General features: G+C 42.8%; 4 protein-coding genes, 1 long non-coding RNA gene and 5 pseudogenes across 5 annotated transcripts; 7 read left to right on the top strand and 3 right to left on the bottom strand.

Annotated features, from left to right (window-relative positions):
- Positions 1–23,809: 23,809 nt before the first annotated feature.
- On the bottom strand, positions 23,810–302,456 carry KIAA1217 (KIAA1217 ortholog). Its single transcript, XM_032474159.1, is given in 25 exon segments — positions 23,810–25,090; positions 25,092–25,451; positions 26,156–26,278; positions 26,796–28,397; positions 28,510–28,587; positions 28,739–28,774; positions 32,392–32,511; positions 35,586–35,750; positions 36,411–36,571; positions 39,598–39,781; positions 40,697–41,144; positions 43,461–43,608; positions 44,138–44,268; positions 49,610–49,785; positions 60,066–60,232; positions 65,091–65,140; positions 65,648–65,752; positions 84,294–85,054; positions 85,056–85,127; positions 115,626–115,719; positions 119,584–119,782; positions 157,048–157,246; positions 170,442–170,522; positions 291,466–291,749; positions 302,232–302,456. Coding segments are annotated over 25 exon segments (5,949 nt in total). The 5' UTR covers positions 302,302–302,456; the 3' UTR covers positions 23,810–24,955.
- Positions 190,362–291,538, bottom strand: LOC116661616 (galactoside 2-alpha-L-fucosyltransferase 1-like). Its single transcript, XM_032474163.1, is given in 4 exon segments — positions 190,362–191,818; positions 191,821–192,096; positions 192,099–193,303; positions 291,466–291,538. Coding segments are annotated over 3 exon segments (1,062 nt in total). The 5' UTR covers positions 192,745–193,303; positions 291,466–291,538; the 3' UTR covers positions 190,362–191,678.
- On the top strand, positions 195,306–201,614 carry LOC106729895 (annotated as a pseudogene).
- Positions 205,717–210,194, top strand: LOC102518769 (caveolae-associated protein 3-like). The gene is given in 3 exon segments (XM_032473548.1): positions 205,717–205,759; positions 209,226–209,807; positions 209,810–210,194. Coding segments are annotated over 3 exon segments (867 nt in total). The 3' UTR covers positions 210,052–210,194.
- On the top strand, positions 262,180–262,762 carry LOC102518533 (annotated as a pseudogene).
- A 37,163-nt stretch (positions 302,457–339,619) lies between the features above and the next one.
- LOC116661618 lies at positions 339,620–360,649 on the top strand. Its single transcript, XR_004317569.1, has 3 exons — positions 339,620–339,699; positions 346,998–347,005; positions 360,639–360,649. It is a non-coding gene; the product is annotated as an uncharacterized LOC116661618 (long non-coding RNA).
- Positions 360,650–364,444: 3,795 nt separating this feature from the next.
- On the top strand, positions 364,445–365,900 carry LOC102517551 (annotated as a pseudogene).
- Positions 365,901–389,269: 23,369 nt separating this feature from the next.
- Positions 389,270–390,471, top strand: LOC116661617 (annotated as a pseudogene).
- A 29,929-nt stretch (positions 390,472–420,400) lies between these two features.
- LOC116661442 lies at positions 420,401–421,019 on the bottom strand (annotated as a pseudogene).
- Positions 421,020–441,263: 20,244 nt separating this feature from the next.
- Positions 441,264–444,755, top strand: LOC102517330 (nucleus accumbens-associated protein 1). Its single transcript, XM_032474160.1, is given in 9 exon segments — positions 441,264–441,795; positions 441,798–442,117; positions 442,119–442,329; positions 442,418–442,591; positions 443,145–443,250; positions 443,354–443,448; positions 444,018–444,112; positions 444,114–444,218; positions 444,220–444,755. Coding segments are annotated over 9 exon segments (1,599 nt in total). The 5' UTR covers positions 441,264–441,365; the 3' UTR covers positions 444,283–444,755.
- The last annotated feature ends 11,021 nt before the right edge of the window (positions 444,756–455,776 follow it).

Here is a 455,776-nt window from a genome sequence, read left to right as displayed (position 1 = left end):
TAATCACATCTGCAAAATCCCTTTTTCTATATAAGGTTATGGGATTTACAGGTCCTGGGCATGAGGACCTGTGTAGCTTTGGGGGGGCATTATTCTTGTTGGACAACCGTGATCTACCAAATTTTTTTTTAAATTGAAGAATAGCTGATGTAGAATATTATTTAAATTACAGCTGTACCATATAGAGATTCACAATTTTTAAAGGTTATACTCCAATTGTAGCTATAAAATATTTGCTGTATTCTCCATGTTGGACAATATATCCTTGTAGCTTGTTTCATAGGCTAATAATTTGTACTTTTTAATCCCCTAACCCTGTCGTGTCCCTCTCTCTCCTCTCCACCACTGGTAACCATTAGTTTGTCCTCTGTGTCTGTTTCTTTTCTATTGTATACACTGGTTTGTTGTATTTTTTAGATTCCACATGTAAGTAATACCACACAGTATTTGTGTTTCTCTATCTGACATTTCTCAGCATAATGCCTTCCAAGCCCATCCATGTTGCTGCAAATGGCAAAAAAAAAAAAAAAAAAGTTTAAATGACTATATTCTAAAGACATACCTTCTTTCTCGTATAGGTTAACCCTAAACATACCAAACCTAAGGAGGCAGAGGCCAAGAACTTGACTCAGTCTTAACTTTCTCCACGATGCTTAAGCAGCTGAGTTTCTGACAGCTGCTACCATGACAGCGAGCACTATCATTCTTTAGGAAAGGACTTAACGGACAGCATCAGAGCAGAGATGCAGCTCAGTAGGGCTCCTCTTCAGCACTCTGGCCCCCAGAAGATCGTCTTTACAGCCTTTCTCAACCAAGATTTCTCATCGGAACCACACAACCCTGAGGATGGTTTGAGCAGCTTTTTCTCAACTCATCCAAGGCTGGGTGGTCCGTGTCCAATACCGCTCTAGAGTCATAAAAAAGCCAACTCATGACTGACAATGGATGTCTTCGCATCACCACACTTAGATACTCAAGCAAAACCATTACCTAGGCTGAAGAGGTGGTGTCATGTAACAGTTAGTAGCTGATATCCTGAGGGCGGACAGACCGATGTCAAACCCTAGCTCTGCCACTTACACGTAAGAACAGTAGCATCTACCAAGGATTCAATGCGTTAACATCACGGCTTAGAACGTGCCTGGCGCAGAGTAAAGGCCGTATGTGTTAGTCATCCAGACTATAAACCCCACCATGGCAGAGATCTCTGGTTTGCTGTCATATCCCAAATGCCTGGAACAGTGGCAGGAACAGAGTGGGCAGGCGCACAGAAAACATCTGTTGAATGAATGAAGATCTTGCGGAAAGCCTAGAGTGAGGGGGGGAAGGTCGTGTGGTTGGATATAGGGTCACTACATAATTTTTTATCTAAAACTGGACACCCTTGAGAGAAAAGGATCTTGATCCACATGACTGATTTTTTTGCACTTGGTGAGGTAAAGATCTGTATTTTTTATCCTATGGTCCTAATCCCACATACTTAATGGTGGCCCGTTTCCCCACTGGTGTGCAATGGCAGCTTTGTCATGTATCACATCCCCATCCATGTGCAAGGCTGTAGGCACTCACTACTCGATTCCACTGGTTTCCTCTAGTCCATTGGTCCTGCCTAACATACTTTATAAATATTGATGGAAAACGTCCCTTCCTCATTCCCAGTCTCTTCTGGGTCCTATGAGATTCCTCATGAATTTCATAATGATGTCTTTAATTTTTCTTTCTATGGGAGAGAGAGGGTGGTGTCATTCTCTTCTCTTTTTAATTTCTCAAGTTGAATGCTTAGGCTAAGGAGCTCAGTTCATTTGTTTTCTGTCCTTTCTCTTTTGAAATATCATTTAAGGTTGTACTTTTCCCTCCAAATAGTACAAGCTATATCAAACAAGTTGCAATGCTGAGTATTTTTAAATTTCCTCTGTGATTTTTTTTCTGGACACATGGGTTGTTTAGAAGTATATTTTCAATTTCCCAAAGAGACAAGGGTTTTTCTAGCTTATCTTTCTATAATTTTTTTCCAAACTCAACTGCATCGTGGTACAGAGTGGAGTATGTGGTTCCTATGATCCTAGCTCTTTGCAAATTATCTAGACTAGGACACAGTTCTGATGAATGCTCTATGTGGGTTTGGGAAACATACTCTCCAGTTGTAATGCAGACACCACTCTATGTACGTCCACTGAGATTTGCAAATCTTTACCCTTTTTGACTTTTAGAGGTCAGTCAATTACCAAGGATGGCTGCCCACTGGGACGGTAGATTAGTCACGTTCCCCTTGTTCTTTTGGTTGGTTGGTTGGTTTTATTTCTGGAGACTTTTTTTAAAGTCTGTCTTACAAATTTAGAACTGCTTTAACTTCCTGCCTCTCTCTTTTAAAGACACTTGTGATTACGTGATGATTAAGCTTTTACCATGTCCTACTGATTCTTTTCATCGATTTTTACTTAAAGCCCATTTTGTATTTTGTCTTATATTAATATAGCTATACTAGCTTTGTTTTGATTTGTATTTATTTGGTATATTTTCCCCATCCTTTAATCTTTAACCTTTCTATGTCTATGTCAAGCTTGTCCTTACAAACAACACAGAGCTGCATATCCTTCCCCTTTCTTTCACGTGTTTCTCAGTTAGTCTAATGAACAATCATTTTACCTCCACGATTAGTCTTTCACGTTGACTGTGCTCATTGATTTGTTTCTATCATCTGTTGACCTTGATTTGTTTCCGTCTGGTGCATTGCCTGCTTTTTCTTGTTTTATTTTCCTTTCACCCTTTCCTTCCCTTTCCTTAATTTGGATTGATTTTTTTCCCCTTTCCATTTTCCCCTACCAAATTTCTACCCTTTTAGTAGATGCCCCCTGAGGAACTTGAATATGCATACTAAATAAATGTAAAATGAATAAACAGCTGTACAAAGATGTAAGCATATTTAATTCTACCTATCCTTGCTCACTTTATATCCTGTCATTTCCTAGAATTTAGTTTTTATTTTTACTCCACAGTTGGGCGTCATCGTTGTCGTTTTGTGCAGTCAATTTCAGTGCCTAGGGCTACTCGCACACTTACCGTTTTCACTGAGCGCTATTGCTCCTTACACTCCAGGCCCACCTTCTGGGATCCTTCTAGGCAATTTGGAGATCCCTTTTGTTTGGATCACATTCTGAGCCCTCCTTTTTTTTGTCTATAAAATGTTAAACGTGTTGATGTTAGCATGAATTCTAGAAACAGACCTAGACTCTGCCGTTTACAAATTGGATGAGTTTGAACAGCTACCTAACTTCTCTGTGCCTATTTCCTCACACGTGGAATGAAGGACAGACTAATCCCTGCCTCATAGCCACTGTGACGTGTGTTTGCTGCTGCTGTTGTATTTTGGATCTGATACTTGCCACAGCTTCCATTTTACCAGGTCTCATTCTTTCATCTTTAACCTTCAGTTCTTTAATCTGATATTTCTACTGACCTTTACTTATGGTGATTCTGTTTTCTCATATGGTTACAGTTTCTATTCATATAAATCAGAAAGATAGATTTATAACTTTATCATTATCATTTTTGTGCCAAAAAAGTAAACATTTTCATGGTATACACAGTTCGATGTACCCAAATGATAATTTTCCCTTTTTCAATTTTTTAAATTGAAGTACAGTTGATTTACAATATAGTGTTAATTTCTGGTGTACAGCATAGTAATTCATATATATAATATATATACACATACATATATATACATTTTCATATTTTTTTCATTATAGGCCATTACAAGGTATTGAATACAGTTCTGTGTGCTACACAGAGACCTTGTTGTTCATCTATTTTATATACAGTAGTTAGTATCTGCAAATCCTGAACTCCCAATTTACCCCTCCCTACCCCCCCCCCCCGGTAGCCACAAGTTTCTTTTCTATGTCTGTGAGTCTGTCTGCCCTTTTTCTATTTTTGAGAATACTAGAAGGCTGCTTTTCGATAAGAAAGGGGGAGGAAGAATCAGGCGTCTTGGTGCCACTTCTTCTGTGGCTTTGAAAGTCAACTCAAGACTCCTAGTAGCTCAGAGTCACACGAGAGCCTCTGGAGAATTTGCTTAGAGGAGCCTTTATCTAAGAACCAGAGAATAAATATCTATGGACTAACACCAGCCAGAACCGCTGTGAAGCCAGGTAACTGGACAATATTTCACTTTTCTGTGGTTAGTCTCAATCACTAAAAACTCAAATCCTGCTAACCCAGGCAACAAACGTCGACATTTTAAAATTTTAGACTATACTGTTGACCAAAAAAACCAGTCTCCTTCGTTTCATTTTTCAAGAAGCCAGAGAGCTTTAAATGTAATGTGTTCATGATCTATTCATTCCGGCCAGCATGACTGATGTGAGGTCGTCTTTTAAAGTGTCCCTTAGGCTACGGAGGCTTTTTTATCTTTTAATCTTCCAAATTTTTCCTTCTCCTGAATTCTTAGAAGGAAGGAGATACATCCAATTTATTTCCTTCCCATTTTCCATGATCGACCTGTTCTGAAAAACCTAAATCTAGCCCCGTAGAACCTTTAACTGTGGAATAATGAATGAAGCCAGGACGTTGATTTCAGACTTGGTGGTTCCTAATGGTTGACTATTAGCGGTTAGCAGACACCTCCCCTCCCCATCTTGGGAAAACATCGTTCTAAGGGCGAAGGATTCACCCGCAATCAAAGACGGAAGGAGCAAAGCCATCTCCTTATGCATGTGGATTTCTCACCCAGGGAGAACAGAGCAAAAACTCAAACCAGGGCGCTTCCCCACGCATCAAAACACAAAAACAGAAACATAGCTTTGTTCTTTTTTTTTAAATGAACACTATCATGTTTCTAGGATAGGTAACATTTTAAATGTTGGGAAACCATAATCTTCCGTTGCCTCCAGCCCATCGGAATTGACATCAGGCAAAGAAAGCTCTCAAATCATAAAATTTGTAGTTTAAGTATTCAAACTTCCTTCCCTGGGCTCCTTGTCCTGCTGAGAAGGAGCTGCGGACTGAAGGACCAGGAGCTCACCTCGCCCCTCGTCCTTTCCCACGTACATTTCACAAGCACGCCCTCCAGCTCAGGCTCCTGATTGCTTTCTCCAGCCTGCCCCTTACCTAATTATTTTCATCTCATGCCATCTTAGTGGACTGATTGCTTGCCTGTGGCCATAGTAAGAATGTCCCTGGTGCACAAAAATATGTCATGTCAAAATCCAGCTTCTTCTGAAACTGGAAGATCGGGCAGCACTGAGCCCACATTCCCGCAGAGCAATAATGACAAAGTAGCTGCCACTCCTTGTAGAGAGAGCACAGGCTTTCTGGCTGCCCCAGTGCCCCCAGCCCTGCCCCCAACCTGCTGGAGCCACTGGACACAGCAATGCAGTCTCTGGCTTAAGCCCCAAATTCCTACCCTGACTCCTAGGGTGAATCAGATGTCCTTGAATAAAGAAGGGTCAGCTGCAGCCTCTCTCCCCAGCCCCAACTCCAGTGTCTAAAATCAGGGCTCAGAAAGAATAGAAAAGGACAGCAGAGGGAGTTCTTTGACACCCCTGCACATGCGATGACAACGGCACGTGCGAGGTGCAGAGGCTGCCGGGCACCCAACGTTCTAAGTGTTTTCTGTGCTTGCCAACTGGCTGCAGGTCGCACAGGCCTCTGCCCGAAGGGACTGGGCTTTTCTTCCCAGAACTAGCTGGGGTTCCCACCGCAGGGGGAACCAGAAGTGGGCGGCACCCTCTTTGGAAGCAGGTAAGGCAGGACGGTTCTGCCCTGACCGATTAGAGGGGTGGTTAGAGCCCTGGGGCGGTAGATGGTGTGGCCACCCCACAGGACTGGTTCTGGGAGAAAGCTGGAGGAGCATCAAGGCATTTGCCAGGAGATCTGTCCGTCCTTAGGCTTTGGTGTAATTGAGCTGATTTTTCAAAACTTTGGTCTCCAGTTTAAAAAAAAAACAAAACCTTTCTTTCTTTTCTTTTTTTTAATATTGTGTTTCTCAGTGCCATCTTGCCAGCAGCACCTGGTATCACCATGGCAACAGAACGAGGGCCAGGTGCTTGGCTGCATGAGCAACGCCGAATGCGGGTGGAATTCAGAGATTTCCCTCTCAGGAACGTCATCCGTGGGCGAGCAGGATGTTTCCATGTTGCAGAAGGCGAAGGTGGAACGAAGGGGCAAGAGAAGTGAGACTCCAGGCCCAGTGGAAACACAGTCCCCACACCTCCAGTTAGGACCAGATGGAGTCTGTGATCCAGCCCCTTAGCTTCCGCACAGCAGCAGTTCACACCCATGAGCCTGCCCACCTCCCCACACCACTTCCGAAATGCTTTTCAAGATGCAAATCATGTTACTTTTCTTCTTAAATTCCACTCACATTTCCCTTCTGCCTACCAGGAAAATTGCTCCCTTTGTTGCTTACTAATGCAAGGTCTTTCTTTTTTTGGTTCCAACCTCCTTTTTGTGACATCGCCTCTGCTCCTCCCCTCAGGCACCAGCCCCGCCAAGTAGCGTGGGTCCAGCTCCTGCTTCTCCACGTGGACCCCACGTCTCCAGCTCCCGGCTGCCCGGGAGGGAGCGCCAGCCTACTCGGCGCCCCCGCGGGCTCCAAGCACCCCAGCAGCCCCAGGGTGGTTCTCGAGGCAGGTCAGCAGTGGGGACGGCCATGCTCTCAGGAGCTCCAGAGACTTCAGGTGGTGGTGGCCAGGGCCTCCTCAAGGGCAAAGGGCCACTATCTCAGGGGCTGGTTGAGCGAGACTCATTGTTAGACAAAGGCCCTGAGCACAGTGGCCAGGAGCCCGTCTCCCCTGGCACCCACAGGCTGCTCCCCGGGCTCCCAGTGGCCCCAAGACGGTGGACTGCTTGGGCCCCCAGCGGACACGCACGCAGCATCCTCTTTACCCACCTCTCTGCCTCGTTACTCCCCGCGGGTCCGTCAACTCTCAGCTGTGATGACAGCTCTCCTGTGGGGGTCTCCTTCCCGCCCCTCCCCCCAGAACACAGGTTCTCTGTTTTGGGGGTCCCACAGCATTGGGGGTGTCCTTTATTCTTGGAGGGGTGAGAGCTCTCAAGACCCCAGGTCACCCTGGGGAGGGGTGAGTTTCTTCCGGATGACACGCTCCCTCTTCAGGGAACAGGGTTTCTGGAAACCAAGCGTGGAGCTCACACGTTTTCCGAAATGGGCGCACCAGACAGGATTCCCTACGTGGGGCCCTTAGAGTGTGCGGGGAGGGAGGGAGCAAGAAGCCCTGACGGTCTCACAAAGAAAGTTGAAGGTGCCTCAGAACTGGCACTGGGCCTCCAAGCTGCGGGGGATGGAGGCAGCACCAGGGCCTCAGACCCACCACCTCCACCCTCCTCCTCTGGCGGCTCCTCTAACCGGGGCTCCCGGCTTCCCTGCCCCAGCCACCTCTCTGACCTAGGCGGGCTCCCCACCTTGGCCCTGCTGCTCGGAGAATAAATATTCTCAGGTCAACGGCTCCTCAAACCCCCAGCCACCAGGACTCACAAGAGCAGGTCACTGACACCCTGCGAAGGTGAGGAGCCGGGCGGGGCCGCAGGGCCACCAGGTGGGCCTTGTTGGGAGAGCTGCCCCCGTCACCTCAGCCCTTTCCTACCTGGCAGAGCTTCAGACCCACCCGGTGAGCTTTTCCAGCAAAGTCTTGGCCCCCGCCCAGGCCACAGTTAACTGTCAGGTGTGGTCACACTTGAGACCATGGCTGGCCTGGCAGTTCCCACTGCAAGGGGGCAGGACCTTGCAGCCTGTGATGTCCGAGGCCTTCAAAGCCCTACCTGTGACAGGGGTTTGTTAGGTTAAAACAAACATGAAAGGGTGAAATTCTGAAAAGACTAAATGGTGGGGCCAAGGGGTGTGTGGGCCAGAGGAAGGAGGCCCGGTGCCCTCAGGGAAGCAAAGGACATTTTCCTTCTTCTCCACTGGGGGGCCACGGTCAGCCCAGCGCACAGCCATCGACCTGAAGCCCAAGGCAAGAAGGGGCTCACTTTGGGGCAGGGCTGCAGCTGCCCATCCAGTGCCCCTGCTGTCCTCCCGAGATGGCAAGAAGCTCTTCCACTTGCTAAAAAAGCAACTTGGCTGTTGGTGGTAAACTCAAGGCTCCTGCCTTGGGCATCAGGTCCTCACATCACAGAGCCTGGCCAAGAATAGCCTGTGTGCCCTTGGAAGGGACACAGAGCTCGTTCCTGTCCCTGGGAGGTGGGGGCCCAGGCATCCCCCTGGCCATATGAGCCACCCGCCCAGGAAGAAAACATCTGCTCACTTTCCAATCTCTTCTCTCTACAGAGAGCAGAGACCAAATGCTAAGGTGGTAAGGAGATTCTTGCTCAACAAAGCAGTGGGAGTCTCAAGGATTATTTTATACCACACACACGATACCACAGTTGGCGGCTTTCCAGAGACTACAGGGGTGCACATATCTCCCCAAGACCATATGGTCTCAACGTGGAACTGCCTCTTAGGAGGCCCAGATGATTCCATACCTTTGATTCTCAACACATATGAATGTCAATCTTCATTACAACCAGAAGGTCAAAGGGCTACAGGAACAGTCTGTCTGTGGTTGTCACGACCGGGGCCACACTCAACATTTGGAGGGTTACTCCTTCTCTTGGAAGGCTAAGAGGCAGTGAGGGAGGAGGCATTTGTCCCAGTGACATGGATGTTGGGAACGGAACCATCCCGAGGGGCCATTCAATTACCCAGCAGCGCGGCCAGCTCAGTAATCCACCCTGGGGCTTACATGTTGTGGGCAACCTGGATGCAGTAGAAAACAGTGGGGTGTCTGAATTCCAATTTACTACATCATTCCACCGAAAAACTATGAGAAATAAGTGAATTCAGTAAAGTTACACAATCATTACACAAAAATCAACTGCATTTCTAAACATTAATAATGACCCATCAGAAACAGAAAAGAAAAAAAAAACAACCTATTTACAATTGCATCCAAAAGAACAAAATACCTAAGACTCAATTTAAGCGAGGATAGGAAAGACCTGCACACTGAAAACTTTAAAAGGTTGATGAAGAAACTGAAAAAGACACAAACAGATGATCAGATATTCTCATGGAATGGAAGATTAATATGGTTAAAATGTCCATTCTACTCACAGCCATGGACATAGTGAATGCAATCCCTACCAAACTAGCAATGTTTTCTTCGCAGAAATACAGCAAATCACCCTAATTTTTGTGTGGAACCAAATCACAAAGGACTCTGAATAGTCAAAGCAACCTTGAGAAGGAAGAACAGGCTGGAGGCATCTCACTTCTCGATGTCACATTACATTACAAAGCTACAGTCACCAAAAAGTGTGGAATTGGGACCCAAACAGCTGCATGGACCAGAGAGCCCAGAAATCAACCCACACGGATAGGGTCAGTTCATTTATGATAAAAAGGCCAAGAACCCAGCATGGACTCAGCCCCATGTTGTCCAGAAGCTAAAACCCCGGTGGGTCCTCAGGAGACTTCACCTTGGATCAGCACAGACGCTGACATTTTGGTTTCCCCAAGCTCAGGTGGTGCCTGAGAGACAGAACTTTCCTCTACACTCAGAGCCCTGTCCCAGGTGGAAAGCGCACGCGCTATGAGTCAGAGGCAGGCTCAGTGCCCCGCTGTGGGCAATGCGGGAAGTTCAGGCCAGGCCTCCTTCACAGTTCACCAGAGACAGCGACCCTTGGAGGCAGACCTGCTGAATCCATTAAACTTTGAAAATTCAACTTGAAACGGAGTCAAATATCCTGTAACTTCTCCAAAATAATTAAGGAACAACTCATTGACAACTGTATGAAATGAAATGAATGTAGACACAGACCTTAATGTACATCAAATTCACTGAAAATGCAAAACTATGCAAAATTATAGAAGAAAACATAGAAGAAAATTGACATGAGCTTGGGTTTGGCACAGTAGATCATGAGCTTTCAGTTTTAACACACAAGACAAAAAGGGAATCCACAAAGGAAAACAAGGAATATCATGGACCTTATAAAATTAAAGGTTTCTACTCTGTGAAAGTACTCTTCTACTCTTATTCAGAAAATCTAAAGACAAGTCACAAATCAGGAGGAAAATATTTGCAAACACATATCCAATAAAGGATTTGTCTCAAATATTCAAAGAATTCTTAACACCAACAACCTCATTAAAAATAGGGAAAGATCGGAAGGGACACCTGGCCAAAGAAGATACACAGATAGTATATCCAATTATGCCCAAGATTTGGCAGCAGAAAAACAAAGGTCCAGCTCAACTCCCTGAGTCTTGTGTGACCTTGGACTAGTGCTGTCCTTCTTGGAGGCCTGAGTTTTGGAGTGGGAGGAAGGGGAAGAGGGCCAGTTATGCTTAAACCTAACTCTAGCCCTGACCACTCTCACCACATCCATGTGACATGGTCTAGGAAGTCCTAGCCATAGTAATTAGATGAAAAAAATAAAAAATAAAAAATAAGTCAAAGGAATCCAGTGGCAGGAAAAAATAAAACTGTCACTGATTGTAGATGACATGATACTCTGTATAGAAAATCCTAATGACATCCAAGAACAAATAGACTTCACCTGAAAATTCAGTTAAGTTACAGGATACAAAGTTACTCTACAGAAATCTGTTGCATTTCTATACATTCACAACAAACTATCAGAATGAGAAAGGAAGAAAACCACCCCACGGACACTGACATTAACAAAACTGAAATACCCAGGAATACATCTAACCCAGGAGGTGAAAGATCTGTTCTCAGAAGACTGGATGACACTGATGAAAGAAACTGAAGACAACACAAACAAATGGAAAGATACACCATGCTCATGGACTGGAAGAATGTGCATTGTTAAAATGATTCCACACCACAAGGCATCTAGAGACTTGATGCCATCCCTATCAAAATACCAATGGGATTTTTCAGAGAACTAGAAGAAAAAATTCTGAAATGTATATGGAAACACAAAAGAACCTGAAGAGTCAATACGATCTTAAGAAAGAAGCACAAATTTGGACATAGCAAACGCTCCCTGATTTCAAACTATGCTACAGACCTAGAATCGGAACAGCATGGTATTGACACAAAAGAAATCCACAGAGATCTATGGAACAGAACTGAGAGCCCAGACATAAACCCACACTTATATGGTCACTTCATCTGTAACAAAGGAGGTGAGAACATACAATGGGGGAAAAGATAGCCTCTTCAATAAATGATGTGGGGAAAACTGGACAGTTGCATGCACAAGAATCATACTGGAATCCTTTCTCATACCATCTACAAAAACCGCCTCAAAAGAAATCAAATACTTCAACGTAAGTCCTGAAGCCATGAAACTCCCACTCCCCAACTATCCTATCAATATTCTGTGTGTTGGGCACTATCATCTACAAGGACATGTCATGATCACCAGAGTCCACATTAGGGTTCACTCCTGGTGTTGTACACCCTATGGGTTTTGACAAATGTATCTCATCATGAATGTATCACACTGAATAGTTTCACTGCCTTAAAAATCCTGTGCTCAGGCTATTTACCACCCCTCCCACCAACCCTGCCACAACTCCTAGCAACACACTGATCTATTCACCCTTTCCATGGTTTGCCTTTTCCTGAATGTTATATATTGTTGATACCCTAAGATATGCCACCTTTCCAGATTGGCTACTTTCAGTGAGTAATATGCATTCAAGGCACCCCACCTGTCTCCTCATGGCCCCATATATCTCTCATTTCTTTTCAGTGTGGAATAACATTGTATTGTATGGGATACAGTACATATGTCCATTCACCTCCTGAAGGACATCTTGGTTGCTTTCAATTTCTGGCAGGTATTAATAAAGCTGCCATAAATGTCCAGGTGCAGGCTCCTGGGTAGATGTAAGCATTCAACTCATTTGGGTCCATTGATACTAAGGAGTTTGAGGGCTGGATCGTATGCTAAGAATATGTTCCATTTTGAAAGACACAGCCCTGTTCAGAGTTTCTGAAGATGGTAGCTGAAAGCATGTCAGCATACAGAAGAATCAAGCCAAAGAAGGAGGCAGAATTCAAAGATGCCAGCAAGAAAGATGTCGTCAAGCCAAAACCAAACCTCCACCCTCTAAGAGTTGACAGCTGGTCCTGAAAATTTAATGGACACCAGGCGTATCACAGGAGAGAAGCATACACATTTATTTCTCGTGAGTTTTATATGACACATGGCACCCTTCCGAGGAAATGAAGAAAGACCCAAAGAGGTGGACTGAACAAAGAGGCAATTGTGGCAAAGGAACTACATTATGTTGGGAGGCTAAGGAAGATGAGAATTATGTTTAACAAGGTCTATTTGTACAGAATTCTCTCATTCACAACTTTTTGCTCTTGACAATAACAATGTCACTCTCCTTCCAGCAGCGGGAGCATGTCTTCCATGAGGTTGAAGGTCAGAGGTGGATATGTTACCTCCTGTCCCGGAAAGAAAGAGTAGACAGTCCTCCTGCCCTTACCACCCACCACCCCTGGGGACAGAGGTTCCCCCCTCCCCCTGGGAGTAAGGTCAAGAGACAGAGGTACCTTCTCTCTCCCCCCAAGGGGGTGAGAAAAAGAGCTTCTTCCCCTCTCCCCATGGGTAGGGAGGAGCAAGAGAAAGAGATTCCTCTTTCCTCAATAAGGCAACAGAGATCTTAAATGGCACCATAGAACAGATAGACTTAGTTGATATTTCAGGACATTACATTCAAAAAAAAAAAAAAAAACCCAAAACCAGAATGTTCATTCTTTTCAAGTACACGTGGAACATTTTCTAGGCTGGACCACACACTTGGACATAAAATAAGCTTCAATAAATTTAAGAGAACAGGAATCATTTCAAGTATCTTTTCTGACCATAACAGCATGAAACTAGAAATCAACCACAGAAAGAGAAACGAGGGGGAAAAAACCCCCAAAAAACACTGCATAGAGACTAAACAACATGCTACTGAAAAACCAATGGGTCAACGATGAAATCAAAGAGGAAATTAAAAAAATACCTTGAGACAAATGACAATGAAAACACAACTACACCAAATCTATAGAATGCAGTAAAAGCAGTCCTAAGAGGGGAGTTCATAGTGATACAGGCCTTCCTCAAAAAGCAAGAAAAATCTCAAATAAACAACCTAACCTACCACCTTAAAGAATTAGAAAAAGAACAGTCAAAACCTAAATTCAGCAGGAGGAAAGAAATAATAAAGATCAGGGAGGAAATAGATAAAATAGAGATTTAAAAAAAAAATAGAAAAAAGTCAATCAAATCAAGAGCTGATTTTTTTTGAAAGAGTAAACAAAAACAACAAAACTCTGGCCAGGCTCACCAAGAAGAAGAGGACACAAATAAACAAGATAAGAAAGGAAAATGGAGAAATTACAACCAACACCACAGAAATACAAAAAGCCATAAGAGAATACTATGAACAAATATATGGCAAAAAATTGGACAACTTAGAGAAATAAACAAGTTTCTAGAAACATACAGTCCACCAAACCTGAATCAAGAAGAAATAGATCATTTGAGCAGACTGATCACTAGAAGTGAAATAGAATCAGCAATGAAAAATCTCCTTGCAAACAAAAGTCCAGGACCAGATGGCTTCACTGGGGAGTTCTACCAAACATACAAAAAGAACTTACAGCAATCCTTCTCAAACTCTTCAAAAAAAAAGATTGAAGAGGAGGGGACACTCCCAAACACATTCTATGAAGGCACCATCACCCCGATATCAAAAGCAAAGACACCACTAAAAAAAGAAAACTACAGGCCAATATCTTTGATGAGTATAGATGCAAAAATGCTCCACAAAATATTTGCAAACTGAGTCCAGCAACACATAAAACTTTTCATACACTACGGTCATGTTTGATTCATCCCAGGGTCAGAAAGATGGTTCAACATATATAAATCAATCAATGTGAAACACTGTATCAACAAAAGAGAGGGCAAAAAATCACATGATCATCTCCACAGACGCAGAAAAAGCATTTGCTAAAATTCAACATCCATTCATGATAAAAAAAAAAAAACAAAACCTCTTACCAAAGTGGATATAGAGGGAACATATCCAAACATAATGAAAGCTATTTATGACAAACCCACAGCCAACATAATACCCAATGGTGAAAAGTTAAAGACCTTCCCACTAAAATCTGGAACAAGACAAGGATGTCCACTCTTACCACTTCTATTCAACATAGTATTGGCAGTCCTAGGCATAGCAATCAGACAAGAAAAAGAAATAAAAGGGATCCAAATTGGAAGAGAAGACGTAAAATTGTCACATGACTATAGAAAACCGTAATGACTCCACCCAAAAATCACTAGAGCTAATAAACAAATTCAGCAAGGTAGCAGGATACAAGAGTAACACAGAAATCTGTTGTGTTTCTTTACACTAACAATGAAATATTAGAAAAGGAAAGTAAAAGAAAAAATCCCTTTCAAAATCACATTAAAAATGCTTAGGAATAAACCTGACCAAGGAGGTGAAAGGCTTATATGCTAAGAACTATAAAACATGCTAAGAACTATAAAGCATTGATAAAAGAAATTAAAGATAATTTAGAGAAATGCAAAGATATCCCATGCTCTTGGATTGGAAGCATGAATATTGTTTAAAATGGTCATACTGCCCAAAGCAATCTACAGATTTAATTCAATCCCTATTGAATTACCCATGACATTCTTCACAGAACTAGAACAAATAATCCTAAAATTTATATGGAATCACAAAAGAAAAAGAACAAAAAAGAACACCAAACTTCAGACAATACTACAGAGCTACAGTCTTCAACACAGCATGGTATTGACACAAAAACAGATATATGGATCAATGGAACAGAACACAGCCCAGACATAAACCCAGACCCGTGGTCAATTAACCTTCAACAAAGGAGGCAAGAACATGCAATGGAGAAAAGACAGTCTCTTCAGCAGCTGGTGTTGGGAAGACTGGACATGTGAGGGTCAATGAAGTTAGAACACTCTCTCACTCCACACACAAAAGTAAGCTCAAAATGGCTTAAAGACTTAAACATAAGACAGGACACCATAAATCTCCTAGAAGAGAATAGAGGCAAAACATTCTCTGACGTAAATCATAACAATGTTCTCCTAGGCCAGTCTACCAAGGCAATGTAAAGAAAGGCAAAAATAAACAAATGGGATTTAATTAAACTTATAAGATTTTGCACAGCAAAGAAAGCCATAAACAAGATGACAACCTATGGAATGAGAGAAAATATTTGCAAATGATGCAACAAAGGCTTAATTTCCAGAATATATAAACAATTTGTACAACTCAATAAGAAAAAGAAACAAACAACCCAATCACAAACTGGGTACAAGACCTAACAGGCATTTCTTCAATAAAGACATACAAATGGTGGATAGGCACATGAAAAGATGTTCAATATCACTCATTATCAGAGAAATGTAAATAAACACTACACTGAGATTAAGACCTCACACCAGTTAGAATGGTCCATTAAAAAGTCCACAAATGATAAATGCTGGAGGGGGTGTGGGGAAAAGGGAACTCTCCTACACTGTTGGTGGGAAATGTAATTTGGTGCAGCTACCGTGGAAAACAATAGGGAGATTCCTTTAAAAACTAAAAATAGAGTTATATATGATCCAGCAATCTCACTCCTGGGCATATATCCAGAGGGAATGCTAATTAGAAAAGACACATGCACCCCAATGTTCATAGCAGCACCATTTACAATAGCCAAAACATGGAAACAACCTAAATGGCCATCGACAGAGGACTGGATAAAGAAGTTATGGTATATTTACACAATGGAACACTACTTAGTGATAAAAAAAGAATGAAATAATGCCATTCGCAGCAACATGGATGGACCTGGAGATTGTCATTTTAAGTGAAGTAAGCCAGAAGAGAAAGAAAAATGCCACATGGTATCATTCATATGTGGAATACAAAAAAGAAAAGAAAAAAGCGGACACTAATGGACTCATCTATAAAACAGAAACAGACTCACAGACATAGCCAACAGTCTTATGGTTACTGGGGGAAAGGGGATTCGAGGAGATAAATTAGGGAGTTTGAGATTTGCAAATGTCAACCACCATATATAAAAATAGATAAAAAACAAATTTCTTCTGTATAGCACAGGGAACTGTATTCAATACCTTGTAATAACCTTTAATGATGAAGAATAGGAAAATGAATATATGTATGTATATGCATGACTGGGACATTGTGTTGTACACCAGAAATTGACATATTGTAACTGACTAAACTTCAATAAAAACAAGCAAACAAACAAGAAAACTATATTTCAGTAAAAAAAAAAAAATGTGAATTGTGTGCTCAAAATGAAAGAAGATAAATCTCTGGGCCATTCCTTCTCCTGTTTATTTGCTGCAAGAGAAACAGGGGAAAGGAATGAAAACAAGGACATTACTACACTTTTTAGGCTTATGCAGCTCTTTGTTGGACTCTAAGCTCCTTTAGAGGCCAAGGACTGTCTACTTCACATGTCTGCAAGATGAGAAGACTCAAGTAGACAGTCTGGAAAGACTCTTTCGGCCCTGGACACCCTACATTCTATGAGCTCCTAAAGCTGCATCCCATCTTTTTGGTCCTCGATTATGGGCCATTTGAAGGCTCCCTGAATGACAGCATTTTAGATTTAGAAGTCGTTTTAACAATATGAATTGCTAATATCATCTCAGGTGTTTGCTAGACAATGATTCAAGTTCTTCACGGGTATTAATTTGCTTTAGTCTCCCAGCAACCCCATCCGTTAGGTACGAATCACCCTTATCTTGCAAATAAACTGAAGCATCGAGAGGAAGTTACTTGCCCAAGATCACATGATTGGTAATTGGTAACAGCTGACCCAGAGCCCAAGCTCTAAACCACTGTCCTCGACTGTCCCCCTGGGCTAGGACCCGAAAGAATCATTAAGTCCAAATACTTGTAGTCACCCCTCTCCCATCAAGGGTCTTGCATAAAGCAGGTGTTCACTAAGGTCCAGATGACCTGGCGGGGAGAGCATCAATATTTAAGGAGTTGTCCTGCTCAAGTACCCTTGTGTTCCCCCCACTTTCATATGTGCTCACTCCCAGTTCCTCAGAACGTGACCTTGTCTGGAAATAGGCACACTGCAGATGTAATTAGCTGAGTTACAATTAATTCATACTGGAGTAGAGTGGGCCCCTAATCCAGTAAGACTGGGGTCCTTATTTTAAAAAAAAAACAAAAACAAAAAACAGGTGCACACAAGGAGAACACCATAGGAAGGTAAAGGCGGAGATCACAGTGATACTTCTTCAACCAAGATTGTCTGTAAATCACCAGAAGCTAAGGGAGATGCATGAAACAGATTTTCCCTCCAGCCCTCAGAAGGAACCAACCCTTGGGCATGTAGCCTCCAGAACAGAAGACACAATAAATTTCTGTGGTTGAAGCCACCTTGTCTGTGGCCATTTGTAACAGCGGCTCTAGCAAACGAATAGAAAATTCTTCCAGCTAAAAAGAGTTTCGAGTCCTGGCTATGAGTTCGACCTCAGCAGGTATCTGCAAACGCAACTCAGCTGAAACAGGATTCAACACCTTCCAAAAGCTCAGCCAGGTAATTTTCCTCCCTCAATGGGGAACCTGAAGAGCCAAGATTGTAAACACCTGCAGAAAACCCTCCCCCTTCCTCCAGCCAGGGTTCCTCCTCCTTCACCATCCTAGGGAAGAGGCAGAAGACAGGGCCGTGTGGTCTGAACTCCCTACAGATCACTGCGGGTACTGGTTTCAGAACGTGACTGCAAAAGTTACCATTTGTTGAGCTCTTAGCGTGGGCCAGACCTGTGATGAGTACTGTATATGCATCATTTCACCAAATACATCCACGACCCTGCCAAACAGATATGAACATTCCCATTCTATAGGGAAGGAAACTTAAATACTTTTCTGAAACAATCTACTTGACCATTCTTGTGTATCGGTGACAAATCTGACCTAAAGTATCAGACTTGGGGCATGTAGACAATGTAGAAATACCGAGCAGGCCTGGGAGGCGAGACCAGCACACCCCCTCTTTACAGCAAGTGAGTCAGGAAAGCCCAGGAGCCTGACTTTCTGGTTTTCCCTGCTACCAACCTCTCAAGAAAATCACAAAGTTTCTCCTTGGAAGAGGAGGCATTCTCCACACACTCACACTCATGGTGCAAAATCCTTGACTCCAAGACCACCTAGACATCTTCCCTTCTAGAAACGCCCAGGTTCACACAACAGCAAGGCTCAGACCTGAAAAGGAAGCCCCAGATTCCCCTTTCAAAGAATTTCCTGGGCAGTACCCGGGCTGGGGTCAGACAGAGGCTAAAGGCCAGGCCTCCCCGGGCCTATCCTTGGAGTTCCTATTAAACATACAGGCTAGGCCCACGGGCTAAAATAAGGCCCCCGACTCCACATGAGGGGCCGATGCCCAGGAGGAGCTGGACTGCTTTTACAGGATCCATTTATTGTCACACTAGCTCTACTGCCTTTCCGGGCTGACACGGCTGAGCACGGCTACCGGACTGAATATTCCCACAGGCCCAAGCAAGCATCAGTAGGTCACCGGCGAAGCCCACTAGCAACACCCGAGAAATAAGAAATACAATCTGGGTAATAAAAGAAACTCTAACCAACCCCCTCCTACCTTTTTAAATCCCTGTGTGCTGCGCAGTCTAGCTCAGAGGGCATCCTGTGCAGAGGTCTGACCCCGGGTCCTTCAGGGGAGAGCTCCCGGAGGCAAAGGGCTGCTCCCGGCACCGCGGCTCCGCCGGGCCCCGCGTGCAAAAGCTCTGCGCCTGCGCCCTGCGGCCTGGGCAGCGCAGCGGCATCCGCTTCGCGACAGCTTCGCCCGCCTCCGCGCTGATGGGAGCCCTAGGAAGCAGCCGCCCAGAGGGCCTTTCACGGAGAGCAGGGACTCCCAGTGTGAGCTGGCGTCTCCCCATTATTTAATCAAAGAAGCAAACTTTCCTTGGCTTCTGAACTGACTTCAGTCTTGTTCTATTGACTCCAGGCAGGAGGACTAGAAAGGGTCGGTAAGGGGTGTAACCCCATAGCGCTTTGGAACAGATTTGGATTGCCTACTAAGTACAGTCGCCTTCACTGGCATCATGCTGTAGTGCTCACAAAGCGCTTTCATGTTCACTAGTTCATCAGAGCCTCAAAAGAACGGTGTGACAAGCCCAGCATCGAATACGGGGCCAATTTAATAGAGGTTCCAAGAAGCGAAGTAGCCTGCCCAAGGACACAGAGCAAGTTAGAAGCAGATCTGGGGCCAGGACTGAGGTCCTCAGACTCCCAGCCCCAAGGCCTTTCTAGAATGTTACTCTGCCTCTTAAGAACAGCTGCCGCTCATACTGTTACCTCTCTTCTCTCGCCTGCTGTATTTCAGTCACCAAGTTGTTAATGATCTTATCTTCCACACAGTGATCAAATACATTCGCTTTTCTCCATTATCACTGCCACCGCTCTGTTTCACGCACTTTTATCTGTGGCCTGAATCACTCTTAACAGGAACCTGTCACCAGCATTCTGGTTCCCTCCAATGCAAACAGCAGCCAGGATGCTCTCTAGCCTTGCCATTCAAGGCAGCATTAGCAGCACTTGGAAGACTGCAGGAAATCTGGAACCCCAAGCTCCACCCCCAGTCCTCCAGAATCAGAATTTTAGTAAGACCCTAAATGATTCCTGTAACTTTTACATGTGTGTGTCAAAGTTTGAGAATGAGAGGAGAAACCAGAGACAGAGATAGGAAGGGGAGAAAATATTTGCAAAAGATATACAGTTGGCCCTCTGTATCCACGGGTTCCTCATCCATGGATTCAACTCACAGATCAAAAATATTTGAAAAGAAATTCCAGAAATTTCCAGAAAGCACATAGCATTTACATTGTATTAGGTATTATAAGTAACTTAGAGATTATTTAAAGTATATGGGAGGATGTGTATAGGTTATATAAAAGTACTATGCCATTTTGTAGACAGGATTTGAGCATCCATGGGTTTTAGTATCCACAGGGTTCCTGGAACCAAACCCCCATGGATACCAAAGGAAGACTATCTGATAAAGGACTGTTATCCAAAATATACAAAAAACTCTTAAAACTCAGCAATAAACAAACACCCTGCTTAATAAAATGGACAAAAGACCTGAAAAAACATCTTATTACCAAAGAAGATATTCAGTTGGAAAAGATGCTAAACATCACATGTTATTAAGTGATTGCAAATGGTAACAACAATGAAATACCACTAGACATTATTTAGAATGGCCAACATCCAAAACTGAAAACACCAAACGCTGACAAGGATGTGGAGCTACAAGAACTTTCATTCATTGCTGATGGGAATGCAAAATGGTACAGTCAGGCCATTTGGAGACAGGTTGGCAGTTTCTCACAAAATCAAACATAATTTTACAGTCCAGCAATGATGCTCCTTGGTGTCCACCCGCCTGAGCAACCTTGGGGAGATGGGGAGTTAGGGAGCCCTCTATGTCTGTGGGAAGGATGGGGAGCCCTCTCTCACTGTGGGGGGGATACGGAGGCCTCTGTGTCCATCCGGTGGGGGAAGGGAGCCCTCCATCCACGTCTGGATGTTCAATGCCTTGATTAAACGTTGCCCGCCTCCTATAGCTCTAAAGTGCTTAGAAGGAAACAGTTTTCTAGTGCTTTTTCACTTTCCCCCAAAGAGAAATGATGGGAGGCGGTGAGTCGTTCTGAAAGGGAGGCCCTGAAATGTGGAAAAATGCCACCTGCCTCACACATTCATCCAGGGTCCCGGCCGCATCCCACCGGTGGTTTATACATTTTTACAGCTGTGGCCAAACCTGGGATGAAGGAAGTTGGATCCAGTGAGGACCGGGGCTTGCCATAGTCTCTTAGAGGATGTTCCAGAAATGACCATCAGGTGGCAGCAAGTGAACGGTTGTTTTCTAAGATGCCGCAGAACTCATGGGCGTCTTTAAGCTCTGGTGAACCTATGTGAGCCTCCCATCCCCTTCCACGAGGTTCCACAGAGGAGCATGGTCTCCCATGGTTTTTAGCAGGTCCTGCTATGGGCCCCCCAGTGTGTCTGTGTGGACTTTAATTCCTGTACTTCTTAAATTTTTATTGACTACCTCACACCACTATATAGTGCCAACTCCTCCAAGGATTATGCAGGAGAAGGTGTACATATCAGGGCCCTTGATCCAGGCTTCCTGGAGAGAACATTCCAGGCAGAGGGAGCAATGTGTGGCTCGGGCTTGTCTGATGGGCAGAACAGATAGCAGGGCAGCTGGAGCAGGGTTGGGGTTGGGGGCTGAGGGGTGCAGGGTGCATGCGGCAGATAGTTTGAACTGAGGTGACGGGCAGGTAGCAGCCAGATCTCATTCGGCAGGAATGCCTTACTTTGGGGAGCATCTCCTTGAGAAATTTTAGACAGACGAGGCGGATGGAAGTCACAGCTCCTTTCTCTGGGGTCACTCAGTGAAAGGACGTTCTTTCTCCAGGATCTGCAAGGTGTTTTAGACCTGGCGGGGCCCCTTCCACTGTGTGATTCTGTTCATTTGTGGAAATGAAGGATGTCTGATTGCAACCATCATAATAATGGCATTTTTATCCCTGAAAGTCTTCTTCCCTGACTCCATCTCCAGGTGAGCGAACTGTTTCTTGTGTGTAAAACATTCCCTCTTGGCTTTAGAAGGACTTTTAGGCATTTGTGAGAGGTTTTCTAGTTGTCACAGTGATGGAGGCAAAACTGGCATTTCGTGGATGCTGGCCTAGGATGCTAGGGGTCCTGTAGTGAGTTCCCCTCCAGCAGGACCCGGTGGTAACGTTCCACCAGACATTTGCATAAGTGAAAAAACCTGTATATAATGATCTGCGTCCAGAGACCAAGTCTGTTTTACAAATAAGCTTTTTCACATGCTTAAAACAGGCAATAAAATCTTCAGGAATGTGTAAAATGAGGGAGAATTGTACTTTCTTTGAAGCTTTAAGCAGAGTCGTTCACTAATTTGGGAAAGTCACATCAGCCAAATATGTTCATGGGGTTGGTCTCTAAATGCAGCTAAAGCATTTGTCGCTAAATTCTGCTTATCTGGCATGTGATGGCTTTGTTACACTACCTACCGTTAGGGCACTGTATTACGTTTTATTTGGAAACTAGGTAAGTAGGTAGGGTATGTCATCAAGCATTTCATCTCAAAACACTGGGAACTTAAGAGGAAGTGTAGGATCAGATGGGACTGAAGCCCCCGTCCACGCATTTCAAAAGCTTTCTCTGAGGAGCTGAACTGCCCCCTCACGTCTGTGTCTGGGAAGCCTCTGGAAGCAAATTTCTGAGAAATATCTCTTAGGGAGCATTTGGGAGCCACTTATGTTGAGACTGGGATCCGGACCTGAGAAGAAGCAGTTCAACCAGGGACCAGGAATGAAAAAACCGCCCACCCCGAGCAGAACGGTCAAGTGTTCGCCACCTCACTCAGCCTCATCCCGGATGGGCGCCCTGCACTTCCCATCTCTGACTCAGCCTGTGTGTTCTGCAGCGCCATGGGGCGGGATGGCGGTAGTAACTTTCTCACAGGGCTTTTGTGAGGATGAAAAGGCAATATATGCAAAACACTGTAGCCCATCAGCAGGCCCATAATAGGCGACAGATGGCAGTTATTGTTGTTCTCTGTTCACAGACGTGAGGATTAGACTTCCCCACGTATGCGAGGCCATTAAACTACTTAAGCATTTTGTGTAAATCTAAGGTCTGCACCGTAAGCTCCCTTGCCTTCTTGGTGGAGTGCGCAGAGCATAGCTTGACCTTCCTGCCTCCAGGGTGAGCTTGTCTCGGAAGTGGCTCTGGAGCCCTGGCAGAGTCTGGGATTTTTTTGTACCTAAAGAGTGTTAAGATAATGAGCTTCCTTTCTATTGCTTTAACTTTGTATCTATCTGAGATGGGGGATGTTCATTAAACTTCCTGTGGTCATCACCTCATGATGTTTGTAAGTCAGATCACCAGCTGCAGACCTTAAACTTGTAACAGTGCTCTATGTCAATTACATGGCAATGAAACTGGACAAAAAAGGGGGCAAAAAAGGATGACTTTCCTGTGTGTCCTGAAACATGTGATTATAATTAATATAATAGGTTGAGACATACATTTCTGGTGAAGGCATCCCAGCTCAGTAAACTGGAAGTTTGAGAAAATCAACAATCAGGTGCTAAAATTACAGTAATATTTGTACTTTATATCAAATCAAGTTAAATATTTGGTGGGGGGGGGACAAAAAATAATGGTAAGTGGGTTCCTGTGATTTCTTGTAGTCAATTCATAATCTTGGTATTATTTTCACCAGCTTTTCTCATGATTTTTAAAAATGAATACATACGGTGTAATGTTAGCTAGCATATTTTCCTCTAGATCAATAATTTTTTTTAAATTGAGAATTCAAAAAAAAATCCTCGTGATAAAGGCATTTTATTTCTATTTTACTTCTACTGGCAAGTGAAAAAAAAGGCAGAACAGTAAGAATTCATCTGGTAAATGAGGTTGGAAACTTGCCATCAGCCAAACCTTGGTAAGCCACCGAGAAGAGAGTTAGCCAGTTTCACGGGAAGGAACTACCCTTCCAAAGAATTTATCAGAAACTCATCACGAGTCACCCCGGAGCTTTCAGAAAAGTTGAGCTTTCCGAAAAACCAGTTTGTGTCTGGTTACATGTTTACTAATCGAGCCCTCAAAGCCAAAACTGAATTCAGTAACAGTTAACGTTTGTTCTTTGCCTAGAAATTCGTTATAAAAACAAGGTACAAAAAATAATAAGCATGCAGCCCTTTATTTAGTTTTGCAAAGTCTCTGCTTATAGTTCTGTATTTTACATGACTGTGTTATACAAATACATTTATTTACAAAAACACTCTAGCTGTGCAAACTTGTTGCTTTTTAAAAATGTCCGTGAAGTCCCATTTCTGCCCTTCCCAATATATGTTTTTAAAGCATGCATAAAAATTAACTTTGGTGTGGGAAAACTACTCTGTGTGCTATCACATACAGTACTTTTGGTGTCTATTTATATATTTACAAAAAAAGTTACCAGTTTACAGAACCGTACAGAAGTGTACATTTTAAAATCCACAATGCAATAGTGTGGGTTACCATGTCTCACAAAACAAAGGATTTAGATACTGCAAAAGAAAACTAGAGAATCCCAACATGTTTTAAAAAAAGAAAGAAAAGCAAAGAAAACTAGCTTGCTTGGGCTGGCAAATGATCATACATAGTTTTCATGGCAGTGCAACAGGGTTGATAATTGCTTTCTACATGTGCCTTTGTTGGCCTGTGTGGAATTTCACTAGCTTACTGTCTAGCACGCTACTTCCAAATGTACAATGCTACAGTATCAAAATGTTTTGGCAAAAAAGATCTTGAAAGGAACCATGAAGTTTTGACAAAAATAGAAATCTGTAATAAAGCTAAATAACACTAAAATAAAAGGAAATATTATAGTATCTGTTTTACAATTTGTATAGTCACACTTGTGTATTTCTCTGTTCACTTCTAGTCTCCGTAATGAAAAATATTTTTATACAAAACATACTAAAATTCTGGAATCATATGTGTTTTACATGCTCAGTACATCTTTTTTTTTTCCTGTCTCACGCACACCTTTCTCTCTCGCCAAACTCTCTTTTTGTAACACATGCTTACTTCATATAACAGGTATTGCATATAGACAGTAAATGCTATGTAATTATAATAGCAACAAAGTAAAAAAAAAAAAAACCAACAAACAAGCTTTATGGAAATCTATTAGTCCAGTATTTAGCACATACTTAGCATTAAGCCTCAAACAGTACAGCAATATGTTACATTCTCTTGTAAAAACAGTTGCCAAAGACTGTTTAAAAAAATTTTTTTTTCCTTAAATGTAACTCCAACTTGTGCCTAATAGGATTTTGGCCTTTAAGAGGTTTCCTTTGCTGTGGATGGGGTGGCTTTGCTTGAACTTCCATTCTGTGCCTTGTAGCTGGTGAGGCTAGGAGTATGGATGGTCCTGACGCTCTTGGCACCTTGATTCAGTGAAGTGGGGGAGGCGGGGGGAGGGGGGGGAGGAGGAGGAGGCAGGAGGGGCTGCTCGGCCATTTTGAGTCTGCAGTGAGAATGAGAGATGGTGACCTTTACCTGTATGAGTGGGGCTCTGAAACTTTAAGGAGCCATTAGAGACAGAGGGGATGAGGGAGGCAGAGGGAGCAGATCGTCCTGTTTGGGGGCTGAGAGGGTTAGAAGGAACTGATGGTTTAGTAGCAGGTGGATTAGGGAAGTTAGAGCTGTCACCACTAGAAGAAGGCAGAGAACTGCTTTTCCCAGAGCTGGGAGAAAGGGCTGGAATCTTAGAAGCAGGTAAGGAGGGGAAAGCAGGCTTACAGTCCCCACCAGCTTTCTTAGCACTTCCATTAGCCTGCAAATAAAGATGGCGGGAGACAGTTCGTCAGGAAGCTGGTAACACCATCAATCCACAGGGCCTGGCAACACAGCCCTTCTGAGAATCATTCAATGAGACATCAAACCAAACCAAACCATTCAAGGCCTGAGCTAAGTCTCGTGGTGCTGTGCTGGACCTGGTAGGAACCCCCAAAGTGCAGAGCTGAGGATGTGCAGAGCAGAAAAGAAGGAAGAACGCATTTGGGAGAACAGGCACACCCTCCTGCTCCCATCTCTGGGTGCCGGGTGGGCCATGCGGGGGGTGTTACCAGGTGGGGTGGGGGTGGGGCATCGTGGCGGAGAGTTAAGGGGCCTCCAGTGTGATGCAGTCAACACACGTTAGTACTGGTGACTTTCAGGGCAGGTTTGTCTGTCTTGGTCTCCCAAGGTGTTCTGATGAACCACTATGCTCCCCCAGGTAAAACCAACTGGCTTGCCACCTCGTGTTAACAGGTCAACTTTGGCGTCACAAAGTAAAAGACGTATTATTGCAAGCATGCAAAAGCGTGGTGAGAAGTTCAACAAAGGCTTTTAGACTGTCTTCATGGCCCCCAGATCCAGGGTGTCTACGTAAACTGGATCTTACAAAGAAAAACGCAATATTTGGTATAAACTAAGTCAGCGACTTGCTTCTTAAGCGCAAAGAGTGTCCATCCGAAATCGGGGTTAAGGTAAAACTACCTGACGATATTGGCGGGGATCCTGCAGTTTGGACGGCTTGCCGGGTTTGTCCAGGCTTCCGGGTCTGTTCTTGGAGCTCATGGGAACAGGCATCCTGCTCGTCTGAGGGGTCCCACTGGAGCCCTGTGGGAAGGAGCAGCGAGAGGGGGGGACAGAAAGGATGCTCGTGAGCAGATTGTCACCAAGGCCGCCCCACTGTGTGCAGAGAAGCTCAACGTGAGAAGCCACAGCCCTACATGCAGGACAGATCTAGGAGACGGACATCAGGAGACACCACTGGGGTTAATTTGAAGAATCAAACAGAATAAAACTGCTCCACTACTGATCAAACGGATTTTAATGTGAGTATCAGAGCAATCACTTCAACAGCAAATCCTTGCGGTTTTCCCAACACCAGTCAGCCACAGAGGTAAAAAACAGAGTCGATTAGCTGTTAGACACCTAGTTGTTGTTGTTTGGAAGGCGAGGGAGAAAGTGTGAGAGAGAGGGATCATGGTGAACAGACAAAAAAACAAAACAAAACAAAACGAGCCACCTGAAAGGAAGCAAGTAAATCACAAGACACCTTTTGCTAACGGTGATTATGGCAGATTTTAAAAAAGCAGCTGGTTCTTTTCACTTTTCCATCAGACCAAGATACCTTACGTGAGGCTGAAGGAATAGACGAGGGGGGCTCTAGGGCAGTGGGAACTTCATCCGGGACTAGCAAGGACTGGGGACCGGCCCCCTGGACCCTGTGGGAGGAGCTTGCAACAGAATCTCTGCTGGAAAAACACGAGGTATCAACTAGGGCTTTGGGACTCATCTCACTGATCGTGTTTTCCAGCTGTTTGATGGTCTGCTCCAGGCTGTCCAATGTTCTGTAGGTGTTTTTTCTGATTTCATCAGTTCTCGAAATCAGAGCCGTGCTCTCCAGACGGGGCTGCTCTGGTCTCCTGAGCAGATTCTTAGGGCTGTCTTCAGATGGAGATCTGCTGATCTCAAATCGCTTGGCTTCCTTGTGCTGCTTCAAAGTGCCGTCCTCCTCCTCCTCTTCGTAGACCACCACCTGCAAGGTCTTCTTCCCTGTCTTGGTTCCTGTGCGAATGGCTTGGGTGAGAGCAGCAAGCTGCTTCTTCGGGAATTTGAATTTGAACTTTTTCTTGGGGCTTTCAGACTGGTCATCAGTCACGTCCCCCTGGTTTTCTGAGCTTAGCGAATCGACTTGGCTGAACTTGCTCGGCTCAGTTTTATTCACCTCCTGTCCTCCTGACAGTCCAGTCTCTGCTGAAAGGAAGTGTGGCTGTAATTTACTCTCAGCCTGCGGCCCTGATCTGAGGCTGCCCGAGACAGCCTCCTTAGGAACCTTTTGGGAAGTGTTATTCTGGACCACAGGATCTCCATTCTCCTCCTCTTCCTCTTCCTCTATCTTTTCCTCCGTCATCATTCTCTCCAGTTCCTCATCGCATTCCTCAAATATGGTTGAAAGTCTCTTATATGCAGACCGGATGTCCATGGGTTCGTCAAAAATGATGATCACAGGTTTCTTGTCGAGGCACACGACCGGCTCTTCACTTTCAGTGCCTTCTTGCGGGGCAGTCGCCTCTTTTTTGGCATCAATGTTGACTGTCTGTACATCTTCTCCCTGTTTGCTCACTATATCTCGGACCTCCCCACTGGAGAGAACTTGGACCGCGGTTTTGGTGATCATGAAGGCAATGTTGTCGGTGGTTGCATTTTCCTCGGTGGGAGAACTTGGTGTCGATTCCCCACCCTCATTAGGGATCCCGTTAGCATGCCTTGCTCCCTTGGGTCTTAAGATAACTTGGCCAAATTCTGTCATGGGAACCTCTTGGTCTTGCGTTTTGATGTCACGAATCGTCGATTCAGCTGATCTAGTGGGAGAGGGAAGGTGGCCCTTATCTGTATTTTCTTGTCCTTGCTGACTCACCCTCTTCGTCTTCCCGTAATTCATCTTCTGATTCTCAGTGTCAGAAACAGGATACTGCAGCCCTGGGATCGTAGGTCCTTTGTTGATTTCATCTTCTAATGAACTAACACCAGAGAAACTAGAATTGACCTTAGACACATTTTTCTGGGAATAGTTTCTACCGTCTCGAAGCAAACTCTTGGTGGAGATGGAATTTCCCTTCACGAAGATGTCAGTTTTGTATTCTGATGTTCTTGGTGCATCAGAAATACTATTCTCCTTTCCTCTGTCCCACTTCGGATGGTCACTAGGTGTGAGAGCCCCTGCGGGAACCTGGGAGGGAGGGTGGAGGAGGGAAACCACATATAGTGATCAGAAACTGATCTGCAAAGGAAGGGCATGAATCTACACGGTAGCGGTTGGAACACACGTCTGGTGAACTCACCTTCCAGGATTCCACTTGGGGGCCATTTTCATATTCAACATCAGATTTCCGTACATCTTCATGGAAAAATTCCAAATTCTGGTAGAACAGTGTAGGACATGTTACTCCACAAAACCACATCCCCCCCAAGTGGACACTATACCTAGACTGTTCCTTTAATTACACTTCCAAAACATGCGGGCCAAGCACATTTGTAACACACCAGTCCAGAGCCTACAGCTCTGTTTACCTTGGTTTGCTTGGGTCTCCAACTTCCAAAAATGCCCTGTGTTTGTACAAGATGAAAATCTCAATTAGCCAAATACTTCAAGGATTTGACACTGTGTTGGGAGGAGCAGTTAAGAGAATAAAGGGACGGGTTCTGTACCAGCACGTCCTCTTTTCAACATCTGACTGTGAGCTTAGCAGACTCTAAAACCAGAAGAGTAGGGGCGGGGGCATTGCTGGAAGCACACTGTATCAGCAGGCAGATTTTGATTCTAACCCAGGTCTGCCACTGAACTATGTTATTATTTTTAGGCAAGTCCTTTCATGTCCTTCCTGGGCCTCAGTTTTCTTGCTTCAAGGAAACTAGACCAGGAAAAGTTTTGCATCTCTGCCGGCTACTTATTTCAGTTTCATCTCTGCTTCTTTTATGGGAATTTTCCTATAAGAGGTCTGCATTGGTTGGGTGTGGTACTTGGAGATGGGAAAAAAAAAAAACCCCACATTATTTTTCCCTGGTTGAATCACAGATTGGAAAACATACTTGCAGTTTGTACTTGCACTTGCCAAGTAAAGTGTCAAAATAACCTTCATACTAATAATAGCCAAGATGATCAAATCCAAATGCAGAGTTACAAGGCTGTCAAAAAGTCATCTAAACAATTTACAGAACAGAAATTTGAGGCTCAAGTGGAGACCGTGACATCATGCTTCAGCTTTGATTCTCTGTGTGCTCTCATGCAGAGGGAAGATGCATTTCTGAGGGCTCTCACCAGGATTCAGAAGGTAAGAACCCAGCCAGCAGGGAGGACCAGGCATGGAAGGTGCTCCCCCAGGAAGCACGGCCTTTTCCGGCATGGGTTGGACCAGTAGCCTCGGGCCCCTGCCACAAAGCTATCACTAGCCATGCCCTGTCACTTCCAAGGCACGGCTGTCCTTTCTTCTTGCTGCAGAAGCCCAAGAGGAGGAGGTGAGAGCAGAATGGGACACGATCCCAAGAAGGCTGTTGGGTTAAAGCAATGACAACATGACGAAGCACAAGAACCCAGGCCCCACTGAAGACAAGCCGGAGCCATCCTACTGCCCGGTTAGAAAGGGAAAGAATGTTCGTACACATTCAGGGAGTAAAACACACAGACAATGTCAGTATTAATCACGGGGAAACATGGCACGGACACCGAGGTCCTATTTTTAACCTCCTCTTGCCCCCCACCCAGCACCCCCAACCAGGGCAGTAAGATTCAGCTCCTGCAGTTGAACAACATAATCTCTTTTGCGGGATTTTATGTTTAGATTCAACAACCAAGGCATCAAGTAAAAGGTTATAAGAAGAAACAGAAATGAGGTTTCGGCCTAAAGTTTCCACTCCAAACAGGGAGTTCGTGTAGGTCGAACTAGGACCTGAGTGTGAACTGATCCTCGAATCAAAGGAGGAACTGGCATCAGCTGATATTCTTACTGGGCGGTTAGGGCTTGGCATCCAACCTGATTGGCTGAGGCTGGGTGACACCATCGTTAACTATTTCAGGTGCCACCAGCGATATACGGACTTTAAACTGGCTCTGGCAGCAGGAATACTCCACCAGGGAAGTCACTCAGAGAAAGATGTCAAGTTTAGCCTCCATGTGATCTAGCATTTTTGGCCCTGGGCTGGAAAAATGAAGGCGTGAATCAAAGCAAGCATGTTAACTTTATCCAGGGTCACTTGTTCACAATTGTCATGTAGTCTCAGACAGTCTTAGACAGTCAGGTCTCTGCATGAGAGCTGATTAAGCCTCTTTAATATCTGTTCTTAGGTCCTGAGATTTGGGTTGTTTAGACAACTGGTGAAGCAAGGACAATATGCATTTGGGCAACAAATCAAAATCAGAGACATAAGTTGTAGAAAAATTGCATAAGAGTAAGTACTAGGCTAGCACTTGATGATGAGAGGAGAAAAACTCCAAGAAACATTTAATTTACAGAAGAGCAGAGGAATAGCCCAGGAAGAGGTTAATAATGACAACAATTTGGGGACAAGTCTGACAGTCACGGTTCTCATGACGTACATCAATCTCCTGAGTATAACTATCCAGAACAAGCACCTGTAATTCAACCTGGTGTCTAATGCCCCAGGATCGGGCACTCAGTACAGACCCGCTCAGTATCTGATGGACCCTTGATGGAGATAAATGTCATCGATGGGATATGGATTTCTAATCACAGGGCAAGAAACCCCACACAACTTTTCAGCAAGTGAGCAGAATTCTACAATGACTGTCTACAGAGGGGTCTCTGAGAAGTTCCCGGTCAGTATTTTAGAAGACACAGTCTCACTGGCCTGAGTGTGTCATGTAACATGGGACAGGCCAGAGCCTTCTATGAGTTGGTTTTAATAAAGCCACATAAGGAAATACGACAGATTGAAAAAGTAATGTATTTCCAAGGTGACTGTCATGGGTTCAATTCACAGCAATAGGAGGCTTTCTTCATGAGAAAGATTTAACAATGACAATCTCACAACCTCCCCAGGTGCGGCAAGAGGGACCCCCTATCACCTGGCTAATGGTTTCATTTGCCAGATACGTGGCGCAGATGGGGTTTACACGAAGGCCCTGTGATGATGTGACCGGGGGAGCGGGTCAGCCTCTGTGGCGGGGCTGCACGGCTGGGAGCAGAAAGCCCCTGGACTGCATCTCTTGAAGGAACGTGCTAGAACAGACCTCCCATTTTGTGCTCCTATATCTCCTTCACTGGGCTTACTTATGCCTGGACTGAGGTACCCACTTGGAGTAGCTCCTTGGCTACCTTGTGGCTGATCTGTTTGACTTTACTTAAGGGAAGCTAAAACCTTTGAATTCTGAGATACAAGTTCCTGGCCGGAAAAAAAAAAAAAAAGTTAAGACTTGAATTGGTCATCATAAGCATTTTATCCTGAAATTTAGACAGAGGCTTCAATCAAATAAGATGGCTCTACATCCCAAAATCACAAAAGCTCGAGATCCAACTTAACGACGTTGAAGTTCAAACCTTCAGGCTAACGTCCTCCCCCTAAAGTACTTAAGTCATGACAGTGACCTTTGTTTCAGAGCTTGGACATCTGTTTTGAAACCATGAGAGTGGTACCCAGTACACTAGCACTAAAACTATACCGAACTTCCTATCTTGGGAGGTACACTTTGAGAATTCCTAATAGTAACAAAAACTCTGGCATTCTTGAACATGTGTGCAAATACATATGTGTGTGTTTCCACCAATGCACCTGTGGATGATGGCGAGGATACAGCTCTGCTGGCACCTAAAGCTTTCACCTGCTTTTAACGTAGATGTCTTTGGTCCAGAAGAGAAGTTAAACATTAGAATAAGTGCGACCTACGTGGTTAACGTTTCCATTTTTTCTCCCCCCAGAGCTGTTCTGGAAAACCTTGAAAGGTGCATGTGTATCTTTGGTTTGGGAGGAAAATGCCTAAATTCTGCGTCTGTAATTGTATGCTGTGCACAGGAACACAGCGCCCACTCTGGAAACCTGAACCAGATATCTCTGGTGAAACCCCAAGCTGTGTCTCCATTAGTTTGAAGGAAAAAAAAAAGGGAGGAAACGGAAAAGTCACAGAGGCTCAAGCACAGGAGTGGTGTTAGTGTCAGAGCAAGGAAAGAAGGATGGGCCACTGGGTGGCAAACGTGTAACTGCCACGTTACCTTCTTCTCCTTGGGCGGGACTGTGGCCCCCGGCCTAGTGTCTTTAACGTGACTGTCAGCCCGGGACTGCTCAGCGTGACTGTTTGAATTTACATCCATAAGGGGACACTTCTGGAATGCCTAAGGAATTAAAATACTTAGGTTAACAGGGATCCGAGTATAGCAAGAAGGTCAGAGGGAACAGACAGGGAATCTGGAGGAATTCCCCATCCAGACCCAGGCCCATCCTGCGTGAGGGCCAGGGAGGCAGTGCCCTAAAAACCGGCTTCCTGTTTGAGTTCAGGCTGGCAAAGCCCGGGGCAAAGGCTTCTTTATTTCCTGGGCCAGACCAAGATGAACTAGACAGAGCCCTTGAAATGGACAGAGCCCTTGAAAACAATGCCCTTTCTTCCCATCTGCATGAAACTGATTTGCACTTAGTAGGGCTTCTCTTAAAGGGCTTTGACCTTTAAAAAATGCTAAATATGTGAATGAATTCAGACAAAAGGAGACGCTATCCTTCTTTTCTCTTCATTATTGTTTTAACCAGTTTTATTGAGATTATAGATAAAAGGGCACAAGGTATTGCAAACTTTTGAACCTTAAAATGAAAGTAATCCTTAACAATTAATTGTTCACAGCCACAGATACTCCCACACTCTGAGCTGTTCTGAGGCTCATGCAGGGTCAAGTGAGGCTCTAGCAGACGTGCGATTCTGAGCGGCCTGGGAGCTGCCTGATCCGCCTAGACTTGTCTCTGAAAACTAACGATTATAGTTACAGCCACCCGTGGCCACTCACGGGGACACTGAGGGGGGGGGGCTGGGTCTCAGACACAGAGGAAGCATCAGCTGTGTCTACAGGACAGATAGGGAGTCACAATGTATATGATCCTTAGAGCTGGAGAGACGGTAACCCAAGCCCCAGAGTTTCTTGAAATCAGGCTACGTGACACCCAATTAAAAAAAAAAACAAAAAAACTACTGCTACCCAGGCCTCACCCAGAGAATAAAGTCAGACTCTCCACGCTGCAGGACTTTTTTTTCAACTCCTCAAGGTATTCTCATGTGCAGGCAGGATTAAAGGTCAGTTATTTAAATGAATAATTTCAAATAATCACCTTATATTTTCTTAATGTCAAATACTGTCTTTTTTTTTTTAAACGAATATTATTATTTGGAAATAACTGCAGACAGAAGGAACCACCCACGCCCTCCCCAAGGGAACATTTCAGCAGTGGTTTTAAAATCAGAGCGGAGCAGAAGCCTGGACCTTCCGCAGCCTGCTCTTCCCCGGCTCTGCTGACTGACTCCCTGTTCCCGCCGTAGACACCCTGGTCCTCGCTGGCCCTGGAGATGCCCAGGGCTTTGCTTACTAGGGCTACTTGCCATCTCCGTGGGCCGTCAGACCCCAGGCTTTGTAGTTTCTTCTGAAGCCTGATAACACGGAGCAGGACAGTGGTTCTGCAATTACTCAGGGGGCTGCAGCTGTTCCCTGTCCTGCCTCAGCGGGAGCTGAGGCGGGTATAGACAGAGCCCACAGAGCCGCAGGCCGACTCCTTGATGCAGCAGGTTGGGCCCTCCCCGTGGCAGGAAGGGGAACAAGGTCACGTTAGGGTTAGAGCGCTTCACTCACGCTGGGACCCAACCACCAAGAATGTAACAAGAAGCCAGATACTCTGCCCTTTGAGAAGCTTTCAGTCAAAGAAAGCATCAAAGATATTCTGACTTCGATGGGAGGACAGAGTCTCAGGTGATGGGCTCTCAGTGTCTGGAACAGATGAGTGACTTCTCCTGAGGGCTGGTGCAGGGCTGCTGACAAACCTAAAACCTACAGTTCTTTGATGGCTAGTGGTTGTTCACCTTTCACAGGTTACAAAGCTTGTTTCACATTATCTAGTGCTTTCTCTTCCGTTTGAGCCAAACCGGGCTGTGATTTATTCACACCATGATTTATTTATTATTTATACGGTATTTGTTGTATATGCCATAATTTGGGGGCAAATGCTATCATGACTGGCCCCAGCATCTGCCTGACACAGCTCAGGCCGGGCACCAAGTAGCCTTGACACACTGGTATCTGAGTCAGAGGGTCCTCACTGGGTAACTGAGTGATGGAGACCACCATGCTCCCAACTGTTTCGTGAGTCACTAACTTTCTAAATCTACGGTTCCTAAGAATGAAATTCTCCAACCTGTCTAAGCACACTGTTTGATGGAGGGCATGGGTCGGGCCAGTCTGAGTTTTAATGGGTCTGGAAGGGCTCGTGTGTGTGACAAATCAACCAGCAGCTCTGTTTTCCCTGGAAAATCCAAGCATCTCAATGTTGGCAGTTATCACCATGGAGAGCAGATGGGGAGAACTGGGGTGGGGATGACATGGTTTGAGAACTCTCTCTACTCCAAATGAACAATGCAGATCCCAGGGCCTGCTCAAAACCATTGGTACACTGGTGAATGTGTTTTGGAGCCATAGGGAGGTTGTGATCTGATCATCGAATGGGCAAGAAAAAAATCCTACCTTAATTCATGGATCAAAATGAAATACTCTATGAACAGACTTGGGTCTGGGACTTGTGTTTATGACTCTGATTAGACAAGTTCTTAGAATGAACACCTTGGGCAGAGTCACACCCGTGACGTGAATGTGGGTGTAGCCCTGTATCCCATCCTCAAGCCTATGGGTAGACGGTGACAATTTGTTAACAAATAAAAACAAATGAAAATAAGTATTTCTCAAAGAGACCACAAAAAATGGGAAACAAAACCATCCAGCTTTTCAGAATACTTAAAAAAAAGATGAACGGGAACTTAGTCTGGAGGACAGGAGGCCACATGATTTCAGGTCTATCAGCCCAAGAATGAAAGCCAAAGAATGGGACCCCATGTGAAGGCAGAGACTGGTAACACTGAAAGAAAGGAAAGGAAGTTCTACCAGCCAGAGCTAAGGAAAGCTTGCAATCGGTTTTTCTGTATAAACTTCCTGAGTTGTTTTGTGCAGCGGTCATTTCCTCACACGTGTCTTAAAGGCGCCCGAGAGCCTAGTTCAGCGCCATCTTGGAAAAGTGGTGGCCGAGGCCAGAGAGGCAGCTGATACATCCCAGGTGCACAGGGCTCTCTTCCAGCCCTTTCTAGCTTGGGAATCTGTGAGAGACGCAGCCAGAGTCCCAGACAGGAAGGGCAGGGAGCCACGGTCAAGTCACCTCATCCACATACCTGGAGTTCTGCCATTATTTTGTCTCCTTCTTCCTCCTCCTCCTCGTCCTTTGAGGAGGAAGCAGTGGCAGGTGGTGGCGATGGGGTCCAGGCCGAAGCAGGCTCCTCAGTGGGACACTTGGTGGCTCTAGCCTGCGGGCTTGCTCCAGCATCTTCACTGCTTGCCTGCGCAAGATTCAGACCAAAAGATACTGGCTTAACACCCCCAGCGCAGGCAAAAAGAGGGTCAGATCACAATCCAGCACACGTTCCCTCACTGTCCGCTGCACTGGCTTCCCAGCTTACTGAGCTGGAAGGCTGTTTTGTCCACTTGCATTTAGTTTGGGTTTTTCTTTGCCCATGCTGTCGCTTTGGTGCATGGATTGAAGAATTATAATAAAACTGTAACTCCTCAACTTCAATTTCTTTAAGAAAGGCCCTCCTTGGAGACCGTATTTTACATTTAACATAAAAGACACAACTTGCCAAGTTAAGTGGAAGTTAAAGCTCGCTGAACCTCTTTCTGTATAGATTCCCTGACTGTGTCAGCTAGTCTCAGTTACCTCTGTGAGGCGATCTTCCTTTTGCTTCCCCCTCTGATCCCCATTTTCAATCTTAGGATGCTTTGCTGGGGAAGTAGCTGGGGATCGCAGCTTAAAGTCAAATAGGGCTACAGCTCCTGGTGCTCAATCTAGTCCAATAACATTGGCTGACATTTTCCATCTGTGGTGCATCCTTGGAGATTTACTCTCCACTTCTCTGCCTGGCTATGAGAGCAGAGAAGACTTTTTCTGAGGGCATCATCTGAACCCAGAGACCAGTTTATCAGGGCTTAACCCGTCAGACCTTAGCAGCAATGTTCTCCTTCCTGCTGGTGTAGACCACGTCGCCGGACCTCGTGGTGGTGAGCCCCGATCCTGGCAGGTAGCTCCGCCGTGGCGGCGGGGGAGGAGGCGGTGGGGACTTACCCCCCAGCTTGTCCAAGTCCTGTTCTGAATTTGGAGAGTCTTCTGGAAGACAATGTGTCATTGCAAAAATCATCTTTCAAGATAACATCCAGAAAGTCCAGTGTAGTTCTATAAACTCAGACTTAAAATTTACTTCTCTGTTCTCTCCATAGTATAACAATGAAAGATAAAGACCCCAAAGCCTGACTGGTTTAAAGTCCCAGAAAGGCCCTGCGCAAGTTCATTAACCTCTCTCTGCCTCAGTTTTCTCATCTGTTAAATGGGTATGCTAATTATACCTTCGCCACTAGGGTGTTGTGAAGATTCAGTGGTTTAATATACATAAAGCATTTAGAATAGAGCTTGGCTTATAGTAAATGCTATGCAAGTATGACCTGTTATTATTAAGCAAATTTGTTACCCAAAAAGTTGGTGTTACTCGGAGAAATCAAAGATCGGGGCCTAAAGGCAAATCTAGGGGCCCCTGCATGGTCTCCAGGGCCTTCATCCCTAGTGTGGAAAACATCATCCCTAGTCTGTTAGTAGGAAGGATTCATGTCGAGGATGTTCGAGTAGAATCTGGCCCAGGAAGAGCCAGAAGGGAGGGGAGACAGATGGGGTCAGAGAAAAACATCGGAGAAAGTGGATTATTTTCTTCAGTCATGGTTATACGGTTAGAAAAGGCTCTCTGCTAATGCATGAAGGCAGCAAACACAGAAAGGAGGGATTAATAAATTTAGGTTAGGAGAAAAAAGGTTAGGAGAGGCAGCCAGGTGCTGAGTTTCCCCAGAAAAAGGCATTTTTTTACTCAAAACTCAAACAGCTTCATTCCTTCATCAACACCCCTTGCCCCTGCCGGATACTAACCCTCTACCCAAGTGCTCACAAAAGCCGTGAAACCAGCAATGTGGGCTGGAAGCTTCCAGCTGGCCTTTGCCCCAGCTCTGGGGATGTAGCCTGGCCTCCTGGGAGCGTGTCTGTCTTTTCCGAGCAGCTGAGACAGTTGCTTAGAGGAGGTGCTTGAGGACTTTCTACTTTAAGTTGGAATGAAGACTTGGGGAAGTCGTCAGGGTGACACACCAGTGATTCTGTGTAGCGGACAGTCTCTGTCTCGTGCAGAGCCCAGCCTCAGGATGGCTGCTTCTGGGGATGGGCACAGGCCGAGGGCCCCTGGAGGTGGGCTCCAGTCTCCCCCTCGTATGTAACGACACAGGCTCCCTCTATGCCCAGCTTGATTCAGGCTCCTCTGACCCCTTTTGTGCACTAGACCCTGCCCTTGGTCTGCTGAGCCTAGTTTTAATAAAGACCCTCAGGTTAGTTTAGCAACCCCCTACACCCCCATCTTGACCTTCGGTCTTCATTCATTCTTTACCACTGACAGCTACGCCCTTGGCCTGCCGTTAGCATGACCCCCCTCCCTGATACGCAGCACCCAGAGTGAAGTTCAGTTTCTCTCTCTCATGGCAATAGTCTTGAAAAAAGCCTTCTTTGCTGTTTGAAAACATATGTCTCGGTGAATATTTTTGCCTTAACACTGAGGCCACAAGCCCCCAAATTCTCCATTGATTTTTGGGGGCCATCCATCCTTCCCAAGAGGGAAGTACCTAAGATCTAAGTACTCAGACAATTCACACAAAAGGAAATACAAATGGTTTTAAAAAACCCCAAGCTTAGAATTTTACCTTGTTAGTAAGCAAAAATAAATAAAAGCGGTAACACCCATGACAAACAAATAAAAATTACAGAAATCAGCATTTACAGATTTATACACTTCTGGTGGGCTAAATATGACATTCTATCAAGAAAGAACTCAGGCCATGAATTAAAAAAGAAAAAAAAAAAAGAAAGAAAACAACAGTAAGAACACTTGAACGGAGTAAAGATACTCTGGAGAGTAATTTAAAAAATAATGTATGCAAAATTTTTTAAATCTGAAAGAATAAAAAGCCCAAACAAGGTAAGTTAAAAAAAAATGTAATGTGATTATTTTTGTTGTACAATCGTGGGAAGCAAAAATGATCACTGATTTATAATTTATTTATAATTATAAGACATCAAAGGACTAGATGAGAAAATTAATAATGAGAGGAACCAGAATTAGGCCAGAGAGACACCCTAATGAGGTAGATCATTTTATCCGCTGGAATTCCTGCCTGGGAACTTTGGGAGAAAAGCCATCTTTGTGAGAGCAGAGACACATCTCCCATGTCCAGGCCTTGTCTGACCCTCCAGGGCCCTGGACAGGGCTCACACAGTTAGCAGGTGGGAAAGGAGGTGAAAAACTCAGCATAGACTGAGGGGGAAAGTTTCAAAGAGTGATGTTTTAGAGCAGCTGGGGGAACAGAAATTTGGGAGGAGAGTGTTACACTGGTCATTCCACATTCACGCTCCTTGCCAGGCAAGTCAAGATGGTGATTCTTTTTCAAATTAATTTTAGTCACTGCATGAGACATCACTGAATGGGACTCTGAGAAACATTGGCTGCAAGTAAAATAATGTCTTTGTCTATAATTTTAAGATCAGAATAAGGCACGTGGTTTGTAATTGGCTTAAGATTAAGTAGGTTTTTTTTTTAACAGCTATTTTATACTGTTATTGACACATTGATGCTTAATTTCCATAGTTTAGTTGGTTAAATATACCATGTAATAATTTTGATTTAAAAAATGCAGTTTGGCCTTATGATCTAATATGCCCCTGAGAGCTCATAAAAGCTGGCATTTTCTTTCTGCAGCCCATGAAAAGCTCTCCATTTAAACGCAGGCCTCATATTCTCCCAGCTGGTGCTGTGAAGGGTCATAAACTCGTAGAAAAGGCAGAAGCTGGGACTCTGCCTTTTTCCTTAGTGGGCATTGTTCTAGAATCCTAACGCAGAACACGGCTTCCCTACTGTGGTTATAGTTAAAAGGTAGGAGTGAGGCTCGAGGGACACCTGAGGCTTTGTTCTTCCAATTAAATTTTTTTTTTAATTTATAAGATTCTTAGGAAGTGAGAGATTGGTCCCGTTGGCCGGCACGTGCAGACGTGGGCAGCACCACACTGCCCGAGGGCAGCCAGTACGTGCACTCGGTTAGTACCTCGGTTACCTGAAAGTTCTAGCTTGTCTCCTAGAGCATCGCCCTTTGGCTGTGGGCCCGAGGCTGGCGGCATCTCCAGGTTTGGAATTGACTTCATAATATTGGCTTGAGCTTCCTCTAGGAGCTTCTCAAACTCTTTCCCATTATAGTGGTCCAGATTTTGCCTCTTCTCCTCCCACTTCCTTTCTGCTTTCTGAAGGACAACAGCAAGTGAATAAAGTTTAAAAACCAGCTGGAAAGGCTAATTGATAGTCCCGAGATTTCATATCGGGGTAGGGGAAGCATAACACAGTTAACGCGTTGGTAAAATGATGCTCCAGCTTCCAAGCCCAGGGACATGTCCGCACATCAGACAGACCTGACCCGTGCTGTCTGTTGTGCCTCTATAAACAGGCTACCACGGAAGCCCAAGTGATACCCATTTGCAGAGAAGCAAGCTCAGAAATCCCATCATCCATTCATCAAATTATTACTGAGCATTTACTATGTACCTCTACCAACGCCCATGGAAAGAGATACAAAGATGTGCTCGCAAAGGTATGGATCCTGTAACTCTTTTCCTACACTGAGTTTTCATCATAGTGATGTTCAAAGAGAGAGAAACCAACACCAAAACACTCGTTGATATCAGTTTACATCATATATAGATAAAATAGAAAGTTATATATATTTTTTGGGTAAAAATATAAAATGCATATTTTGATAAAACATATATTTGATAATACACATTTATTTGATAAAATGTATTTCACATTTTATAGTATATTTTACAAATATTTTATAAACTTATGAAAATTTTACATTAAAATGTGTGAAAATTGGATAAATGAAGATTTCCACGGGCCTAATGGAATTGCATTCCTAATGTAATGACACTGCTGAATGAGGAATCTCTTGCATTTTTTTGTATCAGCTTTTCATATTTTTGTTTCACTTAAAGAAAAAAAGCAAAATAAATAAAATATTTAGTACTTCCATTTCAAATATAAAAATATACCTTGGATACATATATGCATTATCTCTACAACCAGACTGTAAACCCTGGGAGGGAAAGGACCGTGTCCCTTCCTCCTTCACCGAATTCCGAGAAACCGAAAGCGAACTCTACCTCAATAGACACGGCCCTGTTCCTGGCGCTCACGCCGTGGATCTCCTCGATGAACAGGCTCTGCATGGCAGAACCATTCACGGGCATCTGTGGGGACTGAGGACCCTGCGCCGTCTGCAGAGCCGAGGTCACCTCCTGTGTGGCCGCGGGAGGGCTGGCCGGGTGAGGGCCGGCCCCTCCAGGCGGGTGCTGGGCAGGGTTCAGCAGCGCGGAGGAGAGCTGGGACGGCTGGATGACCACAGGGGAGCTCTGGGCGTGGTGCACGGTCAGGGGCACCACTTCCGACTTCACGTCCCCAGGGACGCCCGCGCTGGGGAGGGGCTGGCCCGAGGCGTGGGGAGCCTCCTCCTGCGCCTTCAGGACGTCGGCGGCTGTGGCCTTCTCCATAGCGACATACTGTGCGGCCTGGGCTGCGTCGGTGCCTTTCAAGAGCCCATCGGTGACATGCCTGGAGAAAGGACGCACAGCAGCGTTAACTGCTGAGGCTCGCATTTTATTTTTAGGGGATCCTTGAGGGCTGTGTCATCCCAAAGCCCGGTAAGCTCGCGTTGCCCAACGAAGACATTCTACAACCCCGAGTAGCAGCTTGGCGTGGAGGGTTTCCATAGCAACCTAACTGCCCCCTGGTTATCTCGGCAGCTGCCTTCTTGCGTCTTCCCTCAGGAGAGGGTCTAGTGTTCCCTTTCCACTCCCACTCTTGTGTCCAGACTGATGTCCTTTCATCACCCTTTGGGTGGTGGTGGCATAAAGTGAACACATGATTCTAACAATAACTCCTCCACCCAATCCCAGCCTGGGCAGCAGCCAGGGATGCTCAGTTCTAACCCCCAAAGCTTCCTTCACTCTCCTCCTTTCACTGCCACGCATCCTGGGAGGGTGGTTTATATTCTAATTCCTTTTGCTTGCTCCTCCTGCCGCTCAGTCTGGTGCCCCCCCACCCCCACCCGGCCTGACTAGGCCTTTCTTCAAATCTAACAGCTGGGTCAGCCCTCATCCTCCTCTGCTCTTTTAGGTCATTTGATGCGGAGTGTCTGTCTCCATCCACGGTGCAGAGGAAAAGACACGACCTTCGGTGTCAGGCCTATGTCTGAATGTCAGTTCTACTGTGTTCTGGCTCTAGAATGTTGGGAACTTTACCTCTGTGAGCCCCAGATACTGTTCTATAGAAAAGCAGTCTATGAACGGTACCAGTGACGACGATGACAGTGGTGATGGTGCCTTTCAACACCGCCCTCTGGGCTGGTTGCTGTGACCACTTTAGTTACACGGAAGACATTGTCAAACGTAGTACTTGACCCATAATTTTGATTTAGTCCCTCATTCCCTTCTTACCAAAATGCTATCTTTTTTTGATTTGAAAAACGGCACTATGACCACTTCTTGGCTTCTGTTGCTCTTTATCTACCTCATCCCTTCAATCCCAAATCCCCAAGGATCTGTTTCCTCCTTTCCTTCTTGTTCTACCATAGCCATCTCTTCCATCGCCAATAATCATCTTCATGAAGGTGACTTCCAATTCTAAATCTCTCCTTCCTCTGAGTTAGGCAGGGACCCCGTCTAACTCTGTCTCTTGAACTTCAACCCACATTCCAAGTGGCTCATGTGCAACTCTGTTTGGATATCCCTCCAGCACCTCAGATTCAACAATGGTAAATTCAGGACTGCCACTGTTGAGAAGTGGTTTATTTGTGGTAGTTGTGTCAATTTCCCACGTGAGAGAGGCAATTTTATGAAGGCAGGGGTCCTGTTTGTTTTATGATTATATTCTTGACAACCAACACGTGAGCTGGAGCAGACAGAATGTCTGATATTACTGACTGCCTGGCTGTGAGATCAGAACCAACAGCAACTCTGGGGTCAAACTGTCAGCCCAAATCCCAGCCCCACCTCCTACCCTCTGTGAGCCTCCCCAAACCTCCGGGTCTACCTGTGAAATGAGAATAACATGAGTGCCTTCCCCATGCGGTTTTTAATTAGGACTGAATGGGCTACAACGTGTAAAGGGCTTAGTTCAGTGCCTGATACATGGAAAGTACTCATGGCTGTCAGCTAGTCTGTGGAGAAGAAAGAGACCTAATTGTCACCCAAAAACAGAGTCTATCATGGTGCTCCGAGCAGCGCAAACCCAGCATGCGTACAGGACCGGCACCTTTAATGTAGGTGTGAAGTTGGGGCATATTCTTTTCAATGAATGTCATGATGAGCCAGTGATTTTTCAGTCTTCCCTCCACTGTGACTTCCTGTGCGGGCGGGCGCATCCGCGGTGCGGGTGACTGGCCTGTGCCACCCAAGGGGCTGCGATGCTCCTTACTAAGTGGGACTTACATGCTCTTCCAGTGGGTCATTCAAGAAAGGCTTCATTTGTTTCCACTCATTTTCTTCTAATGGAAGCCACCTATGCTCCTGAAGTGAACGAGGCTGATAAAATAATTTGACCCATCGTTCAACTTCAAAATGTTATGAAAAGTGGGTTTTTAGACTCATGCAAATGACTTTTTAAAAAATATTTACTGCATTCACTATTTTTCAGCCCTAGGACATGCCTGAGGTAGCAAGCTGTGCTGAGGAGTCAGGACCTTAAGCCACATGGCAACAGAATTTTCAAGGTGGGAAGGAGCCACTGTTTCTTCTCAGGACACTGAAATAAGGTGTGATTAGTCTCGTGACAATGAAGATGGGGCGAGGGGGGGAGAGCCCCAGGAGTCCTCAAAGCTCCTCCCCATCCTCCCAGGACCCACCCTGTCCCTCGGGAAGCCGTGGTCACCTCCGCAACATGGTCAGAGTGTCCGTCATGCTCCTCACTCTCTGCAGGAGACTGTCCAGCCGGTGCGGCTCCTCCTTCAGAAACCGCACGGCCTCCACTTCTATGCGCAGGATGGCTCGCATCTTGTTTTGTAAGGTTGGGAATTCTCCTGCAGGCCAAGAGCAGTGGTGAGCTGTAGGAGAAAAGGCCAGAACAGCAAGCCCCCTGCCCCGCACCCGGACACCGGACAGGGTTGAGAGGTGTGGGGTTCGCCCTCCACCGCGCGGCTCACGCGTCTTCAGGAGGCAGTGCCGCAGCTGGGTTCAATGTGAGCTCGGGCAAGGGCGGAGACCTGCTAGGTCTCATTTCCTATCTGTAAATCAGGGACAAGTTCAAGCATCCCTTGGACTGTCTTTAATACATTTGTCACAGATGCCCTGGTGCATTGTTAAGAGCCCAGAGAAGAGAAACTGTTATTGGTACCATTTAGTCCTAAGCATCACAGCACTCTCTGCAATGTCGGCTCCAAGAAGACAGGGGTGCTTGCCTGTTTTGTTGAATGAGGTATCCCAAGCGCCCAGAGGAGCACCCAGCACACGGGCTGCACCGCAGGCGTGCGTGACTCCTTCAGCATTAACAGATCTTTAAACACCTCAGGAATCGCGCTTAAGACTTCTGCCTCCAAGGAGGCCGCTCACCTTTCAGGGAAGCTACGGCTTCGCCCACCTGGCGCAGGAGGAAGGCCCCGTCTTCCACGTCTTTTAGAGTGACCACGCGGCTGGCCGATGCAGAGTCCTTCTTTAAGTCTTCAACGAAGTCTTCCAGGTCACTGGCGGGGGGAGCAGACCGTTCGTGGAGTGAGCACCGAAGCTTTCAATAAAGACAGTGCAGGGGCAAGGGCTCCCATCCAGGGGACGGCGTCCCGGCCCCTCCCTTGCCTCCCACTGAGACGGGGGAAGCACGGGGTAGAGGAGTTAGCTTGGTCTGGTTAAGACAGCCCGCTGCGGTGTGAGGTGGGCGTGAGGAAGCTCTCCCAGGGCTGTCCACGGGAGGCGGGGGCGGGGGGGGGCACAGGTTGGCCACTTGGCTGACAAAGGACCCATTTCTTCATTTTAAGTGGTGCTGACGCCAACTAAGAGGGGGGGGGTGTGCACTCTGTGATGTGCAGAGGAGAGAAAGAGCTGTGTTGGAGCAAAATGAGGAACCCAGATGGCTCTATAGCAGGCCTCTCAACCTTGGCACTTGACCACTGGAGCCAGGTCATTCTTTTTTTGTGGGGGGCTGCCTGTGCACTGTAGGATATTTAGCAGCATCCCCGGCCTCTACTCACTAGATGCCAGGAGCATCCCCTCCCCCAATCTGTGACAAACAAGAATGTCTCCAGGCATTGTTAAATGTCCGTGGGGGAGGGGAACAAAACTGCACCCGACCGAGAATTTCTGGTTTATACTGATTGTCCCACCAATAAGGATTGAGTGTCCTCTCCAGGCCACAAAGAGAAGAAATGATCACAGATCTGATTTCTGGGGCGTGTGTGTGTACACAATACACACACCTCTGAGGGTACTGCCAGTCCCAACAGAACTAAATTAAGGTCTTCCACTTCAACAAATGAACACACCAGTAACGGCATTCTGTCTCCTGGCACATTAATAACCCCACCCTAAACAGATGTATGCATCATTTCAGTTTCCAGGTAAATCTGACAAGACTGAAAACTCCCTCTAAAAGAAACTGGAAGAGACCTTTGATTTCAAAACCACTAGGTGGCAGTAAATGAACAGCTTTCCAGGGCTGGCATCTTCTGTGGCTCAGGCTGCTGGACAAGAAAAGTACAAACTCCCAGTTATATGATAAGTAAGTGCAGGGATGTAATGTACAACGTGATAAATATAATTAACATGGCTGTGCGTTATATATAAGAGTTGTTAAGAGTAAATCCTAAGAGTTCTCATAAGGAAACTTTTTTTTTCTATTTAATTTTGTATCTATGGATGATGGATGTTCACTAAACTTCCTGTGGCAATAAGTTCATGTGTGTAAGTCAGACCATTATGCTGTACTTACACAGTGCTCTTTGACAATTACATCTCAATAAAACTAGGAGGAAAAATAGGAAGGTACCATGGCTCGCCCAGACCCTGCCCACCAGGTGGGCCAGCCGATGGAGCGGTGGATGGCATGGCAGCTGTCACGGCAGCTGTCACGTGTCAGGCAGGGTATCACACGCATTCAGCAAGGACCACAGGCAAATGACAAATTCATCTACCTCCAAGAAGGGGGATGAAGTGGTTGGTGACGTCTTTCATTCTATTATGAACCAAACTGCCTACGGCCGCTTCCAATGAAACGATGCACCATCAGGACCAGAAGCTGGAAAGTCTCACCCGCTCAACGTCCTCATTTGCAAACTACGGAAAGGTAACTGGTTTTGTGTGAACTTGCCCATAGGAAGCTTCCTAAGGCTACTGCATCCCTGAGGTGGAGGGAAGGTGTGCTATCCATCATAAAGGCCCAAATATGGTACCTCTGTGTGGAAAAGTGCTTTCCCATTCCGTTACCAAACAGAACTATGTTCATGTGTAGACTGGACACACTGTCCAGTTTTTTTTTAAGCTTTGATGGAAGAACTAAGACCCTAATGTTATCATGGTTCCATTAACAACACACAAGCCTGCCAAGTTACAATTAATACTCCAAGGAGCCGTCAGCTGACCCAAAGTCAGTCTGCCTAAAATTCTATTTTAATCTCTTCTACACAGTGTGCCTCTTGGGTTTCATAGCCCTGCACTCAGGAGACCCTTAAATGTCACAGCTCTTCCTCTGTTGCTCATGGAACACACACAAACGTGTATGGATGTTACTGTACGCAACAATGTTGCTTCTATTCATGTTTATGAGATCTATTTACAGACAAAGCATTCAGATGAAACTTAGTCAGAGGCCATGAAGCTAAAATGAGTGCCGAGAATACATTTTCAACATCACAGTCATCAGTAAGACTTTAAAGATGTGAACTTTGCTCAGGAAGAGTGTCAGACATTCAAAGATGCTGTGGTTTATAGGTAAATCCATTCTATTTGTTGAAGGTGCTTTTCATTCTACCGTGGTTAAAAAGCAGCATTAATTTGAGACAGATTTCATCTGTTATTAGAAGCCCACCTATTATGTCCACATAGAAACCCAACAGAGAGAAATGATCTTGATCCAATTTCTCTCCATAGTTTTAGACCCAAATTTCATTTCTCTGCCATCTGAATGGCTCACCAACAACTTTCCCTAACATGATTTCCAAGAGAAATTATTTTCCTCTGTGTATGTGTGTGTGTGTGTGTGTGTGTGTGTGTGTGTGTATGTGTAAGGAGAGAGGCAGGGAGAGGAGGAGTTGGGAGGTGGGGGAGGGGAAGGAAGACATAATTGAATGTTTTCCTGACATATGAGAGTTGAAATTTCAGGCTGTCTTTTATAACCCACTCTTTCTCACCACTCTGATCCAACCAATTCGTCTATTATGTATTTGATTTATTTTCCCATCCCTACTTCTACTTGGTTTGGGTCTTACGGGTTTTTGTCTGGACCGTTATATAGTCACTTCCAACATGGCTTCCTTGATGCCAGTCTCTTCCTCCCACAATCAGTTCTGCACGTGATTGCATCTGAAATACAGCTTTTACTTCCTTGATCAAAAAGTTCCAGTGACCTCCTCACCAGGCCAGGCAGTAACTCTCAAATGTGAAGATGCTTCAGAAACTCCCCCATACCTTTGTGAAGTGCACATTCTAGGCGTTGGACCCAGGAACTTGCACAAAAAGCCAAAAATCCAGGCTTCTGTTGCATGATCTTCCAATTGCAGTAAACACAGGCCAGAGAGATACCAAGCAGGCAAGCTGGGCGTGAGTAGTCTAGATATGGGCTGGCACCATGCAAATGGGAATGGCCCAACCCCAGTATGAGACATGATAAGCATCCTGCACTCAACTCACCTGCCTATCTGGACTATCCCCACTTCTCCAAGGACATCTTGCACATTCCTGGCCCTGACACTTACTGGTTCTCGGGCTCCTCTGCCTAGGAGGCCCCTTGTCTAGCCTCCACTGATGAATTCCCACTTGGCTTCAAGGCCATCTCAGTTCAGTTTAACAAACCAATGCACATGGTACCACCCTTGGCTTGGGGGCACATGGTGCAAGCCAGAACTCAGGGTAAGTCTTCCCGACCCCTGGGGCGTGAAGCAGTTTCTCCTTTCACCTGGCGCACCTGTAGTTCACCTGCTTTGTGCCATCACATACTCCTGTGTTCTGCTTTGTCCCACTGAAGTTCTTCACGTGCCCTGTACACACTGTAGTCACATGTGACTGTCCCACAGAGCTGGCCACATAAAGCCCTCTCATATTGGTTTACTCCACGCTCCTTCCTAACTCACTCCTTCGCTGGGCTGCTAGTGTCAGGGTATTATTGAGATCAGAGACGCTGCTTCTAGGCCAGAAGCAAGTCAACCACTAAACACAATTTTTAAAGGAAGGGCATTTACTTTTTCATAATTTAATTGAAAATTCTATAGACATATTATTTAAAAGGCTGTATTTTTTTAAAAAAGAAGTTTCCAGAAGAACCTTGTGACCTAGTTGTAGACAACTGGGCTGTCACAGAAATGGTTTCAGACAAGTAATAATAACCTTATTACCTCATGGTGGGTGATTAACTGTCTATAAATGCATGAACTAAATCAAAATTTAGAGGCTATATTTTGAGATGTTGATGAAGAGTGGTCAAACTTAATTCTTAGGAAATTAATATCTCAAATTGATATTTTTTCTCTAGTCTGCTAAGAGGGATATTCTAATTTTAATCAGACACATTGGATTGGCATCTGAGGTGACATGAGTTACAACTAGAATATCAAATTGGAGATACAGCATATAACTTTCCCCATCATGTAGACTTCTGGTGATTCTGGTCATAAAAAGGATTTGAAAGTTGCCCCCTTACAATCCCAACTTGGGAGGTTTAAGCTTTCCAAGAAATGAGAGAATTACCTATACACAATGGAATACTATGCAGCCATAAAAAGGAATGAAATTTTGCCATTTGCAAGCAACATGGATGAACCTGGAGTGCATTATGCTAAGCGAAATAAGTCAAAGACTGTATTATCTCACTTATATGTGGAATCTAAAAAATACAACACACTAGTGAATGCATAACAAAAAAGAAACAGACTCACAGATATAGAAAAGAAACACCTGGTTACTGGTGGGAAGAACAGGAGAGGGGCAACATAAGGGTGGAGGAGTGGGAGGTACAAACTGTTGGGTATCAGACAGGCTACAAAGACATATTTATTGTACAACATGGGGAATGTGGCCACTATTTTGTAATAATTGTAAATGGAATGTCACCTTAAAAATTGTATAAACATTTTTAAAATAAATCAATCAATAAAAATGGCTTTGAAGAACTCAAAAAAAAAAAAAAAAAAAAAAGAGAGAGAGAGAGAATTACCAACACTAGAAGAACTCAAGCCAAAGACTGTTCACTAAAAGATGAAATGGTTCTATGATAAATCTTCATCGCATAACAAAACATACATTAACGTAAAAGATGGGTCTGCCCCAGTGACTGGGAGTAATAACCCTCAGCTCATATCAATACTGGGACTTGATAGATGCTTTCAATAACAACCTCAGCAGACTGGTGACGTTCAAGGAAGCATCTTTCATTCTGGATCAGATATACTCTACATTTAAATTCTTCTTTTGCGATTTTAACTACCGTTGAATAATCGTAGGGTAATTTTAGTGCCATGTTATTTCAGCTATTAGTCTTAATTTATTGAGATGAAGTGAAGACTTCCCATTTATCACTGGGGTTTTGCCACTGGCTGCTTTTCATTTCATGTGTGGCTGATCCCTGCAAAACAGCGTGATGTTCCAGCTTCAAAAGAAACTAGCTCAGACCCCCGAGGATTGCTGGATTTCCTGGACCTGGCTGGAGGGACAGTGGCTAAGGGTCCACAGAGACCTAGAACCAGCCGAACTCTATCTGTACACAGTAGGTGCTCCATAAAGAAAGAGGGCGAGAGCACCGTGTAGGAAGGGCCTCCTCTTTAGCAAAGACAGGTTTCCTTTGTAGGTTGCACAGCTACGCATGCAGCGAGGGGCTGCACTCACCACAACTTCCTGACCACCTTCTCCTCCTCGTGCAGGTACTTCTGCCTCTCCTGCTCCACCAGGACCCGCTGGCGCTGCACAGGGTCCTCCAGTCTCTTCATCGTCTCCATCACTTTGCTGCTGATTTCCAGCTCAGCCTTCTTCATCATTGCCCGCAGCAGCTCCTGGTTCTGCAGCTGTTGGACAAAGGAAATTGAGCTCCCTGGGCTCTGCCGGGTGGACACAGAGGTGCCGGAGCGCCCAGCAGTCCTCAGGAGTGAGTTTGAGTGAATAGCCCTGCAGCAGAATCTTTATTTCAATGAGAAACGGAAGGGAGCACAGACTGTATACAATATTGCTGCCTCAGCCAACATTCGAGTTTTAGCAGCCAGCTGACAACCAGACTTTCACGTCCGCGTCTGCAAAAACAGGATCCTTTCTCCACACTGGTAGTGCATCCTGGATGACGGATGTAAACTCTCACTGGCATGTTTTTATAAGAGCACCAGCTTTGGCTCAAACCCTAAACCCTGTCCCTGATGCACTGTGAGACTTTGGGCACATTCCTCTTGGTCTCCCATTCCTTATCTCTAAGGATCAAGACTCAGTTCTCTTGGTGGGACTTAAATGAGTTACTGCTTGGTATAGAAAGGTTCTCACCCAATGTTGATTTGACTACGGACCATTTCAGCATATCAGTTAAAAGAGAATCTGTGTCCCTCTTGTTAATGGGTCCATGTACCAAATACCAGGTAATCCCAGACCATTAAAACACAAGATTTGATGTCAACAGAGGCAATGATAATGAACCCACATGAGCCCAAGGCTCTCAGCAATGAACTCATTTCCCTGCATTACACATAGGCTGCTTGCATACCTAAGGCCACAGTTTCCATATAATTTTCCACATAGTTTCCAGAGCACTCTTGTTACTCACCCCAGAGTGCAGGATGTGTGGGTTTGAATCCAGGCTTCGCAAAAATCTAGCCAAACACTTGAGTCCTGTTTCCAAGAAGGCATTAAGTGCTTCCCAGGGGCAGGATAATTTTCTGACAACACATACATCAAGTGAATTCATTCAATCGGCCTCAAAACCAATAATTATGTTATACCTATTACATCGTACCTAAGTTCCCCTGAAATTTCAATTAACCGTTATTGTTTCCTTCATTTTCTGGTTTCACAGATTGTGTGTCACATCCTAGGAGTGATGACATCTTTGTCAACCTATCCATTATCTGAGCCCATGGTGGGGGGAGATGCCATTGGACCGTGTTACTAGCCACTTGAAACCTCATCGTAGCTTCTATTTTCTCTGAATAAAGGTGAAAAAATTTCAAATGAGCCCCAAGCAGAGCCAACATCATGTTCCAGCATCAACACAGCACCGCGATCAACTGGCCATCCAACGAGAGACTGCCTGGGCCCATTTCCCAGTTTTACCACTTTGTAGCCGTGCAGTTGTGGGTGAATTATTCATCTCTCTGTGTCTCTCCATAAAAAAGCACAGTAATAGTCCTATCTCACAGGCTGGTAGTGGAAATTCTGTGAGGCAATGAAGTGCTTACCATAGTGCCAGGTGCAAACCTGGCCCTCAGTGCATATGATCTATTGTTATGAGGGAGCATAAACCTGGAGGGTGGGGTGTGCGGTTCTGCCTGGGAGGGAATCAAATAAAAACGTGCCACTCTTGGGTGACCTCCTCTAGATGACTCATGAGCAAGCTTGCACACTGTTCTTGCTAATAATGTCTTTTTATTGTGGTCTTAAAAAGAGTTAGTCAGTATATTGCTGAAAGGCAACACGTTTGGAGATGATGCACAGACGGCAACTTCCTCCCACAATCCCTGCAGCTACAGCTCCGCCCACGGAGCATGGCGGTCTGCTGCTTTCCCACAGTGCCAGCCTCCTCCCACTGCATGAAGCCAGCACCCTCTCTGCTCCAGCCACGTGACCATCCTTTCAGTTCTTCTGACTGGCCAACCCCCTTTCTGCCACAGGGACTTTGCACGTGTTATTCCCACCACCTGGTTAATTTCTGCTCTCCACGGAGTCTCCAGGACACAGTGCTTGGCACATAGCATGCAGTCAACAAATATTTATTGAATGTGTGAATTAAGTTAAGCAATAATGTTGGTAATAACAGACAATGAAGAATCCAAAATTCTTTCCTAGATGGTAGAAATACGGGGTGACCCATGGACTCAGATATGCCTTAAGCTCAGTGCTAATGCCCTGACTTGCTCTGAATACAGTTGTTGTGAAATACACACAGCAACACCAGCTGTTATCAAAATGGTTATCAAATTCAGTGCCATGTGTCAGATCTTCCAGACCTACTTTCTTTGGGGCTTTGGGGGGTGAATGGTAATGGATATGAAAGGGACAAATAAATAGATGATTAAATGTGTTTAAACGTGACTGACTCCTAGGTCCATCCCTGGGAGATTCTGACTTAACTGGGCTGAGATGCAGGCTTGGCATTAGGAATTTTTTTTTTAAAGTCCCCAGATGATTCTGATGTGACACCAAGGGTGAGCATCATGGTCTAAGAAAAGGGTTCTTGAGTGGATAGGTATCACTGTGCTGTGAGCTGTGTGGGACAGTCCTGTGCAGCTAACCCTCATGCCCAAATCTCACATACAAGCTCGAATAAAGTTATGGTCCAGTCAGCAGTAGATAATGACAGTGGCTGTCAAGCTGGAAATGATTCCTAGACTATTTCAAATTCTTGAAATTTGAAAGATGGGAGATGTGAGGCCCTGAGAGATTAACTGACTTGTTCAGAGTCACTCAGCAATTGCAGGGTAGAATCAGTTTAAGAACCATGTCTTTCAAATTCAATCCAGTAACTTTCCAATCACCATCTGCTAAATAGGGAGTACTAGACAGCAATGTGTTTTATTCCCAGCCACAAGCAGTTTCTGGCACATGGTAGGTACCCAATACGTATTTGCTAAATGAATGACAATACAGTTGACCCTTGAACAATGCAGAGGCTAAGGGTGCCTACTCTCTGCGCTGTCAAAAATCTGGGTATAACTTTACAGCTAGCCCTCCATATCTGCAGTTCCGCATCTATGGATCCAATCAACCGTGGATAGTATGTATAATGTTCCTGAGAAGCCTATGGACATATCAGAAGAACCCAACTGCGTGTAATATGCAAATTATTCAACTGGTTAACATGGTCAGATCACATTCACATTACTGCACTCAATGGGGAGGCAGGGAGAGACTTGACTGGAGTTGCAGGCTGTATGATCCTCCTTTCCAGAAAGAGAAGCCTACCAGAGCCAGCTAGAGAGAGACTAAAAAGCGAATTTTCCATAGCACACTGGGTGGCGCACAGGCAACAATGAGTTAATCATGAAGGAATAAAGATGTGTATAGGCTCTTTCCACTGTCCCTTGGTCCCCCACCCTCCCCACATGGCATTCTTGCTACTGTCTCCAGGACTTCCTCCCAGGGTGTGTAAAAAGCCACGCTGAAGGCAGGATGCGGATCAACATCTCTCACTAAGTGTTTCAAATAAATTAGTCACCAGCACTTCAAATCGTTACATTTATTTTTGCTTAGCAGGGATTCTAAATTTCAAACAACTTAAAAAAAAAAAACTCTATTAAGGTATAGTTTACAGACAGTAAAATGTACCTATTTTGAGTGCTCAGATCAATGAGTTTCGACAAATGTATACACCAATGGAAGCACCACTAAGAAGGTGGACAACGTGTTCTCACCCTAGCGAATCCCTTCATGACTCTCTGCACTCCATCTCCCAACCCCCAGCTCATGGAAACCACCCATCTGCTTTATATCCCGCTACACTTAGTTCTTCCTGTTCTAGAAAGTCATACAAATGGAACTGTGCAAAGTGAATCTGTGTCTGGCTTCTTTCCTTCAGTATCTATTATTTTTGAGATCCAGCCATGCTGCTGAGAGTTTCAGTAGTTCATTCTTTTTCACACTGAGGGGTATTCTAAATTCCATACATGTAGATTTGATTCTGGTGATCTTGCTTACATTCATTTATTTCTGATAGCATGTTTTTGATTTGATAGGTACACAATCACGACTGCAAAGTCACTTGTGAGTAATGCCAATTACACTTTTAACTTTCCCATCCATACGCCTTTTCTTTCCTTTTCTGGCCTTCCTGCGCTTGCTAGGACATTCCGTACAGAGTTAAGCAGAAGTGACAGGAGGCTTCTTTGGCCTTGGTCCTGACTTTGTAGGGAGTATGGTCGTGTTTTACCATTAACTATAATGTTTTCTGTAGAATTTTCAGACACCCTTTATCACGTTAAGGACATTTCCTTCTATTACAAGAGCGCTGAGTGTTTTTTATCATCGGTATTGAATTTTGTCACATTTTTCTGCATTTATTGAAATATAATTTTTCTCCTTTATTCTGCTAAAAGGTCAAATACATTGATTCTTTTTTTTTTTTTTTTCATATTAAAACAGTCTTGGACTTCTGGGATAAAATCCAGGATAACGTATTATCCTTTTTATAAACTGCTGGATTCAATTGCTAATATTTTATTAAAGTTTTCTTCCATATATTTTCATGAGGCATATTGGTCTGTGGCTTTCTTTTCTTATAATACCTTTGACTGGTTTTGCTTTTAGTGTAATGCTGCCTTCATAAAATGAGTTGAGAAGTGTCCTCTATTTTCTGAAGGAGCTTTTTAATTTCACTGGTTTAAAGCTGTCATTCCATTTTTTTTTACTTAACTTCTGTCTCTGTCTCTGAGAAGTTAATTTTTTTGTTTTGTTTTTCAGTGTTCTTATCTATGGTTCTTTGTATGTAATGTGTCTCCCCACTTCCCTCCAGCTGCTTGTAAGATGTATCTCTTTATCCTTGGTTTTTAGCACGTTGATTACAATATGCTTTAATGTGGTTCCATAACTGCTTATCCTAGGAGCTTGACTTTTTTTGGTCTGTGGATACAGAGCTTTCATCAAATTGGGAAAAATTTAAGCCATTATTTCTTCTAGTAATTTTCTCTTCCCTTTTGACCACCTAATATTGTTCCAAAAATCATTAAGTTTCAGTTCATTTTCTGAACAGCCTTTTCCTTCTCTATCCTTCAGTTTGGACACCTGGAATGCTGTGTTTTCAAGCTGACTGATATTTTGTTTCAGCTGTGACTAGTATTCCATTAAGTCTGTTCAGATATTGTGTTTTTCAGCTCTTGAAAGCTCCACTTAGATACTTTTAACATCTTCTATTTTCCGTCTCATTGTGTTCATGTTTCTCTTTGAATCCTTGAGAATTATCATAGCTGTTTAAAAAGCTCTTGCTGGTGATCCCATGATCTCTGTCATTTCTGATTGGTTTCCAATGACAGATTTTTCTTAAGGTTATGGGTCACATTCTTCAGCATCATCACATGTCTAGTCACTTTTGATTGGATGCTGGGCATGGAATTCTGGATTTTGTTTTTTTCCTTTACAGATTTTGGACTGTCTTTGGCAGACAGTTCAGTTCCTTGTGGATCATTTTTATTTTTTTGGAAGCTTGTGTTTAAGCTTTCAGAGTGAATAGCCTTTACTCTAAAGCTAGTTTAGTCCTAAGACTAAAGCATAGCCCTTCTCTGATCACCACTGAATGCCCCAGAGAATCAATAAACCCTCTTTACTCTTGCTGGTCAAGACACAAACATCTCCCCGCCGGGTGTGAGTTCTGGGAATTTCTTAGCTTGCAGCCTCCCACTTCGTGCCTGGCTTAGTGGTCTTTCACAATACGCATGCGTGGCTTCTTAGTCGACAAGAGAGCCACAGATTTACATCATTCTTTCTCCACAGAGCTGCCTCTTACTCGGCACTTCACTCCAAAAATCCTAGCTTCTTCAGCTCTTTACCTTCAACTCAGTCGGATGGTCAGTGCGCTGTTGGGGTTATGCCTCTGCATCACGATCTAAAAACTGTCCCCAGACAGAAAGCTGAGGCGTTTATATGTTTCACCTCCTTTCTTTCCATTCTTCTAAGGATCACACTCCTGTGCTGTCTGTTGTCCAGTATCTGAATAGAGTTGTTTCATACATTTATTTATTTTGCGGTGTTCTAGCTGTCAGTGGTAGGAAGGCAAGTACGGTGGCATTGATCCCTTCATCTCTGGAAACTTGTTTATTGTAAATGCCATGCCTTGACATTTTTATAAAAATAAACAGAAATAACGTTTTTGGCTATTAAAAGCTGAACTGGACCAAATAAGTTATCCATATCAACTTCATTGAGAAGATAGGAAATGGCCTAAACCTAATTCCACCCACCTCAAGATGGACATGTCCCTCACATACTCATCTTGATTTCTTAGGTAACGTCTATCAGTCTTGCCAGTTTAATTGAACTGATTTTGCTGTTCAGCAGTGACAGTGAACAGTGGTTGTGCCACAAATCAGGAAGTTTCATGATGACAGCCCATCCCCAGAATGACTCCTGACCACTTGGGTTAACTCCCTAGGCTGAGGGAACAAGGAATAAGATGCCTGTTCACAACCACATGTTACCTGGGAGATGTTACCCCATCTTAGACAGTCCCTGTGTGCAGGTCTGTTGAGGGCTTGGTACATTGTCTGGCAGCCTGATCGTCAAGTCCTGTGCTAGTTCCATTTATTATTCCTGCCTGCTAGGGGAAAACACTCCTCTTGCATGCTTTTCTCAGGGATACACTTTCCCATGACCGTTATTTTTAATGTCAGAAGATAAATGAGACTCTGGTGCATTTCTGTGAGGCACTAGCTTATAAAAAGACACCTTAAGACAACGGTACTGAATTATATCATTTCAAATACTAAGGCTCTGTGTACTGCTATGTTTCTTTTTTATGTTGCTGTTTTACCTCCTCCCTCTCTTGGGAAGACATAGTAGATTCTCAGTAGTCTTAAAAATGGAACAGTAAGTTCAGAAATAATCCAATTTTTAATTTATCAGGAAGCAGGAGATAAAGGACCAAGAAAAAACTGTGGGAACTAGAGATGTAGGAAATAGCTGTTCTCTCTTCATGCCAAGTCTCATCTAGCCCCCAAGGAACTTGAACCATCTCTTCCAGAAAGTTCTCTCTCCCCTCAACCCACAGAGAGGGACAGAACTGCAGCCACTTTGGTGGATACTCAGTGACCCTGGTAAAATCCAAGTATTGTGGCATTTTGGGGAAAAAAAGATGTAGCTCATCACTTTTTTTTTTTCTTCCCTAAATCATATTAGAAAAGGTAATAGACAAAAAGACGATCATCTTTTGAAGGGTCCATTTGTTAGATGTAAGACCTTCACCTGTCTCTCTTTCCATTGCTACCAGCTAACTGCAGGTGCAATTCTTACCTTGGGGCGGGAACATAACAAAATAAAGGGTCCATATGGCTCTGGTGTCAGTTATGACTAAGCAGAGAACACGTCTGATTAGCCAGTGGGAATGAGGCGCATATTTAGCGTCTGGGCTTTGAAGTCACTGAGTGTGTTTTTCACGTTTACAGGGTGTTTCTGCTTCTCTCCTTCTAATAGCTGACTGAGAGCTCAATTTCCAAGAGGCATCTCTTGGACTACGGACTGAGTGTTCACAGTATCTGAGAACAGCAGTTCTCACCCTGGAACATTCTAGAACCACTAGTGCCTGGCTCTTGATCCACACTAACAAAGTCAGACTCTGGCAGTGGTGTTCAGGTATCACTGTTTCTATGAAGGGCCTCAGGTGATTCTCCAGGGGTTAAGAATGGGTCCCTTAGGCTAACACTGCATGGGAGACCGGAGAGCAGGGAGTTTTAATAACCTTGATCATCTTCTCAGGCTGTCCATCTCCCTCTACATTTTCCCCCCTATTTAAATCCACCCACCCCACTGTGTCTACATCAAATTCCTCCTTCTGAGAATAATCCATCAATCCGGCAAATGAAATGCTCAAATAGGATGTGCTTTACAGTCTAGGATTTTCCCGTTGATTTAATTATCTCATTACTGGAGCCGGCTGCCAAGCACAGACTCATTCGTTTTCACTATTTTGTAACACAGTTCAAGGAACATCTGAATTTCTACTTCAATTTTGGTTCTTTTGAGACTCTCCCAGAGTTCCGTAGGTCTCTGATGGTAGCTCTGCTATTGGGCTTACAATTACTTTGGGGTTGCATTTTACTTTTGGCGTATAATGCATGTGCTGAGATGGCTTCATTATTCCAAACTGGTTTTGTCTTAAGCAGACTCCCCTGAAAGCAGGCTGGGGTACAGAGGATACAGAGACTGGGGCAGAAACAAGAGCATCCAGGCTAGGAATCAAAGCTCCCCCTTCCCCGCACGTCTACGCTTTAGACCTGCACCAAAGCCCGAGCTCAAGAGCATGCCTGCTCTGTGTTCCTTCCTCCAAAAACCCGGAAAGCTGACCAGCTTCAGGGCAATAAAGGAACTTGTGTGGTTAAGGGAGTGTCCCACATTGGACTGGAGAGCCTCTTTGTTTGAGAAGCTCTGATTCTGCAGCTGAGCCTCCCCAGTTCAAGGGTTACAAGGAGTGGCAAGTTGTGGGAGACCCCTCCCTCCCAGCCAGTCCCTGGCAGGGTGATGCCACAGCCCACACATCGCCGCCTGGGTATCAAATTCACCACACTTCACGGGAGGGGTCGTATTTACAGCCATTCCATCTCCACCCCCACACCAACAAATGCTCGCTTTTGAAAGCAGTAGGTACTCCTACATAAACGACGCTTTCAGAAAGATTTGTGCGCCCACCTAGGAGCGCACAATTTCCAAATGGCCAGCAGGTGGCACTAAAAGGCAGGAGTGGCGTGAGATGGGGTTTAACCTCCAAAACCCCCAGGTAAGAACCTGGGAGCCCACTGACCCTCTCTGGCCTGCAGAGTATGAAATTACTGATTTTTAAATTACTTTCCAACATTTTTAGAATGATTACAGATATTTCATATGAAACATCTATTTCCAGATTCTCCTGAAATATTGAAACACCTAGAAACACTGGCCTCTTCCACCCGATTAAGAGCTACCTGGAGCTGAGGGGTGACTGTCCTTTAGAGGAGCCAACTTGCCATTGTCCCTCATCCACTCACTCGTTAAGTTACCGCCTGGACACTGTGGGCATTGGACTTGGTCACTCTGCACACATCTTTGGCCCAACCTGTACACTATTTCACTGCAAAGTGTCTTTAAAATCGCAAAGCAAGGAGAAGCAATTATAAAGACTGGGGCACTTCCTCGGTGACATGGTTCAGAAGAGGATTTAAGTGAATTTGCATGAGATGTCCGAGGAGTGTGGGACGTTGCCTGAGAGACAGTAGCTTTTGGAGATCTGGGCAGTGTGATCTGCGATGGGACCTCAGGGCCAGCTCTCAGGCTCCCCTCCCTTCTGTAGGTACAGGGCAAGAGGAATTCACCTTCTTAGCTTTAATTAGGCGGTGAAAAATTCAGGGCACAAGTATTAGTGAACTGAAGAGGTAAAGCAGCTGTGGTTTGAAGCCATTTCCTCAACGGACTCACAGGCACCAGAGCCTGCATCCCACTGAGGATGCCACACCTGTGTGGCTGCTATGGGTTCCTGGGTGGGTTTGCCTTTTACCAACATCTGGACTATGAGCATCTCCAAGTCAAGGAGGATGCCTGGGCACAGTACAAGCCAGCACTACATCCTTAATGACTAACCTGCCACCAAAGGCAGGGAGGCGTGAGGCTGATACACGAAGAAGCAGACATATAATCTCATGAAGAGATACACTCCCCCAGTTCCTTATTGCTTTGAACTGGGACACACGTTATCCCGCCTTGTCAGATTTATGGGATTTGTTCACCAAGATTTGTGACATGAAGGCTCACTTTCCCCTGCCCTCTGATTGCCGTGTAGTTCATATATTCCTCAACAACGGGAAAAGGGTAAGGAGAATAATGTGAAACACACACACACCATCCAAATAAAATGCAGATTTTTTTCTCAAATCAGCCATGATGGCTTCTTTTCCTTCTGAATTCATCCTCTGATCCAAACTCCTACTTCTAAATGCATCATGGTTCCTTGCAAAAAACAAACAAACAAAAAAAACCCCCCAAAAATCCCTTAGCTGCCTACAGCACCTTTGCACATGCTCACTGAGGAAAAGCAAAGAGCCAAACACTATTAAGCAGGAAGTCATAACTGGCTGTTAGAGTGCTCCATGGGGCTCCTCTCCTTTAGCTCTCCTCCAAAAACCAGATGTTTAATGTTTTTTTCATGTGCAAAAGCGTGCACAGCTTAAAGAAGAGGGTATAGATAAATTATCATTGCAGCAGAAGGCTCTAGAGAAAGAGTGTGTGCAAAAGAGGAAACCAGGACATCATGGTGCCTGCATCCTGGTCCTCAGTTATCCCAGTGAAAGGATGGTGGATGAAGCCCGGGAAGATTCTGTGGGGCTAGGGATGCAGGAGGAGGCGGACGGGAGGAGGAGAAAGCTGACTTTGGGCAGCTAAGTAAGAGGATGCTGTCCACAGGGGACAAGGTCTGTACCTGGAGCTGTCGCATCTGCTGGAGCTGAAGCCTGAGTTCGGCCACACTCCGCCTCATGTCCAGCAGGCTCAGATGGACGGCAGAGGTGCTGGCAGGCGGGAGCTGGCTGAGTGTCCCCGAGGACTCCAGGGCGCCGAGAGTCTTCCCGCCGGGAACTTGGGGCGTTCCTATGAGAAAAGAGCAGCCCTGAGAATGGCAGAAAGGAAAGTCGAAGCTGTGAGCCCCATCCCAGTACAGATGACTGATAACCCTGAAAATGCCTCTTTACTTCACTGTGAAAAAAAAAATTTTTTTTAAATGATGTTAGTTTTCTCTAAAGGGCCAAAAGAAGTAATTGGGTTTAAATAAATTATGGAATGGTGATGCAATGTTATAATATGCAGTCTGTAAATGTCATGTTCCAGAAGTCTGGTGCTATAGGAAGGCAGATCACAGAGCAGGATGTACAGCATGACGTCGTATTAAGGAAGCTGTCTGTCTGTCTGTCTGTCTATCCATCCATGCAGCTTCTTTAATAAACACACAGATTTGCATAGAGAAAAGATAAATGTATATATGACAAAGTGTTAAAAGTAACTCTACCTGGTAAGTATTCTGTGAGTTTTATGTTTTTATATTACTCCTTTTTGTACTTGTGAATCTGTATAGTAATATAATTTTATAATAGAAAAAAGAATTTTAAAACTCTGGGCCCCAACACAGGGTGCTAATGTGACTGCTCCCTGCAGGCAGATGTACCCCAAGAACATGCACTCTTAGTTCTGGGCAGAGATCTGGCTGAGCACCAAGTGGAAACTAGTAACAATTGGGTACTCTCCTGAATCCCTTCAGGTTTCCAGACCTCTGCACACATCTCTTTGGGTGAAAAAAAATCATGCATGAAGTGAATATTCTTTAGGAGAAGAATCAAAAAAGGCAGCAGAATGAAACTCTGCCTAAACTCTTCCCAAAGTTTTGTCGCTGCCATAAACTTTGCTTCCTGAGTCCAACTTAAACAATCCTCATGTATTTCCCAAGTCCATCTGGGCAGGGCCTGATTTGAGCAAGTTTGCTTTAAAAATGCCCCCAAAAGGGTCCCGAGTAGCAGTCACAGGATCAGCAGGGTGTGGGAATCAAAAGGAGATGCTATCTCCTTTTTAGGGCAACACAATTTTAAGGAGCAGGCTTCAAGCAGAGAAGCAGACAAGGAATCTGCAACACATATACACATACACAAACACACATCCATACACAAACACACACATCGGAAGGCCTGTTTCAGCTCTTTCCTGTAAGATACAAAATGGAAGGTTTGCAAGAGTCCAGGCTGACCTTGCACGACAGAACCCTTTTGTTGCTTTGTGTACCTGGAGTTATTACAAAGTAGCGGCCCCTCTTCCTGTCTTTCCTTTCCCAGAACACACAGCCTTGCAGGCCTGACTGAGTGGCTGCTGTGGCTATGGGGGGCTGTGCCGGTGAGCGAGGACTGCCCCCAAACTCTCTGCTTACTTGCTTGGTCCCAGCAATGCCAACGGAGAGCTGATGGAATCCCAGATTCCTCCTCCTTGGGTGCCCGTCCCCAGAGAACCGGTCTCCCAGCAATCACGGCCCCCTTGCAGAGCAAGCCCCAGCAGACCAGACAGGGAGCCTTCAGTTATCTTTATGAGCCCAACTGGCCACTCCTGTCATCACCAGTTGTGCCTCTGACCAACTTTGGGCCATTACCACTCCCTTCCACCAGAATCAAAATCACCCTCAGAAGAGCAGGATTTGGCATCCCTGCAATTGTCCCCAAAGAGTGTTCTCCAACTGCGAAGGTCCTCAGTGAAAGGCTGTGCAGAGACGTTTCCTGTAACAGCAGCATGTCTGAGTTAACACAGCACCTCGGATCAAGTGTTCTCAGGGGAGAACAATAAACCGAAAGTTTTCCTTTAACATGCATGCACGCGCACACACACTCACATCACACAACATCATTTCCTTAAGGTACTTCTCCAACAAAGACGACACTGCACCAGCTGTCCTATTTGGTGCAGTGGTCCCCGGAACACACCTTCTGTGCACTTCATGGCCTATTCTTCCTCCTGCCAGGTCCGCTCATAGGTAATTTACTTCAGTCGGGGTACACCCTGATGTAGTCTTACTACATACAGATTTGATGGGAATTTAATATGTCCTTTTGCGATTGAAAGAACATGGGTTTTAGGGTTGGCCAGACTGGCTGTGAAACTTACCAGCTCTGTGGCTAACATCTTCCTAGGGTTATGTGTTTAAATGGCATAATACACTAAAACACATGGTACGCCTTTGAAATGGGAGGCTCCTTCTGTTCTCTTATGTCCACGGTAAGCCAAATATTCCTAAAGGAACAGGAAGGCTGGGTTTCCCTTTCTCATGTACCCTTGGCCAAATGAGCGCCTTGCAATAATTCTGCATCCTTGTCTACAGAACAGCAATAATAGTTCTTGTCGCTCACTTCCTAAGATTATGGAAGAATTAATATATTTTGCACACTGTACAAGGCTGCTACGGCAACGAAAGCCCTGTGGACCACATGTAGCCCTGACACATTAGAATGAGAAAGACCAAACCCAGCAGAGACCCAGGGGAGCAAACACATGTGCATGTTGCCGGTGGCACTGCAAATTGGCTCAACCTTTCCTAAGTGAAAACTGGCAGTGTGTTGCCAGTGCTACTCAGCTTTTTGTCCCTTTGGACTTACTGATTCCACCTGGGGCAATGCATCCCAAAGAAATTACGCTTGCTCCTTCCCCCATGCTTCGAAAAAGATACTTGCAAAGTTGTTCAAAACAGAGAAATGAAACAACCTACGTTTCTTTAAAGAAGCTGGGGCTCCTTAACACGAAAAGATGAGATACAATGACAGGTTGGTGGAGCACGTTGATGGGGTCACATGTGTACAGATGTGTGTTCAGTTTCCACATCTAGAACATGGGAATAATAAGTGTACCCATCCCATGAGGCTGCGTCAGGAGTTAATGAGTCCATGCGTGAAAAAGCACTCAGAACAGTGCCTGGCACTTAGGAAACACTCTTTAAATGCTTCCTGAAGTAATAATAATTGTAATTACATTAATTATAATTATATTTATAATTTATTTATTATTATTATTATTATTATTATTATTATTATTATTATTATTATTATTTCTAGAATAGAATCCAGAGGAATGGAATGCTTTAGTGTTTGGTAGCTTCATTCCCCCCCCAACTTCATTAATTTTTTTTTTTTTGCTGGCCCATGATATATTTTTATATATATGTTTTTTATTGAAGTACAGTCAGTTTACAATGTTGTGTCAACTTCTGGTGTACAGCATAATGCTTCAGTCATACATGAACATACATATACTTGTTTTCATATTCTTTTTCACCATAGGTGACTACAAGATATTGGATATAGTTCCCTGTGCTGTACAGTATAAACTTGTTGTTTATCTGTATTAGATAAAATTGACATATAACACTGTGTAAAGTGTAACTTTAAGGTGCACAGTGTGTTGATTTGATACATTTACATGTTGCATTACTGTCTTCCTAATGCACCCATTCCATCCCGTCACATAATTTCCATTTCTTTCTTGTGGTAAGAATATTTAAGATCTATTCTCTATTGGCAGCTTTCAAGTGTATAGTGCAACATTGTTATCTATAATCAGTACATTCTGGTCCCCAGAACTTACTCACCTTTTAACTGGAAGTTTGTACTTTTCGGCCAACATCGCCCATGTCCTCCACCCCCAGGCCCTGGCAACCACCAGTCCACTCTCTTGTTTCTATGAGTTCAGTAAGGGCCCCTTTCCCCCCATGAGTTCATAACAGATCAGAAAATAAATGAATACATATCTCCAAAGCAAACTGGCAACTGCTCTGAAGACAGGTTCAGCAATTTCCATGAAATAATTCTCTGGCCACAGCCAAGGTCACTGAATGATTTCTAAGTAAACCAACAAATTCCAGGAGGACTGGGGAGGCTGGAAGACCAGCCCTGCTGGCTTTACAGCTGAAGCGCCTGAACTTCGTGCAGAACCAGGACCAACAGATGTCTCAACTTAAGTCCCCAATTCTGTTCTCTCCACCACGTGGCACCACACTCTGTGGCTTCCCCAAATGAGGGGTTTCACCCAACTTGCCACATGCTTCCTAAGTAATTCAGTAGCCAAACATGTCCCTGGTAACAATTTCTACTTCTAACCCAATGGAAGGGAAGACTTCATATTCTTGACAGAGGCCCACCTTGAGCCTGCAGGATAAGATCTACATCCAAGAAACCTGGATACCAGGAAAGTCCACAGGAAATATAACTGAGGCTCCCTAGTGGGGGGAGGAGGTGCTGGCATCTAAAAGGAGGCCCAGGTTCAAGGACACCTGTTCCTGCCTGGACCCCTGATGGCCGCCTATCAGCTCTTGCCCCTTCTCAACCAGTCACATACTGCAGCTGGGCTGAGACCCTCAGTGTAGAACCTTCCAACGGCTTCCCTCTGCACTCAGAATAGTAACTAAATTCCTCACCAGGGCATTTGCACTGGCTCTGCTCCCTACCTGGATGGCTTCTCCCCAAACCTCATCCTTTTGGCCTCCATTTGTGTTACTTCCTCAGGGAAATGCCGTTGGTGGAGGCTAGACCTGTTGGTTAAATATGCATCCTGCACTTTTTCTGAACACTCAACACACATGTACAATTACCCATCCCAGATCCATCTTCTGCATGCGATTAGGAGATAGGCAGCCCCGTCTGAGTGATGCCCACTGTTCTTGCCCGAGACCAGGTATTTGTTGGATTTATGGCCTCATAAATGAATAAATGAGTAAGTGAATGAACGAATGAAGACTAAAGGGAGAGGACTGAGGGGATCAGGCCCCCTGAATTAATGACTCATCTGGAATTGCAGTATAAAGCAGGGAAGGAGTGGTGGAGTGGTGAGTTATCCCAGATGACTTAGGCAGAGATTAATAGGTCTGGAAGCAAGCCCGGGTGCGTCAAAGGCAGCCTCCTGGCCTCCTGCTGCTCCGAAGAACACTTACCTGCACCGTCTGTGTGGTTCTTACTGGCTGCGGTTTTCATCATTTTCTCGCTGAATAAAAGAAAAAGAGAGTCATCTCTCCCGTCTCTGAAATGCCTTTTCCCCCTTTCCACCCACTATTCTAAGCGATCAGCAGCAGCTAGTGATGGGATTAAGCAATGAAGATATTTCAGCATCAGCACCACTAGTGGCCAGGATGGAAGAGGCTTCCCCGGTGTGCAGCTGACACCGCTGGTGGAATGCAGCTGAGGCGCACTCGTAACCTTCAGATGATGGAGGATGTGGAGATGCGTGGATGGAGGGTGCAGCCACTGCGCAGTGGTCCACGAAGCCACATGCACTGGGAAGCCCATTACCCTTCTTGGGCCAAAGTGTTACCTTCGACCAAGAATTACCAGAAACAAACAGACAGACAAACAAACCATGATTCATAGAGATGTGGATATTTTCAGCCTTGAAATGATTATGAGAAAACGATTTGAATGAATGAATTATCTTAATAATTAAAGAGAAACAGATTGAATTATTTTGAATCAGCTTGCTTTCTTCTTTTTTTACCTAGACGCATCTTTGCTATTACTTGTAAGGGGCCCTTTAAAAAGCGCAGACTGAACAAGGCCAGTTAAACTGGCAATCTGTTTCTCCATGGCTTGCATCCTCTCTCTGTAAAACAAGAGAATTGTTTGTTAAAGCTCTGTTGACTTTCAGACTGGTCTGTCTAGGTGAACGATCATCTGAAGGTTATAAAGGGTTCCACCTAGGAGGCCACCAAAGTTCACCCCAACTTGGCTTGGGGAAGCTACAGAGGCTGCAAATCCATGCTGAGCTCAAGATTTGATGATCAGAGTTTAGTATTAACCCGGTGATCTCACTAAAGACACTGGACAGACCAGCAGATGCCACGTGGAAAACAGAAAAGCTTCTCCCTTGGAAGTAATTCTTTGTGCATCTTTGTGTTTTTGAGCCTTTCTGCCCTGCTTTTGCTGTTTGACCCCTGCACCAGCGGGGTCCTAGGCCAGCGAGGGCCCCATGGCAAACACTTCTGAGCTGCAGTACCCCCCACAGCTGGGAGGCTGCTGACCGATTTTGATGTAAAGGATGGAGACGTTCGTTGTATGTATAGAGCAAAACTTGTTTGACCGCCCAAGAGCAACACAAGTGGATGTCTCTTTAAGAGCACAAAGAAGTAGGGTTGAAATCAATCTTACTTGAGGGTAAAGGGTATTCAAACCCATGTCATGGGAACCTGGGGCTTTTTCAGGATGAAGCAGAAAACAAATGCCCCTAACAACTTGGTTATTTCAAGCCATGCATGAAAACTCTTCCCAATTTTTAAATTATGCACACAGACACCACGCCTGTCTGGTCAGGGCTCTCTAATGCTACACACGCTTTATCTGGCTTTTGAAACAGGCTCACACTTTCGGGCCTCAGTCAATGGCAGTGTCATGGAACCATTCCTGTTATTTGTAACACATCATAAAATCACCACAACAGACTGACCTCTGCTAAGTGCAAAGGTCAGGACACACATCGTGGCACGTGAATTCAGTTATCCTCACTTGGTAGTTTAAGGCAATAAAAGAAGAGGGGAGAACAGTCAGAACAGTGTGGACGCCTGAATTACCATTGGATCCCATCAGCAAGTGTCTAGTCTGAGCCTGAGACAGAGAAGGGACACCACTCATCACTGGGGGGGGGGGTGTCCTCTATCCCATTGGCCTCTTGCAGTGGGAGCAAGTGACACTTTCTGTGCTACACTCAGCAAATTCAGACATTGTGGCTTTTAAATATAAGCCAACTACTTTATCTGGGGCCCCGTGAAAAAAAATCATGGTGGCCTGTTCTTTCACTAGAAAAAAATAATGGGCTATGGGTTATGTTGGATTTCATGAGAGATGCTGTATCTGTATCTTGAACTTCATGGCAATCAAGAGCATTTTCAAGGGTAATTTTGTTCATACACAACTTACTGGGCTTTGCGTTTTGCCTTGGGAATATAACCTTTAGTGCCATAGAAAACATTCAGATTAATTTCCAAATGATAAGCTTCTGATTCCAGAGTTCTATGCATTTTCTTTAGTTTAACATGGATGGTTCTGTCACAATGTGGGGTTTCCTGGATGGAAGTCATGCAGTCTGGAGAGTGGAAGTTTGTAAACCCACCGGGTGCGGGGGGCAGAATAACTATTTATAATATGATCTCTTTGTTCTAATAGTGAGGAAAGAAGAAATCTCAAATAGTAAGACTATCTTTGCATCTATCCAGAGTGACTTTCCAAGGGTTTCCAGGCATAGCAGTGAATGCTAAACCTGAGCTATAGCGCATTTTCAGTCATACCTGTGTTCTGGGCATCCTGTTGGCCATAAAGCAGAGCGTGTGTCAAGAGAAAAACTAGTAAGAAATTCCACTCAGGAAAGCAGGTTAGTAAACACCCATTGGAGATCCCAATTTTGTCAGACCCGAGTTGCAACGGCACCTGAGAAATGATGGGGTGGTGGCTGATCACGCCACCCGCCACGCAGGAGGTGGACTCACACAAATGGGTTCCTGGGGAGTGGTTGGCATCTGAGGGGACCTGCTGAGTTCTGGTGGATGCTGTCGAGGGCCCCTACTCTTCCCACAGTTGTGCTGGAAGCCAAACTCATGACACTAAGAGTGGGGTCCTTCAGAGCTCCCTTGAGATGTATTTAGTTTATCGCTCTTACTCAATCCTAGGCAAACATAAAGGGTTTCTTTTCTTTTATAGTGGCAGGACATTCTTAGGGTCTAGACAGCTCTGGTTTGGAATGGGTTCTGTGAAGCTGGAGTGTAGGACAGGAAGGTTAACTACACTCAGGGGACGATAATATCAAGAAATGTAAGCAATAGGCAAGTCTACGGTTCTAAGCAAAGTCTGGTAGGAGAGAAATGGCAGGATGGATTCCAGCACTGGCCTAGGCACAGTCCTAATCAGGGCAAAGTCAGTGTTCTTTCTGGTCCCTCTCTGGTTACCACCTTTCATTACCTGGTCTAGCAAAGGAGGGCAGCAGCATTAAAAACTGCAACAAAGCACCTGCATCATTCCAAATTCAAGACATTGATCTTAAATGGATTCATCACCGTAGTGAGAACTGCAGAATGGTCCAGCACAGACTGGTGCATCCACAGGGCTTCCTATGTATCTATGGCATCCTTCAAGGCTCACTAGGTACTTGGCTTCCCCTAGACAATGGTTTTAGGATGTAGAGAAAGAAAACCTCCAAATGCCACCCATTCTCCTTACTCCCCAGGGATGATGTGAATGTAGCTGCAGAACTACCAGGGATGAGGGTTCAGATGCTTTCAAGCAAAAGCCCTGCATTCAGTCCAGGTATCTACACATTTGCTTCTCCTTTTTGTATCTGTGATGACAGGGACGGATGCTTCTTGGGTGGCTTCCTCCAGGCTGTGTCACCAGTGGGGCCACCAGGAAGGAGACATGATCTGTTAGAACCTCGAGAGTTCAGTGTACTTAAGCTTGATGGTCAAGGGGGAGCAATTCTCTCCCCCTGCCCAGAAAAAAGTGTCTGCCCCAGGTGCCGCACACATGGATTGCACATATGTGTACAACAGCTTGGCCAAGACCTCTTCACGAAAATACAATTCTTTTGACACATGATAATGAGAAAAGTTTTTCCCTCCTGTTTAATCGTCAGAGTGTTTCTGGTTTCAGGATTCATTTGCGGGAGATTATCTGATTTATAAATTCATAAATAAGATTGTCTTTCCATTTCATGGTTGGTAATCTGGAAACAATTTTATGGTTTAACTAAATTACAGCAACTGGAAACTTACGCAGGCTTCTCCCATGATGAAATGTTATGAAGTACATTTTAATGTGAAAGGGGAAAAAAAGAGGAATGCAGTGGAAGAAGAGAAATTAAAACGACCCTGTCATTTTATTGCATTGGCAATTTTGTACGATAATCACCAGAATATTAAAGATGTTTAGGTTCATTCTTGCCAATATTGCTTGGTTTAAGGTATTCTAGGGCTGGTATGATTATTGTTGAAAAGATAGTTTGAAAATGATTTCATAAACCATTTTATATCGTTCCATAAACCACATTTATGTGATTAGTATGTATGGTTAACTAGTCATTTAGTGTTATAAGTCAGCCTGGCTGAATGAATCTTCTCGGGGCCCAAGCATAATATTAATAAAAATTCAAATCCAATCCAGAGAAAGTGCTGATCCCGGGATTAAATTCCTGCTGCTACAAGCAGCTTGCTGGTGAGCCCGTGTGTCTGCGATCACGAAGCACCACCCAGGCTGCTCCTGGCCTGCGCTCTGCCCGCGCAGTCCAGGGAAGGAAGAAACAAATCTGCATTTGGGGGGCTGTTTTTAGCCAGTAACTCTCTGTATACACCTTCTTGATTCAAGTTTTCACCTTCAGCATTTCTTGACTGGGTACTTGTCTTTGGACTGACCGAGGCCTCATTAAGCCTGAATTAAGTCTTTATCATTGTGGATCTAAGGAAATTAATGGCTCTTAAAAGGCAGGCATGAGGTTGGTAATTCCCCTATAATGAATCCCAAGGAAGTGCTGGGAGCTGGCTGAAAACAGCCAACCTAGCTGACAGGATTAGGCGCCCCGTCTGCATTCACCTTCCTAACCAGTTACTAACTTTGGAACCCAGTGGTGCGGGATAGTCAGTAACAACTGTAGTGACCGGGCTGGCATTCTGAGAGGACTTACTCGGTCCGCCATTCACTTCTAGCTCTAATATTTTGTGATTTTTCCCAGTTCCTGCTCTCCCTCTGGAAAGCAGTCAATGGTCAAGGGTCATCAACAAACATTTCTGAGCACTGCACACATGCTAGAGATGCCATGCAGGCCGCTGTGGACACAGCAGTGAATAAAGTATCATTACCCTTAAGCTGTGCCTTCCTTTCACAAAGCCTTTTTTTTTTTTTTTTTCTGAGCGCAATCTAAGTGAACTAAGACCCTTTTGTCTTGGCAGTGCCAAAGGCGTTTTCCAGAACTGAACAGTGAACAGGTTTAAAGCTAGGCTATACCCTTATTTGCTCATGCCCTGATTCTTGGGTATGAGGGGAAAAACCCAGAGTAATTAAAGACACTGTTTTTAGATGAGTTCAACAGAACACTGGAATTCAGATGATCTGAATTTGTGGTAAAGCTTTAAATAGGACTGTGAGCCCTGAACGTTCTATTTTTGCCCAATGTTAACCTATTGGGGAAAGAGCTGTGTAACTAAAGACATTCTTCCAAAAATGCCCAATAAATTTAACTTGTCATTGAAACATCTAGACATATTGAGGAAATAGTAATGGAGTTGGTGGTAACTGCAGTACACCTACAATGCCACCTACCTCTAAGTGTTTCGTAGGCATCAACACCATCCTGCTACTACTGCATGCTCTTTCGGGATAATGACCCATCTTGCGCTTTTCCTTGCATTCTCAGTCCTTAGGTGAGGACTGGGCACACACAGGGTCATGATGGAGTATCATTTATAACCCTGACCTCGAAGGCAGCTACCTCTCCCGTTGCCCTCTGCTCATGAAGAATGAGACGGCGGATGTTCTATCTTCCCTTAGCCACTTCAGTCCGTCATCTGTCCACCCGCTCAACACCTCCCCTGCTTCTGAGTATGAATTACTCATCCTTAAATTCCCCTACCAGCATCCAGGAAATCCCCTCACATCCTTGGATGACTTCAGCGCAGGAAGCTGGCCTCCTGTCCACCACACCCCAGTCCATCACCCTTTGTAGCTTCAACATCCTCCCTGATAACCCTTTCAAACATTCGGCATCATAGATCCTCAAACCCTTCTTCAGACATATGCTGACCTTAAATTCTTACTTGATATGGTAAAAACATTCTAGATCGGAAACACCACATTCCTCTTGAAGTATAGAAAACTTTGGCTGTCTTCCATCCCTTATTCACACAAACCAGCTCTTTGCCTGCCTGCTGGCCTGACTCCCTTCATCCCCGGCCATCAATACTATCTGGAAATTCATTTTAGTTTTCTTGCTCCTGACCCGGTGGACCCCACACGTGTTCTCCACTGTCTTGGCTTATTCTCTGGCTTCCAGCCTCTTTCTCCCCCTTGCTGTTCCTCGGCTGGCCTGACTCTGCTCCCGACTGAGGAAGGGAAGAGGTGAGAAGAAATGGTCCTCATGTCCCTTCTATTTCTTCCCCCATCATTTCCTTTGGTGACACTTTAAGGAGATAGAGTGGGGAACCCTCTCATCAGGCAACCAAGTTTTCCCGAAGTCAGGGAAGAGGCAAAGCCCAAACCAAAGGAGTCTGTCTGGAATGGTCAGCATTTTAGTTATGATCCAGGAAGACAGACACATTAAATGATACCCATGAGGAAAGAGGCAAAAAAGGAGCTTCATTTATAAGGATATAAAATTTTAAAAAAGCGATTCCTACTCTTTCTTCATAAATTCACCAAGACACTGAGAGAAGGAAAATTTATACTGAGATGTGAAGAGAAATACCACAGAGATGACGACATTTCTCGGAATAAGGAATTCTTCACATAGTAACGACCAGTGCGTTCACCCAGAGCACCTCAGCTGATGTCTGATTCCCAGCAACTTCAGTTCAACAGTCACTGCTGAGGGTGGGCACGTGATAGCAACGGAGGGGAGATGCTGCCAGGGTCTCTGTCCTTGACCTCGGGCTGAGATGATGGAGCTTGGATGCGCACAGGAGGCGGGATTCTGCGGGGGTGGGGCACGTGCTCTCCGGGGTCAATTGCCCCTGGATGCCGGAGCCAGAGCAGTCAGCGGGTGAAAAGCAAGTCCTCCTAAAAGGAGACTTGTGAGCGGGGCGGAGGGGGATGGCAGGATCTCGCTGGAGGGAGAAGGGGAAGGAGGAGGGGAGAATGGAGTTCTAAGCAAGGAGAGTTCTAGGCAAGAGCAGAAGCATTAGACTGAGGAAGAGTCAATGAAAGTCAGAGCCCCAGGCCAGGAATTAACTCAGGCTTGTGCTCTGACTCCATTACTTACAGTGAGGGGAACGTTCTTTCATCCATTAATTCAATAGATGTTTACTGAGCACTTCCTGTGTATCCAGCAGTGTTTGGGTGCTGGGGATGGAAGTGAACAAGCAGACAGAAATCCTTGCACACGAGGAGGTTACGCCCTACTGATAATGTGCAGAATGAATAATTAACCTTGGACACTAATGTCAAGAAGGAGAACAACAAAAGCCAGAAGGGAGATAGGAAGGGGATTTAAGATGTTAGATGGGGTGACCAGAGGGGACCTCACTGAGAAAGTGATTTTTGAATAAAGGCCCATTGGAAGATACGGAGCAAGCCATGTGTATTATCTGGAGGAATGTTCCAGGCTGTGGGAGGAGCAGATACACGCGTCCAAGGCAGGAGCATGCTTGGCTGGGCTGGGGAGCAGCTGGGGGCCAGTGTGCCTGGAGTGGAGTTAATGAAGGTGTCAGAAAGGCAGCAGAGGGCCAACCTCGTCAGGGATTATGGGGGCGGGGGTCATACAGTTTACCTTCCAAACCAGGGTACTTTTGAAAGTGAAAGGAGGAGCTACTGATTATTGCAGAAGGACGCAGAGATGAACTGGAGTCATCCCAGTCCAACTGGGAAGTCCATTCTCCCCACCTGTAGGTCATTTTAGGAGGCTCTGGCTTTGACCCTGATGTGGTGGGAGTCACCGTGGAGATGTGAGCAAGGAGGGACACCAAGGGGCCAGCATTTTAACCAGATCACTCTGGCTTCTCTGCTGAGAACAGACAGCAGGTGGGCAGGGACAGAGTGGGGAGACTACAGAGGAGGCCATGGCGGCAGAACAGGTGAGAGCTGTCGTGGCTGGGCCAGTGTGGTGGCCGTGAGGTTGAGAGCAATAGCGGGAGTTGGGGCATCTCTGGGCAGAGAGCTGATAGCGTTCTCGGGTGTCCAGTGTTGGGTGGGAGAGACAGTATCAACGAGACACCAAGGCTTTCGGCCTGAGTGACGGATGCAAGAAGCTGTCACACTTGAGATGGGAAGACCGGAGTTCCTTTTGGACATGCCGAGCTGACCAACAGACATCCGAGGGGACACCCAAATCAGCGTGACAAACCATGTCTCCGAGCCTCAGTGTCCTCCACTGTCAAACTAGGGTAGCAGCCGCCTTACCTGCCCCACTGGGCTGTCCTCCTGCAGGGACGCGGGCCAAGGGGGCAGAGGAGCAAACACCTGTCCCATCACATGACAACCTGCAACACGTATGGACGCAGAAGGTTTCCTTTGATCCCTTCAACTTCATTCATTCAACGACTGTTTTTCTGGCATTGATTATCCCAGGCACAGTTCTCACTGCTGGGGACAGTGCGGTGACTAAAACAGCGGTCTTTTCCTAGTGGAACTTACATCCCGGGGGTGAGGATAAAGGTATGACAAAATAAGTAAAAAAAAAAAAAGGGGGGGGGAGTCTATATGTAAATATATAAATATACGCGTATTGTTTGTTTATATTACTTGTAATATATTAATTATACCATTATGTGTGAGTGCGTAGGGGTGTGCTTAGGGGTGTGTGTGTGTGTGCGTGCAGGTGTTCCAAGTTCAAATACAATGGCTGGAAAAGGCCTCGCTGAGCTGATGGCCTTTGACCGGCGCCCTGCGGCTGGGCGGAGCCAGGCAGGCAGACGCGGGTGGGAGGGTGCACGAGGCAGGGCAGGCGCAGACGCAAAACCCCGGAGGGAAGAAAGTCCCAGCAAGTTCAAACACAGGAAGCCAGCGAACGGGCCCATGGAGGGGATGGGAGAGGCTGAGTGAACTCGGCACACAGAGGAAACAGGGCCCGCCCCCGACGGCCCCCACCCCTAGTTAAACAGAGGTGCCCGTTCTCCCGACCCCACTCCCTGGTGGACACCGCACCTGAAATCCTGCCAGGCACAGAATTCTAGACTCACACAATTTTCTGGTTGGAGAGAACTTTTTAAAACCCCACAGTTTCCTTCCCACTCTGGTTTGATGATTTTGACTGAAGCAAAAAGAAAGGGGGGAAAAAAAGGCGTGGCCAGCCCTGCAGGTCGGGCAAAGCTTAGCCACCCCCGGGCCTGTGCCCCCGATGGGCATGATCACCGACTCCAACGCGCGGACGGGGTCCTGCCCAGCAGGGCAGCCGCACTGGGGGAAGCTCCAGGTTGCCTGGAATCTGTTTCACAACCTACTTTCCAGGCAGGCTGTTCCGGGTGAGACCAGAATGCAGTCCCGAGTCAACCACAAGGACGCGCAGTCCCCAAAGGGCCCGCACCCCGCTGGCTCCTCTGTGCAAAGGGGCTGTGGCTCCTGGGTGGTGTGTGCCAAAGGTCTTTTCTTAATGGAGAACTTCCCAGGTCACAAAGGGACTTCACACCTATTTTCACTTCAACAGAACCCTTGGGAAGTCCCAGCTGCCGTCTCCTGGTTACACCAGGGACGCTGAGGGTTATTCTTGAGGTAGGGTCTAAGGAAATGGCTGGTTGGCCTCCCCCTACCCCGCCCACCCAGTGCTCCCAGCATGGCTCTGGGCTCAGGGCTGCCTCCCTGTGACTCACCCACCGTCTGGGGTGAGGCCCTACTTCTGGGTGACGAGAGCCTTCTCTCCCCAGGGCAAGCCTATACACCCTGCCTTATGAAATCACCTACTTTGCATTTTCTTTCTCTTCCTTGAGGGCAATTTTTCATATTCCTGCTCTGGAAGTGACATCTCTCTCTCATTTTTTTCTTTGGTGCAGTTACAAACCAGTATGAATAGCTGTGTTTGTATTCTGGCGACCTGAATAGGGGCCTGCCATTTATCTCCCAAGGAGGCAATGTGGCGCAGGCTCCTGGGAGATGGTCTCTTACGTGACCCTCCCCTCCCACCTGCGTCTGATCTGGGAAATCTCAGGGGGGGACTCCAAAGAAATAGGGTAAAGACTCTCAGAAGGAAAGCATTTCCTATACCTGGCCTTTCTTTCTTTTTTTAAAAAAGTGTGTCTTCTTAGAGACCTGTGCCTGCTGGAGGAGTGAAAATACACTCCCTTTAAAGACAAAAAAAAAAAAAAAAATCAAGACCGCATAATAGTGAAACATCATCTGACCAGAGGAGTGGCAGTCATCTGTCCTCTGGGAAATGTCCTGTGTGTTTCTCCTTCTAAAAGTCAGCAATTAAGAAACTGGATCCCTTCAGCTCTGAAGACGGACAGAGAGAGAGGAGGCATTACTGGCCCTGTAAGAGTCAATGCAGATGTTTTTAAGACCTGCAATTTTTTTGGAAAGTTTGAATTAATGCTTCACCCTGGCTATAATTTTGAATCACTTCATTCATGAAAAATAAAGTCCCTAATTCAAATAAGGACACGTGAAACCTCCGTGAACTCCGCCAGACAGCAGGTCAACTAACCACAAGAGCCACTGAATGGCCGGGACATCTCGACAGCCCAGGACCATCCAGCTGCTGGGCCGTCTGGGCACTTAGACGAGCCCCACCTTCAGGCTGGGCAGCAGCCACATTTGACTCTGCGGTGAGTTCATCTTGCCGATTTTCAAGGAGGCTCAACCTGTACCTGAACATCTATTCCTCTTCTCTTTGAAGAAAGAGGCTCCAGTCGGCAAGGAAAGGGGCTTGTCTGAATCTCACAGAATTTAGGTTACTCTGGTTGAGTTTTGGGTTTCAGGTCTAAGGCATTTGACAGCACCTCGTGAATATTCAAAGGAGATACAGGGGTGCATTTTAATTTCACTTAATTAGTGACAGATGATGGCCTTCCCATTTTAAGAAACTGGTGACAGACCTTGTGACAGTCATTCCACTGGTATTTCTGATGGACTATCCCTTGTGTAAAGAGAAGGGCTATGCTTCATAGCACGGCTATCAACCATAATCTTCATATTGGTTGAATATCATGTTTATCAAACAGCTCTGACTAAACTCAGCAGCCTAAGGAAAGACTAGCAAATATTATTTCACTATGAATTTATATTCCTATGAATGAAGTAGTAATTAATGTATCAGCACCAGTTTGATTTTGGAGACTGGCAAAACATGACATCTGGCTCTCATTTTTATAGGTAGCATAATGGTAGAAATATAGCAAATTTTGGAGAGAGATCAGTCTGTCTTTCCAAATGGCATCCTTTCATTCCATTATGTAAATTCCTTAAATTCGAGGCCAACTCAGCATTCTCATGAAAGCTCCCAGATCAGCCTTAGTTCAGGAAAGTACTCCCTTTTGTGAATTCACAGCAATTACTGTCTGTATCACTTCTTTGGAATTAGTTATGTACAAGCCGTCCCCAAATTATGGCAAGCTTGTGATTGAAAAGTTTTCTTCTACTTCCATTGTTTAGAACTTGGAATGAACTGTGGTTGGATTTCCAGCTGGCCCACGGAAGCCTCTTCAACCTACAGTGTATTGTTAGTCTGTTCATTGTTCCTCATTGTTTTCAAGGAAAACGTGTCCTGACTTTCCAGCTGAACTTGGAGATGCTGGGAACAGACCTCCCCCAGAGCTGCAGCCTCAGGGAAAGGCACTTTCCCCCTCAGTGGCTTGCATGGCCTCCTCCCTTCTCTCCGCTTCGCCAGGAGACACTGCCATTCCTAGGGTGACAAGAGCACCCTTGGGCATCACCTAAGAATGAAATCTTATTGTGGTTGTTCCTGAAAAGCAGTGGTTTAGTAAGCATTTCGTAGCTCAGAAGCCTCCTGTCCTTTAACCGCAGCATCGCTTACACGTTCGCATCATGCCTTTAATGTTTTATGACTGTCTTCCCAGTTTATATTCCTTGCAGGTGGGGACACATCAAAGTTTCTTTGTATCCTGCAAAGCATCCAGTCCACAGCTAAGCACATAAAGAGGAGCTCAATAAACACTCATTGATCCCTAATTAGAGCTACACGGGAAAGCAATTCAGACACCAGCTGCGTCAGTCAGGCACCGTTAGGCATCAAAACAGGCATCTGATAACCTAATAATTTCAGCTCTACCTGGCTAAGTGTCCTTAGCATCCACCATACAGCTCAGGTGCAATTTTAAAGAGACGCCATTAAGTTGGGGGCTAGGGCTCAGGGGTAGAGCGCGTCCTTGGCGTGCACCAGGTCCTGGGTTCAATCCCCAGTCCCTTCATTAAGGAAAAAAAAAAGCCTTATCCTGGCTTGTCTCTTTGCTCCTGGACCCAAGAAAATGTGCAACACACCCCCTCCTTCCGAAATGGATTTAAAAGTGGCTTTGATATTCTCAACATTGTAACTGGAATCTTTAACCCCAGCTAATTCCATCCTCTGTGCACTTACTTATGTTTCCCACCCACCCCCCACCTGCTTTATGTTCCCCCTGGTATTATATTTGACCATTTGTCTCTCTGCTCTGTCTGGCACAGTCCTTTGTCTGCACCATCTCTGTGTATTCACCTCTGGGTTTAGGAGCATTGGGTAGACTGCTTTGGTCAAAGTGGGAGCTCTCCAGCACTTTGTCTGTGCCAGGCACGGCACAAGGCACTTAATTGCAATGAGATGTTCCATCCTATGAGGTTGGTGTTACCAGTGTCTCTATTTTACAGAGGAGCAAATGGATGCAGAGCAAAACACAGTGATCTGTCAGTTTCCAATGGCTAGCAAGTGTCAGAACAGGGATTTGAACCTAGGCAATCTGGAACAACCAGGCGTGTTCATAAACACTGCACCTTACTGCCTCTCAATAAATGGCTGATCGCAGGCTGATTGAACCAAAGGTCCCAACAGCAAGTTCTAATAATAATGAAACTGCTTGATCAAGAGGTAAAGTAAAGGGCAGATTTGAGGTGATAATCATCAAGGCCCATGTTTTTGATTTGACAGCATTTGCTGACATCTAGAGACATCTTTGGTCATCACGACTGGAGTAGCATTTTAGGGGAGTTTGCTACTGGCCTTTGGTGCGGTAGAGGCTGGAGATGCTGTTCAACATCCCATGATGCACAGGACGGGCCACTGATATCAAGAGGCAGAAGTTAAGGAACTTTGCTCTAGAAAGATCCCAAGTCTAACTACTTAGGAGATACCAGACATGGCTCACTTTTGATGATACGTTCAGGAAGAGGAAAAATTAACCATGCTCTTCCAATCATTCAGACTCATCTCACCAGTGGGATTTATGGCACAGTTTAGAGAATCTTCAAAGGTCTGCCAGTCACTGGGAACATTTTTTGAAATGACACAAATATGGATTTAGACTTTTACTCAGACAACGGGTAAACCAAGGCTGCACCCTATCCCTCAAAGGCACCAACATGGTAACACTTAATCCTCATAAAATGAGAAAGTGGTGTCAGATGATTAGGAACAGACCCAAGCTACCCGTGAGCATGCAGACTTCCTTCTGTGCACAGAAATTTTCTTCCCCCTTCTTTCTGAGAAAATCTGTGATGCCTTAGAAATCATAGCAGATCTCGTGTGGTTTCTCTTCCTCCAGATACAGGTGCTCCGATGGGGCAAGCATTTGCTCCATGTGGATTCTTGACTTTTTTTTTGTTGAATTGAGCTACTGCAGGTGCAGAATAGTGTAAAAAATATGATCTCAGTTCAAGTTTACCATGTCTTGAAAAATACAACATTAGGAGGACTCTGTTATACATTTGGAAGGAGAGCTATTAGTCACTTTGCAATGAGCACCCTCGAATTTCGAGTGTTATTTTGATGGAGACGGTTCACACATTATATGAGCTAAACTATAAACAGAAAAGAGCAAAACATAAATGTCCTAGAGTTTTACAATTCTTAAGGGCTGTTTTATGTTCCATGGATAGGGATAACGATGCTGTTTAATGAAGTAATTTTATAACCTAGAGAAGACAGAGCCTCCTGCCTTAAGTCATCTGCCACACACCATCTCCTTCGAGAACAGCCTCACAGTCACAGGGACCCATGCTTTTCTTGGAGTCCTTGTTGAAAGGAAATCATCCGGGTAAAACCACCTCACTGCTCAAGATCATTTTCTTTCTAGAATCTTGGAGGTGAGAATTACAGTCGGCCCGCCATATCCGAGGGTTTTGCTTCCCCAGATTGAACCAACTGCAGATCGACTTGAGCATCCTTGGGTTTGAGTACCCACGGGGGCTCCTGGAATCAATCACCTATGGATACCAAGGGAATAACTGTACCATCCTGTACTGTGCTGAAGGTCAGAGCAGTTGTAACCTGCTCTTCTACCCCAAAGTCCTTGGCCACCTTAGGAGGAGAATGCCACCATCATATATGTTCTACACTAGCTTTTCCAGATCTCCTATATATAACCTGTCATCACTAGATGCTTTGTGGAAGTATCTTCATAAGAAAGGAGATGCCAGATTAATTAAATCAAGGCACATATGAACTAAGTTCAAGAATCAAGATGAAATTACTTTGTCTTTAGCTCATTTTCAAGTCAATAGAACTGTTATATAAACTCATGTTAAAAAAAAAAAAGCTGCCTTTGGAAGTTTCCTGAGTACAGATAAGAAAGAAAAAATTTCTCTCTGATTTCGAACATCCCACTGTTATTGGGCTACTTCATAGAAGTGGTTTTCTGAAGACTATGTGAATCCAGCAATCCCCAGAAAGGAATCATGTCTATAGATTTCTCAGTCACCCTCCTGTGTTTTTGTAGCTTCACATCTTAGATGTAAAATTTCACGAGAGTTTTATATGCAAGAAAAGCACTCACAGATTTATTTGCTTTTTAATATAATGAAACTGCAAAAGAAATTGGTTTGGTGCTTTATTCCTGAAGTTTATTTTTGACCCTGTATTCCTAAAGTTGAGACTTTTAGGAGTTGAAGACTTTTAAAAATACTTGTACAGATTACATATATCTAAAATAACACCACAGCATAGGTGTAACAATGGACTATAATTTTGTGCTAGAGTAATTGTTTCTGGCGTTCTTGTTTTTAAAAATTTTCTTTCACATGGTGCTCACATTCATTTTCTTTTCAAAATAAAATCTACAAAGAATGTTCTCTTCTTTCTTCCCCTATTTCTGCATAATTGTGCTAATATATTAGCGAGGGCAGTTACATTTTAAATGACATGTATATATTTAGCAGCATAATTATGCAAATTCGACCATGTTTATGATTGTAAATGTCTTTTCGGAGCAGCTACTTAGCATCTAGTCCTGGCTGAAATGCTTAGAATTCACTCCTGAATTCGCTTCTCTGCTGGGTGAAGGCAGGGCTAATAGTTCTCACTCACCAGGAAGAACACTGCACGGTGTGGGAAAGGGTATGGATTCCTTAAAGCACCTGGACATTCTATCTCACTTACTGGCTTTGTGACCTTGGACGAGTTACTTAACCTCTCTGAGCTCAGTTTCTGCATCTGTAAAATAGGGATGATGACAGTATGGATTCACTGGGTTGTCATGATGGGTTACAGCATATGATGTATAGAAACTGCTTTGTGTTGTGTTTGGCCCATAAACAACTCTCAATAAATGACAGTGTCATTCTTCTTCTTATAATATTACCCAGTATTACTCAGCAGTGCCACATTTCAGCCTAGTCATCAAGCAGTCTAAAAGAGTGCAGAACTGTAGTGGAAGATGGCGAGTGGGGCATTTCTTACTTTGTTCCACATTCTGACCTGTCCAGGTAACAATGCGGTGGTGGGTGGGAGTGCTGAGAGCAAAATGTCCAGACTTAAGTTCCTTTTACTAGAGAATCATTCTTTTTTTTAAATTGAAGTATATTTCATTTACCATGTCGTGCTACTTTCTGGTGTACAGCATAGTGATTCAGTTATGCATACATATACATTCTTTTTTAAAAAATATTTTATTTACTTAATTTTTGTTTTGGAGGGTAATTAGGTTTATTTACTTATTTATTTCAGTGGAGGGACTGGGGATTGAACCCAGGACCTAGTGCATGCTAAGCATGTACTCTACCACTGAGCTATACCCTCTCCCCCATACATATATTTTCCTTTTCATTATACACTATTACAAGATATTTATATAGTTCCCTGAATATAGTTCCCAGGGCTATACATTAGGACCTTGTTATCTGTTTTATATATAGTAGTTTGTATCTGCTAATCCCCAAATCCTAATTTATCCCTCCCCCTCCTCCTTTCCCCTTTAGTAATTAGAAGTTTGTTTTCTATGTCTGTGAGTCTGTGTCTGTTTAATAAATAAGGTCATTTGTGTCACATTTTTAGATTCCACATATAAGTGATATCATATGATATTTCTCTTTCTCTTCCTGACTTTTACTTCACTTACTGTGATATTCTCTAGGACCATCCATGTTGCTGCCAGTGGCATTATTTCATTCTTTTTTATGGCTGAGTAGTATTCCCCTGTAAATATATACAACTTCTTTATCCAATCATCTATCATGGACATTTAGGTTGTTTCCGTGTCTTGGCTATTGTAAGCAGTGCTGCTGTGAACACTGGGGTGCATGTGCCTTTTCAAATTATAGTTTTCCCTGAATATATGCCCAGGAATGGGGAGAATCACTCTTTATATACTTTTGTCATGTGCCTGGGTTGAATTAGTGGGGATGTTTAGATGTTTCAGTAACAGAAACTCTAAATGTAGAGAAGTGTGTGTGTGTGTGTGTGTGTGTCCATCTGTCTGTCTGTCTGTCTAGGGCTGCTGGAGAAGGGAAGCTAACCTATCTGTGTATACACACACACCCCAGTTCCACCAACTCCATCCTCTGGAGATAACCTGATGAACAGGTGAGGAAACACCTCTGCAAGATGTGAGATAAAATTCAACCTCTGCTATTTCACATTTACAGGAACGAAAAAAAATCAAAAATGTAAAATTATATTCCAAATTACAACCAAACAAGTAACCAAATTACAACCATACGTCAGAATATGGTAGTGGTCATGACAGTATATTTTAGGTGAGCATTAATCTTTTTAGTCACTTTTCAAATACTCATTATTCTAGAAATAAGATAATTTGGATTTTCTAAAAGGAGTTTCTAACACGTAAGACAGAAATCCACAGCATTTTCTGAGCCTCAGTAGAACACAGAAAACTCCAAGGAAGCAGAGGCTTCGAAAAAATACTGATGCTGCTTCAGGCTAAAATTCTTCAAGACTCTGACCTGGGAGCAGTACAGAGGTGACCACACGTCAGCAGAGGGTCCTTCATTTTGGTCCCGCCCATAACCCTATCCTGGGAACTGTGTTCAATGATGTTCAGTTACAGACACGTGGGAACATACATCAAGCTCACATGACAATGAACTAGGTGCTAAGGGAGAAGCCAGACACCATCATTGGCCAAAATGTGCCATCGTTGGCCAACAAGGTGTGAATGGCTTAATGTGCTACAAGGTGGAATCAAGCTCACAATCCACTTCTACCCACAAGGTGGGTAGGCATGGGGGTCGGCAGGGATGGCAGGGAGGATGGATTCTGGCCCTGGAGATGGAGAGTTTTTATTGTTCCCTGGACTAAATTCTTATGACTCGAAGTCCCACCCTATCAGTGACAGGCATGTCCCAACCAGCCCTGCACAGCCCACTGCAGCGGAAGCTGCACCCTTTCTTAGAAGCACAGGGTGCAGGCTTCCTCCCCTTAAGGCACGTCTTGGGAGAGTTCCTCTATTTGCTCCAATGAGCCTCAGTATTCATTCCACACCCTCAGCTTTCTATGGTCACAAGAAGCATCTTTTTCTTTGATTCTTAGAATTTCACTTCCTAGGGACTTCAGAAAGGAGAGAATGAACACCGTTTTCTGATTGTTAAATTTTTAAGTCCTGCATAATCCAGCCAGTCACTGTTGCTGGCTGGTTTGTTTGTTTTTCAGCTGTGTGAGAGGGTTACAATTTGTTGGTGCATTAATGGTCCCTAAACTTCCACATTTCTTTGCCTTCCACCTTCCTGGAATCTTTCTTCTGTGACTGTGGCCCCTTCATGATAATGTTCTGCCAGTGAGGACAGAGCTTTCTGATTTGTGTGATAAGGAAGATGGTAAGATATACAACTCACATTCCAGTCACAATTTTGGCCTTCCTTCTCATGACGCTATGTAATAGTAAGTGATATTATCATTTTTGGTGAGGAGGAGGGAGCAGCAGTTCCAATAAAGTACTGAGTGGCTGAATATCTGATTTGTGTTTTTCATGCCCCTTCTGAGTCCCTCTAGGACAACAGGCCAAATGCTTCACCTCTTTTCGACTCATTTCTTTGACTAGATTTTTGTGATTATAATTATTATGTTGGCTTTCTTCAACCAATTCAGGCCAGGGAAATTCCCTCTGCCAAAATTAGTTTTTCCCTGTAATAAACTACAATGAAAAAGAATAGGAAAAAGAACGTGTATGTGTATGTGTACGTGACCGAATCACTCTGATGTACACGAGAAACTAACACACATCATAAATCAACTACACTTCGACAAAAAAAAAATTAGCTTTTCTATTACTATATGAACTTTGGAGGGTTTTCAAGATGTAGTAGGCAGGTTCAGAGCTGGTAAATTATAAAAACATGTATATTAAAAAAGAAATTTAGGGGCAGGATATAGCTGAATGTTAGAGTATGTGGTTAGCATGCAAAAGGTCCTGGGTTCAATCTCCAGTACCTCCATTAAAAAATAATAAATAAATAAACCTAAATACCCCCCAAAAATTAAAAAAAAAATTTAGATACCCAGAGTATCTCATTCACTAGAATAATTTTGCTGATCTCAGTACCACTCCCGAATGAGTATTACATCCACACCATTCTATTTTTATGCCAATTCACATTTTATCACCCTGGATGACAGACAATGACACCTTCTTTCCATTTCCCCAAAGCAGATGAGAAAACAAAAGGGCACTCTACAAGGAAAAACTCGAATTACCATTTCAAACAGTTAACCCTTGAACCACTCGCTCCTTACTTTCAGTGGGAGATCCATTACTATCAGCGCTGGACTGATTTGTCTGAATGGTTTCTGAAAAATCATAATTTTCCTCCGAATTACTCAGACTTACACGGATGATGATGCTGGTAGACCCACATTCTTGTTGGGGTGCCTGCCTACCTTTAGCCTGGTGACTGGCCAGCCTGACTTGACCACCAGATTTAGAAGGGCCTCTGATCCCATTGTTTCCACCCCCTCAGTGCCTGCAGGGCACACTGCTCCAGGTTAGTGCTCAGCTGACGCTATTCTCTTGGTGTGACTCCCACAGATCAGAACTCAACAACCCACATGTAGGTGTGGACCACCCTCGGCTCCCCCATCACCGCCTTACCTGGTGTCTCTGTCTTTGGGTATTGTAGCCGTGCTGTAAGCAAACACTTGCTTCTCAACAAGAGGAGGGCCGAGGTCCACCATCCCGGATAATCCTGGAGTGGCCCGGGGCTTTTCAATGTACACCAAGGCGCCTGGCTCCTTTTTGAAGGCCTGGCGGCTGGGCGAAACCCGGTCAGGCTGCATGGTGTGGGGCGGCCCCAGGGCGTTATGGTGAGCCTGCAGATCCACCATCCTCAGGTCACTGACTCGGTGAGGAGAGGCCGGGGGCGTTTTGGCGCCCAGAGTAGGCAAGTGGCTCTCTGGATATTTCCTTGATTTCTGCCTGTACAGTGACTGCTCCATGTGCATTTCCGCTTGCAAAGAGGGGTTGCAGTAAGCACTTGCGGACCGAATGGCTGTGCGGTGATACGCAATGATGTGGTCGGGGACATCCAGCGGGTGCCCGCCGTGCGAAGAGGCTATGCTCATCCGTCCCTCGTGATAAAGGTAGGGATCAGCATAGAATCCCTCGTTTCGGTACATGGCCATGTTCTTGCCGCTCAAGTCTTCATCCGGCTTTACGTCTCTCCTTTCCAGGATGGCGCTGGGGCTGGGGGAGATGGATCTGGAGACAGGCAGGCTGGAGAGTCTGTCCCTGGGGATGGTGGCGTTACCAGGAACAACCATGGGGCGGGTGCCCCCGTAAGGAATTCTGGATGGGGAGGGAGGCATGGAATGGGGCACAGGAGTGGACGGCGGAGAATTTGGAATGGCGTGGGGATGGATGGGCTGTGGGTCCGGGTCGAGAGGCACCCGGCCCATCTCCTCTGGCATAAACAATTTCTCTCTGCATCTGAAAATGAAAAGAGAAATTAGAAAATCTGCTTCGATATTCATGTTTTTAGAGACATCTTGGTGGGGCTTCTCTGATGAAGTAGGATGAATAGTGGCCTCTGTAAGACGTCCACACCCTAATCCCTGGAACCATGTTCCCTTACACAGCAATCGGACTTTGCAGGTGTCCTTTATTAAGGATGTTGAGATGGGAAGATTATCCTGGATTATCCAGGTGGGCCCAGTGTTGTCACAAGGATCCTTATACGTGAAAGAGGCAGAAGGGTCAGCATCACGGGAGATGTGATGACAGATGCAGAATCAGAGACATGGGAAGATGCTACACTGCTGACTCTGAAGAAGGAGGAGAGAGCCAGGAGCCAAGGAACACAGCAGCCCCAGAAGCTGGAAAAGGCAAGGAAAGGCATTCTCCCCAGAGCCTCCAGCGGGCGGGCAGCACTGCCAACACCTTGATACTGGCCGGTGAGACCCATTCTGGACTTCTGAACTCCACAACTGGAAAATAACAAATTTGTGGTGTCTTAAGCCACTGTGTTTGTGGTGATTTGTCACAGCAACCACAGAAATGAATGTCAGCCCCTGATAGAGGGCTGAACACTGGGGATTGTGAGGGAAAAAGACTGCAGGGGTTTAGATACTGAGGTCACAGCTTCTTAGAGACAAGAAGAAACTATGGGAGTCTTAATGTATCAAAAATGCTAAAATTAGGTTTTCTAAAGCTCATCCCAAGCACATTTTCCTGGTGTTAGCCCTGGAAAACAGATAGTAAACACCTTACCTGTTTTTCCAAACTGATACAATGTAGGGGCATGGCCACAGGAGGAAAGGATACAAGTGGGAAAAACTGGGAGGGAAGTTCCACTGATCTGCCAACTCTCTACTTGAGCCCGTGAGAAATCAGCTCCACCCAAGAGGTCAGGAGGAAGTAATGATTCAGTAGGTAACAGTGCAATTGGCAGCAAACTCACAGTGGGGACCATAAGGAAGAGAAGAGGGAAGAATCCCGCCCTCTGGGGCTGCCGTGTGATGATGAGGAGTGTGTGGGGACAGGCCATCGTGAGCCCCGTACTTCTCGCCCAGGCAGCAGTGACTTCTGGGCTGTGTCCTGACCCCCAGTTCAGGAGAGTGGGGACCCTCCCACCCAAGGTCTCCCATCAGCTCTCCTTTAGAAGAAACAATGACTCAAGAATTGACCCAAGAGTCATAGATACAGGAAACAGATGGGTGGTTGCCAGCTGCAGGAGGTGAAGCCTGGGGCGGGCGGGGACAGGGGGGTGAAATGGGTTAAGGTGGTCAAAAGATATAAACTTGCAGTTATAAAATACATCAGTCCTGGGATGTCATGTACAGCATGGTGACTATAGTTAATAATAATGTATTCAAAAGTTGATGAGAGCAGATTTTAAAAGTTCTCATGACAAGAAAAAAAATTGTAACTATATGTGGTGATGGATGTCAGCTAGACTAACTGTGGTGATTCTTTTGCAACATACGCATATATTGAACCATTAGGTTGTACATCTGAAACTAATACAATATTATATGTCAATTAGATCTCAATTGAAAAAAGAATCAAGTTAATGGGAAAACAGGATAGTAATTTGCAACCGCACTATTGTATTTACCAAGGGGCAGAATTAAAAAATACAAATCAACTCAGGATGTGAATTTCTGATACTTTTTTTGTTTTGATCAAAGCCCAAGAGGGTCTTGCTTACTGAGATTCTCCAAACAGCTACAAGGAAGGGGATGGGCATCCAATGGGACCTCCCAAGCCCATCTTCAAGTTCTAATTGTGCTGTCACCTTCCCACACGGGCTTCTGGAAGATGTGACAGACGGATAAGGAGAGCATAAATGGTTGGGGGTGGGTGAGGTAGGGGCACGGAGGAGAGGAAATGGGCTCCTGAGAGACTCATGGTGTGGGTGACGGGAAAGAGAGAAGAAAAAGACGTAATAGATGATGGTTGTAAAGGAAGCAGGGCCCAATGCCCTGAATGCATGCTGATTGCTTATCTTAAACATTTATTCATGTGGTGAACGTGATTTATCAAGCACTTGCTGAGAACCAAGCATGCTTCTAGGACTAAGTTCTAAACAAGCCCCAGAAGCTCCTGCCCTTGAGGGGAACTTCCGGCCCTGCAGGGACACATTCTTGTGTGCATCTTGTAATGAGAATGCAGGAATGAGCCGGCCGGACTCTCATGATTCCCTCATCCTGTCTCTAGAAGGATCCAGCAGTGCAGAATCTCTGACCTGGGGCCTTTATATACTGTAGCGGGTTTTAGCATAGAAGTGGTCAACAAAAAACGCAAGCTAAAGGCAAATATGGAGCCAAAAAAGGGGCCCTTTGAGGGGTACATTACCTGTACTGTAATGTACAGCCAGCACTATCGAACTGGCTCCTCAGTCCCCTCAGGGGATCCCCGAGTATGCAAGCTCCTCACTCGAAATTACAGTTTTATCTCCACTAACCCCACCTCCCCAGCACATGCACACACTCCCCCAACAACAGGCTAGTTTGTCCTCCCCCTGTAAACCAGACTTGGGATATCCTCAAGCTGTCCTCACACCTGGGACCTTCTCCCCAGTTCCTAGCCCTTGTGGAGTCACACTTAGGCTGAGGTCAAGGTTGACAAGCACTACAGGTGTGTCCACTCCACACTGGCCCAGCCCAGATGCTCCAGCCCACGCAGCCCTCATGGCTCAGGGGCTCAGGGCCTTAGACCAGGAGGGCATGCCCAAGGCCTATACCCAATTGTCAGGCAATCTTTTTTTGAGATAATTAGGTTTAATTACTTTTAGAGGAGGTACTGGGGATTGAACCCAGGACCTCATGCATGCTAAGCGTGTGCTCTACACTTGAGCTATACCCTCCTTCCCTATAGCCGATTTCTCATTCCAGAATGGCTGGATCAACCATATAGCCAGGGTTTCTGCAGTAGATCAACACAGATCCTCTATGTATACCTCTCCCACCCACCCTGTCTTCCTCCATGCAGGGCTCAATGAAAAGAAAGGTCTGGCTTAGTGTTAGCAATGCAGGGCCTCGCAGGTGGTAAATACAAGACAGGACTGGCTCAGCCAGCAACGCATATTTGACCAAATTCCCCACCTAATCGGGCCACACGATGCCAAAATCAACCCAAATTCCCCACCTAATCGGGCCACACGATGCCAAAATCAACCCAAACAAACGTAAAGATAAATCCAAACAAGCCACTGCATATAGTATCCCATGGTACTCAAGGCCAATCAGGTGCAACAAATGGTAAGTACTATTGTTATTACTGTTATTAATTCTAAAAAAAAAAAAAAAAGAATAGGGTTTGAAATGCCTGTAATCCATTTAATGAACAGTAATCCTAACAGGATTAGTCACGATTCCTTGTTCTCTTTTCCCTCCGTATCTGGCTTCACATCATATCTTGATTTGAGGGCTCCTGACCCTAATGAACACACAGAGAACCACCGTCCCCCCAACTTTTCTGGCAAGAGAGTATAAAGAAATATCAATATTCCTAGGAGTAGAGAACTGTCCAGAAGAATAACAAGTATTCATGAAAGAAAAATGTAAAGTTAATTTTAATTAATGAAAAGTCAAGGAAATTTCTTTTAGAGCATCAGAGGAGCCTGTATAGGTGTTTTGAAAACATGTTTGGTGATGTGAAAAGAAGTGGTCAGGAGGTACATTATATAACTAGATGAAATTAAGTTACATAAAGTTAAAAATGAAACACACACCAAAAAACTCACTAGAAAAAAAATCTCACCAGACTTTCTGAGTGTCATGTACAGATGAACTCATAAGGAAATGTAATAATGAATGAACAATAATTGAGACATGCTGTGCATTCATGTGGGGGATGCGAGTGATAGTCAAAATATTGAACATCAGTAGCCAGCATGGCGTAGGTACCACGCAGCCAGAATGAGACCTCAGCCAATGAGGATGGGTTTAGCCATGAGCAATCAGCACCATGTACCTGATGATAATGCTGTGTATCAGACCTGCCTTATCCACTTCAAAATAATCTTGCCAGCATCCAATAGGGTCACTGAATCACTGTCCAGCTGAGTTACCCACAGTGGAGGTGAATACAAGCACACAACTATGATAGAACAGGTAATCGAAGGTTGAATGTCTCTCTCGATACGGGTGATGAAGAGGCTGGAAGCCTTTGGCAAAATTCTTATGTTGCCTTGCCAACCCATGATTGACTCTCCAACATGAACCTTGATAATTTCATCCTTGTCTCTGCAGAGAGCCCAAGAAGAGAATGCTATGATCTTCCCACGACAGAGTGGGGAAAAGTTTCAAACCTACAACTTGAATAAATCCTTCAAGTTAGAGAACTTGGGTTCATACACTAAAGGATACAGATCAACCAAAGGCAACACGCTCTTAGGATGTGGTGGAAGGTATGGCGTGATAAAAAGAATCTTTTCAAGTCTTTGCTATTCCAATAAAAAGTGGACTTTGTATACTGCAGGAGATACTCATTGTTTGACTGACTGAACCAGGATGATGATTAAGATTCTATAATTCATAGTTTTAAAAAAGCCCCAGCCCTTTATATTAGTGTTCTTTCCATGCAGATATCTTCCTAGAACCAGGCACCTGCATAGTCTGGTTTTGTTTTGTTTAACTGTATTTTGGTTAATGAGTAAAGAAATGGCATTAAATACACACTAGGATTTTCCGATACTAGTACTCAAAGTCAGAGCTTTTAGGAGAAAATTATATTAAATGTGAACTTAAGTAAGCAAAACACGTACATACACACAAACGCACACAGTTGCTATTCACCCCAATATATCTGAATCCTTTACTCTCCTACCAGTCTCTCTAATGCCACTGATTTTCTCTATCATCTCATCTCTCTGAGAAAGTGAAAATGATCTGAATATGTTACATCTTTGACGCTTATGCCCCAGAAGATTTCAACCCTAATGTCCTTGTGAGCTTTAAGGAATTTCATTTTACAGTAAGAGATGAGCAAAACATAAAAACAAAGGTCCTTTTAACACCTTCTCAGAGCACAACATGGGTATTCATTTGCCAGCACCTTGGTCCAGACAAAGAGCAAGTTCATTTATCTGCACTAGGTGTGCTGGCAATGCATGACGAGGCTGTTCTCCAGCCTCCATCTGCTTTGTTGGGCATCATGTCTCCCTCTTTCCATTCCTCCCGAAAGCACTGCTGGGTCTCGGTTGAGTCCTTCTGGTTCTGGTAAAGAGCATGGTTTCTTCCAGAGCCTTTGCACCCTGGCCTCAGCTGAGAGGCTGCTGTCCCCTGCTCAGAACACACGGCTCAATACGCTGTTTGGCTTGTACTTCCTAAAGACCAGAAAAAATCTGGGGCGGTTTCAAATTAATCACCTGAAGTTTGAGTGAGGAATCCAAACATACCTATATTTGGTTTCCCCCCAAGCACTATAAGTTAAATCAAATATTACTCATTTACAAGTTTCTCAAATGTCAGATAAGAGGGGGAGAAAAAACTAAAAATTACTTCTGGAAAAACATCTAGCATGAAAAATATTGATTTCAAATCATTTGGGAAACTTCTCATGTAATCATGTCTCTTTGTGGCACATTAAAAAAATGTGTATATATACACATATATCTCTTTGCGGAAAGGGATATCATGTACAGTTTATTGGATTTCAAACCCCACCCTTCCAAGTCTAGAATTTGTAAACATACCACTCAATCAGACCATACAATGAAGTCACCGGACAAAACTGAAAATGATTCTTACAAGACACTTTCATCCTCAAAGAATTAAAGCCACTTACTTTTTCTTAAGGAAATCACCTGTGTAACTAACGCCGGGAAAAAGCACATTGGCTGAGCTCCCAATTACACGATTCCTTTGTTTGCTGGCTTCATCTAAATCCTCCGTTCCACACTTGGATAATTTAGACAGCTTTCTCTTCAGAGAAGAAATCACCAAAAAACAAAACAAAACAAAAAAACCAAAAAGCCCCCAAAAAACCCAACCCCCCAAAACAAACAAATCCAAACAAACCCACAGATCCTAAAATGTTCCCCAGCTTGCGTATTCACAGCCAGGAAAGACCATTTTGTTTCACCCCGTCTTCCGAAGCGAAGCTGCTACAGGCATGGATAAAAAGTTGTCCACCCCATGATAAGCCAATTCCTCCTCCCCTTGGAAATTAGTCACTGAATAACCTCAGCCCACATCCAACCACAGGCTACCGCACGGGTGACTCAGTCCTCTAACAATTGCTTACACAGAAAACATACCAACAAATGAACTCTGAGAGGCCTAGGTAAACGGGTTAACAATGAAGGAAATATTATAAGACAGATCTCACCAAAGAGGATCACTAAAACTAGCGAACAGTCAGGCACCAACAAACAAAACCATCAGAAACCCCAACGTGTTAATTATCCCCAGGACCCACTCTCAGATCAGTTGTTCTGTTGGGGATGGGGAGGGGAGGGGTGCTGCTGAGAAAACCCAGAGAGGCTAGCGCCCAACACCCTTTCTGCTGCCAGACTTCTGAAGTCCGTGGATTGGAAACCCAAGGAAACGTGAGCCTCTTCCCCCGGTTTGTAACACCGGAGGGAAAACAAGAGGGTGACAGAGGGGAGGCTGTCTATTAATTAACCAGCCAGCTTGCACCAAGCTGAACTTTGAGTAGCAGCCGCTCACCCATCCTAGGCGGCCTCAGGCAAGCAAAGTCAGTCATCCTAGGAAACATACCTGAAAGGAGAAGGAAAGAGGGAGAGGGCCAGCCAAGGCTGAGCAGAGGGTATTCCAGAAAGGTAACCAGCGCCCTGATGCCCCACCCTCAACATGGCAGACGAGGAGAAGGCCAGGGCGGTCCCCAGAGACCGCCCCCCACCGTGGGCAACTGCCATCAACACAGCTATTTCCTTCCCAGGGAGCAGGCGCTGGGAGGTGCGGGTACCAACAAGAAGTGGCTTGTGCGGCCCTCAGCGGAGACAGGCATCAAGACAATACCAACAAAAGGGGAGAGAAAGGAGGCATTTCCTGAGCTCACAGGTCGGCTCCCTTTAATCCCCATCCTGCTTTCGGGCCCTCAGGGGCCAAGCGGGGTGGAAAATGGAAATCCAGTGACAAGGAGCTCCAGGCCCGCGGGCCTCAAGCCACCCGCCATGACCCTGCTCCTGGCAGCAGGGGCATTTCTCAAACATTTTCAGGCCTTTAGAGGTTGTTTTTGCCATGACTCCACCCCTGCCGCACCCCTCAAAGCCCCCGTTTTAGGGCCTAAGATGTCCAACCCAGCAGTGTTTTTTCTTTTTAAATTTTTTTTTGACGGTGGAGGTAATTTTTAAAAAAATTTTTTTTAACAGGGGAGGTAATTAAGTTTGTTTTTTTCCACTTATTATTTTTTTTCTGATGGAGGTACTGGGGATTGAACCCAGGACCTCATGTATGCTAAGCATGTGCTCTACCACTGACCTATACCCTCCCCCCAATTTTTTGCTAACTTTTTTTGGGGTGGAGAGGTAATGAGGTTTATTTACTTATTTAATGGAAGTACTGGGGATTGAACCCAGGACATCATGCATGCTAAGCATGTGCTCTACCACTGAGCTATACTCAGCACCGCTCTTGTACTAGTTTCCCCAATGCTTATAGGCGCAGGACTGTTTGGGAGAGTGAACAAGATTGAGGTGTCTGGGTGATGCCACCCCCGCCCCCCAGGAAACAGACACTGAGCTCTCACTGCCCCGCCAGACTCAGCACGCGAACCCCCATCAGCTGTTTCTAGAGGCAGGTGGCTTCTGAGGACCCTGCTACCAGGGGAGTCAGTGGGTGTGAGGTGAGAGATGGTCCTGTTCACCCCTCCCATCTCTTTCCTACCCAGTTCAGAGCAATTTCCTTTCACTTTCAAAATGCTTCTTCAGGGCCCTGTTGGGGAGGACATCCCTGGCTTCGTCAGTATGTCAGTTAGTATGTCAGTACCGGAGCAGTAATCCACTGTCAGGAGTTTGAAAGCTGGCCCCATCCTGCGGTGAATCATGATGAGTTAAATGCTCAGCCTTTGTGAACCTGCTCTTCCCAGCAGTGTGTTAAGTGTCCTACTCTTGGTCCTCCCTGCTCCTTTCACTGACTGGCACTATAAGCAGAGTGGAAGCAATTTATTTCTAGTGAGTATTAAGAAAAGACATGCTAATAAGTCATCAGCATTACCTCAACAGGAAATGCTTTTTTTATGCTCTGGTAAGGCTAACAGTCTTGTGAAATTTATTCCCAGTTTTCCCTTTCGCATTCACGTCTTTACTGACTTAAAAAAAATTACATGTACTAAAAGAAAATCTCAACTATGCTTATAAACGTGAAAATACTATCGTGAAGGTACGTGATTTGGATGCTGGAAGAATTTCAAATTCATCTTGCTTACACTGTTAAAATTGGAAAGATGGTCACTTTTGCGGTCTTAACTAACCTATTAGTGTTTCACTTGGTCATAAATGGAACGTCTCCCAGACACAGAGACAGACAGGCTGTTGCCAAAATTATTTAATTCTCAGGAAAGAAATGGTTAGCTGACGGCTATATTTAAGATGAGCATTATTCCCACAAATATTTTGACATGGGGAACTCTGCTGAGCCGTCCAGTACCAGACCTGCTGGCTGCCTTAATACTGTGCCCAGTGATGACTCAAGATCTCAGTGTGGAAACGAATAAACAAACAATGTTAAATAAATCATGTAACTTCTAAGCCACAATCAGTAACTGTGTGGAGCTGCAGCACAGATAAAAGAATAATGTCTTTCTCTTACTGATACTCAGTCTTCTGTTGGGATACCTCTGTATTATCCAGGCCAAGGACAACTTCTTTTTATATCTAAAATAGTTACAGTTTGTAAAGTGATATTTTTTTCTACTACTTGCAACAGATAGTACAAATAACTCATTACTTATCTCCATCTCTGTATATCCACCCGTTTCCTAGACGGACACTATCTTTCATACACAACTCCCTTGTGGTGCTTCTAGATAAGCCATCTCTCTTACCCCAATATAAATTTTCAGAGCCTTAGATTTTGTTTTTCTTTTTGGAACAGTCCTCTAAACTCCTAATTAACTGGTCAACATCATACTGCAATATATAATATACTGTTTAATTATTTATAACATTTATTCTACAAAGGATTTTATTTTATTTATTTTTATTGAAATAGAGTCAGTTTACAATGTTGTGTTAATTTCTGGCATACCGCAGAGTGATTCAGTTATACATACATACATATATATATTCCTTTTCATTATAGGCTATTAAAGATATTGAATATAGTTCCCTGTGCTGTACAGTAGGACCTTGTTGTTTATCTATTTTATGTATCTGCATCTCAAACTACCAACTTATCCTTCCACTCCCTTCTTCTCCTCCTAGTAACCATAAGGGTTTGTTTTCTATGTCTGTGAATCTGTTTCTGTTTTGTAAATAAGTTCACTTATGTCATTTTTTTAGATTCCACATGTAAATGGTATCATATGTATCATAGTATGAACAATCTCCAGGTCCATCCATGTTGCTGCAAATGGCATTATTTATTCTTTTTTATGGCTGAGTAGTATTCCATTGCATAAATATACCACAACTTCTTTATCAGTCATCTGTTGATGGACACTTAGGTTGCTTTCATGTCTTGGCTATTGTAAATAGTGCTGCTGTGAACATTGGGGTGCATGTATCTTTTTGAATTAGGGTTTCCTCCAGATATATGCCCAAGAGTGGGATTTATGTATCATATTTTCAGTTTTTTATGGTATCTCCATACTGTTTTCCATAGTGACTGCACCAAACTACATTCCCACCAACAGTGTAGGAGGGTTCCCAACAAAGGATTTTAGTTATACACACACACAAATCATCCAGCAGTTTGCCGTTTAGACAGTGTTTTCAAGTGTGATTTTATTTCACAAGCCTCTGGCCTCAGTGAAAGGCGCAGGTCCAGTGTCACCATCCCCATCTGAGTGGTTAGGAAATGGACGTGCAAGGAGATGAGAACCTGCCCAACTTCACATCGGACTAAGCAGCAAAGCAGCAAGACCCCCCATCTACGGCCTCACCACTGTCACTGTTTCCTTCCCTGTTTCCGTGTGAAATCCCGTGCCCTCCAGGACATCAGGCAGCTCTGAGAGGGCTCGTGCTCCCAAGGCCTTCCCTGCAGGGCTTACTGAGGGTACGTGCTTGAGTTTTGACCCTGAGTGGGCAGCCCGGTGAACTCCGTTTGAGCAGCACCTCGTTTGCTCCACTTTCAGGTCCAGATTTTCACAGCAAAGGAAAAGAGTAACAGGACATCTCAGTGGGTTTAGGCTCTAATTATCCAGATGCTCTCTTGACTTTACTGTTAGGTTTTATCTTCTTGCCTCAAAATCAGTTATATTAGTTATATAATTAATTACACATTGTATTTACCTAATATACATGTTAGTACCTACTATGCTTATATATAAAATATACTGACATATACTCATGCATTATGTATCATGAATCAATTATCATTATATAGATAACATGACATCACTAGTTATACATGTGTAAACATGTGTATACATACACATGTGTATGTATACACACATATGTGTATATTAGTCACAGACACCAGATTACTTATGGGATTAAATAGCTGGGCCTCATCTGATGAACATCCTTCCCCATCATGGCCCCAGTCCCACTACTGGGTGACATTCCTGGGACCACACCTCTCAGAGATGCATCCATTCCATCTCTGTCACTGTGCCTTAAGCCCCACTGATCATTCATTAAGGAAACTGATTAAGTTGATTATGTCGTAAGTGAGAAAAAAAGCTGATACAATATTATAATAGCTTTAGGATGATCCCAACAATGTAAGAATTACAAAAAAATTTAGTTTGACGATATGATAAAACCTCATCATATCTAAAGATAAACAGTGAACCAATTACAAATGACACAGAATTTGATGCTCTACAGTGGCAGCTTAAAAGACAGATATTCCTCAGAGACCTCTGGAGAAAATGCTGGTAAACAAACTGATGAATGGTGGATGCCAATTTGGAAAACAAACGGTCTTTTATTCTTGGTCTATCACTGTCCTCTCACAATGTAGCCACTCAAATCTCAGGGCCTCCTCTCCCTGCATCAACCCCTTTGTCAGGGCTACGAGCAGTCTCAGCTTCTTAACACTAAGGGTTCCCTGATACATTTAACCCCTTTGCGCCTGCTCCCTGCCCCTCTGCACCTCTCCCTCTTCATTCCTCCCAACTTTTCTGTAATCAGCCCTGTGCACCTGCGTTATAACAGTGGCCCCTCTGTTGGCCCCATCCCATGGCCTGCATTCTGCTCTGTTTTCATATCAATCAGAGGAGGCTATGCGCTGGTTCTATTACCAAGTAATAGAACAAACAACACAATACAAGATGAGCTATGCCAGCCGAGCCAATTTTAAAGGGAATTTTATGGATGGCTTCTGATGAAAGGTGGTTTCGTTGTGCCATTATTTTGATCCTCAGCTGAACAATATTAGCCCATGTGTCAAAAGAAGAAAAGGCTGTGGGAGGGAAGAGCCCCAGAGGATAACACTGGAGGACAATAATTCAACAAATCCACCAAATTCAATTTTTTTCCTCCAAATAGACATGGAAAAACAGCGACGATGATCTGGATCAAAATGGCCCTCGTGCCAATTTTTCCTGGGTTCAGAAGAGTCACTGGCTCTCCTCTTAACGACAGCTCTTGAAACTAAAAGAAGCTCTGTGTGTACCCCTGGGATGCTGAGTATGTGAACTGGGGAGGTTCCCTCATGTACGATGGGGAACAGATACCATGTTACATAATTCAGTAGGGCTTGAGAACTTTCCCAGTTCTCATTCGTTATGAAAGAATCAAAAAGCTTCCCGGTTATAAATTACATGAACACACCTTTGAAAACCCTCCTTTGGGAGGCTTCCCCCTGGGTTTTCCTTGGGTTTGGTTGGAGTCTGTGGCAGCAAACAAAGAACACCTGCTAGTCTGGACCAGGCAGGTGGCCCGAAGGCCCCCACTCAGGTCTCTCTCCCCCATCAACGCAGCATGAGGAGAAGCAAGAACACTAACCAGGGAATCGTGGAACCTGCCTTCCGATCCACTTGTTAACAGCTGCTTTATCTGAAAGCAAGACGTCTGAGCTCTTGCTGTCTCTAAGGCTCATTCCAGCTATAACATTTTGTGGGTCCCCGAAATAGTTATCAAGGAGTCACTATGCCTGCAAAGCCCAGGCTTAAGGCTGATGAAGAGAAAAGAATCTTCAAGCCATAATTCCTACCTTTTAAAAGTAGAGAAGACAAGGCATATACGTGAGTATTAAAAATAAGACAGAAGCCAGAATAACGTTGGCAAGTTTGGAACGAGAGCAACAGACAAACCCTCTGGAGTATATAGAAGAATACGATTTTTCAGGCTGGGATAGTTAAGGAACACTTCTCCAAGGAGGTGAGATTTAAGTGGGTCCATAAATTACAAGCAGAATTTCAGAAAGAGTTTCCTTTCTTATGTATTCCAGGCAGAGGGTAAGGCATGGCCTGAGACAAGAGGTGGGGCAGTGGCAAGTGCCCTGGGGGATGGACAGACCTCTGACCCAACTAGCAAATTATTCTCGGGCAGTGGTTCTCCAATTCAGAATACATCAGAATCACCTGGAGGGCTTGCTGGAACACAAGTTTATTGGTTTCACTTCCAGAGTGTCTGATTTAGTAGGTGTGGGGTGGGGGGCTGAGAACTGTCTTTCTAACACGTCCCCAGATGATGGTGACCTGCTGGTCCAGGGACCACCCTTGGAGAAAAACTGTTCCAGGGAGTCAAGGGAAGAGGTAAGCTCACACATCAGAAGCTCCATTCTAGTGTGGACTTGGTTAAAACCTAATTCAGAAAGCCAATCTTATTTGGGTGACATTCATAATTACCTGGAGTTTCTCCATCTGTAAATACTTTCAATTAAATCTGCCAGAAGAAGATGAAAATAAGGAAAGAAAACTCATATTTTTGGAGACTTCTCATTTACCAAATGCTTTCCAGAATTTCCATTTAATTCCCAGCACATTCCCATCAGATAAATGAAATAATCCCCATTTGACAGATAAAGGAACTGGGGTCCCAAAGTCAAATAACAGGGCCAGAACAATCTCAAACTCTAGGGTTAAAACTCAGAGGCCTGAGGTTCTCTGAATACCCTTCAAAGGAAGGCAAGTGGTTCAAGGATCGCTAAGATCAGAATTATTCTGTCTAAAATCAGGTCCAGAAATACCTGAGCGAAGTCATCCGGGTTGAGTGTTTTAAGTGGCACAAGAGGAGAGAACAAAGACCAGACCACATCACTGTTATCTACAAATGTGGGGAGAAACCGCCTTCCAAACGATGACTCCAGGGCATCCGTGAGCCCCAACAAGAGTGCTCCATTTCAAAGGAATACCTTTGTGTTTTCAGTTCAAATATCAAGCCAGCCAGCAAGCCAGCCAGTGGACATGGCTTGGAAATCTGAGATGGTCAGCAAAACCACTGCGTCTCCTTATTTGGATAAATAACAGCCTCAAAGACAACCAGTTTGGGAGTCGTGGGCTTGGAGAGCTTCGCCGCCCACGCCCCGCCTGGCCTGGTCAGAGCATCTGACAGCCAGGTCCCTGCTCCCCACCAGGTTCTAACACTGCCAGGAGCCTCTCCCAGAGACAAGATCTGCTTGCCTGCATCCCAGGGACACAATGAGCATTCCTAGAGTGACACCCTGCATTCCTCATATGGGCTAGCCCAAGAGGAACCAAAGGGACAGATATCCGCCCAGTAAGGAAATCACACTCCACGTGACAGAAAGCCCACTTCAGGCAACAGTCTAGATGCACCCCTCTCCCCCAACACTGCCCCCTTAAAAGAAGGAGTCTCCTATCACAGAGGAGGTGAGGCAGGTGATGAACAAACTTTGTCAGCATGGAGTGCCTTTCAATGTTCATGATTAGCAGCAAAATCTTCCAAATCACTTCAAACAGAATCAGGATCCAGGCTGACCTCAAAGTAGCTCATTTTCCCCCACTGCCCACTCCAACCTCCAGCTTTTTCTTCTTCTTCTTCTTCTTGTGTTAGCCTTTCTCTCCCTTTTCTTCCCTCCTCTGAAAAGTAACATTGGAGCAAAATTTCTCCCAGAGAGGATAGCAAGATATGGGTCACTAAACAGACAAAAGGAGTTTCTTAAAATCAGAAGACATTGGCTTGATTCCAAAGACCCTCAACTCCCAACTTCTCCTTCAATGTGCTGAAGTCTACCAATCAGTTTCCAATTTTTTTTTTAAAAGGATTTAATCATCCTTCCTCTTCGATCAATACCCTTCTCCATCATGACATGGAAGGAAGCCAGTATAGGGCGATGGTGAGAACGCTGGATTATAAATGAAAAGACTTGTTTTTGCTTCCTGAGAATCCCCCTGGGCTGTGGTCTCATGCTCACGACTGTGGTCCTGCCGCTGAACTTTTCTGAGACTCTGATTCTGCTGCTAAGTTGGTTCAGGAACACCTTCTTCACTTACCCTTCTGGTTTGTGAATATCAAATGAGCTAAATTATTATTCTTATATGACTTCGCATGCAGAGAGTGCATTCAACATGCGATATGATTAATATCGCCTACAGACATTCATGGGCTCACTTCACGAATTGTGAGAGCAAAACCAATAGGATGGATAACCCCCACTTTAATATATGGAGGAGGAAGAGAATGACACACTGTCTTCTTGAGATACAAGAGCCCAAGAAAGAATGAAGATTCTAAATGCAGTTGGTATAAGAACACCACGCTCTTATATTCCAAAGACCTCAACCTTGAGAAAAAAGTCCAGTTATACACCAAGGACTCTCATTCAAGGAGGTACTTTTCCTCATTTCCATTCCCAAATTAACTGGTGATGCTAAATCCAGATCAGGCTATATAAGACTCCCCGTCCCCTTTATACTGGTACCAGCAGGCTCAAGTATTAATTATTTAAAAAATTTGTGAGATGAGTGACGACCCACATCTTTGTTTTGGATCCTTCTTCTTCCCATCTTATCACCTGGGAGAACCTCTCTTTGAGAAGGAAAAGATAATGCATGTCATCACTTGCATGTGGATGGAATAAAGGTTTTGGCTGGTGAGAAGGAAGCTGAACCAATCAGCTAAAGACAAATTTTTGCATGCTCTCAGAATTTTAACTCTACAGTCCATTCCTGTCTTGTCCCACAATTGTATTAAAAACAGGGATCTGTGTGCATTAGGATAGTTCTTGGTAGAAAAATGTTTATCTTGTGGTATTGCTCAAAAAAATAATTTTTGGCTTTTTTGTGGGTATAGCAAAGTGGTGATTGAATGCAAAAGCAGACATGTTGTGTTACTGAGCATATATGTTGAGATGGCTTTTGCACATGTATTCGCTGTACATTTAAAATATAAAAATGCATTTGGGTCATTTTCATATTATTAAAATGCACCATGTATATGCATACATATCTGTAGATAAAAATTCTCTGCCCAAATTAAAAATATCAAAATACCACATTTGACTCATTTTCATGCTGTAGTCACAAAGTGGTACTGAACAGAAACTTATTAGCATTTCACCAAGTTTCTTCAGATCATTGTTACGAATAATAAAAAAAAATACATAAACATTTTAAAAGAACATATTTCTGTCCTAAAATGGTCAGATTAACATAATTATAGCCTGAGGTTGCCAACAGGGGCACATTTTTCATTTTCATGTGAATGCAGAGGTCCTGTCGTATTGCAAGCTAATAGGCTCCTTGGTCTAAATATATACAGTAAAATCTGCAGCCAACTCCTCAAGCATTAAGATCTGAACCCTGGAGATATCTAGTGAGTAATTTGCGCTGCAGTTGAGCAGATTTTTTGTTGTTTTGCAGTTACACAGCTGCTGGGATATATATTTTTAGATCTGCTTTTAAAGACAAGCAAAAATGATATCCACTTTGTGGATATGTATCCAGAATGTTCCCTTGCTCCCTCTAGCAAGGGAGTTAGGGACCCACCTACAGAATATTCCATTCAGTCACCTTCTTCCTTGGAAGTGACTACAAGGAACAGAGCGAGGCACTCATCCTGGATGAAGCCATCAGACCCGGACCGTGACACCCAGGGCTTCAGAGGCGTGATTCACGAGAAATATGCTTTGAACTCAAAGCACAGTATAGATCCAGTCCCTGCTGGGTCTGAATTACCTCATCACTGACATCGTTACGATTTGTTGTGTAGCTTTTTCCACGGCAGCTCTTGCTACCATTATCAACGGCAAACGGAAAGGAACAGGTCCAAAGACCTCAATCAGAACAAGGGAAAGCATGACCTTTGATTTCACCGGAAAAGAAAGAAAAAAAAAAAAAAAAAGAAAGAAAGAAATGAAAGAAATCAAGTGCACATGTCGGTCAACCAACTGAGGGATACATCTTCTCTGGATTTCAGGAATATGGAGTGAATTAGCGCTGCCCGAGCCAGAAGGAGCAGTCCTTCAGCTGAAATGACACACTCCACATTCACAGCTTTTACTGGAACAGGTCTTAAAGAAATAAGTCCGCACCAAAACAATGTACTGAACAGCTTGTCTTTTGGCAAGAGCCTGTCACCACTTTAGCCATATCCTCACAGCAATTGTATTATTATTATTATTATTATTATTATTATTGTTATTATTATTATTATTATTACTACTACTACTACTACTACTCTTTAATGCTTTTCTTTGTGTCAATTTTAAATTAACTTTTTAAATTTAGTTTCGATGAACAATAAAATTCATTAATTCTCAAGTTCTTTGTGCTACTTACCTTTCCAGTACTAGCTACAACATTTTATAATTATGAAAATGTAAAAAACCTGTTTTTCTATGTGCTGCCAAAAATCACTGGTTCCAAATGAAGAACAACTCTGCAAGTAGTCTGAGTAGGGACATATGAAAAGTTTCCAACAAGGTTATCATAGGAGCCATTTGAGCAAAGAGGCTGACTTTTGCAAATAATGCTATAATACTACTCAACCCTTTTAAGCCAAGATTGCTTTATTCAAAGAATCTCATAATTTGAAGCAGCTGGTATTTTTCAGTTGACTTGATGGCTTATTCTCCTTCCATAAAAATATTGGATAATCTAAATCTGGTTAGCTCAAAATCCATTTATTTTTGGTCCAGGCCCATCCATGCATTTCCAATTAATGAGCTCTGGCCCCACGGCAGGCCTGTGTTGCTATCCGGACAGGATGGGAAACCTGGCTGTGTTCAACCACAACAACGGATGGCTAAGCGCAATCAGATATAGGGTGTTTGCCTAAGTCAATGAAGAAAACACACCTTGTGAGGCCCTGAGGGGTGGGAACAAAAGCAGGAAGGCACTGGAGATGGAGAAAGACGGACTGGCGGCCTGAGCTCCAGCCCTGTTTTTGTCACTTCCGTATTCTGTGATCCTGACCAAGTCACTCCATCCACGCCAGGTCTTGCCTGGCAGGTGAATGGGTTATAAAAGGTGATGCATAGGCACTTCCTTCCACCCCTAAAACCCTATGATTCCTAGTCAGCCAGGCCTGTTTCTTGAGGTAACATCAATGACACAGATCAGGTGTATTTTCTCAGCTGCGAATCCACAGCAGCAGGTCTAGTGCCTCAGGACCAGATGGTACCCCACCTGCAAATTACACGCCGACCCCATGGGAAAAAGTGGGACAGAGAGGAAACAGCCTGGCATCAGGTGATGTGCAGCTAAAAAAACGTTTTCTCCTCTTTACACAATGAACGTGTGCTTTTTCGCCTACAAGTATGTATAAAAACAACATAATTTATAAAAAAGTATTTATATAAAATGCTCACCTGAGAGATTTTAGGAAAAGTGTGAAGAAAAGAATGGTCCCCAGATACACCCTACTATATATAAAGTATATAAGCAAATGAACTGCATAGCACAGGGAACTATACTCATGATCTTGTAATATATATAATGGAATTATAACAGAAAATAATCTGAAAAAAATATATATATAACTGAATCAATTTGCCCTACACCTGAAACTAACACAGTGTTGTAAATCAACTATACTTTAATTGAAAAAAAGAGAATGATTTCCCTGGAAACCCTCTACAGAGTGAAATCTTGCACCAAGGGAGCCTGTGCTGAAGTAGTTGGACACAATCTCATAGAGTCAGGGCTACCCTGATGGGGACTCACAGAGGAGACAGAAGCAAAACCCCAGGAAGAAAGGCATCGTGCAGGTGCAAAGGATACAACTTGAAAAATGCCAGGACTTAAGCTCCCCATAAGGGGCAATTTCCGCTAACATCTATATAGATATTTATGACAGCCAAGTCAAGAGATGCGGTTTGGATATCAAAGGGCAGAGGGTGTGGCGTTAAACCTCTTCTGATCTCTCCAGCAACGGCTAAGAGCCCCAGCCCAGGCTGGAGCAAGAGGAAGGTCCTGCTCCCATCGGCTTTCCATTGTGTTGGTTGTTAGCCAGCCCTGGATTTTATGCAGCAATGGAGTTGGAAACAAGTTGCCTTGATCCCGCAGCCCAAGTTCAGGGCTGGGATGAGCAGCTGCATCTCTGCTGATGTTGTTGGCAGTAATTACTTTGCATTGCAAATCACCAGGATATTTTTGCCTCCGTGTATATGTCTCAATATTTGGGCGGTACGGGTCCGGGGTGGGGGTTGACGAGAGCAACTAGTCTCTGCTTCCAGAACCCTCCCCTTCAATGCTCTTTAACTCTCCTCCTGTCCTCTCCTGACGGCTCTGCCAGAAGTCTGGAAGGGCAGCAGACATGTAGGCAGTCTCCATTCAAAGAATTCTCACTTCCAAATCAGGCTCATGAATCAGCTCCCTGCCCTGTCCTGTGAAAAGGGTTTTTATGAGTGACACAGCACATGAAGCCAAGAAGGAAGCGGGAAGGAGGAGAGGGCAGTTCGTCCACAGTGCTCCTTGCTACCCCTGCACTGAAGTTCACTGTGTTCTTTTCACATCGAGAAAGTTGCACCAGGTCCCTGAATAAACAACCAGTCTGATACTAGGTTTTGGATGCTACGGAACTAACAAAAAAATTTCCAAAGTTGTACGAAATAATTTATCTGGAAGCCAAATAAGCGCTGCTTGTTTATAGTTATTACTTTCAAGATCAGTTATCTGTATCTGACTCCAGACTTGGAGATCTTAGCTACTGGTAAGGAAGGGTGTGCAGAGTAGGATTTAAAAACAAGGACTAGAGAGACAGTCAGGCTGGGGTTGAATCCCAGATCTGCAGCCTTCTAGTGTGTGAGCTGGACACTTAATCTCTCTCAGCCTCAGTTTTCCAATCTTAAAATGGGCATGATAGTACCTATGCCACAGGATTAAAATGATGACTAAATGAAAGAGTATATATCATTTAAACCACACTGGGTAACAACTTCTTATCCATACTAACTCATCTAAAAATTGGGAGAAAGATATTCACAGGGATATGAATAAGCAAATCTATGCCCACGTGGACTTTTAAAAGGAAACAGATTGATTTAAAGGGACAGTGCTCTTATTAAATTTCTTAAAAAAGAAATAAATGCAAAACATTGTGACAACTGTTGCAAGAGTAAGACAGAATAGTTATCTCAAGTAAATATAATTTCTGCCAAAGATTTTTTCCCCCAGGTAATCATTAAACCTGATATAACAGGCTTATATCTGTTATAAAAAAAGTAGACATTTTTAATGTCATACATAAGGCTTAAATTGATATTTCTTAAGCAATATTTAAAAATCAAGATAAAAGAGCACTTTCTACTTTAAAATTTAAAGTGATTTTCACAAGGAAAAAACAAGTAATTTTTCTCTTGAATGTTGAAAGACACATACAAATTCTCCCCCCCACTCCATCAAAACTGTACCACGCCTTCAAATTTTCATTTGTCTCAGAAACTGAATGCAAGTCAACATCTTCGTGAAAATACTGAAAATTGTCTCAAAGTGCATAAATCAACGAGATCTGAACCAGCAAACAATGTTGACACTTGAAATCCTTTTCTAAATTGTAAGGTTAAACAGAAACTAGTTTACAGATTTATAGAGTGGAGACAGCCCAAGGTAATTTAAATGGATTTTAAAAAAACAGACTAACGCCAGTAACAAAGAAGTTCCCTTCTAAGCCGTGTGCAAGAAGTTAAAATAAAAACCTAGAATTTAAATTCCACACTGAATTGAACTTGAATACAGAAAAGTTGACTCAGTTGGATATAAATGTGCTGTAGCAGGACAAAAAAAAAATTCTGAAAATCATATTTTGTCAGTAAAGGTGCAGGTCTTACCTTACATCTCCCACGAACCAGTCTCTTCTAGAAGAAACTTTCTAGACTCGCAGGGACCTTGAAACCACCCATCTCTTGAATGCTTCCAGCTCTGCCTGTCTTGATGGTAACTAAATGCAAGGCTTGGGTTTTTTTTTCCTTTCTTTCTTTTTCTTTACAGAAGGAAGCTTTTAGTCAAAATATGTGGTTTAAAGAAGCAGTATCCACCCTTGTTAAAACTATTTCACGGACATTCAGAGGTTTTGTTTCTACTCTATGAAAGTTAAATCTGAGTAGGAAGGCATTTTTCCTGTCCCGGAAATCAGCATAACTAAAAACCAATGCTGAGTTAACGAGAAATGTTTCTTCCATGTGTTCCGTCTGGCAGAAACTGCAAGCCATATCAAGGGAACACGTGATGTTTATAAATACAATATGGTTCATGTTGTCATAACCTTTCAATGACAAAAAAAAAAAAAAAAAAAGCACAAGGAAAAGCCAGAAGCCACACACAGCAGGAAAGATGAGATTTGTATCACTTGGAAGCCACATATCAGATATGCACATATTATTCTTTCTTGCTTCTTAAAAAATAAAGTAGAGCTGGAAGCACTGAGGGGGGAAGAAAATACCTACTTTGTTCTGGATAGCCACTGAATTAGAATGTGTTTGCCTAGCTAATCATTTCAATGAGTAATTCCTTATGAACTGCAACACACACATCTTTTCGCCTGTCAGAAAGACACGTCATAAAAGGGACATAATTACGTACATACCTCCTAAGCCAGTTCCACTGTGTTAACTCAAGCAAATAATAGAATGAAAGCAAGATGTCACAGAGCCTGCGACAGATGTGAAAATTACAGATGTCTGTACCATATTGATGACTGACTTTCCGATCTATGGAGATCTGTGACAGCAGATACCATTACTTGGTCACTGTTATGTCTTTGGAATCTTGTACAACAAGCGTGAACCACAGGAGGGACTCAGGGACTCAATGCATGAGGGCTGGGTGACCGAGGAAGTGAAGCTTCTCAACAACAAAGGCAGGTTCCAAAATCATCACTCCTGTGTCTGAGTTTGGAGGTATTTGAAATATTGATCACCAATTCAATTTCAAAGCAAGATGTGTCCTGCTGAGTTATAAATACAGTAAACCAAGATCTGTCTTATTTAATTTTTTTTTTCTTTTTGGGGTAATTAGGTTTACTTGTTTTTGTTTTTGTTTTGATGGTTCTAGGGATTGACAGGACCTTGTGCATGCTAGGCTTGTACTCTACCACTGAGCTATACTCTCTTCCTAAGACCTGTCTCATTTAATTTATTATCCAGAGATTTGCTTTCTTTAGACCATGGGTGAATCTAAGTCTTGAAAATAAAATGCAGGTATGTGTGCATTTCTGACAATCACTTAGTTTAACCTGACAAATCTGTTACTCTCATCTTAAATTATAGGGTAATTAACTGAGGTAGAATTGTATTTATAGGATGGATCATTTTGTTAAAATAGACATTCTTATTTCTCATTTTGGTCAGGAACTACTCCTGGGATAAACAAGGAAGTGTTCTGTAAACCTCAAATGTTTACATGTGCAAATCATTGTACCGGTCTGAGCAGAGAAGGCATTAGCTGAACGTTTCACGATAGGACAAGTGCTGACGTGAGACCCTTTACTGTCCAGAGATTTAATGAGAATTTTGTCTAAGCAGGACATTGTCCCAGGGAAACACAGAGAGTGTGAAGATGAATGGGGTAGGGGCTTTGCCCCCCAAGAAGCTTGGAGTTTAGAGAAGAACTTAAGAGATAATACATCAGTAAGTACAGACAGGCAGGGAAAGGTAAGTGTCCTAAAAGACAGGGTGCGGGAGAGACTGGTCAGGGTCTATGAAATCAGAGAAGGGACAGTGGTGAGTGAGGCTTGGAGAAGAGAGGAGTAGGGAAGGCTGGATGAAGATAGTGGCTTTTGAGTTGGGTCTTCCAACATGGGCAGCACAAAATGTGTGTGGGGGGAGGGGGTCCTCCCATACTGTGGGTGGGACTGTAAACTGGTGTAGCCACTATGGAAAACAGTATGGAGACTCCTCAAAAAAGAAAAAGAAAAGAAAAAGAAAAAAAGAATAGAACTATCATATGACCCAGCTATTCTACTTACGGGTATTTATTCAAAGAACACAAGAACACTCATTTGAAAAGATAACTGTACCCCCATGTTCACTGCAGCATTATTTACAATTTCCAAGATATGGAAACAACCTAAGGGTCCATCAGTGGATGAATGGATAAAAAGATGTGAAACATACACAGGCATACATATACATACACAAAATGGAATACTACTCAGCCATGAAAAAGAACAAAAGCTTGCCATTTGCAACAACAGGGATGGACCTGGAGGACATTGTGTTAAGTGAAGTAAGCCAGACAGAGAAAGACAAATACCATATGATTTCACACATGTGTGGAATCTAAAGAAACAAAAACACCAAAATCAATAAGCAAACAAAATAAAAACAAACTCACAGATGTAGAGAACAGATTGGTAGTTATCAGAGGGAAAGGAGGTTGGAGGGAGGGCGGCATGGGTGAAGAGGGTCAACTGGATGGTAATGGATGGAAACTTGACGCGTGGTGGTGATCACTCTGTAGTACATACAGATGCTGTACACCTAAAATTTATATAATAAAAAAAAATGGTGGCATGTGGACAGTGATGATGAAGATGTTAGTGTAGGGCAGGACAGAGCAGTGACCACTGGAGTGATCAAAAGGCCACTTCTGGAGCTGGCCTGTCTGGCTCTGAATTGAGCTCCACCTCTGATGAGCTGTGTGGCTTTGAGCAAGTTCCCCAATGTCTCTGACCTTCACCTTCCAAATCTGAGACAGGGGATCATAAGAATTCCTCCCATATTGGGTTGTTTTGAACAAATGAGAGCGGTTACAAGCACAATGCTCAGCACAGTAGCTGGCACAAAGCAAGCGCACCATGAACGCTACTTGTTAACATCACTGCCATCACGGGAGTGTAAGGAACACCAGGGCGGCTTGGTCAAGGAGGACCTTGAACGAAAGAAAATTAGCTAGAAGTGTTTTCCAAAACTTCTATTTCTAAGGGATTCTCTTGTCTTTCATTTCTATAGGATTACTTCATCCTGCCTCAAATCCCAAACCTCTTCTTAACCAGAGCACTGCCCTGTGGAAAGAGGGCTCTGAGCTTGAAGGCATGACCACTGTGGATGGACGGACGAAATGGCATGCACTTCTTTTTGTCTATTCTTTTTTGTTTTGTTTTGCTTTTGGTGGGATATCTTTTTAGCCCAGCCAGAAGAGAACAGAATGGAGTATGTTAAGTATAAAAAGAGGCCAGGAAACAGACGCACTATAGAATTAAGAAGTGTAACAAATATTTAAAAAGGATATTTTATATGTTCTAAAATCTCATTAGGAGGATCATTTCAAGACTTACAAAACCTGAAATGTCAAGGAAGGGAGGCCATGGGCTAAATACAGAGTCAGAAAGAACTGGGTTCAAATCCAATGTGCGACACGCACCAGCTGTTCGGGCCTGGGCAAGGCATCACTGGGTCTCAATTTTATCCTCTGTAAAAACTGAGTCGTTATCCCTACTTTGCAGACTCGTTGACTAATTTAAATAACATATAACTATTTAACACACTGCCTTCTATGTGGACACAAAAAGATCTATTATCTTATAATCAGAAACACAATGATATAAATGAATATGACTTAAATCCTGACTGATTCCACAAAGAAATTAATAGAGTTCACATAATTATAATTCTGGCCCCCAAAAGTCAAAGTGGAACATATGACAGAGAGAAGACGAAAGTAGGAAAATTAAAAAGAGGAGCCAGGCACGAAGCCAGCACACAACCAACACGCACGCTGTAAACGCCTGGACGCTGGCTGTGGGTGGGCCACAAATTTAATTCTAAGCTTTACAGTAGCAACACAAAGAGGGAAAATGATCACTTACAAGATTCAAAGGGTCCATACGATAAAAATAAACCAGGAGCAACACAACTATTTCTGGTGATGCGAACAGGGAGACATGTTTCCAGTGGGCTCTCATTAATGACAGAAAAATGAACAACACACTATTTGTAGCACCGTCATGAGAGTACGATGCGTGAGTTTCACAAGCATTTACACTCACCATGGGTGAGACAACACGACTGGCTTTTGGAAGGATAACAGATGAGCGTGAGCTGTGGGTGCCGCTGGAGAACTCACATTCTTGTGGATGAGATAAACACGCATCTAAATGATGCAAATACCAGGGGAATGTGCAACATGCTCCCCAAAAGCAAAGATTCAATCTGACAGGGAAAGCTTTGTGGGGTAGGCAGGCTTTCATTTGGCCTCTAAAAGCCAAGTTTTTATTTTCTTAACCTTCTATTACAGATAGTTCACCATAAAAATAAGTAAAGAAAATAACAAAATGAACTCCCATCATCCAGCTTTGACATTTTTCAGCATTTTACCAATTTCGTGTCACCTAGTTCTACTTTTGGGGTTTGTTTTGCTGGAGCATGTTAAAGCAAATCTCATCTGTCATGCCATTTTAGCCTATAAATACTTGAGTGTGTCTCATTCTTTAAAAACATAAGCACCAAGCCATTATTATACCCAACAGAATTACTGGTGATCCCTTAATATTATCTGATTTCTAACACATGTTCAGATTTCCCAAATAGTTTCAAAGATGTCTTTTACAGTTGGTTTGCTCCAATCAGGATCCAAACATGGTGCACACATGGTCTTTGGCTGTTACGGGATAGAGGGGACCTGAGAAATTTAACAGGGTCCCCTCCCACCTTTTTTTCATGCTGGCAGCATGTGCATTTCAGTGTATTTCAGAGACTGAGTGAGAACGGTGAGGCTGCTCTGCTTCGGTGCTGGGATGGAGATGATACTGACCATCAGCTGGGCTATTCTTTGTACAGCATGAAGTTGGGCTTAGGGAGATGTCTTGGAAGGTAGTTGATAGATTGGAATAAAAAGAGTTGGGGAGACTGGTTAAAGGCTGGTCTATAACCGACTGATAAAAAAATGGTGACCGCTATAACTCCAGCACCAGAGCCATGCTGCTAAGAGCCTGGGACCTGCAGCCAAGCTGCCTGGATTCAGATCTCGGCTCTGCCCCTCTCCAGCTGCTGACCTTGGGCATTTCTTAACATACATAAGCAACTGTTTTCTGAGCTATAAACACAAGGCCTCATACCAACACCTGCCTGAAAATGTTGTCTTGAGGATTCAAATGAAATTATCCATGAAGGTGCTTAGTCGGTGTACAAAAAAGTTAGCTATTATCAGTATAGGGGTCCGGGCAACAGCAGAAGGGTCACCTGTAAGAGGCCCCTGTGGAGTGAAATGGATGGGCTCTGGTGACTGGTTGGGTGTGTTGACAGACAGGGGTTAGGCAACTGAAGAATCAGTGATAACTCTTTAAATCTCTTCTCTCTTCACCCTTCAAAACATACGGGGCACATGCACTCTTATATGTACCATCACCATCACTCCATCATTGGCAAAGATAGAAAAACAAGGAGGAAAAGGCTTGGGGAAAAAAAAAACTAAGATTTTTTTCTTCAATAGGATACACTGGAAGCATATCCATGTGGCGACAACCACTTGGAAGTGGAACACTGGTCTTGAACTTGAGGGACACGGTAGAGCTTAGGATAGAGGTTCAAGGGTCATCTACATTGACATAACGGTTAAATCAGAAGTGAGACAATAATGTCAAGTGAAAAGGTGCAGATTAAGCAAAAAGAGCAAATTAAGACATACACACAGAGGAGAAGCCTGCCTGAAGTCATGGAGACCATTTATAAGGCGGGAGGGAATTAGAAGACTGAGTGAATGAAAGAGGCTGAGGTGTTTGCAGTCAGGCAAGGGATTTTGAAATGGCAGTGTAATGGAAACAAAGGTTTCTAAGGAGACTGCCCATCGGTGTCAGATGAAGAGCTCAAATAGAAGAGGTCTGAGAGGCAGCGACTGATTTGGGTATCAGGAAGTAATTTAAGATGCAACGCAAATTTGGGGGTACGTGTTCTAAATGCAAACCTGGAAGCTGTCTACACGGAAGTAAAAATTAAACACATACAGGAAGGAGAGAACTTAACGATGGGAGCAGAGAATCTCAGGAAGTCATCTCAAAGCACACAAGAAGGTGGAAAAGCCCCCAAACTGTGGAAAAGCCACTGGGTTTGCTGAACAGGCAGCCCCTGGTACCCTCTGAGAGTCAGGGGATGGAATGGCTCATCTTCCAATGTGTGAATTACAAACCCGTGAGTACATATATAATTTTGGCAAAAGGGATCGTTCCATGTGGTGAGCTCAGTCCCCCCGGGAACTGAACTATCAAAGCTACTATCTAATGTGACAAAAACGAAAGCAAGGCGATTCATTTAGATCAGAGTGATTTGTACCCATGTGTAAAGAATCAGGAGAAGCTCAGTTCCAGTAGAGAACCCCAAGTCTCACTGCCCAGCCCAGTCTCAACTCCAGAAGAAACAAAAACTCTAAATGGAAGATACATGTACTGCAATGTTTATAGCAGCACTATTTACAATAGCCAAAAAGACATGGAAACCCAAGAGTCCATGAACAGATGACTGGCTTGAGAAGATGTGGTGTACACACACACACACACACACACACACACACACACTGGAATATTACTCAGCCATAAAAAGAATGAAATACTGCCATTTGCAGCAACATGGATGGACCTAGAGATTATCATACTTAGTGAAGTCAGACAGAGAAAGACAAATACTATATGGTATCGCTTATACGTGGAATCTACTAAAAATAATAGTAATGAATCTATATACAAACCAGAAACAGACTCATAGACATAGAAAGCAAACTTATGGTTACCAAAGGGGAAGGGGAGAGGGACAAATTGGGAGTATGGGCTTAACAGATACAAACTACTGTACCTAAAATAGATAAGCAACAAGGATTTACTGTATATTCAGGATCTTGCAATAACCTATAGTGAAATATAATCTGAAAAAATAAAACTGAATCAATCCCTTTGCTGTACACCTGAAACTAACACAATATTGTATGTCAACTGTACTTCACTTTAAAAATTAATTAATTAAAAAAATGCTCAGCTAGATGCTCGATGAAAACTTAGGCACGTGCCTTCCCACCAAGCATCTATTCCATGCAAGCCCAGGGTTAATGCTCAGGCTACCATGCTTCCTGAGTGACCCCACGACCATCATGGCCCTGCTCTGGAGAGCTGACTGTTTTAGATCCAGAGTGTTAACATTTTCTTTTTCTCTCCTAGTCAAGATATGAAATTCATCACGTAAGGAAAGTCTCTGAGGCCACTGCAAGGATCTGGTGTTGCTGGTGTTGTGACTCTGCTTGGTCCTACCAGGGTCTTCCATGATATGCATCTACATACTGGTAATGCGTGCACAACTGGGAGGTCTGTCCACCCTCTGGAGGCTTGTGGATGAGGACGAATGACATCAGGTCCATGGCTGCATAACTGATTCAGGTGAGCAGTTATCCTCAGATTCCTTCCCCACCATGCACACACTGCACACATACGGGAGGATGGAGTGCCCCTCAACCCACTGTGCAGCTGGGTTTAGTCTATAGCAGTGGGCCCTGGCTTGGTTCTCCATTTCTGTTCTGTACCATCAGCAACAAGGGTTGTACAGGTGTTCCAGACAGGACTCAACACAGCTTCCTTTCCTTCATCAAGAAGGAGGGAGAGAATCCCAGCCCCCAGAGCCCAAAGCTGAGGGTGAAGGAATTTCATGTCCTTTAGCTTCCGGAATCTGGGACTACGAGCCAAGTCACAAACTGCAGGTGTAATCACACCTACTTGGTTTTAAAACTGCATTCTCTTTCTCATTTCTAAGTTGTCTTCCCTGAAACATGAAGGCTTTTCGGTAGGTTGGATGGTGAACTTTTGTTTTTCCTCCTCTGGGGTTAACAGTTTGATGTTCTCCGCCAGAACACCGCTGTCTAAGGTAGGCTGAGGGCAACTCAGAAAGTGACCATGAGGGTCTTGTCTAAAATAAAAACAGAGCAACTTTACTGAAATCCATGGCAAAAGTTCTGAACCCTAGTAGGCTCTGCCCATATGGTGTCTATTTGAGTTTCTCCGCGCTCACCGCTGGCCCTTACAGAGGTACCACATCTGCTTAAGAGTTAAAAACAGGTGTCCTCCCCAGCCATAAACAAGAATTTCAGAGGCAATTCTGGGCCCCCGGGTGGGCTCTGCGTAACAAAAACAGAACTCTGAACATGAAACTCCAGTTTGAAGGCTAGACATATCGAAAAATGAAGATATCTGAGGGAGCAAAGACGCTTAAGAATGTCACTGAGAAAAAGAGAAATGAAGTCATGAAAAGCCATGAGTCCCATCACAGTCAGTGCATGCTTCGCGATTAGCGTGACTCCATCTGTCTTCATGTGGTGCTGGTTTACATTTAAAGTGTCACCGCCTAAAAATAAACCTCAAACCCCTCGCTTTTCTGAAGTAGCAGCACAGCCTTCACTTGAAATCACACATCGTTTCTGACATAAAAAAGCAGCTGTGGAGCATGTAAGAGGCCTTTTCCTCCAAAAGGATGTAGGCTCTGATCCCGCAATGTCAAAACCCATATTCCAAGTCCAGAATGACGCAGAAATCCTTCTGGAACTTTCTATCAGAGCTCCTGGCCTCTTGGTCCTAAATTCACAGACTCCATGTGGTAGGCACAACAAAGATGCCCATGTCCTCATCCCCAGAACCTGTGACTACACAGGAAAGCAGACTAAAGCGGCCATTGAGCTGACCCTAATATAAGGAGATTATTCTGAAGTATTGGGCCCAATGTAATCCCGTGTCCTTAACAGTGGGAGGAGTAGAGCTGGAGATGTGATGACAGAAGCAGGGTCAGAAAGATACCATTTTGCTGGGTTTAAAGATGGAGAAAGAGGGATGGAAGCTGAGGAGTGTGGGTAGCCTTTAGAAGCTGGGAAAAAAAAAAAAAAAAGGAAACATACTCACAGTAAAGCTTCCAGAAAGGAATGCCAGTGACCCCTTGACTTTAGTCCACTGAAGTTAGATCAGACTTCTGACATCTAGAACTGTTAGATAGTAAATCTGTGTCGCTTTAAGCCACTAAATGTAACAGTTTGTTATAGCAGCAGTAGAAACCTAATACCTACTGCCAGGAAGCAGAGAGAGTCTTATTTCAAGAATCCTGTTGCAACTCCAGGACAGACGGTGCCGGCGTTTCTTTGGCAATAAAACCTACTCATTTACTTTTTTTCTAGTTAAAGTCCAGCATCCAGTGCTAACCCTTAAAAAGGATGATATAAAATGTGGGAGGCACCCTCTACATTTGTGTAGGGTGATGGGGTGGGGTAGGGGGGAAGGTGCATCTGGAGAAGTTAATCATTTTTTCCCCTCATTTTTACCGCAGAAGGTAGCACTATTGTCAGTAACTCAGTCCCACCTAGTGGACCTGCATTAGTGTGATTTTACAATCTGTCTTTTCAGTTTCCCTGTTCTTTAGACTTCAAAACGTTCCTGTGTGTTTTGAATGTTTGGATAATCTTCTATGGTGATCTAAATGTAGAGATTTTTAGCTCCCAAAGCATGCAGATTTTTGTACTATGCCCTCAACATGATCCAGGTTGAGATTTGATAATATTTAACACAGCACAACAGCAAACAGTCCTGAATTAGAGGGTGAATAATTTAATTAGAACGCTAGGACTTGAAACAGCTGATACAAGAATATTAACAGATTCTACATGCAGTTGTGCATGGGTTTTGTTGTCATTTGTGTTAGTTTTGTTTTAACCAGAAGAAAAATAGCAAGAGATCCTCTGAGTAAGTTAAGGTATTGTGGACCTGGGACCCTTTCATGTACAGATTTTCAGGACACCCCCCGTGGAGTGAGGACATAACTAAACTCCATGCTTAGAGATGAATTAGGATGTGTCAGGCCCTGTTTCAATCCGTTTGCTCCAAATGGCCAGGAAATCTGATTTCTCTACTAAGGAATAAATAATGAGTCATCAGACAAGAGGAAGAGCCCCCAAAACCTGGTATTGGGGTGTGATTATACCTGGAGCACAAGACAAAGGAAGGGATGGTTCAATTCACCGAATAAAAGTGAAAATAGAACTGAGAAGACTTACCCTCATGTCTCCGTTCACAGTTTTCGGCGTGTGGTTGAATGCGTGGGCAGGGTCCTTGTTGTACACTTTGAGAAGGGATCTGTCCTGAATGTTCCTGGAATTAAAAACATCAGTAACTATGGCAGATGAAAGGAGACTTAATTTGGCCATTTCCTTTGTCTGCCCCTAAGAATCAGGTAAAAGATATTCACAGACGATTCAGCTGTTGTCCGCCATCAACCAGACATTAAGTTCCTTTACCATAAAAATAGGCAAAACAAAAAAGGCAAAGGAGAAAAATGACTTCAGCTTTTCTTTTCTTTTCATTCCTCAAGAAAGTATTATTCTTTCTCTGCAGCTCTCCACCCATAAACATCGGGTAGCATAAATTTTCTTTCAAGATTCTGAGCAAGGAAAGCTAACACTTTAAGAAACAATAAAGCGCCCATATTTACAACACGTTCAAAGAGATTTGGTTAATATTTAAATATTTAATTGTTTACTTTGCCCAGACACCTGGTTTTCTGCTTATCTCATGAAAGCACACAAATGAAAAATGCTTTTTCCCCCCCTTCAAACACCTTTAGCAAGTGAAAGAAAATGTATTTGCAGTCCAGAAGGAAAAAAAAAAGTACCACAGAGATCAAAGCTAGTATCTTTACGATGCCTTTTTTTTCCTCTTCCACAGTGGATTTTTAAAAAATACTGTTCTACATACAAGTTAAATTACTGGGTAGGCAGGGTATTTTAGAAGGAAATGCAGGGGATAGATTCTTCCCCTGGTCTGCCTCTCCAAAGGCAGCATTCAGAATCCTGGAGTCAGGCATAATGCAGCATCTTGCTAAGAGCCTACCTTAAAACTATTTGAGAGCATATGAGTGTCTGCGAAGTCCTTGTCCCTCCAAATTTGGCTTTCATCAGCAGAAGGGCCACCGAAGGCAGTTTCCACCCCGGCTACCCCGCGATTCCTGCCAAGGCCAGGGCAGGAGCTCAGGGAAGCGCGTGCAGGAGGACACGTCCCTTCCCTGCAGGTGCAGCCGCACATTTTGTGGGCTGATCACAATCACTGGGATTACTGGGCGGTGTTTTCATTTTCAATGAAGTGGAGGATCCTTGGACTAGTCTTACCTCCCGCCTTCAAATATCCACCAGTAATCGCTTTGAAGCAATGACTAGCCCAAGCTTGCAGGGTTGCTGCAAACTTTGAGCAGCTCATTAGAAGTTTGCTTGGGGGTGGGGGCGGGGGGTGTGCAGTCCTTGTTATTAGAAGAGACCAGGTTCCCAGGAAGGGACGAGTTCACAGAAGGAAAGGATGCGGGGATATCACTGCAGGAACTCATCCTGGGGCTGGGGTCGGGGGACAAAGCCACAAGGGACGATGTGAAGAAACTGAAAACCTTACTTAAGCCACCAACCAAAACTTCATGTGGTTCTGAAGGTATTTAAAACACAGGAGTGGGTTTATAATTAATTTAGAAACATGTTCATCCAAGATGAACCAACAGGAAAGGCCCAGACTGCATTTACCATGGCAACATTTACAACACAGAATTTCAACCTAAACTCTCTGTCACATTTCCCGCAGGAAAATATGGAGAACCCAACACCATGATGAATGAGCCAAATGTTTAACAAATATGCCCTTGCTTCAAAAATACCGGATGTGAAATCAGATTCATCTATGGGTTTAGAAGATTAAAGCCAGCATCTTCAGGTAAAATCTACATGCTACTTTCTTTTTTTTTGGTGGATTTGAGGTTCTATTTCATGCTGATGGTGAGAATTTATTCTACCATTCAAAAAAAATATAATTGAGGCATTTTATGCATAAAAGCAAAGAACAGTAATTCTTTGGAAAGGGCGTCCATGTGATCATCTAGCACAAATATGATATTCATCACCAAATAAACAGTTTGTCCACTTAAATATTTTTAGATCCACTTTTTATATGTAAATCCAAACACTGAAAAGTCAAATTATAGACAATCTATAAACCAGTGACTTTACACTTAAATGTATTAAATGAGTTTTTTTTTTTTTGTTTTAAATCAGGCTCCCAGGACTGCAGCCTAAGGATCAACAAGACCATCACTTTTGCAAACAGAAACAAACTAACTGAAAATTATTAAGATTTAAGTGATCCCTTCTCACAAGCTCTGTTTTCATTTTGTCAACTGAATTTGCATCAAGAAGGATCGTCTCAGTTTGGAAGTTCAGGGGACCTTTTCTTCTCTGTCTTCCCTCCCATTTATCTTTTTGGGACTAGGTCACAACACACCCAAAGAATATGTGAAAGTCTTGGTAATACTGTGAGGCTTGGGAAAGCCTCTAGAAAATCATGACTCACTGTAATACAAAAATTCTTGCATGGGCTGCAAGACAGTGGGGCCCAATATTTATAATAATCTCACCAGCCTTGAACTCCACAGTCAAACATGCCTTTATGTAGTTTCATGCGTATCTATTATTACCATATCCCTCAATTTCTCTAACTGCAAAATGCAAAAATTCAAGAAGATTGTCCGTAAAACAGCACATCCGTGTAAAGATGACACGAGATTATACTGGGAACATACTCTCTAAATATAACGTGCTTAGTTCACGTTTAAGTTTATGCTTTGTAAATTGAAAATTTTTTTGGTGACAGCTTGATTAATAATTTACTTCAAAAAACAAACATGAATTTTCTGATACCCATGAATATTTAAACGTGTTTTTAAAAAGCAGGGAGGGTGTGCAAGAGATACAGCACCTATACCTTCGGGTATGTGTCAAATGTTGAAAGCTCTAAATTACTCATACACCTTGGCACACGCCTAACTATATCATTTCTGATCATTGTCAGATATCTGTCAGTTTACATTTATCATTTACTGGAGGCATATTTTTTTAAAAAGTGGTTCTTATTAATTCCACAATGAAGAAACAGGACAGCCTGCTATCCCCACAGGGAAGGGACTCATAAATCCACGGTGGGGCCCAGCTGCATTGGGGAGAAAACATTTTGAGGGAATAAAAAATTCCTGACCGAGAATGTGAACAGTCAGGTTGGGGCTGAGTTTGGAAATTAATTTGCTCTGTGACTTTGAATAAGTCTCTTAATGTTTATGCATCTGAGTTATTGGTCCCATCAGATCAAAGTCACTCAATCATTTTTTCAATTCTAAAATATTTAGCAGCTGGACTAGCAACTGCTTGTTGTGTTGACTGAAGTTCTGTTTCTCAGGCTTGTTTGGCTGGAAGAGATCAGACGGTCCCTTCTGTTCTATACACACCACCACTACAGTCCATAAAGGTACTTCTATTTCCCTGCCACCTACCAGAGCATGGATCCATTGCACCTCGTTTTAGACTACATTTTACCAGGGACCCTGGAGAAAGCCCACCTGGAAAGTGAGACCCTAGAATAAAGACCACTGATGTAAGAAACAAATGGAAAAGGACAAATGCTTCTCAGCCTCTTTTCTTGTGGACCACAGCATAGAGTCCCCTAAAATTCTAACCTGTTCTTGTAAATAATGGCCCAGTAGGGCCACTGCCTAACACGCCCACAGGCTGTGTCTCGGCAGATGAGAACCCTTGAGAAGGAGCTGGTTAAGTTCCACCTGCGAGTGTGACCTTCAAGTCATCTGGTCTCGGCCCTTCCTGGGTCATAGTTTCTCTTAACTCTTAGACAAACAGTGGATGGGCTCATTTCTGCCATTCTTTTCAGACATGACCTGCAAAGAGCTATGTGGCAGAAGTCTGTCCTCACCTTTGTAAACCAGACTTTGTAAAGGACTTCTAGAAAACCAGATAGTGGATTTACATCTGGGTAGGATAAGCCTGCCAACAACAGCTGTCCTTACCTCCCCGGGGGACACGGAGAGGAGGAGGACTCAGTACCAACTGTCAGTGCAAGATGGTGGACACACACACGCACACACACCTGCATGCACACGCGCACATACACACACACACAGGTGCTGTGACCGCTTACCTCACATCACTTAATTCATAGTAGACATTTCTGCTTTCATCTTTGATGTAAATGGCGACACTCGGCGACTCCAGCATTTTCATGGTGAGCTGCTGTGGAAAGGCACTTACGAACAGAGCACGGATTGTGTCTGCACTGGTAATTTCATTCGGCATCCTGAGCTGCTTGGTTTCATCTCCATACTGGAGATAAAGAACCCCTGCAAACAAGAGGCACAGAGTTCTCAGGCACAGATCAAGAGCCACACGACACACAGGCACACGCTAAGCCACTTTTGTCCTTCCCAGAGGCAGGAATGTTCGGAACATGCAAAGCATGTAACAGGAGACGTGTGTTTGGAATTTCCGAGGAATGCACTCTCCGGTTATGACAGAAATACCCACTTTCATTCTTTGGAGTCCAGGCAGGCTAATTTTCAACCATTTTAAAACCAAAAAGACAAGAAGCTAACCTTTGGTAGCCTAAAGTACAAGACAATACTTAACTCCCTTGAAAGGTCTACTTAGGAATTTGACATCATACAGTGATTTCCCGCCCCCCACATCTTTCACTAACTAGGAGCACAATCATGACTGCAACAGTAAGCTATAAAGTTTAAGTCCTTATAATCCGCTCAGAAACATTTTAAGTGAAAATGTTACAATATTTCTGTGGCTCTAATACATATTTATTGAATGTTTGTACCAAATGAAATTACCTACAGGAAGAATCTGGCGCCCTGATGGTTCAGAAAGAAAATGGAGCACTGGTTACATAAGGAAGAACACAAGGGCAGAATCACAGAATTTTAGAGTTCTAAGAGGCACATGGCTCCCCGTGAGCCGTGCCTCCCAGCACCCACACCCCCACAGGGTGTCGTCCCTTCCCACATGGAGTCTGGGCTTGGCCATGGGACTTGCTTTGGCCAAGGGGACATTAGCAAGTGCCATGCAGAATGGAGACTTGATACGTGTTTGCACACGAGAGCTTGTCTTCTTGGTAGCCGTGGTCTTGGATGCTCCCTCATGGAACCAAGCTTCTGTGGAGTCCAACGGAGCCACCTGGGGAGGCCACATGAAAAATGGAAGCCTTGACCAGTGGCCCCCACCAAGCATCCATGCTACAGCCAGGACCACTGGCTAGTCATGTGGGTGAGCCATCTTGAGAGGGGAACCCTCAGCCCCAGGTGAGCTGCCCCAGCTGATATCCTATGGAATCAAAATGAGATGTCCCCTCCAAACCCTGCCCAAATTGCAGAATCATGAGCCAATAAATAACTGTGGTTGTTTTAGGTCATTATGTTTAGGGTCACTTGTTCAGAGAGATGCCTGAGACAGGGGATGGGAGATCCTGACATCTGAGTTGAATCGTACTTCTTGGGAGACTCTACGGGGCAGGCTAGTACCATTAGAGAATCTTTGGCAGACGCAGAAGAGACTAGAATAGTGGTTAAACATGGCAGTTCTTGTAACAAAGTGACTTCTGGCTCCTTCTGAAATTCCATCCCAAAAAGCATACATCAAATTAAGGGAATGAGAGAGGATACAGAGTAGACAGAAGAAAGCTGGCACTGAGGTCTTCAGGTGGAGGGCTCCACAGCCTTGCAGGGCCCGGGAAGCTCAGGGCATGGGGCACCAGACCCTGCTGAAGGAAGGAGCACAGAGTGAGTGGAAAGCAGGAGGGCTGATTGAACCCACGTCTCTACAGCAGAACCACTGAAGAGGTTGAGCCAACAGACTGAATCCAGCTCCGCAGGTGCAGGGGAGGGGGAGTGAGGTGCCCTCAGACAGAATTCTGGCAAAGGGGCTGACACCTCAGTCAGGAAACTGGAGGAAGCCCTGGAGGAAGGCTGACTGACCGCCCTCCAAGAAGAGACCAGTAGCTTTTTGAGGGTAGGGTTCAGATTCCGTCTGGTCACCCCGCTGTGAAGCAGCTGGAACCATCCACAGAAGTTTCCCATCAGTGCGACCAGGCCAGGCCTCCCTCGTGCAGGGACAGACTAGCGAGGATTAGCAGGCACTTCATAAAAGCCTCTTTCATGTCAGAAATAAACAGAGAACAGAAACTCAGAAGAGATGAGGCAGTCCAAGAAAAGGGGAACATTTGGAGAGCAAGAGTGAGCTCTGGGGACCAGGAGAAAAGGAATGAAAAATTCAGTGGAGAAAAAAGTTGACAAAATCTCAGAAAGGGGAGGGAAAAGGATGGGGAAAGGATGAGAACTAGTTAACAAAATAGAGAATTGCTTTAGAGCCTCCCAATTCCTAAGAATGCGGATTTGGGTAAAGAGGTCAGGAAAAACAGCAGTTTTCCCCAAGCATTATACGATTTTTTTCTTCTCCCCGAACTGAAGAACATGAGATTAGAGACTGAAAAGGTCTGATATGCTAGACACACAGGGGCTTGTCACTGAGACGTTCCAGATGGCAGGGGAAAACCAGAGGTTCCTACAAGTTCCCGGGGGTGGGGAGCCAAGTCACAAAGGATCAGGAGTCAGAAGGGCATTTTGTGTCCACAACGGTAGCCCAGAAACCAGAGACCATGGGAGGAACAGCCTCAAAAGTCTGCAATGAAATATTTTCCACCTAAAGTCTACATTACCCAAACCATCCATCAGGTCTTTTGTTCAAGTCAGCTTCTCAGTGAGGCCTCCCCTCGCTGCCTGACCCAAAATTTCAGCACCCATTTTCTCTAATATCTCCCATCCTCTTCCCTGCTTCATTGCCGTTCCTGAGCATTTTTCACACTATAATTCATATTTTGATGATTGCTATCATTTATTGTCAGTCTCTCCAGCTAGAATGGAAGCCTCATGAGGCCAGGGATTTTTTGCAGGGGGAGGTAATTAGGTTTATTTACTTATTTATTAAATAAAAAAAAACTGGGTGGGGGGATTAAGTTTACTTATTTATTTACTTTTTAGAGGAGGTACTCAGGACTGAACCCAGGATCTCGTGCATGCTAAGCACGTGCTCTACCACTGAGCTATACCCTCCCCCCGACCAAGGATTGTTTTTAAAAACATTTTTTGTTGATGATGCTCACCATGGTATCCTTAATACCTGTGAGACTGCCTGTGATATCATAGTAGGTTCTTAATAAAAGTTTGTTGAATGAATAAATGAATGTATAAATGATTTATTAATCATCCAAAAAAAATGTTCATTTGGCGATCCATCTGGGCTGTAAGAGCTTTGGCTGCCTGATGCAAACAGCTTAGGAATCTCGTCCCTGGTTTGGATACAGGGGAGAACCACATTCTGAAGTGGCCATTTCCATGAAGGGAACAGACCTTCTGCATCGGGCAGAAGCAACTTCAGTTTCTCCCCTCTGTCCATCACCACTTCGATCCTCAGCTTCTTTAGGGGGTGAATTTTCCAGACTTTCCATGCTGTTAACACATTTTTCACAGAGTATAGAGAAAAACCTTTCAAGCCTGTTGGATCACAGATTGTGCAACATTTTTGCCCCAAATGGGAGATGTGGTGACTGTCCACGTGATTGCTAATGTCATAGCCAGAGGCCAAAACCACTCTTGAGGTCTGAGCCCCAACCAGGCCTGGGCGAGGCCCCTATACATGGACTACTCATGGCCTCACCACAGTCAAGTATCAGCTTCATTCCCCAAATTGGGCCTGGTTTTTGTTCCCACATCTGCATTCTGTACATGTGTGTGCTTGAAATAGAATTTGTAGGCTCTGAGTGAAAAAGTAAAAATTGGGCCTAAACTACAGTTACCTCAAGGTCTGGCTGGTGCAGCTGCCAGCTGGGTACACAGGTCCAGTTACAGATCATGAAAATCTAGAGAAGATGGGGAAAATGCCTTTACAAACAGAGAACTGTCTTTTTACACTTGGTTCAGTTTGTCTTCCCAGTTCAGGAAAGGTATTTAGAAATGCTTAAACTCAGAAGGAATTCTCTTAATCTATGACGGCGTTTTGCTGGCACAGTGAAGAGATTCAGCCTGCTCTGGCATCCTTCCCTCGCTCGGAGTTAGTGCTGGCTGTTCCAGGTTCAGCGGAAGTCCGAAGGGCTTTGGATTTAGAAACTCCCCATTTATGAAGAAGGGCAGAGGACAGGGGAAATGCATTGACAGGATGTCTGCTGTGTGTCGGAAATGGTACACATGCAATTTCACTGAATCAGCACCTCTGGTCGACTTGGTGTTATGGTCCATTTCACAGAGAGGGAAAAGGAAGCTCAGAAGAGCCAAGTCACTTGTCTAAAGTTACAGGTAGCAAATGGCTTAACTAACTTATGTATTCAATTTTGTCAGTCCGCAGAAGCCACCCTCTCTCCCTAAAAGCATACAGTCTCTGACATTTTGCATTTAGCCACATCCATCTCCTCCAACTGTCCTCTCTGGACCATCTTATCTGTCCTCACAACTTATACCCTGACCATCTGCTGGAAGACGTGGAAGCATGACGGGGGCAGCTTGGAAAAAGATTCCTGTCCTGAAGTCCATGATGACACACGGTTAGAAGCAATCCACATGCTGGGCGGAGTGGTGGAGGGCCCAGAGCTCTGAAAGCAAGTGTTAAAGGACCCTCACAACTCTTGGAGACCTTCTGAGAAGCTTGAATACTCAAGAGTTCTTCCATCCCAATGGCTTTGCCAAGAGAACATGCGTTTTTCACCAAGACTCTTGGTGACATTCTGCAAAACATATAGTGCACCTGGCAGGTCATGTTGTATGACACGTCCTCATAATCTTTTGAATCTCAGCATTGGGTCCAGAAGGTGGGACATCTTCTAAAATGTTCTTTATCTTAATATGGCACGCAAAGATTTTTACCGTGTAGCCTCGCTATGGACTGAATTTTTGTGTTCCTCCAAAATTTGTGTTAAAACCTTAATCCCCAGTGTGGTGGTATTTGGGGGTGGGGACTCTGGGAAGTAATTAGGTCATGAGGGTGGAGCTCCCAATGGGACCAGCACCTTTATGAGAAGAGGCATGGGAGAGTTTCTTTTCTCTCCTGGCTCTCTGGCTTGTGGGGTTACTATGAGATGATGGCCACCTGCAAACCAGGAAGCCGGTCCTCCCCAGACACTCTGACCTTGGACTTCCCAGTCTCTGCAACCATGGGAAATGCACTGTTGTTGAAGATACCCTGTCTTTGGTAATTTGTCATAGCAGCCCAAACAAACTAAAACAGACCTCAACCTCCTGTTCCTGCCTTAGTCCCTTAAATCATGCCACATCCCTAGGGCATCAGAGTTATAATGGACGTCTTGTTGCTCTGGGAACTTACCAAGCACACCCACCTTCCATGCGGTGCCATCCATTCGGGGGGCCCGCCTACCACCTCTTCACTTGGCACATGCTCTACCTCTGTCTGAGCCATCTCCCCCAAACACTCCTCCAGCACTTTTCCATTAAGAATTCAGGAATTTTCCTCAAATATGTTTTAGTGAAATTGCAAGCATGGCTTTTAATTTTGCATTATGATTTGCTGTATTCATCGGATGGTAATATATAGTAAAGATGCTCAAATAGCTTTTAGTTGAAATGAATTCACTTCCTCCTGTAATGTGGCCGAGTTAATCTGATGTATGCCTGCGTTCTGGAATGCCTTCTACAAATTTTCCCCTAAACAGCATTTTTCACAGGCAGATGGTGGTGACAATTTCAAATGACCTAAATCCCTGTTTCTCCAAATCCAATTTAAGATTATGCAAATCAATACTTAACATACAGCTATGGCAAATGGCTAATGCCTTAAAATATAAAGTGCTCTTTTAGTCCTTTCTGATGGGTAACTAACAGTTTCCAACTTAGTAAGAAACATATAAATATTAAAATAATATGATAGCTTTTTACACCCATGAAATTAGCAGAGGTTTTTCCAATAAAATACATGGTGCTGACAGGGGTTCAGAATGAGTCCTCTTACATATCACTGTTGGGAAAGTAAGTTAACACAAGCTCTCTGAAGGGCTATTTGTCAATATGTGTCAAAAGCCTCCCCAATATACATCTGGTTTGAACTAGTAATTGAATTTCTACATATTTATGCACAAAGATGTGTTGTTTATAAGAATAATGGGGTGGGGCAAATTCCAACATTAGAGGATTCATTTACTCAATCAATTCATGTAATAAATCCATTCATCGGAACACTACAGGGTTATTTACAGGGATTCTGAAAGAAAAATGGCAATGAGAAAACAATTCATATTTTGTTAAGTGGCAAAGTACATTATAAAACAGAAAGGAACTAGATTTTTACAGATCAATTAATCACCTCAATGGCAGGGATAGATCCAAGTTTTGAGGGGCCTGAAGCTTACTACAGTTTTGAGGGGCCTCTCTAAGAATAAGAATACAAAGTCAGAAACATAAAATTCATAGGAAAGGGAATCATGCATTTATAGGGGGCTGACCCTTGGTTTCACCAGGGTCATGGTTAAATCCATGTATTTGATGAATGTCAAGAGTAGCTGTCTTTGGGTGGTAAGTTCATGGGTGATGCTCTGTTCTTCAAGATTTTCTGTTTTCTAAAATAAGTATGCTTTGACTTGATCATCTTAAAAGACAACCCACACAGATCTAAAGAGACTGGCCAAGAAGGTTCCTACTCAGTTAATTGAGTAATTTTTTTTTAAGCCAGAAGAAACGGGCCAAGGGAGGCACACATATTAAAACTCTCAGTGGAGTTGGCATCTGAAATGGGGAGGACACTGCTACTTAATATAAGCAAGAAATGCCAATATAGTTAACATCGTGGTATATCCTTAGGAGACTGAATTTCAGAAACATGGTTTTAAAAAAGAAATGTAAATGCACTGAGAGGTACCTTAGAAGGCTCTGTAGATGTCGCTTCCTTCATTCACAAGACCAGCCCCTAAGCTGTGTTTGGTTCTGTGCCAGGTACAGAGGGGCAGGGGGTGGAAAATGATAAACAACTAATCACAGCCCTCACAGTGGTTCCATAAATAACACTGTTATTTAGAAATTAATGATTCAGATCTGATACCAGCTGACATTTTGTTTCAGACACAGCAGACATCTGAAGACAAGGTCACGTGTATTCCTTGAAAAGTACTAACATGCCCTCTGATGTTGGGAACGTTTCACATCCTGGACAGACTCATGCTTCGGTGTCCCTTCCTACGGAATAGCTTTCCAAGTAGGTGACAAAGCAAGATGGTGAAAGTTGTCTTGCAAAGAAGAAGATAATAGAAAATCAGAGTGGGGTAGGTACAGCTCAATGGTACAGCACATGCTTAATGTGCAAGAGGTCTTCAGCTCCAGCTCTAGTACCTCCATTAAAAAATAATAAAAAAAAAAGAAAAAAATTTATTCTCCACAGAAAGTCTGAATAATTTGGGGAGGAATAATTTTTCCCACCCCAAAAAAAGAAAATTTATTCTCCACAGAAAGTCTGAATAATTTGGGGGGGGGGAATAATTTTACTCTCAGATTTCAGTGTCTTTGGGTAAACACCAGATCTTTGCTGCAGTATCTGAAATGGATTATACCAATCGAATGTTTTCTATTTCATTCAGATACTTGATATTTAAAGACAAGGCAAGACTCTATTAAGTCTTTTAACTCATTTATCTTCTATTAGTTATAACTGGGGAACTGTGGAGACTCTCTGGAGAATCTTTATGAAAGACTGAGAAATTGCAAGAGCAATTTTAAGTGAAATTCTAATTTAGAATGTACTTTAAAAGAGTCATAATTGTGGTGCAGCCTGTGTTAGCATCATGGGAGAACATGTTAAAAATAACGTTGTAGGAAATGAAATATGGTAGAGTCTTACCCATCCAACAACCTGACAGACAGCAGTCACAAGACAGAGACCTTGTTGAGAGGGATCAATTCTTGATAGAGAGCCTTAGTAATGGCACCATCAGTGCTTAACTCCTTAACTTTGTCTTGTTCCAGACAATCTGGTAGAGTTGGGGCTCAAGTGAAATGATAATACCGTTGAAGTGACCATCTGAAAGCATTTCTCTAAAAATAATACCTTGAAGAATCTGATAACTTTTGGAATTCAGCCTGTGTTAAAGATGTGAATGTCTAAGATGCAGATGCTGATTTCTTGTGCTGTGAGCCTATCACGCCCTCTTACGTGGATTCGTTAGAGACCTGTGTATGAAGGAGTTAATAGTGCAAAGTCACTACAGAACAAACAACAACATCAACAGAGTCAAGAATTTAACCTTAAAGGTTACTCAACAATTAAGGCAGAACATAGTATAAGAAAATGCTTTGAAAAACATTATAACTGACTGCAGATACACTACAAGCGTAACTGGATTCTTTCTTACACTTAGGGCGACCTGTTGGTTAAGTTAAACATTGCACTATCAACTCATATTGTAAGGCTGGTATTAACCTGGATATTAAGAAAGTAATAAAAGTAAAGATTTCAAATTTAAATGCAACTCCCTAAATTAAACATTAGCAAAGCAAATTTAGCAATGTATGAAAAAAAAAAAACCCATCATAACCAAGAAGAGTTCATCTCAGGAATGTAAGGATGGTTTAACACCATAAAGTCCAGTACTATTATATGCTGCAATAATAAATAAGAAAAACTCTACAATAATCTTGATAGTGTCAGAAAAAATGTTAAGAAAAATCCAAAACATATTCAAAATTAAAAACAACAATAATAATTTAACAATTAAAGAGAACTTTTTTAACATAATGAAAGGCATCCACCAAAAACCTCAAACAAACATAACGCTTAATAATGAAATCTTAGAAGCATTCTCTTCAAATTCAGAATTTGTGCTATTGTTGCATCTAAAGTCCTGGCTAGCCCACTTAATACAAGAAAAAGAAACGCAAGGTATATGGATTAGAAAGGATAAATCAAAACTGTGATTATCCTCAGATGATATAACAGAGAGTCCAAGGAAACCTGCAGACACAGTATTAGAACTAATAAGGATTCAACACGACTGAAAGATAGTCAATTATAAACTCCAAAGCAACCCCAAATACTAGAAAAAAATCAGAGAATATTGTTTGATAAAAATACAGCACTTATATCACCAACAATATGACAGATTTGAAGAACAACAGTAAGAGGGAGTACTTTTCTATAGCAACACTACTAAGACAGTGTGGTTCTGGTACAGGGATAGAGCAAGGAGGTTCATCGAACAAAACAGAGCCTAGAAAAAGACATAGGCTTTACAAAAGCTTGATGTATGACAGAGATGGTGGTACAAGTCCATGGAGAAACAGCTGTTCCATAAACAGTGTCAGGAAAATTGGTGCACCATATGGAAAAAGTAAAAAAATATATCCTTTCCTTACAACATAAGTAAAATAAATTCCTGATGGACTAGAGTCCTGTATGTGAGAAGCTAAATGATGAAACTTAAAAAACAAACCAAGACGAAACACGGTATTATCTCCTACTATGTTGGTAGAGGGAAAGACTTTTAAAAGAAAGAAAAATCATAAGCCACAGAGAAAAACATTGCTTAATTACACTACATGAAAATGAATATTCTGCACTACAAAAGACATTGTAAACAAAGTAGAGAAACCAGAGTCTGAGAGAAGACATATTTATCACCCGTTTGCTCTACCAGGGATTAATAGTCAGAAAAATTAAAGAACTCTTATTTATCAACGAGAAAATAGAAAATGGGCCAGAGTGGATATACAAAAATGGATATAATTAGGTAATCCATACAGGAAGAAACTCCAGCAGCCAATAAATATAAAAAAGCCCAATCTCACTAGTAATTATGGAAATGAAAATGGAAACAATGAAACATTCTTTTAAACCCATCAGATAGGCAAGAGTCAGGAAGTCTGCTAACTTCAAGTATTGGCCAGGTCATGGGAAAATGGAGTCTGTGATTCACTGGTGGTGAAAGTACAAATCCACACCATCATTTTAGGACACCTGGTGACGTGGAAGATGTGCATCCTATAACCTGGCTATTTCTTTTAAATTATCTATCACAGATGAAATCTCATGGGCGGGCATCTGGTCCACGATGCTCACTGTAGCATTGCTTCCTTCTGATTTGTTGTTCTCAGTGGTTCATTCTTATCATGGAATCGTCAACAGCAGTTATCATGAATGAAATAGAATCACACCCATCAACATGGAAAAGTCTCCAAAACACAAAGTTGAGTGAACACGTAAGGTTACAAAAGGATACATGCACTATGACCCCACTTATGCAAAGTTGTGCAACAGACAAAATAGTAATATACATTGTTTATGTGTGGCGGCCACACCCTGTGACTTCAGCCAGACGCTTCCCACTAGCTCTGGGAAAGAAGAAGGGGGATGGAAAGATGATGGGATTTTAGATTTTACTTTTTAAAAAAATATGAGGCCTAAAGCTGTTATAGAAACATATTTTTCTTTCTAAAATTTAACCCCTTATATAGCACTCACTATGTGCCAGGCACCGGTCTAGGCCCTTTCCAAATAGTAACTCATTTAACCTTCTTTATGAGGTTGCACTATAATTATCCCCATTTTACAGATGAAGTAAAGAGAAGTAACTTGTATGACTCACTCAGCTAATTATGTTAACCATTGTGCTAGGCTGCAAATATCTGTTTGATTTTGGTAGTGTCTATTATAGAATTTTTTTTTATTGTCTGTATTTTTTCCATCCATAAAATTAAAGAATATTTTTATTTAATTTTTTTTGTTAAAATCATAGTGTCTGAATAGTGTCACTTCTACAGAGCACCCAGATCCGACTGCGGAGCTTAAACCTGGATGTAATTATGAAAATTTGGAAGTTTTCCTCGTCTTTTCATAAAAAGAAAAAAAAATGGGTGCAGAAATTCTATAATACAGAACCAAAGAGTAAAGGCCACAAAAGGAAGGAGATTTTCTTAAAGAACAAAAATATAAAAGTACGATAACCATGATCCCAGAAACAAAGGAATTGGCCTTTTAAGGATATGAAAGGTGCAACTTTTACAGAATTTCCAATGAATGTTTTCAAAGTAGCAGAAAGATTTTGGCTATAAATCAGAGTGCATGTGCCCATCTCCACCAGAATATTTATACATCCTGCCTGGTCTTCAATTATACTGATGAGCAGATTTAAGACCAGAGATTATGGGCATTAGTAAGAAACCATCTGAGTTAATCTGAAATTTATTTTCTTCTCTGCTAAGTTATCAGTATTTTACATCATAATAACCAGTAATTATTATGGATGAATGAATATTTCTTGAGGAAACTTTTCAGTATGAAATGTTAGTTTTTATATAAATTACATGTAGATTTTTTTAAAACCCCAATATAGAGTATCAAGAATTTTATTGTTCATAATTTCTTATATTTTTTACTATTATGTGAAAATTATTTTTCTTGAAAAGGTACAACCACTTTAGTCCCTGTGTTGGGGGAGAAAGACACTAGGGGGTAGTGACAGGACAACCTTCTTTTCCCCTCTGGTAAGCGTACCTCAGAATCACCAACAATTTCCAGAAGAAACTTTCAGGGTAACTGGAAACAAACGCACTTCTTTATACTTTGACACTCTAAGTCACACAAATGACAAAAAACAGAAACCATCCTTTGATGACAAATGTTGTAAACATACGCCAGTACACCCATATCTATGGATTCCACTTCCCAAGACAGTCTCCTCCCTGTTTCAAATTACGTTTTAAAAGCAGTAACTGTGGGATGCTGGGACCCCAGAGAGCCATGCCGTTTGGTGCCACTTCTTCCCACATCTTTCCTATCCTCCCTCTCGCTCCTGGACTCCACATCTTGGTGTCCTTTGTGGCCCAGCCTTCTGCCGGGGCTCTTGTCCCCCAGCGATTCTAGTCCCCATCAGTCTGGGACTCTCCTGGAACTGGTCCACTCTCTAGCACCTCAGGGAAGGATCTGGGGAAAAATCCATCAGTCTGCAAACAGCTGGCCTTTGCCACCCTTAGGTGCACCCACTCAGGTAACGGGGGCAGACGGCAGGAGGGTCTCTGTGGAGGGGATGCTCCAGCACAGGCAGCCCCCGCCAGGGGTTCGGGAACACTCACATTTCACTCCTTGCTTTTCTGCTCCCAGGTCTGTGGAGAAGGCAGTGCGGTTGGAAATGTGACTGTCTGGGAGGGTGAGGCACGCGCTGAGTTGAGTGGCTGTTCTTTTTTGGGGCTGCCTTTTTCTCAGCTGCTTCTTGGGTGTTTGAGGGGGAGGCTCAACATTTTTTTCCAGAGAATGGTGAGAAAGAGGATGTGGGCAGTTGGGGGAATTCATCTACCACTGGCCTTCATTTTGAAGGTCTTAAAAAAGAGACTGGCCCTATCAGTGAGAAAGTAACTCATCTATCCAATGCTGGCTCTCACAGCAGTGATCAGCTTCCCCTAATTTGATTTGATGGATGTGCAGGGCTTATGTCTGTAAGTCCTGATGGAATCAGGGTCGAACTGTGTGATGGAAGAGGAGGGTGGCAGAGGGGGCCCCCACCCAGGGGGTCTACACTTTGGAACCCCTCCCCACCCCCAACATCGCTGAGTGCACCCCAAGTGCTGAGGGCGGTCAAGGCTGTAAGCAAGAAGCATGGGGGTTGGGGGCTTGCCCCTGCAGGTTGGGCGTCATGCACACAAAACATGAAAAGAGATGGCGGGAGAAACGGGAGGAGAGTGGGCTGCTACAGATCAGGGCTGAGGCGGACACTCCTTCATCCCGCGATCTGGCAGAGAACTCGGAAAATTTTAAAAATTCTAAAATCACATCTGCCTTTCTAGGTGGTGGTGAAGGGATCCTGGTCAAAGCATGAGGCTAGAACATATTTTACCCAACTGTTTGTCAGCCTGATTTACAGCTTTCAAAATATTTAGGCACACGGTCCAGATGTCTCTGTGCAGGTCCCAGGCAGGCTCGTGTGCGACAGAAGGATTAGGAATGTTTCCTGAACATTGGCGTCAACGCTAGGAATAGGTCCTTCCATCAACAGATGTGACGTTGCTGACTTTCTGAGTAGTCCTGATGGACGCAGGTACCTGGGTGTCCTCTGCTTCTCCCAGACACTTGCTTACTTTATTTTTGGCTTCACGTTGGCAGGAGAGCTCAGTCGTGCTGAGCTACTTTGTGTCTCCACGTCACAGTCATTGGTGACTGCTTCTGTGACTATTTAAGCTTCAATAAAAAAAAAAATGTTTTTTTGCATTTATCCTGTTTGGTGTTCTCTGAGCTCCTTGGATCCATGGTGCAGTGTTTGAAATTAACTTGGGGGGAATTATCAATCTTTTAAAAACTTTTTTTCAATATTATCTTTTTTTTTCACTTTATTTTTTTGGGGGGAAGGAGGAGGTAATTAGGTTTATTTATTTATTTATTCATTTTTTAATGGAGGTGATGGGGATTGAACCCAGGACATCGTGCATGCTAGGCATGCACTCTACCACTGAGCTATACCCTCCTCTCCAAGTTTCAAATTTTTTCCATTATTATTATGTGCTAATTATTTCTGTTACTTGTTCACTAGTCGGGTTCTTCTGAGCTTTCAGGAGGCTGTCTCAGGCTGTTATGAAAGTTCTCTCCACCCTAACAGGCCACAGCTGCCCTGTGGACACTCCCTAGACAAATCCAACCAGGCGGCACAGGGACAGAGGGAGAGCCAGGGGCTGGTCCCTGGCTGCCAGCCCCCACCCCTCCCTGCGTCTTCCCTGCCGCTCCTCCTGTGTCCCTGGGTCCGTGCCAGAGGGTGTGGCTCTTCTGGAAGCCTCTTCAGCATCACCCCGTCGTCAGCCCTCTCCACACCCTGCCCCTCTGGGGACATCTGGAATGTTCTTTTTTCAGCCCTGGCCAGAGGAATGAAGGGGTTCCAAAGTGAGGTGCCTCCTAGGAGAATGCAGACCCCTGGCAGTGGGCAGTACCCCTGCCCTTGAAGGCCGGACAGGTGCTCCGGATCACATGTGCAAGGCAGTGTGAGCTGGACAGCGGAGAGCATGGGGTTGAGATGGATCTGTCGGTTGTGTGTGCCAGGTGAGGTCACTTGGTGGCACTTGTCCTGGTTGGAGCAGGGCTTTTAAAAAGTTTTTGAAAGGTTTATCTAATTTCTGTAAGACATCTCCTTGTAGGCCCCATCTCGCTTTACAGGCAAGTGGAAAAGGGCAGAGTTGCTGCCGGGAGAATTCCAGGTGCACTAGGGTAATAAGATCCTCCCAAATGCCCGGCCTCCGGCTCGCAGGGGCTCTACGGAAGGGCTGGGTGCCAGATCCCATGATGTGAATCCCCAGGGCTGGGCCTGACAAGTTGAGCTTTCCAATCTGCCCTCGAAAGAACCCAGAGAGACTTTACTGTTACCGTTACCTTCTGTTGCCCTCCGGTGCTTTCTGAAGGGGCATTTAAGGGACATCACACATGACTGCTTCCTCCTCCTCCTCCCCATTTCCCTTTGTAGTTTCAGTGCTGCCTTTTGAACTTAGCTTCTGTTCTCCAGCACATGATCACAATAAAGAACAGATGTCTGAGGGTGGCAAAGACAGCCCTGGGAGGGGTGGTGAGGACAGACCGCGATGACAAAGTAGCCCTGCTCAGATCCATGTCACCAGGTCTCCCCATCACTGTTGACAAAATACAACCCCTGTTTCCAGGCCCACCATGAGCAACCTTTCTCCCTGCTTGCAGAGGTAAGGGTCCTCCCCCCCAATCCCTAAATGCCTCAAGATCAAAATGACAATTGTTGGCCCTCCTACCCAAAGGTCCTGGGAAAGAAGCAATAAACCCACAATACTTCTACTCGCTTCAATGGCTGAAGAACTTATCAAAGGCATCTTGGGCTGCCCCATCACAACAGACATTGAATGAGTACATACCCTGGGCTGGAAGTCACCTGGAGAAACGAGACCCAGCCCAGATCACTATCACATCCAGACATCTGTGCATTCCCTTGGCTCTATCTTCTACAATGCAGTTCAACTGATATATAAATATTATGCTTTAAAACAAGCATAACAAAAGGGAGAATCGTATGTCCCTTCTCCACAGGACAAGTGCTTCAACCGACAGGGTGTGCTTATGCAAGTTACAACAACTAAAAGCAAAAGCAGATTGAACTGTTATTTTGATCCTTAGGTGAAAGCCTTAAGATGGGAGAGACACTGATGAAACTCAGGGCTGTTTTAGGTTTAGAGCAGCAGCAGTGCAGAATGAGTACCATAAGAGGCAGATGTCACTCCTAGAAATATTTATATAGTACCCGTGTGTGCCACACAGTCTTCCAAAGGCTGGGGATAGACGGTGAATTCAGATCTTCATTTCTACTGATGTACAATAGACAATGAGTTCATGGACAAGAGTGGAGAGTGTGCCAAACAACAGGGAGTGAAATAAAACAGGGTGTGGGGGGCAGAGAGCAGTGGGGTGGGAGTGGGTGGGTTGCTATTTTATTCACAGTAGTTGAATGTCCTGCTGGTAAGATATTTGAAAGAAGGCTGGGAGCAAGGCTTGCAGATATCTGGACTAAGAACAGTCTGGACAGAGGGAGGAGCATGCCTGGTGCATCCCCGGGCCCACAAAGGACTAGTGTGTTTGAAGGAGAGTGAGAGAGATGGGAAATGGATGACATGAGATCAGAAAGGAAGCACGTGGTCAGACCCTGCAGATGCAGACCCTTCACTCTCGATGAGCTGGGAAAACAACAGAGGGACGTGAGCAGAGGTGGGATGAGATGAGGTTCATTTACCAGGGCCGCTTTGAGGAGAGCTCACGAAAGGGACAAGGATGAACACCAGAAAACCACAGGAACTTAAGGCAACAATCCAGGGGAGAGATTTTGGTAGTTTGGACCTGGGCAGAGAACCAGAGGTGGTAAGAAGTGGTCAGATTTCAGTTTGAAAGTAGAGTGAAGAGGATTTCCTGACAGATTGGATATGAAGTAAGATATATAAATGGTTAAGGAGAATGGCAGTGGCTGATGGCAGGAGAGGGTTGCCATGTACTGACGCTGGAAGATGTAGGTTTTGTTGGGGGAATCAGAAGTTCACTATTGGACCTGTTAAGGGTGAGATGTCAAGTAGGTGATGTGAAATATGTATCTGGGGTCTTCAGGAGAGGTGAGGGCCAGAGGAGACATCACCATTGCTGCAGACTGAATGTTTGGTACCACCCCTGTCCCCAAATTCATATATTGAAGTCCCAACCCTCAAAGTGATAGTATTTGGAGGTGGGGCCTTTGGGAGGTGATTAGGATGAGGTCATGAGGGTGGGGCCCCCACTGATGGGATTAGTGCCCTTGCAGAAAGAAACACCAGAGAGATCTTCTTTCCCTCTCCATGTACAGACACCAAGGAAAGGCCATGTGAGGACACATCGAGAAGGTGGCCCTCTGCAGGCCAGGATGAGAGGCCTCACCAGAACCTGATCTTTGACTTTCAAGCCTCCAGAATTGTGAGGAAATAAATTTCCATTGTTTACCGCATCTACAGAATTTGGTCATGGCAGCCTGAGTTGGACTAAGAATCACATAGGTGACATCTGGCCCTGAGAGACTGGATCAGACCACTTAGGGCACCAGCAGAGCTGAGAAGAGAAGCCATCTGTGGGCAGTGGCCAATGTTTAAGGGTGAAAAATTGAAAAGGAATCAACAAAGAAGGCCTTAGAGGAGCGGCCAGTGAGGTCAGAAGATAACTGGGAGTGAGGGGCACTCAGGAGGCCAGGAGAGGTACATGTCTTAAGCACAGGAAGTGGTCTAGTGTGGCAGGTGCTGACAAGAGGGCTTTTTAACATGCTGTGGGGGGTGGGGGGGGTCACAGGTGACCCTGACCACAGCTGTTTCTATGGAGTGGTGGTACTGTAGGTCTGGATGGATGGGTTCAAGAGAAACCACAAGAGAGGAATTGGAGATGGTGCTTATAGATAATGTTCTAGACATTTTGTCACGTAGCTGGAAGGGGAGTTCATAAAACATGGAGAACTTAAGCTAAAGCATTGGGTAATCCAGTCTCAAAATAGTCCCAAAGGATTGCGGAAGACTGGCAAGCAATTCAGATGAGACACTGCTCAAATGCCATCAGTAATAAGAGAAATATTTATAGAGGGCTCAGATTTCTCTTCTTCTTTTTCTTCTTCTTTTTTTTTGTTTTTTAACCAAACATTTTTGTAGTTTTGTCACAATCTTAATGGAAAAATTATAACAAACATAAAAAATTGCAGCGGATCTTTCTTTTAGAATTCTGCAGACGCAAACAACTTTTAATCCCAGCATAATATCTGGCAGTCCAGCTAGAGTTTGTTTCTATGCAGATACTGCGAATCCAGCCTCGGTGATGATGTCCCTTGTTTTATAAGGCATGCTCTGTTCATGAGTTGGACGTTACCTCCATGATCTCTCTGTGGTATGCCTGGCCAGAAGCAAAAGCATCAATTTTCATTAGCAACTTCCTACTGGTAGTATCTAGACTCCAGATTCTAAAGAGAAACTAAAAATATTTAACATTCACAGCTAGGCTCGAGGAAACATGCTAGTGTCTGTTTAGATGTGAGACGTGATGCAAATGAAAAAAGAATCACACAGGAGTCTTAATTTTCCATTGTTTTTTTTTTCTCTCTGCTTGAACAGGCTTGCCTAAGATTACTGAGTGATACTTACAAGCATAGAAGTTTGTCCCAATTTAAGAAAATCACGTATGTGTGTGTTTATATATAAATATATATATATGTAAATATATATATATATTTACATATATATGCACACACACACAATTACTCATGCTAGATAACCAAGGAGTAATTATTAACATTATGAAAGAATTCACCAAGCACACCCTTTAGGTAGTAATTAGTATCTAAATGCACTTAAAATCACAACTATAAATTGATCAAGAGTCTTAGGGATATACGTGAAATAAATGGGATAAACCAATCAATTTAAAGCTGAAAGAAAGATTCCCTAATGATTCAAAACAAAAAAAGTAGTTTTAAGGATCTCAAAACACAGTATGTTTTCTTTGCATTACAAAATATTTGGCATTGGTTCTAGTCTGTCTCCTTGAAAGTTGGTCTGACTTCTTTGAATCCCTCTGTGCACTTTCCATTCAGTAGGTACTTAGTAGCACATAATAGGAAAATTTAAAAATAAGTGTCCATTTAAACAGAAAAATATTGATCAGCTTGAGAGCAGCTGCTCTGCCAGGAACAGATTAATTACAACGTGGCTTATTTGACCACATTAGGTGGAATTTCAGCCTTAACTTGACCTGACACGTACACCTTGCTGATTCCTTTACTGTTTTCTTTTTTCCCTCCAGTTCTCTTGATATTGTTTTTAATAGGGAATGCATCTCTTAAATAGTAAATATAAAAAAAGAGCTTAACAGTGAGTCCTGTATGTGCCAGGAGGCATTTAGAATGCCTCATTCACAAGGGAGAAAAAGAAACATGCTCAAAGGATTTTAAGAAACAGATATTTTTGGTTCTTGGGGGGAAAAATGTTACAATGTGCCAATAAAGAATGAAAGGAAGGAGAAATGTGGCTTTCATACTGAGAAACAAAATTCAGGGTTATCCAGTTTCTCATTCCCGTACCAAAGCTGCTGTTCTATGCGACCCCGGTCAAATCATTTAATTCTCTAACTTGTACAAACTAAAATTTCTAAAAATCTGCAATTCCTCAAATACTATCCAGTTACTTTTGGCTATTTGATTTTCACTTAATTTAAGGAATGGAACTTGACGTATGTGATAGAGAACATCTCCAAACCTTAAAAGCACGGTTCCCTTTTTCCACACGGAGGAATATATAAATAAATGATATTGTAAATTGAGAATCATTACTGTTAATGACCCAAGGATCTGCCAATGTGGCTCCTGTCAAACTTTGCCATTAAAATGCTGTGTGATCTTGAAAGTTACATAATATTTTTTTAAAAAACAGCATTTTTTAAGGTAAAATAACATACCAACAAATTGTATATATTTAAAATGCACAAACTTGGTAAGTTCTGATATATGCACATATCCATGAAACTATCACCACAATGAAGATACTGAATATCTGCCTTGCTCCAAAATGTTCCCTCATTCCTTTTGTCATCCCCCAATCAATCACTGATCTGCTTTCTGTCACTGCAGAAGTCTTTTTGGGATCAGACCAATTTTTTATTGGTGTACATGCAAGAAAAGAAATTTGCTCCATGCTGATTTTCTACTTTGTAGAGTCAAATACAATTGTGTATGTACAAGTGCTTTGAGAGTCACATAAAGAACTACATCATCCACTCCAGTTTGCTAATTTATCCATCACGTATTCATTGGGCATCTAACTCTATGTAGGCATCATATTAGAAGATTGTAAAATAGCAGCAAACAAAACAAGACATCTGCTGTCCTAGACCTTTTATGTGAGTTGGGGAGAGGTAGGGATGTGCCAATAAACACATACTATGTTAGGCAGTCCCCAATTTAAAAGAGTTTGACTTAACAATTTTTTGACCTTATGATGGTGCAAAAGAAATACGCTTCAGTAGAAGCCCCCGTACTTCAAATTTTGAATTTTGATCTTTTATTGGACTAGAGATATGTGGTAGCTACTCTCTTGCGATGCTGGGCAGAGGCAGTGAGCTGCAGCTCCCGGTCAAGCACGTGATCACCAGGGTGAATGACCTACACATTTAACAACCATGCTGGACCCACACAACCATGCTGCTTTTCACTTTCAGTACAGTAGTTAATAAATTACATGAGATGGTCAACACTTTACTGTAAAGCAGGCTTTGTGTTAGGTGATTTTGCTGAACTGTAGGCTAATGGAAGTGTTCTGAGTACGTTTTTTAGTAGGTGAGGCTAAGCTACAGTGTTTGGTAGGTTGTGTGTATTAAATGCATTTTCAACATAGGGTGTTTTCCACTTACAATGGGTTTATCAGGATGTAACCCCATCAGAAGCCAAGGGAGATCTGTAGTCTACTGTAGGGAGATAAAGCAGGTTAGCATAAACCTAATAGGAAAGGGAACAATATTTCAGAAAGGGTGGCCAAGAAGCCCAGTTCAGATGAGACAACATGTGAATAAAGATTGAATGAAAAGGCCACCCTTCTTATAGATGTCTAGGAGAACATTTCAGACAAAGGGAACAGAAAATACAGAGGCTTGGGTAGCAATAAGCTAGGCTATTAAAGGAACTACCAAGACATCAAGTAACTGGAACAGAGGGATGGGGGTGGCAGAAGATGAGGCCGGATGGCGGATTCACTTGAACTCGTCCAGATGGTGGCTGGGCTGGTACTTTGAACAGATGGTGGGCCACGCAGCACACAGAAGAGTGATGTGACGCAATTCAGGGACTGGGACGACCACCCAGGGTGCTCTCTGGAGACTACTGGTGGCAAGAAGGAGAGCAGGGGAACCACTTAGGAGGCTACTGCAATAGTCCTAGAAAGAAGTGGTGGTGCACTAGGAGCAGACGAGGTAAAAAGCGGTCAGGCTCTAGATACATTTTGAAGATGGGCTGATAGCCCATGATTTATTTGCCCACAGTGGCTTTATGAAATGCTTAATAATAACAATATTCCAACTATGTAGTACTTAATATGGTTCAGGCACTATGCTGAGCAATTAACATAAACTAATTGACGTCTCACTACAACACTAGGAAGTAGGTTCTACTTTCATACCCATTTGCAGATGAGGAAATTGAGGCAAAGAGTAGTTAATTTGACCAACATCACATGACGGTAGATGATAGAGCTGTGATCTCAAGCAATCTGGCTTCAGAGTCTGTGATTTAACCATATGGTATCTGTCTTCTCAAGATGAATGTATAAGAGAGTTAATAACTATTTTGATCCAGGTGAACCTTATCCAATAACAAAATTGAGAAAAATATTATAATGGCCATTCATGGAAAACTTAAGAGTCTCAAACAAAAATTTCAGAAATAACCTTTTAATCTTTTGTGGAGAATAAGATAAACCAATATTCAGTGAAGCCACTGTTCATAGGTCCAACTGGATAAGGTAGAGTTACCTGGCCACTTTTCATGACGTATGAACGATGAGTGCTGTTAACATTGCACTGAAGGTGACCCTTTGGAAAACCATCATCTCCAAAACAGGGCAGGGCATGATGAACCACAGCATTATGGCCGTGGCTGCCTGCCTTTTGGGGAATTCTTTCTTTCTGGTACTTTCCTTTTTGTTTTTGCCTTGTAACTATCTTCACTTCATCAAGGGCACAACATAAACCAGTGGCTCCTTATTTTATCAACACCAAGGATTTCCAGGAGACATTCTGTTTTTCATAACCATTTGTCTAGATCTCCTTCTTCTCAGATCTCCTGGGAAATGGGTCAAGATTTTATGGATGAGGAAATCAAAGCATAAGAAGGATGTGAGATCTGCCCAAGATCTCTGACCTGGTCCTTGACAGCTGGGACCAGAATGCTCCTGGTGTTTCTAGAGACAGTGGTGAGCTCAGCCCCATGACTGGCATTTTTGTTGATAAGATAAAACAGTTGTGGAAGAGCTGGGCACACACATTCTGTAGTCTGCACACAAACAGGTGGGCGAGCATACCTGTTTTCAGAGTTTGAGGCTACATCTTCCTTAATGCTCTATTTGAGTTTTCTTCAACACTTCCTGCCAATGCAGAATTGTGTACACATTAAGGAAAGTTGGACGGTTCAGTAATCCACCTGATTATAATTCTAACCTCGGGAAGCAACATATTCCAAGCCTTTTCCCAGTACACTCGCGATAGTCATCCTAAGTACAACAGATGAGGCATAAAAGCTTTTATGAGCCAGTAAATAGAAGCTTCTGCTGAACAATGTTTCAAGTGAGATAAAAGTACCCCTTCTTTCCAGCCCTATAAAATGGAGAGCTATACTCATTTATTCCAGACCAAAAGGAGAAAAAGCCTGCTAGAGCAGAGATGAATCTGCAGGGGTTTTTTTTTTATTATTCAAATTTGTTCAACAAACAGGAGAAACTAAACCCTAACACCTCTTAGAGGGACACATTACCAACGTGTGTGTGTGTGTGTGTGTGTGTGTGTGTTCTTCCTACAAGCTCTGTGAATATGTGTGTGTAAAAATGTATCTTCACATACTTGGGCTCCAAGATCATTTTAGCATCAGGAGAAAAAGAAATAAGATTTACCGATGGGAAGTTAATCAATAGTTCAATGACTTGTGGTTTTCTTTGATCTTCAAAATACCACCTCCCTTTTCTCATCCACACAGGGTAAGATTTTAAAAAAATTGTATTTCTAGGCTCAGAGCTTGACTGAGAAAACATTAAATTTGAGAGTTAATTGATGCTCTTTATTCTTCCAGGTAACACAACTAATTGAATGATGGGCTCTTGCGATCCCCAGCTTCCCACGACTGCTCAGCACTGACAAAGGAAAAGAGAAGATGTGAAAGCTTTCTATTTTGCCCTAAGTCTTGCCCATGGTTGGGTGACAAAATGAAATGCCAGGAGTAGATACAAAAGCTTTCTGTTTTGCTCAGAGTTTAGAGATAATTCATATTTCATTCCATAAAAGGTCAAACTATTTCATCTTCAAAACACAGCAGACATTCCCTTTTGGAAAATTAACTTACTTCAATATTCATTTTGCCCAGGAGGGCAGAGTGGAGTCATAAGAACACAGGCTTAGGCATCAGAGAGCCTTGGATTCAGACTCTGTTTTGTCACTTCCTGTATGACCTTTCATATGTCATTTACCCCTGTTTAGGATCTGTGTTTCTATAAATGAAAAGGGGGTTAAATCACCTTCTTTCACGACTATGATGTCAGTAGGTTTCCAGACACACAGCAGGTACTTGGTAAGAGATTTTACTATGAGTTAAAATAGCACTGGTTGGTTTAGACACCAGTCTACTGTTTCATCATAAAGACTCTTCAAAACATACAGTTTTCTGTCCTAGAAAACAAGATTTTAGAATGCTTTTACTCTGATCACCCTCTCTGGTCTTTTTATTTTATTTTGCTTTTAACTCCCTTAAAAAATTCGTTAGGATTGACACTTACATACAGCTTTCTGGAAAACATGACTACCAACTCATTTTTCTCACCATAACTTCCCATACTCTACTTTTTCCTCCTAGGTTTAGTATAATTCTTGGTACTTTTTTTTTTTTCACTTTTTATTTTGAAATAATTATAGATTCACAGGAAGTTGCAAAGAAATGTACAAGGAGGTCCCACGCACCCTTCACCCTGCCTCTGCCAACACTGACATCTTGTAATAACCATGTACAATAACAAAACCAGGACACTGAAATTGGAACCACCTACAGAGCTTACTCAGATTTATACATGAGTGCGTGTGTGTGTGTCATTCTGTGAAATTTACCTCTGCGTAACTACTACCCCAATCATGATACGTAACTATATCATCGCCACACGTCTCCCTCATGCTACCCCTCTGGGAACACCCCATAAACCCTGGAAATTACTAATTTGTTCTCCATTTCTATAATTTTATTTTAATAATGTTTTATATAAATGGAATAGTACCTTTAGAGATGGGTGCTGCCCTCCACCCAGCCCACTCTGCATAATTCTCTTCAGGTACATCCAAGCTGTTGTGTGTATTAACAGTTTGGCCCTTCTATTGCAGCAGGATTCCATTGTGCGGAGGGACCATACTGTAATTAACTCTTTGCCCACTGAAGGGTATCTGTGTACTTCCTAGCTTTTGGTATTACCAACAAAGCAGCTGTGAGCATCTATGTACAACTTTCTGGGTGAAGAAAAGTTTTCATTTACTTGAGATAAATGCCAATGAGTGTCAACTCCTGAGTCATACTGTAAGTCGATTTTTAGGGTTTTTTTTAAACTGTAAAACTATTTTCCGGAGTGGCTGTACCATTTTATATTCTCACCAGCCGTGTATGATTGATCCAGTTTATCTGCATCCTTGCTAGCATTTTGTGTTATAATTATCTGCAAAAGTCAGTCTCTTTGCTGAAGTAAATGGCTCCTATGATAACCTTTAAGGAAAATTGTAACCATTCTGTCATACGTGTAGTGCTATCTCTGCACAACATTTAAATCTGTACATCCCAAAAAGCCAATGATGAACATATTTCCATTTCTTGTTTACTATCTTGTACCTCCTTTTCAGTTGAAATGTCTCTTCCTGTATTTTGTCCTTTTTCTAATTGGATTTTTTTATTTTTTTATTGTTGAGTTTGAAAATTCTCTATACATTTTAAATATTAGTCCCCTGTCAGTTACATGACTACAAATATTTTTCTCCCAGACTGTAGCTTATCTTTTCATCCTCTTAACAAGGTCTGTTTTTTTGGCCTCTGTTTTGGAAGAGGTCCATTTTATCAATTTTTCCTTTTATGGATTGTGCTTTTGGTGTTACATCTAAGAACTATTCACAAAACTCAAAGTCCTGAATAATATCTCTTTATTTTTTCCGAAAGGCTTCAATTTTCAACATTTTACATTTAAGTCCATGATCTAGCTTGAGTTAATTTTTGTACAAGTGTGAGAATTAAGTTAAAGTTCTCTTTTCGGCCTGTGGATGTCCAACCAATCCAAATATCACTCGTTGAAAAAGCTGTCTGTCTTCCACTGAACTGCTTTCACAATTTCGTCAAAAATCAGTTCAGTATAATTTTCTGGGTAGAGTTCTGCGTTCTCTATTCTGTTTCATTAATCTACATGTCTGTCTCTCTGCCAATACCACACAGTCCTGATTGCTGTAGCTCTGTGGTCAGGCTCAAAATCAGGTAGATTGATTCCTCCCATTTTATTTCTTCTTTGTCAAAATTGTTTTACCCTTTCTAGCCCTTCTGCCTTTTTATATAAATTTTAGAATAAGCTTGCTTCTGTTTCTAAAACAAAACAAAACAAAAAACTTGCTGTGATTTTAATAGGAGTTATCTTAAACCTGTAGATCAATTTGGAGAAAACTAACATCTTTACTCTGTTGAGGCTTCCAATCTATGAAAACAGTATCTCTTCACTTACTAGGTTCACGATTGCTTTCATCAGTGTATTGTAATTTCCAGCATACAGATCCTGTATGTGTTCTGTTAGATTTATACCTAAGTATTTAATATTCTTTGGAGCAACTGTAAATCACATTATGCTTTTCATTTTGGCTTCCATGTGTTTGCTTTGTGTATACAGAGATGCAGTTGAGTTTGTATGTTAATCTTGTATCCTGTGACCTTGCTGAACTCACTTATTACTTCTATGAGAGGGTTCTGTTGGTTTGTTTGTCTTTTTTTTTTTTTGGGTACATCCTTTGGGATTTTCTATGTAGATAGGTCTTTTGGAAGCACAGAGAGTTTTACTTCCTCTTTTCTAAGTGGCATGCTTTTTACTTCTCTTCCTTGTCTGCTGCACTGGCTAGAACTTCCAGAATTACGCTGAATAAGAATGGTGAGGTTGGATAGTCTTGCCTTCCTTGTTCCCAGTCTTAAGAAGGAAAGCATTCAGTCTCTCACCGTTAAGCATGACGTTAGCAGTAGGTTTTTTGGTAGAGGCTCTTTATGTGTTGAGAAAGCTCCCCTCCATTCCCAGTTTGTTAGTTTTTTTTTAATCATGTATGGATACAGTTTTCTTTCAAATGCTTTGTAATATGTTAGTTGATGTAATCATACGATTCGTTTCTTCTTTAGCCCGTTGATATGGTAGATAACATTGACTGAATTTCAAATATTCAACTAGCCTTGCATACCTGGGATAAACCCCTCTCAGTGGTGATGTATTTTTTTCTAATAGATTGTTAGACTTGATTTGCTAATATTTTGTTGAGGATTTTTATGTGAAATACATGTTACCAGTTCTTTCAGCCAGAGTCTTTGGATGCTAAATACTCTTAATCTGCTCACCTGAAAATGTCTTCTCTTCACCCTCACTCTTAAGTAACAACCTTGCTGGCTAAATGAATACTTGTTAAAAGTGATATTTCCCCCAGGATCTTGAAGACATTATTCCACTGTTCTCTGACTGTTTTCTGCTTTCCCTTTTCAGTACAGTACAGTGGTTTAGTACATGGGCTCTGGAGACAGACTGCGGGGGGTTCAGATCCTGGCCTTGCTGTATAGCATGTTAGATACCATGTATCTGGGGGGCCAATGTCAGCTACTCTGGTGATTTCTTACATAGATATCTCTCCTTCATTAGAACCTCTGGATGGCAAGGATTCTTCTTACTCTAATTTCAGAACACATACAGAATCCAAATTCTTCTCACTGCTTCCACTGCTAACACCCTCATCTCCTTAGATTACAGCAAGACTAACTAGTCCTCACAAATTCTGCTTAGTCCCCCATTATTCTACTTCAAACCCAGCAGCCAGAATACAATCTTTAAAATGGGATCAATGCCCACTGCTCATAATTCTGTGATATAGCCATTCCCATTGCAACGAGGACAGCGTTGTGCAGATATCTGCTGTCGTCCAAGCCCTATATTATCCAGCTCCCGTTGTTTATCCAGACTCATCCCCTAACTCCTCTGTTACTGTGCCAGTCACAGTGGTCTCCTGGCTGTTTCCTGAGTGCGCCAGGTGTGCCCTCCCTCAAAGCTTTTGCACTGGCTGGTTCCTTTGCCTGGAATTCTCCTCCCCAAGATGTCTGCATGGCCTGCATCCTCATGTGCTGTGGGTCATGGCTCAAATGCTGCTTTCTCAGTGATGCTCTCCCTGTCCACCCTTTTCAAAATGACAACTTTCACACCTTCATCACTGCAGCACTCACTGGACCCCTGCCTCTATTTTATTCCTCTCCATGGCATTTATACCATCTATTCTGTATTCTACTTGTTTATCATCTCTTCTCCCAACATAATAGCAGCTCCAGAACATCAGAGGGTTGTGATTCTTTGGTTGACAGCACCCAGGGCTGCCTTAGTAGGAACTCAGTAAATATTTGTTGAAAGAATGACTTACTTTCTTCCTACCTAATACAGCACCACGGGCATTCTAGGTATTTAATATGTATTTAATTAATATGTTAAATTGAAATATTTTACTCTTAAAAGGGTTCCTGTATTACCTGACTCTTCGTACAAAGGCAAACGGGAGCATATGAAAGAACGCTGCCCTAGAATCATGCAAAACCAATGACTGAATCAAAGCATAAAGCATCTTGTCCCAAGGGATCTCTCTTCTCCAGCAAAATTTTCAGCTGCACTGGACTCATCCACCAGCTTTTGCCCTGTCAACACCATATCAATACCAATACCTGGGTCCTAACTGACCACGGCTGGTGCAAGAGTTTCCCTGGGGCAGACAAGGGCAGGACACTGGTGTGTGGGGGGGCATCTCTGAGTTCAGGAAATCGAGCTGTGGGTACAGAGAGGCATGATGTCCTATGAAAAGGCCAGGCACATTGAATCTGTACATTTCCAAGTGCATCAAGCTGGGTGATGAGATGGCAGATAAAGGCAGGTCACAGATCAAATAGGGATCAAAAATAGGAAGGGCACAGAGCAGAAGAAGGTGAGGCAGGTTGGCTCTACAGTACACTGCAGGAAGGATGCGTGATTCTCACACTTCTTATGAGGGCCCTCTGAGTCAAGTGAGCTGGAATTAAATACTCCAGTTCAAGGACGTGATCTGCAGCAGACATTATGGTCTCCATAGTTTCCTGCTAATGTAAGAGGACTGCTTTCCATCCACTATGGAGACTAAATAAAATGCCCTCATGTGATGCTATGTTGTAATGATACTTTAAATCTTTCCCAGGGAGTAATATTACCCTGAATCAGGGATCCCCTGACCAGCAGCATCCAGGTGACCCAGGAACTATTTAGAGCTGCATATCCGTGGGTCTCACCATCATTCTACTGAATCAGAAAGGCAGTAAGCAGAGCCAGACATCTGTTTTAATACGTTCTCTGCTAAAATTGGAGAACCACTGTTCTAAATGATGTATCATGAGAAAGAATGTAGATGGGTAAGTCAAAAGAGGTTGGCAGGGTGGGTGCCATCTTACTCAGGGGAGGGCTCTCTGATGAGGCTGTTTGAGCACAGCTCTGAATGCAGTGAGGAGGGGACCATGCAGACATGGGGGGCCCACAAGTGGGGGTTGGATCCAGACAGAGAGAGCAGCATGGGCATGTTCCTGATGTGGAAGATGCTGGAACAGCTGGGAGCCAGTGAGGCTGGGTGTATGCACAGCTCCATCCATGCAGTCTTTGATTTATGTATATTTTAATGGCTTTACATGGTTACCATGTGTCTTCAGTTATACTGAAAATTCCTTGAATACAAGAACCAGATTTCATATATTTTTTTAAATAACTCACCATGGCACCTTTAACAGTGCCAGGAACTGAACAGATTCTTAATAAATGCATAAATACATAAATGGAGAAAAAAATTGAGAAATGGGCAAAACCTATAAAGAAAAAAAAAATGGAAGGATTCAGTTCTTAAATCATTTTTAGCTTTATATTATTGGGAGAAATTTAGCCAGAGATGTCTGAAAGCCAATTAACACCTAAGAAAAGTTCTGAAAGTGTCAAGTTGGTGGGAACATCATCTTTAATGACATCACCAAACTTGCAAGAACTCAAATTTGGCATGATGAAATTTGGAGCTTTTCTTGATGAGATACAGTTAAATAATTTAGATGCGAAACAATTTTCATTTGCTAAGTCTGAGGATGGGGCTTGGGAGATGCCAGACAGAAAAGTAGTTATGGAAGTTGAAACTGTCCCTAGGGGTTTAAAATGTCCCCTTGCAATGCTAAGAGACCAAGTCGATGTACTGTCCAAAGGCTGAAAGGCGTAGCAATAAAACCCAAATTAGAATAAACAGAAAACCTGACTAATTGAATTTTCCCTGTCTTGAAGAAACAAACACTTTAAGTTTGTGACAACTGCCTCAAGCCTGACTGTCCCCTTGTATAAAAAAGGAAAGAAGAATGTCCCGTGTTCCTGTGTTTGCTTGCTGGCGCTGCCATTTCATCCACACACTGGGTGACTTCACGACAGAAATCTATCTCTTCACAGTTTCGGAGGCTGAAAGTCTTAGACCAAGGAGTCAGTGGAGCCGATTTCCTCTGGTGTCGCTCCCCTTGGCTTGCAGAGGGCCATCTTCTCCCTCTGCCCTCACACAGTCTTCCCTCTGTGCCCGTCTGTGACCTAACCTCTTCTTGTAAGGACACCAGCCCTATTGGATTAGGACCCACCCTTATGACTTCATTCTAACTTAATCACCTCTTTAAAAAGGCCCTTTCTCTAAATACAGTCACATTCTGAGAGACTGGGGATGGTGGACGTTAGGTCTTCAATATACAAACTTGGAGGGGGGTAGTGAGAGGAAGATACTGTTTGGCCAATGACAGCCCCTAAGAGAGTGGCTCAGCCTGACAAGAAACTGCAGACCATCTTGGTGCGGCCTCGGGGCTCACCTACTCTCATGCTCAAAAGCAGCTTCTGGATGGAGACTGAGTCCCCAGGTGGTCTACACAGGACCTCATCTCTGGACCTTGAGGCTGCTTAGTTGACATCCTGTGTCACAGGGGTTACTTGAGAAATCTGGATGGAATTCACTGATTCCTTCACCTATGAAGACTTACAGCGACCCTCTAACAATGCAGACACATACTTCCCTCTCTTCTTACACTCTGCCTGAAACAGAAGAAACTGCCCCAAATCTCAGTTTCCAGACGCCCCTGGGCAGCTTTCTGGAGGTCATGTCTAGGATGAGGGCACCAAGGATGGAATTCTACCTGGGTGTATAACATAAAGCTGGTTTGCATCTTAATATTATTTTTAGTAGTTCATAGAATAATCTTTAAAAGCAGGTGCAAACAATGTGTGCAATCTCTTAGAGAATTAGATGAGCATCAAGGATTATATTTTAAAGCTGGCTTTGAAAGAACAAAGTTAACTTGGCAAGAAACTCTTAAGGGTGCAATGAATTTTACATTTACCAAAAAAAACAGCAAGTCATTGTCAACAGATTTTAGGTAGAGTTTTCGCAGCAAAGGAAAAACAACAGCATTCAATAAACTAAATCTTTTCCCCGCAAAGCAGTTCAGGCAACATTTCTTAAAGCCTCATCTTCTGTTTCAACCAAACCGCAGCAGAGCATATCAGGCAGGGCACATTATCTGAATCCAGATACCTCCAATCTCATCCCCGGAAAGAGTGCAGAGCAGTGGTTGGTATTACTAGGAATTTGGAATTTGGAATTTGGGGATTCTTCTCCAAATCTTTTGCCTTTCAAGCATTCTACAGTGACCTGCCCCTCAAATTCTCCCCTCTGTCTGAAGTTACCCACCCTAATGAGACCATTACTAGCCAAGAGCCAATCATTTGGGGGCCAGGTCAATTATCAAGACTAGATGAACTTTTGCCATGTATCCAATTACATCACCAGAAACCTACAAGAGTCCAAAAGACACAACTTCTAATAAGATAATTTCATACTATGTCCTTGGATTTTAAAGTTTTCTACAAAGAATCTTTCCATAAAACAAGTGTTAAATATAACTGTCTATTACATAATACGATGTCAACAACATTAAGATACAGGAGTTCTTGGATTATAATGCTCTAAATGAGCTGCTATAAACCTCTTCTTAAATAATGAAATCCACTGAACTCATTATATTTCTTCTTTTATCTTCTTTTTTTTTTTATCTTGGCTGCAATTAACAGCAATTATTCTTATCTTAATTTTCCTGGCACACATATTGTGCCCAACTGCTACTTGTATTAATTCTTAGTTTAATGGTTCTTATATACTTTTATTGTTTTAAGCCAAATCAAATCTATTTTGGATGTAGAGAGGTATAAATAATGGATGAAACTTGCTTTTTTCTGTTGTCTTATGAAACTTGATGATGACTTTTTTTTTAACTTTTTTAGTTGATTTATAATCATTTTACAATGTTGTGTCAAATTCCAGTGTAGAGCTCAATTTTTCAGCTATACGTGAACATGTGTATATTCACTGTCACATTTTTTCTCTGTGAGCTACCATAGGGATCTTGTATATATTTCCCTGTACTATACAGTATAATGTTGTTTATCTATTCTACAATTTTGAAATCCCAGTCTATCTGTTCCAACCCCCCGCCCCCTTGGAAACCACAAGTTTATATTCTATGGATGACTTCCTCTTTGAATAAAGGATAAGCATAAACATTATCTAGGAGTCTGGGTTTGGATGGGGTTTCACGGCTGTGACATAGAGAAAGAAATATTTCACACCGGTTTACCAGCAGTCTGATTTTCTGAAATAGCTTTGGCAACTAAAGTCACCTTTCCAGTTATTTAACCCTATAGCTCCACCTGCAGTAGAGAAATGTTTTCTGATAACTTTACAAAAAGGTGACCTGTGATCCAGGTTTAGGAACATCCCAGCGATAAAGGAAGAAACAGAAACAGGAGACCCACAGTCTTCTCCACGTCTTTTCACTGGTACTTCCCAGCCTCAGACAGACCCTGTAAAATGATGGTCTCTCGGGGAGGGCTCCAACTCTGAGAATCCATCAAATCTTCTATCCACCTTTGTTGACACTTTCCCTACCTGCATCCTGTCTGCAAAGTAACCCTCAAGATGTTGGTGATGGGCACAGAACTCCTCAGGTACCACATTAACTAAACCATTTCCTCAAAGTCTGAGAAGCCTATTCTACAGTTTCAACCCAGGAATGTTAATAGCAAGGGATTTTGAAAGACATCTGACTAACTTTATTTTTTAAAGTAAGTACAAACAAATCATGAGTCTACACAATCTTTTACAAGAACATTCTTTCTTATGGGTGAACTGAGAGCCAAGTGGGTAAACTTGGATAAGTACTCCCTTCTTTCAGAAAACCTCACATATGAAAACCCAAGCTTATAAAGGAAAATTCGGGGGTGATTACTTGTATCACAAAAACATGTTTTGCTCTACCAAGAGGATTTGTTGAAATGTTTCCTTCAGTGGTTAATTCCTGGTCCCCCATCCATTCCCCCTCCTCCTTAGTTTAAAGATTGATTCAGTTTTTAAAAGCTACCTTTCAAGACATTTGTTACATCAAGTGCAAAAAAACAAAAACAACTAGGAGGCAATCTTTTTGACTCACTCAATATGGCAAAAGAGAAGTACTCAAGGATTCTTGCTGTCTAGAGGAACTTTCTTCATAACTCCCCTATTCTTCCATGCCCCTTGGTCTACTTAATGTATTTTACTGTGTGTTAGAAATTTAGCATAGCTCATTTTCCAAATGAAATCTTATATGAAAGTGCAATATTTACAGTAGAGAAAACACCACAAAACTCCAGAGTTCTAAGGAACACAGTTGGGAAACCACACCTCCAGTTCATTCTCCAGTTCACTCTCCAGTTCACTGCCAAGTCTCTAAAAGTCATCAGTCTGTACTGGTACTTGTCATATTTTCTGAAATACACACAAGAGGCAGCACTACAATTTCTACAAATACAGCAAATCAGACCCCTTGTAGCAGCTGGGGTTCAGTTGCAGAAAACTGAACTGAACTGACTCCAGCTGGTTTAAGCAAAAAAAAAAAAAAAAAGGACTTATTAAGTGGCTTGCAGAATCATTGGGCCAAATTTTCACTCTAGAAGTGGGACAATGCAGAACCCATTTGACAAAGAGGAAGCTTCTGGCCACCTTGGACCCCTGAGACTCCAAAGCCATGGCTGTCTTGGTCAGGAAGCTGCTGGTTCTGTTAGAAAGCTGGACCACACCTGCATCCTTAGTAGTAGAAAAATGGATGCTTTGCACCCTGACTTCCAACCCTACCAAGCGAGTGACTGTGCTCTGAGACCTTTGATGCCAAAGAGAACCCAAAACCTCCACCAGTGCCCTGCTCCCTACGTCTGGAAGCCTGCACATCTCACATTCCAGAATGAGTCTTATCAGCTTCTAAAGTAAAGAGAGGCATGCTAGAAGGAAACTGAAGTGGACCATGCCAGCCAGTCGTCATAGTCCCCCACCCCTGTCCACTTAGTTTCCATGCTAGAGAAAATCCTCTTGTAATAGAAGAACAAATCTGACTCCATATTGGATCTATTGTTCTTACTTTAACCTCTGTATTCTGTTGCCTTTGCTACAAGTTTAATCACCAAAAGAATGTTGCCTACAGCCTGAAATATACAAGACAGTCCATTCTCCAGACTCTTAATCTTTAAAGGTATAACACTCTTTCCATTCATAGAGATAAAACGTTGCAGAACAGAGAATAGCCTTTGTCTTGCTGGAGGTTCATAGGAACACCGTGAACAGACCTACAGAAGACAGCTGCAAGCACAAAAGAGTCTGACACCAAGAAGTCTGCAAAAACCAACCACACCCTCTCCTTTAAAACTTGTGAATCACTGTATTGTACACCTGTAACTCATATAATATTGTACATCAACTATACTTCAATAAAAATATAGAAACAAAAAACTTTCTCCTGTAAGTTTTAGTGTGTATAATATTATATTTCAATCACTACTGGCATTTAGGAGGACAAATTCCATAACTGCTTCACTTACTCTATAGAGTAATACTTCTTTCCATTTGTCTGAAATTTATTTCTTTTTTAACTATCCAGAGGATAACTTCTTCAAGCTCAAACAAGCTCATAAGCTAGTAAGAGGCTTGCAGTCTTTGCCCATAAGCCTTCTTGGTTTTCCACTTTGCAGATGGACGTTTCCACAATTTTTTTCTCTAACCTCCTACTGACCCTTTTGCACAGGAGGGGAGATGCTGGCAGTGGTGACCCTTCTGTTCCTTAAATCCCCCCACCAGGAAGCAGTCACCAACACTGTTACCACCTTGAAATAGAAGAACAGCCACAAAGATACTCAACAAGTCACCTATGTTGGGAAAGTTCTCCCTCAATTAGTCTAAAATCCTCCTGAGCCTTTTAAAATCATTCTTGCCTGTTGAGTCGGAGTGTTTAAGAGGTAATTTGTTACAGAAATGGCAGCACCTCTGGCTGTCAGGCTGGGAGGAGAGGAGTCTCTTCCAAAGCTAACCGTTCAGACTCCCATCAAGGAAAGCATCTGGCTGCAGCGAGAAGGAAGCTGCCGCTGCTGCTCTGTTCTCAAATTCCTGAGGGCACACAGAAGGGTGGGGACATCTTGTGGCTACCCTTTCCCCCAGGGCCCACCACCGAGCAGCCAGACACCAGCCCCTGCCCATGGTTGCATTTCAGACAGACATTTATAAGACAGCAGTGATGAAAAGGAAACGACTCCATCACTCAGACCCAGACCGAGTTTCAGCGGGACAATTTTTCATGGAAATTATTTTTTAAAACCCAACTCCACTGCAAAATGGTCTTTCACTTTCTTCTGTAGACTTCCTTTCTCCTAATTTCACTAAAGAGAGAGGGAAGCAGGGATGGCATAAATACCACTGAGAAGAATTTCATTTGGGCTCTGGGTGGGTGGAGCCCACAGGGAACCCACCACTCTGTACAAGTAAAGATTTAGAGGTGCTGGCTCTTTGGAACCTGGTCACCTTATAAATCAGAGCCGCTGAGCAAATTTCTTTCTTTACCTTTCTGTTTTGTAAATACCCAAGAGTGCCTGGTTGGCCCTCAACCAACAAAAAAGATTTCTGGGTTTTGTCACTTGGCCCTGCCTGCAGTCCCAGAATGAGACGCTCACATCGTGCACGCAGGATGCATCAGAAATGATAGACACCAATGACATCTAACTTCACTGTCCGAAACAGCCGCTTAGAGCCATCCCTTCTCCCTCCTGCATGTCTTCCAAGCCTCTGCGCAATGCAGCAGACGCAGCCTCTCCGTGCTCCTCCCATCCCCTAAATACGCCAAAGCAATAGAAAGGAGGGATTATTCAAGTGGAAAAATGATTAAGCCGGCAGGTTTATCTCCAAGCACAGGCTGCTTGAAATGAGAGCAAGGTTGCATCCCATCCAGGGAGCAGGAGGGGTCTGAGGATGGGTCCAGTCCCTGCTCCACCCTCAGGACTGGGGCTGGGCAAGGTCACCAGTAACACAACACATGTGCAGAATGCAGCCTAGGCGCAGGGCTTTCCCGACTCCGCCTGCTTCCTGGCTCTGAGATCACCCCGATGGTGTGTGAAGTTCCTGGGGTGACACACAGGGGGCATCTACTGGGTTTAGGAGAGTGAGGTAATTTACGGGGCCCCCTCGAAACTCAGTAATCAAGGTAAATAATATTTTAATGAGATATTTTAAAAAATCAAAATTAATGCAATAATCCATGATGAACCAAGTGTGACGATTTTAAATAAACACCACATTAACAGGACTTTGGGGGAGGTCGTAACATTCGGTGGATTAAGGGAAAAATGACATTGTACAGATAGAACCCAAAGGAAACTCGGGGCTTCCAGATGGCACCAAGAGTGGGTTCGCAGGAGGTCACAGCTCAGTCTCAACCTGCAGCCTCTGAGGCCGCAATGCTAGGGGGACATCCACTCGCTGCTCCTGGCCCTGGACTCTCTGGGGAGCCTACTGTTCCCAGGAACCTGTCTGGGTGTTATATGCAGCCAGGCACATGGGGATTTTCCCCAACACAAGGCCACTGGCAGGGGGACTGTGTTTAGACTCTCCCTGACTCACACTTCCCTGTTTATTTCCCATCCAGGCTCAACTGAGTTAACACCACAAAGGCCAGGTGAGGCTGGGAGGACATTCCCAAATCAGCCACAGAGAGGCGGTCAAGGGCAGTGCCAAGCCCACTGGCCCAGAGCCAGCCTCATTTTCTGGCCTCAAGTCTCCCCACGCTGGGACAGACTGCTCATCCCTCCCCTCCCCTCCCCTCCCCTCCCCTCCCCTCCCAGCTCCTCTCCTCTCCCTGTGTTACTTTGTTTCTATCCAGGAGTTTTGCAAATCACTGGCCAAAAACCTCCTATTGGAGCTAGAAGAATAAACACCTCATATGCATGTTTTAATCAGCTGTGACTCGCCAGAACTTCACAGCAAGGTGTGCTCAGAGGAAAACTGAGTGTTTTGCAGAACCTCAGCCACCCCACGAGAAAACACCAGCCACTCTCAGCAATTCCTAGGGCAAGGCTGCCATCAGCTTCTGCATCCTGAAGGCTGCCAGCATCTACCTGCATTGCCAAGTGCACTTGGCTGTGGGGAGAAGTTCCTGTCTGCAAGACAGTGTCCATTCTTCAACAAGCTCACTCTTCCCCAGGTATGGGGGAGGGCACACAGGCAGTTATCCTTATCTGCATTCAGTTTTGCAAAGCACAGTCTATCTTTACAGAGACCTGAACCTTGTTCATTTCCTGCAAAGCACAAGGGAGAAATTCCACTCCTTGCCTGGCTCCGGTGCTCCTGCCTCAAGCCTGAGTGGGGTTAAGAGAACACAAAGCTCTGTAATCCAGATGGAAAACCCCAGCCTGTGTCATCCTGTCACTGCCGGAGCCCTGTATCCCTGGGTAAACCCACCCCTGCAAGTTCCATGCCTTCATTTGTAAATGGGGTGAATAGGAACTGGAGGGACTTCCCGCTTCTGCCATTTAATTAACTGATCACACACACACACACACACACACACACACACACACACACAAGCAGATTTTCTGTGGCTTTCTTCTTTCATTTGTAAAATGAGGACCCTGGATTATTAACCTAAGATGAAGTACACAAAATTTAATGTTAAAAATTAATATCAATAATGCAAGTAAATAATAGGGATTTGTTTGGTTTTTGTTTTTAGAACAGCTCGGACAATGTCTGAACCCAATCTGCTCTAGTTTTCAATCTGTAACTGAGGAAACAAAATCAAGATGCCTCCCCATGTCCTTCTTATCTTTTCTTCTTTAAGCAAGGCATTTGCTGAGTTTTAAGAGGCAGAATTTAACTGTCTTTTGCAGGGGCCAGACCCTGAAGCCTTTGTGCGTTGACCCTGTTCCTGTCCCCTCTTTCCCCTGACCCCAAATATCTGCAGACACAGGTGTAGTGAGTTGGAACCTTGAGATGGCAGGTCAAGCATATGAAACACCAGCACAATTTGCAAAAAGGTCAAAATCTTCATGGCCTGCACATTTCATTAAAGGGCCAGCATGGGGGGGGGTGCAAAAAAAGCAAAGCAAGATAGAAAATGAATATCTAATATGAAAAAGTAAGTGACGAGTGGTGGAGGCAGAAAGATAGAATCCTGCTTTTCTTAAAAGCTTCTTGAAAGGCAAAGCTATGCCAAACTCCTGCCAAGCCCCTCCCTCCTTTCATGTGGCATTGGGGAGTACAGCCCTGTATTTCCGGCTTTCATTCCCAGTTATGGGGGTGTTAGCCACATTGCACCTCTTCCTCCTGGAGCCATCAATGTCCTCCCCTGGACTGCCAGACAGTGGAGCAGGGCTCATATTCCATCCGTGCACAATTCTGAAACTGGGGAGGAGGTTCCCTAAGAAATGAGGCTCATTCTCCCTATTCCAGGAACACAGGCAAGCACAGCTAGCCTCTTGAGTGCCCAGCCCAAAGACAGCTTAGACTTGCTGTTTCCTCAGCAGTCCTCAAGCTTGATGCTAAATCAGTGAAGTTTCTGATTACTTTTGTTTTTACAAATCAAGATCAAATTAACATTCAGATGCAGGGTATCTGTTCAGAAATATAAACATACACACATACAGTAACAAAGTGTGAAGCTTACCCAGAGATCTTTCTTTCGTCTGGTTGGCCGACCTAACCACCGGAAGGCTCGCTCGAGTCCGGCTGCCTCTGGAAAAGGGACTGGGGGCGTCTCCCTCAGACATGGCTTCCAAAGAGTCACCAGACGCCTCTGATAAATGCTCGACTGGGTCGCCCAAGGTGGGAGGTTGAGGACTGTGAGAGAGTTTGGGGCTTCTTGTCTGCAAAAGGCATTGGAAAGAAAGTGGGAAAACAGATGATTATTCATTAGGCTGAAAATATTTTCAAGGCCATCAAGGTGTGTTAATCTGGAAAAACAACATGGTGGCGAGAAGTCCACTGGAAGGACTCGATACAGAAATAAAGACCCAGTGGGTCAAATTCTTGATTGTGAAAGTTACTGAAAAAATAGTTGCCCCTGAGTATTCCACTCAGATTTTTATCACTGGACATTGTGCAAATGCCATTTCAAGCAAGGCACTGAGGATGGGCCACATTACAGGAAAGAATGACGGCAAATCAATTCCTTTTGTCGGACAAATGCTCACGGTCGTTATCATCACAGCAGACAGGGCTGTGCATTAACATAGAGGATGCGCTCACACCAGAGTAAACTGAACACAACCAGTCCTTTAAACTCTTCTATCAAGACTGTTTCCAAAATCAGTAAAGTAAGATTGTGAGGGAGATAGCACAGTTGATCTTTTTCCTTTTGAGACAGAAATCCCATAATTCAGATGATGTCTCTCTAATTGGCTATTACTTACCTCACCAGTCAACAGAAAGTATGTACAATAACTTACACACACACAATACATGACTGTGTATAATTACAGTATAGATGTAATGGCAAGGGACCGAATGTGTAAAACACTCACAAGCTGTACCGGTCAATAACATTCCTTGAACATACACTACCGGCTGAGCACTGTGGGACATTCAGACAAACAGATGCATGTCCAAGAGTTGCAAAACTAATTGGTGAAATTACTGAAGGACAACAGATTACACAAGATAAGTGTATAATTAAGTTTAAACTATGAACTGTGTCATACATCCATTCATCCTTTCAAAACAGACAACTATTTAGTGCCTACTATGCCCAGGTACATACTAGGTACAAGCTAGGTACGTGCTAGGTACATGCTAGCACATGCTAGGTACTGGGGACAGAACCATGCACAAAACAGACGTGATCCTGCCCTCACGGTACTTACAGCTGAGTCAGGGGGCAGACACTGAAGCAGTGAGAGTGTGTAACCCAGATTGGTGAGTGGGTGTATGTGGGTGGAAAGTTGGAAAAGCAAGTAAACTGTGATCTTAAGGATGAGGGAAGTTGGAACGAGGGGGCAAGCCAGAGGGTGGGGATGAAAAGAGAAAGGCATTCCAGATAGAGGGGATGAAATGTGCAAAGGCCCTGAGGCAGAAAGTGGCAAGCACTGAAGACTTGGTGGGGCTGGAATCCAGCAGAGTCCAAATCATATGAAGCCTTGGAGCTGAGGGGAGAATTCTCAATTTGACTGTAAGATATCAGAACACTATTGAAGTATTTGAGGCAGAGAGAAGAGGGAAGAGGGCCAGGATCCAATACATTTTTTAGAAGATCACTTAGGCTATTGTGTGCAGGCTGGAGACCATGCTTGTAGAAGATCAGAGGAAGGGAGGCAGTGATACTGGGGGGATTAGGTTGAATGAATGCACGATTTCAGTTTTCCCCTCTCCCAAAGCCCCACCCTCTCTGGAAGGCAAATTGATGTGAATTAGGCAGGTGAGTTTTCCCTTACTAAGGTGCCACAGCTGCTGATGGCTGGTGGTGGGATACAGACAGTCCCCAGGAGCCAATTTTTTTGGGGGGGAGCGGAGGGAGTAGTTTGCATCCCTTAATTTCCTCTAAGTCTTCCTAAGGATGCTAATGCACTGTGAAGTTAAAAACACCGAAGCACTTAACATTGAAGGTAGGACCAGCTTTGTGAGTGTACAACCCGCCCAGTGCTTAAAAGGGCTCTGTGCTTGGTTTCATCCTCTGCTGTGGCCATCTTGAAATTCTTAATAATTTTTGGAACAAGCTACACTAAGAATCAGACAGCTGGTCCTGCCTCAAGGCCTTGGCTACAGAGCTTTTTCAGGGACACCCCAGGTGCGCCTGGTACTCTAGGGGAGCCCTCCGAGGATGCGATGATCAGCTTCTTTCCCTTTTCTTGCTAAAAGTACCCCTCTTGGCAGGAGCACTACTGCATTATCCAGACACCCGAACCTGGCTCACCCCTCAGGACATTTCCATAGATGAAAATGGTAAGAAGGTCAGCACATAGCCCGCTGCACCCCCTTAAGTGCAGGATGTGGCTTTGGGGAGGTGGGCAGCCTGGGTGTTCCAAGGAAACCCTCAGCTCAGATTACTGAGCTGATAGCACAGCCAGAAAGGACACCCATTAATGGTTAATTTGTCTCTGCTTTGGGTTCATTTTTCTGTGCAAGGTCCCAAAGTGGTTTATTTTTCATAAAGTCTGCTTCTGTTACAAAACCTGGGATCTGGCTTTGGCATTCCTTAAGAGTATTATTAGACTAGAAAAATCAACCCTCAATCATTGCTCAGCTTACCAAGAGTTACATAAATTCATATGGTCTTCAGTGAAGTAGCTACCTGGTTACTATGCTCAGCAGAATATCAAGCTAAAATGTCCTCATCTCTGACTTAAAAAAAAGAAAAGAAAATACATTCAGTTTAGCAAAATAGCCAAGAAATAATATTACTTGAAGCAACACGGCTGCAATCCCAACCTCTGCTGTCTAGTCATCTTTGCAGCCTACGGCAGACACGATGCATTTGATGAGTTGTCATTTTCCATTGCAAAAGGCAATAATCCTTGAAGAAAATCAAAATCAAATTTTGATTTCTTGCTCAGGGTCATTGTGGTGGGAGTATGTATAAAAATAAAGATATAAGGGCTAAATCTTTTTTTTTTTTTAACTTCCTCTATATAGCCTTTCAGTTCCAAATATAAACTCTGGCTCTTGTTTCCATGTCATTCACTTCTTCTCACTGCAAACTATCACTGCATATTAGCAATCTCCGCACATGGTCCCCTCCCCTCAGTTGCCAGCTCGCTGCTGAGACATCATTTCGGGCAGAGAAAAGACAATGGAAATTGCCGACACTACTGTCAGATACCCTGTGATTTGACATAGTTAAAAAAAAAAGGAAAAAGGCACTTGGAATAGGGACTTGGTATTGAGCACAGGGTGAGGCTCCAGGGGTTAAAAGTATATGGTTCTTGAGCTCATAACACATTTAAGGTATATTTGGGGGCCAAGGCTATGATATATGTTAACAGTTGGACAGGAAGAGCTGAGAGTTGTGTCACTGTGACAGTGCCATGCAGCAGGGACGTGGGGGGAAAACTGCCAATATGAAAGGATGGGTCCAGAGAGGAGGAGGAGCAGGGGTGAGGAAGCGCTAAGGCTGGGTCTGAGCAAAGTCACCCACCCATGTTTGCAGGTCTTTGTGCACTCAGGGGGCATGCCAGAGGAGAAGTGGGACAACTGGTGGTCTCTAAAGGAGGTGTCACCACTGTGCACACTCTGAGGTCTTTCTCTGCTCTCTCAAATGAGCCAACAGTGCTGAACACCAGAAACTGACATACTGTAACTGACTGTACTTCAATTAAAACAAACAACAAGCTAACAGATACATCATCCAGAATTAGCTGAGTACCAAATTGTCTTCAACAGGCAACCTGGTGTTCCCGCAATGCTCTCTAGTAAAAATGAATATGTGAGAAAGTTCCACTTTTATTATTTGACTTGACACTTACCCATCTTTGAAAGGGTTCTGGGCCTCAACAATGCCCCCTTCCCTGGGGAATTCCTCCCTGCCCTTCATGGATCAGTTCCTGACCCCCATGTCCCACACCCAGGGTGAACACAGACACTAGCATCCCTGGGACCATTTTCTGCTCTGCACCCACTGTCCCAGTGTCATTATTAGTAGCAAACCCCCTTTTCATGCTCAAAGGTCTACTGGTTTGAGCAATGAAGTGTATGGTCACCCACTCCCAGCCCAGCCTCATCTGACTGAACCAAGCAGGAGCCACCTGATCTTGGCTGGACCAATCACATTCTCTCCCTGGAAATGGAGCCCTGGGACAGGGGAGCTCTTAGCCTGTGTCCACTGGGAACTTAAAATGCGAGGTCATTTGAAGTGGTGGCTGACATGGACAGGGAATGTGAAACAGACAGAGAAGGGTACCGAGAAAGGATGGAGCAGATCTGTACAGGAAATGGGGCACAGGAGATCCCATGACTCCAATGGAGAGCCTAAAAGATAGAACAGCTATCTAGGCTCCTGGGCGCCCTGGTTCCTGAGTCCAGGACACAGTGAGGTCCTTCTGATGGACTCCTTCCAACTAATTCCATTCTTGTCCTTAAATGAGTTTGAGATGACTCTGTCTTACAAGCTGACCATCACTGACAAAGACCTAACAGCTCCTCTGACTGGACCACTGTGACGCTCACATGTTTATAATGCTGGTAATAACTGTGGAGAAAGCTCAACTGTGGAGCAACAGTTCTCATTATTCTGTATTTCACAAATTAAATAGTAAAATAAACAGTTGCTAAGATTTTATTTTGTAAAGTAAGGGGCATCCAAAAATGCCCTCTCTACTGAAATTTTCTCTCTATGTGGCATTATTATTGCCACAAGAAAGAAAAGATATTTTAATACCAAAGAAACCAGGAAGCAGGGTACTCACACAATTCAGATTTGGCCTCCCAAAAAAGTCTTTCTGTTGGGCATGATTGTCCTCATTTTGGCTCAGGGAAGCCTTTTCTTGCATGGTCATGCATGGTCTATAGCATGGCATTTGGAGCACCTGCCCTTAGATTCTGAGTGGAGAGCTGCCGCTAACTGGGAAGATTCGAGTAACAGAGGATGGTGGACACACTCTTTGGGCCACCTGGGCAGGACTCAAGGGTCTGGAAGGCTGGATTTCACCTCAGCATTTCATGGTCACCTGTGACACCCACCCATTTCCCTCTGTTCCCACTGCAACCTTCGAAGGTTTCCCCCAAATCATAAGGGGACTCCAAACCTACAGACCCAAATGAGAAGTCCACTGGGGACATCAGGAAGGGGGATCTCTTTAACCAGGCCACCTGAACCCCACTTGTCCATTCTAGTCTTCTCTTCTTCAAGAAGGGCTTTCTATCACCAAAGAATGCTGGGGTAACAGGCTTCACACAGACCCTCTTTGCTTCATCTGTAACATACGCAGATTGGTTCTCTGGGAAGACTGTCTTCCTAATGAAGGCGTGTGGGAGAGAGAAAGGAATGCACAGATTCAGTGTCCACTGCACTCTGACTGGTGTGTGGCCATCTATTTAACCCTCACTGCCACCTCCTCATACTGGCGACACTGAGAAGACAAATCATGAAAGCAACATACCCAAAAATTACAGCAAGTGAAGGAACTGGGACCCAGTCCACAGGATTCCAGAGCTGACAGCGGTAAAGTCACTTAACCAGAAGTCTGGAGATGCTGGCTGGAGTCCAGCTTGGACCCAAATTGGGCAACACAGTCTCACTGAGTCATAGTTCCCTCTTTTGTAAGATCACAGGTTGAACGAGTTGGTAGTTAGTCCTTTCAGGACTAAAACTGCATCACTCTAAGATCCACACCACACAAAGAAGAAAAAAATCATGTCACCCAGAAAACCTCGGTCTACTCTATACAGACAGGTAGCTGGTGTGGGCACCAGGATTGAGATTCCTCTATCTGTGTTCTCAAGTGCATGCAACTTAGCTGCATGGCCTCAATTTTAAAAAAGACTGCCGTTAATGCATTTTATCATCTTGAACAAATATTTGCTGAAATGTTCACCATGCTTGCTAGGAGATGAAGTTTATGCTTATTCTTTGCAATGTTGTATTTGGAGATTAAAGCCAAAGAGAAGAGAAAGAGCTAGCGACGATGTTTTGTCATTCCCATCTTTTCCCCAGACCCTTTAAACTCTATGTTGAAATGCTGAGGTCCAGAAAATAAAGTCTGTAAATGTAGCTTTATGTAATACATTTCACTGTCAGCACCAGTGGGGTGTCTGGTTAGCCGGGGCATCCACTTCGCATCAGATTACGTTCTGTTTTGACAAGAAAACTCAACATTGCCTTACTAAAGTTTTACTTTATTTTAACGAATGCCCAGTTTCCACAGAGAATTCGAGAATAGAATAAAGCTTCCCACATGCGCATGCAAATGCATTCGGCGTGCCTCATTATCCTCATGCTCACTAATTGACAGCGTTGATTTAATCATGACATTCATTCACTTTCACCCCATTTGCACTTGTGAAGCTTTCAACTCAGAAATACAGTCAAAATTCTGACGCCAACTGAAGAGGACTTTCTAGGTGTTATGTACTCTTATGAGACATACAAGGAGCTAAATATTTGAAGGTAACAAAAGTTGGCTGATTCCCAGCCTTTTCTTTTACCATCCCGGCTCCTCTAACCACAAGATAATTAACAAATTATCGCTGTGGAAGGTTCAAGCCTTGAAATTTGCTCACAGAGTCCTTTCTAGAACCACAGCACACAGTCACTTTCCTCCCTTCTCTGCACCCCTGTTTCCCAGTCTAAGTTATCTGCTGGTTTGGGTCTGGGGGTGTGAGGACTCAGAGCTCCCGTAGACACACCCAGCTCTTCCAACTGCTTCTCGTCCTTACATAAACCATCCAGGGGCCACCTGGGCTGAGACCCTCTCTCCTGCCACCTGCCATTCTCAGGTGAATCCCAGGCCCCACACCCTGGGGCGCTTCTGATGCAGGGGCTGTTTGGTTACCTCCTACAACTTCCGAGGCTGATGGGCAGAAGGACAAACCCTGCCTCAACACCTCCTCAGCACCAGTCTTACTCACAGCCAATCTGGGGAATAGCCTGAGGACATCCCCAGTTCTAGAATATGACAGAGTGATGTGAGAACTGCAATACAAATGCAAGAGAGAACTGCACTTACTTTGGTAATAATTATGACACTTTTGGGTGGGCCTGGTGCTCGAGACTTAGAAAAGAAGAAATCAGCTTTTGTATTTAATAGAAAACCTGGGTGCAAACACTCAAGGGTCCTGCCGATAAGACAAACACACACGACTGAGTGTTTAGTGTGTGATCTGGGTGCTGCGTGTGCGTGGTCTGTGGACACATGCCAGGTCAACTGGTAACCAGGAGCTGCTGGCCCTGATAACCAGAAGACATAAACGCACCCCACCTCGTTCTAATATCAACTTCCAACTGTGCATATTTGAGATTCTCTTAAGGACAGACTTAGGTTTAGCCCTGAAAATTATTATATCCCTCCCCACCGTGGACAAAGGGGATGCATTTTCTTGAGTATTTGTTTTGATGAATTATCCTTGATAAACTCAGTTTCTACCCTGTTTCTTCAGTGGTAATATTTCAACCCCTTCCTCCGTCTTTCCACCAAAAGGGCACCCAGACATTTTTCATGATTTTCACCTGTGAAAACAGAAAGATGTTTGGGCTGGAGGGAAATCAGACGATTCAGCAGTTGAGCGAAGTACAACTGTGTCTTTTGTTTCCCCATTTTCCTTTAGCGCGCGTATTACTTCATTATCAGATCAGAAAGATGAAAAGGCCGTCATGCTGAGTAGTTACCACCCCTGATCTCCCCTGTCTAGAGCCGGCCACAGGCATCCATGCGGGAGGCAGGCACTGCCCTGAGCCGAGTGAGCAAGAAGGACCCCTCTGCCAACGCGCTCTCGCCATGCAAAGCCCCCTGCAGACGCCAAGGCACACAGGACAAGGACACTTGCGTGCAGACATGGACGTGTCCTCATTATTTAAAGAAGCATCACATGACACAGACACTCTCTTTCGAGGTATCTGTGCTTCAGATGCATCTTCTGAGATATAATCAATCTATCTTGTCCTGGTAGTTGTTGGCAACAAACAAAAAATCATGGAACATCTACCCTTATCCCCACCTTCTTGGGAAAACTGCCAAGCCTTTGTGTTCTAAGATCTTCCCAGGGAAAAGGGCTTTTAGCCGTGTCTCTATGCTACAGAGGACACCTGAGGACTCCCTCCCTAGACTGGGCTCAGAGGGTAGACATTTGGAAAATAAGTCTGAGGTTGCCCACTCCCCCACCCCCATGGGAGAGGAGGAAGGCTGCTGATTGGGCGGGAAGAGGTGGGGTGACTTCCCAGGTCCAGGAAGAGGATGCTAGTTTTATTGTTGGTGGTGATGGTGAGGGTGTTCTTCAAATTGTGGAGACATGACTTCCGTTTACAAGGAGTGGTCCCAAATAGGAGGAGGGATGGGTGCTGTGCTCAGAGTGACTGAAGTGTGTGCCTTGGCTTAGCTTGGCAGAGAGCCCCATTAGCCCACCTGCAAACAGAATATTAGGAGGTCATTTGCTGTGCCCCAGGGACCCAGAAACCTGACTCAGTTCTATAGGACTAGATACGTCCCCTAAGATTTTCTTTATGACCCCAAATGATGAGAATCAATTTCTCAATAACTGCTGAAGTGAAGTCAGATTAATTTGATTTACACAAATTAAGGAAAGTGATACTTCCTGTTCCAGGGGGTCAGGGAAAAAAATCTGTACCTAATACACCTTTTACAGAATAAACCAATCTAGAAACAACTTAGAAGGTTGCTTAGCAAGTTATACTGTAGCCATACAATGGAGTACTATGCAGTCATAATCAAGGTGTTTATAAGAACTTTTTTTTCATAATTTAAGAAATGAAAGCAATACACCCAACTATTAGCACTGGTTTACTTTATATGGCAGTATCATGAGTGACATACTTTCCTTTTTGTTTCTCCAAAATGAGAATAATATTGTTTTTGCAAATCAGAGAATTACTGAGTAAGCATGATATTTTTAAAGAGTGGGTCAGTAGAGGAGAGGGTATAGATCAGCGGTAGAGTGTATGCCTAGCATGCACAAAATCCTGGGTTCAATCCCTGTTTCCTCCATTAAAAAAATTAAATTAATTAGTTAACAAACAAACCTAATTACCTCCTTCCTCACCAAAAAAAGTTAATTAAAAAAAGGGGGTGGGGAGAGTATAGCTCAACTGGTAAAGCGCATGCTTAGCATGCATGAGGTCCTGGGTTCAATTCCCAGTACCTCCTCTAAAAATAAATAAACCTAATTACCTACCCCTCGGCCCCTGCCAAAAAAAGAGAGAGAGAGAGAGAGAGAGTGGATCAGGGGAAGGGAAGGCTTTGAATCCCAAAAGATTCTCATCTACGGTGACCTGAAGACACCCAGGCCCATTCCTGTCTTTTTGTGTGTATTTCATATGATTAGATTCCAAGAAAAAGGATTCATCCTCATAGGTGGCCCCTAAGATGAGGACACAAATTCATGGGGAAAATACAGGAATGGAGACACATTTTCATTTTCATGCCATGCAAAGTTCTGCAGGAATCCAGGATTGCAAAGACTTCTACTTCCAAAAAAAGAAACGGTTAAGAAAGAAGAGCGAAAAGCCATCAATTAAATTTTGGACACGAAGATCACGCACTTCACTTTTTAACTAAGAAGGTAGGCTCTCCCATTGATGGTTCTGACATCATAACAGTAACTTCATTTTAAGGCTCTGAAAACCTGACTCCTGGTAAATTTGGAATTTTGCCCATTTTCTATGATCTTTCAAATATTTTCTACTTTTCAACCCCTTTGTAATGTGTAGATGAATCAATTCTCCTTATTTTATTTTCCTTTAAGAGGTTTGGCTGTGCCCAGAGAAGCAGCTCCAGCCTGTTGCCCCACAGACAGGGCGGAGCCTCTTCTGGTTCCAGGATTTTTTTGATGTTGAACTGCCACCTGCCCACCTGCTGTCCTGCCTAGGACAAGACACAGACTCGCTTCTGAAAACAGCACCTTGAATCAGCTGCTCTGACTTCCCTTCAAAGCCAGAAAGACGTAAATCCTATTTTAAGGAGGTAAGATCTGGTTTTCCATCATCTCTACTTAGCATCTTTCCATCAAGTGAAAAAGTTTCACCATCAGCAAGTTCCAAATCTGGATCTGGTTAACTCAGCCCCCCACCTCTTTCAGACACACATTCCCGCAATTGTTATTTTGTGTTGTGCTTCCCCCTTGAAGGAGATGATGTGAAATAAAAGGCCGGCTGAAGAACCCTGCTGTTTTCCATCTGACCCCATTGGTGATGGTAATGCATGTCCCTTTCTTGAAGGCATGAGCAAACCACTTTTTTTTTTTTTTAAGAATTTCAAACAAGGAAAATAATTTTGCCTTGTAAAGGAATAATAAGTATTACTTTGTCCTATAACAAGATGTGTATCCAATATACACAAAAATATCACATATATCAGAAAAGCTGAAGCTAAATTTAATGTTCAAGTGAATCACAGTTATACCTGTAAATTTGTTTCCTCAAAATTTGCTTTTTGATTTTTAGTTTATCCACCTGAAGGTAGATGTCTCTATTGCAAGCTGCCTTGAATAAGTCCCCCTCCCCCCTTTTTTGGTAAACTTTTGAAGCAAGAAGATGTGCATTATAACAAAGTTTCAGGCTTTGGCTCCCAGACCCTCCCAGACCCAGACCCTCACTGGGAGAGGCCTTTGCAATTCAGAGAGCCTGGGATGCACTTAGAACGCTCTAGAATAAAAAAGGTGTCTGTGTGAGGTTTGTTATTCTTACAGTGATGAAAGGAATGGGAACTGTTTGCTGGGTTTAGAATCTCAAGTAAAATACAACCAGCATGACCCATAGAGCTAAATACTCACCTTAGAAGGCATCCTTACAAAAGCCATTATTGAGCTCACTCCTGCAGCCTAGACTTTGGTTTGGAGAGGATGTGGGGCCCCAGGCCCAGGGGTGGTGCCCTATAGCTTAACTACATTGTTGTGAAACCAAAGAGGCCTTTCCTGATAGCAGAGGCCCCTCCCTCAGCCTATCCTGGGAGATCTGAATATGTCCTTGCCCATCCCACAGGAAAGACACAGAGAGCTGGAGCAGAGGGGACACCGTGGGGCCCGAGGGCACCAAGCCTTCAGTGCCAGTGGCCAGACCCTCTCCAGATCTCTAGGGAGTAGATTCTGCTGTTATGCTCAAACTGTCATTTCTAAACACACACAGCCCATCACCACTCCTGGCTGCCCTACCAATTTCCCTGGAATGACTTTCAGATGAAAAAAACACCTTGTGAAAATTCTGATGTGCTTTCCAGGCTGAAGGTTCTTTTCCTCTCTAGTTCTGTCTAGAGGAACGACCACCAGGCTTTGGAGAGATGGAAGGAAAACACGATTGCGAGCAAGAGGACTTCACTCTTTTTATCACACTGTTCTTGCAGGATGCCGATGCCAATCCTGCCATGTGCTGGGAGCACCATCCCACAAGAAAGCTCTTTGAACCTTAGTTCTCACTTTTATAAGAGAGCCAGAGTATCTCCTTGATGTAATTGTGGTGAGGAGTAATTTTTAAAAATGCACAGAAATTTGTCAACTATAAATGTTGGAAGGTGTTGAGCTGCCTGCCCTTATGAACCCCAGTCCTTTCAGGATGCTTCTAGATGGCTTGGCTCCCTGTACCCGGGAGACCCCATGGCCTGTGGGGTCCTATGTAAGAGGTGAGGATACAACCAACCTCTTACAGTGCCCACCTTGCCTGAAGTCGATTCTTTCCAACTTCAAAATAGAGATTCGGACACTCTGAGGCCCTGGGAGTTACTCTCTTAGTAGAGATGGGAGAACACCTTCAGTTTCCAATCATAACTTTCATCCCACTCTTCCCCCCTCCAAAACACCACTGTCACTGTGTTTAAATGCTTAGGGGGAAAAAAAGAAGTTCTTGGAAAAATTCTCAAATATCCCATTGTTTGCTGATATGTCAAAAAAAAAAAAAGGCAAAAATCAGTATTGAGAATTTATTTGTATCAAGCTTTAGGAAAAAAAGAATGAGACACTCCCTAGAAAATCCCTCATCCTCATGCCATATCTCTGTTCTGAAGGTAGAAAGGAGAGGTTAACTGCAGTGGCTCGACTTGCATGGAAGAGAGCGCCAGGGTGTTTGTTTCCTTTCCTGCATTTGTATTTGGTGAACAACATGCGTGCCAGGAGATCAGAGAGACGTCTCTATTTTGCATGAATTCTAGAAATGTGAAAACGATTTAGAACTCGTGGAAAAAATGAATGGTAAACACCCCATCGGCACTGAGCTGGTGGAGGGATGGACAAGTCTCTGCAGTATGTGTCACCCAGCTTTTACTTCTGTCTATTTGTTTGGGAAGAAACTTTCTAATTTGAGCTTGTGACCCTAAAAAGGATCAAAGGGCCTGATTATTAAGAAAAGGAAGGCGAAGAGGTCACTGAAGACTGACCGAATGGACAGGAAGTCACACAGGCACAAAAGCCAGATGGGTGGAATCTTCCAAAGCACAGTATGTTTCAAGCCTCACAGTAAAGACCAAATGGTTCTCATCTGGGCAAGTGCGGGAGACCATAAAGAAATAGGCCACATTTGGGGGACAGAAAAGATGTGGGTGGCCATGTGCCAAAGGGCCAGTTTGCACAGGTCTTCAGTACTAAGTCAGGTACCCAAGCATTGGAAACTGTCCCCACTCCCTTCCAGTTTTAACATTCTAAACTGACCTATTGTGAAACAGAGGACATTGAGGGTTCTGAGGAAATAGACCATATGTTGAAACTGACTCTGGGGCCTGACTGCCTGGAGTCCCAAGTCTGTAACTTACTAGCTATATGGCCTTGGTCAAGTTACTTAACTTCTGTGTGCCTCAGTTTCCTCATTTATAAAATGGAGACCATAGGACGCCTACTGCATGGGGTTGCTGTGAGAGGTAAATGTTTATAAAACATTTAGGACAATGCCTGGTGCCTAGCAAGCTCTATCTGAATGTGTCCATTCTTATCATTTTTATGATGAAGACATATGTCAGTGAAATCATCTGGGCCCCACACTGGATGTTTTGGAGCCAAGTGAAGGGGGAGTCCCAGAGCTCTGAGATGGTCAGAATGACAGGTCGGTTTTACTTCCACCACCACTCTGCCTGGAGTAAGCTGGCGGGGATGGAGCCCCATTCTCAGAGGAGCGCACAGCGATCTCTCCATCGTTGCCGCATTACTGCTGATCCCACAACTCAATCTGGGGAAAGTAAATGAAATGTTTCAAAACAAGCATGCTATTAGTGCTCATTTTTAGTATTAGGTCTCACAGAAAAAAAAAAAAAAGCACACATTTCAGAATGCTGCAAGCGTTTGGCTCTGAGAGCTTTAAACCAGGGCTTGGGGTAGACAGGGAAAGGGACAGGCTGACACTGATTAGAATGCCACACGCAGCCCAATAAAAAGACACGCGGCGAGGTGTGACTCAATGCAGAGAAGAAAAGGTAAAGTACTAACTCGCTGAGACGAGTCAATTTTCATCAAGTACCTTTGAATGTCAAGTTCTGCCTGAAGAGAGATCAGCATGCACTGCAAAGCCTGTGTGCCAGGAGAAAAAGAGAGAAACAGAAAGTGGGTGAAAACAGGCACAGAAAAAGAAGAGTTGACCCCAAGGGATCATCTCTTGGTTCAGGATGAGAACGTAGCACAGTTAACGCCTCCCCGCCCTCAAAGAAAGAAAGGTGGCAGTTCCGTCCTTAGGATTTAGAGACATGGTGAACACAAGCCCTGACTGGCAATGAGTTTGCCCCCAAATATCTTGCCACAGGCTCTTCTAAATTCACCTTGTCATTTGAGACCATGTCATCCTGGCCTCTTGTCCCTGAGGTTGCCCCACAGCTGCAGGGGAGTGACCAGAGACAGAGTGAAATGCCTCTCTCGGTCAGAACACAGTCTGGTGGTGAGCCCCAGCTGCCATCTTGATTGGCACTGGCCGCCGGGACACTGGCCACCTCCGGCTGCTCCATGAAGACAGGATTCCAAGTACAGTGGTCCGTCACGCAGGATGAAAAGCCTTTTTCACAAATGTGAATACAGGGACAGAAGATCAGGGAACAAATTCTGACATCTGAACCCGGCTGACTCTGGAGAACACCTTCCTTTTACTATGTTTACTACATCAGTATTTAAATATTTCAGTTCAGGTTGAGCCACTGACTCATTTTTGGACAACTTAATTAAAAAAAAAAAAACCCATGGTGGAAAGATATTTTAGTGTTTTAAATAATGACAACTGCATAATCCTCATGTGAGAAGAATGCTTTACTTTGCATCCAAAAATCAGCCAGTGAGAAGGTAAAGTAGGGTCTCAAAGAGATATTTGCACCACCCCATTCATAGTGGCATTAATCCACAATCGCCAAAAGGTGGAAGCAACCCAAGGATCCATCAGCCGACAACTGGATAAACAAAATGCGATATATACAAAAAATGAAAGATATTCAGCCTGAAAAAGGAATTCTGTCACGTGCTACAGCACGGATCACCCTTGGGAATATTACACAAAGTGACATAAGCCAGTCACAAAGAGACAAATACTGTAAGCGGCCACTTCTGTGAGGTGCCTAGAAGAGTCAGTTCAGAGAGATAGAAAGTAGGATGGTGATCACCAGGGGACAGGGGACAGGGAATGGGGAGTTGTTGTTTAATGCATATAATTTCAGGAGTCTGTTGTTGGTTTTTTTTCCCTTAATGGAGGTACTGGGGAATGAACCCAGGACCTCTTGCATGGTAAGCATGCACTCTGCCACTGAGCTATACCCTCTCCCGAATGCATACAATTTCAACTTGGCAAATTTCAATTTCACAGAATGAAAAGCGTTCTGGAGAGGGGTGCAGAACCAGTGTGAACATACTTAACACTACTGAACTGTACACTTAAAAATGGTTAAGGCGCTAAATTTTATGTTATGTATATTTTCCCAGAATTAAAAAGAAAGAGGAAAACAAAATCAGTCAATGAGGAGTCATGGCTTGGTGGTTCACTTCATAACTCACTGTGCACGCATACAGAGAGCAGATATATACAGATGGATAACCAGCACCCACAGAGCCTCTAAACACGCCATCACTGAATGACACAACACCCATGATTCAGACCATTATAGACTTAGACACAGATATGTACTACCTGTGTATTTCTATCATTTCTGAATAACGTTTATAACATTTAGAATCTAGTCTCACACATAGCAGCACAAATCTCCACAAGAAAAAGAACTCTCAAATACAGAGGGCTGTCTCCAACAGCCCCAAGGCTAAAAGAGAGCTCTCCAGACAAGAAGGTACTAAAATGTTCTACCCAGAGTGCACTTAGGGGTTAAAAAAAAAGAAGGAAGAGCCCTCGAAGGGACTTTTCAGAGACAAGGGGAGTGACACCATTAGAAGAATGATTAGCTAGACTGACCTCCTAAATGCCTTTTTTGAGATGAACACATTCTCGCTCGAAAGTGGGGTGGGGGTTGCCTTAGGGCCTCTGATTCTTCTCTCCCAAGTTTACAGGCTTCATCGACTAGGGAAGAGCTGTTCCAACGCAGACCACAAATAATAATGCCCCGTGGGTGCGTGATAAATAAAAGTGCAGGATACAAACAGGATGATAGATCTGAAGAGCTGCCGTGGACAGACGAGGGGGAACGGGTACAGAAGATCAGAGTTTCCATTGCAAGGAGATGGGGAATAAAACAGAATGGAGGCAGAGGACCAGGTGGGATGCAGCCCTGCACAGAGATGATGGAGAACAGCAGGGGCTGGAAAAGACCAGGATCCTGATGACAAGGCCGGCAGGAGGGGCAGAGACCCCAACCTCTCTCTGCAGGGCGACCCTCAGGAGAGTAACCTGCAAGAAGAAGAGAAAACCTGGACAAGAGGGGACAAGGAAAGTCCCCAAGGCAGTTGCTTTAGGTGAGAATCAGTTGAAATTCAAGGAAGAAGGGGCAAGATAAACACATAAATGGTCAAAGGCTTCCCTCTTGGAGCAAATGCAACCATGATTGTGTCTTTCTTGCCTCCGCTGACTGAGTTCAAGGCAATGAGGAATCTGGAAGAGTGTCCTTGGGTCAGAGGAGGGAGGACCCAAGGGTGCTGCATAGACAGGAGCCCATCTCAGAAGATGCAACGTCTCCTGCAGAGAAGCGACTCCCAGCTCGAGGCCACAGGAGTGTTAGTCTCTACGATGATGTACATTTTCTCAGAATTAAAAAATGAAACTCACAGGAGACTCACTTCTCACCAGGCTCCATCTGCATGGGAAATGCTTTGAGCCCTAAAGGTTCTGAGCCCAATGCTAAGAAAGCAGAGAAAGAAAAGTTGATTTTATCAGGCTCCTCACATACTCCCGTTAAATCAGGTGTGTAGGACTTAGAAGCCTGATTTATGGATTTGACTATAAACTAGAAAATTGCTCAAAAAAAAAAAAAAAAAAAAGACTGGGTGGGAAAAGAGCTGAGTGTGTGCGACTCACTTCAGAGAATTACAATGATAATCAAGTACTTTATCACTATAAGGAGGTTGCATCAAGATTAAGGGAAATATAAGTGGAAACACAACAGCTCACAAGGAAACAGCTGGAACAGCCAAAATAATAGTGCTGTAAAAATTAAACAGAAGGATGCTTTGATTACCTCAAAGACTCCTGATAAATCCAATGCCTCTCCTAAGAGGAAAATGGTAGGGAAATTACAGATGTTGCTGTTATTCTGAGTGGTACTTGGGATCTCTTTGAAAGGCTAAGCGTGGCTGGAAGGAAAAGGGTGTTTCTCCCCTAAGAATAAAGACAATGCTGATAAGCCCCCAGAAGACCTGATCGGGAATAGCAAATACTGGGGAAATGCCTAATGCCCAGAGGTGCCAGAGAGAACTGTAAATAAACAATAAACATACAGCGTTTATAACAGTGAGTGGTGAGTGACATTTATCTTCTTTCTTTTGCTGTGTCTCTTCCTGAGTTTTCTATAATAGAGTTACATGAAAACATACAAAGAAGAGTATTCGTGAAGGTGGAAGAAGTAAAATGTAGGTTTCTAGTGAGTAACTACGAGAGAGAAACCATAAGAAATGTTGGAGATCACCAAATTTTTTTTAAAAAGTCACAAAAAGTTCTGGTTTTGTTCAGAAATTGGAGATTTTCTGATAACACTTTAGCCTGAGTCAACTTTTGATGACTTGGGAGCAGTTTAACCAGTTTGAAGACTAACTGTGGTTAAAGAATATGCATCCGGGGAAACAAGTTATAAAAGCTGGTGAAAACACGTCTATATGAGGAGTTTCCTAGAGTTTGTAATTATACAATAATCATTGAATTGTGTAGTGTATCTTTTAACATGAAGGTTTAAATGCCAGAGGCTTAACTGAGATGTCTCCTTGATGTTTCTAAGTTTATGGAAGCACAGGTCCTCTTTCTCCCCTTTTACTGTCAACACTCTTTTCTTTATTTTACAGATGGAGAATTACTAATATTAGTTCCCACTTAGTTCAAAATTCAAGGGACGCCAAGTGCCTTTTTATCTAGTTTCTGAAAGCCTACTACTGTCTTCCTGCTTTTGAAATAAGTCACACAATAGCTATTTAATTTCCTTAAGCCTGACTTTCCTTATCTGTAAGGGAGGATATTAACAGTATTTACTTCGCATGATTGTTGTGAGGATTAATTGAGATACACAATTCCTGGCACAGGCTAAGAATACAAATGCTAAAAACTTGAAGCTTTTTTTTTAAAAAAAATTACATTATCAAAAAGATGCTTTACTTTAATAATGAGGCAATAAATATCAAATGTCTTAAAATTTTGCACACCCCTTTGATTCAGCCATTCTATTTTGTGCAATTGACTCTAAGGAAATAACCTGCAATGACCCACAAGAAGGCCCTATGTGGTGTTGTGTTTGTATACTGCGGCACGTGCAACACAATGGAACCAACCAAATCAAGCAACACTAACAAGGAGGAAGGTGTAATAACACAGAATGAAGTTCACATATATAATCACGTTAGAAAAAAGTGCACGTTTGGTTTTCTTTTGAGTCTAGATGCCTAGAAAAAAATGGATAGACAACAAAATGTTAATCCATGTGGGTTGTGACTTTGTAAATGATACTTTTACCCTTTCTCTGCTCATTCTAATATTTCTAGAATATATACTTATTACTTTTGTAATAAAAAAATAAGAAATTATTTCTAAAGTCACCTGGGACTTGGCATCAAATTATTTGGGCTTGCTTTTCTGATTCATGTCTACCTCCCAAAAATGTATCATTCAGTATGATGTAAGTAGCTGCAGAAGAATTTAAAATCAAAAGAGAAAGAAACGTCTTATTCATTTGAGAACCTTAAAAACGAGGAGAGCAATAGGATTATATCTAAATGCATTGCCTCCTTATCACTTGTAATCTTGCCATTTTGTTTTCTCATGTTGATGAGTTCAACTGCACCACAAGGGGGAGCCTTGAACTTAGCAAGTACATTAATAGTCACTGGTGTGATGGAAGGAAACAGCTGACTTCTGAAACTTGGGAGGAAACAGAACACACTCCACACTGAATGCTTTGAGCCAGTCTTTAACCTTCTCAATCTAACTCACAGAGTCCCTTGCACAAACTCACCTTGGCTGTATGCAACCAGTCTTGAAAAAGCCACAATGGACCGACCGCTTGCATAGCTATTACCAACGACAGAAGGGAAAGACAGTTGATTTAAAATTAGTAGCCACTGTGACATACAGCTAAAGAACCTAACAAAAGCAAATGTTGGGGAAATAGTCTTGGAAATAATTCTATCCTAAAGACACAGAGTTCTATCAGTAACTTGGAGACCAAAGCAATTTCAAGTTATTTGAGGTAAAAAAAAAAAAAAAAGTTAACTCAGCTGAGAAACCCAACTGTCATATAATTCCTTTTCTAAAAGGGTTTAAAATATTAAAGATGGAATAAAATTAGGTAGACATTTGAGACTTTGTAAGTCATGCTAAGCTTTATAATTGACCTAACCATGCAATGGACCCAACCATGCAATGGACCCTTGAACAACTTGGGGGGTTAGAGTTACACCACCACCACCCACTCCACTATGTGGTTGAAAAATCTGTGTATAACTTTTAATGCCCCCAAAATCTAACTACTAATAGCCTGCTGTTGACTGGCAGCCTTACTGATAACACAGTCAATTAACACATACTTTGTATGTTATATGTACATCTATATATAATTTATGCATTCACGACATACCTTTTTCTTAATTTTTTTGAGATTTCTAGGCTATGTAGTTCATCTGTGAATTTTTTCAAACTGTTGCAAATCTTTAAAAATTTTCCAATATATTTATTGAAAAAAATCCACATATAAATAGACCCATGTAGTTCAAAACTGTGCTGTTCAAGGGTAAACCAAAATCTTAAAAAGTCCTCAGGATAAAGTCTGAGGACCCTGAAGGATAAAAAAATACACACACAAAAAGGCTGCAACATGAAACAAAGAGAGTTCAAGACAGACATCTTAAGAATTTCTAATTAACTAAGAATCCTAAGAAATCTTAAGAATTTCTAATTAACTAACAATCCTAAGTAATTCTGTAGTGAATTGAGGACAGTGATTGGGAATACAACTTTTGGAAAGAAAACTGGGCTTGAACCTCAATTTCAACACTTGATTTCTGAGAGACTTTGAGCTTGTTGCCTTGGGCCATGGACCTTGGAAATGCTGCCTTCCTTGGTCGTGTATAATTTCCTCATCCATAAGAGAGTAGAAATAGTAGCAATAAGGCTTAAATTATAGTTTGTGGCATGGAATAAGGTAACTTACGAAAAAGGCTAAACCCAGCACCTAGCATACAATAACTCAACACCCAGCTTAATAAAAGGCTGTAACCACTGCTTCTGTTTGGTACGTGGCCAAGGGAAGTGTCTGCACCCCTCTGTGCTTGTGTGCTCATGAGTCAAATGGTGGAAAGGTGTCTGATTTAAGGAAAACAAACAAACAAACTTAGAGTACTGATGCACACAATGGAGTGATGGTCTTCAGAGTAATAGGTTTGTAAGGTCCCACAATGATCTCTATGACTACTATCTGCAAAAACAGATGGGGAAGTAAGGACACAAACCTGCCCTATGCAGGGGGGACATGCAGCCTGTTCCCCTGTCGCTGCACCGCCTTGGTTTCTGGCCACTTCCCGCAGTGGCTGTGAAACCTGAACACGATCTCTTGTCATTCATCTTCAGTTTTGTGTTTCAGTCTCCACTCCTCCCACCTCCTAGGGTATGAGACTTAAGTGATGCAACAGATCAATGACAGATCTGGAAAAGCTAAGTCTCATGGAAGTGAAAGGTGACCATGGGACAAATGTTTCTAGGAGCTGTTTATAAGATGGGCAAGTGTCTCCGCACAGATACCCGAGTTCCTTCCTGAGCCTCCACATTCTCACACAGCAAAGAGGGGAACAGAAGTGAGCTGACTTGGAAATAAGCCTGCCAGGTGATCTGGAATGTTTGGAAAGTGAATCCAGGTCACCTCCACGAGGGTGACAGATATTCCCCAACGAGGTGCAGCCTACGGCCATCAGTGTGACTAGCTCCTGGAGAACTTTGCTGGTTTTTCTTCCACAGCACTTAATGCCACTGGATACACTAGATATTTCCCTTACTTGACTGTTTCTTCTTTGTCCCCCCAGCTCCCTCCCTCCCTCTACGCAGACACGAATGTAACCACCAACAAGGCAGGGTATCTCCAGGGCTCAGATTTCCCTTCCAGAAGGAATGGATGAAAAGCTGGAAGAGGCATTGGCTTCCTGCAGCCTGCTTGATGTGAAGCTGCCCCCTTGACCATAAACGACCTCGCTGGGTCTGCGAAGTTCAGACATGGGTCTCAGGCAGCTGTGGTGACACCCCGGCTGGCTCGCGAGCGGCTTCTCCAGCCAATCACTGGTTCGTGCTCTGCCAAGAGCATCCCAATCCGTCACCAGACTCCCCCGCGCTTCTGTACTCCTTGGCTCATCTCACACCTTGAAAGGGAGGAAAATCTCCCATCTGACAAGGAATTTCTGTCTGGTGGGGCTTCTCTTCCATTTTCACCCAAACTCTCCTGCCCTGGAACACTGAACTCCAGTGAAACAAAAATAATCCAAACCCACCAAGTAAGTAAGAACTTCCAAACCAAAGGTTTCTGTTTCTTCTTCACCACACGAAGGCTGTGCAGCACATTCCATCCTTGCGTTAGCGGGGCCTGGCCGCTAAGCCTCTGCAGAAGAGCTCAGCTTCGTGCCAGGGCCACGGGGTACCAGTCAACAGCCGCCTCGGCCGTGATCCGACTGCACTTTGCTTTGGGAACAGGCTTCTCAGGCTCAAGATCTGACTAAAGGCAAGGATTTTCAGAGGAGGGGGATGTGGGATAGGAGATGGGGTCATTTGTTGAGGCCAGGCTGGGAATGCATTTCTGATTCCCCTTTTCCTCCCACAGAAAACAGACACAGAGTCTCATCTCTTAGATTCCCAAACCTCAGAAGTGGGAATGATTCCCACCAGCCCAGGCGCCAGCGCCCAGACCAGCTGGAGGTCGCTTCTGAAGTGTCTCATCTTCCCTGACCTGTAATCAAGGGGGTGTGGCCAGCCTTTCACACAACTTTTATTCTGGAAGCTCCCCTAGTGGCTGGCGGGGGATTCAGGGGGGTCCTGTGCACTCTATGAGGGAAAGTAAGGCTCAGTGGTCCAGAGAGCACTGGGCTGAGAGCAGGAGACCCCCACTCAACATAACTTAGACATTTGCCTGGTCCCCACTTTCCTTATGTGTAAAACAAAGAGTTAGATTTGACCTCTATGGCAAATCTTAGCTTTGGGTTGCTCTAGACACAGCATGCCTCCCATCAGTCATGGTCCCATCAAAGCCATTGCCAAGGAAGGCTTAGCACGTGGGGTCAGAGCTGCAAGTCCTCCATACCCAAAGCACCATGCCGCAGGTCGGAAAAACCTGAAGTCAGAAGGTCCCGGGTTCAAGACCTCCGTTCTGCACTCATTAACTGTTTCACTTTGGACACATTACTTGACCCGACAATAGGCTGCACAGGGGGCACATTAAATCATTGAGTCTTTGCAAAATGGCAACAGCTGTCCCGCCGACATCGCAAGGTCACCGAGGAGCACAGGTGATGTAGGTCAGACAGAAACCCTGCTAACTGTAAAGCTCTAAAAACTAATCAGGCAGGTGGTGTGATTATTAAGGAGAAGGAGCTTGAGGCAGGCACACAGGAACAGAGTTGCTAAAGTGTTCTGCTGCTGAAGGACTGAGGTCTGGCTGTGCCCATCCTGGCAGGCTTGGTGCAGGGACAGAAGGCCTTTGACGTGCAGCTGCAATTCATAAACAAATGAAAGTCATGGCGGCAGATGCAGGCACCCCCATCCCCGGCTGGGGGCCTGGGCCGAGCCGTGAGACTCGCTGTCCTGAGAGCTGCAAGTTCTCCTGACCCCAAGCTAACTCCTTGGTTCTTTGCCGCCGTGAGTGTGGGAGCCCTGGGGAATGGGCTCCAGCCACCCTTCCTGCCCCCAGAGAGCTCAGTGCTGGCCTCTGGCCTCAATTCCCCGCTTCTGGCCTTTTCATCTCCAGAAACATATTTTGGGGGCTGAAAAATTAATATGAAAATGAGTAAGTTTTACTGGGAGAAAAATACCTCCTTATACAAATACTCTTCCTGAATTTCACTGGGAATCGCAAGCACGTAAGACAGGGGTGCTACTTCTTAAATTAAAAGATGGACTGACATTATTTGCATAGACAAGGAACGTGAGCTGTCACTGTTTGCCAGTTTGTGTGATCAAATATCATCATTATAGGAAGTACAACATATTTACAATGGGGCTATAATTACAAATTAGTATTTTTAACATTGCAATTAAGGTAAATAATCCGTGGAGAAGCAAAACCACCACCACCACCAGAACCCCAGACATAGCTCTCTGGTATGACTTTTTCATGGTACGAGAGTAGAGTTTGTAATCCTTCTAGGTGGGTGACTTACAGCTGGCTGCCATTCTTAATATCCAGTCAAGTCTCTTGTTCATAAAATAAGTAGAGATTTCAACCTTTTGAAACAGAAGGTTGGATTCCGGCAGTTCTTGAAGTTTCAGACGCATCCCTCTAATTACAACGAATTAAAATAGAATGTGTGCACATAACAATTCAACTCTAAACAGACTTTGCTAATTGCTTGGAAATAGCAGAAGCAAAATGTTGAAAGCAGGCTCCAAGTTCACCAACAGCCTCTGGCCTTCCACTGAAAAATGGAGAGACTGCAATCGGGAAACAGAAGACAGCCCTTTAGCAAAATTAAAAGTTGTGGAGCTCCTGCTTATCATCATAAATACGGAATTTGAGGAGCTGGGGTGCAACCACAGTTCACAAACAGCAGGGCATTGGATGATGCCAATAAAAAGCTTTCAAAAAAAAAAAAATTTAAGAAGATTGCCAACTACCCTTCCAGGAGAAGGGCAAAAAGAAGTGGATGTGGAACTTCTCTGAGACCCCTCCCATCAAAACGTCACAGAAATTGAAAATATATGATGGAACACATCTAATGAGGTATATGTTGAAAGAGAAAGAAAAACAGAAATGGTAACTCACAAACAAAATACAGAGCTATTGTAAGGTGGTTTTCATCATAAATAAGCCCCAAATGGGTGCTGGGGTGACATTGTTATTTCACAGACATTTCCATCTGGACCATCTGCTGGGGTTGCCCCATCTCCTGTCCTTGAGAGCATCAGGCAGGGGCAATACTAGAATGTCTACACCACGGGGATGGAGGGGCTTTCTATTCCTTCTTCTGAAGGAGGTCTGGTTCCACAGCTTTGAGGTAGAGGAAAGGCATGAGGGAAACTGCAGTCAGGAAGCAAAGAGGAAATCACATCACTGAGCTGAGGCCTCGCCATTGGTCTGAACACATCCTGCCTGGAACACATCTCTCTTCTGCCTGGAAGACCCACGACGCTGCTGTGTAGGCATGTGGGGTCATTCTAGGGCTCAGCACCGTTTTCACCCTCCAGCACTCCCTAAAGAATCCCATAAGAACTTGGCCAGCCACCATTCTCCCCACCCCCAAATCCCTGCCAAGCCACATTCCCTCCATGGGTTTGCATCCCCCAGGCAGGAGGGTTTAGGATGAAGTTGAGAAGGTCACTGACAATTTTCAGACTATTTGCTCTGTGGTATTTCAGCTCTTAGCCAGGGATGTCTAGCATGGAATCTCTCTCTTTTTGACCCCCCTGGCCTCTCTCATAATTTACCAAGTACCCCGAGAGCCTTCTACTTACTTCACAGAATTAATAAATCCCACTTGCATAGCATCAGCTAAAGCTCAGTGGCAGCTCCTCTGCCTCTGGGAACAGTTACTCACTCTTTTCAGGCAAGACTGCAGAAGAAAGAGACTCTCCACTTACTCCCAGAATGACACTGACCTTCTCACCTTAGAGCTGATTTTGAGATGCAAGAGCTTTAAAATCCAGAGCAGAGGACAGAGTTTAAGCAGATAGAGCATTTGATTGGTTGGCATAAAAAAACATTATATTCTGGCCACCATAATCTACAACAGACAGGGCAGTGCCCACTTATGAGAAAGGGAAAGCAGTGCTTTTAAGTTTATACTTAAAGTATACATATATGCCTTGCAATTAATTGCCTATAGATACAGAATTACTACTGGCCCATGATTGGCCCATGTGGAACTCTGGAAAGAAGGTAAATGTTCTATAGACCTGATCTCTAATGGATTATCTCCGTGAGTCACCCTCCTCACCATTCATAACGCCATTCTTTGGTCAGTTGAAAAGACTTAGGATGAAGGTGCAATAATCCAATGTCTAGCTCTGTTGGAGACTGTCTACCACCACCCCCCCCCCAGCACACTCGAGTTGAGGCTCAAGGGGGAAGGCAGGATTCCATAGGAACACACGGAGCCATCATGCTGAAGGCATCTTACCACCCAGGAATGAGAAAGAACAGCCCAGCCAGACAAATGATTCAACCAAAAGATGTCCGGAAGGTCCGTTCCTGACCTTGAGCTGCATCACCCCCCCCCCCCCCCCCAGGTAGGAAGATCCAGTTCTTCCCTATCCTGTTACCAGCCACCAGTGTATACGGTCCCTTGTCCTGTTCATCAGCCACAAGGGCAGAGTCTGCCCTGTGAACAGGCAGGACAGTAGCTTGTGGATGGGTCATGAGAAGAGGGTTATCTCATAGGCACTAAGGAACCATCACCTTGTTCCAGAAATGCCCTGCCAACCTGCCAGCTGAACCCTGCAGATGCCCAGCTCTGTGGTGAGCGGAACAGGGACTCTGGGCTCCATCACTGAAAGTGCAGACACCACTGGGACAGAAACAGCAGCAGCCCTTATCAGATGGCTAGACTTAGTGTCAATAATGTAGAAGAGTTTTTCTGGAGAGGAGATTTTGATGAGATGCAGGAAATGAGATCCAGAAATGAAATCACCGATGCAGAGGCAGATTCCTCACTCCATGGTTTTGAATGAGTTCACAAGCCCAGACCCAAGGTTGAGGAATATCCGGTATTCTCTCGGGCTCTCAGGCGCTCCCTCTCCTGCAGGACGGACTCCCAACTTTACAATGGGCAGCAGGACCAGACTGTGGTTAGTGTCCTCTCCCGCCAGCACACCCACAACCCACCCACCTGCTGAATGACCAAAGGAAGACGTGAATGAACGCTGACCTTGAACTGTGCTGTGAAGGTCATGGTTACTGAGACTGACGGGCTCCAGAAGAGAATGAAGCCCAGGACAGGGGAGAAAATGAAGACTCTTAGACAGGAAGAAAGGAAGCCAGATAGAAATTTATGAAGGGTTAGACTCCAAAAATCTATTTACAAGCCACGTAGTTACCCTTCCAAAAAGTAACAGTTGAAATACATGGCCCATTAGTTCTGATCAACCATAAAAATCTCGTATCTACTGTCAGCTAGCTCCAATGAATGTAGGAGGGCAGGATTGGGGAATTCATCTGTTTTACCAGGTTTCTTTTGGGTCTAACACTTAATCTCATTCTAATAAGGCCAAAACTGAGACTCACTAACACACTACTGAGGAAATACAGATCCTATTTCAAGGTCAGCTCCTAATGGGCAAAAAGAGTTGACTGTGTCCCTCCAGAGATGTCAAAAATTAAATAACAAAAGCAGAGTTTCCTTGATTCTTCTCTGAAGGAGAGTTTTCCTTAATTACTGGTGTGTTACAGTCATCTTGGGTAATCTGAACTGATCATGAAACACACATCAAAAGTATGTCATCCACACAAAGACCTTTTTAAAACCGCAAACAGGCAAGAGAGGTTTATCTGCAGTACTGTCTCAGAAGTCGAGCGCAATGAAAAATTATCTTTACATCCAGCAGAAGTCACACTATGAATAACTTAGCTTCGGTTTGTTCCCGATCTAAATCAGACTGCCTCCCCTTCCTCCTCAATTCGTAAGGACTACCCCACGGCTGCTACTGGAATTAACATGATGTGGAAGATTGTCTTTCTGAGTTGATGTCATCATTAGTTTAGAAGCCAGGTCATCGTTTTTTAAAACCAGGAAGCATCTGCAGCATATAAAATTACATTCAACCTCTCAGGCTTCTAGGACTAAAGCCAAAAGATAATGAGTTAACTTAAAAATGTCTTCTATTTCTTTAAAATGAAAAAAAATATTTGGGGGGCGGGTGAAACAAAAGTGATCTACACCCCGTTACCCAGGGTGTAACCCTGGGAACCCATCACGCCTGCTTCTAATCTTCCCATTTTCTGTTACCTGTCTTTTCTTCCACGATCAGAATTCTTTCCACACTCAGATTCTACCTCCTTTCCACAGCAGTTCCCCCAAAGGCCCGCTCTTCAGCTCTGGGGGCTGAAGGCATTCCAACCCACAAGCTTTTCATTATTTCTTAAATTTCTTTGCTGCTGACCATGATCGCATGTGAACTTGCCAACAGGCTCTACTCAGGAGAGAGATTCAATTCTTTTTAAGAAGCAAAATCATTTGGTACTTTATTCCTCTGTGAAGCTCTCCTAATCAAAAGAAGTTCAATGCATCCAGTGAGCGACTCATTTTCCCTTACTGGCTTTCAGACATCAGCATGCGCCCTCCGACGTTTACAACTGCAGGACCCTGAGCAGAGAGGTAGCACAGCCTCGGGTGATGGGAGGAAGGGGCCATGACCACTGCATCTGGTACAGCCAGCTGGCCAGGCGCGGGAGGGTGTTTGAGAAAGGGAAATGGCTTGGAAGCAGACTAACCTAGACATAGATATTATCCACCAAATAACTTAGCCTGGCTGAGCCTCATCTTCTCTTCCGCAAAATGGGAATACCACCAAGGTAGCTTATCCGAAGTTTCAGTGAGGAGTAAATGAAAAACCACTTCTGTGCCTGGCACACAGTCCATGCTCAACAAATACTTTGCTTTGCTCATTCTCCAGCCTCTCATCAAAATGTCCTGCTAGAATACACACAGATGGTAGGGGAGCCCCAGGCTAGGTGGGTGTTTTCTTTATTACACAGTGGCTGATTCCAGAGGTCATTTTTCTTTTCCTTCCAAATGTCCAAGGTTACACATTCTTCACAAAGTCACTAAGTGAATATGCATCTATTGATCATGAATGTAACCCCCTGGAGAAACATTAGTGCCCGGCTCACTCTGTGTGCTTCGGTCTACACCGGGGGAGCTGGGACTCACTCAGAGCATCATCTCCTCTTCGCTGGGGCCCCATGTTTCTCCCAGAGTCATTGCTTTTCACTGAATTCACTGCTCAAGGAATGGGTGTGAGGATGTGGCCTCCTTATTCTTGAGATAAGAGATTCTATCCTTCACTTGGATTTCTAGTTTCCAGTATCTACAAAATTCCTTTGGAACAACCAAGAGATGGCTTTCCTGACCTGAATATGATATTTCTTCTTTCTCTCCAAGATCTCACTCATTTTTTATTAAAAAGAAAGTCATAACTTCTCCTTATCTTAGCTAATTTTTACCAAAAATGTTAAGATAATTTTAAAAGATCTCTTATATCCTTATATAAATAAGATGCATATATATGTACACTCATATAAATAAGATATATAAGTACACAGAAATACTTATATACTTATGTAAATAAATATATACTCATATAACTAAGAGTATTTATACTTTTATAAATACAGAATAAAAAGAAAAGAGATACTTGCTGTGAGCATATAGTCAAGGCCAATAAATATGCCCATTTGCTCCACTGTTCTAAAGCCACTGCCATCCACAAGCAACAGCCATGCAAATGCACCTACACATTTCTAGCTGCTTATACATCAGGTTTTATAGCAGTTATATTCCCCCAAAGTTGCCTAGAAGTCAAAGAAATTTTAATGGAATTAGAGTTTTCGTTTCTTAAATACTTAATTATTAGGATTATGCCAGTGCTTTTAATTTCATTTGTAATTTATCTTCATTAAATTTTTACCATTAAAATTTTACTTTTATTATATAGCTCTCAAATACCTCGAGTGTGTTATGTCAATGCTGAAATGAACTAGTCACTTCTCTTCGGGAAGTAAGTTTACTGGTAATCCTTCTGGGATAGGAAGAATCGTACCCTACGTTCACTGGGTGAGTAATTAGCTCTTAGTCATATAGTAACGTTCTTAAGGTAAGGATATGCAAACGGCATACACAGAGGGATCCCGTCCCATCTGAATTCAGGAAATTCAGCCTCTCTTCACAAAACTGACGTGGAATTTGAGTATCTTTGTGTCTGTGTGTACTCTGTATTTTGGTTTTTTAAAAATTAGTACTCTCTTTTTTATTCTACTACAATTTTTTTTCATTCTCCTTCCCCCCATGCTAATAGAATAACCTCCAGCTATGAAAACAAAATATTTCAAAAACAAAAATTATGATGTAACGACTTATGGCTTTTTCCATGGCATCACCCTGATCATTAATCTCCCACTCACTCAGTGCCTAGTGGTCAAAGCTGGCACGTCTGTAAAAAATAAATGTACCAAGTTTCCACATCTTTCTTCCCCTGAGAAATGTGAGGAAAGTATTGAGTAAGGAAAGTACCCCAGGGCAGAGGATGTGAAATAATCTCAGTGGTCCCTTCCTCCCATTTTCCGGACCTTAGAGCATTTACCTACTGGAGCCTCCGAGAACGTCTGGTGAGAAAGATCACGTCCTGTGTCTTTGAGGAAATAAACCTCAAATAAACCACACCTCGGGCTTGGAGGTCTGAAAACATGGAAAACACACCTTCCTGGATGCCGGGTAGAGGGAAGTCAATTTAAGAAAGTAAACATCTCTCACCAAATGGCTGCCACCTTCATCCTTCGACTTCCTTGTGGCTCCTGTGGCTGCCTGAACTTGACATGGGGAAGATTTGAGGTCTCCAGACCAGTGAACAATTGCGGTAACTTATTTCTAAAGCCATTGTTTGGACTACTGTTATGTGCCTGAACACCTACTAAGCCAGCTCACTGTTACTGACAATAAATGTCTAACTAAGGAAACCTCTTAAGATTCTAAAACGATTTGGTTGAGACACAGTCACAAGGATAATGGCAGTGTGGGTGTATTTTATTGATTAAAAGTGAACAGAACCTGAATGCTCACTGGCAGAAAAATAGACAAACAAGATGTGGTCTACACACACAATGGAACATCATTCAGCCTCCAAAAGAAGGAAATTCCAACACACGCTACAAGACAGATGAACACTCAGGACATTATGCTCAGTGAAATAAAAAGCCAGGCACAAAAAGACAAATACTGTATGACTCCACTTCTGTGAGGTGCTTAGAGTAGTCAGTTCACAGAGACGGAGAGGAGAATGGTGGTTGCCAGGAACTGGGGAGGGAGGGAGGGTTGGAGAGTTGTTGTTTAAAGGGTAGAGCATTTCAGTTTTACAAGATGAAAACATCTCGGTGATTAGCTGTCTAACACTGTAAATATACTTAACACTATTGAACTGTACACTTGAAGATGGTTAAGATGGCAAAATTTTGTGTTACATGCACTTCACCACAATTAAATATTTTAAAAAATAATAAAATTCTGTCAACTGTCAAAATAAATTAAATGAGAGGAAAAAAGTGAACAAGAAAAGATAACCTCCAGCCTGAGTTCTCTACAAAGTCTCTAAATATATAAGGAGGGCTCAAAGGGCAAATTATTCCTAGTGTATCATCTGTGATGGGGGGCAACTCTTTGTGTGTTTAGTCAAAGCTAAGTTGTACCTGGATGGCTCTCTCCAGAGTGGAATGGCTCTGGACTCAATCAAGTTCGAATGAAGATCTTAGTCATATTCATTTGGCCTGATGGTCCTTTGGCATTTCCCCAATCTTTTGATTCCTTGAGATAGGTGACCATGCTCTTACTCAAATGCTGGGCTATATACAGATACTCCCTGGATAGGCTGCATTATCCGGTGGTCAGTCTACACTGCCCTTCTTACTGGGGTAGAGTGTAATGTACCAGCAAACACTGGTGTATTTGTACCCAGTGGGCAGCTCCATGCAGGGCTGAGGGAAACTCAAGCCAAGCACTACAACTGTCCCTCACGTGCCATCTGCCACAGCTTTTCACAGATGTTTCTTGTGTACTGAAGGAACACACACGCGTTCATTTTCAGTGCTAACTGTCCATGAAGAAATCACTATTTTGGTGTCTCACCTACACTGCTTCTCTGACTGGGGTCTGGGATTAAGAAGTAACCATGTTTGTTTCATTGAAAAGACACAATCAGGGAACTAGATTCAATATGTTGTAATAACCTATAATGGAAAAGAGTCTGAAAAAGAATATATCTGTGTATATGTTTAACTGAATCACTGTGCTGTGCACCTGAAACTAACACAGCATTGTAAACCGACTCTACTTCGATTTTAAAAATTAATTTAAAAAAGAAGCAATCAAACTGCCCATTGAGATGAAGACTGATCAGCCTGGACAGCTGATATCAGATTCTCTGAGAGAGTCCGCAGGGTTGATTCTGAGATGAGATCAAGGCTTTGTTACAGCGACTCATTGAATCCACCGTCTGTTTTAACTCAAAGTAGATACGAGATACAATCCTACCCCTAACCATATGGAAGACAGATAGAAAGAAATCTCATTTATTTTCTCTCCACATAAATGGTAAGATCTTGCCTTTGAACTATAACATGTACAAATAAGGAGATTTTAAAGCAGGGACGGTTCTCTGGCCATGTTTAAGTACAGATCTGTGTAAAGTAAAAAGTTAAAAGTTACATTCCTATTATTAAAAGTTCAGACTCTTTTAGAAAATACTTAATTAGCTCAGGGGGAGAAAAGATCCTTCATTGTTCACATTAAGGAAAGGAAAGCGTTAGGTTTCCACATTCCCCAACAATAAGATCAGAACTGACTCTTGGAATCTACCCCAAAACCTCAACTTTCTGCTCTGCAAGATTTACCTCAGAGAGTGACTAGGTCCCCACCGTTGCCAAAAAAGACCTTTATATGAAATCAATCAGGTCAGGACAACCCATAACTCTATTTGATGTGCCACATACTAAAAGACGTGGTGCAAGAAATACTAATACTTTTCTGGCTGAGCTACAAATGGGTGAATAGTTACAGTAATGTCTATTTACGGAACATTGCCACCAAAGCAAGATTTCCAGGTAAGATTTTAAAAATACCTCTTTTAGCTGCTTAAAAAAAATCTTATTAATTTTTAATTTGGCATATGTTCCATTTTCTTAAGCTTCGTCATCACAGCAAAAAGTTAATTCTTTTTGGATTATACGATGTCACTGTGAACATTAGTTCTGATGTTAATAGTGAAAATGGAAAACAGAGGACCCTTCATTAAGTAGTCTTTAGACAGTGAGCCTGTGAATCGAGAAGAATGATGGCTAACCTTCTTCTTGCTTGACTCATATCTGAAAATACAGCAACTCAAACACACTGGCATTGGAGAAGGAAAAAAAAAAAAAACAACAGTTCAGTGGGACCAAACATGGAGCTCAGGAATGGACTCAAAAGCAAGCAGCATCTGGATCTTACAAGGTGGTATTTTGAATCAGTGGGGGAAAGGTTAATTATACATTCAGTGGTAGTGGATCCACTGATCAGCCACTTGGAAAAAGAAAGAAAGCTGTACCCCTGTCAAACTCCTTACCTCAAAAGAAACTTCAGAAGGGTCAAATATTACAACCTAGGAAAGTTAAACTCTAAGTACAAGTACTAGAATAAAACACACACGATTGTTAATATGTAATATTGGAACAGGGAAGTCTTTCCTAAAAACTCAACTCTAAAGGCAGACATATGAAACAAGAGCTTTCTAAATTTGAGTACATGAAAATTTTAAATTTCTAGGGAAAAACATTTCCACCAACAACATCCAAAGACAGACTGGAAAAATATTTGCAACAAGTATGATAGAAAGTTAATTCTTTTTAATTTATGACTCCATCTTACAAATCAATATGAGATAGAGTCACCATCCAATTAAAAATGGGAAAAACCACAAACTGGAACCTTATACACATACACAAATAAACTAATTAATATAATAGGAAAAAAACCTCAACATTATTTAATTTTAAAAGATAAATCAGAACAATGAATGTCTTTTTCCCCACTTATTAGATTTCCAAAATTTTTTACAAATTTGATATCCAGGGTAGCAACAATAGAGAAAACAGCATTCTTATATGTTGCAGGAAGAGTTAAATTGTTTCAGTCTTTCTGGTAAAACTTGTAAATGTATTGAACAATCAGTTTCACTTTGAGGAATTTACCCCATAGAATAGCTGGGGGGGGGGGGATACCCAGATACAAGAACAGAATGAAAACAAGAAGAGAAACGCAGGTGTTGCAGGTTGAGAGAAGTGGAAACAGAGAAATGATCATTTAATTTGCAGGGGAGATTGATTTTAATATGATCATCTATACTGCAGAAAATAATCTAGACCAAAAAATGAGTTGATTCTCCATTAGACAAGTCTGTGAATATACTAAACAACATTGAATTGCATAAATAAAATCAACATATTGTATGATATACAAATTACATCTCAATAAAGATGTTCAAAGAAAGAAACAAACAACAAATGAGTCGATTCTGTATCACCTGATGTGGGGTATCTTAAAATTCATCATTAAGAAACAAGGTATAGAAAAAAAATCATACATTATGACAATTTATGTAAATATAAAAAGAACCTTTGCCTGTCGGTACTAGGAGACGCACATGCTATCTTTAGAAATGACCAACAAGAAACTATTAACAATGTTTACTTTTAGAAAAAGGGACTGGGAATTGAGGGTAGAAGCTTTTAATTGTGTGGGTGTATGCAGGGCTTAATGTATGATTTTAAAGATTTTTACCATGGATCTGTATTACATTTAATCTAATTTTTTTTTTTTTTTTTGGTGGTGTGGACTTTTAATTCATAACTCCTTCTCTCCCACCTATGGCAGCTGAATAGAGAATAGTCCCCCAAAGCTCCCTGAGAAGACTAGAGAAGAGCTTCAATTCTCAGACAACTCTGTAATAAAAGCATCTACCTCCACTCCCTTCAAAAAGCATCAAGGGGGGCCTGAAATCTGAGTCAAGAATCACATCCTCTTTGGCCAGATCCTGTGCTCCTGCCCGGGTGGGAGCCCAGTCTGGGGTCTGCATACATTCTGGTCTTTTCATCTCTGACTTGCCTGAAGCCAGATTCAGTGGTTCTGGAAATTCAGAGGCAGATAGTGGTTGGCAAAGGGCACAGTACCTGCAGCTTTCTGCAAGCCCAGAGGGTACCCTTATGCCAGCTGGCTGTCAGTAAATTGACCTCATCATCTCCAGCAGCCTCACTGAAGAGGAGAAAACATCCTTAATTGGGAGAGACATGCCTACCTTTGGCAGTTTGGGGGTTTAAAAAAAAAGCCCCTAGATTTCTGGAGAGCCTTGCCCCTTAAGCTGCCACTCTCCCTTTCCCCGCCTCCCACATTTTAGCAGATCTGTGGTTCTTTCAGGGGCTGAGAACTTGGGTCCAGGTTCACTCTGTTCACAAACTTTCCCAGCTACAGACCGTTTACCTTCCATCACCTTCTAAAAGCTGTGAGGTGCTGCGCCCCTGGTTGTATCTTCATTAGCTTCTTTGCCAAGGTTATCTGGAATTCCAGAATCCCATCCCCTCTGAAAGGGCTCCACAAGTTCTTTACGGCATTAGACTCGACTCTCTAACGCAAATCCCCCCTCTAAAATCACTCCAGAAACACTGAAGGGGAGTTGGTAAATGCTTGCGGTAGAGTATCCACAAGTTTCTTCAGTCCTGATGACCCAGGGGAGGAGAAATATCCCGTCTAGAAAAGACTAGGCTGGTCAAACACTGGAGTGGGCAGTTCTTTGTTCCTGGGGGTGGCAGCCATCTAGAAGTACTCTGGATAAGGACTGAGAAGAACAGATAGGTACTATGCCCTCTAGAACTGCCATGAGCTTCTCCAGGCATTGCCAGCCATCATGAAAAGATCTGCTGGTTCTAGAATGTTCAGGCAGTTACAGAAAGCCCCTTCCTTTTTTTTTTTTTTTCCCCTCAAAGTCTAGCCAACTAGAATCACTCTCGAAATGGATGCCTGCCTGCTGCAGGACCACAAGCTCCTCCAGAAGCTACTAGGCTTCCAGAGACACATAATACTGGTTCCAAGTTGGTCAGGCTATTCCAGAAAGTTTCCCTGCTGCCCAGCCTACATCTGGAGTGGAGACAAGTCTGCATTAACGCCCACCCACTCAGGCAGGAAGGCAGCCTCAGGTTTAAAGGTTTTCAGGAATTTGTTGTCAGGCAGGGTGAAGTTGGCCAGGTAGACAGTGTCTCCACCAGCCAGGCGGCCCAGAAGCCAAAGGTGCCAATAGTCATGATGGTGCGGTTGCACTGCACGAGGAGAGCAAAGTCCTTACTAGGGGCATCCTCCTGCCCATCCCCAGCAAAGACCACACGCCCCCGGGAGGTGTCAGTATTTTTCTGGCACCACCCCATGCCGTTGCTGGTGACCACAAAGATGGGGGCTTCATGCCGGGCCCAGAACCAGTCAATAGCCTGCTGGAGGTAAGCGCGATCTCCCACCACACCCTTCCAGCAGTGGGGCATCACCTCCAGATAGTCACACCCACGAAGGTGTTCGGGAGCTTCCCGGTGCGTCGCAGGCGGAGCCGACTCAGTAAACACTGGGCCTCTTGCCTGAGGTGGTCATGCAGAGTGAACTCACGGCGGATCTGTTCCCGGAGATAGTGGAAGAAGGTCCAGGAGCAGGGGAAGCCGGTGAGCTTCAGCCAAGGCTCCTCCAAGTGGGCGTACTCCTCCAACACCCAGTTGTGCTGCTCGAGTTCCCGCCAAGGCGTGTGGCGGTCTACCTCGGGCGCCAGCACGGGCAGGGTGATGCGGAACATGGAGGCCAAGGCAGCATGCATAGTGGGCTGGATGAAGGCCCGGCAGCCGTTGAGCTGGGCCAGGGCCAGCAGCGTGGCGTACTGCCCCATCTGGTTCCCGAACCAACCGTCTGGGTAGATAGTCCAGGTTCCTGAGGACGAGGCTGGATGCTTGGGACAGGAAATGGAGGTGTTGGGGTTCACAGGTGTGCCCGACAGGCAGAAGATGGCCACAGGGGATGTCACCAGGTTATGGTCTGGACACAAGGCAGACAGGTCCAAGCCATTGTGAAAGAGGTCTTGGTGGATGTGGAAGAAGAGGGTTGCAGCAGAAACACAGACCAGTAGGAAGGTCAGACAGAGGTGATGGCGGCTGGGGGCCCACATGGCTGAGCTCCTGACTGATGGCAGATCCAGTCACCCTGGTGTGGCCGGAGCTCTCCATCTGCAAGTGCAGCCCACATTCTGTATCCCCCGAAACCCTGCACTCCAGGTTCCCTGGCCAAACAGCCCTCCCCCTCCACGCTGCCTCCCCAGACTGGCTGTGAGGGCTGGGGAGGGGAGGTACGAGAGGGAGCGGTCCGGAGGTTCACAGCCTCCTCCCCTCCCGGGCCAAGCAGGTAGCTCGGTGGTGGAGCCCAGCTCCTTCCCTGGTGGCAAGCCTCACTCCCCGGGCTAGGGTGACGGCCTCTGCCCTCTGAACCCTCCCCGGATGGGGAGATCCGCGCCCCAGCCGCCTCATCCTGCAACTGGCCAGCCTGGGGCAGCCTACTTGGCCTCCCAGCAGCTTCATCCTTCCATGGACGTGGATATCTAGTGCCAACTGCAATGCTGGACCCAGACGTTCGGGCCCATTGACCTCTCCTCTTCCCCTCCAGTTCTGGGTTCGGCCATCCGCCCTGGGCACCTGGATGCGCTGAGTCCGACCACACCGCAGTGACTTAATCTAAATTTTTGATAAAAAAATTAATCTTCTTTCTGCTGTCAGCTGCTATCTTTCCGTTGTCACAGTCTCCCACTAAATTGGCAGGTATCTCTCTAATTGAAATGCTTAGGATTAGTGACAAGCATTCATTTCATATTTTAAACTGAAGTATAGTTGATTTACAATGCTGTGTTAATTCCTGGGGTCTGGCATAGTGATTCAGTCATACACACTTATTCTTTTTCATGATAGGTTATTACAAGCTACTGAATATAGGTCCCTGGCTATATAGTAGGTCTTTGTTGTTTATCTACTCTGTGTACAGTAGTTAGTATCTGCTCATCCCAAACTCACAACTTTCAGGATGAATTTATGGCTAAATTCCAGATGTCGGTGGTGCTTGTTCTCTGTGATTGTGGCCTTGTACACATTTGTACCCAGAGCTCAAAGGCCGCTCTGACATCTGCAGTGGGTTGCGCGTCTCAAAAACAAGCTAACTGCTGTAACAGGCCACCGCGCTATGCTTCGAGCGTTATTTCATGCCGCAGGAACAGTCTGGTAGACTTCTTCAAATTTTAATTATTTGTGCAAGATCTGTGTATCAGTGCTCCCTTCAAACAACGTTAATTATTATAAAGGGTGATTTTTTGGAACAAATAAGGATATTTTCACTCTAAGCAGCTAGCTTTATTTCAGAGTCCCAGAATGTTGACACTAAAAGGAATTTCCAGGCCATCCAGTGCAGCCCCCACACTTAAGAGATTGGAACCAAAGTTAAATGCCTTGTCTACAGTCACCAGGTAACAAGTGGCAGAGCCAGAGGGAAATCCTATCTCCTGAATGTCAGTTTCATCCTTTTTGCTCTGAAAGCCACATTGAGGAAATCAAAACTACAACCTCAGTTCATAAAAATAAATATTAAAAGAGCCATAGGATATGACATAGAGGATGAAAGGAAATAGGCTTTGTTTTCCTGATTCAATTTCCTTAAGTTTTTCCAGGAGGGTGGGGTTCAGATAAGGGAGAAGTTATACTTAATCTAGAGGTGGAAGTAATGAAATAAACATCAAGTCTCCACCGAAAAGGAAAGAAAAAGGAGAACTCAACTCTGGATAGTGATTTAAGAAAATTTAAGTAAAAACAACTTTTCGAAGTCCCTGTTTCAGGAACAGAGGAGGACATGACAATCTCCCAAGTGATCTGATTGTCATCTTAACTGAGCTTTCATAAAGATTTCTGCCTACATGCAGAAGACATGAAAAAGGGAATCCTGTTACATATGATGGCAGAATGCTTCTAGAAAGAAACAGGAAGTTCATTTGCAAGACAGGGCACTGAGTCCCACTTCAGCCCAGGAAAAATGCATTTCTGGGTTTTTCTTTTGCACAGTGATGGTTGGTTATTTTGACAGGAGGAGCAGAAGGCTCTAATCCATACAGATTTGGCAGCCTGTTGAGCACAACACAACATCTACAGGGAAGGAAAGAGTGAAGCATCCAGAGAACAGGATTTGTACTTTTAGGATTATCTGACAGAGAACTATCTCCATACAACATGGGCCAGACACATTCACACATACATACACACATACTCTTTCTTTCTAAGAATATTCCCAGCACTAAAAAGCTAGATTGAATGCTGAGGTATTTCTGCTCACTTGAAAATAGTTTCCAAGTGAATCCTAGGAGTCCCTGTGAGGCGGACATCACAGAAGAAAAGAACATTCAGCTAAATGTGAGATAGTCAGCAACAGAAGAGAGGGTTCATTCGATGGCAATTTAAGGCCAAAGAAAGCTCCCAGGAGTGAACTTCACAAGGAATCAGTCCACTGGGGTCAGGGGAGCCCTGCCCAGCCTCAGGGATAGGAGGGAGAGACGGAGACTGGGAGGGAAAGATGGAGGTTGGGAGGGAACCACACAGCACCTGTGGTTGAATTCATGTTCCTCTAGGGCAGAGGCCCGACCGGACAGGCCTCCTTCCCTCCCCATCCCAATGGCTTGGAGATCAAGTCCTGATCAGATTCCTCTTCCGTTGTATGGAGAAGTGCACAGCCTGCAGCAGGGCTGTTTCCTGACATCATGACACTGTGATGATGGGATCAGCTACATTGATTAACGCACTCTAACCAATGACCCCATCATCCTGGCAGGCAGAGGGCAGCGGGAGAGAAGACAAAGGAGAGGGGAGACTGTCTGGTGAGACAAACCAACCTGGCTTTGCTGGGATACTGATGTTCTGCGTGTTAAAGACGTCATCCTGTAAGCACGCCCCCTAAACGCAATCAAATTGTGGAAAATACTAAAAGTCTCAGGCAGGCCCAGGTGCAGCCTTGGTCTAGAACTTTCTCAGAGTGCCATCCTGAGTGAGCTAATCAACCTCTAAGGACCTTCATTTCCTCTCTCATGAAACAGGGATAAGGACACCCATGGGAGGGCTGTGAAGATTAGACTAGAAAATGCATGTAAGTCACGTGGCCTCATTCCTGGTTATTAAACAAATAGGCAGCAACATTCCTGCCTATCGGCTCACCTGTGAGTGTACTATCTTCTGAACCTCGTAATCCCACAGGTCCATGCAAGGTTAAGGCCAAGCCCCAAATATACTACTTTGACACAAAGAAAACAAATCCTTTTTACATAGGATGATGGCATGGGATTTCTTTCCACGTAGAAGGCTAATTTTCTGTAGCTTGAAAATTTAGATTTAGATTATAACTGATGAACTATACATGAACATTTATTTGAATGGCCCCAAATTAGGTAGGAATGGCCAAAAGCGGGAAAAAAATATTCAATGAATTGCAATAACCTAGAAGAAATATATTTGCTGTGCTGATAAAGAGATGTCTGACAATGGGATAGTATATGTAAGAAAAAGAAGTTAAGACACAAAGAAGGTGTGGGAGAGAAAATGATTATTTGAGAAGCTACTATGTTTACCTGATTCCTATCAGATTCTTTTTACATGTAGCATTTTATTCAATCCACACAATACTGAGAAAAACATGTTTGTTTATTTTATAGATAAGGAGACCAAGCTTGAAAACTTGCTTCACAAAGCTGGTTCAGGCATCAGATCAACCTGGATCTAAATGCATCACTTTGACTCAAAAGTTTTCCTTCACCATGTAAACAGAATTTATTCTAGAAACATTAGTTTGTACTTTCCCATACGTCCTTTTAAAGGATAGTTTCCACGTGATTCTGTTAGGATAAAATTACTCTTCCTTAAGAGTCATCTGTCTTATAAGAATCCATCCTGTCTAAATTTCAAAGCCACAAGCAAAGAAGAAAGGAAATAAACTTAAAATGCCTTAACTTGACAATCGTTTAAAAGGAACATGTATTACTTCCAGAATCAGGGGAAGAAAGACATACGTTTACATTAGTGTAAAGCAAATCCATTTCAAACCAGTTTTAGGTTGGACACAAACATCAAAGTCAAAATTATAAAATACAGTTAACATCTTAAAAACGTGACAGCTACCTTTCTTAGAAGGATTAAGTTCAGCCCAGCTTGAGTGAATGAATAATTTCGAAGTTCTTTCCAGCATGAGCACATCCTATAGGATTTGAAGAGTATCTGTCAGTCCTCCAGAAGAAAGAGGCCATTGAGGTCATTTGTTTCAGTGTCATTTAGGTGTGATTGTACAGGACTGGGGGACTCAGGCTAAGATTGCTTACAGTTCCATAAAGGGATAAGTATTGTGAAAGGTACCAACAAGAGCTCTGCCCTTTAGACACCAGAATCACCTGGGAAGGGACCCTGGAGGAATCCTTGACAGGAGAACCTAGAAAGATGACCCACACTGGGACAAAGACTACTCCTGATTTCTGGTGACTCTTACACCAGATTGGGCATTGAATTTGGTTGCCTTCTAGACTTCAAACTCACTTAAGTTAAATTTAGAAAACATTTGGAGAGATTACAATGTCCTTTTCTTTGCCGAACCTGGCAAAAAGTCTAGGAAAAGGGAAAATGAGAAACAATTATCTAAAGATTAACAAATTGCCATGCATCCTGCTCCCAGAAAGTGAGGTACGCATGGACACTCCAACCCAAGATGGCAAGACATCGGTCACAGAAGAAATAATGTGTATGCAGCATCCATTTTCCAGATCTCTTTCCAAGCATCAGAATTACATTTCATCATTATCAGAAAGTCTTTGGTTTCTAGGAAGAAATAGCTCATGAGATGCAGTACTCTCTTTCAAAAATATACTATGTATAAATATACTTTTAAATTATTGAGTTGAGTACATCAGTATAAAAAATATTACTGCACCAATTACAACAACAACAACAACAACAACAACAACAACAACAATCACTATGAAATCTCATGGAGTTTGGCCCAGATGATGAATATCAAATCCCAGGGTTTACAATAGTGTATTAAACACTGTCAAAAATGTCAACCACTGCTTGGTTCACTCAGTAATTTTGAAGTAAAAGCTGTAAAGAAACCTGGATGAGTTCATGCTTGCTGTGCTTGCTATGGTCTAGAAGAAGCATCTGAGGATACTTCTGCTGGGACAGGTGACATGGGACTTTCATGGTAGACCTGTTTATTTAAGTAATGTGTCAACACATTCTAAGGGAAAAGAGTTTGTTTTGTAGAAAAGGTGTTTACCAAATATAATTCTTAAATACCCTTTGCCAAAGGCAACCTGGACAGTAGAACAAAAACTGAATTTTGTGCTGTCTGAGCATGTTCTTCATGCTCTTTGTCTCGCTAAAGGCCCATTATCATGGTACCTGATGCCCCATGAATGCACCTATTAAAAGTGCACAATTTAGCACAGGGAATATAGCTAATATTTTATAATAATTTTAAATGGAGTATAATCTATAAAAGTATTAAATTACTATGTTATACACCTGAAACAAATATATTATAAATCAATTATACTTCAAATAAATAAATAAACAGGTTTTTTTTTTTTAATTGTAAAAAAAAAAGGTGTACAACTTCATGGTTTTTTGGTTTATTCACAGGGTCGCACAACTATCATGGCACTCAACTTTAAAACATTTTTCTCATTCTGTAATGAAACCCCATACCCATCTGCAGACAATTCTCATCTCCCCTCAGCTTTCTCAGCCCTAGGCAACCACCAGTCTACTTTCTATCTCTGGGTTGGCCTATTTTGGACATTTCATATACATGGGATCATAAAATATGTGGTCCTCTGTGACTGGCTTTTTTGACCTAGCCTAATGTTTTCAAAACAGGTCCATGTTGTAACATGTGCCAGTACCATAAGATAAACTATGAATAGATAAATAATTGTGGGTTTCAAAAATTAACAGATAAAGATATAAATATATATACATATATATATATATAAATTATGTTGTCCCTGAGGACCTTTTGTAGATATAAAGAGGGGGAAAGGGATACGGTCATGGAAATTTGAAAACTTCAACATATCAATTACTCATTATTCCTAGTAAATAAAAAATAAGGGCACTGCCATGTCTGTTCATAGAGCTGTTTTACTGCTCAGTAGCCCCGTTTGGATCCCAGAGAGTCACAAGGTCACACCCAACAATGACTAACATTCCAGAACGGAGTGTACCACCATAGCGTGGAGCAGATGGAGGACACTAGGTCCCAGAATGCTGAAACTGAAGGAAATATAACATGGATTTAAGATTACATTCTCTGGAACTAGAGTTTCAATCTTGGTCTGCCATTTGTTGAGCTGTGACCCCAGGCAAGTTACAAAAATCCTCGGTGCACTGTTCTTCATCAGTAAAATGGGAATAAAAACAAAAGTACATATTCAAAGAGTATTTGAGAGGCATTAACACCTAATACGTAATAATATAGAAAGCATGTAGGACTCAATGAGCAATTCCCTTAAATTTATACCGAAAGGGGACTTTACAGCAAGTAATAAAATAACAAAAGCCCACTTAAAACCACACAGGTAACGACATTTTTGGGAAAGATTGTTAAAATCTCATTGCTAGTTCTCATCAAAGAAGTGATGCCAATTTGGAAGACAGCAACTAGCTTGCATCCTTTCTAGTATAAATGCAATGAGTTTGCACTTTTCATCTTAACTTCAGAAAACAAACAAAAACCATTTTATGCTGTCTTTTGCTTGTATTGTTTGTTTGCTGGGGGGGAGGTAATTGGGTTTCTTCTTTGATTTCCGCTTGCAGGAGGTACACGGGATTGAACCCGAGACCTCTTGGGTGCTGAGCATGCACTCTACCGCTTGAGCTATACCCTTCCCCCTATGCTGTCTTTTGAAATAACCAAGAAACAAGTATAATCCAATGAAAGGAAATCCAAAAGTGGTATGCACAAAACATTTCTACCGTGGACAAGAATTCACCACCTCACTCTGCTTAAATTATTACGCATCATTTACACACCATCAGCTGTTTCACATCACTCTCTTCCCTAGTTACCAACAAAACACCAGTCTACTTCAGCTATAACTTTCCTATGTGTAAGAATTTTGAGAACCAGTATTAATTCATATAATTTTGAAAGAAAGGAAACACAGCAATTTATATTTCCATTCCTTACTGGAAAACAAGAACGCCACAAATCATACTGTGGATAGCCCAGTTGAGAAAACGCCGAAGTGTAAGAGTAGGAAAATCCGTTTTTGTTTGAGATAATACATGGCCGACAAATCAAAAAGCATGACATTTAATAACACAGCGTCGTTCACTTCTGTTTGTTTTTGGTAACCATGCCCTTCACACCTTTAGATCTGAGAAATGTTAGAGCACCCTGGAAAAATGAATTAGGGAAGCACACCGTCTGTGTTACAAAGAGCTTTTGTCTCCGGCTCGGTCTTGGAAGTGGGACTGCTCCGCGCCTTACTGGAGAGAAAGGATAATTCGTTGTCTACCTGGAGTGTCTCTGACTGTGGGCATCCTTCACTGTTCTCTCAGCCACAAGAAGTGGCACCCAAGCTTGTCTGACGTCTACCCTGTCAAGTGTCCATGATGTTGAGCCCCAAGGGAGGTGAAGGTTTTGTGGTCAAGCTCCGTGGCCTGCCCTGGTCCTGCTCTGTTGAGGATGTGCAGACTTTCCTCTCCACCTGCACAATTTAGGATGGGGCCGCAGGCGTTCATTTTATCTACACTAGAGAAGGCAGGCAGGGTGGTGAGGCTTTTGTTGCTTGAATGAGAAGAAGATGTAAAAATGGCCCTTAAAAAAGACAGGGAAAGCATGGGACACCGGTACATTGAGGTGTTCAAGTCCCACAGAACCGAGATGGGTTGGGTGTTGAAGCACAGTGGTCTAAACAGTGCCGACACCGCCAATGATGGTTCTGTGCGGCTTCGAGGACACCTATTTGGATGCACCAAGGAAGAAATCGTTTAGTTCTTCTCAGGGTTGGAAATCATGCCAAATGGGATCACACTGCCTGTGGACCCTGAGGGCAAGATTACAGGGGAAGCCTTTGTGCAGTTTGCCTCCCAGGAGTTAGCTGAGAAGGCTCTGGGGAAGCACAAGGAGAGAACAGGGCACAGGTATATCGAGGTGTTCAAGAGCAGTCAGGAAGAAGTCAGGTCATACTCGGATCCCCCTCTGAAGTTCATGTCAGTGCAGCGACCGGGGCCCTGTGACTGCCCCGGCACAGCCAGTAGGTACGTCAGCATTGTCAAACAAGCAGGCCTGGAGAGGATGAGGTCCGGAGCCTACAGTGCAGGCTATGGAGGCTACGAGTAGTACAGCGACCTCAGCGATGGCTACGGCTTCACCACCGACCTGTTTGGAAGAGACCTCAGCTACTGTCTCTCTGGGATGTATGACCGCAGGTATGGAGATGGCAAGTTCACTGTCCAGAGCACCACTGGGCACTGTGTCCACATGAGGGGGCTGCCCTACAAAGCCATGGATAACGACATTTACAACTTCTTCTCTCCGCTCAACCCCGTGAGAGTCCACATTGAGACTGGCCCTGATGGAAGAGTGACGGGTAAAGCTGATACTGAGTTTGCTACTCATGAAGAAGCTGTGGCGGCCATGTCCAAAAGCAGGGCCAACATGCAGCAGATACAGAGAACTTTTCTTGAATTCCACAACGGGGGCCAGCAACGGGGCTTATAGCAGCCTGATGATGCATGGCATGGGGGTGTCAACCCAGTCCACTTACAGTGGCCTTGAGAGCCAATCCGTGAGTGGCTGTTAAGGGGCTGGCTACGGTGTCCAGAACAGCATGGGAGGGTGCGACTAGTTTTGTAGCAGCATTTTAGTTATTTCAATCAAAATTTCACAGGCAGCCAACAAGCAGTGAAAAGAAGTTATTACTCTAGAGGAAGCTGTGGGGCCCGTTTTGCACCATGAGTTTGTGAAATCTGGAAGAAAAAAAATTACCTCTTCAGTGTTTTCTCACGCAAACTTTCTTCTAGCATGTGATATTGAGTAAACTAAAACTATTTTCAGCTTTTCTCAATTAATATTTTGGTAGTGTACTTCTGGAGTGATGTTATCTGAGTTGTAAAGTAGATTTAAGTATGTTAAATGTGGATCTTTTACACCATCATGAACACATTGGGGAGGTGTGCTTTTTTCTCTCTCTCTCTCTCTTTTTTTTTGAAACCTCAAGGTACTACACCCCTAATTGAAACAGGAACATTTCTCATGTTTGTTCATTCTATTTTATTTTCATTTAAAATCTTTTAGGTTAAGTTTAAGCTTTTAAAAAGTTAGTTTTGAAAATTGAGACACATTTCTAATACTGTAGGAACTGGTGAGGCCTTGACTTAAAACTCTTTTTGTACTGTGATTTCCTTTCGGGTGTATTTTGCTAAGTGAAACTTGTTAAATTTTTTTGTTAACTAAATTTTTTTCTTAAAATAAAAAGACGTTTTCACAATAAAAAAATAAAAGAGCTTTTGTCTGTTTTTCTCAAACTAGGCTACCACAAAGATTTGTACTTCATGAGCTAGATCAATGTATTCTGCCATAAGAAAAAACATTTGCACTCTTTTTAACTTAAGTTGGGGTGAAGGAAGCAAGTAGAATTTTTGTGATTTAAGGCTTTCTCCTCTAAGATGTTAATTTCAAGATCCTGGAGATATGGTGAGTAAATTGATAACCTACTGGAACCTTTACAACTTAGGACATCTAACAGCATCCACAGAGGTATTCTAGTGATGGAAGAGCTTGATGGAAAAGATAAAGGAGTAAAAGCTGGATAGAAAGTAAGTTCCCTTTAGCTTCCCAGGTTTCCAAAGTCTGCATGTGGTGCTTCCATCCAGACAGTTCCTGAAACTTGCTGAAATGGAAATACTGCTCCCAACAAAGCCTTCACAGGGAAGGTCAGGGCCCCTTTAATTGGTATATTTCTGACTTAAGATACTCTTTTCCTGGGGCTCATTGCTGAGTTATTCATCATATCATCCATGTGAAGAGATTTTAATGTCTAGTAACAATAATAATTTCATGTATTTAAAAAATTAACACAAGTATTGTACAACCATGAAAAATAAAATGACAAGACATTAAGTAATAAATACTCTTCTAAAATATGCCCAAAAAAATAGAAAGACATTTCTACCTGTAAGACAGGATATTTTAAAATGCTTTTTGAACTTTCTGAATTTTCCTAATGGATGTGATTTATGTAAAAAAACATTTCCAGAGGACTAAATATTAATCCTCACCTCTACTTGTGATTTACTTTTAAACTGAGTAAAAAAGAAATTTTAAAAAGGGACATATTTTTTAAAAAATCTATTAAAAATAGTTGAGCTTAAAAAAAATTTACTAATCTCAAATTGAATAAATGCTGGTAAATGAAAAAAACAAAAAAACAAAAAACCAAAAACTTCTACCTATTACATTGCTCACACAGTCTTTTAAATGAAAATCATGCTCCCAAGTTTTTCCCTGATATGAGAACTTGGCTATTGGACCTCTGGACATCTGTCCTCCCCACCACCCACCCCGTCAAGGACCCTCAGGACAGTTGGCCATATAGGGCATAGTTCAAACAATGCACAGTCACACAGTCAAATTGAAGGCATCATGATTAAACAGTCAGAAACACTTTCCAGTGATTCCTCAACCCCACGTGGGTCTTAGCCTTCAATCCCAATCCTCCTTCCACTTCAACACACCTAGTTTGGATTCTGTGGTCCAACTTCATGATCAATTCCTTGCCAATATCTTCATCTACCTTGAGCCTCTCTTCCGCCATTGCACCAGCCAGGCAATCAATACAGGTTGAACCTAACTAACTATTTGCAATTGAGCAGCTAAAATTGCTGGAAGGGGAAAAAAACAAAAAACAAGACAAAACCCCGCACAACTCTGCTTAATGGTCTTACCTTAACCTCATTACCACAGATCTCAAGGGAGAACTCAACTCTGCTCAACGATTCTTCCACACTTTCCTCATTAGTTTGCTTTTTTGTTTTTCAGGATGACAATCTATTTCATAGGTTTTCCTCTCTCCTCAAACTTCCAACATCCTTTTCTGACTCTCAGCAGATCACCTCCCCTCATTTGTCATTGACAGACAAGAACTACCTTATTCCCTTACCCTCATCCACCAAATCGATGTACCCAAATACTATCTCTTTCCTACTGTAAAGATAGAAAAACTGGCTCTGTTCCTAAGGCCAACCCTTCCACTAAATCGCAATCCTTCGTTCAGTTTCTTCCCTCCTAAAATCACCCTCCACTCTTCTCTGGATCATTACCATTAGCATACAAGCTTGCCTTACTATTGCTCATTTTAAAAACCAAAAATGATAGTTTTATGTTCATTTCCCTTTAACTACATAATCCAATGATATATATGCATATACATCGTATATATACACATTATATACACACACACACACACACATATATGATGAAGTGGAAACAAAACATTTTAGCTGCTATGATGATGATCTATTTAGCTGAGTAGCTCTAAGTACATGAAAACCAAGCAGTTTTCAGAAAATTATTATGCTGTTTTGTTAACAATGTACCATAAAAATGGAACAAGACCACATACAGTATGAACAAAATTTAAAACAAAAAATGTGAGTGTAATTATTTGGCATTCCCAAGGGAGTTTTTTTCCTTCTAAATTCATTGGAGGGATCATTCAGAGAGTGGATTCTCTTTCAAATGCATGGATGCCATGATGGATAAGTCTTCTGAGAAAGAGGTGAGGTACTTGGGAATGGTACCCTCTTTTCATTCTGGGTTGATGAGTCTAGGAAAAAGGAACGATGGTGTTCTCTTAGAAACGTCTTGAGCTGGCCTGGGATCTGGACCTGCCTGCCCTCCCAGGGGTGCATGGGAGGGAGACAATCCTGAAAGATGCTAACATACATAGTGTGGATGAGACGACTAGAGGCAACAATGCCTAACTTACAAAAGAAAGAGACCAGCACTCCAGATGAGGGACGATGGGGACAAGTGCATATCCTAGGATTCATCCTTATGCTGTCTCCTCTAAATTCCAATTTACAGAATAATGTTCAATGTCAGAATAAACTCCTTTTCTTAATAAATGAATGACTAAAAGTTTGAGCCAATTTTTCAGTAACATGCAAATTTTATTTAACAAGTTACTCAATGGGCCCATAAGTAAGTGTGTTGGCGAGGGAGGTGGCAGTGACCCACCCTTGTTACCGAGGGCTCCACAATTGTAAACCATCAATGCAACCAACTAGAGTGGACAAGTGACTTAACCAGTGCATACGTTCCCACCTGTAAGCTCAAATAATTCTAGAACCTTGGATTTGAAGAACAAGAACCCTAAATTGAGTCCCATAGAAAATAATTCAAAGAACACAAACCCCCACAAGAACATGGCACAGGGTAGAAAGAATATAAAATATAGAGATTGACCTTAGGAGAGAACCTAGCATATTAAGAGTGTTCTTCATTTTCTTCTCTTCATCCCCACACCAAAGTGTACATACATGCCCATACATGCCCGTTCATACCCTCATGCAAAGCAAAACTTCTGCCCCACGACCTGTAACTTATTACTCTGCATCGAAAGCAAAATTTTCTCTACTCTTAAAGCCAGACCAGACAAATTGGTGCATTACAGTATCAACTGGATGCTTGTAATTAATCTTGTCTGAGAGGTTTAAGAGAATCCGTCCAGACCGTGTTGTAAAATGCAGTTGGTAAGGGGCATGGTGGCTGATTTGAGAGCTCGGTCGAGAGCTCCCCCATTGTCTCTGAGGTCTCATCTGTAAGTTGAAGGGATGAATCCAAGATGACCTTTCCACTCTCATTCTTAGGTGCTCACCCAGGGACCAAACACACCCTTCTTTCTTATCTCATCTTGCTTCCACATCTCCCCACTTAATAAATCCCAATTTATCCACAACTCCAGGAAGAGACAGCTGAACTGCCACAGCCTGCCTGAGCTTTCCTCTCTGAAATCCAAGAGCCAAGCTCCAACCCTGAAAGGGAAAAGAAAATTCCCCAAGACAAGATGCCACCTTCGAAGAACCTGCAGATCACTGCCCCACACGTCTGTAATGAGGGAGTGCTGAAAGAATGAAGACCGGTCAGAAAACTGAGCTGCTATTTCCACTTACTGCTCACTTCCAGGTGGCTCTGGCATTGCTCCTTGATAAACAGAAATGAGAATTTCTAGGATTATTTCAAGTTGAGAAGGTGGCACTCAACTAGTACCTTGCTGATCACCTGCTTATACCTTCCCCAACTTAAGTTCTGCACAGACAGGATCTCAGGGGTCAAGTTCATGATCAATCCAGGAAGGCAAGGCTCTTTCAAGCAGTCTCTGAGTAAAGGCAAGTACACGCATTATTATGAACACACATGATGAGCTCAGGCTCCTACCCAAGAAATTAGCACAGGAGCAGTACAAGTTTGCAAGATTTGACAAGACCAGAGCACGAACAAGTATCAACACCACCTTTCTAAAAAGCAGAGTCTAAGATACAGAGATTACTGAAGAAGCAGAACTACAAAATAAACAACTAATGAACCACAGCTTGGGAAGAAAATTCCAAGAATTCTTAATAATACTTCCACCCGGCACTCAACCCCCATCTGTATTTTCCTCTCCCTATTTACAGGGGCTTTTCAGCCCAAGATCTAATGCTTAACTTCATAACATCTTATGATTTATAATAAAATTATAAGATTTTTACGACCAAAATGATTATTCCCCCTTTGGTTTTTAGAGACATTTTTGTTCATAAATCTAACATTAACCAGGGCCATGATTTCTGGTACTTAAAAAAGAAATATGACAAACACCTTAAGTCAGTCTCTCACACACACTCCCCTCCCCAAAAGAAGACATTGCCATTTGGCGATCTTAATGCTACACAAATTTTTCTTCCAGAAAAGATTCAGTCAATACTTTTTTCCTTCCTAGCACAGCTGGTTTTTAAATGGCATTATAAAGCAGGTGGAATGCTAATAACCAAAAGCCAGGGGGCTGATCAGGCTGTTTGCAATCTGCACTTCACAAATAAAGAAGTATTACTGAAAAGTAAAGGTCACTCAAAATGAATTGTATTCCATCAAGAGCTTCAGCAGGGACACCAGGGCTGACTATCATTGATTGCCATAAAATTCTCTGGAAAAGGAGAAATGCAGCATCATCAGGAATTTCTCCTGGCATGGAAGGATTTACTCAATTGAACAATGGTTCGTCTTAGCGAGCCACTGAAGCACCCGTGAAACTCTCTGTGCACGTGTAGAAACTGAATTGATGCAGAGGTCACTCCATTAGCCCGATGTTCAATAAGGTGCTTCTGGGCCAGAAGGTTCACGAGGAAACAAAGGGCTGGACCAAGGTTCACATCCTCACAATCAAAAGAGGGAAGGATCACTTGCAAGGCACGTCACCACATCTCTCTCAGAAGCGTCTATACAAGTTTTTTATTCTATCATGAATCACTGGGGTGGAAAGTAATGTGGTCCATTCATTCTGAGCCTCCCTTCTATCTCTGCTTCACTCCAAGCAGATGCGTCACAACTATTTTCTAGATTCTCACCTGAGCAGCAAGACCCGGGGCAGAGATGGGGCTTCTTGGAGGCATGACAGACATCCACCCATTCTGCATGCTTTGAAGGACACAGTAGCCCAGATGTGACTGAAAGACCCTTCTGGCCCATATGCACAAGTTATTCCAAGTGTCTGCAGTTTCACTCACTGGATTAACTCCTTGGCTAAACCAGGGTCATCTTTGCTGGGCTCTACCTTCTCTCCTTCCGGTGCTTAGCTGTCCCCTCCCATCACAGGGAGGGAGGGCACCCCACTGTTGGCTGTACCACTCAGGTGTAACCATTCCAGAGATCAGCCCAGGCCTTAGACCAGAGTCACTGCAGCTACCCAGAACCGAATTTCTCTGGTGAAGCCCCCTCCTCTGCAGTTTTTGATTTTGTTTTTTCCAATGGTGGTAAAATGAACATGATATAAAATGGCCATCTTAACCATTTTTAAGTGTACAGTTGGGTGGCATTAAGTACATTCACACTGCTGTGCCATCTCACCATCCATCTCCCGAACTCTTTCCATGCTGCAAAACTGAAACTCCGTACCCATCAAATAATCACTCCCTATTACCCACTCCCCCAGCCCCTGGCAACTTCCATTCTACTTTCTGCCTCTTTAAGAATTTCACTACTCTAGGGACCTCATAAAACTGGCATCAGATGGCATTTGTCCTTTCTTGACTATCTTTACGTAGCTTAATGTCCTGAAGGTTCACCCATGTTGTAGCATGAGACAAGATTTCCTTCCTTTTTAAGGCTGAATAATATTCCATTGGATGTGCAGACCACATTGTGTGTATCCAATCTTCCACTGCTAGACACATGGGCTGCTTCTACCTCTTCTCTGTAATGAATAATCCTCCCCTGAACATGAATGTACAAAAATCTCTTTAAGTCTCAGCTTTCAATTCCATGAGTACACACCACGAAGTTGAATTGTTGGGTCATATGGTAATTCTATTTTTAACTTTTTTTGAGGAACCACCACATTGTTTTCCTAGCAGCTACACCATTTCTTCTGTAGTTTTTAAGGTGTCCTTAGGTGTCTGTGATGAGAATAAGAAGGTGAAGAACCAGTGCTGGGCCCGCAAAAACCATCTCCTTTCCATTAAATCAATGCATGGCAACTACTACTGAAAGTTGTTTTGTTTTTACACAGTGAAAACAGCTGTGTTTTTCTCAGTCAGTTCTGGTTATTCTGATAAATGGATAGGAGCTGTGACGTTCTGAAAATTGCCCAGGTCGATACTTAGTTTAATAGGAGCCTCCTCAAGATCATACTTTAACCAAAAAGGAATGAAGAGTGTAAACCAGGATTAGGAGAATTTAAAAATTAACTTTCACTTCAGAGTCACACTTCAAAAACGGTGCAGCCTAAGATCTAAATTCTTAATTGTATACAAAACTGAGGAGAAAGTAATCAGCACCGGCATACAATTTATTCAATTTATATCTGTGATTAGCCATTCCATGTCTGATTTACGGCTTTCAGGTAGATGGGTACCAATTTATTTTTCCTCCACAGAGCTCCATGCGTGAAGTGTAATTACAAATTTGTTTGCATTTTCTGTGGTGTGGAATTAAAATCATAACCTTCCTGGAGACTTGGAACAGGATGATTTCTTGTCTTTTAATGTTTCCTCAAAATAAAAGTAGATGCCAAGTAGAGTTTCATATTGAATGCAAAATAAGCCCACTGGTTCTAGCCACATGACTCTTGAAATTACTGTTTTTACCTGATGAAACAACCAGTTACAAGATGATAGTAAATCCCCCCCAAATCTGGAATTTTGTGTTTACCGATGTCAACTTTTCATTGTGTCACACTGCTGTATCATTAATACGGGCTTTAGTTAATGGATAGAAAAACTTTACCTGAATGGACCCTTCGTGAAGCTAGATCGATGAATCTTCTTGTAGGCAAATTTTCAGTAAAAGCCAAGAAACTTCAAACTCCGCCTGCCTGAGTCACGGCCAAAGCTGGGGAGGAGCCGGGAAAGGCAGCCCCAGCCCAGAGCGCAGCCGGCGGCTGCGGGGAGAGCCAAGCGGGGCGGTCGGGGATCAAGGGGGAGAGTGTGCTGGAGCCGGGGCCTGGGCCCGGGCCGCCGCCGGGGGGCCCGGTGCACACGGTCACCGTGGTGACCCTGCTGGAGAAGCTGGCCACCATGCTGGAGGCGTTGCGCGAGCGGCAGGGGGGCCTGGCTCAGAGGCAGGGGGGCCTGGCCGGCTCCGTGAGCCGCATCCAGAGTGGCCTGGGCGCGCTGAGTCGCAGCCACGACACCACGAGCAACAGGCTGGCGCAGCTGCTGGCCAAGGCGGATGCTGCCCAGGAGCGCGCCGCGCGCCGCGCCGCCCCGGAGCAGCGGCTGGAGGCCGACCACGGGCTGCTCCACGTTCTGCTCTTCCAGGAGGAGGCAGAAATCCCAGCCAGAGCCTTCCAGACGGCGTCGGAGGAACAGGCCGAAGCCGGCCCAGAGCAGCCGGAGGCCGAAGATGAGGAGAGATCAGACGAGGAGCCCGTGGAGTCCAGGGCGCGGCGGCTGCGGCGCACCAGGTGCAGAAGGTCCAGAGCCTGCGAAGGGCCCGACCGGACCGTAAAGGCCCTGCTGCGCCGGCACCCACGACTGTTAAGCCCCCTCGCCTTGGGCCTGGCCGGAGTGCTGAGGGCCAGCCCGAAGCCCAGCCTGCGCTGGAGGCCAAGCCAGAGCCAGAACCTCCGCGAGACACCGAGGAAGATCCCGGGAGACCTGAGGCTGCCGATGCGGCTGTGCTCCAGATAGAAAGTGCGGCCTGATGGCTGGTGCCGCCAGCCTCCCCCGTGCCTATGCCTGGTCCCACAGTAAATCTTCCTCTCCGAATGCAGCATTCCCACCCAAATAAGGAGTGAATCCTGCATCCACAGCCCAGCTCTGGCCCTCCCTTCCCGGCTTCTTCAGCCTAGCACCCTCTGAAAGAGGAACAGCCACTCACACCTGCTTGCACTCACTATCAATAAAAATAATGTCACCCCCCCCCCCCCCAAAAGCCAAGAAACTTTAAGTGTTTTGGTAAAGACTGATGTCTTTACTGCTGGCTTGAGGAAACCAAGGCTGTGTGTTAAAGCAGGGCCTGACACCATCCGTCCAGGTTCTTTTGCTCGGGTCATGTGCAAGTGCAGTACTAAGGCTCACCCCATGTGTTCCTCCCAGCTCCACTCACCTGGGCCATTCTCACGCCCTCCCCAGGGGCCGCTCCAGCCGTGCTAACCTTCGACCTCCTGCTCCAGTGCACGGGGCCTTGGCTTCTACTTGGGGTTTCCTTGTATAGACTTCAGCCAACCTGCTCTACCTCTTACCTCCCCAACTCTACTGAACATTTCATGAAGAAAACCAAACCTGGAAATATTTTTTCCTGTTATACCTTGTTTTATTATCTCTTTCTGCCTAATCCCGCTCTCCCCCCAACTCACCCAGCACACGCACGCGCGCGCACACACACACACACACACACACACACACACACACACACAGCTCAATGCTGGAAATGGATGGCAAAAAGGAAAAAATAAAAGATCAAGTGTGTTGAGTAACAGGAAAGCAAAAAAAAAAATGTTTTTCATGGTTGTAAATATGCCTTTCTTCATTATACAATGGAGACACAGACATGTAAAAAAAAGGTGGAAAAGATAGAAAAGGGTGAAAACATTACCACAGCCCCATTCTCCTAACTGCAACCATGTAAGCATCAGAGAATATTTCCTCCAGCCTTCTGTCCTTCGCCTGGGTTCATTTCTTACCTGTGATCGTCTTTTCCTTGCTCTGTTGAGACAGAATATCAATTTTTTCCTATATCTCTAGTCTCCCTTTAGAATCTCCTCTCAGAAGCTCTTCTTCTGCTGCTCTTCCTTGCTGGTGTTTTCTGGGGCTCATCTCTAATCTCTGTCTTCGCTAATCCCAACCCCACGACTACTGCCAAGCCTGGACCCACAATTCCCAAACTGTTGCGTGTAGGTGCTGGATGCCACAGCCAATGCACAGAGCGCTGTGGGATGTGTGACATTTCCAAGGGGAATATAGCCATGTTTGACACTTGTTAGATACCGTGCAAAATACTAGCTTGAGGTAGCTCCCAGTATCAACATGAGATCACCTACATTCCTTTGAATGATGTCATCTTTGCAAAGCGGGGTTCTGGGAAGTAGTTGTGATAAAAAGCAAGCACCGTACAAAAATCACAGTGGAACAGGAAACAATCTCCCATCTGTTTCCAAGGTTTGAGAAGTCGTGCAGTGCCCCACGGTGCACACATACCATTGCTACGTGTTCTCCAGAGAAACAGAACCAATAGGGTGTGTGTGTATGTGTGTGTGTATGTACAGAAAGAGACTGATTTTAGGAACTGGTTCACACCATTGTCGGGGCTGGCAAGTCCCCAGTCTGCAAGGCAGGCTAAGGCCTTAGGGGAGAGTTGATGATGCAGATGAGTCTGAAGACAGTCTGGAGGCAGAATTCCTTTGTCCTCCAAGGACCTCAGCCATTATCGCTTAAGGTCCTTGGAAGATTTCCTGATGCCCACCCACAGTACGGAGAGAAATTGCATTTCTCAAAGTCTACCAGTTCAATTCACATACAAGCAAAATCTTAAAGAATTTAGCAACACTAAACCCATGCTAAAAGAAATATTCATAGGTCTACTCTAAATAGAAAAGAAGCAGGATGCTACAAAAATGAGAAACTCATAACTGGAAAGGAGATAACTGCCATGAATTACAAAAAGAATAAATATAAAATTGTAAAAGAAAACATCTAAATCATTAAGAGTGGGAGAGGGAAGCAAGGAAAGCCACTGTGGAAAACAGTATGGAGATTCCTCAAAAGACTAGGAATAGACTTACCATATGATCCAGGAATCCTGCTCCTAGGCATATATCCAAAAGGAACCCTACTTGAAAATGACACCTGCACCCCAATGTTCATAGCAGCACTATTTACAATAGCCAACACATGGAAACAGCCTAGATGTCCATCAACAGATGACTGGATGAAGAAAAAGTGGTATATTTATATGATGGAATATTATTCAGCCACAAAAACTGACAACGTAATGCCATTTGCAGCAACATGGATATTCCTGGAGAATGTCATTCTAAGTGAAGTAAGCCAGAAAGAGAAAGAAAAATACCATGTGAGATTGCTCATATGAGGAATCTAAAAAAAAAAAACAAAACCCCAAAACAGAAATATAAAACAGAAACAGACTCATAGACATAGAATACAAACTTGTGGTTGCCAAGGGGGTGGGGGGTGGGAAGGGACAGACTGGGATTTTAAAATGCAGAATAGATAAACAAGAGTATACTGTATAGCTCAGGGAAATATACGCAAGATCTTGTGATATATTACAGCGAAAAAAAGTGGCAATGAATAACTGTTCATGTATAACTGAAAAATTGTTTTCTACACTAGAATTTGACACAACATTGTAAAATGACTATTACTCAATAAAAAAAAATGTAAAAAAAAAAAAAGTCTACTAGTTCAAATCTCATCTAAAAAATACCTTCATAGCAACATCCAGACTGGTGTTTGATCAAATATGTGGGTACAATGGCCAAGCCAAGTCGGCATATAAAATTAACCATCACTCGAGGATAAAAAAAAAAAGAAATATATATATATATGTTTCCCTTTCACTTATATGATTTTATTTTCAATTGCCCACTAGGTCATTAGGACATAAACACTAAGTTGTTAAGACTTTACCACTTAATGACCAGAAGTGCTAGGTCTTTCTTTTGGCCTACAGGCACTGAGAATGCCATAAACAGAACAAACTTGAGAACACACCTGTATACACCAATGGCTGCAGCCCACACTGCATTCCTCAAGTCCAGACACACATATTCTAAACGCTTGTGAATATGCATATATTCCAAATACATTCCAATACACAAGTAGGTTCTAAATGTATGTCAATATACATGTGTATTCCAAGGAGAACTCCCACAGTTACCTCATCTCAAATGTCTCAAAACTCAATTTCTTATTTCTTCCACCAAACCCACTGTCAGTGCGACTTCCAATAACATCTTTTTTAATCCCCACCACTTCTCCTCCCCATTAACTGTCCCAATCCACCCCCACCATGGCATTCTCTTGATGCATAATACAGTGATTTTTACCTATGCTACATTTTATTATAAAGATAAAATGAAATAGATGAACCCTAATCTCAAATTATGGGTTTATCATTTTTAGGGGAGAATATTTATTTTTCACTTCTTCCATGTCTTCATATTTAGAAAAAGCAGTCAAGATAAGGTAGAGAAATTACCCAGCCGGGTGATGAATAAGGTTTTTTTTTAAGGGAAATTCTCCTTGATTTAGAAAAGAACAACACTTTAAAATGTTGCCTCAAAGGAAACATTCTAGAGGCAGAAATTTCATTAAAATGAGTCTTGATAGGATGAGGCCATCCCATAATAATAAACTTGAGCCAGTCTCTGTTCTAGCCATGAGCCCAGCCCCACTCAAATAGCTGAGTCTGTGGGTGGCTTAAAAGACAAGTGTAACATTTGACCTTATAAAGCAAAAATCAAAGGCAGATAATGCTTTAAAAAGAAAAAAAAAAGAAAAGAAAAAAGAACAACAACATTCATTGTATCTATTTTCCCCTGAGAGCATAAGCACCTTAGAGTGAAAGATAGCCAACTATTACCAGGCAAAAAACTTTGATCGAAAATTCTTTTTCACTTATTTCTCATAATTAAAGCTGAAAACCACTATAAGTTATTTCCTCTCTTATTTCGCTTTTTTGTTTTTGTCGGCAATATTTGCTCTATTGAATAAAGATGTGTTCCATCATGCATTGTAATACTTATGGAACTGCTCTCCTGAGATACCAAGGCAATATGATTTTTCTCTCTCAAGAAGGGGAACTTGTTATTCATGGAGGGCAGTTGGTTTGCCATTAAAAAGAAGCCAATCCATTCAAATGGGGCTGTGGGCTCCCGCTGGGTGAGTGTTGCTATCACCAGCCTTCAACAATACCTCAAGACCTAGGCAGCCCTGTAAAAAATTCAGTATTGTACTGAAAGCAAACATCAGAAGGCTAAAAAGAAATGATAACTCAGAGGAAGGCCATAAAATATTTGGTCAATGCTAAAAACTAGGGAGCATTACAGGTTGCATGTATTCATCTAATAGAAAAACAAGTCTACATGATGAGATTTACAATCAAGGCAGCAAAATATAAGTGAACTCAAAATTGGGGCTTTTTGGATAAGCAAGAAATCTAATAAAAAAGCACATCTGACATAGGAACAGCACAGTTAAGTGTATTTATATTTCTCTGTGAAAGTACTTTCTCGGTTTATTCTCCTTGGCCAATGTATACATTTTTGGGCAGTGAACTAGGGGAAAATCTATAGGCTGACATATATTGCAGCATTTTGGGGAGATGAATTTTGCCACCCGGTTGATGTTTATAATAACTTATAATTCCAGCATTTTCTAGACTACACAATCTCACCAGCAACCCCAGACACTCCGAATAAACATAACCTGATTTTTCCAACACCATTGCTAAAAATAAAAGGACCACACAGGGGGAGTATCTTTCATGATCACAAGAACCATTGGAACAGGAAGTTTTCCTTAAATTCATTTCATTCAAAGCCTTTTGAAAATTAGCACTTCTCCATGGAAGACCACAGAACACTGGAGCCAGAAGGAATATGCAGGCATAGTCACGGGCTTGGAAATATACTATTTTTTTTTAAATTTACAATGCTGTGTTAGTTTCAGGTATACAGCAAAGTGATTCAGTTATCCATATATGTATACTTCCTTTTCGTATTTTTTCATTATAAGCTATTACAGATATTGAATATATTTTCTTGAGCTGTATAGTAGGTCCTTGTTGTTTACCTATTTTATATATAGTGGCATGTGTATCAGTTAATCCCAAACTCCTAATTTATCCCTCCCCACTCCCTTTCCCCTTTGGTAACCATAGTTTGTTTTCATTGTCTTTGAGTCTATTTCTGTTCTGTAAATATGTTCATTTGTATCATTTTTTTTAGATTCCACGTGTAAGTGATATCATATAATATTTGCCTTTAGGCAAAGGGGATACCCTGTCTTTGCAGCCCACCCTGTGCCCCAGTTTGCAGGAACAAAGAGCTCCCAAAGGGGAATGAAGCCATTCAGGAGTCATTTTGGTGTTCTTTTCTAGAAGGAGAGAGTGAAGAGCTGATCAGCTAGGCATGGACACAGGGTATTTTGGGACAAGTCCACTGTATTCGGTAAAAATAAGATCAAGAAAATTCAGAATGCCAACCGTTTAATCTTTTGAAATGTAATCCTGAAGTTTCTGGTCCAGTCCATTACCTCACACAGGATGACAGTTATCCCGGCTTGCCCAGGGCTTTCCCAGTAAGAAAACCGGAAGTCCCAGGTCCTGGGAAACCCCCGTCTGCTGGCCAGGGGGGGACAGGGCAGTTACTCTACCCTCCAAGTAACATTAGAAAATTGCTCCTGCTGGCAGCTAACCTCCCCTCCCTTTGAAGTGACTCAAAACACAGTCATCCAGCAACCAATGAAGAGCCCAGATGAAAAATACCTGTCAGAATCGATGCACCACCTGAAGGAGGTGGAGGAAACCTGGTGTTTCCTACATCATCATCAGACTGTGTCCTCAACATATGAACACCACTAGCTGACGATGCTGTAGATGGGGCTGGATCTCATCTTTTAGGTAGAAAGGGGTACTCAAAGCGTTTAAAGACACATGGAGGCAAACCTGAAGTTACTGTTTCAATGATCAAAAGTTAAAGTCATCACAAGTAACAAGATGTGTGAAGTATAAACTCATACTCTTTCACTGTTCATAGTTTTAAATACTTTAAAATACTTAACTCCCATTCTGGCAACAGACAACATTACAATTGTTTCTATCAGTGGATGTCACATTTGAAAATATACTCAGACTTAGAGCCCAGGGGCAGGAGGTCTGGCTGATCAGCTGTGCCAATGTGGGGCGGGAGGGGGTCTGCCCTCTATGAAAACAGGAAAGTGCTTTTTTTCAGGATTCCTCAAAGCTGCAACCTCCTTCCTTTCAAATAGTCTCCAACACTCAGAATTACTCTCCAGGAAGTAGATGGAGACGTGTGTTTACCCATGTTTCTACCTCCTCTAATGATAGGATTTCCATTTTTGAAGTAGAAGATCTGACAAAGAGAAGAATTCTGATTTGTCCTGGTAATCCTGTGAAACTCTTGGGCTCATTTCCACCTTTGAAGAACACTCACTCTGTCTCAAATTTGGTTATTCCTTTCTTTAAGGAAACGGCACTGGTTTTCTGCCCTTATCTTTAACATCAGTAGCTGAGGCAACTTCTGGTGCTCCCAATGGCTTTGTGCCACCTTCTCCTCTTTGTAAGTTTCCTGTTCATTACCTCCCCCACCCCTACCACCCTGGCCCCCTCCTTTCTCTGCATCAGCCTTCCAGAAATGCCTCTGGAGGTCCCACGGAAGACCCTGAGTGTTGGAGACTGATGGAGAGCCACCCGAAAGACACACATGGGTTCTTGGGGAAACAATGGGTTTGTTTTGTAGATAGCAGACATGATGAAATAGCACATCTGAACCTCCATCAGTAACCAAGGGAACTAAGTGGAGCCATAGGACAATTCCTCCCGCACACACCTGCACTCACGGGGCCAGTTAAAATGCCGCCCCGGACAGATGACACAACTTTGCTGAGCTGCGGGGTTATTCCTCTGCAAAATGGTTCTAAGCCGTCCCCTTAACCGCCCCAGACAAGTCTTCACCATGTTCTCAAGATGCTTACATTTTAAGCAGAAATGTTAGCACAAATTAATGGGGCTAGTCCTCTGCAGAGCCATGTAATGGAGTCTCTTCATTTTATAACACATAAATAGAATGACTGGAAGAATTGCATTAGGCTAAACAAGGCAATACGAATTTATTTTCTAAACAAAAGTATGGTAATAATTGGTGTTTTTGAAGCTCTCTTGCTAGGATTAAATTGCCTTTCAGAAGCAAATAAGGTTGTCTCCACCATTCCCAAGGATGCCCACCAAAACCATTACAGCATTTCTAGCAACCCACACTCAGCTTTAACGTCACAACCTACAACCATTAGCCATATGGCAGTTCCATACGCTGTCATCGGATGAGAAGAATCCACCCAAAGAACCTTCTCTCACCAGGCAGTTTAACCAGCTCTCTGCAATCCCTCAGCAGTCAAAATCAACACATTTCTGCAGGTGGTACCCAAAGAAGCAAAACAATCATTCTTTAAAACCAACCCCTCTCTGTAGGAGGGCACCTGACATGAAAACACACAAGAATTTCACGTCGACTCCGTACTAAAAAGCTCCATTGCGCTCTAAACCCAGATGGCTTTAGCTACACAACCCACTGATATTTCAGCCTCTCTTTCTTCTTAATTGGACTGTTGGTGAGCCTCACACTCAGCTTAATGGGCTCTTCAGAACACAGCCACACTGCACACTGTGAAGTAAGAACACTGGATCGCCAGGCTGCTCTCCTACCAATGAGAGCACTCTATCCCGCACTCATGTCAGCGCTTGTCAACAGACAGAACCACAACTTCACTCTCAGCTCTGCTGACAACCGGGGCTCCCATCACTGTCTCCAGAGAAATGTTTGTACGTCTGCCCTCCCAGATCCCCTACAAATCAACAGCAAAGCTGCAAAATCTGGTCAAGGTAACTGCTGATTTTCATCAAGAGATTAACTGGAGGAGGTGATGGAGGAAAGAGGGAAGGAGAACACAGGAGATGCTAAATTTCCCTTCATGTGTTATTAAAACAAAATATCTTCTGCCAGCTTCCGCACCTGGTGTATTCTTAGACATCAATTTTCAGAAAAATCTATGATTTAGGGTTCCACTTTCAGAAAACGTATTCAGCTTTCCAGGCACTGCTATTTATATCCATTTTCCTTGAAATGACTTGTAGATTGGCCCCTATTAGCTAGAATCTTCTTCTTGGTTTTGTGCTGAAAGGCTCTTTGTGGGAGCAGGCATCTTGGGCATCAGTAAGTCCCCTTCCTCTGGAGGAAAAGCATCAGCCTTGAAGAGGAGGCCTGGATTCCACAAATAAACTGTGATGTTGGTATCATCTGCTTCTCCCCCTGTCACCTGAGGTCTCCAGAGAATCCAACACCGGCTCAGGGAGGAAAAATAAAATTCCACTTCAAGAAGAGTCCACTTGGCAGGGCAGAGAGCGTCTTATCAGTGGGCCGTGGGGTCAGTGAGTCATCAAAAAGCTGTGTTTCTGTACCTTTCATCATGTCTCCACTGCTGAACAAAGTTCAGGAGCCACCTGTCAAGTCCCTCACTTTTCTCATCTACAAGAAGCTCCTCCCCATTTCAAATGCTTTTCTTTTTCACCCTCAGAAAGTAAAAAGGAGACATTAAAAAAAATTCTGGAACAGTCTTTTTTTTCCCCAGATGACAGAAAAGAGCCAAATGATTTTTAACATCCTGACTCTAGACACATGTGTCTCTTAGTGAGATACAGGGCACCCTGACTCAAGCCTAGAGGCCACCCCTGTAGTATCGCCTTGCATGAGATCAGTTATCAGGGACTGAAGGTAATTATTTCAGGTAATCAGGCAGAAATAGTTATACAGAGCTGAAATCACTGGCTAGGAAACGTAACATGCTCAGAGTCAGTGATTCACTCAGAGAACAGCTCAGAATTGGTCCTGGGGATATTTTTCCCCCATCACTGTCTCCGTAGCAAACATCAGGGAGTACACAGTGGATACCCAAACATCTGCTGATTTCTTCAGCCAATATTTACTACTTGACTCCTGTGTATAAGGCAAGGTGTGAAGCTCAGACCCTCGTCCAGCTCAACTTAAGTTCATTGCCCTCAAGATACTTAGATGACAGCAGAGTATCTGGCAAAAGAAAGCTGCCTTTCTCACCTCTGCAAATACTAATCAGTCGCACTCACTCTCCCAATGCTTTCAGGGCACAGCCTATGACCTAGCACGTTTCTGATCCTGGGGCTACATTAAAAATGCAAAGCACAAAGCTCTGAATTTGGGGTCACTCTAAATCACCCAGAGAGCCTGAGATCCCCCGTTATGATTGCTGGCATTATGGGAAACAGCAGTTTTTGACTTCAAGGAGACCCCTGCTCAAACTTTACGTATTTAAATTGTTAATAGTAATTGACATTTTAATATTTGACAAGATTCAAATGTACATGTCTCATCTCATGAAAGTTTTAGAAGAACCTGTGGAATGAGGTCTCTGAACTCAGTAGAACCCCAAGGGATTCTGTTGATCTCATTGAAAACAGAGATATGAGAGAGAAGGATGCCTAATCTGTGATTTTAAGCTGTGAGATGTGTTATAGCTAATTTTGTGTGGCAATATGATGGGGCCATAAGGTGCCCAGATATTTGGCCAAATGTTATCCTGGGTGTGTCTGTGAGGTAAGTATCTGAGGGGTAGACTGAGTAAAGCAGACTGCCTGCCCTATCGTAGGTGGGCCTCACCCAATCAGTTGAAGGCTTGAATAGAACTAAAGGGCTGACCTTCCCCTCTATACACGAGTAAGTGAGAACACTTCGCTCCTTCCTGTCTAAGCTGGGACATCAGTTTTTCTTGCCTGTAGACTTGAACTGAAACATCAGCTCTTCCTGGGTCTTATGCCTGCTCCTTTCAGACTGCTCCTTTCTACCATGGGCTCTCCTGGGCCTCCAGTGTACTACCTGCAGATCTTGGGACTTCCCAGTCTCCAGAACTGAGTGAGCCAATTCCCTCAAATACAGCATAAATGTGTACACACACACACACACACACACACACACAAATCCTGTTGGTTTCATTTCTCTGGAGAACCCTGACTAATATAGGATACGTAACTTTTGTTTCCTGAAAAATGAAAAGTTTTCACCTAGACTTGGTGAAAATAAAGACCTCAAGGTTCACAATGAGAGGGTTTTCCAGTCTTCAGCTTGTCCCCATCCCCACTCATCATCAGAGTCATCGCCATCTTTTATTGCCTGGTGGCCTCAGGCTTATTATTCCTAAAGCTTCGGTCTCCTCATCTGCAAACCACAGAGAAGAGCGCATACTCATTGGGTTGTTCTGAGGAGTGAATGAGCTACAGCCGCAGAGTCCAGAGCAGTGCCTCGTACGTGGTAAAAGCCAAACAAACGCTCATGGCTGTCATTCGTGTTATGCATAGTTTTCAAACAGCCATTTATTTGGTAGGCTAATAAAAAAAAAAAAAATTCCAGAAAGACCTTTCTGTTTTAATACCCAATTTAGAAGAACCTGGAGAGTCAAGGAAAAACCAGGAAAAGAATGTCACCAGAATTTAGGCAGAACAACACCCACACATGTAAAAGTAACTATGAGCGCTCTGACATACTTTGCCTTTGGGGGAAGCAGTTTTTTAAAAAGACAAATTTTACAAGAGAAATGAAAATTGTCTGCCACTGGTTGTAAAGACTAAGGAGAAGAGGCAGCATCTGCAGAAACAAGAAACCCCTCATGTGGGGCCAGCGTGCCGCAGAGAAGTGCAGGGCATCAGTGTGGAAATTAACAACCAGGAAGGAGCCGCCTTGCGCTACGTGCCCAGAAGATGGTTTACCCGCTTTATCTGCTTTAATTCTCATACTTCAGGAAGTGGGACATTATCCTCCTCTTGCAGATGAGAGAACCGGAGACTAGAGCTTCCTTAATTTGACTTGGGATCACAGAGCTACACATGGTGGTAGCCATGATTCAAACTCTTGTCAGCTGGACTCAAGTCTATGATGATTTTGTAAATTGTTGCCAGAGCTGGCCAGAGTGTGTTCAGTGGGTTCTGGTTGTAAAGCGATGTAAAGCAGAGAATTCCACAGGCAGATATTTTGGGAGGAAAGTTGAGTTACCAGGTTGTCTTCACTGCAGGTCTTTTAAGAGACTTCAGTGTGCAAATGTTGATCCCAGATATGATATAGTGTCCAATGTCTGCAGATTACAGAAGCCTCTGCACACGTGTGTGTGCAGATAGGTGTGTGCATGTGTGATCTGTCATGGTCTACTGTTCCACAGAATAGTTTGGTAAACCCACACTTGCACCATATTGCTTCCTCCACAGCACTGAGTGCAAACTCTTTATCCTTAAAATTAGGCTTTGTTGTTCTCACCCTTTCCTCCACTCATTAACATTTTCCCTGGTTTTGACACCATTGCTATTCATTCATTCATTCATTCATTCATAAAATGTTACACTAGACACTCTGCCTGGGACAAAGGAAATGAATGAGTCATGGACATCTGCTGGCATTTATCAGAACTTACTTCAGACCCCTATGTCTGAGAGAGAAGGACAGGGGGATAAAAGAAGTAATTGGATGGATAAGCACTGGTTTTTTTCTGTCTGTATTCAATATCTTTGTCCCTTTCAGAGAACAAAAGGCAAAACTCAGGGCCCACGACTGAGTTAAACCCAAAGAAAGTTGATGACTTGCCCTGTTCTCCACGCAACAGACCTCACCTCATTCTAAAAGAGTATGGGGATTGCTTGTGATTTTGAACTTGGCCTGCGTCCAGGTGTCCAGACCACCCTATTACTGCTTCCCTGCAATCAATTATATTAGGTCCACAATTCCTTTGATTCCTTTCCAATCCAAATTCCCCCCTTTCTGGGGGTGACTCTCGATGGTCTAGCCAGTGTATTACGGGACAGCGTATGGAATCTGGAATGGCATTTCCATATGAGGCCTCTGTGCATTCCTTTTCCAGGTTCCATTCAGAGACATGTGCTATCAGTTAACACAGGAGGCTGAGGAAGTGATGGAGAAGAAGAGTCAGGGACTCAAAAGGAAGGCTCCTCACATGACCCAGCAGGAGAGAACGTGGTTCCTGGACAACAGTCCTGATAGGTCCTAACAGATCTGATAAACTGGTTATTGTATCCAATTAGCTCAGGCTAGAGTTTTCATTTATAACTGTGAATGTCATTGGTCAGTGAAATATGGCTGCTAGAGTCAAGAAGAATGTTCTAAGTCTTGGGTAGTGAACCTACGGCTCAGGTGATGACTTAATGATTCTGTTTCCCTCCATCACAATCCCCCCAGCAGCTGCAGGTCCACAGGAGGCGTTTCCCTGCACTGGGTGAGACAGTCCGCCAGCTCTGGCATGCTGGGTGGATGGGGACACTCTTCTGTCCTGACAGGAAGGAGAGAGCAGTGGGGCCGGGCAGTGCTCACCCAGAGGTGGATAGTATCAGCTCTCTGCCAAGTCTCCCAGGGGGAAGCCTGACACAGTAAACAGCCCCAGCAGCCACACTCTCAGTGATCAGTTAACATCCCAATCCATCCCTCCCTCTGTGCTGATGCAGGCTTTAGAATGGAAGAACTCTTGAGAAGGAGTCTGGCCTGGAGCTAATGGGAAAGGAGAAATTATAGCCACTAGTCAATAAAGGTTTCAAAAAGGAGACTTGTGAAGGACTTCAGAATCTACAGGTTAATTCAACAGTGCACAGGGAAGACATATGTTATCAGAATGGAGGACCAGAAAGAACACTTTGTGATGGGGGAATAAAATAAATTAAGGCTTTTTGAGAATCAAGGACAAGAAAGGTGGCCAGTAATTACATAGCTTAGGCTTTAAAAAGTGGAGAAACAACAGAAATCAAAGTACAAACATCTATGTTAGTTAGTGCCTGGCAGGAAGCTGTCAAACTCTCCCTGTATGGATGAGAAGTAGACGTGAGGATGAAAAATGCAAAGGCTGAAGAGGACAGGACCCTCAAAATTTACAAAAGGAGACAGACAGCTAGATACTAGACAGTTAAACGAGTGAAACCAGAAATGTCACATTCCAAACCGTGGAAGACAAGATGTTCCCTTGCAGGACCCAACAGAGCACAGGAAGTGAAAGGGGACACCTGGATTCAGGGCTACTGACCCAAAGAAGTTATTTTTATCACTTGGAAGACACAGCTGCTGGAGCACTGTTTCCCAGGCACGTATGTGATGTGGGTCCGGCCCGCCCTGACGCATGCTGTGGCTTCAGAGAATAACTCCTGTTAAAGGCCGATGGCTTAGTGGCCAGAGAGACAGCTTTAAACACCAGAGGAAGGACCTGGAGTTTTGGGAGAGAATTCACAAGTGTAGGCCTTTATTATTCTCCTATCTTACCTTGCAGGAATCCACACTGCTGGTAAGAGGAGGCTGTTTGATTTTGTTTTAATTGTGGCAGGTTGGAGGCAAAATGATGCTCTATGTCAACTTGTTAAAAAGACTCCTGAAGGCTCAAGCACCACGGACAATGTACAATATCAAGGATGGAACAGCTGTGCCCTAAGTTGCAAATTACTGATGCTCTGGGGGAAACCAGAACATAGTTATCAAAGACTGAACTTCCAAGTTGGTAGTGGTGGTTTCAGAGTAGAAAGTGCATCTTTTTAAAATCTTGACATTGACACCATCTGGCACTGTCTGAAGGGCGATCAAATAGCTTCTATTCCTTTCTTTCTTTCTCTTTTTCTTTCTCTTTCTTTCCTTCTTTCTTTCTTTCTCTCTCTCTTTCCTTCCTTCCTTCCTTCCTTCCTTCCTTCCTTCCTTCCTTCTTCTTCTTTCTTTCTTTCTTTCTTCTTTCTCTTTTTGCATTGTCAGCAGGATGTTGGTCTTTTGTTTTTAATTAAACAAAAATATGGTACTATTTTCCTAGGACAGGTACCATTTGGTTGGCCAGAAAATCTTAGTAAGAGATTAAATCAACCAGAATTTGGAGATAACTTTTTAAAATTTATTTATTTTTGTGGGGAGAGGTAATTAGGTTTGTTTGTTTGTTTGTTTGTTTATTGATTGGTCCTGGGGACTGATCCAAGGACCTCCTGCATGCTAGGCATGCGCCCTACCACTGACATCAATTCTACTCTACCCCAACAACAGAGTAGGACCACTGGTATCACAGAAACTCTCCCTGCTTTATTTCCTTTCCTAGAATGATCTCTTTCTTTCCTATCTAGATGTTGAAGACTTCTAAATGTGTTCCAAACATGTCCTTCCAGGCCAAAGTCTCAGCTGAGCCCTGGAGCTCTATCTCCAGCTGCCTAATGGATGCTCCAAGGACCCCATAAGGAGGATGTGGGTCCAGGCAGATCTATGGCACCAGGTCAGCCTCCACCTCACCCCGCCTGCTCCTCGTTCTGAAATGACATCACCACTCATCCGAGTAGATATCGCAATCCCTACCCGTCAGATGTCTCTCTGAGAATTTGGTGTTCTCATCCACATCCCAAATGTTTCTACTTGCATTTGTTTAATTTAATTTTATAAAGACTTACATAGTACTGAATGCGTGCCAGTCACTTGTGTAAGAACTTAACGAGACCATTATCATCTTTTGCCTTCATCACCAAGAATCTCCTTACCAGTCCTCCCTCACCTCCCATCTGCTCTTTCTAATGGTGGTCAAAGCTGCTTTGCCTAAAATACAACTCTCATCACAGTAATTCCAGACTCTAAACTTCTGAAACTCCTCACTTTCTGTACCCCTTGGCATAGCCCACAATGACCTTTCTTTTCTGCTCATCGCCTGTTCCTCACTCTCTTCACACCTGCTATGAAGTTTTTGGTGCAGCCACGACCAGCTACCCACCTGCCCTCACCTATCTCTTCCCTCCCCCAGTGATGGCTTTCTCTACCTGGACCCCCCACCATCCTGCAAGTTTCAACCAGGGATAAGGAAGTTTCCTGAGAGAAGGATTTCCAAGCCTGGAGAACCCCAAAGGCAAACAATAAAACCCGGAGTGGGTCTAAAACAAAAACCCCCAGGGCAAACAAATGGAACAGTTGGTTCAACAGAATGGAAGACAGTTGCCAAACTTTCTTAACCATATGGTCAGACCAAAAAAAATTTTAAAAAAAGGAGAAGAACCTAATATAACATTGCAAATGATGAAGCAATGACAAACTGGAATACTTTCTCCAAGCAAAAAGGAAATGTGGAGGAATCACACAGCTGTAGTCACAGAAGCAGCTCCTGAGTCAGCCAACTCCGGGAAGACAGGCCTGGGAATCAGAGATTGATGATTTATGCTCATTTACTTACATTTGGTCTGAGTTCTCTCTATTTTGTACTTCTAAGCCTCCCGTCAGCATCATTTCTGGTCCCACCCATTTTCAGCAAGTTTCGTACAGCCTTTTTTTTTTTTTTTTTTCCTCCCAATTGTCTCTTCTCTGCTTTTATAGATGATCATGAAAAAGAATAAGAAAATGCAAGTGGAACCGCAGGCCACTTTCAGAGACGCCCACGTATGCAAATCTGAATTCCAGGAACGCACACACAAGCGTCAGGCTAAGTCCTGTGAGCAAGGACTTCTACAAACTGACTGGAGAACACAAAGGTGATGAAGACATGACCTTGAATTCAAGGACTCAGAGTTTTGGAAAAAGACTCACAGCCCACAGTCTTGGGTGTATGGCAGCCCTTCAAACGTAGGATGTCTAACACCCAACTTGAGTTTGTCCCTCAAACTCGACCCTCCTCAGACCTTCCCCATGTCAGTAAATGAAAACATGAATCTTCCAGCTGCTAAAATCAAAAACCCTGTTTATGATCCCTCTTGACTTCCCCCGTTCTCTCATGGGCCTCCACAGTCAGACCAGCAGCACATCCCGTCTACTCTGTGAACCAGGATCTGACCACTTCCTGCCCCTCAAGCCATCACCCCAGTCATGGCCCCACCGTCTCTCCCTAGTCCATTCAGGAGCCTCCTTGTGGGTCTTCCTGCTTCCAGGCTTGACCTACCCTCGTACACAGGAATCAAAGTCAATCTCTAAACAAAAGGGATGTCGGTCCTTCAGATGTCCAATGACATACTGTCTTAAGTAAAAACGCAAGTCTCACCGTGGCCCCTAGCTCCACCTGGCCTTGTCCAGCTCTGTCTCCAGACCCGCCCCACCCCGGTCCCTCAGCCATGCCAGCCACACGGCCTCCCTGCCCCCTGGTCCTCAGACACCCCCAGGAACTCCCACCCCCGGGCCTCTGCTGTTTCCTCTGCAGCCTGGGCTCTTCCTCTAGACCGATATCCATGTGGTGGCCTCCTGCCCACCTTCCTCAGACTATCCTTTCATTTGAAAGACCTTCTCTAAAAAAGCACCCCTAATCTCTCCATTTTCCTTATCCCACCTTATTTTTCTACACAGCCCCTATACCACATGCCATTTCTTAGATTTGTTTACTGCCTGTTTGCTTCACTGAAATGTTAGTGTTAAGAGGGCAGGTCCTTCGTCCTGTTCACTGCTGTGTTTCTACACCTGCGCGGTGGCACATAGTATGTCCTTATTAAATGTACGTCCTTAAGAAATGAAAAGTTAAAAGAGAAACAAGATATGCACACAATAATTGAAATGCCAGATCAAAGGTAGTTCATTTAAGTAGAAACTCTACTCTAAAAAAAGACTCATTTGCCTCCTGGGAAAGTTTCTTCTAAACAATGAGCATCTCTTTGTGTAGGATTCCATTTTTAAAAAGTCAATTCACAGGCAACTCTATGCATAGCTAGTGTAGAAGTGGTGTCTACCTGATTACCTGTTCAGAACACACTGGAGTGACTGATGGATAGTCAGTGCATCAGACCTGGTGCAGTTAAGTATGAACTGGTCATCACCTGCCCTCAAGGAGTTTCTACTGTGTTACATCCAGGAAGACAAAGTGGGGATATAAAAGATGGAATGTGGAACCTCTGTTGCCTCTTTTGCAAGCAAGAGACCTTTTGGAATTCAGAAAAGGGCAAGCCACTTCCAACTAGGGTGATCATGGACCTGGCTGGACCTTCAGCAAACGTGTTAGAGCAGGCAGGTACTAGATATGAGCAGAGAAAGGGGGACATGGGCAAACTGTAGAAAACCATTCATCCTGTAAACAATGGGGGACCTGGGACAGACGAAGAAAAACAGAATCCTCTGGACTAATTAAAAAACCATACCTTCCAGGTTGACAATTGTCCTGGAGGCAGAAGGGTGGGGCAGGACAGGAATCCCCACCATCCGAATGTAACCGTTTGTTCATTATGACCTCATCCAACTTCCCGATCTAGACTAAATAAGGATGAAAAATCCCTCCTCCCCACCTGGGAAGGTGGAACTGGGATGAAGATCAGAAAAGATGACCCTGAATCCCTCCCCACCGATGAATATTCTGCCCATTCATTTTTATGCTCATATAACAAGGTTGCCAAGGAAACTCAGGACAGCCACCCATCTGGGTCTGCCTGCTCTTTCCTCGAGAGCGAACTACCTGTCCCTTAATAAATCCTCACTTTGCTTTCTTAACCTTCGCGTCTTTTCTCTGAATTCTTTCTACAAAAGACAAGAACCTCTCGACCCCCAACAAATGGAGACAGTTGGACTTGGGGGAGAGGTAGAGGGAATTTGGGATCAGAAGTGGAAGATGCTTGTGGTACTGAGGGGGAAGCTGCACATGGGACTGTGGTGACCTGGGACAGATGGTAATTAAATGTCTGTTTTCCAGGGGAGGATAGAGCTCAGTGGTAAAGCATGTGCTTAGCATGCATGAGGTCCTGGGTTCAATCCGCAGTACCTCCACTGAATAAACAAAGAAACAAACAAACAAACTGATTTTACCCCCCCCAAATCTGTTTTAAAAAATGTCAGGTTTCCAGATACTGAATACCTCGGTGTGAAGTCACTCAATATGCTTTATAATCAATTTTTATTGAAGAGGAGACGTGAAAGGTTAGTAACCTTAACTATGAAATGCTTCAGGAAATGTTCTAGTCATTTTAAAGGTTTCTTTGGGGGGTGTTCTTAACACTTGATTATTTAGTGCATTATGAAAATGTCATTGATACAAAAATAATGACTTGGGTTTAACTGTAATGAGCCAAGACCAAAGAGAAAGGTCAGAGCAGAGGGCATTCTCTGCCCCAGATGCACTGGATTTTACTGTCTGAGATGCCAAAGCGTAGAAGCAGCATTATGAAGGCAGATCCTGCCCAAAATGCAGACCACAGTTGAAAGGAACCATGCATGAAATGCTAAGAGAGCAGCCTTTGTACCTGGACAGGAGAGAGATGTCTTTATACCACATGTAACTGAAGACAATCTTGCCAAAGACAGAACAGAAGGAACCCTTGTGAACATTCTGTGACAAGTGACTAAAAAGGTTGTGAAGAGAAAAAGAATGGACAGGAAGGTGTTAATAGACTCGGGGCCACCTGGTCACTTTTCTAATGACTAGCATTTAACTTTCAAAGGAAATCTGAAGTAATTCTTCAGATAGTGAAATGAATAAGACACCATCTCTGCACGACAAAACAGGGGACTCTTCATTATTATCATTTAAAAGGAATTTTAATGCAAAATAGTAACTCACATTGTCTCACAAAACTCACATTGTCTCCTTTAATCCCCCAAAATGTCCTGGGAGGGAGGGGAAGAGGCAGCCAAGCACTGCTATTTGCATAGCCTTAAGGATGCCCCAGGTCAAGTAGCAACCATTCTTAAAAAGGTCTGGAGCACTTGGGAAGGCTATCCCCCTGTATCTGAAATTAAACAAACTAGTAAAGAATTTCTATAAGTTGTGGCTAGATTGAGAGTTTGCATTAGTTCCCAGGGCACGAAGAGAAGGAAAACAGGAATGGCCTGGTGGGGAGGGAAGTTGGGGTGAGAGGGAGATTTGATTCTCGGGAAGCCTCCAAAGGAGCGAACAGCTGGAATCCAGAGAGAAAGGCGCCGGGGCTGCAGGACAGAGCTCAGCACCCGGTGGGTCCTGGGGAGACCAGTAGGAAGAGCGCGCCTGCGGAAATACCTCTGCCCGTCTCCTCCTCCTTCCTAAAACTGCAGTGACTAAACACTAACAACAACTAACAGGTGTCAAAGACACAAGCTGCCTCGAGAAAGTCACACGGTTGCTGGAGGGACTGTAGGATGCTTGGTGTAATTCGATGCAAGGGTCCCTTGCGGGTGAAACAAGTCTGGGGGCTTTTAAAGGGAGAAAGTGGTTCAAATCAGGAGTTCTACCTGCGGTTGGGTCCGAGTGTCCGAATAACCTAAAGAACCTGGGTTTTTGAGCCTGGACCCAATCCAGCCCTGAGGAATCAAAGAAAACTCAGTCAACCTCCCTGGAAGCTAGTGTTCTCTCTTCTTTATTTGCCATTTTCAGAGTTATATGATATTGGGGTCACTATATGTAGTATTTATGGTTTTCAATATTTTTGCACCTCTATGCCAAGTTAAGGTCATTATCTCTAATATTCACTCTGACCCTACGAGGATGTGCAGAAACCTGAGCCTGACCAAGGCCACCCAGTAATAAGTAGCATGGGAGGGCTTGGCACCACGAAATGGTCTCTTCTGCCCTATACATGCATCCCCCGTAGCAACCCCAAACCATGCTTCTCACTCAGCGTCTCCTCCTGGGGGCTGTGACTCTTCCCATTCCTACCCCATAACTGAGTCTGAGCCTTCACCATCTTTAGCCAAGAACTAATGAGCCATCTACATCAGACAGCTTCTCACACCTATCAGATCCCACGCCTCTTTTTATATCCTGAGATGTAATTAATTAAAAAAAAAAAACTGCCTGGTTATATACAATTAGAAAAAAAAAATCAATAGCATGTCCTAACCTAAATTACATAAAGGAAAAATAAGAGAAATTCATAACAAATAAGATGCACTTCAATATACAAACGCTCAGGTACAACTCACACCAGCAGATGTTAGAAGGCGGATGCAAACACCTGTAGGTAAGACCAGGATGAATTCAACAGCTACCCATGCAGACTGATAGGAGTAGTGACATTATTTTTCTGAAATAAACGTATAGTAAAGTTCTAAATAAAACAAATAATAACTTCTCAATCAACATGGTGGTGGCATACCTGGAAAAATCAGCATGTATTTAAAATGTTTTTTGTATATATATAAAAATACAATATATATAATATGTACATATAACTATATATTATATTAAATTATATTATATATGTAATACATACTATGTGTTAATTACTATACATATTTTATAAAATATAAATATATAAACTTTTATATAAATTATTTTTTATATAAAATACAAATAACTAAAATATAAAATAGGTTTAGACTTTAGGTTTGTGATGTAAACAATTTTTCACCCCTGGATATGTCTGGCCAATGTGTTCCAAAGTCATGGTCACAAGGGACAATTCTTCACAGTGTGAAACAATACTACGCATCACGGGGCATCCCTGGCTTGCGCCTGTGCAATGCCACCCTCTCGCTGTCGTGACAAGCAGCAGTGGTCCCATGAGTTCCTACCATATGCCACCGTGGGTGGTATTTCTGACTGCTCTAAACTGTCAGCAATACTCCTCCTCATGTTACAAGTCTTTCCCTGCTCTCCTCCCTGCTCTCCTCTTATTCCCAAGCAGCTCAGGATACTTTAATATCAAATTCTTTAGTGCTTTCAAAGTCTCAGCATATCACATCGTCTTCTATCTCCTTCCCTGGCTATTAGCAAATCCGTGTGAACTGGATCACTCAGCTTTTGACCCCGTGACAGAGAACATCCCCCTAGCCTTCAGTTGTCACTGACTTGGTCCTGAAGGAACAGCTGCCAACACAACAACATGGTACATGCCACACGAGTGCTTATTTTCAGACATTAGCCATTATTTTTTGCACATAATCTATATTTAGACTCAATTAGCAAGCTTTCCTCTGTATTTATTTACCTAAGACCAACACTACCCTGGGAGGGAACTTTTTAAAAATGAAAAAAAAAAAAAAAAAACCCAAAAAACCCAAACCCCCCCAAACCCCAAAGACCAAAAACCAAACAACTACCAAGGTGACCCAAAAGTAAGAAATCAAAGATTTTTAAAAGGAAAAAAAGCTCAGTCATAAAAAAGAATGAAATAATGCCATTTTCAGCAACATAGATGGATCTAGAGATTATCATATTGAGTAAAGTAAATCAGACAAAGAAAGACAAATATCATATGATATCACTTATATATGGAATCTAAAAAAAAAAAAAATTACAAAATCTATTTACAAACCAAAACAGACTCATAGACATAGAAAACAAACTATGGTTACCAAAGGGGAAAGGGCAGGGGGAAGGATAAATTAGGAGTTTGGGATTAACAAATACAAACTACTATATATAAAATAGATAAACAACAAGGACCTAGTGTATAGCACAGAGAACTATATATTCAACTTCTTGTAATAACATGTAATGGAAAAGAATCTGAAAAGAAAATATATATGTATGTATATGTATAACTGAATCAGTTTGCTATACACCTGAAACTAACACTGTAAATCAACTACATTTTAATAAAAAAAGAAAATTAAAAAAAAAAACATTTTAAAAGGAGAAAAGGGTCTCCATGATTTAAGACTAAAAATGGTCATAGAAAAATGATGTACTCTGGGTTACATTTTCTATGTTTGATTATGAGATAATCTTCCCAGAAATCAATGAGAACAACCTCATCTTTTCATGCCATTGATTCATTCAACAGATACCCACGGGGTCCCTGCTTCACACCAGGGTCTGTGCGATCTAACAAAGCAGAGCTACCCCAAGTTTCAGGTGTGTTGTAATCATCTCGGGCACAGATGGTAGGGGGACGTGTTAACATGTGGGGTCTAATTCATCAGATTTGGGATTGGGACTGAGATTTTGGATTTCTAGCAAGCTTCCAAGAGATGTTGATGCCGGGGGTCAGCACATCATGCTTTGAGTAACAAGGTTGCCTAAATGGAATCAAATAGTTACATTAAACAGAGAGACCCTGCCTTTGAAGAACTTAGGTCAGGAGATGCATATACCTTTCAAGTAAACAGAAGAGCCACCTGCTATAAGAGCGATACAACAGACAAAGTGCTATCCAAGGTCAAAGAATGACTCCTGACTTGGTGGTGGCTGGGTGTCTGGGAAGCAATGGTGAGAAGGTGGTACGTAGGCCGGTTCCTTAGTGGATGTGGGACTGGGCTTGTCGCCACAGGGATGATGTGGCTGGCAGACGGACCAGGGCCAACAAAGGGACAGAATTAAAGAGTGTAACATGCTCAGGAGAGGAGGGAGAAGTCCCACTGGGAGGGAGTGGTTGCAGGAGGTGTGAATAAAAAGGTGAAAGACGGGGTTGTGAAGCCAACTTGAGAGAAGACGGGGAACCACCCAGGACACCCCCAGTCAGGACCTCTAGAACCGAGCACATGACAACCATCCACAGAGCAGCGGGAGGGACAGAGTTGGGTGAAGGGAAAGAAACAGAGGCTCCAGACCAATGAAAAGTCTCCTGAAATAGTCCAGAGAGAGAGAGTTAAGGAAGACCCAAAATAGAGACAGTCATAAATCTCTGACAAGAAAAAAAAAAAAGCTCAGCCATTTATATCTGAATTTCCTATACTGGGCTTTATTTTGAATAATGCTCTACCTTCTCCTGATTTAACAAGCAAAGTTAGACGCATTTCTTAAAAGGTTTGGGCAAAACAGGTACATGAATTAAAAGTTATGCAATGATGCTCTCATTCCTAGGTTATATTAGCCATAACTAAGAAATGCTGTCACTTTCCCCAGAGGCTTAAGATTTAAGTTTGCTATGAACGAATAATGTCCCACCTCACGCAAAATACTGGGTCATTTTTCATTCTCAGAAGAAGTGGCCTCGGTGTCATTAACTACGTTTTCCCTGACTCCGATGCCTGGCACTGTGTCAGTTTTGGGTCACCTTAGAAAGAGATGGATTTCCAGAGAAAAGGGGCTGGCTTTAAAAAAGGGTAAGAGGCTGCCTCCAAAACATTAGTTTACAGAGTGAGAGGATGCAAGCTGTCCCAAGGCAGAAAATATAACTTTAAATTCCCCCATTCCCACATTATCAGGCAAGATCGTGTGATTTGACACTCTGGTAATGTGGACAATGTCTGAACTGTGCCTGCCGTTTGGATCTTAAGGTTTCAGATCACCGATATTTTTTCCCCTCTCAGCAGGAGTATGGAACGGACCACACGGAGATCTTAAAAGTTTCCAAGTTCCTTTCTGAATCCTGATTAAGTGAAAGTTCTTCTAAGGAGTAATTTTGCTCTGGAGCAGTTTGTTGGATTGTACAGTGCAGCAGAGCCACATTCTGTTAAGGAAACAGATGCACCGACTGCATTTCTGTTTACCAAATACATATTCAGTAGTCTAGTTCCTCCTCGGTGTGAGAGTATGTAACTGCCACTAATTTGCCTAATGGAAGCAGCAAACAGCATGCCCCTTGATGGGCGGAAAATGTGCCATGTCAGTGTTCAGTCTCCATTTCACTGGCATAAAAAAAAATTAGGGCCTTTAACTATTTAACTACAAAAAGTATTTATCTGAGTAGCAACTGCATTAAGAAATTGAATTGATGCAAACTAGCAGAGGGAAAGAGTGAAATGTCCATGAAATAAGAGAAAACTGTCTGGACCATCCTGGAAAAGATGAAAACTCAAGGTAGCCAGTCCCACCCCCTCCCCCTCTTGGGGGAAGGACAGCTGTGGGGACACTCATGCCAGGTGCTGGCAATGCCAGTAAAACTGACCCTGCATGGTTTTCTGTGTCCCAGGTGTTAATTTCATAACTCTGGCTGTTAACGGAAGACCCTGTTGAGGACGCAGCTGATAAAGAGCAGACAACAGGGAGCTTCACAGGTTGAAGCCCACACACAAGACATCCTGGACATCTAAGCCCCACGGCGCATGCTCAGGGTGGAGAGCCACAACGGAAGCTTTGAAGCTGAGCCCCCTCTAATCCTGATGGCTGCCAAGCCCAACAAACACACCTGGTTACAAGTTAGAAGAAAAGTCCCGGAGCATTTGTGTCATTTCCTGGGTATACAATGAAAGATGCAGAATGCCAGGTGCTTTCCTCTGGTAAGTGAGAGGGAGCAGGGGGGTGTGGGAGGGGGGCAGTGAGTTCAGGGGGAGGAAAGACAAGACAGAGCTCATCAAATTACTACCATTAAAAAAGACTTCCTGACCTTACAGTTAGGTGCATTTTGAAGTACAACTTGCAGGAAGCAGAAGTCAGATTTCTGGTTCATAGGCTGCTGCAACTAAGTCCTGGATGTCTGTATATTTTCAGAGATTGCTTAAATAAGAATATATTAGACCAGCTTTTTTTGTTTGTTTGTTTCTTCTTAAAACCAGGGACGTGCTCCATATCCCCTCCTCACCCCCCATGAAGAGCTTGCAGAAGTGGTCACAATAGGCAATGTCTCACAGTCAGGATGCAACAGCCTGAATTTTAACTTGACTCAGACTTTGATCTCCAGACAGTTCCCCTCAACCACCACCTGGCAGTTTTTCCTTATCAAGGACATAGAGCAATGCAACGGGTTTCTCCATCTTTGGAGTCAGCACGTGAGCTATGAATGTAATTCCACTACAGATAAGAAGCCCACCATAGTCTGGGGCAAATTCCACCTAGGTTTTAAGAAGTTAACGTATTATGTTTAACTAGCTGAGGGGTAAGGACACCCACTGTCTCCCCATCCTTCCCCCTAACCTGTCCGCAGCTCACAGAATAAACTCCGGGCGAGGCACCAGACTTCCTTCAGAGCCAGAACCACATGGGTCTTGGGGAACATTTCCTTGACCAGACTGAGCCAACAGGGCAGAGGAAGGCATATTTGGATGGGCAAGGTTTGCGATGACAGGAATACATGGGTGACACTTAGCCCCGTATCATTGGTCCAAACTGGTCCAATTCAGTGCCTGGGCCCATCTTCTGGAGTTTTCCATCAATCCACCAATTTCCACAGCAAACTGTTGTGACAATTTGGCCCTAACTCCAAACTACATCAACTTAATCCTTTGGGATTTTTTTAATACCACCATAATAATCCATTTCATACCCAGAATCATGCATTGTTTTGACGGTTTTATTTTCCCATGCATGCCTCCCTTAGTTCTCCAGTGAGCCTCTCCTGATAAACAAGAGCTGAGAACTTGTCAAAGCATCTCCATCAGAGACCCAGAAAATGTGCTTTAAGTATTACTGAATTTTTAAGCCACTAAACAAACCCCCTCCAATGCTGCTTCATTTGATTTCAGGATACAGACTGTGTGTGCAAGCGACAGAGGTGGGAACACATCTTAACTACGATTTCCCTAAAGCCTGTGTATATATATATATATATATATAGGAGAATTAAACACATGGAAGATAAACCAAATGTCCTTAGTCTTAGATTCTGGGAATCCCTTATATTTCAATAATAGCTCCTGATTTGAAAAATCTGCAAGGGATATATAACCCTTCATGGGACTCTTTTTCAAATGGGGGTGGAAAAGCAAGATGCAATGAGTTAATACCGTCTGAGATGGGTTAATACTAACTCTGTGATAGGACATAGAAATAAACATTGCAGTTTGACCAAAAACATACTTCTGATAAAAAGCTCATGAGTAGACAGGAACATAAAAGTCCCCACAGACTGCCTTAGAAGTGTCCCCACATGCCAAGGAGGAATGGGAGGAACAGACGCGGGTGGTTCGTCAAGGTTTTTTAAATAAGATAAAAGCTGGTGGGAATTTCCCACTGGGGATGGGGCACTGAGGCTGCCCATGGGTACATGATAAGAAAATGTAGCTTGGGTCTCTTTGTCCACAAGACCATCTCAAGGGGGTACACTTCCTATCCCAATGCCCACTGCAGTCCAGGTGAGGCTGGCGGCATTGTAAAGCTTAATATGAAACAGAACAGTCCATGTAATTGATGGATGGAAACCAAACTTTGAAAAGAGAGGAGAGCTGGCTGTCCCTACAGGATATGCTTTAATCCTCCCGAAGTAAAAGTTCTTAAGAGAGATGTCTGTTCACACGACGCTTTGCAAAAGCCTCTTCCTGTTGTACTTATGACTGTGGTCAGATAAAACTCAGCAGAGGAGAAAGGAATACACCCCCCCCCTCTCTTTTTTGGAACCTATAAATCCTCTCAAAACTTCAGGGTATTTTCAGAATTCCAACAAATTCCTACTTTGGGTCACTTTTACCCTTTTCCATTGTGAGAAATTGTGATACAAATCAGATTTTAAGAGTTACGTTTAATTTCCTTAATGCAAGGAAGAAGCTTTTTTTTCTACGGATGCACACACCCCGTGTTACATTAATCTGTACTCCTATTCAGAAAATGACTGCATTGTTCCCTGATGATTGGAGCCCTCCTCCCCTCTCTCTTCACTCTAATTTCTGCCCCCACCTTGAGTGGCCCCAGTGCACTGAGGATAAGCCTTTCACACCTCTGCCTCCAGGATATTTGGTCTCCTTACCATAAAGGAACCTTGCCTGCTTACCTACATTAATGGCCATTCCTTGGAACTGAGTATTGCCCACAAATGTTGCCCCAGGTCTGAAACTTCCAGCTTTCTTTTATCCTCACTACTGATCACACCCTTTCATTTCTCACAATCCCCTCCTCTGAGTACATCTTGACTTCTTTCAGTTTCCTCATTGTTACACATCTATTCCTAAACAGACTGCTATTATCTATCACTTTCCACACTTTTCTCAAACCCTTCATCCCTTTTGACTGGTCCTCTCCCACATCTAACCAACCAAACCTTAATCTCCAGTCGAGCCAGGAGGCAAGTGGGAAGGGCACAACCATTAAAAGAATGATATAGCTGTTGAGGACATGTATAAACTGGTTAGAACCAACTAGGCCCAAGATGGCAGAAGGTTTGACTTCCAGTGGACCTTGAGTCTTATTATACACTCACTGTAATATATTTGCATGCTAAATGACACACTCACAGGCACCAAGACAGCTCCTAGGCTGACCATAAAAGGCCAAAAAGTGGACAGGGGGCCCAATTCCTGGAAATCCTTGCCCCTTCCCCAAAACAGTTGGAATAACCCGCCCAATTGTTAGCATATGAAATTACCCAGCACATAAAAATGAACCATCTCTGCACCCCAGGGCCGCTCTCCCTTCTGAGACAAACCACATTGTCTGTGGAATGTGTATCTTTCAAAATAAACTTGCTTTCATTTTGCTATGGGTCACTCTTGCATTCTTTCCTGCGTGAGACAATAACCTACTCTCTGGTAACACAGTCAGTGCCCATATGGATTTCCTCTGTTCCCACATTGGGCTGCTGATCACTGTGGAAGAAAATCCCCCAGCCTTGCTGTGTGGCACTGCATCCTACCCGTGGTCTCCAGCCTGGGATGGGCTCTCACAGAGCCTTAGTCATAATCCTTCCCACACAAGCACGCCCTCGAACCTTGTCCGTTCTCTTCAGATTCTTTCCTCACCGGCCTCTTCTCCATTCTCAGGAGAAGATCTTTACTGGAAAAAGATTGAAGGGAGGAGAAGTAAGTCTTCTCTAACTTCCCACACTTCACAATTTCATCTACATTCAAGTTCTGGTCTCCCTGCATCGATAGTGGAAAAGACATTTCCGTCCCTCTTCCTCCTCCTCTTCTTTCCCCTCTTGAAGGCAAATCCACCCACCAACTTTCTCAGGCCTTCAGGCTCTCCCCTCTCAGGTTTCCTTAGGGAACACACACCTCTCACGATCCTCTTTGGCTAACTCCTTCCTTTCCTTACAGTTCCCAGAAAGAGCATCTATATTCTCCACTTCGCCTTCCTGACCCGCCAATCAATTCCTGACCCACTACTCCTGTCCCTCAATTGAAATGGCTCTTTCCAAGGCTGCTGAATCCAACGGTGATGGCAATATCCTCACCTTAATAACCTCGTAGTGTTATTATTTTATTTATAACATTGGACTTGGTCATGTTTATAAACCCAGGATGGGATGAGACAGGTAAAAGTCAGTAGAGAGAAAGGGGCACAGAGTACAGGAGAGAGCACACAGCACACCTAGGCACACAGTAGGGCGCCACCCCGTGGTAGCTGCGTAAGTGTGAAGGGCATCTGGGAGCTGCTTTTTCATAAGATGAAACTCAAACCCTTCCCATTGGACTTGCCTAAAATGCACATTTGGTCATGACACTTCCCTAATGATGAACTTTCCATTGCTTCCCATTGTCCACAGGACAAAATCAGACTTCTTGGCCAGACATTTGAGTATGTCACCGATCCAGCCCCAGCTCCCTCACTTGCCAGATGCCTCCCCAGGTACACACTGCATTGCAGGCTCATTAAACTACTTATAAGCCATTTCTTGGACAACAGTGATCTCTTTGCTCCCACCTGACTCTTCTGTGTCTGGCAAACTCTGAATCATTCTTCAAGAATCAGCTTCAGGGTCAGTGTCTGTGGACAACCTTTCTGATCCAAATCACCTCTCATCTCGTTGCTCCCTCCAGGGTTAGGTGCCCCCCACCTCAAGTCCCACTGCATGTTCTGTCCTTCAAGCCAGCAGCTACATCTTATGTAGCAACCCTGTGCCACCTCCCGCAAGAGACTTGAGGCCAAGGGCTGAACACTGTCCACACTTGAAGTTCCATTGCCTGGCACATGGTTGCCATCCAATACAGGCAGACTTTGTTTTATAAGGCTTCACTCTGGCCATCTTTTTAAAAAAAAGAAAACAACATTTTTTTTTATTGAGTTAAAGTCATTTTACAATGTTGTGCCAAATTCTAGTGTAGAGCACAATTTTTCAGTTATACATGAACATACATATATTCATTGTCACTTTTTTTCACTGTGAGTTACCACAAGATCTACCACTGTGCTATGCAGTATTATCTTGTTTATCTATTCTGCATATGCCTGTCAGTATCTACAAATTTTGAAATCCCATAAGGCTTCACCTTACTACATTTTTCACAAAGTGAAGGTCTGAGGCAACCCTGCATCAAGCAAGTCTATCGGTGCCATTTTTCTAACAGCATTTACTCACTTCTTGCTTCTGGGTCACATTTTGGTAATTCCCACAATATCTCAAACTTTTTCATTATTATTATATTTGTTATGGTGATCTGTGCTCAGTGATCTTTGGTGTTACTGTTGTAAAAAGATTACGACTCGTTGAGGGCTCAGGTGATGGTTAGCATTTTTAGCAATAAAGGTTTTTTTTTTTTGGTTAAGGTATTTTTTAATTAAGGTACGTACATTGTTTCTTTTTAGACATAATGCTATTATTGCATGCTTAACAGACTACAGTATATTGTAAACAACTTTTATAAGCACTGGAAGCCAAAAGATTTGTGAGACTCACTTTATTGTGATGTTTGCTTTACTGCAGTGGTCTGGAACTGAACCCGCAGTATCTCTGAGGGGTGCCTGCATATAATTGTTAAAGGAATGGTAAACAGAAGTAGGACTCAGAGAAAATGCTCTATATGCAACTGCCTTGCATGGACTGCAGTGAAGAGCAGAAGAAAAAGCAAAATAAAGATCAAGTCCTGAGAGCATAAGCCCATCAAACTCATGTCTCAGTTTACAAATCTGTAAAATAGGAAAATACTTGGTAATACACTTTGACATTTTCAAATTAAAATAATACACAGGAAGAAAAGCAGTCATAATATATGTTGTCCGACCTCCAACCCAATTATCTTCCAAATAAACAAGTTGTGTTGGCAACGGAGTAATTAGAGGAATATTAGAACATGGACTCTTAAGCAGCCTGTCTATTACATTATTTTAAAATCCTGTAGTACTTTTCAAATGAGAATAAATTGTAAAGGCTGGATGAATTTCAACCGGCAGGATTACATTCTGCCAACTCAGTCCTTCTCCAGGCTTTTGAATTGACCTAAGATGCCCTTCTAAACCCATGTGTTTCTCTGGTAGTTACCAAATGCCAAAGTGACCATTTAAAAAGAAAAACAAAAGCCTCTCATATTACCAAGTGAGATACACTTTATATATCTGAATTTTAACCAGTTTGGAGAATCAAATGATGGTTTCATTTAATCAATACTCAACTTGTAAAATTTAAAGCAATTCATTGGTCACAGAATGAGGGGTATGGAATTTGATAGATATCAGAGGTCAAAGGTCTAGTTCAGTTTAATCATGAGCAAAGCAAACATTTTCTTTAAAAATGTTCAACCACTTCTACTAATAGACTCTTAAAAAATCCTATCAACTAATTTCTTTGATTTCAACAAAATTCATTTCCAGATCCACAGCAGGAAGTTATAGAGTGCAAGCTATAAGCATGAAAGAGTATAGTATTTTTTATAATGAGCTTAGAGAAAAAAATTAAAAAGACAAACAAGCTTCTCCCAAAGAAAAAGGCCTTTAATTGCATCTACAGTAGTTTGTGATTATTTTCTGTAATTAAAAACTTGATTTGTCAGACCAAGTCTTCTCAAATATGAATGTGGTCCTTTTTGACTCACAAAAGTTCTCACTGACCTAAACAGTCTAACTGGAAAGCAAGACAGAAAAGCCTCTGAGAGGTAAAGTATTAAATCCAAATCCATAGGTATGGACTGGGGAATTCTGCATTATTAGATTTACTCAAACATGATTATAACCACCCCCCCAACTATGATTTAAATTGCAATAAATGGGCTGACCAGGTGGCTATTCCAATTACTGATAAGTAGAAAAATCAAGAAAGGGTGGACATCTTCTGTTCATCAAAGCTTCCATTCCTGGAAGGGACAGCATGTTTTGCTGAGAAACTACAGAACAGAACCTTAGCACTTAAGAGTCGGGAGTAAACAAAATCACCCAGAAATCAGATTTTTTAACACCACTTCAGAGAATGCAAAAATGTCTCGGGAAGACTTCAGAAGTCTCCAAAGCCAGAATCAGCCAAGGATAAAAAAAAAAAAATATTTATGGGCTAATTGTTCTTGAAACTTTCTGCCTTGTTTCCCATCAAATTAAATCTATAATAATACCTCCCATTGATTCTTCCTTCCTGAATCATAAACTTCTAAAGGAAGGGTCCTTGTCTGGCTCATATGATATGGATGAATATACTTTTATATAAATCTGTTGAAGCTAAATAAATAAATCTTCTAACCTGTATTAAGAGAAGAAGGGTAAACCTTATTCTAAATTAATAAGAAATCCTGTAAAAGTAAAAGTTGATAATAGCACTTAAGGTCTCTTAAAATATGTAGAGTATTTTGGTTGTGAAATTATACAGAGAACTCTTAAAACTCGACAATAAGAAAACAAACAACCCAAATAAAAAATGGGCAAAAGATATGAACAGACACCTCCCCAAAGAAGATACAAAGATGGCAAGTAAGCATAAGAAAAGATGTTCCACATCTTATACCATCAAGGGAATGCAAATTAAAACAACAGACATCACTGCACACCTATTTTGGTGAAGATGTGGAGTGACAGGAACACTCATTCATTGCTGGTGGAACTATAAAACGGCGTAGCCACTTTGTAAGACAGTTTGGTGGTTTCTAACAAAACTAAACATATTTTTGGAAAATGATATAGCAATTGTGCTTGTTGGTATTTATCCAAAAGAATTGAAAGGTTATGTCCTCACAAAAACATGCATATGGATGTTTACGACAACTTTACTTACAACTGACAATCTTTGAAGCAACTAAGATGTCCTTCAGTGAGTCAATGGACAAATAAACTCTCTATGTTACATCCAGACAGTGAAGTTTTATTCAGTGCTAAAAAGAAATGAGCTATCAAGCCATGAAAAGACATTACCAAGTAAAAGAAGCCATTCCGAAAAGGCTACATACTGTATAATTCTACAAAAAAGGCAAAACTATGGTGACAGTTAAAAAAAAAATTAGTGGTTACTAGGAGTTGGGGGGTTGGAGAAGCAATAATGATCCAGAGCAGAGAGGATTTTTAGGGCAGTGAAAATATTCTCTATGGTATCATAATGGTGGCTACATGTCATTATTATACATTTGTCCAAACCCACTGGATGTACAATAAATATCAAGACTAAACCATAATATAAATTTTGGGCTTTAGGTGACTACGATGTGTCACTGTAGGTTCATCAGTGGTAATATATGTACTCCTCTGCTGGGGTTGGGGGGAGGCTATGCATGTGTGGGGGCAGGCGGTACACAGGAAATCTCTGTACCTTTCCCTCATTTTGTTAGGAACCTATAGTTGTTCTAAAAATGTCTTAATAAAAAAAAATCAAACAAATTGAAAAAGTACATTGAACAAGTCTCATCTGAGGGGGAGTCTGCAAAATACAGGACCAGTACTCCTTCAAACTGTCAAGGTCATTAAAAACAAGGCAAGTTTGAGGAACTGTTACAGCCAGGAGAACCCTAAGAAGACATGGCAACTAAATGTACTGTGGGATCCTGGGACAGAAATAGGACAACCAGTAAAAACCATGCAAAGCTGAATACACTATGAACTGTAGATAAAATAATAACATCTATCAACACTCATTCATGTTTGGGACAAATGTATCATGAGAGATGGTAATAACTTGGGAAACTATGTGTGGGGTAAATGGGCAATGTGCTATCTTTGTAATTTTCCTGTAAATCTAAAATTGTTCTAAAATTTTAAGCTTATTTTAAATTTGTAAGTGAAGTTTTGAAAACTACATTATTTTCTACCAAATATTGCCTTGGTGGTCTAGTTTAAATAAATAAAAAATATCTATTTGAAATAAGCTATCAACACACCGATCTAAGGAATACTGGCCTTCAGGTGTGTTGAGATCACACTATTTAAATATAAACAACATTTTCTTGTATATTTGATAACTTTGTTTTCTTAAATGGAAAAATATCTCTCTTAAGTTGAAGAATCATAAATAAATTAGGGTTTTTTAATTGAAATAATTTTGTTTACATATGGGGGAAAGGTCATTTTCAACTTAGAATCTAGGTAAATTTCAAATCATCAGAGAAGTTCAACACCCTCTCATTTGTCACAACTGATGAAACCACACTGATGTGCGGTAATCACCCAAAGTCCACCTTTTGTACCCCAGATTATTCCAGAAATTCCAGCAAAGCAAAATTGTCTTGCTTCTTTCAATTTTCTGTTACATGTTCGCAAATGTTTTGTCCTTGAGACATGGAACTTCCTTCCTTTTCAACTCAGTCAAATCATTGGTCTTAGTCCCATTTAGAATTCAGCAGCATGAAGAACATGAAACTGCAGATATTCACCTGTTTTTGACATATGTAAGTGTCTATTTCATATGGTTCCGTGTGAGAGACCTCAATATTCTTCTAGAAGACATCATGAGTAATCTGAGCACAAAGGAAGAACGTCTATCTCTACAAACCTACCCTCATGCTAGGTTAGGTTTGTTTTTAATGCTCAATCAAGGGTCCACATGTTCATTTTCTTTCAGGGAGTTATTTCTTCAATGAGATGAATCTTCACCGAATACACATGAATTTTCAAAGTAGTTTTTAAAAAGTCAAACATTGATGGAGAATCAAATGGCCAAGACCTTCCTTACAGCATAGTTTGGAGTGATCAGATGAACTGAAGCCCTCTCAACACCTCTCACTATTTTTTCTGTCCACTAGCAGTATGATTTTTCACTTCTCTCCTATAATAACATGTTTATCATGTAATTTTTTCCCTCTGGCATTGCAAAAAGAAGCAGTAAAAAGCTTTAACTGGAGTTGGTGCAATATCTTTTATTTCTTACATTTTTAGTTTTATATGTTCTCACATAAATTCCAGATTCTTCATGATAGGCTCTAATTTAATTACTTTTTAATTGTAATAAATATTTTAATAGCTATTTGCATTTAATATGCAGAATTCATAAACCTTTGATTTATAATATCTTTTTCACGTGCTCTTTTGCAAACATCCCTCATTCCTTTTCACAAAGACTTCATTTTCTAGATAAATTTCCCACATATTCATTAATCAGTAATATCCCCCAGTTAAGTCGTAAAAACCTCCACTCAAGTATTACGGTAGATTTTATAGTGATGTATTCTAAGACAATTATGTCTCAGTCAGATAACATCAGTGCTAAAGGACGTGGAAATCAAGGATGCTACTATGATTTGAGGTAAAAAAAAAAAAGCATGTGATAGACACAAGTCTCTTTTTTTTTTTGACACACCTGCAAAAAACAGATACAAGGGACCAGAAGGAGAAATCTTAAGCCCCTATACCTACTCTGTCCTCTCTGAAATCATTCCTATTAATTTGAGTCCAAGGGGATTCAACTGCCTCATCTCTTCATTACTGATGCCTGCACAGTAAGCAATCTTCAATCTCCTTTTTATGTAAAAACAGAGATAAATGGTCATTTGATGGAGGCAAGTTTCTATCTAGCATGACATCATAAAGCATGGTGGTGGTAATGCCCAACTCATTTTGCAAGGAAATATCAGGCTACTGGAATTAGTGAACTCAGAAACTGTTGTGCCTTGGTTCAATTCTGATTTTCTAGAACATACCTCGTGCCTTGAACTCGAATTGGTGATTTACATTAGCCAACCACCACCCGTGTGTGATGGAGTCAGGAGCAATTCTGGGTCCTGTTATGCCAAAGCCATATTTGAGGAAATAAGACTAGAGCTCATTCACCTACAGTAGTGAGTCCTTGAAGGTAGACGTTATGTAGTGTAGTTTCCTTAGCTGATCCTGGGATACTTTGTACGTGACATGATTAATTTATGCTTTCTGATGGAGACGGTAATAGTTATGACATGCTACACATCCAGCTGGGATTCTCCACAACTGAATGCCATAAATAATGGACTGTCGTTGCCCATCACATAGTTAACCTGACATCTTTGGTATAAGACAGAATAATTATAATTATTTCTAAGGGTGTTATGACAAGGTAATTTTACATTTACTGTTTAAAGACACTCACTAGGAATAGGGTTTGCTGAACAGCAGGAAAGGGATTGGAGAGTTGGAATAGGATGAATTTTCAGTTTTAAGAGGATGTGAGCAAAGTTAATTTATATTCCTTATTTTGATGACTTGAGAATATGCTCCTGAAAAGTTGACAAATTGAAAAAGACCAGAGTGTACTAAAAGATGCTACTTTTGTCTAAAAATATCTACCCATGGATAACATACTGAAAGTTATAAACAAAAAATGTGAACAAGAATTACTTCTTGGGGCTGGTTTAGGAGGGAGTAGTTTTCATATTTTTTGTGACTTTTTTACCCAGAATTAAAAAAAAAAATTAATTAGCATCGACACCACCCCACAAAACCTAGTGATGACCTCCGTCCCTAATAAAACTGAACCTTGGGGTTCAGAATATGCTGAAATGCATATTATGTTGGACAGGGTGGGTCGGGACAGACAGGGTGCAGCATGAGAAGGGACACACAGATTCAGAGTGTGGGGAAGGTCAAAATGCAAATCCTGAGTCTACCTGAGAAGCAGATGCTGGACAAGTCTTTCAAGGAAAATGCTTTCAGCAAAGTTCAAGGTACTTCAATATTTTGCCCAAACAGATGCAATTAGGGAACCGCTCCCACCTATGGTGTCTGGGCGGTGACTTCCTTAGATAAGACCATGCAGCTGCCTGAATCAACTTAGGATTCCATGGGAGGGAGCTGATGTGACCTAAGGCTCAAGAAAGAGTTTGCATGGCCTCTTAGTCACCAGAACCTCACACGTAAATGAGGTATGCACACTACCTCATCTCCAACCTGTTTATTAACCTCTAATTATAGAACCACCACGGTCGCTGTAAACTAGCCAGATGTTAAACCCCTTTATGTGAAGGTGCCATTAACTTGTAACTGGAGGCACAGCAGGGGATTCTCGGCAGCCCCTTGCAAGTCTGAGTTACCTTGCTAAGAAATTAAAAGTGTGCCTTGGACACGTCTTCATTTTATATTCTTGGCTTTCCATACGATCTAGATCATTAACTCTATGCCAATTTCCTCTGCAGTAATTACTTTAAATAAAGTGCCTCAAATAGAAATGCAATTTAGAGATAAATAAGAGTAAGTTTTTCAAACACAGAACATCGTTTTCCTAATGTGCACTCTGGAGGGTTTTAGCGCACCCTTTCTTGACCCAGGGACCACAGCAAAGACTTTTAAAAACGTTAAGCTGGATCCCAGTGAATGGTAAGGAGTCTTCTTTCTTGCGCACCTGGAGAACTTATCCTCACTGCTAATCACACAGGAAATCTTCACAAGACTAAGAGTAGAACATGCCTGCCAAGCTTCTCAAGCCATTCATTTTGATGCCAGCACCCTTTCTGCAAACCTGCAGAGCTTCAGGGATTTAAATTAAAATATCCTCCATGTTACTGAAGGGAACACTTACACAATTAAAAACAACTGTACTTCCCTGCAGAATAGAACACTTTTTTTGTTCTATTTTATTTGCAAAATAAGAGTTGCAAGGGAGGTGTGGCTAGAAGGGTTCAAATCCTACCCCCGAGAGAGAAATTCCATAAACCCCTAAAGAACAATGTTTAACTGCAAAGCCCTTCAGCAATTAGACATCAGTTTTGCTGTCACTGAGCCTTGATCTACATAAATAATTTCCCTAAGGAATGTCTTACTTTCTTAGAGTATTTTGTCTCTATAACGTTCTCCTCACCATTTTTCTAAACTTGTCCAAACCTGTTTTATTAAAATATAGTTTTGTTTCTGCTGTTATTAGCCAAAAAAAAAATGTAGAAAATCCCCTAACCTTTCTGTTCACCCTTATGTGATGGCTGATATTAATGAATCAAAATTGGTAAAATGCAAAGACGTCTCGGAGAGAGTATTCAACTTTTCTGGTCTACAGGGTTGTCCTCTGTCATCATCTCCTTGCTCTGCCTGCTCCCCTTGGCCATGCCATCCACTCCCTCGGCTTCAAATGATCCGTATGTACATCAGCCTCAGATCAGTCTCTCTAGCTCACATTTCTCTCCTGGATTTAACCTGTGTTGTTTAATTGCCTAGTGGACATCCCCTCTTGAACATCCTCTGTAATCCCAGACACAGTAGCCAAAACCAACTCCTTATCTACCACAACCTCTCAAGCTGCTTCCTCATCTTGAGAAAGACACCATCATCCACCTGATGTCCATCCTAGAAACTGAAGAGTCGCTCTTGACTCCTCTTTCTGCCCCGCCCTCTCCCCATCCACCAAGTCCTGTCCACTTCAGCTCCTTCATACACCTTAAATCCATCTGCTTCTCTCCGCCCTCCCTGCTACTCACTGAATCAGGCACTCCTCCTCTCCCATATGACCTTCTGCACCAACCCGCAGTCTTCCAACAGCCTGTCCCTCTGTCTCCACTCTGCAGCCAGTGACCTTTCTAAAAGCAAATCTTCGATGGCTGTCTGTCACCCTTAGTGCAGCTCCACCAAAGACCCATGCTTTCTTCTCCCTCCAGGCCTCTGCAGATGCTGGTCTGTGTACCTGGAAGCCCAACCCCTCCTCGGCTGGCCTGGCTAACACACCTTTACAGCTCAGTGGAGATTCTTCTTCCTCATGGGAAAGCTCTCTAGCCCCACAAGTGAGGTGCCCCTTCTATGTGCTGGCATGACACCCACTTCTGGTATCACCAAACATCCTGCAGTGTATTTTAACTGCCTGTGTGTCGGCTGTCCCCCCGAGCCTGTGAGCTCCCCATCTCTCTTAATCCTCTTGTCTCCCTAGTGCCCAACAGGACACCCAGGCCCAAACCAGCACCCAAACATTCGGAGAATGAGTGAACGAGACTCAAGTATGAGGTGGCTGCCACTGACCTAAAAATGAGCACTATGTGGCTGCACCTGCCAGATGCTTTGACTGGATTATCTCTTATCCACACAAGCGCTGTCTTATTTTTGGATGTTTTACCAATTAAATAGCTTTCTCTAGGTCACACAGCTCATATGTGAATAGAAAAGCAGGTCTGCACCACTTCAAAAAGTCCTTATCTCCCTGCAAATGCTGCCTCTCCCTGTAGCCCAGGCACAAGGACCAGAGCCCTGGGCACTGGGCCTCACAGAGTAACTCTAATCCATCTTCAACACAACAGTCTTTCAAAAATGAAGACCTGCCAGAGGCTGGTGGTTGGGTTGACCCTTCGTGCGCCCACTGTGGTTTGAACATGCTTCTCCATGGTGCCTGTGGCCCTTCCCCGAGTGGCTCACCAGGGTCTGACTCCTCATTGCTCTCACACGGAGCCTAGGAGACCACATCCCCATCCTCAGCCCTGCAGCATCTCACCCACGACACCCCCTCCAGCTGCCAAGACCAGGCCTCCACAGGACAGAAGAAATATATCATCCAGTTGCATCCACAAGCATCACAAAGTACAGTCAGCACACGATGCCTGACAACAGGGGACACTGAAGTCCAGGCCTGGCTGCTGGCTGGCTGTGCTGGCTCTGGTCTGCCTCAGGTGAGGGTGAGTCAGAGATGACACGGGACAAACACAGACAGCAGGCTGGCTTCTGTCTTCCTATTTGAAAGCCACCCAGGGCAGGGTCTCCCCCCCTTTGCATACGAGGCTTCCCGTAGATGGTCGACCTGCCACAGAACCTTCTGGCTCCACTGTGTGTGGGAGCCACTCCAAGGTCCATCTCAAAACACATGAATCATTGGAAGTAAATTCAGCAATTCAGAAAAAGCCATGCTCTGGAAGCAACAAACCCAGGCTGAGGGACTGACAGCCTATATTTGAAAAGTTGCCACCTTTTAATCAGGTTAGAGTTAAGACTTGGCCCCAACAAAGTAAGAATTTTCACTCTATCCAAACCAGGAATGGGGCTGGAAGAGGATGAAACATTTGATGATTGATATGAACGCTTTTAAAAACTTCACACGCAGATGTCCCCAGCATTTAGTAGCTATCTCAGAACTAGGAAAGGGTGCTCTCAAACCAGGCGGAACCAGATAGAGTTGGAAGTCTTTTACTTTTAAGTTTTGTCTTTTACACTTCTGAAAAGATCTTGCCTTTTCAAAGGACATCAAAGCTGAAATGCCACATAATTCCCTTTGTGTTTCTGCGTCCTGTTTAATGACCTCAAGATGACGGAGGATCACCAAACCGCATCTAAGGCTGTACTATTATTAGAATGAGTAGAATGATAACACGGAAAATACGATATGAAACAGCACTGATGCCAATGATCTTGCAGCCCTGATCAAAGACAGTTTTGAGAAATAAGAGCCAAATCAACAGGACTCAAGCTGTTGAACTTATGAATTAAGTTCAACTTTTCTTCCACATTCTGAGTAGCCCTGGGCAGAAAGAGAAATGGTTGGCCCTGGGGCGGCAGCTCACCTCTCCTTCAATATTCCGGACAATGCTGCCAAGTTCACCAGAGGGTGGAGTCTAGGACAGGTTAGAAAAGAGAATCAAAGAAGCCAAGAAGGAAGAAGTGATGGTCAGGACTCCAGCTGCCAGAGTGGTGGGTAAACTCTACTTTGAAATAGTCTATCAAGAAAAAGAATATATATATATACTTAATTACATATATACATATATGTAATTGAATCACTAAGCTGTACACTAGATGTTAATATAATGTTGTAAATCAACTATACTTCAATAAAAAATAAATGAATAAAATCAGCCAAAAAAAAAAAAAATTACACTGATGCTAAAGCCAGACAAGAAGCACCAATTTCACCTGCATTTTTTTTTTTTTTAACTTCTGGTCAAAAAACAAATCTTTTTTTGTTACTGAGGTATAACTGACCAATAAAATTGTGAGATATTTAAAATGTACTTCATTTACCTGCACCTCAAGCAAAAGCTTAATGGGGAAAAAAAAAAAAAAGACCCTGGAAACCACTGTATTATTATACAATCAATTCTCATTACTCACAGATTCTGCACTTACAAACTCGCCCACTTGCTCAAGTTCATTTGTGACCCCCAAACTAACACTCCCAGCATTTCGGCAGTCATTTGCCGACATGCACAGAGCAAGGAACAATGAGTTGCTGGTAGAGCATGGTCCCAGCCAGTGTTCAATAAGAAGACTACCATCTACCTTCTTGTTTCAGCTCATGCTATAAAAAAGGTGTCCTTTTTGCAGGCTATGTAGTGCCAGAATTTTTCCTGGTTTTTTGGGGGGGGGGGGTGATTTCACTATTTAAAATGGCCCCTGAGTATGCTGAAGTTCTGTCTAGTGCTTCTAAGGGCAGGAAGGCTGTGATCTTTTACAGACAAAATATGTGTCTGAGACGAGCGTCCTTCAGGCATGAATTATAGTGCTGGTGGCCATGGGTTCAATGTTAATGAATCAACAAGCGTTTTCAAACAGAACAACCTACAACAAGCCTTTGTGTTGACTAGTTGACAAAAATGTGGTGAACAGAGGCTGACAGGAACTTAACCTGTATTTCTTGCAGAAAATTCAGTATACATGAATTAATTCAGTATTCTCTAATTCAGTATTTGCAGCCACTTTATAGAACATAACTACTGCAAATAACAAAAATTGACTGAATTTTCAAATTGCAGCAAAAACGTCCTAAGTGTGTAAAATAGGCCTTGGAGGGAAAAAAGCCAAGGAGATTCAGATTATTTTTTGTTTTGTTTTAAGAATTTGACAATTTCTGATCACTGGCTCACACAGGAGAACATAGATAGTATTTACAAAGACCTTTATAACTTGTGATGTTTAATCATAATTAATCAGAATTTTTATGATAAACTGCTAAACTAACGTATATTTTCACCTGAAAAAAAAAAAGTTTACACATCGTAACCACCTGCAAAATGGGCTTCCTGGAAATGAAGATTTCACAGGTGTACTATACATATTCATGGGCCAGTTAAGACTTCAAGCCTTCAAGTCTAACCTTCCCTGTTCTGCAAACTAAGACGAATGTGTGCTCACTCTGCAAAGCTGATCATTAACAAAAGCAGCGTGAAACGTTAGGTCACTGCTTCCACTCAGGAACAGTGTGCTTACGCCGCCTATGTCACATTGCCATGGCTCTCCAAGACCTATTTTTTATGGAAAGCTCAATTTCAACAACTTGGTTGTTAGAACAAAAACAGACAAATCTTCTTAATACAGACTAAGTAAAAGTTATTTAACCCAGTATTGACACCTTTGTAACCACTGTCATCTGATTTGGGTACCACTTTGTCAAATCTATTTCCAAGATTTTTAAGGTAATCAATAGTTGAATTTCCTTATCGCCAAGTCCTGAAAAGCATTCATTATCCCCCCGAAGTATCCAGTGCTATTGGGCCTATCTGAAAATCAGCCTCAGTCACTTCAGGTCTTCCCCTGATTCAGAAATTTCCAGTGATCTGCATAAGATCAGTTCATATATATGCGGGCTGTTGAGGATGACTCTGGTAGTATGTGGAACACAGCATATTACCTTATTATTTATGAGATTTTAGTGGTTTTTGTTAGCTTGTCTAAAGTATGTATTTCTAACTCATTGGCAGTGTCCTGGAAAATTCACTGCACTAAATGTCTGTTCTAGTCTGGCTCCAGATCTTAAATGTTCAGGTTTGGGAGTATTATTCACATTCTCAAACTGAGATAGGGAAAGGGATGCACTGTGCTCCTCTCAATGACAACCTGGGCTTCTAATTAAGAGTGTGGTGTGGGACAGGCACACATAGAAGGAAGCAAAAGGTCCTTCTGTGGGATCCTCACTGGGTTGGGATAGTGAGCTAGATGTGAGAGATTCTGCCATATCATTTGCCTCAAGTACTCCAAAAGGGGGAACTGAAAAAGGAAAAAAAATGACATCAAAGTAGCAAGGGTATATTTTGCTTCAAGGAAGACTGTTAATGCCTGGCATGGACTCTCTAAGAATATCTCTAGAGAAAGGGGGATGAAGGAGAGAGTAATACTTAATTCAATGATGATTTTTGAAGTGTTCTTTCCCTGTTCCCACTTTGTAAAAGTTAGTGAGAGTCTGATCTCTTGGAAGGTAACCACAGGGAACTTTCTCAGTTTCTAAACATAATCCTTACTCTCTCCCCTGAGCTGGGCAAAGGGAAGAGGCATCTCACAAGAAAATGCCAGCTTCTCTTTCTTATTTATTTAGTGTGGCTAAAATAACTCATAGAAAATGAACTCATTTTTAGTATTTTTTTTTCTTCCCAAAGGCTGTTCTCCATAAATAGTCAACAGACCAACTGTCTTAGAAGCAGAAGGGTGTGGACTTTTATACAGTGGGAGTCCCCTGACATTCCTCCCACAGTCAGAGGCCTCATTCTCAGAGCCCGGATCGCAAAGAAAGGATTGGGGTGGACGCTATTCCCATGTTTGCTCTTTTCATTAAGACTTTTCAAAGGACACTTTATTCTAGCATGTATTTAGAAGAAAAGTTAGGAATTTTTCCTCTAGGAAAATAACTCATAAGGAGGAAAAAACCCTTCAATATGATTTATGTCACAGGGATCAGTAAAAAGTATGTGAAAACAGATCTCTGCTAAAACTCCAAGATGGCTGATAATACTTACCCTAAAAGAAATAATTAAAAAATTTCAAACACAAGTATTAAATCTGTTACTATATTAACAGCTATCTCAATTTGCCTGGAAGGTGGCTAAAATTTGTGTACATACATTTAATTTGACTAGAATTTGACAGGCAACCTCCATATTTTATTCTCAACAATGACAGGGTGGCTTGGTGAAGTCGGGCTCCCTAGAGTGTGACTTCAGGATGACCCTTCACTCGGGGACTTTTAGAGTTGGAAGACATCTCAGACATCACTTCATCATCTATGAAACTTGAACCTTTTTTCCAATAGATGAGATTGTTAAGAGTAGAGCCATCTGGCCTCCTGGTTGGGGCTCCCATCACTAGCCTGGGCCTATAGTGAGAGCATCACTGCCATCCCTCCATCCCTGAGTGAGTAGTGATTTTCCTGATGGTTCCCTCTTATCTAATTTTACTACCTAAACATACTGACATCTGTTACAGGAGTGGGACCCTGATAATGTGGAGAGAAGGGAGGAGGCCTGAGGGACCCTCTAATGCCATTGCCAGTAGACATACAACTGAGGGTAGAGAAATGCCAGGTTGCCTCCCCAGCCTAGAGCCCCTCCCACCATATTTCTTGCTCTTCTAAGCACCTCCACGGGCCTTGGTCTCTCTGTGTTTCTTGTGATCAGCCTATATCAGAGGTGAGTTGGGCATGGGCCCGACAATGAAGGCCATTTCATCTCGTGTGTGGCCAGGTCATATTTTTGAATGAAACCTCATGTGAAGAGGCTGGGGGGTGGGGAGCGGGGCCAAGAAGTATGTATATCATTAGAGTGGGTGATGCACAGGGGAAAGTTTTTTAAAAGGCCTGTGTGTGTACAATTTCATTATCCTTATTCTTTGTCAGTAAAAGCCAGTGCTCACTAGTGAAATGGTTATTGTAAGAGCTGAAATTAGCACTTAAGATCTGGAATCTCAATCAAGATTCAGTTGCTTGGTTATACTGGGAGATTTCTTTAGTATCTATAACCACTACATTGCATCCCGAGGGAAGTGATTACAAAGTTCAATTGAACTGAATTCCTTACCCAAAAATGCATTAATATTTTCCCCTTCAGAATGCTATGTTTTATGTCATTCAAAATAGAAAATAATCCTAAAATTAAATGCCATTTAAAAAAATAATGTTGATGCCAAATTGGAAAAGAAAGCTTCAAAAGTGCTTTGAAAGTAGAACCAAAGTACCAATTAAAAGAAAAATTACAGACAAATTAACAATATGTCTTTTCCATCAACACTGAACCTCAGTAATTTTCTCCACAATGATTTGAAAACCCTATAATTCTCATAGAAATCTGGCAATTTCACCCATTTCCCCTCAGCAGAATAAATAGAGAGCTATATGTTGTGGTTTGGAGTTCAAAGAAATATTCCTTTACAATGGAAATGGGGGGGACGCACATGCCAGGACTGCTCTTCTGTCTCATTAAGAAGAAGAAATCAAAGCTACACTTCACCACCATGTAGTAGCTTAACTTAAGTAGTAAAAACCTTTATTTTTCATGCTTGCTAATTGGCAAAAAGATGAAAAAAACAAAGATGTCCAACTACACGTAATGTAATGACAGTGTATTCTGTTTTGATGGAGTGTGTGCACATGAAGTGCCTTTAAAATGATGGAGGGATAATTTGTATTTGATCTGACATCCCACTGGTAACAAGGAGATTGCCATTGGAGCCTGTTAAGGGGGTGGGTGTGAACCACCTAGGACAGAATCCATGAGAGTGTCACAAAGCTGGAAGGGATGGTGATCAGTGACCCAACTTACACTTTCCATCAACAGTCTTGGTTATTGGTCCAGGGTCACCGTTTAATGTGAATGATTTACTAAGAGAGATGATGGATGATGAAGACTGATTGTTCTCCTTTGAGTGTGTACTGAGGATTTTCCATTGCCAACACCTTCCTTCTGAAGTTAGAGAAATAGACCAGATCACTGACTTAGGTTGACCTAGTCCCAGAACTCAGTAATCTGACCTGAGTTCTAGTTCCATCACCCACTGCCCTCTCCCACGGTTGGGGAGACACTTCCCTACCTGTACGGACATAGGCATGAGCCTACAGCAGACGGAGACATGTCGGGAAGAGATGAGGGGCCCTCTCTCATTCTCTTACAACCACAGAATCAAGGTTCATTTAAGTTTATACAGCATGGGGTCCCAATCTTTAGGTGAGGGGGATCATTTGATACTCTACAATTTCTTGAAGTGCCCCTTGATAAATATCTGCCTTGTTTGAACATATCACAGAACCACGCCTATTCTGTGGATTGCGCAGAACAAAGACCAACAACCCTTGGTCCCAAAGCCACATTTCTCCGAGAAAAAAACTGACCCCACTCATTCTGCCTTCAGCATAATAAGCCCTGAGTGAGTGCTCTGATCCAAATATTAGCCTTCATGCTTCTGCCAGAGTATAATCTGCTATATGCTTTTTGATGAATGTTTAAAGCAATCATTTTTAAAATGGACAAATCTTGGCAGGAAGTTAGCAAGTCAATTAACTGGCAGGAAGAAAGCGTAGTGCAGTTTTACACCTCACTTTAAACAGTAATTTCAAATGTAACAGGCTGTAGATGTATTGGACACAAGGAACTGTTAGTTCGCCCATGAAAATCCAATATAAGAAAACTGACCTTTCTACCCAAAAGAACTAGGGAACAAATGATTTGCACCAGAATCCTTTCCCCTACTCCCTGACAGTTTTTTTTCCCCCAATAACATCACCCCTACTAACTTACTGTTAGTCTAAGGGCACTGGTGATTAACTGCTGGGGAAGGGGGCTTTAGGGCAGGAAACAGTTAAAGAAATAGCCACACTGCCAATTATGAGGTAATCAGAAGACACACCACTTCTTTAATTAAATGTAAGATAATGGGAAATGTGATTTGATTTATGAAAGTCCAACCCACACCCAAATTTCAAGACTCCATTTGTTGCATAATGTTAGACAAAGCCGGCGGCACTGAGCAAAATACAAACTTGTTTCTAGACCAAATATGACACCTAGATGAAAAGGAAACAGGTTTGCTTCCATTGGTGCTTTTTCTCTCTTTAAAGCATTGTTACTCATGTTAAGCCTTAACTCCAAAAATAATCTGACTCTATAAAAAAGCCTGTTTAGCTGTATTAGCAGTCTATCATTCTCTTAAAATCAATTCAAATACCTCCTTCTGTCTGAAGTCCTTCCAATTTCCCTCACCTGGAGAACTCTCTCCTCCTCTGGATTCCAACAAAGCCTTACTCACATTCCCCGCAAAAGATTTATTCCTCCATAGATCTGAGTCTCTGCCACCAGACTGAAGATCCTTGAGAACACAAATCATCTTTATTCATCTTTCTGTTCCCATCAGTGACATGAATTCTTGGCTCTTAGTGGATGCTTAGTGAAAACTGATTTCATTATATTTATGGAGAAGAGGAAAAACATAAAGTCATAAATCACTCAATCTCATTGTAATCAAAGCTGACAAATTTCTACTCCAAACTTTTCACCTCCAATGACAGTCACATGATCACAAGAGCACACTGGCAGCTTTGTGGTGGGGAGGGGGATAGAATTCCTGTCATCCAGTCACAGGGGACATTGCTGTTGAGTGTGTAACAGTCAAAAGTAATGTTAATCTGAAAAAGAGAAAAGATGAAGTATCTGGAAAACCAATAAAAAATGACCAGTCTTCACAGATGCACAGATCTGGAATTGAATATAATGTAGCATCCAATGTTCTGGATTAAAAAATGCATCTTTTGCCCTTTCCCTTTGGAGCTGCATTGCTTTCTCCATCCTCTTCTCTAAAGATACATTTTAGCGGTCAGGTCTTTGATTTCCTCTCTGGGTCTCCTCATTCAGACTTCCCTGACCCCTCAATCCCACCCACAGACATTCCTTACCATTTTTTTTCCTTAACACTCACTGTCTTTCTAACTATTTAATGTTTTGTTCCCCGCTAAGAAGAGAGAAATTTTGTGAAGAGAGAAATTTTGTGCATATTGCTCATTGAGGTCTGACCATTGCCTAGCACAGTGCTCAGGATGAAACAGACACTCAAACTCTTTATTCAGTGAATGGAGGACAAGAGGGAAGAAGAAGAAAGAACTTTCACAGGAAGATGGGTCAGATGAAGACATCAAGATGGAAAACACTAGTGGGACGGCCAGTGTCTCGTCACCCTCTACTCTTCCCACTGAGAGCTGCTTCAAGAAAGTAGAGTCTTTGTTTAGACACTGTCTTGGGATGAAGACAAGAGCTCAGGAAAGCAAGCTAAGGGGAAGGCTGAACATGGAACACTGCATGAGGCTGTGGGATTAAGGAAAGCAAACTGCTTGAGGGTGAAAGTCACAGTCTTGTCAGTTACAAATGATTTTCTAGTATTTTCTAAAGGACCACACTCATACACACTGATTGTTATTTGACCTGAATGAAATGTTGGTGGATCTAAAACTTTGGGTGTGACCAATTTTAAGCATGACTTACGGTCGAAGATGTGAGGTCTTCAAGTCCAGATCGGTGATGAAAGCCATGACCAATGTCTCTGAAATACCAAGGCCAACGCCATCCACAGGAGGTTCAGATTAAATTAAGAAAAACTGCTGATAATCAATGTCATGTCAGATAGTTCCTTCCTGGTTCTTTACAAATGCCTTGTGCTGTTTTTATAGTACTGGTCCTTAACCCCACTGGCCTCAAACAAATCTTTGAAGGAGAAGAAGGAAGTATGTTATCACCCACAGCTCAGTCATGTCTGGAATGTTCTGTACGTGCTTTTCTTTTTCTTCTTTTTTTCACCTCGAAAGCATAACAAATTCAACACGTTACCACAGATCCCCTCTTCCGTCCCCTTACACAACTGTGTCAATGGGATAAACTCAGAACTTTTCTGTTTCTGTTTCCTCTTGATCACCCTTTCCTAAATTACCACCCGGGTGTGTGTTCGCTGGCGGATCCCTCTAAAAGGCATCTTTTTCCTGTCCCTGTGTCTCAAGAATATAACAAAAATAGGGAAAGACAATGTCAAGCACTCTTATAGTTCTAACCTTTGTTACGTGCATTTTCCTCAGCCTGCTCACCTCACAGCAGAGAAAGAAAAATCACCCTGTGCCTGCATGGATGTGAGGTGTCTGACTGATGGAGTGTATTTGCCACTAAGTCTGTGATTACCCTACATAACCTTAAATACTCCTCCCAAACCTACTCTCCAATAGACTGCAAAAATTATTTTCCTACTAAAAAATGTTAGCAGCTCTCCATAGAACTGTGACCACAACTCCACGCCATTGAAGGAAACAGCCTCTCAAATCTAAAAAGAAGAAATGTTTCATGGCTAGTCTCCCAGACACATGTGGGAGATGAACAGCTCATTTACCCTGGGCTGGAACACAAGTTATCAAGAGGTTAATAAATGCCTTTCGAGAGTCCAGATGAGTCAGTGATGGCAGATGTGGGGGAAGGGGACACAAGTTCTGGCCTTTAAGAGCCCTGAGTCCCTCCTGTAAGAGCCTAGGTCCTCTCCTGAAGCCCAGGCAGGGGACAGGGAAGCAGCCCAGCATGGCAAGCATCTCCCACGAAAGCTGAGCACAGTGGGATGTCCCAAACCTTTCTCTTCAAGCCTTTTTCTCCTCCCTCAAATGGGCTAGCATTTTTGCACCTTTTTGGTTCAAAGCCACCTGCATGCAGACACTTGCCTCACAGCCACCAACATGCAGTGAAGCAGTGGATGGTTCTTCAGGAAGTGGGATTCTTAAATGTATAAACAGATGCTAATTGTGGATATTTCCACACATGGCGTGGGGGGAGGAGGAAGATGGAGAGTGGGAAAGGGGGAGGGGGAGGTTGTGAGGGTGCCAGGCTCTGGGCGAGGCCCTGACATGCACATGCTCACATTCACGTATCACGAGTGTCTTGGACAGAGACACAGGGAGACTGAATGGGTGACTTCAGCTCAAGGAGGTGCCAACAGCCAGAGAGAAGAGCCTTCCTCTTGGGAGCACTTCACATGGGAGTGGACCTTGGCCCTCATCCGTGATAGAGTTACCAAGACTACATTAATAAGGTACCTTAGCCTTAAGGACACCTCAGGGGGAACCCCCACTTTCGTGAGCCCCTTCCACTGGGACTCCCACAGATATTCACTCTTTAAGACAGATCATCATCCAGCCTCTGAGACAGCAATGACCCACCTACCTAATCGGTCACAGAGGTCAATGTTTTGTCACAGCAGCTTGTCCAACTGGGCCAACCAATATTTTTCCTTCCTGTGAGGTGTGGCTCTCTCTGGACATTTGAAATCATATCTGAATCCTCTCCAGAGCAATTTCTATACTTGCAGACAACACACATCTCCGGCAGCCTTCTCTTCAATAACAACCCCATTCCTGGGTCATCTGCTGTCTTTTCCTCCCTGAATCCACCGTGATGACTAGCCCGGGCTGAACGCTGTGATATGGACCTGATACACTGCAGGGACCCTCGCGCATCCATATTTTTGCACACACACAAGCTTTGAGGAGTTTCGTCCTCCTATGAAACTGGATCCTTGTATGTCAAAAACTAGATTTCCCTAAGGCCAAACCATTTTCTGTGTCTTGGCTCAGGTGCTGGAAAGAATGAAGGTCTCTCAATTTAGATTTTTCCCATGGCTTAGCTCAGACAAATGTCCTTTCCATGCACCATGCACAGCCGCAGGCCCTGCAACTCTTCCCAGCCGTCAATGGCCCCCAGTCTGCCCTCAGGGCCCTGGTGATAGTCACCAAGCTGACACTGCACCCCTGCCTCCAACCAGCAGCCCCACCATCCCTCATCCCAGGCCGAGTCTGCTGCCCCTAACCCTGGCCCGAGACAGAACCGTTTCAGAAGTTCCTTCTTCCCACCTGGGCAGACAACCCTGGAAGACCCTCACCCAAAACACAGCCTCTCTACCCACAGTACAGAGGAGTGGCTCCCCTCTCATGTACCACTCCCCTCCCTCCCAATCACCCGATCACCCACCCGCCACCTCACAGCCAGGGAAAGAAGTGCTCACTAATCCTAAGACAGAATTAGAACTCAGGACCCATTTCCCACAATAACAACAGAAAAACCAGGGCACAGGTGACCAGCTAACTTGCAGAATGAATGCACTTCTGCGGGACTCTTTGGAAGGCAGGTGCCACACAACCAGCTTAGAAAATAAACTTTCATAGCCATAAACAGTCATATGGGGAATGACATTTTATTTTATTTTTATTTTTTTGCAGGGAGAGCAAATTAAGTTTATTAATTTTTTTAGTGGAGGTACTATGGATTGAACCCAGGACTTTGTGCGTGCTAGGCACGCAATCTACCACTGAGCTTTACCCAAAGAGGTCTTGATACACTGGTTCTGTGGCTTTGAGAACCACCACCCAGGACTGACACCCTGAAGAGTGACTTGGTCATATAGCTCGGTAACTTGGTCTCTTCTATGAAGAGGAATTTTGAGCCTCCACCCCTACACAGTGCATCCAACATAACTTCTCTTTTCATCATGACAGTCCTGCAGTCTAGGTAAAGGACGGACACCTGTGTTCACAGACAGAACAGGTGAGGCGAAGTAAGGAATACAACATTCCAGTACTTAACAATTTCAAAGTCTAGAGGAGAGGTTGTAGTCTAGATAGAGCCGACAGTTGACTCTTTTACTTCCCCCAAATCATCTTTTTAAAATATGTTTGTGCCTTTCAACTACAAATTCAAATGCTGACTGTGGCATGAAGGAATACAACAACAAATACTTTGTTTTGTTTTTCCTGATGTCTCCCCGAGTCAGCGGCTCCCTAACCACTTTCAGAGAGCCTGTCCGAGGAAGATGGATGAAAACTCACTGCCTGGGGTGCACCTGCTCAGATGCTGCATCTCCTTCCCGATCCATCCAAGAGGTCTGACTCGGCCTCCATCTCTCCCACTGGCACCGCACAGACACGGAATCTGGCTTATCACTCCACAATCAGAGTACTTTGATTCCAACTAGCTTCCCCTTCTGCTTAGGCCCTCCCGACCAGGCCGAAATCTTTCTGTTTCTTTACAGGGTGAGGAAAACAAACCCAAGGAAGGCCCCTCAGTCCCCTGCAGGGGACAGAGCTGCAGAACCAAATTTTAAAGCCATGAGAAAATTCTAAAGTCAGACATCTGGGCTCATTTGAGCGACTGAGCCAAAACACAGATGGAATGGTTGGGCCCCTCAGAATCCAGTTTCACAGGAGAAAGACTCTCAGCCCTGGGGGTGTGTGGTGTGGGGGGTGAGGGGTGTTGGGGGTCTGCCCTGGGGGCAGGGAAGGAAATATAAGACTCTTTGCTTTTTCTCTCACATCCCTCTCTCTCTCCATCTCAGGGAAGAAGGGATGAGAGAGGTGGGAGGTGCTGAGACAGAACATCCTCCTTCACACCTGGGAGTGACCTCTTGGTAGGACAGTTGGAAGTGGGACCCAGCACAGGAGCCACCCCCAGGCTACCCTGTGAGCCTGCCATCTTCATGGGTCCTCTGGCTCCCGGAGGGACAGAGATGGGGGAGCACAGAGTTCAGTTCCAGATTCCAGGACTTTCTAGGAGGGACCCCTCAATGAGGGCCCATTTTTAGCACCAACCATTTTGACAGGGTTCCTATTAGGGTAAATCCCAGCAATTTGGCAAGCACGCTTTCAGTGAGGAAAGACAATGAGAAACCGCCCAAGTTTAATTCGTGAAAAATCTGTGCTCTCATTTTCCTATTGAAATACTTGCAAACACAGACACACAGACGGATCACTCTATTAAAAAAAAATACCAGAGTCCCCTGCAAAAACAGTCCCCTAATTACTGACTTTGGCTGGAATCTCATCCTAGTTGAACTGGGGCAGAAGTAGCTTAATGGCCCCCCGTGTACACCTGCTAGAATCCTGACAGTGGTTCACCTTTGCAGAGCTGCCCTGAGCCCCGGGCTTTGAGGGGAAGATCGCTTGCTGGAGAAAGCTATCACTTTTGTGATGACATAATGCTGACAGGCATCTAAGGCTCATTAAAACGTAAGCCCCCAGATGACAGGATGTCTCCTGAGTGCTGTCTGCACCCTGGGCCCGCTCTCGTTTCAGTTACCATAACACTCAACTTCAATAATAGACTGTAGTCCCAGCCACAGGTCCCCGTGCTCAGCCTGGACCTTTCACACATTTGCCTTTTTTTTAACAGTAAGTATATTATTTTTATTTTACTTACATTTAAATTTCATTATTCAACACCGAATATAAGTATATGCTGGCCTTGTGTTCAGGTTTTTGAAATAAAGTCAGATGGACAATTTGAAGAGTGTGAGGTATTAAACACTGCACGATCAAATAAACAACTTGTACCCCTTTTTACATTTAGTAGCACAAGTATCTGGACAATTGGAGGAAAAACCTATCCAGGACTGAACTGAGAGGTCTTGCAAATTTGCCTTTTTATATTTGCCTAAATATAATACAAATGTTGGCTTCGGATTTTCAAAGCCAGTCAGGATTTCAAATATCCCGTCCCATGTGTCTGTATGTGTGTATCTGCGTTTGGGGTATGGATAACAAAATAAAAAAATCAAGTGTGGGGGCAGGCGGCCTCAGATGGCGACGGCACAGGGCACCTGAGTGGTCCGGGGCCATGAGCACCTCCTGGCCCCAGTTCAGCATGGATGATGCCTTTGAGCTGTCCCTGGAGGACGCAGGCCCTGGGCCTGAGTCCAGCGGAGTCGCCCACTTTGGGCCGCTGCATTTCGAGCGCCGGGCCCGGTTCGAGGTGGCCAACGAGGACAAGCAGTCCCAGCTGCGCTACCAGAACCTGGAAAACGATGAAGATGGAGCCCAGGTATCTCCAGAGCCGGACTGGGGAGTCAGCACCAGGGATTCTGGCCAAACATCCATCCACAGCTCCCAGCGGTCTTTTGGCACCATCAGCAGCAGCACTCGGCTGCTCCTACAACACCTGCTGCGGCTGGACCCAACACTCTCTGATCCAGAAGAACCACCAGGTAGTGCTAGCCTCCTTCCTGCTCCTACTGCTGGGGCTGGTGCTGATCCCGATCGCCGGGTGTCTCCAGCACCATCTTCTTCGTGCCTGGCTTCCCGTTGTTGGTCCCGGGAGTCTACCACGCGATCTTCATCTACGGTGCCATGAAGGGCCACCGGGGCTTCCAGTTCTTCTACTCGCCCTACTTCGAGATGTGAACTGCCTGCGGGTGGCGGGATCCAGCAGTCGGCTCCGAGAGGCCCGGTGCAGCCTCCTCGTGCCCCTAGAGGGCTTTCCTGGGGCCCTCATCTCAAGGGAAAAGCCCCTCCAGAACCCTCGAGCCCCCAGTCCCCTGGGGAGTTTGCTCAAGAAGTCTGGGGCATGCGAGCTTCGGACCTGCAAAAGTCGCCCCCTCCTTGCTCTGTGCCTTAACTTATTCTCGGGCCCTGGGGTTGCTGGGTTGGTGATATTTTGTGCTAATAAAAGGGGTGCTTGATTCCAAAAAAAAAATTGTGTGTGATAGTTCCTTCTTCCCTGCAATCACCTATCCTCTCCCCATCCAGAATGTGTGTGCCATATAACACTTGTCACAGAGTGTGCTGGTCACCAGAGTTTGTCGCAGAGACACGTGAGCCCTGGGGAGGTGCTGCCTGGGTGAGGACCCTCCTTCAGCTTCTGGTGCTGCCCTGTGTGGCCCATCGAAGGAGCGTGAAGAGTCCAGAGGTGGGGTCTGAATCAGGCTGGGGAGCATCTGAAAGCAGGAGCCTGGGCCCCGGGGGGTGCCATCAGGCCATGTGCCCTAGCAACCTGTGCCTCCTCAGTCAGTCTGCCTTATCCATGTTCTCCTGACCATTCCTCAAGGAGGAAGTAAAAGTCTCAGGAAGGCTGAGCTGTGACCCTGAATAAGTCACCTAAGCTTTCTGGCCTCAGTGACCTCATCTCACACTTAGGGAGGGCTTGGCTATATTTTTCAGCTCCTGTGTTCTCTGATTCTCTGAGTGAGAGTTTGCTCTGAGTTAGTTTGACTCTCAGATCAAGACTAAGAGGACTTAACTAGGTGGTAACCCAACAAGGGTCTTAGAACTGTGTGAGGGAGTCAGGGATCCACTGGATCCAGGATCTGATTATCTTGGGGAATTCAGAGTGTGGACCCAAGGCACTCTCCCCTCTCAGGCCCCTCCATCCTCCCTCAAGTAATACACCTGGTGCTTCTGGTCAGCTCCTTCTCTAAGAAATGATAGCTTCCTTTGCCTTTCCTCATAGGCCCTAGTCTTAAAAGCCATTAGAAAATCAGGTGGAAACAGAAGGATCCTCTCTAAAACAGAATGCTCTTAAATCCTCTATTCTGGAAGGGGACAGAACTCCATCATCACACTTCCTACCATTGCCACCAACACCATGACTGTGCATTTCTTGACCTCACTCCACTCACACCCTCTTTGGTAAGTGTTTTTCCTGACCACCTTGGTTAAGTCCATTTATACGTACTCCACCGCCTTTGCTCTGCCCAGTCCATGCTTCACAGTCCTTGGTCCGAGCCTTTCCCTCTTCTCTGTGTCAGTGACTAGCATCTTCTTTCTCCTGCCCACGACCTTGTGTGACCTATTCTGTAATTATTCCCTGCTGACCCAACATCCCATACCTTGACCCTCAGCCCTTCCGCTGCCAGCTCGGTATCAGCTTGGCCCAAAGACATCAGAACAAGGCACAGTGGGTCAGGGAATCAACTTCTTAGACTGAGAGGGTGACAGAAGTCTGAACCAAAATGTTCCACTGCTAAAACACACAGCAAAACACACATGCATACATATGACAAATCCTCGTATTGTCCAACATTTCTATTAAAACTTAAAACTCAGGTTTTGAAAACCACAGTTGGTTCAGTTCCTTCACGAAAATTCTTCTTTTCCCCTCCATCCTATCCCTGCATCAAACTTGATAACCATGACACATTTCCTAAGGTTTCTTTTCAGGACACCTTAATTCTGGCAGTGAGAAGTTAGGCACGTGAGACAGACTCATCAAATGAATTCCTGGTTTAGGGCTTTTCATTCTTGAAATTTTTCTTTTTTCTTTCTTTCTTTCTTTTTTTTTTTTTTTTCCCAACACAAGCTTCAGCCAAGATCTCTTGGTGGCCTGCTCTGCCTAAAAGCATTTTCCTCCTGGGAAGAGAGCCAGTCAACTTCTCAAACCCTGGGAAGAGTTGAGGCTTCTCCTGTCCCAGCTCTGTGGGCTCCTGGGTAGTGCAGCACTGTCTGTGAGTAGGGATTAAGTCAGGAAGGAACAAGATGGGACATGCCAAACCTCCTCCAGGCTTTGAAAAGGTGATCCAGACCGGTTCTGAAGCAGCCATGCATGTCTTAAGAGACTCCTAACAAAAGTTAGCCACTCTGAAACAAAGAGGGAGGAGGAAGGAGGAAAAAGCACTCTTTTAGGTTTCTGAGAAAATTCTTAACCAGAAACACTTGGTTTGCTAATCTTGGTGGCATTTCCAAATCAGGATCCCACTGCCATTATTTCAGAGCCCCGCCTGGGAAGACAGATTACATCTTACCTGGAGACATTCTCTATAATCACAGAAAAATGCCTCCTGCCTTTGTACAGAAAATGAAGAGATTTTTCAAAATAAAGAAAAGCAACTTAATTATCGTTAAGCAAACTAACTGCTGTGAGCATCATCCTCTGCACCGAAGCACAATTTAACTTCAAAGAAACCGCAGTGACCACGGCCCTCGCTGGCCCTCCCCCAGCAATGAGTGGCCAGGAAGAGCCCAGACCCAGGTGAGCCGCCCCGGTGGCCAGGAGTGCATGGCACAGCAGAGGGAGACCCCTAGGGAGGGACAGCCACCCCCAGAATCGGGCCACTTCGGTACCTTGCTCTTGTCTGCTGCACAGCAGGGCCCCCGACAGCAGAAACTCAAGAAGCCACCTTCCTTGCTTGGCCTTTTCACGGGTGGGTGCAAAGCTGGCTCCATGTCCAGCTCTGAAAGCGGAGTGCAGCGGTCACCTGCCCAGACCTCGGGTGGCGGGGCCCTCCCCGTCCACACTCCGCTGGCCTCCAGCCGGGCCCATCCTTCCCAGAAGCCGTTCTGACCCACCCCTGACAGACGGAAGCCTAGGATTTGGAATGTGAATCACGGATAGAAAATACCGGTTTTTCACAGCTACGCAAAGGCACCAGGGGTGGGGTTTAGGTAAATCTGGATGTGGACACCAAAATGCAGGGCAAGACTGTGCCTCTCTTCCATGTTTCCCTTGGCCAAAGGGGCTCCGCCCGCCCACCACTCATTAAAGAAAACTTGAGGCGATCGGAGTGTGCAGGGGTCACCTAAAGTTCATCAGCACCGCTGGGCAGTTCACGTGCAGGTGAAGTTTCAGACTAGAAACAGACACATCTTTACTTAGTTCATACCGAAATCTATGCATCATGTCTCTGCCGCCACGAGCCACATCACAAACAGCCAACAGTCTCGCACCACTGGTCAAATCGCTTCATCCTCAAAGGCAGGGCAGTCATGGTGAATATACTTCAAAACCCACCAGGCCAGAACTTCTAGAACAGGATCAAGAAGTGGGGAGGCCACAACATTCAAAGGCTCGAGAACCACCCAAAGGACAAACCCCCAATTTCCTGGTGGCAGGACCTGTGCTACGTGCTCCCCGTTCATCTGACCATTCTCAGAATGTCGTTTCCACAGCCGGTGTGCAGAGGTCACTCAGAGTCAGAATCCTGGATCCCACAAAGTGCGAGGGTAACCTAACTCACATCACTTCCCTAAGCCTGTTTCCTTACCTGTAAAATGAGGGCAATGAATGCTACCTACTCACCTTTCCAACATTTTCATCATTTTTACTGACAAAACCAAAGCGGACAATGCCCAGCATCAAAGGTGTTAGCGGGACTCACACTGTCTACACTGCATGGTTCAGCCAGCCTTCTCTGGGGGCCATCTGGTGGGCTCCCCGTGGGACCTGGTGCTTTCCACTGTTGACCTCAAATATCTTACTTCAAATCAACTACCACAAAACAAAAAAGCCGAGTAGGACTGAAATATAAGCTAATGATTTCTTTTTTCAGTTGAGAGCAGCTGAAAAGGCACAGGTATGATGTATCATGATATCCTTGGAAAAACCCAAACTCAGGGACGCATGACACATGTATCCTGTTTCAGACAGGACTGCGTCGACTTACACCTTTTTCTGTGGTCGAGGGGAAACATTTTAGTGACCTGAGAGCGAACACAGTACATGAGAGCAGATGGAAGTGCTGAGAATTTGGAAAAATACAAACAAAAAAGAACAGAAGTCCCAGCTTTCGGCCTTTGGGTTAATGACAAGAACATGGGCTTGTGTTTCTGGACACCAGGCAGAGGGATCCTGGGTGGGCAAGTCACAGACCTTTGGGATTCTGTAACCTGCCTGCACTGGGGTCTCCTGTGATGCATTATGAGGGGCCCTGTAGAGCCAAAGAGCCCCTTTGGAGACCCTCCCAGAGATGGAGGGAGGGGAGGATGGTATAGTTAAACATCTCCTCCCACCAAAGGGACTTTTGCATGAAATAGTATTTGAACAAAAGCTAAAAATATTCTATACTCTTCCAAAAACATTTGCACCACACAAAGAATAAAGTTCAAACCCACTGTTGTGGCTTATTAAGCCTCTGGCCACCTCTCCCAAGTCTCCTGGTTCTTCAGACAGGACCTTCCTGCCTTGGGGCCCCTACACTAACTGCTCCTCTTCCATGCCTGGTCCCGCTGTTTGCGAGCCGGGCTCCTCCTCACACAATCCGCTTTATTTCTCTCCTGGAACTTTTTCCATCTGAGGCCATCCCTGCATCTGTTTTCTCCTCTGCCCCTCCCACCCCACCCCACTGAGACTCCAAGCCCTCTGAAGGCAGTGGCGCCTGGCACAGGACCTGTCCGGCCTAGAGACTCAATCCACGCTGATGAATGAATGAATGAATGAATGACAGTTCATTCTTTCTAAATCTGATGATCCTGTGTCACTGGATCATCTTCATGTTAATCAAAATTACCTTATTCTCACACTTAACAATTCAAGAAGCACTTTCACAGACTTAATCCTCAAAACCAGACTCCAAGGCCTTTTTGTGGTTTGGCGGGAAGTCACTGGCCCTGGACTTGTCTGCCATGAAATAACAGAGTTATCTCAGACCAGTCATCTCACAGCTTCCAAGTCCTTCTCCATCAACCAGGGTGTTCTCTGAAGCAGCTCTAATCTCCCTCCCACCTTGAACAACCTGTATCTGAGACTTTGGCTGGTAGACACTGACCCTTTCGTACAAAATGTTGTGTGAGATTGTCTCCATGATGTTGCCTCCATGAATCGAGCATCCCTACATGCCGGGTACTGGGTTAAGTACTTCTCACACTCAGGTCTCTGATCTACAAACCACCCGGCTGGGTAAGACACCTTAGCCCTTCTCTACAGAAGCAAAATGGAAGCTTCCTCAGCTCAGGAGTCTCACCCAAGACCACACCAATAGTAACTGGGAAACCAGTTCCCCAGCCTAAGTCTGTCCAACAACAAGGGCCAGGTTCCTCCCACTTCCCAGCAGCGAGTGTCACATGGAGCAAACCTACAGAAACCAAAAATGAGGGCTCTCCCCATGGGAGTCAGGCAGGTAGGGAGACAGGTGTGGGATGGAAAGTCGGGGGCTGTCATGACCCTATGAATCTGTACCCCACCTCATCTTAATGGTTGCAATGTAGCTCTAGTAGAAATTATAACAAAGGAATCAGAGCCCCGTGTTCACTGATCATCTTCTTTTTTCCCCCTTGTAACGTAAGATATGTGACTCATATATAAAACTCCTAATTCTGCAGAGTTTTGGTGGCTTATCAAAGTGTGTAGAAACCATTGTGCAGGCCTGTCTGGAGAACCTGGCCCCAGGCCTGTGCCTCTGACCCACAGTTACTCTGCCTGCACCAGGAAGGGGCCTGTCAAAATTGCACAATTCATCCCTTCAGTTCCAGTGAGAACTTCCGCAATCACACGGAGAAGTATTTTGAAGGGGAGGGTGCGTGTTTGGGGGTTATTGTGCAAAAGGCATGAGCCACACCGTCTTGTGAATTTTCATTTCTATGAACCACCAGGTATTTTCCTTTCTCTGGGGTGAATTCTAAAGGTCTGTTCACAGGGGCACAGGTTTCTGAAGGAAGGAATTTGATGGACAGATGAAGCTTCTCCCTATAATGCCGGGAGGATGGTTGCTTCTTGAGTGCTTTCCTGACGAGCCTGCTCCAGGCTGGACTTCAGAAAAACTGCAAATAAGCAGCAAAACGGACCACCGTTCCAACCCCTCAGGTTCCTCAAAGTCCACCCTTTGTCGTAATGTTGAAATGGCAAAAAAGGTAGGAGGTGGGAAAGAGAGTGTGAGGCTATGGGTATAAACCCTTCCCCGTGTGACTGTACTGCCTGGACATCCCGCCTTGTACAAGGAACAGCACTTCTCATACGGAACCTCTTAGGGAGCCCAGGAAAATGCCGCAGGTTTGCATCAGAACCACTGGGTTCAAATCCCAGCTCTGTTGCCTAAGGACTCAACTCTAGATTCTTCTGAGCCTTGGTTTCCTTACTCAGATGTATGTTTCTACACAGGTTCATAGGGTTTTTTAGAGGATTATAACTTGTGTGAAAGTTTCCACATATAATACGCAATAATTGTGGCCATCAGAATGGACTTATTTGCCGCGGTTTGACTGCATACAGGGAAATTTTTTTTTTATTGTATTGTGTTGGCATTTGAGATTTTTATGTATCTTAAAAAGCCAGTGGTATTTAAAATTCGGAGGAAGAAAATATTGTATTTACCCCATGATACTGAAGTTTGGTCCATTTTTTTTAATGATACAGAAAAAGTTCAATTAGGCTTAAAAGTGACCTGCCACCACCCCCAGGCTTCAGTAATTACCTTCTCTTTAATGCAATTGCTTAAATTATAGCTTGCCTTGTTTTGCACATCACAGCCACCATCCTACCCTTTTTTTCTCTAAGCATAGTTATTCCTCATTATTTCTTAGGTTAACTGACAAATGCCAGACATACGCTTATTTACAAAATACCAGATTAAGGGACATTTATTTTATATAGGCTTCTTTTTGCAAATATTTGCGGCTAGCTGCAGAAACATTGTATTTTATGAAGTTAAAAAAAAAAAGAATATGTCTGGGAAAGAATGTGATGTTTCAAAAGTAGCTTTTGAGAAGGAGAAATGAAGAAAATCTAATTACAGTGGAGATACATACTGATTTGTGTGAAAGGAATGGTTTCATCACTTGCGGTTTTAATGAATCCTGGCCATCTGAATTAAAAAGAAGCTGGAGTTTAAAATCATGTCTAAAGCTTTCTTCAGTGATTTGGGAACATTAAAAAATGTTGTTTCCTTTCTTTTAGAAGGCACCTCCGACAGGATGCCTTCTGTTCTCAATTTGTCCTGTTGTAAAAGTCTTTTCAAATAGAGATATTCTGTATATAAAAATAGGGCTTTTTTTTTTTTTTCATCAAGGAGACTGAATCAGAGTTCTAGAGTTACAGACTTAACATAAAAGCCTAAGTACCCTTTACTGCAAACGGATCCCCTGAAACTGGTAAGGGGTGACATTTGGTTGTATTTTCATGAGACCGTGAAGTGAATGTTTTATACGATGGGTCAGGGGATGATGTGACCAAGGAAAGGTGGATTTAGTGCTTTTGGTGACAAGTTCAGGCACCTTAAGCATATTTAATCCAAACACCTGAGGCTCAGAACCCCAAACAGCATTTATTTAGTATTTTGGGATCGTGATTGGAATGAAATGGTTTAGGGAAGATTCTGGAGGGAGTGAAACCACTGATGTCATCAGCAGTGACTGCTCCAACAAAGGAGAAGGGGAAAACCACTTCCTTCTTCAAGGGACAACTCACTCAGAGTGCAGATCCTTCTCCGTCTCAAAAGACGGGAAAGTCAAGGTGGAGAAAGTCACTTTCTCAGGCTACCTGGGAATGGAGGGCCTCTCTGCAAGAACACAGGCTATACTCCAGGGAAGTCTTCTGCATATGATAAAACTACAAATTGTAGAGATGTGAAGAAGTCAAAAATAAAAGCTTCTGTCCTCACTAGCCCACTCATCCCTCTTTCTGATTTATTAGGCATCATTCTAGAAATTTTTAATGGATGGATAAGCACACAGAAGATGGATACGCTTTTTCATACAAATGGGATCCAGCCTTTTAAAAATAAATGGATCACAGGATCTCCACTGCTCCATGAATAGCACTGCTCATTTAACACAGCTGGGTTATGTGTCTGCCTCAGTGATACAGACTATTTCATACGTTGTCACGACTGCAGAGAACTGGGTCATCTGAATGGACAGTAACATACTACCATATTCCTATCAACAGAGTAAACTGGTATTAGTAATCAATTACTGATCAACACCAGTAATGCTTGTGAACTAACAGTAGAAAACCGATAATTTGACATCTAGGGATTTGTGTTTCGGATTTGCTCACACATGCACCACTACACAGGTCGCTGCAGTAAGTTCATAACAGGGAGAGAAAACAGAAGCAACTGAAACAGCAATTAAAAGGGGTCAAGTTAATATATTATGGGGGTCACTACTTTAATTGTTCTGAAGAGAGAATAGCTCTAAATCAGTTTGTGCACTTCTCACCATTGTAGACACACCCACACACACATACACACACACACATTCCCCAAAGACAAAATTGAAAATGGTCCTTTATGAGTCAATTGGCTGGAGTTGCTATCTTTCATAGTCTTGAAACTTACCCTGAGAAAGGATTCAAGTAAAGTTACAGTTAAAGGTAGAGGGAGTCCATGCAACATTTCCTTGCACAGAATTCAAATAGAAGATTAAAACAAACAAACAACCAAAAAAAAAGGGTCCCTTGGCTGCAGCAGGCTGCATGATGGTGGCACGTTCACCTGACTAATGACTTCCGTGAAAATGTGACGGGATGTTCATGTGACATTCTGAGTAGTGTTTACAAACATTCTTAATGTCAAAGACTGCTAAATGACCACAGGTCCATCTGAATCTGCTTTCTCAGCCATTCTAAAAAGTCTGTGAGGCAACAGACCACTTTTCCTTCCAAGTGGCAAGAAGGAAGGTCAAAGAAAGTCCCTTTCGATAAGTTGACAGTGTGCACTATTGACCAGTAAAAACCCCTCTCAGTCGTTATGCCATCTGCGCAGATCCCAGAGCAGGGCAAACAGGCAGGGAGGACCCACAGCTACAAGGACAGTCCCCCCATCAGGTTTCTAGGAACCAACGTGATCACCTGCATTTGGGAGCCCTAGTAAAAATGCTAGTGGGAAACCCGTCATCACTTCTGTTGCTTTAATCTTGAGCAAATGAGCAGGAGTGGAAGTTAAGGGCACCACATGTGAGTTGAAACTACAGTATAAAATCCTAGGTCCGGACGGGGCCACAAAAGCTGTCACCTGCCTTTACCCTGGACGGACTGTGCCTATGTCATCATATACAATCAGCTGTATGCTCCTTTCCATAAGATCTCCAGAGAAGTATTTCCACAACTATGTAATAGTTTATATTTCCTCTTGGGCTTTCATACAAAGGAGTAGTTCAAAATTCTTCCTGCTGTCCGGAAGTCTGGATGCAAAAGCAGTCTCCATCCTTTGTCCCTCCCTCCCAAGTGTGTTTGGAATTCCATCCTTTCCACCGTGGCCCACAGTCCCAAGGCCTCCAGTTGCCCGGATGTCACAAAACCGTCCGCATAAACCAAGGAGGACTTGTTTTGGTCCTACAGGGGAGGGCAGATTTGGTAACTTCAGAATCCTGCCCACCTTCCAGAAAAAAACAAAATCCTTCTCCCCCATATTTTCTCTCATCAAGCTACAAGTTAAATGTGTACATCAGGAAGTTTATGAGAAAGCAAGCTGTATTGAAACGACTTACAAAGAAACTTCACCCTGAAATACCAAATGGCCAAAATTCAGACTCAGAGCCTGGCCTTGGTGCCCCACAATTCAGAATAAAAACAAAGCCCTAACTCAGGCCTGAGGAATTTGAGCTTCCACTGAATTATGGTTCCCCTGCTTAAGAAACAGTTGAGGCAAGAAAATGGAGAGGGAAAGGGATTGCTGGGGGAGTTCATGTTCTCACACGTAGGATTAGGACGCTTCCAGCCCCCAGCTCGCTGCTGTCCTCCGCCGCCACCACCGCCACTGGGGAATCCTCCTCGGCCACCACCACCACCACTGCCACCACCTCCAAAGCCTCCACGGCCCATGGGTCCTCCTTGCCCTCGGCCTCCACGACCATTGCCACCACCCCGATTAAAGTCTGCTCGTTGAGTACCAATGTGCTACTAGGAGCTGGCTGCTGGCCATAGCCAGGGTATGAGGACTGCTGCCCATAAGATGACTGAGAACTTTGGCTGCTGCCATAGCCACTAGTTGAGCCATAACCCTGGGGAGCTGACTGTGTGCCATAGCCTGTGTTCTAGGTCTGTCCATAAGAACCACCATAGCTGCTCTGGCCATAGCCTGAAGTGTCCGGTGACTGGCCATAACCATTGTAACTCTGCTGTCCGTAGGGCTGATTGCTCTGCTGGGAATAGCCCTGCCCAGGCTGGGTAGGGTAGGCCCCATAGCTTTGGGTTACTTGTTGGCTATAGTCATTTGAGGCCATGTCCGCGCACGCGTGCACAGGCCGAGAAGCAGTAAAAATCCAACACTACAGAGCCCTGACGCCTCAAGGACTGAACCCATGACTCATTTCTACTTTAAACTTGTAGCAGGGTGGTTCATACTTGGAATTGAAACTTTGAATGAAACCAATCTTAGCTTTCAGACTCAGAGATCTGCCCTTGAGATAACCAGTGCTCTTTCCAGAGTCCCAAACCAGCGCCGTGCACCAGAGCCCGCCACCCAGCTGATGCTGTCAGATGACCACAATGAACTAATTATCTGGGACAGAATGAGTTCCCCCTCAGCAGCTCAGAGATCAGAATGCCTTTAGCATCCCACTCGGAGTCTGCCCAACACTCCTGCTAAGAGCCTTCTTTCAGGGGTGTGGAACCTCAATAATTCTGGGCAGTCTGCTGTGGACCACTTGGAAAAGTTGAACAAGCCATTAGGAAAACCCTGGGACTAACGGAGTGTTTTCTCTGGCTGGAAGCCCCTGTGTTATTAAAAATAACACAATGAAAAACATACTTGCCCCTGACATACAATGGATGGAGAATATAATTATGAGCTGTTTCGGTCTGAGAAGTGGACAATGAAGGGAGGTGTCAAAGTCGAGAATACAAAGGAGAACAGACAGCGTGTCTAAGCCCTCGCCCCCTGTGGCCATTCCCACAGCCTCTTGGTGTCTTGGTTTCCTGCTCAGGTAACAGTAAAACCTCACTCCCTGACTCTTCCTGCAGGGCCCAGAAACATCGCAGTGAGTTCAGAGTTAAAACTGCAAGCCTGGGAAATGATAGTGTCCTATCAGTAGGTGCCAGTAAAAAAAAATTAATATCACTTCTCTTGTCTCTCTAGAAAAAGTGTCACAAATATAATTAATGTAAAAACACGAATACCCTAGCTCCTCTGACATACTTAACAGTTTGTGTTCTAATTACTTTACAGTTGCCGCTGGGAGTTATTTCAGAAGTACATTAATTTTTTTCACCTGGATTCCTAAAAGGAGAAAAAAATAATAGGAAATGGAGGACAGCTTATTGTGTTGTGTGTTTCAGCAGCTCTCTGAGCCACGGTTTCTTCATCTGTAAAGTGGGGATTAAAAGATTCTGCTAATCTCACTGGGCTGTTGCAATGGTAAGATGAAGTAAAAGGTGTGAAAACACTTTACAAACAGCTCAGTACCAATGAGGAGTAAACAAAAACAATCGCTAACACATGGAACTTAAGTCTGAGAACTACGCTATGTATAGTTTGTCATTTAATCCTCACGATGCCACTATTATCACTCCCATCTCATGAATGGAGGAGAAAACTGAGGCTTCAGGACATGAATTTACTCTCCTAAGCTTACCCAGGAAGGAAGCAGTGAAGCTAGGATTCAACACCCAGGCATTCTGATGTTAGGGCCATAGTTTCTGCCCCTCGACTTTTCTGCAGTAACTGCGGTAACCCAACGATTTAATATGAGTATCAATTCTGGTGCTAATCCGCATTATCTGACGGCCAAATTTCAGGAGGCTCTCTTTCTCACACATTAGTCAGTTTTTAAAATATCTGAAATCCTGTCCACTTTGTTCCTAAACAGTTTTGGTTTCAAACGCCCAAGTTCTCATTACACAGGTATCTTTAAATTATTCTTAGCTGTTTGCACCTTATGCAGCGTATGAAAGTGACAAGATATGATTTTCGCTTTTTAAGCTTGGTGGACCTAACTACTCACATCGCAGCCTGATGGCCCCAAACTAACCCCTTTAAGTCAACTTCACAGATACACAGCTACCTCCAGTGATGGTTATCACACCCATAACGCTGGCAAGACTGTTTACGCAGTCTTGCTAGTGACTGAGGCAAACAGAAAACCTTGTACCACCAAAGTGAGCTTTCCTTCTTAAAGCACGCTTTAAAAATGACTTTTATCAACCATTACCCCCACCCTAGAAGCCTTTATCTGTCTTCTTAGAATTTACAATTCCTGCTTCCTTAAGTCCAGAAACTCTGATATCTCAAACAGGATATTTTTCTAGTCTTGTAAAATGCCTCTGTGAGAAAAGTATACAGACACACTGGAAAAAAAAAAAGCAGGAAAAAAAAGTGCAATGTTCGTAAACCTGACTGTTTCTGCAACATTCCATGGGTTGTATTTTTGGCATTTTGCAACTCAAAAATACAGAAATACACATCATCCCAATTTCAGATCTGTTCTAAGAGTTAAAGAAAAAAAAAGAGAGAGAAAGAAACCAACATCTGGGAATAATCCACAAATACATATAGTTTCTCAATTCTCAGATCGTCCTTCTAACCCTTATCTAGGCATTTTTACAACATTATTCACAGGGCAGAATCAGCAAAATGCATAAAGCATCACTTGCTTTTCAGCTCTATTCAAAAATCTCAGTTCATTCAATAAAAAAGCCCTGAAAAAAACAGCCCTGAAGCACAAATACTCAGTGTGGGAAAGCTGTGGTTCTTGATTCAGTGTTTTCTGCCAAGAGAACAATGCATAGAAACAGACCTCAATGTTTCCAAATAATTTTTGGCAATAACTCGAAAGAAAAAAAAAAAAAAACCCGTATTTACCTGTACCTGTAGGTGAAGCGGCAGTTAAAGGGGAGAATCTAATTCGGCTTCTGGAAGTTTTCGTCTGTAATGGACTCCCGGGTTATTCTTCGGAGTTGTCAGGTAAACCCCCCCTCCATGTCTCTACTGTTTTCTTTTGCAGTTTTTCCCAGTGAAGCTCTTGTCATTTGCATAAAAGCTACTTCCAGCCTATAGGACTTTTTGAGTAGCTGCTCGTTAAATTGGCTGTCTTGACACGCTCTTTCAAGCGTGACATCATAAATCTCCACGGAAACCCGAACCCCACCTGCCTACACACCAACGTTACCTGTTGGGTGAAGACTTAAACAATCGTCTGAAATTGCTCATTAATGAAACCTTTTGAGGGGCTTTGGATCTCTGCACAGTATAATTTGTGCTGTTGGCAGAAACTTTGCCAATAACGATGGCTTCATTTTCAAAGCCTGAGCTGTTTTGCAGAAAACAATGATCAAAATTATAGGCATTCGTTAATCTGCCCCTCCCTGTCTAACAATGCACTTAATCGGTCAAAGAAAACCCTACAGTGGTCCCTGTGCCTCTCTCTGCAGGATAAAGTTACGTTGAAAACTTAGGTTTTGAAAACCCTTCTATGGGTACTTCTAAGGCTTTTTCATTCTGCTCCCCAGCAACCCCCTTCCTTCTTTTTACCAGCAAAACTTGCAAAACAGGTTCTTTGCTGGAATGTGAGTGTGTGTGTGTGTGTGTGTGCGCGCATTTTCTCTTGGCCTCTGTGTTTGTACAGGCGGTAGGAGGTGTTGAGAATTTTTTAACTCTTTCCTGACAAACTCATGTCTTTTGTACGTTTGTCTTCCTTTATACCTTGTTACCATGATGGCACTGAAATCCATGTTCTTGACTTTTCTTGGGAAGGGTCAATAGGCTCTAAGGTATTCAGTCCTTCTTTCTTTCATTCACTTTTCACTATCCCAAATTTTATGGGGCCCCTCAGGTATGCTCTCAAGTCCAAGACTGCCGACACTTGGGTACCAGAAAGGTTAAAATAGCATTTGCTTCAAACCCACAAGAGTTTATAATAATGTTGTCAAATGGTTGTCAAATGCCATCACAGAAGATTCTTCAGCAGGGCTGAGTCGGGAGCAGGGAAGCACCTGAAGGCAGCTTCCAGCAGAATCCACGACACTGCAGAGTCCTGGGAGCAGTGGCTCACAGCGCAGCCTGCTTTAACTTGCCAGGATCTGGCTGCAAACTTCAACGGGCTCAGCAGATCTGTCCTCCCAGGTCAGAGAGCAAATATGCACCCCCACACCTTGCTGAACCCGCCCAGGTATTTGCAGAAAGAGGAGTCACCTTCACAAAGCACCACCTTCACAAACACAGAACGACTCTTTTTGAGGAAGAAGCTGCTTTGGCTCCCCAGCTCTGACAGTTCTGCGAGTTTTGCACTGCCATCGCTCACAGTCAACAGATGGGACATGACCTTCCAAGGGAACCAAGAACTATCCTGGTTTAATATAGCAGCCCAAGTCAGAACGCTCCTCGGAGGCAAGACTACTGTCAGAGATTCAATTACTGCCTCTGTGAGATGAAAATACATCCCGATGAAGCCCATGCTTGTGCTCTACTCAGTGGGAAACAAACAACGTGAAACAAACAGAAACAACATATAACCAGACTTAGGCTTTGTTTGGTGAAATCCAAAAATGAAGTGGAGGCTTTATTCAATGACGTTTATTCCTCAAAGTTCCATTAGGGAGAGGAGCATGCAGAGTTGATGCAGCCATCACAGTGGTTATAAATTATGCTGCATCTTTCCTTTGGGTTATTTAGGAAACAACAATATCTCAGCTTTTACTTACGGAATTAAAGCTTGGGGAAGAGTGTGAGAAGACAGAATCTGAAGGTAGGCAAACAGAGACAGTCCCACAAATAAGTCAGATGTGAAAGCAACCCAACTGACCCATTCACTCATCACCGGCTGAAGGGTTTGTAACCAATGATGACATCACTGTGATGTGTGAGGATCTTGAACTACTTAGAGTGGGGGAAAGTTTCAGGCAGAAATCTCAGAAATAAGGACAACACGTGTGAGGGCTGGGCAGACATAGCCAGATTTGCTGAGAGGTGACCAGTGCAGTAATGATTTTTTCCTACCGTCTCTCAAATGGGGAAACCATCGAGCAGGATGGAGCTTTAAGAGCGCTGAGACTTGCCTGATAGCAACTTAACACCACATTAGCCAAGTCAGAGCCCAATATATCCCTGTTGATGGGCTACATTGTTTCTAAATTTAGCAACATCTTAGGTACCCATTACTGACTTGGATGGCAAATAAGATTTTTTCTCTTGCATTTGTTTCATCAAACCTATTTTATAACAGACGTAAAAAAACTGCTCACTGAAAAAGTCTATGGAAAGACAGGAATACAAAGTAACAGGGGAAAGAGGTTGGCTCTCACCATTGATGGCCTAAATTTTTGTTTCTTAAAAAACATGTCTTAGAAATTATCATGTAGAGGAGAAATACCACTTTGAGTAGGAAAAAAAAAAGTACTTTCATAATGAAAATAACCAATCCTTACTTCATTTAAACTTCATAACAATAGTATGATGCAAGAATGATTAATACCCCATATTGCAGGAAGAGAAAGTGAGCCGAGAGGTTAGGATTTGAGTGATAGCTATTCAGTGTTGGGAGTCTTGACTTGAATTCAGGCAGACCCGAGATTTGAATCCAAAACTCATGTGCTTGGCCACTAGGGACTACTATCCCTAATTTAATAAAATTGCCTATAATTCACATGGTAACGATAAAACTCCCAGAAGAGAACATAGGCAAAACATTCTCTGACATAAATTGCTGCAATATTTTCTTAGCTCAGTCTCCCAAGGCAAAAGAAGTAAAAGTGGAAATAAACAAATGGGACCTAATCAAACTTACAAGCTTTTACACAGCAAACGAAATCATAAACAAAACGAAAAGACAACCTACAGACTGAGAGTAAATATTTGCAAATGATATGTCTGACAAGGGCTTTATTTCCAAAATATACAAACAGCTCACACATCTCAATATCAAAAAAACAAACAACCCAATTAAAAAATGGGCAGAAGACCTAAATAGACATTTCTCCAAAGATGATCATGAAAAAATGCTCCACAGTGCTAATTATTAGAGAAATGCAAAACTACAACATACAACCACTGACACTGTTGCTAGGAATGTAAGCTGGTGCAGCCACTCTGAAAAGCAGGATGGAGTTTCCTTAAATAACTAAAAATAGTTACCCTAAGATCACTCCTGTGTGTGCATTTCGGAAAAAAACCAAAACTCTAATTCAAAAAGATACATGCACATCATAATCTGTCAATATCTTTGCCATAGATATTTGCTGAATACCTACTCTGTACTGGGCATTAAGGGAATGGATGATGAGGACAAGTCTCCTGTCTCCAGGAACCCTCAATCATTCGATGAGACTCCATTCAACAACTTTTTTTAAAATAATAAAAAAAAAAAATTTAGGGGGGGTGGTAATTAGGTTTATTTGTTTGTTTTTCACAGAGGTGCTTAAGGTATAAACTGATACCCTGAGATTCACAGCATGAGGTGTGATCCAGTGTGATCTAAGTTCTGCTATGATACAATTAAATTCAGGACCTTGTGCATACACACACTCTACCGCTAAGCTATACCCTCCCCTCCATTCAACTTATCTCCTGTATGAAATCTTCCCTCTCTGAAATCTCCCACTGCTCTGAATGTAAGCTTTCACCTTCCATTCCACCATTTTCTAATATATCCCATAAAACAAAAGTCCCCAAAACAATAATTCTGTGGCCAAATAGATCTGGGAAACATTGTATATTTAATTCCTACTCCCAGATCTCCAAACTGACATCCACAGCAGACTTTTAGCATATCAAAAGGTCTGACCAGTCCTGCGTATAGAAATTCATTTAACTTTGGTTAACCAAGAGTGTCCCCCAAATTAGAAACTTTCTCCCTGTTCTTCAAACAGCTTCTTAACAGCCTGAGGATTTCTAGGATTCTGTAGCATACACGCCTCTCCAACGCTGGTATAGATCATTGCAATTTAGGACTTAGGACGTGCACTGTCTCCTGCTGCCCTGATGGTACTGGCCTTCACTTCCCCACAAGAATGCTCTTCTTGATGAGAAGAATTTGGGCATGTATTCAACACCCTGCAAAAGTGGTGATGTATTATCTCATCTAACCAGCACCACAGCACTATTATCTGTCTCATTTCTATGGTTAAGAAAGGAGCCTCAGGGAAATGGACTGACTTGCCTGCAAAAGACAATGCTGAGTGTCCCAGCACATAAACACTCATTCCTATTGGACTCAAAAATTGGTACTCTTTCTGCTAAAGAGATGTATCCTTGGCAGGGCAGGTATTGTGTTTTCTACAATTTATACACTGCCAGATGCCAAGCTCATAGTGTAGGACCGTGATAAATAACCCTTTGACTGAATTTATCCGAGAAAACACTGCAGGAGGAAGAATGAGTAACAGCAAAAAAGGGAGCCTGCTGAGTGAGGAGACGGAAGGACAACTTTGACATTTATAATCTAAGCTCTGCATCCATGCACTGGACTGAATCACATCGCTCTTTTTTGGATTCTTCAGTACTGAAATTTCCATCAAGTTTAGTGCAATTTTCTCTAGGTTTTCCTAATGATCACTTTCCAGGTGTCTCCTGCCACTGCATAGCTATACTTTGCTTTTTGAGGCCCCCTAACTTTTCCACCTACTTCCAGGCACCCTTTAGCAGATTTTCTGTTGGAATCTTATTTTAATTTCTTTTTTTTTTTTTTTTTTGGCAGAGTTCTTCTTAATATAACACTCCTGCCCTTCCACAACACTAATTAAAATGAAAGCTAGTGCAGGGGTTGGTAGTACCCAATTAACAATGGCTCAAAAGCCAGGCATGATAAATGATCCCCATTCAGGATTCCTCTTCTCTTTTTCTGTATCCTGGGATGATTAATGCCAACTTGAAGTCAATTTTGTGAGTTAAAAACTGCAACCCCTTGAATTTAGTCTTTTTTTTCACTGAGTCTCCACCATGTCCTACTCCGAACTATTCCAAATCTGCTGAAATGCACTTACTTCTCCCATCTTCTAAGTCACAATTCAAAATAACAGCCTTCTGGGAACTATTTCCAGGCCAGCTCCTTCATCTAGTCCCTTGAGAAGCATCATCTGTTGAGTGTCAGGCTGCTCTTTCTGCTTGTTTTTTTTTTTACTACTGTTCTCCATCACACCCACATTCAGACGACTATCGTTTCTGACCACACTCTAATTTCCCTTTGACATATCCAGTATTATTTGGTATTTCTGAGAACAAGAAACTGTTTTCATACTGACTCTTTCCATCCTGTCACAATTTTTATTCACAGGCCTTTGCTAGTTCATTAAACACACACTCACCCAGACACTAACATACGTTCTCTAAATACAACATGAAATTCCCTTAGGACACATGCTCCTTTCATTTGGAGGCGTTGCTCTGGTGACAGTAACATTTTCTCAATTTTTACCTTTCTCAGGGACACACCACTACTGATGCCATTGCTTCTTTTGTGCCAAATTCCTTTTCTCCCCCAAAGTACTAAAGGCTGATCTAATCAGGAGGTGGCATGTCAGCCGATCCAAGAACCACTCAATTCTTACATCTTGACACTGGGCAAACTGGGTCCCCCAGTCCAATCCTTCCTTACGTCTTCTATGTGTTAGAGTATCTTTGGATTCTGTCACCCCTCAGGGGAGATGGGATAATTGGAGGTTAAAAGCAAGGTCCCCACCCTGGTCATGCCACTTGCTTGCTGTGTCTCTTTGGGCAAGATCCAGCTGCTCTGTGCCTCCGTCTCCCATCCTGTTAAGGAAATTCAAAAATACATATTGCCTACTCCACAAGGTTTTGGGGAGGATGGACCCTACTAATATGTGTAAAAAACAAGTGTCACTATTTTAGCAGCTGCCAATAATATGTTCTCCTTGGGGGTCTTCTCCACGTTTCCACCACTATAGACAGTATCTGAGAAAACAGTGTTAAAGAAAAGCTGGGCATTTATCTAAGATTCTCCACATTCACAGCAGTCTCTGTAAGGGTCTTTCTTCCCTCTTCCTATTGTGACTTGGTGTAAATACTATTTGCTCTGCATACACTGTATTAGATTTCTTACCTGCCAAGAAGCTGTTTCTTTTTCCCTTAAGGTTTAGGTAAGAAATTAGTCTGTGAACCTCCACTCAGTCATTAGCTCAAACAGCTAAATACGATTCTGCTGCTAATTGTGGCTACTCCACCATCATTTTCCACTTTGGATTAGAGTAAATTAACAGTGCTAAAGAGGAAATTCTTAGCTGGGGGTCTATTTCCTTTACTAACTTATAAGCTTTCCATTTGTGCATTAATTTAGAAAACATGTATAATTGTTTAAAACCTACCCCTCGACAATGTTAGCCTTTTACCGGACCTTCACCGTGGCCTAAGGCTTCCACTAACTGAATGGTCTATCGTCTTAGTGTATCTTTAGTTCCAATTAGCCTTACCTTCCAGATTTTGTTAATACATCTATCCATGAATATTGATGCATATTTATGAATTTCAAACACTTTCACATATCCAGGTTGATCAGGGTTGAGACAAATGTGATACACAAAAAAAACTGATTAATTTGGAGTTTTTCATACAGGATGGAGAGAGTACATCTATCCCTCAAGATATAAACTGATACCCTGAGATTCACAGCATGAGGTGTGATCCAGCGTGATCCAAGTTCTGCAAGGATACAATTAAATTCATCAAAAATAAGCCAAAAGTTGCCATTTCATGGGGATTGAGAGGTACAAGTTATTATGTATAAAATAAGCTATAAGGATATAATTGTACAACACAGGGAATAAAGCTAACGTTTTATAGTAACTATCAAAGGAGTACAACCTTTAAAAATTGTGAATCACTATATTGTGCACCTGTAACTTATAAAATATTGTACATCAACGCTACTTCAATTAAAAGGATGATGTCATTATACGCAGATTTATATTACACGTAGATGCGATTGAGACTATTGTACAGATCGGTATAAAGTGCTGCCTACATCAAAGCTGGTAAAACCATTCATTACAGTTGGGAAAGCTCATATAAGAAAACAGCAGGATTTCTTTCTTGAACTACATTTCACAGCCCAAGTCTGGATAAACCCAACATCCCCGTCAGTGCTAGAACCAAGACTGCTCTGGGGGAGGAAACTGACATAAGCCACTTCTGGGCCAATGTATTTAAGAGTCTGTGCAAAACCATTAGCTCTTTCTTTCCTTTTCATGATGACTTGGAATCCCATGTGTTAAGATGCTATCATCACATGATGGACATAGCCTGAATCACTAAGTTATTTGCAAGGACAGCTTCTCGGGAGAGTTGCCCAAATAAAAGACTTCGTGTGTGTGAAAAATAAAATGTTTTTGTGTCATATCACAAAAAACCTACAGGGTTTACTTGTTATGCAGCATAATCAAGATCACCCTGATTGACACCAGTTTTAAGGTCTACCACTCCTATTGACGCCTTTTTAAATAATAACTCCCATTGGAATGGGGCCGGCCAGCTCCTGACAGGTAGCATGCAAAAGGGAGAAGTCAGCAGGGGCAGCCTGCACCCCCGTCTCTGATCTGTGACATCAAATGCCCTCGCCACAATAGCATGTTACTTCTTTGCGCTAAAATCACGTTACCCTCACTCTTCAATCCCGTGGCACTGAGTGTCCATGAAACACACAGCACATGGCCCTTTAAATCCCAGGCTTTCTGTGTCTGGGAGTGTTCTGATCTGGTAACACTGCCTCCTCTCATCCATGAACTCTGCTTTTCATCCAAAAGCTTGGTCTATGGAAGGTGAGGTCAAGATCATACAAACTGTTGGTAGCACATTTTCTTTAAAACAAAAAACAAAAAACTATTTCACTTTCTACATTCTGTGAATACTGGGTTTCCACAAAAACATTCCACACTTCCTGATCATTTCCCTGTTTCTTGCAAGATGAAGTTTTTTTCCCAACTTTCTCTTTCCATTGTTAACAGCCTTAATTGTTTTCAGTGAGTTATGAAGGAACAGGAGTAAGAATGCCTTCATTTCACCAACTTAAAGTAGTGCTTGCTTAAGACCTACTCTTTGGATTCAAATGCAGTTAAGACCTCTCTTGTCTTCTGTCTTTAACTGTGTAATTTTCCATGATTCTTGACAAAATCAACTATATATTATCTGAAAAGGAGATGTTAGTCAAACAAATGGACATTTTTTAAAAATTGAAGTATAGTTGGTTTATAATATTGTGTTTCAGGTGTACAACAGTGATTCAGTTATATATTTTCAGATTATTTTCCATTATAGGCTACTATAAGATATTGAATACAGTTCCCTATAATATACAGTAAATCCTTTTTCTTTATCTATTTTATATATAGTAGTTTGAATCTGTTAATCCCCTACTCCTAATTTATCCCTCCCCCAACTCCCTTTCCTCTTTAGTAACCATTCAGCTTGTTTTCTACGTCTGTGAGTCTGTTTCTGTTTTGTATATAGATTTGTTTGTATTATCTTTTAGATTCCACATGTAAATGATATCATATATTTGCCTTTTTCTGTCTGACTTACTTCACTTAGTATGATAATCTCTAGGTCCATCCATGTTGCTTCAAAAGGCATTTCATTCTTTTTAATGGCTGAGTAATATTCCATGGTGTGTGTATACACACACACACACACACACCCCCCATATCTTCTTAAACCAATTGTCTGTTGATGGGCACCTGGGTTGTTTTCATGTCTTGGCTATTGTAAACAGAGCTGTTATGAACATACATCTTTTCAAATTAGAGGTTTCATTTTTTTCTGGATATATGCCCAGGAGTGGGATTGCTGAATCATAGGGTAACTCTTATTTTTAGTGTATTAAGGAATCTCCATACTGTTTTCCATAGTGGAGGAATGGATAATGCTGAGCTTGAACCAAAGCTTCCAATTCCAAGTTCCAGGGTACAGCTCTTCCCCAACGAATAAAGTGCTTTAGAGGTTGTTAAAAAGACTAGAGTGAACTAGACCTTGAGATGTTTATGAGTAAACAGACAGGTACTTTCCTTGTTTTCATTTCCACAGCTGGCAGCATAGTTCCATGTGGCACCAGGTACACCGGACTAGAGCGGACAACGGTGAGCGGTGCCAACCTCACCAGGCACGGAGAAAAGAGCCCTACTGCTCTTTCCACATGGACACAAAAGAGGCACGAGGGAGGCATGCGGGCACTCTGACAGCATGACCACAGACAAGATGCCTCCCTGACCCCATTTCAGATAGTCCCATGGTTCATGTTCTTATCTCCTTTATTCTAACCCTCCACAATGATCGTGTTAAAGGGAAATAACCTTTACAGCTCTCTCAACTTTGTATTGAGTGGAAGAACTCATCAAACTTCTAAGTTAAAATGTACAGTTATCCCAGGTAGCCATGGGGGACTGGTTCCAGGACCCCCCTCAGATACCAAAGTCCAAGGATGCTCAAGTCCCTTACATAAAATAGCATAGGATTTGCATATAACCTACACACATCCTTCCACAGACTCTAAATCATTTCTAGATCACTTATAACACCTAACACAATAGAAATGCTATATAATTAGCTGTAAATGCAATGGAAATGCTACATAAATAGCTGTCAGAGTGTAGCAAATTTAAATCTTGCTTTTTGGAACTTTCTGGAACTTTTCTTTTCCAGTATTTTCTATCTGTGGTCAGTTGAATACAAGGATGTGAAACCTGCAGATACAGAAGGCCAACTGTGTTCCTCTTTCTGCCAAAGATTTGACCACATTAGATAAAATAAAACACATTAAAATCAATTTTAACCACAAAACAGGTACTCTGTACCTAGTTAGTTAAATAGAAATTCTGTGGATAACTGGGAAAAGACTGAAAAAACGTTTTCAGAAGAGTTTCTGAGACCAAGAGTGGGCAGCTGGTTTCTGCAGGTGAGAGGCCTGTTGGACATCTGTTTCTTCTCTAGTGAAGACATGAAAAGAAGAGCTTTTCCAAACTGTACAGTGACACAGTGACCATGACCGTGAGAACTGGTGGACCTGCAGACTTTTCCAAACTCAGAGCTATTTCAAAAAAGTAACTTTCTTTCAATATAAAATATATACAGAAATCTACTTTCTATGGTTATCTCATATGCTCTGGAGTTGGATAAGACTTCTCTTTTTAAAGAAATGGCAAGAGGACGTCTCTACTGCTTGACCCGTGTGACCTACCTAATTTGCTATCAAAATTTTAGAAAAATTAAAGGCAGAGGGAGCAAAGCTCAAGGTCAGAAATGAATGGGAAGACCACAGACCTGTGCTTTTGACTTGAGAGAAATGACTTAGCCTTCCTTCCTTAGCTGCTTAGCTTCAATCCTGTCTGACTGCCTAACTCAATCTCTTAATCCTTGGATTCCCTGCCCCCTCCACCTGTACCAAACAGTACCTATCACATTCTAACAGTATTAGAAACATTAGCTTGTTCATTTATTCACACAGCAAAAAGTGATCGTGCCTCATTTAGGTTGTGTACTCCTATAAACGCTGGCTTTACGAGGTGATCTAGACAAGGTTCTTGCCTTTCAAAAGCCTCCCCTAGATGGGAGAGGCTGTTCTCAGTCTACTAACCTCATTACCAAACAATTTTATCTTCCTCATGCAGAATGTTGATCTTACAGCAAAACTGGAATCTGCATTTTCAAAATTTCTCCATCTCGAGGCAGAAAAAAAAAACTTTGTCAACAGGAGCTATTATCTACAAATGTAGTGCAAAAGAAATGTGAAAAACTAGAGGAGGAAAAAAAGAAGCTGGCAGAAGAATTAGTAAACCTCAAATGTAACCTAGAAATTAATACAGTGGAATGCAGTCAAGTAGAGCAGTACTAACGGGAGACTATAGAGCGAGCAAGACAGGATGTAGTAGAAAAATTAAGTCAACCAGTTTTTACAGGTGAATTTACTTATCTGTAATGTGCTCTAATTCACTTCGCTGTGAATTACTGTTTGGATGTATACATTTTATACGTTCCCTCTACTTCCCATATAGCAGTTTGTTTTGTAGATTTCTGGAAAGAAGGTGGCATTTGTTACTCCCTTTTAATATTACAGTTTTCCATCATTACTATCACTAAATTGATCTTTCAGGACAATTCTCACTAGAGAATCATTTTATTTTTAAGATCAATTGGTATAAATCAAGACTACTAGGTGAAAAAGAAAATATTGTGATTTAAGTATTGTACTACATTTGGATTACTCTTAGATTGTATTGTTCAATTTTAAAAATTTTAAATTGATCCTATTATTCTTTGAATTATCACATTACCATGAGTACTAATATAAGAGTGATTCAACTTTAATTTTATAATTCAGATTTAATTCACTTGACATTGATAAGTATTTTAAAGCTTTTTTTCACAGTTAAAATTACTCTATGAATCACTAACTCAAAACTAAAGGGAACTCTTTCTCAGTCATCTTGCATATTACAGTTGTTTTACATAATAATAAAAAGTCAGTGTAGTGGAATGTCTTTCACTGTACTTCTGTGGAGATTTGCTGCTTCCTGAAGGAGACTGTGGCCAGCTTATGCCTTGCTGTGACATGACAGAAAGTATGCCTGCAAAGGTAAAGTCCATTCCTTTTTTTCCCCTCCATTCAGACCTTTAGTTTTTCACCCAGTGCCTCCCACTTCACTCCAGTTCCCATCAAATCATGGTCATGGGATCTGCTGACTCAGTTTACAATATAAAGGAAAAGTACAATAAAAGCATGATGACCTGCCAGAATGCAGGTACTGCAGGATGCTATGACCAGCTCAGAAGGTGTGACTCTTAGGCTGGATTTGAAGGACTAGTCTCTGTACACAAACATCTTATTTCTTTTACTGACTTGAAGGCAGGGACCACGCCTCACTGTGTGTATTTCTCACAATGCCTTTTCCAGGGTAGGTGCCAAATAAATATGCATGTGATGAAGAAGTGAAAGAAATCCAAATTTTAAGCTTTTCATGAAGGAAAAACACAAGTAAGCTTCAGGAATATAATAAAACTGTGCTCCGACAACAGGAAAAATTAACTTCTCCAGGTACTCAAATGGGCTTCGATTAAAAAAAGTGAAATGATGTTAAATACTAATTTGAAAATAAGCGCCTCTGGAATCAGAAATCAGAATACTGTTAATACTAAGAGATGCCATTGAAACAGGAAGAGGATTCACCATTTTCTTTCCCAATTCTTTTGCTAGAGGTATTATCTGCCCCTGACAAATGAGGTAATCGAAACAAAAAGACGAAGTTACTAGCCCCAAACCATACAAGGAGCATATGGTGGGGGCTGGATTCCAACCCAGTCCTGCCTCACCCTACAGCCAAGCCTTTAGCCGCCAGACGGTGTAGCTGTACAGCCTGGCTGCCCTGCACAAGTGTTTTGGGGAGTCAGTGAAGATGACATCTACCACTACGCAGACAAGCACTCTGCTGCAATGGTGGCCATCAGCATTTTTTGAAGATGGTAGAAGAGAGGTAAGAAAACCTTATTGCTTCTTAATAATTTAGACTGAAGAAAATTCGTGATTGACTTATTTTCAAAGATGCAAATATAAGTTTTCAACCATGAATCTTTCAAGTGTTTGAATTCATATTTCAATACATAACACATGCTCTAATTCTCTTTATGTTTGATACCAAGGAATTAGAACCTGGATTTCCTCAGCACCAAGACGTGCAAAGTGATGCAAAGTGCTGGGTACAGCATTTCCATCACATTCATCTTGATTTCTCTCATTGGAACTCCTCTTCCTAAGGCCCCTTTCTCTAGGAAGCAGGCAGGAAAACAGCCACCAGAAGAGTGCGTGGTGTTCAGAACCCCTGTGTCTGGAAAGTGCATCAGGCTTGTGTTATTTGCATTCTCCCTGATGGCTGGTCACGTGACCTTCCTGCAAAGGAAGCCTGGAATAATCCATGGCCAGGATGTCAGGGAGGAAGCAAGGGTGTTGCAGAGAAGAGAAGAGGAAAGAGGAGAAAAAGAATGAAAAAGACATAGAAGGTGAAATGCTGTCAGTAGGCATTTCCTAAACCATCATCTCAGCTCATCTTCCGATGTTTACTGTGCCGAGTAGAGTTCGTCAGCCAACACAGCAATGGAATGAAAAACGTATACACAGATCCATGCATGCAAATCCTTCCCCTTCTAGATGGCCAGCTTGGGATGCACAAGAATTCATTTCAAATTACCCAGCAAAGGGGCCTCTGACCAGCCGTGGCCAGACGACATTATGGTGGAGACATGAGCGACAGGATATTGGAGCTTGAGGTCACTAAGCCACATTCATTATTCCCTGTCTTCTGACACCATCACCGTTTACAACCTTCTGGTCACGTTTAGGCTCCCCATGTAAAAGTTTCATCCAAAGCCATCACAATAATTATGACCTCACAAATAATTACAGTAACAATCATCACCAAAATCTTTTAAAATGGAAAATATACCATTTCTGGCAGACTAATTTCTATATTTCCCAGTAAAATAATACATTTTTACCTTAAAAATATATATATATTCAGCTTCCTCATTCAACACATAATGAACTTTCTAGCCCCTTTCACCTAGGACTCTGTCCCTGTAGTCACACACACACACATGCCCTCACCATGTCCCCAACATCCCACGTACAGAACAGATGATGCTCTGTAAACAATGATCTTAAACTTATGGACCAGTGGAACAAACAAGGATTCAGGCTTAACTGGATTAAAATTCCAACTTTCCCTTAGCAAACTGTTTAATCGTAACTAGCCTGAGTTTCCTCAATCTGAACTGTGCTGGGTAAAGTGTGGTGCCTCACACATTATGACATGGAAAGAGGCACAAATTCCATTAATTAAACAAACAGTGACCAGCATCACTAACAGATACAGGGGTATTTTTGTTATATATCAATTATATCTCAGTAACATTGGGGGAGGGGGTAAATGAATACATAAATGTAGATAAGTAGAAATAAAAGAGAACAGGTGTATTTTCTATACATGCTTGAAATGAGGTTGGCCATCCTTTTCTTAATTACTGGAAGAGTAGTCTGCCCATCTCCACATCAACCCAGATTCCTGTTTGTTTTCTCCTCTTTGGGGCCTACTGCCTTTTGGCAATGTGAACTTTTCAATACACAGTTCAGAAGGCCTATGTCACACTTTTAGGCACTCTGATAAAGATTTCAAAGCAGAGAAGGTTCCAACTAAGGGAGAAGATGAGAGCGAGGATAAAATACAGATTTCAATGATTCAGGCGGCTGCCAGTCTCCATTTCCACAGATGATCAAAAGCCGAGTTATTAGCCATCACTTTTTATAAGTAATGACTGACAAGAGAGCAGATGGAAAACACTGAGCTTGTCTCTCTACCTGGAGCATCGAAACAGTAACAGTCAGCCCTCCTCCCAGGCCATGCGCATCCCTAAGTGTGCTCTGCCTCCTTTACTGTGTCCTCCATCCTCAAAGGCCCATCTGACAGCATGCCTGTGGGGGCTACAGAAGAGGCCAGCCTCCCATCTCCTGTGACTCTAAACTGGCGATGTCTGCTAAAAAGGAACTGCTCACAGACAAGAAACAAAAGCATCCCAAGCCACAGTTGGGTGATATCTGTGTGGCTGTCAAGATAACCTGAGAAAACAGGTAGCTGGTGACAGCAGAAAGCCAAGCATGCAAAAGGAAAACATCTGTGATTAAAAAGAAAAAAAAAAAAAGTAGAAAACAAGACCCTCATGTCAGCTTCTTAAGGAAAAGGGGTTTATCACAAGTCTATCCCTCTGTGCTCTGTTTTAGCCTGGAAATGTATTTGTGTATTCATCCATTCATTCATTCATTCTGTCACCATGCTAAGCACTCAGTGCTATCAGGGTGTATATTAGTTGGCCCTCTGCTTTACTCAGTCAAGTGACATTCCCGCATGGCCTGCATTTTAGCTGTATTTGTGGTTGAATATGGGACCCTCTTTTAGGAGAACTGCATGCTCTCTGGGTCTCTCCTCTCCCTCTGGCTGTTGCTGGTAAAGAGGGCTGAGCCTTCAGGTCAAGCCTTTTCTGCAACCTGCCTCCTCCCCTCAAAGTTCCAAAAGAGATCTGGGACAACACAGTAGTGGCACTGTCCACTCAACTATGTTTTTCCCTCTAAGCTGAACGTCTCCTTGCTTTCCCTCATGTTCATTAAAGAATGAGCATTTCAGGGGGAGGGGGAATTGGATGAAGGTGGTCAAAAGGTACAAACTTGCAGTTATAAGATAAATATCTACTAGGGATGTAATGTACATGAGAAATAATCACAAACGCGGCGGTAGGTTACATATGAAAGCTGTTAAGAGAAGAAATCCTAAGAGTTCTCATCACAAGGAAAAAATATTTTTTTCTATTTCTTCAATTTTGTATCTATATGAGACGACTGACGGATCATCACTACATTTATTCTGACGATTTCACAAAGAATGTAAGTCAAATCATGATGCTGTACGCCTTAATGGTAAAGTGCTACTAGCCAATTATATCTCAAGAAAAGTGGAAGAAGAAGGAAAAACAGAGCTTTGCAGAGTGAAATGGCAGCATGTTTGTACCTGGTCTCTCAGCCTCTCTTGATGGCCCATGATCGCTGTGGCATGATGCGGGTACTTCTGCTTTAGATGCTCCAGGAAAGCTTCTCTCTTCCTGTCCATCTCCGATGTTTGCATTCCCAGTATTTCTTTGGAACTTCGAGGCCCACCTAGGGTGTGTCTCCTTGAGATGTTGCGGGAAGATTTGGAAACTGAAACCCGACTGTTTCCATTAGAAAGGCGCTCCTTGGTTCTGCGACATTCTGCATCTTCTAAGGATGTTACCTGCAGGTTGCTTTTTCCTTGTTCTAAAACAAAAAAAAGATACAGCTCATGATGAATGATTTCAACTAGCAACCTCATTCACAGAACCCTAAGATGGCTTGTGGCAGTTCTTAATGTATGAATGCAACTTAGCAAAATTTTTTAAACATTTTTTTATTGAGTTATAGTCATTTTACAATGTTGTGTCAAATTCCAGTGAAGAGCACAATTTTTCAGTTATACATGAACACACATATATTCATTGACACATTTTTTTTTTCGCTGTGAGCTACCACAAGATCTTGTATATATTTCCCTGTGCTATACAGTATAATCTTCAGATTTTTTTTTTTGAGGCCAGAAGGGGAAAAAATCAACAATTGAAAGAAATATGAAAAACCGCACTTAGAAATGAAGGTGTTGCAGCAAAAACCACAATTTCTGACTCTTTCCCTGAGGTTATTCAAAATGAGATCACCTGGTCAGACTAGCTTGTGGCCAACTGGGTTACCCTTAACCTTCATTTGTAATTATAGAAAAGTTAACTTCAGGGATTCTGATAATTTCTTTAGCTTTAAATACAGTTCCATCCTGGTAACAGGATTTTCTTGTACTTTTCTAATTTGAAGGTGGTTTCTGAAACATTTGTCTTATCTTCAAGGCCAAAAATAGCTATTATAATCACTGACACTGAACCACTTGGAAATTCTATTTCTCCCTATTAGCATAAACCAAGCAAGCATACAAATATTATTAGAGGTAATAATCAAAGGGGTGGAAAGTAAAGGTTTAGACACATTTTATTTGAAGTGGACTTTATCTCAAACACCCAATAAAAAGGGAAAAGATACGGTGAGTTTTGAAGGTCTTGACCTAGATGCCTGGCCTCTGAGCTGGCCTTGGAGAGACAAGTGATTTAGATCTGAGCGACAGAGGCAGGCGGTGACAATTCGAGTGCAGGATGTGGACAGGGAATCTCCACTCCCTCTCAGCGGCTGGCAAATGGAGTGTCAGGTTTGAATATTCCAGTGAACTGAGAAAGAGGGTTACTTCTTAAAAAAAAAAAAACAAAACAAAACCCAAAACAGAATACGAAAAGAAAGTAATGAGCATTCTAAATACTTTAGAAGCTTGCCAGGTTCTCTTCAGGGAGAGCAGACTTTATACAGTATTACAGATGCAGGCAGAATAAGGCATCCTTGTTCACTGAATTCCCTAGAAAAAGCACAGGGCTGGGTCTCAGGAGTCCTGCCTTTAATCCTAGATGGAGGACAAACTGACCTCTCTCAGCCTCACTGTCTTCATTAATAAAATGAAGATGGTTGGACTAGTATTAGATATGCAGAGTCTTTTAGCTCTAGATCCTTTAAATCTATCCCAAATTATTTAAAAAAATAAGCTTACAATCTTTTTATTTTTTAATTTAATGGAGGTACTGGGGATTGAACCCGGGACCTTGTGCATGCTAAGCCTTCACTTTACCACTGAGCTATACCCACCCTTCTAGTTTCCAATAAGAGCTTATTTACTCATTTGTCTTTAAAAGTTAAGGATAGAAAGGAGATCCAATATTTAAGAGTTCTAGAGTTGAGTCTCAGATAATCTTCACGCCAGCAATGTAAATCAACAGGTGTCCAGAGTTTACACATAAACTAGCTCCTCTCAAAGCAATGCCACCAACACAGTTTCCCTCTTCTTTGCCTGGAAATACCTGTGTCTAGAACTGCAGGTGCAACACCCATTGGTTAGACACAGAAAATATTGTAATCCTGGACTCATTTTCCAGCTCCAGTTTGTCGCCCTCACATGCATGTTCTGGGGATAATTCTTCTTGTTTATCCTTCACTTCTCATTACATTGCTAATTATAGCATCTCCATCAGACACTGATGAGGAAAGGGAAGGGAAAAAATAGCCCAATTAGTTCATTCTACTTTTCATTAGTTTCAGCAAGATGTTCAGAAGGAGGAGAAAAATGGAACTATTGGTTAAAAAGATATTGAAGAAACTGATCCATAAAAAGGCTGTGGGACCCAGTGTTAAATCAGTGGGGCACGAATCACTGCTGAAATAATGGAACTGAAACTGGGATCTAGAGGGATGAGTATAAATTGTTCCCTTTCCTGAAATCGTGAGGAGTCTTCCACTGAAAATCACCTTGAACATGAGAGCCCCTCAAGTTACTTGCAACTGTTGAGGGAAGTACTTAAGCAGGGAAGGGGATGAGGGTAGGAATTCGAAGCCCTGAGTACTAGTCCCCCTTCCACTGCTTACTCCCCATGGGGTTTCAGCCAGGCATCCAGTGCCTCTGTCTTGCTTTCCTACCTACAAAAGGGAGAGTTTGATCATATTACCTGAGCTATCGACACTGCAGGATCAGTTAGAAAATTGTGAGAAGAGAACTTGACTCTCTCTGTGAGCTTCTATGCATGTGTTTCTTTTGAATGTCCCTTAGCACTCAGTTCATATGAGTCACTAGTAAGCATCCAATAAATATCATTGAGTTGGAAAAAAAAAGCTATTAGGAGATTAATTATAATTCCATTTATTTAGTTTACCTTCTCATTATATGGACTCACATAATGGCTACCTTTTTTTGTGGTTTCTTCTTTAATGACACAGAGGTTAACAGGATCTATTGAATAAAGCCAGATGTACAAAATGCTGTATCTCAGGTGGGAAATACATGGGCAATCTGAAGAGGTTTAGCCTTATCTTTTTGAGTGAATGTGTACACATGAGTTCTATATTAGCCAACATTGTTGTATACTTGATATAACACTGTTGACTTCCAAACAGATCTTTAAGATTACTTTTGACATGAAAATAATATTTTTAAAGTTATTCAGGACATAAAGAAATTGTGGTGTATATATATATATGTGATATATGTATATATACACATATACATAAAATAGAATACTACTCAGCCATAAAAAAGAATGAAACACTGCCAATTGCAGCAACATGGGTGGACCTAGAGATTATCATACTAAGTGAGTAAGTCAGACAAAGAAAGACAAATACCATATTGCTTACATGTGGAATCTAAAACAGTGACATGAATGAACTTATCTACAAAACAGAAACAGACTCACATAGAAAACAAACTTATGGTTATGGGGTGGAGGGGTAAATTGGGAGTTTGGGATTTGGAAACACTACTATATATAAAATAAACAATGGGTCCTACTGCATAGGGCAGGGAAGTATATTCAATATCTTGCAGTAACCTATTATGAAAAAGAATATGTATGTGTATATAAATAAATCACTGTGCTGTACACCAGAGACTAATGCAACATTAAACTGACAATACTTCAATTAAAAGAAAAAAAAGTTATCCAGGACAGCTAGAGGATGGAATCTCCGGGAAGGCAATCTCCTCACATGGACATAAGACTCAAACATCCACATCCACCCATAAGGATAAACACCTGTGTTCCTTACCCCCCAAAAAGGGCAGAAAGTTCCACTGTGCCTTGCTCTGCCACACAGACTCACAAGAACTATTCTGTTTCATCGAAGGATTCTCAGAAGAGGTCAAAACAGCCAGAACAGCCAGCCCCTTGGAGACCGAAAAAAGTTTTCCACAATCTTTGAAATAAACTGGGGAAGAAGCCGGGAGGGGGTGCGTTGGAGTTCAAAGTCAAAGACTTTATCAACATTCACTTTTGAGCAGCCCCAACTTTCTGACCCTCGAAACCCCCTTCCTTTCTTGGCACAAAGAAGGTCATGTCAATCTTACGTTACTTTTCCATTTTTCTGTCTGGTGGCTTCTTCTAAAATGTCTCCAGTTGCTTAATGAAAGGACAGCGGCACATAGCACCGAGGGTTCACGTACCAGGAGCTAAGGACTGTGCCTTTAATTGTCCTGCAAGCCCCCTCCCTCCCGTCCACACCTCCCTGCCCTGCGGCTCACTCAGCCGTGGGCCCTACCAGCTCCCACCCCACGCCAGGCACCTGCTCCACTTTCACCCACAACATCCCAACACACGTTCCACACAAAGCCTCCAGGTCCCTTGAGGTTTTTCCTCTATGTGACTCAGTTCTCAGAAGCTACCAACTCCCACATCTGAGGGAGAAGGGACCCCTCTCCCATTCCAGTCACTGGGAGAGGATGCCATCTTTCAGCTGAGGAGGAAACAGAGGGAGAGCAGCAAAGGACATTTAGTCACAATTCCACGCATGGAGTCAGAGATCCCGAGTCCCATTACCCACTTGGACAGATTACTCAAGGCATGGAAACAGAAATACAGTTCTACCCTTTGTCTGGAATGCACTTTGGTGCTAGCAGTTAAGGATGGGTGTGCCTAGCTGTGGGCTATTCTGGGAATCCATGTCAAATAAATAAGCTGGAGCCTGAAGACAAGGCTACCAGCTTTCCCCTCGTGCCCCTCCCAGCCTCTGCACTGCCCAAAGGGAGCACAGCTCCTCCTGCAGCTCATTTTAAGCAGGGCAAAAAGCAACGATGGGCGCTTCCAGTGGAGAACAGACCCTCCAACGTCCCCTGGAGCAGAGGTGGGAATGAAGGGAGCAGAAGGGCCAGAAAGAGACTTTCCTGAGTTTCTAAGGGCTTCCTGGGTGGGATGGAGACTTCTGGAAAGGAAAAGCAGAAAGTGGGGGCTGGTGGGAGCAGGTAGCAAGCAGGCAGAGGATTATGGGAGATGGGTCACCCAAATTATGGGAGATGGGATACCCACACAGAAGATCCTGCTGCAGTCAGGAGACGGTGGGAGCTGCTGAGGCTGGCTTCTTGGCACCCTACCCCCGCTCAGGTTGCCAGGCTGGGTCAGCTGACCCACAGCCCCGGATCTGGACCTTGCATTATTCAAACATTCCACACCTGCTTCCTACCTGAGAGCCAGGAACAGCACCGATGACTGACTTCCCTGAGGTTCTATTCCTGGATCAGATCAGGCAGGCCCCAGTCTCCTACTGAAGGAGTCCCCCACTGCTTCATAGTGGCTTCTGGTTAGCTGTCTCTAAAGTGTTGCTTTTTAAATTGTGCCGAGATGCTCTCTTGCACCTGAACTTAGTGGGGAGTTGCTGTTTTGTCTGGCTGTACAACCTATCCAGACCTACCGTGGCAGCAGCCAGACTTTCTGTGTATTCAAATCATGACATCCTCCTAGGCACACATGGAAAACTGCATTTTCCAGTCCCCTCCATCTAGCTGGGCCTTGTACTAATTCTGATCAATGCAATGTGGGCAGAAGTGACAATGGGCCACCTTTAGACCTGGTCCCTGATTTCCTGAATAATCTTCCGTGCCCTTTAACTTTCCCCTTTGGCCAGTTAAATGCAAAAAAAACTCCAGCAGAAGCCTCCAGGACCCTGGGGAATGGCCTTATGGCTAGACAGAAGGAACCTGGGTCCCAGAGTCGCCTGGAGGTAAGCCACCCAGCAGATCCGCCCAGCCAGGAACAGCCACATTCCACTGTGTTCAAAAGAAGTTAACCTTGATTACGCTAAACCACAGAGAAGACAGGGTTGTTACAGTAGTCAGGTTATCTGACTCATGTGTATCATGGAGTCTGTTGGGGGCACACAGAGCTCGTCAGTGTTCCAGCCCCCTTGTTAATATTACACAGATCACCACTATACAGACTGGCACAGAAGTTACAGCTGAAACCAACTTATGGAATATTTCTCTAAAGAAAAAAAAAAAACACTTTAAAAATTAAACAGAAGGTTTCTGGTAGAGATTTTAGACCAAATAGCAACAGCCCCTCCCCTACCCAGAAAAGCATTCTTGTCTCAATTGCTGCTTTGTTGATTGATTTGAGTGATTCATTTTTCCAACTATTTATTGAGTGCCCGCTCTGTACACTGAAAAGTTTGGAGATGTCGCGGAATGGTAATCAAGATAGACTTAATTCCCTTCCCTCAGAGATGAACCACTTTATAATTAGGAAGGCAGACAACAAACACTGTAATATAAATGCAACATGGTGATAAGTGCTCTGAAGGATAAAGCAAGACAAGAGACAGAGACTGATGGGGCAATTTTAGAGTAGACTGAGGAGCAAAGAGCAGAATGTCTGGGACTCTCCAAGCTTGCTGTCTGCAGGGCTGCCAATACTATTTTTCTTTTCCAGCTTCACTGAGATCTAACTGCTATCTAGCACTGCCTGAGTTTAAGGTGGACATTATCATGAAATGATTACCACCATAGTGAATACTCGTGTCTTAAAACACCGGTTTCACTGCACCTGCAACAGGGGATTCAAGAACTCAGGAGTCAGAGCAGAAGCAGACAGACACCTCAGGGCAGCTGTGAGCAGATGCGAGCATCTCAAGGAACCCACCTCCAGGGCCACTCTGAGGAGCCCACGGCCTTCAAAAGAAGCATGATAGTTAGATTCAAATCCAACCAGTAATTACTCAGTAGCACTCTGTACTTCCAAGCACCCTTTCACACTGTTATTACCCAAGAGCTGACTGCTCAGCCAAGGAAGTCTCAACAATTAGAGCTACCTTCCTGGTGACCATATGCCCAGTTTGTCAAAACAGTTCTGGGTGACAACTGTTGTCCCAGCGAAATTATTTACAGCGTTCCTTTCCACTTTCAAAAGTGTCTCGGTCTGAACAACTAGTTACATGATCACCAAGGGATCCTTATCTACAATGGGCTGATAAAGTCAAAGCCGTGGGGGGGGGTAATTAGCCTCTTGTTCAGCACATAATTTACTGGAAGGCATCTACCTTCCTGATGCTCTGTTAGGTGCTGGGAATGTGAAGATGAAGAAGGCATGGTCTTTGCCCTGAAACACCATGCTGTCACTGGTATTACAAGGCCAGACACCAGCACAGTGACAGGAATGGGCACATGGTATACAAGTGACGTGAGCATCAGAGGCCTGGTCCTTTAACGCACCAAAGAACTGGAGGTGAAGCCACACTCCTTCACAGCATCATTTTTGCCCAGAACTCAATGGGATCTGAAAATCGAACCTGAATTCTCGGCCCCCTTTCACAATGTCTCAGCCACCCTGTCCAGGCTCCCTGACCTGCTGGAGTGCCCCAGGGCACATCTCTGGAAACTTTCCTTCTGCACAAGGACCCAATCCTAGTCCAGCTTTCACAGTCCTCCCTCCTCAAATTAGCCACGACTATCCAGGTTGCAATCAGCACCTCCACCTGGATGCCAGATAAGCTCCTGGATCCTAGTGTAGCCAAAAGATTTTCTGCTCTCCACCCACTTCCAGGCTGTAAGCACCCTCTCAGATACTCTGAGATTCTCAAACGCTTTCCCCTTGAGGTAAATGGCAACTTTTTTCTTCTAACTATGCAGACCAAAATTTCTGGAGTTATCTTTGTCTCCTCTGTCTCTCTTACACATCCAATCCCTCGGCCAATTTGTTTGATCTTCAATGTACACCTAGAACACATCTCATTTGCAACACCTGCTCTATGACACATTGGTCCAAGCGAGCGCCTGGTTTACCGGGGAAACCTCTTAACTGGCCTCCCTGCCCTTCCCCCACTCCCTCTTGGGTTATTCTCAGTACAGCACCCAGTCTTCACCTTTTATAAGACCAGTCAGACCTACCAGCAGTTCCCACCACCCTGGAAATAAAACCCTAAGTCCTCACCAAAGTGTCACAGCCCCTACCTGACCTGGCCTAGAATTGGGTCTTAACCTCTTTTTTTTTTTTAATAGAATTTTTTTTTATTGAAGTAGAGCTGATTTACAATGTTGTGTTAGAACAGCAAAGTGATTTAGTTTTACATACATATATATATATATTCTTTTTCTGATTCTTTTCCATTATACGTTATTATAAGCTATTAAATACAGTTCCCTGTGCTATACAATAGGACCTTGTTGTTTATCTATTTTATTTTTGTAGTGTGTATCTGCTAATCCCAAACTCCTAATTTATCCATCCTCACCGTCGCTTTCCCTTTTGTTCACCATAGTTTCTCTTCTATATCTGTGTCTATTTCTGGTTTAAAAGTAAGTTCATTTGTATCTCTCTCTTTTTTTTTTAAGATTCCACATATAAGTGATATCATATGATATTTGTTTTCCTCTGACTTTTTTCACTTAATATGATAATTTCTAGGTCTATCCACGTTACTGCAAATGGCATTACTGCATTCTTTTTTATGGCCAAGTCCTATTCCATTCATTGTATATGTGTGTGTGTGTGTAATCTTTATCCAGTTATCCACTGATGGACATTTAGATAGCTTCCATGTCTTGGGTATTGTAAATAGTGCACTATGAACATTGGGGTGCATGTATCTTTTTGAATTTAGAGTTTTCTCCCGATATGTGACCAGGAGTGGGATTGCTGGATCATATGGTAACTCTAATTTTAGTTTTTTACGGAACCACCATACTATTCTCCACAGTGGTGGCACCAATTTACATTCCCACCAACAGTAGGAGGGTTCCTTTTCCTCCACACCCTCTCCAGCATTTACTATTGCAGACTTTTGAATGATGGCCATTCTAATCAGAGTGAGTTCTGATTTGCATTTCTCTAATAATTAGTGATATTGAGCATCTTTTCATATGCCTGTTGGCTATTTGTGTGTCTTCATTGGAGAATTGCTTGTTTAGGTCTTCTGCCCATTTTTTGATTTTTTTTTTTTTGACCCCTTAACCTCTTTTCCTCCCATCCTTCTTCATGCTGTTCTTTGAAAATGCCCTTTCTGTTCCCTTCCTCACCTCTTTGTTCAAATATCACACCAGTGAGGATCTCCCTAATAATTCTACTAGTTTCACTCCCACTCTCTCCCCACGCTTCCCTATTCCCTTTCCCTGCCTTAGTTTTCCCCACTGCTTTATTCCTACCTAATAGGGTTGCTAGATAAAATACAATATGCAGTTAAATCTGAATTTCAGATAAATAACAAATAATTTGTAGCATAAGTATGTCCCAAATATTGCATGGGATATACTTATACTAAAAATTATTTGTTGTTTATCTGAAATTCAGATTTAACTGGGCCTCCTGTATTTTTATTTGCTAAATCTGGCAACCCTGTCCTCTAACACACTATTCTACTTATTCATTCATTACCTTTCTCTACCCCTCCCCTTCCCACAAACTTGGCCCTTAGAATATAAATTCAATGAAAGCAAGTATTTTTGGTCTACTTTGTTTATTGCTGGATCCCCAGCAGCTAAAACAGTGACCATAACAGATGCTCAATATTCACTGAATATGTGAAGAAAGAAAGTGATCACACTCCCTCAGTCCAACCATCTCCAGCCTCTGAAGTGTCCTTGAATTGCTGCGGTTGTTTGAAAGTTGTCTCTTCAATCGGTCCCACTCTAACTGCCCCTCTAGATTCTGAGACATTTCTTTTAACAGAAGCCCAGAGGTTGAATTCCTGCTGAAGGATCCTGTCTATCAAAAGGGGAGAAAGGAAGGGGAGGGAACCCCACTGACCGGGGCCCTTAAGGAGAGAGGGCTCTGCTTGGAAGCACAAACACAGCCACCTAGACGATGACTAGACTCCAGGAATTCTCTGGGGTTTACTCGTCTTAAAATTTCTTGCATTTCAAGATGGGGAGGGAGGTGGGGGTGGAGGGGCTTTCTATCCCAATTGAATTTTTCTTGTCTGGCTTAGCTTTGCATTTTCAGTGTGGATGAGTCATTTGTTACTTCCCTTTGCCTTTTTCAAAAACACACACCTTTTCCCCTGTGCATTGTCACTACTCCCACGCACAGCCCTGCAGCCCCTCAAGCACAGTGACTGACTGGCCCCTGGATGAACCTGGGTTAGGGTGGGTGCTGGGTGGTTCTGGACTGTGAGGTGTCCCAACACGCTGCCTGTGTGATACTTCAGGAGAGGCTCTGGAATCACAGACGTCAGACACTGGAGAGCAGACACGTCCTCTCTCCACCCAACCCCACTGCAAAATTTCTTTGGAACAACATGAGCTTCTGGAAATTCCCTACGGAAAAGACAAGTCTATTGTAAACACAATTAAAGGGAAACCACTTGGAGAAAATTGACCAAAATTGTCTAACAGCTCCCAGCTTTTGAATTAAAGCACACAGATAATTCAGAGTTCCAGCTATCCTCCACATGTACAAGTGCCCCCTTGCTGCTCCGATCTGTAAAATAAAATATCCCCCAAACTCTGCAATTAATCTCTAAAACACAACAAAACTTGCATGGAACATGCATTTGCTCCAACCAATGAATGGAAGTGCTGCCTCCCCAGAAAGAGGTCCTCTCTCCCACGGCTGGAGCAGTGAGGATTAAAAGCTGCTTTTCACGATACATTTGTCACTGCCTAGAGATCTAGCACATACTGACTGCTTACTGTGCTACAAATGTGACATCACCCCTCCACTTCTTTAGCTGCTTAAAGAAAATCCTGCCAGAGATCAAGTCAAGCTCACAGCTCTCCAGTTTGGAAAACGCATCACCCCAAGAAATATGCCTTCTTCTGTGCCAGGCGCCCCGTCTCCAGTTCTAAAAAAGCAGCAGCAAGCGGCAAGCGGCAAGGGACACTCGTTAACTGTAACTCCATCTTTGAATGAGCCTGTTACTTACCCTGCATCTGTCGGCAGTCTGCTGAGTAAGGAAGGCTCGGCTCACATTTCTGGCTTTCATTTTCTTCCATTGTCCCTGCCTATGGCCCCAGCTCCTCGCTGTTCTTCAAACTTCAGAGCGCAGTTCTGAAAAAGCTCCCAGAAAGCGCCTGGAAGGGGGCCCCGGGGGGCGGGGAGGAGGGGACGGTGCGAAACCCCACCCCAAACTATTCTCCACTCCCATGCAAAGTCTCTCTCGCCGCGGAAAACTGCATTCCAGCGCCGGGCCTCCCGCGTCCCTCGGCGCGCGCGTCCCCGCGTCCGTCCGCCCGTCCGCCCGCTCGCCCGCCGGACGGGTCCACGAGGAATGCGCGCTGCGCCCCCGCCCTGCCCGCGCCGCGCGCTCCCGGAGGCCCCAACAGGTGATCGGCTCGCCTGCCCCGGGCCCCAGGCGGCCCGGTGCCCGCGCCGCAAACGGCTGTGACTCCGCGGCCGGGAAGGAAAAACATTTCAGTGGATCACAGGCAGGAGCCCTTGCTGGAAGCCGCTTCTCTGGTCTCTTTAATCTCAGGCTCAGAATCAGCCTCCCCAATAGGCTGGTACACATAGAAATAAACAGCCAACTGCTGAACGTCCCAAATTTCAGTGAAATCGGTTTTAAAAAGAACAGTGAGAAAGAAGGGGCCTCTGTGGAAGGTTCTTAAGGAAACACTTTCTTGCACCGACTGTTTAGAGCCTGATTAACAAACACGAAGATGTAGTTGACTGTTCACACTGTCAATTTCAGTCACTTCAGCGGGACTTCTAAAAGTTTGTGCTCATTTGCCTAGACTTTCTGGACTTCCCCCTACCCCCTACGCCCCCACCCCCACCCCGCCTTGACCACAAAATCTGAAAAGTAAACTAGTAAAAAATCAACCTTCTGACTCTCTCAAGTGAATTACTTAAAAATATCTGAAAGGCAATTAATGTGCTTTTTTCTTTGGATGGGCAAAGTTATATCCACTGGACTCACTCTCCTTTTAAACTACCTACAAATATTTATTTAGTTCTTTACCCAGTCCTTGAAACACTGGCAAATTTCCCAGAAAGTGAAAAGAGGAGGCACAGTGTCCAAAAAAAAAAAAAAAAAAAAACCAGGAAAATAATCTGAGCAACGTTGGCGCTGCTATGTGGGATATCAACAAGTAACACACCCACTGGTAAGAAGAGCGTGATGTTTTAATCGATGGGGGCCCCTTCATTTGCAGAGGAAGAAATGCACAATGGTTAGCCCGCTGACCATAAATTGACCCAGTTTACTGGCCATTCAGGCAAGGTTGTAGATTAATTTAGATGAAGAATGTGGGCAGAACAATGGCTGGCCTGTCCTCCAGATTCTGACCTTGAGTCACCGGTGTGTTTTGGCAGCATGGGGGACAGATTTTGTCCATTTAGGACAAAAAGACTCAGTAGGCTGTAAAGGACATAGGAAAGTAATGGTGCCAGGAAGTGAGCTCAACTCACATCAGGAGAAACAGAAGAGACCCCTCAATTCCTAAAAGGATTTCTCTTGAAACCCAGGAGGATGTAGTGGATCTTCCAGAAAGTTACAGCCAAGCCGGGCAGCAGGGAGGCAGAAAGTTGGGTGGCCAGGGTAGATTACTCAAGGACGCCATGACTTTGCAACAGAATGACCTGGTAATCTTGCTTTAAGGAGGAACTAATCTTAGTTTCTGGGCTGGTGGCCTGCGGCAAAGGCCCAATGAATCTCCTTAAAACTTAACTATTTCCTCGGGTACACAGTGTTCAGGAAGAAGGGATCTGTGCTCAAGCCCCCAGATCCAGATTATCCAGACCCTTGTAGAGATGTTGTGTGTGTGTCTTCAAATTATTAATGCCAGGAAGGATGGAGGCGAGGTAGAATGAGAGAGACAGAGAGACATCATGCCACACTGCAGCACCAGATCATCAGCCTACACCAGATGCCCTGGGCTTTGGGCTCTGACCCTAACCCGACTTGAGCTGGTGTGTGAAGAGGCTGCTCCTGACAGTTTCTACCTGTCACTTGACACAGTACAGAGGCAAAAACCAGGATGGAGGAGACAGCCAGGCATCTCCAATTGCAGTCCTCCATCACCAACAGCACCCTGTGCTACCTGGGGCCCTTCCTGGCAGCCTCAATCCAGGCAGAAAAGATCCATTTTTAGATGCAGATTATGCTCGCCTGGGTCTGTCTGGAAAGTGTGAGAGCAGATAAGCTCTCTTGTTGATTCTCAGATAAGCAAAATGCGGGACAGCTCTCCCACCAGCCTGAGTCTCCAAGCAGCCCAAAGAACCCCCGGTCAACCACGTGGTCCAGCTGCTCTGACCCTCCCCTCCCCCACAGGCAAAGCGGGCTGCTGCCTCTGTGGACATTCCTCCAAGCAAATTCTTTGGGGTATGCACAAAAGAAAAAGGCATTACCAGTGGAGGTAAGAAACATAAATCATTAAGGATCACGAAATCTAGACATTTACAGTAAAACATGTTCTCTTGAGTAGTCAAACTTTCTGATCATCCTGGGGAAGAGCTTCTATTGTATTAGTTATTGGCCCTTTGTTCCTCCTGGAGAGCTGGAACTGAAAACAGCTTGAGAAGGCTCTGCATTAATGCCAGGGCACTGACTTTTCTATACATCTCTCCCTGAAGCACACAGACCTTACTAACAACTTTTCACTGATTTCCAGTTTCTCTGCGAAGGGTCTCAGGAAAACAGTAACTGTACTCTGCAATCTGCATTAGTTTAGTAACTCAGATCTTCATGAAAAAAACTATCATTTTCACTGCTGTTACTGTGGAGATGTTCTTTCTGGAAGAAACCCTATTTGAACTCGAAGTACATGAGGCTTTTTGGTTTAATTTAATTTCTGGGTTAAAAAAATTGCTATTATGACCCAATCTGCCTACTGCCATACTTTGAAATTGGCTGTGAAAGGTGTAAGGAAAGTGGGGAAGAACTTGCAATGTGATTTTTCCTGCAGTCACAGACAGCGTGACAGGAAGGAGACTGACGGGCTAAATTTTCAACTCCATTTCTGTTAACCAGGAAAGGTGCAAGACGATTTCTCGGTTAATGGCTCCATATGTTGGCAATTCATGACTCCAAATGAGCTAACACAGAGAAAAGTGTCCTTTAAAAGGAAAGACAGCTGATGAGATAAGAGTGCTGTAAGGGCCAACGGTGATTTTGCAGTCAGAGGAACCCATTACAGAACTGGGCCATTATTGGTTGTGATAACCCAACTCCAACGGGCGTCCGCCATGATGGGCGTTAGTCACAAAAATCATAAACTATTGCGTAAGACTTCTCAGCAGGCCTGTTTAATTACAGGGCTGAAGAAAGCATGTCAGCTTCCTTTGTGTAAGCTTTTCAAGAGAGAAATCATCGCTAGCATCAAGCATTAGTGGAATTATGCTGCTATGTTTCAGTTTTGTTTTTGGTTTTTTTTTCACTTTAAACCCTATTAAGAACACACTGGTTTAAAATGATTTGACATGGGGACACAAAAGAAATAATTAATGCTTGCTGAAGTCATAAAATGCCATTTTCCAAGGCAATGATAACGGTGAAAGTAAAACAAAACAAAATGAAAAACAAGTAAGAATGTTTCAACCAGAGACCTCATGTTTGATGTGTCACCCATCTGCTTTTCTAAAGGACACGCTGTTGTGTGTCACTCTGTAAGTCAGAAATAAAGGGCTTTTGACAACTGGGAAAACATTTGCTTAAATGGATGATCTGGTGAATGAAATGCAGGATCTTCAATCCTACTTTTGCCAGCAGGGTGTCAGCTGGCTCGGGTGACCTTATACTTAAATATAAACCAGAGCACTTGTGATCAGGAAAGGGGACACCATTAATAATGACAACAGGACAAGATGCAGAAACTACGACTGTCCCGTGGCAGACCAGCACAGATGATCACCTATCTGTAGCCCAAGATAAGCCCTATGCGCTCCTCTGGTTTCCAAACGTGAAATGAACATAATAATGCTGTTTGAGTTTCCAGACGCAGACCTCACAAGAGAAATCGAAGCATCAATTAAAGGTGTGAACGTCATCAGAGCTGCATTACAAGCACCACCAACAATTTCACACTGGAAAACACAAATTCCACAACACGATACTCTGCATGATTCATTCACCAAAACAGATTTTCCTTTCTGTGTTTAGGGCAAAGGTCTTACCGATGTGACCCAGTAACCATGTATATACCTCCAGCATTCTCGCCAGAGAATAACCCATCTTCCTGCTCTTACTTGCAGTTCTTAAAATCCCAGTTGCTCCACGGAGACCCTGCCGGCCAAAGAGAAGCAAGGTGGCCAAGAGCCCCCTCCATTGATTTCAGTCTCTCTATTCTGACGTCTGGGAACTTTCCTTCCCTACTCCATACAAATTCCTCATGTGCTTATAAATATGCAGCAGACTTAGATCCAATGTGTTAATGCTTTAAGCAGATTTGCTTTCTTTTCAAGAGAATCCATTGATGTTCATTTTTACTGGGGTTTCTTTTTATCTCTTTTAAGCTGCTGGATACTGAAGAGCAAAGACCTCATCTGCAAAACTCTGTAGCTAAGTTCCACGTGTGCAGCACATCAGGGAGAAACCAGGGCCTGGTCACTGCAGACCAAGTCTGGATCCCAGGTGGCAACGTTTAAGTGAAAATTGCAACTTGCATGTGCTCACGCCTCTCCTCCCAGAGAGAAGTAAACCGCAACAGACTCCACTGAGTTCCTAATGGCCCCAGGGAGGAGTCCATGGCACTGTGAGAACATCCACAAATACCAGATCCTGCTTGCTTCCTTGTTTTACCCAGTGGGGCCATTGTGAACCCTTTCAATATGGAGTGTTTGGTGAGGCCTCCATGGAAAGGCACTTCCCTGGTCTATGTCTGCCTTGGAGCTTCTGCACGTGGCCTCCCTCAGAGCTGCACTGAGCTGTTAGGAGTGGGAGGGGACAAGAATGACAGGGAACCAACCACAGAACCAGAAGACCCGGCTCCTATGTGGTTCATGTCTCCCCGTTTCCTTCCCCCATTCTTCAGATGAACAAACTGAGGCCTGGAGCCTTACCGCCAGTCAGGCTCCTGTCGCTCCTGTATCCCAGCCTTCACACTATCACACTTGGTCAACACTTAGGATCTTTTATCCTCTTTTCTTTTGACTGCCCTAGGGCACCCCTCAATTATACTAATTCCTCTTGCTCTGCGGAAATGAAGAATCAAGTCAGGATCTGTAATTGGGAGGGTGTACCTAGTTTTTTCCAAAACCCCTCTCCCCTCAACTGTAGCATTGGATCTGGTATTATTTGGGGGGGGGGAGGGGGACTGCTGTACAAGCCTTGAGGCATCAGACATTAAGGTCCTCTCTGCTCACTGAGACCTGGTGTGAGCTGTGTGTGCCTGCCCATGTGCTGGTTCTGTACCACCATGGACCGTCCCAGGGGGGCAGGGCTTCCCGGGGAGGGGAGGCTGGGACCAGCCATCGGAGATGCTGGAGAGGAGCCTAGACAGGTTCAGCAGCAGAAAGGGCCTGTGAGGTGAGCTGGGGGAGGCACAGCCGTGAAAGCACACCTGTGCAGCACAGGGGTAGGGAGTGGGGGGCTCTGAGAGCCTGTCCTGGAGATGACCTCGATACACTGGAAAGCCAGACCTATGACAGGCATACTGGGAGCCCAGCCGGGGGGAGGGGCTTTACTGCTCTCTCCCCTGAGCCTGTGCTCTCCTCTGCCCCATCCTCTAGAACTCAGACCTCCTCACCTTCTCTATCAGCACAGGGGAAACTCACTTGAAACTGGACTGATCGCCTCTGTATGCTTCAGTGCCAAGTAAATGCTGAGCTAGACTTTGTTTCAATAATGCATCTAGATTTGTTTTTTAACTTTTGTCATCAATTCTTAGCTTCAGTGATTAACAGCCAGACTTGATTTATAAGAGAGCCACGGACAGCAGAGAATGCAGGAGTCAGTGCCAAAACCTTTCTGTTTCACCCCCAGAGGCTGATAGGTGTGCACAGTGACACAGAGATGATGAACTGCGCTGGCTGTGCTCTCCACAAATGGAGGGCAGTGCTGCCAAAGCCTGGAGATGGAGACGTGGGGTGCTCTCAGGTTGCAGGGTGCCCCGGGGGTGTGAGATGCAGTGGTGACAGCACCACCCTGCCTGGAACCCTGGCTCTCTCCAGCTTTTCCACCCTTTACTTTTATGGTCAGTTCCTGAAAATCAAACATGTCCTTCAGAGCTTAAGTATTTTTACAGTGATTTCATTTTTCTCTCCCCCAACCCAGCCCCCAGAATTTAAGGGAAGGGGAGAACTTCTGTCTCTTGCAGATGGGAAAAACAGTTTTACTAATGAAGGACCTAATTTCTGGGGCCAAGTGGGTGGGTGGGGTGCTGAAATTGGCCAAGTAGATGAAGACCTCCAGCAGTGACCAACTGCTCCGTGGCTCAGTGTCTCTGCCTTTAGTCACTGTGAATTCTGTCTTCATCCTCACATGCTATTAGAGCTTAAAAGTCAACATTTCCCAGATTCCAGTGTTCTGGTATTGAAACATTCCCTTTTGCAAGCTTTACATTCTCTGGAGTGGACAAGGTCGAGTGGGATCAAATAGAATTAGAAGTTGGGCCAGGGTTTCCATAACACTTTATGAGGAGTTTAATCTGTGGAACATGATTGGTTTCATAAAAGTAAAGGGGATGAAATGATAACAAGTCATTTCTACCGACTCCCCCACATATGCACACACATCCCCCGTTCAATGCATCCGCACCCGATAAGCATAAGGAGCCAGGATGCTGATAAATGACACACTGTACAAAGTGAAAAGAGGACCTGAGAAGAAGTGACAGTATTTCCAGGCTTGCTCAGCTCACAAGTCCCTTCTGAGAAGGATGCTGGGGAAGCAGCTCTAGGCCACTCCCAGGCCTGACTTCGGTCCAGCCAGTAGGGATAAGCATCCTGATGGGAGAGCCTGGTGGGAGAGTCTGGGTGCTATGGGCTGGGGAAGGGCTAAGAGACCCAGTCAGGTCTCCCCTCTTCTTTCTTACAGACTTTGAATATGAGACACATAGAAAAGAGATGATTTGCCCAGGACTTTGGGTGTTTCTAGGATGTGGAAATTTGGGGATTAAAACCTGGAAAGTCCCAGAGAAACTGAGTTGAGTTGGTCACCCCAGATGTAGGCAGTATGGTGGGCAAAAGCTGAGACCCACAGAGACATTAGTGGGTAAAAGCCATGGAGGAGAGAGAGAGAGAAATAGTTGAATGGCAGCTGCAGATAGAAGAGACCAGGCAGGCATGGAACAGCTGAACGAGGGACAAGGACAGATCCCTGTTGGTTTCCCAGAGTTGCTGTCACCATCGTGTAGCTACTGCTATACCCTACATGTCAAAGAACTATGCCCAGTGGCTCAGGGGGCCTGGGAAAGCCATTTCCTCATCCTCCTACTTCCTCATATAACCCAGCCTTTGTGTGCTCACCTGAACAGGTCACACCTATGAAAGGACATTGAAGAGGAGAGTTTACAGAATCACTTCTAAGTTAAAATATAGAGACTGCAGAGTCAGGAGGCACCATATACACACTGTTCCTCCTAGCCAGCCTCCTGGGCAGTGGGTCATGAAGGTAAAGCTTGGGAACCAGCTGCACTGCCTTCCTGGAGGATCCCTGTACCCTCCACATGTCATCAAAACCAACCCCTCACTCCAACTCTTGCCTTTACATCTTAACCTCATGTAAATCATCATCATAAACAGAAAGGAGTGAGGTTGATAGACGTGGAGCCAGATTTTAATTTATGTACAGACAGAACCCCAAATCTGGGTATTTTCAAGTAATCTCCCATTGAGGGAAATAAACCTGATCTTTAGGTCACAAATAAATACAAACATAAATGAAAATGTGGTTTGGTACACCTTCAAAACACACACAGTGTTTTTGCCCTATCTTTTAAAAGATATATATTGCCCTGGGTTGCACATTTTTTACAGCAAAAGATTTGCTTCAAGAGATTCCCAAAATTCTAAAGGCAAATTTATACAGACTGGATTCAGGGAAAGAACAAAACCTAAAAAAAAAAAAAAAAAAAAGGAAACAATGAAAATGATCTTAACTCAGTATTTCTCAAAATTCAGCAAGTTGTTTTCTGCCATCTAATTCTTACATTATAGTATATTAGTATGGACTTAAAAGATTAAACTTTTTGTCACCTATAATATTGTTAACAGTATGGGTTTGATAAACAATTATATATTTTCCTACATACAGTAAACACATAACAGTTTTTTTTTTTAAGGTAAAATGTTTTGTTCATGTAATTTAAAATTGCCTCATAAGGCGTTGCAGCATGGAGTACTGATTTAGGTTAAAGGTGACCAGTCTAACCATCTCATCATTCATTCACACCTTCATTTGTTTGAGAAATCATACAGCACTGATTTGCCATTGGTGGATGCTAAGGATGGGGGGATGGATAAGACAAGCCATAGATTTGTAAACGTTGAATGCACTGCACAGTATTTAATTGTTTATACGTGAGCTTGTCTCCTGAGACTGTGAGGTCTCAAAAGAATGGGAATCCTTTTAGATCATCTTTGAGTCCCCAGCTCCTGCCACTGCCCTTGACCCACTGAGACACCGAGAAAATGTTTTGCATGATGGGATCCGAGAAGGAATGATGATACCACATAGACTAAGAAGATGATATCCAAGTTCACTTAACTAGGGAAAGAAGAGAAGAGTTCTAGTAAAGACATAATTCAAGGGCATGGGAGGAGGAGCAACCATTCTTGTCAAGAACAGGAAAGGCCTGGGAGAGAAGGTGCCATGTGGTCTCAAAGAATGAAGAGACTTTCACCAGCTGACTCACTGGGGAAAGAGAATGTCAACCCAGGGACCCCAAGTGCATTAGCCAATGCCTTGAGAGTAGAAATGTGGTGTGCATATCAGGTGGTGGCAAATAATGGCAGAAAGTGAAGGTGTTTTAAAAAAATGAATAGTGGGTGGAAGACCTGAATAGATATTTCTTCAAAGAAGGTATACGGATGGCCAACAGGTACATGAAAAGATGTTCAACATCCCAGGGAGATGGAAACCAGAACCACAAGATTTCATCTCACACCTGTCAGAATGGCTATTGTCAAAAAGATACAAATAACAAGTGTTGGAGAGGATGTGGGGAAAAGGAAATTCTCATGCACTGTTGGTGGGAGTGTAAGCTGGTGCAGCCACTATGGAAAACAGTATGGCTATTTCTCAAAAAACTAAAAATAGAACTACCATACAATCCAGCAATCCCACTCCCGAGTATATATCTGAAGGAAATGAAAACACAAATTGAAGACACATGCACCCCAATGTTCACAGCAGCTTTATTTACAGGAGCCAAGATACGGAAGCAACCTAAGTGTCCATCATTAGATGAATGGATAAAGAAGATATGGTATGTACACAATGGAATGTTACTGAGCTATAAAAAAAAGAATGAAATTCTGCCATTTGCAACAACATGGATGGACCTGGTGGTTATTATTACTTCTTCAAGTAAGTCAGACAGAGAAAGACAGATATTGTATGTCTTCACTTATATGTGGAAACTAAAAAATAAAACAAAGGAATGAATATAACAAAACAGAAACAGACTCATAGATACACAGAACAAACTAGTGGTTACCAGTGGGTAGGAGGGGGGAGGGGTAATTTAGTGGAAGGGGATTAAGAGGTAAAAACTACTAAGCATAAAATAAATAAGATACAGCACAGGATGTAATGTACAGAACAGGGAATATAGCCAATATTTTATAATAACTTTAAATGGAGTATAAGCTATAAAAATACCAAATCACTATGTTGTACACCTGAAGCTAATATAACATTGTCAATTAACCACACTTCAATTTCTAAAAATGTTTAAAAATAAAAATAAATAAAAAATTGATGGTGAGGATGGGGATTTGCAGAAGATTGATAAAATATGTAAGGGCTATTCTGAGGGTTTCTTGCATTTCAAATGAGAAGTTTAAATTGTAAGCTCTAGGCAGTGAGGAATGAAGGGACCAAATAGGTGCTTTAGAAAGTGATTCTCTTGGTACAATGGAAGCTGTATTGAATGGGGGGGGGGGGCGAGGAGGAGGGAGGAGGTTGATGAGCGGGAGGGCAATTAGTTAAGAGCTGTAATAAATGTACAGTTTCATGGTACGTCTGCTGAGAGTCACGGACAATGTCCCTCTGTTACCCCTTCCCACCTTCTCTGTGTATTTGTTCATAAGAACAAGAGCCCTGCAGCCCTCCAGCCCTGGTTTAAATATTCTCCCAAGTTAAAGCTCACCCATCTCACACAGGTTCAAGTCACAATGACACAGAAATCACGTAGACCATCAGACCAGCATCTACGTTTATTCACTAAGAAGAAAAAAATCAAACCAAAAAAATCAAGCCCTGTGAATGAAAATTCCAAAGATCACAGAACCAAGGCAGAATGTAATCATGAACAAAGCTGGTTTGATTCAGGTTCTCAGTTTACCCAGAAGCAGACTCACGCCCTCTCCTGAGCTGTGCAATCCCGGATGAGCGGTTATTTAACCTGTCTGGGCCCTGGAGTTTCTCATCTGTGAAGTGAAGGCTTTAGTCTGGATAAATTCTGAGACTCCTCTCAGTTATAAACTGAAATCTCAGTTTTTCCACTGCAGCTTTTCCAGACAAGCCAGGTCCCTATTAGTGAGGGAAGAGAAGAACCCATCATGACAAGCAGCCCTCCCGGCCAGTGCCCCAGCTGTATGAATGGGAGGGAGGGGACAGTTACTTGGGTTGATGTTCGCTGTTCTTCCTGGAACTCCAATGCTGACAACACCTACAAGCTACTGCCTAGTTCTCGAGGCCTCACCTTTACACAGGGGCTGAGCAGGGTGCCCCACTGAGCTCTAAGGTAAAAGGAACCACATGGCTTTAAGCACCTTGGGCTGCTAATATTTCATATTTATTTTTGATGAAGGTACTGGGGATCAAACCCAGGACCTCGAGCATGCTCAGCACATGCTCTACCCCTGAGCTACACCCTCCCTGGAGCTGCTAACATTTCTGCAGGAGTGTCAGCATGGAGAGAGCACAGACATGAATCCAAGCCTGAGTCTCTGCTCCATCACTTACTTGCTAGGCCAGACTGGGCAGGTGACTTCCATTTTCCTACCAATAAAATGGAAATAATAATAGTACCTACCTCCCAGCGTTGTGGTGAAGATAAAAGCAGCTCAGAGCCTGGCACATAGTAAGTGCCAGTTTAGTTGTGGTACATGAATGAATAGAATGTCACAGGTCATCCTGTGAATCTCGGTCATAACACGATAAACCAGCCTTTATCATCCCACTGTGGGTCACGATCCCCAAGAGACCCAGACAGGTGACTAAAGCTGGTGGGTCAAAGCAGAGAGTGGCATTACTGGGTGGGACCCCTTAATATTCACCAGGTCACACCCACATGGTGGTATTGATCGCTCTTCCCTCTCTACTGAATTCAGGGAACTTATTTTGTACCTTTTGTCAATGCCTAGCACTCTCAATGACAATAAAATGCAGGGACCTCAGTAATCAGGGACCTCAGATTTGAGTGTGGCAGGCCTAGTGACAGTGCATTTGCAAGACGGATTAGGGAGGTGAGACTATGTCGAAACTGAGTGTAGAAAGCACCTGCCAGAAACAAGCTCTTAAAACACAGTCAGTACAGACTCATGACATGTTTACAGTGGGATTTGGTCACCTTGGGGCTACATGGATTTACAAAGGAGAAAACTCACAAGCAATATGGCACAGAGCAGATTTATGTTTGGATAGTCATCTGACAGGTCCACAGACCAACTCAGAGCACCTGCAAGACCCTGGCAGGAATGTGATGGGAAGGATGATGGAATGATGGTGGCTGTGGCTGGACAGGTGGTGGTCTCCTGCGTTTGATGAACAGAAAGCTTGAAGTTTATCCTGTGAGCGCTGCGGAGTCACGATCTGTGCTTTAGACAAATCTGTATGGAGAATGGATTTCAGAGAAGCAGGAAAAGGGACTCCACTAAAATGCCTATTATACTCGTTCAAGAAAAAGAGACATGAGAATCTAAACTAAGGAGGAAGTAAGGGTGAAATGAGCAGACAGATTGGAAAGCCACCTGGGAAATTGGCATGAATGAAAGATTCATCGCATGCCGGGTGGCAGACTCAGGGAAGAGAGTCCCACCAAGCTGCACAAACTGAAGTGACATATCAACATCCCACCTAGGTTTTTCCACTGATTTTAGTTGGGTCAATACTACTGCAGATAGGCCCAACTCTTCCCAAACAACTTCACTCTTCTAACAGCTTTCTGTTGATATATTCATTCAATGTCAGTAACTCAGCATTGCTCATTCTAGGAAAGGGGAAAAATTCAACATTCTGCCAAGGCCCTTTTACATATATATATATGAAGTTAGGAATAGCTCTAGGCACATCACATGGCATTAATTTTGTATTATATGAAATCTGATTGACTACTGTGCCAAATTATAAATAGTTGCCAAGAAGTCTAATGACCATTTATCAAAAAGACGCTGTATGTATGAGTTATGAAGAAAGAAGGTGGCCAGAAAATTGGAGTTCAACTGAAAATGGATCCGTCATTTTGCGATTCTAAAATCCCTGTGCCTAGTGATGTGTGTTCAGTTTGCCTTGGGTGCGGTTTCTAGAGTGCTGCACAAACTCTTAGGTTTAACTCCATGTGTCAGACGTGATGCCAGCACCCAGCACCATGCCTGGTCCACAGTAGATACTCCGGTAATGTCTGTCAGGTGAATGAAGGAACATTAAAGGCAACTGTGGGCAGATTCCATCCCCAGGACCTGGAACCTCACTCGGGAGCCACATGAAGTGGGAGGAGGCAGCAGCACAGCCTGCGACACCTCTTCCCGGGTCCAGGCGCCACCCAGGCTGGCTTTGGGGTTTGGCATCTGCCTGTACCTGCATCTTCTGACGTCCTTCTCAGTTATGTCTCTTGCTGCAGGTAGTCCAAAGACACGAGAGATCCTAAGCAGGAACTCAACCCCCCGTTTAGGCATTTGGCCACTAGAGGGCAAGAAAGTCAAAAGCCTGCTTCTGGATGTCATGTTGCCCTTCGCAGGCTGGAAACGTCCACGCTCCCTAGGCAGCACCCTCAGCATTTCTTCTCACTGACAGTTCCCCATACTTGGTACAGCAGGAACTAGTGTGATTTCACCCCCAAGCTATTTGAAATAGCCATCTTTGGCAATGCTGTCCCCCCCCCCCCTTTTTTTGCTAATAAGTTAGAAACGAAACCAGAACACAATCGGGAACATTTCCCATGGTTGACCAGGCAGGACTCTGCTAGGAGCAGCTTCCTGTGCCAATTGCCTGGAAGCCTTGAGGCTAGATGTGCTTCTTAGAGCAGCCAGGCAGTGTGCCCTGAGGCCCTCTGGGTCAGGTGGGGGCACCAGGTAAAATATAGGATGCCAAGATACATTTGAGTTTCAGATGAAAAATGAAAACTTTAAAAATATGTCTGCCCCAATTTGGGGGGGGGTGTTACCTCCTGCTTCCTCCTCACATTGACTTGTGTGCCCCACAGCTCTTATCACACCCACCTAGCGTGTCTGGCAGGTGTGTGCCTGCGATGGGATGGGTGATTCTCCAGAGGGGTGGGACGGGAGGGGACAAATTTGTGTCACCTGGGAGGAGGAGTCATTCTGCAGGTTCCTATATACAGGAGCAAAAGCAAGGTTGGAAACCACTGCCCTGGTTTACCAGCCCCTTGGGGGCAGGTTCGCCACCCCATCTGGTGCTCACCTTCCTGTTCTCTGTGTCCAGCACAGAGACCAGCTCCTCGTACAAACTCAACACTGTTACATGTTCTTAAAATCTTATAATTAGCAAAGTTCTAGTTCTTTGTTATTTAAAAAAAAAAAAAACCCTCCCGTTGTTCACTTTCTGGTATGTTTTATCCCTCGGCTGCATCTCCTCCTCACTTCCTCTCCGCAGTCTGCCTCTTCCTCACCCATCCCATGAATGAGAGCCCTGACCTGATGACTTGGTGTCATCAGGTTTTCCCACAATCCTACTTTCCCGGGAGTTTTCACACATCACCTTCCTGGCTCTGCTGCCCCCTGCTGCCCTCGTCCCTCTGTGTACCCACCTTTCTGTTGGTGGATGCTGTAGAACAAAACCCTTTATCCCCCATCCCAATAACTGATACCCAGGGAGCCTGGAGGATGGGGCAGGTGCACAGCGCCTCAAGCATGAAATCCTGGTGCTCCTGGAGCCTTGTACTGGGCAGCGCGTGGGTTCACAACCATCATCCAAGGATGACTCAGGTGTCCGTTTAAACAAGGACAAATGCCCCAGGGCCATCTGCCTAGTGTTTGGTTCAGTTGGGGTGTGGAGTAAGAAGAGGTGGCACCCTGCACCGGCTACTGAGGAGTGTTTAATAAATGGACTGCACTGTTTACACAGGGGTGGGCAGGTTCAAATCATGCCCACCAGGGCTGCTGCAGTCAGGGTGGGGATGCTTACCCACCTTTTCTACAGAAAGCAAGAGGAGGGAGCACTCAGTGCGGCCTGCAGGGAGAAATCTGAAGGGCTGCCTGGAGGAGTGTGGCCTTCCCTAGAGGGCAGTTCTCCAGGGTGGGGGTGGGGTGGAGGGCCTGCCTTGTTCTCCTTGACCTTAAGTTTTTATTAAGTGGTTGTTGAATTGAATTAAATAGCAAGTTCACCAATCTGGGGATAGAAACACTGTGAAGAGTGGAGACAGTGTGGCCCAGAAAGGTCCCTGGATCTGCCCTCACCTCTGCTCCGGGCTCCCTGAAACAAGTCCAGCTGCTTCCTGTGTCCTCTGAACAGAGCAGGAAGTGACACAAAACCTGGGGAAATGGTGTGATGCCCACCATGCACAGGGCACTGAGGGGCGTGGAGGGAGGAATGTGGAACATGCGATGGGCAGAGAGAGAGAACAGGTACATAAAACTGATGCAAATACAGGTTGCCTGTGCTAAGGACCAAGGGAGTTCTATTGATGCCTGGATTGAAAATTGAGCAGAGGGTGAAAATAAAGGCCAGGATTGGTGGGGAAGGTCGCCTAGAAGGGTTGGCAAGTTATTTACAGTCTCCTTGGAGATTCTTAATGAAAACAAACAGCAAAATACACAGCGCTCCTTCCTTTATTCCTTCAGAAGCGTTTGTTCAGGGCTCCCTCAGTCCAGGTCAACTGCATAATCATTCAATCTCAGTTGAATTGTAACTGCTCACAGTGAGTGACCACCTTGGCAGGGGGCACTTCTTCCCATTCCCTGACTTCCCAGAAGGCAGGATTCCCCCCCAAGCCCTCTTAGCCCACTCCTCACTCCTTCCTAGGGAGGAACAGGGCATGCCTAGTCTAACACCCTCTCTGTCTCTCTCTGGGCTGCCGTGTTGGGAGGCCTGAGATGGTCCCCATGGGTCTGGGATTGGGGAGGAAGCCTAATTCTGGGGCGTAGTCCACTGCTGCCTTAACCCTGCGCTATATTGGAGCGTTGGGTTTATCAAGGAACCAAGCCAATAGTTTAGTTTCTTTTTGTCTTATTCTTTTGTTTACCTCTTCATTTGTTCAGCACTTGAGTAAGGACAGTGGTATACGTGAGGCCTTTTTAAGAATCCCAGACTATCCCTTAGTCGGTGTTAGTCACTGTTCTAACCTCTTTAAGTGTGCTTTCATATTTAATCCTCACTACAGTATTAGGAAGAAGGTCTCCTTATGATTATCTTGCAAATGAAGAAACAAGACATTCATTAGCTCAACAAAGCGCACCCTCTTAGGATGGGGAGGAGCTGGGATTCAAACTCACATTTGGGCAGTGGAGCCCAGAAGCTACCTCCAGGCAATGCTGCCTCCACTAGGATTTCTTTTGTGTTATAATCTTCTCTCTCTCTCTCTTTTTTTCTAACCAAGTTATTTTAAATTCTCTTTCAATCAATAGACCAAAGTGCCAACAGGACTATTCTTTTTGTTAAAAAAAAAAAAGCAGGGAAGGGGGAGAAAACACCAAGACAAAACAAATGCCCTCCTTGGAGAGCTGAGATCCGCTCTCACACGTCAGATGTTAAGGACTGAACTATTTTTCTCATCTACTGTTGACGTGGACAGAGCTATGTGGGTTAGTGCATCTAGCAGCATACTTCCCTCCTCAAGGAGAGCCCATTTAAGCCATTGCTTTTGTTCAGGTTAGATGGCAGCAATTTAGAGAATTCTCTCCTGTGGCTCAAGGAAGAAAAGTGTCATGTCACCTGATGGTGGAGGAAGAAGTTTCTCACGCTGTATTTATGATTCAGCAGGACAGACGGAGAGCCAAACGACAGCCAAGACCCTCTTGTCTACATGGGGCTCAGTGTTTGGATCCTGGAGGGACACTGCCAAGAAGCTGTTTAAATTGGACGCTGGCATAAATCTTGTATCAGATATCTACTGCTGCAAAACCAATAGTCTCTGCAGATTGAAACTAAGCAGGACACTGTGGGGCTCTCCTGGGTACAAAAGCCCCTCTCTGTATCCTCCACTTCTTATTTGTAGGAAAAAGGCTTGAATCTCCTAGGCCTTCCCAGAGTCCCAAAGGGCAGACCCATGAAGTAACTAATTAGGGAAGTAAGGGAATGCAGAAACAAAGGAAAAGCAGTTTGAAGAAAATTAATGATACAGTTCAGCAATAAAACAGATTCCCAGTTTCTCCTCAAGGGGAAACAGAACAATCTGAAGAATATCTTTGAGTCATTCTGTAGGGACTACAGGCACCCCCACCCCAGCCCTGCCCAGGTGGGGGACGGTGACTCCAAGCTGAGCACAAGCCCTTACACCCCAGACTGGCTGGCACCAGGAGGATGATGACTGAGATTCCTGAAACATCACACCCCGTTATCTCACCACCAACCAATCAGAAGAAAGTCATGCATCCTATAGCCCTCCCCTCAAAAGCTGTCTTTAAAAGCCTTTCCCCAAAATCTTCAGGGAGTTTGAGACTTTTGAGCATGAGCTACCTGTCCTCCTTGTGAGATCCTGCAATGAATGCTGTAATTTCCTTCACCACAAGCCAGCATCAGTAAACTGGCTTTGCTGCACTGCAGGCAAACAGACTTGAGTTCGGTTCGGTACTGAAATCAGTCCACAGGATTCCAATAACAACAGAACTATAGGATTTGCTGGAGACTAGGAAAAAGTTAATAAGGGAGTGTTGAAGCCAGAGATTTTTAGTCATTATCAATGTAAGCTTCCCAAGGTCTTGAGGGAAGCCCTACCCTGGCCACTGCTATGTCACTTCTGGTCACAAACAGAATGAATTCACTAGACCCTATGCTTTCCTCCAGGCCCTTAGGGATCTTGCTGGTCCTCACCTGGGTGTGCACTTCAGCTCTGGTTGGAGGACTCTAGCTTGGCCTCATGTCATCTGTCTTGAATGTGCTTCTCTTGGAAGCCTGGGCCATGAATAAAGCACTTAACCTTGCAGAGATGGCTTTGGAAAATAAGGTCACAGTACCATTTTGCTGCTTCAATCTTTGATCCCCATCTGATTTCTTTTGCAGGAGCTTCAAAACTGTAAATATTGCCCCTGAATGAAAAACTTTTCTATTCTGTGCCTTCAATGTGTCTTACTCCTAACCAAATCAATCAGGTAACAATACAGGTCTTAAAATAAAACAGAGTAAAACTGTGCTAGGAAAAAATAGACTCTGTGTTTCAGGGTTGCCTGATAACTTTTGAGGAAGACAGCATGACAAACCTATGTACGTGTGATCCTTTCCTCACCGTGAAATCACCTGTTCATCAGAGCACTTCACTGATACAGATTATACATTGTTTTCTTATAGAGTCCATATAAAAGCTAATTGGAGCATTCTGGTTGGCATCTCCTGGAGTAAATACCAAAGGATGGGAAGATGTTAAAAAAATAATTAATCAGTAGTCTGTCTCCCCTTAAACATGACACCGTCAGTGGCTCGTTCTAATTCCGGAATTCCTAGAGCATGCTGGGCTTTCCCAGGACATATGGGGGATGGGGCAATCTGTGGATAGGAGAAACTTTGGGGCTTCTTATGCTTGTCAGCCAGGGCAATCCTGCCACGAGAAAGCTCCAGGGCTAACTTCTAAAGCTCAGTGGGAGTCCAGGGCTGCCTACGGCTCTATCTACTGTGAGCTAGGTGGTTCAGTGTCCCAGGCATGCCAAGCTCTTCCGGGAAGTTCTGACTTTAGGAGAAAAGGATGAGAAATGGCTGCAGCATAAGACCTGTAGGCAAAACCTTCCTCTACTAAGTTACTATTTTTGGGTAAGAGTGTATGCGCATGCATGGGGGAGGGGGGAGGGGGAAAATAAATGATTATATTCATTGTGGGAATTTTGGAATTTCACACCAAGGCAGTTAATTATTATCTGGAGCTGCTTCCTAGTCTCTGGGTCACATTTTCCAAGTCTTTTTGAACAAAATGTTTTGGGTTTGTCCTATGAGCCCTCCATGTCTTCAGTCAACTTTTGAGCAGTAGGGACATCTGCCTTTTAGTAAGTGCACACGTGTCTCAGGATTTGAGTTGAATGTTTCCACAAGTGGCATCATTTATCCCTTTCAACAACCGGATGAGGTGGGTACCATCATCATCCCCATATATACGACAGGTGAGGAAATGAAGTCTTCACAGGTCAACTAAAATGCCCATAGACACACAAACACCAGGAGTGGTGCCAGGGTTTGACCACAATCAGGCAGTTTGAATGCAGAGCCCAGGCTCCCAGACAGTCCACTGGGCTCCCTCACTGAGGCTCAAGACAGTGTCTGGTGTCCTGGAGACTAAAAAGGAATCACCAGAAAAAACCTATTTCAATAGCTGACTCCTGACCATCAAAGTATACACAGACATTATAGATGATTCTTTAAGGTCCCACCTCCATCTGTCCTTCAGTACAAAGGACAATTGCAGGTTAGTTAGAACAGCACCAGGAATCAGCCAGAACAGGCAGCAGCTTACTGTAGGTAGTGAAGAAATCTTGTGCTGTCAGTTCCAGTCAATTCCACAAACAATTACTGAATGCCAATCTGCCCCTGGTATGGTAACAAAGGCCAGGGATTCCAAGATGCAAATGAGGGACCCTTTTCAACATGTGATTTATTCAAGGCTGCCATCCTTGTACCCCTCAGGATCCCCCAAGGACATCCTAGAAAGTTCTTGAAACCTCATTATTATTATTACGGCTTATCTCTTTGAGGCTTCAGTTTTACTCAAAGATTAGAGGTGGGATGCAGGAGTTAAGTAATTTAATAGCTGAGCAATTTGAGACACTTCAAACAAACCTTTTAAACAAGCACAGATATTATGGAGCTGAACAAAAATATTGCCTTATTTTTAAGGTAAAATGCTGGACTTCAAAGAAATTGCATGCATGAGGTCGACCTCCTCATCATTAGACTCTTTAAATTCCCTAGGGTACTAACAAGTACTTTTTTCTCTGCTGATAGGGGTTCCTTCATAACTAGGTGGAAACAGTTTAAAAAGCACAAAATGTATTAATTAGAGAAGGGAAACAGACACATATAGACAGTGATACTTTCTAGAAGTTGGACCTTCCAAACTGAGAAATAGATGATGAGGGAGGCAGGGAAGAGGGAGAAACTGAGGAGATGAACTGATTGGCTCCGTCAGCTACAAAAGTTATGTGAGCAAATATCAAAAGAGACAAGAATGAGCGAAAGAGGCTTAGTGAACCCATAACGTTGTGACGAGGGAGGAAGCTCAGGTTAGGAAAAATTGAGTGCAAAATTGGGTTGGGAGGAACGTTTCAAAGGCACATAAATAAAGCTATCTTAGAACTGAGGCAATGTTGGAAGAAGAAAAGAGGGGGAGGCTACAATGCTGGAAAGACAATCTGAGTCAGAGAGTAGAATTGAGGAAACAGAGTGAAATGAACTAAGGGGCAAAAAAGGGTGAAAAGTGATTAGACCAAAAATTATAAGGAAAACAAAAGAGATCCAACTGGTCAATAATGGGTATCTCTGGAGAAGAATCAGGAAGAAAAAAAGGTAGAATTCTATGCAAAGATCATTCAAGAAGCTTTTCTGAAATAAGGCTTGCATGTACAAATTGAAACATAGACTTAGAACAACAACAAAAAAGTGGATACAGATCAAATCAGGAGAGGAAAAAAGTCAACCCTGGAAGGCAGAAGGTAAATAGCACAAAAGCTTCAGACGTGTCAAGTGTGACGTGAGAATTTTACACTCAGCAATGTCATGCAAGCGTAAAGGCAAAGGGTTTTCAATTTTAAGAACTCGGGAAAACAATTTCTGTGAGCCCTTTTGAAGAAATATTGGAAGGCCAAACCCCAGTCCTCCAAGAGACGACTGAAAACACTGGAGTCAAAGGGCTGCCTCGGGGACAGAATGCATCTGATGCTAAAACTGACAGCTGCAGGAAATACAATTTCTGGACGTATTTTTATGAACAACAGCCATTTAAAAATAACAATATTGCTAAAATGTAAAGGGAAGTGGAGGGAGGAGAGACTAGTACTTAAGAGTAGGTATGTTGATTCTTGGTTTTTCCTCTTGTTACTTTGTTCCTTTGTTGATTCCTTTGTTTTTCTTATGGAGAGTCAAAAGGCATTCCTTAAAGTTGGTAAATAGGTAAGGATTCTTTTTTTTTTAAATCATATTTACAAGTTATTTTTCTTTAATTTTTTATTGAGATATAATTGACATATAACATTGCATAAGTTTAAGGTGTGCAAAGTGTTCCGTTGATATATTTGTATATTGCAAGATGATTACCACTGTAGCACTAGCTAACCTCTCCATCACATCACATAATGACCACTGTATTTTTGTGGTTAGAGCATTTACAAACTAGCCTCTTAGTAATTTTGCAGTTTCTAATATAGTGTGACTATAATCTCTATGATGTGCATTAGATCCCTGGGACTTACTCATCTTCCAGTTACAAGTTTGTATTTTAACAACATCTCCCCATTTCCCCCACCTGCAGCCCCTGGTAACCACCCCTCTGCTCTCTGCTCCTAGGAGTTTGACTTTTTTAGATTCCACATATAAGTGAGATCATACAGTATTTGCCTCTCCCTGCCTGGTCTATTTCACTTAGCGTAATGCCTTCAAGCTCCATCCATGTAGTAGCGTGTGTTAGTATTTCTTTATAATTGCTAAATAATATTGCTACAGATTACTTTTTAAGATAAATTAAAAATAATAAAGTAACAGTTACAAGGAAGAGCTTAAAGACTTCCAAGGAGGATGCTGATGAGAATGTCTTGGAGGGGATTATTTTTACCTACCAAAGGGCAGGACTGAGTAGTGTCCTGGTACATGCACTTGTACCTTAGCTCAACTGGAATTTTTTGTTGTTGTTGTTGCCCTTTTTTTTTTTTTTTACATTTTTTATTGATTTATAATCATTTTATAATGTGTCAAATTCCAGTGTTCAGCACAATTTTTCAGTTATTCATGGACATATACACACTCATTGTCACATTTTTTTCTCTGTGAGTTATCATAACATTTTGTGTATATTTCCCTGTGCTATACAGTGTAGTCTATTCTACAATTTTGAAATCCCAGTCTATCCCTTCCCACCCTCCGCCCCCTGGTAACCACAAGTCTGTATTCTCTGTCTGTGAGTCTATTTCTGTCCTTTATTTATGCTTTGTTTTTGTTTTTGTTTTTTAGATTCCACATATGAGCGATCTCATATGGTATTTTTCTTTCTCTTTCTGGCTTACTTCACTTAGAATGACATTCTCCAGGAGCATCCATGTTGCTGCAAATGGCATTATGTTGTTGGTTTTTATGGCTGAGTAGTATTCCATTGTATAAATATACCACATCTTCTTTATCCAGTCACCTGTTGATGGACATTTAGGCTGTTTCCATGTTTTGGCTATTGTAAATAGTGCTGCTATGAACATTGGGGTGCAGGTGTCATCCTGAAGTAGATTTCCTTCTGGATACAAGCCCAGGAGTGGGATTCCTGGGTCATATGGTAAGTCTATTCCTAGTCTTTTGAGGAATCTCCACACTGTTTTCCACAGTGGCTGCACCAAACTGCATTCCCACCAGCAGTGTAGGAGGGTTCCCCTTTCTCCACAGCCTCTCCAGCATTTGTCATTTGTGGATTTTTGAATGACGGCCATTCTGACTGGTGTGAGGTGATACCTCATTGTAGTTTTGATTTGCATTTCTCTGATAATTAGTGATATGGAGCATTTTTTCATGTGCTTTTTGATCATTTGTATGTCTTCCTTGGAGAATTGCTTGTTTAGGTCTTCTGCCCATTTTTGGATTGGGTTGTTTATTTTTTTCTTATTGAGTCGTATGAGCTGCTTATATATTCTGGAGATCAAGCCTTTGTCGGTTTCACTTGCAAAAATTTTCTCCCATTCCGTAGGTTTTCTTCTTGTTTTATTTCTGGTTTCCTTTGCTGTGCAGAAGCTTGTAAGTTTCATTAGGTCCCATTTGTTTATTCTTGCTTTTATTTCTTCTAGGAGAAAATTTTTGAAATGTATGTCAGATAATGTTTTGCCTATGTTTTCCTCTAGGAGGTTTATTGTATCTTGTCTTATGTTTAAGTCTTTAATCCATTTTGAGTTGATTTTTGTATATGGTGTAAGGGAGTGTTCTAGCATTCACTGTTTTACATGCTGCTGTCCAGTTTTCCCAACACCATTTGCTGAAGAGACTGTCTTTATTCCAATGTATATTCTTGCCTCCTTTGTCAAAGATGAGTTGACCAAAAGTTTGTGGGTTCATTTCTGGGCTCTCTATTCTGTTCCATTGGTCTATATGTCTGTTTTGGTACCAATACCATGCTGTCTTGATGACTGTAGCTCTATAGTATTGTCTGAAGTCTGGGAGAGTTATTCCTCCAGCCTCTTTCTTTCTCTTCAGTAATGCTTTGGCAATTCTAGGTCTTTGATGGTTCCATATGAATTTTATTATGATTTTTTCTAGTTCTGTGAAATACGTCCTGGGTAATTGGATAGGGATTGCATTAAATCTGTAGATTGCCTTGGGCAGTGTGACCATTTTAACAATATTGATTCTTCCAATCCAAGAGCATGGAATATCTTTCCATTTTTTAAAGTCTTCTTTAATTTCCTTCATCAATGGTTTATAGTTTTCTGTGTATAATTCTTTCACCTCCTTGGTTAGATTTATTCCCAGATATTTTATTACTTTGGGTGCTATTTTAAAGGGGATTGTTTCTTTACTTTCTTCTTCTGTTGATTTATCGTTAGTGTAAAGAAATGCAACTGATTTTTGAATGTTAATTTTGTAACCTGCTACCTTGCTGAATTCTTCAATCAGCTCTAGTAGCTTTTGTGTGGACCTTTTAGGGTTTTCTATATATAGTAACATGTCATCAGCATATAATGACACTTTTACCTCTTCTTTTCCAATTTGGATCCCTTTTATTTCTTTCTCTTGCCTGACTGCTGTGGCTAGGACTTCCAGGACTATGTTGAACAGGAGTGGTGATAGTGGGCATCCTTGTCTTGTCCCAGATTTTAGTGGGAAGCTTTTGAGTTTTTCACCGTTGAGCACTATGCTGGCTGTAGGTTTGTCATATATAGCTTTTATTATGTTGAGATATGTTCCCTCTATACCCACTTTGGCAAGAGTTTTTATCATAAATGGGTGTTGAATTTTATCAAATGCTTTTTCTGCATCGATTGAGATGATCATGTGGTTTTTGTCCTTTCTCTTGTTGATGTGATGTATTACACTGATTGATTTGCGTATGTTGAACCAGCCTCAACTGGAATTTTTTATACTGCAGGGTTAACATACAGTGTATCTTCTGGGGGCATTAGTATTACCCAGACATTGGGATCTTACCCATGATTTTACTGGTACACAGTGCAGGTGGAAAACTTTTACATCAGTGACAGTTGGGTAAATGGTGATCCCAAGAGTCCACTCTCGAGGAAAGAATGTCCCCTTTTAGATCATAGATAAATGGAGAACACAGGTTGGAAGGGGAACCTCTTCTTGAGGGTCTCCTATTTCATTCTAGGTCAAGCTTTTAGGTAAGTGATTTAAAAACTATTATTTCAGCATGTCTCTCTCCCTCTTTTTTTACATACAGAAACACCTATTCTATAAATGATACATGTATCTATATTATATACTGTAGATAATGAGAGAAATACTTTCTCTTCTGAGATAATACATTTTTGCCCCTCCATCAACCAAGTGCAGGATGCACCAGCCCGTCTGTGATATCTTTCTTGTTTTAATGACAATCCATGGGGCTAAGCCCCCAAATCCAGCAGTGAGGTTAATTAGGAAAAAGAGTAATGTTATGTTGCTCCTGGCTTTGAGTCTAATACTCCCAGCTATGGGGCCAACCTTCCTTTTCTATTAAACCTGCTCTACTGACCAGTGACCTCCCTATTAGCGGAAAGCCTGCCCCAGACAAGTCAGGGCACTGAAAGTTTCTCGAGGCCAAGAAGGAGATATGGTTCCATCCAGACCCTCCAAGACTTGGAGTAGCAGATTGTGCCCTTGGAAGGGCTTAGCCAGGGTGGGTGACAGTCTGAAAATGCCAGACAAATGGAAGCTTATTTGCATTAGAAAAAAGATCTGGGCTTTCAAACATCTCCTCATGAAAAGGCTTTTGCTAGGTGTACTAAAATAAAAGATACCATCTAAAATGAACATCTGTTCTAACAGCTGTTCCGAAAAGCAGATTAAGGTACAACTGCAACATAAAAAGTGACAAAAGGAACTATCTTCCCATTTTACTTGGATGGAATTTAAAACCCCTCCCATTTATTACCGAGTCATTCCACAGGGAGTCATCAGCAAATTTCAAGTCCCACGAATGAAAAACCACTCTGTTATAAACCCAACATCAATATTCCACCTACCGCGAGTGCCTCAGACTTCCAAAGACAACACACATCCCACAGAGCCCCTGGCCACCACTCGCTGTCCTCCATTTAAAATGAAAGTGTTTGTCATTAAACATAAGCACATGAACAATGAAGAGGCTGCCGTCCCCCTGGACGTGGCCCTGGTCAGTGTGGGTGTCACTCAGAAGCTGGTGCCTGCCACTGGAAAGGAGACACATTATAAAGATGCTTGAGGAGTGTAGAAATTGAGCCTTATACAAATGTATTGGAGGGACTTGGAGCTATTTAGTTTGCAGAGGAGAAGACTTGTGGGGACACGGCAGTTGCATTAATAGATCTGAAAGGCTGTCACGAGGAACATGGATTTATTCCGTGTTGCCGCGAGGTGCAGAATCAGTGTCAGCAAGTGGGCTTATTTTGATACATTAAAGGACAGATATTCTGTCTAATTGGATTTAGTAACAAAGTTGGTTGATCCCTAAAATAGAGGGGGAGCTCCCTGCTTGCCGAGAGTACCCAACTAGAGGCGAGTTGAGCATTGCTCAGGAGTTGTGTGGGGAGGTTTCTCATCCCGGAATGTAGGACCAACCGAATGACCTATTTTTACCTTCAGGTTCAGTTGAAAGCCTGTTATGTAAGTTTTGAAACAGAGAATAATGATTTGGGGTTGATTTTTAAGACACAGAGAGTAATTTAGCCCTGTTGCTTCTTTATTCATTATTCTCTTTGTGGTGATAAATGAGAAGCAGATAATGAACAGAAAAAGGGAAGGGAAATCAGAGGATAGAAGGAGAACCCACAGCTTTCCAGTATCTTCCCTTCCTTGCCAATTAGACTCTGTTTGAATAGTCATATCAGATGTACACCACTGTATAGCCAAGTGAGCACACCTTTGTCAAAGACCAACTCGCTCTTCCAAGTAATCTCCTAACATCTCTCAGTGGACCTGAATTTTCACCAGCAGGACTGCAACGTTGGTACAAAATGATACAGTTCTTGTTTTAATTTGTTCTCTTCATGGAAGTTCTCTCCCATCTTCCAGGGTAACTGAGTTCATCTATAACTGGTTAATATGCTGCCTTAAGGAAAATATGGGTTATATTTACAGATGCACACCTTTACAAAGCCTGCCCCCAACCAAAGGAACAAACAAATGCATGCAAAGAGCCTCACTGATCCAAACCACTTCTCAAACAAAACAAAACTAAAACAAACCAAGCCATCATAATCTCCTTGGAGAAATGAGTCATTTTCAAAGATGAATTTAAAAAGTAGAGAACTCAGCTGCTCACCAAGTACCAAGAAAGAAGACACAGAGAAATCCCCTTGCTGGATAAACATACTTGTGGTCTTCTAACTGGATCCCCATTGGTGCTCATTATTTCCACAATTGTCTCAAAGGCCACTTAAGTTTCACCATTTCCATGAGAAATATGAAAAAGGACATGACAGGGAACACCTAACTATTTCATAGGTATTTCAAAATCTGTACACCTGGAATGGAACTTATCATTTTGTCTTCATGCCCTGGTCCCTTCTTAGTATTACATGGCTTCAACAAATGTTACCAAAACAGAAACAAAAGCCTTCCTTTACACTTCCCTCTCTTTTACCCCAATAACCCCAGTATACAATGAATAACTAAATCCCAGCTTCCCCATCTCCTAGGCACCATTTGAATCCACCCTACCATCACTGCCCTGGGCAGACCCACCATCTTCTCTCTCCCAGACATGTGCAAAAGCTTCTCAATTAGCTTCAGGTACACTCTTGCTTCATTCTAGAGCCAAAATGATCTGAAAGACAAAGCGTACCTCTCATAGCTGCCAGCTGCCCTTAGGGTAACTTCCAAACGCTTTAGCCTCAAGGCCCTGCCTGATCTGGCCACGTCTTACCTCTCTGGATGTTCCTCCTGCCACCCTCTCCCTCGTGCCTGAGGACACAACTCCTGTTGCTCCACGTCCCTTGCTCTTACCCATCTCAGAGGGTCAGAGATTGAAGGAATAGCATGTCCCTGCTCCCTCTCTCTCTTCTAGAAGGATCCTACTCCTCCTGCAGATCTCAACCGCACATCCTCAGGTAAGTAGTCCCCCTCTCAGATATTCCCACAGCTCTTTACATCTCTCCTTGGTAACTCACATGCTACTTTTAAGTCCTTGTTCACCGTCCGTTTCCCCACCTAGGTTAGAAATTGCAAGATAAAAAGGACCATGTCTGCCTCAGCCACTTCTGCATCCCAGGTACCCAGGATTTAATTTGTGCTCCAAGAGTTGTGGAATGAACAACTTAATGAATGATGCATGGTCTAAATCAGTGATTCATAAATTTCGCTGGGCAGAGAATCACCTGGGAAGCCAACTGGTAGATCCGAGATCAGTCCCAGAATCTCCCTTTTCAACAAGAACTCGGGATTTTTGATGCAGATTGTCCTCAGCTCACAAGTTGGAAAGCAACACTCCAGGATACAGAGAACAAGCGGAGAGAAGCAGAATTGAGGTTCCAGAGACCAAAGAGAGCAAAACTTAAGTGAAATGACAGGAGACAATTTACATAACTGTTCAATCACTGAAAATCTGAAGGACTAAATGACAGATGGTCAATTAATTCCTCAGACAATGAGAGCCCAGAAGGGTTAGAAGAAGAAGCTACCTGATGTGGCTGGAGGTCAGAGGAGGGAGTAAAATAATAAGATTACTTTGATCTTCTGCTGAAGGATGGATAACGTTAGAAAAACAGAAGAGGAGAAATGGTATCATAGACAAGCAGCAAGTTGGAGCACAGGTTCAGAGGAAGGGAAGTACAGGCAAGAAGTGGAGCACTTTTCTGAAAAGAAGGTTCAGAAATTAAGTAGTTGGAGATATGATTGGAAATATAGAGGTCCCTGAGCTTAATGAAGGGTATCAGAACATGCCACTTTGGTCTAAGGATTATTCTGACCTGAAGGCAACTGAGAAACAGCAGATGCAGAAGGAGATGCCTCTTGTCACTGGAGACAATGCCAACCTGAGTCTACAGAACAAATCTTACTAAATCCTTATCCCGCATAAGTTTCTCCCATATATTTACCTTCCCACAAATCAACCCTCCTTAGAAGCCCAAATCTATTTTCCTCTGTCTTGTCATGTCTCTACAATTTATCACCTTTTGTTAAAATGGTATATAAGATTCCAGGCCTAACTGCTTTCAGGGGGTTTCAATTATTTTATGTGCGGTTTCTTGTATACATGTGAAATAAATCTTTTTCCACCTGTTAATCTATCTCCTGTCAATTTAATTTGCAGACCCCAGTCACTAAACATAAGATTGGTAGAAGGAAAAATTCTTTTCTTCCCCTTCATTAAGCAACGGAATGACAGGAAGAAACTTCCCCAAGTAACAACTGACTTAAAATTTAAATAGAAGTCCCAAATTTGGGATGTTTAAAAGGAAATACTCTCTTTTTTATGCTATACTCCATTTTCCTTAAGCACTAAAAGGCTTCTCCATAAGGCAACCTTCATGTGTGTTATAAAAATATAGAACCAAAAAAATCAAGGCTAAAGGAAAAGGTGACGCATACATCATCATCATGTCATGGAAGCACTTAGTTCTAAGACCATGAGCGCCGAGAATGTTGAAAGGAAATGAAAAAACTGAAAGGTAAGTTTAACTTTGAACTCAGTTAGCATAAGAAGAGTTCCTTTTTCCTGTCTTACTTATTTCATGTCTGCTTTGATAGGTCATGGAAAGGAATGGAAGGGGATCAGGATCCGCCTCCCTAAAATACACCACTTTTGTGTGAGGCTTATTTTGAGCTGAAAGCAATTAAGGAACAGCAGATACAGGAGAGACTGTCTGCCCTCCCTTTGTTGGGGGTAGGACACAACCTTCCCTTGGTGAAGGTGTCCCCAGTTCCTGTCCCAGGAGAAGGTGAGCAACTCTTATCCCAGGAGACAGAGTCAGCACCGAGATGAGTCCTCATAAACAAACCTTATTAAAATAACCCTTCTCTTTGGTTAGTTTCCCCTTATATTGTCTGGTCACTTTCCCATAATTCATTGTCCTTTGAAGCCCAAACAAAGGAAAGCCTTTGTTAAAATGGTAAAGAAGTCCCTGAGTCTCACCATTTCTTTGAGTTTTAATTCTTTTCGGAGAACTCTCATGCATGTAAAATATTAATAAAATTTACATTCCTTTTTTCCTCTTAATCTGTTTTTTGCCCTTTAAATTCACAGGCCCCCATGTACTGAGCCTAAGAGGGTAGAGGGAAAGTTTTTTGGTTTTTGTTTTTTTCCCTTAACAGAATCTACTTGCTGGAATTAGAATGGAAGGGTCTATTATGTAGTGACTGACTGCATCCAAGGGAGATACAAAGGAAAACTCCAGAATTTCACCCTGACTGGATCATGTCAGAGCACCCATCACCAGCAACTCAGCTTCTATGGATGGAATTTGCAGGTGCTCAGGGATGTAGCTCAAAAGACTAGCCTTTCTGTCCTCGTTCCACCACTTCCAAGCCAGATGGATCTCCCTCAACTGCAGAATCTGCATCTGTGAAATGGGGATGAAATTTCTTGCCATCTTTACAGGGTTATGAGCAACCGATGTGACACCATTTAAAAACTGTAAGTCACTCTATAAATAGAAGGCATCAATAAATCCTACCAACAGGTAAAGCAACACACAGGTCTAAAGGAGATTTAATTGTTTTTTTTTTTCCCCTTACATTATGATGCAAGTGACCTTCAGGGAAAACTTCATTATAGGAGATGATGGTAAAATGATAAAACAATTATGAATATTGCATAATACTCTAAAAGTGTACTTCATCTCTTCGGCCTCACTTCATTTGCTTTCCTGAGAATAAACATCTTAAACCCCAGCAGTCCGTGTTGTTACTCTCTGAAGACTAAATACTGCAAAAATTTATATCTGATATTTAGGAAAAGTGCCAAACCTGGTGATATCCATACACACATTGGATAAAAGATTCAGCAAACAGATGCTCCTTGCAATCAGCCAAGAAGTTCTAATATTCTGACAACTTGTTAATCAACCAACATATGGCATCACTTTAGTAAACACAACACTCAGATTTTGCTTTACGGGGCACTTTCTGAGAGATCTAATGGTCCTTAGTCATCAACACTATTCACTTGAAATCAAGGGAAACTAGCCTCCACCACCACTTTAAATTTGTTTAATGACTCGGGGAAAAAATAAATATGGGCACTGATTTGGATTTTTGCATTTTTTTCCTGAGTTGAGTTTTTTTAAAAATGCCATCCTTTTTGACATTTGTAAATGTAGTAAAACCCTCCTGTTACACAGATCAACATATATATGTGGCATGTCAAAAATGTCTTTAGTTCTTATATTAGTTTCCTGAGGCTTCGGTGACAAGTTACAGAGAACTGGGTGGCTTAGAACAAGAGAAATGTACTTTTTCATGCTTCCGGAGGCTAAAAATCTGAAATCAAGTTTTCAGCAGGTGCAACAATCCTTCCACCCCTCAGGGAGAATCCATCCTCACTATTCCGGCTTCTCGTAGACATGAGCCTGTCTTGGCAGGCTGCAAATGGCCATCTTCCGTTGCATCTGTCTGTGTCCAAATTTTAATCCTTTTTTTTTTTTTTTAATTTATTCATTTATTTTTGTTGTTGTTGGTGGGGAATTAGGTCTGCTTGTTTCTTTTTTTGTTTATATTGATAATGGAGGTACTGGGGATTGGACCCAAGACCTTGTGCATACCAAGCATGCACTCTATCACTGAGCTATACCCTCCCCCAACCCAATTTTACTCTTGTTGTAAGAACACCAGTCACATTTAGTTAGGGCCCCCTGTACTCCGATATCACCACATCTCAACCTGATTACATCTACAAAACCACATTTCCAAATAGGGTCACTGTCACCAGTATGGACGGAGTTAGGACTTCAACATATCCTTTTGGGGTACAGAATACAGCCCAGAACGGTTCCAAACAGACCCATCTGATCTTATGAGAGGTTCCTATAAGATATCTGTCAGCCTTTTCTCCCAGTAAAGTTATTAGGGAGGAATTTCCTTCTTTTTATGGCTGAATAATATTCTAGAAAAATCACTCCCTCCACCCCAGCATCCTGTATCCAATTTACACAGTAAAATCTTTTAGTTCTACCTTAAAAATATATCCCAAATGCATCTCCTTCCCCCTCCACCACTGCTCCCACCTTGTTGAAATCACCATCTCCTCCCAGGTAAACTGTTGGAAGAGCCTGCTAACCCATCTCTCTGTGAACAAGTTTGTAGTGGCTCCTTTAAAAGGATATCACATCAGATCCTCAATTTTCTCTCCCTAATTTCACTTATGCTGCAGGTGTATGTGTGCCTGTGGGCGGGCACAGATGTATTTTTTGTCCTTTCCAAACAGAGTCCCTGGGATTATACACTAAGCTTTAAAACTTAAATTAACTTAATCAATTAAAGTTATAAGCAGTTTATAGAGCTCTAGAGACTTGAATTTAACTTTGGGGGCAGGCAATAGGCTTTTTAATCAATGAAATGTAAGCAAGAGAAAGACAAAAATGTACCACCAAAGAAGTGTCCACATGCAGGTGTTTCAGACTGAGATGTTAAGTGGTCTGAGTATGTAACGTAAACATTGTAGCAGAGCCCTAGCCCCAAATGCACTAGTTTGAAACAACACATTCTCAAGTAAATTGTTTGCTTGGAGGAGGCAAGAACACCCTCTGGTTAGGAGGACGTGGTTTCCCTGCATAGGAAATGCGGTCCTTGCTCTTCAGTCTCCTGGAAGAATCACCTTCTGTGATAGGAAATTGGGTGTATGGGTGTGCATGTGGGTGCAGGCATGTGATGGAGTGGGTGGTGGTGGGGAAATGGGGGTGCCTTCCTCTCTCCTAGGCTCTGGCACTGGTTTGGCATGGACTCTGTGATACGGAGATACCTGGTGCACACCCTGTGATGAGGGGTGAGCTGGCCTGGTCACAAGGCAACAAGCCCAGAGCTGGCTGACCTGGAAGGGCCCAGGTCTTGGGATTCTGAGCAGTAGTAACAATAACTCGTGCTCCACCTGGAACTGCCCTTACATCTGCACAGAAAGTCTGGGAAGCCTGTCTCCATTCACAGTGAGGTCCTGCCCCTGCTGGGCCCCAAGTCTGTTCTTCAGAGGCAGAGGAGCAGTAGACCTGACAGTTGACCTTGCAGAAAACAATCAGCCCCAGAGATGGGACATTTCCATGGTGAGCTACTAACTCAGAGGCCATGGTGGCCACAACTAGTAAAACATGACGGATGTCTTAAGGGATGTGGTCCTGAGGGTGCCAAAAAGCCCTGACAAGGTGTTCAGAAATGACTGAGGGGCACATGGACATTGATAATCTCATGACAAATTAATGCAGCTCAGGCTTCACAATTGGAAATTAAAAAGGTGATTGACTTCCTTGTAGTCACAGGCTTGGGAGGCAGAAGACTTGAGTTACTCAAACTAATGCCAACACTGATATTAATAATCTGGTTCATATTTATTAAGCATTTCCTATGCACCAGGCCATATTCTAAGCTTCTTAAATTTTAGAATTATCTAGGAAAAGTTCTACTTTTAGAATCAATTTCCAGTCAGAGTGTCTACAGAATATTTTAATATGATAAAGTTGAATCATCCTTTTAGATAGAGGATTGAACCAGACCAGTTTAGAAGCTGAATCCTTAGACTATGTAACAATTATATCATCTAAGAAGTTCCTTTAACTTTTGAGTATTACACCCCTGTGAATCAGCTTGTTAATTAACTTCACTGAAACTTTCTAATGTGGAGGCAAAACAAAGGAAAAGTTCATGGTTCATTTAAGAACAAGCCAGAAAGATGAGAACGGGTCTGAAACATGAAGTCAAAGGGAGAAAACAGATGTAACTAAAAAGACCCTGAACACCTTTAAGAACAAGATGCATGGACATTCTGAGTTTGAACTTGTGGACAGACAGGGAATCATAAACAGTACTGAACTCTTTGGGCACCTCTCGGGCCTTAAACAAGGGTTATTCCAATGTAGGCAGTAGTAATAGCCAACATTTATAAAGTGCTTACTATGTGCCTGGTATGTGCTAACCACTGGGAAAATGTTGACTCATTAAATCTTCACAAAAGCTCACTGAAATAGGTGCAATTACTGTCTCAGTTCTACAGATGAGAAAATGGAAGCACAGAGAGGCTGACTAACTTTTCCAAAGTCACACAGCAAGTACGTATTCAGGTCAGAACTGGAGCCCAGAGAGTATGGCTCCAGGGTTTGCACTCCTAAGAATTACAAAAACTATTTCTCAAAATTGTGACAGAGCTGTCATCTCAGAATCCTGAAGCAGGCTATCTATCTATCCTGTCTCTATGAATTTGGACATGAAAGAACACCTTCTTGGCATAGCAGGACTAGGAAAACAGCTCCTGTAGGAAAGACAAATTATTGAACAGCTTTTCCTTTAAAACTTTTCTCCTTGTTCACCACTTCAGGGCAAGTCGCAACAAACCCTTAGCCCCCATTCCCATTCAAAGAGCTGCTCTCTCATTAGAAACCCAGAATGTCAAATTTACTCAATTTTCCCCTCTACCAGTCTGTGTGAAATACACACTCAGTACAGTAGCCAACACTTCTGGGCTTAAATTCTGGTTCCATCACTTACCAGCTATATGACTTTTGTCAAGTTATTTGCACTCTCTAAGCCTCAGTGTCCTCTTTAGTAAAATGGGGATAAAACCAGCACCAAGCTCAGAGGGTGTTGTGAGGATTAAATTAAAACAATGCATGCAAACTGCTCCCCATGGCTCCTGGTTGGTAGGAAGTCTTCAATAACTTCTAGCTATTTGCTATGATTTGATTTATGATGTTGATCATCATTACTGAAGGGAAAACAGCATTTTATTTTCAATAGTTTAAATGCTTTTTATTAAAATTTGTTTTATAATCATTTATTTAAAAAGCTCTTCTGAGCTCTTCGTAAATATCTAGACCAGTGAGGTCCCTTCCAGGCATGCTATACCCGCTATTCATGAGATATTTTCAATGAAAGGGCTTCTTGGAGCTTGTCTTGTCATTTTGGTGTTATAAGTTCACTATAAAATGATGATGAAGGTGATGGTGACAGTGATGAAGATGGCAGTGATAAACCTTTCACTCTGAGCACTCACATTGGAATGGTACCTAATTTGGCTGAGGATAATTCTGAAATTCTGATGGAATGTAGTCTCCGAGCGAATGAAGTGCTTTATGCCTTGTTTGTTCTTGGCAAATTGGTCCTGTCCATCTAGGCTTTTAGCTGTCCTAAGTGGGTTGGCAAGGCTCAGTTTTGCTGATGCAGCTTAGAGAAAAGATGGTGTTCAGAAAATTACACCAGAACTTCGCTTTTCCATGAACACTGTCCTGAAAAAAGCAGGTCCATCTGGGATCTCCTTCAAGGCAATTTTATAGTCAGAAGAATCAGAGGACATGAAGCTCCAAACTATACTATTTAAGAATTTTTTTTCTAACTTTCAAAACTTGTAGACAAAGTTTTAGGGCATCTGTTAGATAAGCGTAACTTTGGCCAATTCAGAATAGAAAGGGATGGTGACAACTTCAGTCTTTTGTTATATACGGCAGTAGAGGTGGTTAAGGGTGTGAACAAAAAGTCCAAAGTGGGGAGGTGTTTTGACCACTGTATCCATTCACCACTGCCTCTGTCCTCTCCCTACCATGGAACCTGGGCTTATTTCCTGAGTGCTCATCCCCAGACCGTAGTAGGAGGAAGGTGGCCAAGGAAGAGCCTCCTCTGGGAACGCCTCCAGACAGCACATTCCTGCAAACCCCAGTCACTCTCCATTTCAAAGCCAGGAAAATAATGGAGTCCCCAAATGAGGCAAATTCTACACAGTGGACTTGGGAACAGATGGGAGAGTGTCTCTGTTTCCTTTAAAAACCAAAGAACAGAGATATCTGAAAAAGACTCATTCATCAAACACAAAGGCCAGTTCCCCCTGGGACTCCCACCTTCCTTTCCTGCTTTCAGAAGCAACTCTATTTCCCTGCTCTGACGTCTCAAAGTGCCACCAGGCACAGAGCAGCAAATAATGCAAAATATGGAATGTGGAATAAAGTCTTTCCAATGCTGCTGTATTTAGAACAGAAACAAACTAGCACTTAACTTAGTTTGGGATTTTGTATAAAGTATGAACATATATAGATAATCAGACCCCCCCAGTCTCTATACTGGGACAAAATCTGTTCATTTTCTGTGGTTAGCAGAGATGGATTGGTGTAACATATTCAACTTCTGCTATTAAGTAGAGCTTCTTTCTGGGAAAACAGCCCCTTAAACCTTTTTGAATATTAGTAAGCGATCTTCCAAAGCAGTAAGGTAGCGAGCTTAGATTTTTTCTGTTTTATGAGTGTTGGGTACTTTATCTCCCAGAAATTGCTCAGGGTCAGAAGTACCATGGATGGGCTGCCATGAAAATAAGATGGTGACCAAAATGAGAAGAGAAACGTACCCCATCTCTCTAAGAGAAGCACCCTCTCCCTTGGAAGAGTCCGGGCAACCTAGGTTGCCTGCCCCTGGCACAGTGAACCCAGGGACAGGTTAAGTGCTCACTAAAATCTGCCTAACTTGCAGACTAACTGAGTACCACCGTCTTTTCCAGACCTATATTTCCTTCATTCATTCCTCATGGCTTTTTGGATTTAACACGTAACTACTAGGCATTAGGATACAGTAGGGAACAAAATTAATTCCCCATCCTCACAAAGCTAGCCCTCTGGTGGCATAGGCAACAGCAAACAAAGACTGATAAATGCAGGGAAGCAAGACAGAGCAGGATAAAGGGTAGAGAATGGTTGACAGTGTTATCTGGGGGATGGGGGCTGGAGATTAGGGAAGGTGTCTCTGATGGCGTAATACCAATGCTCTGGTTACTTAAATGAGGCAGTGGAGAGAGTCATGCATGTACCTAGAGGAAAAATGTTCCAGGTAGAAGGAACAGCAAACACAGGCAAACATCTGGAGGCAAAGCATGTCTGACAAGTACGGGGAGCACCGCAGAAATCTCTAGGAGAGACCAGAGCAGAGGGAACAAAGGGGAGGGGGCAGAACGGGTAGGAAGGTCTGGCATCAGCCAAACCATTAGGGGACTTGTAAATGTCATGCCAAGTGATGAGAGGTGATAGCGTATTCATTGAGAGACTTCTTGCCCCAGAGCTCTGAGTTTTAACGCCCTTGGTCATTTAAAGGTAAATAAACAAGAATAATAGTGGCCACAGCACAAAAATTCAATACGCTGAGGGTCTTTAGAAATGCTGTTGTAGCTCATGAATCTGAAGAGTTAACTAAGCTCATCAGAGTGGCCAACCTTCCGGCCTGGTTCACCAGGCCCTGCTGGCAGCTGCAACCTCGTGAGTTAGGCTCCTTCAGCCCCTGGATCGTGTACTTGGCAGGCATCCCCTAGAGCGGGCTTAGACACACCTTGCAAGCCGCTGCCTGCTGGCCCAGATGAAAAATGGCCTCTTTAGGCTTTTTTGTTTCATTTCATTTCGTTTCGGTTTTTTTTTTTTTTTTTTTTTCTTAAAAGAAGAATGTCTCCAGGAACTGAGAAGAGGGGCGCTCTGGTAATGCAGGTGTCCTTGGAGGCTCAGGCATGTGAAGCCTGATAATGTCAGGCGGCGGCCAGGGAAAGCCTGGGACTGGCTCAGGGACGGCGCTGAATGGGGCCGGCACCTTCGGCTGCTGCCAGGGGTGTCAGGAAATCCTCCGATGGACTGGCGAGCCCGCTCTCTCTCCCCACCACCCTTTACCATAAGGAAAGGAACGTAATTCTTTCAGAATCAGCTATTCAGTCTGTCATGGTTCTTTTAGAAAAGAAAATGCAAGGATCCCATGCTGGGAGAAACTTGGCCCCGTCCCCGCCCCTCCACAAAAGTTCCCCACCGCCCTGAGGAAACGGCCTGCAACATCTCAGCTTTCGCTGAGTTTTCTTTGGAAGGACGCGGTGCTTCAGGCAGAAAAACTCAGGACTGAAAGCCAGCGTATCTATCTACACATGTGCTCATGCGTCCCTAGGCCAGTTACGTAGTCTTCAAGCCTCAGCTTCTTCATCAGTAAAAACACGAATTCCCTCCTTATAACTAGGCTTTAAGGGTTGGAAATCATATACCTCTATCTATAGCTAGACCCACACCTCCATATTACCTAGCACCTGGCTGAAATTTAATTATTGACGGGCATCAATTTTATAACTATTACTATTATTCAACAGTTTTGTTACTACCATTACTAATAATTCAAATCTTACAATTTTTAGGTTTCTGTGTCACATGTCCCTAGAGACTCCAAGGGTTAGATGCAACAGCAGTCTGAGAAAGAAGTATCTTCTAGAATCAGGATCCTGATGGTCCCTCCATCAGCACAGGTCAAGGGTTTAAGGGAAGACACAGTGCTTAGATCAGGGAAGATGATGTTTTGTAAACAGGTTACCACTCTCTGCCCCAGGACTTCTCCTATCCATCACATTCCTCTTTACCACTGAGTCCCGCCCAGAAGCCTGCTCGGAATCCTTCTCAACACAGTACCTTCAACATCCTCTAATAATAGATGGAAGTTGTCTAGAATAAGACTGAGGCATAAAAAAGAATAAGGTAATGCCATTTGCAGCAACATGGATGGACCTAGAGTATGATCATACTAAGTGAAGTCAGTCAGACAGAGAAAGATCAATATCATATGATGTCACTTACATGTGGAATCTAAAAAACATAAAAGTGAACTTATTTACAAAACAGAAACTCACAGATATAGAAAATAAACTTATGGTTACCAAAGGGGAAAGGGGGTGAGGACGGATACATTGGGAGTGCAAAATTTGTAAATATTAACTACTATATATAAAATAGATAAAAACCAAATGTCTTCCATATAGCACAGGGAACTATATTCAATATCTTATAGTAACCTATTATAGGTTATGAAAAAGAATTATGAAAAAGAATATATATAAAAAGAATATGAAAAAGAATAGACATATATGTATAACTGAATCACCACACTGTACATTAGAGACTAACGTAACATTGGCAGATTGACTAAATTTCAATAAAATTTTTTAAAAAATTTGTATAGATGAAAAAAAAGATGGCCATTGTCAAAGGAGATAAAACCTAATTTCTCTACTTGGTCTAAATGATTAGTAGAAAATATTGTTTTTGTGTGAGGGTCAGTGAGGACAGGGGTTTGTTGACAGATATAATCAAACAATGGGAGGCCAGTGAGGAGTTCACAGTTGTCAGTGTTGGGCAAAGGCGGACCAAGCCTCAGGCCCCTGGGGGGTGAGAGGGTGTGCGCCTGGCCCCTTACAGGATCCCCACCCCTTGGATGCCAGAGAGGGTCAGGGGCTCCTCCATCTCAGGCAAGGTTTCTCATAGGATGTATAAACTGAGGGAAAAATAAAGACACCTTGAGTTTTGGCTGTTAACCAACAGCTTCACAAATACCATGACAAAGTTTTTGACTCCCACAAAATTCTGAAAAGGACAACTACAGGACATTGCTTTGCTTCACATTTTTGTTACATCTAAAGCCACACACACACACACACACACACACACACACACACACACACACACACTTGTTCGTACACACAGCCTTTCTAATATCTCTCATAGGTGTTAATGTGTTATTCAGTGCTTTTTATCAGGAAGATGAAAAGGCTTCTTGGAAGCAGAGTCATCATAAAACAGAGATTAGAGAGGTCCAAGCAAGATGGGATTTCACCAGTTTACTGTCATTAGATACCTTTCCCCCCCCTCTTTTAAAGAAAGTCCATTTTCTGATTTTTTTAAAAACCAGTCAACAAATGATTTTTCCTTTTAAAAACAGGTTATGTAAAACCCCAAAACTATACACTTAACTTTTAACTTATTCCACTATCATTCCTTTCCAAAAATTTGCTCCTCCAGCTAACTACCACCAAACTGTTCCTTCCGACCCCGGTCTTATGCACATGATCTCAGGAGGTCTGTCCCTTGTACTAGCTGTCAGCAGCAACAGGAAATGCCTTCCCAGGACAGCCCCCCATTTGGGAACAGCCTGATGGGTTTTCCTGGTGATTTACTTATCAAAGAAGGAGGGAAGGAAGGTGGTGTTTTTCTCTAGCCACTCTGTTTTAGTAAAAAGTATCTTTGACGTTTTAAAAATGATTTGCCTGAAGGTCTAAAAAAAAGTCTTTTAAAGTGACAGGAAAATGATTTTCACAAAATTAGCATTTAGTCCTCTCCTGGGGAGGGGAAGAGTGGTTGACCCTGCAGTGCTAAACAGTGGGTCCTGAATCATGGATTTTATGAACAGTCTTGTCATCTGGCTCTCTGACAAAAAGCAGCAATGCTTCAGCCAAAGAAAAAGCAAATGCTTGAGAAACTTGCTTACTAAAGGTCCATCGAAATGTCTTTTCTTGCTATGACCAGGTGATTGGATATTTCATACTCAGTGTTGAAAACATAAATGGCTTAATTAATTAAGTTTTCCCAGCTCCTGGGGGAAACCATGCTCTGTCACATTCACTTAATGACAACTCTGCTAGATCCTGTTGATTTCTGGTCACTTTCCATTATTAAAAAGTCCAGGCCAGTTTAAAACTCCAATCTCATTTGCACTTTAAATCTCTTCTCCTTCTGTCCCCTGACACAAGCTGGGCTGCAGCTCTAGGGATACCCGACATGAACAGGGCATGGTCTGTCTCTGGGCTCTTCCATGCCTCCCTCCTCTATCGGACTCCTCGGTGGGTTCAGGGGCAGCAAGGAGGGATCAGGGGAAAGCTCCCTGGGTGGTTTTCTTTGCTTCTTGGGCTAACACTGATGCATCTACTGTGGGACAGGATCTAAATGTGGCTCTTGGGTGCCTGACCGAAATTTCTGGTTGATATGGCAGGGTCTACATAGCTCCTGGAGACAGATGGGAGATCAGATTGTTGTTCAACCTCTCCACACAGCTCCCACTACCAGCAGCATCCCTCTATCTCTGCCCCTACCCCAACTCCCAGCCCCATACATGCATCCTCTTAGAAACTTGGGAGCCTTCTCTGCTAGTGGGAACTTTCAAGATGGCACCAGCCAGCCCATGGTCCATGCAAGAATCTCATCCATCCTTGCCACCCCAACCCTGTAAGCACCATTGTCTTCATGGTCAGTTCTTTTCTCTGCTTTGCTCCACCATCCTTCTCCTATTTCCTCTCCCCAGGGCAACAAGGCACAGGAGCTGACTGGCCAGCCTGACACCTAAGCAAATGTCCAGCCAGCAAGAGAGGTGCCTGTCTTCCCCTCTGGCCAGCACCCTTCTCTTCCAAGTCAATCTTCCCTTGGTTTTAAGAAGAGAATAGCATCTTTCCTGTCCCCAGGGGAGAGGCTTCCATATGCATTCAGAGTGGTCCCAGTTACTCTGGGAAACACTTCTCTCCTCTTCTCCCCTTCCTGGGACACAGTTTTTGGTTCTAGTAGCCAGGCCTGTTCTTCTTGAAGCCTTAGGGATGGTGTCTGCTCTCCTTTGTTGGGGGTTATCTTTGGTGTGTGGGAAACTTGAAGTCTCTGTGTTCTCAAATTCAGTCCTTAGTTACAGATTCCAAGGGAATAGGAAAAAGGCCCAGCTGATACTCTTTTATACCACTATCCAAACATCTCCTGAAACTTGCCTCCATCAAGCCACAAGGCTTTCAAGACTGATCAATTTGTTCATCCATTTAACTGGTATTTCTTGAGTGCCTGGCTCTGTCTGTGCTGGGAACTAACTGTTGGAGGCACTAGAGATACAGCAGCAAACAGAACAGCTGGTGTTACCTCTTTCAATTTACATTCTGTTGGAGGTGAACATCTCAAACAGGTATGCCAGCAAGATGACTTTAGATAGCGCAAAATGCTCTGAGACAGTAAAATCAGGGTAGAATGATCGCAAGACCTCTCCTGATGACTGCTGGCTGGAGAAAGTGTATCTGAAGGGGAGATCATTGAACTGGACCTAAACGACTCCCAAATGCAAAGGCCCTGAAATGAGAGATTGTCTGGCATGTTAAAGGAAAAAATTTAAGGTAAGCAAGTGGTGGTTTTCCCATTCTCATCTTAGAGTTAAACCTCCCAAGATACTTCTCCCTGTCCTGTGCTTGCTTCAGGCCAGTACATGAGATAAAGAACCCCACTGTGTACTCTGTTCCTAGTCCGCCCTGTGTGTGCTAGGTCACCACAGCTGTCTCTTCAGACTTAGAGATTTTAGATATGAATGAGCACTTCCATCCATTTATTTGGGTCATGTGCCAGGGAGCATCCTTATCACAGCTCTGGCCAAAGTGCTACCCATGTCAACATCAGCCACCAGGAAATGGAAAAACAGAACTCAGAGGTTTCCTGTGCTCAGTCCCTTCCTAATGGGGTTTATGGATGAATTCACTTGCATATTAAGATTTGTATGTTACACCTTAAAACATTATACAAATAAAAATGTGCTATTGTGAGTCTTACTTACTAGACTAAAACATGGATAATGAATGAAAAAGAAACAAGGTCCAAGAAAGCTCTAGGACACCATTTCCCGAGTCAGTTTGTGACTTTGAAGTAAAAGAACCTCACTGGACTTGCCCATTTTATTAAAACCACCTTCATAACATTCATGCCCCAGATGGCATATTCCTTAGTGGCATGGAATTTTAGAGCTGAAAGATATCTTTGTGATTATTAACAACAGCCCTGAGATGTCAGATGGGATAACAGATACCCAAAAAGGTTAAGCAGCATTCCAAATTCACATAGCACTCTTCATTGTCAGCGTTACCTTGAATCCAGACCTATTTACTCCCGTCCACTGGTTTTGCCTCTACATTGCAGGACCTCTAAGCTAAGACATGTTACCTGATATACATTATATCAAAGACCAGGGCAATTGTGTTCTTAGCACAGTTAGATTATAGGTGTTGGGGAGGCATCCTTCCAGATGGCCCCCAGTGATCCTTCTAATATTACACCCTCATATAGTCTCCTCCTCTATTATACCAAGGTTGGTCTATATGACCAACAAAATATGATGGAAGTGATGGTATGTCGCTTTCAAGATTAGATTATAAAAGATTGTGGCCATCATCTTGCTTTCTCTTTCTTGGATCACTTACTTTAGGGAAAGCAGCTGCCATGGTGTGAGTATGATCAGACAGCCTACGGAAAAGCCCGTGTGGTGAGGAAGTGAGATACTCAACCAACAGCCAGCAACACATGAATGAGTTTGGAAGCAGATCTTCTAGCTCATGTGTCTACAGCCCCAGCCAATAGCTTGAATGCAACCTCATAGGAAACCCTGAGCCCAAATCACCCAGCTAAACTGCACCCAGATTCCTAATACACAGAAGCTGTGAGATAATACATATTTATCATTTAGGCTGATATTTTGAGGGGGTTACATTTTGTGCAGCTTAAATAACTGATACAGGTGCAGGGCTTTGATTCTCCTAAATCATCCTCAGGACCATGTGATGGGTTGTATTACTCAGGGGTAACACCATCTTCTCATCCCTTCTCACACAGGAGAGAGACACACAGACACTTCCTCTGCTCAGGGACCTGCCTCTGCTCAATCTCTGCCATTAGGGATGTAGAGGAGAGAGGGTGGCCTTGCCAAATGCCAACAACACCTCCTTCAGGATAACTCATGGCAGGTGTCAGCCTGTGCTCAACCTCCATTGGAAAACCTGGAACAAAGATCCTGGCAGTAGTTTGATGTTCACAAAGAGTGGATACAAAGCATGGCTTTAGGCAGACTTCCTTTAAGCATGCACAGTCTCTTGCTGCTATTTTCATGCTTTCAGAGAACTGGAAATTTCCAGAGGCTGCTCTTCCCCTGCCCTGGATATGGTGGAAAAGATTTTTGAAGATGTCAGTGAGCTCAAATTGCATATTTTCTTAACCAGTTCCAGGCATGTGGACACTAAAAAATGTGCCATGTAGAACATGGGATATACTTATGCTGGTATGTCTTGTGCCTTAAAGGCATTCCTTGGCACCTGAGTCATCCTACCCTCATTTATCTCCTAGACTATGTCTTGTTTCTTCTTCAGAGATCAGTTTGAGCACACTAGATTTATAAAGATTTTTAGAGATGTTATCTAATTAGTATTGATACAGGGAAAAAAGTGGGGCAAGAGGATGGCCATGTCCTAGGTCTGGGTTGGGTCCCTGGGATGCGATCCACCAAGTGTGGGTCCTTGGCTTTGCACAGGAAAGAATTCAAGAGTGAGCCACAGTTGAGTAAAGGTAGATTTATTCAGAGAGATACACACTCCATAGACAGAGTGTGGTCCATCTCATTCAGAAGGTAAACTGGCCATGAGGTGTGGGGACCGTTAGGTTTCATGGGCTCAGTAACTTCATATGCTAACAAGTGGGAGGATTATTCCAACTACTTTGGGGAAGGGGCTGGGATTCCCAGGAATTGGGGCCATCACCCCTTGGCCTTTTATGGTCAGCCTTAAAACTGTCCTGGCACTGTGGGAGTACCATTTAGCATGCTATTGTATTTTAATGAGCATATATTGAAGCTCAAAGTCTACTGGGAGTTGCATCTTCCACCACTTTGGTGCTAACTGCTGTCACTCTTTTAATGGCTGTGCCCTGCCCCTTCCCTCCTGTCTCAGTATCATTTCTTACCCATCTCCTCCTCACCATTAGTCTTCATGCATGAGTAGAGCTGAGCTTGGTTCAACATTTCCCTTATCTCTGTGGGTGACTTTCCTGGCTCCCCACAGTAATTCTCTGAATTGAAGGGCACTTGAGACTTTGAACAGTGGGGACTTAATAAATGTCACCAAGTAGTGCCAGTGCCTGAAAGGCTGGCATGGTAAAGAAGGAGTTGGATAATGGTAATAAAGGCAACTCAACTCAGATACGAACTTTCTTTAGGGTGACTTTGCATCATAGTGTGTGTTATCCTCTCAACTTTCCTCTAAGGGAAAAAGGAAGGAAGGAAGGAAGGAAAGTAGGAAGGAAGGAAGAAATGAAGAGGGAAGGAAGATGGGAGGGAGGGAAGGAAGGAAGATCTGTGACCCACTGTTACATAGTTGGGGATTTAGGGATTGAAAAGTCTTAGGTGCATCAGTAACACCTTTCAAGACTTGGAGCCCAATCTTCACGTAGTCAGAGGTGAAGGTTGGATCAGAACTACCGAAAGGCACGACTAACAATGAGAGCTGAGGGGATATTGGAGTCTTTCTTGCCCTTCTATGATCTTCATTCCCACAATGCCTGAAATCCACTATTACAGTAACTGTTACCAATAAACATTAATGTCATGGTCTTTGGAAATGCAAATACTCTTAGGAGTGTTAACCTGTTCTCTGTTCTTAATATTTTATGCTCAAGCGATTTAACAGAACACATTTCCTCAGATCTGAGAGAATAAAAGTTTTATGGAAGAGATCCAGCCAAATCTAGACCAAGAGAGAGCTTGTGAGGACAACTGTTTCTTTGGGAAGATAGAGTCGCTCACTCATGTCTTCTAAAGACTTGATGTCAGAGGTGAGGTTGTTTGCTTTTTGAAAAGTTTACAGGTAAGGAATTAAAAGTTAGGCACTCCGAGGAATTACAAATGGAATAGTTGAATTTTAAAATCAGAATTTATAGCCTTGTGGGGGCCTGGTAATTAATGCTGTTAAATTCAAGCACTTGGGGACTACCATGTTGGTATTTCAATTTTAGCCATCATCAAGCCAGGAAGTGCAAAAGTTGAACTTCTCACAGCAACAGTAATTTATCCCTATTACACACTCTTGACAGAATTCTTCCATTCCCCAGAAATTTGTGTCTTTAATATACTCAGTTTGATGAGCTGCTTTTGCAAAAGAAGACAGCACAGTTAGCTCTTTCCAGGCAATAGGGTTACACTTTCAGCCTCAATATAGGATTCTTGGCACTTTGTTTGAAAAGAGGAGAGGTAAATCCATTTGTAGAACTTCTTCAAAGAGGTAAGGACCAAAATACAACAGCGAAATCATTGTTTAACTTTTCTCTATGGAAACAGAGCATTCAGGTTTGATGTAAAAAGGTTTTTCCCAGCTGGAAGTTGAAGTTAAGAAAAGAAGACCATTCACATAGCATCAAAAATGCAAACTACCTAGGGATAAATTTCACAAAATATGTGCAATACATGTACACTGAGAACAACAAAATATTGCTTGAAAGGCTAAAGAAGACCTACATTGATGAAGAGATATATACTGTGTTTGTGGGTTGGAAGATTTGATATTGTTAAGATGTCAGTTTTCCCCAAATTGATTTATTCTGGTTGACATCTGAGAAGGTTTCTCTGTGGAAGTTGACAAGATGATTCTAACTGTATATCCAACGGAGAAGACCTAGAATGCTCAAAACAACTTTGAAAAAGAGTAACAAAATTGGAAGACTAACACTATCTGATTTCATGACTTTCTGTAAAGCTATAGTAGTCAAGACAATGTGGACTTAGTAGAGGTCTCAGAAGAGAGAATCCAGAAATAGACCTACATGGACCTGGACAATCGATTTTTGAAAAAGATACAAAGGCACTTCTGTGGGAAAGAACAGTCTTTTCAACAAATGGTGCTGGAACAACTGGATATCTATGTGCAAAAAAAGCAAACACACTTTAGTTGGTATCCTGCATCAGATAAAAAAAAGTAGTACTACATAAATCATAGACCTGCCTGTGAAACCTAAAACTATAAAACCTCTAGAAGAAAACAGAGGAGAAAATTCTTTAGAATTTTCAGAGGCAAAGATTCTTTAGATTTGACACCAAAACTAAAATCCGTAAAAGAACAAATTGACAAAATGGACTCATCAAAATTTAAAACTTCTGCTCTTTAAAAGACACTGTTAACAGAACAAAAAGATAAGTCAGGGACTGGAGGAAGATCCTTGCAAATCCTAGATCTGAAAACATTTGTATCTGGAATATTTAAGGAGCTCTCAAAATTCAACTGTAAGAAAATAAATAAATAAATAAGTGAACAAAGGATTTGAACTGATACATCTCCAAAGGAGAGATAAGGGTGATAAATTTGTACACAAAAATATTCAGCATAATTATCATTAAGGGTATACAAATTAAAACCACAATGAGATGCATGGCTTTTAGAATGGTTACATTTAAAAGACTGATCACACCCAGGGTTGGTGAGAAAGTGGAGCTACTGGAATGCTCATACATTGCTGTTGAGAATTTAAAATGGTACAATTTGGAAAACAGTTCAATAGTTTCTTAAAAATGTGAACACACACCTACCATGTGATCCAGCCATTCCACTCCTAGGATTTACTCAAGAACAATGAAAAGTGTCCTAAAAATGTACCTGGGATTTGTTTTCATCAAGTCCGTTGAGACACACAGACATAGAAATGATGGTCAAGAAGGAAGATGTTTGACTTACAGTTCCCTAGGAACAGGAGGCATGGCACACCAGGCAGGGGTTAATCAGGAGGCAAAAGCAGTGAGGGGAAGATGCAGGCAAGAGCTTTTATCATGATCTTCGAGAGAAGGAATGAGCGAGTCAGGGTGAGCAGGCCAGGCAGGATTAGGGTTGGCGAGTTTGAAGGATTTCAGCAGTCTCCAAGGTGTGGAGGTTGCTCCTCGTTGTCTGATACCTGGCCTGGGGGTAATCGGGGCAGGTGGACTGTGGACCAGAGTTTAAGAGCACCAAAAAGGAGGTGCTGGGGAGGAGGTGCTCTGGATTGGTAAGTTTGCACCTGAAATGTCCACTTGACCGGAGGGGCAGCCTCTCCAGGATCACCAGATGTCATAACATCAGCAATACGTGGTTAATACAGAAAGCAGACATCCGTACAAAGACTTTACATGAAGGTCCAGATCAGTTTTATATGTAATAGCCTCAAACAGGAAACAATACAAATATGTGTCAAAAGCAAAATAGATGAACAGATTGTGATATATCCAAACAATGGACTACAACTCAGCAATAAAATCAAACTATTGTTCAATGCAACGACAGAGATGAATCTCAAAATAATGATGCTGGGTCAAAAATGGAGTAAGTGTGATTCCATTCATTCTAGAAAATGCCAACCAATTTACAGTGACAGAACGTAGACTAGTAGTTGCCTGGTGATGAGGTGGGATAGAGAGAGGTATTAAAAATGGGAACCAGAAAACTTCAGGGGTGACAGGCATGCCTTTATCTTGATTGTGGTGATGGCTTCCTGGTAATATACATATGACAGGGCTTATCAAATAGCACAATTTATTATTTTTTTGAAGATGAAATAAGTCTTTAATAAACTCCAGTCGAGAAAGACTTCCTGAATTTCAAAGTGGGAGAAAAAAATCACCAAGAAAAAGATTGATAAGTTTGACTGTAGAAAGAGTTGAATATTCTGTTATGCCCTCCAGGAGAGTACAATTTAAATGTGTCTAGTTCTGTAGGTCATTTCTACCTCGATAATGTTATTTAGAACAACTGCCTCTCAAGGGAATGTTTTATATCCTAGTTTCTGTGGTTCTCTTATCACAGTATAGAAAGCCCTTTATTTCCAAAGCCTGAATCCTTCCATTATTGTAATCAGATAATAACACGTTCAGTGAAAAGGCAGCGTTCTAGCAAAGAGGACAGAAGATGGACAACACTATATAGGTCAGTAGAATTCATTCAACTTCCAGTCCTAATTATGCTGTAACAGACCCCTAAAACCTTAGTGACACAGTTTCCCCATCTCTATAAATTAGGTGTGTGTGTTTATTTGTTACTTTTTAAATTTATGCTATTTAGGTTTATTCCTAAAACCAAGGTGAAATAAACATGAGTTAGATAAAATGTTTAAAGCTCTAAGTTCCTCCTGAAAGAAGTCTAATAGCTCATAACCACAGTATATGTTTTTATTACCGCCAACGATTAGAGTGAAAATTCTCTAGAAAACACAGAATACAACTCCAGCAGACATAATCACAAGCGGTGCTCTCACCCTCAAAAGCACAAACTAACCCTTTCCAGGCTGCTGTTTCAGCTGGTGGTGAATCCTGGGGCGCAGGAATTTGCAGTCTTTGGTGTTAGATGAAGGAACGTTTGCTTCCAAGACCAGCTGCAGTCAATCAACCCCGGAGAGAACCAGACAGCCCCGCAGCCAGACTTCACGGCGGAAGGGGTACAAGCGCCTGTGACAGGCCAGCGGACTTCAGGGTAACAGCTCATGAAGGCGACAACAGGCCCTAAATCCCAGGAACAGTGGATTTGCACCCTGCAGGGCACCCTTCTGAGTAAGTCACCCTTGTTGACACTTAAGAATCTTTTTTTTTTTTCCAAACAAAACTGTTTTTAGGTTTATTCTGAACTCCACAATGCATGAATTTCTTTCCTTTTCTATTCTGGTCATTTAAGACTTATTTATTCATTAATAAAGAATTTAGAGAGCATTCCACAATTTCTAGGAACAGATTGTTTTTAGTGAGTAGGAAAAAAAAAATCTAAACTTAGAGTCTTCCTGTGTTGCTGAAAGATTTGGTATTGCTTTAAAAATAAAGCAAAGCAATCTTTCTTGACAAACAAGAATTTGTCTTTTTTTTTTTTAAGGTAATAGGAAGTATAGGGTAGTAGAGTTTTTTTCTTTTTTCTTTTCTTTTTTTTTAAGTGTTAGACACTAGATGAAAAAGGCATAATATATTCTCCCTTATTTAGTCCAAAAGGAGATTTACTGGATGGCGAGGGGGATTTTGAAGTCTCACAGAAGTAACATAATCTCCCCTTTGTAAAGACCATCATTACACTTAGAGCCACTGCCTTTTTCTGTGTCCTTCATGCACAAAGGGAGAGAAAATGTTATTTGGCAAAATAAGTTTTTTTTGGTTTTTTTTTTTTGGTAATTCATTAGCGTTCAGTTTTGACACATACGGCAAATCTTTTACATACTGATTCATACTGAAGGGTTTTTAAAAGGCTAAGTACTTAGCTTACAAATGAGAAGGAAAGGCATTGGGGGCAGACACGGGTGCTCTCTGTCTCTCTGTGGGTATTTACCACAATAATCACATTTTATGTTTACAGCACCTTGCTACCATTTGCAATCTGGGCATTTCCAGCAAAGGCATGCCAGTTAAACTGGAGTTTAAAACACAAAAAACCACATCAGAAGAAAATCCTACCCTCATGGCACGATATACTAAATGCTGAAAGAACGAGAGACAGAGAGTGAGTTTATTATCCATCTCCAAGAACCGGGGCGTTCTGGAGACAGTGCAAGCTAAGAGAATGAGGGAGAGAAAGGCAGTTGGAAAGCTATTCTAACCTAAAATGTCACAGAACTTGACTACTTTGGTAAGCAGCAAGGGACTTTTATTTGAAAATTGAAGTGTTTGGGGTTAGTAGGGAAAAAACACCGGATTTGGAATTAGATGAGATTCAAGTCTTGGCACCACCACTAACCCGTTGTGTGACCTAAGGTACCCATCCTCCTCTGGCCCCCAGTTCCCTAGCTTGTAAAGTGAGGGGACAGGATTAAATCCTTCCCACGGGTCTAAGTAGCATTTTAAGTCTATAGTTAAGGCACACATAGTGCATCTCACAAAGGACCCTCAATGTGACACTCAGCAAAATGTAGGGAGGAAGTTAAGCAGAGAGGAAGGCAGATGTATTCTTTCCCAAGATGAGAGAGCTTTCTCTCTCCAGAGAGCTTTTACGTCCTCACAAAGCACTCACACCCAGACACCATGACTCCCTACAGCACTGTGTCCATCCCTCCATTAGACATGTCACAGCACTGTATTGATGGGATGTCCCCCTTCCAGCTTGCATCGCAGAACCCTGAAACATGCCTGGCACATGTTAGATGCTGAATGAATGAACTCCAGGAAATCCCCTCCTCTAGCCAAATTCTAGCCCCACCTGGAGCGAGTGACATTGGGCAAGTGACTTTCTTAGTCTCTTAAAGCTTCAGTCCCCTTATCCTTAACATGAGGTTTTTATTCAATGAGGTGAAACATGCAAAGTTTGATCTGAGTAGCTCAAACTACCACGGAATTGCAAACCATGCAATGCCTGCCTTTACAAAGCTCTTACAAACAACAGATAAAGACCTAGGTTGCTTCTTTAGAACTTAGTTCTAGCAATTGCCTCAATGGTGCCCCTCTCCTTCCTCAGCTTCAGGGACATCAGGCATCTGCATCTTTGGTTTAGTCTCCAGAACTGGAGGCCTGCTCTCAGCTTCTCCATCCTTCTGAGCCTTACCCTCCTGGTTCATCTTACTCCAGGCCCCTTTGGGTAACATGCTTGTCCATTTCAGGTGTGAGCTGGAATCCAGAATTCTCAAGGCTGCCAACCAGGCCAGTCTTGCCTCTGTGTCTCCCGGGAGGGGTAACACTCTTCAGTTCCAATTATTGAAATCTTCATGGGAAAATAGCACCCTTTTTAAAGATGTCAGCTCTATGAGATCATCTACTTACTGAGAATAAGCCACCAGAAAGGCATAAAGAGCCTAGAGAAGGAGGAAGGGGAATTGGTTCCTGATGACCAAGATCCTGGAGGCAGCCATGCCTGATGCTGCTCTGCTCTTAGTAATTTTGTTACATAATCAATGCATTATTATTATCCTTAGCCCGGACCACCTCCAGGCCAATTTATATTGATTTATGCTCCTGGCAAGTGAGAGAGACCTGATAGCTGAACTCCACCCAAACAACTGACAGAATGCAATAAATAGTAGAGGGAGGGAAGGAAGGTAGACCTGGAAATCAGTGGACCCTCCAGGATTGCTTCTGAACAAGCCCTTCTGTCCCCTCACATCTTCCCTGGTCTGGCCCACACTCCCCAGTGGACCTAGAATCAGACCAGTCCCTGGAGATATGAAAGCAAGACTTGACCATCCTCTTAAACAAATTCTCAGTGTTGGCTCTCTTCTTAAATAGGGACACACTGGTGAACAAGGTCTTCCTGCCTTCTAAAAAATGCTTATAAATGCTTTAGAAAAATACAGAATATCTTGCTATTTTACTGAAAAAGAAAATGTCTCTACTATTTATTTTTCTTACCTCCAGACATTTCAAAGTCACACACATGAAATCCAATATCTGTTTATAAACAAGCTGCCTCTGTTTTCTTACATGGAAACCGCCCCCCCCCCAAAACAAAAGACCTGTTCTTGAGGAAAAATTTGTTGTTAATATTATACCCTCTTATAAACTGTCAGTTCCATCAAATCATTCCCACTGGGCATCTGTAAAATCCAGGAGGCTTTAATTACAATGCCATGGGGGAACTCATGCCAAGCACTAAGCAGAGTGTTTGCAAAAGCTAAAGATTCTCACTTTTGCACAGAATGAGGTTATCCATGTCAACAATAAAAACTCACTGCCGTTTTCCTATTATTTTAAGACACACAAAAGAGATTCAGATCTGAGGATGAGGAATAAACATCTTTTAGAAATGAAAATATATATTCAGATAAAAAATAGTATACATCTTTTAAATGAATATACATATGTATATGTATGACAGAACTATTATGCTGTACACCAGAAATTGACACAAAACTGTAAACTGACTATACTTCATTATATATATATATATGAAAAATACTGTTTTTTTTTCCTTTTCAGCTTTAGAAAATGATGTCTCTATTTACTTGTAAAAGATTAGCATCAGAAGTAGCAATTCTTCCACATAATACGACATAAGTGTTCCATACTACTCAATTCAAATATGTGCAAAAAAACCCTTGAGTCTATTCATAGGAATGAATGCTGTAGTTAAGAATGCAAAATAGTTTTAGTAATTTAAAACCAAGAAAGAAAAAAGTCTCCTTGAGGGATAAATATTCCATATATGGTTTTTATTCAAAGTAAACTTATTTTTAGGGAGCTGGAAAAAAAAAACTTTTTAGCTCTTTTGGACTTATATGCTCAAAAGTGACTATACTTAAGACAATATTTTAACCTTAAGTTTTGTTTTTTTTTTTTAACAGCACTTTGGTAATACATATTTTAAGTTTAACAGCTTTTATTTTGTGTTTTCTAAAATGTCATTGAAAAGTAAATCCAGTTACAGAGTAGAAAGTTCATTTTTTAGATGATGAAAAGATTTTGTTCAACATACATCTCTGATATTAGGACTATTTTCCCACTGTTAAGACACAGCACATCTGTTGGACAACTTACTCTCTAAAACTCTGATATATTAACTTGACCCTTCCAAGAAATCCCAAAGTGGTGCTTTCAAGGTTAAGAGAGGCTCTCTAAGAACTGAAAATATAGATCATTTTTAAAGGTTTTTCTTTCCCTACTAAACAAAATGTGTTCCGAGAAAGAAAGGCAATCCACTCTTCACCCTCACCCCATTGGCAGTGAATTCCAAAAATAAAGAAATAAATACATTTACAAACTTTTGAAGGGAAATGGGGTGCTTGTTTGATCTCTGCAATGAACACAGTGGTAGAACAGAACAAGATGTCTCACATCCATCAACCAGCAGAAGCTCCTAGCCAGACAATTCCAGAACTACAGAGAAAGGGTCATTTAAACTGCAGATCCTGGGACCTCACCAAATCTTTTCCCATTGGAATCAGAATCTCCAGGGATCTTTTTTTTGTTTGTTTTTAAAGCATGCTCCCTAAGTGATTCCTAGGTGCAGTGAAATTTGTAAGCGTGTGATGTTGAAGAGAAGGAGCAACCGTCAAATTCCTAAGGAAGCACCAAATACTTTCCAAGCAACTCTCTCTGACACGTATCTGTTTTGTGAACTTCTCTCTTCCTCCATATTTGGGAGGTGGAAGGGGGATCATCCCAGCCTATCTCCTCCTACCAGGGTTTAGCAGACAAAGGTTGGGGCTACTGATTCGCCTTGTTCAATATATCAACCAGGGAATGAATAAATTCTTGATAATAATCAGATTGTGTCCAATTAGACTCTGTTCCTCTTTAAATACACATGCTGATGCTCCCTGCAACAGTGTCTCGATTCTTTTTACAGTAACAATTTCTAAAATGAGAGTATTTCTCTCTAAACCTGATACAAATTAGTCCAAAAATGACAATGGGCAACTCTCGAGTTTTCTTCAAATATCAAACTGTATTCATACAAAAGACTTTGAGAGTCACTTAAAAAAAATACAAAAATGTACATGCAGGAGGAACTTTTGTGTGACTCTATCACTGTATCTTTCCTGACCAAATGTTGTAAGTACAAAATATAGTGGTTGATTCTTATCACAAGTAGATGTTTTCATAAAGTAAATGCTGAATTTCTTACAAAGACAAAAAAAAAAAAAAGGAAACCTTTATGCTAGTTACTCAGTCAACACTTATTTTTCTGGCTTTGCTTTCTTGAAGTCCTGTTTAATATGATCCTTATATAACAATTAATGGCCAAAATAACTCATAAAAGGCCCACCTGCATAGGTGTGTACAGTGCTTAATTACAGTTTAAACCCCAAACTAATCTCAGATTATCAACACTTGGATGTGTTAATGAGCAAAGCCTAACAGCCTAGTGAAACAGACAAGGAAGGGCAGAATGGAGTTATCCTTGACCACAATGTTTAAAGTTTTTATCCCAATTTTCTAACAATTCAAGACCTGTTTGTGTAGCTGCTGCAGACGGGGCAGAGATAAAATAAATAGGAACTGCAGAGGTAGGTTTGGAGAACACGAGCTAGTTCAAGTGGAGGGAGACTTCACTTGCATTCTTCTCTCTGTGCAACTTGAAAATGTTCAATCTCATACTTAATCAAATTCCAAAGTGTTCTTTGATCTGCACGGAAAATCCAAATAAGATGATAATCATTAACTCAAATAAGTTCCCTGTTTACAAAACCATTGTGACCATTTGGCAGCTGTAAATAACTCTTTGTCCAGGATTGGGAAAATCACGAAGAAGCAGGATATATAAATTAAAAGGAATGTGAGAGGTGGGGTTAAAGAGAGAAAAGCAGATGCCCCGAGTAACTTGGAGGACACTAAAAGACAGGCTACAGGAGGACCTGAGGAAGGAGTAAGCACAAAACATTTAAAAATAGCAGAACCGTAGGAAATGGTCCCAGAAGTATTTGATCTGCCATTGTGCTCCAGGATCCTGCCATTTCCAGTTCAGAACTATAAAAAGGCATCTTTTAAAAATACATCATCTCCTTCCTATGCATTCAGTTAAAGATACTGATTACATATCCTGTTTTGTACTAGTGGTCCTTACACCCAGATTTCTGAATTTCTTCCTTTAAAAGGGTCAGTCTCATGGTACATCGCTTTCTCTTTGTGAATTTACCAGAATCGCAAATTGAGTCAATTAGCATCTCCCCCTTTCATCATAGAAGCACCAGGATAGAACTGATGTGAGGCTTGCAAACACATTTTAAAATCTGCGTCCATTCTGCTCTTAGCTGGGCTCACTCTATGTTAATTTTTGCTCAGTGTCTTTTCTTTTATCTCCTTTTGCTTTTGCTTACAAGAGATGTTGTATATATATTCTTTTGCACAGTTTTCCTATCATTTAAAGGCTTCTGAGTTACCACTATGTCACAGATAACTGATAAAGATACATACTTTGAAAATTTAGTCTCGCACTGAAGATTGAAAAGTACCATACTTTAAGGTTTGAATGCCTGCATGAATAAAAATAAAATTCTTTATGTAATACATTTTTTATGACTCTTTAAATTCTTGATTTTTAATTGAAGTATAGTTGATTTACAAGACTGTGTTAGTTTCAGGTGTACAGCAAAGTGATTCAGTTATACACATATATGTAAATACCTGTATTTTTCATTCTTTTCCATTACAGTTTATTATAAGATACTGAATATAATTCTCTGTGCTATAGAGTAAATCCTTATCATTTATGTATTTTATATATGGTAGTTTGTATTTGTTACTCCTGTACTCCCAATTTATTGCCCACCCTTCCCCTTTGGTAACCATAAGTTTATTTTCTATGTTTGTGAGTCTATTTCTGTTTTGTAAATAAGTTTATTGTACTGTTTTTTAGATTCCAAATGTAAGTGATATTATATATTTGTCTTTCTCTGCCTGACTTACTTCACTTAGTATGATAATCTCTAGGTCCATTCATGTTGCTGCAGATGGCATTATTTCATTCTTTTTCATGGCTGAGTAATACTCCATTATATATATAATATATACATACACATGTATGTGTCTGTGTGTGTGTATATCTTCTTTATCCAGTCATCTGTTGATGGACATTTAGGTTGCTTCCATGTCTTGGCTATAATAGCTCTGCTGTGAGTACTGGGGTGCATGTATCTTTTCCAGATATATTCCCAGGAGTGGGATTGCTGGATCATATGGTAAATCTGTTTTTAGGTTTTTAAATTCTAGGTTTCTTATTTATTGCTAGATCCTTCATTTTCTCACTTCTCCATCTAGAATGTACAAATTTAAGTCTAGTTTAACGATGCAGACAGCCGACAGGTGCAGTACGTTTTACTCACCCAGAGGCTGGTGGCTTGCATAGGAGGCGGCCAGGTATCCCCAGCTCAGTGGTGACTCACTGAACCAATCAAACACAATGAGACTGAACAGGGGACACACGGGGAGGATTCTCTAGTAAGTTACAGCAGCAAAAGAAGAACAGAAAGAGAAGGCAGCTGAGCCCCTGGGTTTCTGGGATGAGAAGATAACTGTGTGACAACAGCTGTTGTGTCCAGAGAGCAGCACGACTCCAGCTGTATCCTGTATGGCCTTCCTGGTCCATGAGGTTTCTGTGTAGCTATGGAGACACTTCCCTCCTTATTTCTTTATTTAACTTTAAATGTTCTTCAACTAAAGAAAACTGTGTATCGCTGTGTCCTTTGCGACCCTAAAGAATCTACCTGAAACATTCGGTGAACTGCTCCCTCCTATTTCTCCTCTCTGCCCTACTTTTAATGGTGCAAGAAAATAATTTCAGCCTGGTGTAGATTCACGTCTTACCTCTGCTGTGGAATTATGGTAGTTTGGGTTTTTGAGGGTAGTAATAATGCATTTTTTTCTTCTTGTATATATGCTGGTTTTTTAGTATCAAGAACAGTACCCAGGGGTTCCACCCTGCCCTCCCCCTCCCCTCACTCATTTTTTATTTTAAACCCATGGGGGCTGTTGTGATGTTTTCAGTAACAATTCTTTGTCACATGACATTCTGGGAGGCTGAACTTGTTTGTCCTTTTTAAACTCGCAACAGTATTCAAGGTTGACAGTCACTCTGCCCACCTGTCTCCACCGGTATTTTTCTTTTCATCTTTCTAGCAAAAGCCCCTAGCATCTTCTTTGCAGTTTTCATTCTTTCTCCAAACCATCTCATCTATATCAAGATAATGCCTTGACACTTACCCACACGAAGGCCATGTCTAAGAATGTTGAATCATATAATTTAGCAAAGAGATCTCCTTGTCCAGGCCCCTCAATTTATATACATAAATTTAAACACTTGATTAACTTATATGAAAACATTGAGGTATGTTTGGGACAACTTGAGTATGTGAATCTACATTTTCAATTGTAAATTTTATGAAGTCTAAATCCAGATCAAGTATTTCTAATGAAAATTTAGTGTCTGAATTGAGTTGTGCTGGAGGGAAAAATACACACTGAATTTTGAAGACTTAATAAAAAGAGAAGAGTGGAAAATATCTCATTAATGTTTTTAATATTGATTATATGTTGAGATAATAGTTTCGAACTATCAGGTTAAATCAAATACATCATTAAAATTAATTTCACCTATTTCTTTTTACTTTTTTAAAATGTGGCCCCTAGAAAATTTAAAATTACATATGTGGCTCATATTACATTCCAAGTAGCAAGGCAAAGGAATGAAGAGGAGAATCAGTGTATGTGTACAGGATCTGCCTGGCCTTATGTAGAAATTTCCTGTTTGACAGGTAAGCTGAACCCAGCCATGAGAAACAGGGGAATAGTTATTATCACCCAATTTTAACTTCAATATAATCAATAAATTGTGTCTCTTTTTTATTTTAATCAAATGACTTTCCTCTTCAATAGGCTGGTTTCTGAACATTCCCCAAATCAAACTTTGGTTCTGAATACTTGGATCAAACTTTTGATTATGGTCAATTTCTAGTTGAAACTCAAGAAAAACCACTTGACTTTACTGGTATGTACAAAGCTGTATGTGTTTTAGTTGCTTACAACTTCATGAGTTTGGGGATAAGTATACAACCATGAAACCATCACCACCAAGAAGACCATAATCATATCCATCACTTCCCAAAAGTTCCTCCCATACCCTTTCTAATAATTACTGTTTGTGTGTGTGTGTGTGTGTGTGGTACTAACACTTAACAGAAGATTTACCCTCTTAGCCACTCCGTGTCATAAAGCCCACCTCTGCCAGGGCCCTCACTGCTTGTTTCCCTGGAGGATACGACACCCCAAGTACAGGTTCCATCACTGGGACCAACACTTTGGGAACTGAGGAAGAAAGAAATAGGTTGACAGGGTTGAGGGAGTGAAGCCTGAGTAGGACTTCCTGAGGCGCTGGCAATCTCTCTATATGAGTCGACAGAAAAGTTAATTCTAAACTGAATTAAGGAAGCTCAACAAAGTTCTAATTTTTTTCCCATGAGTGCTCAAATCTTCATCTCAAATATACATTATTATATAAAACATTTTTATTCAATTTTTGTTTGTTTGTTTGTCTTAGTCTCTTCAGGCTGCAAGAGCAAAAATACCAGAGACTGAGCGGCTTATAAACAACAGGAGTGTATTCCTCACCATTCTGGAGGCCAGAAGACCGAGACCAGGTGCCAACAGGGTCAGGTTCTAGTGAGGACCCTCTGGGGTGCAGACTGCTGTCTGCTGTCACATGGCAGAAGGGGCAAGCTAGCTCTCCTGTGTCTCTTTCATAAGGGTACTAATCTCAATTATTAGGGCTCTGCCCTCATGACCGTGTACCTCCCAAAGGTCCTGTCACCTTGGAGACTAGGATTTCAACATGTGAATTTGAGGGGGACACAAATATTCACCCCATAGCAAGGATTTTAGTGTTTCTGCTTTGTTTCTACCCTGAGAAAAAGTGTAGTCTGCCCACTGGTTCACCCAGTGAGAGGGTACACATGAGTCCTTCCTTAGCTGCCCAGATGGAACACTGTGTGCCTTCTATTCTGTGTCTGAAATTGAAATACATTTTCCAAGAGAAGGAGGTTGTGTGTGATGATAAGTTTCCAAGGTCCAGGTTTATTATAGATTAAATAGATCCTCAAAGGATAGCCTAAGAATCTAATCATTATTTATATTATCATCATTGTTGTGGGTTACTTGGTTCTAATTTTTAATGTCAATTAAAATATCATTTAAAAAATAAATATGACAGCGCCATAAACTTGTACTACGTATATATGTGTTGATCTTGGCTCCTTCCAAGTGATCCAAAGTAGAGATAAGATTCAATTGGCTTTTATCTTCTATGTCTTTTTGGCATCAGACGTTCGATGAACCTCAGATACGTATTTGTTAAGGAACAGTGGCTGAATATAATTAGACCACAGCTGTTCAATCCAGTGTCTGAACTCAGAATTCCACAGAAATACTCTGGAGTCATGACCTGACCCTCTCCAATGGAATCATCAGAGGGTTAAGAACAATGCTAATTTACAATGCTAATAACCATCTGAGGGTGAAAAACATTGCTAATAAATTCTTTACCCAACCCACACAGATATTTAAATGCTGTTGCAAGAGCAACACTAACTCTCATGTATTCCTTTCTTTCTTTTTTTTTTAATCCATTTGTTCTGGAAGAAATAGTTATTATCATTCTCATCCATGATACATCTCAAGTTTATTTCTCATTGAGATATTTGTCACTTTAAAAATTTGCCAAAACTGAATACCCAAAGGCTCAACATCCCCACAAAGAAATCACCCAGCACTCCTTTCTCAGTGTGGTTGCCACAAAGTCACAAAAGCCCTGAGAACCTAAAGACAGATCACAGAGGTGCGAGCATGGAGTCACCTGTGCCAGAACCACAACTCAAAGGAGGCCAGCCGCCTCCCCCAAACCAAGTCTTTCAGCTAGAACACGCTAGCAGAGATCGGGACGCTGTCACCCACTAAATACCTGATGGCTTGAATCCATAGTCAAGGCAAGAAAATGACCTCACTTCAACTTAAGAATTTGCATTTCACTACATCCTGAGCTGATCCTTTGTCCTTCCAAAAAACTCCCCTTTGTGCAATTTTGAGCCAAGCAGGCAGGATTAGTCTTCAATACAACGGAAATCTCTGGACTTTGAATAAGATATTCTTTGATCCAGAAATCATTCCTTCTGTCTCTAAGGGGTCATCTTTTACATCCCTCATGCTCTATCCTGTCCACAGACCTCTGTCCACTTACAATCTGGGAAGGCAAGCATCCTAACTCTGTGCATTGGATCATTTTGTTTCCATCAGCAAAGAAAACCTCAGGAGACCCTTGAACAAAGACTTAATTTCTTAATCAAGTAACTCTTTCCGTTATCAAAATTTACATGCCAGCAGTGCAGAGCAACTGTATGAAAAAGATTAGTGTGGATGACTAGACAAATTCTGTGATCGCCTGAATATTGCAAAATAAAGATTTCTAAGTTGGAAAAGGGGAGAGGACAATCTTTTTCTGCAAAAATGTGATGATTGGTCTCAAATATGCTGTAACCTACAGGATAAAGACCACTAAAATTCTGGAACTACTTTAAAAAATTTTTATGCTGTCATAATTTACCAATAAAATTACTTTTATCTCATAGAAACCCTAGTCCCTATGCCTACTCATGCTGTTATTTATTTTTAATTGATATACAATAAAGTTGATTTTTGTGTGAGTATGTGTGTAAGCTATGAATTTAACAGTTTCATGAACTTAAACACATATCTAGTTTCATATAACTGCTACGACCATCAGGATACCTTAAAGTTCTATCACTCAGCAAAGTTCCCTCTTGCTATCCAGTTGTGGCCACACATCCCGTAACACCTAACCACTGATCTTCTGTCATTATCCTTCTGGTTTTTGAGAACATCATATAAATGGAATCATATATTAGGTAAACTTTTTTTTCTGACTTCTAATCGGCATAACTATCTTCTGATTTATACAAGTTCTTTAATATATACAAGTATGTATCAAAATTTCATTCTGTTTTATGGATGAGGACCATTCCCTTATAGGAATTGTAAAAAAATTGATAAACAGAAACCTCAGAGTTGAGAGACCAGAAGGGGAGTTGTCATCCCCTGCACTGATTGTCCAACAGGACGAAGAAAGACTTCTTTCCTGGCAAGGACTCAGCCAATGACAAACCATGGACTTTTTGTTTACGATAGTCCTCCCAACTTCCTTTTCCCCTCTATGAAAGCATTTTCCTTGCCTTGCCCTTCCAGGACTTGCACATGGCTCACTATGGTTGCAGATTCAGAACTGCAGTTCTCTGCTGATCCCGAATAAACCCATCTTTGCTGGAGAAATAGCTGGCTGTCTATTTGTTTCAGGTCAACAGTATTTATCACAGTATGTTTAACCCACTACCCCTCTGATAAGATTTAGGTGGTCACCAGTTTTTGGAGATTATAAATAAATCTATGAATATCTGTATAGTAGTTTTTGTGTGAACACACGTTTTCATTTCTCTAGGGTAAATACCTAGAAATGGGATTGCTGGATTATATTGTAAGTGTATGTTTAACCTGATAAGAAACTGCCAAGCTATCTTCCAGAGTGGCTGTACCATTTGGCATCCCCACCAGTGGCATGTGAGTTTCATTCGCTCTGCATTCTCCCCCACACATGGTATTGCCAGTCTTTAAACTTTATCTAGTCTAATAGGTTAATCATGGTATCTTATCATGGTTTAACTTGCATTTTCCTAATGACTAATGACATTGAACACCTCATCATGTGCTTATTTGACAGTCATATATTCTCCTTTATGGTTAAGTGTTTGTTCAAGTCATTTGCTGTCTTTTAATTAGGTTGTTTTCTAACTGTTGAGTCTTAAGTGTTCATTATTCATTCTGGGTACAAGTCTTCTGTCAACTATATGATTTGGGAATATTCTCTCCCAGCCCATAGTTTGCCTTTTTATTCTTTCAATGGTGTGTTTTGCAGAGTAAGTTTTAATTTTTGATCAAGTTATTGTTAACTGTCATTATCTATAGATTAAAATTTTTTCCTTATATTTTCCAAATCTACATTAAGAATGTTAGTTCTAGATGTTAAGTTTGGTTATTTAAAGCAAAGCAAACAATCTCTGCAATTAAAAAAATCCCCAAAAATCATTTGTGCATTTGAAAGGATTGCCGATTCTGAAATGACATGTCTACCTAAACCATGGCTTTATAAGACCCTGCGTAGAAAAGAAGTGTTTTTAATAAGATGTCATAACACAGTTTAATAAGAGAATACATAGATAATTAAATCTTAATGCTTCATAGTCATTAAGATTTGATAATTCTAAAACCTTCCAAATGCCACATACTCTCTTTACTGTTCCCATTTTCAGGCTTGGTGCATCCTGATAGAGTTATAAATGGCTTACGATACTTCATGTAATAATAGGACTTTACCCTACATTTTAAAACTACATGCTTTAAAAATGAACTCAGTTCACAATAATTTGAAACAAAGTCTGGGCAAAGAGTGCTGGCTCTGGGCCCACCTTCATGGCGCTAGACTAGACATCTCAAGAAAAGCAGATGTGCTCAAACGTGGTGTGGCCTTTCAAAGAAGGTGTAGGTGGAGCTGAAGATAATGCTGTTTGCAAAGTGTCAGCCTCTGTTCTGAATCACCACTGGGAAGGCGGTCTCCTGAAGGCCCGGGGATATTCTGTGACAAGCCCGGGCATCTGTAGTCATTGAGTCTTGGCAGGATTCAGTCTTCAACCTGCCTGACTGCCAGGGGCAGAGAGAGAACACTAATCCTGCCCACAGCAGTGAGGGTGAACTTGAGGTCTGCAATCTCCAGGTTCCAAGGCAGCGTCCAATATGACAACAATCTTTTTACTTTTGTAAAGGGATTAATAATAATCAGTGCTTTCTCAAATGTGATTCTATGGGATGCATTTTAAAAATAAATATGCCATAATATGCCAGAATTTACATAGTAAATGAGCACTGTCCCCTTCAAAGGAGTCACGTTACTTTAATGATGCCACCGTCATTCAAGCCACCTTTAATACCCCACTTTGGACCCTGACACCAGGGTTTATGGAACATTTAAAATAATCTTTCAGGTGGGGAGGGAGCAACTCAGTGGCAGAGTGCATGCTTAGCATGCACGAGGTTCTGGTCCAATCCCCAGTACCTCTGTTAAAATAAATAAATAAATAGGTAAAGAAATAAATCTAAATACCTCCCTGGTCCAAAAACAAACAAAAAAACAAACAAAAAACAAAATCCCCAAATAATCTTTTCAATTGTGGCAAGATTGTCGACCTTTAGGGTACACTTTATGTTTTGTAAGCCATCAAAAATTGAACAATATCCCACCCCGCAGCTCAGGGGCATGAGGGTACGGGTGGGGAAGGATTGCCAATGGCAAGATCCTGAGGTGAGGCTCACACACCACCCCCCCACCCCGGCCCTGGCCCTGAGCTCCCACCCCGTCTCCCCCGGCTCAGCCATGATTAAGGCGATCCTCATCTTTAACCACCACAGGAAAACCACGGCTCTCCAATATCTACCAGCCCTACTATGAAGATACACCACAGCGAACCATCAGAGAGACATGCCATTTGGAATTTAAGAGAGATGAAAATGTTTGTAATTTCCTAAAAGGAGGATTATTAATTGGAGGATCTGACGACAAAACTGATTTATAGACATTAAGCAACATTATATTTTGTCTTCTGTGTGGATTCTTCTGAAAGTGAACTTGGCATTTTAGATCTAATTCAAGTATTTGTGGAAACATTAGACAAGTGTTTTGAAAATCTGTGAACTGGATTTGACTTTCCATGTAGACGAGATACACAATATTCTTGCAGAAATGGTGATGGGGGAATGGTGTTGGAGACCAACGTCAATGAGATTGTTACACAGACTGATGCACAGAACAAACTGGAGACGTCTGAGGCTGGCTTAGCGGGAGCTCCAGCCCGCGCTGTATCAGCTGTAAAGAATGTGAATCTTCCTGAGATCCCAAGAAATATTAACATGGGTGACATCAGTATAAAAGTGTTAAACCTGCCCTCTTTTAAATAAAAAATTTAAAAGGCCACGCCCAGGTAAAATCCAGGGGGAAAAGTCATCTAAGTTTACCATGCAGTTGTTTACCAAAAGTAGAGGAGGAGAGTCTTAACTTTCGCTCTTGGACTTAAGTCAAGGTACTGCATAGAAGTTACATAAAACCAGTATGGAAGTTCAATGTTGCTTTTCTTGCTCAGTGATTCTGAAGTAATTGAGTAGCTCCATTGCGATTTTTTTTTTCTTCCCTTTCTAAACTGCATTCCTGTGGCCACCTAAGGCATGTGTCTATGTGTTGGCTACTACAGTATTTTGAAAAGTGTTTGGGGGCATTTCTTTAAATTATGTACAATGCAAAATGTTGGTGTTTTGTATGAATCACAAGTGCAGCATTCCTTAATTCTCTTTTCTGTTGTTTGTCATAATTGTTATTTAAAGAACCAAGTATGTATTGCATGGAAACATTATGACCTTTTTCTCTTAGTTTAAACTCCAAGGTAACTGGACTTCTAAAGCACCTTTCTGTTTGCCTGATATCTACTTTAGCAGTATTTTTTATGATCCTCTGACTCAACAAACTAAATAAAAGTATATTTTATCACTGTTTAAAAAAATAAAAATAAATTTAAAAATTGAACAATATGAGTAATTCAGTCTCACTCTGAGCTAATTTCAAGGGCCAGCCAGGTGTCCTGACAGTATAGAGTTAAATGCTCAGCCAACATTTTCTAGAAGAACCAGGCTCAAAAAATTTTCATTGGTGGTTTTCTTTGTAAATGTTATTTACTTGAGATTCTAAAGTAAGGAGGCTGTTGCCTTATATTATTGTAAACTCACTAAAAAGGCTGTATCTAGTCAATAAATACAAACCATTCTAATTTACTTTTCTGTTTTGGCTGAATTTTGCATAGAGGAAGTTTCAGATCACAGCCTATGGGTAAGTGAAATGTCACTGTAAGTCCGTGTGATGGAGAAATCAAGGCTCAGAAAGCTTAGCAGAACTATGACGAGAGCCCATCTCTTGACTCTTACATTTCTTTCTGCTTCCAGGCAGTGGTCCATGCTGTTTTCACTCTCTGAGCTGTCCCATCACCCCGTCACCTGCCTGGCTGCAGTGACATGTGACGTCTCAGGTCTCTCCCCTCTCCCATCCCTGCCCTCCTTCCAAGCCTGAGGCCGTACTGGAATAACATTCAAACTCCTGCTCCCCACTCTCCATTTTTCTCCTGCTTCCCAGATGACCTTAAAACACTGAGGACTTGTGACCTGCAAACTCAGCCCCACCCAGTCCCTCAGCCAATCCCACCCAAGGCCAGCAGACTCAAAATTGCCAGAGGAGGGGTGTTCCTCGCCCCAACCTCAATGCTGAGGGGATCTGAAGACCAACTGTCCTAAAGCCTCCCCCTCTCATTCCCACTGATGACTTGTTCCACGAAACAGGGCATCTGCTGTGGGTTCTGGATTTTCCCTGTAGTTCCCTCACCGAGACAGGGACCATACCCTGATAAGCAGCCTGCTATCAGGAATCTCCATCCTCCTCCTTTTGAAGCAAAGAGAAGAGAGGTGGCTTCCCTGGTTGCCAGGCACCATGCTGGGCAGTCTGTGTGTCTATTGAGTGCTCATATATTATTACTGACTGCTTCATAGATGAAGCAATTGAGGCTTAGAGAAGTGAGATTACTTGTCAGAGGTCACAGAACTGACGTGTTGGAGCGGCCCGTCTGAAAAGAAGCTTTTCCCATCTATACAGACCTGACTCACAACCCTACTCCAAGATGAAATGACTACCTTCAAGTACAACTTATTGCATTTATCATCCCCACTGCCTAAAATTCCTTGTTTTCATGCCTTAGTCATCACAGCCCCCCTTGGATATCAACTCAGTCTACCTAGATAAAAACCGACGTCGTCTTGTACCTTGTTGGACACTGTAAGGTAGACATCAGGCTACCTACCATGAAGGTCACCTCAGCCACAGGGGTTCTCCTTTTGCCCTGGTTGCCTGCCTCGTCCTTGCTTCCTTGCCTTTTCTGCCTTATTGTCCACTATTGCCCCATGCTTGGCTTCAGCCAGATGGAACTAATTGCTACTCTATATGCACCTGCCATGTTTCCCTGTCTCCTTGCCTATTTTTTTTAAAAGACAATTTTTACAGAGTAGTTTTAGGTTTACAACAAATTGAGTGGGAAGTCAGGAGATTTCCCGTATCCCCCCTGAACACCGGCCCCCACCCAGGCATAGCCTCCTCTGTTATTAATATCACTCCCCAGAATGGTACTTTTTTTTTTTTTTTTTCACCAAGGATGAATCTACATTGACACATTCCTTGCTTTTTTTCAATGCTGTTTGCTCTGCTAGAAATGCTTTTAACAAAGCTTCAGAGCCACCCCACCCAAAATCTCTGCACATTTAAATCACTTTATCTTTAAGGTCTGATGCATGTGCCTCCTTCTCCATGCATCCTTTCCTTGGGCACACTTCCACTCCAGCTAGAAGCGAGCACTTTTTACTTGACCTCTCCGAGCTCTTTGTTTGTACTTCTCCTGGGGCACTTCACCAGAATTCAAACACAAACGGCACACTGAACAAACCAGCTATGTCAGCTGCAGTCATGAAAGAGTACTGCTTTTGCCTGTGACTGTCCCTTTAAGCCTGATCAAAGAAATTAGCTCTTCCCCTGTTCCCGATGAAAACTCCAGCAAAACTATGATTTTTCTGATCATTCCTAGTTAAGAAAAGGTTCTACATTCTCTGCCGGTTACAAACCACAATCTCATTTCAGAAATAAGAATGTCTAGCTCAGTATTCATCAGCCCTTGAGCCATCACTCAAAGCTAACCATCATCATCTCCCATCCAAGACTGCCCGCAGGCAAGCTGGTGTCTTCAACATAAAGAGTGTGTTTGGCTTCCTCTATCTTTCTCATTCCCATCCTCCTTCACTCACAAATTGTTGTTTCAGACCAACCTCCATCTCCCCAAGTTGAGGTATGGAAGAGAGATGAGAGGGAGAGGAAAGATCTCTTGATGGACAGCATCCTGAGACAAAATGTCCAATGTGGAAAGCCAACTCTTTCTCTCCAAGATCACTTTTGTGGGTTCTTCAGAGATTCTCCCAATCTGAGGTCTTCTGACTTACTGACTCAGGCACAGCAGTTCTAGTCCAGCCTGTGGCTCCTTTCTTAGCCCCTGGGTATCTAGCATTCCACCTTCAGCATTTCTCTGTTGAGGTCCCATTGCCCCTCTGGGCTGCCAAATTGAACAGAATCTCAGGTGCCCCCATGCCGGCTGATTTCAGCCTGACAACAACTTTCCTTTGCTCCTGACATCAGAACAGCTCACCAGTCATGGTGTAGCCTCTTCCAGACTTCTCAGAATTGAGGGATACAACAGTCTACTGTGTCCCCACTCCCAACCTCAGGAGACAGGGTCAAGTTCTCAAGATGGTCCTGTTGCAGTCAGTCTTACTAGCACTTAGGTGAGGTGGCAGAAAGCACTCAGATCTCATCCTTAGGGATGTGGGTGAAAACACAGCATGGTTTACAATTTTGTTTTACATTTATTTTTTAAGCAAACATCCTCTTCATACAATCCTCTCCCAGCTTTCACTCTCAGAAACCTTTTAGACAGATCCTCTTTGTAGCTAAGAACATTTTAGGTTATAGAGCCCATTTTTTATTTTTGGGGGGAAAATCTGCACCTTGATCTGGTAGATAACTTTGGAATTTCATATCTGTTAGAGCTTGGAGTCTCAGTGGAAACTTCCAATTTAACATCCCGTTACATCAGCTAGAACACAGCTAGTTATACAGACAGCCTGCTCCTTTAGGAGACCGTATACTGCCTGAGGTCAGAGACAATATCTGATTCATCTTACACTTATCACAGCCTCTAAAACTGAGCACCCTCCCTAGTAGGAAACATATAGCTACAGCTTCCTGGGACGGACACCCCTGGTCCAATATTTTCTTAAAGCTACCAGCATTCAGGACCAACCAAGGGGCTATTTTCACATACCCTGTTACTCAACCCCGAGTCAAAACTATTGAAGATGGGACAGAGATTGCTCAGGTATTCATCACATCTTATTTCTTTTTCCTCTTGGCAGCCATTTAGGTTTCATTTTTCAGTCTCCTCTGCAGTTAAATGGGGTCATAGGATTGAATTCCAGTCAATGGGATGACGGCAGAAGGAGTATATACCACGACCAGCTCTGGCCCTAGGAAACCTCCCTGAAACCCTCTGTGATGGGCTTCCATTGGCAGACTGAATATAGAGAAAACAGGCTCTAGAAACTGCAAAGCCACATGTTGGGTCCCTGAGTGATGGTTTAGAGCAGAACCCTCACTCTCCTCATCCTCACACCGCTGGACTATGTTGTGAGTAATAAGCACATCTTTTAGTGATAATGTGGATACTGTCTCTTTCAGAACTGTGCCCACTGACACAGAGAGCTAGATCCTAATAACATACTCATCAAAGCAACCTAGGGAAATTCGCCTAGGAAGAATTTTTTTCAAATTCCCTGAAAAAGTGCCAACAGTGTTACTTCCTTGGGTTCCAGGTAACACCATTTATATCTTTCTGTGACAGTTCACATGCTCCCCACCTGAAATATAAATTTCACTGCTGTTTTTAAGTTAAGTCTCTTCACTTTTAGTTAAAAAAATAGAGTAATTATTTTCTTCTCCCACCATTTTCTCAGAAAGGACAGGCTTGTGGGCTTAGAATTCATTTTTAATTAAAAAATTGTTACTGGGTATGAAGTTGTGGAGTAGGCATGATTGCAGAATGCTAACTCAGGGACTTGGCCTCTTTTTTGTAGGGCTGCAGTTTGGGATGTGGTAGGCTGTATTTTTGGAGCAGGAGAAAGACAGGTTCATTCAACCATGCAAATTAAATTACAAGACTTGGAATCATCATTTCTGCGAAAATGTGATCTCCATACTGCGTTTGTTCTGACATTCTTTTCAGATTTGCACCATAACAGTTCTATTTGGCCTTTAAATAACACAGGATCAGTGAAATGTCTCTGGTGAAAGAAGTGATGTATTAAAATTCCAAGGTTGAATTTGAACATCTTTGCTTCAGTGTTCTAAAGTTAAAAATACCTTGAAAAAAATCATGTAATCAAAGAACAGGGGAACTATTATCCATAAGTGTAATATCCTAGGTTTGTAGAGCTTAAAGTAGTCTCCAAATCCACCTTGGGTCTCACGGTGTTTACCTGTTTTTAATAAAATATAAGGAAGGTGACTGCATATCTTGTACTATTATCTGTTTCAATATTCAATAACACTGAACTGGAATAATTCTTTATGTTTGAATTCAGTCATTCGTGTAGTAATTTAAAGATATGTATTCTCATTCTTCCATGGGGAAGAACTGTTGTCATTGCTTCATCAATCTTGAAAAATGTTAACTTTGTATCTTTTAGGTATATCAAGGGAAGATGGAAACTCACACCTTTAGGGTAAAGAATGTCAGTTTAAGTTGTGACCCACCAACTGCTACACTGATTTCACAATGGTCTTGGGATTCTTGAAGGAACTATAAAACAGTTATAGATTTTGCAGAAAAACTGACGGGAAAAGTTGATGATAATGATCAATTATATGATATTAAAAACATATTCCAATGGTGATAGATTTAATGCTTATAGACAGTTTATATATGTCAGTCATTAGGCGCATGAAAAAGTAATTCCAATGGAGATGTTCTGATTTTTATGAGCATCTGGATGCCATTTGGGTTGTTTCCTGGATACTTGTTTCTTTGTAATTTTCAGTTCTTAAAGTGTAACACGGGAACACCATGGTACTCTGCCAACTCTATATTATAGGTATATATTTTCTAGAAGTTCTTTAGGGAGTTGGATACCACCACCATCAGCTGCTGAGACATTGATTATGCAAATTAATAGTTCGTGGATTCACACAAGATGCTACAGGAATCTGGTATCCAGCAAAATAATGAAATACAGCCTTCCCAATGCATGTCAATCACACATATTTTAATATAGCAAAGGAGTGTTGCTCAAGTTATACATCAGATACCCAGTGGTCCCAAATCAAGTAAGTTTGCATTGAAAGGTTAAGCTATAATTGATGTACTGAGAGCAGAGAGGGTATAAAAAGAAACAATTTGTGTGAGAGATGGCAGGGGAGAATGATCAACAAGTTTCTCGATGAGTCTTAGATGCTCAGGATGCAGACTCTATTAGAAAGGAAGAAGGAGGCAGGGGGAGTCAAAGGTATTGGGTATATGGGTGGGACAGGGTATATGGGCAGAGACCCACGGGGCCAGTGACCAGTGACCATGAATCTGGACCTGACTGGGCACAACCATGGGCCAATGGAATGCCATACAAAAGGAAAGAAAGAAGAACTCGATGGAAAACTGGAAAGAGATGGTCAGTCTGGACAGGATGAAAGGACGTTTAAGCCAGGTCTCCAGGGATGAGAAAAACTCAGTGTGAAATAAATGAGACAGAGAAGTAGAAATGGTAGGATACAAATACAGAGGGCAAGAAATGGTAGAGTCACACGGCAGAGGGAGGGCTGTGAAGAATCATGGTCACCAATGGGAGTGGAGAAGAATATAACAGTCTCAGAATTAAAAATTAATGATTATATACTTTAAAGATATTGAAGTTATTTTTATTGAATATGTCCCCATATTCACTTATGTCACCTAGAAATATGAAGTCTGTAATATACAGTGGCTAAGTGAGATCTTCAAGAGTCCTTTCACACATCAAGGCTAAGGTCTTAGGGAAGGAATGTGACCTTCCCTTCCCTGTCACCCCGAGTCCCAGCAACTTTCTGACATGAATGATTTTATTTATCTGACATCTTTGACCAAATACAACAAATAGCAGGTAACAACTATGAGTTCTTCATCCTGCTTCTCCTCTAATCTACTTATTCCCCTATTACATGGCAGCAAGGCACATAATTGAAAGTTTAAATTAAAAAGCAAAAATAACTGAAATCCCAAAGCAGAACCATCTGCACCAAGATTTTCTGCACATTTCTCACCAGCTCAGCATGGCCCACCTCCAGCACCTACGTCATCCCACATGACCTCAGGCAGCATGAGATCACTTCCCTACACAAAGAGGGGGAAGAGGACTTGGAGAAAAGTCCTCAGACTAAACTTTAGGTAAAGCAAGTTTAATTTGAATTCTCCTGAAAAGAGGTACGTTGCCTTTAACAGCTCAGCCCAGTGAGGGTCTAGGTTATGACAGCTTAGGTAATAACGCTAAAGGTGCAGCATTTATTATTAATGCAGAATTATGAATGCAGTTTATGAAGCTGCCAGTGACTGTCTTATCTCAAGCCTTTGGTCCTAGCTTCTCCTGGTTCAGGCTTGATAAGCTTGGGGCTGAGAGCTCATCTTAATGGGTGATGGAAGACTGCTCCATTGCTCCTGGGACTGTATGCTTGTTAGTCACAGACGCCAATTAAAAGCTTTGTTGGAGAGCTGGAGGAATGTGCTGCAGCACATGGAGGGGCCCGGAAGCCCTTTCACGTCCAGCAGGGGTGAAAAAGCCTCCGTGGCATGCCAAGCCACACATCAGCAGGTCATGTGCATCAGCACGCAGCATCAACAAACCAGCACAAAAATTCTAAGGTCAGCACTTTCGGGAGCCAGCCCATTTCATTCCAACTGATAAGGATTTAAATATTTTCATGAGCCTTGCTGATCTGAGTCATTTAAAAGGACAAACACATTATAATTATTTTTAAAGGCAAGTTACATAAGCCAGGGTACAGTCCATACTTGATAGTCTTCTAGAAATGATTACTGACCCTTGTATATCTCTCCTGTGACCATCAGGGGTCAAGTCGAGGTTAATGTTCTGGCAAAATACTTAGGATCCAGAGGAACAACTGTTTGGGTAGGGATTACTGCCATTGGAAACCACTGATGAGGGTTTGAAACGGCGATTCTTAATTAAGTAAATAAAAAGACTCAGCGTCTGTGCTCTGATCATGCAGCTAACAACTGACTCCACCTCAGTCCAAACACAAAATGAAATCCAGTGAGGAGATGGGTTTATTTTTATAATAATTTGTTTTAGAGATTTAATCTAAACTAATATGGGGCAGTTTCAGAAATAACTTTTGAGTATCAAGTGTTGAAAGAATATTTGCTATGTTTTTTGTTTTTTTTTAATGAATCCTTTATTTTTATTTCAACCGTGTGTTATTACTAACTTGTTCCTTCCAAACAGAATTTTGGGGCAATATATGTCAAAATTATAGCATGTTCAACAGAAGTTATAAAAACTCCCAACAGTGTATATTTTGAAATATGTCATAGCATTCAATAATTAATGTTCTCTTTAGTAGGCTAATTATTTTGTTTGGCAGTGTATTCTTTGATGTGTCATGAAAATTATATGTGGACAAATCAGATCAAGAAATATTAACAGCAAAAAAAGTTGAATAAAGGCCCCATAATATCTGTGGACTTGCTAGAATGTTATGGTGAATGGTAGAGAGAATGGGAGAGCATTTTGGGGAGATAAGGCAACTTTGATTCCTAGGATTTGGTTACAAAGCTACACACAGGCTATAAGATTTGCTGGGAGTTCAACATGGTTGGAAACAAGAGTTAAACAAAAATCTATTATGGAAAAAATTAAAATAAATAAAAATTTTAAAAATCTATTATGTTTATATAAACTGTCAGCCAGTAGTTAAAATATTTCAGAAAAAATTAAATTTACAATAAAAATAACTCACTTCAACAATAATTATAAGGTTCCTGGCAATGAATCTAACAAACATGTGGAAGATATTTGTAGGGAAAATTGTAAAATATATTGAAAGACATGAAAGTCAGCTTAAATAAATTGAGAGCTAAATTATGTCCTTGAATGGGGACATTCAAATTTAGTTAGAGAAATCATTCCCCAATAATCTATAAATTCAATGTAATTATAAGCCAAATCCCAACACTGTCTTCCATGTAACTTGAAATGGTGATGCATATACATTCATATGGTACTGTGAATAATCAGGAATAGACAATACATACTTGTGAAAAAATAGTTTAAAAGGGTTCATTCATTGTAAGACTGTAATAATTAAAACATAGTATTGGTACAAGGAAAGACTGGAAAAAAGATGTACGAGGTCTCAGTAGCATTAAATATCATTGTGAAAAGGTGGACTGGTGGACTAGTTAGTAAATTGTACTAGAACCAAAAAAAAAAAAAAAAACCCACAAAAAACAAAACAAAAGAAAGATAAACTTTGCTCAATACATTGCACCATACAGAAGTATAAATTCTAGACAAATTAAAGATCTCATTGGGATAAAGTATAACTGTAAAACATTTTGAAGAAAATATAGAAAAATAAGTTTATTAAATCATGTGGGAAAATACTTAAGATTTCCCATTGTACAAACCATAAAGAAAAACATTGACAGATTAAACTATACTAAAAATTTTAAACTTCTATACATGATAAAAGATACCACAAATAAGTGAAAAGATAAATTATTGACTAGGGTAGATATTTGTCAATAATATAGCCCTTTCTCACAATTACTGTCCAGAATATGAAGAAAGTGCCCATAAATCAATAATAAAAGGCATTTAAAGAAATAAAAATGGGTGAAATATACCACATATAATTCTCAACGGAAGGCACTGGAATGGTCAATAATATTATACAAATACACTTAGCTTCACCAGCAATGAGAAAGTCCTTGCACCCAAGAGATTAGTAAAACAGAATGTCTGATAATACCAAATACTGGAAAAGATGTGGGGAAACAGAAATACTAAATCAGTGGTTCTTAACCCTAGATGTACATTAGAATCACCCAGGGAACTGCAATGAAATACCGGCCCTGGTTCCCATCCCCAGAGACTCTGATTTAATTGGTCTGGGGTGGGACTTAGGAATTGATTAATTTTAAAATGCACCTAGGTGATTCTGCAGACAGAGTTTAGAACTCCTGCTCAACATTGTCGGTGGTCAGATGAACCAGCAGAGTTTGGAGAACAATTTAACAGTCTCTAGTGAAGATGTGTATCCCTGTGACCTGACAATTCAACTTCTAGGTTGAACTCTCCTTGAGAAATTCTAGCATAAGTATAAGAAGATGTGTACAAGGACCATTGCAGTACTGTTTAGCAAAACTGCAGAGACAATCACATTTCCCTGAATAAAAAAATGGATAAATCAGCCTTTGACTATTTATGCAACATGGTACTATTCTGCAGTTAAAATAAAATTGACCAGATACCTATGTATCGACATGGATACATCTCCAAAACAACTCTGAATTAAAAGTTTAAAGAATATATAAATAAAGACAATGCTTTACATATTTAAAATTTGAACACAAAGCAATAGTATGACCACAAATAGATGTTAGCTATAACCACATATAGATACATCCATGTCTGTATCTAACAGCCCACCCCCTCAACACATATACACACATACACACACATAGTAAAAACACTCAAGTGCATGGGAATCATATATAGGAATTTTAGGATAATTATCTCTTGGGAGGGAAGAGGGAGGGAAAGGTGGGAGTAGGGCTTTGACTGTATTCGTAATGTGTTTCATTTTATTTTACACATTATCTTAAGTAAAGATGGCAAAGTAACGTATATTTAATCTTGATGGTGGATTTGCAGATAGTTATGATATTATTTTTGTGTGTTTTAGATATTTTATATTAAGATTTTAAAAGGCAAAAGAGCCCTGCAATGATCATGGAGGCATATCTTTATTTTTTTAATCATCAAAAAAAAAAAATATACTAAAAACAGAACTGAAAAGTAAACAAAAAAAGCCACTGGATTTGGAAGCCAGAGGCTAGACTTCTCATCTAGTTCTGTGGCTAATTAGTGATGTGTAAACTCACTTTTTGACTTCAGTTTCCTCATATAGAATGTTGGATAAGACAATCCAAAATTGACTCTAGTTTCAGGTTTCTGTGACTCTAAAGTTGTGAGAGGACAATATTTCTGAATTCAATTTTTTCTCTCTTCGTGGATGCCATCTTCAAAGTACACTACTTCTGCTCCCAAATGTAATCATGGATTATTCCAGAAAGTGATGCCCTAAATGATACTCGATAAACAATCATTAAGTCAAAGATGTAATCAAGGATGCAAATTAGCTTAAAATGTTCCCATGACCCAGGTTAGAAACAATACAGAAACAACCAAAAAAAGTGTTATTAAATATCCAAATGACTTCCATTCCCCAATTTATAAATGTATTCTTTCTTCATTCATTTATTCATTATTTCATATGCCACTCGTCCTGAATGATAATCTACAAACCAGCTTGTCTCAATTGTCATGTCAATAAAAGTTTTATAACAGTAGATATTAATAGTAAACCTTACTTAAAATATATGTTTTACAACTGCAAAACAACAATCTCCCTCCATATTCCCCACCTTCTGGTAACTTGAAAGACTTTATTGTACCTTCTAAGTGTCTTATTTGTCCCCAGCGAGAACCTGATCCAACACAAGCAATTAAAACACATTTGCTCATGAATGTGCTGTTTTCTCCCCATGATTTTGATGCTTTTAGCTGACAAAGTTTAATTATCCCCGTAACCTTGCAGAAAGTGAAACACAGAGAAGCATGACTTGGGGTGAAGTCACACTCCACATAGAGTCTAACACAGAGCAGAGAGAAATGAAAGCCATTTCTAATATGTGTACCAAAGCTCACTGCTGAAGCCCCAGTTTCTCTTCTTGCTTCACCCCAGCCTGCTACCTATGTTCTGCCAGAAATATTATCCATGAAGTAAAGTAACACAGAAAGGAGCTTGGACAGTCCATAACCTTGGTGGTTAGACAGTTGAAAGAAAGATACATCAATGACAACAAACAGAAAGATACAGGATGCTAGTTGATAGGAACATTCTTAGATCTTTTTAGCTCCTCATCCATTGAAATATGTGAAGGAGGCTGTCTACACTACCTGCATTATAGGTAAGGCAGGAAAGATACAAAGTCTCAAGTGTCACAGAACATTCCGTATCACACCTGGCAAAGGATGGCAGTCAGTACTTAGATATCATCATCATCATCATCATCTCATCATCATTGTCATTACAGGATATAGTACTTCACAGGACATATGTGCTACAGGACACAATACTTCCGATTTGTCCAGGACATAAGTTTATAAAAAGAGATGCTCAAAGCAAATTAAATTTTCTCTTTACAAAGGAAGTTCCCCAAGGTTGATGACCTGATGGCTTTTGAAATTCAGCAATGTAATTTCCATTGGTGGTGGAGGGAGAAGTCATAAGAGGTCCACTGTCAGCAGGTAGACAGTGGACCACTTAAAGAAGACAAAATCTACTGAACATTTTCTAAATTGATGAAGGAGGAGCATGACGAGTAGGAAAACTCACCTCCTTCATGGCTTTCCTTCATAAGAGTGGAGCCCCAATCCACCATCCCTGGTGGGTAGCCAGTATCCATAAAGGGGCAACCCTATGCCCCATAAAAGCAGCACAAATCCTTAGGCACAGCTAAATCAGGAAGCAAGGAACTCCTCTAAAAGCAACAACCATTCAGGATGTCGAAGAGCAGACTCTCACTTGGCTACATTTTTCGCAGTTCCCAGTTTACCCCCACCCTTTTGAGCCACCCAAAATTACCCCATTACCACTAACACTTTCAAAAGTGGGACATAGATTCCCGTTGCTCTCAACAGGACTTAACCCTTGGACTACATTTAGCTACTACACAACACGTAGGGGGGAATTTAAAGGATACCTATAGAACTGAAATAACACCATCTCCTAAGGGAAAATAAAAGATGGCTTGGCAGATAATGATCTTTAACTGATGGGCTACACAGTAACAAGGCCAGTGCTGGGAGCGCTTGGCTTTGGCAACCACTGATGAACAGGAATCATGTTTCCAAGAGGCCAAGACAGCCAGTCTCTGCAGACCAGGGGAAACTGGAGGGAGGAAGGAATGCAACTGTGTCCACTCACGGAAGAGGTTTTCACCATTATCTTTCTTTTGAATACATTGTTTCAGAACCAGCAGATGTGCAGAAAGCTCTGGTCCAGATGATGGCTTTAGTGGGGGCAGTGCAGGCACTGGGGTGCAGAGAAAACACAGATCATTCCTGTGTTTATTTTTGTCCAAACATCAACTAGACAAGGCTTGACTTTGAAAGCCTCCAGCCCTCTGTTTATGATTGCTGGAGAGGTAGCAGGTCGTCTCCAGGAACAAATTGCGGCTACCACATCGGGAGGGGAGGGCAGAAGGATGGGTAGTGGAAATTAGGCATCTGGAGGGAAACAGGGTATTTTGGCCACTTCTGGTTGCCTCTCTGATGATTTGTGCACCATCTAACCACATGCTAGACCAGCTTGACAGCTCTTGACTCCTGGAGTCTTGAGCAGGCAACAGAAAATGCATTGCTAGCGCTCAATTTAATAGTGTCATCAGAAGGAGGGCATAGCTCAGTGGTAGAGTGCATGCTTAGCATGCATGAGGTCCGGGGTTCAGTCCCCAGTACCTCCTCTAAGAATAAATAAACAAACAGACCTAATTATCTCCCCCAACCAAAAGAAAAGGAAAAAAGAAAAAAAAATAGTGTAATCAAGAAAAGGTATTTGCAGCTGAAATATTTTAATGTTTCAATGCCCTTTTGCCACTGAGTAAGCTTTTTTTTTTTTCACATTTACCATTTCATCCCATTTTCAAAAGGTGGGGTGTTCACAAGAATCAGAGCTGTAGCAAATTTGACTCTGTAGATTTACAGATCCTTTAGCAAATTCTCCTGAAATAGTCCAGAGAAGTCGACAAAAGCCGATTTGCTTGCTGGGGCGACAATGCTCTTTTCAGAAGACATTTTTACTGGCTTATTTTCCAATCTAAAATAGAGTTTATATTACCGGAGGAAATGAGGCAAAAGATACTCAGTTGAAGCATTAATGAAATTAAATAATTCTTGGCATAAAAACACAAACATTGCTATAAATATTACCTGCTACCTGTTAAACAGCATTAAGAGCAGAACACGTCTTACCTCATCTTGTAATTAATTTATGAGCTAGCAAATTACTTTACTTCTCTTTAGAGTCCAACTGATAACTTTACTGAGATTACAACATGCAAAAAAGATGCTTATTAGAGGATTAAGAAGGAAGAAAAGAAAACAAGAAAGACAAAGTACTTACTTGCAGTGATACTTTTAAAGTAATCCTGAATTTCACATTTGGCTTTTTTGCTAAAGAGCAAGGACTAATCTGAGCTACAAGCCTTTGGTCCTCAGGGACCTCTGTGCTTCCATAGGACAAATCTTTGAGAAATCTTCCTTTGATATTTATTTCTCCAAGTATCCAAGTTCTACTAGGAAACAGTCCAAAGCAAAAGATTGTCCTTAAAAAAAAAAAAAAAAAAGCCCACGAAGTCCACAGTGTAAGCAGCAAAGGGAAAAATAAAACCTCTCCCAAAGTAATATCTAATTCAGAAGTGTAACTGCTCCCCTATCTCCGCTGGTAGGCGTCCCCTCCTATTCCTGGTGACATTTCTCATTATCTGGCCAATGCTGATTTACAGCAATGTGAGCGTGTTTGAAGAGAAATGAACTCATTCTCTGTGAAGTTCCTTGTAGTAAAGGAAAACATATGGAGGATTTCCTGCTGAGGCTTCCCGATTGAGGCACAAATTCGAGGGGGTGTGGAATTTACTTGTTAAGGCTCTTGGTTTTCCAGACTCAGCAGTATGTGCTCAGCAATGAGCCCACATGGGCGGCTGCTCCTCTGCAGAGAACTCTGTTATTCTGCAATAACCCCACCAGCGGGGATGGCTTGTGGGCAGCAGGTCAACAGTGCGTCTGTGCTCTGGTTGTCACAGTCCCTGTTTCAATCACATCTTACCTCCAGGACCAGGTAAAGCCTGCAATACGGGCTTCTTTCCCTCCTTGTTTCCTCCCTGCATCTTTGCACATCCACCTCCTAATTCCTAATCTGAGACAAACAGTTTCACCTACGGGCACTCTGTGAGTTCATTCCAAAAAATTAATTTAAAATGTCACCAGTGTTTTCTTTCCCCTTCCACCCCTTCCCCATTTGAAAATGTACTTCTAAGGATGGCACATCTCAAAATATGTTACGAAGACACCAGTTGGCTCAGGAATATTAAATTGTACATATAATGAAAGCAGCCCTCTAGTAAGCCCCTCACGGCTACAGAGCCCTGCCCACTGACCCCACAGAAAAATACAAAACCGCAAATAGCAAGTGTCGCAAGGTGTACCTTTAAGACCACTATTTAGAGTGACAGTGAGGACACTACTGCCTAGCAGAGGAGTTTTACCCTAGTAATCCAGCAATCCCATTAACAATGCATCAACTCTATATTAATCTCAATGACTCTAGTTATTTGCTCTCTGTATCCATCTTTTATGTTACAAACTGGTGTTAAACATATTCTAAAAATAAGTTCCACACCATCTCTTTCCATGTCCACGTCTTTGTGCAAGAATTTACTTGGTGGGGCACATATTTCCCTAAGTCCAGTGTAGTGACAGCATGAACAATGAAAAGAGGTAAAGAATATATAACTAAACCGAATTATCTTCCCTCCAAAAAAAAAAAAAAAAAAAAAAAAAAGAAGAAGAAGAAGAAAAGAGATAAAGACAGGAATCCAGAAGACAGTGTGTAAGTCATATGTGGAGCTCCAGCTCATCTGTGTTGGGGGGAGAAAGAAAACTTTTGTGGACTTAATAAAAAAAATTTTTTAATTATCTGGAAGGATGTTCTACATTAGAGATACACAGACTGTGGCCCAGGGTCCGAATCAGGCCCTCTGCTAGTATTTACAAAGTTTTCTTGGAACACAGCCACACCCATTTGTTCACATACTGTCTATGGCTGCTTTCATGCTACAGTGGCAGGGCTGAGCTGTTATGTCAGAGCCTGGGTGGTTCACAAAACCTAAAAGATGACTGTAGCCCTTTACAGGAAAACTTGCAGACCCACCTTCTATATGATAGAGCATCACTAGATAATTATGAATACTTAGGCATTTTTTTTTTCTGAGCTGTGTAGTCAGAGATATCATTATAATTGTATTTAAGGAATGTCTCTCCATGTTCTCCCATTTCTCCCGAAGTAGAGGTGGGAGGAGGGCTTCTTGGGGTGGGGAGGGTCCCTGAGCTCCCAGGGGCCAGAACAGATCAGACCATACATTTAAGGGTGGTGAAGGATGGCACTGTCAGAGGCAGAACCCGGACATCATCACAGAGGGAAGGCAGAGACGCAGAGCTGAGAGCGAGAAGTACAGAAAAACCATCAGTGGAGGGAAAAATAATGAAGATTAATTCCAAGTCAGGAAGTGGCTGGAGCAGGCTGTTAGGACTAAGACCTTGAGGAAAAAGATAAGGATGCAGGATGCTGCCTTTCTGGTGGCCTGTTGGCAGGGTGACTCAGTTGTCCCCAGTGGGACTTCCCTAGTTTTAAAACTGAAGGTCCTGCATCTGGGAACATCCTTAGTCCCAAGGAATCCAGACATCTGGCTGCCTAATGCTGGGACTGTACAGGAAGATAGGACGTCAACCTGAAAAGAAAAACCCGAAGGACAGTAGCTGTGCCCTCCCAGAGCTTAGTACCTCTGTCCTTAGGGAGCTTATGTAAGAAGCAGGGAGCCACTGTGGTGGGAGCCACTGGAGAAAGACAGGGCTCCTGTTCTCAGCAAGCAAGTGGTTTCGCTGTGAGAACTCACACCATGTGAGCAGGAAGAGAATAACCCCAGAACAACCCGTAAACAAGTGTGAGATCATCCGTCCTACTGGACAGTGCTTGGCCTGGCCTTTTCACCCCAAAGCCAGCCTGCACTTTTTCCGGAACAGCTGAGCTGCTTGATTCGATTACTGCCTGCCACTCTGAACTCTCTGCTTTAATTTCCCCAAACTCCCCAGCCATCCCAAATTTTGCTCAGGTTTTAAGTTTAATCCCTTCTCCCTAAATGACAAATGCTGATCTGGCTTTCTAGATCCCACAAATGTAGCTATTTTTTTCATTCATCAATCTGATCAGTAAGTCAGTCAATTAACAAATATTTCTTGAGCTGCTATGATGTGCTAGGCACTGTGCCGAGCTGGAATCACACAGGCAAGCTCTCTGGACTCATGGAGAGGAAGGGGAAACTCAGAAACAAATCATACAAACAGGATAATTTCAGATTGTGATGTGTTTGGGGAGAAACACATGCGGTGGAGTAATAAGCAGCTGCTGAGTTGGGTGGGGCTTCTGTCCTAGGTCTGGTGGCCGGAGATGACCTTTCTAAGAAGGTGACGTATTAGCCGAACGCCAGAATCTGAGAAGGATGGTGCTGTGGAGTGAACTATAAGATCTGTAAGTTCAGGTGGGGATAGTACAGCTCAAGTGATGGAGCACGTGCTTAGCATGCATGAGGTCTCGGTTCAATCCCCAGTACCACCAATAAAAAAATAAATACATAAGTAAACCTAATTACCTCCCTCCCCCCTCAAATAATAATAGAATTAAATTTTTTAAAAAATCTACAAGTTCAAAGACAGACATGATATGTTCCTCAAAGCAGAAAGGACACTGGAGGGGCACTGTAGGCATGTGGGGAGGGTTAGAGACAGGCAGAGATCAGATGATGTCTCTGGTCTTGCAGGAATGATGTGGAGGTTTGGCTGTTTCCCAAGGGCAGGCCAAAACCAGGGGACGAAGTTAAGCAGGGGAATGTCTACAAACTGATTTATGTTTTCAAAAGGATTTCCCTAGCCGCACTGTGGTGGAAGGATGGGAAGAAGGTAAGAGTCAAAATGAGGAGACCAGTTGAGAGATGGGTGTCAGCTGGGAGAAAATGGTGCCACAGAAGTTCAAGGGAAGAGAATGGCTTTGAGATGTATGTTGGAACATAGCAACTCCACCCCCAGAAATGATCATCTGAAGTCACCTCATTCGGTTGTTTGGGCATTAATTTTTCATTTCTACCCACTTGAGGAAAACTCCAGAACAGGGACCCCATCTTTCTTTGTCACCACTCCATCCCCAGCATGCAACATTTGCCTCCCACAGAGAAGGAAGGCGGGTCATTGTCAGCCATGTGTCAAGCTTTTTGTTCCTGGCCAGCTGAACCAAACAGCTACAGACACGTGAGGATCTTTGTGTGAGACTTCGACGTGAACACACTGTCGTGGAAGTAAGTGAAAGACACTGCAGTTTGTTTTACCTTCAGACACATCCTACCACTCACAGTACCTCTGTAGATGTAGTAATAACTCGCTTTCTTCCAATGCATGTGTCAGAAAATCTTAAAGTTACAGGGAAATCCCCATATTTGACCTGAAATGAACCATCAAAGCTACCAGCCTCCCCGTCTAGAATATTTTCTCCGTGAATGCACCCCTCCGATTTTGTTCTGCCCAGGGGAAATTCCCACAGTACCATCAGCAAAGGACAAGTGTTTGTGCAAAGGAGAAAAATGTCAGGCATGCTCATTGAAACCAAGGTCGCTTTACCCATACACAGTGATGACTTTTTGCATTTCCAAATCAAAAAACAATGTAAGCTATTTTAGATACTTTTTTCCCCTAGTTCAATGGGATCCAATTCTTTAAAGTTGAAAAAGCAAGTATTTTCCCCCCAAAATGAATACCTAAAATATAGCCTTAGGATGGAGTTTTGCTTTTTTTCTTTTGGGCATAGAAGAGAAGATTGCATTACTGATCTAGACAAAAAGCCATTTCCATCAGAACTTCTTTGCTGGATTTCACTGCACATATTTTGCCATGAGAGAATTACATTTATCAGGCAGAAGTGAAGCTATTTATTCCCTTCTTATTCTATTAATTAAACTGTAATACAATTACTGGGGTTACCCATAACCAATCTTTGGAAGATTAATATAGGATGCTATTCTTTTGCTCATATTTGGCCTCTGCATGATAATGAGACAGCAATAAAGTTTATGTTCCCATAACATGTAAGAATTGTATTTTGCACCAAATAGCTAACATCAAAAATAACTACTAGTATAAACAAACCACATAACACAATCCTTCTTGGCATACATTAATGTGTCACTAAAAATGTTAATACAATGCCTAATGTAGCTACAAAAATCTGAATATTTAAGTTAAAAGGATGCATAAAGAAAAATGTATTAAAAACATGTCATGCCTGGAAAAAATAATTTGAAAATAGGTTTTGGTGGTTAGCTGTCATATTACCTGACTTTTACTATGCACTTTGAGGAAACAAAAACTTGCATTGTTCTAACGTAACTATTTTCCCATGATAATTTAAAATTCAAATTTACAATGCAGAAACATTACCGGCATAATAGGCACTTAAAACCTATGCCATTTGGCAACATTTCACATTTATTAATGAATTATTTTCATAACACTTTTCAAAAAAGGTTTATAATCTATTTGCATTACTGGAGTCACAGGAAAACAGGAAAAAAGCTATTGATCAGGACTTTGCATAAAAATGCCTCAATCTACATGTATATTTCTTCTCTAGCTACATAATTACATACTTCCATTTCACTGTGAAAGGGATGCCAATCTTAAATTTGTATGTTTTTATTGCCTAATCATAGCAATCATTAATAGTGAACGCAAACTTTTGGAAAATAAATGGAAAAAATGAATCTTCATGTTTTACTCTCTCTTTCTTTCTTTTTTGTTTTATAGCTTCCTGAAGGCAATGAATAAAATCACAGAATATCCTATTTTACCTAAGGAGAAAGGAGAGCTCTGAACTCTGGGCTGATACTTCACTTTCCTACGATGGATACCAATATACCACTAGTCCATCTTTATATGAAGACAGAGATTAATTGATTTACCAACACTGACATGGAAAATTATGACCCACAATTCTCTTGTACAAACTCAGGTCCATAAGACTGTCCAAAGTCCAGTTCTCATCCATAGTTACATCAAAGCCATTCTGCACTTGACGAGCTTGTAAAAAATGATGAATGAAAAAAAAAATACATGAATTTTCAGCAACGATCAAACGGAATATTTCAGTTGTCACCAATTCCAAATTGCTCTCAAACCGAACCCTCTGTTGCTGTCTTTGATCACTTTGACAGCTACTCAGTTCTTCCTCTATCTTTTATCATTTTCTTTTTATTCCTAGCTCTTTTTGTATTTATTCCTGGATCAGTCATTCCATTCATCATGCTTCCTTTAACTTTTAAGCTTTTTTCCCTCTCCTTTTCAGCATTCTTCATTTCCCCCTGAACATCCATCTAGATTTCTTTTCATTTCAGATCTCCTTTAGCTTACTTTCTACTCCATCATCCAGTTTCCATCTGTTCACCTTCTGGCTGATTTTCTCCAGCATACAGAGAATTATTGACAAAAAGTGGGAGGCATCCTGAGACTACAAAGCTTTGGATCAGTGCAAATCTGCTCAGTGATATATCCAGTGAGCTCAAGTGTGTTTTTAAAAAAGACCATAGTTCTACTGAAAAACTGATGAACCCAACTAGCTGCATGAAACAAGGTAGTTATCGCAATGAAAAATTTAAAAGGCAACTGGGAAGGTAGGCCAAAGAGTTGGTACATTTCTTCCCACTTGTGACATTAAGTAATTGAAATACCCACAGTGGCATTTTGTTTGTTTATTTTGTTATTATTCATTGTGTTGACCCCATTTTCAGCTTTAATGAAAAGTGAGACTCAGGCTATAGCCAGTTTGAAAGCTCTTTGCTTTCCCAAATCTCCCCCATCATTCATTCTTAGATATTACCTAGATTTCCATCTGCTTTTTAATCTAGGGGACATATTTAGATCTTGAACTCACTTATCAGGTAAAATTCAGTGACATGGCAAAAACTGCTTCTCGAAAGTTCAGATATATTATGTCTATTGCATTCTCCTTGTCCATTAATTTTATTATTCCATAAAAAAACAATCATGTTAGTAAAAAAAAAAAAAAAAGATTTCTAACTCCTCATTTCTCTAAACTTCAGTTGGCTTAAAGGTTTCTTTTCTCTTAATATTTGTTCAACTATTTCACAACAGATTTAAGCTAGGCTTTCTGGGTAGTAAATTCTAATATGTATTTTGCTAATATCATTTAAAACTAAAAGCACCACATTTTTTCTTTTCCCTCCAGTTCTTATTTACTATTCCACCTACAATGTATATTTAAACTTAAAAACCTTTCAGTCATTGAATTCTAGCTAATAACATGATTATCAGGTGGCTTTATCTGATTTTGGCCACCAAAATAGTTTTGGCTCTGAGGTAGCCCTAGCATTTCTGTCCCTGCCTCAGTCAAGGTTAGTGTTTTTCTGAAGCCATGTGATTTCCTCCTATCACAAACAATCCCTATGGTTACACAGGCACTCATAGCTAGTGGGTAAAGTAAAATGGTCTGCCTTACAATGAGAGGTCAAATCTGACACCTGCAGTCTTCCGGAATCTTCCTGGCTACTAATTCCCACAGCAGCTTTCTCTTCTTCCCCTCTTCCCTGCCTTGAGATGCCTGCTGGGTGTTCTGAACCCCCTCCTAGGTGAACCCCCACCTAGGTGGACCCCCAGACCTGCCTCTGTGTGGGCAACTCCACTGCATCACCTACCATGTTGCAAAGTAATGCAAACCACTAATAGTTCATTTATTTTTTTCTCTTTCACTTTACTAGCTCCATGACTAGCAGAAAGTAACTTAGCAATGATATCACAGCCAGCAAATTGCCAGGATTATTCTGCCCCTTTGCAACACTAAGCAATATTCTTCATCCCTTGTGTGAGTGCAAGGGTCTTTTAAAAGGAAAAAGATTCTGATTGCTAGGAGATTTGATGTGGCAAGACATTACAAGATACACTATATATATTTATACTGGTGATAAAATAGTTGATGGGAACTTTCCAAGAGGACTTGGTCCTATCCTGTACATTTAGGCAGAAAAATATGTAAACTGATCAGAGCAGATTGAGATGTATTCTGTTGTTCATCTGGCATAGAATCTTGATAAGAGAAAGGTGAAACAAGCTGAGATACTCATTGAGAACCTATTTTCTGGCTTATTATTCAGCTAGAGGTAAGTGATTCGCCATCCCCAAAACTGAAGCATAAACATACACGGGTTTTATTCTGTCATGTAAAAGAAGTCAGCTCACAGGCATTGAATGGAAGAGATACATACTCAGGACACAGTTTTCTTTTGTCTTTATAATCTAGTATCCAAGAGTTGGCTTTTAGACTCCAAGTCGATTTACCTCATGGAACAAAATGGCTGCTGGAGCTCCATTCACTAAATCTGCATTCTAGGAAGGAGGAAGGAGAAGGAAGTTCTTGCTCCCTCTTTTAAGTAATTTAACTTTTACTTTTTAATTTATTGAATTATAGATGACTTACAATATTTTACTAGTTTCAGGTGTTCAACACAGTGAATTGATATCTTCATAGATTACATACCTTTTTAAAGTTATTATAACATATTGTCTATATTCCCTGTGCTGTACATTATATCCCTATGACTTATTTTATAACTGATAATTTATACAAAACTCTTAATTTCCTTCACTTACTTCCCTTGCCCCCAACCTCCATCTCTCTTCCTTTTGGTAACCACTAGTTTGTTCTCTATAGCTGTGAGTCTCTGTCTTTATTATATTACTTCATTTGTTTTGTTTTTTAGATTCCACGTATAAATAAAAACACATAGCAGTTATCCTCTGTCTGACTTATTTCCATGTTGTTGCAGGAAATTTTTTTTTTTTCCTTGAGCAAGAGTTCTCTTTTTATTGAGGTGTAACTGATGTAACATTATATTAGTTTCAGGTATAATTGTACACACTGCAAAACGATAGTCACAATAAGTCTAGTTACCATCCATCGCCATATAGAGCTAAAATTTTTTTCTTGTGATGAGAACTTTCAAGATTTTCTTTCTTAGAAAAATACCATATGAGACAAGCTCATATGTGGAATCCAGTGTGGAAGGAGTGAGACAAGTCAAAGAAGAACCCAGAGTTTGTAGCTTGGATGATGAGAGAATGACAGTGCTCTTAAATGCCTGGCCACCACTCATTATAAAGGGAGTTGAAAAATTAAATCTTTTCTCCAGATGCCACACCCATACCTATTTGTGGGTCACATTTTACACAAAGAATCCAACATCCAAGATAAATAAACTACTGTTACAAAATTTAAAAGGACACAAGGTAAAAAGAAAAATAAAACATAAGTCAAAGCACAATATGACCATATCAAGAAAAATAAAATATCTAGAAATAAATTTAAGGAGGTTAAAGTCCCGTACTTGGAAAACTATAAGATACTGAAAAAAGAAATTGAAGATGACACAAACGGATGGAAAGATACACTGTGCTCATGGACTGAAATAATACTGTTAAAACAAGGATATTACCCAGAGCAATCTACGGATTCAATATAATCCCTATCAAAATGCCAATGGAATTTTTCACAGAACTAGAACAAACAATTCTTAAATTTGTTTGATAACACGAAAGACCCTGAACAGCAAAAACAACTTGTGAACGAAGAACAAAACTGGAGGTGTCATGATCCCGATACTATAAAACTGCAGTAATCAAAACAGGATGGTACTAGCACCAAAAAAAGACACAAAGATCAATGGAAGAGAATAGACAGCCCAGAAAAGAACCCACACTTAAATATAGTCAATTAATCTATGACAAAAGAGGCAAGAGTCTACAATGGGGAGAAGACAACCTCTTCAATAAATTGTGTTGGAAAAACTGGAGAACTACGTGCAAAAGAATCAAAATGGACGACTTTCTCACATCATGCACAAAGATAAACTCAAAATGAATTAAAGACTTCCGTATAAAACTTGACACAATAAAACTCCTCGAGAAGGCTGGCCGCGGGGCGCGGGAGCCCCTGGCCGGTCGGGGTGGCCCGGGGGTTGGGGGGACGTGTGAGTGTCCTGGCCGCTCCGTCGTCGGCACCAAGCGGCCGCCCTGCTCCCGCAGCCCCGAGGGACAGGGGGACCGCGCGGCTCGGGACGCCGGCGCGGAGAGGGCACCCGGCCCACGCCTACCCCGGGGCTCAGCCTCAGACTCCCAGGCCCAGGTGCCCAGACCGCCTATGCTGACCGCCGCCTGGACGCCGCCACCGCGGCGAGCTAGCGCCGATGCCGGCCAGGCCCGTCCCCCGGCGGGCGCGCTCCTTCCACGGCCCGCACACCACCTACCTGCACGCAGCTTGTGGAGCGGCGCGCGCCTCCCGCCTGGCCCGCACCAAGTGCAGCAACTTCCACTGCACATTCGGGCGCGCCGGCTCTGCGGCTTCATCGGCTTCCCGCCGGGCTTCAGCTGCAGCCTCTCCACGGCCGCGCTGGCCGCCCGCTTCTGCCTGCAGTCCCTGGGCGTGTGCGTCCCGCTGCGCCCCCAGCTCAAGCTGCCGGTGCTGCTAATGCCGCTCGGCCGCGGGCACGTGGACTTATGCTTCCTGAAGGAGCTGCTCATCCAGGGCATCCACGTGACTATGCTGCTGGCTGGGGGGCTGGGCAGGTGCTTCATGGTCTTCGTGGACATGTGAGATGTGAGGGCCCACGCCTGGCTCTGGGGTGGACTATTGTGACCAGGTGTCGATGTCCCTGCTGCGTGGTCTTTTCTTGGCCAACTGGGTCAGGGCCCATTCCGCTCCCTCCCGTGGACATGCCCCTAGCCTAGGTCTCTGGCCCCGGAGAGGAAAGGGCTGAGGCTTTTCCGTTAAGGGGACGCTGGCGCCCTCCCTCCTGCTGATTTTTGCCTGGACCCTTATGTGTGTGCTTTAGGCCCAGTGTCCCCCGGGCCCCCTGCTTGTGGTTTTAGCCCGCACTTATCCAAGGTATGCTGTGTGGTGCGGCCCATGGGTTCAGTCTACACTTGGAGGGCCTGTGTCCCTGTCCCCTCTCCAGGACACTGGCATCACCAGTGGTGTGGGAGTCCCCAGGGAGGGGTGTGCTGCCCAGGTGCAGGTCTGGAAGGGCGGTTCTCCTGGCCACACAGCCTCCTCAGGTGCACTCCTGACCCCTGCCCCAGCCTTAGGGAAGTGTCAGGCTCCCCCAGCTGATGCACTGCACTGCCATGAAGCTGCTCACTCTGCCCTAGGCCATTCAAGTCTGGGTTCAAGCCACAGATTCTTCTCCATCTGTCACCCTGTGAGGCAATGGGGTCTTGAGTCGCAGGCTGGGCTTCAGGGTCACCTTGGTCTGCTTGGCAGGTTCCTGGATCAGGGGCCAGCCCAGAGGAGGGTCCTGCCCAGGGAAGGGTCCAGGCACACCAGTCGTCCTCCTGGCCAGGTCTCTTGAGGATGCTGTCATCTCTTCACGTGTGGATTTCTGAAGAGGCACCTCAGTTTCTTTCTGGCTTTTGGGGGCTGCTTTCAGTCCCTTCCCTTGAGGAAGCATCCAGGATTGAGTCGTGTGTGTTGGGAGCAGACAGAAAAGGTGCGAGTGCAGAGAAGCCGCTCTTGGAGTCAGGGGTGCACCAGGGCCGGACCTCTGACGGAGGGGCCCTGCTGCCCCTTTGTTCCTGCCCTGGCAGCAGTTAGAGCAGCTGGGAGTGAAAAGTAGGCATAAATGTGGGCCAGGAAGGAGCCCTGGTCCAGGGGGCTTTTGGTTGTAGAGAGAAGAACATGCCAGGGTGCCAGCGTCTCACCCAGATGGCCCACCCTGGCCTTCTCTGTCAGACAGTGATAAGGCAGCTGTGGGCCTTGCAGGCAGGTGAGAGGCACTCTGAAGATGTGCTGGGACAGCAGAGGGACATGTGGGATGAAGGGCCCCACACTGGGGTGACAGGTAGGCCGATGCCGCTTTCACCCCAAGTTGTGTTCCCACACCCCCTGGGCACGGGCAGGGGCAACCCTCAGCCAGTCCTCAACCCGGCCTAGCCAGGTAACCCTGCAGCCTGGGGAGCTGTCGGGACAGCTGCGTGCCACTGGAAGGAAACCCAAATCAGGGAGAGAAAGCAAAAAACACTTGGCTGTAAACTGTGCTCTCTAACATGTAGCCAGCTTGTGTCCGTTGGTCGTCCACTGCTCGGAGGAGGAGGCTGGGGTGGGCCTGTCTGAGTCACCTGGAGCCAGCTCACGTGGACCCCACTTCTCGGAGCTGCAGAGAATCTTTTGCACTAAATCATGCTGTTTCCTAAAAGCTTTGTTTTGTGTTAATTGACTCACATGACTCAGATCCTCCGAGGCCCCCTGTGAGGTGGGCATGTGTCCACAGGGCTGGGGTGGAGGGGTTGTGGCCGTGCGGACACAAAGCTGCTCGGTGTCTTGAGTGCCTGCGAAATTCTTTATGAAATGAGCCATCTACATTAAACTTATTTTTTTAACATCTTGAAAAACAACAACAACAACAAAAAACTCCTCGAAGAAAACAAGCAGTATGCTCTTTGACATCGATCCTAGCAATATATATGTATATATATATTTTTTTTGCTTATGTCTCCTTAGGCAATGTAAACAGAAGCCAAAATAAACAAAAGGGACTACATCAAACTAAAAATCTTTTGTACAGCAAAGAAAACTATAAACAAAACAAAAAGGTCACCTACTGAATGGGATAAGATACTTTCAAACAACATGGCCAAACAGAGATTAATATCTGAAATATACAAAGAGCTCATACAACTCAACATCAAATAAAGAACAAAATGGGCAGAGGGCCTGAATAGATGGTTTCCCAAAGAAGATACACAGGTGGACAACAGACACATGAGAGGATGCTCAACATCACTGATCATCAGGGAAATGTAAACCAGAACTAAGCAGTGAGACAATCACCTCCCACCTGCCAGAATGGCTATCATCAAAAAGAAAACTAACCACAGGTGTTGGAGAGGATGTGGCAAAAAAGGGAACCCTCATGCACTGCTGGTGGGAATGTAAATTTGGTGCAGCCACTATGGAAAACAGTATGGAGTCCCCTCAAAAAATTAACATAGAGCTATCATGTGCTCCAGCAATTCCACTTCTAGGTATTTTCCCAAAGAAAACAAAAACACTAATTTGAAAAGACATATGCACTCCTATTTTTGCTGCAGCATTATTCATAGTAACCAAGGTATAAGACCTAAGTGCTCGTGGATAGGTGAATGGATAAAGCAGATGTGATATACACATATATATACATACAGTTATTTATATATAAAAATGGAATATTTCTCAGCCATAAAAAAAAATGTGGCACTTTCCCATTGTAGTAACATGCATGGACCTAGAGGGTATTAAGCTCAGTAAAACAAGTCAGACAGAAAAAGCTAAACATTGTAGATTTCACTTACACGTGTTATCTAAAAAACAAATGAACAAAATAGAAATAAAGTCACAGATACAGAGAACAGACAGGTGGTTGGTTGCCAGAGGGGAGATGTGTTGGGGGATGAGTGAAATCAGTGGGGGAAAATAAGAGATACAAATCTTCCACTCACAAAATAAATAAGTAATGGATAATAAAATGTACAGTGTGGGAAGTACAGTCAATAATAATATAATATCTTTGCATGGTGACGTGTGGTTACTAGATTTATCGTAGGGATCATTTTGAAATTTATAGAAATAACAAATCACTATGTTGTGCACCAGAAACTAACACAGTGTTGTCAGTCAATTATGCTTCAACCAAGAAACAAAGTCACAGAGAAAGAGATCACATTTGTGTTTACCAGGGGTGAGGAGGTGGGGGCAGAGGGAATTCGATAAAAGTGGTCCAAAGGTACAAACTTTCAGTTATAAGACAAGTACTAGGGATGCAATGTACAACATGATTAATATAATTAACACGATGTATAGTATATAGGGAAGTTATTAAGAGAGTAAATCTTCAGAGGTCTTATCACAAGGAAAAATTTTTTTTCTTTTTCTTTTATTTTTTAACTATATGAGATGGGGAATGTTCACTAAACATACTGGTCAGCATCTTATGATGTCTGTAAGTCAAACCGTGATGTTGTACACCTTAAACTTACACCGTGCCATGTGTAAGTTACATCTCAACAAAACTGGAAGGAAGAAAAGTACAATATGACTGATTTCCAAGTGAAAAATACTAGGCGAAACATTATGCAATTGTCATTTTTATAGGCAAAATGATCTAATGTGGCAATCTAATTGCACATGGTTCAAACTAATATTTAGGTCAGGATGTTTGAGTCACTGAATTTTTTCAGAATACCTTGATGACTCTAGCCTTCAATTTAACTTTAAATCAGCTCCCAGGCATAGTAACAATAATATGTAACCAAAACCTAAATAAATGAAAATTGCAGATGTTTTCAAATCCCATTCAAATCCTCAAATCCTCCAGTGTTGTCATTATCACCGTAAGAATGGATGCCCTGGCCAGTTTCCGTTAACTATTATTTATATGCTTAAAACCAGTTTTAACGAAACTTATTTTTACAGTATTTAAACTTGTTAGGGGATTTCATGAATAATTTATAAGCATAGTACAAAGCCCCACTGGCAACCATTTGAGAAAAAAACACGGAACTCATACCAAGACTGTGCCCACTGCACGTTCTCCTCCTTAGGTCCTCATCAGCCCGGCTGTTGCAGGAGTATCTGCTCTTAACACAAGGATGCCACCTTCTCCCAGATGTGACTATATTCTGGCCTTGACTGTTAGGGCGATTTGATTGAGCAAACCAGTTTGTTGTTTTAGTTATTTTTAGCAATAATAATGTGGAATTTTTTGTTTTTGAGAAGAAAAATCATAAAACCTTAAAAATGCTGCTTAGCAGGGCTAAAATTTCCAGCAAAATGGCCAGAAAGTTCCTGATACTAAACATCCTCCCTTGGATATATTCTTTACATGTGTTTTCCTGCAGCAGTTAACAACAGGCTTAGACAGCTGTATTTTTCCCCCTAGCCCATTTTATGAGAAAAATGTCAGCAAAACGATCACCCTAAAATTGATAATAAAAGGAAGAAAATGAAGGCACAAAGTATCTGGGCTAATTTAGATTATTTACAATACAAATTGCACTCCACTAGAAATATATCCTTGATGGTAAAAGTTGATATCCTTTTAGAAGCGTTTGGAAAGAGAAGAGTTAATGATATTTCTTGTCTTTAAGGCAACTCTCTAAACTGGGCCAGGACACAAACCAAATGACAGTCTTGCTAAAAGCAATATTCACTTTATGTATTAAGTGCTACTCTTACATAAGAGTGAAAATGCATCCTATTTACAGGAAAAGCTGAGGATCGGTAGATAGACTTGAGAAAAAGTGTATTATACTTTGGCAACTTTTAGTTAACGTTTATTTTGCTGTCATTCTATCTTGATCATTTGGGTGCCCCAAAGCATGGAATAGACAGTATTTCGGGGAGGGTCATCATCTCCAAATTATGAACGTCCCACTGCTGCTTCCCTGACTTAGTGCTAGGAGTCACGGAGAGTTCTCTCCGGGGACCTTTAGAACCTACACCCAGAAGGCTGCCATCTGCAGAGACAACTTTTATTCTTAGTCCATGGAACAGACATGCACCCTGGTGTCCTCAGAATTTGTTGGCCAAGTAGAGTAACAACTTGGGGTCGGTACCCACAAGACTCCCGTAACAGCAGCCTCAATACCCCGGTTTCCTGGTGGAGGGATAAAGAAAGCCCTCAAAGATCTGAAGAGCACTGAGATAAGACACCCGGATCTTGCAGGTGGAGTGCTGGAGGGCGGGCCGGAGAGAAGAGGGGGCAAGTAAAGAAAAGGGCTGTCCCGATGATGCACGTCTACAGGACTTTTAATAGCTACAGTCACCCTCCCATCCGGCAGGATGTTACTCGCAGGCAAACTAAACACAAATAAATCAGATCAAGTCTTCCTTTTAAGGCAGGCGAAGCTTGGCAGTGTTGCAGGTGGGAGTAATCTCCCCAGTGGCAGGACCAGGGACCGTGACCTCTACAGGGAGTGTTAAAAGGGCATGCCCTTCTTCCTCCTACAGCCCCGAAATAATGTGCCTACATCAGAGTAGGATTCACAGGTGGAATGGGAGAGGGAGCCTTAAAGCCTTTCTTGCTGTTGTTTTTTTCAGCCATGGTTGGACTAAAGTGGATGCAGTCTGGTCTTGAACCCCTGCCAAGATGGACAGCGGCCAATTCAAACGGAAGGTGTTCTCTGTGTGTGTGTCTCTATCTCTGTCTCTCTCTCTCTCTCACACACACACACACATACTGTGAACCACAAACTGCTCTCATCAGACAAACAGTCGAGTCTGAACAAAGACTAACTCTATGGAGCCCAACAGAAACCCACTTCCTGTCTCCCCATGGAGCTCAGAGAATTTCCCCAGGTTCCAGAGCTGCCAGCAAGAGGCTGGCACGGACCTTGCTCCACTCAACTGCCTGAGCCCTTAACTTGGGGCTCTGGTATCTGTAGACACAGCTGGGCAGAAAATTCTCCCCTCCCAGACCAGGAGGAACCCCTCCAGAGCCTCAGCTGAATGGTCTTGGCTTCCTCCCTATCTGGGTTTTTGCAGTTCCATATTTCAGACACCTCCTCTCCTTGCGCTGCGTAGCCGAAAATCACTCTTTCTTCTCCGTCTCACTTTTAGTGAGGCACAACAGTTCCATCCCCCCAACCTCAGGCGGGATCTCAGCCCCTGAACTGAGCCAGGTCTCTGGCATCTCTCCTCCAGCCCCACCCCTTCCAGGGCCCCCTCAGTTTCTGTTTCCACAGAATTGCACCTCAGTGATGCCCACTCCTCTCCCTTTGCCTCCAAAAACCAGTTTACTGGGTCCATAACCCACACACCCACACACCACTGGAGCTAACTGGCTTTTCTTCTAGGTCACCTCTGCCAGAGGCCGGTGGCAGCTCGAGGGGAGGCATGAGGAAGGGAGGGTAGGATGCCCTGACTGTGGAGAGACAGGTACCTCCTGACAGCGCTGTGGCCTCCACCACTGTGTAGAGGATGTGGTCTGGCCTCGCACAATTCTGCGCCCCCCACCAGAAAAGGGGACCACCTGCGGAGAAAATTATCTGCATAAACAGCAATTTCACTCCAGCTTTCCCCGCAGATGGTCCTGATTTGGAAAAGGCATGCAGACAGTCTTTGAAATACAACTTCTGTTTTTTTGGCCACTTGGAACTCTTTGTAAGCCTCAACGTCGCCAGGACAATTTCTTGACTGACATCGTTAGCTTCCTCTGAAACCTAGTTCTCTCCTCTTAATGACTTATTATTTTAAAACTCACCAGATTCTAATTTCTAAATCTATGATTCCCCTTTGTGCTTCCAAATACAATGTCATCAAATCCTATAAGATTTTTTTTCCTCTCCATTCATATTGTCACCATTCTACTCCAGACCTTTATTACCCCACACTCTGCCTATGACATTATAAGCTCCGTGTTTTAGGTTTCCCCAATCTCCCCTGCACACGACTCCCAAACTAACACTCTTTGACACATTGTCTTTGCACGCACTGATGTCTTCAGGAGCTCACTATTACCTACACAATGCACTGTGCTGTGTATTACCAAATTCATTAACTTAATTTTTATTTTCTTCCAACAGATATTTATTGAGTACCTGCAGTGTGTCCCACATCATCCTTAGCTCTAGGGAAATAAACAAGACAGACCCGTTCCTTTCTTGCCTTTTAGAAAGGGGGACGTTGATATTTAAGATAAATGCTCAGAAAGAGAAACTGTGAAAGCACTCAATGAGGGAAGCAAAGCAAGTCTCTGGGTCTCGCGAGGCCTCTCCAGAAGTGACATTTAAGCTGATGCTTGAAGGAGGAACAATGATTAATTAGTGAGGTACAAGTGAAGGGGACAGGAAATGAAGAAGGCCTGATGGGGGAGAAAGTCTGATGTATCTGTGGGGAGAGGGAAGGCTGGTGTGGCTGGATGCAGAGACATGTGGGCAAGCACAGTGGGGGAGAAAGGCCAAAGGTCACCAGGGGCTAGACCATGCAGAGCCTGGGAAGATGTGCTGAGGAATTTGGGCTTCATTATAAAAGCCATGGGAAACCACAGGCAGGTTTGAAGCAGAGAAACGCAATCATTTCTTGTGTTTTTAAAAGATCACGCCAGCTACAAAATGGAGAAGGCTGGAGGAAGATATTGCTGGATGACCAAATTGGAAGGGCAGCAGCGTAGACAAGAGATGGGGTGGGTTGGACCAGTGTGGCACCATGGACATCAGTGGAAATGGAGAAAACACATGTATTCAAGAGAGAATGAGATAAAGAAGCATATGCGGTGAGGGAGATGGAAGAAGCAGAGAAGGAAGTTATGGATGAAGTCCAAGTTCTTAGTCTTTAACGAGTTGGGGATCCAGGAGAAGAAGAATGAGGTGTGAGTGTGGGGAAGGTGTAGATGCCAAGTTGAGCTTGGGATAGTTTAATCCAAAGTGGGTATGTCTAGTAGGTAGCAGCACACGCCACTCAGAAGCTCCGAAGAGAGGTCCCGGTGTGAGAGATAAATTAGAAATTTATTAGCATATTCGGTGACCGAGACCCTGGGGGTGGGTGAAGTTGTTCCATGAGATGAGAGTGGCCTGATCCTGGTCTCAAGAAACAATAACAAGGAAAGTTTGAGTAGAGAAGAAAGAGCTTGTAAAGGAGACTCAGAAAGAGAACCCAATCAAGCAGGGGAAAGTACGAGGGTACGGTGCCAAGAAAGCGGAGAGAAGGAAGTTTGGTGAAGGATAGGGGTGTTGGAGGCAGCGTGCTAAGGACCATTAAGTCCCCCTGGAGCCATGGAGGTTATTCGTATTATTTTGGTTTTTCATTTGTTAGTCTGAATTCCATTTGGCATGGTCCCCCATAGCCCAGCTGATAGTTTGTGAAAGTTAATATATAGTACAATTTACTCTGTGCTGTAGAGTTCTCTGGGTTTTGACAAATGCATAAATTCATCTATCTACCACCACAGTCATGATACAGAATTTTTCCCTTGCCCTCAAATTTCCTCATGCTGCCCTTTGTAGTCCAACCTTTCTCCCCAATTCCTGATTGGTTTCCTGTTTCTAGAGTTTTGTCTTTTCCAACATGTCACATGAAATCGTACGTTATGTTGCCTTTTGGGCCTGGCCTCTTTCACTTAGCAAAATATATTTAAGAATCATTCATGTTATTACATGAATCAATAGTTCATTCCCTTTTCGGTGCTGAGTAGTATTCCATCATGTAGATATGTGTATGTATGTGTGTGTCACAAATTGTTTATCCATGCACAGGTTGAAGGATACGTTGGCAATTTTCAGTTTCTGTTGATTATGAATAGAGCTGTTGTAAACATTTGCAGGCAGGTTTCGCCTGAACATAAGTTTTGATTTCTCTTGGGAGTATGACTGTTGAGTTCTTCTGTAAAGCTATGTTTAACCTTATAATCATTAGTCTCTTCAAGACTTTGTGGTTTTGTTCAGGTGGTAAGGTCAAAACAGGATTAGAGAGAGCAAAGAAGTCAGAGAGAAGGGAGGAGGTAGATACAGTCAGTGAAAGCAATGCTTTGGAGAGTTCTGGTGGACTTGGAGATAGTAAACAGGGCTGTGGCTGGAGGTGGCCACAAGGTTAAGGGAGGGAGGGTTTGGCAAAAAATCAAAAATATTTGACTGTGTTTAATAACAGTGAGAAAGAGGAATCAGACAGGGAGAGGCTGAAGATAAGGAAAAGACAGGGTGTGGGGGGAAGAGGGGGTGGTAAGATTTCTGAGAGGGTGGGAGAGACTGGCTTTTGATTAGAAAGAGGAACTCACTCCACTTTACTGAGACAGCAAGAAAGCACGGAGCCTTTCACAGCCCTAGTCTGACCTTAATGTGACTGCCTAGGGGATGGGAGAAGACAAGTTCAGATCTTTCAAACTACCCAACCGCAAAACCTCTGACTCCACCCAGACTGTCTCATGTTCTCTAAGAGCCAATCAACATTTTTGGAGGAGACAGTCAATCACCTTTGCTTGTCCAGCGGTGATGGAGCGGGTGCTAAGGAAAAGCAAAAAGTTTAGCAGATTGTTGATATTTATCCCCAGAGGTATGCTGCCTTATTTTCTACAAAAACACTCCTATGATATTCAAAGTTTGATCTCAAGTCACAAAGAACCACCAGATCACCAAACAGCCCCCTCCTGGTCACAGGACCTGGGTATGTACAGGACCTGGGGGCAGCTGACTTGGTCATGAAAATGTCCCTAACTTTGTACAGTTTGGCCTCTTAGCAAGCTTTCTTAATAATATAAACATGTTTCCTTGTTAGAGGCCCTGACATTGACCCTTGATAATTCAAAGCAGTGGTGCCTTTTCCTCTGACTCATTAATGAATAAGACAGGCTATATTTTTTCCTCATCTATTTCTACCCTTAAAACAAAAATAGTGTCACAACAATGACCCATTAAGAAAAACAGCATTCTATCAACCAGAGTGATGATGATGCAAGTTGCTGGGCATGTTGGGGAGGAAGTGATGGATTTAAGGCCTTCAGGGGATATTTGAAATGATTCCAGCCACTCATCCAGGTTCCATGAAGCTTCACCGTGATATGGAGCAGAGAAATTTGTAAGCCAGGACTGATAATAACACAGTTAGTTGTTGGATATCAGATTTAATACCTTCAAAACTTCCAGGAGCCAATAAGTGTTTCGTGGAATAGTTCTATACAAAAGAACACGCTATGGTAATCTCATTTTAATGTACCTGAAAAAAAGTGAGGGGTTTAACCTCAGGAAACATAATTTCTGATTTTTGGAAAAGTCCTGGAAAAGCCATAAGTCTAATATAATCAAGGAAGAATTCTGCAGATGGCAACTCATGCTGTGAATCCAGAAATAATCTACACAGGTTACTAGTGTTTTAATGATTTTGGGTTATTGTTTTGATTTTCTCAGCCACGTTATTATATTTTGCAAGCCTGCCATACTATAAATACATTTGCTTCTACATTGGGGAAATTTCTTCCAGAATGCTTAGCACTAGTAAAGCAGGGCCAAGAATGTTAGGAAGTAGCTCTGTGATTATAAAGACATGGCTTGACTTAGAATCACTCACAGATTTCCACTGAGCACCCACCCTGTGCTGGGGGCTGGGGATCCGGTGTGGATTAGAGACAGGACCCCCCCGCTCAGAGCCCTCACAGTCCCTCCCCTGTCAAATATGCCCTTGGAAAGCAGAGACTAGAATCCAATGTGATTTGTGTCATTGGGAGCACAGCAAAGGGAAGGTTAGCTCTGTTTGGAAAGTCTAGAGAAGACACATTTAAGAAAGTGTCTACAGAGGCAGAATCTCATAAGCAGAATCTTCCCAGTGGAGGAGGCAGAGGAGAGCAAGGCAGAGTGGCCAAGATGCACAGGAACACAGAGACTTGGATAACACAAGTTTGGAAAGCACTCCTCGAGCCTGGCTGGAGCAGAGCCATGCGTCCCAAAGCCAGAAGCCACTTCTCCAGGGAAAAATCATTCTCGACCTATCCTTGGTGTTTATCCTACACAACATAGTTGTAGCCACTGAGAGATGTGGAATGGGAACAGACCACGGAGCCCAGAGGAAGGACTTTGGGTACCTGGTCAATAGTGGATGTTCTTCTTATGTGTCTTAGGAAACCAAAAGATGCCCTGCTCTTCCACATCCCATCACAGGAAGCCCTGGGGAGCCTGATGCAGCTGTGGTCTGTAAGGAGAGACTGCCTAGCAACATGCTCTTTCTAACTCCTAAGCATCCAGGAAGCACACGCACCTCCTAATTCCACCTATTCCTAGATGAGTAAGTGTGAAGCATTTAGAGATCTGTCACCATGAGCAAGAAGACTCTGTGGTGATGTCACATGGCAGTAATATGTTCTCCTTTGTGGCAGCTCTGGACTGAATGCTTGGGTCCCCACAAACTTCATAGGTTGAAATCCTAATCCCCAATGAGATGACAGTAGGAGATGGGGCCTTTCAGAGGTGATTAGGTCATGAGGGTGGAGCCCTCATGAATGGGATTAGTGCCCTTATAGAAGAGACTCCAGAAGGCTCCCTGCCCCCTCCCGCCTTGTGAGAACAGAGCGAGAAGATGGCCACCTGTGAACCAGGATGCAGGCTCTCACCAGAATCCAACTCTGATCTCATCTCCAACTTCCACCCTCCAGAACTGTGAGAAACAAATTGTATTTATTTTTGTTTATCAGCCACCCAGTATATAATACGTTTTCATAGCGGCCTGAACTGACTAAGCCTAGATTGTACACATGGCCTTTGCAGATGGCATAAACAGATGGTCAGAATTTGGGATTCTGTCTCTGCAGAATGGAATAAAGTGAAGCCAACTAAAGGGTTTGAGGGTTGAATCTATGGCCTTTTGCCACAGATTCATTCATTCATTCACGAATTCATTTATTCAAACATTTATGTTTGTCAAGCACTGTGTGAGCGGAGAAAACCTGGGATAAAAGAAGACTATTACAATAATAAAACTTCATAGATTTGGACCCCTTTAGTTAGGAATTTGAGATTCACTTGAAAAGTAGGTAAAATTTAACATTGAAATAAATACTTAATAAGCCAATGAGGAGCATCAGTGCAGTCTTAGAAGAATGATCTAGGACAGTAGTTTTCAACAACCTTCTCTTTATATGCACACAAGAAAAACACATTAAAAAACAGACCACTCTTAAAGATGTCTCAATGTTTCTTAAAGAATTTACATTAGGCCAGGATCGATCCTAGTTACTATAAAATTTTTTTGTTTTTGTTTTTTGGTTTTTTGGGGATGGGGGTGGGGGAGGTGATTAGGTTTATTTGTTTATTTTTAATAGAGGTACTGGGGACAGAATCCAGGGCCTTGTCCATGCTAGGCGGGCACACTACCACTGAGATATACCCTCCCCCCGATCCTAGTTTCTATAAATCTGTAAAAGTAATAAAACTACATTTCTTACAACTTTTCTATGACTCATACTTGCAACTAAATCAGACCAACATTTTTCTTCTGCCACCCATAGTCATGGTTGGTATTAGACTTTGTCCTGCAAAGTAGCTTTTATTGAAGGATTAATAGATTTGTTGAGTTTGGATACCACAGATATCAAGCACGAATCTCCAAATAAGATGAAGGCCCCTACCCAGAGCCTTGGAGGACAGTGGAATGACCAGGATGACCTAGGGCCATGTCCTGGAAGCACCATTACAATAACCCTGCACCAGCTGGAAACCTCAGTATCATTTAGGCACAAGTGTGTTACAGCCCCTGATGAACAAATGAAGGAAACACAGGCACTGAGGCAGTTGAACTGCTGGGTCAAGGTCACCCCAAGCCCGTCATGGGAAATTGGGATCAAGGGCCACCCAGGTTGTGTCTGTTTCAATGTCTGTGACTGTCTCCCTCCCATTCCTGGTGATAAGAAACTTCTATTTTTACTGCTAATTTTGATATTTTTGAGCTTGAGATGGCATTTCTCAGTCATTCGCTCTCTTCCTTCCTTCATTAATGTTTGGCGTATCTATTACATTAAAAAAAAACACACTCCCCATTAAACAGCAAAGTTATGACATTTATGGAACATTAGCCAGAAAATATGAAACTGAAGCATTATTCCAAGTTCACTTAGGCTGCATCCTTGATAAAATTCAGAATTCTTACAAGAACAAAAATAAATAAACTTGGACATACTCCTTATTTAAAATCTTATACACATGGACTTCCAAAGGGGATATAGGAAATAATTAGGCGAGCAATCATTCACATGTCTTTGTTGACATTAAAATATCCTGGCTAATGTCAATCTGATAATGAATGAGTATCTGCACTCTCTGAAAATGAGTTTGAAAAATTGTCAGAAGCAAAAGGAATGCCTAATTTGCTCACCCCCTGGAGGCAGAGCTGGCTCTGGAAAAAAGCCTCCTTTGTCAAGGATCTTGTTTATAGAGTTACTTCTGCCCTGTTTTAGTATCTTCTCCTTTTAAATCCTTATTCTATTAATAGTCAGCACCAGACATCACATCACATAGAATCTCACCTGCCCAGTGGCAGGTGTGTGTGTGTCGGGGCGGGGGGCAGAGAAGGTGGCCAGGGGACTTGCCTTAAAGTGACATAACAAACACATTTTTAAATTGAGATGATATGGCTGTGTATTTGCTTGTGTTGTGGGATGGGGAGGCTGATGAAGATGATCGGTCAGAGGTGCTCCAGACTTTGCAGGCTACTGCCTGGTTGGATCCAGAATTTCACAGATGTGAGCCACGGCAAGCAAAGCAGCAGGGGAAATGAGAGTTCCCACAAGACGGTGACTTGTTGGAGGCAAAGGACCCTTTCTCCAAAAGGATTTCTGTCCTGCACTGAGGACCCGAACCCAAGCCAACAGAAACGATCTTTTTTGTCTGGGTTTTGTGTCTCCTAAATGATTCCAAATATATTCATTCCCTGTGGCCAGACCACCTCATATGCATTGAGCAGAATAACGAGACGACTGGCAAATGAGTCTAACATTTCCATGACCCATTTTCTTTTTTCCCCTCAAATGTTACTGGTTCATGATATCCCAAAGTCTAGGAACCACAGAATTATACATCACATCCACTCTGCCATTTACATCCTTGTAATATGCTTTGTCTGAGAAGATAGTAATAAAATCCCCTCTATCCCTTTTGGTCAGAGGTTTGTCAGCAGGAGTCTGATTCAGGTGCTGCAGACGAGCTGGAGAGAGTCTACAGGTCCATCCCTCTTAGTCACCTTTTGTTCCTTACCTAAGCTGACCTCTCTGTAGCATCCGACACCTGCCAGTACTTCCTCTCTCTTGAAACGCTCCCTCAGTTGGCCTGACATCATGAGACAGCAGCTTGGCTTCCCTCCTGCTCTCTGAGTGACTCTTCTTTCTTGGGTTCCTATAAGTGGTCCATTTCCACATTTGCCTGCCTCTGAAAGGAGGAGGCCCTTTATTTCTTTGTTCTAGGTCCTCTTGTCTTTTCCCTTCCGCACCCTCCTGGCACTTCTCATTCATGTCCATGGTGCTCATTACTAACTAGAAAGCTCTAGCTCCTGAATTTATTTCTCTCACCTGGATGGAAATAGTAAAGTGTTCAGTGTTGGGCACATAGTAAAGGCTCATTCTGCCACTCAACAATGATTTATTGAGACCTTACATCTACCAGGTCCCATTCTGGCTGCCGTAGAAGTAAGAAAAACGGACAAAAATTCCTGCCCCCATGGAGCTTACATTCGAATAGTAGAGCATCGCAAGCAAAATTAATAAGTAAAAGTAAGTAAAATATATTGTCGTTCAGCTAGTGCTACATGTTGTGGGGGGAAATATGATGCAGAGAAGGAGGACAGGGAGTGCTTTGGTAGAAAACACTTGCCAGTTAAAATTGGGTGCCCAAGAGGGTCTTACTGCTCGGATGACACACTGAGCAAAAATCTGAAGGAGACAGGGAGTGAACTGTGCAGATTCCCAGAGAAAGAGTGTTCCAGACAGGAGGAGGGCAAATGCAAAGACTAAACGCCTAGCAACTATAACGTAATTGCTTTTAGGTTTCTTTCCTGAGGTCCAGCCTCTAATTAGATATCTCCTCTAGATGCCCCACAGACACACCTGAACCTCAATGGGTCTGCCAAAATACTGATGATCATCCACCTTGTTTGATGCCCTGCCTGGGTGAACAGAACCGTCATCCACCCACTGCCTGAGGCAGAAACCCGGGCAGCCTCAGCTCCCTCCCCTCACCTCCTGTATCAAACTAGTTTCAATTTCTTAATGCAGTAATTTTAGATTTGTGTTTGGCTTTCTATTTGCTCTATCACCTCACCAATTAAACAAGCATAATTTAATTAACATTTAATGGATAGGGATGGAGGAGGAGGGATAAACTGGGAGTTTGGGATTAGCAGATACAAACTACTATATGTAAAATAGGTAAACAAGAAGTTTATACTGTATAGCACAGGGAACTATATTCAATATCTTGTCATAAACTATAGCAGAAAATAATTTGAAAAAAAAAACATTTGATGGACAAAATATTGAGAGATTTGTGCCCAAGTACTTCCAAATGTAAGGTGCTGTTCTTCTACTGTGACAAAGTGCTGGGTTAGACGTGGAGACTAAATCTCCCCGAAGATACATAAAGGCCTGTATATTACCCCAAATCTTACACCATGAAGCTAACTAGCAATTATTGAGTACTTCTTCTTATGTTATTTAATTGTGTTTTTCATAAAACCAAGGCCTAGAGAGATGAAGGAGTCTGGCTGAGGTTATACAAACAGCAAATAGTAGGGTCTGGATTAGAACTCAGGTGGGGTGACCAATGCTTTGTGCTAGCAATGTCCTGGAGGCCACGTGCCCACTGTGATTAGGAAACCAGGGCTGGAGGGAGGCATGGAGACAGATCACGGTGTCAGGAAACAGCAGTAGCAGGATGGCCCTGGGAGCAAGGCTGAGCTCATGTCTTAGATCCTGTTCTCTCTCCTGTCCCTCTTTAGGAAAACTTGATTGTGGTCTTTCAGACATGCTTGAGATATATATATATATATAAATATAAAATAAAAACTTGTAAAAAGGAAGTAAAAGTGCCAACCAAATAACAGACATCCTCAGAAATGCCGAAGCCCCAGGGCATCGGGACAAAGGCTGGTAGCCTGGGTGAACACAGTGGATTCCTGGGGAGGAGGGGAGTCGCCCACAGCCCATCAGCCATTCCTGCCCAGACACTCAGCTGCAGGTGGGGACAAAGCACCATGGCTTCCAGCAGCAGAAAGCTTCTTTTCATCTCCCTGTACTACCTCTGGCAACGCTAACCCTGTGCTTAGTCCTGCCTTAACTGCTGGGGAGATCCGCCCAGGGCACGCCTCTAGCAGACTTGACCTCATGAAGTCAGAGATGCTCTCCTGGACCCAACTGGGCAAGGCTGCAGCTTCCACTTCTAATGGGAAGGAACACTGGAAAGGAAGCAGTTTCCAAGGGGTTCTGAAAACTTGCCTTCATTTTCAGGCATGCTTCATCCGACCAGACTGTGTGGATAATTTCATGGGCTCAGGTGAACAGGGAGGCAGGAAGCTGAAAACATCCAATGCAACAGAAAGGGAGAGGAGGCGGGAGGAGACGCCACCGGGAGATGAATGGTCAGCGTGAGGCAGGCTGTCTTGGACTCAGCAGCAGACATGGTCCCAGGGCCAATCCAAATGCTGTGCCCTGCTCCCTCTTCCCAGCTTTTATCTGTTTCCCCCACAGAAAATAAAAACTCAGAGCCTTGAGCCTAGCTCTTAAGATATCTCTATTCGCAGCATCAGTTTTGGCCTTCCAGCTCATTTTCTTTAGACTTCATAAACAGCAAATAAACAATCAGGAGAAATGATACAGGGTACCAAACATTCCATCCCAGGCTTATTTTCGTCTATCTTTGCCTCTTTGTAAACTGGAACTGTCATGTAAAGATCACAGCATTATCAAATGTGCAGGAGAAATGAATTTCAGCACATTTGCAACACAATCATCCCATTAGATTTAAAAAATCAGCTTCATTTTCAACGGCAGTGTAAACCCCTGTGAAAGATGCAGAAAAGCTTTCAAGCAGGTTTTCATGACACTAACTCAACCCATTTGTTCCCCTAATCACTGTCATATTGATCCAAAAATAACAATAATCTCTACAATCCAGGCTCTCCTTGTTTAAAAATAATTTTGACCAGTGTTAAGATCAAGGTAGTGTTTTTGATGGGAAAAAAGCACTTGCTAAACTATTAATACTCTAAGAGTGTAAATAGAATGTTTAAATTGCCTGAAAAAACAAGCTGTCCCTTAAAGACCATGCCCATAGCAAAAATGAACATATTAACGCCATGTGCTATCTAGAAATAATTTTTACTTATATGTGAAGTCAAATACAATTGGTCAATCTAATTTAAATCACTATGTAAAGTTGGAAGAGATTAAAATGTTGCTTCTTTTAGAACCTTAAAATTGAAATGGGCTTTTCCTCCTAATTATGGTTAATTAGTGAGGTTTTATTGTAGCAATAAATCACAGGGAAGCTTCTAGTTTCATGGGTGGTTGGTGCTGATTCAAATCAGGATCACTGACCTGATGCTTGAGGAAGGATTGGCTGCTTCCAGAAGGACCCATTAATGACTTAGGAAAACAGATGTGCCACTGAGCAGTGCTAGCCGTGCCAAGGACAGAATCTCCCTTCTTCTTCCTCCATCCTTTTAAATAAACCAAGGACAGACACCGACCCAGGAGCACTGGATAAATAACCAAGCAATATCATCAGAGTTTGAAAAAAGCCTGTGCAGCCAGCAGCCACTACCAACAGAAGGAAACTGCTTTCATCTCTCAGTCTGCTCAGGTTTTACCAGACCCAGACACACCTGCAAGAAGCCCTAAACAAAAATAAGAAAGGAAAAAGAAGGTCTTAGAAATTGGAATATTTAATTAAAGATCCTTTTGTTGTAAGCAACAGAAACTCATTGAAACCAGCCTACACAGAAAGACTAAAAGGATGTGGGAGCATTGCATACTAGACACTCAGATACACAGAAGGGCCACAGGAGAGTCCGGACTCAGCACTCCCATTTGTCTCTTCTGTCTTATCTGTCTATCTGAATACTTTTATTTTTTCCCCTCCCTCTTAACTATTTCTCTCTGATTCTCTATGTACTGGGCCAAACATGGATGTACCAGGATGTTCTGGTTTAAGTACCAACAGAAACTTCCTATCATCACTCAGATCCAATTTTAAATGTTCAGAAGAGATTATCTCTTATATCAGTATTTCATTTCATTAGGGGCATCTACGGCCTGGCATTGGGGATTCAAATATTGCTCCAGACACTGGGGCCATGTCTGTGGGTGATAAGGATGCAGATGGAGGCTGTGCCAGCATCCCAAAAGTTATCCACGACCAGCATCAGGGGCGGCACTCCCCTTTGCAAAAGATCAGTCTGGGTGAAAAAATATGTCCTGTCAGAGGATGGGTAATTCCTTATCTGAGATCATCCATAGATCCTTTACAGGAAGCACTTTTCAGTATTTCAAAGGAATAAGAATAATCAGATAGCTTACTTGCATTTAAATAGGCTCATCTTATTTCCTTTTAATGTCAATATGATATCACAAAGGGGTAAATGGTATTATGCCATTCAGTTTTTTAAGGGAAATGGAGATGGTGAGGTTCAGAGAAGGGAACAGTCACCCAGCTAGTCGGAGGAAACACAAAGGTTAAAGTCCAGGTATCTGCCCAGCACTGCTGGTGAACATCCAGTGTGAAAATTCTCACTTGGGAGAAAAACGGTGCAGTCTGAAGTCAATGGATTTGGCTTTTGCTGGAGAGGAACCGTAGAAAGTTGCTGGTTTAAGTCTCTATTGCAGAGTAAGAACATTCCTTCTACAGGTGCCCTCACTTCTCAGGGTCCCCAGAGCCCTGGGACATCTGGGCATCCTCTCTGTGATAGTGGTCAGTCCCCAAACCCCAAGGCCCAGTTCCAATCCTTGGACCAGATTCTTCCCTAAACAATGTTTCTCCCCTTGACCCTCATAGTCCTTTACCCCTGAATCTCCTTTAAATTGTATTTTCACCATTAATTTTGAAACAGTTTTAGCTGATTAGATCTGAGAGTATCATAGCATCCTTTTCTTTTAAATATTTCTGAACTCACAAGATTTCATCTCTTTTTCTAGTTTTCCCTTAGCATAATAAGGAGAGCAGGCTTTTATTTTATGTTCTTGGTTAGGAGAAGGGAGAGCAGGGGAGAGAGGACCCTGAGTTTGGGTTGCACCGCTCTAGCTTTGAGACCCCTGGATAAGGCACTTAACTTTTCTAAGCTTCTGTTTCCTCATGTAAACGGGGCTTGTGGAGGCTAAAAAAGAGATGCTCTGCACACCTGGAAGTGAAGGTGAGTCCTAGAGGCAGGAGAGGCTCCTGAAGAGAGTAAAAGAAAAGATCCACCTGCCACCATCCTGATGTTCTTGAGCCCTAAGTTCCAGAAACACGAGGATGAGCTGGCTGGGCTCTGAGAAGAGGCCAGACAATGAATCCACAGGTTAAGTACCTCATCTTCATGGTCACAGTGCAAAGGTGTCTGCTTATGTCCACAGGTAGCCTTGCGGCCAGGTAATGGGCAGCCCCAGTGTCTCCACTCTGCTTACCATCAAGTTCCCCAGGCAGTGGGTGTTCAGTCTTAAACATGGCACAGTTCAATGTCAATCTTTAGATCAGCTCAGCAGGAAACTAATCCCGTGGCCTGGGGTGACTCATGGGCTGGCAGTGCTAGTTTGGGAATGACTGAAGGATACAGGAGCTGGGTACCAATCTCAGGTTTCAGTGAAACCAAAACAGAGCCAAGGTCCCACTCAATGTCCCACTCACACCCTCCAAGGCCCTACTTCCCACAGGACCTTCCCATGGAAATTATCTCCACTTGCCTGGACTAACAGAAGAATTTTCAGGCTTCTCTAAGATGCTAAATCATCTTCAGTAATGACCTCTCAGAATTAAAAAAATATTCAGATTAGTTAATAAGCTCAGTAATGAGAATGGATGAAATGCTTTTATATTAGGGGGCAGAGCCAACATTTTCAGGTCACTAGGGAAACCATGAAAAGGCAATAGCATGAACATGAAATAATCAGGCTGAGGCCCTACCTTGTTCAATAAATGTAAATACTATATCAAATTTAACTGAAATGAATCACCACTGTGACAATGAAGGGAAGGAGGAAGGAAACTGGAAAGGATAAACCCAAAATAAGTTGTAAAAAATGTCGATGACATGTCTTTTCACCAGAGGCAAAAATCCTATAAGACATCCAGCAGTGGTATTTGAAGAGCAGCTGGGAAGGGGCGGAGAGCATGTCAGCCTCCTCCATCCCAGTATCTCCATCCCTTCCCCTCTCCTTATGCTTCCACAGCTTCATTCTATCTCCCACTTAGGCAACGTAATAGTCCATCAACATATAAGGGGGTAAAGAAGATGTGGTATGTATGCACAATGGAATACTACTCAGCCATAAAGAAGAATGAAATTCTGCCATTTGCAACAACATGGATGAACTTGGAGGGCATTATACTAAGTGAAATAAGTCAGACAGAGAAGGACAAATACTGTATGATATCACTTATATGTGGAATCTAAAAGATACAACAAACTAATGAATATAACAAAACAGAAGCAGACTCACAGATACTGAGAACAAACTAGTGGTTCCCAGTGGGGAGAGGGAAGCAAAGAGGGACAAAATAGGGGCAGGGGCTTAAGGGGTACAAACTATTAGGTATAAAATAAGCTATAAGGATATATTGTACAGCACAGAGAATATAGTCAATATTTTATAATAACTATAAATGGTGTATAACCTTTAAAAATTGTGAGTCACTATATTGTACACATGTAACTTGTATAATGTACAACTATACTTCAATTAAAAATTAAAAATAAATAAAAATAAAGAATAGCTCTTAAGAGATGAACATTCATTCACATGAGGTATGAAAAAATAGTAATAATTTGAAATGATATTTTGTACATTAGTAGGGAAAACTGCTTTAATTTGGGGAGTGACATGCCTGAGCACGTGAGGCAGAGGAAGGGGTGTGTGTGTGTGTTTGTGTTTGTGTGTGACCAGGAGGAAGCAGAAGGACTTTCTCAGCTTCCTGGAGGCCACACGAGGGACAGGCAGCTCTGAGACAGCGGAGGGAAAAGTTCAGAGAGCTACCCTGACAGAAGGTGGAGGAGATGGAATAAGAATCCCAGGTAATAAGAACCGAAGGAAAAAAGAAACAAGGAAGACATTAGAACTCAAAGAATGAGACATCGTACAACCTGCCTCTCTTGGCTTTTCTCTTTTTTATTTGGTTTCTTTAACATCTTTTAATGTGACAAAAACTGAGTTTGTTACTGACAGGTCTTTATGAAGAATCAGAGGAAGAGAGAGGAGAAAATCAGAGAGGAGTGGGGCGAGAGGTAAATATGACAGAATGAAAGCGTCTGCAATACCCAGAGGTGGGTTTACATTTATTTTCCCAGAACAACCTCAAACCCTCCCAGTCGGGACAGTCCACTCACTTTCTGTCACACTGAAATTTTGCTGGATGTCACCCCGGTAGGCACACAGTTTATCCCAGAATCTGAGGGTGGAAAGAAGAGGCAAAACCCATGGAACTCTGCTTCCCACTTACTGCAGAAACTGCTCTACCTCATCTGCCATTTGTCCCCGTGGCAGGAAGCTCACTGCTTCTGAGGCAGTCTGTCTGTCTGTCAGTCTGTCTGTCTGTCTGTTCCAGCTGTTCATTCGGTCTCTTTCATCTTACTCCCAAAGCTCCCTCCACTGACCCCCTGGTTGGTCCCAGCTCTGCTCTGGAAGAACAGGGGAGGCCAGGCCTCTGTGGGACACACTCATGCTGGAGTTGCCTTCATCCCTCAGTCTCCCAGGCTTCCAACCACTTCCCGTATCACGAGGTTGCTTCATGTTATCACTGCCTCTTCCAAAGTGTAGCAGCTAGAAGACCATCTCAAACCCCTATGCTCCCATCCTCAGCCCTTGACATGTGTTCCGGGCAATTTTACCCACAGCCAACACTTAAACAAGCTGATGACTCCCAGATGGGTATATGCAGCCCAGAGCCCACCTGTTTCAGTTCTGTGGATCCAGCTGGTTCCTGGACATCTATCTACTTGGGTGTCCTTCAGATACGTCAAGCTTAATATGGTACTGACTGGTTCTAGCACCTTCCTCCAGGTGACTGCCAGGCACCCTCCATCCCACGGCTCTGTGAATGGCTCACCAGCCACATGGCTGCCCCAGGCAGAAATCTAAATCCTTCCCTCATCCCAGTGCTGTCTAAAGGCATCCACCAAGCATCCCTCACACTTCTCTCCTTTTGCCCCCCAACTCGTTGCTTAATGCGGGCCACGGCTGAACGTGTCTGCAGTGATGTGACTGGTTTTGTTTGCCCAAGGCCGCTGTGGCATCTGAAGAACTGAGTCTCCCTTTTGATGGGATCCTGTCCTGCTTTGTTGGGTTTATGTCCTCTCTGCCCATGTTCTTAGTCTCCATCTCCCAATCCTCCAAACTGCCCCCAAAGTGCCCTTGACATCATAAATCTGACCATGTCACTCTCTTCTTCTCAACACTCTTCAAGGTCCTGCCGAATTACCAGTGTTTGAAGCACAGCTTGGGTTTCTGCAGTGGTGGCTACTTCACAATGACCACTGTCACCTGACCTTTGAATGGCCCATTGACCCTTGAAGCTATTTGACCACATTTGTCACACACACTGTCCCTCAATGAATCTTACAAAGGTGAAATGTTATTGAGAGTCTAAGATTAAACATCTAAAGAGTAGCACACAAGTGATTGTGTTATTATCATTTATATTACCTTATACATTTAGGAAAGAATAATATTTATTTCTTCTTTCCTGATTAAGTGACTAATCTTCCATTTAGGATGTCTGCACCGAATTAGTGACTCTCAAGCTCTCTCTCCTCAGAAACTGGGTTTTTATTATTAAACATTTTCCCTTTTTGCTTTTTAGTAACTTTCATCAAAAGTAAGGCTGAGGAAGTACTTAGTTGAGGATTCTGTCTGCTGAGTTAAAACGTGGTGAGATAATCATCAAAATATATTCTATTATTTTTGTTGGTTTCCAAATATATTTTCTACATCTCTCTTCTCTCTCTCCCTTGGAGCCATCCTTCCCCATTTCTTCCTCAGCGCTCACCACATTTCTTTCCTACTTTCTGGCCATGATGAGCAATAATGCCTTCTGGGGTCACTGCTACAGTCATGGTTCATGTTTATTGCCACCTGGTAACCAGTGGCATTTAGTTAAGCATTTAGCACGGTGTAGATAGGCTCTTCATCTTGTGCAAGTCCACCCTGGGATTTTATGTCCTTGATCCTTCACTCACTTTTTGGCATTAGAATGTCAACAAAGCAGACACGTGACTTCCCAAGACATGTGTTTCAAAATCAGAAACCATTAAGCAACGTGTCTATTTAATAAAATATTAAGTTATAAAGAAAGACTTTAAAACACCAATCCTCTTCCCTCTCCCTCTCTCTTTTTTTCTGATTTCATGAAGCAATTAAGGCTTAGATCTGGAGAAATACCGCAATTACCTGAGTACAAATGGAAAGAGGAAAGCTAGCCTTAGGATGGCCAATGTTAAGTGTGTTAAGCTCCGCTGGATAAAGTTTTAAAAGTATAAATGAGCCAGTGAGTACAAAAGTACTTATTAAACCATTTTTTTTCCCCAGTGAAGGTTTTATAAACAAAACTTGCAATATTTTGTCCACCCCTGATTCACTCATAGGGAAAAGGATTGCATAATTACCAGCACAGTTTTTAGAATTTCTAGCTGCATAGTTGGGTAAGTGGAAAAGAAACAAAGCTTTATAATACCTTCAGTAATTGGGGATTATCTATTAATGGAAGATCTAATTCCCTTGGTGATGGCACAATGTTCCCGTTAATCGGTCTCAGTAGTCATGCTGACACATATGGTGATTTATTTAGTAGATAGAGATCTACTTTCTTGAATATTCAAGACATGATGACTACAGCAATATCCTTAAAAAATATTAACAAGACTACACTGTCATCAAAGCAACATGACTACCTGTTGAGTTCCACAGAGACACGCATACACATGTTCAAAATATAAAACAATGATCTTCCACGCATACACATGTTCACTAGGCAGCTGGGGACACTGCCAACCTGGTACCATTAAATAATACTCTTGGCTTTTTTGAGGGGAAGGATGGTTTGCTTTTTTCCCCTACTCCACAATATTATAACTTTAGGCCCCAAGACCATGTGAGTGAAAACACAGGGTTGTACATACTCAGGATGTTTTCTTTTATTTTTCTCTACCCAGAGCTGAGGCTGAGTCAAGAGCTTTCTCCAAAGGGTCTCCCTTTGGTATTTTTCCTCGTTCATCCACAGATGGTGTCAACTTGATTATGTAGAGGGCTCTAAAATGACTACCACTCTTTCTGGCACTTAGGACATACTTCTCCATTCTCTGTGTCTATTAAAATTTCCTGGGCTCCAAAGAAATTGACAGAGACCAATAGAGCAAATGTTGGCTCTGGCTTTGTTATTCTTTTGCATTGAAGTTTTCTTGGTTTTTGGCCTCTGAGGAATATCTTTATTTTCCTGTCAGGTTAACCAGGCATTACAAAAGAGACACATGGGTTTTTTTTTGTTTTTTAAATCTAGCGTTTTTAGCTTTCTTCTTTGGGGAGGGCACACTTTGAACATCTGTTATGTGTTATTCCCATTAGTACCTGTTACTGATATTTCTAGTTACAGCCCTTTAAAAATCTTTGTGAGATAACTTTAATGGATAGGGCACAAATAGAATAGATTGATGATTTTTCTAGTGTATTATTTTTAAATATTCAAGATGCTTCTTCACAAAATTTGAAGACTGTAAAAAGAAATTTCACCATAAAAAATTCACATTACACTGTACTAGAAACTCAAGTAGCAAATTAGTCCTCACTTTCTGAGAGAGAAGTCCATAACTGAAAAACAGAAAACTCCCCAAATAATAGCAGACTATATAAAATAATTTTGTAACACAAATACTCAATTGCAAATGAGAATGGAAGGTGGTTGAAAGTCTCTTTTAATGGCTCCCAACTGCCGAGTCTTTCTTTTTAAAGTGGAGTATGGGTAGCTAATGATATGCGACAGACTTTTGTGGATACCTGCAGCTATAAATTAAACATGGTTGAAACATTTTAATTCTGATGGTAATTCAGTTAAACATGATGTTATATTAAATAAACAGTATATCATAAGCTAGAGTTCAAGGCTTGCATAATTTTAAATATGAAACATTTCAAAGAAATGCCTACTTGAGTTATTTGTTTGTACCCACAGAAGAGGCATGGATGCATTTGCTTCTACTGGAAGAGAATCTTTAGAATATTCTGGCCTGGAGTTTTAAAAGAAAGTTGTCATGTTGGTGTACATGAGCCTTAAGATTTTGGCCCTACCCCTGCCCCTGCTCTGACCCTTGAACGCTGGGGTGCTTCGGGGTCCTGGGCCACCTTCTCTTCTCAGACTTGGGCTGCATTCTCTTTTCTATACCCTCCAGAGGTGATTTCATCCAGTCCCATGGCTTTAAAAAGTATTCATACATTGATGATCCACTTATTTCTATGAGCTGATACAAGCAGCCCCTGCCCTGCGCTGATCTCTAGAGCCATGTTTCTAACTTCCTCTCCGGCATTGCCTCCCAAGTGTTTAATAGCTGGACCACATTCACATCACAAGCAGAACTTTTGGCTTTCTCAGCTCCCTGCTTTGCTTCCTTTTCTCCTCTATGACTTTTCCTTGTTTAATGTTTGTCATAGAACCCACATTATAAACCAAGCCCTGTGGAACCACAGCCTTCATCTACTATGGCTTTCAACCTAGTTAAAGTCTAGAACCATACCTGACACGTAGTGAGGGCCAATTCACTGTTCACTGAGGGAATGGAAAAGCGAACATCCGTTTCTCTCCTGAATTCATTCCAAATGGCGCCCTCCCTGCCTTCACCTCTTCTGGCCTCAGTTCTCTTTCACTCTGTTTACTTTGCCATTTTCTAAATGCAACACGGTCTGTTGTAATTCTTTCTCCCCTGCCTGGAAAACTCCTACTACCTGAGGGAAATAGTCTGCTCTGCTTTTTCCATGCACTCACTTCCATTTTGTACATAAATCTATTCAGAGAATTCTATTTAGATCAGATAACCCAGATATCTCAGTCATTGTATGATTCTACTTAAAGGCAAGAATCATTTTTTAGGTTTTCGTTTTGTTTTGTTTTGTTTTTTTAATTTCTAGTATTTAGCACAATGCCAGACACATAATCGAGAGCCACTTTTTTTTTTTAAGTGACTGAAGGCATTGTAGCAATTATATTATCAGAAAACAGTTTAATGACCAAAGTCAAATACTAAAATAGTGGCTCAAAAAAGTCTTCTAATGTATATCTAACATGTATTCAAGTGGAATGTCTTATGTTTATTAATTTAAAAAAGTGAATAGATATGTAAGGTAATACACCAGCATACTATTATATATACTCATAATGTATATAATAAACTGTCAGATGTAAGCATAATATTCTTGATCTAAATAAATAATTGTGTTCAAAAATGAATTTCCTATCTAGTCTAACTTGTGTATTTGTAAAGATGATTTCTCAAGAAATATAAAATATAATGAAAATTCTATTCTGGACAAAATTATATAAAATTTCTTGTATAAGAAAAGATTCTTTGCTTATTTGTGGTTCTCTGTAGTTTCTCTTGGTAATGTAAATTGTACATTTTGGAAACATGGAAAATAAAATGAATCTGAACCCATCTGAGAGTGTTTTTTCCCTGTTGCAAAAAGGAGTAGAAAACCAAAGAGGTAGAGTTTTTGACTTGAGACCTAGGGATCATTAACTCAAGAAACTGTAATAGTTAACCAGGTATAGCAGAATCTCCAAGAAGGTCTTTCTTCTGTGTAGATTTTCAAATTCCCAGACACCTATCCTACCTACATCTGGTCATGAACTAAAATGTGTGGTTATTAGGTGATTATAGAAGAGACAAGTGCTTTAGAGGCAGACAGACAAGCAGAAACTTAGGACAGTTTGCTCCCAAATGGCCAAGATTAGTGAAAATATTCTCAAGAACATATACAGCAGATAATGATATGCAGAGATGATTTATTTGCTTGGGAGAGTTTTTATAAATATATTCTCAAATAACAAGGTAACCACACATTCTTTCATCTATACTAACTCTGATTTTTTTTTTCCCCAAATGGCCAAATTCTGATTACTTAAATGGATCAAATGGAATAGAAGGATTTTGAAGATAAGCTGGCTCATTAGACCTGACAACTTAAAGCTAGAAGCATTATACACAACAAAGTAAAAAACCTGAGTACAGGGAATGAAAGGGAGAGTAGCTTGGGTAGTAAAATACTCTACTGGGGTTGGCAAAATTTCTCTTTTGTGGTTGTATACAATCTCTTTACAGAAGAAAAATGTCATGGGGGCACAGATCTAAATTTTGGAAGGTACTGAATAAAGCAGATTTTAGAAAAAGATTTGTAAAAATAGAGTTGGTTACTTTAGGTTTGTAGCTGAAAGAGAAACAGAAAATCATTTTAGGATTTTTCTAACTTAATCAAACCAAGAAATGTATTTTGTTTACAGATTCATTAGAGATAAACAACCAAACATAAACATAGTAAGAGACAGTGCTCACAATTTTTCAGCATTAAATGAGCCCTGAGTATAACTTAGTTACATATATAATATCCAACAAAGAATCAGCACAACCATGGCCCACTCACTGCCCAGTTATCTTGAACTTGGAGGAGGCAAGAAACAACAGAGAAACTAGGAGTGTAGGTTGTGGAGTACAAGAGACAGTATATATCAGAGGTCCACAAGAGTTCATGTCAAAGACATCTGAAGGGAAACCACAGGATGTTCTAGTAGTTTTTGCCTTTTCCATGTAGGCTACAGGAAAGAAAAAAAAGCACTGAGTTAGAAGGCATTGGCTTAGGTGTGCACCTTTAGTCTTGATCAAAAGAAATAATTCTAGGTTTTTTCCATATGTGTCAAAAGAGAGAGATAAATTAGATGATTTTAAAACTTTTATCCCACTCTAGAATTCTGAGACTGTTAATTCTCCTTTTCCTCATGCTTCTCTGATGCAGATACATTTAATTTTTGATCAGACTTGTGAGTCATTGACCTCTCTAGGATAAATGAACTATGCCAAAGTAACTAATAATACACAGATCAACTCAAAGAAAACCCTGATTAATTTTAAGAGATGGTCTCATCCTCCTTTTCTGACATGTTAAATTTTAACAGACTCAAGTAAGCAAATGAAATATGGGAACACATATTGTATTTCCTGCTTCTCATCTGTGACTAGATAGAAGACAAATATAGATTAGATTAATCAAGGGAAGTAAGAAGAATGCTAGAAGAAGTGATTAATTTTCAATATTCACACAGTCATAGTTTATACCATGTCTGGTTGGAGAAAAGTTGCCATTAAATACAGATAAGCAGCATGAAGTATGTTTCGATGTCACTTATAAAACAACTGTCCAAGGTAGGCCATGTGAGTTTCAGTAACAGGTTGGAGAGAGAATCACTGACCTATACAGATGTGTAATGCAAGACTCTGGACTGAGTGGTACCAATAAAGAGCCAAAACAGTGATTTCAGTAACTGAGTGACCATGCTACCATTGTCCTGTTGCAGAAACACTCAGCACTTGACCTCAGCTCTCCTCAAAAGTGAGTGGTATTGGTCACAATGGCAAGGAGATAAAGGAACACACATGATGAGTATAAACCCACTGCTGCTTCTGGAAAGTACTAGACAAAGTGCAGGCCCTACCAGTGGGTGATGGCTGTTTACTGGCATTATCAGCTTGTTACGGGTAAAAGCAGTCCATTGAGTACACTTTTCAGAGACACTGTCTACCTATAGATATGATTACCTTCCATGCTACTTCCCTGAGCAAAGTCTCATTCATGTACTAAGGCCTAATGTCACTATAGTCATCAGCAGTATCCAGAATGAATTTGAACCCTACTAGGGAGAAAACACACTCCCTGTGCTCCAGTTATTTATCGTTTTGACTGCTAGAGGGGAACAGCATTGGACTCCTGGTATCCAGAGAGAGTCTCAGTCAATATGTGCTATGGCAAATAAGATGCATGTGAGGTTACCCCTTGTGCACACAGGATAGTGCAAAGCATACGCTCAGGGGTTGAGTTTTCCTGGTGTAGGTACATGGGTGAGATCTGTGACAAAATACGATTCTACCTTCCACAGTGACTGAAGGTAAATAGAGACCCCATTGTGCTTGACTTGGAGTATCCACACGGCACATGTGCTCTTGAAATCTCTGGACACACATTAACTATGTCATTAATCCTTACCATGACTTCTCCCCATAAACCACATATCATTATTCTTTAATGGTTGACGAAACTCACTCAGGAAAGATAATTGCCTTGCTCAAGGCCACCGAGGGAGCCTGTGTTTGAAAAGAATTAGACTTGAGTGATTTTTGGCCTACAGGTTTGTACTTGGACCACCAGGTCATATGTGATGGAAGAGCCTTTTTTTTTTTTTAATTGCAAGAATATCTAGCCAGTAGCAGTAGAGTTCTGCCTGGACTTCAAGTTTAATTCACAAAAGCTGCATTCTCTCAGCTCCTTGTCATACTGGGGAAAGTCTCACCTCAGCCCGCAGAGAGGCAGGAGGCCAAGGCAGCATGAAGGGAGCAACAGAGGACCAGTGCATGGGCTCATCCACTGCCTAGGCTGCAGTCAGGAAGCTGGAGCTGGAGTTGGGGGCTTCTAGGGGAGACCATTAGGGATCCCACGCTGAGATGCCAGAACTGAAAAAGTGTCAGAAGTCATCCAATCCAAATGAGGATTAGATGAGGCAATCAAGACCAGGGAGCAAATGGTTTGCTCAAGGTGACAGAGGCATCCTGTGGCAGAGCTGAGACTAGGGCCCAGGTCTTCAGATTCCTGTTGGGTGTTCTCTCTGAGCCCACACCCACCACAGGTCTTGCTGCTTTGGGCCCTGGAGGCCACTGGGTTGCACAGGAAGAGAGCCTCTTGAACAGGGCTCCTGGTCTGCCTTGATACTGGGAACTGAAATGAAAATGCAGTAGTCCTGAAATGCGGAGGCTGCAAGTCTTGGAATGAAAACACAGCCTCATTGCTAATTACCACCTTAATGCTCTACAGGTTGAAAACCTTGAATTAAAAGCTAAACTGAGGGAGGGGCTGCACCCCTCCCTCACCTCCCATTCACTGTGTCACCCAGCCATCATCCACGCTCCCTTCCGTCCCCCCCATATACACAGTGACTGGCACTGACTCTTGCAGATTTCAGTGTCCTGGTCATGGAGAACGGGGCAGAAGGTGGAAGATTTCTGTGCACGTCCTGCGTGAGGGGAAGGGACCCCTTTCCCAGAAAATGACCAGCATCTATCCCCGGAGTATGCCTTCAGGGTCCAGGAAATTGGGGGATAGTTGTGTGGTCATCCAAAGGAGTATCTGGCACCAGAAAGGGCTCAGTAACCATCTAATGAGTGGGACAGCCGCCTCCGGGGTGGAGTACTCCGCCGCTCCACGGCCAGCGGCTCAGAAGCAGCGGGAATGGCCTCTGGCTCCGAGCCGCTCGGGGCCATCCGGGCACAGCGAGCCTGGCAGAGGTCGCGCCCCCTGGCCCGGCGGGCCAACCAGCCCGCGCCGCCGCCGCAGCCGCTTGGAGCAGCGGGCCCGCGTGTGCCCGCGGCTTTTCGGCGCGCGGCGCCCGCGGCCCCGCAGCTGCGTTTAGCTCCCGCACGGGCATCGGCACCAGCGCCGCGTCCGAAAACCGCTCCGCCGGCTGGGCATGTTGGGCTCCTGTCTCCTCTGGGCTCCCTGGATAGTAGGTGTGGGAGCCCTCAGCAGGGACTGGGCCCTGACCCCGCAGCAGCTCCACGGCCGCCCCAGCACTCAGCCCCAGTGCCTCCCCAGCCCCCAGCTGCCGCCGCAGGGCGGACAGCTCCTCCAGGCCTGGCCTGGCTGCTGTCGGTGGCCCCCACCGTGCCTGGGTCACTGAACGGAGGTGAAGGAGGCACTGAGCTGCAGGGTGTGGAGCCCAGTGAGGCTGTGGCGGGGCCAGATCGCCCCTCAGAGGGTCCCTCTTTACCTCAAATTTCATCAAGTCAAAGTCATTGATATATTCCATGGCCAGGGGACTGGGAGGGAGTGCCATTCTGGGGCTGGAATGGGAGGGGTGCACTTTAGGGATAGCAGAGATGATGTGTCCGTGTCAGATCCAGGCAGGCACAGCTTCCCCAGAGACTGGAGGCCCCGTTGAGCAGGGCCTGGTGCCTCTGTGTTCAGAACAAGGGGCTATGGGCACAGAGCCCACTTGGCACTCTTGGAAGAGCCTTTTTTGAATTGTACACAGAATGTTGTGTGTGTGTGTGTGTGTGTGTGTGTGTGTGTGTGTGTGCATACACACTCAAGCCTGCAGGCAAGAGTGTACATCTTGGGATCGCAAAGTCCCATATTCGATGCGTCTTTTCACTTCTCAATATTAGAAAAAACATTTACAGCATTGTGATATAGTTATTAACTCCAGAATTTGTTCTCTTCCTTTATCATGTCTTTGTTTTGTCTGAGAAACAGCAACAAATCAAAAGGCTGGAAACAGAAAGGCATATTCTGAACCACAGAATGTCACCAGACAGTTATTTTCAGGGACCAGACCATCCAATCTTAAGGTTTTGATTCATTTGTTAATAACGTCTTTGATGAAAGAATTGTTTTCCTGTCTAGAAAGGTGCTTTAGCACAGTGGTGAAATGTGTAGGTTCAGGGGTGAAAAGCACCAGAATTAGAATGCTGGTTCTCGCTTTTCCTGTCTGCCTTATGATCTTGGGGAAATAACTGAAACTCTTTGACTCAATTTCCTCATCTGCAAACTAGGGCTGCCGTAGGATTGTTACAAGGATGGTCTGAGACAATATATGGATAATGTGCTTAGACTTGTGTTGGGTGCATGGGACAAGTACAGCAGACGTTAGACTGTATCACCATCATCATTACAAACATACAGGAGACAGAACCTGTTTTTCCAAACCAAGCTAGTGGTCAGTGCTCCTGCCACTTCTTTATTTACAAGCACTAAGAGGCTACATAAATAAATAAAATCAGGACCAAACAATTTGAGGGAATATAGCTAAGCAGAATTCAGGGGAGTACAGAAAGCTCAGGAAGAAATGTCACATTCTCAGATGTGACTCACACCCTAATTCTGAATCAAATTGTTGGCACATCTCCACATACACTGTAACATTCATCTTCCAGATGGTGAGTTTGCATCATGAAGAAAGTTCTTCATGGGTGAAAATTGGATATCAATGCTTTTGTCCGAAAGTTTGTTCTCTGCCAAGATCTTTGGTTCTAGGGGCTGATGTGGAGTATTGGCTCAGAATGAAAGGCACACTGGCATCACAGTGATGTAGTGACTCACATCATTAAACGTGGAAGGGTGGTACCGTCAAGCTGGAATAGACCAAGATAACTACATCAGGTAAGATCGATCTACTGCTTATAGATAGAAAACAATACCATGTATTCTGGTCTCAAATAATCAAGGCAAATCTTCTTGGAAATTAAAAATACGAGGATGAACAAAATTAAACAGTAGAGGAGTTGGAAGATAAGGTCAAAAAATCTAGAAAACATGAAAAGACAAGAGATAAAAAATGTAAGGGAAAGATAAGTATGAGAAAATTAATGCGGTAGATTTAACAGCCAAAGCATAGGAGATCCATAAAAGAGAAAATTAGAGCAAATACAGAGGAAGAAATTATCAAAGAATTCATAAATAAAGAATTCCCAGAACTGAAGGTGACTGCTCTTTAAATCGCAAAGGGCCCGTCGAGTAGCCAGTGAAAGTGGACGGGAAGAACCCCACACTTTTAAATACTTCAGAGAAATGTCAGATCATCAAGGACAGAGAGGATGTACTCAAAGCTTCAAGAGAGAGAAAAAAATCACCCACAAAGGAAAGTGCGAACATGTGAGCAACACAGGACTTTGCATCAACACTTCTCAATCCCAGAAGATAATGGAGAAAAGCTTTTAAACTGATGAGGAAAAAATTATTTGGGGTCTAAAACTCTATGCCTATCCCAACTATCACTGGAATGTGAAAAGAAAATAAAGTGGTTTTTTTGGACATGTAAAAATTCAGGACGTTTACATCCCATTTAGTTTTCTGGGAGGTAGTTTTTCAGGAATGTGCTCCAGAAAAGAGTGCTGTCTAGAGGTCTGAGAATCATTCAAGGAAGAGGAGGACAGAAAGAGCGAGGGAAACAGGGAGAAGTTATCTGGAAAAAAAGGAATTTTATGAATAGAGTCATATATTGTCCTTGGGAGAATGAGAAATGCTGAGAAGACTAAAAAGAGTCAAGACTATAAGAGGAAATGATGATAGCACACTTCTGGGCTTAGCAACGGAAATATTTATGAGGTCCTATTACTTACACATTTATTGATCTTCAGTTTTCATAATTAGCCTACAGGTAAACCATGGAAGACTTAAATATGATAATGGAAAAAAATAAATGTTATCAATCTTTTCAATAAGAAAACAAAAGTACAGAAGATAAAATTTAAGAGACAGAGAGGAACATGGAACAGAGGTGGAGGGAAAGCTCATGGCACTAATTTAAGAAATAAACTAAATGAGAGACTCACATTAAAAAAAAAAAAAAAGTTAAAAAGGTGCCAGAATGCACTTACACTACCAAACAAATTACTCAAGGGGGGAAAAAAAGGAAGTCAGATCCACGAGAACGTACATGAAGATCCTAAACTAAACCTTATGGATCAAATGAAATAAACATTCTAAAGAACTAACAGTAAGATCCTAACGCCAAGGGTAGGAATGCACGCCAACTCAACCCAACCCAAGACGCAGGACTATTACTTGGATTTCTTGATCTTATAACAAGCACTTGAAGTAAAAGCCTATAAAGAGAGCCCTAGCCCTGTACTCCAACAATTAAAGGCTTTTATTGGTTCTGTATGATATGACGTCTGGCCAGGAAAAAAGGACCCTGATTAAGAAGAAAAACAAATACACATTCTGATGAGTGTTATCCTTCAAAATGATCGAGTCCTGCTGCCGATTTCAGAATTCTTGCAGTGAACATTTTCCTTTTGGACAGCCTGGGTCCTCTCAGGGAGACACAAAGGGAACATCACCACAGCAGTTTATCATCAGTCCCTGGTTGTTTTGTTTTTGTTTTTGTTTTTGTTTCTGTTTTTTTACAAAAGTGTGCACTGTCTCCATTGACCTGTACCCTGATAATCATTCTTGGTTTCAGATGACTTTTAACTAACCCCCAAACCATAACAGTTTTCAAAGAAAAACTATTTTTACCCACTAACTCCATCCAAAGATGTTCTCACAGGTTGCAAAAGAAGGTCAGTATTTTGAATAATCTTTGGAATAAGCATTTAGCTTCAGATTGTTTGTTTAGAACCCCCCTCCCTGGTACACCTGACACAAACACAGATATATATGCTATATGAATGTTTGCACACTCTTCCAATTGAGGTGATTGACATTCTTTTTTAGAAGAACTTTTTAGACCTTTACACATATTATACCATCAAAAAGAACTTTGCTTCTAAGCAGCCAAAATTCAGTCTATTAAGCAACTTCCACCAGTACTTTCAGAGTCCTTCAGGGTACAATGTATGTGTCTCTTATACAGTATTTTGGTTAGCAAAATTGTTTTTGTACAAACATTCCAGTGATCATTGTGGATAAAACAATAAATAAGCCAGATCAGGACAAAATTAAAATTTTCCAGACAGAAATTTACACCTTTGAAATAGCACCTGGCACAAAAGTGTATTACTGCGTGTTCATTTGTAACGTTTTAAAGAGAGGAGGTCAGAATTAAAGTTATACAATGAAATTATTTTTTTCTGTAAAATAAAATAATTCCAATTATAAGAATGAGAATATTAAAACAATTTTTTATTTTAGTATAAAATCAGAGGACCAAATATTACATTTTTGGTTGAGCTTAAAATATATTCAAATAACCACTTATAAAGGTTATTTAGTGATTTAATTTGTGGTTCTTGGAATAATGGAGGAAATAATTGTGATATTTGAAGTTATGATTTCATTGCCATCAGTGATTATACACACAAAAATAATAGATAGCCTTATTTGGTTACAACATTTCTCAATTCTAGGTCAAATATTCAACAATGTTCTTGCTCAGTGAAACATTCTGACAATCACCTGAGAAGACCCACTTAAATGCCCCAGGTAACAATGTTTGCAGAGATTTTTGTCATGCTTCGCTAGGAGAACCATATCATTAGATTATCATTTCAGATAGAAATTCATTTTTAAAAGAGACTGCAAAACACTAAGCATGCACAAATTCTTTTGCTAGTTAATGATCTGTTTTTAGAACATGTTCTTTTCTTTTTTCTGTTTCTTTTCATATAGATAAGCAATGAAAAAGAAACTTCATGCGAACATAACTGGATTAAGAAAGACGGTGAAACACTACCAAGAGTAAAATCTCTCATTCTCAAAGAGAAGTGGAAACAGTCAGTTTTTCTTTTATCATCCCTTAATGAATGAATGAAAGTCCTATTACCTCTATCTTCCTAATTATTGGTTATTTTTACAACACACTCTAGGATTTTAGAAGGGTCACACACAAACGGATAAGTTTTTGAAACCATAAGAAGTCTCATTCATTTAAGTTATGTAGCAGGATTATTAAGAAACAAGTTTTTAAACCTGAACTGACAAAAGCAGCTGATTTGAAACATTACCTTTGTGTGGTGAAGTCTTCCGCTGGGCAGGAGTGGCTGCCGTTTGCACCTGCTGCTGTTCAACCAAATTTCCTTTACTCTCAGTTCTCAAAATCTTCTCCCCTAAGCTGCTTTTTCTCTGTTTGCTGTTTAAATCATCCCTTCTAGATGATGGCAGCTTAGAAGCTGCATTAGCAAAGAAAGGTCTAGCCAAGCGAGAAGGTTTGGACATTTTAAATAGCAGGGAAAAAAAAGACAACAATAATAAAAAGAACCAACCCCAGAAGGTTACCTGCTGGGGCAGCAGCTTCTAAAAAATCCTTTGAGCTTCACTATTCAGTTGCCACAGTTAACAGTATAAAATGCCACTGGGTGGAAAGTGCTGGGCTGCCACTTGGATTTCTTTTAAACAAAAGGCGTCATGCGGTCACATAGCCCATTTGCTTGACCTGTGGAATGTACATGGGTGTTTCGAAGACGCCAGTGATAGTTTTGCAATGGTAATGCTCCAACTCAGAGTGAATGGCAGATGCCGGAAAAGGGAATGTAAAACACACACACACACACACACACACACACACACACACACACGGAACTTCCTAGCGTGCACAGACTAGATTACACGGGACAGCCCAGAAGTGGAAAAAGAATGCAAGTATCACCCACCCACTCAGGTACAATAAAGGAAAATGAGCCATATGTGTGGTTTATATTACTATGAAGTGGATACGATGTTCAGTTTCCAGGCATTAGTTCAAACAAATATTTCCTCGCCTTAGAACATTTCTCTATTATATTCCAAAGGGTGACTGTGTAACAAATGCCCAGCTACATAATTACTTCTCCTGCTGTTTACAGAACACGTGTAGCACCATGGAAAAGAGTGAAGACAGAAGAACGTCATATCCATGCCTGTTTGGACTGCCACAGGGTACCTACTAACTGGCGAGAAAGGGAGTTGTGTGTCCATGAGATGTGGTGTGTATGGGATGGGGGGGCAGGGTCCAGGGAAGAGAAATAAATTATTTCACCCTTTAAAATCTGGGCTTTATTCTAATGCACAAATGAATACTTGCCATTGCCATGCTTTCTGAAATAGTAGTGATATAAAAATAAAGCATGTTCAAGGGGTCATATTTTTTGAGGCTGAAGACATTCCTTCCATGAACACACAGCTGGCACCAGGGACGCATGACCTCTTCCCCACTCAGGGCAACCATTTTCCTCTTAGTTTCCTACGTCAGTGATTTTTATGACTTGGGGTTAAGCTGTTTCCAACCTCAATTATTCTGTTTTCCCTTAGGGAGCATCCTACACAAACTCTCTATGAACTAGAAAAATCTTCTGGGAATATGTAATCACACAACTGCATTCCAAGTGTAAATACCATGCTATTCCCTATATATAGTTGATAAGTGTGCAGCTACTTAGCACTTTATCAAAAGCAGAATTATGTGCTGGAAAGAGTATACAATTTGGAATCAATTGGACCTGAAGTTACCTCCAAAAAGCCCTGGACAAGTTTCTTTTCATCAATAAACTTGGGATAGTAATTCAACCAAAGTGACAAATCTGCACCTTGTCTGGCACATGATAGCACCCCATAAATGTGAATTTCCTTGCCCTGTCCTTCCAAAAGTTTATAGTTTTAATGATTCCCAACAGGTCCAGTACAGCCTTATAAAGCATGACAGCTACAAAGTCAAGTCCTCACCCAGCCCAGAGAGACCACAACAAGATTACACTCCTGATTGCCGACCGTCAACCTGGGAGAAAGTAATGTGAAAGCAGACCCTTAGCAGTATGAGAAATGTGTCCTGCCAACGAGATGAACTACTCACTGCATTTGCACACACTGGGCTATCATAAAATCTACCCCGTTAAATACCAGAAAGCTTAACTACCAAATTTAAGCGACCCCTTTACTCTTTATAATTCTTTCCAAATAGGACAGTCCTTGCTTTAATTTATCCAAATGATCTTTTACTTCTGCCTGAGAACCATTGCTTTCTTTGGCCCCTACGGGTTTCTTCACTGTCTCCATCAACAAGAGCAGTCAGCTTTCTTTTCAACAAGAGATTTCATGAAGAAACTGACTCCGACCACATCATAGGCAGCCAAGAGGAGAACATCAGAGTTGTGTTGGGAGCCAGCAGTCAGAAAAGTCCACGCACCAGCCAAGTGACCCCTTAAGGCCAGGCTCACATTTTAAATCAAGCCTCAGAACCATGACCAAAATGAAATGTCTCAGACCCTGAAGGGCACAAAGCACATGCTGCTGAAGACCTGTGGTGCCTGGCAGTGGGCAGCTGGGTGCAAGGATCAGGCCCAGGAAAGAAGGATGATGTCATCCTAACACCGCTGGAAACAGGTGGTTTATCTGTGCAACGCGGATGGAAGCATTTCTGAGGAATGGAGTTATGGCTCATCACAGCACAATTTCATTCTCTGGGAGAGTCCAGTACAATTAGACCCGGTTTATGAAGGAGAGAGAAAACACAAAGTAGACTATGTACCAGGCTCCTTGTACAGGTGGGGACTGTGTTAGCCAGAGTTCTGAGAAACAGAACCAATAGGATCGATCTATCTATCCACGCATCCATCCTGTTAAACACAAACATACACATATATATATGTATTTGTGTATATATATAAAACATATATCCTATTTATATATATCTGTCTCCTATAGGACCTGTTTCTGGAGACCCCTGAGAATATACATGTACACATACATGTATATACATAGAAATACATTCCACCGCAGGCCCGGTGAATTCAAATACCGGGAAATTTACAAAGTGACTCTGATGCTCAGTGGGCTTTGGAACCCCTCTAGGACATCTCCCTTCCCTGTGCCCAGGCCAGTGGCTGTCCTCTGGCAGCCGCTGCACCTCAGCAGGGAGGGCCACCTGTACGGCTGTTTGCTTATTTTGCTCCTTCCATTTTTAAGGATCACTTGCTGTGAGCAGGTTATACGGTGGCTCTTACGGGGGGTTTCGGGGAAACTCTCTGAGAACACCAAACCCATTTCACTCATCAGCTAATCAGAGTTTCAGTTTGAGCTGCAATATTTGGGGTCTTCTCCTATCACTCAGGAAATAGACTTCACATGTCTGCAGCAAAAATGCATCTGTTTAAATAGCACTGGTTCATCCACAAGGTTAATATTTTAAAGCACAATGAAGAGCATCACACGGTCCAACATCTTTTCTCTCTACTCACTGGAAGTGTCCTGGGATGCTTTGTCATTTAGTGTATATCAAACCCTCAGGCCATCATAAATTCTGGCCAACAATGGTGGTATATTTTTATTTTAAACCAAGAAAAGAACTGGAAGCTGACACAGAAGCTTTTGCCCAGCCATGCAACCCAAACCAGCCCAACAAAACCCTTCTAAAAATGGAAGATGAGAATAAAGAGGAGAGGTTTTCTTAATTTTTTTCTATCTTTGCTTCATTTCAAAAAGGATCTTAGTTGACTTACAAAACACATACACTCCTAGAATGAATGTAATATGAAGTTAAAATAAGAAATAAATAATAATAGAGGCCAGAGGAAAAGTCAGAACATGGAAATGTATTCTATACTTAAGGCAGATAGAAAATTTGGCTCTGAGCTTCCTAGCACCAAAGGGAAAAGGGAAAGAGGAAAATATGTAATCTATGTTATTTTATAATTGTTGGATTCTAAAGTTAGGAAGCTACCATTGGAGCACAAAGATCTTGTCTGAGTTGTGAGTGACCTCAGGGCAAAGACCAGCCCCTACAGAACAAACCCTCCCTTTCTCTGGGAAGTAGAGCACATCTACCAACTTACTCCAAGAAAGTTCCTTTAATCTACAGTGGACAATTTCTCTACTGTGATCAGCAGGCAATTTGCTCATCAACTCCAGATCCTAATACTTCCAGACTAAGATCTTTCCCTAGCTGAGTTTTTGGACTCAGATTTACTTTGAATTCTTGGGCTTTATTTCCGCCTGTTTCCTTTCTTGATTGGTGTCTCCCCACAATGACCTAAGCACAGCGTTGGTCAACACTCTGGACCTTGAAGTTACCTTTCTCCTTAAGACTGTAACAAGCCTCCAGCGTGTACTGGTGGTAACCTTGTCCCCCCAGCACTCTAGGTTTTCTCCCCGAGTCTCACAATCTCACTGTCACTACCTCTAGAAATGGCTGACCTTTCTGTCCAAAAAGAGTGGGGTCCAGTTTTCTTCCTCCTCTAAAATTTGAAGTACTTACCCTGTCTATTCTAAACCAGCCATCACCACTTTTTCAGTGTTAGAACATCTTGCTGAACCACTTTTAATGATTATCACTATGGGATTGTTCACTGGACTCTTGTCCCTCTCCAAGCCCCTCCCCACATGTATCTTTACTTAGCTTCACATCTGGATGCCTCTAGCTCTGAACCACTTCACAGAAATCCTGGGATATTCTGCTGACATTATTCCTCACCAAAGAAACAACACTACGATGTTCAGAGCATGGGGCTTGGGTAAACCAACCCTTCCCGTAAACTCTCTTCCTCCTGGCTCTGATCCTGTGCTATGGCTCCTGAATTCAGCTTTTGTAACCACCTCAGCAGCCTTGGCCCAGGGATGATCTGGGAAGGAGGAGGCTGCTGGGGTGCGGCTCCCAGAGGCTGGCTCAAGGCCACCGCCTGCAGTGACCCTGCACTTGGCCGGCCTGCACCCGGGCTCTCTCACAGTCTGTTAATCTGCCACTTCCACTTTCCCATCAGGATTTGACACCAGTAGCCACCTACACATGACTGGTCCTTTGATCCAGAATACCTCCCAACTCTGAGTTCTCTCACACCTCTCTGAACCTGTTCTGTTTTTCAAATCCTGATGGCTTAAACTGACACCAAATCTCCATGCTTACTAGTTCTTTCTTACAGCTAACCCAAACTCCTCCTAGAAGCTTTGAACAAACTTTCTCTTGTTTTGACATGGAAATTGAGATCATATACAAGGGAATACCTTCCCTCATTTCTTCATGATCCACCTTGTATAATGGGAGTTCTGTGTACTAACTGGGGTTTTCCCCATGATCTGGAGACTTGAATTGGCCCTGGTCACCTTCCCAGGTAGCCACACCTGCCTCACAGTTGGAATGATTAGTGTCTTCCCAGTGCACCTTGGAGCTGCAGACAGGGACTGGGTTAGGTCCACCTGCAGGATGCCCTCTGGGTGGGTGAGAAAATGTAAATGACAATCCACACCCAACTGAGGCGGTGAAGGCAACAGACAAAAAGCGATGCCTCCCAAGATGAAAGTATGCAGGCTGCTGGTGGCCTGGTTTTCCTTGAGACAGTAACGATTATTAATATTAATTGTTAGCACTTACTGTGCATTTTTCAAAAATTTATTTATTTTTTATTTTTGGAGGGTAATTAGGTTTTTATTTTATTTTTAATGGAGGTGCATGGGATTGAACCCAGGACCTTGTGCCTGCTAGGCACGCACTCTACCACTGAGCTACACCCTCCCCCAATATTGTGCATTTTTAATACATACAACATGATTCTAAGTCAATTATCCCTCACTGTCAGCCTAAAAGGTAGATTCTACCACCCCCATTTTACAGATAAGTAAATTACGGCACTCATAGGCCTGGAAATTTACCCCAAATCTCACAGATTGAAGGTACTGAAGCTGGGATTTGAACTCAGGCTGGCCTTGGCTCTAGAAATCACAGTGTCTGACTGCAATCCACACGGCCCACTGAGCGTAAAATTCAGTGATTGTTTAGTCACAGTGGTGACCTGGGACAAGTGCCTCTGTCCTCTTGGATGTCACATGCCAAACCGCCAAATGCACTGGCAACCTGTAGCTGCAAGGGTCCCCGCATATGTACCTGAGTTTTGCATCACGGAGATCAGGCAGCTCCAGTCTGGAAGCAGCACATCCTGTGTTGGGGAGCAGGTGGGAGAGCGGCAGTCTGGAGGGAGTGAGCAAGGAGCTTCTGATGTGGAAACAACACGACCGACCGTGGAGAAGGTGAAGGGGAGAAGGGGCTTGAGGGCGGCAGCCGCTCCCCTAGGAGGACAGGTGCCTGCATACCAGCATCTCCCAGGCGTCTCGCGCTTCCCCGTCCCTGCCTCCTGACCTTGCTTTTTGCCATGTGTCTAGCAAAACAACTTGGTGAAATTGGTCTGCCTTCTGAGCTCACCCTGCCCATAGAAACACCCCAATCTGTTAGGTAACTGCAAAGAAGTCACTTTACCTCTCGTGACCAAATCACCTTGAAAAAAGTGTCCTGATATCTGTCCTGTTCATATCACAGGGCTGTCGCAACCATCAAGTGAGAGAATGAACATGAAAGCACTCTGACAACTGTAAAATAACACATGAGTTAAAGGCAATAATTTTGTAGCTGCAAGTGATCAATTTTCCTATTTATCCTGAAGACTGCTTAGGTATATTAGAGTCTTAATAGCAGCGGGTCAGTGAATGTTTTCTGTAAGGGGCCAAACAGTCAAAAATTTCAGCTTTGAGAGCCATATGATCCCTGTGGGAACTGTTCCACTTTGCTATCAGAGTGTGAAAGTAGCCACAGACCAAACACGAGTGACTAGGCAAGGCTGTGTTCCAATAAAACTTGATTTATAAAAATAGATGTGACAGAGTTACTCACTGTTTGCTATAGAACAGATGTGACCCCTGTTCTATAGCAGCCAATTAACCACTCGTGAATGACAATACCATTCGAATTCCTGTCTCCTTGACTAAAACCTGCTTTATGGATTCCTTGCCTCACCCTGTCTAATTGAGCACACTCTGTACTCTGGCTCCAAATCTAGATGTGAACTATTTCTTAAATCACTTCCCCCCACTAGTTGGACCTTACATCACATTCAGGGACTTGAGGTAGGTCTCATGATGGTCTCCATGAACAGATATATTGATTCTAACAATTACAAAACACAGCGGGGACAGGACTAACACCCACTGCTTTGGCTAGCTGGAGTCTACCAGGCTTTCTCATTTTGTACCAATAGTTCATTTATACAGGTTGCCAGATGTAAGAAGGCATAGTCTGAGTGTCTGGATAACTGAATCCATGGTCTGAACTTATCTTGTAAAAATGTTCATGCTTCGTAGATTCAAGACAAAGGCTTGTAAGTTCAGATTCCTCAATTTCCTTCTTAAACGCAACAGAGAGGTTTCTTGATTTAACAACTCTAATTTCTAAGAATCTTTTAAAAAGCATTTTTTTTATGAGTTCAATAAAAGTTGCTTTACACCCATGATGTCACCCATCTGTGCTTCTATATTGTAAAAGAACCTTAAAATTATTTAGGACATGCTTCAGTATGTTATGAAATTGTCAGTGCCAAGAAGAACTTTTTTGGTTTTTATTGCAAAACCTCCCATACATAGGAGGCAGAAAGACTTATCTGAACCAACAGAAGATTTGGAAGCAGTTTGAAAAAGTTGTCCAAAAATGTGTTAGACAGCCAGGTTGTGACGGAGGCTGGAATTTAGTAGTTACAGACGGTTGGTTTTCCATGTGCCATTTTAAGAATCATATCAGCTCTAAGTGCAAGTTAAAATTTTATATTTAAAAGTAGAATCCTGAAGTAAAGATAAGCGATTTCTTATTAGGCTGGTCTTCAGTGATATTGTCGAAAGTACAACTTAAAATAGAACAGCTTGAAAACACTGAGTAATGTAAAGAAGTTATTCTTATGACTTATTGGTAATAGCAGTGTGTTCAGATTTATCCATGAGGTTCTAAGTATTTGTAACTATAATGGGCAGTACTTTTACTTACTCTAAAATGCAAGTGAGGCAACAGTGTTGCAAGACACCCGCTGCCCCTCCCCACTTCAGATACTAAGTAGATCTACACAATTCTGAGAAGGAAAAAACAAATCCAGTGAAAACAGGAAAGAGGCAACCAACAACACAATGGTTATCTGACAAGTGGATGAGCTTACTAATTCTTGCTGTAACTTAAAAAGGTTCTGGGGCTCCATGTTTATAACTTCAAATTATTCAAGTTCTTAGTTATTGTAAAACATCCAACATATTGAATAGTCCAGGTTAGTAAGAGCCAAATCTTAAAAAAGGAAAAAGTAAGAAGAGGTTATTTCAGAACTTCCAGGCACTTGTGGAAATATGGAATGACATTTAGTTCACCAGACACCTGCTGCTTTTCTGAAATACCAAAGAAATCCTTTCTGGTTTCCATAGGCTTTAAAATGCTCTGATTTAATGGTGGTAAGGGGTTTGAGAAATCATGATATGAATGCAAAAACTGAATAAAACTAACAGTGCATTACATATTCATTTAACTTTTGAGGAAGGATGAGCAGAAAATGTAGCTGCCGAACATTAAACATTTTGAGATGTGATCCGTCAACAAAGACAATGCAAATGTTGTTTTTAAATGTTTAAAGATTACAATTCCCTTTTCCCTGTATTCAAACCACAGTAAATTTTAGACAAAACTAATAAACAAATCTGACTCCAAAATATAGTGAAATTAAAAAATGGCTCTTTGAATATAAAATTGCACGGCTTTAAAAAGTATTCAAGGCCAAGAATCACGTGAAAAGATGCTCAAGATCTTTAATCATGAGGGAGATGCAAACCAAAACCACAATGAGATATCATCACATGCTGATTAGGATGAACATTATAAACAAACAAACAAACAAACAAACAAACAAAATCCCCCAAATCAGATAACAAGTATTGGGGAGGATGTGGAAAAATTGGAACCCTTGTGCACTTTTGGTGGGACTGTAAAGCAGTGCAGCCACTGTGTAAAATGGTATTGGTGGGTCCTCAAAAAATTAAATGTAGAATTACCATATGATCCACTGATTCTAGTTCTGAGTATATGGCCAAAATAAATGAAAGCAGGAACTGGAACAGATATTTGCATATGTTCATAGATGTATTATTCACAGTAGTCAAAAAGTGGAAGTAATCCAAGTGTCCATCAACAGATAAACAAAATGTGGTGTATGCATACAATGGACTATTAGCCTTAAAAAGGTAGGAAATTCTGACTTATAACATGAATGAACCTTGAAGACATGCTAAGTGAAATAAGCCAGTCATAAAAGCATAAATGTGTATGTTCCCATTTATATCAGGTACCTACAGTAGTCAAATACATAGAGAAAGAACAGTGGTTACCATGCACTGTGGGGAGTGAATAGGGAATTAATGTTTCATGGGTGCGGAGTTTCAATTGAGAAAGATAAAAATAAGTTCTAGAGACGTTAGAGATGGATGGCGGTGATGGTTGCACAGCAATGTGAATGCACTTAATGCCACAGAACTATACACTGAAAAATGGTCAAAATGGAATATTTTATTGCAATAAAAATTATTCAGGTCCATATTTGCTGGCACTATAATTTCTCCTTGTGAAACCAAGGTTAGACAGTGGTCCCTCTTCTCCCTCTTTCCAGTTTCCTGTAGCCTGGGCAATACCAAATGCAAATTCTGTTTTCCCAAGATGAATTTAAGGAGATGAGCAGAGTCATTCGGCTCCCTGAAAAAAAACATGATTTTCTCTTTGAAGCCTAACCATGGCTGCCAGCAGACCCAACAACTCCCCTTTCATGGTCACACAGCCACACAGCAAGCAGAGGATGCAAAGCCTTTGGACATGAAATTTAATTCCATTCTCTCTCCCTTCCTTCAACAAAGACAAATGCAAACTACTGCTCCAGTTGTTATGAGCAAGACTAGAGATGGATTTACCTCAAAAAGACTCTGAAACCACCTTTTCAGAACTTGTCTCCTGCCTCTGCTTCCTTGCCCCTCTCCTTTCTTTTCCTTGGAGAGCACCTCTTTTTCTTGAAAGATATAGCAGACCTTCCTCAAAGTGAGGGAGAAGGTTTCCCCGCATGGCTTTAGAATCCTTGATGGCAAATCCTTTGGCTCTGCCTTTCCAAAATTTGCCCTGAATTATATTATAGAAGCTCCTGTACTGAAGTTTCCCATTTTTTTCCTAAGTGAATAAAGAGCCAGTGAACAGTCCGCATTTGTTTTTATGAAGCAAAAGAAGCTCACCCTGGTCCCTGAATCCTCTTTAGAGTGGGTGAAAGGAAGAATTGATGACATGCTGTGCAAGAATAGTCTATAACCCTCATATCTCTGCAGACTCGTGCTCGCAAACAAGGCGGTGTAGATATTTATGTAGAGAAACAGAGCAGCATGTATTTTAAAGAGAGCTTTGGTGGTACTTCATTTTTTTAACCCTTCTAATTTCCAAAACCAGATGGGGCTCTAAAGGTCTTTTTTGGATTGTCTTGCATCTCCAATCCAGGGTAGGATTATTCAGATGATCCTTCTACTTCTTAAAAAAAAAAAAAAAAAGACAAAAAATTACCCACTTACGGGTAGTTAAGGAAACTGTGAAATACAAGTTTATTTTCCATTATATTTTAATGTCATTTCACAGCCCTTGGCTTCCCTTCACTTCTTCTTTCTTCCTTGACATCTTTTTTACATCCTCAGGAGGCCCCTAATTTTAACCCATGGAAAATATTCTCTCTGGAAAAGCTCTTATGGGATATTTATAATGTAGAATTTTTTTTTTTTTAGCTTATGGCAAAAAGTTTATTTCACAGTATTAAAATTTTAAAATATCAAATATAACATTTATGGAAGCAGAAAACTATTGATATACCACAAGTGATACTTAGATTTTTTAGTACTCCTCAGATAATTTTTAAAAATTTTGACATACAGCAAATATAAAAAGTATCTATACCTCCTGGGCATATATCTAGGAGGAACCCTACTTCAGGATGACACCTGCACCCCAATGTTCATAGCAGCATTATTTACAATGGCCAAGACATGGAAACAGCCTAAATGTCCATCAACAGATGACTGGATAAAGAAGATGTGGTATATTTATACAATGGAATGCTACTCAGCCATAAAAACCGACAACATAACGCCATTTGCAGCAACATGGATGCTCCTGGGGAATGTCATTCTAAGTGAAGTAAGCCAGAAAGACAAAGAAAAATACCATATGAGATCGCTTATATGTGGAATCTTAAAAAAAAAAAACAACAACAAACAAAGCATAAATACAAAACAGAAATAGACTCACAGACATGTGGTTGCCAAAGGGGCAGGGGGGGTGGGAAGAGATAGACTGGGATTTCAAAATTGTAGAATAGATAAAGAAGATGATACTGTATAGCACAGGGAAATATATACAAGATCTTATGGTAGCTCACAGAGAAAAAAATGTGACAATGAATATGTATAACTGAAAAATTGTGCTCTACACTGGAATTTGACACAACATTGTAAAATGATTATAAATCAATAAAAAAAGTTAAAAAAAATAAAAAGGATCTATACCAAAATGTAAAGTTAAAAAATACAAGACACACATATACCCATTTCCAAGCTTTAGATATAAAATACTACATTTAAAGAAAATGTGAACTCCTCCAAGTATTTCCAGTTGGTCACATGCCCTTGAACCCTGACATGACAGCTTCTCTGGATTAAGTTTTAACTATTCTCTTGTTTTTCTTCATGTTTGGTTTTACTTTTATTTTAAAAGTTTATATAAATGACCTCAAATAGTATTTGTTCTTCTGTGATTTACTATTAGCTCAGCATTGTTTCTTGAGATTCATATATGTATGTACATGGAAGACTGTAATTCATTCAGTTTCACTTCATAAAATAGCCCATGATATGAGCATATTACATTCTACAGTTGATGAATATTTGGTTTGCTTTTAGTTTGAGGAAAGGAATTGTTTTCTTTTTTTTTTTTTCTACATAGATAATCAACCAATCAATTACACCTCACCATAAACTATCCTTTCCCATGGATCTGAAATGTCAGCTCTGTCATTAGTTCCCATTTTGTGAGTGTTTTCTGAATTCTTGAATGTGTTTTGTTTATCTATTTGTCTACCCCTGTGCTATGTTGTCTTAATAATTAGAGCTAAATAATAATAAAAATAGCTAATGTATGTTGACATTTGTGCCAGTTACTGTTCCATGTACTTTTTACATGGTAATTCATTTATTCCTCATCATTACTCTGTGAAGTGGGCACTATTATTATGTGGATGAAGAAACTGAGGCTCAGAGAACTAAATTGTAGGTATCCAGGCAAGATTAGAAACTTCAATCTATCCAAACAGATTGTGTAAATCTGACTCATATTATAAATCATGATATCTGGTTGGGCAATGGTTCTTCTTAAGGAGTGTCTTGGGTATTCCTACTGCTTTGTTTTTTTCATGCAAATTTTATAAACATCTTGCTAAGTTCCATGTAAAACAAAAACTATTAAAATTTCCACTAATTCTAACAAGGAAAAGTTCATGACCAGATGGCTTCATTGCTAAAAATTTTGCCAAACATTTAAACTTACACAATGTTTTATGTCAATTACACCTTAATAAAGCTGGAAAAAAGTTTTCCATTGGTATTGCATTGAATCTATAGATAAATTTACACTATTGAATATTCCTATCCATTAACATTATATTCTCTCCTTTTACTTAGGTTTTAAATAATTAATTTTTATCATGTTTTCTATATTCTGTAATTTGTATATCTTTTGTTAAATATATTACTGGGTACTTCATCTTGTTTTTGCTACTGAAAAAGGTGCCATTTTAAAGTTACATTTTGTTAATTGACTTTAACCAGTTTCTGGCTTGCTTCTGGCAACCATAGAATAAAAAAGACCAGATTTGCTCTTCTTCAAACAACTAGGAAAAGAGACAAAATATATGAAAGAATGGTTTTCAAACATTATACGATGCATAGCACAGGAAAGTGATTGCTGAGAGAATAAAAACAAATGAGGTGAGCTCAACAAATGTCCCTGGTTATTGTCTGGGAGAGTTTCCAGACCACAGTGAAGGGAAGGGATACCCAAACAGAGGCCAGCTATCTCTCTGAGTTGAGGAGACAGAGTCCATTGGGCAGGGAGGCAAAGGCACACTTCTCAGGGCAAAATACACAGGAGGGTGCTGTACAGAGATACGGAAATGCATAGAGTATTTTCTCTGATTGCAACAGAATTCAATTATAAACCACTAGTAGAAAGCTACTTGAAAAATCCCCACATATTAAATAATCCATGAGTTAAAGGAGAAATAGTAAGTAAAATTATAAAATATTTTAAATTGAATGAACATGAATAGATAACATAAAAATACTTGAGTGATGTTGCTAAAGCATTCTTCAAGGGAAAGTTATAGTATTATATAATATTATACAGGCTTACATTATAGGTATTTTTTCCAGAAAATAAAAAATGTCTCAAACAATGATCTAAGCTTCCACCTTGAACAAATTAAATCTGGAGTAAGTATAAGGAAAAAACCAACGAAAAACACAAATCAATGCAATAGATAACAGAAAAGCAATGGAGAAAAATCAATGCAACCAAATAGTAATTCTATGAGAGGATCGATAAAAATTTATGAGGTTCTAGACAGCATAATCGAGAAAAAAAGAATTACACAGACTATCAATATCAAGAATGAAAGAGAAGGTATCATGACAAAAAGACATAGTTATGAGTAACTTTATACCAATAAATTTAACCTAGGTGAAATGTACAAATTGCTTTAAAGATATAAACTATCAGACCTCACTCAAGAAGATATAGGTAATTTCCCATATCTATAAAAGAAATTGAATTGATAATTAAAAACCAGACCATGATGAAAACGTCAGCCTGAGATAACTTCATTATTGAATTCTAAAGACATTTAAGGAAAATATAGCACAAATTCTATCCACACTCTTCCAGAAAATAGAAGCAAAGTGAGTATTTCTTTCCTAACTCATTCTGTGAGGCCAAGTTAACATGATACCAAAACTAGATGACATTATCAGACTACTGACCAAAATGTATCATAAACATATATGTAACAGTCTCTAAGGAAATTTTTAACAATTTGAATCTAGCAATACATAAAAAGGATAACATATTATGCTAAGGATATATCCTAGAAATGTGAAGTTACTCTAACATTTGAAAATCAATGTAATTCACCATTTTAACTCATCAAAAAAGGAAAACAAAATATGATCATCTTGTAGAACCAGAAAAAGAATTTGATCAAAATAAACACATATTCATAATAAAAACTTTTAGTAAATTAAGAATAAAGAGAACATCTTCAATCTGATAAAAAAAAAACACTGATAAAATAACTTAGCAGCTAATATCTCGATGAAAGAATGATTGCTTTCTTTCTGACAAGATGTTTGCTCTTGTTTCTTTTCAGGAATTTACTGAGGGTTTTTTTCCAGTACAACAGCACAAGAAAAAGAAATAAATACATTCAGATTAGAAAGAAAAAATGTAACACTCTCTTTATTTACAGATGACATGACTTCTATGTGGAAAATCCACAAGACGCTACAATAGAGCTACTGGAACTAAGTTTAGCAAGATCACTGGAGACAAGGTCAATACATAAAATTAATTGAATGTCTATATTTTAGCAAATAATTATTGGAAAGCAAGAATTTAAATACTATTTATAATACCCTCAAAAATGTGAAATACTTCAAGATAAATTTAACAAGATAAATCTAATACTTCAAGATAATTTAATGTGCAAGACTTGTAACATCAGAAACTACAAAACTTTGCTGAGGGAGATTAAGAAAGACATAAATTAATAGAGACTACCACGTTCATGGAAGACTATATTGTTTGCTTTCAGTTATCTGCAGATTCATGGCAACTTCAGTAAAAAACCTAGCCAGCTTTTTTGTAGAAATTGGAAAACTGATTCTAAAATATATAGAAACATAAAAGAACTAGAACAGCTAACACAATTTTGAAAAGGAAGAGCAAAAGTGGAGGACCTATGCTCCATAATGTCAGATCTTATTACACAGCTACATTTGTCAAGAGTGTGTTTAGAGTAAGAGTAGCCGTACACATCAATGGAACATCACAGAAATTTCAGGTATAGACTCATACATATCTGGTCAGTTGATTTTTGAAAAGAAATTGAGGCAATTTAATGGGGAAAAGGATACTCTTTTCAATAAGTCACACTAGAATGGTTGAGTATCATAAGCAAGACTTGAACCTTTACCTAACACCAAACACAAATATTGGGAATATTAGTGTACTGCTATCAATTCCTTTACTATTTTAAACTTTAGTTTTGAGTTACTTTCTTAGGGACTGCTCAAGGGATTACAATATTCATCTTAATTTATCACAATTGACTTCAGGTTAATACTGACTACATTCTAGTAAAATAAAACAATTTTGCTCCAATACAGCTTTACCCTTTCCCCACTTTGTGCTATTAGTGTTATATATAGTGTAAGTATATCTGTAATAAGCCCAATAATAGTCTTAAATTATGGCTTTATATAATTTTATCATTTTTATTAAAATTAACAGAAAAAAAATATTTCAGTAGTATTTTATTTACTTACATATTTACCATTTTTGATCTCTTCATTTCTTCCTTTGATTTTAAGTTATTGTCTCATGTCATTTTTTTTAAATATTGACTTTAAAAACTGTTTCTTCTGGCCCACAGTGAATGGGCGCTGAGGCTGCAGCTGCTGCTGAGGCGGAAACCTCGGGGGTCGCGAAAACCGCGGGGGGTCGCGGAAGCCGCGGGGGGGCCGGCGGCCCAGGCCCTGGCGCACGGGGGCGCGCCCGAGGCGCAGGCCCGGCCCCAGCAGCTGCTGCAGAGCCCGCAGGAAGCCCCGTGAGCGCAGTCTGGGAGCAGCCGCTGCCACCATGGGCCAGATCCTGCTGCTGGAGATCCCGAACTTCGGCAGCACCATCCTGGAGTTCCTCAACGAGCAGCGGCTGCAGGGCCTGTACTGCGATGTGACGGTGATGGTCAAGGGCCATGCCTTCAAAGCCCACCGGGCCGTGCTGGCCGCCAGCAGCTCCTACTTCCGCGACCGGTTCAATAGCAGCCGGAGCGCTGTGGTGGAGCTGCCGGAGGCCGTGCAGCCCCAGTCCTTCCAGAAGATCCTCACCTTCTGCTATATGGGCCGGCTGAGCATGAACATGGGCAACCAGTTCGTGATCATGTATACGGCCGGCTTCCTGAAGATCCAGGAGATCGTGGAGAAAGCCAAAAACTCCTTCCTTAAGGTGAGCTCCCCCAGCTGTAACTCCCAGGGCCTGCATGCTGAGAAGGCCCCCTTGTCTGAGCCCCAGAACCTTGTGTGCAGAAGTCAAGCTGGCCGGCCTGTGACAACCCGCTGGCCCTCGTGTGTTGTGTCAAGACAGAGCATCAGGAGTCGGACTCTGTGCAGTGCATGCCCAAGGCCAAGCGGCTGTGGGGCAGCAGCCAGAAGGAAGCTGAGGGTGACAGTGGTGGCAATGGCAGCCGCAAGGTGATCAAGTTGTCCATGCTGGACCTGGCCACCAGCCAGCAGTCCCAGCAGGCCCCGGTGGTGGTGGCTGCGGCACAGCCCACCCGGGTGGCTACAGGGGCCCGGGCTGGGCAACCGACTCGGGGCAGCCGCAGTGGAAGCGGTGGCAGCAGCAGGGGGAGTGGTGAGTGGGCCCAGCACATCAGAGTGGTCCAGCCCTGGCACCTCCAGTGACAACACCAGCGACAGCCCCAGCTCCTACCACAGCAAGGCGGATGAGGAGGAGGAGGCGAGCGAGGAGGGCACAGACGAGCAGTACCCGCAGATCTGCAACATGCACACCATGAGCAGCATGGTGAATGTTGGCCAGACAGGTGAGGTGCCCCCCCGGCCCCCAAGCCTGGTCCCATTACCCTCCTGCTGCCCCCATCCCCAGCACACCACTCTCTTCCCCCCTTCCAGCCGAGAAGGTGGAGGCCTTCCATGAGCATGTGGCCCCTAAGTCCGTGAATCGCATCTGGGTGCAGCAAGACCAGGAGTCTCTTCTGGCTGAGCTCGTCAAACAGATTGGCAACCACTTGCCACCCAAAGCTCTCCGAGGAGGGTGACCCCTTTGAGAAGCGGAGCTGGTGACAGGTGGGCCAGCCTCACTTCCTCCCTGAATTCCTCCTTCCTCCACCTGGGGCCGTGGTGTCCTCTGGGCCGGCAGCCTATGGCGTAGTGGTTAGAAGCCAGACTCAGGGTCCAGTCTCAGCCCTGCTGCCCACTGGCTGTGTCCTGGGGCAGCTGACACCCCCTCAGCATTGATACGAAGCAAAGACTGACCTCTAGGTGGCCACCGCGGAAGCTGGTGTAAGTGTTGGCAGCACTGTTGGCCACATGGGGGTAGATCAGTGTTTCCATAGCGTGGTTTGAGGGTGAGCTAACACAGTGGTTAAGAATTTGGCCCTTGGAGCCAGGGAGCCAGGGTGCGAGCCTCTGCTGCCTGCTCTGGTGTTTGAGCAAGAGCCCGTCATGGGTGCCCCATGGCTGGTGGCACCACAGTCTCTGTCCTTTCCTGAGTGCTGATGTGGCCACTTTGGGTTGAGTTGTCAAGGAGGGTCTTGGTCCAGCCCAGGCCAGAGCCTGGCCATGTGGGGGGTGTGGCGGTTTAGGCTCCCTGGCCATCCTCTGGCCCCCCCACTTCCAGGAACCAACGTGTATATCACGAGGGTGGGGCTCATGAACTGCCACGTCAGCGCAGGCATGGAGCACAGGATCTTGCTGCGGCGCCTCCTGGGCACCTTCTTTGACCGGTGAGGCCCACGCCAGAGCCCCCGGGGTGGGGGGAATGGGGCTGCCCCATGCCCCCCCCACCACAGCAGGCCTGACTCCCCTCCTCCTTGGCCCCCCACCTAGGATCACCCTGGCCAACAGCTGCAACACCGGCATCCGTCCTTCCAATAACCTTAGCCGCAAACCATTGGATAGTGGCATCCTCCACGCCGTCAAGTGTGAGTGCTGGGTTGGGGTGGTGGGGGGCCTGGGGTGGGCAGATGGTCCTTTTCCCTGGTGTTGATCCTGATGGATGGGTAGAGTTAGGTGTTAAGAAGGATTCTGAGGTTCATCCTAGGCTTGTTGGGAAGAGGGCTATGATTGGAGATTTCTTGGGGTGGGGTACACTGAAGGGAAGCCACAAAGCCTATGGGAGGGGGTCTAAAACGTGCCGGTTGTCAGGAGGGAAGGCTAGGTTTTCACATGGAATCGCCCAGCTTCTAAATTCTGGCAAATGACCCACATTTTTCAAGAGCACTGGGACATCTCGTATCAAATCCACACCTCATGGCCAAGCTCGGTCAGGCCCGGGGCCCAAGGATGTGTTTTAGTGTGCTGTCTGCAAGGCCTCAGTTCTCTCACCTCTGGGGGATGTTGAGGGGTGCCATGCGTGTGTGTGTGTGTGTGTGTGTGTGTGTGTGTGTGTGTGTGTAGTGGGGAGATTTTGGAACAGCATGGCTGAGTGCCCATTTGGAGGATGGGAGGCCAAGGCCACGGTCAGTGTGAGCTCCCCATTCTGCCCACACAGGCTACTGCCAGAACTTTACTCCCAGCTTCAGGGAGAGGGAGATGAACACCATCGCGGCCGACATGTGCACCAACGCCCGCCGCGTTATGCGTAAGAGGATGGATCTCCAAGGTCAAGACGCTCATGGCCAAGGGTGATTCCTCCACCACCTCCTTCAGCTACACAGGTAAGACAGAGCCGGATATGATGGCTGTGGAGCACTGGCTTTGAGACGGCCAGCCACGACGGCGAGGCTGGCCCCTCAGCCAATGAGGCCTTCCAGTAACCCCCACCAGACCCTCCCGTGGAGCCGTCACACTCCCCCTCCTGTCACACCTTCCCACCATCTTGGTCATGAGCTACTGTCTGCCCTTCCCCAGGACCCGCGGGGGGCACTGCATGCTCCTGGACCCTCTGCCTCCACTGTCCTGCCCCCTGACCCCAATCTAATGGGGGATCGGGCTGGGAGAGGATGGCAGGTGGTGCGAGGTCTGTGTTGCCTACTCCAGCACACACTCATGCACAGTCGGGGAGCTCTTGCCCCCCCCCTCCTAACCCCTAGCGGTTGTCTCCCCACTCACCGGGCCAGGGGACAGGGATGAGCCGGCCTGGGGGGATTGGGAGGTCCCCTGTCTCAGGGCCTGGGCCACCTAGCGGCTGGGGGAGGGGGGCTGCTGCCTTTCCCTCCCTTCCCCACCCCCACCCCACCCCCATGGCAGGGCTCCAAGCCCCCACCCCCAGTTCATACTTTTTAAAAATTTTTTTAGCTAATGAAATATTAAAGTTTTTATTTTTCAAACCAATGGGACCATATCTGATGTTCCCTTTGGTCCCTGAGGCCGTGGAAGACACTGGTAGGGCGCCGGGGACAGGCTGAATGTGCACATGCATATGGAGTGTGGGCTTGCGTTTCCAACGTGGGGTCCCAACTCCCGCTCTGCCTGGGCTCCTGTGGGTCTGGCGAGTTCCCCCTCACCCCTGATGCCTCTACCTCGGAGCTACATTGGAAGGGCATCCCTGGTGTTGGTCACTTGGCAAGCCGTTGGGCCAACCAAGGCACCAGTCAGACCCCAAATGGAAGCAGGAGTCCCCAGTCGCTCCCCTCCTTCCAGGCCTTAGCGGGATCAGCTCTCTGGGACTGGGGTCTTCTCCCTCCCCACCCCTTGTCCTGGGCAGGCCCCTGCCCAGCCCCTCCCTGCCTTTTTCTTCGGGTGGGGCTTGTCCATATTCCTTACTCCAAGCTCCTGCAGCACTGTGTTGGGTGGCAGAGCCCTCTCATTTCAGGTGCCCCTGGCTCCCGGGACTGTGGGGGGGGGGCTTGGGGGGTTGAGGGGTTGAGAAGAGGGGCTGGGCAGGGGTGCAGGGGAGGAAACTCCTCACTGGAAGAGCCAAAGACAGGATTGTGCCTTACCCCAGGGGCCACACCTGTGCCCCTCCCACCCTGCCCTCCCTGCTCCTGGGCGGCCTGCTGCTGTTCCTTCTCCCTTCCCCGCCCTGCCCGACCCTGAGCTGCATGGACCGTCCCCCACCCTGGGCAGCCAGGAAGAAGCATGAGTGGAGAATCACTGACCAACACAAAAAAGACTGTGGAGGGCCCCCCCTCCACCTCCCCTGGCTGCCCATTCACCCGTACCTCTTTTACGCAGGACAGACGACCCACCTGTCCACTTGGAGTGCCAATGCCTTCCCTGCCCTGGACCGAGCCCCCCTCCCCAGGCTCGTAAGTGAGATTGCACACTAACTATTGTAAGAAGAGGAGCCGCACTGGGAAATGTGAATCGTGAGAATATCAGTGATACTGATGAGGAGAATAAACCAAGTGCCTTTGTAACCAAATAAATAAATAAGTAGAAAGTAGAAAATAAAAAATAAAAACTTTTTCTTGTAAGGCAGATCTATGTGCAATGACTCTTTTGTCTTTGATCATTTGGAAATGCCTTTATTTTCCCAAAGTTTTGAAAAATAGTTTTGCTTGGGTAGAGAATTCTTGGCTGATAATTTTTTTCTTTCAGTATTTCGGATGTCACTTCACTATCTTCGGTTCTCAACTGTTTCTGATGAGGTGTCGTATGTTAATTACTTTGTCATTCTCCTAAACATAGTAAGTTAATTTTCTCTTGTTGCTTTCAAGGTTTTCTCTTGATCTTTGGCTTTTTCTGTAGAGTAATAATAATGATGTGCTTAATTAGAGGGGCTCTCTCTCTTTATCCTACTTGGGGTTCATGGAACTTCTTGGATCTGTATATTAACAGTTTTCATCAAATTTGGAAAGTATTGGGCCATTAATTTTCTATTTCACTTTCTTCTCTCTTCCTGGGACTTCTGTTATATGAATATTGGTATAGTTGATGTTGTCCAACAGGTCTCTGAGATTTTGTTCATTTTCCTAAAATATTTTTTCTCTCTGATATTCAGGTTAGATCATTTCTATTGATCTATATTCAAGTTCACTGATTATTTATTCTGCCATCTCAAATGTGCTGTTGAGACCATCCAGAATATTTCAAGTTTTGATCATTTTACTTTTCAAATCTAGAATTTTCATTTAATACTTTAAAATAAGATATTTTCTTCTTTAAATCAATTTTAGGTTCACAGAAAACTTCCCATATACCCTCTATCCTCTTGCACACTAACATCTTGCATTAATGTAGTATATTTAAAATTGATAAACCAATATTGAAATATTATGATTAACTAAAGTCCATGGTTTACATCAGGTTCACAATTTGTGCTATGCAGTTCTATGGGTTTTGCCAAATGCACGTCATGTAACCACCTTTTTACAGTACAGTATTGTGCAGAGTAATTTCCCTGCCCTAAAAGTCCCTTGTGTTCCATGTATTCAACCCTATTCTCCTTTTTCCCTTCTCCCACCTGGCAACTACTGATCTTTTTAGTGTCTATAGTCTTGCCTTTTACAGAGTATTCTACAGTTGGAATCACACAATATGTACCCTTTTAAAACTCTTAGTTCACTTTGCAATATGCATTTAAGCTTCCTCCATGTCCTTCCATGACTTGATAGCTGATTTTTTTTTTACTTGCTGGATAGTATTCCATTATATGGATGTATTACAGCTTGTTGCTCCATTCACCTATAGAAGGCTGGCTTTTTCTACTTTTTGACAGTTATGAAAAAAGCTACTATAAACAGTCATGTGAAGGTTTTTGTGTAATTTTCCTACTCATTGTGTAAACACCTAGGTGTGCAACTGCTGGATCTTATGCAAAGCCCACGTATAACTTTGTAAGGAACTGCCAAACTGTCTTGAAAAGTGAATGTACCATATTGTGTTCCTTTTGGCAATGAATGAGAGTTCCTGTTGCTCCACTTCCTCGTCAGCATTTGCTATTGTCAAAGTATTAGATTTTAGCCATTCTAATAGGTGAGGTTTAATTATCTTATTATTGCTTTAATTTGCAATTCCCTAATGACAATGTTGAGAATGACTTCACGTGCTTATCTGCCATCTGTGTATCATCTTTGGTGAGGTATCTGTTCAGATATTTTGCCCACTTTTAAATCAGGTTGTTCTTTTTCTTATTGTTGAATATTAGGAGTCTTTTGTATATTTTGGATGCAAGTCTTTAAATCTATAGATCAACTTGGAAAGAGCTGACATCTTTAAACAATATTGAATCTTCCTACCCATGAATCTGAAATATCTTTTCAATTATTTAGATCTTTGATTTCTTCCATCAGAGTTTACAGCTTTTCCTCATATAGATCCTGTGCATATTTTGTTTAATTTATACCTAAAGTATTTCATTTCTTTGGTGCTAACACAAATGATATTGTGTCCTTAATTGCAAATTCCAATTGTTCATTGCTGGTATATAGGAAAACAATAGATCTTTAAATGTCTTTCTTGTCCACTGCTCACTCAAATGGGACCACAAGTTCAAGTTGAAGAGTCGCAGATTTTCCCCACTCATTTCCTGTCAACTTTGCTACTTTCACTGACAAAACTCTAGAGTGTGGGATTTTACCTTTCATTCCAAGTCATTCCTCTCAGACAGTTAAACTACTGGTTTTCACATCCAGCCCCACTCGTGTAAAACTATACATAGCATCAACCACGCTGCTGCTGGTGGTGGGGTGTCTGGACTAACTCCAGTATGAAGATCTCAGGCTTCTACCATTTTCACTCCAAGTTCTAGCAGTTTTCTGTAAATAAATACTTCATAATTATTGTTTGTCTTGGGTCAATTTCCAGGGCCATGATATGGTTATACTTTTGAAATTTTTGTCCAGTTTCCACATCTTTTTAGGGGAATGGATTTAAAGATTTTTAATGGCAACTTTTAAAATCTCTTTGTCATTCTTGTCCTGCAGTTTCACAATAATTTATCTAGTTGTGAATTTATTTTTACTTTATCCTGCTTTGGATTTTTTGGCCTTATGAATCTGAGAATTGTTGTGTTCTATTATTTCTGGAAAATTCCCAGTGATTATTGTACCTTTTCTTTTGAGATTTAATTATTTTACATTGGGGAGGGGGCGATATCTTGATTGAGATGTAATCCACTATCTTCTCAAATTTTGTTCTACCCTGATTTCCTATCATTTCCTAGTCTAGGAGCTGACAAATTATGGCCCATGCACCAAAACTAGTATGCTATCTTTTTGTAAATAAAGTTCTGTTGAAAAACATCCAGGCTTATTTGTTTACAGCATCACCTACAGCTGCTTTTGCACTACAATGGCAGAGTTGAGTATTTCTCATAGTACTTCTGAGTGTCATTTTGCACGACAATGGTAGGGTTGAGAGAGACCTTGTGACCCACTCAGCCTAAAATATTTACTGTCTGATCTTTTACAGGAAACATTTGCCCAGTCCTGTCCTAAATCTCCAATTCGATATATGGTCTACCTTCCCCACTGTATTTTCTTCATCTTTAAACTCTTTCATATTAACTCTTCTTTGTCTATATGGCATTCTTCTTCTCCTTCTCCTCCTCCTCCTTTTTACAATTTCACATTTTCATTTTTTAAATTTATTTTTTATTCTTTCTTGTGGGGGGTAATTAGAGTTTTATTTATTTATATTAATGGAGCTACTGGGGATTGAACCCAGGACCTGGTGCATGCTAGGCATGCTCTCTACCACCGAGCTGTACCCCCTACCACATGGCATTCTTAATTATTACTATTAATCTATCTTCCAGTTTACATATTCTTTCTTCAGTTAGTCTAATCTGATATTTAAAGCTGTTTCTAATTTCAATTATTATATTTCTCATTTGCAGGAATTTAATTCTTTTTCAAATTTCACACTTCAATGTCATGTAACTTTATGATACTTGCTATATATATCCTTGTACTTTCTTGAGCATATTAAAGACATAAAACTGACATATTTCTGGTATAAAAATTCCAGTTCTGAAATTCCTCACTATGTTGTTTCTCCTGGCTTTTGTTCATAAGGTCATATTTCCTTGTGTTTGGTGATTTTTGTTTGTGAGCTCATGTTCCTTAGAAACCTTTTTTCCTAAATGTGAGGCTTAGGTTTAAGATTCATTCTTTCAGAGAAGATTTGCATTTCTCCTGTCAATCACCTGGGAGACTATCAACTTGATGTTACTTTAAACTCAAATTTTGCCCCCTTTTGTGTGTGTGTGTGTGTGTGTGTGTGTGTGTGTGTGTGTGGCTACAATAATAACCTGGTAGGGTGAGCTTAGGCATTTTGAAGACAGATATTTTCTTTTTCCCTGCTCCTCTCAGAGTGAAGTCTGAGGCAAGCAATTATCTCCACTAATTCTTCGTGAGATGCGGGTTTTTAAATACTAATCCTCCTCCTTGCTTTTTATCTATGTCTCCAATCTATCTTCTCATGCTGCTCTGGTCCTAGGCTTTGTTTTTTATCCCCTGTGTATAACCATTGGAACCCACGTTCTGGGTCACAAGGAATAGGCAAACACCCCAGAATAAATGCCTGTACTTCTGTGGAATTTCACTTTCACATGATTTGTGGCCTTTGCAATAATTCCTTTACTTTAATAACTGCTCAGGTATATGTAAAAAGTAATTGGATGTTTTATTTGATCTAAAATGTTAGATATGCTGTATTAGGAAGTGTTTTGTTTAATCAAAACTACAATGAGGTACCACCTCACACCAGTCAGAATGGCCGTCATTCAAAAATCCACAAATAAATGCTGGAGAGGCTGTGGAGAAAAGGGAACCCTCCTTCACTGCTGGTGGGAATGCAGTTTGGTGCAGCCACTGTGGAAAACAGTGTGGAGATTCCTCAAAAGACTAGGAATACCCTTACCATATGACCCAGGAATCCCGCTCCTGGGCATATATCCAGAAGGAACCCTACTTCAGGATGACACCTGCACCCCAATGTTCATAGCAGCACTACTTACAATAGCCAAGACATGGAAACAGCCTAAATGTCCATCAACGGATGACTGGATAAAGAAGCTGTGGTATATTTATACAGTGGAATACTACTCAGTGATAAAAACTGACAACATAACACCATTTGCAGCAACATGGATTATCCTGGAGAATGTCATTCTAAGTGAAGTAAGCCAGAAAGACAAAGAAAAATACCATATGAGATCACTTATATGTGGACTCTAAAAAAAAAAAAGCAAAGCATAAATACAAAACAGAAATAGACTCACAGACATAGAATATAAACTTGTGGTTGCCAAGGGGATGGGGGTGGGAAGAGATAGACTGGGATTTCAAAATTGTAGAATAGATAAAGAAGATGATACTGTATAGCACAGGGAAATATATACAAGATCTTATGGTAGCTCACAGAGAAAAAAATGTGACAGTGAATATATACATGTTCATGTATAACTGAAAAATCGTGCTCTACACTGGAATTTGACACAACATTGTCAAATGATTATAAATCAGTAAAAAATTTAAAAATGTTTCATTTAAAATTCAGTGTATTACATTGTTTAAAAGAAAAAATTAGCCACTTGAAGCTTGATTCCTAATTATAAATAAAAAGATTATACTCTAATGTTGGCATCTGTGTGGAACTGGAGGAAATAACATTGAGGAAGGATGTTTATGTGGACGTAGAAGACTACTTCATCAATAAAATATATTCATTATTTATTTTAGGAAACCTTTATTGTGACTTATGTGGGCGGATCTATGCTAGTTGCAGTAGAGGATTCAAGAACTTAACATGATAGTTCTTCATTGTATTAGTAATTATATTTAACGTTTGTTAAGGACTCACTAAGCATGTTTTAAATGCTCACTGCTCTCAGTGCTTTACATATCTTATGTGCAATTTTCATATCAAATATGTGACGTGTGTACTTACCACGTTTATTTTTTAGTAAGGGAGCTGAGTTACAAAGAGGTTGAAAAATTAGGTAAGGTAAATAGCTAGGAAGTAAGGAAACCAGGATTCAAACTCTTGCAGGAGCTTATGTCCTTAAATACTATGCAATACAATGTATATACAATGATACGGTTCTGTACGAGACTATTCTACACTATACTGTACTATTATAGGCAAGAAGCTAAGAGTCTAATAGGAAGATAATAGATACAACAGGTAGAAAGAATAAAGACTATGAAGATTATTTGCTAAATGCCACTGTAACATCATAGGTAAGAGTATCACTATGGGGTGTGGTGAGATGGTCAGGGAAGCTTCATGGAAGACTTGGATCAACCTCAACTGTGCATGAGATAGCACAAAAATTATGGTGTCAGACGGTGGCCATAAATTATAATAAATTGTTAACTCCATTTAATGGCTTGCTAAGAAATAAACTGAGTGTACTGGGAACTTGAAACCTTTATTATCGCTGAAGAATCAAGAAAGCATATCTTCTTTCTTTTCTCCATGCAAACAGGAAAACAACACCTCCCAGGATACTCCAAAGTTACAAGTTACAGCTGTGACCTAAGGAGGAGATTCTGGTCTAAAGAATATGAGTGGAAACCATGTTGCTATTTTGAGGCCTGGCCCTAAACCTCCCCAGATGCCTTACAAATTCTTTCTTTTCCTCTGAGACTGGGGAAGCTATAGGGTGGAAGAAACAATTTAAAGGAGAACCCCCAGAGGAGCTAATTGACACTTACACAACTATGACATGAGCAATAAGTAAATCTTCATTGTTTTAAGCTACTGAGATTTTGAGCTTTCTTGTTATAGCAGTGACTTTTCATTTCCCTAACAAAACAGATATGAAGGCAGACCAGCAAAATCATTGCATAGTCTTTTACAGGCAATACCTTGGAGGATTCAATAAAGTGTCTTACATTGGTGACCGTTTTCATGGACGTTTCAAACCATGTTTCAAAAGTTCTTTGTGATGGTGAACCCTGAAATATTCCCAGGAAGTCAACATGATCCTTTCCCCCAGGGACTCACAGCAGACTTGCAACTGGCACCTCCTGTCTGCAGAGACACCTTAGGTCTGCTTTAGATCACAAAATGGAAATAAATTTTCAACGTGTTTTCCAAGTTGCCTTGAGATTTTCTAGTCAAACATAGAAATGTTTCTTCCTTTTTTTTCTTTACTTTTTTGTTTTTTTGTTTTTTTTTTTTTGGTCGAAGAAAATTCTGTCTGAAAAGAGAATCATGCCATTGGATACTTGGGGAAAGAAACCCACATGAAACATCTGCCCAGATGTTATGGGAGAAATGCTGGTTTAGAAAAGCCTTTGTTTTGTGGCTGAGGCTGCCTCGGTTCTTCCATTGCATCAATTCTTACTTACACAATTTAAAGAATAAAAACATGCCGATTGACAAACCACAAGACCAACCAAATACCAATTACCGGGGAACAGAACGGCTTCAGTGAGAGGTGAAGCGGGGCAAAAAGCAACATGAAATGAGCTTCAGATTTCTTAAGTAGAGCACTGAGTTGAGAGTTTCATTTCCCCTATAACTGATTTCTTTTGCTTCAAGAGAAACCCACAACTTGTTGGAATCTGGCTTCTACAAGGTTAACATAGAAGCAACAGTACTTGCCAGCAGTCTGTTCTTTAGGATGTTAGGGGGTCAGAAGAATGCTTCCTTGAAGACAACTGCCCAGAAGAACATAAGGAAATACCTCTCCGTACACCTGGAGCTCCCTAAAGTAATGCTACACTTTATTATTTACCTCTGCCTGGCTCACCTGCTGTGTGACCTTGGCCAAGTGACTTTGTCTGCTAAGACCATGTTCCCTCAACAGCAGTCTGGAGTTTATTATCAAAGTTTATTATCACATCAAATTGTTACAAGGTCTTAATAAGAGAACAGATTTACAGCCTTTGAGTGCCTTGCATTTAAGCAGGGGTTGCTGTAGATTTATTATTTCTTCATCATAATCCCATCTCTTGGTCATTCTACATTTTCCATGCCTGCCCTCCATGGCCAGCCGGAGCCCACACCCCAGGGAGAGAGCGTTTGGGGTGACAGATGCCTCATAAGCAGGAGAAACTGTTCAGGGCCAGAAAAGCAGTCAGGCACCAGAGAGAAAAAGAAGTTAGCAAAATTCAAAGTGTCTTTATTACAACTCAACTGGTTTTAAAATTTCCATTTCTTTTCAGCAAAATGTGTTTTCTTCCTCTCATGGAACTAAGAACATATGTGCTGCCTGGCAGATGATTTCTGCAATTCTTAAAGTCAGGATTGGGGAAGGCTGACTCACAATTTCTTACACTGCATGTGTGAAATCTTTCAAGAAAACTCAGAGGTGGGGGGAAGAGTCAGGATTTTTGATCATGCTCTCAATTGCTTTTCAATTAAATTGGTGAAAAATAATCAATCATTTACCTCTATTTCTGATCCTTTTAAACTATTTTTTTAAAGCAGCATGAAGAGATGGGCTGAACAAAAGGTAATAACAAGGAAAAGAACAGAAAGAAGATAAGAGTTGTAGAGGGTTGTAGTTTCCCCATCATCTGAATTATTTGATCGAGTGGCAGCCCTCTGAGGCAGGTTTTATTAATACAAGGACAAAGGCTCTCAGAATACACAGCCATTGAGACTTTATGTTGACTCTCTTCACTGAGTTCTTCGCACCGTACCACCCCCCTTTTTTTTTTAAATTCACATAGTTCAGTTTTGATTAAAATTAAAGTAACATAATGTATGGGAAAGCTAGAACATGATTCCTGCAAAAATAATACACTTGAGGAAAGGTTCTTCACCTATAACTGTAATTAATCAAACATGTGAGTTATTCTAGTAGTATGTGGTCCCTGATATCCAGGCGAAAACACCAGATCAGGGACCTTACTTATGCAATAGGTTAGGTTGTACAAGGTGTCAGTGATCAAGTCTGACCGCCTGTGGACAGACAGACTCATTCAGTGTCTTGAGTTGTCTTTCAAAGAAAGTCTTTTACATGTGGTACACAAGTTAAGCAACAAGTCCAGCAAGGGTCCCTCATTACCCTTGAAAAGGATGACAGACTTAACAAAGTACTTCCTTTAAGCACCTTCTTCATCACTCATTCTAGGGGTTGCTCGCTGCAGAAGGCCTGTGTGTGATCAGTGGAAGTTTGAGAAGCCAGGGCAGGACTGAGGGAACTGGGAAGGCGGGACTTGGGAATGACGGATCCCGGCTGGAAAGTGCCCCAGCTCAGGAAGCAAAAGAGCTCCAGTAACTCCTGTACCAGAGGCCAGAGGAGGAATGAGGAGCCAGAAACACCAATTATAGGCCAAGTGGCCATTGTTTCTGACGCATCCCAGAGTTCGGTTCCAATCCTGGGCTTACCACTTAGTGACTGAATGACCTTGAGCAATGCACTTAAACTTTGTGGAGCCCTGTTTCCCTGTGCGTAAGTGGGGATAAAACACCTCCCTGTGCGTGGCTGGGAGGATTAAAAGATATCACATTCACTGCACAGCACGTGCACACAGTAGACATTGAATAAATAGTGGGTATTATTTTGAATCATTGTGATTATCCACAAACCGGGGATTGTTAACATCACCAGTGCTATAATTTAAAACACATTTATTCTTTACGTTCTAGCAAACTAGTTCAAAGCCTGTTTTTCAAATACATTATCCAGTTTGGGCTTAAAAAAAAAATCCCTGTATATGTTCTGCTCTGCTTATCAAAGGCGCTCCATAATGTTGACCCAAGGGCAAGTCAATTACACAGGATACTGTTCTGCCTTCTATTATTCTTCTTAAACCACATTCCATGGGGTAATGGGTCAATTTCTTTACTTCCTCTTCCCTCCTACCACATTCCATACCCTAAAAAGATGCCAGTTAAGTTTTAACCCTCCTTTGAAACTGAATTTTCATCTCGACTCTTTTTTTTTTTAAGTTATTTAAAGTAGCCACAAATTCTTTGAATGCCCTCCAACCCCAATCCATGCAACAAAAGAGCAATAGGAGAAAATTATTAGTGCTTTGGCCAGCGTCCTCCCGCTGAGCACGATGACTTTGTAATGAACTACGCATCCATAAACGGTTGACTCTTTGATCTCTGGCTGCTTGTACAACTCTAAAGAGAAAGGCATTCCAGTCCAAACCACACAAAGAGAGAGGAACACAGTTTATTTATGGCAGCCCACTGACTCTAAGTTTAGCCTGGCTCTTTCAAGGTTCAGATACACACATCATTTTGACTGCCAAATCTGGTCCCTCCCCTTATGGTGTCTAATGGGGCTTCAGCATAGGAATGTCTGATCTCTGGCTTCTCCCTGGGGTGAGAAAGGTAGCCAGTTTGGCAGAGAGACAGACACAACAGTATTTATAGAGACAGTAGAAAATCGACTCCATATGCCTACAAAGGGAAATCAGAGTAAATCACCGGGAGCTAAGAGGACTCCCC

The sequence above is a fragment of the Camelus ferus genome, chromosome 35, assembly GCF_009834535.1.
Source record: "Camelus ferus isolate YT-003-E chromosome 35, BCGSAC_Cfer_1.0, whole genome shotgun sequence".
Lineage (NCBI taxonomy): Eukaryota > Metazoa > Chordata > Mammalia > Artiodactyla > Camelidae > Camelus > Camelus ferus.
The sequence above is the reverse complement of the archived record's forward strand: the minus strand, read 5'-3'. Positions and strand labels throughout refer to the sequence as shown.